This window comes from Haematobia irritans, chromosome 4 (genome assembly GCF_050003625.1).
Source record: "Haematobia irritans isolate KBUSLIRL chromosome 4, ASM5000362v1, whole genome shotgun sequence".
NCBI lineage: Eukaryota > Metazoa > Arthropoda > Insecta > Diptera > Muscidae > Haematobia > Haematobia irritans.
Window position 1 is genome coordinate 120,914,965 of NC_134400.1, and position 521,631 is coordinate 121,436,595.

The window sequence follows — 521,631 nt, forward strand, 5'->3', positions numbered from 1 at the left end:
GATATCATCGAATTCGCTGCCTAGCTGACGCGACTAAAGTATTTTCAGTTTGCGACTTTTGTTACTTTTTCTACATTTACGACGCGTATGTGACGTTTACAACTTTGCGACAGTCGCAAACCTAAAAAAGTTTGATACAGACCATCACAATTGAACACAATGCAACAATATTGTGGATAGCTTATACACAGAAAAAATTACACGAAAAATTTTCCAATTAATATCATAACTGAGTTTTAAAAAATATTCAATTAAAAATTTAATTGATTCAAAAAAAATTTTAATTGAAACAAAAATCAATCACAAAAATTAATAGTATCAATTAATTTTTTAATTGGATCAATTATTTATTTATATATTTACAATCATAATGAATTATGATAATAAACAGGTAATATAGGTGCCAATTAATTTTTTAATTGGCTCAATTAATTAAATAAAAGACTTCCAATTAATTTTTTAATTGATTCTATCATTTCTGTGATTGAAGGCATTTCAATTAAAAAATAATTGGATCAATTAATTTCGTGATTGAGGAAAGGTTAGGTTAGGTTAGGTGGCAGCCCGATGTATCAGGCTCACTTAGACTATTCAATCCATTGTGATACCAAATTGGTGAACTTCCCTCTTATCACTGAGTGCTGCCCGATTCCATGTTAAGCTCAATGACAAGGGGCCTCCTTTTTATAGCCGAGTCCGAACGGCGTTCCAAATTGCACTGAAACCACTTAGAGAAGCTTTGAAACCCTCAGAAATGTCACCAGCATTACTGAGGTGGGATAATCCACCGCTAAAAAACTTTTTGGTGTTCGGTCGAAGCAGGAATCGAACCCACGACCTTTTGTATGTAAGGCGGGCATGCTAACCATTGCCACCGTGGTGGAAAAAAAGTATTTTTTTGTGTGTACGCAAAAAAACTGTTTCACTCACGAAATTAATTTATAAAATTAAGTTTTTAATTGACATCGATTTTATCACAAAAATGATAAAATCAATCACACATAATATCAATTTATTGATTTCTTCGGCACCTCAATTAACTTTGTATTGGGTTCAATTAAAAATGTACATGATTTTTTTCGCAAAAATCAATTAGTATTTTAAATGGGGTAATCAATTATTGTGTTATTTTAATTTAATTAAAATGTTAATTGAGATAATTAGCATTTTAATTAAAATATTTTATTCTTAAATGGCTTAATTTGATTAAAAATTAAATTGTAGAGGTTATTATTTTTTTTTTAATTAATTTTCAACTTCAATCAACTTTCTGATACGAAATTTTTTGGTGATATTTTTATCCAATACTAAAAGAAAACAGGCCTTATGTTGTATTGGTAGAAGGAACCTGTCTTATTATAATACCAAGTAGATTTCGACGATATTACCCCAGTATTGTGATAAGAAACCATAAAATCAAAATATATTTTTTATTTTACTTAGAACTTTTATAGATTTTGCAAATTAAAGGCACTTTTGTATATCGAAAATTATGGAAAGTTAACACAAACATTTAAACGAAAATATGGTCAACCTAGGGTTGTAGTTGCTATGCAGATTTTCAGAATTGTTTTATTAGCGTGTATCAAAGGAGTATTTAGTGATATATTTATTGTATCTAACTTTTATCTATTATTGTATTTCTATACAGACTTATGCGTTTTCCTAATAAATGCAGATTACTTGATAACAGTGTTGCCAACATTCGAAATTGTATAACAATTTTAAAATAGAACAAATTAATTAAAAAAATTAAAGAAACTCAAACGACTGCGGATTCTCTCCATACGAGTGATACTTGTTATTTGTAGTCCATTTTAGTAATAATTTTATTATATAGAATATAATATGTACTTTATTTTATTGTATAGAATATAACATGTATTTTGCAAAAAAAAAAAAAAATACTACAAATTAAGAAAAAATATTTAATCGGGAAAGAAATTATATACAAACGAAATTCCCCTTTCCTATAAAAAATATTCTTTAAAAGCAAGATAAACGAATTTATAAAAATCGCTTTAACGTTTGTCTCTAAACTGATTTGGTTGATTTTAATGAATTTTTTTTACGGACAAAAGAAAACTTTGTTTGTCTGAAATTTCGTTCCTGAAATTGAAACATTTAACTAAGTAATTTTAGTATTTCCTTTTTATTTATTTATTCAATATTTTCTCATTTTATTGAATATATTACATCAAAATGTAACCTTTTCAACGATATTTATTAAAATTTATTTACCGAATATAAGTACTATTTATATGTCTTTTATACTTTACTTTTAATTGCATGACTTTTTAGAGATTTTATATAAAACACATGACACAAAAGCTGATTTGGCTTCCATGCCTACTTATTGGCTAGATTTTCAGACATGCGATGGCAACACTGTTTGAAGCTACACTTGTAAATTTTGCTTCTACATTTGCTATATCGTTTTATTGTATTCTTAACTATAAAAGCTGTTTGTATTTATTTATTTCTTTTCCTTTCTATGAAAACATTGTATCAAAAACTTTTAGTATATGCATATGCTAATTCTATTTATATTCTGGGATTATTCTTTTAAGGACACTAGGATAATTTGTTTCTGGAGTTTAGGACAACTAAACTGGCAAGTTCCTTTCTTTTCGTTACTTGTGAAACATTTTGTAGGCATTAAGTTATTATAAGCAAATGAATCATTTGTATAAATAGTAAAAAATTTTCTTACTTATCATATAGTGCTAATTTACTTCTTTCCATAATATCTTTAAGGATTAATTGATCTGTTCAGACACACATGGCATCAGTGGAATATTTTCCCAATTAAAAGTTTTCTATAGAAATAAAATTTTAACAAAAATTTCTATAGAAATAAAATTTTAACAAAAATTTCTAAAGAAATAAAATTTTGACAAAATTTTGTACAGAAATAAAATTTTGAAAAAATTTTCTACAGAAATAAAGCTGACAAAAATTTAAAAAAAAAATTCTATAGAAATAAAGCTATGACAAAATTTTCTATAGAAATAAAATTTTGACAAAATTTTCTATAGAAATAAAATTTTGACGAAATTTTATATAGCAATAAAATTTTGACAAAATTTTCTATAGAAATAAAATTTTGACGAAATTTTATATAGCAATAAAATTTTGACAAAATTTTGTACAAAAAAAAAATATTGAAAAAATAAAGTTTTTGTTTGGTAGTTCTTTGGTAAAAATTTCTTCAAATTTTGGTAGATTATTTATGGCTTGAATGGCAACCGTGATTTCAACTCGAATGTACAGATTATGTGGTCGGTTGTACACGCTAATGTATGTCTGTCTGAACGGTCAATTACGATAGTGTGGACATTATGATACCATAATCCACCATGAGCACTAATAATGTAAAGTTTTCTACATTACACGAGTTTTTCGTCAATTTTCATTCTTTTGCAGTGTGATTTGAGAGACTGTTTTGTATGTGCATTAATATGTTTAAGATTATCGTATATTTCGCAAATATTTTTTTATTATTCTATTAATCCTATATAATCGTGTATATGTTTAAGAAGAAATTCGTTTCAGACATTTTATGTTTTCGATAAATCGATAAGTAGTAGCATAATATGCTCTATATTTTTTATAATTTATTGTATTTAGTATATAATGAAATTTATACAAATTTCATAGAATTATAAAATTGTACAAATTATATTCCATTTATCGTCCTATAAATAAAATGATTTTGTTTTTAATTTTGTGTTATATATATTTTTTTTAACAAATACCTTATGTTTAACATATTTAAAATCGATTGTAGTTAATAAATTGATAAACATTTATCCGTTGTGTCAACTTTCGCAAAAATCAATTCTAAAATCGACGCAATATATTGTATCAATCAATTCCTTTTTAAGTGTACACAGGACTAAAAATAAATGAAATAATAAATATCCTTAAAAATATAGGCTGCGTCTCTAGTCGAGAATAGAGATTTAAAACCTTTCACTTTTATCAGTTCACAATAAAAATTAGATTAAAACAAAATTGTCATTCTATGATCCATTTTATATAGGTTCGGGGAGATACGTTCCGGGACTGCTCTTCCGTTTGCTTATGATCAGAACCAGGATAGAGTAAAACTTCGTACATTTGAATTTGTTCGGTCCGTCGGAATTATATATACCCATACTAACTATGTGGTAGACTGCGGTATTGACGATGGCAGAGATGGGTCGTCATCGATTATAGAATTTAATTTTCAACTCTGGCGAAAAGATTGGCAATAAAATATTGTGGTGGTCCATTAGACTAATTTTAAAGCCATCAACAGCCTACATAATTCTGATGATTATAATGCGCTTGCAGAGACCGAACTCCCACATCTTGCATACACTGGAGGCTCCAGTGTTGCCAGAATTGGGGATTTGAGTTGGGGACTTGACAAGAAACGGGCACTGGATTTTATTTTGGGAGCGCCCAAGCGCTATTTTATAATTTTACTCAGTCCGTTTAAGACATTTAAACGTTGACCTCTCTTCATTACTGATTTGGACAATACACCCCATAAATACAGAAATTATGAAGATGGTTCGCCTTCATATCGATCTACTACCCAATTTTATTACTTGCGTATTTAGAAGCAGCGTTGCCACAATGAATTTTTATTTTGGACCAACATTTTTCCAAAATTGGACCAAAATTCGTGCAAGCGGGCCATTTTTCCAAATTAAATTACTATCATTTACCCACATTTTCAGGAAGCTCCGTTAGTGCTACGTTAGCTAACGAACTGTTAAACCGTACTATGGACATGTCTGTCATCTTGTCTATATATTCCATATGCCAGTTAGGAACTTAACTGCTAAAAAAATTTCAGTTAAAGTTAACCGGAGAGAAGATATTTCGACTTTACTTTCTGTTAACTGGGGGTTAAAGTCTAAGGGAGATACATGAAAATGGCCGTTAATAGTTAAATTTTTCCAAAATTTTATTTTAATCTTGTCAAATTTTTATTTTTATTTATTTCTATAGAAAATTTTGTCATAATTTTATTACTATAGAATATTTTTACAAAATTTTCTTCCTGTACAAAATTTTTGCATAATTTTGTATCTATACAATTTTTTTTTTGTAATTTACTTCTGTACAAAATTTTGGCAAAATTTTATTACTATAGAAAATTTTGTTAAAATTTTATTTCCATAGATATTTTTGTCCAAATTTTAATTCTGCAGAACATTTTCTAAACATTTTATTTCTATAGAAATTTTTTAAGAAAATTACCGATTTGACGAAAATGGACCAAAATCAACCAAATTCTATTTGGTCCGACCATCGGACCAAATTTAAAAATTAATAAGTTTTTGGACCAAAATGGCAACCTTGCTTAGAATTAAATTTTCGTTCATAAATATATGATGACCGAACTCCAACATTCATTTCTCGAACATTTGGAAGAGGACGGTGATCTTCCTCTTGATTTTATTGCAGCTTGCAAGCTGGTACGACAATAAATTGTATATGTATTTTTGTTTAATTTTATAAATGTTTACTAATTTTCTACTGTATAGAATATTTCTTTATTTTTTTGTATAAAAAAACTTGTCCAACATTTATTGGGGATTTTTGTGAGAAAATTTAACTTGAGGGTTTTTGGGGACGAAATCGTCCTAATTTGGGGACAAGGGCCAGAAAAATACTGGCAACACTAACAGAAGCTATAAGTAGGTAGATATTCTCAGGGGTTTAGCTTACCATAGAAAGGTTACCGATGCCCACCACGAACTACGTTTGCCCTGTTTTAATGAAGTCCCCTGTGACTTCGCCATTTCTTTGGGTAAAGACCCACAATACTCACCATTGAAAAAGATTCCGATCTCAACAAGATCGTACATTCGTATCATCAGAACTTTCGCTAATAGAGTAATATGTTGCCTTTTTAAGTGTCCTAGGGTCTCCTAGATTTTCAATATCCATATGTCGGCTACGTCAAAGTCAAATTTTTAATTATTACCAAACGTTGGATTTTGATGTATCGTCTACTCGATTACTCCAGATAAAAAAATCTTATAGGTTATGTTGACCATTACCGCAAATGATAATCAAAACATAAAAAAATTAATTAAAATAAAAAGGCAAAAAGAAAACAAAATTAAAAAATATTACATATTTTTTGTTTTTATTTATTAGAATAATAATTTATTTAGTTTTTTTATTTCTTTGCTAGCAAGAAATATCCATATATCCATAACATTTCAAAAATATTATTAAAAAAATAAAGGAAAATTAAATAAAAAATAATAAAAAAATAGTTCAAAAAATAAAATACATCAATTTTGTTGTTGTGTTGTTTTTCTTTTTTCAATAATAATAGAAATCTTACGAATCGAAGGACAAAAGGGTATTCATTCCTTATGATACCCATAGATCCTCGAACTGTAAACTCTCATTTAGAATACGTGATTTAGTAAATAATAGTAAAAATTTTGTTGTCGATCATTTTGATTTTGCGCATCAACGCTATTAATTTGGGATTTATGTTTAACATTGTTATTGCCATTATTGATCCTGCCACTACCGCCACCATCATCGAAGAAAATATTGGAGAAGATTATGAATACAAAGGCCAAATAGACACATAATATGGTTATAACTAATATATGATTTTTACAACAGCAACCCTTAGTTGGTGTTGGTGATGGAGGTGAGTGTAACGAGGCATAGGAGGTGGCAGGGATATTTCCATTCAAACTGTTGTTAGTAGGATTGTTACTAATAGAACTGTGGCTGATTGCGTGTGTGGGATGTCCATTCATGTTAGTGTTGGAGATATTGCCATTAGTAATGTGACCATTGCCATTGGCTATTGGGATTTTTCCATTAATTTCCGGCTGCTTGGGCTGTGGTGGCTGGTGGTTATCGACTGGTGAGGGGGGTTGCATTCCCTATTATATAACCGCTTGCTCCACATAGTTAGCGGGCAACATGCCAGTTTTTCCTGTACGTTCCACACGACCCGTCATCCAGCCCGAATCAATGGATTCCACCTCGAAAATGATATCACCCTCGCGGAAACTGACCTCATCAACATCTTGGGCTTCGTAGTCATATAGGGCACGATAGATGCGCTGTAAAAGAAAAGTTCAAAACAATTCATTATAGTAACTGAGACCATTTTCTACAATATATACAATTTTTTTATTATTTATTATTTTTGATATGACTTTACCAAATTTTGCTTCGATTGCTTTTGCTGTGATAGACTGTGATGTGATTGTTGATTTTGCTGTGGCATTGCTGGCATCTGTTGATAATATTGTGGGTGCTGTTGTTGTTGTTGTTGCAAATTGTGATTAGACAAATGTTGCTGGGTTTGCTGTTGCTGCTGCTGATGATGTTGTTCGGCTGTTAAAGAACCATAAATACCATTAACAGGATCAATATCGGCTATTGAACCAATACGTATGCCATATGAATTATTAACTGCTATTATTGCATTAATATATTTTTTTATGTATATATTTTTATATATTTAGAAATAATTTTTAAATACCCATAGAAAAGAAATCACCATGCAACCATATAGAATAGAAAAAAAGAGGAAAAAGAAGAGAAATAAGGAAAAGAATATAGTTAAATTAAAAATAGAACGCAAAATTATAACTATTATTATGAATAAAAAATCAATGCGAAAAATACTATTTAATAGATACCCACTAGAGTTAGATAAATTGTAGTCAATATGATTAATTGTGGAAATAATATTCATGCAGTTTAAAAACATATAATTTTGGAATGGTAATAGAATTTCAAAGAAGAGCCTTAAATAATAAAGAAATTCGTCCTTATCATAAAGCAAAAATTAACTAAAAGTTAAGAAAAAATCATTTGTCCAAAACCAGAACCTTGGTGTTCATTCTTACTGACCATGCCGTAACTCATCGAAAAATACTATTTAATAGATACCCACTAGAGTTAGGTAAATTGTAGTCAATATGATTAATTGTGGAAATAATATTCATGCAGATTAAAAACATATAGTTTTGGAATGTTAATAGAATTTCAAAGAAAAGCCTTAAATAATAAAGAAATTCGTCCTTATCATAAAGCAAAAATTAACTAAAAGTTAAGAAAAAATCATTTGTTCACAACCATTCTTACTGACCATGCCATAACCCATCTTTACTATATTATAAAATTAAATAAAACATTAAATTATTTTACAAAGAGTTTAAACTATTTTTTTTGCAAACACAAAATCATTTTGTTGTAGTTAAATTTTACTTTATTTTTCGAAATTTCCTATTGCAATTTTTGCAAAAACCAAACCAAAAAATATTAAGTATACAGAAAAATTATTTTTAATCAATAAATTAATTGATTGAATTAATTTCTCCAACCACAGAATTTGTAGTATCAATCATAGCGTGTCTAAAACCACCGGAATTTTTGTCGGTTTTCAGTTTATCCGAAAATTCCATTTATTTAAAAGCCAGTTGTCAAAACCTATTAATAGTTTAAAACCGAAATAAGACATTAGTGAAAATGATTTTTAAACGCCCATTTTATTCTATAACAAGTATATACGGATGTAAGTTCGGTCAGGCCGAATCTTATGTACCCTCCACCATGGATTGCGTAGAAACTTCTACGCAATGAATTTTGCTACTTCAAAAGGCACCGGAGGTCAAATCTGGGGATCGGTTTATATGGGGGCTATATATAATTATGGACTGATATGAACCAATTCCTGCATGGTTGTTGGATACCATATACTAACATCACGTACCAAATTGCAACCGAATCGGATGAATTTTGCTCTTCCAAAGGGCTCCGGAGGTCAAATCTGGGGATCGGTTTATATGGGGCCTATATATAATTATTGACTGATTTCGACCAATTTTTGCATGGTTATTTGAGCCCATATATTAACACCACGTACCAAATTTCAACTGAATCAAATGAATTTTGGTCTTCCAAGGGGCTCCGGAGGTCAAATCTGGGGACCGGTTTATATGGGGGCTATATATAATTATGGACCGATGTGGACCAATTTTTGCATAGTCATTAGAGACCATATACTAACACCATATACCAAATTTCAGCCGGATTGGATGAAATTAGCTTCTCTCAAAGGCTCCGCAAGCCAAAGCGGGGGATCGGTTTATATGGGGGCTATATATAATTATGGACCGATGTGGACCAATTTTTGCATGGCTGTTAGAGACCATATACTAACACCATGTACCAAATTTCAGCCGGATCGGATGAAATTTGCTTTTCTTAGAGGCAACGCAAGCCAAATCGGGGGATCGGTTTATATGGGGGCTATATGTAATTGTGAACCGATGTGGACTAATTTTTGCATGGTTTAGAGATCATATACTAACACCATGTACCAAATTTCAGCCGGATCGGATGAAATTTACTTCTCTTAGAGCAATCGCAAGCCAAATTTGGGGGTCCGTTTATATGGGGGCTATACGTAAAAGTGGACCGATATGGCCCATTTGCAATACCATCCGATCTACATCAATAACAACTACTTGTGCTAAGTTTCAAATCGATAGCTTGTTTCGTTCGGAAGTTAGCGTGATTTCAACAGACGGACGGACGGACATGCTCAGATCGACTCAAAATTTCACCACGACCCAGAATATATATACTTTATGGGGTCTTAGAGCAATATTTCGATGTGTTACAAACGGAATGACAAAGTTAATATACCCCCATCCTATGGTGGAGGGTATAAAAAAAAAAAACAAAGAGTTAATATTTCATTGTAATAAAACGAATGTTTTAAACTAAACTAAGAAGTGTGATTCCAAGTGATATTTTCGTTTATTTTATAACATTTTCACTTAAAATGAAACCTTTTTCAAATCAAGTGAAACCTTTTTCAAGCCAAATGAAACCTTTTGCAAATCAAATGAAACCGTTTCATTTCAGGAGAAACTTTTTTCAAATCAAATTAATCTCTAAAATCAAACGAATGAATGAATTAGCCCACACAATTTTTATTGAATAAATTGCTCTATATATATAGGTACCTTTTTGTTAAAAAATTAATCGAAAAATTATGTGTTACTTTCTTACGTTTACACTCAACCACTGCTAAAATTATTTCCCAACCAAGATTTATTTGTTTTTTGTGTTGGACAGATTTCATTTTATATATTCTTAAAGTATAAAATTTGTTTCGTTCTTGGCGTTCCATATGTACACAATGATTACACTCAACCATCAATGATCCAAAGTATGAATTCGAATTAAAATAAGGGTCAGAATTTCATTAAAAATTACAAAGGACTCAATTAATATGAAAAAGGTTTCGTTTGATTTGAAAACGATTTCATTTGATTTGAAAATGTGTTCATTTGGTTTGAAAAATGTTTGATTTAATTTGAAAAAGGATTCATTTGATTGGCAAATTTTGATTGATAAATAAAAAAGAGTTTTAAATTAACCCGATTAATTAGACTGAACCGATTTCGAAAAAATCGACAAATTCGTGTAAATTCCCCACTAAATCACTAAGTCTCCAATTTGGGGAAAATAAACCATTACTGATAACATTGTCTCAGACCAATATTTCGAAGCGTTACCCCTCCACACTAGGGTTGTGGGCAGAGAATGAAGCCGCCGCGTCATGCCGCCGATTATAGCCGCTGCCGACCATTTTTTGCCAATCGACTAATATGTCCACTCATCTCGACTCAAATTTAGCCGCCAATTAATCAAATATATTGATTTATATCAGATAAATGTATGAATAATAATCGCATTTTTTGTCTAAATTTTGAACTTTCTACCCAGAATTAATCACTACCAAGGTGCTATAATAAGTTTGCAAAAATTTAGCTCAGAAAATTTGAACAAAAAGTAAATTTGATTTTACGATTGGTTGTACAATTAATCGCATTATAACTCGGATAACTTCAAATTGATTTTATAATGGAAATTGTCCGCCGCCGAATAGACAACTTTTTATCGGCTTAGCCGTCAAGCCGCCGCCGGAGTCAAAAATTTAGTGTGGGTATAAAAATATCATCTACTAGAAAAATCTGGATTTTTTCTATTAAAACCCAAAAACACAGGATGAGCGTTTTTCAAATGAAACAACTTTTCAGTTTGAGGGTAAATATAATTATCAACATAAATTCAACTTGACTTGAAACAGCTCATCTTCAATACATCTTCAAATTGTTTGCGAATTACTTCCAATTTGCCAAAATGTTGACGAAATCATTGAAAATGTGTTGAAGATAATATGAGAAAACTTTGACAAAACACTACCCTAAAATACAACGAAAAAACCATTTCAATTTGAGGATAACACTTGACAAATTATTGCTAATGTGTTGAATTTTACTGTTGAGGGTAATGTCTGTTTTTTGTTGAGAACGCGATTTTCTCAACTTGAATATTACACTAATCCTTTGAAAATTTTTTGAAAAATTGTTGAAATTTAGCATTTTTCAAACGTTTGTATTTATTGGGAATCTATCTAAATGGACTCCGATTTTCACTACGAACAAGAATATATTTACTTCATGGGATCTTAGACCAACGTTTCGATGCGTTACCCCTCCATCATAGAGTGGTGGGGATATTAAAAGCGTCTACTAGACTTATAAATCACGATTTTTTTCAATTAAAATCTTTAAAAATAATGAATAAAAAAAAAAACAAAAAAAAAAACAATGATACAATTAAATTTTAATAGACTTAAAAATCATGAAAAATAATAAATTAATAAATTAAAAAAAATAAATTTTTAATTGACACATAAATCAAACTAACAAATTATTTTTTTACTGACGTGTGGTGATCGTTTTATACGATCATTTTCAGGTTTGAAAATTTTTCAATTAAAAATTAATTGGAATGATTAACCCTTTGACTACCGATGTCCACTTAGGAGTAATACGAAAACGACACCAAATTCTATTTACCCACTTAATTTCGATTTATTTCTTTAATCTAAATGAACTATAAATATTATTGATGAGCACTAAAATGCATTTTTTAACAATAAACGAATAATACGAAAATTTTGTATATTTTCTCTTCGAAAGATATTGTAGGCCAAATAGCGCTTATTTTCGTAAGGCCATTTGGTCACAATTCAAGAATCAAGTTTTCAGAACAAACTCATATAGCTCTTGAAATAATTGAGTAGATTCTCAAAATTGCAATATTTGTTCTACATGCAGTGTACAAGTAAAAACAAAAGAAAAATTAAAGTTTTTAACATTAGGTTTATTTCGGTAGTGAAAGGGTTAAGCAAAAATGCTATTGAAGATAATAGCATTTTTTTTTGTTAAGTTATTTATCTACTCTATAATGCCAATAATTACCAATTCACTGATAATTTGAAACTCCACATATGTTTTAAATTCTTCTTTACTATGTATAAAAGGTTGTGCGTTAGGATTTTAATTTTAAGTTTTTTAGTTTTATTTTAATAATAAGATTAAGCTTTTATTTGGAATACTACAGCTCTATTCATGGAATTCTATCAATATGTTGTCCAGAAGGGCGTTGGTTGATTAAATAAATAAAGATGTACACAAATAGCAAGCTAATTTAGAGAGAAAAGGCAAACATACAAAAAGCCACAAATATACACGATTCCCACTAATATTGGATATATGAATAAAATGAGAGATTACAACAAATTTTAGCACTAAAACTTACCATTTCCACGATTATCGGAACTATAGATAAGAGTGGTACTAGCTCTACCAGTGTTGGGTAATGGACGTGGACCATCAGATAATGGATCATAATCGGCTATTCTACCAATACTACCATTGATGGTGGCTGAGCCACCATTGCTATTATGATGGTGATGATGATGATGATGATTCGTCGGTTGTTGGCCACCATTTATTGATCCACTGCCACCGGCCATTATTGATGCTCCTGCCGATGTTGGATAATTATTGTAGGCATTGTTTGGGAACAATTGCTGTTGGGCGCTAGTATTATTGGATGTATGATTTGGCCCACCATAACTGGGTGTGGTAGCAGCTGAACCTTTTGGCGTTTGATAAGCTTGTACACCAGCAAGACTGCCTGCTCCGTTATTGTTGTTTGTGCCATTATTGATGACATTATTGTTGTGATACATTTGTGCTTGTGATGTTGTACGCTGCTGCTGTTGCTGTTGTTGGGCGCCAGCGTAACTATTATGACTACTACTGTTATTATCATATTGGTCATAGGTATGGTTGTAAGTAGAAGAAGAAGAAGCCGAATTCAAAGGCATAGACGAGGGATCATTGGCAATTAAGGCTCCAGTTGGATGATGGGAGCTTTGTAAAATGGCAGAACGTAATTGATTATAACTGGAATTCGGTTGTTGATATTGCGAATTTGCCTGTTGTTGTTGCTGCTGCTGCACATTGGTGGGTGCTATTGAAGGAGAAGAGGAAGAAGAAGAGGGATATAAATGAGATGTTTGTTTATGTCCTTGTTGTAGTTGCTGATGGCTTTGAGGCTGACGCAACATTTGAGGCTGTTGATAGTGCTGATATTGTTGTTGTTGCTGTTCGTGTTGTATAAATTGTTGTTGTTGTTGCTGATGTGATGTTCCATAGGGATGTTGGTGTTGTAGGGGGGCCTGTCTACTATTGTTCTGTTGTTGTTGTTGTTGCTGATAAACCTGTGTGCCGGTCACCAAATGGGCTGTATTATGTTGTTGGTGTTGTTGTATATTGGGTGGTGGCATAGTCTGTTGTTGTTGTTGTGCCGTGTTATAATGGTATTGGTGTTGTTGGCCCTGTTGCTGTGGCGGTGCCATACGCGGTGACAACTGCTGTGGCGGCAATGGTGAATGGGATGCATTTATTTGTGGTGCATACTGTGCAAATTGTTCAGCAGCCAATTGTTCTGAGAAATATTCCGATTCATCTGTGTGTTATTAATTTATTCATGCGATCACACACACACACACACATATATATATAATAATTTTTTTAGAGTAATTTGAGTTGTTTTTTGTTTTTATGGAAATGCATATATGCAAGTGTTGAGTTTAGTTTAATGTCAAGTTAGATGGATTTGGTGGTTGTTGTCATGGATATATGAAGAAACACACACACACAAAGACACCAAATATATTGTATGGTGGAATGGTGAATATTTTTTGGAGTTGTAGCGAATGTAGGGAAATATGTTGGAATATTTTCATAAATGGTTGATGACATTGATAATGTTATTGGTGAATTTGTAGGATGGGGAATTATTCGTTGTTTTCGTAGTACAGTGGTGGTTTAGCACAAAAAACAAGCAACATACAGGGTGGCACAAAAACATAAAATTAAAAAGAAAAGTGTAAATAAATGAATGAAAAAAAAAATAAGAAAATTAAAAAAGAAATTTGGAACTAAATAAATCATCCTATCATTTATTTATTATAAACAAAAATAAAAATATGAAATATATTCTGAAACCATAAGTATAGAATGTTGTTATCGCTGAAATATATTCCCTTTAATAAAGCCCATTGATTTAGACGATATAAGTTTTGTTCATAACTCGTCTAGTAAAAACTTTTCAGTGATTAAATGGTGTAAAACACTCAAAAAAAAGTGAACCCACCAGGAAGTAGATTAGTTATAGAAAATGTTAAGTAAAGCGTATTACCAATGCCGATATCACAAAAATAAGTAAATATATTTAGGCAAATTCAAAAAAATTTATTCGACACAATTTGAGGGAAAAAGGAAATTCACAATGGGCGCATTCTTCTTGTGAACACACCATGAAAGAAAATGTAGGTTTATTTCAGAAAATTTAAACTAAAATAGTTTTCTAATTGCAACATGTTACAAATAAGTTAATACTTATTGTCTAATTGAAGAAAATTTATTAAAAATAATATATGTTTTCATATTGGAGGACAAAAAAAAATGGATTTGCAAATTTTAGAAATGTGCAGCGCTGTACGAAGTTCAAGACAGGTACAATTTCAGTAAAATTTACTTATATGAACTCAATTTAAGCAAACTTCTCCCATTGTAAGAAAATATGAACTATTTTATTTTTCAGTAAAATTGCGCACTATATATGTATACAATTTTTTTTCTTATTTTTAGTTTTCTAATTGCAACATGTTACAAATAAGTTAATACTTATTGTCTAATTGAAAAAAAAAAAAATATTAAAAATAAAACATGTTTTCATGTTGGAGGAAAAAAATGGATTTGCAAATTTCAGAAATGTGCAGCGCTGTACGAAGTTCAAGACAGGTTCAATTTCAGTAAAATTTACTCATATAAACTCAATTTAAGCAAACTTCTCCCATTGTAAGAAAATATGAACTATTTTATTTTTCAGTAAAATTGTGCACTATATTTGTATACAATTTTTTTTCTTATTTTTAGTTCACGTTATTAAAGTTGGCAAAAATTATTCAAATAAGGAACATTTGCTCACATTGGGTAAAATTTTGCTAAAATCAACTAATCTTCATAAACTAACATTTAGTTAAGTTGGCATTAGCGCCCCTTTTTTGTGTGTAGGAAACGCGAAAATGTAGAAAATTTTTTGTAGAAATTTTAACCAAAATTTTCAAATTGGCTAAGTGCCTTCACAGAAAACCTTCACGAAAAATTTTCCAAATTAAGTCTTAACAAGTATACGGCCGTAAGTTCGGCCAGGCCGAATCTTATGTACCCTCCACCATGGATTGCGTAGAAACTTCTACGAAAGACTGTCATCCACAATCGAATTACTTGGGGTTGTGGTATCTAAAAACTTCTTAATATCGTTTTCTAAATACGTGGTATATATTAGACAAAAAAGTTATGTATAGGTAAGTCTACAAATAATTACGAATCGACATGGACTTTTGCACGGTACGTAGAGAGCCAGAATTGAAATATGGGGGTCGCTTATATCGGGGCTATATAGAATTATGAACTTGATATGGACCAATTTTTGTGTGATTGGGGATCGATTTATTTGAGGGCTATATATAACTAAAGACCCATATGGACCTAGTTAGGCATGGTTGTTAACGGCCATATACTAGCACAATGTACCAAATTTCAACTGACTCGGATGAAATTTGCTCCTCCAAGAGGCTCCAAAACCAAATCTCGGGATCGGTTTATATGGTGGCTATATATGATTATGGACTGATATGGACCACTTTTGGCATGGTTGTTAAATATCATATACTACCACTACGTACCAAATTTCAACCAGATCGGATGAATTTTGCTTCTCCAAAAGGCACCAGAGGTAAAATCTGGGGATCGGTTTATATGGGGGCTATATATAATTATGGACTGATATGAACGAATTCCTGCATGGTTGTTGGATACCATATACTAACATCACGTACCAAATTTCAATCGAATCGGATGAATTTTGCTCTTCCAAGGGGCTCCGGAGGTCAAATCTAGGAATCGGTTTATATGGGGCCTATATATAATTATTGGCCAATTTCGATCAATTTTTGCATGGGTGTTTGAGGCCATATATTAACACCACGTACCAAATTTCAACTGAATCAGATGAATTTTAGTCTTCCAAGAGGCTCCGGAGGTCAAATTTGGTGATCGGTTTATATGGGGGCTATATATAATTATGGACCGATGTGGACCAATTTTTGCATGGTCATTAGAGACCATATACTAACACCATGTACCAAATTTCAATCGGATGAAATTTGCTTCTCTTAGAGGCTCCGTAAGCCAAATCGGGGGATCGGTTTATATGGGGGCTATATATAATTATGGACCGATGTGAACCAATTTTTGCATGGTTGTTAGATACCATATACTAACACCATGTACCAAATTTCTGCCGGATCGGATGAAATTTGCTTCTCTTAGAGCAATCGCAAGCCAAATTTGGGGGTCCGTTTATATGGGGGCTATACGTAAAAGTGGACCGATATGGCAAATTTGCAATACCATCCGACCTACATCAATAACAACTACTTGTGCCAAGTTTCAAGTCGATAGCTTGTTTCGTTCGGAAGTTAGCGTGATTTCAACAGACGGACAGCTCAGATCAACTCTGAATTCCACCGCGACCCAGAATATATTTACTTTATGGGGTCTTAGAGCAATATTTCGATGTGTTACAAACGGAATGACAAAGTTAATATACCCCCATCCTATGGTGGAGGGTATAAAAATATTCAATTAAAAATTTAATTGATTCAACAAATTTTTTAATTGGAACAAAAATCAATCACAAAAATTAATAGTATCAATTAATTTTTTAATTGGATAAATTAATTTTTTAATTGAATTTCAATTAATTCTTTAATTGAATTGATGTGTTACAAATGGAATGACAAAGTTAATATACCCCCATCCTATGGTGGAGGGTATAAGAATATTCAATTAAAAATTTAATTGATTCACCAAATTTTTTAATTGAAACAAAAATTAATAGTATCAATTAATTCTTTAATTGGATCAATTAATTTTTTAATTGACTTTCAATTAATTCTTTAATTGATACTATCATTTCTGTGATTGAAGACATTTCAATTAAAAAATAATTGGATTAATTAATTTCGTGATTGAAGACAAAAAAAATTTTGTTTGTGTGATTGGATGGTACACATTTTTGAATTATTTTTAATCAATTTTCAATAAAATTTGAGGTATTAGACTATGATATTGCAAAAATGACTTTGGCGCCATACGAAGTTCACAATGGGCGCATTCTTGGTAAAATTACAATTTTTAGGAAATTCTGATTTATTTTGTAGAGAAACGCGAAAATTTTTTGGAACATTTTAACCGAAATGGCATTAAATTGGCTTAAGTGCCTTGGAGGGTTCATTTTTTTTAGTTAGTTTGAATCGATTTTCAATAAAATTGGAGGTACACTCTAAAAATAGTTTTCTTTGAAGGAAAAAGTTGGAGTTTGATATTGTAAACATGTCTTTTGTACCATACGAAGTTCAAAATGGGCATATACTTGGCAAAAACACAAATTTAAGTGCCTTGCAGGGGTTCACTTTTATTATTTTATTATTGTTAATCAGTTTTAAATAAAATTTTTATATATAATTTTTTTTTTTTTAACTGATAAAAAATCTAAAAAAACAGCTTTCTTGGATCCGAAAAATCTGACCTTCCCTTAAGGATTTTGGTATTGAATCGACTTCTTTAAACTAAAATTAAAAATCAAATTTTTTATCAGATAACTTAAGAGTAAAAATATAAATCCAAATATACAAAATGCCAGTTAATTTTAAGATTATTTATTTAAATCAAAAAAAAGTTTTCGTTAATTTAAGGAACTTTGCTTAAATTGAAAGATATACGACTACTTCTATATAGATTTCAATGCTTTAACAAAACTAAGTTCCTCTAAACAAAGTTTACGAGTATAAAATTTCATGATATCAAATAAATATGTCCTTAATACATATGCAAAACATTCCAGTAAAACAATTGAAAATACTTCCACAAATATTTCTACCACTACCACTATGAAATTTTTGCATTTTAGAAAATTCACTTTTTGGAAGTTTTACGTGGCAATTTAAATTTTGGAAAAAATTAATGGAAAATCAATAAAAAGAGAAAAAGGCGAAATTTTTTCACCTAGCGGGGATTTGAACATGTACCGCTTGATTTTTCACTTCCATGGATTTCTTTGAGATTATTTTACTAGAATTATCATTTTTTTATATTTTAAATAGAAAAATATCACAATAAAAATTTTCCATAACATGTAAAACGAATATATTTCATAAAAAAAATCGCGGTTATTCTATTGTTTTTTTATTTATAGTAATAAAGAACATCTGTAAAAGTAGTTAGAATGCTATGCCTTGGTTCAATCTTCAGTCGGAGCAAAACAAACTTTCAAATAACAAAGAAAACAAGTATAAACGGCCGTAAGTTCGGCCAGGCCGAATCTTATGTAACCTCCACCATGGATTGCGTAGAAACTTCTACGAAAGACTGTTATACACAATCGGGTTGTGGTATCTTAAATCGTTTTCTAAATTGTGAGTTAAATCGTTTTCTAAATTGTGTGATGTAAGTCTACAAATAATTACGAATCGATATGGACTTTTGCACGGTACGTAGGGAGCCAGAATTGAAATATGGAGGTCGCTTATATGGGGGCTATATACAATTATGAACTTGATATGGACCAATTTTTGTGTGATTGGGGATCGATTTATCTGAGGGCTATATATAACTATAAACCGATATGGACCTAGTTAGGCATGGTTGTTAACGGCCATATACTAGCACAATGTACCAAATTTCAACTGACTCGGATGAAATTTGCTCCTCCAAGAGGCTCCAAAACCAAATCTCGGGATCGGTTTATATGGTGGCTATATATGATTATGGACTGATATGGACCACTTTTGGCATGGTTGTTAAATATCATATACTACCACTACGTACCAAATTTCAACCAGATCGGATGAATTTTGCTTCTCCAAAAGGCACCAGAGGTAAAATCTGGGGATCGGTTTATATGGGGGCTATATATAATTATGGACTGATATGAACGAATTCCTGCATGGTTGTTGGATACCATATACTAACATCACGTGCCAAATTTCAATCGAATCGGATGAATTTTGCTCTTCAAAGGGGCTCCGGAGGTCAAATCTAGGAATCGGTTTATATGGGGCCTATATATAATTATTGGCCAATTTCGATCAATTTTTGCATGGGTGTTTGAGGCCATATATTAACACCACGTACCAAATTTCAACTGATTCGGATGAAATTTGCTCCTCCAAGAGGCTCCAAAACCAAATCTCGGGATCGGTTTATATGGTGGCTATATATGATTATGGACTGATATGGACCACTTTTGGCATGGTTGTTAAATATCATATACTACCACCACGTACCAAATTTCAAGCAGATCGGATGAATTTTGCTTCTCCAAAAGGCACCGGACGTCAAATCTGGGGATCGGTTTATATGGGAGCTATATATAATTATGGACTATTAGGAACCAATTCCTGCATGGTTGGTGGATACCATATACTAACATCACGTACCAAATTTCAACCAGATCGGATGAATTTTGCTTCTCCACATGGTACCGGAGGTCAAATCTGGGGATCGGTTTATATGGGGGCTATATATAATTATGGGCTGATATGAACCTATTCATGAATGGTTGTTGGATACTATATACTAACATCACGTACCAAATTTCAACCGAATCCGATGAATGTAGCTCTTCCAAGGGCTCCGGAGGTCAAATCTGGGGATCGGTTTATATGGGGGCTATACATAATTATGGACCGATTTCGACCAATTTTTGCGTGAGTGTTTGAGGCCATATATTAACACCACGTACCAAATATCAACTGACTCAGATGAATTTTGGTCTTCCAAGAGGCTCCGGAGGTCAAATCTGGCGATCGGTTTATATGGAGCTATATATAATTATGCACCGATGTGGACCAATTTTTGCATGGTCATTAGAGACCATATACTAACACCATGTACCAAATTTCAGCCGGATAGGATGAAATTTGTTTCTCTTAGAGGTTCCGCAAGCCAAATCTGGGGATCGGTTTATATGGGGGCTATATATAATTATGGACAGATATGGACCAATTTTCACATGGTTGTTAAAGAACATATACTAACACAATGTACCAAATTTCAGCCGGATCGGATGAAATTTGCTTCTCTTAGAGGCTCCGAGAGCCAAATCGGGGGATCGGTTTATATGGGGGCTATATATAATTATGGACCGATGTGGACCAATTTTTGCATGGTTGTTAGAGACCATATACTAACACCATGTACCAAATTTCAGCCGGATCGGATGAAATTTGCTTCTCTTAGAGGCTCCGCAAGCCAAATCGGGGGATCGGTTTATATGGGGGCTATACGTAAAAGTGGACCGATATGGCCCATTTGCAATACCATTCGACCTACATCAATAACAACTACTTGTGCCAAGTTTCAAGTCGATAGCTTGTTTCGTTCGGAAGTTAGCGTGATTTCAACAGACGGACGGACGGACATGCTCAGATCGACTCAGAATTTCACCACGATCCAGAATATATATACTTTATGGGTCTTAGAGCAATATTTCGATGTGTTACAAACGGAATGACAAAGTTAATATACTCCCATCCTATGGTGGAGGGTATAAAAAGAGAAAATAAAAAAATTAACTTCCAAGGCATAATTCGTAAATCAATGCAAAGGAAGTAATTGCGTCCTATGGCAAGTAGAGGTGTGCACGTGAGTAATAGTTTACTCACGCTCACGCAAACTCACGACTGAAAAATCATACTCACGCACACTCACGCACGATATTTTTTGGTAGGACTCACGCTCACGCACACTCACGAAAAGAAAATTTGTGCTCACACACACTCACGCACGAAAACGTCGTGACTCACGAAAAATATCGTGACTCACGAAATATATCGTGACTCACGAATAATTTTATGATTAATTTACCTTACCGAAGTGTCTATAAACATGAGCATTATTAAAATCGAGAGTGTTATTAAACTCTTAACATCCCAGGTGTCACTAAAATTGTAATTGAATTTAACTCTTAAGCGTTTTATGTTGGAGAGCAGGAATATTTTCGTGAGTGTAATTCTTTACTCACGCACACTCACGAAGATATTATTTTCGTGACTCACGCTCACGCACGACATTTTGGTTTGTTAATCACGCTCACGCACACTCACGCTGTTTTCATAAGCGTGACTCACGCACGAATCACGAAAATGTTCGTGAGTCACGACAATTTCGTGTCACGTGCACACCTCTAATGGCAAGCCCAGCAAAATAAGCGTAACTACAAAAGTAGTGAACATGTTCTTTTTGGATCCGGAAGTGGTGCAAAATTGCCGCAGAAGCGATGAATTTAAATGGCGGATGTCCACCATATATATATATATATATATATATATATATATATATATATATATATATATATATATATATATATATATATATATATATATATATATATATATATATATATATATATATATATATATATATATATATATATTTTTTTTTTTTAATTATGAACTTGATATGGACCAATTTTTGTGTGATTGGGGATCGATTTATCTGAGGGCTATATATAACTATAAACCGATATGGACCTAGTTAGGCATGGTTGTTAACGGCCATATACTAGCACAATGTACCAAATTTCAACTGACTCGGATGAAATTTGCTCCTCCAAGAGGCTCCAAAACCAAATCTCGGGATCGGTTTATATGGTGGCTATATATGATTATGGACTGATATGGACCACTTTTGGCATGGTTGTTAAATATCATATACTACCACTACGTACCAAATTTCAACCAGATCGGATGAATTTTGCTTCTCCAAAAGGCACCAGAGGTAAAATCTGGGGATCGGTTTATATGGGGGCTATATATAATTATGGACTGATATGAACGAATTCCTGCATGGTTGTTGGATACCATATACTAACATCACGTGCCAAATTTCAATCGAATCGGATGAATTTTGCTCTTCCAAGGGGCTCCGGAGGTCAAATCTAGGAATCGGTTTATATGGGGCCTATATATAATTATTGGCCAATTTCGATCAATTTTTGCATGGGTGTTTGAGGCCATATATTAACACCACGTACCAAATTTCAACTGATTCGGATGAAATTTGCTCCTCCAAGAGGCTCCAAAACCAAATCTCGGGATCGGTTTATATGGTGGCTATATATGATTATGGACTGATATGGACCACTTTTGGCATGGTTGTTAAATATCATATACTACCACCACGTACCAAATTTCAAGCAGATCGGATGAATTTTGCTTCTCCAAAAGGCACCGGACGTCAAATCTGGGGATCGGTTTATATGGGAGCTATATATAATTATGGACTATTAGGAACCAATTCCTGCATGGTTGGTGGATACCATATACTAACATCACGTACCAAATTTCAACCAGATCGGATGAATTTTGCTTCTCCACATGGTACCGGAGGTCAAATCTGGGGATCGGTTTATATGGGGGCTATATATAATTATGGGCTGATATGAACCTATTCATGAATGGTTGTTGGATACTATATACTAACATCACGTACCAAATTTCAACCGAATCCGATGAATGTAGCTCTTCCAAGGGCTCCGGAGGTCAAATCTGGGGATCGGTTTATATGGGGACTATACATAATTATGGACCGATTTCGACCAATTTTTGCGTGAGTGTTTGAGGCCATATATTAACACCACGTACCAAATATCAACTGACTCAGATGAATTTTGGTCTTCCAAAAGGCTCCGGAGGTCAAATCTGGCGATCGGTTTATATGGAGCTATATATAATTATGCACCGATGTGGACCAATTTTTGCATGGTCATTAGAGACCATATACTAACACCATGTACCAAATTTCAGCCGGATAGGATGAAATTTGTTTCTCTTAGAGGTTCCGCAAGCCAAATCTGGGGATCGGTTTATATGGGGGCTATATATAATTATGGACAGATATGGACCAATTTTCACATGGTTGTTAAAGAACATATACTAACACAATGTACCAAATTTCAGCCGGATCGGATGAAATTTGCTTCTCTTAGAGGCTCCGAGAGCCAAATCGGGGGATCGGTTTATATGGGGGCTATATATAATTATGGACCGATGTGGACCAATTTTTGCATGGTTGTTAGAGACCATATACTAACACCATGTACCAAATTTCAGCCGGATCGGATGAAATTTGCTTCTCTTAGAGGCTCCGCAAGCCAAATCGGGGGATCGGTTTATATGGGGGCTATACGTAAAAGTGGACCGATATGGCCCATTTGCAATACCATTCGACCTACATCAATAACAACTACTTGTGCCAAGTTTCAAGTCGATAGCTTGTTTCGTTCGGAAGTTAGCGTGATTTCAACAGACGGACGGACGGACATGCTCAGATCGACTCAGAATTTCACCACGATCCAGAATATATATACTTTATGGGTCTTAGAGCAATATTTCGATGTGTTACAAACGGAATGACAAAGTTAATATACTCCCATCCTATGGTGGAGGGTATAAAAAGAGAAAATAAAAAAATTAACTTCCAAGGCATAATTCGTAAATCAATGCAAAGGAAGTAATTGCGTCCTATGGCAAGTAGAGGTGTGCACGTGAGTAATAGTTTACTCACGCTCACGCAAACTCACGACTGAAAAATCATACTCACGCACACTCACGCACGATATTTTTTGGTAGGACTCACGCTCACGCACACTCACGAAAAGAAAATTTGTGCTCACACACACTCACGCACGAAAACGTCGTGACTCACGAAAAATATCGTGACTCACGAAATATATCGTGACTCACGAATAATTTTATGATTAATTTACCTTACCGAAGTGTCTATAAACATGAGCATTATTAAAATCGAGAGTGTTATTAAACTCTTAACATCCCAGGTGTCACTAAAATTGTAATTGAATTTAACTCTTAAGCGTTTTATGTTGGAGAGCAGGAATATTTTCGTGAGTGTAATTCTTTACTCACGCACACTCACGAAGATATTATTTTCGTGACTCACGCTCACGCACGACATTTTGGTTTGTAAATCACGCTCACGCACACTCACGCTGTTTTCATAAGCGTGACTCACGCACGAATCACGAAAATGTTCGTGAGTCACGACAATTTCGTGTCACGTGCACACTTCTAATGGCAAGCCCAGCAAAATAAGCGTAACTACAAAAGTAGTGAACATGTTTTTTTTGGATCCGGAAGTGGTGCAAAATTGCCGCAGAAGCGATGAATTTAAATGGCGGATGTCCACCATATATATATATATATATATATATATATATATATATATATATATATATATATATATATTTTTTTTTTAATTATGAACTTGATATGGACCAATTTTTGTGTGATTGGGGATCGATTTATCTGAGGGCTATATATAACTATAAACCGATATGGACCTAGTTAGGCATGGTTGTTAACGGCCATATACTAGCACAATGTACCAAATTTCAACTGACTCGGATGAAATTTGCTCCTCCAAGAGGCTCCAAAACCAAATCTCGGGATATATATATATATATATATATATATATATATTTTTTTTAATTATGAACTTGATATGGACCAATTTTTGTGTGATTGGGGATCGATTTATCTGAGGGCTATATATAACTATAAACCGATATGGACCTAGTTAGGCATGGTTGTTAACGGCCATATACTAGCACAATGTACCAAATTTCAACTGACTCGGATGAAATTTGCTCCTCCAAGAGGCTCCAAAACCAAATCTCGGGATCGGTTTATATGGTGGCTATATATGATTATGGACTGATATGGACCACTTTTGGCATGGTTGTTAAATATCATATACTACCACTACGTACCAAATTTCAACCAGATCGGATGAATTTTGCTTCTCCAAAAGGCACCAGAGGTAAAATCTGGGGATCGGTTTATATGGGGGCTATATATAATTATGGACTGATATGAACGAATTCCTGCATGGTTGTTGGATACCATATACTAACATCACGTGCCAAATTTCAATCGAATCGGATGAATTTTGCTCTTCCAAGGGGCTCCGGAGGTCAAATCTAGGAATCGGTTTATATGGGGCCTATATATAATTATTGGCCAATTTCGATCAATTTTTGCATGGGTGTTTGAGGCCATATATTAACACCACGTACCAAATTTCAACTGATTCGGATGAAATTTGCTCCTCCAAGAGGCTCCAAAACCAAATCTCGGGATCGGTTTATATGGTGGCTATATATGATTATGGACTGATATGGACCACTTTTGGCATGGTTGTTAAATATCATATACTACCACCACGTACCAAATTTCAAGCAGATCGGATGAATTTTGCTTCTCCAAAAGGCACCGGACGTCAAATCTGGGGATCGGTTTATATGGGAGCTATATATAATTATGGACTATTAGGAACCAATTCCTGCATGGTTGGTGGATACCATATACTAACATCACGTACCAAATTTCAACCAGATCGGATGAATTTTGCTTCTCCACATGGTACCGGAGGTCAAATCTGGGGATCGGTTTATATGGGGGCTATATATAATTATGGGCTGATATGAACCTATTCATGAATGGTTGTTGGATACTAACATCACGTACCAAATTTCAACCGAATCCGATGAATGTAGCTCTTCCAAGGGCTCCGGAGGTCAAATCTGGGGATCGGTTTATATGGGGGCTATACATAATTATGGACCGATTTCGACCAATTTTTGCGTGAGTGTTTGAGGCCATATATTAACACCACGTACCAAATATCAACTGACTCAGATGAATTTTGGTCTTCCAAGAGGCTCCGGAGGTCAAATCTGGCGATCGGTTTATATGGAGCTATATATAATTATGCACCGATGTGGACCAATTTTTGCATGGTCATTAGAGACCATATACTAACACCATGTACCAAATTTCAGCCGGATAGGATGAAATTTGTTTCTCTTAGAGGTTCCGCAAGCCAAATCTGGGGATCGGTTTATATGGGGGCTATATATAATTATGGACAGATATGGACCAATTTTCACATGGTTGTTAAAGAACATATACTAACACAATGTACCAAATTTCAGCCGGATCGGATGAAATTTGCTTCTCTTAGAGGCTCCGAGAGCCAAATCGGGGGATCGGTTTATATGGGGGCTATATATAATTATGGACCGATGTGGACCAATTTTTGCATGGTTGTTAGAGACCATATACTAACACCATGTACCAAATTTCAGCCGGATCGGATGAAATTTGCTTCTCTTAGAGGCTCCGCAAGCCAAATCGGGGGATCGGTTTATATGGGGGCTATACGTAAAAGTGGACCGATATGGCCCATTTGCAATACCATTCGACCTACATCAATAACAACTACTTGTGCCAAGTTTCAAGTCGATAGCTTGTTTCGTTCGGAAGTTAGCGTGATTTCAACAGACGGACGGACGGACATGCTCAGATCGACTCAGAATTTCACCACGATCCAGAATATATATACTTTATGGGTCTTAGAGCAATATTTCGATGTGTTACAAACGGAATGACAAAGTTAATATACTCCCATCCTATGGTGGAGGGTATAAAAAGAGAAAATAAAAAAATTAACTTCCAAGGCATAATTCGTAAATCAATGCAAAGGAAGTAATTGCGTCCTATGGCAAGTAGAGGTGTGCACGTGAGTAATAGTTTACTCACGCTCACGCAAACTCACGACTGAAAAATCATACTCACGCACACTCACGCACGATATTTTTTGGTAGGACTCACGCTCACGCACACTCACGAAAAGAAAATTTGTGCTCACACACACTCACGCACGAAAACGTCGTGACTCACGAAAAATATCGTGACTCACGAAATATATCGTGACTCACGAATAATTTTATGATTAATTTACCTTACCGAAGTGTCTATAAACATGAGCATTATTAAAATCGAGAGTGTTATTAAACTCTTAACATCCCAGGTGTCACTAAAATTGTAATTGAATTTAACTCTTAAGCGTTTTATGTTGGAGAGCAGGAATATTTTCGTGAGTGTAATTCTTTACTCACGCACACTCACGAAGATATTATTTTCGTGACTCACGCTCACGCACGACATTTTGGTTTGTAAATCACGCTCACGCACACTCACGCTGTTTTCATAAGCGTGACTCACGCACGAATCACGAAAATGTTCGTGAGTCACGACAATTTCGTGTCACGTGCACACTTCTAATGGCAAGCCCAGCAAAATAAGCGTAACTACAAAAGTAGTGAACATGTTTTTTTTGGATCCGGAAGTGGTGCAAAATTGCCGCAGAAGCGATGAATTTAAATGGCGGATGTCCACCATATATATATATATATATATATATATATATATATATATATATATATATATATATATATATATATATATATATATATATATATATATATATATATATATATATATATATATATATATATATATATATATATATATATATATATATATATATATATATATATATATATATATATATATATATATATATATACGTTTCACACGTTTGACCTCAAATATTTTCGCAAATTTTCTTGAATGCATTTAGCTGTTTTTCGACAAAATTTTAATAATTTGTACCATTTTATTAATTATTACTATTATTGAAACAAAATTATTATTATTATTGAAACAAAAAAAGTTAAAAATATGAAAAAAGCGACTTATAAAAAAACTGAATCAAAAGGACTTCCTGTGTAGTTAAAATAAAGAACATCTTTGGAAGGACTTTTTTGTAAGTGCTTTTAAAGATGCGTCTTTACAACAACTTCCAATTTTTTTTTTGACTGTAAAGTCCATTTAAAATTCAATGGAGTTTTTCTAAAAATTTGCATTACTTGCGATCGACAAGTTGGATATCCAATTTGCTTTTTTTTGGGAAGCTCTTTTTTTTTGATTGGATGGTATGCAGAGATATACACTTCAACTGTATGGGTCGACATTGACGGAGCTTGCAATAACGTGAGCCCCGAAATGGATGATAATGATTTCAAAATAAAGGTAAAGCTTATCACAGAATTATTATGTGATAATATTGCGATATTAAAATACTTTTTATTTTATTATATTTTCTTTAGCTATAAAATTATGTCGTAACTCTATATATATTAACATCTTCATATAACAGTGATCAGGCAGCATAAATTATAAATTTTCTAAAATAAGCTCTCTCGCAGTACACGAAAATATTCGTTTACTTCATAACGATATTTTAGACAAACGTAGTTCTCTTCTTTAGATAAAGTATTTTCTCTAAGGGCAAAATGGCTAGGGAGCCAACAGTAGGGAAATAAAAATATAACTAACAATGTGTACATGTTATTTGAATTCTGCAAAACATTAATTTAAAAGAGTAATTGTGTTAATTATTAATTAGCCAATCGCTTCATTATTTTATTTTATTTTATTTCTCCGGAAAAATACTTAAACGTAAGAGAATTTTTTTTTGTCTAGAAAATTTCGTTTCGAAGCACTGTATTACTTTTTGTGTGTGTAACAATAATAATAACGGTCATTTCTATTTTAACAAAATGTTTTTTTATTATAATACCTGCAGTGATATGACCCAGACGTAATAACATTCGACCTTGATCAAAACATTTCCCAATGATTGAAAATAGTGGCTCATATCTTTCAGCTGGCAGGCAAAGATAAATAAATGAAGTATAAATGAAAAAAAAAACAAGTATATACAGTAATAAGTTCGGCCGGGCCGAATCTTAAATACCCACCACCATGAATCAAATATAATAGTGTTACGTTTTTATATTGAGGCGTATTTAATTACCCGATAATTAAAAAGACAGTTCTTTTCAATAACGTTAATCTACAATTTATTTGTTTAACTGATTGGTTTCACTTATTTGCTCTACGATGTGTACTGTATAAACTTTAGCTTACGACTGACTTGACTGCTCCCTCCGCCAGGGGCTTATATACCGTGATTTGACGATTTCGAAAATTCTGGATAGTCTGGCCTACAACCATCTAGAACTATCTTGTACAATTTATCTAACACCACATATTCAACTGGTTATCTTCATTGCCTACAGCCATCTGGAATATTCTTTCGGCGTTACTTTATAGGTGATATGGCACACATACTTTTAGGCTTATGCTAATAATCTAGTGCATTCTACTAGATTAGGTAGATGTCGTGCAGGCATACAACAAAAGGCGTTACTTTTACAATGAACGATTGGAAACACAAAAGATGTTTAAGAAAGTACTAGAAAACAAAGAAATGACTCTAACAAGCTATGACGTAACTTTATCGTTACAATTTGAAACTTAAATTAACGTAAACTAATTTAAATAAACTTAAATCAAGAAATATCACATTCGTAACACTGCCTCCCGCTTAAGCCTGTTCGTCCCGAATAGGCACAGAACCCGTTCCGTATGGAGCCAAACGTTCCAGGTGAACGACTTTCATCTTTGACCTTGGGCTGTCGTCTTTTTGAATGCGGTACACAACATCATTGATCTTCTTGATGACTTTATATGGGCCTTCCCACTGTGTTTGTAGTTTAGGACATAATCCTTTCTTTCGTTGCGGGTTGAATAGCAGAACCAGTTGTCCTTCACTAAAGCCCTCAGTGTTTGCTGCACGATCATATCTCGCCTTCATTCTGTTGCTAACCATTTTTATTTTGTTTCGCACTGATTCGTGAACTTTACCAAATGTGTTTGGTATGTCGTTACTGGTTTCTTCCATGGCGAGCTCATTGGGTGTAGCGCCAAATATCAAATCTCCGGGCAACTTCAATTCCGTTCCGAATAGGACCTTGGCCGGTGTTCGTGACGTAGAATCATGTATGGCTGATCTATATGACAGCAAAAACTTTGGTATATGATCGTCCCAGTCTCGTTGGCCGTTATCCACCACCTTTCGAAGATGTTCTTCCAGAGTGCGATTAAACCTTTCTACCATGCCATCAGACTGCGGATGCAATGGCGTGGTCCTTGTTTTCTTGATACCAAGGGAGTCACACATCTCTTTGAATATGGCCGATTCAAAATTTCTTCCTTGGTCTGAGTGTATCTCGGTCGGCACACCGTAGCGACATATCCAGTTCTTGTCGACTACATCTACAATCGTCTTCGCCTCTTGGTTAGGAATGGCATAAACTTCTGGCCACTTGCTGAAGTAGTCCATGACCACAAGGACATATCGATTTCCAGAATCACTTACTGGGAAAGGCCCTGCAACGTCCATTGCTATTCTTTCAAAAGGCGCTCCTGGCCTATACTCTTGCATAAGGCCTCTACTTTTTCGTCTTGGCCCTTTCGCCTTTATGCACTTCTCACAATTTGCCACCCATTCAGCAATTGATTTCTGGCATCCAACCCAGTAGAATCGTTGCTTCACTTTCTCGGCTGTTTTGGTTATTCCTAAGTGACCTCCACTAGGTCCATTGTGGAATTCCGTCAAAACATCCTTTACCTTAGAATCTGGCACGATTATCAAGTTGCGGCTATTCTTGCCATCTTCACTTTCCCACTTACGTTGTAGGGTTCCGTTGACCAGACATAGACTGTCCCATTGAGCCCAGTATGATTTCATAAGTGGGCTTTCGGCTGCGATGTCTTTCTTACTGGGTTTCTTATCTTCTTCTTTCGCCGAAATAATTTTTCTCAGAATGGGATCTTTACGTTGCTCTGTTGACCAGTCTGTGCCAGATTCGATGTGTAACTGCCTGACATTTACAACTGTCTCCTGTGGTTCAGCCTTCGAGTGGCGTGTGCTTTCTACATTGCAATGCCGTCGTGTCAAGGCTTGATCAATAACTTGTTTGCCACCTTTTCTATTATCCGCAAAATTTAAATTTGAGTCGCTTGGCTTTGTGGTCGCCTTCTTATGATTATTGTTTAATGGAGATGGCGAGATTGACCCCGACGTTTTACGCCACGCTTTACATTCCCGGGATAGATGTCCAGCCTTATCACAGTTATAGCATTTTATTCTAGATTTATTTGCCTGCTGCTTCATTTCTTGCATTATCTGTCTTAGAGCCTCTTTTACCAATTCAATGACCGATTGCGTTTCTTCACACTGGGTCTCTACTCTGCGTACTTTGTGAATTTGAGGCCGTGCCAACAATCTCGCAGTTTCTTGTGCATGTGCAAATGTTACTGTTTCTGCGAATGTAGCCTTTTGTGACGCATATGTTGCACATTTTATATCAGGGTCTCTAATTCCATTCACAAAGGTCTCGATCTTGATGCGGTCCACAAGTGGATGACTTTCTCCTGGATATGTCAAAAGCACTAACCGCTCAATCTCTGTTGCAAAGTCTTGTAGAGTCTCATTTGACTTCTGGACTCTTCCTCTTAATTCCATTCTGAAGATGTCTTGCTTATGTTCTCCGCCGTACTTACGTTGAAGTGCCGCTATTACTTCATTATAATTATTTCTAGAGGCAGCGGGAATGCTTTGTATCACGTCAGCGGCATTGCCCTTTAATGCCAATAGAAGTTCAATTGCTTTGTCGTTGTCGTTCCACAAATTTCTACAAGCAACCATTTCGAATTGGAATTTGAAGACATCAAATGAAGTTGAGCCATCGAAAACAGGAGGTTTGGTTTTTGAGCCCTCGATAACGCGCACTGGTCCGCCTTTAAATTCCAGCTCTGACATTTTTCTTTCAATGTGTAGAAACTTCTCATCATGAACCATAATTTTCTCATCCACAGAAATAATCTTCTTATCCAGCTCCCCAATTTGGCTTTCGATATGGTCCACACGTTTTTCCATGCCTTCAGCAATTTGTTGAAGATTCTCACTTAGAATTCTAGAATTTTCGTCCATCTTTTTTTGAATTTTCGTCGAATTTGTCTTCCAATTTTCTAGAATTCTCTTGCATTTTTAGAGAATTTTCTTCCATCATTTTGCTTAAAATATTGACCATCGATGTGTAATCAACAACATTAGAAGCTACAGATGGAGTTTCCAAGGCGCTGGATACTACTGATTCGTCAAGATCTTCCTTATAATCGAACTCATGTGTTTCGATATCAATACTGCGCCGCTCGAACTCTTCCAGTAGTCGCTTTTGTAATTGAGCCTTGTTTCCTGTAGTCGACTGCCCCATTTTGCTCAATTCCTTTTTCAAGTCTTCCACTCGGAGCTGATTAAACTTCATTGTAGATTTTTTTTCGTTATCCCACTTCTGACACCAATTGTTACGTTTTTATATTGAGGCGTATTTAATTACCCGATAATTAAAAAGACAGTTCTTTTCAATAACGTTAATCTACAATTTATTTGTTTAACTGATTGGTTTCACTTATTTGCTCTACGATGTGTACTGTATAAACTTTAGCTTACGACTGACTTGACTGCTCCCTCCGCCAGGGGCTTATATACCGTGATTTGACGATTTCGAAAATTCTGGATAGTCTGGCCTACAACCATCTAGAACTATCTTGTACAATTTATCTAACACCACATATTCAACTGGTTATCTTCATTGCCTACAGCCATCTGGAATATTCTTTCGGCGTTACTTTATAGGTGATATGGCACACATACTTTTAGGCTTATGCTAATAATCTAGTGCATTCTACTAGATTAGGTAGATGTCGTGCAGGCATACAACAAAAGGCGTTACTTTTACAATGAACGATTGGAAACACAAAAGATGTTTAAGAAAGTACTAGAAAACAAAGAAATGACTCTAACAAGCTATGACGTAACTTTATCGTTACAATTTGAAACTTAAATTAACGTAAACTAATTTAAATAAACTTAAATCAAGAAATATCACATTCGTAACAATAGTTTCCTTTGAAACCTCTTCGCCGGTGCGGGTATCTTGATAATATATGTAGGATTTAAGGGGGTTTGATGACAGATATTGTCCCAAGCAGATCAATTCAACCAGTACACTTCCCGAAAATAAATTTAAAGATTCTACCTATGAATACCAGATCAGATTCTGGATTTATAAGAACCAATTTTGTTTGAACTTTAGAGAAATTATAAACATATCGTTTAAATGATGAAAAAGGCCTTGATTTGAAATCTTAAATCCGTAGATTTTTACCGCCATTATTTAAATGATAACGAGGAGTAAAATCTGGAAATTTTACTTTTAGTTTCAAGCAATTGATATGATCCTGCTATATCCTCAAGAAGTGAAATCGGTCTATCGATAAATGTCTTACATAATGGACCGGTAGAAATAAATGCGATACAAATTTTTGAGGGTCAATAATACCAGTATATTTATATTTTCAGGCAAAGTGGATAAAAAATACAGATTCTAGCAGCCTAAGAACTAAATCCGGGAGGTAGGTCTATATGGGGGCTATACCAAAACATGGATCAATACTCAACATTTTCGGCACACCTCTTAATGTTCCTTAAATACCTCTAGAATTCAAATTTCAGACAAATTGGGTAAAAACTACGATATCTAAAATCGGGCGATCAGTCTGCACACCTATTTGTGGTCCTAAAATATATCTCGATTTCCAATTTTAGGCAAATCGAATAAAAACTGCGGTTTTTAAAAGCTCAAGACCCCAAATCGGGGGATCTAGACGCCCCCGGGAGATATATCAAAACTGGGACCGATACTCCACATTTTCGACACCCCTATTTGTGGTCTTAAAATACCTCTAGATTTTCAATTTCAAGCAAATCGCATAGAAAATACAGTTTCTAGACGTCCAAGAAGTAAAATCGGGAGATCGGTCTATATGTGGGCTATACCAAAACATGAACCGATACTCTCCATTTTCGACACCCCTATATGCGGTCTTAAAATACCCCTAGATTTTCAATTTCAAGCAAATCGGATAGAAAATACAGTTTCTAGACGCCCAAGAAGTAATATCGGGAGATCGGTCTATATGAGGGCTATACCAAAACATGGACCGCTACATTCGATTTTCGGCACACCTCTTTATGGTCATAAAATACCTCTAGATTTCAAATTTCATGCAAATCGGATAGTAAATACAGTTTCTAGAAGCCCAAGAAATAAAATCTGGAGATCGGTCTATATGGGAGCTATACCAAAACATGGACCGATACTCACCATTTTTGGCACACCTCTTTATAGTCCTAAAATACCTCTAGATTTCTAATTTCAGACGAATTGGATAAAAACTACGGTTTCTATAAGCTGAAGACCCCAAATCGGGAGGTCGGTTTATATGGGGACTATACCAAAACCTGGACCGATATAGCCCATCTTCGAACTTGACCTGCCTGCTGACAAAAGGCGAATTTGTGCAAAATTTCAGCACGATTGCTTCATTATTGAAGACTGTAGCGTGATTACAACAGACAGACGGACATGGTTGTATCGTCTTAGAATTTCTCCCTTTATATAGTCGGAAATCGATATTTCGATGTGTTACAAACGGAGTGACAAACTTATTATACCCCCGTCACCATTCTATGGTGGTGGGTATAAAAAACATAGATATTTAAATATGAAGGGCTTCAAATAAACCGTGTTACAATAATAGGCCTGTTTTATTTTAGCACTAGAAAGTTAAATCCTAATGGACTAAAAACACCCACACACAAAATAGACTCATTCAGAACAAAATCAAATATTTAACCCTGAAATCAGCTGTATAAAGAAATCAAAATAGGATAGCCACCTGTGTTCAGCATTAACCCTTAAATGAAAAAGAACACCGATTCCTCCAAAAAAAAATATATAATATGCAAAATGGTAAATAAGAACATCTGCATAGCAAATTTTTTATTTAGTGTTTGTATCTTAAAAGATATTGTAACTTTTAAGATACAAACACTATTTTTGCCAAAAAAAAAACTAATTGTTTGTTTACAAATAAATAATTAGATTGTAGTAGAGCATAGAGAATAGAGATATTTTTACACTATACACATTTGTTTTTACCAACAATCCTTCTATCTCTGGTAAAAATTAATTATTCTACAATTTGTAGGTTTTTTTTAGTTTTTGGGCAAAATTTAATTTCAATTTTCTTGCAATTTTGGTTTCAGTTTCAGAAGTACTATAGATTAATCGTAAAATCATAGTTTTTAAAGTTTTAAATTCAATAAACTCGATTTCGTAGAATTCGGTCAAAATTTTAAGACGTAAGAATTTGTTTCTGGTTGTATCTTAAAAGATACAGTGCGCATTTAAGGGTTAAAAAGCATTCCTTGAAATTTAATATTCTTTGCATACTTTAAGACTGATCACTATAATAGTATTTTATTACTGAAATGAAATCATTTTTTTTTTTAATTTTAAGCTTCGGATATGTAAAAAATTTAGTGCAAAATATAGTACTGGTCACATTGGACAAATATTGAATAAAACTTAAAAAAAACTCCGTTGTAATTTTTGTAAAACCCAAGCATTTTTGTTAAATATTTGTTTTTTTTTTCAGAATGACGTAAGCATAACATTTGCCAAAGACTATCATCCCCTTTGTTCTGGTATTGCATTAATTTCGCAAAACGCAAAATTGTGTATTGGCAAATTATGACTCTCTCCAATTTTATCAAGTGTATACACTGTTTTTCATATGTTTGGGTGTAAAAATTATATGTTTGGAACTCAAATTTTTTAACACAATATTTTTAAGTGCAAGCATATAATGTTCATAAACTAGCATAACATGTTTGGGACATATATGTTAGAACATATTATGTTTGGGACATAAAATGTTTGTAAATATAATATACTTAGATGCAAACATATATTCATTTGGAAATAGCCTATAAACATGTATGTGTTTAGAAAAAGAGACCTAGAGAGTATGCTGCAAGTAAAATAATGGAAGTAACCAATTGGCGCCATAAAAATATATCCACACAAAGAAAATTTCATTAGCATTTTTTACTACCAGTGTATGCCCTAAGGTGAAACATAATATGTTTGAACAATACAAACAATATTTTTGTTTGGACCAATCCTGAAAATATATATGCTTGAAGCAAAATGTGTTTGGGATATATGTTGCAGAAGCGATTTTTTTGAGGGTGTGTTTGGTTTTAGAGTAATCCTCAACTTCTCGTCTAATCGTGCCAGATAAAATAACGCCCTACATATGATTTGAAATCTAGATTTTGTAGAATTTTACTCTTATTATTCTAATTGGCGCTGGAAGTCAGGAAATCGGGAAATTTGAATTCTAGTTTCGTGCAATTTGGATGATGGCTATCTCAAACACTTAGCAATAAAACTAAATTTGACATATCGGTTTACGTTCTTGAAATACCTCTAGATTTCCGATATCAGGCATATGGGTCACTAAATGCCCAAGAATTCAAATCGGGAGATCGGTATATATTTGGGTGATATACAAGAATGTGAACTGATACACACCATATTCGATTTGGATTTCCAACCAAATTGGTCACAGTCCTTTCTGTATCGAAAATAAACACTTCGGCATTTAAAATTTCGGACAAATCCGATAAAAATTGTGGTGTCTGGAAGCCCAAGAAATCAAATCGCGAGATATATGGGGGCTATATCAAATCATGGACCGATACACACCATATTCGACACATCTATTTTGGACCTAAATCTACATCTACATTTCCATCGTATAAAACTTGCGCTATTTAGTAGCCAAGAAAGTAAAATCCGGAGATGAGTCTATATTGAAATGTGAAGCGATATACACCCGCGTCAAAAAGCCAAAGAAGTCGAATGCGTAGTGATCGGTCTATATGGGGGCTACATTAAAATGTGTACCTATATATATTATATTCCGAACACGTATTGGTAGACCTAAAAACCTCTACACTAATGGAAACAAGTATATACGGCCGTAAGTTCGGCCAGGCCGAATCTTATGTACCCTCCACCATGGATTGCGTAGAAACTTCTACGAAAGACTGTCATCCACAAATTTCAACTCACTCGGATGAAATTTGCTCCTCCAAGAGGCTCCAAAACCAAATCTCGGGATCGGTTTATATGGGGGCTATAAATGATTATGGACTGATATGAACCACTTTTGACATGGTTGTTAAATATCAAATTTCACGTACCAAATTTCAACCAGATCGGATGAATTTTGCTTCTCCAAAAGGCACCGGAGGTCAAATCTGGCGATCGTTTTTATATGGGAGCTATATACGGTCAAAATTTGGTCAAGGGAAAACGCGTGTAAATCGGTGAAATCGTTTATTTAAAAAATCAAATTAAATTTCTTTTTCAAGTTCAATTAGTATAAAATTCAAGAAAAATATTCAGTTAGGCTTTCGCTTTTCCAAATCCGAATTGCCGGGCCTCACGCTTGACACCTGCCATCAGATTTTGTACAGCCACCTTGTCCACCTTCTTCGCCGCAGAAAGCCAGTTTGCCTTGAACTGCTGCTCGTCCTTAGCAGTTTTTTTTGGTCTTCTTTAGGTTCCGCTTGACAATAGCCCAGTATTTCTCAACTGGGCGGAGCTCTGGCGTGTTGGGAGGGTTCTTGTCCTTGGGAACCACCTGCACGTTGTTGGCGGCGTACCACTCCATGGCCTTTTTACCGTAATGGCAAGATGGCAAATCCGGCCAAAACAGTACGGAACAACCGTGTTTCTTCAGGAAAGGCAGCAGACGTTTATTCAAACACTCTTTCACGTAAATTTCTTGGTTGACAGTCCCGGAAGCTATGAAAATGCTTCCACAGGTACAGATGGCTTGCCAAAACGATATTTCTTTGCGAACTTTGACAGTTTTATGTGCTTGAAAATATCTGCTACCTTTCCCCTTCCTTTTGCCGTATAAAACTCCTGTCCCGGAAGCTGCTTGTAGTCGGCTTTGACGTAGGTTTCGTCGTCCATTACCACGCAGTCAAACTTCGTCAGCATCGTCGTGTACAGCCTCCGGGATCGCGCTTTGGCCGTCGTATTTTGTTTATCATCGCGATTTGGAGTCACTACCTTCTTGTAAGTCGATAGTCCGGCTCGTTTTTTGGCTCGATGCACGGTTGTAGACGATACACCCAGCTTATTTGCGGCATCTCGGAGAGAGAGGTTAGGGTTTCGTTTGAAACTACCGGCAACTCTCTTTGTCGTCTCAGCGGCTTCCGGTTTTCGATTTCCCCCCGATCCAGACTTCCTGGCTGTCGACAAACGTTCCCCAAACACTTTAATTACATTTGTAACGGTTGATTTGGCAACTTTTAGCGATTTTGCCAGCTTTGCGTGCGAGTAGCTCGGATTTTCGCGATGCGCGAGCAAAATTTTGATACGCTGCTCTTCTTGCTTGGACGGCATTTTGACAACTGAAGAGTGAATTCCAAAATCAAAATAGGAGCAACATTCTACACACACACACACACCTTCAAAATGAGGGTTGTTCAGGTTTTTTAAATGCAAAATTGAAAGAAATACGTCAAGTTTATATTGACCAAAAATTGACCCTTTATTCTGCTTCAAGCATATATATATTTTGAGAATTTGTTCAAACAAAAAAAATTTTTGTACTGTGCAAACATGTTATGTTTCGCCCTAAGCATATCTATACATGTCTTTCGTTATATATCTCCGTCGTCATCTTTATCTGTTTTTCTACTCTCGCTCTCTCTCTTTCGATCTGACGTTTCTAAACACACATATATGTTTAAACTTATATATGTTTACACCCAGGGATATTATATTTAAGAAAATGTAATGTCCTAAACATAAAATGTTCTAACATATTAACATATATGTCTCAAACATATTATATTAGTTTATGAACATTATATGCTTGCACATAAAAATACTGTACTAAAAAGTACAGTTCCAAACATATAACTTTTACACCCAAACATATGAAAAACAGTCTTTTTCGTCCGTGTAGGTATACCTATTAGGCGTTTTGCGAATTCGTAAACCAGAGTATATTTTCATTATTACTACATTGCTAATTGTTTAGACAATATTTTGTTCAACGCTAATTTTAGGGGGAGGTGATTAAAGAAAAAACTAACGCATAATCATAAATTGGCTTCTATCATCGGACTAATTTAAACAAATATTTAGAAAAAAAAGACTATAAAAACTACACTCACGCACATTAGTGACGTAACCACAAAAATTTTTCAATTTATAATGGTAGGTAGATATGGCGTTGTAAAGCCAAATTCTAATTAATTTATGGAATCGATTCCAAAATACCATTTACACATTTATTATGTGTGGATGATATTTCTCCTTTGAAAATTGTCAGACGATCAATGTATCAATTAAAACATTCGAATTATTTAGCGTAGAGAAGAAAAATTATACGAATATTGGGCTGAGAAGAAAAATTATATGAATATTTTTTATATAAATAAATTTTCGATAAACATTTTCTTTAAGGCCGGTACTATGTTCGAATTTCGAGTTGAAAATAAATTTATTTTCGCGATTACTTTGTCTATAAATCTAAAAACTATAAATGAAAACAAATATATTCTTTTTGAATCTTGACGAGATCTAAATCAATTCAATAAAATTATCTGTTTTAAATCGAAGTATTTTAATAAAGTCATCGCGAAAAGCGATCATAGTACCGATACATTTTCTATAGAAATAAATCTTTTTAGGAATATTTTCCCTAAAAATACATAATATCTACGAAATTTTCTATTGAACTAAAATTTCAATGAATATTTTGAAACTAGATAAAAATTTATACACCTAGTTATAATTATGATACATTTTTTTTTAATGTTTCTAATGTTTTCCAGTTCCACTTGTTCCATATGTTAGTATCATAAATGTTCACTATTTCTTGACCATGTTAATGACGACCCTTCAATTCAAAGTTTAAATCACATTTACCTTTGGCATAATACGAACCTTTTGTTGAATCTGATACTTCCGCCGCTCCACGTTGTTTTTCCATGGCAGCTTTTTTCTCCAAATCTCCGTGATAGGCCACATTGGATATGTGTTTTGTATTCTGTTTGATACGCAATGTCTCAGGATCATCGGCGACCTGTCATCGAAAAATCCAAATGGAAATGAAAAAAAAAAAAACAAATTAGCTCTGGAAGTTCTAGGGTGGAATTTCAAATGATTTTTATTTTGTGATAAACTGGAAAAAAAAAACACAAGTATATACGGCCGTAAGTTTGGCCAGGCCGAATCTTATGTACCCTCCACCATGGATTGCGTAGAAACTTCTACGAAAGACTTTCATCCACAAATTTCAATTCACTCGGATGAAATTTGCTCCTCCAAGAGGCGCCAAAACCAAATCTCGGGATCGGTTTATATGGGGGCTATAAATGATTATGGACTGATATGGACCACTTTGTTAAATATCATACACTACCACCACGTACCAAATTTCAAACAGATCGGATGAATTTTGCTTCTCCAAAAGGCACCGGAGGTCAAATCTGGGGATCGGTTTATATGGGAGCTATATATAATTATGGACTGAATATAGGAACCAATTCCTGCATGGTTGTTGGATACCATATACTAACATCACGTACCAAATTTCAACCGAATGTGAAGAATTTTGCTCTTCCAAATTGCTCCGGAGGTCAAATCTGGGGATCGGTTTATATGGGGGCTATATATAATTATGGACCGATGTGAACCAATTTTTGCATGGTTGTTAGAGACCATATACTAACACTATGTACCAAATTTCAGGATGAAATCGGATCGGATGAAATTTGCTTCTCTTAGAGGCCTCGCAAGCCAAATTTGGGCGTCCGTTTATATGGGGGCTATACGTAAAAGTGGACCGATATGGCCCATTTGCAATACCATCTGACTTACATCAATAACAACTACTTGTGCCAAGTTTAAAGTCGATAGCTTGTTTCGTTCGGAAATTAGCGTGATTTCAACAGACGGACGGACGGACGGAAATGCTCAGATCGACTCAAAATTTCACCACGACCCAGAATATATATACTTTATGGGGTCTTAGATCAATATTTCGATGTGTTACAAACGGAATGACAAAGTTAATATACCCCCCATCCTATGGTGGAGGGTATAAAAAACACAATAACCCGTTGGTCATATTGCCAGTGGTTCAAAGATTTGTGTGAGTCACTGTGATACCAAGGCATTCAGAAATGTGTGGAAACTATGAAAGTTAACGCCCACACCCTCAAAAAAAATCGCCTCTCTAACATATGTTCCAAACATATTTTGCAGGAAACACATATATTATTGGATACTGCCGAAACATTAATATGTTTGTTATATGAGAAAATATTATATGTTAGGAAGCATTTTGAGCCCAAAAATATTATATGCTTGGAAGAATTTTCCCCAAAGAAGATTGTGCTCATTCCCTAACATAATTTTCACTTCCACGAAATTTTTTAGTTCTTGGCACCTTTTTCTGTAATACAAATAATGTTGAAGAAATTATTCAATTTTATAATTTTTTTAAATTTTACCTTTCGCCTGGACGGAGAATCGAACCGAGGACCATACAGTTTGTAAGCCAACACACTACCACTGAGCTACGTAGCTGTTATAGTCACCAGAAGACAATTATCGTTATAAGTTACATTTATATAGCATAGTTTGCAGCGCCCACGAGCCCATGCAAACATAACATTATTTAACAGAAACATACATGTGTTGGCAACGTGGAGCAGTGGTTAGCATGTCTGCCGTACATGCAAAGGGTCGTGGGTTCGATCCCTGCTCCGACCAAACACCAATTGTTTTTTTTTTTTTAATTTACACATTTATATTTATACTATACATTTTTTATATATACATTTTTATAATGAAACTTCAAAATGTGGGCTATTAAAGATTTACAGTCAGAAACAGTGCTTGATATAAACGAAATGGAGTGAGCTTTTGGATAAAATATTATAACAATTTTGTAATAAAAAACTGGTTTTGGTATAAAAGTTTGATATTTTGGAAGGAATTCAAAAACTCTAACAAAGGAAGAACGTGGGGTCGAGTATAAACATACATAAATAATTTTATAATATACACAAATTAAATAATATTTAGACTTAAATTAAATAATATTTACACTTAAGCGTATAAAATTTTTGGCATTATCATAAAGCAGTTTCCGAAACAACATATAAGCGGTTTCACAGAAATTGCTCTCTTTCGATTCTCTCGCTGTGTTAATTTGATATCTTTCGTCAACCCTCCCGGTTTTTATCTCTATTTCTTTCTCTATACTCTCTCTCTCTCTGTCGCTCTCTGAATAAAATATCACAACATATATATGTTTACTCGAAATTTGTAAATTTATATATGTTTACATTCACACATATAATTTTTATGAAACATGCATGCCCCAAACATAATATATTCTAACATATTAACATATGTGTTCCAAACATTTAGTGTTAGTTTGAGAACATTACATGTTTGCACTTAAATATATTGTGTTTAAAAATTGTGCCCGAAACACATTTTGTTTATATCGAAACATATGAAAAACATATTTTTCTAACAGTGCATACGTCATAGACAATGGGGTAGTTGGAAATATTAAAACAAAATGGATTTTTTTTTTTGAAAATAAGTAATTCTGAGTTTACTGGAGATTGTAAAAGGCTATAACACTATGGTGAAATTGTTAACTTGCGCGTTTTGCATTTATATGGTCTGGGATTAGGTTAGGTTAGGTTATGTGGCAGCCCGATGTATCAGGCTCACTTAGGTTATTCAGTCCATTGTGATACCACATTGGTGAACTTCTCTCTTATCACTGAGTGCTGCCCGATTCCATGTTAAGCTCAATGACAAGGGACCTCCTTTTTATAGCCGAGTCCGAACGGCGTTCCACATTCCAGTGAAACCACTTAGAGAAGCTTTGAAACCCTCAGAAATGTCACCAGCATTACTGAGGTGGGATAATCCACCGCTGAGAAACTTTTTTTGGTGTTCGGTCGTAGCAGGAATCGAACCCACGACCTTGTGTATGCAAGGCGGGCATGCTAACCATTGCACCACGGTGGCTCCTGGGATTAATTCCGTAGTCGTAAAAAATATGCAGTTTTTAAATAATGCAATAATGTTGAGAGATGAAAATCGATGATACAAAAAAAAATGTACCAAAAATTGTCTGATTAAAATTTCTATTGAATTAAAAAAAATATATTTTATTAACTTTTCAATTAAAAGAAAAATCAATCGCAAGAATTAATAGTATCAATTAATTTTTTAACTAGATAAATTAATTGTTTTATTGACCTTGGCGATTGATACTATCATTGAGTGAAGAAATTTCAATTAAAGTTTAATTGGATCAATTAATTTCATGATTGAGAACAAAAAATATTTTTTCTGTTTTGAGAAGTTAAATATCAATTACATCTAATTTATAAAGTGAAATTCAAATTAATTTTAGTCAATTAATTTTAGATATAAATTACTATGTTGGGTAGTCGAAAGTCTTTTAATCAAATTCCAATTCATTTATATCAATTACACAGAAAAAAATATCACCAAAATATTTCCAATTAAAACGATAATTGAATCGGAAAACTTTTTCAATTAAAAAATTAATTGATACAATTAATATTTCAATCAAACTATAAACAATATGTGAATTAGGTCAATGATTGACAATTTTTAATTAAAAAATTAATTGATACAATTAACTTTTTAATCAAACTCGAAAGATTAACCCCCATTTTCATGAAGCTCCGTTAATGCTACGTTAGCCAACGAACTTTTAAACCGCTCTATGAACCCCAGCAAAAAAAGCTCGCCAAAAAAGTGGTGAAAATGTTTTTTTTTTGATCCGGAAGTGGTGTAAGTTTGGCACAGAAGTGATGAATTTAACATGGACTTGTCATACGACGGATGTCCACAATTTCAACAGCCGTTGCACTGATTTTACATCACTTCTTAAGGTGTGATCCGAATTCAGTGTTTTGGATGTAAATTTAAAAAAAAATTGTGATATTTTGCCAAATAAATAATTTTTATAATTTGTTAGGATTTTTAGTGCATTCTTGTCTGAAACGTTTGACCTAAAATTGTTTCATAAATTCGCAATTTTTCTAGAATGGAATTAGCATTTTTCAACAAAATTTATCGTATTTGTACCATTTTATTAATTCTTATACTGTTTTTAGCCTATGTGAAACAAAACAAGTTAAAATTACCCATTAAAAATATTAAAAAAAAAAACGAGTTATAAACAAATGATTTAAAGGAACTTCCTGTGTAATTAAAATAAAGAACATCTTTGGATGGACATTTTTGGAAGCGCTTTTAAAGTTTTGCCTTTAAAAGAACTTCCAATTAAAATCCATATTTTGCTGGGAACATATCTGTCATCTTCCTAATATATTTTCCATATGTCAGTTAGGAAGTTAACTGTTGAAAAATTTTCAGTTAAAGTTAACCGGAAAGAAGATATTCTCACGGCCATTTTCTTGTAGCTCCGTTAGGCTTTAACTGCCAGTTAATAGAAATTAAATTGAAAATATCTTCTCTCCGGTTAACTTTAACTGAAAAATTTTCAGCAGTTAAATTTCTAACTGGCATGTGGAATATATAGGCAAGATGACAGATATATCCATGGTACGGTTTAAAAGTTCGTTAACTAACGGAGCACTAACGGAGTTTCATGAAAATGGGGGTCAATATAATTTCTGTTAACTGGCAGTTAAAGCCCAACGGAGTTCATGTAGCTCCGTTGAGCTTTAATGGCCGTAAGTCAGTTAAAACAGTTGATTATTTTTTTTAATTTTTAATAAAAAAGTTAATTGATACAATAAAATTTTTAATCAACATTAGAGGACAAAGTAAAAATGTAATTGATACAATTGTATGAAGTTTAACAAAATGAAAGTTTGAAAAAAACATAGAAGTTTCATTTGAAAAATAAATATCGAAAAATCACAAAAACATAAAAGTTTAACGAAATAATTAATTGAATCACTTGAAAAGTTGATTGAGTTTTCCAATCGACATTAATTACAGTTTTGATTAAATCAATTAATAAAATGATTGATTTTTGCAATGAACATCAATTAAATTTTTAATTGAATAAATTAAAAAATTAATTGAAATCTTCAAATCAAATCAATTAATTTTTTAATCAAACCCTTTTTTATCCCCAATTGAAATTACTATTGATAAAAAATTAAAAAAAAATGTACTGATTATTGTCGCTCACCGAAAAGCTATTACTTTATTGAATTGAGTCGTGAAAACCAACTCAATTCAATAAAGGGAAATGGTACGTAATCCTATGGTACGGTAACAAACGATAGTATAGCAATCAACATTTTAATTGAATCAGTTAAAAAACTAATTGACATTTTCAAATCAAATCAATCTTTTAATCAAACCCTTTTTATCCCCAATTAAAATTGTTATTGATAAAAAATTAAAAAAAAAAAATGTACTGATTTTTGTCGCTCACCGAAAAGCTATTACTTTATTGAATTGAGTCTTGAAACCAAAATAATTCAATAAATGAAAATGGTACGTAAACCTATGGCTATGCGGTTTTTGCCGAGCCATTATGGATGTCGAAGCCTTCTCTAGTGATCAGTTCAGACCGTTTTTGTGCATGGGGTCAAAACAGGATCGATGGGTAGCAGTTCGTATCTCAACCCCACCTATTTGAACTTGATGGGAGGCGGGAGTAGGTGTAAAAATTTCATTAAGTACACGCAGAGAAGAAACATGATTGTCACAATCATATTCGAAGAGCAAAATAATATGATAGGAGCTATTTTTGCGGCGACCATGTAACATTTTAACCTGCAACCATGTTGGTTCAGTGAACATGGTTCTAAGAAAAATGTAATTGTCCTCATCTAAAATGTTATTATATTGATAAAACGAATTTTGTTTGAATGAAAAGACAATGGTCACGATTTAAAATGTTATGGTATTCATTAAAAATGTTTTTCTCCTAGTTAAAAGAACATGGTCACAACCTAAAATGTTTTGATCTTTAAGAAAAAACTTTTTTCATCGTCGAAAAAAGGACGTCACATGAGAAAAGAAAACACAAAATTAACTTTATTTGTTTGTTTTTATTTATTTATAAACAAATTCATTGTTTATTTGTATTTATAATGCCGTTCAAGCAAACCATATATTTTTACACACTCTATTTTATTTCAGTTTCAACAATAAGTAATTATTCCATATTTACATCGTGCGCATCAAATGTACAAACGCAGACATCATGTAACTGCAAATAAAAATAAATGATACCATATAGCAAAATGCAGAACAAAAAAACAGGTACATTTTTTCAATTACACTTTCCTTTTTTGTGTTCACTTAAAACCACGTGCCACTTCTGAATAAATAAATTAACACAAAACACAGTAAATCCGTATTCTTCGTCCATTCCAAGAAACAATCAACACACGACTGACGCGCAAAATGAAAATCGTGTGTACCTGCTCAATGTTTTTATAAAATTCTTTTCGCTGCAAACATGTTAAAAAATTAAATGGTCACGAAAAAAATGCAAATGGTATTTATGGCCCTGTAATGGTTCTAGACATGCCTATACTTAACCTATAAAAATACTTTTTCCCTGTAAAAAAGTAAAAAAAATTGAATGGTCAGGTACATGATTCCCCCAACAATTTAATGGTCTCAAATTCTATCATTTAAATGATAGAACATGTTTGCGGTACTTGAGAACCATTCAAATGCTTATTGCCACCATACATTTTTCTCCGCTCGAAAACTATTTTTACAAAGACAAAATACATGGTTTTCGCGGCAATTACATGCTCTAGATAAGCATTAAATGGATGCGGCAACCAAGTCCAAACATGGTTTTTCTGTGCGTGTAGACAGGGTTTTCTTCAAATCCGGTGGTCAGCACCTTTTCGGTCGTTGAGTCAGACTTCGCATTCCTTGTAGAATGTTTGAACGTTACTTAACGGATATTCCACTACGTGGTAAAATATTAACCCTTTCACTACCGATGTCCACTTAGAAGCAGTGCTGTGGAGTCGGAGCCGGAGTCTTGGAGTAGGAGTCTGAAGTTTTTGCTGGAGTTTCCGGCGAAACAAAATTTGAAAAACACTTCATATCTTTCTAACTAAAGAAATATTTCGACAAATTAGAAAACGAAGTACTGGATTTCAGGCCATTCAAAGTGTATTTATACAGGTGAAATTTCACGGTGATGTAAAAATTAGGTTAGACTAGAATATGGGCTGAATTGGTCAATTGCATTGTCCATTATTAACATATTAAAATATCGATTTTTGACCCTATATATACTTATGATAACTGTACAATTTTAAGGCAATATAACAGTAGAACCTAACGGTCTGAATTTTTGGCAGGAATGTCGAGTTCGAAGATAGGCCATACCGGACGATTTTGTGATATAGCAACACATTTAAACTCAACTTCCAATTTTTTTAAGAAATTTTTCCCAGTCTAAAATTTTCATAAGATTTATCAGAAATTTTGAATTAAGAGTTACTTGAGATTCATAAACAAATGCGGAATTTTCCCGTCAGCCCAGATTTTGAGATAGCCCTACATAATTACTTGAGAAATATACACCCAATGTCTTTGGATGCTGTAATTTTAAATTAAACCACTGTCGGTCTTTTGGGAGAAAGTTTGTTTCATCAAAGCCACTCGAAATTCTTTATCCCTTTCCGACCGTGTACGCACAATTGTGCGGGTAAGTTTAAGTCTCTATAATTTCTTTAATATATAACGTACTGCGATAAAAGCGGCAAAAAAATAATTGTGTATGCTCTCTCTTTGTCTAAGAATGTGAAGAACCATTATAAATATTTGTTTTTCATATTAATTTTGTAGTTTCAGTAGTGTACTTTGCGTATTTGTAAAAATGAGTGGAAGAGGTAAGTTTGCAAATAAATTAAAATTATTTAAATTGTGGAATATTTCATCAAACAAGTGTTTTCAATAAGAAAACATATTAAATATTGTATGCAAACAGTAACTTCGTGATTATTTTGTGTTTTTTGATATTTTTACGTCCGGGCTTTTACCGGAATTTACGGGACTGCAACAATTGTGCGTATCCTGAAAAACAGGATACAGGATCAAACTGAACAAATTTAATAATTTAAGATGTTCTATGTAAACATAAATAACAGAATTCAAAAATTTAGGAACATCTATCACGTGGATCGGCTATAGGTCGGAAAGGGTTATATCGATGTTTCACCATTTTATTTCTATAGAAACAATATTCGTAATTGTCCAGCTATTCCTGTCATATATTGTATGGTAGTTCTTATTAAAAATTCCGCCCGTGCTAATTTTTGGCAGTTTATGTTTGCTTTATATATCCGACACATTACATTTTTTAACATCTAAACATTCTATCTGATTAGTCCGACATTTTGATTGTATTATTATTTTTCTTTTTTCGCGTCGGAATCGCGGCAAAACGGCCCCATATGAAGAAGAAAGAAGTGTTGTTCCACCAAGACAACGCACCGTGCCACAAGTCATTGAGAACGAGGGCAAAAATTCATGAATTGGGCTTCGAATTGCTTCCCCACCCACCGTATTCTCCAGATCTGGCCCCCAGCGACTTTTTCTTGTTCTCAAACCTCAAAAGGATGCTCGCAGGGAAAAAATTGGCTGCAATGAAGAGGTGATCGCCGAAACGGAGGCCTATTTTGAGGCAAAACCGAAGGAGTACTACCAAAATGGTATCAAAAAATTGGAAGGTCGTTATAATCGTTGTATTGCTCTTGAAGGGAACTATGTTGAATAATAAAAACGAGTTTTGACAAAAAAATGTGTTTTTCTTTGTTAGACCGGGGACTTATCAGCCAACCTGTTACTTCTAAAACTTCTGGAAGCCTAATTATTTTTGAAATTTTGTGTTTTTATAAATACATATTCTGGAGATTGTTGTTATCTACCCATATTTTGATGTGGTCTCTATATAGCCTGAAATTAAAATGTAGAGTTCTTTACATCACAAAAATGCTGAGGTTTATCGTCGAGTCATATCAACATTTAAAATTAGAGTTCTTTTGGACATATAAACACATATGGCAAAATAGAATTCTTATATCGGTCTATTTTTGGAACCTTAAAAATATAATTGGAATACTGTTAAATGAGATTTAGATACACCACCTGGAGTCGACTCCGGTGTCGGAGTCGAGGCTAATAAGAAATGCTGGAGTCGGAGCCGGAGTCGAGCAAAACTGACTCGACTCCACAGCCCTGCTTAGAAGGACATTCGAAAAAGACACCAAATTCTATTTTCCCACTTAGTTTCGATTTACTTCTCGATGTTATTTTAAAGTAGAGGCTTTAATCTAAATAAGCTATAAATATTGTCCATATTGGTGAGGTCTAAAATACATTTATATAAACTTCTTTAACAATAGACGAAAAATACGAAAATTTGAGACAATTTTTCTACTATATGTTTCTAGTAAATGGAAATTTATACAAAAACTATAGCTGATACTTTTTCGGGTTCTTTTTTGTATTTTTTCTCACACTTTGAAAAATATTATAGTCCAAATAGGCCATTTGGTCACAAGTTTTCAGAACAAGCTCATATAGCTCTTGAAGTAATTGAGGTAGGTTTTCAAAATGACAATTTTTGTTCTACATGCCGTTAGAACAAGTAAAAACAGAAAAAACAAGTAAGGAAAATCTAAAGTCGGGCGGGCTGACTATATTATACCCTGCAGCACTTTGTAGATCTAAATTTTCGATACCATATCACATCCGTCCAATGTGTTGGGGGCTATATATAAAGGTTTGTCCCAAAGACATACATTTCAATATCACTCGATCTGGATAGAATTTGATAGACTTCTACAAAATCTATAGACTCAAAATTTAAGTCGGCTAATGCACTAGGGTGGAACACAATGTTAGTAAAAAAAATATGGGAAACGTTTAAATCTGAAGCAATTTTAAGGAAACTTGGCAAAAGCTTATTTATGATTTATCGCTCGATATATATGTATTAGAAGTTTAGGAAAATTAGAATCATTTTTAAAACTTTTCGACTAAGCAGTGGCGATTTTACAAGGAAAATGTTGGTATTTTGATCAATTTTGTCGAAATCGAAAAAACATATATATGGAAGCTATATCTAAATCTGAACCGATTTCAACCAAATTTAGCACGCATAGCAACAATGCTAATTCTACTCCCTGTGCAAAATTTCGGAAGTTAAAAATTGGCCTCTGTGGTCATATGAGTGTAAATCGGGCGAAAGCTATATATGGGAGATATATCTAAATCTGAACCGATTTCAACCAAATTTGGCAAGCATAGCTACAATGCTAATTCTACTCCCTGTGCAAAATTTCAACTAAATCGGAGTAAAAGATTGGCCACTGTTGTCATATGAGTTTAAATCGGGCGAACGATATATGTGGGAGCTATATCTAAATCTGAACCGATTTCAATAAAATTTGGCACACTTGACTACACTACTAATTGTATTTATAGTGCAAAATTTCAACCAAATTGGGGTAAAACTATGGCTTCTGGGACCGTATTAGTCCATATCGGGCGATGGATATATATGGGAGCTATATCTAAATCTGAACCGATTTCAATAAAATTTGGCCCACTTGACTATAGTACTAATTGTTCTTCTTGTGCAACATTTTAAACAAATTAGGGTCAAACTCTGGCTTCTGGGTCCATATAAGTCCATATCGGGCGAAATATATATATGGGAGCTATATCTAAATCTGAACCGATTTCTTCCAAAATCAATAGGGATCTATTCTGAGCCAAAACACATACTTGTGCCAAAGTCTATTGGACTAAAACTGCGACCTAGACTTTGATTACAAAAATGTGTTCACGGACAGACGGACAGACTGACATCGCTATATCGACTCAAGAGCCCATCCTGAGAATTTTTGTCAAAGACGCCATGTGTCTATCTCGTCTCCTTCTGGGTGTTGCAAACATATGCACTAACTTATAATACCCTGTTCCATAGTGTGGCGCAGGATATACAAATAAAAGTTTTTAATATTAGGTATATTTCGGTAGTGAAAGGGTTAAGGCGGTTAAGTACGTTCCATTGATTTTCTAAGTTTGTATGATAAAAGTACTTTAAATTGTCGACCCATCCTAATGTACTTATATCCTCCACTAAAAGCTTAACCTAATCTAAGACAGCATATTCTACCAATAAAGATTCTTCAATCGATTATAAAATGGTTACTAATATCTCTGTACTTCATAGTAAACTGACCTGTGTAAATTTGCCTTTGGCCTTTTCAAAATCTTCATGATATTTAACATTCGATTGGATTTTCGTATTTTCCGCTATTCTCTTTAATTCTGGCGTATCTGCTATCGCTGTGGCTTTGGCCTTTGGAATGTGTCTGAAAATAGAAAAAGTAAGAAATGATATAATAAAACTTTAGTTAAATATATACAAATATGAGCTAAAATGTTAACCAACATTTATTTTAAAAAGTATTGGCAAATGCATTTTAAATAAAATAATTTACCAATTGAAATGTAATACAAATAAAAATAATTGAAACATGATACAAATAATTTGTCAAACTGAAGAAAATTTATTAAAAATAATAAATTTTTTCTGTTGGAACAAAATTTGGAATTAAAAATTGTTAAAATACCGTTCATAATAAAGTTCAATGTAAAATTTGTAAAATCAATAGATTTAAATTTAAGATGGGTAACGCCCTACGATGGAACTGTTAGTAAAAATAAAAAAACAATCTGTGACAAATTTGACGTCGATCGGTTAGTAAACGAGCAATCTGACACCATTTATCGAAATTGACCATAAGTATATACACAGAAACAAAAATCACCAATATATTTCCAATTAAAAAGTTAATTGTAGATGAAAATTTTTTCAATTCATAAATTAATTGATACGATTAACTTTTTAATCAAGATAGAAAGATTAAGTTAATTAAGTCAATGATTTTGGGAGCAACCGTGGTGCAATGGTTAGCATGCCCGCCTTGCATACACAAGGTCGTGGGTTCGATTCCTGCTTCGACCGAACACCAAAAAGTTTTTCAGCGGTGGATTATCCCACCTCAGTAATGATGGTGACATTTCTGAGGGTTTCAAAGCTTCTCTAAGTGGTTTCACTGCAATGTGGAACGCCGTTCGGACTCGGCTATAAAAAGGAGGTCCCTTGTCATTGAGCTTAACATGGAATCGGGCAGCACTCAGTGATAAGAGAGAAGTTCACCAATGTGGTATCACAATGGACTGAATAGTCTAAGTGAGCCTGATACATCGGGCTTCCACCTAACCTAAGTCAATGATTGAAAATTTAAAATTTTTTAATTAAAAAAATAATTAGTACAATTAATTTTTCAATCGAACTCGGAAGACTATGTCAGTTAACAAAAGTGATTAACATTTTTTTAATTTTAATTAAAAATTTATTTCAAACAATCAATTGTAAATCAAACTAAAAACACTAAGCCAATTCAGAAAACAATTAAAAATAGTTATCTTTTTTAATTACAAAATTAATTGAGTTTTGAAATCAACATCAATTAAACTTTTAATTGAATCAATTAAAAAATTAATTGAAATTTGCTAATGAAATCAATTAATTTTTTAATCAAGTATTTTTTTTATGCCCAATTAAAACTGTGATTGATATTATCATTTTCGTGATTGAAGACATTTCAATTAAAAAATTAATTGGATCAATTAATTTCGTGATTGAATCGGATTTTTTTTTGTGTGTATGGGAGCTATATCTAAATTTGATCCGATTTGTTTATTCAAATTCAATAGCGTTCGTCCTTGTGCCATGTACTAAATTTCATCAAAATCGCTTATAATTGCGACCGAAATTCTGCGAACAGCAAATACATGGACAGACCGACGGACGGACACGGACTAGATCGACACAGGAGGTGATTCTGGGTCGATCGGTATACATTCTATGGGGCCTAGAATCAATATTTCTGGTAGATACATTTTTGTGGTATATCAAAGTTATTGGTCACTATGTTGTTTAGGATATAAAAATCATTTTTAGATTTACTACATTAAAAATAATGACTTAGGAAGAACATCCAAATTTTTTTGCTGGATGGTTCAAGACACAGAATTTAAGTGCACAATTTAGTAAAATTGTCTACATGCATACTTAATTCGTATAAAACTTTTATTCTTCTTTTTAGGTCATTGCATTAAAGTAAGCAAAACATCATTTAAAATATCGATCTCTATATAACCGATTAGTTTATCAATTCATTGACAATTGTTGGGTTTTAATGTGGAATATTTGCTGATTTTTTCGTTTTGAAATTGTTTTTGTATTGTTGGCAAGCTACAAGTAATACAACATAATGTAAAAAAACATTTTAATCTTTTAAATTTATATACTTAGGTATTGTATAAAAGATATAAAATGAAAGTAAAATTATGCACAACCAAGTGAAATGAAAACTAATCTCTTCTATGCAATACTCAACAGCTCGACTCCCATTTACCGTCACCGTTGCCAGTACATATTACTCAGAAATCTATGTCGACTATATCAGTTTTCAGTGAGTGTGAGTTAGATTGTGTGTGTGTGTTGGTGCTTTTTGCCATATCATATCATACATTGCAGCGGACAAAAGTCTTTGTAATGCTAGCAAAACCAAAGCAAAACAAAAAAAAAAAAACAAATCCAGGTTTCATTTTATGTAGTTCATTCGGACGGAGGTTAGCATCATACTCCCTTCTAGTTAGTAGCCCCATCATCGTCATGACTGCTGATGGTAAGAAAGAAATAAAAATAACTTGGCAATACCTAATGTCACAATTTGCCAGCCAGTTTTATTTGGAGAGTAACAAATGTGCAACCACAAAAGGAAAAGTTATTACCTTTTAATGATAATAACAAATTCCGAGTTACAATCCCCTTTCCACCAACCAACAACAGCTCATCACAATGAAATGAAGGAAGCTGTCAGAGGCAAGAGGAGGAAGTGCAACCGAGATTACAAATGAATGACTAGGGCAAACATCGTTTAATGTGTGCCAACTATGGCAGTCAACTTATTATTATTTGTCCCAAATATCTCGCATGTTTGTGCATTTGAAGTCATAAATTGGTAAATGCATAATTGGCGAGGAGAATAAAAATATTTAAAATATATATAATAAAATACGTACTAAAGCTTATGTGGGGTAAGAAGGATTCTTTAAAATAACCTCTGATGGTACCAAGAATTAATTCGGTAAAGTAATTCAATTAATAAAATTAAAGTGCTTCGTGCGCGAGCGACATTTTTTGGCTCATCATTTTAAAGGAAAATTGAATGCGTGCTGGTCACAGTTGCCACAGTTGGTAGAATTCTACCAAAAATGGTAGATTTTTTACTGTTTGATGATGCTTTAGAAGATTTTGTCGAATATTCGTCTCGAACTAAGGGGTACTTCACAAATTTTCTATAGAAATAAAATTTTGACAAAATTTTCAATAAAAATAAAATTTGGACAAAGTTTTCTATAGAAATAAAATGTTGACAAAATTTTCTATAGAAATAAAATTTTGACAAAATTTTCTATAGAAATAAAATGTTGACAAAATTTTCTATTGAAATAAAATTTTAACAAAATTTTCTATAGAAATAAAATGTTGACAAAATTTTCTATTGAAATAAAATTTTGACAAAATTTTCTATAGAAATAAAATTTTGACAAAATTTTCTATAGTAATAAAATGTTGACAAAATTTTCTATTGAAATAAAATTTTAAAAAAATTTTCTATAGAAATAAAATTTTGACAAAATTTTCAATAGAAATAAAATTTTGCAAAATTTTTTATAGAAATAAAATTTTAAGAAAATTTTCTATAGAAATAACATTTTAAGAAAATTTTCGATAGAAATAACATTTTAACAAAATTTTCTATTGAAATAAAATTTTAACATAATTTTCTATAGAAATAAAAATTTGACAAAATTTTCTATAGAAATAAAGTATTGACAAAATATTCTATAAAAATAAAGTTTTGATAAAATTTTCGATAGAAATAAAATTTTCTATAGAAATACAATTTTGACAAAAATTTGTAAAGAAATACAATTTTGACAAAATTTTCTATAGAAATAAAATTTTGACAAAATTTTCGATAGAAATAAAATGTTAAAAAAATTTTCTATAGAAATAAAATTTTGACAAAATTTTCTATAGAAATAAAATCTTGAGAAAATTTTCTATAAAAATAAAATTTCGACAAAATTTTCTATAGAAATAAAATGTTGACAAAATTTTCTGTAGAAATAAAATTTTGACAAAATTTTCTATAGAAATAAAATTTTCACAAAATTTTCTATAGAAATAAAATTTTTACAAAATTTTCTCTAGAAATAAAATTTTGACAAAATTTTCTATAGAAATAAAATTTTTACAAAATTTTCGATAGAAATAAAATTTTCTATTGAAATAAAATTTTGACAAAATTTTCCATAGAAATAAAATTTTGACAAAATTTTTGATAGAAATAAAATTTTGAGAAAATTTTCGATAGAAATAAAATTTTCTATAGGAATAAAATTTTGACAAAATTTTCTATAGGAATAAAATTTTGACAAAATTTTCTATAGAAATAAAATTTTGACAAAATTTTCTATAGAAATAAAATTTTGTCAAAATATTCTATAGAAATAAAATTTTGACAAAATTTTGTATAGAAATAAAAATTTTGACAAAATTTTCTATAGAAATAAAATGTTGACAAAATTTTCTATAGAAATAAAATGTTGACAAAATTTTCTATTGAAATAAAATTTTGACAAAATTTTTAATAGAAATAAAATTTTGCAAAATTTTCTATAGAAATAAAATTTTAAGAAAATTTTCTATAGAAATAAAATTTTAAGAAAATTTTCAATAGAAATAACATTTTAACAAAATTTTCTATTGAAATAAAATTTTAACATAATTTTCTATAGAAATAAAATATTAACAAAATTTTCTATAGAAATAAAGTTTTGACAAAATATTCTATAAAAATAAAGTTTTGACAAAATTTTCGATAGAAATAAAATTTTGACAAAATTTTCAATAAAAATAAAATTTTGCAAAATTTTCTATAGAAATACAATTTGAGAACATTTTCTATAGAAATGAAATGTTGACAAAATTTTCTATAGAAATAAAATTTTGACAAAATTTTCTATAGAAATAAAATTTTGACAAAATTTTCAATAGAAATAAAATTTTGCAAAATTTTCTATAGAAATAAAATGTTGACAAAATTTTCTATAGAAATAAAATTTTCGATAGAAATAAAATGTTGACAAAATTTTCTATAGAAATACAATTTTGACAAAATTTTCTATAGAAATAAATTTTTTTACAAAATTTTCTATAGAAGTAAAATGTTGACAAAATTTTCTGTAGAAATAAAATTTTGACAAAATTTTCTATAAAAATAAAATTTTTACAAAATTTTCTATAGAAATAAAATTGTGACAAAATTTTCTATAGAAATAAAATTTTGACAAAATTTTCTATAGAAATAAAATTTTGACAAAATGTTCTCTAGAAATAAAATTTTGACAAAATTTTTGATAGAAATAAAATTTTCTATAGAAATAAAATTTTGAGAACATTTTCGATAGAAATAAAATTGTCTTTAGAAATAAAATTTTGACAAAATTTTCTATTGGAATAAAATTTTGAAAAAATTTTCTATAGAAATAACATTTTGAGAAAATTCGTTTGAAATCAACGTACCATCGATAAACACTGGTCATTGATGGAACTGCAATGCCGAAAATTGAATTAGGTTAATCGTTGAGAGATTTCTGTCAATTTACGTCTAAATCGAGAATCATAATCCAGTAGGTTATTGCATTCAATTCTCACCCATATACTGTGAAAACTCTCAAATTTAGGCACATGAAAATTAAACTGTCATATATGAACATTTCCCAACTGTGGACAAAATTTATGAAGCTGTGGGTGTGTCCACTTGTGAGAGGTCTCATTTCCATTTTAAAACATCCTGTATAATAAATATTATATTAATTTGACTAACATTTAAAGATTGGAACCTAGGAAAAAAGGGAGCCACCATGGTGCAATGGTTAGCATGCCCGCCTTGCATACAAAAGTTCGTGGGTTTGATTCCTGCTTCGACCGAACACCAAAAAGTTTTTCAGCGGTGGATTATCCCACCTCAGTAATGATGGTGACATTTCTGAGGGTTTCAAAGCTTCTCTAAGTGGTTTCATTGCAATGTGGAACGCCGTTCGGACTCGACTATAAAAAGGAGGTCCCTTGTCATTGAGCTTTACATGGAATCGGGCAGCACTCAGTGATAACAGAGAAGTTTACCAATGTGGTATCACAATGCACTGAATAGTCTAAGTGATCCTGATACATCGGGCTGTCACCTAACCTAACCTACCCAGCGAAGAAACGTCGCCAAAAATGTAATGAAAATGCTCTTTTTGGATCCGGAAGTGGTGCAAAATTGGCGCAGAAACAATGAATTTAACATGGGCTTGTCATAGGACGGAAGTCCTCCATTTCAACAGCCGGTGCACTGAATTTTCATCACTTCGTTGAGTGTGATCCGTATTCAATGTTTTGGATGTAAATTAAAAAATTCTGTGATATTTTGTCAAATAAATAATTTTTATAACTTTTAATAATTTTTAATGGATTCTAACGTTTGTCTGAAACATTTGACCTCAAATATTTCCAAAAATGCACAATTTTTTTAGATTGGTTTTAGCATTTTTTCGACAAAATTGAAATGATTTGTACAATTTTATGAATTCTTAAACCGTTTTTAACCAATTTGAAACAAAAAAAGTTAAAATTACCCATTAAAAATATGAAAAAAGCATGTTATAAAAATTGAATGAAAAGAACTTCCTTTGTAGTTAAAATAAAGAACATCATTGGGAGTACATCTTCTGGAAGTGCTTTTAAAGTTGTGCCTTTGGAAGAACTTCCAAATTTTTTTGCTGGGTAGGAAAATTTCGCCGACCTACATATACTCATATGAAGCAAACAATATATAATGGATGTCATCTCATTAAATGTATGCAGTTGTTTTTTCAATATTAACCCTATAGAGTTCACCCATCATTGTGGTTTGTCTCATCACATCTGCCACAATCCACACATTCAAATACTGCGGATGGTGTCATTGAGTTATTAATTATTTATCCTTCGCATCCAACCGCCAAAAGAATTTACCACAATCATTAACTGCAAATCACAATTTATTATGACCGGTGGGAAAAAGGAATGAAAACAAAAGCTCAACTTGATGGATGCCAATCCTCCAATGTTCCATTGACATGGTAAGGTAATGTACTCTTATTTTCCCTAGACTCGAGTAATTGGAAAATTAATTCCATGTAAACGCGTTACAATACATCGAAAATTACATTTTAATATAATGCAATTGATTAAAAAATATTTGTGTGTTTATTATCGAATATATCACAAAAAGGGAAATTATGTCAACCTGGTAAACATTTAGTGGGGATCTATGATATGTATTGCAATCAAATTCGGGATGTTATCATTTCAAAACCGCTCGTCTGAAAGTTAACAGAATTATTCGGGTGAAAGTTCATTTTATTGCAAAAGCATTTTGATCAATTGCATTCAGAAATTAAGTTATTCGTGATGAAATTGAAGCGTTATAGTTTGGTTGTGGAAAATTAAAAGGGGCCATCGTCAGAGCCCTCCTGCACAGAAAAAAATATCAGCAACATTTTTCCAATTAAAATTTTAATTTACTTTTAAAATATATTCAATTAATAATTTAATTTAAATTTGGTCGTCTATAAAAAAAAAAAAAACAAACACAAACAAGGCACTATTGGTTTACAAATAAAATAATTCGGAATTTCTTATCATTTTCATATTTTACCACAAAAGCGCCCATCTTGAACTTCATATGGCGCTAAAGATAATATTGAACTTGATTTTTTTTCCTTTAAACTACGAAATGTCCTTTATTAAGTGAAAAAAAATTAAGTCCAATAAATTTTCCTTAAATTGTCGTCCAATATTTACTTATTTTTTATTATTTATATATTTACAATCATAATAAATTATGCAAATAAACAGAAAATATAGGTGCTAGGTTAGGTTAGGTTAGGTGGCAGCCCGATATATCAGTCTCACTTAGACTATTTAGTCTATTGTGATACCACAGTGGTGAACTTCTCTCTTATCACTGAGTGCTGCCCGATTCCATGTTAAGCTCAATGACAAGGCACCTCCTTTTTATAGCCGAGTCCGAACGGCGTTCCACATTGCAGTGAAACCACTTAGAGAAGCTTTGAAACACTCAGAAATGTCACCAGCATTACTGAGGTGGAATAATCCACCGCTGAAAAACTTTTTGGTGTTCGGTCGAAGCAGTAATCGAACCCACGACCTTGTGTATGCAAGGCGGGCATGCTAACCATTGGACCACGATGGCTCCCAAATATAGGTGCTAACAACATAGGTTTTCGACCTGCACTTATTTTTATGATATCAGCGTTTCTAATAATATAGGTAAATTTTCTAGAATTAACCTAAATTTTTAAAAATTAATTTAAAATGTTCCTTTCTGGGGGGTTCACTGTTTTTTGTGTGTAAAAAAATTAAATTAAAAACAATTTAGTTCCATCGTCGCACGAGGTATTTATTTTTTCTCAAGAAAAAGAAAACAGTTACCTTTTTTTGTGTATTTACCACTACATTATACTCTCAAAAAAAAAAAAAAAACAGTCAACCCACTAGGAAGGAAACTATTGTAAAATTTTTGTAAATTTACGTTAATTTTAACAAATTTTGATTAAACCAATAAAATTAAAATTAGGATACAGATCTCATTTATCAAATTTGCATTCTCTTTTCGCGGTTTATTACTAAAGGCACTCTCGTACAAACAAATGTCACTTTAAAAATCCAAATTATAACGGATACTTCAAAGTAAAAAAATGTTTTCTTAATTCAACAAAAAAAAAAAAAAACAACTTTAAACCAAATATGCTAACCCTCAAAATAAGTCTTAGCCTATATTTGAAGCGTTTTTATCTTAAATCTAAAGTTTCAATATTTCAGTTAACTTAAGGACATTTTCTTTAAATCAAAGATGTGTTTCTTTACTTTAAGGAAAATTAGCCGCAAATTTACAAAATTTGTGTCATAAATTTAATCAAAAAAATTTTTTTGAAGCAAAGATTTTAATTAAAATTTCATTATTTTAAAGAAATTTGTTTTTAAATTTTGCATCCTAAAATTTCGGTGGCTTAATCTGTAATATCAGGTAAATATTTTTTTCAGTGTAGGCAGACACTGATAGAAAAAATTGTAATGAAAGTTTCTTTGTGTATATACATAACAGGTTGGCTGATAAGGTCCCCGGTCTGACACATAGATGGCGTCGCTAATATTAAATGCATATTATTTTTATATAGTACCAACCTTCAAATGATTCGTGTCAAAATTTTACGTCTGTAAGTCAATTAGTTTGTGAGATATAGCGTCTTTTGTAAAGCAACTTTTGTTATTGTGAAAAAAAAAATGGAAAAAAGGAATTTCGTGTTTGATAAAATACTGTTTTCTGAAGGGGAAAAATACGGTGGAAGCAAAAACTTGATTTGATAATAAACTTCCGGACTCTGCCCAAGGGAAATCAACAATAATTGATTGGTATGCAAAATTCAAGCGTGGTGAAATGAGCACGGAGGACGGTGAACGCAGTGGACGCCCCAAAGAGGTGGTTACCGACGAACACATCAAAAAAATCCACAAAATGATTTGGAATGACCGTAAAATGAAGTTGATCGAGATAGCAGAGGCATTAAAGATATCAATGGAACGTGTTGGTCATATCATTCATCAATATTCGGATATGCGGAAGCTCTATGCAAAATGGGTGCCGCGCGAGCTCACATTTGACCAAAAACAACAACGTGTTGATGATTCTGAGCGATGTTTGCAGCTGTTAACTCGTAATACACCCGAGTTTTTCCGTCGATATGTGACAATGGATGAAACATGGCTCCATCACTACACTCCTGAGTCCAATCTACAGTCGGCTGAGTGGACAGCGACCGGCGAACCGTCTCCGAAGCGTGGAAAGACTCAAAAGTCCGCTGGCAAAGTAATGGCCTCTGTTTTTTGGGATGCGCATGGAATAATTTTTATCGATTATCTTGAGAAGGGATAAACCATCAACAGTGACTATTATATAGCGTTATTGGAGCGTTTGAAGGTCGAAATCGCTGCAAAACGGCCCCATATAAAGAAGAAAAAAGTGTTGTTCCACCAAGACAACGCACCGTGCCACAAGTCATTGAGAACGATGGCAAAAATTCATGAATTGGGCTTCGAATTGCTTCCCCACCCACCGTATTCTCAAGATCTGGCCCCCAACGACTTTTTCTTGTTCTCAGACCTCATAAGGATGCTCGCAGGGAAAAAATTTGGCTGCAATGAAGAGGTGATCGCCGAAACTGAGGCCATTTTGAGGCAAAACCGAAGGTTTTTTCAAAAAATTGGAAGGTCGTTATAATCGTTGTATCGCTCTTGAAGGGAACTATGTTGAATAATAAAAACGAATTTTGACAAAAAAAAATTGTTTTTCTTTGTTAGACCGGGACTTATCAGCCAAACTGTTAGTTTTAATTTTATTGGTCCTAGATTTAAAGCCAGATAGGTCGCTAAAAAATTTCTTTATTTTAAAGAACTTTATTTTAATTAAAATTTCATTATTTTAAAGAATTTTGTCCTTAAAATTGCGTAAATTTCGAGTCCTAAAATTTAAGTTGCATAATCTTCCATATTAGGTCAATATTTTTTTCAGTGTAGGGTTCACTTTTTTGAGTGTATATGTTCTAATTCTGTCAAGCAATAATATTTCAATAATAACCCACCATTGATTGAACTATTTAATTTCCTAATAAATAGAATTATCTTTTCATATGAAATTGAATTTAATTAAAATCCTCTTTAGTAAATTCCATTTTTGCAACTTCATTTAGATATTGTGAATATATGTTTTCAAATTCGCATTGTACTGGTATTGATTTCAATTATATGTGTTTTTTTCTGGAATTAAATTTTACAAACTGAAACTATGTACAAGCCTTTTCAATTACGTTTGCTATTATTCATAGAATAACCAATCAGATGGTATCGAAATATACTTTTAATTTTAAGCCCCTAATTGTATGCACTGGTAAATCGCATTAGGCCTACTTCCGTTACCAGTCAAATTTAAATGACATTATTTTTGTATTTTGTTGTTGTTTTTTTCAAAAACAACCAAAAACGTTTTCACTACTTGCAATTATTTAAAGTAAAAGTTTCTCTTTCATGTCCTGATTTAGTTGTGCATCTGTTAGAATGAGGGGTAGTTGTAGATTTTGGGATAGAAAAGAAAGAAAAAGAGAAATAGATTTGAGCTGCATGGATAAGAATTCATCACACAAGCCAAAAACTACCTAAAGAATTTGGATTATTTTATATAGCATTGTAGCCAAAAAATGCTGCATCCACTCCACATTAGTTTTATTTAGTTTTGTAACATCGGTTTCAATTTCTTTTTTCCCCCATTTTGTGAATTTAATTCCATTTTATGAGGTCATAGATATGCATGTATATTTGATGCCCTGTAGGTAGTAAAACTTAGCAATGATGAAAGATATGCAACTATTACACTGCAAAAAAAACAGTTTGCCCTATTTCTATAAGTTTGTGGAGCCAAATAACAGAGAATTTCTTAAAGATGTATTTGAAATAAAATTATCTTTTAAAGTTGAGCTATGCGTGATGCATAGAAAGATAAAATTTTTAGGGAGATCGGTCTATATGAGGGCTCTACTAAAACATGGACTGATACACATCGTATTCGACATACCTATTGATGGATCTAAAGTACCTCTGGATTTCGGAGCTATGAATATAGGTTTCATGAAAATTAGCCCCACTTTATTTATTACACCCAATAATTATATGCGATACAACAACACGAAATTTTGGTAATTGTTGGGATTCTACTGCCTAATGAGAATGGCCCCTACAAATTCTTAATAGAAATGGGCTTTAATATTTATTTGGGGTATGTTTTCATTTGATGTGGGACCAATTTTCAACTCTTTATATTGAACAGATGCATATCGCATAGTTTTTAATTTTAAAGCTTGAAACTTACTTAAAATGGTTTTGAAATCAAAATAATCTGAGTTTGTTTTTATACGACGACACATTTTTTGATCATACTCATACACAGTTTTTCATATGTTTGGGTGAAAAAATTATATGTCTGGAACTCAAAATTTTTAACACAATATTTTTAAGTGCAAGCATATAATGTTCATAAACTAGCATAACATGTTTGGGTCATATATGCTAATATGTTAGAACATATTATGTTTGGGACACTCAAATTACCCAAAAAAAAGCGTAGCAAAAAAAGTAGTGAAAAGTTTATTTTTTGATCCGGAAGTGGCGCTACATTGGCGCAGAAGAGATGAATGTACCATGGGTTTGTCATAGGACGGATGTCCACCATTTCAATGGCCGTTGAACTGAATTTGCATCACTTCTTAAGGTGTAATGCGAATTCAGAGTTTTGGATGTAAATTAAGAAATTTTGTGATATTTTTACAAATAAATAATATTTCAAATTTTTTATGATTTTTAATGCACTCTTATGCTTGTCTGGAACGTTTGACATCAAATATTTTCAAAAATGTGTAATTTTTCTAGAATGTATTTATCATTTTAATCGTCAACATTTTAAGAATCTGTACAAATTTATTAATTATTTTTCTGCTTTTAAACTATTTGAAACAAAGAAATAAATTCCCCATTAAAATTATGAAAAAAGCGAGTTATAAATAAATAAAAATAAATTAAATAAAAATAAAATAAAATAAAGTAAAATAAAATAAATAACATCTTTGGAAGGGCTTTTAAAGTTTTGCCTTTGAAAGAACTTCCAAATTTTTTTTTTTGCTAGGTAATACTGACCACAGAATAGAAAAATCAATAAAAAATAAAAATAATAAAAAAAATCATCCCAGCTCGGATTTGAACCTGTGCCGTTACGATAATTTTTAGATTTTTGTTGATTTCTAATGGAAAAAATATATTTATACAAAAGTATATGCCGAAAAAACAAAATAAACACGATGTATAACATAAAAAAATAATTTTTAGGAAAATATTTAATAAAAAATTGCCGCTGGTGAGATTTGAACCAGTGTTCTTTATTTTTTCATTTATAATCCCAGAAAAAAGGGTCGCCAAAAAAGTAATGAAAATGTTCTTTTTGGATCCGGAAGCGGTGCAAAATTGACGCAGAAGCAATGAATTTAACATAGGCTTGTTATAGGACGGAAGTCCTCCATTGCAACAGCCGTTGCACTGAATTTGCTTCACTTCTTTAGGTGTGATCCGAATTCAATGTTTTGGATGTAAATTAAAAAATTCTGTGATATTTTGTCAAATAAATAATTTTTATAACTTTGACCTCAAATATTTTCAAAAATTCACAATTTTTTAAGATTGGATTTAGCATTTTTTTCGACAACATTTAAATGATTTGTACTATTTTACGAATTCTTACTCTGCTTTTAACGTATTTGAAACAAAAAAAGTTAAAATTACCCATTAAAAGTATGAAAAAAAAACCAAGTTATAAAAAATTGAATTAAAAGAACTTCCTGGGTAGTTAAAATAAAAAACATCATTGGGAGTGTATCTTCTAGAAGTGCTTTTAAAGTTGTGCCTTTGGAAGAACTTTCAAATTCTTTTGATGGGATAATAATAAAGAACATCTCAGGAAGTACTTAGAATGCCCTGCTGTGGTGTCATATTTGGTTTATATCACAAACACTTGAATAGACGGTTAGATGTGTTCAATGGCGTTTGTGGCTGAGTGTGCTAAGGCGTTCTGTTATGGTGCCAACAGATCCAGGTTCAACCCCCGGTGGAAGCGAAGATGTTTTTCAATTTATAAAAATTAGATAATAAGAAAATAAAAGTGTAACAAAATATACTGATAAAAATAAAAAGTGAAATTGGATTTTTTTTTTTTATTTTTAGTTTTTTAAATTTCTTCATCCAAATGAACTTCCAAGGCACAACTTTTAAAGCAATGCAAAGGATCCACAAATGGAGTACTTCCGTCCTATGACAAGCCCATGTAGAACTCATTGCAGGTGATCCAATTTTTTACTTTTTGGAAGTTCTTTTTTTGCTGCGACACGATGCCTCAAAACGTCCATTCAAATGTTTTTGTATCTTCTCGATCTACTGTCTCATTTTTTGAGATCCAATCTGATACCGCAAGTTTTACTTGGCAAGTTTTTTTGAGAGTAGGCAATTTGATTCATCCTAAGAAAATTTCGAATAAATCAACTATCCTAAATGGATGACTAATAGGGTGTCCTACATTCGAAATTGTAAACCTGTGATAAATCTGCGAAAGCTATTCCCTATTCGGGATGTTATTACTGCTCAAACTCCTTGTATGACAATTATATGGTGTTACATAATATGTAGCGTAAAAGAAAAAGTAAATTACGAAATATCCCAAGATGGTGTACGATAGCTGGTTTTCAAATGCTCCATACCAAGTGCAAAATAACAGTACAAGTTCCCAAGTTGTTACCACCATAAGTGGTAGTAGCATACACACATCTCCAATGGATGCAATTATTACAAATCATTCAAATGCGGATTTTCACGTATCTTCATGTAACGGCCGCATATATAGGTGCCTCCATATTAATATGCAATACTATGTCTCAAAATTATACTATGACTGAACCTACATATAGAAAAAATATCACCAAAATATTTTCAATTAAAATGTTAACTGAAGCTGAATTTTTTTTTTTTCAATTAAAAAATTAATTGATACAATTAACATTTCAATCAAACTCTAAACATTAAGTAAATTAGGTTAGATTAAAGTGGCAGCCCGATTTAGTTTCAGACTCACTTAAACTATTCAGTCCATTAGGTAAATTAGGCCAATGATTGAACATTATAATTAAAAAAATAATTAACATAATTAACTTTTTAATTAAACTAAGTCAGTTAGAAACAAATTGCATTTTTTAATAAGAAAATTAATTGATTTTAATAAAAAAGAGATTAAAAATAGTTACGTCTTTAAGAAAAAAATTAATTGATACAATTAATTTTTTAAACATACTAATGTTGGTCAAGGAAATGAGTGAACATTTTCGCGGGTTTTATTAAACAATTAATCGATGTCGATTGCAAAACTCAATTAATTGTTTAACTGAAAAGTTAATTCGTATTTGGATTGAAGTTTAACTGAATAATTAATTGAATCGATTAAAAAAACTCCAATTCAAACTTCCAATCGACATACCATAAATTATATTTTCGATAGAACCAATTACACAAATTATTGAATTTTGCAACGAACATCAATTTAATTTTTAATTGAATCTATTAAAAATGGCATGTTACATGGTCATCATCCAAAAATAACATTTTACTCTTGAAACATGCTTGAGGTGATCATATTGCTTCTCTGGGTGTAGACTAGAAAAACTACAACGTTTGGAAGAAGTTGGCATCAAACGTTGTTTTTTGATATAGTTATTATGTATCTCTACCTATCCAGATGGTGGATCCAAGAATAACATTTTGCTCTTGAAACATGTTTGAGGTGATAATTGAGATTTAAATTTCCTCCAGTAATAAAATTTTGAAAAAAATTTCTATACAAAAAAATTTTGACAAAAAAAAAATTGAGAAAATTTTCCATACAAATAGAATTTCGAGAAAATTTTCTATGGAAAAAATTGGCAATTTTCTTTAAAGAAATTTTCTATAGAAATAAAATTTTGACAAAATTTTCTATAGAAATAATATTTGACAAAATTTTCTATAGAAATAAAATTTTGACAACATATTCTATAGAAATAAAATTTTGACCAAATATTCTATAGAAATAAAACTTGGACAAAAATTTCTATAGAAATAAAATTTTTACAAAATTTTCTAAAGCAGCGCTTCCCAAATGGGGGGGCGCGCCCCCCTAGGGGGGCGCCACGAGGTTGCTGTGGGGGCGCAACGTCATTTCTAGTTGAGCAGGTTTTGTATCATTCAATTTGTTAAAACAACACAAACTTATGGGTTCGACGAAACATTAATAATATACTACAAAATAAAGTATAAAATGTTTCGAAATGTTAATTTATAACCAACGTGAAAAAGTAGAAGTTACATGCATTGCTTGTTGTAGGTTTTCCATTATTACTTGTTTACTACCTTTATTTGCAACGGTTTAGTACCTATCTACCTTTTACTTATCACTGTTTAAATTTGCCATCTCTATGCACACGATCATATGTTTTTTGGTTTTGTTGCGCGTATTAAATATTGTCGAATTAATGACTTAATTACATTCCAATATGACATCAAAGAACAAAATACGGCTTTACAATACAGAATATATTAAATTTGGTTTTTCTTGTGTTGCAAAAAACAATGAAAATTTGCCTCAATGTGTTATTTGTCACAAAATTTTGTCTAACGATGCAATGAGACCAATACGATTAAAAAGGCATTTGTCATCTTTGCATCCAGAATACGAAGACAAACCTCCTGCTTTCTTTGAAGCAAGGTTGTCGACATTAAGAAATATGAAGATAAATTCTACGTCTGTGTTTAATCTGGAGGCTGAAAAAGCATTAGAAGCATCTTTTGAAATTTCATGGATAATAGCCAGGAACAAAAAACCCCACACGATTGGTGAATTGGTTATAAAACCGAGCATAATAGCAGCTGCAAGTAAAATGCTGGACAACAATGCAGTGAGACAACTTTCAAAAATTCCACTTTCGAACAATACAGTAAAAAGACGTATTGATGAAATGGCTAGTGATGTCAAGTCCCAATTAATTCAACACATCAAGGACTCGCCATTAATTGCACTGCAGTGTGATGAAACAACAGATGTATCTTGCTCCTGTCAGTTGTTGTTTTACTGCAGATATATCAAAGAGGATTCTATATGTGAGGAGCTACTTTTCTCTAAACCTCTAACAACTACATCAAAGGGAGAAGATATTTTCAAAGCGCTTTCGGATTTCTTGGATGCCAATGATATACCTTGGGGAAAGATTGCCGGCATATGTACTGATGGTGCTCCTTCAATGACGGGATGCAAATCTGGATTTATTCATTACGCCAAGCAAAAAAACAATAACATCATATTCACTCATTGCGTTATCCACAGACAAGCCTTAGCCGCCAGAACATTGCCTGACGAATTAAGAAGTTCCCTAAATTGTGCCATAGAAGTTGTCAATTTTATTAAATGCAGTGCCCTACGAACGCGTCTTTTTGAAACTTTATGTCTGGATTTAAACGCTGACCACAAAAATTTATTGTTTCATACCCAGGTACGCTGGCTTTCAAAGGGAAATATGCTGGGAAGACTATATGAATTAAAAAATGAAGTAGAAATTTTCTTGTTAAGTACCAAAAATGAAAAACTTTATGATTGTTTCACAAACAAAAATACCATTATTTTCTTGGCTTACCTAGCCGATTTTTTTGAAATTTTAAATAACCTAAACTTAAAACTCCAAGGAGAAACTACAAATATTTTAACAGCACTTGACTCCATAAATTCATTTATGGAAAAAATAAAATTGTGGAAAAAACGAATTTTATCGCCTTTCCCTAAATATACATCTTTTCCTCGGTTAAACGATATATTAGATTCTGAGGATATTGAAAATAGAAATTTGGACGGAATTCTATTGCATTTGGATGCACTTTTGGGTGAATTCAATAGATATTTTCCAGATATGACCACTGATTGTTGGCAGAACAAACTGTTTCGTAATCCCTTTCTTCTGGACGTTATGGTACTACCTGAGGATATCCAGGAAGAAGCTATTGATTTGAAAAACGATTCAATCGCAAAAGATGATTTTGATATATTAACAACTGAAAATTTCTGGCTAAAATATCGGAACTTGTATCCACTTTTGTCTTCACACATGTTAAAAGTTTTGATACAATTTTCGTCAACCTATCTATGCGAAAAAAGTTTTTCAACACTTTTAAATATAAAGTCAAAATATCGGTCTTGCCTTAATGTTGAAAATGATTTGAGATGTGCTTTATCAGTACTGTCACCAAATGTTAAAAAACTAGTTAATGAACAGAAAAATTGCCAAATTTCCCACTAAGTGGTCACACTTTTATATACATTAAAATTGTTATTGTTAATTGAAAGTATTAATAGCGAATCAAAAATTCGCATTATATATGTTATTTTAGTAAACCTGATCTCAACATATCTAGTTCATGACTATTTATGTTCCTTTTTAGTCCTTGAATTACATTTTTATTACTAATTAATTGTAATAATATTATCCATCTTAAATAATTTTATATTTTTTACTTGAATTGAAATTAAAAGAACTTTTGTTTTTGTTATTTTTTTGTTTGAAATTGAAATTAAAACCCTTTTGTTTTTATACATATTTTTCTGTTTCTTTGGGTAAACATTTTTTTAAAGGAAACTTGTTTTTAGAAGAAACTGGGGGGGGGGGCACAGCAATATCCAAAAATATTTGGGGGGGCGTAAAGCAAATTGGGTTGGGAAGCACTGTTCTAAAGAAATAACATTTTGAAAAAATTTTCTATAGAAATAAAATTTTAACAAAATTTTCTATAGAAATCAAATATTGAGAAAATTTTCTCTTGAAATAAAATTTTGAGAAAATTTTCTATAGAAATAAAATTTTGAAAAAATTTTCTATAGAAATAACATTTTGACAAAAAAATTATAGAAATAAAATTTTCCATAGAAATAAAATTTCGAGAAAATTTTCTATGAAAACAAAAAATTTACAATTTTCTTTAAAGAAATTTTCTATAGAAATAAAATTTTGATAAAATTTTGACGAAATTTTCCTACAGAAATAAAATTTTGAGAAAATTTTCTATAGAAATAAAATGTTGCTAAAATTTTCTATAGAAATAATTTTCTTTAAAGAAATTTTCTATAGAAATAAAATTTTGACGAAATTTTCCTACAGAAATAAAATTTTGAGAAAATTTTCTATAGAAATAAAATTTTGAGAATTTTTTTTTATAGAAATAAAATTTTGACATTTTCTATAGAAATAATATTTAAAAAAAAATCTATAGAAATAAAATTTTAAGAAAATTTTCAATACAAATAAAATTTTAAGAAAATTTTCTATAGAAATAATATTTTGAGAAAATTTTCTATAGAAATAAAACGTTGAGAAAACTTTTTATAGAAATAAGATTTTTAAAAAACTTTGACAAAATTATAGAAATAAAATTTTGACAAAATTATAGAAATAAAATTTTGACAAAATTATAGAAATAAAATTTTGAGAAAATTTTCAGAAAACTTTCTATAGAAATAAAATTTTGAGAAAATTTTCTATAGAAATAAAATTTTGACAAAATTTTCTAAAAAAATAACATTTTGACAAAATTTTCTAAAAAAAATAACATTTTGACAAAATTTTCTATAGAAATAACATTTTGACAAAATTTTCGATAGATATAAAAGTTTGAGAAAATTTTCGATAGAAATAAAAGTTTGAGAACATTTTCGATAGAAATAAAAGTTTGACAAAATGTTCTACAGAAATAAAATTTTGAGAAAATTTTCTATAGAAATAAAATGTTGCTAAAATTTTCTATAGAAATAATTTTCTTTAAAGAAATTTTCTATAGAAATAAAATTTTGACGAAATTTTCCTACAGAAATAAAATTTTGAGAAAATTTTCTATAGAAATAAAATTTTGAGAATTTTTTTTTATAGAAATAAAATTTTGACATTTTCTATAGAAATAATATTTAAAAAAAAAAAATCTATAGAAATAAAATTTTAAGAAAATTTTCAATACAAATAAAATTTTAAGAAAATTTTCTATAGAAATAATATTTTGAGAAAATTTTCTATAGAAATAAAACGTTGAGAAAACTTTTTATAGAAATAAGATTTTTAAAAAACTTTGACAAAATTATAGAAATAAAATTTTGACAAAATTATAGAAATAAAATTTTGACAAAATTATAGAAATAAAATTTTGAGAAAATTTTCAGAAAACTTTCTATAGAAATAAAATTTTGAGAAAATTTTCTATAGAAATAAAATTTTGACAAAATTTTCTAAAAAAAATAACATTTTGACAAAATTTTCTAAAAAAAATAACATTTTGACAAAATTTTCTATAGAAATAACATTTTGACAAAATTTTCGATAGATATAAAAGTTTGAGAAAATTTTCGATAGAAATAAAAGTTTGAGAACATTTTCGATAGAAATAAAAGTTTGACAAAATGTTCTACAGAAATAAAATTTTGACAAAATTTTCTATAGAAATAAAATGTTGCTAAAATTTTCTATAGAAATAATTTTCTTTACAGAAATTTTCTATAGAAATAAAATTTTGACGAAATTTTCCTGCAGAAATAAAATTTTGAGAAAATTTTCTATAGAAATAAAATTTTGAGAATTTTTTTTATAGAAATAAAATTTTGACAACATTTTCTATAGAAATAATATTTAAAAAAAAAAATTCTATAGAAATAAAATTTTAAGAAAATTTTCAATAGAAATAAAATTTAAAGAAAATTTTCTATAGAAATAATATTTCGAGAAAATTGTCTATAGAAATAAAACGTTGAGAACACTTTTTATAGAAATAAGATTTTTAAAAAACTTTGACAAAATTATAGAAATAAAATTTTGACAAAATTATAGAAATAAAATTTTGAGAAAATTTTCAGAAAACTTTCTATAGAAATAAAGTTTTGACAACATTTTCTAAAGAAATAAAATTTTGACAAAATTTTCTATAGAACTAAAATGTTGAAAACATTTTCTATAGAAATAAAATTGTGACAAAATTTTCCATAGAAATACAATTTTGACTAAATTTTCTATAGAAATAAAGTTTTGACAAAATTTTCTAAAGAAATAAAATTTTGACAAAATTGTCTATAGAAATAAAATTTTGACAACATTTTCTATAGAAATAAAATTTTGACAAAATTTTCTATAGAAATAAAATTTTGACAAAATTTTCTATAGAAATAAAATTTTGACAAAATTTTCTATCGAAATAAAATTTTGACTACATTTTCTATAGAAATAAAGTTTTGACAAAATTTTCTATAGAAATAAAATTTTGAGAAAATTTTCTATAGAAATAAAATTTTGATTTTGAGAATTTCACCTGGATCAGTAATATAATATTTAATCCGAAATCGATATATCAATTTGTTACAAATGGAATGACAATCTTATTGTACCGCTAACCATTTGGTGGTGGGTATAAGAAAACAATATGAAAAGTTATGTAAACCAGAGCATGTTTAGTTTAACCTTTTTTACACGGCACAAAAATACAAAGTAAGACAATAGACAATCTGTTCGCAGAATGAAGAGGGGGTCAGTAGTGGTAAAAATTGTTTTTTTGAGACTTGAAATGTGAGCTCATTGTTGATGATTGAACAAGCCAGTGAACTACATATGTCGTGAGGGTTTTGTCTTATGTCTTGACGAAATAACTAGACTATATCGTTTTGTACTACATTTCTTGTTAATTGGGAAATTAAGCATTTTTGCATAGAGGAAAATGCACAAGGACGAACAGAAGCACAAAACATAGTTGCAGCTTAGTTTGGAAAAGTTAAGTAAATTATTTAGAAATAGCATAGAGGAAAATTTAATTTCATAATGCACGTCAAAACTAAAACGTAAATACGCTGGGAAAAGTATTGCCATAGGTAAACACTATAACACCAGAAAAACATCAGTAATTATAGTCTAATAAATTACACTGAAAAAAAGTCCTTCGTTAAAGTGATTCAACATTTTACTTATTTGTATTGCAAAAACAAATATTTCGTTATAGTTTAATTTTATTATTATTTTCACAATATTCAGTTTTCCTTATGCCAAGTGTATCTCTGAACATTTTAGGTATAAAATTTAATGACCGTATACTGAAAAAATATTACCGAGAGGCCAAAGATTCCATGTTCTTCAAATACGAATCCAAGTTTTACTTAGCATAGAAGACGCATTTCTCTGATATAAAGTTTATTTCTTTGTCCAAAAGTCGAAAATTTCTTTAAATTTGTTGTCATTTTGCATCATGACTGCAAAGCAAAAAAGCTTTTTTTAACTTTATTTTATGGATTTTACTTGGAAAATTTAAGTTGTCGTTAATATGGTTTTAAAAGAACTTTGATAGGACATGAAGAAAAAAGCTGATAAAACGAAATTCGTATCCTAGAATCAAGTACGCAATACTCAAATTTATGAGAGAATTGTGTTTTCATGTATCCTTACTTTTATTCGCCGCTTCTTTGACTCGGAATCAATACCAAAAACATTAGTGTAAAGACAAATTCTTTGGAACCGGGCATGCTTTTTTTCAGTGTATGTTTAATGTAAACTAAAGCAGAAAAACATATTTCGTAAGATTCTCAAAAAAAAAGTAAAAATGCATAACTGCATGTACACCCTCAAAAAAAAATTCGCTTCTGTAGCATATACCCCAAACACATTTTGCTTGAAGCATGTATATTTTCAGGATTGGCGCAAACAAAATATTGTTTGTATTGTTCAAACATATTATGTTTCACCTTAGTGCATACACTGGTAGTAAAAAATTTTAATGAAATTTTCTTTGTGTGGATATATTTTTAAGGCGCCAATTGGATACTTCCATTATTTTACTTGCAGTATACTCTCTAGGTCTCTCTTTCTAAACACATATATTTTTATAGGATATTTCCAAATTAATATATGTTTGCATCTAAGCATATTATATTTACAAACATTTTATGTCCCAAACATAATATGTTCCAACATATTAACATATATGTCCCAAACATGTTATTCTAGTTTATGAACATTATATGCTTGCACTTAAAAATATTGTGTTAAAAAAAATTGAGTTCCAAACATATAATTTTTACAACCAAACATATGAAAAACAGTCCTTTTCGTCCGTGTATAAAATAGTTATTATTTGGTGCCAATTATTTGTTCTTTAATTTTAGTATATATTTATTTTTATGGCCATTTAATCACCAATTAAAAATTTGAACTTTTTAATCAAATAAAATAAAGTACACTGGTAGCAAAAAAAATTTAATGAAATTTTCTTTGTGTAGATATATTTTTAAGGCGCCAATTGGATACTTCCATTATTTTACTTGCAGCATACTCTCTAGGTCTCTCTTTATAAACACATATATGTTTATAGGATATTTCCAAATTAATATATGTTTGCATCTAAGCATATTATATTTACAAACATTTTATGTCCCAAACATGTTATGCTAGTTTATGAACATTACATGCTTGCACTTAAAAATATTGTGTTAAAAAAATTGAGTTCCAAACATATAATTTTTACACACAAACATATGAAAACCAGTCCTTTTCGTCCATGTATAAAATAGTTATTATTTGGTGCCAATTATTTGTTCTTTAATTTTAGTTCATATTTATTTTTATGGCCATTTAATCACCAATTAAAAATTTGAACTTTTTAATCAAATAAAATAAAGTCAGTTAAGATAACGATTCCAAAAAATTTAAGTTTTTAATTAAAATATTAATTGTCCCAATTAAGAGTAAAATTAAATAAAACGTATTTCTAATTAAAAATATAATTGACAATTTTGTTCGGATATAATTTGTTTCATAATATATTGACTTAAATACAAAGAAAGAATCGAACTATATTCATGAGAAAGTATAAACTCTTATAAAATTAAAAGAAAAGTATTTCATCTACAGGTAAAATATTTATAAATACGTACATAATAATACTATAAATATTTGATAGCCTCAATAAAAAATTAATTGAGTTTAGCGACCAGAATCAACAAAATTTTTAATTGAACCAATTAGTGCCGAAGAAATTAATTAATTGTTTGATCAAGTATATTTTTTTGTTTCTAATTAATTCTGTGATTTGTACTATCATTTTCGGGATTGAAGCAATTTAAATTTCAAAATTGATTGGATCAAATCATTTCGAGATTTAATCGGAGAAAATTTTTTTCTATGCGGGACATAAAAAAGTGGAGAAAGTTTTAGTTCAATCTTCGCACAGTGTAGTTTATGTTCCCCATAAAACAGTTTACTTTTTTCTGTGCACTAAAAATACGGTCATGAAACGACCTTGTTCCACTGCTTTTCGCAAAAGGGATTAAGAAAAAATCAATTAATAGATTTTCTACACATGTCCACTGTATTTGTCGTAAAAAAGTTGTTCAATTGCAGAAGTAAGTGATTGGATGTAATATTCGTAAAAATGGAGAAAACACTAAAGACACACGGCGATGTAGTAAAGAAAAATTTAGTTATTGCTGGCATTAGATTGTTATGGGCTTAAAATCTAGGCCAGTTTAACTAAACACGGCGGGAAGCAATATCAGAATTACTTGTCGATTTTTTTAAGTTAAACTAAATTAATATATAATATAATATTGCATTTGCACAATAAAAATTAAATTTTCAATGGCTCTATTGACCATGTTCCTTAATCTATATCTGTCCATAAAGCTCGAAAAATAATTGTATAATTAGATATAATGCATTTGGACGTCAATTGCCTGTTTCGGTATCAGGCTAACATGAAATATAAATTTACATCAATTTGTTTTAGGATAGCAGGACATTTGAGCCGTAACTGTTCACTATATCATAATTTCTTGTTAAATGTTTTTTTTTTTGTTATAATAAGCTCACAAATTCATATTATAAACTTATATTATAAAAAAATATTTTTTTTTTTAACTTTAACAATAATTAAAATTCAATTATTTTAAAATAGTTTTTTTTCTGTTTCATTATTTTTTTTTTTAATTTTTGATATTCACCCTTATTCCTGAAGTCGCCCTCGCTCTCGCCGTCGCTTTTAAGTCGTCTTGTTATTCATTTGGTGTTCCTGTGAAGTGGCGACGACGAGACGACGATTACTTTTTGTACCAATTTTCAGTAATAAAAGGCCGATATCACTAGAAAACAATCAGCTGATGTGCAAAAAATGAATTTAATTTTTTTCGGTTTAAAATATTTTTATTCTGATGCAATTCTATATCGGAAATCAAGAAAAAATATTTAATTTTACGCGGGAAAAAATTTGGATATATATTCAAGGACAATAAAAGCTTCCAAAACTACACAAACGGCGACGACGCTGAGATCAATGGCACAAGAATCATCGTGAAAGAAAACAATCAACTGATGTGCAAAACTGAATATTAATTATTTGCGTAATAAGGTGGGTATTAAGTTCGAGTTTAGCCGCTAAAAACGTCATTTTTTTCACGATTACTTTTCTTTAATAATCCATTTTAAGGAATACAAACTTTGTGGAAATTTGCTTTGGGCTTTTCCCCATCATGTTATAATAAAATTTGCAACAAATATGTATAATTTCATGCATTTTTCTTACTGATTTAGTTTTCACTTTAGCGATTTTAGCGGCTAAACTCGAACTTAATACTCACCTATATGTAAAAATAATAAATGATAAATTTGACTTGGAAATGATTTATATTATCTAAGTTTGGTGAAAATGAAGGGTTTCTATTAAAAATAAATGGAACAAGTAAAGGGTGATTTGTTAAGAGCTTGATAACTTTTTAAAAAAAAAAAAACGCATAAAATTTGCAAAATCTCATCGGTTCTTTATTTGAAACGTTAGATTGGTCCATGACATTTACTTTTTGAAGATAATTTCATTTAAATGTTGACCGCGGCTGCGTCTTAGGTGGTCCATTCGGAAAGTCAAATTTTGGGCAACTTTTTCGAGCATTTCGGCCGGAATAGCCCGAATTTCTTCGGAAATGTTGTCTTCCAAAGCTGGAATAGTTGCTGGCTTATTTCTGTAGACTTTAGACTTGACGTAGCCCCACAAAAAATAGTCTAAATGCGTCAAATCGCATGATCTTGGTGGCCAACTTACCGGTCCATTTCTTGAGATGAATTGTTCTCCGAAGTTTTCCCTCAAAATGGCCATAGAATCGCGAGCTGTGTGGCATGTAGCGCCATCTTGTTGAAACCACATGTCAACCAAGTTCAGTTCTTCCATTTTTGGCAACAAAAAGTTTGTTAGCATCGAACGATAGCGATCGCCATTCACCGTAACGTTGCGTCCAACAGCATCTTTGAAAAAATACGGTCCAATGATTCCACCAGCGTACAAACCACACCAAACAGTGCATTTTTCGGGATGCATGGGCAGTTCTTGAACGGCTTCTGGTTGCTCTTTACTCCAAATGCGGCAATTTTGCTTATTTACGTAGCCATTCAACCAGAAATGAGCCTCATCGCTGAACAAAATTTGTCGATAAAAAAGCGGATTTTCTGCCAACTTTTCTAGGGCCCATTCACTGAAAATTCGACGTTGTGGCAGATCGTAAGTCTATTCATGATGAAATGTCAAAGCATACTGAGCATCTTTCTCTTTGACACCATGTCTGAAATCCCACGTGATCTGTCAAATACTAATGCATGAAAATCCTAACCTCAAAAGAATCACCCTTTATATACGGCCGTAAGTTCGGCCAGGCCGAAGCTTATGTACCCTAAACAATAGATTGCGTAGAAACTTCTACTGAAGACTGTCATCCACAATCGAATTACTTGGGTTGCGGTAACACTTGCCGATGGCAAGGTATCCTAAAACTTCCTAACACCGTCTTCTAAATTGCAAGGTAGTCCATACGTAGTATATATTAAACTAAAAAAGGCCGATTAAATACGTATATAATTAAGTTTGACAAAATTTTGTATAGAAATAAAATTTTGACAAAAGTTTCTATAGATATAAAATTTTGACAAAATAAAATATTGACAACATTTTCTATAGAAGTAAAATTTGGACAAAATTTTCAATAGAATTAAAATTTTGACAACATTATCTATCGAAATAAAATTTTGACAAAATTTTCTATTTTGCCAAAATTTTCTATAGAAATAAAATTTGACAACATTTTCTATGGGAATAAAATTTTGACAAAATTTTCTATAGAAATAAAATTTTGGTAGATTATTTTTGGCTCGAGTGGCAACCATGATTGTGAACCGATATGGACCAATTTTTGTCGCGGCCATATACTAACACCACGTTCCAAATTTCAACCGGATCGGATGAATTTTGCTCCTCCAAGATGCTCCGGAGTTCAAATCTGGGGAACGGTTTATATGGGGGTTATATATAATTATGGACCGATATGGACCAATTTTTGCATGGTCAATAGAGAACACATACCAACACCATGTACCAAATTTCAACCGGATCGGATGAATTTTGCTCCTCCAAGATGCTCCGGAGTTCAAATCTGGAGATCGGTTTATATGGGGGCTATATATAATTATGGACCAATATGGACCAATTCTTGCGCGTTTGTTAAAGAACATATACCAACACCATGTACCAAATTTCAACCGGATCGGATGAATTTTGTTCCTCTAAGAGGCTCCGGAGATCAAATCTGGGGATCGGATTATATGGGGGCTATATATAATTATGGACCGATATGGACCAATTTTTGCATGGTTGTTAGAGACCATATATTAACACCATGTACCACATTTCAGCCGGATCGGATGAAATTTTCTTCTCTTAGAGGCTCCGAAAGCCAAATCGGGGGATCGGTTTATATGGGGGCTATATATAATTATGGACCGATGTGGACCAATTTCTGCATGGTTGTTAGAGACCATATACTAACACCATGTACCAAATTTCAGCCGGATCGGATGAAATTTGCTTCTCTTAGAGGGTCTGCAAGCCAAATTTGGGGGTCCGTTTATATGGGGGCTATACGTAAAAGTGGACCGATATGGCCCATTTGCAATACCATCCGACTTACATCAATAACAACTACTTGTGCCAAGTTTCAAGTCGATAGCTTGTTTCGTTCGGAAGTTAGCGTGATTTCAACAGACGAACGGACGGACATTCTCAGATCGACTCAGAATTTTACCACGACCCAGAATATATATATACTTTATGGGGTCTTAGAGCAATATTTCGATGTGTTACAATCGGAATGACATAGTTAATATGGTGGAGAATATAAAAATCAACACGTTTACTTTAATTGTGCAGTTTTCTTTTCTATGATGTGAATGTGATGACCATAACTACTACACGGAAGAAAAAGACTGTTTTTCATATGTTTGGGTGTAAAAATTATATGTTTGCAACTCAAAATTCTTAACACAATATTTTTAAGTGCAAGCATATAATGTTCATAAACTAGCATAACACGTTTGGGTCATATATGTTAATATGTTAGGACATAAAATGTTTGTAAATATAATATGGTTATATGCAAACATATATTAATTTGGAAATAGAGAGTATGCTATAAGTAAAATAATGGAAGTAACCAATTGGCGCCTTAAAAATATATAAAATAATATATAAAAATAAAATTTCATTAAAAAATTTTTACTACCAGTGTATGCCCTAAGGTGAAACATAATATGTTTGAACAATACAAACAATATTTTGTTTGGACCAATCCTAAAAATCTATATGCTTGAAGCAAAATGTGTTTGGGGTATATGCTACAGAAGCATTTTTTTTGAGGGTATATATACAGATCTTTGTCAATTTAGTATAAATAGGGCATTTAGATATCAATAGATTTGTGATCGTGATCAGCTCAGGACTCCTTGATATAGAATATGAGTTCCTCAAAGAGTGGAAGCTGGAATAAATATTTGAACAATATAATACCGATTTTCATCGATAGCAGAATATATCGTCGAACGGAATACCAATTAGTGGCAACAGACGAAAAGCGACAAAAAGCGACGGCGAGGGCGACTTCAGGAATAAGGGAGGAATAAGGGTGATTAATTTCAATTTCTCCTAATTGAATTACATTTAGTTTAAAAATAATATTTATTTTATTTTAATTTTAGATAACAGGAAACTGTAGTCCTAATTATTTTCTGTATCATTATTTTTCTTTAAATTGAATTTCCTTGAAATCGGTAAAAAATATTACGAAAATAAATTTTGTGTAAAATTCCCTTTTTTGTTTTTTTTTTTTAACTTTTAGAATATTTAATTTCTGCATTCGATGACTTTTTAAAGCAGACTTTGTTTTTTTTATTGCCAGCAATCTCTTGTTTATTTTGTGAATGACCCCCTATATTTGCTTGATGGTCGGTCTGTCTGCCCCATGAACTAAATGAATGAATGCAGAGGCTGACAATCACTGGCCAAAGGAGGAGTATGTCCATATATTGACATGTTGGATACATATACATATATACTACTCAAAATATATGTAAATGAACTTAACAGTCATCTTTCTTTAGGAAATATTTGATGGATGAGATTTTTACACTCTATACCATAGTTTTTGTATAATATTTTCTATTCAAGTGTTTGTAATGATTGGATGTAATGATCAGAGAATAGTTACATACCATTTGGAATATTATCGATAGTTTCGTACCGTCTCCGATTTTATTCCACTACGAGACGATACGAAACTATCGATAATAATCCAAACAAGTATATACGGCTGTAAGTTCGGCCAGGCCGAATCTTATGTACCCTCCATTATGGATTGCGTAGAAACTTATACGAAAGACTGTCATTCACAATCGAATTACTTGGGTTGTGGTATCTTAAAACTTCTTAACATCGTTTTCTAAATTGTGAGTTAGTCTACAAATAATTATGAATCGATATGGACTTTTTGCGCGGTACGTAGGGAGCCAGAATTGAAATATGGGGGCTATAAACAGTTATGAACTTGATATGGACCAATTTTTGTGTGATTGGGACTCGATTTATCTGAGGGCTATATATAACTATAGACCGATATGGACCTAGTTAGGCATGGTTGTTAACGGCCATATACTAGCACAATGTACCAAATTTCAACTCACTCGGATGAAATTTGCTACTCCAAGAGGCTCCAAAACCAAATCTCGGGATCGGTTTATATGGGGGTTATATATATGATTATGGACTGATATGGACCACTTTTGGCATGGTTGTTAAATATCATATACTACCACCACGTACCAAATTTCTAACGAATCGGATGAATTTTGCTTCTCCAAAAGGCACCGGAGGTCAAATCTGGGGATCGGTTTATATGAGAGCTATATATAATTATGGACTGATAGGAACCAATTTCTGCATGGTTGTTGGATACCATATATTAACATCACGTACCAAATTTCAACCGAATGGGAAGCATTTTGCTCTTCCAAGGGGCTCCGGAGGTCAAATCTGGGGATCGGTTTATATGGGGCCTATATATGTTTATGGACCGATATCTACCAATTTTTGCATGGGAGTTTGAGGCCATATATTAACACCACGTACCAAATTTCAACTGAATCAGATGAAGTTTGATCTTCCAAGAGGCTCCGGGGGTCAAATCGGGGGATCGGTTTATATGGGGGCTATATATAATTATGGACCGATGTGGACCAATTTTTGCATGGTTGTTAGAGACCATATACTAACACCATGTACCAAATTTCAGCCGGATCGGATAAAATTTGCTTCTCTCAGAGGCAAGCCAAATCGGTGGATCGGTTTAAATGGGGGCTAAATATAATTATGGACCGATGTCACCCAATTTTTGCATGGTTGTTAGAGACCACATACTATCACAATGTACCAAATTTCAGCCGGATCGGATGAAATTTGCTTCTCTTAGAGGCCTCGCAAGCCAAATTTGGGGGTCCGTTTATATGGGGGCTATACGTAAAAGTGGACCGATATGGCCCATTTGCAATACCATCCGCCCTACATCAATAACAACTACTTGTGCCAAGTTTCAAGTCGACAGCTTGTTTCGTTCGGAAGTTAGCGTGATTTCAACAGAAGGACGGACGGACGGACATGCTCAGATCGACTCAGAATTTCGCCACGACAAACGGAATGACAAAGTTAAAGGTTGCCAGTGTTGCCAGTATTGGGAATTTTTTCCAAATCGGGGATATTTTTCCGTGAATGGGAACGAATTTTCTGAGTTCGGGACTTGGGGATTTGGTGGGAAGTTTCCATAAATTTGGGGATTTTTGTGCACAGAAAAAAATTTCCGTAGTTAAACTAACTCTAAATTTATCTTATTTTTATTGGAAAAAATTTATTTGCTAGTGGGTGAATTTTATTATTTTTTATCTAGGAAGAATGAACTACCTCGCACGAAAATTGAACTAAATTTTGCTCCACATTTTGAGATTTCCACAAAGCGTTGTTAAAACCAGGAAATTTTAAAGCCCTGTTGTACTTTTTAACTGCAGTTCACGAAATTACATCCTCTCATAGAAGAAAAAATTAACTAAAAGTAAAGAAGAAAATCATTGGCGCCAAATCATGACCATTTTAACCATACACTAGTTCATTCTTACTATTTTTGGGAATCGTACGAAAATCTTCTTTTGCTTTAGTTCATATTGAACTTATGTGTACGGTCATTGAACTTTATACTCACGTTTAGTTCATAAAATTTTTGAGACATACTTAAAAAAGTAAGATTTCATTAAGGTGTGGAAAATTTCGATAAAAATAATAAAATTTAACTATTAGCAAATAAATTTTTTCCACTATAAAAATAAGTTAAATTTAGAGTTAGTTTAACTACGGAATTTTTTTTTCTGTGTGCTTGCAACTACCGAATTGCACACCTTTTCTTTTGGGATATTATCAACAGTTTCGAATCGTCTCGTATTGAAATAAAATAGGATAAATAGCAAAAAAAAAAATAAATCGCACTGAGTATAGCGACCTTTATTGACAACTTTTGAATTGTCGCCTTTTCGTCATATATGGTAGGCCATTGCATTGTTGAACTCAGCCCAAGTTATAAGTAACCATCTTTGTTTCTCTACAAGTTAAATTAATTTATTATTTATGTTTACTTTTTTTGTGCAATTTGAGTTACATCGTCCGAGTTACAGACATATGCCATTTCCCTTGGCAATGACCCCATGCTGTTAGTTGCAATATTTTATTGGGTTTATTGAACCCGCGTGCAAAAAAGCAATGACATTCTATTTTGAATGATAAAAGCAGAAGAATAAAATTACTAAATTGTATTAGTAAATATATAGACTTAAAGAGCAACGTTACTAATAATTAATTTCCAAATATTTACACTAAAAGAAAAAAATTCTTCAAAAAACACCACTAAGTGCTGCCCTATTCTATGTTAAGCTCAATGACCTCCTTTTTATAGCCGAGTCCGAACGGCGTTTCACATTGCAGTGAAACCACTTAGTGAAGCTTTGAAACACTCTGAAATGTTAGTTATAGTGGCAACTCAATATTTCGGGTTCACTTGGACTATTCAGCCCATTGTGATACCATCAGTTTCTACATGAAAATTTTTGTTACAAAACAAACAAAAATATATGTTTTATTCCAAAAAACACACTCCATTTCGTTGGTATCAAAGACTCTTCTATTCAGAGGTTTCGTAGTAAAAATGTAATATCGTAGCTAGTTGTCAATGTCGAACATTTTAAAGCTTGGGGAACTTATGTAAATTTCATTATTCTTGTTTCCAAAAGTTGTATTTGGTGCAAAGTGCTGACTAAATGGTAAGTTTCTTTTACATAAACTTTCTTTACATCGACTTGTGAGTACCCAAAACTATACTCTAAAAATATAATTGCATGACTGTATACGTTGTTTCTTGATGACAGTAAGAGCTACATTTTATAAAATTTTCTATAGAAATAAAATTTTGACAAAATATTCTATAGAAATACAATTTTGCCAAATTTTTCTCTAAATTCAATATAAAACATTTCTTTCGAATAAAAAAAAACACTTTTTTTTACTAACCACAAAAATTTGATCAACAACATCAAAATATTTTTTTTAATTCGGTAGATTTATGGTAAAGTTTTCTTCAAATTTCGGTAGATTATTTTTGACGACCTAAATTAACCTAAAACTTTTTCAAGATCAATTGACATCCACGGTACTCTATAAAATGTTTACCACACAACCTCAAAATGTGTCATATTTGTGCATTCCGTTTTCCAGAAACTATAAAGATTGATGTGAACGAATCGACTATGCATTTCGAATAATTTTTTATTTCCAACTTTTCTAAGAAACACAAAAACAAAAATTTGCAAAAGAACAACGTTTGCATTAAAGGTTTTCCAAAAGTTTTTTTTTTGCTGCGTGTATATAATAAGTGTGATTTAGTAACATCGTGCTCAAGTAAGTGTGCTATAAATCGGGATTTTAATTTTTTCATTTACTTTCGATCGCCTTACATTTAAAGGATTTTGAAAATAACATAAAAAGAAAATTTATTTCATATTCATAATTAGAGCAAAAATTGAGTAAGAATTTTTACATGCGGTAAGGAAAGCATTATTATTGATAGGAAACAACCATGCGGTGACATAGATGCGACGTGATGCTTGTTCGGCAAATATGCGAAGATTTTTCTTAAATTTCAAATTTTGATCAGGCCAATTACAGGAGAATAAAGCATAGGCAAGCTGTTGAAATTCCTCTTCCAACAGGGTACCATAGTAACAGCTTGGTAGTATTTCCGCAATTGTGCCAATAAAAAATGAAGAAAAATAACCCATTGTAAAGGGATCCTTGACAAAGAGTATAATGAAAATCAGAACAACACACATATTCATGCTGGCGGCAACAATTTGAATGAACATGTATAGAGAAACGACTTCTTCGAGTTTACGACGATATCTGTATAAAGAAGAAATATATAAGAAAAAATCGTAATTTTAAGAAACAACAATTGGAATCAAAAATTGCAAAAATCTCTTTGGCGGCATACGAAGTTCTACATGGATGCATAGCATACTTTGTAAAATGTAAGATTTTTATGAAATTCTGAACTATTTTGTGGGGAAAATTGAATTTTATAAAATTGTTTGCTTAATTTGTGTAATTTTTTTTTCTTCTCTTTTATGGTTCATTTAACTAACGTAAATCAAAAATTTTAGAACTGAGGGAAACTTTTCCATATTGGCGAATTTTTAACTAAAATAAAATAATTTTTATGAACTAAAATAAAATTAAATTGACGTTATTGGAGCTATGACTATGGGTAAAATGAAAATTAGCTCCAAAACCTAAATGGACCTCAAACATTTGTATGAAAAACAACAACACCAAATTTTTATATTTTTTTGGGGAGTAATTTAATTTTCCATAGAAATAAAATTTTGACAATTTTTCCATGGAAATAAAATTTTGACAAAATTTGCTACAGAAATAAAATTTTGACAAAATTTTCTATAGAAATAAAATTTTGACAAAATTTTCTATAGAAATAAAATTTTGACACATTTTCTATAGAAATAAAATTTTGACAAAATTTTCTATAGAAATAAAATTTTGAGAAAATTTTCTATAGAAATAAAATTTTGAGAAAAGTTTCTATAGAAAAAAAAATTTTGACAAAATTTTCTATAGAAATAAAATTTTGACAAAATTTGCTATAGATATACAAATTTTGAAAAAATTTTCTATAGAAATAAAATTTTGACAAAATTTTCTATAGAAATAAAATTTTGACAAAATTTTCTATAGAAATAAAATTTTGACAAAATTTTCTATAGAAATAAAATTTTGACAAAATTTTTCTCTAGAAATAAAATTTTAACAAAATTTTCTATAGAAATAAAATTTTGAACAAATTTTCTATAGAAATAAAATTTTGAAAAAATTTTCTATAGAAATAAAATTTTGAAAAAATTTTCTATAGAAATAAAATTTTGACAAAATTTTCTAGAGAAATAAAATTTTGACAAAATTGTCTATAGATATAAAATTGTGACAATATTTTCTATAGAAATAAAATTTTGAAAAAATTTTCTATAGAAATAAAATTTTGACAAAATTTTCTAGAGAAATAAAATTTTGACAAAATTGTCTATAGATATAAAATTGTGAAAAAATTTTCTATAGAAATAAAATTTTGACAAAATTTTCTATAGAAATATAATTTTGACAAAATTGTCTATAGATATAACATTGTGACAATATTTTCTATAGAAATAAAATTTTGACAAAATTTGCTATAGAAATAATATTTTGACAAAATTGTCTATAGAAATAAAATTTTGACAAAATTTTTTATAGAAATAACATTTTGACAAAATTCTCTATAGAAATAAAATTTTGACAAAATTTTCTATAGAAATAAAATTTTGACAAAATTATAAAAAAAAATATAATAAAATTTTTACAAAATTTTCTATAGAAATAAAATTTTGACAAAAATTTTTATAGAAATAAAATTTTGAAAAAATTTTCTATAGAAATAAAATTTTGATAAAATTGTCTATAGATATAAAATTGTGACAATATTTTCTATAGAAATAAAATTTTGACAAAATTTGCTATAGAAATAAAATTTTGACAAAATTCTCTATAGAAATAAAATTTTGACAAAATTCTCTATAGAAATAAAATTTTGACAAAATTTTCTATAGAAATAAAATTTTGACAAAATTATAAAATTAAATATAATAAAAAAATATAATAAAATTTTGACAAAATTTTCTATAGAAATAAAATTTTGACAAAAATTTTTATAGAAATAAAATTTTGAAAAAAGTTTCTATAGAAATAAAATTTTGACAAAATTTTCTATAGAAATAAAATTTTGATAAAATTATCTATAGAAATAAAAATCTATAAAAAATAAAATTTAGACAAAAGTTTCTATAGAAATAAAATTTTGACAAAATATAGAAATACAATTATGACAAAATTGTCTATATAAATAAAATCTTGACAAAATTTTCTATATAATTAAAATTTTGACAAAATTTTCTATAGAAATAAAATTTTGCCAAATTTTCTATAGAAATAAAATTTTGAGAAAAATTTCTATAGAAATAAAATGTTGATAAAATTTTCTATAGAAATAAAATTTTGACAAAATTTACTACAGAAATAAAATATCATTCGTTTTGTTTGTTATTGTTGGTTTCTCTTCAATCATTATTGTTGTTTTTGATTTCAGCTTAAAACCATACATTGACTAACTACACTTGTAGTTTAGTCAATGCATGGTTTTAAGCTGAAATCTAAAACACCAATAAAAATAAAATTTCGACAAAAGTTTCCATAGAAATACAATTTTGACATAATTTTCCAAAGAAATAAAATTTTGCCAAATTGTCTATAGAAATAAAATTTTGACAAAAGTTTGTATAGAAATACAATTTTGACAAATTTTTCTAAAGAAATAAAATTATGACAACATTTTCTAAAGAAATAAAATTATGACAAAATTTTCTATAGAAATAAAATTTTGCCAAATTTTCCTATAGAAATAAAATTTTGACAAAAGTTTCTATAGAAATAAAATTTTTCTATAGAAATAAAATTTTGCCAAATTTTCTATAAAAATAAAATTTCGACAAAAGTTTCTATAGAAATAAAATTTTGACAAAATGTTCTATAGAAATAAAATTTTGACAAACTCGAGTTTGAATGGTGTTCCACACTTACTCTTCCATATTTACTTCCATTCCATACTTACTCTAATAAATCCAAATGATCACGTATACACTCCACTAAATCGTGATTATTTTCCTCCAATGTTTTCTTGGGATCATGTCCAATTTTCGCCACTCGCATACCCAATATATGCACTTGACCACCCAATAGGGCTAAATGCGACCCGGCAAAGGTGTCATTAACCACATTCTGCGCGACAATATAAAAAAGTGCAATCGTCTGATAAATATGTGCAATGACATAATTTCGGTCCGACTGGTATGGATCGAATGGAAAATAGGCCCGATACATAAGTAACCATGATCCTCGGAGGCCATGGAATACGAAAGCACATTCAGCAAATACAAAGATACAGCCACATATCATGTAGAAGAGCCTTATGAGGGAACGTATGCGAGGATAAACATTATTCTTCATGTAATCGATCTCTTCGCCAGGTCGTATACGTTCATCTTGACGTTTGACAATACCGAACATTTCATTAATATCTCGAAATCTCCACCAAATGGCGAATGTTTTCATGGCACACACGGTACATGTTAAGGAGACGCCCGCATTCTCGATAAACTCATAGAGCGAGGAACTTGCAAAAAGGGCTAGCGTGATATGCAAGGGAAAGCCAATGGTAGCCAATCCATTGACAAGCAGTGAATAAAGCCAATAAATGGGTCGAAGTCGTTTGGGAGGCATCATGCCCAGTAATCTCCAAATGTCAATATGGGGTTTAAATAAAGATTTCGTATCCAGTTCAATATCTGCCATCGCTTGGGTGATTCGAAGACAAAAATTCCCCAATAATTTCAATGATACAAAATTTCTTAACTGTTTGTCCCATTAGGGATTGGGAAAGGCTTTTATATAGTCCAAATTTATTGACAATTTTATCTATTATTAATTATTAAAATATGAATATATATATATATAGTTTAATTATTTAATCATCAATTATGCAATCGTCTATAGATTATTAGAAATTCTAACACCTACACGCAAAGCAAAAAAAAATGTTTGACAGCGGGTATCGCAACCGTTGTTCTTTTGTTACAGTTATTAAAATATGAGTAGATATTTTAATTATTTAAACATCAATTATGCAACCCTTTACAAATAATAAGAAATTCTTACACCTACACACAAAGAAAAATAAAAGCAACTTTTGGAAAATTGGTATTGCAGAGGTTGTTCTTTTGTTAGTTTTTTTTTTTTTAATTTACAAAACCAAAAATCAAACCTTTATCACCAAAAACATGTGTTTGTTATATTTTGTAAAATAAATATTTTTCATTACAAAATCACAGTCCATTTTGATTATTCGAAGCACCGTTCTGTTTGAACTTTATGTTTTATATAAGAAACATTTTGAGGTTTTGAAGTAAAATATAGTAGTAGTAAGTAATAATAAAAATTGTTTACAAACTATTTGATTGAATTTAACGGTGACCTATGGTCGTCAGTCCCTTTATTTGTTACATTATTTCTTAGAAAATTGTAAAGATTAATATTTGAATTCGTACAGCAATTCTTCTGTGTAAGTTACACAAGTTTTTATGTAGTTAGCAAGTACCTTCCAATTTATGACAAGACCATTTAAAACTTGTATTAGCTCATTCTCACTTAGCGAAACCTTTTGGAAATATTGGTATCGCAATTCATTTATTGCTGGACATTTGCCTACACCGAAAAAAGTGACCTGTTTTGTAGGAAGAATGAACTATCACGCACGAAAATTGAACTAAATTTTACTCCACATTTTGAGATTTCCACAAAGCGTTGTTAAAACCAGGAAAGTTTAATGCCCTGCAGCGTTGCCAATTTAGCTTTTTTCCCGCTAGATTTGGCTTTTTTTGAAGACGTTTAGCGGGAAAAAAAATGCATTTAGCTTTTAGCTTTTTTCTGGCTTTTTTTTCATGACCCTTTTAGCTATTTTTGGCTTTTTTTATTTTCGACATGTTTCTATTGAAATATGGATAAATCGGCGTTTTTATCTAAGCCTTGCTGCAAGTATAAGGGTTTCCACATATTTCAAAGCTCAGTTGAAACATTAATAATGAGTCCAGCCATTATGCGGGCATTTTTATAGCAAATACACCGTGTAGTAAAGTTTTTTCATTATATACATAAAAGTTATCGTAAACTTTAAATCTACTATTACCATACAAATTTGTTAGATAAACTGTCAGTAAATTATTGGGAATATTATCATTTGACTCGTTTATCCTTTTTATGTTATTATAATATTCTAAAGTTATTACGATATTACTAAATTAAAATAGTAGATGTGAATAGCTTTGTGCACTGAAAAAATATTGTCGTCTCCTTAAAATACGAACGCTAATTTTGGTTATAATAGCATTTGTGAATTTCTTTTAATAAAAACTGTTTTCCTTGTCCAAAAGACGACAAAGTCGTTTTGTCCTTATAATTAAGTGATTCAACTTAAAAATGGGTATGTTTTCATGAAAGAAGGAAGAATTAATGAAATAGTATTTAAATGTGAGGAGTTTTTGCATCTTAACCACAAACCAAAAAAGCGTTCAATAATAGAAGATGTTTTTCAACACTTTATTTTAAAAACGTATATATACAATAATTTCTACTTGAAGTCGAGTCTGAATTTGGAAATTTAAGTTGGCGTTAGCACGTTTTTAAAGCACTTTGATAGCTCATGAAGAAAAGGAAAATGTTTTTACTGGGAAATGTAAACTATAGGTATTTTCTACAATTTAAATAAATGTAATGTATTTCGAATTTTTCACAATTTCAAATCCAAACTAAAATTTTATTTAAAAAAATGACAAATCATTTTTTTACCAAATCCAAAGCATGCTTAGATCATTTAATATTTTAAAATAACAAGTAAATAAAATAGAGGTGTTGGGAAGGTAGCTCCCACAAGACGAAGGACTTCCAGTAAAAAATTTGTGATAGTAATCAAAATGTATCGAATACGCAAACAGAGCTAATATGCCTTAGATATTGTTACAGTCTCACAGAAGTGGAATTAAAATGAAAATAATATGCATTGTAAGTGAAATAAAGCCTTTAAGTTTGTTAAATTTCAATCAAAAATGTGACTTTTGATACAAAAAAATTTAGCTTTTTTCTAGCTATTTTTTAGCATTTTTTAGCTTTTTATACCCTTCACCACTACTGTGGTACAGGGTATAATAAGTTTGTGCATTTGTATGTAACGCCAAGAGGGAAAAGTCTGAGACCCATCGTTTAGTATACCGATCGTCTTAGAATTAAATTCTGAGTCGATTTAGCGATGTCTGTCTGTCTGTCTGTCCGTCTGTCTGTCTGTTGATGTATTTTTGTGTGCAAAGTACAGCTCGCAGTTTTAGTCCGATTGTCCTAAAATTTGGTATGGGGTACTGTTTCGGCTCAAAGACGATCCCTATTGATTTTGGAAAAAATCGGTTCAGATTTAGATATAGCTGCCATATATATTTTTCACCGATTTGGTCATAATTGGCGTGTATATCAACCGATCTTCCTCAAATTCCGTACATCCCAATATTTTATGAGTCTCGAAAAACTTGCAAAATATCATCCAAATCGGTTCAGATTTAGATATAGCTCCCATATATAGCTTTCGCCCGATTTACACTCCTTTGTCCACAGAGGCCAATTTTTTGCTCCGATTTAGTTGAAATTTTGCACAGGGAGTAGAATTAGCATTATAGCTATGCGTGCCAAATTTGGTGGAAATCGGTTCAGATTTAGATATAGCTCCCATATATAGCTTTCGCCCGATTTACACTCATATGACCACAGAGGCCAATCTTTTACTCCGATTTAATTGAAATTTTGCACAGGGAGTAGAATGAGCATTGTAGCTATGCGTGCCAAATTTGTTTGAAATCGGTTCAGATTTAGATATAGCTCCCATATATAGCTTTCGCCCGATTTACACTCATATGACAACAAAGGCTAATTTTTTGCTCCGATTTAGTTGAAATTTTGCACAGGGAGTAGAATTAGCATTGTTGCTATGCGTGCCAAATTTGGTTCAGATTTAGATATAGCTTCCATATATATGTTTTTCTGATTTCGACAAAAATGGTCAAAATAGCAACATTTTCCTTGTAAAATCGCCACTGCTTAGTCGAATAGTTGAAAACATGACTCTAATTTTCTTAAACTTCTAATACATATATATCGAGCGATAAATCATAAATAAACTTTTGCGAAGTTTCCTTAAGATTGCTTCAGATTTAAATGTTTCCCATATTTTTTTACTAACATTGTGTTCCACCCTAGTCCATTAGCCGACTTAAATTTTGAGTCTATAGATTTTGTAAAAGTCTATCAAATTCTGTCCAAATCGAGTGATATTTAAATGTATGTATTTGAGACAAACCTTTATATATAGCACCCAACACATTTGACAGATGTGATATGGTATCGAAAATTTAGATCTATAAAGTGGTGCAGGGTATAATATAGTCGGCCCCGCCCGACTTTAGACTTTCCTTACTTGTTTTTAGCTATTTTTTTGGGCAAATCTAGCGGTTTTTGGTGAAACAATTCTGGCAACGCTGATGCCCTGTTGTACTTTTTAACTGCAGTACACGAAATTACATCATCTCATAGAATAAAACATTAAGAAGAAAAAGAAAATTAGGAAGAAAATCATTGGCGCCAAATCATGACCATTTTAACCATAGTTCATTCTTACTATTTTTGGGAATCGTACGAAAATCTTCTTTTGCTTTAGTTCATATTGAACTTATGTGTACGGTCATTGAACTTTATACTCACGTTTAGTTCATAAAATTTTTGAGACATACTTAAAAAAAAAGTAAGATTTCATTAAGCTGTGGAAAATTTCGATAAAAATAATAAAATTTAACTACAAGCAAATCAATTTTTTTAAATAAGTTAAATTTAGCGTTACACTGAAAAAACAGTGAACCCACCAGGAAGAAAACTTTTGGTTAATTTTAGAAAATTTTTAATATTTTTAGAAATTTTTAACTAAACAGTATTACAAACGCTGGCATCACGCCGATATGACAAAAATAAGTAAATATTTTTCGACAAATTCAAGAAAATTTATTATACATAAATAAAGGGTGATTTGTTAAGAGCTTGATAACTTTTAAAAAAAAAAAAACGCATAAAATTTGCAAAATCTCATCGGTTCTTTATTTGAAACGTTAGATTGGTCCATGACATTTACTTTTTGAAGATAATTTCATTTAAATGTTGACCGCGGCTGCGTCTTAGGTGGTCCATTCGGAAAGTCCAATTTTGGGCAACTTTTTCGAGCATTTCGGCCGGAATAGCCCGAATTTCTTCGGAAATGTTGTCTTCCAAAGCTGGAATAGTTGCTGGCTTATTTCTGTAGACTTTAGACTTGACGTAGCCCCACAAAAAATAGTCTAAAGGCGTCAAATCGCATGATCTTGGTGGCCAACTTACCGGTCCATTTCTTGAGATGAATTGTTCTCCGAAGTTTTCCCTCAAAATGGCCATAGAATCGCGAGCTGTGTGGCATGTAGCGCCATCTTGTTGAAACCACATGTCAACCAAGTTCAGTTCTTCCATTTTTGGCAACAAAAAGTTTGTTAGCATCGAACGATAGCGATCGCCATTCACCGTAACGTTGCGTCCAACAGCATCTTTGAAAAAATACGGTCCAATGATTCCACCAGCGTACAAACCACACCAAACAGTGCATTTTTCGGGATGCATGGGCAGTTCTTGAACGGCTTCTGGTTGCTCTTCACTCCAAATGCGGCAATTTTGCTTATTTACGTAGCCATTCAACCAGAAATGAGCCTCATCGCTGAACAAAATTTGTCGATAAAAAAGCGGATTTTCTGCCAACTTTTCTAGGGCCCATTCACTGAAAATTCGACGTTGTGGCTCGTTAGTAAGTCTATTCATGATGAAATGTCAAAGCATACTGAGCATCTTTCTCTTTGACACCATGTCTGAAATCCCACGTGATCTGTCAAATACTAATGCATGAAAATCCTAACCTCAAAAGAATCACCCTTTAATTTTTTTCACTTGATAAGAAAATTTTGTAGTTTGAAGGAAAAAATTGGAGTTCAAAATTGCAAGAATGGCTTTAGTGACATATGAAGTTCATGATGGATGTATTTTTAATAAAATTTACAAATTTAAAGAAATAATGAACTATTTTGTGAGAAATACGAATTTAGGAAATCTTTATGCTTAAGTTTTGTATAATTTTCCCCCGAGTTTTAGTTCATTTAACTAACATACGCAAAAAATTATTAAAGTAAATGAAACTTTCTCTAAACATAATAATTCTATGAACTAATATAAAGTTAAATTGGCTTTAGCGAAATAGAGAGTTCACTTTTTTTTGAGTGTAGTTTAACTACGGAAATTTTTTTCTGTGTAAGAAATGCTGCAAATTTTCATTTTCATTCCAGTTGCTTATTGAACAAATAGGATTTCCATTTTGATGAAAGCGATTTTTATTTAATTTAATCATGGTGCTTCTTGCTTTTAATATCCACATTATTTCGTCTGGAGTTGAAGTGTTATTTATATATAAAGAGCCAGCCATTGGATCAAGCTAGCTATAAAATCTGGAAGTCTCAGTGGTTTTTCCGATATGGTAATTAATATGTTTCGATTGTAAATTCTGCAAAAGCAAATCCGTTTTCCCAATCCAATGATTTTTTTGAGACTATCTCAAGAGTGCCAACATTAGTCTCTGCCATGAGGTCCATTATATTTTTTGCTTGCCCAAAATAACTTTTGGTTCAAAACTTGTTTTGCCAATATATGGGGTAGTCTTTCTTCGTTGTAATCAAAAAGTACCCGGGTCAGATATCTTAAGTGTGTTTTCAACGTGTACATATGTCCATTTTCAACTCCAGTTTCGAGCATGAGTATTTTCTTTAAGAAGAATAATGTAAGGTTATCCACTTCTTTGAACTGTGAGAACCCCCATTTCTGCGACCCATACGATCGGATTGCTCTACAGACAGCAAGAAACAGTTTCCATTTGGAAAGAAGAGTTTTCCATGTTGAATTAATGCTGTTTTTTGCTGATTGATTTCTCTTCTGAATATGCTTACTAAAAGAGAGTTTTGGTGTGAGAATCATTCCTAGGTAGCAATATTCGGATGTATGTACATGCATTTCAATTCAAAACGACTACATGTGGTGGAAAATACAGCCGATGTGTAAAACGAGCGCTCCTCCATAGATCGCATACAAGATATTCTCTTTAAGAGCTCAAAAAGGACTGAAAGAGAATACAAATCAATGATTTATAGCGTAACTGTTTGTTATCTTTAAGGACACAAAATATTTCGAATTTATGGGATCAATGAAGAATGCAGTCTAAGGAAATCAAGGCTAAATAGCATTCGAACCGTAAAGCGTAGTACGGTGGGTTATAGACGATAATCATGGTTACATTATTCGTTTATCTGTTCTTCAAATATTGAGGAGGTTTTGAGTCAAGGGTAATGAGGACAAATAAAAACATTTTGATCGCAGACTTCTAAATCTAAAATAATTTTTTGTATCTATCTTAGTCTGTGAATATATTTTTAATAAAAATATAATATAGAATATGTAATTTAATAAAATATATCTATTTATACACTTCACCACTACTGTGGTACAGGGTATAATAAGTTTGTGCATTTGTATGTAACGCCAAGAAGCAGTATTAATAGACCAACCTTTTAGTATACGGATCGGCTTAGAATTAAATTCTGAGTCGATTTAGCAAAGTACAGCTCGCAGTTTTAGTCCGATTGTCCTACAATTTGGTATAGGGTCTTGTTTCGGCTCAAAGATTTTGGAAAAAAATTGGTTCAGATTTAGATACAGCTGCTGTATATATTTTTCACCGATCTGGTCATAATTGGCGTATGTATCAACCGATCTTCCTCAAATTCCGTACATCCGAATATTTTATGAGTCTCGAAAAACTTGCAAAATATCAGCCAAATCGGTTCAGATTTAGATATAGCTCCCATATATAGCTTTCGCCCGATTTACACTCATTTGCCCACAGAGGCCAATTTTTTGCTCCGATTTAGTTGAAATCTTGCATAGGGAGTAGAATTAGCATTGTAACTATGCGTGCCAAATTTGGTTGAAGTCGGTTCAGATTTGGATATACACTTATGGACATGCAATTAAGTCATTCTACAAATTACATTCTTCAATTAATATAACAAGCAAATTCTTTTTAAATGTCTAACCAAAATCACCTCGTTTTATTCAGAACGAGTGTCGCAAATGATATTTAATAGAAAAAAATGTATTCATTACATATTAAGTGTGGTTATGTATCTAGTTTAATGATATCTTGACATTAGGGTGGACAAATAATTAAGTCACTTCAAATCGTATGGCTATTTCTCCTTAAAAAAAAAATATTTTTTTCTTATTCTATATTTTAGTTCTAATACTTGGTGGGATAACCCTTCTGGCGAATTACTGCTGCACAACGATTAGGTAAAGTTTTAACCAGTGACTCACACTTATCAGCAGTGATATTGTACCATTCCTCCTGAATAACTTGCCATAATTCTTCCTGAGTTCTCGGTTTCCGAATAGAAACTTCTCGTTTTATTATTCCCCATAAGTTTTCTATGGGATTAAGGTCGGGGCTTTGCGCTAGCCACTCAAGTACTTTTATTTTGTTCTCATTTAACCAAAATTTAACGACCCGTGACGTATGCTTTGGGTCGTTGTCTTCTTGAAAGATCCAAGCTAGCGGCAAATTCTCTGCGTACTCACCATCTAAATTATCCTTCAGAATTTCCCGATACATATCCGCGTTCATTTTTCCTTCGATTTTTACTAATGGACCAAAGCCGGAGGATGTAAAACACCCCCAAACCATAACTGAGGAGCCACCGTGCTTTACCGTTTTTTTGGTGTATCTAGGCTTGAGTTCGGAATGAACTGGCCGCCGAACAAATGGTCTACCATCGTTTCCGAACACGTTAAACTTGGATTCATCGCTCCATACCACCAATTTCCAGAAATTATGGTCATATTTGCAGAATTTCTTAGCAAACTGCCGGCGCTGAATCAAGTTCCTTTTTGTTACATTAGGTTTACGTCTGGCAATTCGACCATGTAGTCCACTTTCAACCAACCGCCTTCTCACAGTTCTTGATGAAACTATAACGTTATATTTCTGTTCCATTTCCGACCTTATTTGGCTAGATGTGAAAAAAGGATCACCTTTACTCATTCGAACCATTAACCGGTCATCGGCAGCAGAAGTTTTTCGGGGCACATTTCGAGGCAAGTTGTTGAATGTGGTAAATTGTTTGTAATGTTTAATGGCATTAACAACCTTTCCACGTGAAAGACTAAGGGTTTTAACAACCTTTGCCACAGAACCCACATTTTCGAAGCACGTCCAGATGATCTTTCTTTCAACAGGAGTCGAACTTTTCTTTTTGCCCATAATACCGATAATTTCTGCGTGAGTGTTTAAGAATGTTCTGAGAAGTTAAAATTATTTATTTATTTTGCAAAGAAAACGATAAATTTGCATAATTACCTCTCAAAAATGTCTGTATATGTAATTTTGTGCACAAAGTACAGGTCGCAGTTTAAGTCCGATCGTCCTCAAATTTGACATAACGTCTTTCTTCGGGTAGAAGACAATCGCTATTGATTTGGAAAAAAATCGGTTGAGATTTAGATATAGCTGCCATATATAGTTATCACTGATTTGATCATAGTTCACGTATGTATGAACCGACGTTCTTCAAATTTTGTACATCTGAACGTTTTGCCAGTCTCGTAAAAACTGCCAAATATCAGCTAAATCGGTTCAGATTTATATATAGCTCCCATATATATCTTTCGTCCGATTTGGACTTATATGGCCCCAAAAGCGAGAGTTTTGCCCTGATTTGCTTCAAATTTTGCACAACAAGTACGTTTAATAGTATCGTTAAGTGTGCTTAATTTGGTTAAAATCGGTTCCGAGTTAGATATAGCTCCCATATATATCTTTCGTCCGATTTGGATTTATATGGCCTCAAAAGCCAGAGTTATGCCCTGAGATGCTTGAAATTTTGCACAAGGAGTACGTTTTATAGTATCGTTAATTGTGCAAAATTTAGTTGAAGTCGGTTCAGATTTAGATATAGCCCCCATATAGCATTCGCCCGATTTGGACTAATATGCCCACAGAGGCAAAAGTGCTACTCTGATTTACGTGAAATTTTGCAGAGGGAGTAGAATTGAACTTGAAACTTTGCACAGGCAGTAGATTTAAGGTTTGCATATGCGTGTTTATTTTGGTTGAAATTGGTTCAGCTTTTGATATAGCTCCCATATATCTTTCGCCCGATTTTCGGTCATATGACGACAGAGGTCAAAGTTGTTATCCGATTTTGCGAAATTTTGCACAGGGAGTATATTCAACATAGTAACTATGCATGTGAAATTTGATTGCAATCGGTTCAAATTTCGATATAGATTCCATATATATGTTTTTCCTATTTAGGCAAAACTGGCCGAAATACCTACATTTTCCTTATCAAATCGCCACTGCTAAGTCGAAAACTTATCAAAATTACTCCAATTTTCCTATTACTCTATTACACATCTATCGACCGATAAATCATAAATACACTTTTGCGAAGTTGCCTTAAAATTAGTTCATATTTAAATGTTTCCAATAATTTTTACTAACATTGTGTTCCACCTCAGCGCATTAGCCGACTTAAATGTAAAATCTATAAGTATTGCAGAACTCTGTACAGATCTGCTCAGATATACAGAATATACGAGCCCTAACCACAATTAATTCGTACACTGAAAATTTTTCAACATGTAATATTAAATTTTGTATATCTTCTGAACTATAATGACTACACACACAAATTTTTACTTTTCTTAAATGTCATTTTATTCTCTTTTAGAATACATTAGAAAAGTTACATATTAAAAAAACAGACTTTTCAAAAAGCAATTATAAACGAAAGTTCATTATTTTAAACAAAAATATTGTGACCACTATTAATTCGTTCAGTCTCAAATTTTCATAGCTAGAATTGTGTAACGCCACCTTTATTTTTTAAAACAGCATCGATCCGCTTTGGCATAGTCCTGACTAGTTTCTGACAGTCTTCTGGGGTTATCGAGTCCCAAATTTCCTGAATTTTTGACTTTAACCCTATAATAGTCTTTTGTGGATCATTTCGAAGTTTTCTTTTCATAATAGCCCACACATTTTCTATCGGGTTAAGGTCTGGACTGGAAGAAGGCCAGTCCAGGACCTCGATTCCATTTTCTTCCAGCCACTTTTTCGTTTTTTTTGGCAGTATGGGAAGAAGCTCCATCTTGTTGGAATATGTATTCCCCGCAGTCTGCCAATTTCGATACCGACGGAATCAGATTTTCCTCCAAGATTCTAATGTATTTTTCTGCATTTACGATCCCATCTATGAAATGGAGCTGACCTACACCTTTTGATGACATATATCCCCATACCATAAACTTTACGGTACGTTTTAAACAGTCTTTGTGGTATGCCTCGTTTTTTACGTATTACCCTTTTTCTTGCATCACCAACACATACATCGAACTTGGATTCGTCGCTGAAGATAATACTGTCCCATTGCCGTTGTACCCAAGGGCGTCTCTCTTTCGACCATAACAGACGTTTTTTCATTTGGGCCGCTGTAAGCAATGGCTTTTGCTTGGCCTAAATAATTAAATATATGAATTATCAAGTTGATTTCGATATAACGGGTTAATCTTTAACTTACTTTATAGAAATTATAACCTATGCTTTTCAGTTGCAATCGGGTCCACTCACGTTTTACGGGCTTTCCAATTGCTTCAGACCACTTTAAGGCTATATCGCGAATAGTGCTACGACGATTTTGTTTAATAATATTTGCCAAAGCTCTTTTATCCCGAAGACTTATTTTGGAAGTCCGACCTCTGTTGGAAACATTATTGCCAAAATTTCCGCATACTTTGTATTTGCTAACAATACTTTGTATTGTTGATCTTGGAATTCTAAGATCGGTAGAAATTTGTCCATACGTCTTTCCCGATTTGAACTTATCAATGATTAAAATTCGAATTTCCTCGCAAAGAGGTTTACCACGTGTCATTGTTAGAAATGATGCAAATTACAATAAAATGAAGGGAAAAAATTATTTTTTTTTTACTTCTTTGCATTCCTATTCTCTTGTTGTAACGGTACATTTGCAATTTTTGTTTACATTTTGATCTATTCATTTAGACTGAGCGCAATTTATACACTGAACGAATTAATAGTGGTCAAATAATTTTTAATAAATAATAAAGGCTTTTTTGTTTATCTAATTTTTTTAACATTTTCATACAGTATTTAGGATTTTTATAAAATGAATGTATAGCAAATAAAACGACCTTTCAGAAAAGTACAAACTTGTTGGTGTAATTAACATAATTAAATATTAATTCAGGCGTTTGTGGCTAAAGAGTGAAAAAATAGCTGGTGTACGAATTAAATGTGGTTAGGGCTCGTATGTGTATGGATTCATATAGCATCCAACACATGGACGGATTTGATATGGTATCGAAAATGTGGACTTACAAAGTGGTGAAGGGTATAATATAGTCGGCCCGGTCCGACTTTAGACTTTCCTTACTTGTTTAATAATGGTTTTAATTAGTGGCATACTAACTCTTTTGGTGCAAATTAAAGTATAGCTCCTAATATTAGACATTTCTGCTCAGTTTGAGACAAGACATCCATAAACATGTACCCCCCTTTATGTTCTTCAAAACCTATACCAATGATACTCCAAAACCTATACCAATGATACCCCACAAATGCTTACGTTTACTAATTCAGTAGGGGTGGTTTAGGCTATGATATAGTCGGCCCCGCCCGACTTTCTACTTTAGTCACTTGTTTTTAAGTACCTTTACTTTTTTCCGATTTATTGGACGGGAAGCATAGGTTCTTTGTATGGTGTTAAAATATGATGCTTAATTTTCCGTTATGGTTAGGAGAAGGATACCTCCTCTTGACAAACCATGCTTGAAATGAAAATGAACAGGAAATGTAGAAGATTGTTCAACGACTTGAATACACAGAATATAATTTAAAAAAAATTGGCGGAAAAGGGATACCCTCTCTCCGACGTTTGTTTAGACAAAATGTTGTTACAAATATGCTTCGGAGAGTGCAGCGAAGCGGGCCGGTTTACGTTAGTTCTTCAATAAAACAACTACATAGAAAACTATGTGGTTTACACTCCGGCCAAATGACACATACTAAACATGAAAGCTATGGTATGAGGTTATAGCATTAATATGGTTTCAGTATTGTCTTATGCGTTTATCCTGAACTATGTTACGCCATCTATTGTCTATTTTGTCATTACTAATTTTTGCTCTTCATTATGACGTTTCATTCAAAATATTATAAGGGATCTTAAAAGCAAGTGTTTTACCAATGATCTCTTTATTCTGCAACCATATTATTAATTGTTGATTTGAATCGAAATCGCTATTAGATATAACTATGTTCAGAAATGTCACCACTATTAATGTCTGAAAATTTTGTTAGTATTTGACCCCATGTTTATGAAGGAATTCCCCCAGTTCATTCTATTGCACCACGGTGGAGCCATAATTATAATTCTATATTAACCCTCTAATGCCCAATCCCGCCTTTAGGCGGACTTCATTTAATAACGAAGCCTTTAGTAAAACACACCTTAAGACAACAAAAATGGCTAAAATAAAATGAAAACTTAGTTGAAACTGTTCAAGAGACTTTGTACCATATACTGAATTTTACCGTATAAATTGTTCTTGTTTAGTTTTCTTGCTTTTGTGTCGTTAACATTGAAAACTTAATCAGCTGGCAAAAAAATTGGGGCATTAGAGGGTTAATTATAGACTACACCACTCCATGGAACAGGGTATTATAAGTTATTGCATATGTTTGCTACATCCAGAAGGAGACGAGATAGTCGCATGTTATCTGTGAAAATAAAGCTCAGGCCCTCCTGCTGAGTTGGTTTATCGATGTCCGTCTGTCTGTGAACACACATTTCTGTAATCAAAGACTCGTAGTCGATTTAGATTTAGATATAGACCACATATATATATATATATATATATATATATATATATATATATATATATATATATATATATATATATATATATATATATATATATATATATATATATATATATATATATATATATATATATATATATATATATATATATATATATATATATATCTCCCGATTTATACTCATATGACCACAAAGGCCAAAGTTCTACTCCGAATTACGTGAAATTTTACACAGTGAGCTATTTACGAAAAATTTTATTGAAATGCCAAAAATATAATAGCTAACCAATCACCCTTTGTATGCGGATATAAACCTTTTTTACATATACATTGAAAGAAGTGTTTTCTTTTCTGAGGAATGAAATTTTAGACAAACCAAGTTTTCTCTTGGTGCTAAACAAATTTTCTATTGAATTAAATAAAAATCATAAGATAGGTTAGGTTAGGTTATGTGGCCGCCCGATGTATCAGGCTCACTTAGACTATTCAGTCCATTGTGATACCACAGTGGTGAACTTCTCTCTTATCACTGAGTGCTGCCCGATTCCATGTTAAGCTCAATGACAAGGGACCTCCTTTTTATAGCCGAGTCCGAACGGCGTTCCACATTCCAGTGAAACCACTTAGAGAAGCTTTGAAACCCTCAGAAATGTCACCAGCATTACTGAGGTGGGATAATCCACAGCTGAAAACTTTTTGGTGTTCGGTCGTAGCAGGAATCGAACCCACGACCTTGTGTATGCAAGGCGGGCATGCTAACCATTGCACCACGGTGGCTCATAAGATAAAATCGTTGCTACACGTGTCAGAAATTCAGGTTTATGTGTTATAACAAAAGCGAATTTCGTTTGTCTGAAATTTCGTTCCTGAGGAAAGTATTTTTTCTTTGAGTGTACCTTTCAACAAATTTGGTGCAGGGAATAATATAGTCGGTCACGGCCATCTGTAGAATTTCCTTAATGGTTTTCCTTCTGTTTTTATTGATAAATAATCAAAGATTTTCTATAACAACATAAATGGCTGAAATTATCTGGATGGTGGGGTGAGTATAAAAGCTTCGACCCAGGTGAATTTAGTATAATACATAAATATAGGTTAAAGTATTTATTTCTTAAACATTTAATACATGTACTGAAAAAAAAGCTTTCCCAGTTTCAAAGTTTTTAATTATTATTTTTTATTTAACTTTAAATTATTTTGGTATTGATCGCGAAGGCAAAAAAGTAAGGAATTACACTAACTATACACACTTAAGGTGCAATTCACTTTTGACAAAATTTTCTATAGAAAAAACAAGTAAGTAAAGTCTAAAGTCGGGCGGGGCCGACGATATTATACCCTTCACCATTATGTAAACCAAAATTTTTGTTACCATCTCAACTCCTTCAAATTTGTTGGGAGTTATTATCAAGGTTTATATTCCCACATACACTGTTAGAAAAATATGTTTTTCATATGTTCCGATATAAACAAAATGTGTTTCGGGCACAATTTTTAAACACAATATATTTAAGTGCAAACATGTAATGTTCCTACACTAACACCAAATGTTTGGGACATCTATATTAATATGTTAGAATATATTATGTTTGGGGCATGAATGTTTCATAAAAATCATATGTGTGAATGCAAACATATATAAATTTACAAATTTCAACTAAACATACATATGTTGTGATATTTTATTCAAAGCGACAGAGAGAGTATAGAGAAAGAAATAGAGATGGAAACCGGGAGAGTTGACGAAATATATCAACATAACACAGCGAAAGAATCAAAAGAGAACAATTTCTGTGAAACCGCTTGTATGTTGTTTCGGAAAACTGTTTTATGGCAAGGCCAAAAATTTGATATGCTTAAGTCTAAATATTATTTAATTTGAATAAAGAGAATAGACATTCGGAACCAAGAGAATAGATATTTGAAAAACAAATAGCATATGTTTTCGCCTTGAGAGCAGCATTTTATGTATGTGTGGACATGTGTTTTGTTTATCATTTTGGCATTATGGGCACAATTTTTTTCTTGGTTCGTTAAAAGAAATCAGGGGTCTTCAAAAAAATAACGAAAGGGCACTATACTCTTTTTAGAGTTGGGACAGTAAAATGAAATAAGGAGGAAATAGTGAAAAATTACACAGTAAAATGTATAAAACAAAGTTCCTCTTTATTAATAAGTAGTCCAGGAGGAGTTGACGGACACCTTCGAATATAAAAAATGGTCCTCGGTTCGATTCTTCGTGCAGGCGAAAGGTAAAATTTAAAAAAATTATAAAAGTGAATAATTTCTTCAACATTATTTGTATTACAGAAAAAGGTGCCAAGAACTAAAATATTTCGTGGAAGTGAAAATTACGAGTATGTTAGGCAATGAGCACAATCGTCTTTGGGAAAAATTCTTCCAAGCATATAATATTTTTGGGCTCAAAATGCTTCCAAACATATAATATGTTCACATAAAACAAACATATTAATGTTTCGGCAGTATGCAATAATATATGTGCTTCCTGCAAAATATGTTTGGAACATATGTTAAAGAAGCGATTTTTTTGAGGGTGTACAAATATTTATATCCGAAACGATTTGGAGACAATTTTTTGTACTTGTACAAAATCGCTAGAATTATAATTTAATTTAAATCGGCTAACACCGTGGGATGAAACACGATGTTAGTAAAAAAATATGGGAAATATAAAGCTAGAGCAATTTTGATGCAAAAGAGCATTTATGATTTATCGGGCGATACATACACTGTTAGAAAAATATGTTTTTCATATGTTCCGATATAAACAAAATGTGTTTCAGGCACAATTTTTAAACACAATATATTTAAGTGCAAACATGTAATGTTCCTAAACTAACACAAAATGTTTGGGACACATATGTTAATATGTTAGAATATATTATGTTTGGGGCATGAATGTTTCATAAAAATAATATGTGTGAATGTAAACATATATAAATTTACAAATTTCGAGTAAACATATATATGTTGTGATACTTTATTCAGAGAGCGACAGAGAGAGAGTTAGTATAGAGAAAGAAATACCGCTTGTATGTTGTTTCGGAAAACTGTTTTATAATAAGACCAAAAATTTGGTATGCTTAAGTCTAAATATTATTTAATTGGAATAGTAGAATGAGTATTCGGAATAAAGAGAATAGACATTCGGAACCTAGAGAATATTTAGACATTTGGAAAAAAACAGCATATTTGTATTATAGAAAAAGATGCGAAGAACTCAAAAATTTCGTGGAAGTGAAAATTATGTGAGGGAATGAACATAATCTTCTTTGGGGAATTCGTCCAAGCATATACTATTTTTGGACTCAAAATGCTTCCAAACATATAATATGCTCACATAAAACAAACATATTAATGTTTCGGCGGTATCCAATAATATATGTGCTTCCTGCAAAATATATTTGGAACATATGTTAGAGAAGCGATTTTTTTTGAGGGTGTATGTATTCGAGATATAGGACAATTTGAGTACTAACAGGTTGGCTGATAAGTCCCCGGTCTGACACATAGATGGCTTCGCTAGTATTAAATGCATATTATTTTTATATAGTACCAACCTTCAAATGATTCGTGTCAAAATTTGACGTCTGTAAGTCAATTAGTTTGTGAGATAGAGCGTCTTTTGTGAAGCAAATTTTGTTATTGTGAAAAAAAAAATAGAAAAAAAGAATTTCGTGTTTTGATAAAATACTGTTTTCTGAAGGGAAAAAATACGGTGGAAGCAAAAACTTGACTTGATAATAAGTTTCCGGACTCTATCCCAGGGAAATCAACAATAATTGATTGGTATGCAAAATTCAAGCGTGGTGAAATGAGCACGGAGGACGGTGAACGCAGTGGACGCCCGAAAGAGGTGGTTGCCGACGAAAACATCAAAAAAATCCACAAAATGATTTTGAATGACCGTAAAATGAAGTTGATCGAGATAGCAGAGGCTTTAAAGATATCAAAGGAACGTGTTGGTCATATCATTCATCAATATTTGGATATGCGGAAGCTCTGTGCCGCGCGAGCTCACATTTGACCAAAAACAACAACGTGTTGATGATTCTGAGCGGTGTTAACTCGTAATACACCCGAGTTTTTCCGTCGATATGTGACAATGGATGAAACATGGCTCCATCACTACACTCCTGAGTCCAATCGACAGTCGGCTGAGTGGACAGCGACCGGTGAACCGTCTCCGAAGCGTGGAAAGACTCAAAAGTCCGCTGGCAAAGTAATGGCCTCTGTTTTTTGGGATGCACATGGAATAATTTTTATCGATTATCTTGAGAAGGGAAAAACCATCAATAGTGACTATTATATGGCGTTATTGGAGCGTTTGAAGGTCGAAATCGCGGCAAAACGGTCCCATATGAAGAAGAAAAAAGTGTTGATCCACCAAGACAACACACCGTGCCACAAGTCATTGAGAACGATGGCAAAAATTCATGAATTGGGCTTCGAATTGCTTCTCCACCCACCGTATTCTCCAGATCTGGCCCCCAGCGACTTTTTCTTGTTCTCAGACCTCAAAAGGATGCTCGCAGGGAAAAAATTTGGCTGCAATGAATAGGTGATCGCCGAAACTGAGGCTTATTTTGAGGCAAAACCGAAGGAGTACTACCAAAATGGTATCAAAAAATTGGAAGGTCGTTATAATCGTTGTATCGCTCTTGAAGGGAACTATGTTGGATAATAAAAACGAATTTTAAAAAATTGTGTTTTTCTTTTGTTAGACCGGGGACTTATCAGCCAACCTATTATTCTTCTGTGCTATCACACAAAAAAATCAATCATTGATTTAATTAACTTAATGTTTCTATCTTGATTAAAAAGTTAATAGTATCAATTAATTTATTAATTGAAAAAATTTTCAACCTCAATCAACTTTTTAATTGGAAATATTTTGGTTATAATTTTTTCTGTGTACGCAAAACTCGCGTTTAGTTTACAATGAAGAAATATATTCATTGTATCTTATTGTCTTTAATGGCTTAAAACAATATTCCCATATCATACATAGGAAATGATACCTCATAATTAATAAGTGAAGTGAAGTAATCTCGTCTGACACGTGATATAAGGACGTATTATTGTTCAATACATGACCAGCCTAGGTGTTTGAAATTTTAATGATGCCAAAAGGGTTGTTTGTGTATAATTGATATTTGAATAATTAAAATTTTCATAACTCAAAATTTAATAACCTCACAGTGCCACTGATATTAAAATTGTCAATGAATTTGGACATATGTATAAGCCTTTCGAAATTCCTAATAGGGCAAACAGTTGGAAAATTTGATTTGTTGTGACAGTTTCGTCTACTAATCTTAGCAACGATGGCAGATGTGCGACTGGATACGAAATCTTTGTTTAGAACCCATTTTGCATGTTGGAAATTATTGGGTATGAGCCCACCCAAACGTCTACGAGCGATTTATTGGCTTTATTCATTGATTATCAATATCATGGTTACCGTGGGCTATCCTTTGCATCTCATTTTGGGACTTTTTGTAAGTTCCTCGCTCTATGAGGTTATCCAGAATTTGGCCATCACCTTAACATGTACCGTGTGTGCCATGAAAACATTTGCTATTTGGTGGAGATTCAAGGATGTTGATGTCATGTTCGATATTGTGAAACGCCAAGATGAGCGTATACGACCCGGAAAAGAATTCGATTACATGAAGACCAAAGTTCATCCTCCCATACGTGCCCTTCTAATTCTATTCTATATTCTATGTAGTAGTGTAGCTGCATTTGCTGAAATTTCTCTTATCTTCAATGGTCTTCGGGGATCATGGTTACTCATGTATCAGGCCTATTTCCCTTTTGAACCCTTCGAATCGAAACGCAATTATGCCATTGCCCATATATATCAATTCATTGGACTCGTATATATTGTCCTGCAGAATTTGGTAAATGACACCTTTGCCGGAGCTCATTTATCACTACTGGGCGGTCAAGTGCATTTATTGAGTATGCGAGTGGCGAAAATTGGATATGATCCCACTAAGACGTTAGAGGAAAATAATGAAGATCTATTGGAGTGTATACGTGATCACTTGGATTTATTAGAGTAAGTTTGAATGTGATTTATGATAGATTATAATATATTCATATGTCTATAGGGGGGCTGATATGTAATGCAACAAAGTAAAGTATTTAATTTATTTAAATTTTATTATTTAAAACCAAAAACAACAAGTATATACAGCAGTAAGTTCGGCCAGGCCGAATCTTATGTACCCTCCACCATGGATTACGTAGAAACTTCTACGAAAGACTGTCGTCTACAATCGAATTAGTACTTGGGTTGTGTTATCTTAAAACTTCTTAACATCGTTTTCTAAATTGTGAGTTAGTCCATACGTGGTAGAGACCCAGAATTGAAATATGGGGGTCGCTTATATGGGGGCTATATACAAAAATGAACTTGATATGGACCAATTTTTGTGTGATTGGAGATCGATTTATCTGAGGGCTATATATAACTATAGACCGATATGGACCTACACTGAAAAAAAAGCATACTCGGTTCCAAAGATTTTGTCTTTACTTTAAAAATTTTGGTATTGATTCCGAGCCAAAGAAGCGGAGAATACAAGTAAGGATACTTTTAAGACACAATTCTCTTTTAAATTTAGGTTTTGTGTACTTGCTTATAGGAAGCAAATTTTAATTTTTCGCTTTCTCAGCTTTTTTACTTCATATATATCAAAGTCCTTTAAAAACGAGTTAACGGCAACTTTATTTTCCAAATTAGGATTCGACTTCCAGTAGAAATTATGCTATGTTTGAAGTAAAAGACTTCTTTAAAATAAAGTTTTGAAAAACATGTCCTATATTTGATCGATTTTTTGCTTTGTAGTCAAGATGCAAAAAGACAACAAATTTAAAGACAATTTCATTAAATTTAAAGAATTTTTCTGAATTATTAAAGTCAAGTTGACCTTAGCCTATAAATTTTTTCTTTCATGTTAAGATACCCATTTTTAAGTCAAATCACTTAATTATAAGGACAATACGACTTCATTGAAAAGTTTATCGACTTTTGGACAAGGAAAATAACTTTATTTTAGAGAAATGCGGCTTCTATGCTAAGCAAAATTTGTATTCGTATTTTAAAGACATGAAATCTTTGACCTCACGACAATATTTATTTCAGTGTAGTTAGGCATGGTTGTTAACGACCATATACTAGCACAATGTACCAAATTTCAACTGACTCGGATGAAATTTGCTCCTCCAAGAGGCTCCAAAACCAAATCGCGGGATCGGTTTATATGGGGGCTATATATGATTATGGACTGATATGGACCACTTTTGGCATGGTTGTTAAATATCACATACGATTGCGACCAATTTTTGCATGGGTGTTTGAGGCCATATATTAACACCACGTACCAAATTTCAACCGAATCGGATGAATTTTGCTCTTCCAAGGGGATCCGGAGGTTAAATCTGGTGATCGGTTTATATGGATCTATATATAATTCCGGACCGATGTGGACCATTTTTTGCATGGTCAGTAGAGACCATATACTAAAAGCATGTACCAAATTTCAGCCGGATCGGATGAAATTTGCTTCTCTTTGAGACTCCGCAAGCCAAATCTGGGATCGGTTTATATGGGGGCTATATATAATTATGGATCGATGTGGACCAATTTTTGCATAGTTGTTAGAGATCATATACTTACACCATGTACCAAATTTCAGCCGGATCGGATGAAATTTGCTTCTCTTAGAGGCTCCGCAAGACAAATCGGGGGATCGGTTTATATGGGAGTTATATATAATTATGGACTGATGTGGACCAATTTTTGCATGGTTGTTAGAGATCATATGTTGACACCATGTACCAAATTTCAGCCGGATCGGATGAAATTTGCTTCTCTTGGATTCCCCGCAAGCCAAATTTGGAGGTCCGTTTATATGGGGGCTATACGTAAAAGTGGACCGATATGGCCCATTTGCAATACCATCCGACCTACATCAATAACAACTACTTGTGTCAAGTTTCAAGTCGATAGCTTATTTCGTTCGGAAGTTAGCGTGATTTCAACAGACGGACGGACGGACATGCTCAGATCGACTCAGAATTTCACCACGACCCAGAATATATATATATATACTTTATGGGGTCTTAGAGCAATATTTCGATGTGTTACAAACGAAATGACAAAGTTAATATAATATATAATCCTATGGTGGAGGGTATAAAAAATATAAATACATAAAATTTTAGAATCAGTTTAGATTTGTTCGAATTTATTGGTCCATTTCCGGCGAAGACCCGTTTTCAGATTATCGACACTTTGGTGTTTTCACTGCCAATCTTACTCTCAAAAATTTAGGGAGCCAAAATTTTCTAATGAAAAAAAAAATGTTGCCAATATTTTCTATAGAAATAAAATTTTGAAAAAATTTCTATAGAAATAAAATTTTGACAAAATTTTCTATAGAAATAAAATTTTTACAAAATTTTCTATAGAAATAAAATTTTTACAAAATTTTCTCTAGAAATAAAATTTAAACAAAATTTTCTATAGAAATAAAAATGTTGCCAATATTTTCTATAGAAATAAAATTTTGAAAAAATTTCTATAGAAATAAAATTTTGACAAAGTTTTCTATAGAAATAAAATTTAAACAAAATTTTCTATAGAAATAAAATTTAGAGAAAATTTCCTATAGAAATAAAATTTTGACAAAATTTTCTATAGAAATAAAATTTTAACAAAATTTTCTATAGAAATAAAATTTTAACAAAATTTTCTATAGAAATAAAATGTTGACAAAATTTTCTATAGATATAAAATTTTGACAAAATTTTATATAGAAATAAAATTTTAACAAAATTTTCTATAGAAATATAATTTAGACAACATTTTCTATAGAAATAAAATTTTGAAAAAATTTCTATAGAAATAAAATTTTGACAAAGTTTTCTATAGAAATAAAAGTTTTACAAAATTCTCTATAGAAAAAAAATTTGTACAAAATTTTCTATAGAAATAAAATTTAAACAAAATTTTCTATAGAAATAAAATTTAGAGAAAATTTTCTATAGAAATAAAATTTTGACAAAACGTTCTATAGTAATAAAATTTTGACAACATTTTCCATAGAAATAAAATTTTGAAAAATTTTTCCATAGAAATATAATTTTCTCAAAATTTTTTTATAGAAATATAATTTTCGCAAAATTTTCTATAGAAATAAAATTTTGACAAACAATTCTATAGAAATAAAATTTTGTGGGCAATCTAAGGTTTAATTTTTCAGCGGACCTCATTGACCAGTAAAACCGATCACCACAAAGACTGAAGGTCAAAAATCCAACGAATTGATATTCGGAAATTTTTGTGGCCATTGTGCGTAGAAATGAAGAGAGAAACATCCTTTTTATTGGGTGGCATATTCTGAGTGCAATGGTGCTGAGTCACCGTGGTACAATAGTTAGCATACTCGCCTTGCATACACAAGGTCGTGGGTTCGATTCCTGCTTCGACCGAACACCAAAAAGTTTTTCAGCGGTGGATTATCTCACCTCAGTAATGCTGGTGACATTTTTGAGGGTTTCAAAGCTTCTCTAAGTGGTTTCACTGCAATGTGGAACGCCGTTCGGACTCTGCTATAAAAAGGAGGTCCCTTGTCATTGAGCTTAACATGGAATCGGGCAGCACTCAGTGATAAGAGAGAACTTCACCAATGTGGTATCACAATGGACTGAATAGTCTAAGTGAGCCTTATACATCAGGTGGCAGCCCGATGTATAAGGCTCAACCTAACCTAACCTAACCTAATGGTCCTGTTGGAATGTGTTCCTGGTCTGCGGCCGAAATGTTGGTCTGCCCATGTACCCTATATAATTCGAAATTTATTTTGATTCCACGGACGATTAAGCGACCAACGGTCGTTAAGGCGGACCACATCATTACTATTGGCGGCGCTGGAGTTTTGTTGGCCACGAGACGGAGTAAATTTTCTGATGGCAAGTAAACTCGACCCTTTTGTTTGTTCACAGAAGAATTAACTACCTCGTGCGTGAACTAGATTGTATTCCAAATGTTCATTTTTGCAGTTTTAACTACCACTTCCGAAATGCATCCTTCTCGTAAAGCAAAAATGAAATAAAAGTTAAGAAAAAATCTTCCCATCTTTTTCACATTCTTACTATTTTTGAGAAGTGTACGAAATATGTTTTTTGATTTAGTTAGCATTGAACTTATTTGTATGTCATTGGAATTTTACTAGCATTTTTTTGAGACATACTTGGAATAACGGAAAATGCATTGAGCTGGGGAAAATTTCTTTAAAAATTATAAAAATAAACTAAAACAAAATATTTTTTTTTGCAATCGATATAAGTAAATTTTAGCATTAGTTTTACAACTAACTATTTCGCCGATTTTTTGACGCGATTCAACACTGCTGGTATCACGGTAACAAGTAAAACATTTATTCACATTTAAATGCTGCAGGGGTATAACGATAGCCATTTGTAGTTCTTCACTCAAATATAAAGTAAAGTGTATCACGCTTGAATTCCATCCCGATCAACTATATTTCTGAATGAAATAGATCAAAAATATCTCAGAGCTGTCAGACGAGCGGTTTGGAAATGATAGCAATCGGAAGATGGTTGCAATACATATCAGTCACCTTGTATACCAACTGAACCTGAAACAAAGCTTAATTGTCTAACAAAAAAATAAATAAATAATTTTTCTTTATTCAGATATCGTCGCAAAGTCGAGGATGTCATTTCCCTCTACATGTTTTTTCAAATTCTTTTCTCCAGCATGAATATGTGTGTTGTCCTGGTTTTCATCATACTCTTCGTCAAGGATCCCTTTACAATGGCCTATTATTTCTCCTATTTTATTGGCATGATATCGGAGATATTGCCCAGTTGTTACTATGGTACCATTTTGGAAGATGAATTTCAGCAACTTGCATATGCTTTGTTCACCTGTAATTGGCCCAATCAAAATTTGGAATTTAAGAAAAATCTTCGAATATTTGCCGAACAAGCATCACGTCGTGTCTATGTTACCGCATGGTTGTTTCGTATCAATAATAATTCTTTCCTTACCGCATGTAAAAATTCTTACTCAATTTTTGCTCTAATTATGAATATGAAATAATTGTATTTTCTTTTTTTTTTAATATAACTTACATATATGATTTACACGCTTAAAAATAATGCTTTCCTCTCAAACGGAAATATTTGGACCAACGAACATCGTTTAGAATTTTCTTTCCGAAGGAAAAAATGTTTGTTTGGAAGTAAACTACACTGAAAAATATATTTATGTGATATTAAATATTACGGAACCTAAATTTTAGGATGCGCAATTTACAAAATATTAAGGAAAAATTTCATTATATGTTAATAATGAAATTTTAATTGAAATAATCTTTATAGTCTTTGCATTACATTCTTTTTCATTAAATTTAGAACGCAAATTTTGGAAATTTGCGTCTCTTACTTAAAGCCAAATTCCTTTGAACTATGGTAATATTTTTTTTTTTTAATAAAGAAACAAATTTTTGATTTAAGAAATCGTCCTTAAATAAACTGAAATGTTGAATCTTGAGATTTAAGGTAAAAACGCTTCAAATATATGCTAAGACTTATTTTGAGGATTTAGCATCTTTGATTTAAAGTTATTTTGGAATTAAGAAAAAAATTTTTAATTTGAAGTATCCGTTATAATATGGATTTTTAAACTGGCATTCGTTTGTACTACGTGAATAGCTTTATTAATATACACTCAACAAAAAGTTTACTTGGATCCAAAGATTTTGACTTTCTCTTAAGGATTTTGGTATTGATTCCGAACCATAGATTCGGCTTCTTTAAAATAAAGACATCTTTTACTGGCTTTAAATCTAGGATCAATAATATTAAAATTGGATACAGATCTCATTCATCGAATTTTTATTCTCTTTTTGCGATGTATTTTAATAAAGGTATTCATGTACAAACAAATTCCAGTTTCAAAATTCAAATTATGCCAGATACTTCAAAGTAAAAATAGTTTTCTTAATTCTAAGAAAAAAACTTTAAACCAAATATGCAAATCCTTAAAATAAGTCTTAGCCTATATTTGAAGCGTTCTAACCTTAAATTTAAAAATTCAATATGTCAGTTGAGATAAAGACGATTTCTTTAAATTAAAAATGTTTTTATTTACTTTAAAGAAAATTCGCCTTACTTCAATGATCTACAACTTTAACAGATGGAAGCAAAATTTGTGCCCTCAATTTAATGAACAACATTTTTGAAGCAAAGATTATAAACTTTCTTTTAATTAAAATGTCATTATTTTAAAGAATTTTGTCCTTAACACTGCGTTAATCGCGAGTCTTAAAATTTAAGTTGCATAATCTTCCACATTAGGTCAATATTTTTTTCTGTGTAAAGAGAATGAAAATTCGATAAATAAGATCTGTATCCTAATTTTAATTTTATTCATCCTGGATTTAAGACAGGTAGATCGTTAAAAATTGTCTTGTTTTTTAAAGAAACCTCATCTTTGGCTCGGAATCAATAACAAAATCCTTAAGGGAAGTTCAAAATCTTTCGATCAAAGTAAACTTTTTTATACCCTCCACCATAGGATGGGGGTATATTAACTTTGTCATTCCGTTTGTAACACATCGAAATATTGCTCTAAGACCCAATAAAGTATATATATTCTGGGTCGTGGTGAAATTCTGAGTCGATCTGAGCATGTCCGTCCGTCCGTCCGTCTGTTGAAATCACGCTAACTTCCGAACGAAACAAGCTATCGACTTGAAACTTGGCACAATTAGTTGTTATTGATGTAGGTCGGATGGTATTGAAAATGGGTCATATCGGTCCACTTTTACGTATAGCCCCCAGATGAACGGACCCCCAAATTTGGCTTGCGATTGCTCTAAGAGAAGCAAATTTCATCCGATCCGGTTGAAATTTGGTACATGGTGTTAGTATATGGTCTCAAACAACCGTGCAAAAATTGGTCCATATTGGTCCATAATTACATATAGCCCCCATATAAACCGATCCCCCGATTTGGCTTGCGGAGCCTCTAAGAGAAGCAAATTTCATCTTATCCGGCTGAAATTTGGTACATGGTGTTAGTATATGGTCTCCAACAACCGTGCAAAAATTGGTCCATATTGGTCCATAATTACATATAGCCCCCATATAAACCGATCCCCCGATTTGGCTTGCGGAGCCTCTAAGAGAAGCAAATTTCATCCGATCCGGCTGAAATTTGGTACATGGTGTTGGTATATGTTCTCTAATGACCATGCAAAAATTGTTCCACATCGGCCCATAATTATATATAGGACCCATATATACCGATCCCCAGATTTGACCTCCGGAGCCTCTTAGAGGAGCAAAAGTCATCCGATCCGATTGAAATTTGGTCCGTGGTGTAAGTATATTGTCTCTAATTTGTATTTTAAGGACATGAAATCTTTGGCCTTACGACAATATTTTTTTTCAGTTTGGGTGTGAAAATTATTTCTTTCAGGCTAAATAAAGTTTCTTTGGTATTAAGATGGCAACGGTTATAAATAAATAACGATTTGATTGCCTTTCGTTGGTCTAAAAATTTCATTTCGGAGGAAAGAATTATTTACCTATATCGCTATAGCCATCAACACATTAACAACGCACGCAGTCATTCTAGCAAATCTATTTATATACCAGTGTTTAATGCACATACAAGAGCATTTGATAAAACTTCGTTTAATGAAAACAACGTTTTCTAAACGTTTTATTTTTTCGAATCGATCTGATTAATCTGATTACGGAACCTAAATTTTAGGATGCGTAATTTACAAAATATTAAGGACAAATTTCATTATAATAATGAAATTTTAATTGAAATAATCTTTATAATCTTTGCATTACATTCTTTTTTATTAAATTTAGAACACAAATTTTGGAAATTTGCATCCCTTAGTTAAAGCCAAATTCCTTTGAACTATGGCAATATTTTTTTTTTTAACAAAGAAACAAATTTTTGATTTAAGAAATCGTCCTTAAATAAACTGAAATGTTGAATCTTGAGATTTAAGATAAAAACGCTTTAAATATATGCTAAGATTTATTTTGAGGATTTAGCATCATTGCACAGTGGTCGGTGCTATATGGAGGTAGCGGCCAAAAATACTTCCAGTATAGCTATCATCGTGAAACTTCGGTCACGGCTTTATAATTATGTCAGGACTATTTACTGATAAAATGGGATTGATTGATGACGTGTTGGTATAGCCCCCCCCATATAGACCGATCTCTCGATTTTACTTATTGGGCTTCTAGAAACTGTATTTTCTATACGATTTGGCTGAAAATTTAAATCTAAAGGTATATTAGGACCAAAAGTAGGTGTGCTAAAAATGGTGTGTATCGGTCCATGTTTTGGTATAGCCCCGATCTCCCAATTTTACTTCTTGAGCTTCTAGGAACCATAGTTTCTATCCGATTTCCCTGAAATTGGAAATCTAGAGGTATTTTAGGACCGCAAATAGCACTAGCCAACAGTCGTTTTGTGATTTGTTTCTAGCATATTTTTTCTTATTGATTTTGACCTACGAAACACGAAAATGAGTTTTAAAAAATTTTCTGTCGATTGGTTTTAGAGATACAATTTTTTAATTTTTTTTTAAATTTTTGGAGGTACACCTACAATTTTGAGCATATCTTTCGTTTTCTTTGACCTTTTTGATCCTAATACTACTCAAATTAAAGAAAATTGAGCCGTCTACAACTCATTCTCAGAAAATTTTCAAATCGGGTAAGAAGTTTGGATGTTGGCGGCTTAAAAAGGTTAAAAAACTGCGTTTTTTTAGTAAAAATGTGGCAGAAAAAACCATATAAAAATTCATATAAAATATAAAACACGATGCTAACAGCAATGGTTTTTTTACATATAGCTGAAATTTTTACAAAGAAACTAAGCCCTTACTTAACAAAATCTTACAACAAATAGCGGACTTATAATTTGTTATTTGTTACCTAGTGTAGGAGTGCCAAAAATTGTGTCTATCGGTCCATGTATTTATATAGCCCCCATATAGACCGATATCCCGATTGTTTTGAAAATTCGCCCTATTTTCATCGATATATTTTGAACCACTTAACTTATCATAGATCTTATTATACACGTTTCTTCGACATCTCAATACCTTGCATTCAAGTACAAACAACGATATAATCGGACATTTCTAGCTCGAGGTATAATTTGTTTAGCGAAAAAGTCAGAAAAACTAAAAATAACGGGATATCTCAAAAACGGTTTCATAAAAACCTTCATTTTTTAACCTTCATTTTTAAATTCAGCAGATCAAAATACATAAGAAAAGTCGTCAAAGTCAAAATCAGCTGATAAAAGAATCGTATGGAATTGGTAGAAGTGGCAATTCTTTATTCTTTCAATTGTCCTGAAAAAATAATTAAAATCCAGAGAAAAATAAAGGTTCAAATTTAATTGTGTCACCTATGAGTGATTGTGAAGTGGATAATTCATCCGAGGAACGCCGATATGAGACAAATAAGACTATAATACCCACCAAAGTTAAGAATGGAAGTCAGTCAAATGGATCTTCGCCGAATGTCTATTCTCTTTATTCCGAATACTCATTCTACTATTCCAATTAAAAAATATTTAGACTTAAGCATACCAAATTGTTGGCCTTATTATAAAACAGTTTTCCGAAACAACATACAAGCGGTATTTCTTTCCCTATACTAACTCTCTCTCTCTGTCGCTCTCTGAATAAAGTATCACAACATATATATGTTTACTCGAAATTTGTAAATTTATATATGTTTACATTCACACATATTATTTTTATGAAACATTCATGCCCCAAACATAATATATTCTAACATATTAACATATGTGTCCCAAACATTTTGTGTTAGTTTAGGAACATTACATGTTTGCACTTAAATATATTGTGTTTAAAAATTGTGCCTGAAACACATTTTGTTTATATCGGAACATATGAAAAACATATTTTTCTAACAGTGTATAAGAACGAACGAACACGAAACAATGACACTGACAAAAATTGATTTTATAACAAATTTAAAACAATTTTTACACACTTTTTTATTTTAAAATATAGTTAATATCATTTAATTCAATATTCATTTCGATTTATTTCGATATAATTTTTTTCTTTTATTTATATTTATTTAAAAGTGCACTTAATTTTATACTTTTTCACACTTCAAAAACCAACTGCTTACTTGCTCTCTATTTTGAAGCCGTTCTTGAAGGGTACAGATGGAATAAAACAAAAACAAATACACATTGTAAAACCTTGTTTGCATAAGAAACAGTGATGCCATACTTTTTGACAAATTTCTAACTTTGATTTTTTATATTTGGCCAAAGGAATCGACCACTGTGCATTGGTTTAAAGTTTTTTTGGAATTAAAAAAAAATTGTTTACTTCGAAGTATCCGTTATAATTTGGATTTTTAAACTGGCGTTCCTTTGTACGTGAATAGCTTTATTAATATACACTCAATAAAAAGTTTATTTGGATCCAAAGATTTTGACCTTCCCTTAAGGATTTTGGTATTGATTCCGATGCGGCTGCTTTAAAATAAAGACTTTTTTACTGGCTTTAAATCTAGGATCAATAAAATTAGAAGCCCTGATTTTAGCACTGCCACTGATTCACGCTTTCCACATTGCTTATAGTTCATAAAAATTATGTTTTTATTATCAATATAAATAATTAATTATGTTTAAATTGTTGTCGTTACTCTACCTCTACGTCTAATAGTCCATTCCCATTAGGTTCGAAACCCACTAAAAGTGAATTTGAAATCTCTTTTTTTTTTTTAAATGACAGTTGAGATCTTCACACAAAAAATTTTTTTCTGGTTCAATCACGAAATTAATTGATCCAATTAATTTTTTAAGTAAAATGTCTTCAATCACAGAAATGATAGTACCAATTAAATAATTAATTGAAGGTCAATTAAAAAATTAATTGATACTATTAATTTTTGTGATTGATTTTTGTTTCAATTAAAAAATTTGTTGAATCAATTAAATTTTTGATTGAATATTTTTTAAAACTCAAATAAAATTTTAATTGGAAAAATTTTTTTTTCTGTGTTGTTAAAGTCGATTTTGGAAGTGTAATGTGAATGCGGAATAATGATCTCTATTTTTTATAGAAAAAAACTAAATTCTTAAATAAATAATTAATAATTATTCAATTATTGCTATGGGTTCCCTAATTTATATGTATATCGCTTAAATTGCTTAAAAATCGTACTCTTCACTATTTTTTCCTATTTATGGAATGTTTGCACATGTTTGATTTTCTATTTTATACCTCATTCACATTACACTTCCAAAATCTACGTTAACTAGATTTCAACTGTCATTTGCCTTGTAAAAAAGGGATTTCAAAGCTACTTTTAGTAGATTTCGAGCCTAATGTGAATGAGCTATTAGGTCTTATTATCACCATTGCATATTGAATCAATAAAATATTAAATGTTTCAATGTAATTATCCTGAATGAATTGTTTTCATTTTTCCCGGTGTGGGTTCAATAAACCCAAAATAATGTGGTCAACAATATCATGGGGGTCAGTACCAAGGGAAAAGCCATACGGATAAAAAGCTCACAACGCGGATGATGTAAAACAAATTGCAAAGAAAAACCGTGAACATAAATAATAAATTAATTTAATTTACAAGGATACAAATATATTTATTTATTACAATCATAAACGGTGATTCCTCTAAACCTAATTTAAATGTATTTTAGATCATAAGCGAAAGATCGGGCAGGCGGAATATTATGTACACTGGACAAAAATATTGTGGTGAAGCCATATATTTCATGTCTTTATAATATGAATGCGAATTTTGCTTAGTATAGAAGTCGCATTTATCCGATATAAAGTTTTGTTTCCTTATTCAAAAGTCGATAAATAATAATAATAAAGTAGTTTTGTCCTTAAAATTAAATAATTTGATTTAAAATTAGGTATCCTAACATAAAAGGAAACTTTGTTTGACTAAAGGTGGGTATTAAGTTCGAGTTTAACCGCTAAAGCCGTAATTTTTTCACGATGACTTTTCTTTAACAATCCATTTTAAGGAATACAAACTTTGTAAAAATTTGCTTTGGATATTCCCCATAAAGTTATAATGAAATCTGCAACAAATATGTATAATTTTATGGCTTTTTTTTACTGATTTAGTTTTCACTTTTGTGAAATGACGATTTTAGCGGGTAAACTTGATCTTAATACCCACCTTAAGTCTATAAAATACTGAAATCTTCTTTAAATATGTTGACTTTTTGCATTTTGACTATAAAGCAAAAAAAAAGCGTTTAAAAATAGGAGATATCTTTTAACACTTTATTTTAAAGAGGTTGCTTACTTGAAACAGCATAATTTCTACTTGAAGTCGAATCTGAATTTGGAAATTTAAATTGTCATTAATACCTTCTTAAAGGACTCTGATAGCACTCTGATAGGAGAAAGCTGAACAAAAATGAATAAATTAAATATTGCTTCCTAGAATCAAGTACGCAAAACATAAATATAAAAGAGAATTGTGTCTTAAAAATTTGTCCTTGCTTCAATTCTCCACTTTTTTGGCTTAGAATCAATACCAAAATCATTTGTGCCAAGACAAAATCTATGTAAGCGGACGTACTTTGTTTTTAAATGAATAAAGTTCTCCCAAAGACTGCCATCCGCAATCGAATTACACCGAAAAAAGTGAACTGTTTTATAGGAAGAATGAACTACAGTGAGTCACAGTGAAAATGGCCCACCAGAGTAAATGTAAATATTTTGAAATTTTATCTCATATTTGGCCAATCAGAGATCCAAATGTTAGTTTTCTCTTAGGTAAATCTAATTAATAACAATATTTGGTGAGTATAAAGTTCAGGTTTCAGCTATAAATGATTGGAATCAGACATTTAAGAGAAATGTCAGAAATATCATGGCACAGTGAAAATGACCCACCAAAAGAAATGGCAAAAATAGAACGGTTTTCTTCCAGCATTTCATCACATTTGCTTTTACCTGTTACATTACAATCACTGAAAAAAAAGCATACTCGGTTCCAAAGATTTTGTCTTTACTTTAAAAATGTTGGTATTGATTCCGAGCCAAAGAAGCGGAGAATACAAGTAAGGATACTTTTAAGACACAATTCTCTTTTAAATTTAGGTTTTGTGTACTTGCTTCTAGGAAGCAAATTTTAATTTTTCGCTTTCTCAGCTTTCTTTCTTTATATGCTATCAAAGTCCTTTAAAAGCGATTTAACGGCAACTTTATTTTCCAAATTAGGACTCGACTTCCAGTAGAAATTACGCTATGTCTGAAGTAAAAAACTTCTTTAAAATAAAGTTTTGAAAAACATGTCCTATATTTGAACGATTTTTTGCTTTGTAGTCAAGATGCAAAAAGACAACAAATTTAAAGACAATTTCATTAAATTTAAAGAATTTTTCTGAATTATTAAAGTCAAGTTGACCTTAGCCTATAAATTTTTTCTTTCATGTTAAGATACCCATTTTTAAGTCAAATCACTTAATTATAAGGACAATACGACTTCATTGGAAAATTTATCGACTTTTGGACAAGGAAAATATCTTTATTTTAGAGAAATGCGTCTTCTATGCTAAGCAAAATTTGTATTCGTATTTTAAAGACATGAAATCTTTGACCTCACGACGATATTTTTTTCAGTGATGTTCTTAGAATATTAAAAGTGCAAACACGCAACAAAGTGGTCGATTAAAATTTTCTTTAAAAAAAGATAAAACAATCGAAAAATGGGACCTCACACTTCGTTTGAGATGCGAAATTTAATAATAAATCATTTTAAAAACGGCGTAATTCAAAGGCGAATTGCAGAAATGGTTCAAGTCCCTCGTGGAACCATTAAAAATATAATTAAAAGGTATACCGATGAAAATCGGATCATTGATAAGCCGAGATCCAGTTAAAAAAAAAAAAACTGTTTTCTGACAGAGATGAACGATGGATAGTAAATAAATGTCGATCTAACCCCAAACTAAGTGCTCCAAATATTCGAGATTTGGTGGCCAAACATCTCCAAGTGAATTGCCATGCAGAAACCATCAGAATAGTTCTCCACAGATCAGGATTACATGGACGAATTGCAAGAAAGAAACCGTTCGTAAGTGCTAAGAATACGAGAGACCGATTACTATTTGCCCATGCGTATACAGCAAAGGAATTTTCGTTTTGGAAAGATGTTCTATTCGTAGATGAGTCGAAATTCAACCTTTTTGGGTCAGACGGTAGAAGAAATGTGTGGAGAAAAGCAAACGAAGAACTGCACCCAAAGCATATACGGCCAACTGTTAAACACGGCGGAGGGTATGTGATGGTTTTGGGTTCATGCTCTGCTGCGGGTGTTGGATATCTCATTTTTTATTGAAGGCAACATGGACAAGATGCAATATCTGTCTATTTTGAAAGATAATTTGAAGCAAAGTGCGGAAAAGCTGGGCATTGATAGCTGATTTCATTTTTACCAAGACAACGACCCAAAACATACAGCTCATGTTGTAAAAGAGTGGCTGCTTTATAATTGTCCGCGCGTCATAAAAACTCCAGCCCAGTCTCCGGACTTAAATATAATAGAAAATTTGTGGTATAAACTTGAAGTGGAAATTCGAAAATATCATATATCCTGCAAGGAAGACTTGACGAGAGCATTAGTGGAAGAATGGCAAAAAATAAGCCCTTCTTACACAACAAAATTGGAAGAATCCATGCCATGACGCTTAAAATCAGTCATTAAACAAAGTAAAGAAGAAAATCATTGGCGCCAAATCATGACCATTTTAACCATACAGTAGTTCATTCTTACTATTTTTGGGAATCGTACGAACATTTTCATTTGTTTTAGTTCATATTGAACTTATGTGTCCGGTCATTGAATTTTATACTCACGTTTAGTTCATACAATTTTTGAGACATACTTAAAAAAAGTAAGATTTCATTAAGCTGTGGAACATTTCGATAAAAATAATAAAATTTAACTACAAGCAAATAATTTTTTTCCAATAAAAATAGGTTAAACTTAGCGTTAGTTTAACTAAGGAAATTTTTTCTGTGTACTTTGGGTTATTGTTGCAGCTGGTAAGGTAAAATTTTATTTCATAACATTATCTTCTAAATTGCATGTTAGTCCTCCATATGGAGTCTACACTAACAAAAAATATTTAATTATATTAACCCTCTAATGATCAAGCCCGCCTTTAGGCGGCCTTCATTTAATAATGAAGCTTTAAGTAAAACACAATGGGCAAAATAAAAAGAAATCTTATTTGAAACTATTCAAGAGAGAATTTTACCGTATAAATTTTTCTTGCTTAGTTCTCTTGCTTTTGTGTCGTTAACATTGAAAATTTAATCAGCTGGCAAAAAATTGATGCATTAGAGCGTTAATGATTACCCATTCTAAATTTTAGGATTTTACACTGAAAAAAATATTGACGTGATATTAAAGATTACGCAACCTAAATTTTAGGATGCGAAATTTACAAAATATTAAGGACAAATTTCTTTAAAATAATGAAATTTTAATTAAAATAAAGTTTATAATCTTTGCTTCAAAAAATTTTTTTTTCATTAAATTTAGAACACAAATTATTGTAAATTTGCATCCCTCCGTTAAAGTCGCACATCTTTGAACTAAGGCTAATTTTCCTTAAAGTAAAGAAACACATTTTTGAATTAAAGAAATTGTCCTTAAATTAACTGAAATATTGAAACTTTAGATTTGAGATAAAAACGTTTCAAATATAGGCTAAGCTATGGAAATACAATTTTGACAAAATTTTCTATAGAAATAAAATTTTGACAAAATTTTCTATAGAAATAAAATTTTGACAAAGTTTTCTATATAAATAAAATTTTGAGAAAATTTTTTATGGAAATAAAATTTTGAGAAAATTTTCTATAGAAATAAAATTTTGAGAAAATTTTCTATTGAAATAAAATTTTGACAAAATTTTCTATAGAAATAAAATTTTGACAAAATTTTCTATAGAAATAAAATTTTGACAAAATTTTCTATGGAAATAAAATTTTGGCGAAATTTTCTATTGAAATAATATTTTGACAAAATTTTCTATAGAAATAAAATTTTGGTAGACTATTTTTGGCTCGAGCGGCAACCATGATTATGAACCGATATGGACCATTTTTTGTGTGATTGCGGATCGGCTATATATAACTACTTACACCACCTACCAAATTTCAACCGGATCAGATGAATTTTGCTCCACCAAGAGCCTCCGAAGTTCAAATCTAGGAATCGGTTTATATGGGGGCTATATATAATTATGAACCGATATGGACCAATTCTTGCATGGTTGTTAAAGACCACATACTAACACCACGTACCAAATTTCAACTGGATCGGATAAATTTTCCAGAGGTCAAATCTGGGGATCGGTTTATATAGGGACTATATATAATTATGAACCGATATGGACCAATTGTTGCATGGTTGTTAAAGACCACATACTAACACCACGTACCAAATTTCAACCCGATCGGAAAAATTTTGCTCCTCCAAGAGGCTCCAGAGGTCAAATCTGGGGATTGGTTTATATGGGGGCTATATATAAATATGAACCGATATGGACCAATTCTTGCATGGTTGTTAAAGACCACATACTAACACCACGTACCAAATTTCAACTGGATCGGATGAATTTTGCTCCTCTAAGAAGCTTCGGAGGTCAAATCTGGGGATCGGTTTATATGGAGGCTATAAATAATTATGGACCGATATGGACTAATTTTTGCATGGCTGTTAGCGGCCATATACTAGCACAATGTACCAAATTTCAACCGGATCGGATGAAATTTGCTGCTCTAAGAGGATCCACAAGCCAAATCTGGGGGTCGGTTTATATGGGGGCTATACGTAAAAGTGATCCGATATGGTCCATTTGCCATACCACCCAACGTACATCATTAACAAGTACTTAAGCCAAGTTTCAAGTCGATAAATCGACCGATTTGGCTTGCGGATTCTTTTTATCACTTTTCGTATAGCCCCCACACAGTCCATTTCGTTTATATCAAGCACTGTTCTTTTCTGACGTTATGTCTTTCATAGTAAACATTTAATATAGTAGTATGTATGTAGGGAGCCACCGTGGTTAGCATACCCGTCTTGTATACACAAGGTCGTGGGTTCGATTCCTGCTTCGACCGAACACCAAAAAGTTTTTCAGCGGTGGATTATCCCACCTCAGTAATGCTGGTGACATTTCTGAGGGTTTCAAAGCTTCTCTAAGTGGTTTCACTGCTTATACGTTTCTTCCAAATAAACTTCCTTCCGTATGTGTTTCCAAATGAGAAACAATCTTTGTTTGTCTAAAATTTCGTTTGGGAGAACGAATTATTTTTTTTTTTGCGTGTAGATTCCCTCAAACACGATTAGCTTCCAACATTAAGAAAATTGCAAGTCATTTGCTTCAACTTATATACCGCTATATTTTTATTAACCATATATATTTTTTTGTTTTTGTTTGCTAAAAACCACTGAGCCAAAAATAAATTCTATTGGCCTGTCCGCTAAACTCATTTCAAATTCATTACAAGAGCAAAGAGAGTATAACTATTCTTGCAAGCAATTAAAAAGGCATTATTATTGATTCGAAATAGCCAAGCGGTCACATACATTCTTCGTGATGCCTGCTCGCTGACAATGCGTAGATTTTTCTTAAATTCTGGATTTTGATCAGGCCAATTACAGGAAAACAGGGCATAGGTGAGATTTTGAAATTCCTCCTCCAGTAAAGTTCCATAATAGCAACTGGGCAATATTTCAAATATCATCGATGTAAAATACGATATATAATAGGCCAGGGTGAAGATGTCATCAACAAATAGGATAATAAAGACCAAAGCGACACACATATTAACACCGGCTGCCAAAATTTGAAAAAACATATAAATCGATATGATTTCCTCCAATTGGCGACGATATCTACATTAAAAAATATTTATTTAAAAAAAAAAAACAAAACAATACATGACATTTGGAAAATTTTTAATTCTATAGACTTGCCACTTACTCCATAAGATCCTTATGACCTTGAATACATTCCAATAGTTCTCGATTATTATCAGCCTTATTTCGCTTTACATCATGACCAATTTGGGCCATCCGCATACTAAGCATTCGTACCTGACCTCCCAACAAAGCCAAATGGGAAGCTCCAAATGTATCATTGACCACATTCTGGAGAATTAGATAGGATATGCCAATGAACTGATACATATGAGCTGCAATATAATTCCGAGTTCTGGCAAATACTTCAAACGGGAAATAAGCCTTATACATTAAATGCCAATCACCCAGCAGTCCCGCCACTATTACCGACATCTCACCCGAGGCACCAATAAAGGAACACAATATGGAGAATAAAAAAATGATACGTCTGACCTTGGGATAAACTTGACTTTTCAGATAATCAATCTGTTCCGGATTCGCAAGCCGTTCATCTTGTCGCCGTATTATATCGAACATAACCGAAACTTTATCAAATCTCCACCAAATGGCAAAAGTTTTCATGGCACACACAGCACAGGTCAAAGTGATGGACATATTCTGTATGACTTCATACATTGTGGTACTGGTGAAGAGGCCCAGAATAAGATGTAAAGGATAACCGATTGTAACAACCACATTCAAAACCAGCGAATAGAGAAGATATAGTGGTCGAAAAAAATTATCAGGAGGCAGCATTCCCAAAATTCGCCAAGAGAAAAAATGAACTTTAAACAAAGATGGAGTATCCAGATCTGTAGACATGATCAACACCACCACAACGTAATAATGCAACGGAATCTATATTATGACATGGTCAACTTCTATGTCTCAATATTTATAGTAACATCAATGACCGACATTTGATGGAGAAGGCAAATTGTAAAACAATACAACATAAGTATTTTCAAAAATCAATTGTAATATACCAAGCGGATGGAGCGATAGAAAAAAAAAACTGATGTTGCAGTTTAAACAAATTTATACAGGTGAAAGTTTTGCCAGAACGAATCTTAGGTACACCCAAAAAACGGTTTACTTTGATCTAAAATTTTGACTTTTATTAATACTGGCCTCTTTAAAATAAAGATATTTTTAGGAATCTATCTAGTTTAAAATCTCTTTAAGTCTGTAAATGTCATTTCTCGAATATATTAACAAATCCTTATCGTAAATTTAAGAGTAAGCTTAAAAGTCCAAATAATAACTTATACTTCAAAATATAAAATGAAAAGACGCAATATTGAATAAATAAAAGTACAGACCTTGCTCTACAACTACGCTTTAAAAATAAAGGGTGATGCAGTCAAAATTTGGTCAAGGGAAAACGCGTGTAAATCGGTGAAATCGTTTATTTAAAAAATCAAATTAAATTTCTTTTTCAAGTTCAATTAGTATAAAATTCAGGAAAAATATTCAGTTAGGCTTTCGCTTTTCCAAATCCGAATTGTCGGGCCTCACGCTTGACACCTGCCATCAGATTTTGTACAGCCACCTTGTCCACCTTCTTCGCCGCAGAAAGCCAGTTTGCCTTGAACTGCTGCTCGTCCTTAGCAGTCTTCTTTAGGTTCCGCTTGACAATAGCCCAGTATTTCTCAATTGTGCGGAGCTCTGGCGTGTTGGGAGGGTTCTTGTCCTTGGGAACCACCTGCACGTTGTTGGCGGCGTACCACTCCATGGCCTTTTTACCGTAATGGCAAAATGCCAAATCCGGCCAAAACAGTACGGAACAACCGTATTTCTTCAGGAAAGGCAGCAGACGTTTATTCAAACACTCTTTCACGTAAATTTCTTGGTTGACAGTCCCGGAAGCTATGAAAATGCTGCTTTTCAAGCCACAGGTACAGATGGCTTGCCAAACCAGATATTTCTTCTTTCTATAGAACTTTGACAGTTTTATGTGCTTGAAAATATCTGCTACCTTTCCCCTTTCTTTTGCCGTATAAAACTCCTGTCCCGGAAGCTGCTTGTTTGTAGTCGGCTTTGACGTAGGTTTCGTCGTCCATTACCACGCAGGCAAACTTCGTCAGCATCGTCGTGTACAGCCTCTGGGATCGCGCTTTGGCCGTCGTATTTTGTTTATCATCGCGATTTGGAGTCACTACCTTCTTGTAAGTCGATAGTCCGGCTCGTTTTTTGGCTCGATGCACGGTTGTAGACGATACACCCAGCTTATTTGCGGCATCTCGGAGAGAGAGGTTAGGGTTTCGCTTGAAACTACTGGCAACTCTCTTTGTCGTCTCAGCGGCTTCCGGTTTTCGATTCCCCCCCGATCTAGACTTCCTGGCTGTCGACAAACGTTCCCCAAACACTTTAATAACATTTGTAACGGTTGATTTGGCAACTTTTACCGATTTTGCCAGCTTTGCTTGCGAGTAGCTCGGATTTTCGCGATGCGCGAGCAAAATTTTGATACGCTGCTCTTCTTGCTTGGACGGCATTTTGACAACTGAAGAGTGAATTCCAAAATCAAAATAGGAGCAACATTCTACACACACACACCTTCAAAATGAGGGGTGTTCAGGTTTTTTTAAATGCAAAATTGAAAGAAATACGTCAAGTTTATATTGACCAAATTTTGATCGTATCACCCTTTAGTGTAAATCTGGCGGGGTGAGATGATACGATTTGGGTCTTGTATGCTAATTTTAATTTAAATTAATTTAATTCAATTTATTTTAGTTTAATTTTATGTTTTTAATTGAAATTGATTGAAATTCCTAGAAATTGTTTTTCTATAAAACACCTTTTATTTCTGCGCTCAAAAAAAAGTTTAGTTGCATCCAAAGATTTTGATCTTCCCTTAAGGATTTTGGTATTGATTCCGAGCCAAAGATGCGGCTTCTTTAAAATAAGGAAATTTTTCAGCGACCTATCTGGCTTTAAATCTAGGACCAGTAAAATTAAAATTAGGATACATATCTCATTTATCAAATTTTCATTCTCTTTTCGCGGTTTATTAATAACGGTACTCACGCCAGTTTAAAAATCCAAATTATAACGTAATACTTCAAAGTAACAAATGTTTTCTTAATTCCAAAAAAACCATAAACCTAAGACGCTAAATCCTCAAAATAAGTCTTAGCCTATATTTGAAGCGTTTTTATTTTAAATCTAAAGTTTCAATATCTCAGTTAATTTAAGGACAATTTCTTTAATTCAAAAATGTGTTTCTTTACTTTAACGAAAATTAGCCTTAATTCAAAGACATGGGACTTTAACGGAGGGACGCGAATTTATAAAATTTGTGTCCTAAATTTAATGAAAAAAATGTTTGAAGCAAAGATTATAAACTTTATTTTTATTAAAATTTCATTATTTTAAAGAAATTTTTCCTTAATAGTTTGTAAATTTTGCATACTAAAATTCAGGTTGCGTAATCTTCAATATCACGTAAATATTTTTTTTTTTCAGTGTATAGGAAATTTTGTCCTACAGAAAATTTACCACAAATATTATGTCTATGGATATTTTAGGGATTTTTTTTTCTATAGACAATTATATAAGACATTTACTTCTACGGAAAATATTTTGAAATTTTTATTTCTATAGGGAATTTTCTGGAAATGTGATTTATATAGAAAATGTTCTTGACATTTGATTTCTATTGAACACTTTCTGACATTTGTTTTATTTTATTTTTATTTATTTTAATTTAATTTAATTTAATTTAATTTAATTTAATTTTGTTTCTTTATTGGGATTATGAACAACGTACGAATCACGCGAAGCCCTTCGGCTTGTTTGCAGGAAATTTTCTTTACTTTACATAATGTACAATGGAATTAAATTTTCTATAGAATTTAATTTAATTTCATTTCATTTCATTTGATTTAATTTAATAAAATTTATTTTTTTTTATATTATTTTAATTTAGTTAATTTAGATTTATTTTATGTTATTTAATTGAAATGAATTGAATTGAAATTAAAATTTACAAAATTTCTAGAAGTTATACTTCTATAAACCACCTTTTATTTCTACAGAAAGTTTCATGGAAATTTTTCTTTTTTTATTTCTATAGAAAACTTTCCACAAATTTTATGTCTATTTTATTGGAAACTTCATTTCTATAGAAAACTTCTTTGAAAATTGATTTAATTTATGTTAATTTAATTTAACTTAATTTAATTCAAGTTAATTTTATTTTATTCAATGCAATTTCATTTAATTTAATTTACTTTACTTATATTTTTATTGTATTTCACAGTAACAAATATAAAAGACATTTAAGCTAATTTACGTTTCAAAACCCTCATGTATAAATATACTATTATCAATTTGAAAGTTGAGAATACTTTTTTCACACTGAATTTATTCCTATGAGGCGTTAAAGTTATATTCAACTTTCTTTCACACATATGTAATCTGATAATTAAATTTAGTTGAAAACTTTTCCAAGTTTATTGTTTATAATTATATACAGAGTTACATGTGACACCTTTGTATTGTGGGGTGTGGAATAACTAAATATATTTTCTTTAAGTTTTCTAATTAATTCTTGCAGAAGATATGTCCTAATTGTAGTATATCACATTCAATGTTAGTGACATGTTGGATTCTCTTCTCTTAAAACGGAGGTAATAAAATTAATTCAAATTTAAATTCTAAAATATTTATTGAGATTGTACTATTTAATGGAATATTTAAATAAAAGCAAAAAAAATATCTTAGCTATGCGCTTGAGGCATTTTAGATGTTTTTCTAATTTTTTGTTAAATTATTTTAAATTACTCAAATATTCCTTTCCATTAAATATGAGATTTCTATTGAAGAACTATGTGTATCCTTAGCATGTGAAACATAGTCATAGTAATATGTTACATTTAGTGTCATCGACAGCAATATTGGATTCTAGCCAAAAAATGGTTGATAAATGTTACAATAGAGAGGAGAATTGGTCGCCACCAAGTCAAGACCGCCGCTATGCAATAAAATGAAATCCTAATACAAATAATATCATAATGTGGAATTGTTAAATTCCTTGGGTTGAGCAAAGTGGCTCCTAACCACCTCAGTTGGTTTAGTTTCCCATTCTGATGCACACCATCATATCATATTTGTGGATATTGGCGTGGCGCCTACAATAGCTTTCTTGGATCTTAGCTCGAAATATACACCATATTCTCATCTCATCTTGGCGAGCCATACAATAACTAAAGTGTTCTTGGATTGCCACTGAGATAAGAAGACATCGTTACTATTCACTTAATAACGATTTTGACAATTATTCGTATCATTATCAAGAGTATGAAAGGAAATGTGAACTGGAATAAAATCGTTTATGATTTGGGAATCCAACAGGCAAGAGTAAATATTCGCATAACACCTCAAATAGATAACAATAGGAAAATATTTTGTATCCACTAAAAATTTCTTAAATAGAAAAAAAAATCTTGAGAGAAAATTTTCTGAAAATTTTATTTCTATAGAAACTTTTTTGAAAATTTTATTTCTATAGAAACTTTTTTGAAAATTTTATTTCTATAAAAAATTTTCTGAAAATTTTATTTCTATATTTCTATAGAAAATGTATTTCTATAGAAAATTTATTTCTATAAAAAATTTTCTGAAAATTTTATTTCTATAGAAAACTTTCTGAAAATTTTATTTCTATAGAAAATTTATTTCTATAGAAAATTTTCCGAAAATTGTATTTCTATAGAAAATTTTCCGAAAATTGTATTTCTATAGAAAATTTTCCGAAAATTGTATTTCTATAGAAAATTTTGTGAAAATTTTATTTCTATAGAAAATTTTCTGAAAATTTTATTTCTATAGAAAATTTTCTAAAAATTTTATTTCTATAGAAAATTTTCTGAAAATTTTATCTTTTTTATCTTGATCATTTTCATGGAAATTTTTATTTCTAAGCAACAATTTCAATTTTTCTGGAAATTTTACTTCTGTTCTGGAAATTTTCTTTCCAAAGAAAATTTTATGGAAATTTTGTTTCTATAAGTTTTGTTTGGAATTTTTATTAATAAGGAAAATTTTATGTATTTTTGGTTTTGTAAAATTTCCCGAAAATTTTATTTCTTTTGGAAATTTCCCAAAAATATTATTTCTGAAAATTTTATTTCTATAAAAATTTACTGTATATTTTATTTCTATAGAAAATTTTCTAAAAATTGTATTTCTACAGAAAATTTTCTGAAAATTTTAAATAAAAATTTCCCAAAAATTTTATTTCTATAGAAAATTTTCTTAAAATTTTATTTCATAGAAAACTTCCAAAAAATTTTATTTATATAGAAAATTTCTCAAAAATTTCATTTCTATAGAAAATTTCCCAAAAATGTTATTTCTATAGAAAATTTCCTAAAAATTTTGTTTCCATAGAACATTTTTTCCTTAGAAAATTTTCTGATTTTTTCCTAAACTTCCCAAAAATTGTCTTCCTATAGATTTTGTTTTAAATTGTACTTTCCAAACATTTTATTTCTATAAAAAAAAATCCAAAAAATTTGGGAAATTTTAAGGATATTTCCAAGCAAAAATTTCATGGAAATTTTGTTTCTGAAAATTTTATTTCTATAGAAAATTTTCTGAAATTTTTATTCCTACAAAAATTTTTCTGAAAATTTTAATTCTATAGAAAACTTTCTGAAAATTTTATTTCTATAGAAAATATTCTGAAAATTTTATTTCTACAGAAAATTTTATTTCTATAGAAAATTTTCTGAAAATTTTATTCCTACAAAAAAATTTCAGAAAATTTTATTTCTACAAACAAAATTCTGAAAAATTTAGTTCTATAGAAAATTTTCTGAAATTTTTTTTTCTATAGAAACTTTTTTGAAAATTTTATTTCTATAGAAACTTTTTTGAAAATTTTATTTCTATAAAAAATTTTCTGAAAATTTTATTTCTATATATCTATAGAAAATGTATTTCTATAGAAAATTTATTTCTATAGAAAATTTTGTGAAAATTTAATTTCGTTAGAAAATTTTCTGAAAATTTTATTTCTATTGAAAATTTTCTGAAAATTTAATTTCTATAGAAAATTTTCTGAAAGTTTTATTCCTATAAAAAATTTTCTGAAAATTTTATTTCTATAAGAAACTTTCAGAAAATTTTATTTCTATAGAAAATTTTCAGAAAATTTTATTTCTATGGAAAATTTCAGAAAATTTTATTTCTATAGAAAATTTTCTGAAAAATTTATTTCTATGGAAAATTTTCTGAAAATTTTATTTCTATAGAAAATTTTCTGAAAATTTTATTTCTATTGAAAATTTGCTGAAAATTTTCTAAAATTTTTATTTCTATAGAAAATTTTCTAAAAACTTTATTTCTATAAAAAATTTTCTGAAAATTTTATTTCTACAGAAAATTTTATTTCAACAAAAAAAAAAAAAATCTGAAAAATTTAGTTCTATAGAAAATTTTTTAAAATTTTATTTCTATAGAAAATTTTCTGAAGATTTCATTTTTATAGAAAATTTTTTGAAAATTTTAATTCTAAGGAAACTTTTCTGAAAATTTTATTTCTAAGGAAAATTTTCTGAATATTTTATTTCTAAGGATATTTTTCTGAAAATTTTATTTCTATAGAAACTTTTCTGAAAATTTTTCTGAAAATTTTATTTCTATAGAAACTTTTTTGAAAATTTTATTTCTATAAAAAAAATTTCTGAAAATTTTATTTCTACAGAAAATTTTATTTCTATAGAAAATTTTCTGAGTAATTTATTTCTATGGAAAATTTTCTGAAAATTTTATTTCTATAGAAAATTTTCTGAAAATTTTATTTCTATTGAAAATTTGCTGAAAATTTAAAAAAATTTTCTAAAATTTTATTTCTATAGAAAATTTTCTGAAGATTTAATTTTTATAGAAAATTTTCTGAAAATTTTAATTCTAAGGAAGCTTTTCTGAAAATTTTATTTCTAAGGAAAATTTTCTGAATATTTTATTTCTAAGAAAATTTTTCTGAAAATTTTATTTCTATAGAAACTTTTCTGAAAATTTTATTTCTATAGAAACTTTTTTGAAAATTTTATTTCTATAAAAAAATTTTCTGAAAATTTTATTTCTACAGAAAATTTTATTTCTATAGAAAATTTTCTGAAAATTTTATTCCTACAAAAAATTTTCAGAAAATTTTATTTCTACAAAAAAAAAATTCTGAAAAATTTAGTTCTATTGAAAATTTTCTGAAATTTTTATTTCTATAGAAAATTTTGTGAAAATGTTATTTCTATAGAAAGTTTTATTACTATAAAAAATTTTCTGAAAACTATAAACTTTTCGGACAATTTTATTTCTCAGGAAAATGTTCTGAAAATTTTATTTCTAAGGAAAATTTTCTGAAAAATTTATTTCTAAGGAAAATTGTCTGTATATTTTATTTCTATAAAAACTATTTTGAAAAATTTATTTCTATAGAAAATTTTGTGAAAATTTTATTTCTATTGAAAATTTTGTTCCTATAGAAAATTTTCTGAATATTTTATTTCTATAAAAAATTTTCTGAAGATTTCATATTTAAAGAAAATTTTCTGAAAATTTCATTTCTATAGAAAATTTTCCGAAAATTTTATTTCTATAGAACATTTTGTGAAAATTTTATTTCTACAGAAAATTTTTCTAAAAATTTTATTTCTATAGAAACTTTTCTGAAAATTTTATTCTTATAGAAAATTTTGTGATTTTTTTTTTAGAGAAAATTTTATTTCTATAGAAAAATTTCTGAAAATTTTATATTTTTATTCCTATAAAAAAATCTATTAGGTTTTATTGCTACCAAAAATAAAACGAAACTTTCACTTACGTTTAAAATTGCAAACTTAACGATTTAATTATGTATGAGCAAATTGAAGTTCATTAGCTAATAGCCTTTTAATTTTGTTTTTATGTGATTATATTCAATATTAATTGTTGGTTGCTTGCTATGCCTCATTTGTGTTAAATCGCCTTAAGGGTTGTTCTGGATTTGACGACATTATAATGGTACTAGAAAATGGTTAATTGTGAAGCTTTAGGCATGCAAACACTCTCGAGATAACAACATCGTATAGACTGGCCGACCGACCAACAGACGGATAGACGGACGGCCATACATGTGTATTTAGGTCTATGCAGAAAATTGACAGGTTTGGAATGGCAAGAGAAAATACATTGGACTAGAAAATAATATTTAACAAATTAACACCAATATTCCAAAAGTCTCGCATATAAATAAAGTAGAACAAAACAAAATAAATCACAAAAGATAACAAGGAAATATAAAAAAAAATAAACAAGAAAAACAAAAAAATACAGAAAATCGCATTAATAGCTGCATTTCCCCACCCAACGACAGATACATTTGGATATGGAGAGAGCAAAACGAAAAGATAGGAGGGTTATACCACTGACATTTTGTTGCTGGGTCAAGTTGGAACTGGAACTCGAACATTATCGAATGAATGAAAGAAGAAAAACTCGATTTCATTGAAGTCAGTTTTTAAAGTGACATTGTCGTCAACAACACCAACAATAATGTGATGATGATGATCATCGTCATAAATACACATTCGCACATCACATTTACCGTCCATTTATCCGTCTGTCCACATTTGCGCAATCATAAGTACAACACATAAAGCTCATGAATATTTTCATATATGGTATGAATGTGTATGAGTCTTGTGCATATTTCAGTCGATGGATACCTAAGTACATTTTAAAAACAAACATATGATGAAGAGATTCATGCGTGCACGGTGAAAAATGAATCATGATTATTTCATTATTGTGTTTGTGTCATAAACATTCCAACAGGACTCAGTACGCGTCTAACAATAATGGCTTAAAAATGAGGTTCTTCGCTTCAATTCTACCGCACAATGACCACCAAAATCTGCGGCCTTTAGGCATTTGACAATGTATTTGCCAACAAGACTCAGTACGCGTCAACCCAGAATGGCTTAAAAATTAGGATCCTCGCTTTATTTCTACCGTACAATGGCTATCAAAATCTCCGGATTTCAATCTATTTGGCTTTTGGAAGTCTGGGGCTTTTTATGGGCAACTAAAAAATACCAAAGTATCGATGATCTCAAGACGGCGCTTCATCGGGATTGGACCAAAATTCCGCAGAGCCGTTTTCGTGCAGCGTTCCAACAAACCAAGTGCCACCAAAAAAGGAGTACAAACCCAGTTGCCACAGTTGGTAGAATTCTACCAAAAAAATGATAGATTTTTTACTGTTTTACTGTTTTGGTGGATTGGACGATTTCTTGATGTTTTGTTAGATTTTCTATAGATATCAAAATTTTGTCTAGGAATAAAATTTTGACAAAATTTTGTCCAGGAATAAAACAAATAAAATTTTGACAAAATTTTCTATAGAAAAGAAAGTTAAAAATAAAAATTTGACTAAGTTTTCTATAAAGTCAATATTAAGTCAAAATTTTAATTTTCATTTTAGGTCATATTATCAAAGTCTATTGCGGACAAGTTCTACCATTTTATAGAAGTAGCCATTTTCCCGAGCTAAAAATATTTAAAACTTCGAAACATTTATAATTCAAGGGATATGCAAACACCCAAAAAATTGTAGTTATTAGAAGCTATCATAAAATAATAAATAAACTTTTAAAATAAAATCATAAATCAATTCTTTCGAGGAATTTTTTTTTATAAAACCACAAATATTGTATTAAAAACTGCAAAATAAGACCTTTTTGTTTGGTAGTTGTTTGGTAAATTTTTCTTAAAATGTTGGTAGATTATTTTTGGCCCCATTGACAAGCGTGAGTGTAAATGTTCTTTTTGGATCCGGAAGTGGTTCAAAATTGGCGAAGAAGCGATAAATGGGCTTGTCGTAGGACGGATGTCCACCATTTCAAAAGCCGTTGTACTAAATTTGCATGGGTTCTTAAAGTGTGCTCCGTTTTCAGTGCTTTGGATGTGAATTAAAAAATGTTGTGCTATTTTGCCAAAAAAATAATTTTTATACTTTTTTTTTATGATTTTTAAGTCATTCTAACGCTTTTCTGAAACGTTTGACTTCAAATATTTTCAAATATTCTAGCATTTTTTCGACAAAATTTTAAAAATGTTTAGCATTTTATTAATTGTTACTCTGTTTTTACCCTACACAGAAAAAAATATCACCAAAATATTTCCAATTAAAAAGTTAATTGAAGTTGAAAATTTTTTTCAATTAATAAATTAATTGATACAATTAACTTTTTAATCATGATAGAAATATTAAGTTAATTAAGTCAATGATTGAAAATTTTAAAATTTTTAATTAAAAAATTAATTGATACAATTAACTTTTTAATCAAATTCGGAAGACTAATTCAGTTAAAAAAAGCGCTGATTTCTTTTTTAATTAAAAATGTATTTCAAACAATCATTTGTTAATCCAAGTAAAAACTCTAAGCCAATTCAGAAAGTAATTAAAAATAGTTACCTTTTTTAATTAATAAATTCTTTGATTTTTGCAATCAACATCAATTAAATTTTTAATTGAATCAATTAAAAAATTAATTGAAATTTGCTGAAAAAATCAATTAATTTTTTAATCAAGAATTTTTTCTATGCCCAATTAAAACTGTGATTGATACTATCATTTTCGTGATTGAAGACATTTCAATTAAAAAATTAATTGGATCAATTAATTTGGTGATTGAATCAGAAAAAAATTTTTTGTGTGTATTTGAAACAAAAAAAAAAAGTTAAAATTACCCATTTAAAATTTGATAAAAGTGAGTTATAAAAATTGAAATAAAATAACTTCCTATGTAGTTGAAATAAAGAACATCCTTGGGAGGACATTATGGGAAGTGCTTTAAAGTTGTGCCTTTGGAACAACTTCCAAATTTTTTTAACTCGTGCCATAGGTAGCCGATTCGAACAAATCTTAACTGATTCTAACATTTAATATTATTTCAGGCTTCTTTTGTTTTTTTGTTTGTTTTTATCAAAAATGAGATACAAATTTGCGCTTTTCTTTGTTGCGTTACAAATCCGCCACCTGTATCTGAATTCGATCAGTGATTAGTTATTTTTCCCAGTGTATCTATTTCACGTTTATTCTCTTAATGGGACAATTGCATTAAGTTGACTGCAACATATTGTTGCTACGTTTTGTTGCTGCTACTCTGGATGAATGTAGTAGCCGACATTCTTATAGTGAGTGTTGCAACTTTACTGCATAGTTTTCCTTCCTCTTTCTATGCCACAATCGTAAAGTTGAAAGTAAACAAGGCAAGAACCCGCCACCACTACCACCACCTCCATCAATCCAATGTTACCAGTAAGGAAAGAAGAAAAATGCGATGAGAATTTAAGCATATACGTATGAATGGGAATACACGAATGGATAAGGAATGCAGGAAAACTGATGTGTGATGCGTGTGTGTGTGTGTGTGTGTGTGTGTACGAATCCATTTGAACTCCATTCGTATATCCTGCTATTTTGCATACTGACACATTTTCCTCCAACTTCTAAGCTTAGCTGTTCTAATAGACAATCCAATAATTTTACTGCAAATTCGAATATTAGAGTGTGCAGGACATTCATTGTACCCACAAAAAAATTTCACCAAAATATTTTCAATTAAACTTTTACTTGAATCCAATAAACAAATCAATAAATTTTTTAATTGAAACAAAAATCAATTACAAAAATTAATAGTATCAATTAAAATTTTAATTGAATCAATAAGTTTTTTATTTGACATTGCTAATTGATACTATCATTTCTGTGATTGAAAGTTTTTTTTCTGTAAAGAAAAAAATTTATTTTGAAGTTTTTGGTCAAAATTTTACCAAATTTTTATTCCTATAGAAAATGTTGTCAAAATTTTATTTCTCTAGAACATTTTTTCAAACATTTATTTCTATAGAAAATTTTGTCAAAATTATATTTCTATAGAAAATGTTGTCACAATTTTATTACTATAGAAAATTTTGTCAAAATAATAGTTCTGTAGAAAATTTTGTCAAAAATGTTGTCAAAATTTTATTTCTCTAGAATAATTTGTCAAAATTTTAGTTCTATAGAACATTTTGCCAAAATTTTAGTTCTATAGCAAATGTTGTCAAAATTTTAATTCTATAGAAAATTTTGTCAACATATTATTTCTATAGAAAATTTTGTCAAAATTACATTTTGTTACTCTAGAAATTTTTGTCAAAATGTTATTTCTAAGAAAATTTTGTCAAAATTTTAGTTCTATAGAAAATGTTGTCAAAATTGTACTTCTATAGAAAATTTTGTCAAAATTTTAGTTCTATAGAAAATGATGTCAAAATTTTACTTCTATAGAAATTTTTGTCAAAATGTTATTTCTATAGAAAATTTTGTCAAATTTTTTTTCTCAATAGAAAATTTTGTCAAAATTTTATTTCTATAGAAATTTTTGTCAACATGTTATTTCTATAGAAAATTTTGTAAAAATTTTTTTACTATAGAAAATTTTGTCAAAATAATAGTTCTGTAGAAAATTTTGTCAAACATGTTGTCAACATTTTATTTATCTAGAATATTTTGTCAAAATTTTAGTTCTATAGAAAATGTTGTCAAAATTTTACTTCTATAGAAAATGTTGTCAAAATTTTAGTTCTATAGAAAATGTTGTCAAAATGTTACTCTATAGAAAATGTTGTCAAAATTTTACTTCTATAGAAAATTTTGTCAAAAATTTTTTTCTCAATAGAAAATTTTGTCAAAAATTTTTTTCTCAATGGAAAATTTTGTCAAAATTTTATTTCTATAGAAAATGTTGTCAAAATGTTATTACTATAGAAAATTTTGTCAAAATAATAGTTCTGTAGAAAATTTTGTCAAACATGTTGTCAAAATTTTATTTATCTGGAATATTTTGTCAAAATTTTAGTTCTATAGAAAATTTTGTCAAAATTTTAGTTCTATCAAAAATTTTGTCAATTTTGTCAAAATTTTATTTCTATAGAAAATTTTGTTAAAATTTTATTTCTATAGAAAATTTTGTCAAAATTTTATTTCTATAGAAAAATTTTATATAGAAAATTTTGTCAAAATTTTATTTCTATAGAAAATGTTTATTCCTTTAGGAAATTGTGTTAAAATTTTATTTCTACAAAAAAATAATATTTCTATAGCAAATATTGGCAATTTTTTTCTGCAGAAAATTTTGTCACTTTGAGTTTAGTGAACTACCCGAATTTATTTTGATAATTGGTTGATAGTTTTGCTGCAAGTAGAGGATGCTGATGAGGAATGTGGTTATTCTGAAATTATTCTGAAACGTGCGTCCATCCAACCATCTTGTAGTCTATAGGGCCAAATAAATTTGACAAACATTATTTTCCTCTGTTGGTTAAGCTACTCTTGTAGTTTAGTAAACGCAATGGTTTTTAAGCTGGGATCAAAACAACAAATAAAATTGTATTTCTATAAAAAATTTTGTCAAAATTTTTATTTCTATAGAAAATTTTATTAAAATTTTTTGTCTATAGAAAATTTTGTGAACATTTTATTTCTATAGAAAATTTTGTCAAAATTGTATTTCTATAGAAAATTTGGTCAAAACTTTATTTCTGTAGAAAATTTTGTCACATTTTTTTATAGAAAATTTTGTCAACATTTGTTTCTATAGAAAATTTTGTCAAAATTTATTTCTATGGAATATCTTGTCAAAATTTGTTTCTATAGAATATCTTGTCAAAATTGTATTTCTATAGAAAATTTTGTCAAAATTTTTATTTCTAAAGAAAATTTTGTCAAAATTTTATATCTATAGAAAATGTTGTCAAAATTTTATTTCTATAGAAAATTTTGTCAAAATTTTATTACTATAAAAAATTTGTCAAAATTGTATTTCTATAGAAAATTTGGTCAAAACTTTATTTCTTTAGCAAATTTTGTCACATTTTTTATAGAAAATTTTGTCAACACTTGTTTCTATAGAAAATTTTGTCAAAATTTATTTCTATGGAATATCTTGTCAAAATTTGTTTCTATAGAATATCTTGTCAAAATTGTATTTCTATAACATATTAGTTGGACGGGAAAATCTGCAAAAATAGCAAGAATTCAAATTTTATTGCTCTAGAAAATTTTGTCAAAACTTTATATCTATAGGAAAGATTTCCAAAATGTTATTTCTATAGAAAAAAAGCTATAGAACATTTTCGATAGAAAATTTTGTGAAAATTTTATTTCTATAGAAAATTTTGTAAAAATTTTTATACATTGACAATTTTGTTTCTATAAAAATTAGAGTACATCTTAGTTAGAGAGGAATGTTTTGCAAAATCTACGAAAATATAAGAATTCTAGCAATCTACCAAACAGTAAAAAATCTACCACTTTTGATAGAATTCTACCAACTGTGGTCGTGAGTCACGCTGATGTCAATGGGGTAAGTATGCGGGAGCGTTTTTAAGCAACCAATCGTGCGTGAGTGCAAATAATTTTTTCGAGAGTGTGCGTGAGTAATGAATTTTGAAAAAATACGCTCACGGAAATAATCGCTCTCACGACCATAATATCTTGTACGAGTTGAATTCTCTTAAAATTTTTGTGACATCTGGATTATAGGAGCTATGATATCACAGTCCACAATAGACTGAGTGAGCCTGAAATATCGAGCTGCCACTATACCCAATAGAGAACTGCAACCGGTTGCTTTTTATACCCTGCGCCACACTGTGGGACAGGGTATTATAAGCTAGTGCATATGTTTGCAACACCCAGAAGGAGACGAGATAGACACATGGTGTCTTTGACAAAAATGCTTAGGGTGGGCTCCTGAGTCGATATAGCCATGCCCGTCTGTCCGTGAACACATTTTTGTAACCAAGGGATTAGGTAGTAATTTAAGCCCAATCGACTTCGAATTTGGCACAAGTATGTGTTTTGGGTCAAACTAGAACCCTATTGATTTTGGAAGAAGTCGGTTCAGATTTAGATATAGCTCCCATATATATATATTTCGCCCGATATGCACTTATACGGCCCTAGAAGCCTGAGTATTACCCCACTTTGGTTGAAATTTTGCACTAGGAGTACAATTGGTAGTATAGTCAAATGTGCAAGATTTTATTGAAATCGGTTCAGATTTAGATATAGTTCCCATATATATCTTTCGCCCGATATGGACTAATACGGTCCCAGAAGCCAGAGTTTTACTCCAATTTGGTTGAAATTTTGCACAGGGAGTAGAATTAGCATTGTAGCTATGCGTGCCAAATTTAGTTGAAATCGGTTCAGATTTAGATATAGCTCCCATATATAGCTTTCGCCCGATTTACACTCATATGACCACAGAGGCCAATTTTTAACTCCGATTTAGTTGAAATTTTGCACAGGGAGTAGAATTAGCATTGTTGCTGCCAAATTTGGTTGAAATCGGTTCAGATTTAGATATAGCTCCCATATATAGCTTTCGCCCGATGTACACTCATATGACCACAGACGCCAATTTTTAACTCCGATTTTGTTGAAATTTTGCACAGGGAGTAGAATTAGCATTGTTGCTATGCGTGCCAAATTTGGTTGGAATCGGTTCTGATTTAGATATAGCTCCCATATATATGTTTTTCTGATTTCGACAAAAATGGTAAAAATACCAACATTTTCCTTGTAAAATCGCCACTGCTTAGTCGAAAAGTTGTAAAAATGACTCTAATTTTCCTAAACTTCTAATACATATATATTGAGTGATAAATCGTAAATAAATTTTTGCGAAGTTTCCTTAAAATTGCTTCAGATTTAAATGTTTCCCATATTTTTTTTAATAACATTGTGTTCCATCCTAGTGCATTAGCCAACTTAAATTTTGAGTCTATAGATTTTGTAGAAGTCTATCAAATTCTGTCCAGATCGAGTGCTATTTAAATGTATATATTTGGGACAAACCTTTATATATAGCCCCCAACACATTTGACGGATGTGATATGGTATCGAAAATTTAGATCTACAGAGTGGTGCAGGGTATAATATAGTCGGCCCCGCCCGACTTTAGACTTTCCTTACTTGTTTTCGTATTGCAATCTTACCCACAAAATGTCGGTAGCAGTGAGTAAGACACCAATTACCATGCGATCTTTTACATTGATACAAATGCGAGAATAAAAACACATCGTAACAACGCTCGGTAAACAAAAAACTAGTGTGGCACTTAAGTGTGATTGCACTCAACAACAACAATTATCAGCAGTTGGTATTAGCTCAAGAGAATTGGGAGAGTACCAAATAAGAGAATACCAAACTGCTGAGATATGGGTAACCAATTTGTGTGATTGCATTACTACGGTGTTTTCGAGAGACCAACACTCATACTAACAAACACCGACAGTCGTCGGTTGCATTGGATATTGATTTTTTTTTACCAATTGGTGTTTTAAGATTGCAAATATTGGTGTTTACTAAATACACTGGTCGGTTGCGGTAGATCGCAGCCGTTCTCTGATACCCAACCTAACCTACAGTTTGTGATAACTAGATTTTCTATAAGAGCATTAATAATTCTGATACATTTTAGTCATTTTTGTTTTTTTTTTTCTTCCCTCTATCATAGATTTATGAAATATTTCAAAATTTATTTCTATGATTTAAAATCCAACAATCCATTAAAATTCTGTTATTATATCCTTTAGTACTCAGATTTTATTGTTACTGTGTGTGTGTGTGCTTTTTTTGTATAACTACAATATTGTTACTGATACTGCTGAGATTAAATGATTGAGGATGTCTTTGTTGTGTCATGCGTGCATCCCATCAACCAACCCTTCGAGTTTGCCATAGTTCCTGTAGGTTAGAAAATTGTAATAAATCTATTGTTATTGCATAATGCAGTTCTATATAGAATTCTATGGATGATATTTATTTTTGTAGCGAAAATGGAGTTGGCGCTGTGAGATTTTACCATTCAAAATGGGAGCAAAGTAATTTCATTAGATATTTTGATAAATGTATGTAAGAATACAATGATTTATTTTATTAAATAAAACGAAATGCTGCATTTGATTTATTAATATACTTTAGAGTTAAACTACTAAGGTTAGGTATGGAAGAGTTAAAGTTGATACTAATTAAGCGATTCCATAAATTACTACTTTGGGAAAATAGTAAGACTACATCAGAGAAGGTCCGAGTACGTTTTTTGGTTTTCTCCTCTAAGTAAAGTTGTAATCGTCGAAAGCGTCATATACCTGTATAAAACGTACACACAAAAAAAAGTGAAACCTACAGTGAAAAAACAGTGGGCCCACCAGGAAGAACCTTTTGGTTAATTTTAGACAATTTTGATTATTTTTTTTTATTTTTAGAAAATTTTAACTAAACAGTATAACAAACGCTGACATCACGCAGATATCAAAAAAAAAAATAAGTAAATATTTTTCGACAAATTCAAGAAAACTTAATAGACATAATTAATTTATTTCACTTGTTAAAGAAAATATTGTAGTTTCAAGGAGAAAATTGGAGTTCAAAATTCCATGAAAGTCTTTAGTGCCATACGAACCCAGCAAAAAAATTTGGAAGTTCTTCTAAAGGCACAACTTTAAAAGCACTTCCAAAAATGTCCTCCCAAAGATGTTCTTGATTTTAACTGCACACACGCACAGAAAAACCATGTTTGTACATGGTTGCCGCATCCATTTAATGCTTATCTAGAGCATGTAATTGCCGCGAAAAACATGTATTTTGTCTTTGTAAAAATAGTTTTCGAGCGGAGAAAAATGTATGGTGGCAATAAGCATTTGAATGGTTCTCAAATACCGCCAACATGTTCTATTATTTAAATGATAGATTTTGAGACCATTAAATGGTCGGGAAAATCATGTATCTGACCATTCAATTTTTTTTTTACTTTTTTACAGGGAAAAAAGTATTTTTATAGGTTAAGTATAGACATGTCTAGAACCATTACATGGCCATAAAGACCATTTACATTTTTTCGTGACCATTTAATTTTTTAACTTGTTTGCAGCGAAAAGAATTTTATAAAAACATTGAGCAGGTACACACGATTTTCATTTTGCGCGTCAGTCGTGTGTTGATTGTTTCTTGGAATGGACGGAGAATACGGATTTACTGTGTTTTGTGTTAGTTTATTTATTCAGAAGTGGCACGTGGTTTATGTGAACACAAAAAAGGAAAGTGTAATTGAAAAAATTTACCTGTTTTTTGTCCTGCATTTTGCTATATGGTATCATTTATTTTTATTTGCAGTTACATGATGTCTGCGTTTGTACATTTGATGGGCACGATGTAAATATGGAATAATTACTTATTGTTGAAATTGAAATAAAATAGAGTGTGTAAAAATATATGATGTTTGCTTGAACGGCATTATAAATACAAATAAACAATGACTTGGTTTATAAATAAATAAAAACAAACAAATAAAGTTAATTTTGTGTTTTGTTTTCTCAAGTGGCGTCCTTTTTTCGACGATGAAAAAAGTTTTTTCATAAAGATTAAAACATTTTAGGTTGTGACCATGTTCTTTTAACTAGGAGAAAATTATTTTTAATGAATACCATAACATTTTAGATTGTGACCATTGTCTTTTGTTCCAAACAAAATTCTTTTTTATCAATATAATAACATTTTAGATGAGGACAATTTTATTTTTTTTAGGACCATATTCACTGAGCCAACATGGTTGCAGGTGAAAATGTTACATGGTCGCCGCAAAAATAACTCCTATCATATTATTTTGCTCATCGAATATGATTGTGACAATCATGTTTATTCTCTGCGTGTGCGTGGTATCTGCGTATGTAATATAGTTTATTTAAAATGTTCTAACGTTAATCAACATTTTCCTTCTTGATTGGTTAATTGTTTTTTTCAGTGTATCGCTCCAATTATGCCTTACTCACTCAGGTTCATCAAAGGCAGAATTTGAACTCCTAACCATTGCTTCACAACGCATTATCTAATTCATTAATTAAATGCAACATTAAATTAAATTAAACACTCAAGGTGGACTAACATACCCACTCTCCCCCCACATCCTTTTAAGAAATTAGCTTGGACAAAAGGATAACAATCCTCACCCCGTGTTTCTCCAGTTTCCTACTATTCACAACCATAGAATAATTATAATTGAATACTCATATGCGAATGTGGTATTTGTGAAATATCTAAATTCCATTGTATTTGGATTTTCTAATATCTCTGTTTAATCAGTGATAAGAAATTTCGTATGGAACAATATCTTGCGTATTCATGCATGTATTTCCACACATGTGATACTAGACAATAACACAGTGCAAGATAAGATAGCCTCCAAACAGATGGAGACATAATTATCTACTTTATGCCGGGTTATTTATAAATGGTATCATCCCGACATCAGCATTCCATCATTATTATCATTGTTCATGGTCAATTTGATAAAGGTGTAGAACAAATAAACTAAAATAAATACTGCAATAATTTCGAAATGTAATGACTCCTATGTTATGCACCGCAAAAAAATTTTGTGTGCGTTGATACAAAAATGTATTTATTTATTTTGTTGAACTTGTAGAAGTTGTATTTAAAAATATTCTTCATTCATAAATCCACCATTCATCACCTGTCACAATGTCATAGACAGTGTAACCGTTGGAAATTTTGAAAAAGTCGCATATTCACAAAAAGGTCGCACAAAAAAGTTGCATAATGATAAAAAAGTCGCTTACATTTGAAAGGTCTTTTTATTACAAAAAATGTTCTATAAATCAACACAAAAACAGTAAAGGAACAGTCTCTTTAACATCAAAAGATATTTTACCAACTTATTGTAACATAAAATCCAGTAAAACTTAAACTTGCAAGAGAATAAAAATAGATTTTTTATATTTGCTAAAATTAGCAGAAATGTACGCGAACGCCATCCAGTACCAATTTAAAGCTTTTAAATCAAGGTTAGGTTAGGTGACAGCCCGATGTATCAGACTCACTTAGACTATTCAGTCCATTGTGATACCACATTGGTGAACTTCTCTCTTATCACTGAGTGCTGCCTGATTCCATGTTAAGCTCAATGACAAGGGACCTCCTTTTTATAGCCGATTCCGAACGGCGTTCCAAATTGCAGTGAAACCACTTAGAGAGGTTTTGAAACCCTCAGAAATGTCACCAGTATTACTGAGGTGGGATAATCCACCGCTGGAAAACTGTTTGGTGTTCGGTCGAAGCAGGAATCGAACCCACGACCTTGTGTATGCAAGGCGAGCATGCTAACCATTGCATAACGATGGCTCCCGTGTAAATCGCCCCCATATAAATCGATTCCCAGATTGGAACTCTGGAGCCTTTTGGAGGAGCAATATACATACGATCCGATTAAAATTTGGTAAGTGGTTTTAGTATACGGTCTTTAACAACCATGCAAAAATGTATCCATATTGGTTCATAATTATATATAGTCCCCATATAAACCGATCCCCAGATTTGAACTCCGGAAACTCTTGGAGGAGTAAATTTCATCCGATCTGGTCTTTAAAAACCATGCAAAAATTCGTCCATATCGGTCCATAATTATATATAGCCACCATATCAACCGATCCCCAGATTTGAACTCCGGAACCTCTTGGAGGAGCAAAATTCATCCGATTCGGTAGAAATTTAATACATTGTACTAGTATATGGCCGCTAACAACCATGCCAAAATTAGTCCATGTCGGTCTATAGTTATATACAGCCCCCAGATAAACCTATCCCCAATCACACAGGAATTGGTCCATATCGGTTCATAATTGTATATAGCCCCTTATAAAGCGACCACCATATTTGAATTCAGCTCTCTAATTACCGCGCAAAACTTCATATCCGTTCGTAATTATTTATACACTTCCCTATATATCATATACCGGGTCAAGAACTGAATTATGTACGTATTTAATCTGATTTTTTTGTTTTGTCTAATATATACCACGTATGGACTAACTTACAATTAAGAGGACGATGTTAAGAAGTTTTAAGATGGCAAGGTCATCGGCATGTATTACCACAAACCAAGTAATTCGATTGCGGATGACAATATTTAGTAGAAGTTTCTACTCAATCCATGGTGGAGGGTACATATTCGGCCTGGCCGAACTTACGGCCGTATATACTTGTTTTCTGTTTAATGTTATAACATCCCTCCATGTCAGTGTTGCCAGTATTGGGGATTCTTCCCCAAATTGGGGATATTTTTTCGTGAATGGAGACGAAATTTCTGAGAAGGGGACTTGGGGATTTGTTGGGGAATTTAAATAAATTTGGGGATTTTTTCGAACAATCGATTTAATCTTTTTTAAAAAATTTTTATTTAAATAGAAAAATTTGTCAAAATTGTATTCCTATGTGGAAATTTTTGTCAAAAAATTATTTCTATAGAAAATTTTGTTAAAATTTAATTCCTATGGAAAATGTCCTCAAAATGTTATTTCTATGTAGAAAATTTTGTTAAAATTTTATTTCTATAGAACATTTCTATAGAAAATTTTGTTAAAATTTTATTTCTATAGAAAATTTTGTCAAAATTTTATTTCTATAGAAAATGTTGTTAAAATGTTATTTCTATACAAAATTTTGTGAAAATTGTATTTCTATAGAAAATTTTGTTAAAATTTTATTTCTATTGAAAATTTTGTCAAAATTTTATTTCTATTGAAAATTTTCTCAATATTTTATTTCTATAGAAAATTTTGTCAAAATTTAATGTCTATAGAACATTTTCTCAAAATGTTATTTCTTTAGAAAATTTTCTAAAAAATTTATTTCTATTGAAAATTTTGTCAAAATTTTATTGCTATAGAAAATTTTCTATAAAAAATTTTGTTAAAATTTTATTTCTATAGAAAATTTTGTTAAAATAGTATTTCTATAGAAAATTTTGTTAAAATTTTATTTCTATAGAAAATTTTCTCAAAATTTTATTTCTATAGAAAATTTTGTTAAAATTTTATTTCTTTAGAAAAGTTTCTAAAAAATTTATTTCTATTGAAAATTTTGTCAAAGTTTTATTTCTATAAAAAATTTTCTCAAAATTTTATTTTTATAGAAAAATTTCTCAAAATTTTATTTCTATAGAAAATTTTGTTAAAATTTTATTTCTATAGGAAATTTTGTCAAAATTTTATTTCTATAGAAAATTTTGTTAAAATTTTATTTCTATAGAAAATTTTGTTAAAATTTTATTTCTATAGAATATTTTGTTAAAATTTTATTTCTATAGAAAATTTTGTCAAAATTTTATTTCTATAGAAAATTTTCTAAAAATTTAATTTCTATAGAACATTTTCTCAAAATGTTATTTCTTTAGAAAATTTTCAAAAAAATTTATTTCTATTGAAAATTTTGTCAATATTTTATTTCTATAAAAAATTTTCTATAGAAAATTTTGTTAAAATTTTATTTCTATAGAAAATTTTGTTAAAATTGTATTTCTATAGAAAATTTTGTTAAAATTTTATTTCTATTGAACATTTTGTCAAAACTTTATTTCTATTGAAAATTTTCCCAATATTTTATTTCTATAGAAAATTTTGTCAAAATTTAATTTCTATAGAACATTTTCTCAAAATGTTATTTCTTTAGAAATTTTTCTAAAAATTTATTTCTATAGCAAATTTTGTCAAAACTTTATTTCTATAGAAAATTTTGTTAAAATTTTATTTCTATAGAAAATTTTGTTAAAATTGTATTTCTATAGAAAATTTTGTTAAAATTTTATTTCTATAGAAAATTTTGTCAAAATTTTATTTCTATAGAAAATTTTATCAAAATTTTATTTCCATATATTTCTATAGAAAATTTTGTTAAAATTTTATTTCTATAGAAAATTTTGTCAAATTTTTATTTCTATAGAAAATTTTATCAAAATTTTATTTCCATAGAAAATTTTGTCAAAATTTTATTTCTATAGGAAATTTTGTCAAAATTTTAATTCTAAAGGGTGGTTAAATTGTAAGGGCCGATGTTGAATGTGAACCACACCTAAACGCCAAGTTTTTTTTTCGAATTTTATTTGACACTTCTCTATTTCAGACTTACTCAATTTGAACCATGGAGAGATACACAATCCAACAACGTGTTAAATGGTAGAATTGCCGCATTTGGGCGAATGAGAATCCAAGAGTGATTGTCGAAAAACCAATGCACCCACAAAGAGTGACTGTTTAGCGGGGTTTATGGGCTGGCGGCATCATCGGGCCGTATTTTTTCCAAAATGAGGCCGGTCAGGCAGTTACTGTGAATGGTGTTCGCAATCGTGAGATGATAACGAACTTTTTATGGCCCGAATTGGACGGTGCCACTTGCCACACAGCTAACGAAACAACGGCTCTTTTGCGCAACAAATTCAATGGCCGTGTTATCTCACGAAATGGCGATGTCAATTGGTCGCCAAGTTCATGTGATTTGACACCGTTGGACTTTTTTCTTTGGGGTTATTTGAAAGAAAAGGTGTACGTCGATAAGCCAGCAACAATTCAAGAGCTAAAGGATGAGATAATTCGGCACATTAACGGCATAGAACCTCCATTATGCCTCAGCGTCATCGAAAATTTGGACCATCGGATGAAGGTGTACCACCGAGGTCGCGGCGCCCATTTGGCCGATATTTTGTCCCATACATAATTGAGTAATACCAATATATCATAATAAAATAAAATTACAATAATTTCCTAAATAGTTTGTGTTTTATTCAAAATCAACATCGGCCCTTGTAATTTTAACCACCATATCATATCTCCAGCATTTGGAAGACGATCATCAGTATCTTGGTATTGTGGTTCGAAATCTTGTCTTTGACAAAAAAAATTAATTTTTAAAGTATTACTGATTTTCTACAGCAGAGCCTTTTGCTTTGTTTTTTTTTTTTTTTTTCAAAAAAACTTGTCAAAAATGTATTGGGAATTTTTGTGAGGAATTTAAATTTAAATTGGGGATTTTTGGGGACAAGAGCCAGAAAAATACTGGCAACACTAGTCCATGTTCCAATATTCGATTCGCAAGATTTTATTTTCCTTGTAACGAAAAAATAGAGAAACACATATTTCCATAACAAACTTCCATAAAATTTTCTGCTTAAATATGCATACACTCATAATAATCACATTACAACTTCACTTCGGAAACTTTCTTTAGATGCAGCAATTCACTGAATAATAATGAAAGAGTAGAATAGATGTTGGTACTTACGCTTCGCAATAGGGCATTTTGTTGAAACCTTTATATGTTTTCATATTCAATGCCATACCACATTCTGTGCATTTGAAACATGTTTTATGCCAAGTCTGAAATGATATAAAAAAAAATAGGGAATTAAATAAGTAACAAACAAAACCACAACATACACAAACTGTTATGACATTGATACCCAGATTAAAAAAAAAATAAAACATAATAAAAGTAAATAAAAAAGATATTCTTTATAACAAATATAATTTTATATAGCATCCTAGATATTTTACTATTATACTCTTAATAATAGTAGGGAGATTTCATTTCAAATGAACGGTTGTCTTTTATATTTCGGGATTGGGCTATATCGTGTATTTACATTAACTTAAACGATTCATTTTGCCCAAAAATTGAAAGTATATTGGAACGAGGATTAATTCAACAACAGTGCATCGATGAACATAATTCAATTTTTGCTTATCGATGGTATGGTGAATTCAACCGAAGTCGTAGTTCACTCCAAGACGAATTTCAAGAAGGTCGTCCACAATATGTTGTTATTACGGAAACCAACTGATAGGTCAGATATCAGTTGGTTTCCGGTTGAGATTGAGACAACCATTAAGCATTAGTGAGACCAGCATACATTCAATATTGCAGGAACATTTGACCGTGAATCTCACACAATTTGTCAATCGCGCAAAAACAAGCTCGTGTCGACTGGTCGAAAGAAATGCTCCAAAAATACGATCGCCGTGCTTCGAAACAAGTCTATGGCATCGTGACCGGTGATGAATTGTGGGTTTACGCGTATGAGTCCGAAAGTAAACAGCAGTCGATTTTTTCAAGATGTCTCCAGATGCACTAAATCCAACAAAATTTGCTTGCGCCCAAAGCACATCCATTCAAATATATATATATATATATATATATATATATATATATATATATATATATATATATATATATATATATATATATATATATATATATATATATATATATATATATATATGTGTGTGTGTGTGTGTTAGACAAGCGTTTTTGTTTTGAGGGTGTGACACTGTGGTATCACAATGGACCGAGTGAGCCTGAAATAGTGGGCTGCACACTATACCTAAGCTAACCTATGTTAGCCCGATGTATCAGGTTCACTTTGACTTTTCAGTCCAATCAGCCCAAATTGGTGAACTTCTCTCTTATCACTGAGTGCTGCCCGATTCCATGCTCAAACACAAGGGACCTCCTTTTTATAGCCGAGTACGAACGGCGTTCCACATTGCCGTGAAACCACTTAGAGAAGCTTTGAAACACTCCGAAATGTCACCAGAGTTACCGAGGTGGGATAATCCGCCGCTGAGAAACTTTTTTATGTTCGGTCGAAGCAGGAATCGAACCCACGACCTTGTGTATGCAAGGCGGGCATGCTAACCATTGCACCACGGTGGCTTCCTAACCTATAGGTTGCTACAATTTCGAATGTAAAATTTAGTCATATATGTATGACAGTTCCGGCAATATATCTAAAGATTAAGTTGTGGCCTTCATCTATAGGTCAAAATCTGTACATGAGACTTTTTATTTTTTAATTTTAATTTAATTGTAGCCACCAATATCTATTATTTGCATTTGGTCTGGTCAATTTCTCTCAAATGGTTTCTTAGATATAGGAGATCCAATATCGGGGCTATATATAATATAATATAGCTCAAAATCTGTACATGAGACTTTTTATTTTTTTAATTTTGATTTTTTGTAGTCACCAATATCTATTATTTGCATTTGGTCTTGTCAATTCCTCTCAAATGGTTTCTTAGATATAGGAGATCCGATATCGGGGATATATAGCCGATATCTGGCGATAATATAGCTCAAAATCTGTACATGAGACTTTTTATTTTTTAATTTTGATTTGTTGAAGTCATCAATATCTATTATTTGCATTTGGTCTGGTCAATTCCTCTCAAATGGTTTCTTAGATATAGGAGATCCAATATCAGGGCTATATATAGCCGATATCTGGCGATAATATAGCTCAAAATTTGTACATGAGACTTTTTATTTTTTAATTTTGATTTTTTGTAGTAACCAATATATGTTTCTTGCATTTGGTCTGGTCAATTCCTCTCAAATGGTTTCCAATATCGGGGCTATATAGCCCATATCTGGCGATAATATAGCTCAAAATCTGTACATGAGACTTTTTATTTTTTAATTTTGATTTTTTGTAGTCACCAATATCTATTATTTGCATTTGGTCTTGTCAATTCCTCTCAAATGGTTTCTTAGATATAGGAGATCCGATATCGGGGCTATATAGCCGATATCTGGCGATAATATAGCTCAAAATCTGTACATGAGACTTTTTATTTTTTAATTTTGATTCTTTGTAGTCACCAATATCTATTATTTGCATTTGGTCTGGTCAATTCTTCTCAAATGGTTTCTTAGATATAGGAGATCCAATATCGGGGATATATATAACCGATATCTGGCGACAATATAGCTCAAAAAGAGTACATGGGACTTTTTATTTTTAATTTTGATTTTTTTGTAGCAACCAATATATGTTTCTTGCATTTGGTCTGGTCAATTCCTCTCAAATGGTTTCTTAGATATAGGAGATCCACTATCGGGGCTATATATAACCGATATCTGGCGACAATATAGCTCAAAAACTGTACATGGGACTTTAAAATTTCTAATTTTGATTTTTTTCAATAACCACTATCTATTACTGGCATTTGGTCTGGTCAATTCTTCTCAAATGGTTTCGTAGATATAGGAGATCCAATATCGGGACTATATAGCCGATATCGGTGACGCTATATCTCAAATACCCTACATGAAAATTTTGATTATTTAATTTTGGATTTTGGTGCAGGCCAATATCTACCACTGGCATTTTGTCTGGTCAATTCCTCTCAAATGGTTCCTTAGGTATAGGCGATTTAATATCGGGGCTATATATAGCCGATATCTGATGACACTATATCTCAAATACTGTGCACGAGATTTTTGAAGTTATTTAAGAATCTTATTTTGGTACCCCTTAGATGTTTTTATTATTGTATTTTAATATCTTGTGTCCATTACTTCAGGATATATTGACATTTTTATACGACTTTAGAATTATTAGCGGTTATCTCTTATGGATAAATTTTTCGACGATATAAAATCACCAATGCATAGTATGACTACACATAAAATAACTGACGGTGTTTGGCAGTTTTTCCACCACAAATGTGCCTCTTTTCAAGAAAAACTATTTTTTTGGAATGCGTTCCACAAGTTAAATTCGGCCCACAAAGCTAAATTCGTTCCACAAATTTGAATTTTGCTTAGCCGAGACACAAACCACGAATTTAACTCGCGAATTTATCTTCACACCCTTCATAGCTTTTTGTCTAATATACAACACCTATGGACTAACTCACAATTTAAAAAACGATGTTAAGAAGGTTTAAGATACCACAACCCAAGTAATTCGATTGTGGATGACAGTCTTTCGTAGAAGTTTCTACGCAATCCATGGTGGAGGGTACATAAGATTCGGCCTGGCCGAACTTACGGCCGTATATACTTGGTTTTTTTTTTATGTGATAATGTGCATTTAAAAATCTACTTAATTAGAAAAAAAAAGGGTTGTAAATCCATACCTTGGCAGCATGTGTTGGATGTTTTTCTAGTTTTTCTCATTGGAGGAAAACAGAAAACGTTTCGTATTTCGAAAAACTAAATGAGAAAACAAAGTTTTAACCTTTTATATCCGACTTAAGGTAAATGTCTATTAACCACATTCATTGACCAGCGCACTGGAATAAGGGGGAGAAATATCTTTGACTTGTTCCAGTCAAGACTTCGTAAATTGAGTCCTCAATGTAATGATGATGATGGTCGGTTTGCTGTCAATCTCAAGTAAGAAAAAATGAACTGAGATTTGTATTGGATTTACCTTTCCTATGGGCAATTTGATATGTGTTCTCATTCTCCTATTTCTTTGTTGCTTATTTCTGTAAATATTTTCATTTATAACGATTTTACCATTTCTCCACTTCTTTTAATCCTACCTAGTTTATTTACTCTGGTTCCTTGGATTACTGGGATTTGTGGAATACATTTTTTTCTTTTTGAAGTATTTATGTCACAAGCTTGGGAAAACCACAAATATTTCACTAGAGTTGCACACATAAGGAGTCTTTAGTGTGATACTTTGCAAATGTGGCTGGGAAGATAAAGATATAAATATTTTATGGAAAAATATCCAGTACCTATACGTACTAGATACCAGAATTTAGTACCTAAAGGGTGATACGATCAAAATTTGGTCAATATAAACTTGACGTATTTCTTTTAATTTTGCATTTAAAAAACCTGAACACCCCTCATTTTGAAGGTGTGTGTGTGTAGAATGTTGCTCCTATTTTGATTTTGGAATTCACTCTTCAGTTGTCAAAATGCCGTCCAAGCAAGAAGAGCAGCGTATCAAAATTTTGCTCGCGCATCGCCAAAATCCGAGCTACTCGCACGCAAAGCTGGCAGAATCACTAACAGTAACCAAATCAACCGTTACAAATGTAATTAAAGTGTTTGGGGAACGTTTGTCGACAGCCAGGAAGTCTGGATCGGGGGGAAATCGAAAACCGGAAGCCGCTGAGACGACAAAGAGAGTTGCCGGTAGTTTGAAGCGAAACCCTAACCTCTCTCTCCGAGATGCCGCAAAGAAGCTGGGTGTATCGTCTACAACCGTGCATCGAGCCAAAAAACGAGCCGGACTATCGACTTACAAGAAGGTAGTGAGTCCAAATCGCGATGATAAACAAAATACGACGGCTAAAGCGCGATCCCGGAGGCTGTACACGACGATGCTGACGAAGTTTGACTGCGTGGTATGGACGACGAAACCTACGTCAAAGCCGACTACAAGCAGCTTCCGGGTCAGGAGTTTTATACGGCAAAAGGAAGGGGAAAGGTAGCAGATATTTTCAAGCACACACAAAAATATTTCACGAAAAATTTTCCAATTAAAATTTTAATTGAGTTTTAAAAAATACTCAATTAAAAATATAATTGATTCAACAAATTTTTTAATTGAAACAAAAATCAATCACAAAAATAATAGTATCAATTAATTTTTTAATTGGATCAATTACTTTTTAATTGACCTTCAATTAATGTTTTAATTGATAATATCATTTCTGTGATTGAAGACATTTCAATTAAAAATTAATTGGATCAATTAATTTCGTGATTGAATCAGAAAAAAAAATTTTTGTGTGCACATAAAACTGTCAAAGTTCGCAAAGAAATATCTGGTTTGGCAAGCCATCTGTACCTGTGGCTTGAAAAGCAGCATTTTCATAGCTTCCGGGACTGTCAACCAAGAAATTTACGTGAGAGAGTGTTTGAATAAACGTCTGCTGCCTTTCCTGAAGAAACACGGTTGTTCCGTACTGTTTTGGCCGGATTTGGCATCTTGCCATTACGGTAAAAAGGCCATGGAGTGGTACGCCGCCAACAACGTGCAGGTGGTTCCCAAGGACAAGAACCCTCCCAACACGCCAGAGCTCCGCCCAATTGAGAAATACTGGGCTATTGTCAAGCGGAACCTAAAGAAGACCAAAAAACTGCAAATGACGAGCAGCAGTTCAAGGCAAACTGGCTTTCTGCGGCGAAGAAGGTGGACAAGGTGGCTGTACAAAATCTGATGGCAGGTGTCAAGCGTGAGGCCCGGCAATTCGGATTTGGAAAAGCGAAAGCCTAACTGAATATTTTTCCTGAATTTTATACTAATTGAACTTGAAAAAGAAATTTAATTTGAATTTAAAAAAAAAACGATTTCACCGATTTACACGCGTTTTCCCTTGACCAAATTTTGATCGTATCACCCTTTACACACAAAGCTAAAGGTACTATCTTTAAAGAAGGAAATGTTAAGTAATTTTAAGGAAATTTTCTCTTCATGGTTGTACGAAAAAGTTTCGTACATTTTTGTGAAAATGCTTCGTACCTGTTTTGAAAATTTTACAATTTTTTAATGACAATTTTTCGCACTTATGGTTAGACAAAATGCTATTGGCAAAAGTACAATTGCTTGTACATATTAACAAGTTTATAAAAGTCTTAACATCCTTTCACCCACATTCCAATGGAATTTATGTCATAAACGGGAAAATTTACAATTTCAATAAAACTTCTTTGTAATTTCAACGAAAATGTTTTGTACTTTATGTTATATGGTGAGTGTGCAAAATACCTTGGCGTTAGTTTGGACAGAAAGCTGAACTTTACGCTTAATATTGGAGAAAGGGCGAGAAAAGCAACGGTAGCTTTGTACTCGTGCAAAAAGGCAATAGGAAAAAAGTGAGGACTAAAACCAAAAATTGTGCATTGGCTATATACGGCAGTGGTTAGACCTATAATGCTATATGGTGTTGTAGTCTGATGGCCGGCACTACAGCAACCAACAGGTTTAGATAAAGTTCAGCGTATGGCGTGCTTGTGTATCTCAGGTGCATTCAGCAAGACAGGAACAAACTCCCTTAATGTCATACTGCATCTATTGCCTTTAGACATTTTGGCCAAACAGTCAGCTGCAAGAACGGCTGTGCGGTTGCGTGAGCTATCGCTGTGGTCGGAAAAAAGTTACGGTCACAGATTGGTCCTCAAAATAATGCCAGATGTGCCTAACGTAGTGGATTACACTCTGGCGAAACCACTTTTCGACAAAAAGTTTGAAACTCAAATTCCCAACAGTGAAGCGTGGTGTACACACGCTTCCCTGGGGAATAAAAGATATATAGATTTCTATACTGATGGCTCCAAATTGAATGGAAAAGCGGGGTCGGAGTATATACTAAAGATCTGGAAATTCGAATAGCGAAAAGATTACCTAATCACTGTAGTGTTTTTCAGGCTGAAATATTGGCAATAAGAGAGGTGGTGAATTGGTTGAGAAGTAATGTTCCAACAAATGTTGGCATTAATATATACTCAGACAGTCAACCTGCAATACAATCCTTGGACTCTGTGTTCCTTAACTCGAAAACGGCCCTCAACTGCCGCAAATCTCTCAACGAGATGGCTGAGCAGTACAATATTCACCTAATATGGTTGCCTTGCCATAGGAACATACCGGGGAACTGCGAAGCGGATGAGTTGGCAAGGCTAGGGACTACCTTACATATTCCAGGGGAACTAGAATCTGTTGGTATGCCCCTGGCTACCTGCAAGCTCATGCTGCGTGAGAAGTCTGTTATGATGGCAAATGTTCGATGGGAGAATTGCAAGGGTTGTAACGACACCAAGCATATATGGCCCATTTAAACTTAAACCGCACACTAGATATGCTAGTGTTCTCGAGACGTCAGATATCACACCTGATATCTGCTATAACGGGTCGCTGCCTGATAGGCGAATTTGCAAAAACTATAGGCACAAAGTATAATGACTATTGCATGAGCTGTCACAATGCGGAGGAAAAGGAATCAATTAAACACCTCTTGTGTGAGTGTCCTTCATTTTGTGTAAAGCGTAAGCAACTTTTAGGAGCATATAGCTTCAGATTACTGGCGGACCTGAAAAACGTTAACTTAAGCAGTTTGCTAATGTTTTTGGAACAATCTGGTTGGTTCAACGAAGAAAAATAATCGAGAAGGTTCAGCGGTTAAAATTAGAAGTGCCCATATGTAATAGGTACTTTTAGTTAATGTGGTATCACAATGGACTGAAGAGTCTAAGTGAGCCTGAATCTTAATCGGGCTGCCACTTTAACCTAACCTAACCTATATGAAGAAATGTTAAGGCAGAATGTTTTGTAAAATATTCATAAATACATTAAGACTTCTTCACAAAATCATGAACTGTGAAGAAAGATTCGTTTAAAGTACGAAGTTTTTACGAAGAGAAGTTAATGTAGAATATTTCGGTTTCATTTTATATTTCGGGATTTGAGCATTTTTATACCCTCCACCATAGGATGGGGGTATATTAACTTTGTCATTCCGTTTGTAACACATCGAAATATTGCTCTAAGACCCCATAAAGTATATATATTCTGGGTCGTGGTGAAATTCTGAGTCCGTCCGTCCGTCCGTCCGTCCGTCTGTTGAAATCACGCTAACTTCCGAACTAAACAAGCTATCGACTTGAAACTTGGCACAAGTAGTTGTTATTGATGTAGGTCGGATGGTATTGAAAATGGGCCATATCGGTCCACTTTTACGTATAGCCCCCATATAAACGGACCCCACAAATTTGGTTTGCAATTGCTCTAAGAGAAGCAAATTTCATCCGATCCGGCTGAAATTTGGTACATGGTGTTAGTATGTGGTCTCTAACAACCATGCAAAAATTGGTCCATATCGGTCCACTTTTACGTATAGCCCCCATACAAACGGACCCCCAAATTTGGCTTGCGATTGCTCTAAGAGAAGCAAATTTCATCCGATCCGGCTGAAATTTGGTACATGGAAATTTGGTCCACGTCGGTCCATAATTATACATAGCCCCCATATAAACCGATCGCCCGATTTGGTTTGCGGAGCCTCTAAGAGAAGCAAATTTCATCCGATCCGGCTGAAATTTGGACCATGGTGTTGGTATATGTTCTCTAATGACCATGCAAAAATTGGTCCACATCGGCCCATTATTATATATAGCCCCCATATAAGCCGATCCCTATATAAGCCGATCCCCAGATTTGACCTCCGGAGCCTCTTAGAGGAGCAAAATTCATCCGATCCGGGTGAAATTGGGTACGTGGTGTTAGTATATGGTCTCTAACAACCATGCAAGAATTGGTCCATATCGGTCCATAATTATATATAGCCCCCATATAAATCGATCCCCAGATTTGTCCTCCGGAGCCTCTTGGAGGAGAAAAATTCATCCGATCCGGTTGAAATTTGGAACGTGGTGTCAGAATGTGGTCTCCAACAAACACGCAAGAATTGGTCCATATCGGTCCATAATTATATATAGCCCCATATAAACCGTTTTCCAGATTTAATCTCCGGAGCCTCTTAGAGGAGCAAAATTCATCCAATCCGGTTGAAATTTGCAACGTGGTGTTAGTATAAGGCCGCTAATAACCATGCCAAAATTGGTCCATATCGGTCTATAGTTATATATAGGCGATCCCCAATCACACAAAACTTGGTCCTTACCGGTTCATAATCATGGTTGTCAAAATGTTATTTCTATAGAAAATTTTTTAAAAATTTTATTTCTATAGAAAATTTTGTCAAATTTTTATTTCTATAGAAAATTATGTCAGAATTTTATTTCTATAGAAAATTTTATCCAAATTTTATTTCTATCGAAAATTTTTCCAAATTTTACTTCTATAGAAAATGTTGTCAAAATTTTATTTCTATAGAAACTTTAAACTTAATTATATATAATTATAATTTAATCGGCCTTTTTTAGTTTAATATATACCACGTATGGACTATGTGGCATATAATACGGTGTTAAGAAGTTTTGAGGTACCTTGCCATCGGCAAGTGTTACCGCAACCCAAGTAATTCGATTGTGGATGACAGTCTTCAGTAGAAGTTTCTACGCCACCCATGGTGGAGGGTACATAAGCTTCGGCCTGGCCGAACTTACGGCCGTATATACTTGTTGTTTTTAAACTACACTGAAAAATATTTATATTTATATTAAAGATTACGCAACCTAAATTTTAGGATGCGAAATTTACAAAATATTAAGGACAAATTTCTTTAAAATAATGAAATTTTAATTAAAATAAAGTTTATAATCTTTGCTTAAAATTGTTTTCATTAAATTTAGGACACAAATTAAAGTCGCATGTCTTTGAACTAAGGCTAATTTTCCTTAAAGTAAAGAAACACATTTTTGATTTAAAGAAATTGTCCTTAAATGATCTGAAATATTGAAACTTTAGATTTAAGATAAAAACGCTTCAAATATAGGCTAAGACTTATTTTGAGGATTTAGCGTCTTAGGTTTAAAGTTTTTTTTTTTTTTTGAATTAAGAAAACATTTTTTACTTTGAAGTATTACGTTATAATTTGGATTTTTAAATTGGCATTTGTTTGTACGTGAGTACCGTTATTAATAAACCGCGAAAAGAGAATGAACATTTGATAAATGGGATCTGTATCATAATTTTAATTTTATTGGTTTATAGATTTAAAGCCAGATAGGTCGCTAAAAAATTCTTTATTTTAAAGAAGCCGCATCTTTGGCTCGGAATCAATACCAAAATCCTTAAGGGAAGGTAAAAATCTTTGGATCAAGTAAACTTTGTTTTGAGTGCACAAGTGGTCCGGTGTTCGCTCGAAACTGGGATTCAACCCATCGATTCATGACACAATTCGGAAACTAAGATCAATATTCTCATTTCATGTTTCTTATCATTTTAAGGTAATTTGATAATTTTGGATGTTTGACATACAAACACACATACACTTTACTAATAAAAGTAAAAGAAAGTTAATGATGGTCATTCATTCGTCTTCATTCTTAATACTGTATACCGGGGTTAGTTGACCATTACACAAAGATTGTTCATTATCAATGAGTGATAGTAGAGTGAGTTGATTTTTTCCTTGAGTAAATTTGAATTTAAATAACGGTCGTTGGGTCAGTCAAATTGGTTAGCAATATTCATTCATTTTATTTTCCGCAAACTCTTGTTTTTTTTTTGTTTCTTTTTAGCTTAGAGTTTTCGACTTAACCACAACATAAGAGGTCAATAGACCGTCGTAACCTTTCATTTTGGACTTTCCAAAGCGACCGTTAAGCTGAAAGATAGCAGACAAGCCTTTACAATTAAACATTGGTAAGCAATTAACAGCACCATGACAACCATTTGCGGTTTATTTAACACTTTTGCCAGTTTGAAATGGAGTTGTTAGTATTCTTATTTCTTTGGTTCATTTCAGTTGCTGATAGTCGATTATATTTTTGGACTATTAGATGCTTTTAACAATTAAGAAAACAAGTGAAACAAAAAAACGAAAGTCAAGTGGAATCCACTAATTGAAGAAATGACCCACCAAGTCCACTGCAATAGAAATGACCCACCAAGTCCACTCAAAAAAACCGCATCTGTAAAATATAACAGGTTGGCTGATAAGTCCCCGGTCTGACACATAGATGGCGTAGCTAGTATTAAATGCATATTATTTTTATATAGTACCAACCTTCGTGTCAAAATTTGATTCGTGTCAAAATTTGACGTCTGTAAGTCAATTAGTTTGTGAGATAGAGCGTCTTTTGTGAAGCAACTTTTGTTATTGTGAAAGAAATGGGAAAAAAGGAATTTCGTGTTTTGATAAAATAATGTTTTCTGAAGGGAAAAAATACGGTGGAAGCAAAAACTTGGCTTGATGAGTTTCCGGACTCTGCCCCAGGGAAATCAACAATAATTGATTGGTATGCAAAATTCAAGCGTGGTGAAATGAGCTCGGAGGACGGTGAACGCAGTGGACGCCCCAAAGAGGTGGTTACCGACGAAAACATCAAAAAAATCCAGAAAATGATTTTGAATGACCGTAAAATGAAGTTGATCGAGATAGCAGAGGCCTTAAAGATATCAAAGGAACGTGTTGGTCATATCATTCATCAATATTTGGATATGCGGAAGCTCTGTGCAAAATGGGTGCCGCGCGAGCTCACATTTAACCAAGAACAACAACGTGTTGATGATTCTGAGCGGTGTTTGCAGCTGTTAACTCGTAATACACCCAAGTTTTTCCGTCGATATGTGACAATGGATGAAACATGGCTCCATCACTACACTCCTGAGTCCAATCGACAGTCGGCTGAGTGGACAGCGATCGGTGAACCGTCTCCGAAGCGTGGAAAGACTCAAAAGTCCGTTGGTAAAGTAATGGCCTCTGTTTTTTGGGATGCGCATGGAATAATTTTTATCGATTATCTTGAGAAGGGAAAACCATCAACAGTGACTATTATATGGCGTTATTGGAGCGCTCGAAGGTCGAAATCGCGGAAAAACGGCCCCATATGAAGAAGAAAAAAAAAGTGTTGTTCCACCAAAACAACGCACCGTGCCACAAGTCATTGAGAACGATGGCAAAAATTCATGAATTGGGCTTCGAATTGCTTCCCCACCCACCATATTCTCCAGATTCTGAGACCTCAAAAAGATGCTCGCAAGGAAAAAACATTGGCTGCAATGAAGAGGTGATCGCCGAAACTGAGGCCTATTTTGAGGCAAAACCGAAGGAGTACTACCACAATTATATCAAAAAATTGGAAGGTCGTTATAATCGTTGTATCGCTCTTGAAGGGAACTATGTTGAATAATAAAAACGAATTTTTTTTCTTTGTTAGACCGGAGACTTATCAGCCAACCTGTTACTCCCAAACATATTCTGTTTCAAGTATACTATATATATATATATATATTTTCAGAATTTGTTCAAACAAAAAATTGTTTGTACTGTGCAATCATGCTATGTTTTATCCCAAGCGTATATGTTTTTAAGGCCCCAAATAGTTAACTCCAGTTTCCAAACATTTCAGCGACATACACTTTTATTCGTTGTTGTTGTTGTAACAGTTTTTAATGTAGTTTCATCCATTTTGTTCTATGCTTGTGTAGTTCAACTTGTAGCCATATCAAGGAACTCTGCGACAAGGATGGGGTGTGTCCAGAGTGATCTGATGGTGAGACGGGTAGGCTTAGCTGGGCAAGCAAAAAGGTGACCAGTGTCATGAGGCCCTTGATTACAGATGGGACACACGTCTGCTACGCTGCTATCAATCACTGATAAGTATGAATTGAGGCGGCTGCACTTGCCTGATCTTACACACAAAAAATTTCACGAACATTTTTCTAATTAAAATTTTAATTGAGTTTTAAAAAATATTCAATTAAAAATTTAATTGATTCAACAATTTTTTAATTGAAACAAAAATTTATCACAAAAATAATAGTATCAATTAATTTTTTAATTGGATCAATTAACTTTTAATTGACCTTCAATTAATTTTTTAATTGATACTATCATTTCTGTGATTGAAGACATTTCAATTAAAAATATAATTGGATCAATTAATTTCGTGATTGAATCAGAAAATTTTTTTGTGAGTAGTTGGGCCAAAACTACCCTGGTCTGCCGTGGGAGGTCCCTCTCCTCCGGTACTATGGGCGGCGGTCAGACTCCGAGAACAGGATTAACAAGTGAAACAAAAAAACGAAAGTCAAGTGGAATCCACTAATTGAAGAAATGACCCACCAAGTCCACTGCAATAGAAATGACCCACCAAGTCCACTCAAAAAAACCGCATCTGTAAAATATAACAGGTTGGCTGATAAGTCCCCGGTCTGACACATAGATGGCGTAGCTAGTATTAAATGCATATTATTTTTATATAGTACCAACCTTCGTGTCAAAATTTGATTCGTGTCAAAATTTGACGTCTGTAAGTCAATTAGTTTGTGAGATAGAGCGTCTTTTGTGAAGCAACTTTTGTTATTGTGAAAGAAATGGGAAAAAAGGAATTTCGTGTTTTGATAAAATACTGTTTTCTGAAGGGAAAAAATACGGTGGAAGCAAAAACTTGGCTTGATGAGTTTCCGGACTCTGCCCCAGGGAAATCAACAATAATTGATTGGTATGCAAAATTCAAGCGTGGTGAAATGAGCTCGGAGGACGGTGAACGCAGTGGACGCCCCAAAGAGGTGGTTACCGACGAAAACATCAAAAAAATCCAGAAAATGATTTTGAATGACCGTAAAATGAAGTTGATCGAGATAGCAGAGGCCTTAAAGATATCAAAGGAACGTGTTGGTCATATCATTCATCAATATTTGGATATGCGGAAGCTCTGTGCAAAATGGGTGCCGCGCGAGCTCACATTTAACCAAGAACAACAACGTGTTGATGATTCTGAGCGGTGTTTGCAGCTGTTAACTCGTAATACACCCAAGTTTTTCCGTCGATATGTGACAATGGATGAAACATGGCTCCATCACTACACTCCTGAGTCCAATCGACAGTCGGCTGAGTGGACAGCGATCGGTGAACCGTCTCCGAAGCGTGGAAAGACTCAAAAGTCCGTTGGTAAAGTAATGGCCTCTGTTTTTTGGGATGCGCATGGAATAATTTTTATCGATTATCTTGAGAAGGGAAAACCATCAACAGTGACTATTATATGGCGTTATTGGAGCGCTCGAAGGTCGAAATCGCGGAAAAACGGCCCCATATGAAGAAGAAAAAAAAAGTGTTGTTCCACCAAAACAACGCACCGTGCCACAAGTCATTGAGAACGATGGCAAAAATTCATGAATTGGGCTTCGAATTGCTTCCCCACCCACCATATTCTCCAGATTCTGAGACCTCAAAAAGATGCTCGCAAGGAAAAAACATTGGCTGCAATGAAGAGGTGATCGCCGAAACTGAGGCCTATTTTGAGGCAAAACCGAAGGAGTACTACCACAATTATATCAAAAAATTGGAAGGTCGTTATAATCGTTGTATCGCTCTTGAAGGGAACTATGTTGAATAATAAAAACGAATTTTTTTTCTTTGTTAGACCGGAGACTTATCAGCCAACCTGTTACTCCCAAACATATTCTGTTTCAAGTATACTATATATATATATATATTTTCAGAATTTGTTCAAACAAAAAATTGTTTGTACTGTGCAATCATGCTATGTTTTATCCCAAGCGTATATGTTTTTAAGGCCCCAAATAGTTAACTCCAGTTTCCAAACATTTCAGCGACATACACTTTTATTCGTTGTTGTTGTTGTAACAGTTTTTAATGTAGTTTCATCCATTTTGTTCTATGCTTGTGTAGTTCAACTTGTAGCCATATCAAGGAACTCTGCGACAAGGATGGGGTGTGTCCAGAGTGATCTGATGGTGAGACGGGTAGGCTTAGCTGGGCAAGCAAAAAGGTGACCAGTGTCATGAGGCCCTTGATTACAGATGGGACACACGTCTGCTACGCTGCTATCAATCACTGATAAGTATGAATTGAGGCGGCTGCACTTGCCTGATCTTACACACAAAAAATTTCACGAACATTTTTCTAATTAAAATTTTAATTGAGTTTTAAAAAATATTCAATTAAAAATTTAATTGATTCAACAATTTTTTTAATTGAAACAAAAATTTATCACAAAAATAATAGTATCAATTAATTTTTTAATTGGATCAATTAACTTTTAATTGACCTTCAATTAATTTTTTAATTGATACTATCATTTCTGTGATTGAAGACATTTCAATTAAAAATATAATTGGATCAATTAATTTCGTGATTGAATCAGAAAATTTTTTTGTGAGTAGTTGGGCCAAAACTACCCTGGTCTGCCGTGGGAGGTCCCTCTCCTCCGGTACTATGGGCGGCGGTCAGACTCCGAGAACAGGATTAACTTTGTAGCTTCTCACCGCTTCAGCTACAGTATCCTCATGAATCCTGTTCAGACCTGTCTGGTATACTGCCTGGTCTAGAGGCTCTCTTTTGTAACGCTGGTTCTCGGGCTCTAGAAGGTGAAGATCAACCCTTACATTTCTGGGTTGAGGGTGTCTATCCACAAGATGGTGATTCGGATGACAACTTCGATGGCAACCCAAGAGGTACTGCTTTGACAACATGTAATTGTGTCGACGCACTGGGATGATCTTGGTCTCCGCATAAAGGTGATCCAGTGGTGTACTGTGGAGACATCCTGTTGCGGTTAGAACCGCAGCGTTCTGACAGGTCTGTATGTTATTCCACTGCGTATCGCCCGTTTGAGGTGTCCACACTGGCGCTGCATAGTTCACCACTGACCGACCAATTGCCTTATATGTAGTTAACAAGGTTTCTTTGCCAGCACCCCAAGTGCTGCTGGCAAGCGGCTTGAGGACCTTGTTTCTACCACGGAGCTTATCACAAATTGCAGTGGCATGGGCGGACGACTTAAAAAGGATGTCGAATGTGACCCCGAGAATCTTGGGGTAATTTGTTGTCGGAATTGTTGCGCCATCGACTCTGACATTCAACTGCCTGCGTACTTCCGCCGTCCATGTAGTGAATAGTGTGGCTGAGGATTTGGTGGGAGATATCCTCACATTTCTTGCAGTGAAATAACTGGTAAGATCAGCGAAGTAGACATTCAATCGATAGCAAATGTCATCAACAATGGGCCCGGATGCCATGATTGTGCAATCGTCTGCATATGACACAAATTAAACCTGCCGTTTTCCATATACTTTCATCATGAACTTTTAGACTGAAAATTTATCATAAATTTTATTTATGATAATTTATTTTTATTTATGGCCAGCATGGAGAGATGAGTGGTTATCTATCGCTATTCAGTTGATCTATATTGATAGCGATGTAACTCCATCCTCTTAGCATTGGTCAGTTTTTTTTTAATGGAATAACCATGTCATGTCATACCCCTCACAATATTCTTTCGTTTTTAAATAATTATATGATCCAACAACCAATTGTTCCAAATTTTACTAGCACAAATCCCTCACAATCCCTTTATCATTGATGGATGTTAGTAATAGAAAAAAAGTTAATTTCATTGAATTTTTTATTCATTTAAATTTAAATAAAAAATGACGTGTTGATTTATCCGCACTTTTGGCTTTGGCCCTTCTTTGTTGTATCCGTACATTGTTCCTTTAGTTGTACTACCACAAATAAAGAAAAAAAAACGATAAATCCTGACAATGTAAATTATGACACTAAAAATCCAAAGAGCTATGTTTGGACGGACGGTACACTGCTGCAGTTGTGACTGTCGCAAGCCGGAGAATCGTAAACACAATCCAACCCAAATGAACTACCAAACCCACAACCGGCAACGGTTATAACCCACTCAAAAGCTAACTGTGTGTAAGGACTTTTGCATCTGATAATAATGAACTGGTGGCCACATGATTGGAATGGAACCAAATTGTTTACATTGAATTTGAGGGGCCGGCTAGAACGACCTATTTTGAACGACATAAAACTCCTCTTCTATTAAAAGGACCCTTTGCCTTCACCTCCCGTATCCAATACCAATCGACAGAATTCATATTGGTTAGGGTTGCTATACTGATAATTTTTTAGCATTTCCCCCTTTCCTTTAAACACGCCTAAAAAGGGTGGGGAAGCAGGGGATCCACCAGCACGGTAGCCACAGTTAGTAGAACTCTTGAAGTTTGGTAGATTTCGCAAACTATAAAATTAAAAAATTTAAAAGTTTTCTATAAAACTAAAACTTTGAGCAAATTTTCTATAGCAATAAAATTTTGACAAATTTTTCTATAGAAATAAAATTTTGACAAATTTTTCTCGAGCAAAAAATTGACAAAATTTTCGATAGAAATAAAATTTTGAGAAAATTTTCTATAGAATTAAAATCTTGAGAAAATTTTCTATAGAAAAAAAATTTTGGCAAAATTTTCTAAAAAAAAAAAGATTTCGAGAAAATTTCTATAGAAATACAATTTTGACAAAATTTTCCATAGATATAAAATTTTGACAAAATTTTCTATAGATATAAAATTTTGACGAAATTTTCTATTGAAATACAATTTTGACAAAATTTTCTATTGAAATACAATTTTGACAAAATTTTCTATTGAAATAAAATTTTGACAAAATTTTCTTTTGAAAAAAAAAATTTGGATAAAAGTTTCTATAGAAATACAATTTTGAGAAAATAAAATTTTGACAAAATTTTCTATAGAAAAAACTTGACAAAAATTTTCGATAGAAATAAAATTTTAAGAATATTTTCTATAGAATTAAAATCTTGAGAAAATTTTCTATAGAAAAAATCTTGAGAAAATTTGCTATAGAAAAAATTTTGGCAAAATTTTCTAAAAAAACAGATTTTGAGAAAATTTCTATAGAAATAAAATTTTGACAAAATTTTCTATAGAAATAAAATTTTCTATAGATATAAAATTTTGACAAAATTTTCTATAGATATAAAATTTTGACAAAATTTTCTATAGATATAAAATTTTGACGAAATTTTCCATAGAAAAAAACATTGACAAAATTTTCTATTGAAATAAAATTTTGACAAAATTTTCTATTGAAATAAAATTTTGACAAAATTTTCTATTGAAATAAAATTTTGACAAAATTTTCTATTGAATTTTGAAATTTGAAATTTCTATTGAAATTTGAAAATTTTGATAAAATTTTCTATTGAATTTTGACAAAATTTTCTTTTGAAAAAAAAATTGGATAAAATTTTCTGTAGAAATACAATTTTGAGAAAACAAAATTTTGACAAAATTTTCTATAGAAAAAACTTACAAAATTTTCGATAGAAATAAAATTTTGAGAATATTTTCTATAGAATTAAAATCTTGAGAAAATTTTCTATAGAAAAAATTTTGGCAAAATTTTCTAAAAAAAAGATTTTGAGAAAATTTCTATAGAAATAAAATTTTGACAAAATTTTCTATAGATATAAAATTTTGACAAAATTTTCTATAGATATAAAATTTTGACAAAATTTTCTATATATATAAAATTTTTTTTTTTACCTTCTGTTTTCTTTTTATAAATTCAAGCTCGAGGTCAGAGTTTTATTTTCTGTTTCATTTTTACACGTCGATATTTCGATCTCCTTCGGAAATCATCGACGGGAATAAATTAAATACATAAAATTAAAAGCTATGTCACTGGTGTTGTCCTCTCATTTCTGTTGCTGTTACCACAATGTGGTAATAAACAAAAGGTCAAAAAAACAAAAACAACAAACGTATATAAAATATATAAAATTTTTACAAAATTTTCTTTAGATATAAAATTTTGACGAAATTTTCCATAGAAAAAAAATTGACAAAATTTTCTATTGAAATAAAATTTTAACAAAATTTTCTATTGAAATACAATTTTGACAACATTTTCTATTGAAATAAAATTTTGACAAATAAAATTTTGACAAATTTTTCTACAGAAATAAAATTTTGACAAATTTTTCTATAGAAAAAACTTAACAAAATTTTCGATAGAAATAAAATTTTGAGAAAATTTTCTATAGAATTAAAATCTTGAGAAAATTTTCTATTGAAAAAAATAATTTTGGCAAAATTTTCTAAAAAAAAGATTTTGAGAAAATTTCTATAGAAATAAAATTTTGACAAAATTTTCTATAGATATAAAATGTTGACGAAATTTTCCATAGAAAAAAAATTGACAAAATTTTCTATTGAAATACAATTTTAACAAAATTTTCTATAGAAATAAAATCTTGACAAAATATTCTATAGAAATAAAATTTTTAAAAATTTTTCTATACAAATAAAATCCTGAGAATATTTTCTATAGAAATAAAATTTTGAGAAAATTTTCTATAGAATTAAAATTTTCTATTGAAATAAAATTTTGACAAAATTTTCTATAAAAATAAAATCTTGAAAGAATTTTCTGTAGAAATAAAATTTCGAGAAAATGTTCTATAGAAATAAAATTTGCACGAGTGGCAACTGTGTCCACCAGTCTCATAATACTTTTAGTTTATTGAACATTACAAGCAATTTTGAGCATTTTTGTGTTTAATCTACGCTGAAAAAATATTTACGAGATATTAAAGATTACGCAAGCTAAATTTTAGGATGCTCAACTTACAAAATATTAAGGAAAATTTTCTTTAAAATAATGAAATTTTAATTAAAATAAAAATTATAATCTTTGTTTCAAATCTTTTTTTTATTAAATTTAAATTTGGAGTTATAAACTGGAAGTTTTTTGTACGTAAATAGCTTTGTTAACATACCGCGAAAGGCGAATGAAAATTTGATAAATGAGATTTGTCTCCGAATTTTAATTTTATTCGATCATAAATTTAAAGACAGATAGGTCGTATCTTTGGATCGGAATCAACACCAAAATCCTTAAGAAAAAGTCACAATCTTTAGATCAAAGTAAACTTTTTTTTTTGTTTGAGTGTACACATTTAAAAAAAAGTCGGGCAAGGGGATGGCTTTTCTCCGTTTCAAAATATTAAAACACATTGTACAAAAGTATATCCCTCTATGAAGACTTAAAAAAGTTGTTGGGGAAGAAAATCACACTGAAAAGAAAATCATATCCGGTTCCAAAGATTTTGTGTTTACACTAATGATTTCGATATTGATTCCGAGCCAAAGAACAGGAGAATTGAAGTAAGGAAACCTTTAAGACACCATTCTCTTTTAAATTTGAGTTTTGAGTACCTGACACTAGGAAAACATTTTGAATTTTTTCGTTATTTCTGCCTTGTTGTAACAGTAATGCTAAATATTATCGGGAAAATGTCCTAAAGGCAAGACTCGAGCCAAAATTAAAAATTTTAACAAAATTTCACCAACAAACTACCAAATAAAAATATCTTATTTTGCAGTGTTTGTTCAAATGTTTGTGGTTAATATGAAAAAATGTTTCTTATGTTTTATTATTTTATCTTAATATTAACATTCTAGAAAATTTAGTCAAAAGTTTATTTTTATAGAAAATTTTCTTTTCTACAGAGAATTTTCCCAAATATTCTTATCTATAGAAAATTTTGTCAAAATTTTATTTTTATAGAAAATTTTGTCAAAATTTTATTTCTATAGAAAATTTTGTCAAAATTGTATTTCTATAGAAAATTTTGTCAAAATTTTATTTCTATAGAAAATTTTGTCAAAATGTTATTTATATAGAAAATTTTGTCAAAATTTTATTTCTATAGAAAATTTTATTTCTAAAGAAATACAATTTTGAGAAAATTTTCTATAGCAATAAATGTTTGAGAAAATTTTCTATAGACATAAAATTTTCACAAAATTTTCTATAGAAATAAAATGTTGGGAATTTTTAAATTTAAGATTTTATTTCTATAGAGATTTTAGATTTTATTTCTATAGAAATAAAATTTTGACGAAATTTTCTATAGAAATAAAATCTTGACAAAATTTTCTATAGAAATAAACTTTTTAAAAAATTTTCTATACAAATAAAATCTTGAGAAAATTTTCTATAGAAATAAATTTTGAGAAAATTTTCAATAGAAATAAAATTTTGACAAAAATTTCTGTAGAAATAAAATGGTGGGGGATATTTAAATTTTAGATTTTATTTCTATAGAGATTTTAGATTTTCTTTTTATAGGAATAAAATCTTGACAACATTTTCTATAGATAATAGAAATAAAATTTTGACAAAAATTTCTGTAGAAATAAAATGGTGGGGGATATTTAAATTTTTGGATTTTATTTCTATAAAGATTTTAGATTTTCTTTTTATAGGAATAAAGTCTTGACAACATTTTCTATAGAAATAAAATCTTAACAAAATTTTCTATTGAAATAAAATTTTGACAAAATTTTCTGTAAAAATAAAATTGTGGGAAAATTTTCTATAGAAATAAAATTTCGAGAAAATTTTCAATAGAAATAAAATTTTGATTTCTTTAAGTTTGGTATCTTTTTGGTAAATGTTTCTTCAAATTTTGGTAGATTATTTTTGGCACGAAAATATTTTTTATTTTTTATTTTTAATAAAATTTTGTCAAAATTTTATTTTTATAGAAAAATTTGTCAAAATTTTATTTATATAGAAAATTTTGTCAAAATGTTATTTATACAGAAAATTTTGTCAACATTTTATTTATATAGAAAATTTTGTCAAAATTTTATTTCTATAGAAAATTTTTTCAAAATTTTATTTCTAAAGAAAATTTTGTCAAAATTTTATTTCTAAAGAAAATTTGGTCAAAATTTTATTTCTTGAGGAAATTTTGCCAAAATTTTATTTCTGGAGGAAATTTTGCCAAAATTTTATTTCCGGAGGAAATTTTGCCAAAATTTTTTTTCTGGAGGAAAGTTGTGATGTACCTCTTGTTCGAGAGGAATATTTTGCAAAATCAAGCAAACAATCTAGAATTTTACCAATCTACCAAACAGTAAAAAATCTACCATTTTTGGTAGAATTCTCCCAACTGTGCAGTTTTCGACCACATAATTAAATCCATTTAATAGCATCCCTATCCATTGGTTGATGACAACAACAAAAGCGTTTGGAAGAAAAAATAACGGGGAAAGGACGACTGATATGATGGTGTGGTTGGGTTGAAAAAATAATGATTTCTTTGTTATTTCAGTGAAGCAGGCCGGTCAGATGGTCTAGTTGAGTAGTGGAGAACAATGGCAAGCAATGAAAGCAATTATGTTGTCATAGTTTTTGCCATTATTATGGCTTTTGATAGTTGTTTTTGTTACTGTTATATCAGTGATTTTCTCCTTCACTGTATTATGGTGTTTTTAACGGGCTATTCTCTCTCTCTCTTTACTATCTCTCCATGTCTCTTATATGGAGCAATAATGAAACAATAACAAAGTGTTTAAATAACAGAGGGGAGATTTGGAGAGTAGTAAAGTGCATACAATACAATGACCACCAATAAACAAGGGGAAGGAGGAAATATAGGTTCGAATTTTCTCCACCATTCTCGTATATTGTGTTAGATTAATGCAGTGCGCATACCAACCCAATGATAATTTTTACTTTAATTGCAAATGCCATTGTGAAACACCCAAGGTAATAATAAGTGATGTCCTTATTATAGCAATTTCATAATTTTTAGTCTTATAAAATTCGAACTTTGTTTATCCTGAAACAAATAACTGTAACACTAAAAGAAAATTGTATAACATTTTATTTCCAGAAAAGAATTTTTTTCCTGTGCAACCATATGATTACCCTTCGAACATGATCTCGACAAACATGTTATTTACCATTTTGTTATTGTTGTTTATACCCAACATTTATTTGCTGGGACATTTGTCTGTTATATTGAACGTTGTCATTTCCAATATGGCTAGAAACAAAAAGAAGGCCGTCTAGTGATTCAACATTCTTATTTGATACTGGCAGACCAGATAGTGGATGTTTTAAATCACATCAGTTGACAGTTTCAACAAGGTAATAAAATTCATACATTTTTTCCATGTCATAGCTATTGTTTCCCTTGATTATATTCTTCTCTGAGACTTTTGTGCAGTAATTAAAAAATCAAACAATTGATGTGGGATATTCTCGATTTCCTTGTGACCATAAAAATTGGATATCGTATTAGATTTCTGCCGACTGACTATCCATAGAAGCAAAGAAAAAAAAGCAAATAGGAAAAATTTAAACAAATATTCGTTTTTTATATTTTCCAAAATCTAAATAGCCTTCGTTAGGCTGGCAGTACAGCAAATTCTTTGATTTGTAATTTGGAAAGTCAAGACCATCACCATTGATGAGTTTGGCTACGAAAGCCAACATAACCTGGTTGAAAACTAAGATGAAAGTGAAATGGTGGCCCCTTGACACCAATAAAAGTACACGGACGAAAGACTGATTTTTAAATGTTTTGGTGTAAAAATTATATTTTTATACCCTCAACCATAGGATGTGAGGTATATTATTATACCATCCACCATAAGATTTGGGGTATATTAACTTTGTCATTCCGTTTATAACACATCGAAATATTGGTCTAAGACCCCATAAAGTACACGCAAAAAAATAATTCTTTCCTCCCAAACGAAATTTTAGACAAACAAAGTTCGTTTCTCATTTGCTTTTCGCTGTAAGGAATTGTATTTGGAAGAAAAGTATATACTTTTTGTGATAAACGTTTATTCTTTTCCTGGATGTAAAAACAATTTCATAAAGACAAACTCAAAAAAAAAACAAGTATATACGGCCGTAAGTTCGGCCAGGCCGAATCTTATGTACCCTCCACCATGGATTGCGTAGAAACTTCTACGAAAGACTGTTATCCACAAATTTCAACTCACTCGGATGAAATTTGCTCCTCCAAGAGGCTCCAAAACCAAATCTCGGGATCGGTTTATATGGGGGCTATAAATGATTATGGACTGATATGGACCACTTTTAGCATGGTTGTTAAATATCATATAGTATCACCACGTACCAAATTTCAACCAGATCGGATGAATTTTGCTTCTCCAAAAGGCACCGGAGGTCAAATCTGGCGATCGGTTTATATGGGAGCTATATATAATTATGGACTGATAGGAACCAATTCCTGCATGGTTGTTGGATACCATATACTAACATCACGTACCAAATTTCAACCGAATGGCAAGAATTTTGCTCTTCCAAGGGGTTCTGGAGGTCAAATCTGGGGATCGGTTTATATGGGGCCTATATATAATTATAGACCGATATCGACCAATTTTTGCATGGGTGTTTGAGGCCATATATTAACATCACGTACCAAATTTCAACTGAATCAGATGAATTTTGGTCTTCCAAGAGACTCCGGAGGTCAAATCTGGTGATCGGTTTATATGGGGCTATATATAATTATGGACCGATATGGACCAATTTTTGCATAGTCATTACAGACCATATATTAACATGATGTACCAAATTTCAGCCGGATTGGATGAAATTTGCTTCTCTTAGAGGTCTCGCAAGCCAAATCGGGGGATCGGTTTATATGGGGGCTATATATAATTATGGACCGATGTGGACCAATTTTTGCATGGTTGTTAGAGACCATTGACTAACACCATGTACCAAATTTCAGCCGGATCGGATGAAATTTGCTTCTCTTAGAGGCCTCCCAAGCCAAATTTGGGGGTCCGTTTATATGGGGGCTATACGTAAAAGTGGACCGATATGGCCCATTTGCAATACCATCCGACCTACATCAATAACAACTACTTGTGCGAAGTTTCAAGTCGATAGCTTGTTGCGTTCGGAAGTTAGCGTGATTTCAACAGACGGACGGACGGACGGACATGCTCAGATCGACTCAGAATTTCACCACGACTCAGAATATATATACTTTATGGGGTCTTAGATCAATATTTCGATGTGTTACAAACGGAATGACAAAGTTAATATACCCACCATCCTATGGTGGAGGGTATAAAAACATTGTTTTCTTGCTAATTGCATTTACCCTCACATTTTTCTCACATCCACGAGGTTTTTTAGTTCTTAACACCTTTTCCTGTAATACCAACAATGTAGAAGAAATTATACGATTTTATATATTTTTAAATTTTTTTTACCTTTCGCCTGGACGGAGAATCGAACCGCGGACCATGCACTTTGTAAGCCAACACACTAACCACTGAGCTATGTACCTGTTATGGTCATCAATAGATAAATATCAATATAAGTTATATTTATATAGCATAGCTTGCGGGGTCCACGAACCGAATAAACAAAGTTTATTTAACAGAAACAAACATTTAGTTTGGCACCGTGGAGCAGTGGTTGCTACGTCCGACTTGCATGCCAAGGGTCGTGGGTTCGATCCCTGCTTCGACCAAAGTTTTTTTTTTTTTTATACATATATTCCAGATATTTTCGGAAGATTCCGAAAAACGTTAAACATTACATTGTAGTATATTAAATTTTGAACTGTACAATGTGTCTTGTTAAAGACCTAAAGTCAGAAAAGAACAGTGTTTGATATAAACGAAATGGACTGTGTTGTTGTTTCAAAAATAACTTTTTTATTAAAAAAATAAAAATTTTGTAACAAACGAATTTTTTTGGTGATAAAAGTTTAAAATTTTCGAAGCAATTCAAAAAACTCTAACAAAATAAACCACGTTTACGTATACCTCCCATATAAATCGATCCCCAGATTTGACCTCCGGAGCCCCTTGTAGGAGCAAATTTCATCCGATACGGTTGAAATTTGGTACGTGGTTTTAGTATATGGTCTCTAACAACCATGCAAAAATTGGTTCATATCGGTCCATAGTTATATATTGGCCCCATGGAAACCGATCCCCAGATTTGACCTCCAGAGCCTATTGGAGGAACAAAATTTATTCGAGAAGGTTGAAATTTAGTACGTGGTGTTAGTATATGGTCTCTAACATCCATACAAAAATTGGTCCATATCGGTCCATAAATATATGTAGCCCCCATATAAATCGATCCCCAGATTGGACCTCCGAAGCTTTTTGGAGTAGCCAAATATGTTACATACGATTCGGTTGAAATTTGGTACGTGTTGTTAGTATATGGTCTCTAACAACTATGCAAAAATTTATCCATATCGGTGTATAATTATATAGAGTCTCTATATAGTCCGATCCCCAGATTTGATCTCCGAAGCCTCTTAGAGGAGCAACTTTCATCCGATCCGGTTAAAATTAACATACATATACTCCCAAACACATTGTGCTTCAAACATATATATTTTCTAAATTTGTTTAAACCAATAATTTTTTGTACCGTGCAAAAATATTATGTTTCACCATAAACATATCGTGTTTGAAGGCTCCATATAGTTAGCTCCAATTTTTAAACATTTATTTGCGTGCAGAAAAATGCCTTAAATATAATTGTGTTGGAATGCAAATAAAAATATATGTTTGTAAATTACTTGAAATGGAACAACCACAGGACATGTACAGGTCTAGTCCCTGGTGTGTATGGACCAATCCCAGTTCTAGTCAAAACGTATGGAAGGGACCGGTCACCTTAACATGGGTTTGCCTTGACGGGGTAAATTTACACTTTAGGACACGTCTTGGACTCATTCCAAAGGACATTTCTTGGGACAATTTAGCAGGAGCCCCCCATAGATTGGTCCTCAGGCACAACTCTAGGACAAACACATAGAAATCTGTTTCATTTTGGGCGTATTCGAAATGAAAAAAAAAATGTTATTGAAATATGTCAAGCAATGGGTTATTCTGATAATATTATTCCACTAAATGTGTAGATCCAATAAGATTTTAATATCAAGCGAGTACGGGAATCAATAAATTGACTATTTCAAAATAGCAACTAACTGGAGCTCCGGTACCAGTTCTGCGATAGGTCCATCAGTTTCAATTTGCACCAATTACACCCCAAACCTTTTTTATATACAAAATATTTAAGTTGAGAAGCAATTATGAATATTTACTCAGCAACCTATTCTTGTCTTTGCTGTAAATAAACTTGCAGGTTTACATGTCTCTCGTTATCTGTCTTCATGGCCACCTTAATTTTGGTTCTCTATTCTCCCTTGCGAGTGCAAAATTAGGTAACAACTTCTTCGTAGATATACCAATATTAAATCTTTTGCACCGGCATGACGTTGGAGGAAAGTGCTTCGGAGCAAGCATACAAGCTCTCCAAAAATAACAGCTTTACCATAAATAAACTCAAAAAGAGCAAGAGCTTTGCTCTCATCTCTAGTTATAGATTTTATTCTTTCTTATAAGTTAGAACACGAAGGTCTTTTTCTACCACTCTCTCCCTCTGTTCATATTTATGGTACAATTTGTACTTTGAAAATATCTATGACGACAGGAAGAATCGAACCCTACTCCACGACATGGATCTATTCAATGATGTAATTTTGCAACATAAAAGACGTATTATAGAACTTATAAAAAATAGGGGTGTTCTATTGGCATCATGTCAATTAATGTGTTGCAATTTTTTCTGAAATGCGATTACCTTTCGCTACCATTACCGATGCCCAGAATCGTTGTAGATTCTTTTCAAAAAATTCAAGAAAAAAAATAATTTTCAAAAAAAAAAAAAATAATTTAAAAAACATGATTCCTGAAGGACTCCGAAATTTTAATAAGAATAAAAAAAAAACTTTTTAAATATGGAGAATCTTAGCAGGATTCGATCCCGAACCTCGAGATATGATTTTGATTACTTAAGTTTTTATTACTGCACCCAGAAAAGGACTATGGTCACCTCAAACATGTTTCAAGAGCAAAATGTTATTTTTGGACGGCGAACATGTAACATGTTTGTTTCAACCATGTTATTTTCTCGAACATTATGTACCCGATTTCAGAAACCATGTATATGTTTGCTTAGAAAACAACATTTTTACAATCAAAATGTTCCATGCTCACCGTTCAAAAATAACATTTTGCTCTCTAAATATATTTGGGGTGCTCATATTCCTTCTCTGTGTGTGGTAATACTGTTCATTAAATTGACCAATAAGTGTAGGCTAAGTTTGCGAAGTGAAGCGCATGCGTAACACAGTTGTCATTATTGTTGAGTAACAAAAGCACCTGCTTATCCTCACTTTACCAACACATTTGTCGTTGTACACATTCCACTGAAGAGCCTTTGATGGCAAATACATTTGACAGATATACTGTGGCTACAGTTTCTATCTACTTTTTCATTACTTTGGAATGTTAGCCGGGGTGCCAATGAGGTGTTTAGACTGGTTTTTTGCGCAATGCAATGCAATGCAATGAACATAATCTCTTGTATTTTTCTGTTATTTGGGATAGGAAAAAAAATACTTGATAGTGTTAATTAATCAATATATCCGCTATTTTTAAAACAACCGCACCAAATCTAATTTTATCACCAAATCTAATAACCGCACCAAATCTAATTTATTTTATAATCAGTGGAAAAAATATATGTTTTGTGAAATTTTTATTTGTACCAACACGAAAACTATTCACATGAAGGGGAAAATTATTTAACAAATTTTGGAGTAAAGGGTGATACGGTCAAAATTTGGTCAAGGGAAAACGCGTGTAAATCGGTGAAATCGTTTATTTAAAAAATCAAATTAAATTTCTTCTTCAAGTTCAATTAGTATAAAATTCAGGAAAAATATTCAGTTAGGCTTTCGCTTTTCCAAATCCGAATTGCCGGGCCTCACGCTTGACACCTGCCATCAAATTTTGTACAGCCACCTTGTGCACCTTCTTCGCCGCAGAAAGCCAGTTTGCCTTGAACTGCTGCTCGTCCTTAGCAGTTTTTTTGGTCTTCTTTAGGTTCCGCTTGACAATAGCCCAGTATTTCTCAATTGGGCGGAGCTCTGGCGTGTTGGGAGGGTTCTTGTCCTTGGGAACCACCTGCACGTTGTTGGCGGCGTACCACTCCATGGCCTTTTTACCGTAATGGCAAGATGCCAAATCCGGCCAAAACAGTACGGAAAGGCAGCAGACGTTTATGCAAACACTCTTTCACGTAAATTTCTTGGTTGACAGTCCCGGAAGCTATGAAAATGCGGCTTTTCAAGCCACATGTACAGATGGCTTGCCAAACCAACTTTGACAGTTTTATGTGCTTGAAAATATCTGCTACCTTTCCCCTTCCTTTTGCCGTATAAAACTCCTGTCCCGGAAGCTGCTTGTAGTCGGCTTTGACGTAGGTTTCGTCGTCCATTACCACGCAGTCAAACTTCGTCAGCATCGTCGTGTACAGCCTACGGGATCGCGCTTTGGCCGTCGTATTTTGTTTATCATCGCGATTTGGAGTCACTACCTTCTTGTAAGTTGATAGTCCGGCTCGTTTTTCGGCTCGATGCACGGTTGTAGACGATACACCCATCTTATTTGCGGCATCTCGGAGAGAGGTTAGGGTTTCGCTTGAAACTACCGGCAACTCTCTTTGTCGTCTCAGCGGCTTCCGGTTTTCGATTTCCCCCCGATCCAGACTTCCTGGCTGTCGACAATCGTTCCCCAAACACTTTAATTACATTTGTAATGGCAACTTTTAGCGATTTTGCCAGCTTTGCGTGCGAGTAGCTCGGATTTTCGCGATGCGCGAGCAAAATTTTGATACGCTGCTCTTCTTGCTTGGACGGCATTTTGACAACTGAAGAGTGAATTCCAAAATCAAAATAGGAGCAACATTCTACACACACACCTTCAAAATGAGGGGTGTTCAGGTTTTTTAAATGCAAAATACGTCAAGTTTATATTGACCAAATTTTGACCGTATCACCCTTTATATAAAAAAAAAACTATTCACGAACAGATGCATGTCAGTAAAAAACTCAAGTTCAAAATAAAAAAAAATTCTTTAGAGCAATAGTTGTTTTTTGTATACCCTCCACTATAGGATGGGGGGTATATTAACTTTGCCATTCCGTTTGTAACACATCGAAATATTGCTCTAAGACCCCATAACGTATATATTCTGGGTCGTGGTGAAATTCTGAGTCGATCTAAGCATGACCGTCAGTCTGTCCGTCTGTTGAAATTACGCTAACTTCCGAACGAAACAAGCTATCGACTTGAAACTTGGCATAAGTAGTTGTTATTGATGTAGGTCGGATGGTATTGCCAATGGGCCATATCGGACCATTTTACGTATAGCCCCCATATAAACGGACCCAAAGATTTGGCTTGCGGAGCCTCTAAGAGTAGCACATTTCCGATCTGGCTGAAATTTGGTACATAATGTAAGTATATGGTCTCTAGCACCCATGCAAAATTTGGTCCATATCGGTCCATAATTATATATAGCCCGCATATAAATCGATCCCCAGATTTGACCTTCGGAGCCTATTAGAGGAGCAAAATTCATCCGATCCGGTTGAAATGTGGTATGTGGTGTTAGTATATGGTCGCTAACAACCATGCAAAAATTGGTCCATATCGGTCCATAATTATATATAGCCCCCATATAAACCGTTCCCCAGATTTGCCCTCCGGAGCCTCTTGTAGGAGTAAAATTCATCTGATACGGTTGAAATTTGGAACGTGGTGCTAGTATGTGATCGCTAACAAACATGCAAGAATTAGTCCATATCGGTCCATAATTATATATAGCCCCCATATAAATCGATCCCCAGATTTGACCTCCGGAACCTCTTGGAGGAGAAAAATTCATCCGGTCTGGCTGAAATTTGGTGCATGGTGCTAGTATATGGTCTCTAACAAACATGCAAGAATTAGTCCATATCGGTCCATAATTATATATTGCCCCCATATAAATCGATCCCCACATTTGACCTCCGGAACCTCTTAGAGGAGAAAAATTCATCCGATTCGGTTGAAATTTGGTACGTGATGTTAGTATATGGTATCTAACAACCATGCAAAAATTGGTCCCTATCGGTCCATAATTATATATAGCCCCCATATAAACCGATCCCCAGATTTGACCACCGGAGACTCTTGGAGGAACAAAATTCATCCCATTCAGTTGAAATTTGGTACATACCACTAGTATATGGCCGCTAACAGCCATGCAACAATTGGTCCATATCGGTCTATAGTTATATATAGCCGATCGCCAATCACACAAAAATTAGTCGATATCGCCAAAAATAATCTACCAAAATTTTATTTCTATAGAAAATTTTGTCCAAATTTTATTTCTATAGAAAATTTTGTCAAATTTTTATTTCTATAGAAAAATTTGTCAAAATTTTATTGCTATAGAAAGTTTTATCAAAATTTTGTTTCTATAGAAGATTTTGTCAAAATTTTATTTCTATTAAAAATTTTAACTGAATTATATACGTATTTAATCGGCCTTTTTTTGTTTAATATATACCCCGTATGAACTAACTTACAATTAAAAAGACGGTGTTAAGAAGTTTTAAGATACCTTGCCATCGGCAAGTGTTACCGCAACCCAAGTAATTCGATTGTGGATGACAGTATTTAGTAGCAAAATGCTACGCAATCCAAGGTGGAGGGTACATAAGATTCGGCCTGGCCGAATTTACGGCCGTATATACTTGTTTTTGATTCAATCTCCTTCTAAGTCTTCTGTTCAAGGCAGATTAATTTCGACGTCTTAATCATTTTTTAACTGTTGAGCAGCATTAATCAATTTAACTCTTTCCATTTCGATTGAATTTTTTCTCACAAAGGCTTTTTTTTCTTCAGAAATTGATCACTATAGTGGTAACTGCCTAATCGCAGTAATGCATAGTGGATTTGGGAGCCCATCTTTCTCCAATTGGACATATTGATCACATATCTCTTGAGGAACAATGCCTTCTTTGTTGTAGGCAATATATTTGGACTCCTAAATATATTTTGCAAATGCCCGTTTTATTCATCGGATAGAGGGCTACAAGATTTATCTTTCACTTATATTTATATATCCTTAGTGTAATTGTGAAGTTCTTTGACTTGGAATCAATACCAAAATCCTTAGTGCAAATATAAATTCCACGCAAGTTTTTTCTTTTAGTGTAATAAAATATACTGGCCATACAAATTTCCCATCCTAGATATTCACGACCTTAAATTGTTATGCGTTTCCCATTAACTCTTGCAATAGATAACAAATCGTGGGAATATTTTACATTTACGTCGCTATACAAAAGCAACACTAAATTCCTTAATTATAAAATACCAAATGTGGTAAACAGGCCAATGTATATATGAATAAACAATACAAATAAAAAACAATTAGCACCTTTCATTAAAAATAAAACGAGCATGAATGAATTGTAACTATAATAGTTATGTTTAAACATCGCATAAATGTATTTTCAACAATGAATGAAAATGAAAAACCAGCTACTAATATGGAAATCAAATCAAGTTAAATATTACGTGATGAACGTGAACATTACGGAACGTTGGTCACTCGGCCATTGGATATCAAATATGGATGGTTATGGTTAAAAAAAAAAAAAACAGCTATGTATCTTTCTTAGCTCTATAGATAAAATAGTTGCATGCTTACAATTAAAACGTGTAGAAAAGCATCGGACCAGCTAACCACCTTATTAACCCACCTCATATGAGGGAGGAATTCATACAGGCAGAGAAGCACCCCAACCATGTCTCAAGAGAAAAATGTTATTTTTGGCCGGTGAACATGGAACATTTTTGTCGCAAAACTACTGCTGTTTCGATTGATCAGTTTGTTAGAATTTTCGGAATAAGTTCTCAAACATTTGAAAAATTACACATTTCTAATTTGCGCTCCCAATAAATGTGAATAAATTAAATTGTATTGTTTCAATTTTGCTGAAGCGATCAATGTGTTCTTAATATTTCAAATGTTTATACCCTGCGCCACACTGTGGAACAGGGTATTATAAGTTAGTGTATATGTTCGTAACACCCAGAAGGAGACGAGATGGACACATGGTGTCTTTGGCAATAATGCTCAGGGTGGGTCCCTGAGTCGATATAACCATGTCCGTCCGTCTGTGAACACATTTTTGTGATCAAAGTCTAGGTCGCAATTTAACTCCAATCGCCTTCAAATTTGGCACATGTTCCTAATTTGGGTCAGAATAGAACCCTATTGATTTTGGAAGAAATCGGTTTAGATTTAGATATAGCTCCCATATATATCTTTTGCCCGATATGCACTAATATGGACCCAGCAGCCAGAGTTTTATACCGATTTGCTTGAAATTTCGTACAAACGTAACACTTAGTCGTATAGTCAAGTGTGCAAAATTTGATTGAAATCGGTTCAGATTTAGATATAGCTCCCATATATATCTTTCGCCCAATATGGACTTATATGGCCCCAGAAGCCAGATTTTTGGCCGAATTTGGTTGAAATTTTGTACTAGGAGTACAATTAGTAGTATAGTCAAGTGTGCAAAATTTGATTGAAATCGGTTAAGATTTAGATATAGCTCCCATATATATCTTTCGCCCGATATGGACTAATATGGTCCTAAAAGCCAGAGTTTTGGCCCAATTTGGTTGAAATTTTGCACAGGGAGTAGATTTAGCATTATTGCTATGCGTGCCAAATTTGATTGAAATCGGTTCAGATTTAGATATAGCTCCCATATATATCTTTCGTCCGATATGGACTTATATGGCCCCAGAAGCCAGATTTTTGGCCGAATTTGGTTGAAATTTTGCACTAGGAGTACAATTAGTAGTATAGTCAAGTGTGCACAATTTGATTGAAATCGGTTCAGATTTAGATATAGCTCCCATATATATCTTTCGCCCGATATGGACTAATATGGTCCAAAAGCCAGAGTTTTGGCCCAATTTGGTTGAAATTTTGCACAGGGAGTAGATTTAGCATTGTTGCTATGCGTGCCAAATTTGGTTGAAATCGATTCAGATTTAGATATAGCTCCCATATATATCTTTCGCCCGATATGCACTTACATGGTCCCAGAATCCAGAGTTTTATCCCGATTAGCTTGAAATTTTGCACAAGGAGTGTAATTGGTAGTATAGTCATGTGTGCCAAATTTGATCGAAATCGGTTCAGTTTAGATATAGCTTCCATATATATTTTTCGCCCGATATGGACTTATATGGCCCCAGAAGCCAGAGTTTTGGCCCAATTGGGTTGAAATTTTGCACTAGGAGTACAATTAGTAATATAGTCATGTGTGCCAAATTTGATTGAAATCGGTTCAGATTTAGATATAGCTCCCATATATATGTTTTTCTGATTTCAAAATTTTCTATAGAACTAAAATTTTGAGAAAATTGTCTGTAGAAAAAAAAATTACATAATTTTCGATAGAATTAAATTTTACATAATTTTCGATAGAATTAAATTTTGACAAAATTTCCTAAAGAAATGAAATTTTGAAAAAAATTTCTATAGAAACGGAATTTTGACAAAAATTTTTAATGAACTAAAATTTTAACAAAGTTTTCTACAGAAAAAAATTTTGACAAAATCTTCTATAGAAATAAAATTTTGACAAAATTTTCTATAGATATAAAATTTTGATAGAATTTTCTAAAGAAATGAAATTTTGACAAACTTTTCTAGAGAAATGAAATTTGACATTTTCTATAGAAATGACTTTGCAAAAAAAGAAATGAAATTTTGACAAAATTTTCTATAGAAATGGAATTTTGACACAATTTTCTAATCAACTAAAATTTTAACAAAGTTTTCTACAGAAAAAAAAATCCAAAATTTTACTTCTATAGAAAATTTTGCCAACATTTTACTTCTATTCAAAATTCAAAATTTTATTTCTATAGAAAATTTGTCAAACTTTTATTTCTCTCGAAAATGTTGTCAAAATTTTATTTCTATAGAAAATTGGGTCAAACTTTTATTTCTTTCGAAAATGTTGTCAAAAATTAATTTCTATAGAAAATTTTTCAAACTTTAATTTCTATAGAAAGTTATCGCAGAATTTTATTTCAATATAAAATTTTTATAAAATTTTATTTCTATATAAAATTTTTACAAAATGTTCTTCCTATACTAAATGTTTGCATAATTTTGTATCTATACAAATTTTTTGTGTGTTTATTTCTGTACAAAACTTTGGCAAAATTGTATTCCTATTGTTGTTAAAATTTTATTTCTATAGAAATTTTTGTAAAATTTTATTTGTACAGAAAATTTTACCAAAATTTTATTTCTATACAAAATTTAAAAAAAATACAGATTTGATGAAAATGGACCAAAAGCAACCAAATTCCATTTAGTCCGACCATCAGACCAAATTTAAAAAATGTCCGTGAAAATAAAGTTAACTTTAAAATTTATGATAACATTGTCTTAACGTTAACAGAGCGTTAACAGAGCTCTGCTAAGTGCTTAACAGAGAAAAAATAAAGTTAAATTAAAAAGAATAAATAGTTAAAATAAAAAAACGATCATTGTGCCAAAACTATAGAGGGGGCAGTATACACCCATATACCAAATTGTAGGGCACGATGAGTAGAATCTAAATCCGAAATAATTTCATAAAGTTCATTGCCAGAATTCGAGATATTTTCAATTTTAGTGTCAATTGAGTTAAAGTTAAAAACAAATGTGACCACTGTGCCAAAACTACAGAGGGGGCAGTATACACCCATATACCAAATTGTAGGGCACGATGAGCAGAATCTAAATCCGAAATAATTTCATAAAGTTCATTGCCAGAATTCGAGATATTTTCACTTTAACTCAATTGACACTAAAATTGAAAATATCTCGAATTCTGGCAATGAACTTTATGAAATTATTTCGGATTTAGATTCTACTCATCGGATTTAGATACTACATCATGAACTTTATGAAATTATTTCGGATTTAGATTCTACTCATCGTGCCCTACAATTTGGTATATGGGTGTATACTGCCCCCTCTATAGTTTTGGCACAATGATCGTTTTTTTATTTTAACTATTTGTTCTTTTTAAAGTTAACTTTATTTTTTCTCTGTTAAGCACTTAGCAGAGCACTGTTAACGCTCTGTTAACGTTAAGACAATGTTATCATAAATTTTAAATTTAACTTTATTTTCACGGACATCCACACATACAGTAGTGTTTTTTGTTTGTTTTTGGGGGCTAACCTAGTATAAGAAGCAGTGAATAATTGCCGCAATAGATTTTCACCATTATATCGGCTATATCAACTTCACTTTGATGGTATGCAAACGTTAGCTTTCGCTCGAATTAAAAATTGAACTCTGGTGTTATTACACTGAGAAAAAGCTTACCCAATTCCAAGGACTATATTTTTAATTCAAATATTTTGGTATTGATCATGTGCCAAAGAAGTGAGGAATTAAACTATTGAACCCATCAGAAAAACATTGCAAAAAAGTAGTAGAAATGTTCTATTTGGATACGGAAGTGGTGCAAAATTAGCGCAGGAGCGATGAATTAAACATATGTTTGTCATGAGACGGATGGCCACCATTTCAACAGCCGTTGCACTGAATTTGCATTACTTCTTAAGGTGTAATCCGAATTCAGTGTTTTGGATGTGAATTAAAAAAATTTTGTGATATTTTGCCAAATAAATGATTTCTATAATTTTGTATGATTTTTAATGCGTTTGTCTGAAACGTTTGATCTCAAATATTTAAAAAAAATTCACAATTTTTCTAGAATAGATTTCGCATCAAAAATAGTTCCAAAATGGGGACGATACCTTTCAAAACTTTATTTGAAAGACGTATTTTACATGAAATATGACATTCTTCTTTAGGCACAACTTCCAAAAATGTCCTCCCAAAGATGTTCTTTATTTTAACTGCATCGGAAGTTCATTTGAGTCAATTTTTTTATAACTCGCTTTTTTCATATTTCTAATGGGAAAAACAGTTTAAAAGTAATAAAATAGTGCAAATTATTTAAATTTTGCCGATAAGAATGCTAAATCCTTTCTAGAAAAATTGCGAATGTTTGAAAATATTTGATGTCAAACGTTCCAGACAAGCGTTATAATGCATTAAAAATCATAAAAATTTTTAAAAATTATTTATTCGTCAAAATATCACAAAATTTCTTTATTCATATCCAAATCACTGGATTCGCATCACACCTTAAGAAGTGATGCAAATTCAGTGCAACGGTGGTGGCTGTTGAAATGGTGGACATCCGTCCTATGACAAGCCCATGTTAAAATCATCGCTTCTGCGCCAATTTCGCATCACTTCCGGATCCAAAAAGAGCATTTCCACTATTTTTTTGGCGACGCTTTTTTTGGTGGGATGTCATATTTCATGTAAAATACGTCTTTAAAATAAAGTTTTGAAGGATATCGTTCCCTATTTTGGAACGATTTTTTACAATATATACAAAATCAATGAATTAAAAAAAGATTTCATTAATTTTGAAGAATTTTTCAAAATAATTAAAGCCAAGTTGACATTTGTTCTACAACATTTTTCTTCAAGAAAAGATACCCATTTTATACCCAGCAAAAAAATTTGGAAGTTCTTCCATAGGCACAACTTTAAAAGCACTTCCAGAAGATGCACTTCCAATGACGTTCTTTATTTTAACTACCCAGGAAGTTCTTTTAATTCAATTTTTTTATAACTTGGTTTTTCATACATTTAATTGGTAATTTCAACTTTTTTTGTTTCAAACAGAGTAAGAATTCATAAAATGGTACAAATCATTTAAATTTTGTCGAAAAAATGCTAAATCCAATTTGAAAAAATTGTGAATTTTTGAAAATATTTGAAGCCAAACGTTTCCGACAAGCATTCGGATCCATTAAAATTTATAAAAATTATAAAAATTAATTATTTGACAAAATATCACAGAATTTTTTAATTTACATCCAAAACATTGAATTCGGATCACACATAAAGAAGTGATGCAAATTCGGTGCAACGGCTGTTGAAATGGAGAACTTCTCTGACAAGCCCATGTTAAATTCATCGCTTCTGCGTCAATTTTGCACCACTTCCGGATCCAAAAAGAACATTTTCATTACTTTTTTGGCGACGCTTTTTTTTGCTGGGAAGTAGAATCACCTAAATCCTTAGATTTAGGTGATTCTACTTCCCAGTAAAATATTGTTGTGAGGATTTTTTGCAAAACTATTAAGCCAAGTTGACCTTAATAAAACGAAATTTTCTTTCATTTTAGGATACCCAATTGTAAGTCGAATCACTTAACTATAAGGACAAAACCACTTCATTATATCAGAGAAATGCGTCTTCCGTCCTAAGCAAAATTCGCAGTCGTATTTGAAGAACACGAAATCTTTGACCTCACAACAATATTTTTTTCAGTGTATTTATATGAAAATCCACACAGTACAATGTACTATTGATAACATTTGATATTCAATAGACAATGACGACAGTCAAATGGAGCTCTATTGGAATTGAATTGTAACAGAATTAGGTTAAAGTATCCTGCAGACCAGTTTTCAATTGCATGCATTTGCACCACTAAATACTTTGTCCAGTAGAATTTCATCGAAAACTAGAAATGTGTAAAACGGAAGAATGTATGAATATTTAACATGATTCTTGGGAAGCCATGGAATTTTTGAAAGTTACAGGGAATCTAGGTTTTATGTTGGATATAAATGTCGGATAAATTTTTCCAATTTAAAAAAGCGCTATTGTAAAGCAATAAGAACCACATTTTTCATTAACATTTATCAAGAATCAATAATGGTTTAAATTGTTTTATAAAGTTTGGATTGAATTTGCAAAATATATTTTACGGAAAAATATTATGAAGGTTTTTAGGCAAAGCGACCAATGATTGAAGATCTAATTTCATAATGATTCACAAACAGAGGAAATGTGAACAAATTTTTTACTTACAGTCAAAATATACAAATTCCAATTGTAAATGCATCTTACCTGAAATATAAAAAATTAATAATGATTAATAAGAAATGTAAATAAATACAAATATAAAAATAAAGATTCGAGTTTGGGACTTAATTTTTTAAACATACCCTACGGGAAATGAATCAACCCCAGGATTGGCACAGGACTTGTCCCTGGTGTCTATAGACCAGTCCCAGTTCTGATAAAAACATATGAAAGAGACTGATCACTTTAACATGGGTATTTCATTGACGAAGTAAATTTACACTTTATACGCAAATAAAAAAAAACGTTTGGAAACATGTACCTTCTTAAAATTTTTTGAACTTCTTCGAAAATTTCAAACATTTACCACAAAAAAAAATTGTTACAAAATTTTTATTTCTGCAATAAAAAAATAATTTTTGCTCAAAAACCACAGTCCATTTTGTTTATATCAAGCACTGTTCTTCTCTGACATTAAGTCTTCTGTTAAATAAATTTTCTTTACATCGGCTCGTGGGCACCCGAAACTATGCTATACAAATAAAACTATTTGAGTGTTTGCGTTGCTTGTGCGTCCATGGCTACAGCGATCATTGCCTGTTGATGACAATAACAGCTATGTAACCCAGTGGATAGTTTTTTGGCTTACAAACTGTATGGTCCGCGGATCCATTCTCTGTCCAGACGAAAGGAAAAATTTAAACAAATTATAAAATAAATGCTAAGAACTAAAAAACCTCGTGGAAGTGAGAAAGATGTGAGGGACCATGCAATTAACCAGAAAAAAAGTTTTTATACCCTTCACCACTACTGTGGTACAGGGTATAATAAGTTTGTGCATTTGTATGTAACGCCAAAAAGGAGTAATTATAGACCAACCTTTTAGTATACGGATCGGCTTAGAATTAAATTCTAAGTCGATTTAGCGATGTCCGTCTGTCCGTCTGTCTGTCTATCTGTCTGTTGATGTATTTTTGTGTGCAAAGTACAGCTCGCAATTTTAGTCCGATTGTCCTAAAATTTGGTATAGGGTCCTGTTTCGGCTCAAAGACGATCCCTATTGATTTTGGAAAAAAAATGGTTCAGATTTAGATATATCAGCCATATATACTTTTCACCGATCTGGTCATAATTGGCGTGTATATCAACCGATCTTCCTCACATTCCGTACATCGGAATATTTTATGAGTCTCGAAAAACTTGCAAAATATCAGCCAAATCGGTTCAGATTTAGATATAGCTCCCATATTTATATTTTACGCGATTTACACTCATATGACCACAGAGCCCAAAGTTTACTACCGATTTTCGTTAAATTTTGCACAGAGAGTAGAATTTACATTCTCCCAAGGCTTGGTAAATTTGATTGAAATCGGTTCAGATTTAGATATAGCTGCCATATATACCTTTCGTCCGATTTGCACTTATATGACCTCAAAAGCCAGAGTTTTGCCTTGACTTACTTCAAATTTTGCGCAAGGAGTATGGTTAATAGCATAGGTAAGTGTACCAAATTTGGTTGAAATCGGTTCAGATTTAGATATAGCTCCCATATATAGCTTTCGCCCGATTTACACTCATATGACCACAGAGGCCAACTTTTTGCTCCGATTTAGTTGAAATTTTGCACAGGGAGTAGAATTAGCATTGTAGCAATGCTTGCCAAATTTGGTTGAAATTGGTTCAGATTTAGATATATCTCCCATATATAGCTTTTGCCCGATTTACACTCATATGAACACAGAGGCTAATTATACCCTGCGCCACACTGTGGAACAGGGTATTATAAGTTAGTGCATATGTTTGTAACACCCAGAAGGAGACGAGATAGACACATGGTGTCTTTGGCAATACTGCTCAGGGTGGGTCCCTGAGTCGATATAACCATGCCCGTCTGCCCGTCCGTCCGTCCGTCCGTCCGTCTGTCTGTGAACACTTTTTTGTGATCAAAGTCTAGGTCGCAATTTAAATCCAATCGCCTTCAAATTTGGCACATGTCCCTAATTCAGGTCAGAATAGAACCCTATTGATATTGGAAGAAATCGGTTCAGATTTAGATATAGCTCCCATATATATCTTTCGCCCGATATGCACTAATATGGACCCAGCTGCCAGAGTTTTATACCGATTTGCTTGAAATTTTGTACAAACATAACACTTAGTCGTATAGTCAAGTGTGCAAAATTTGATTGAAATCGGTTCAGATTTAGATATAGCTCCCATATCTATCTTTCGCCCGATATGGACTTATATGGCCCCAGAAGCCAGATTTTTGGCCGAATTTGGTTGAAATTTTGCACTAGGAGTACAATTAGTAGTATAGTCAAGTGTGCAAAATTTGATTGAAATCGGTTCAGATTTAGATATAGCTCCCATATATATCTTTCGCCCGATATGGACTAATATGGTCCTAAAAGCCAGAGTTTTGGCCCAATTTGGTTGAAATTTTGCACAGGGAGTAGATTTAGCATTGTAGCTATGTGTGCCAAATCTGGTTGAAATCGATTCAGATTTAGATATAGCTCCCATATATATATTTCGCCCGATATGGACTAATATGGTCCTAGAAGCCAGAGTTTTGGCCCAATTTGTTTGAAATTTTGCACTAGGAGTATAATTAGTAGTGCAGTTAAGTGTGCAAAAATGTGATTGAAATCGGTTCAGATTTAGATATAGCTCCCATATATATCTTTCGCCCGATATGGACTAATATGGTTCTAATAGCCAGAGTTTTGGCCCAATTTGGTTGAAATTTTGCACATTGCGTTCCACCCTAGTGCATTAGCCGACTTAAATTTAGAGTCTATAGATTTTGTAGAAGTCTATCAAATTCTGTCCAGATCGAGTGATATTTAAATGCATGTATTTGGGGCAAACCTTTATATATAGCACCCCAACACATTTGACGGATGTGATATGGTATCGAAAATTTAGATCTACAAAGTGGTGCAGGGTATAATATAGTCGGCCCCGCCCGACTTTAGACTTTCCTTACTTGTTTTTAACTCCGATATAGTTGAAATTTTGCACAGGGAGTAGAATTAGCATTGTTACTACACGCACAGAACATGTTTGGACATGGTTGCCGCATCCATTTAATGCTTATTTAGAGTATTTAATTGTCGCGAAAACCATGTATTTTGTCTTTGTAAAAATAATTTTCGAGCGGAGAAAAATATATGTTGGCAATAAGCATTTAAATGGTTCTCAAATGCCGCAAACATGTTCTATTATTTAAATGATAGAATTTGAGACCATTATATGGTCAGGAAAATCATGTACCTGACCATTCAATTTTTTTTACTTTTTTGCAAAGAAAAAAGTATTTTTATAGTTTACGTATAGATATGTCTACAAGCATTACATGGCCATAAAGACCATGTACATTGTTTTCGTGACCATTTAATTTTTTAATTTTTTTGCAGCGACAAGAATTTTATAAAAACATTGAGCAGGTACACACGATTTTCATTTTGCGCGTCAGTCGTGTGTTGATTGTTTCTTGGAATGGACGGAGAATACGGAATTATTGTGTTTTGTGTTAATTTATTTATTCAGAAATGGGACGTGGTTTTATGTGAATACAAAAAAGGAAAGTGTAATTGAAACAAATGTACCTGGTTTTTGTTCTGCATTTTGACATATGGTATAATTTATTTTTATTTGCAGTTATATGATGTCTGTGTTTGTACATTTGATGGGCACGAAGTAAATATGGAATGATTTCTTATTGTTGAAATTGAACCAAACTAGAGTGTGTAAAAATATGTGAAGTTTGCTTGCACAACATTATAAATACAAATAAACAATGAATTAGTTTATAAATAAATAAAAACAAATAAATAAAGTTGATTTTGTGTTTTCTTTTCTCAAGTGGCGTCCTTTTTTCGACGACGAAAAAAGTTTTTTCATAAAAATCAAAACATTTTAGGTTGTGACCATGTTCTTTTAACTAGAAGAAAAACATTTTTGACGAATAACATAACATTTTAGATCGTGACCATTGTCTTTTAATGGAAACAAAATTATTTTTATCAATATAATAACATTTTAGATGAGGACAATTGTATTTTTCTTAGAACCATGTTCACTGAGCCAACATGGTTGCAGGTTAAAATGTTACATGGTCGCCGCAAAAATAGCTGCTATCATATTATTTTGCTCTTCGAATATGATTGTGGCAATCATGTTTCTTCTCTGCGTGTATGCGTGCCAAATTTGGTTGAAATCGGTTCAAATTTAGATATAGCTCCCATATATATATGTTTTTCTTATTTCGACAAAAATGGTCAAAATACCAACATTTTCCTTGTAAAATCGCCACTGCTTAGTCGAAAAGTTGTAAAAATGACTCTAATTTTCAGCGTTGCCAATTTAGCTTTTTTCGCGCTAGATTTGGCTTTTTTTGAAGACGTTTAGCGGGGAAAAAATGCATTTAGCTTTTAGCTTTTTTTCTGGCTTTTTTTCATGACCCTTTTAGCTATTTTTGGCTTTTTTATTTTCGACACGTTTCTATTGAAGTATGGATAAAACGGCGTTTTTATCTAAGCCTTGCTGCAAGAATAAGGGTATCCACATATTTCAAAGCTCAGTTGAAACATTAATAATGATTCCAGCCATTATGCGGGCATTTTTGTAGCAAATACACCTTGTTGTAATGTTTTTTCATCATATTCATAAAAGTTATCGTAAACTTTAAATCTACTATTACCATACAAATTTGTTAGATAAACTGTCAGTAAATTATTGGGAATATTAGCATTTGACTCGTTAATCGTTTTTATGTTATTATAATATTTTTAAGTTATTACGATATTACTAAATTAAAATAGTAGATGTGAATGTGCACTGAAAAAATATTGTCGTGAGGCCAAAGATTTCATCTCCTTAAAATACGAACGCGAATTTTGGTTATAATAGCATTTTTGAATTTCTCTTATATAAACTGTTTTCCTTGTCCAAAAGAGGATAAAGTCGTTTTGTCCTTATAATTAAGTGATTCAACTTAAAAATGGGTATCTTTTCATGAAAGAAGGAAGAATTAATGAAATAGTCTTTAAATGTGAGGAGTTTTTGCATCTTGACCACAAACCAAAATAGCGTTCAAAAATAGAAGATGTTTTTCAAAACTTTATTTTAAAAACGTATATGTTACAATAATTTCTACTTGAAGTCGAGTCTGAATTTGGAAATTTAAGTTGGCGTTAGCACGTTTTTAAAGCACTTTGATAGCTCATGAAGAAAAGGAAAATGTTTTTATTGGGAAATGTAAACTGTAGGTATCTTCTACAATTAAAATAAAAGTAATGTATTTCGAATTTCTCACAATTTCAAAACCAAACTAAAATTTTATTGAAAAAAATGACAAATCATTTTTTTACCAAATCCAAAGCATGCTTAGATTATTTAATATTTTAAAATAACAAGTAAATAAAATAGAGGTGTTGGGAAGGTAGCTCCCACAAAACGAAAGACTTCCAGTAAAAAATTTGTGATAGTAATCAAAATGTATCGAATACGCAAACAGAGCTAATATGCCTTAGATACTGTTACAGTCTCACAGAAGTGGAATTAAACTGAATTAAAATGAAAATAATATGCATTTTAAGTGAAATAAAGCCTTTAAGTTTGTTAAATTTCAATCAAAAATTTGACTTTTGATACAAAAAAAAATTTAGCTTTTTTTCTAGCTATTTTTTAGGATTTTTTAGCTATTTTTTTGGGCAAATCTAGCGGTTTTTGGTGAAACAATTCTGGCAACGCTGCTAATTTTCCTAAACTTCTAATACATATATATCGAGCGATAAATCATAAAAAAAACTTTTGCGAAGTTTCCTTAAAATTGCTTCAGATTTAAATGTTTCCCATATTTTTTTACTAACATTGTGTTCCACCCTAGTGCATTAGCCGACTTAAATTTTGTGTCTATAGATTTTGTAGAAGTCTATCAAATTCTGTCCAGATCGAGTGATATTTAAATGTATGTATTTGGGACAAACCTTTATATAGCCCCCAACACATTTGACGGATGTGGTATGGTATCGAAAATTTAGATCTACAAAGTGGTGCAGGGTATAATATAGTCGGCCCCGTCCGACTTTAGACTTTCCTTACATGTTTTTTTTTTTTTTGAGTTAGTCTTTATGAAATTGTTTTTCCATCCTGTTAATTTTTATACCCTCCACATAGGATGGGGGTATATTAACATTGTCATTCCGTTTGTAACACATCGAAATATTGCTCTAAGACCCCATAAAGTATATATATTCTGGGTCGTGGTGAAATTCTGAGTCGATCTAAGCATGTCCGTCCGTCCGTCCGTCCGTCTGTTGAAATCACGCTAACTTCCAAACGAAACAAGCTATCGACTTGAAACTTGGCACAAGTAGTTGTTATCGATGTAGGTCGGATGGTATTGAAAATGGGCCATATCGGTCCACTTTTACGTATAGCCCCCATATAAAGGGACCGTCAGATTTGGCTTGTGGAGCCTCTAACAGAAGCATATTTCATCCGATCCGGCTGAAATTTGGTATATGGTGTTGGTATATGGTCTCTAACATCCATGCAAAAATTGGTCCACATCGGTCCATAATTATATATAGCCCCCATATAAACCGATCCCCAGATTTGGCTTCACATCGGTCCATAATTATATATATAGCCCCCATATAAACCGATCCCCAGATTTGGGTTGCGGAGCCTCAAAGAGAAGCAAATTTCATCCGATCCGCCTGAAATTTGGTACATGATATTGGTATATGGTCTCTAACAACCATGCAAAAATTGGTCCACATCGGTTCATAATTATATGTAGCCCCATATAAACCGATCCCCAGATTTGGCTTGCGAAGTCTCCAAGAGAAGCAAATTTCATCCAATCCGGTTGTAATTTGGAACATGGTGTTAGTATATGATCTTTAACAACCGTGCCAGAATTGGTCCATATCGGTCCATAATTATATATAGCCCCCATATAAAACATTATCCAGATTTGACCTCCGGAGCCTCTTGGAGGAACAAAATTCATCCGATCTGGTTCAAATTAGGCACGTGGTGTTAGTATATGGTCGCTAACAACCATACCAAAATTGGTCCAATCACACAAAAATTGGTCCATATCGGTTCATAATCATAGCTGCCACTAGAGCCAAAAATAATCTACCAAAATTTTATTTCTATAGAAAATTTTGTCAAAATTTTATTTCTATAGAAATTTTTTTCAAAATTTTATTTCTAGAGAAAATTTTGTAAAAATTTTATTCGGTTCATAATCATGGTTGCCACTCGAGCCAAAAATAATCTACCAAGATTTTATTTCTATAGAAAATTTTGTTGAAATTTTATTTCTGTAGAAATTTTTGTCAAAATTTTCTTTCTATAGAAAATTTTGTCAAAATTTTTATTTCTATAGAACATTTTGCGAAAATTTTATTTCTATAGAAAATTTTGTTAAAATTTTATTTCTGTAGAAAATTTTGTCAAAATTTTATGTCTACTTTGTCAAACTGAATTATATACGTATTGGATCGATCTTTTTTGATTTAATATATACCACGTATGGACTTACTTACAATTTAGAAGATGGTGTTAGGAGATTTTAAGATACCTTGCCATCGGCGAGCGTTACCGCAACTTAAGTAATTCGATTGTGGATGGCAGTGTTTAGATGAAGTTTCTACGCAATCCATGATGGAGGGTACATAAGCTTCGGCCTGGCCGAACTTACGGCCGTATATACTTGTTTTTTTTTTTTTTTTTAACTTTTGAAATAATTGTATTTTAGTAAATTTATAAATAGATCCAAAGATTTTAATATCAAGAGAATACACTGAAAAAACGATTTCATGTCCTTAATATACGAATGCGAATTTTTCGAAGCATAGAATATACATTTCTCTGATATAAAGTTTTTTTTTACATGTCCAAAAGACGGTAAACTTTTCAATAAAGTCGTTTTGTCTTTATAGTTATGTGGTTCCACTTAAAATAGGGCATATGTACATGAAAGAAATTTTGTTTAACTAAGGTCAACTAGACTTAAATAATTCTGAAGAACTTAATGAAATCGTATTTAAATTTGTGGACTTTTTGTATCTTAACTATAAAGCAAACAGCATTCATGTATTTTTCAAGCATTTTTAACTTGAAACATAGCATAATTTCTACTTGAAGTCGAGTCCGAATTTGGAAATTTAAGTTGTCGTTAAAAATTTAAGTTGTAATGAAGAAACAAACTGATAAAATAAATAAATTAAAATTAATTTCCTAGAAACAAGTACGCAAAACTCAAATCAAGTCTCGTGCCCACAAAACGGCATTTACGGAAAGCTTATGAACAGCTGCTCCAAAGACAACAAAGCCTATGGTTACCCCTTACCACAAAATCGACGGCAAATCCCGTCTTCTACCATAGAAGATGGGGAAAAAGTAGTGGCCAGCGAGGGGCCATATTTCGATTAATCAAGTCTGTTACAATTTTTTTTTTTTTGGAATAAATTCTCAAATTCTTGAAAAAATCATTCATTTTCAATTTGCGCTCTTAATAGATGCAGTATGTATTTAGAACATTTGTATTTTATATTTTCCGATATATAAGATCATTAAATTATTGTAATTGCATAGTATTATTCCCATTTGATGTGACACAACTTCTCTTTCGGAAATACAATCTCCTAACCTTCATTATTTCTTCAGTTTTGAGTGTTGAGTAATTAATGCGCGTGACACGAAATTTTCGTGACACGTGTGATTCACGCGTGAATCACGTGAGCCGTGAACAAAATTTGAAGGAACTCTCGTGAATGTGCGTGAATGAGACTAAAATGAATATGTCGTGCGTGAGCGTGCGTGAGAAATAAAATCGGTTCGTGAGTGTGCGTGAATAAAATTTCTGCAAAATCAAGCTCACGAAAAAAATCAATATTTAATTCATACTCGTATGTAAATTGAAATTAATTTAGCTCTCGAACTATATTCTATTTTTGAATTTGGTTATCTTTGCTTATTTCCGTTTGGAAAATGTCGTAAGTCTCGTGAATTTGTCGTGAATCACGTGAATTGTCGTGAATCGTGCGTGAGTGCGAGTCTTTAAAAGTAGTTCGTGCGTGAGCGTGCGTGAGTACTGGTTTTAATTCCGTGAATGTGCGTGAGTGGGATTGGCTAGCACACAAATCGTGCGTGAGCGTGCGTGAATAAACATTTTGCTTCGTGAATGTGCGTGAGTGTTAGTGAAATTTCTGTCACGCGCACACCTCTACTAAGGACATAAATCTCTAAAGCTTATGATTTAAGGGATTTTATTCAATTATATATTTCTTTTCTCACAATTTTTAAATTGTGATACAAGTAAAGAAGCATAAAGGAATCAGTCAATAGAATATATTCCCCCCTACGCTAATGGAGATGTCATCATCAGAAAATGATTAAACATCATCCTAGAGGTATTTTCCCATCAACATAGAAATGAACTGCAATGACAGTATGGCTTATTTCATGTCGAGTTCAATTACGGATGTAAGCACATTGGATTTACAATCACTCTTTAATAGTCAACAATGAGAGATTAGTACACTCTGCCTCCTGCACTTCATATAGGAAAAACATTGTAGATTTGTACACTGAAAAAAAATTCTATAGAAATTTTCTTTAGAAATGAAATTTTGACAAAATTTTTCATAGAAATAAAATTTTGCCGAAATTGTCTATGGAAATAAAATTATGACAAAATTTTCTATAGAAATAAAATTTTGACAAATTTTTCTATTGAAATAAAATTTTGACAAAATATTATATAAAAATAAAATTTTGACAAAATATTCTATAGAAATAAAATTTTGACAAAATATTCTAAGAAATAAAATTTTAACAAAATTTTCTATAGAAATAAAATTTTGAGAACATTTTCTATAGAAATAAAATTTTTACAAAATTTTCCATAGAAATAAAATTTTGACAAAATTGTCTATGGAAATAAAATTATGACAAAATTTTCTATAGAAATAAAATTTTGACAAATTTTTCTATTGCAATAAAATGTTGACAAAATATTCTATAGAAATAAAATTTTGACAAAATATTCTATAGAAATAAAATTTTGGCAAAATTTTCTATAGAAATAAAATTGTGACAAAATTTTCTATAGAAATAAAATTTTGACAAAATTGTCTATAGAAATAAAATTTCGACAAAATTTTCTATAGGAATCAAATTTGATAAAATTGTCTATAGAAATAAAATTGTCTATAGAAATAAAATGTAAATAAGATATTGACAAAATTTTCTATAGATATAAATTTTTTTCAAAATTTTCTATAAAAATTAAATTTTGACAAAATTTTCTATAGAAATTAAATTTTGACTTAATTTTCTATAGAAATAAAATTTTGACAAAATTTTCTATGGAAATAAAATTTTCACAAAATTTTTTATAGAAATAAAATGTTGACAAAATTCTTTATAGAAATAAAATTTTGATAAAATTTTCTATAGAAATAAAATATTGACAAAAATTTCTATAGATATAAAATTTTGTCAAAAGTTTATTTTTATAGAAAGTTTTATCAAAATTTTATTTCTATAAAAAATTTTGTCAAAATTTGATTTCTATAGAAAATTTTGTAAAATTTTAATTTCTATAGAAAATTTTGTCAAAGTTTTCTATAGAAATAAAATGTTGACCAAATTTTCTATAGAAATTAAAATTTTACAATTTTTTTTTTTAGAAATTAAAATTTCACAAAACTTTTTATAAAAATACAATTTTGACAAATTTTTTTTACAGAAATAAAATTATGACAAAATTGTACGAAAAATTAAATTAGAACTAAAATTGTCTGTAGAAATAAAATTTTAATAAACATTTGTTATAGAAATAAAATTTTGAAAAAATTTTCTATAGAAATAAAATAGTGACAAAATTTTCTATAGATAGGGTAAGTGCAGCAACTGTGGTATAGGCTGGTAATGTGGTATAGTAGCTGTTTTCTCTATCTAAGAACATACGAATAACTAAACCAAGCTGAATAGATTGTGGCTGTCAGAAAATGAAGCAATCGAAGATCAATTTGATTTTTGCAACTCTTTCTTTAAGCCAGTTGAAAGAATTCATATTTATCCGTGCTCGAAGGTTTTTTGGTGGATGTTAATTAATCATTTCGTTTTGTGTGAAGATATATTTTAAATTTATTAATTTTCGGATTTAAATAACTGACTAGTACTAAATAAGCATAAAATTTATGCAATTGCGATACACATATTGCATTTATTTTTTTTTACAAAAAAATTTACATTATGGTGAACCACATTACCTGCACATTTTATGAATTCGTGCTTATTGTGTTTTTTAATAAATTCGCAAATATATCCGAAATTATGGGTTTCTTAGTTTTCGCTCATAGTTGCGTGGATGGCTAACACTAGTAAAATGAATGTGGTAAAATCTTAGCCTCGTCGAAGAAAAACAAAAAATTTGGCTTTCGAAAAACAAATGGGTATACCACTTTTGCTGCACTTACCCTATAAAATTTTGTCAAAATTTTCTATAAAAATAAAATTTTGACAAAATTGTCTACAGAAATAAAATGTTGACAAAATTTTCTATAGAAATTAAAATTTTACAAAATTTTTTATAGAAATACAATTTTGACAAAATTTTTTATAGAAATAAAATTATGACAAATTTCTACGTAAAAATAAAATTATTACTAAACTTTTTTTATAGAAATAAAATTTTGATAAACATTTGTTATAGAAATAAAATGTTGACAAAATTTTCTATAGGAATAAAATTTCGACAAAAGTTTCTATAGAAATAAAATTTTGACAAAATTTTCTATAAAAATAAAATTTTGAAAATTGTCTATAGCAATAAATTTTGATAAAATTGTCTATAGAAATAAAATTTTGACAAAATTTTCTATAGAAATAAAATTTTGACAAAATTTTCTATAGAAATAAAATCTTGACAAAATTTTCTATAGAAATAAAATTTTGACAAAATTTTCTATAGAAATAAAATTTTGACAAAATTTTCTATAGAAATAAAATGTTGACAAAATTTTCTATGGAAATAAAATTTTGACAAAATTTTCTATAGAAATAAAATTTTGACAAAATTGTCTATAGAAATAAAATTTCGACAAAATTTTCTATAGAAATAAAACTTTAAAAAAAATTTTTATAGAAATAAAACTTTGACAAAATTTTCTATAGAAATAAAATTTTGACAAAATTTTCTATAGAAATAAGCTGAGATCAAAAACAACAATAACGATTGAAGAGAAGCCAACAATAACAAACAAAACGAATGATGATAGAGGAAGCACGCTCAAAAACAAACCCAGCCAAATACATTCAAATCGATGATTTGAGTTTGGCAAAGGAAAAGAGATATGCTGGCAAATTTGTTTAGGCAGTAGCCGACTATCAAACCCTTTTTCGGGAGGTTCAAGTGTAGTTCACTTTGGGTTGAGAGAATTACCCGAATTTATTCTGATAATTGGTTGATAGTTTTGCTGCAAGTAGAGGATGCTGAAGAGGAATGTGGTAATTCCGAAACAGCTGTACATCCAACCATCTTGCAGTCTATAGGGCTTTGCCCAAATAAATTTAACAAGCATACTTTTCCTCTGTTGGTTAAGCTACACTTGTAGTTTAGTCAATGCATGACTTTAAGCTGAGATAAAAAAAACAACAACAATAACGATTGAAGAGAAGCCAACAATAACAAACAAAACGAATGAAAATATAAAATTTTGTCAAAATGTTATTTTTACAGAAAATTTTATCAAAATTTTATTTCTATAAAAAAATTTTGTCAACATTTTATTTCTATAAAAAATTTTGTGAAAATTTTATTTCTATAAAAAATTTTGTCAAAATTTTATTTCTATAGAAAATTTTGTAAAATTTTAATTTCTATAGAAAATTTTGTCAAAATCATCTATAGAAATAAAATTTTGACAAAATTTTCTATAGAAATTAAAATTTTACAAAATTTTTTATAGAAATACAATTTTGACAAAATTTTTTATAGAAATAAAATTATGACAAATTTCTACGTAAAAATAAAATTATTACTAAACTTTTTTTATAGAAATAAAATTTTGATAAACATTTGTTATAGAAATAAAATGTTGACAAAATTTTCTATAGGAATAAAATTTCGACAAAAGTTTCTATAGAAATAAAATTTCGACAAAAGTTTCTATAGAAATAAAATTTTGACAAAATTTTCTATAAAAATAAAATTTTGACAAAATTTTCTATAAAAATAAAATTTTGACAAAATTGCCTAAAGAAATAAAAATGTTGATCAAATTTGCTATAGAAATAAAATTTTGACAAAATTTTCTATAGAAATAAAATATTGACAAAATTTTCTATCGAAATAACATTTTGACAAAATTTTCTATGGAAATAAAATTTTGACAAAATTTTCTATAGAAATAAAATTTTGACAAAATTGTCTATAGAAATAAAATTTCGATAAACATTTTCTATAGAAATAAAATTTTGACAAAATTTTTTATAGAAATAAAACTTTGACAAAATTTTATATAGAAATAAAATTTTGACAAAATTTTCTATAGAAATAAAATTTTGACGACAAAGTTTTCTATAGAAATAAAATTTGGACAAAGTTTTCTATAGAAATAAAATTTTGATAAACATTTTCTATAGAAATAAAATTTCGATAAAATTTCCATAGATAGAAAATGTTGACAAAATTTTCTATAGAAATAAAATTTTGATAAAATTTCCATAGAAAGAAAATGTTGACAAAATTTTTTATAGAAATAAAATTTTGACAAAATTAGCTATGGAAATAAGATTTTTGCAAAATTTTAATTTTGGCAAAATTTGATAAATTTTGATAATTTTTTTTTGGTAAAAATTTCTCCAAATTTTGATAAATTATTTTTGGCTCGAGTGGCAACCGTGGTATTAGCCCATTCTAAGCTCATTATAAAGAACCTGTTATATATCTTTAAAATTTAGAATTTGTTTCCATAAACACTTATTAATTTTAATGAATGTATACCTTCAGTGTATTCACTAAACAGACAGTTGTGAGAAAAACCTGCCATAAATGGCTAAAAGTGGTTACAGCAATGGGAAATAAAAACAAAAGTGCCTGATGCGGGAGTGAGGTAGACTGAATGATGTGACAAATATTTAGTTTTGACCATTTATGGTTATTGAAAAAATAATTGCATAGTTGTGTACATGCTCTCTGTTATCGTAGCCGCTATAGAACTCGGTTTCATAAATATACGGCTTGCTTGCAACGAATCCGATGACAGCAACACAAAGTTGAAAAACACGTTCACTGCCATCGAATCGAAGTAAATAATAACAAAAAAACTCATTGAAATGTAAAAGCAAGTGCAAAGATGGCCAGGCCATGCATTGGCCTACACGGAAAATAAATACTTGGTTTGGTTTCTATACGAAATATTGAAAAAACTACTGTAATTCGTTAAACATAATATGGTTGCTCTAAATATAATTTTATGTGTCCACAAATAATATTTGTTTACCACAAAAATGAATTATATTTATTTTCGTTATATCAACGCATTTTTTTGCGTGTACTCCATAAAATCTAAATCTCTGGTCTTTAATATGGGAATACCAAAAAAGGCTCGAGTTTAATATAGACCAGTGTTTTTGCTTTGTCTTGCCCAAATGGATTGAATTACATCGATGGCATATTTCGTCGTCATAGCTTGGAATATTGGGGTCATTATGTTCCAAGTGTATGCGCATTATTACTGCTGGAAAGTGTAATGACTTCATTGACTTCAACAATGCGATCACATTACCTATGCCAATATTTAATTACCGGCAATTTATAAACAGTTTATGCATTTATGTACAAATATGGTGGTAATTGATAGAGGAGCTAAATTAGTGAAGCGCAATAAACGGCATAATTTCACAGTTGTCACCCAATATTTAAGCACGGCATTATTATAATTGAAATCATTAAACGATGTGTCGACAAGTGAACTTTCAATGTTCTTGTGTAATTACCATACGTACTTTGGGTCCAATATGAACCCAGTACGTCTAGCGGCAGCATGTTAGTTTAAGGCTCACGTAGACTATTGAGATCTTAGTAATATTCCGCACCCAGTGAGGGAAACATGTTTTATGAGCAAAATGTTATTTTTGGATTGTGGCCATTTAATATGTTTGTCGCAACCAGTGTTGCCAATATTTTCCCAAAATGGAACGCTTTTATCCCCAAAAATCCCCAATTTAATTTAAAATTCCCCATAAAAATCCCAAATACATTTTTTGGCAAATTTTTTGAAAAAAAGTAAACGAATATACTCTGCTATAGAAAATTCGTAAATACACTCACAGAAAAATCATGTTTGGACATGGTTGTTGCATCCATTTAATGCTTATCTAGAGTATTTAATTGTGGCGAAAACCATGTATTTTGTCTTTGTAAAAATAATATTCGAGCGGAGAAAAATATATGTTGGCAATAAGCATTTAAATAGTTCTCAAATGCCGCAAGCATGTTCTATTGTTTAAATGATAAAATTTGAGACGATTACATGGTCGGGAAAATCATGTACCTGACCATTCAATTTTTTTACTTTTTTGCAGGGAAAAAAGTATTTTTATAGGTTACGTATAGACATGTCTAGAACCATTACATGACCATAAAAACCATTTACATTTTTTTCGTGACCATTTAATTTTTTAACTTGTTTGCAGCGAAAAGAATTTTATAAAAACATTAAGCAGGTACACACGATTTTCATTTTGCGCGTCAATAGTGTGTTGATTTTTTCTTGGAATGGACGGAGAATACGGAATTACTGTGTTTTGTGTTAATTTATTTATTCAGAAGTGGCATGTGGGCAAAAAAGGGAAGTGTAATTGAAAAAATGTACCTGTTTTTGTTGTGCATTTTGATATATGGTATAATTTATTTTTATTTGTAGTTACATGATCTCTGCGTTGGTACATTTGATGAGCACGAAGTAAATATGGAATGATTACTTATTGTTGAAATTGAACCAAAACAGAGTGAGTTAAAATATGTGATGCTTGCTTGCACGACATTATAAATACAAATAAGCAATGAATTAGTTTATAAATAAACAAAAACAAATAAAGTTAATTTTGTGTTTTCTTTTCTCAAGTGGCATCCTTTTTTCGACGACGAAAAAAGTTTTTTCATAAAGATCAAAACATTTTAGGTTGTGACCATGTTTTAACTGGAAGAAAAACATTTTTGACGAATACCAAAACATTTTAGAATGTGACCATTGTATTTTGATTCAAACAAAATTCTTGTTATCAATATAATATCATTTAAGATGAGGACAATTATATTTTTCTTAGAACCATGTTCACTGAGCCAACATGGTAGCAGGTGAAAATGTTACATGGTCGCCGCAAAAATAGCTCCTATCATATTATTTTGCTCTTCAAATATGATTGTGACAATCATTTTTCTTCTTTGCGTGCACACAAAATTACATATACAGACAGACGGACATCGCTAAATCGACTCAGAATTTAATTCTAAGACGATCGGTATACTAAACGATGGGTCCCAGACTTTTCCTTCTTGGAGTTACATACAAATGCACAAACTTATTATACCCTGTACCACAGTAGTGGTGAAGTGTATAAAAAGTAAAGGGTGATTCTTTTGAGGTTAGGATTTTCATGCATTAGTATTTGACAGATCACGTGGGATTTCAGACATGGTGTCAAAGAGAAAGATGCTCAGTATGCTTTGACATTTCATCATGAATAGACTTACTAACGAGCAACGCTTGCAAATCATTGAATTTTATTACCAAAATCAGTGGCAGAAAATCCGCTTTTTTATCGACAAATTTTGTTCAGCGATGAGGCTCATTTCTGGTTGAATGGCTACGTAAATAAGCAAAATTGCCGCATTTGGAGTGAAGAGCAACCAGAAGCCGTTCAAGAACTGCCCATGCATCCCGAAAAATGCACTGTTTGGTGTGGTTTGTACGCTGGTGGAATCATTGGACCGTATTTTTTCAAAGATGCTGTTGGACGCAACGTTACGGTGAATGGCGATCGCTATCGTTCGATGCTAACAAACTTTTTGTTGCCAAAAATGGAAGAACTGAACTTGGTTGACATGTGGTTTCAACAAGATGGCGCTACATGCCACACAGCTCGCGATTCTATGGCCATTTTGAGGGAAAACTTCGGAGAACAATTCATCTCAAGAAATGGACCGGTAAGTTGGCCACCAAGATCATGCGATTTGACGCCTTTAGACTATTTTTTGTGGGGCTACGTCAAGTCTAAAGTCTACAGAAATAAGCCAGCAACTATTCCAGCTTTGGAAGACAACATTTCCGAAGAAATTCGGGCTATTCCGGCCGAAATGCTCGAAAAAGTTGCCCAAAATTGGACTTTCCGAATGGACCACCTAAGACGCAGCCGCGGTCAACATTTAAATGAAATTATCTTCAAAAAGTAAATGTCATGGACCAATCTAACGTTTCAAATAAAGAACCGATGAGATTTTGCAAATTTTATGCGTTTTTTTTTTTTAAAGTTATCAAGCTCTTAACAAATCACCCTTTACTATGCAGATGGTCTTTTTTACCATTTTTCATATTATATATCTTTTTGGGAGGAATCGGTGTCCTTGTGCATTTAAGGGTTAAAGTTTACATCATCGTTCAAGTTAGAGATTCATTGGAGCATGAAACAATATCCCATTTAGCCTTCAAATAGAAAACTTTACAACATCATGGTCCAAAAAAAAAAAAAATCTGCTGAACTTTTGCTTTTCCAAATTAAACAAAAGTCTAAAGTTAAACAAAGACAATAGACAGAGATGATAAAGTTCTTAAAATGTAATTTTAAATTCATTAGACTATTTAAATGAAATGAGAAATGTTACAAGGACAAGATATTCTCTCAAAAGGACACCTAGAGAATACTTAGGGTTGCGAATTTACAAAGTAGCCAATTCAAATGACCCTATTTTTTTGTGTGTGAAAAAAAATTGATTGAAATCATAAAAATATATATTCACTATAATGCAAATTAAATATTAAACAAGTATATATGGCCGTAAGTTCGGCCAGGCCGAATCTTATGTACCCTCCACCATGGATAGCGTAGAAACTTCTTCGAAAGACTGTCATCCAGAATCGAACTAATTGGGTTGTGGTATCTTAAATCGTTTTCTAAATTGTGAGTTAGTCCAAACGTGGTATATATTAGGCAAAAAAGGTATGTGTAACATAGGTAAGTCTACAAATAATTACGAATCGATATGGACTTTTGAACGGTACGTAGGGATCCAGAATTGAAATATGGGGGTCGCTTATATGGGGGCTATATACAATTATGAACTTGATATGGACCAATTTTTGTGCGATTGGGGATCGATTTATCCGATTGCTATATATAACTATAGATCGATATGGACCTAGTTAGGCATGGTTGTTGAAGACCATATACTAACACCATGTACCAAATTTCAGCCGGATCGGATCAAATTTGCTTCTCTTAGAGGGTCTGCAAGCCAAATTTGGGGGTCCGTTTATATGGGGGCTATACGTAAAAGTGGACCGATATGGCCCATTTGCAATACCATCCGACCTACATCAATAACAAGTAAAGGGTGATTCTTTTGAGGTTAGGATTTTCATGCATTAGTATTTGACAGATCACGTGGGATTTCAGACATGGTGTCAAAGAGAAAGATGCTCAGTATGCTTTGACATTTCATCATGAATAGACTTACGATCTGCCACAACGTCGAATTTTCAGTGAATGGGCCCTAGAAAAGTTGGCAGAAAATCCGCTTTTTTATCGACAAATTTTGTTCAGCGATGAGGCTCATTTCTGGTTGAATGGCTACGTAAATAAGCAAAATTGCCGCATTTGGAGTGAAGAGCAACCAGAAGCCGTTCAAGAACTGCCCATGCATCCCGAAAAATGCACTGTTTGGTGTGGTTTGTACGCTGGTGGAATCATTGGACCGTATTTTTTCAAAGATGCTGTTGGACGCAACGTTACGGTGAATGGCGATCGCTATCGTTCGATGCTAACAAACTTTTTGTTGCCAAAAATGGAAGAACTGAACTTGGTTGACATGTGGTTTCAACAAGATGGCGCTACATGCCACACAGCTCGCGATTCTATGGCCATTTTGAGGGAAAACTTCGGAGAACAATTCATCTCAAGAAATGGACCGGTAAGTTGGCCACCAAGATCATGCGATTTGACGCCTTTAGACTATTTTTTGCGGGGCTACGTCAAGTCTAAAGTCTACAGAAATAAGCCAGCAACTATTCCAGCTTTGGAAGACAACATTTCCGAAGAAATTCGGGCTATTCCGGCCGAAATGCTCGAAAAAGTTGCCCAAAATTGGACTTTCCGAATGGACCACCTAAGACGCAGCCGCGGTCAACATTTAAATGAAATTATCTTCAAAAAGTAAATGTCATGGACCAATCTAACGTTTCAAATAAAGAACCGATGAGATTTTGCAAATTTTATGCGTTTTTTTTTAAAAAAAAAGTTATCAAGCTCTTAACAAATCACCCTTTACTTGTGCCAAGTTTCAAGTCGAAAGCTTGCTTCGTTCGGAAGTTAGCGTGATTTCAACAGACGGACGGACGGACGGAAATGCTCAGATCGACTCAGAATTTCAACACGACCCAGAATATATAAACTTTATGGGGTCTTAGAGCAATATTCCGATGTGTTACAAACGGAATGACAAAGTTAATATACCCCAATTCTATGGTGGATGGTATAAAAATTCATTTAAAGCAGCTATCTGCACTGAACAAAATATTGTAGTGAAGCAAAAGATTTCATGTCATTAACCCTTTCGACCCCGAATTTTTTTAGGTATCGCTAAAATTTTTCTTTTACTTTTAATCATGTTGAAGTCATGTAAGAAGCGTCTAGCCTAAATTTCGGGTTGCCACGCCCATTTGTTAAGGCGGTAGAGAATGTTGCCTGTGGGCAACTTTGGGCAATAGTGACTACAAAATTGTTTGTTCTGTATTACGTTTTATTGGATTTTTGTTAAAGGTTTTTGTTATTTTACAGTAAATATACGCTCATACTCGCGCATGCTCACACATTAACAACGTTTATGCCTCACGCATTCGCACGATTCACGACAATTTTCGAAGTTCACGGCAAATTTCGTGATTCACGCATATTTTCGGAAAACGACAATTTTTGTGGCTCCATAAAATTCTCGTAATTCACGAAATTTCTCGTGACTCACGCTATTGAAATCTTAAGTGTGATTAAATAAGTAAAGGTGATTAAAATCGGTCAGCTTGAATTTAATCGTGAACGTGAATTTGTTGGTGATTGTGACTTGTTGTGTCTCTGTTTTACCGTGAGTGTGTATTTTATAGTGAACATGAATTTTATCGCGAACGCGAATTTTATCTTGAGCGTGAGTTGGATCGTGAGCATGAGTTGGGTCGTGAAAGTGAATTTTTATCGGGAGCGTGCTTTCGGAGAAATTTTACTCACTCACAATCACGAACACAATTTGATTTGTACTCACGCTCACGCGTGAAACCATGTCAATTTAAAGTGGCAGTGTAAAAAACCAAAGTATTCTAATGCGACAATATTCGTACTAATCCACTAGTATGTTGCCAAGAAGGTCGATATCTATGGTTTCCTCCCTTTTTACGATTCCTTCCATATTCCCCCCTGATATGTAGATATGTTTTCCACATCATCGCCGCATTTCTCGTCACTGGGACATCTCAATCGAAGTTCAAAATTTGTTCAAAATCATTGTTTTTCAAACCTTTTTTTTCCAGATCTTATGTCCAAAAATATGTAATTTTACTACCACAATTGCCCAAAGTTGCCCACAGGCAACTTTTCAATTTTAAAAATTTCTCATCTGTTGTTTTTTGCAATTCTAAGATTTTACTTCCAGAAATATTTTATTTGACATGTACTACAACAGATTTAATAAAAACTTTCAACATTTTAGTTGTAATTTTTGAAAAAAGTCACATGTATAAAAACCTCTTTTTAAATTCGCAAATATTTTTTTCTTGAGACACGTGCGTATTAATGAAAAAATTTTTGGTAATTGGTAGCTGATTTTTCATTCAACTTGAAGAAAACGCTTGTAGCTTTCGATACTGTTACAGTTTTATGAACAAAAACAACGCTGACAGTGAGTCTCAAACACACAAAAAGTTGCCCACAGGCAACTTTAGGGTCGAAAGGGTTAAAATACGAATGCGAATGTTACTTAGCATAGAAGATGCGTTTCTCTAATACAAATTTTTTTCTTTGTCCAAAAGTTGAAGTGGTTTTGTCTTTATAGTTTAGTGATTCGACTTTAAAATGGGTATCTTAACATGAAAGAAAATTCCGTTTGACTAAGGTGAACTTGGCTTTAATAATTCTGAAAAATTCTTTAAAACTAATGAAATCGTCTTTAAATTTGTTGCCTTTTTGCATTTTGTCTACAAAGCAAAAAAGAATACATAAAAATTTGTTTCCCAGAATCAAGTACGCTAAACTCAAATTTAAATGAGAATTATGCCTGAAATGTATCCTTACTTTAATTCTCCGCTTCTTTTTCTCGGAATCAATACCTAAATCATTAGTGTAAAGACAAAATCTTTAGAACCGGGCATCGTTGTTTTCAGTGTGCTGTCAGAGCTCGAACCCAGACGACAGGATGCTAAGAGGATTACTAGGCGGCTTCTATTGTTATATTCATGAAAATGGAGTTTGGTAACCAAACTGATTCGTAGATGGGTGTGCCATTAGATCCAAGCAGGAGGTAATGCTGGGGGTAATGACACGAGAGCGTTTGGTAATGAGTTTTTCACCTTGACTACTTACCAAGGTTCTACGTGGTAGTACTCATGAAAAAAATTGTGTTTTGGTAACCAAAAGCATTCTTTGACGATAAGTCATAATTTCCAAGTAGAAGGTTGCCGAGTACAAGAACACTTGGTAATGAGGTTACTTACCAAGGTTTTGCTGGGCGTAATTTATAAATAATATAATGAGGTGTCAATAAACCAAACACCCAATAAAAACTGGGTAAAGAGGTGAACTAAAAAACTGTGTTACAAAGAGAATTTATAACACATACCCACCCACACAGAAAAAAAATGTCACCAAAATATTTCTTCAAGCTTATTGGACAAGAAGATTTAGGGAATTGATACGATTAAAAAATTGAAAAGAACATACCAGGTACCAATCTACATATGTTTCATCCGCTGGCTAATTCGAATTTCCATAGCCTTTAGTGTTGATCTGGCGGTGGGATATGATTCATTGTTATATGCTAATTTCTTATTGAAATTAAATACGAGAATTATTCTTCCCAAATTCAATAATTTTTCACCACCACTGTGCATTATCTTTGCATATAACTCCAATCCCTTAATCTAGAGTTGGGTAGTTCGCGAACGAACTAGTTCAATTGAAAGGATCACTGAAATGAACGGGTTGAACTAGTTCGCATCAATCGTTCTTTTTCGTTCACCATGTCAATTTAGCAAACTAAACACATTGTATCAGTTTCTTCGCTCAGTTATTTTCGCATTCTTTGGCAATGCCAAAATTTTCAGTCTTTATGCTCATATCACTTTTTTCACACAGAAACTATTCGGTATTATTTTTTATTATTCTGTGGAATAAATCAACGAAGATCTAATACTCCTAATTTATGATGAACTGGACAAGAAGAACAAAAGAACTTGAAATTACTCAGTCGCTGACCGACAATGAACTAGTGATCTAACTGACCGAACTAGTTCACTGATCAGAAAAGAACTAAAGTGAGCGATCATTTCATTGAACTACAATGCCCAACATTACCGCAATCTTAGTTTTTGATTTCGGTTTGTTACTACACTACACTAGTATAAACAATTTGGACATTAAGCTCAATGAAGGCTGTCAGGCAAAAATAAAAATAGTAAAATATTTCCGATTAAAATTAAAGATGAAAACTTTTTCAATAAAATTAATTAAAACAATTAACTCAATCAATCAAATCCATGTTCCAAAATTCGGAATCGCAAATCGCAAGAATCTGAGGCATCTCATTACTAAGTACAAATTTTTAATTTGAATAAAAATGAAAAAAAAAGTGAACTCTCTATTTCACTAAAGCCAATTTAACTTTATTTTAGTTCATGAAAGTTCTTCTAAAGCCGCAACTTTAAAAGCACTTTCAAAAATGTCCTCCCAAAGATGTTCTTTATTTTAACTGCACAGTAAGTTCATTTGAGTTAATTTTTTTATAACTCGCTTTTTTCATATTTTTAATGCAAAATTTAAAATTTTTTTGTTTCAAATAGGCTAAAAATATATCAAGAGTTAATAAAATGGTACAAATTTTGCCGAAAAAAATCCCAAATCCTTTCAATAAAAATTGCGAATTTTTGAAAATACTTGATGTCAAACGTTCCACACAAGCGTTATAAAGCATAAAAAATCATAAAAAAATTTTAGAAATTGTTTATTTGTCAAAATATCACAAAATTTCTTAATTCACATACAAAACAGTGAATTCGCATCACACCTTAACAAGTGATGCAAACTCAGAGCAACGGCTGTTGAAATGGTGGGCGTACGTCCTATGACAAGCCCATGTTAAATTCATCGCTTCTGCGTCAATTTGGCACCACTTCCGGATCCAAAAAGAACATTTTCACTAAATTAAATAAAAAACGGAAAAAATTATACACAAATTAACCATAAATATTTACTAAAATCGTATTTCTCACAAAATAGTTCATTGTATCTTTAAATTTGTAACTTTTAATACAAATGCCTCCATCATGAACTTCGTATGTCGCTAAAGATATTCTTACAACTTTGAACTCCATTTTTATACCCTCCATCATAGGATGGGGGTATATTAACTTTGTCATTCCGTTTGTAACACATCGAAATATTGCTCTAAGACCCCATAAAGTGTATATATTGTGGGTCGTGGTGGAATTCTGAGTCGATCTAAGCATGTCCGTCCGTCCGTCCGTCTGTTGAAATCACGCTAACTTCCGAACGAAACAAGCTATCGACTTGAAACTTGGCACAAGTAGTTGTTATCGATGTAGGTCGGATGGTACACAGAAAAAAACATCACCAAAATATTTCCAATTAAAAAGTTAATTGAAGTTGAAATTTTTTTCAATTAATAAATTAATTGGTACAATTAACTTTTTAATCAAGATAGAAACATTAAGTTAATTTAGTCAATGATTGAAAATTTTAAAATTTTTAATTAAAAAGTTAATTGATACAATTAACTGTTAATCAAATTCGGAAGACTAAGTCAGTTATAAAAGTGATTAAATTTTTGATTAATTTTTTTTTCAAACAATCAATTGTTAATCCAACTAAAAATTCTAAGCCAATTCAGAATGTAATTGAAAATAGTTGCCTTTGTTTAATTACTAAATTAATTGAGTTTTGTAATCAACATCAATTAAGTTTTTAATTGAATCAATTAAAAACTTAATTGAAATTTGGTAATGAAATCAATTAATTTTTTAATCAAGAATTTTTTCTATGCCCAATTAAAACTGTGATTGATACTATCATTTTCGTGATTGAAGACATTTCAATTAAAAAATTAATTGGATCAATTAATTTCGTGATTGAATCAGAAAAAAATTTTTTTGTGTGTATTGAAAATGGGCCATATCGGTCCACTCTTACGTATAGCCCCCATATAAAGGGATCCTCAGATTTGGCTTGTGGAGCCTCTAACAGAAGCATATTTCATCCGATCCTGAAATTTGGTATATGGTCTCTAACAACCATGCAAAAATTGGTTCACATCGGTCCATAATTATATATAGCCCCCATATAAACCGATCCCCAGATTTGGCTTGCGGAGTCTCAAAGAGAAGACAATTTCATACGATCCGGCTGAAATTTGGTACATGATGTTGGTATTTGGTCTCTAACAACCATGCAAAAATTTGTCCATATCGGTCCTTAATTATATATAGCCCCCACATAAACCGATCCCCAGATTTGGCTTGTGGAGCCTCTAAGAGAAGCATATTTCATCCGATCTGGCTGAAATTTGGTACATGGTGTTGGTATATGGTATCTAACAATCATGCAAAAGTTGGTCCACAGCGGTCCATAATTATATATAGCCCCCATATAAACCGATCCCAGATTTGGCTTGCGGAGCCTCAAAGAGAAGCAAATTTCATCCGATTCGGCTGAAATTTGGTACATGATGTTGGTATATGGTCTCTAACAACCATGCAAAAATTGGTCCATATCGGTCCTTAATTATATATAGCCCCCATATAAACCGATCCCCAGATTTGGCTTGTGGAGCCTCTAAGAGAAGCATATTTCATCCGATCCGGCTGAAATTTGGTACATGGTGTTGGTATATGATCTCTAACAATCATGCAAAAATTGGTCCACATCGGTCCATAATTATATATAGCCCCCATATAAACCGATCCCAGATTTGGCTTGCGGAGCCTCACAGAGAAGCAAATTTCATCCGATCCGGCTGAAATTTGGTACATGATGTTGGTCTATGGTCTCTACCAACCATGCAAAAATTGGTCCACATCGGTTCATAATTATATATAGCCCCCATATAAACCGATCCCCAGATTTGGCTTGCGAAGTCTCCAAGAGAAGCAAATTTCATCCAATCCGGTTGTAATTTGGAACATGGTGTTAGTATATAATCTTTAACAACCGTGCCAGAATTGGTCCATATCGGTCCATAATTATATATATCCCCCATATAAAACATTCTCCTGATTTGACCTCCGGAGCCTCTTGGAGGAGCACAATTCATCTGTTCCGGTTCAAATTAGGCACGTGGTGTTAGTATATGGTCGCTAACAACCATACCAAAATTGGTCCAATCACACAAAAATTGGTCCATATCGGTCCATAATCATGGTTGCCACTAGAGCCAAAAATAATCTACCAAAATTTTATTTCTATAGAAAATTTTGTCAAAATTTTATTTCTAGAGAAAATTTTGTCAAAATTTTATTTCTAGAGAAAATTTTGTTAAAATTTTATTCGGTTCATAATAAAATTTTCAAGTATATTCTTGATCAGGGAGAAATTCTAAGACGATATAACGATGTCCGTCTGTCTGTCTGTCGTAATCACGCTGCAGTGTTCAATAATGAAGCAATCGTGCTGAAATTTTGCACACACTCGTCTTTTGTCTGCAGGCAGGTCAAGTTCGAAGATGGGCTATATCGGTCCAGGTTTTGATATAGTCCCCTCCCGATTTGGGGTCTTGGGCTTATAGAAATCGTAGTTTTTATCCAATTTGCCTGAAATTTGAAATCTAGAGGTATGTTATGACCATAAAGAGGTGTGCCAAAAATGGTGAGTATCGGTTCATGTTTTGGTATAGCCGCCATATAAACCGATCTCCCGATTTTATTTCTTGGGCTTATAGAAACCGCAGTTTTTATTCAATTTACCTGAAATTGGAAATCTAGAGGTATTGTAGGACCACAAATAGGTGTGCAAAAAATTGTGAGTATCGGTCCATGTTTTGGTATGGTCCCCATATAAAACGACCTCCCGATTTGGGGTCTTGGGCTTATAGAAACCGTAGTTTTTATCCAATTTGTCTGAAATTGGAAATCTAGAGGTATTTTAGGACCATAAAGAGGTGTGTCGAAAATGGTGAGTATCGGTCCATATTTTGGTATAGCCCCCACATAGACCGATTTCCCGATTTTACTTCTTGGGCTTCTAGAATCCGAAGTTTTTATCCTATTTGCCTGAAATTGGAAATCTAGAGATATTTTCGGGTCAAAAAGAGGTGTGCCGAAAACGGTGAGTATCGGTCCATATTTTAGTATAGCCCCCATAAGAACGATCTCCCGATTTAACTCGTTGGATTTCTAGAAACCGTAGTTTTTATCTGATTTGCCTGAAATTGTAAATATTCTGGTATTTTAGGATCACAAAAACGTGTATCGGGTTAAGTTTTTATCGGTCCATTTGGTAATGCCTCCATATAGACCGACTTCACTTCTTGAGGGGGCAGAAGGCGCACTGATCATGAAAATTGCTTGAAACTCAATGTAAAATTTCCAGATTTTACTTCTACAGATTTAAGATTTCAAATCAAGACGTTATTTTATAATTTTCTTGCACCCTTACAAGAGATGTTAATGATTCCTCTAAAACCCAAACAAAAATGGTTCTTATAAGTCCAGAATCTGATGTAGTCCTCATAGGTGAAATCTAATATGTGGTTCATGGTGGTGGGTATTTAAGATTCGGCCCGGCCGAACTTACTGCTGTATATACTTGTTTTTTTTTTTTTTTTCAGTGCAGCAGTTAAATTCCTAACTGGAATATAAAATATGTAGACAGAAATAAATTTCAGGAAAATTTTTCCAATTGAAGTCTTACTTAATTGAGTTTTAAAAATATTCAATTAAAAATTTTATTGATTCAACAATTTATTTTTTAATTGAAACAAAAATCAATCACAAAAAAATAATTTTTTAATTGATAATTATTACAATTACTTTTTTAATTGAAATGTCTTCAATCACGAAAATGATAGTATAAAACAAATTTGATTAAAAAATTAATTGATTTGATTTCAAAATTTCAATTAATATCTTGATTCCATTAAAAATTTAATTGATGTTGATTGCAATTAATTGAGTTTTGCAATCGACATCGATTAAATTCTTTTATTAAATTGTTAATTGGAACATTTAAGTGTTTAATAAAACCCGAGACAATTTTCACTCATTTTCTTAGCTAAATTGTGTTCTTAGTTTGATAAAAAAATGATTGTATCAATTAATTTTTTAATTGAAGAAGTTTACAGCTACAGTTAACTTCAGTTTTCATACCTAAAGCGGCAAAAGCCTCTCACTCGAGGGCGAAGGATTTCCGACCAATCAGCTTATCCTCATTCTTACTTAAGACTCTGGAGAGGATGATAGATATTTATCTTAGAACTAGCATCGATTCTAGTTTGTTCTCGAAACGATAGCATGTATACTCGAAGAGCAGGTCTACTGAGACCGCATTGCATGAACTAGTCAGCTTTATTGAAAGCTCACTATCTGTCAAAGAATACACAATCGTGGCGTTTCTAGACATCGATGGGGCGTTCAATAATGTCCATCCGAGCTCGATATTAAATGGACTGACAACTCTGAATGTTGATCCATGTATACTCAGGCTGTTAGACGAACTGCTAATGAAGAGACGTATTTCAGCCACACTAGGACAAGCAAACATACAAAGGTATGTGAACAGAGGCACTCCCCAAGGAGGAGTTCTATCACCTCTTCTTTGGAATGTTGCTATAAATAACCTTCTGGTTACTCTAGAAAAAGAAAGGATAAAAGTGGTGGCATACGCAGATGATGTGGCTCTGGCAGTCAGGGGAAAATTCCCATCCACAATCAGAGATACTATTCAGAGGGCCCTCCGGATGACTGAGAAATGGGCGACAGACAATGGTCTTGGGGTAAATCCTGCAAAGACAGAATTAGTCATGTACTGCAAAGATCGCAAAACTCCCACGGTTAGGCCTATTTCCTCAGGGGGTATTGAAATTCCCTTTGGTGAGTGTGCAAAATAACTTGGCGTTATTTTGGACAGGAAGCTGAACTTTAAGCTTAATATTGAAGAAAGGGCGAGATCTGTAGCTTTGTACTCGTACAAAAAGGCAATAGGAAAAAAAGTGGGGACTAAAACCAAAAATTGTGCATTGGCTATACACGGCAGTAGTTAGACCTATAATGCTATATTGTGTTGTAGTCTGGTGGCCGCCACTTCAGAAACCGACTTGTTTAGATAATGTTCAGCGTATGGCGTGTTTGTGTATTTCAAGCGCATTCAGCAAGACAGGAACAAATTCCCTTAATGTCATATTGCATCTATTGCCTTTAGACATTTTGGCCAAACAGTCAGCTGCAACAACGGCTGTGCGGTTGCGCGAGCTATCACTGTGGTCGGAAAAAAGTTAGGTCACAGTTCGGTCCTCAAAATAATGCCAGATGTGCCTAACGTAGTGGATTACACTTTGGCGAGTCCACTTTTCGACAAAAAGGTTGAGACTCTAATCCCCAACAGTGAGGCGTGGTGCACACACGTACCCCGGGGAATAAAGAATATATAGATTTCTACACTGATGGCTCTAAATTGGATGGACAAGTGGGGTTCGGAGTATATTCTAATGATCTAGAACTTCGAATAGCGAAAAGATTACCTAATCACTGTAGTGTTTTTCAGGCTGAAATATTAGCAATAAGAGAGGTGGCGAATTGGCTGAGAAGTAATGTCCCAAAAAAAATGTGGGCATTAATATATACTCAGACAGTCAACCTGCAATAAAATCCTTGGACTCTGTGTTCCTCAACTCGAAAACGGCCATCGACTGCCGCAAATCTCTCAATGAGATGGCTGAGCAGTACAATATTCACATAATATGGGTGCCTGGCCATAGGAACATACCGGGGAACTGCGAAGCGGATGAGTTGGCAAGGCTAGGGACTACCTTACATATTCCAGGGGAAGTAGAATTTGTTGGTATGCCCCGAGCTACCTGCAAGCTCATTCCGCGTGAGAAGGCTGTTATGATGGCAAATGTTCGATGGGAGAATTGCAAGGGTTGTAACGACACCAAGGAAATATGGCCCCATTTAAACTTGAACCGCACACTAGATATGCTAGTGTTCTCGAGACGTCAGATATCACTCCTGATATCTGCTATAACGGGTCGCTACCTGATAGACGATTTTGCAAAAACTATTGGTGCGAATTATAATAACTATTGTATGAGCTGTCATGATACGGAGGAAAAGGAATGCATTAAACACCTCTTGTGTGAGTGTCCTTCATTTTGTGTAAAGCGCAAGCAACTTTTAGGAGCATATAGCTTCAGATTACTGGCGGATCTGGAAAACGTTAACTTAAGCAGTTTGCTAATGTTTTTGGAACAATCTCGTTGGTTCAGCGAAGAAAAATAATCGAGAAGGTTCAGAGGTTAAAACTAGAAGTGCCCATATGTAATAGGTATTCTTAGTTAATGTGGTATCACAATGGACTGAATAGTCTAAGTGAGCCTGAATCTTAATGGGCTGCCACTTTAACCTAACCTAACCTACAGTTAACTTTTTAATTGAAAATATTTTCTTGATATTGATATTGTTATTTCTAGCAAACCACCTTGTTTGCTAACATCTCATTTTACAATTTAGCTGAGACGTACTTTCTCCATAGGACATATCCTTGCGATAGAAACCACAATATTGATTGAATAGTAATTGCTTGCCAATTTTGAACTAAGTTTCCTCAAGGAAACGGATTAATGAGAATTTTTTGCTGATGATGACATATTTAATTCATTCTGTATGATGGTCCCACACTATTTCCAGATATAAATGTTCCAGATATTTGCCAATCCCATTTCTGTAGAATTTTCTAGGAATATTGAGAGGAAAAATTAACCCCAAATTTAATTGAAATAACCAAACATTCCATTCAGGTATTGGGAATTCTTTCCTAATACACAATCACATTGGTTTTGTATGAAACACGAGGCGTTAGTCGTTTAGGTTCACATTATTTTATAATTCTATGTAAAAATGGTCGATGATTTCATTCGAAAAGTTGTTGCTTTGCTATTCAATTTGTGTAGCGATCGAGTGAATGAAGGAGCATTGAATGAATGACTCACTCCTCTTCCCTATTGAGGTTTTTATTTGGTTTTGTTTAGAGCTAAAATTCAAAATAAATTAATTTTCAAAATGATCGAACATTACTTGGCCGTTTCTATTGTTTTCGTTTTATTTCATGGTTTTTTGCATTCGAATAAACAAATGTTGGAATCATCAAGTGGAAGTGGAAGACGCTCTTCCACCATTGAGGCGGTAGTTACCGGTTGATTGCCTGCCTGCCTGCCCCGATTGGCTCACTGAATATCATCATCTACCTTGACCTTGGCAATGGTGTTGATGATGTAAAGAAGTTGCTTGAGCGAGACGAACAAATTACAGAGGCTTCATACAACATTTTTCAACTTGGTCATGTTGTTACAATTTTATATATAAATTATAAAACATTGAAAAAATACGAGGAACATATGAAAAAAGACTGTCATTATACGCATTCGTATTTTAAGGACAAGAAATCTTTGGCCTCACGACAATATTTTTGTCAATGTGAATTTACAAAAAAAATCAGGCTATAGCCTCATTATCAAGGTTAGGTTAGATCCATTGTGATACCACAGTGGTGAACTTCTCTCTTATCACTGAGTGCTGCCCGATTCCATGTTAAGCTCTATGACAAGGGACCTCCTTTTTACAGCCGAGTCCGAACGGCGCAGTGAAACTACTTAGAGAAGTTTTGAAACACTCAGAAATGTCACCACCATTACTGAGGTGGTATAGTCCACCGCTGAAAAACTTGTTGGTGTTCGGTCGAAGCAGGGATCTAATCTACGACCTTGTGTATGCAAGGCGGGCATGCTAACCATTGCACCACGGTGGCTTCCTCATTATCTATCTCACGACCATTTAAAAAAACTGTACAGATTCCCTTAATGTTATATTGCATCTACTACCTTCACTTCTAGATCACAAGAACTGGGAGAACTCTTTTTGTAGTGGGTTGTCTTTATCTTGAAATCCGATTGCTACAAATGTATTTTCCAATGTCTCAGTCAACATTCGTTCCTCGTATAAATCATCATGAAAATACCGGCTACATACAAATGCCATAGATTTTCGCTATGTAATACTCGTACAACTTCTCCTGGTTGCCCGGTGTATTCACTGATGTTTATTGGAGCGTGTTGTTTTAACGTGAATTTGTGTTAAATTGGCCAAAACGCTAACAATGAACACAGACACCTATACGATAAACGTTTTGTTTTTTGTATTTTTGTACCAAATTGCAATTGGCACTTTTAGCAATGACCTCACTGTACGATAAATGCAGTTAGCCGAAAAGAATTAAATGAAGCCCCTCATAAAAATCGGGGTTAGTGTTCATGGTATGAGGGTTAGTTGAAAAAAAAAATCGAATGGTCCACCATCAATCAATAATAAAAGCAAGTCATACCCCATCACCCCACAAAGAACATGACATAAATGGAAATCCATTAGCTCTGGTCTACTGTCACACCTACACAAAATTTTTTTATTATTTCTGATTCAATCACGAAATGAATTGATCCAATTAATTTTTTAATGCAAATGTCTTCAATCACAGAAATGATAGTATCAATTAAAAAATTAATTGAAAGTCAATTAAAAATTAATTGAAAGTCAATTAAATATTAATTGATGCAATTAAAAAATAATTGACACTATTAATTTTTGTGATTGATTTTTGTTTCAATTAAAAAAATTGTTGAATCGATTAAATTTTTAATTGAATATATTTTAAAACTGAATTAAAATTTTAATTGGAAAAATTTTCGTAAAATTTTTTTCTGTGTATGATAGTTGTCAGCCAATTAGTCGATTTTTTCATACATTTTGATGATTTTTTTTTCTCTAAAGACAAAATATCTACACGCAGAGAAAATTTCATACACCCAGAGAAGGAATGTGATCACCCCAACCATGTTTCCAAAGCAAAATGTTACTTTTTCACGGAAAACATGTAACATGTTTGTCGATACCATGTTATTTTCTCGCAAATTATGTATCTGATTTCGGAAAGCATGATATGTCTGACGAGAAAAGAATATTTTTGCGATAAAATGCTACATGATCGCCGTGAAAAAGTAGCATGGTGCTCTTGAAATAGGTTTGAGCTGATCATATTCCTCCTCTGGGTATATGAAATTTTCTCTTAAGACAAAATTTCTTTGAAATTTCTTTCAGTTAATTTAAAAATTAATTCCTTAACTAAACAATTAATAAAAATAATTTAATTTATATATAAATTTAGTAAATAAAATAATAAAAATAAAATTTTTATACATCTAACGACAAAATTTCTATGAAATTTTCTCTTAAGGTGGGTATTAAGTTCTAGTTTAGCCGCTAAAATCGTAAATTTTTCACGATTACTTTCCTTTAATAATCCATTTTAAGGAATACAAACTTTGTGAAAATTTCCTTTGGGCTATTCCCCAAAATTTTCTTCTAAGACAAAATTGAAATTTTCTGTAAAGACAAAACATTTCTATGAAATTTTCTGTAACGACAAAACTTTTCTATGAAATTTTCTCTAAAGACAAAATGGCCATGAAATTTTCTTTAAAGACAACATTTCCATGCAATTTTCTCTAAAGACAAAATTTCCATGCAGTTTTCTCTAAAAACAAAATTTCCATTAAATTTTCTCTAAAGACAAAATTTCCATGAAATTTTTCTAAAGACAAAATTTTCTCTAAAGACAAAATGGCCATGAAATTTTCTCTAAAGACAAAATGGCCATGAAATTTTCTCTAAAGACAAAATTTCCATGAAATTTTCTCTAAAGACAAAATTTCCATGAAATTTTCTCTAAAGACAAAATTTCTATGAAATTTTCTCTAAAGGAAATTTCTCTCAGTTAATTTAAAAATTATTTCCTTAACTAAAAAATTAATAAAAATAATTTAAAGCAAATATTATTAATAACTTTCTTTTAATTAATAATTTTAGTATATAAAATAATAAAAATAAAATTTGTATACCTCAAAAGACAAAATTTCCATGAAATTTTCTCTAAAGACAAAATTCTCATGAAATTTTCTCTAAAGACAAAATTTCTATGAAATTTTCTCTAAAGACAAAATTTTTATGAAATTTTCTCTAAAGACAAAATTCCTATGAAATTTTCTCTAAAGACAACATTTCTATGAAATTTTCTCTAAAGACAACATTTCTATGAAATTTTCTCTAAAGACAAAATTTCCATGAAATTTTCTCTACAGGGAAAATTCCTTTGAAAATTTTCTCAGTTAATTTAAAAATTATTTCCTTAAATAAAAAATTAAAAAAAATAATAAGTATATAAAATAATAAAAATAAACTTTGTATACCTCAAAAGACAAAATTTCCATGAAATTTTCTCTAAAGAAAAAATGTTCATGAAATTTTCTCTAAAGACAAAATTTCTATGAAATTTTCTCTAAAGACAAAATTTCTATGAAATTTTCTCTAAAGACAAAATTCCTATGAAATTTTCTCTAAAGACAAAATTTCCAAGAAATTTTCTCTAAAGACAAAATTTCCAAGAAATTTTCTCTAAAGACAAAATTTCTATGAAAATTTCTATGAAATTTTCTCTAAAGACAAAATTTCTATGAAATTTTCTCTAAAGACAAAATTTCTATGAAATTTTCTCTAAAGACAAAATTTCTATGAAATTTTCTCTAAAGACAAAATTCCTATGAAATTTTCTCTAAAGACAAAATTTCCAAGAAATTTTCTCTAAAGACAAAATTTCCAAGAAATTTTCTCTAAAGACAAAATTTCCAAGAAATTTTCTCTAAAGACAAAATTTCTATGAAATTTTCTCTAAAGACAAAATTTCTATGAAATTTTCTCTAAAGACAAAATTTCTATGAAATTTTCTTTAAAGGCAAAATTTCTATGAAATTTTTATTTAAAAAAAAATGATTTCCTTAATTAAAAAACTAATAAAAATAATTTAAAGCAAATATTATTAATAACTTTTTTTTAATTAATAATTTTAGTATATAAAATAATAAAAATAAAATTTGTATACCTCAAAAGACAAAATTCCTATGAAATTTTCTCTAAAGACAAAATTTCCAAGAAATTTTCTCTAAAGACAACATTTCTATGAAAATTTCTCTAAAGACAAAATTTCTATGAAATTTTCTCTAAAGACAAAATTTCTATGAAATTTTCTCTAAAGACAAAATTTCTATGAAATTTTCTCTAAAGACAAAATTTCTATGAAATTTTCTCTAAAGACAAAATTTCTATGAAATTTTCTCTAAAGACAAAATTTCTATGAAATTTTCTCTAAAGACAAAATTCCTATGAAATTTTCTCTAAAGACAAAATTTCCAAGAAATTTTCTCTAAAGACAAAATTTCCAAGAAATTTTCTCTAAAGACAAAATTTCTATGAAATTTTCTCTAAAGACAAAATTTCTATGAAATTTTCTCTAAAGACAAAATTTCTATGAAATTTTCTTTAAAGGCAAAATTTCTATGAAATTTTTATTTACAAAAAAAATGATTTCCTTAATTAAAAAACTAATAAAAATAATTTAAAGCAAATATTATTAATAACTTTCTTTTAATTAATAATTTTAGTATATAAAATAATAAAAATAAAATTTGTATACCTCAAAAGACAAAATTCCTATGAAATTTTCTCTAAAGACAAAATTTCCAAGAAATTTTCTCTAAAGACAAAATTTCTATGAAAATTTCTCTAAAGACAAAATTTCTATGAAATTTTCTCTAAAGACAAAATTTCTATGAAATTTTCTCTAAAGACAAAATTTCTATGAAATTTTCTCTAAAGACAAAATTTCTATGAAATTTTCTATAAAGACAAAATTCCTATGAAATTTTCTCTAAAGACAAAATTTCCAAGAAATTTTCTCTAAAGACAAAATTTCCAAGAAATTTTCTCTAAAGACAAAATTTCCAAGAAATTTTCTCTAAAGACAAAATTTCTATGAAATTTTCTCTAAAGACAATATTTCTATGAAATTTTCTTTAAAGGCAAAATTTCTATGAAATTTTTATTTAAAAAAAAATGATTTCCTTAATTAAAAAACTAATAAAAATAATTTAAAGCAAATATTATTAATAACTTTCTTTTAGTTAATAATTTTAGTATATAAAATAATAAAAATAAAATTTGTATACCTCAAAAGACAAAATTTCCATGAAATTTTCTCTAAAGACAAAATTTTCATGAAATTTTCTCTAAAGACAAAATTCCCATGAAATTTTCTCTAAAGACAAAATTCCTATGAAATTTTCTCTAAAGACAAAATTTCCATGAAATTTTCTCTAAAGACAACATTTCTATGAAATTTCTCTCAGTTAATTAAAAAAATATATTTCCTTAATTAAAAAATTAATAAAAATAATTTAAAGCAAATATTATTAATAACTTTCTTTTAATTAATAATTTTAGTATATAAAATAATAAAAATAAAATTTGTATACCTCAAAAGACAAAATTTCCATGAAATTTTCTCTAAAGACAAAATTTCCATGAAATTTTCTCTAGAGACAAAATTTTTATGAAATTTTCTCTAAAGACAAAATTCCTATGAAATTTTCTCTAAAGACAAAATTTCCATGAAATTTTCTCTACAGGGAAAATTCCTTTGAAAATTTTCTCAGTTAATTTAAAAATTATTTCCTTAAATAAAAAAGTAAAAAAAATAATAAGTATATAAAATAATAAAAATAAACTTTGTATACGTCAGAAGACAAAATTTCCATGAAATTTTCTCTAAAGACAAAATTTTTATGAAATTTTCTCTAAAGACAAAATTCCTATGAAATTTTCTCTAAAGACAACATTTCTATGAAATTTTCTCTAAAGACAACATTTCTATGAAATTTTCTCTAAAGACAAAATTTTCATGAAATTTTCTCTACAGGGAAAATTCCTTGGAAAATTTTCTCAGTTAATTTAAAAATTATTTCCTTAAATAAAAAATTAAAAAAATAATAAGTATATAAAATAATAAAAATAAACTTTGTATACCTCAAAAGACAAAATTTCCATGAAATTTTCTCTAAAGACAAAATTTCTATGAAATTTTCTCTAAAGACAAAATTCCTATGAAATTTTCTCTAAAGACAAAATTTCCAAGAAATTTTCTCTAAAGGCAAAATTTCCAAGAAATTTTCTCTAAAGACAAAATTTCTATGAAATTTTCTCTAAAGACAAAATTTCTATGAAATTTTCTTTAAAGGCAAAATTTCTATGAAATTTTTATTTAAAAAAAAATGATTTACTTAATTAAAAAACTAATAAAAATAATTTAAAGCAAATATTATTAATAACTTTCTTTTAATTAATAATTTTAGTATATAAAATAATAAAAATAAAATTTGTATACCTCAAAAGACAAAATTTCCATGAAATTTTCTCTAAAGACAAAATTTTCATGAAATTTTCTCTAAAGACAAAATTTCCATGAAATTTTCTCTAAAGACAAAATTCCTATAAAATTTTCTCTAAAGACAAAATTTCCATGAAATTGTCTCTAAAGATAACATTTCTATGAAATTTCTCTCAGTTAATTAAAAAAAATATATTTCCCTCATTAAAAAATTAATAAAAATAATTTAAAGCAAATATTATTAATAACTTTCTTTTAATTAATAATTTTAGTATATAAAATAATAAAAATAAAATTTGTATACCTAAAAAGACAAAATTTCCATGAAATTTTCTCTAAAGACAAAATTTTCATGAAATTTTCTCTAAAGACAAAATTTCTATGAAATTTTCTCTAAAGACAACATTTTTATGAAATTTTCTCTAAAGACAACATTTCTATGAAATTTCTCCCAGTTAATTTAAAAATTATTTCCTTAATTAAAAAATTAATAAAAATAATTTAAAGGAAATATTATTAATAACTTTCATTTAATTAAAATGCGTTATTTAAAGAAATTTGTCCTCAATATTGTGTAAATGTCATGTTCTACAATGTAGATTGCATAATCATAGGAAAGGCAATTTTTTTTGCAGAGTCACATGTCGATGTATTTAATATTGAATTTCATATAATTTAACTATTACTATTTTTATTATTTTGTGTAAGTATTATACAATTTAATTTACTTTATATTAATTTTGATTTAGGACATGCCATTTAAATTTACACAATGTTAAAGACAAATTTCTTTAATATAACAAAAAATAACAATAAAAAAGAAATTTCATAAAAAATAAAATTCTGAAAATTTAGGACACTAATCTTTGAAATGAAAGTGATGTCTCGTTGAAGTAAGGCAAAGTTTCTTTGAAATAAAGAAACAAAAACGTTCAATCTAAAATTAACTTTGATATTGAATCTTAGGATTAAAAATTTTTGTGTAATATATCGCAAAAAAACATGGAAATTCGATAAATGAAATCTGTAATCTAATTTTAATTTCATAGAGCCTAGTTTTGAAGCTAAATAGCCTCTTAAAAATGTCTGTATTTTTAAAAAGAAGCGGTGAGTTTATGTCGACCACCATATGGAAGATTTCATAAAATCTCTGGTATCCCAACCTTGGTGGAGAGTACTCTACCGACCCTGCCGATCCTATGGCTTTACTTAAGTACTATTTTAAAATAAAAAAAGAATGGCAAACATGATTCAATGCTAGACAATCTGTGTACAGTAGAACTACCCGTATTGACCTGGATTATTAGCTAGAGTCGGTCGGCATTGAAAAAAAGTCAATTTTTTCATTTGACACACACCGGAATAACTGATTTGCTGCAACAGCAGCCCATATGGTGATATGCTTGTGTGGTGTGTGTGCTTCTTTCACCCCAGAGTGAGTTTGAGATGTGATGTCATTCCACTGAAAATGCCAAATGCACATTTTTCTCTGTAGTCATTGGATTTGTTGGGGGGACAACAAACGAATGCCGAATGTCAGTTAGGAACATGGTTTTGTTCAATCTTTGAAAAAAAAACGCTTGTAAAATGCAATGTCAACAACTTTAACATGAATTCAAGAGCTAAATGTGATGTTTTTTTTTTTTTTTATTATCATATCACTGGCATATGAATGTAGATCCTCGTTAGGGTTCATAAGAGCTAACCCCATAGCCAATTTCAATTCTTATAATAGTGGGTCATACCATAAACTCAGAGAGTTTTGCGATAGAATTATTTTACAACTATTTATTTTATTGTTTAGCAAAGTGAGTAGTCATTCGAAAGTGCTTTTTCTCCTATAAAAAATTACACAATTTTATTTTTCATTTTCCAAAATAAAAAAATTCTGCACCTTCCCCCCCAAATTTCAAGCCAATCAAACACAATAACTTGATTTTTGTAAATGCCTCCCTTGCAAAAAAAAAATCCCACGTCTTTTGCACAAAATGAAGAAACTTTACCTTGTGAATACCCTTATTTAAAATACCTGTTTCGTTTCGTATTTATTTACCTGAAAAATAAGAAAGACATTTTGGAAATTAGTACGATATATTAAACTTATGTATTCAAACATTTAAATTATACTTTAGTTAATTAATTTATATATAATTTTAATTACATATAAATTAATGAATGAATGAAATTTTCTCTAACGACAAATTTGCTATGCAATTTTCTCTAAAAAAATTCTATGAAAATATCTCTAAAGACAAAATTTCTATAAAATTTTCTCTAACGACAAAATTTCTTTGAAATTTACTCTGAAGACAAAATTTCTATAAAATTTTCGCAAAGGACAAAATTTCTATGAAATTTTCTCTAAAGATAAAATGTCTATGAAATTTTCTCTGAAGACAAAATTTCTATAAAATTTTCTCTAAAGACAACATTTCTTTGAAAATTTCTCTAAAGAAAAAATTACTAGAGATTTAAGACCAAATTACCATAAAATTGTCTCTCAAAAAATTCTATGAAAAAAAATCGATGAAATTTTCTCTAAAATAAAACATTCTATGAAAATTCCTCTAAAGAAAACATTTCTATGAAACAAAGTTTCGATGAAATTTTTTCTAACGACAAAATTTCTATGAAATTTTCTCTAAAGACAAAATTTCTCTAAAGACAAAATTTCTATGAAATATTCTCTAACGACAAAATTGCTATGAAATTTTCTCTAACGACAAAATTTCCATGAAATTTTCTCTACCGACAAAATTGCTACGAAATTTTCTCTAACGACAAAATTGCTATGAAATTTTCTCTAACGACAAAATTTCTATGAAATTTTCTCTAACGACAAAATTGCTATGAAATTTTCTCTAACGACAAAATTTCTATGAAATTTTCTCTAACGACAAAATTGCTATGAAATTTTCTCTAACGACAAAATTTCTATGAAATTTTCTCTAACGACAAAATTTTTATGAAATTTTCTTTAAAGACAAAATTTCTATGAAATTTTCTTTAAAGACAAAATTCCTATGAAAATTTCTATGAAACTTTGTCTTTTTGTCGACAAAATTTCTAAGATATTTTCTCTAAAGACAAAATTTCTATGAAATTTTCTCGAGAGACAAAATTTCTAAGATATTTTCTCTAAAGACAAAATTGCTATGCAATTTTCTCTAACGACAAAATTTCTATGAAATTTTCTTTAAAGACAAAATTTGTATGAAATTTTCTCTAAAGACAAAATTTCTATAAAATTTTCTATAAAGACAACATTTCTTTGAAAATTTCTGTAAAGACAAAATTTCTACGAAAATTTTCTCTAAAGAAAAAATTACTAGAGATTTAAGACCAAATTACCATAAAATTGTCTCTCAAAAAACTCTATGAAAAAAAAATCGATGAAATTTTCTCTAAAATAAAACATTTCTATGAAATTTCATCTAAAGAAAACATTTTTATGGAACAAAATTTCGATGAAATTTTCTCTAACGACAAAATTGCATTGAAATTTTCTCTAACGACAAAATTTCTATGAAATTTAAAGACAACATTTCTATGAAATTTAGTCTTTTTGTCGACAAAATTTCTATAAAATTTTCTCTAAAGACACAATTTCTATGAATTTTTCTCTAAAGACACAATTTCTATGAAATTTTCTCTAAAGTCAAAATTGCTATGAAATTTTCTCTACCGACAAAATTTCTATGAAATTTTCTCTAGAGACAATTTTGTTTTTAATTTTCTCTAAAGACAAAATTGCTATGAAATTTTCTCTAACGACAAAATTGCTATGCAATTTTCTCTAACGACAAAATTTCTTTGAAATTTACTCTGAAGGCAAAAATTCTATAAAATTTTCTCTAAAGACACAATTTCTATGAAATTTTCTCTACACCCAGAGAAGGAATATGATCACCTCAAAAATGTTTCAAGAGCATAATGTTATTTTTGGATGGTGACCATGTAACATTTTTATCGCAACCATGTTATTTTCTTGGAAAGTATGTATCTGTTTTCGGAAAACATGTTATGTTTGGCGAGAAAACAATATTTTTGCGATAAACATGTTACATGGTCACCATCCAAAAATAACATTTTGCTCTTGAAACATGTTTGAGGTGATCATATTCCTTCTCTGTGTGTAGAGACAATGTTTTTTTGAATATTCTCTAAGACAAAATTGCTATGAAATTTTCTCTAATGACAAAATTTCTATGAAATTTTCTCTACAAACACAATTTCTATGAAATTTTCTATAAAGACAAAATTTCCATGAAATTTTTTCGAAAGAAAACATTTCTATGAAATTTTCTATAAATACAAAATTTCTATGAAATTTTCTCTTGAAGCAACATTTTTTTAAAGACAAAATTTCTATGAAATTGTGCTCTGAAGACAAATTTATAAAATATTTTATTTTAATTTCATCTTAATGTCTGCTAAAAGAATTTAATATCTTTATATGAAGCTGGCCAAAGATGGCGCTCTCTTCCGTCTCTCTGTTTCTCTTAAAGAAATAACGTTACAACCTTATACACACATATGTATGTGTGTATATTTCTTAAGTATTAATATTTTTACATAGGCCAATATACATAAAAATATAAGTAGATTCATAATCCACTTTACATCCATTGCACATTGAATCTTATTACCACTGTTCAACGAGTAACATATTGGTCAGCAAGATATCTGCCACATCGTCTTTTTTTCTCTCTCCAATTTAACCTTCTGCTCTCCATAGTAGAAAAAAACATTTTCTCCTCGTTGTCGTATCCAGTAATTATTTTCAATTATGATGAGGGCCTATAATGAGTTCCATTGTGCATGGACAATTTATAGGCATTTATGTGAACATATGTGTGTGTTTGTATTTGTTTATAAGAAAATACTATGGATTGGCCCAGCATTATTTCCTATACACCACCCCCATAATTTTCTCCTGGGCTTCATCTTCATTATCATTGGCTCTCTACTATGATCGTATCAATGGTTATCACCAAAAATTTACTTTAATTAAGAAAAAAAAAATTCGTTTAAGTTAACGAAGCAGTGTCATTGACCACGAAATGGTGCCTTAGTTTTGGCACCAACTTTTGTCAGTTCATTTATAATTTTGACCATAGTTCCCCTTTGAGGGTGTTAATGGTTATTGTTATCCTGAAATTGTGCTTGTTTGACAGTAACATAGGCTATCTGTTTCGTGAATATGCCAATGTTTGCTTTCAAAGGTCATATAACGCAAATGGGCTATGAGTTTTAATGTACGAATATTTTTTACGAAATTGGATTTTTGTAGTGAGCTTTCCTAACTGGGTATAGAATGATATGGAGATGAGACACATATTATGACGATAGATAGAAATCTATTAAAAAAAAGCTACTGTAGCATCCCAAATATAGTAGAAGTTTTACATATTTATTTGATCATATTTTATTACAAAAATAATTTTCATTGCGTCATATGGCAAAATTGTAAACGTAATCAAAATGTTGTCTTTAGAGAAAATGTCAAAGAAATTTAGTCTTTAGAGAATATTTCAAAGAAATTTTGACTTTAGAGGAAATGTCAAAAAAAATGTTCCCCCTGTTCTGGTTTACGAATTCGCAAAACGCAAAATTTTCTTCTATCGCTAGTTCCCGAACCACAATGATTTATGATACGAAATTTTTACATACAGTAATCCCTCTATTTACGTCGCCTCGGTTTACGTTGTTTCGATTTACGTCGTAAAAATGTTTGTTCCATTAAACTTCGATTTACGTCGCCATTCGATTTACGTCGTCGATTTTTTTGCCCACTTTATCAGAAACGCCTTCCATAAGTAAAATTAGTATCAAAGATGATGACATCGTAACATTTTATTTTCTGAAATTCTTACCGAAATTACTGAATTACCTTTATTTTTGAACTTTTTTATTATGCACATACAACATATGTTAAATGGGTTTAGGAGTAAGTATAAGCAATTTTTAATTCGGTTTACGTCGTTTCGATTAACGTCGTCAAATTCCGGAACCAATCACGACGTAAATCGAGGGATTACTGTACTGTACCTATGGATAAGGAAATTAAATGGAAGGAATTTCTTGGCAAAATATGAAGTGGTTCAGAATTTATTTACAAATAAAAATTTTGCCTTTTGCGAATTCGTAAACCAGAATATGGGGGCTTGTCTTTAGAGAAAAATTCATAGAATTTTTGTCGTTGTCTTTAGACAAAAATTTCATAGTCTTTAATGATGGTAGTTTTTTTTCTTGCTTGATGGTGCTTCAACGTATTATGACTATGGTGGTGGCTTTCATTGATTTGTTTTGAGAGAAATTTTGATTTTAGAGAACATGTTCATAGAAATTTTGTTTTTAGAGAAGATTTCTTTGAAATCTTTGTCTTAAGAGAAAATTTCATAGAATTTTCTTCTTTATAGAAACTTTTCATTGAAATTTTGCCTTTAGAGAAAATTTCATAGAAATTTAGTCTCTAGAGAAAATTTCATAAAAATTTTGTCGTTAGAGAACATTTCATAGAAATTTAGTTTTTAGAGAAAGTATAGAAATTTTGTCTTTAGACAAAAATGTCAAAAAAAATTGTCTTTAGAGAAAATTTCATAGAAATTTTGTCTTTACAGAATCTTTTATAAACATTTTGTCTTTAGAGAAAATTTCATAGAAATTTTCTTTAGAGAAAATTTCATAGAAAGTTTGTCTTTAGAGAAAATTTCATAGAAATTGTTTTTACAGAAAATTTCATAGAAATTGTTTTTACAGAAAATTTCATAGAAATTTTGCCGTTAGAAAAAAATTCGTAGAAACTTTGTCTTAAAACAAAAATTACATAGAAATTTTGTCTTTTGAGAAAATTTTCAAAGAAATTTTGTCTTTAGAGAAAATTTTCTAAAAAAATTTCTCTTTAGAGAAAATTTCTAAGAAATTTTGTCTTTAGGGAAACTTTCATAAAAATTTTGTCTTTAGAGAAAATTTCATAGAAATTTTGTTTTTAGAGAAAATTTTATAGAAATTGTCTTTAGAGAAACTTTCATAAAAATTTCATAGAAATTGTCTTTAGAGAAAATTTCATAGAAATTGTCTTTAGAGAAAATTTCATAGAAATTTTGTCTTTAGAAAAAAATGTATAGAAACTTTGTTTTTTATAGAAATTTTGTCTTTAGAGAAAATTTCATAGAAATTTTTTTTTAGAGAAAATTTTATAGAAATTTTGTCTTTAGTGAAAATTTCATAGAAATTTTGTCTTTAGAGAACATTTCATAGAAATTTTGTCTTTAGAGAAAATTTCATAGAAATTTTTTTTAGAAAAAATTTTATAGAAATTTTGTCCTTTGAGAAAATTTCATAGAAGTTTTGTCTTTTGAGAAAATGTTCAAAGAACTTTTGTCTTTAGAGAAAATTTCATAGAAATTTTGTGTTTAGAGAAAATTTTACAAAAATTTTGTCGTTAGAGAAAATTTCAAAGAAAATTTGTTTTTAGAGAAAATATAGAAATTTTGTCTTTAGAGAAAAATGTACAAAAAATTGTCTTTAGAGAACATTTTCAAAGAAATTTTGTCTTTAGAGAACATTTTCTAAAAAATTTTGTCTTTTGAGAAAATTTCTAAGAATATTTGTCGTTAGAGAAAATTTCATAAAAATTTTGTCATAAGAGAAACTTTCATAAAAATTTTGTCTTTAGACAAAATTTCATAAAAATTTTGTTTTTAGAGAAAATTTAATAGAAATTGGCTTTAGAGAAACTTTCATAGAAATTTTGTCTTTAGAGGAAATTTCATATAAATTGTCTTTAGAGAAAATTTCATAGAAAGTTTGTCTTTAGAGAAAATTTCATAGAAATTGTTTTTACAGAAAATTTCATAGAAATTTTGTCTTTAGAAAAAAATTCGTAGAAACTTTGTCTTAAAGGGCGGTATTAAGTTCGAGTTTAGCCGCTAAAAACATGATTTTTTCACGATTACTTTTCTTTAATAATCCATTTGAAGGAATACAAACTTTGTGAAAATTTGCTTTGGGCTTTTCCCCATCAAGTTATAATAAAATTTGCAACAAATATGTATAATTTCATGCATTTTTCTTACTGATTTAGTTTTCACTTTAGCGATTTTAGCGGATAAACTCGAACTCGAAGATTTTATAGAAATTGTCTGTAGAGAAACTTTCATAAAAATTTCATAGAAATTGTCTTTAGAGAAAATTTCATAGAATTTTTTTTATAGAAATTTTTTTTATAGAAAATCATAGAAATTTTGTCGTTAGAGAAAATTTCATAGAAATTTTGTCTTTAGAGAAAATTTCATAGAAAGTTTGTCTTTAGAGAAAATTTCATAGAAAGTTTGTCTTTAGAGAAAATTTCATAGACATTTTTTCTTTAGAGAAAATTTTATAAAAATTTTGTCTTTCGAGAAAATTTTAAAGAAATTTTGTCCTTTGAGAGAATTTTCAAAGAACTTTCGTCTTTAGAGAAAATTTCATAGAAATTTTGTTTTTGGAGAAAATTTTATAGAAATTTTGTCTTTAGAGAAAATTAAAAAAAAAAAATTTTTCTTTAGAGAAAATTTCATAGAAATTTTGTCTTTAGAAAAAAAATTATAGAAATTTTTCTTTAGAGAAAATTTCATAGAAATTGTGTCTTTAGAGAAAATTTTAAAGAAATTTTGTCTTTAGAGAAAATTTCATAGAAATTTGGTCTGTAGACAAAAATTTCATAGAAATTTTTCCTTTGAGAAAATGTTCAAAGAACTTTTGTCTTTAGAGAAAATTTCATAGAAATTTTGTCTTTAGAGAAAATTTCATAGAAATTTTGTCTTTAGAGAAAATTTCATAGAAATTTTTTCTTTAGAGAAAATTTCATAGAAATTTTGTCTTTAGAGAAAATTTCATAGAAATTTTGTCTTTTGAGAAAATGTTCAAAGAACTTTTGTCTTTAGAGAAAATTTCATAGAAATTTTGTCTTTAACGATTGTTATATTTTCTATTTAAATTTTACGATGATGATGCTTCCACGTTATATGACTATGGTGTTGGCTTTATGCTTACTTTCGTTGGGTTGTAATACAGTGTAAGGATATTGCTTCGCCTGTTTGTTTATACAATGATCCTTGGATATATGAAGGGACTTGTCTTTCAGTTTTGAATGGTTCGCTTTTATGCAAAAGGATAAAAAAACACCAAGTCAATTAATAATTCAAACCACTTGGTCCTCCTACAATGGTCCTTGCAAACTGAAATAATGCAATAACAGACATAAATGCTAAACTGGGAACATAAGTGCAATGGCATCATATAAAATCCTTATGACGAAGCAGAAGAGAACAAAACAAATTCATTGAGCACGAAATTTAAAATGACATCGTCTATATATTCTTGTCTTTTCATGAACAAGATGTGGCTTCAAGATGGTGTCATGATTATTAAATTTTGCAAAATATTTACTTGAAGAACTCATGATGATCTGTTTCCTTCATAAAGTAAATACTACAGGAGGAATTTTTTATTAAATTGAGGTGAATTTAACAAAATTTAATTTAATTAAAATAAATACATTTTTATTCGCTCCACTAACGTTGACATACAATTTGTAGCGTATGGAAATATTGGTATCAGACCAAAACTGAGTCGATCAAGCAGTGCCTGTCCTCCTGTCTGTCTGTCCATCTGTCTTTTGAAATCACGCTAACTTCCGTACGAAACAAGCTATCGCCTTGAAACCTGGCACAAGGAGTAGGTAGATCGGATGGTATTGCAAACAGGTCATATCGAAGCAATTTTAGCTATAAATCGATCACCCTTGCCATCGGCAACGGTTATCACCACCCAAGTAATTGATGAGAGAACTTTGTACACAGTTCATCGCGGAGGGTACATAAGATTTTCTGTGACATTTTAATGTGAAAAAATTAAGTTAATCTAATTTAATTTGATTAGCTATCAAACACACTAGAATAGAAACCGTTATATTCAATCGAAACAGAGGCTATAAAATTTGAATTACCATCAAATCAACCAATTTAATATACAGAGCCACTTTATCCACAATGTTCCAGAAATCCTAGGATCACCTCTCGATAAAGGAACACAAGACCAACACCATTATAGCCCTCATTGTCATAGTCATCGACTTTTTTTCTACAACATATCCCCGGCGGCAGGATAAAGGACCGAAAAATACAAACCAAACCACCAATAACACCGACTTTATTCTATTGTAAAACTATCTTCCATAGTAAAAGTGGGAATACATTTTATTCTACAGCCTTGTCGACTACTTATGTAGAACATTGTCTATAAACATCGTTAAATCGTCGGAAAAAAAACAAAGGCAAAAGAAAAGAAACCATGGAGAGAAAGCTGGTAGTAAAGTTTTGGCACAAAACCCAAACAGAAACTCCTAACAAACAGAAATGTGAAGAACAAAGAAACGATATGGATAGAAACGGAAATTGCTTAAGATTTATGTGTGGGGAGGGGGGAAAGCTCTACAAACTCCCCCCTCTGTCCATATCGGTGGTCTATTTTGGTTACTTGGTATGTGTGAAAATTTAAAACAGGAAATAAAGGCAACTCCATATGCCGGCAAGTGGAATAGTGAAGTTGTGTTCTGGCCCATCTACTATGAAGTATGAGATAACCGTCCATTAAATTCTTCTACACTCAGAGAAATGTAACAATTCGAAAGGAGGTTGAAAACATTACCAATGAGAATTTTCAAAAAGTGGCTCATGCATTAAAGGTGGCACATTCATTAAAAAAAAATAGTGGTACAAAACGTTTCACACTTTTTCATAAGGCAAAAAAAAATTAAACGCATTTATATCAGTGGTCAATTTTATTTAACTTCAAATTTGCAGTTGGTCAAAATTTGATGTTTAATTTTGACAGCCGATTACTCAGAAAGAAGTACTACCAATTTTCCGGAAAAAATATTTTTAAAAATAGATGTTTTATGTTTTAAATGCAACAAATTTGATTTCATAGAAATCGGTCAAAATTTTAAGACGTAAGAGTTTTTTTTTTGGTTGTATCTTAAAACTACAGTGCGCATTTAAGGGTTAAAATTCATTCCTTGAAATTAAATATAAATGTATATTCTTTGCATACTTTATGGCTGATCACCATAATGGTCTTTTATGTCTTTATTGAGATGTGATGTGAGTATTAATATTGTGGATAAAGTGGCATACATATAAAATATTTTCTGATTCAATCACGAAATTAATTGATCCAATTAATTTTTTAATTGATATGTCTTCAATTACAGAAATGATAGTCTCAATTAAACAATTAATTGAAAGTCAATTAAAAAAAAATAATTGATCCAATTAAAAAATTAATTGATATTATTAATTTTTGTGCTTGATTTTGTTTCAATTAAATGTTTTTTTGAATCAATTAAATTTTTGATTTTATAAGTACACAGAAAAAAAATATCAACAACATATTTCCAATTAAAAAGTAGATTGAAGTTGAAAAATGTTCAATTAATTGCAACAATTAACTTTTTAATCAAGATAGAAACATTAAGTTAGGTAAGCCAATGTTCGAACAATTTAAAATTTTTAATTAAAAATTTAATTGATACAATTAATACAATGGGATGGAATTTTATTCAATATTTAAGAAAGTAATTGAAAATTGTTACGATTTTAATTTAAACAAGTATATACGGCCGTAAGTTCGGCCAGGCCGAAACTTATGTACCCTCCATCATGGATTGCGTAGAAACTTCTTCTAAACACTGCCATCCACAATCGAATTACTTAAGTTGCGGTAACGCTTGCCGATGGCAAGGTATCTTAAAACCTCCTAACACCATCTTCTAAAATGTATGTAAGTCCATACGTGGTATATATTAAATCAAAAAAGATCGATCCAATACGTATATAATTCAGTTTGACAAATTAGAAATAAAATTTTGACAAAATTTTCTACAGAAATAAAATTTTAACAAAATTTTCTATAGAAATAAAATTTTCACAAATTTTTCTATAGAAATAAACTTTTGGTAGATTTATTTTTGGCTCGAGTGGCAACCATGATTATGAACAGAATAAAATTTGAATAAAATTTTCTATAGAAATACAATTTTGACAATGATGAAAATTTTATTATGAACCGAATAAAATTTTAACAAAATTTTCTCTAGAAATAAAATTTTGACAAAATTTTCTATAGAAATAAAATGTTGACAAAATTTTCTATAGAAATAAAAGTTTGGTAGACTATTTTTGGCTCTAGTGGCAGCCATGATTATGAACCGATATGGACCAATTTTTGTGTGATTGGACCAATTTTGGTATGGTTGTTAGCGACCATATACTAACACCACGTTCCTAATTTGAACCGGATCGGATGAATTTTGCTCCTCCAAGAAGCTCCGGAGGTCAAATCTGGAGAACGTTTTATATGGGGGCTATATATAATTATGGACCGATATGGACCAATTCTGGCACGCTTGTTAAAGATCATATACTAACACCATGTTCCAAATTACAACCGGACTGGATGAAATTTGCTTCTCTTGGAGACTTCGCAAGCCAAATCTGGGGATCGGTTTATATGGGGGCTATATATAATTATGAACCGATGTGGACCAATTTTTGCATGGTTGTTAGAGACCATATACCAATATCATGTACCAAATTTCAGGCGGATCGGATGAAATTTGCTCCTCTTTGAGGCTCCGGAACCCAAATCTGGGGATCGGTTTATATGGGCGCTATATATAATTATGGACCGATGTGGACCAATTTTTGCACAGTTGTTAGAGACCATATACCAACACCATGTACCAAATCTCAGCCGGATCGGATGCAATTTGCTTCTCTTTGAGGCTTCGCAAGCCAAATCTGGAGATCGGTTTATATGGGGTCTATATATAATTATGGGCCGATGTGGACCAATTTTTGCATGGTTGTTAGAGACCACATACCAACATCATGTACCAAATTTCAGCCGGATCGGATGAAATTTTCTTCCCTTTGAGGCTCCGCAAGCCAAATCTGGGGATCGGTTTATATGGGGGCTATATATAATTATGGACCGATGTGAACCAATTTTTGTATGGTTGTTAGAGACCATATACCAACACCATGTACCAAATTTCAGCCGGATCGGATGAAATATGCTTCTGTTAGAGGCTCCACAAGCCAAATCTGGGGATCGGTTTATATGGGGGCTATATCTAATTAAGGACCGATATGGACCAATTTTTGCATGGTTGTTAAAGACCATATACCAACATCATGTACCAAATTTCAGCCGGATCGGATGAAATTTTCTTCTCTTTGAGGCTCCGCAAGCCAAATCTGGGGATCGGTTTATATGGGGGCTATATATAATTATGGACCGATGTGGACCAATTTTTGCATGGTTGTTAGAGACCATATACCAACACCATGTATCAAATTTCAGCCGGATCGGATGAAATATGCTTCTGTTAGAGGCTCCACAAGCCAAATCTGAGGGTCCCTTTATATGGGGGCTATACGTAAAAGTGGACCGATATGGCCCATTTTCAATACCAACCGACCTACATCGATAACAACTACTTGTGCCAAGTTTCAAGTCGATAGCTTGTTTCGTTCGGAAGTTAGCGTGATTTCAACAGACGGACGGACGGACGGACGGACGGACATGCTTAGATCGACTCAGAATTTCACCACGACCCAGAATATATATACTTTATGGGGTCTTAGAGCAATATTTCGATGTGTTACAAACGGAATGACAAAGTTAATATACCCCCATCCTATGATGGAGGGTATAAAAATTAAGTGGATTTTGCAATCAACATCGATTAAATCTTTAATTAAATCCATTAAACAATTAAGTGAAATTTGTTAATGAAATCAATTAATTTTACAATCACGTATTTTATTATATGCCCAATTAAATCTGTGATTGATACTATCACTTTCGTGATTTCAATTAAAAAATTAATTGGACAACTTAATATCATGATTGCATCAGAATACATTTTTTGTATATATCGCCAACATATTTCGAATTAAAAAGTTGATTGAAGTTGAAAACTTTTTACTTAATTACTTTTTAATTAATTAATTGATACAATTCACCTTTTAATCAAGATAGAAACATTATGTTCATTAAGTCAATGATTGCAAATTTTTAATTAATACAATCAACTTTTTAATCTAACTTGAAAGACTTAGTCAGTTACACAGAAAAAAATTTCACGACATTTCAATTAAAATTTTAATTGATTCAACAATTTTTTTAATTGAAACAAAAATCAATCACAAACATTAATAGTATCAATTAATTTAATTAATGAACATTTTTTTGATTCAATCACGAAATTAATTGATCCAATTAATTTTTTACTTGAAATTATAGTATCAATGATATCAGAACTGATAGTATCAATTAAAAAAATTATTGAAAGTCAAATAAAAAATTAATTGATCCAATTAAAAAACTATTTGATACTATTAACCTTTGTGATTGATTTTTGTTTCAATTAAAAAAATTGTTGAATCAATAAAATTTTTAATTGAATATGTCTTAAAACTCAATTAAAACGTTAATTGGAAAATTTTTTGTGAAAAATTTTACTGTGTGCTATCATTTCTGTGAGTGAAAAAATTTCAATTAAAAATTAGTTGGATCAATTAATTTCGTGATTGAAGACAGAAAATATTTTTGTGTGTAGAAAAGGTAATGGAACTTTTTTTTTTAATTTTTTATTTAACCATTTGTTTCAAATTGTTTAATCAAACTAAAAACACAAAAAAAAATAAGAAAGAAATTGAAAATAGTGACGTTTATAATTAAAAATTTTACATAGCTTTGCAATCAACATCAATTAAATATTTAATTGATTCAATTAAAAAATTAATTGAATATTGCTAATGAAATCAATTAATTTTTTAATCAAGTATTTTTTATGCCCAATTAAAACTGTGATTTATACTATCATTAAAAAATCAATTGGATCAATTAATTTCGTGACTGAATCAGAACATTTTTTATGCATGCAGAAGATATAGAAATTTCGAAAATTGTTATGAGTGTAAAATATATCAATAATTTCCGAATAGAATTATTATTTTCTTTTTCTCATTGTATAAACGACCACCGCAGGCGATGACTACCAAACACTAAATTATATATGTGTAGTCGTTACATAAGTGGGACAATCGTCGTAGACCCGTATTAAACGCCATAATCATTATCATCCTCATCATCATCGTCGTCGTCATTCCCCTCCTGGTGTGTGATCAAATATTTATGTCTATTTGCATTTGAATACAAAGGACCTTCTTGCATAAATAAAGGCAATGACATATTTGAATGTTTCGGCCAAAGAATAAAATATGTGCTAGTAGTTCACCAACAAAACACAATATCGGAAAGGAGTTCAAACATCTGCATATTGCATCACAAATTCCACGAAGTCAAAGGGAAAACTTGGGAACGCTAGCAATTAAATGCCAATATAATATTATCATATTATCATCAATATTAGAAATAATAACAAGCAATACATATGAAGGGAGCTAATGGTTTGCATGTGGCTGAGTAATGGATTGTGTCCTAATCTCCACCTTAAGATTACTGCAAATATCTCAACGAGGTGGCTAAGCAGTTTAATAATCACCGAATAAAGGCTAAGGAAATGCTTTACACCTTCAATTCAATTCATGGATGACCAAATTTCATCTAATCCATTAAAAATGTGGTATGCGATGTCAGTATATGCCCTCCAACTTCCATACCAAAAGCTGAATTCGATGCTCCCAGTACGTGGCTTTAGAGTTCATATTATTACAAAATTATATAGACGGATGAAGAACAAAAACAGCCTATATTAGTATATATGCTGTCATTTTTGTCTAATATAGGCTACATCTGGACTAACATACAATTTAGAAGGTAAACTTAAAAATACCTTCCGGCCGTATATACTCGTTTTAATTACATCTATTTGCCATCTTTCTATTGGTGTCCATATTTTTATGATTTTGTAATCTTATTTAATCTTCTCAATATAGGAGATAAGATAAATTCTACACGATCACCTTGAGACAAGGGTAATGGAAATTAATTTGTTCACAGAGTTTACCCCCGCCCCCCTTTATAAAGAATCATGAAGTGCAAATAGGGAATTGGGTCACCACTTTAAGAAATAGACATATTACAAGTATATCATCATTCCATTAAAAGTGAGAACAATGAATGGGAAACTTCATCAGATGGGGGAATCTGCTTGACGTTTTCGTCAGGCATGTACAGGGTGGCTAATATGCAATGCAATAAAGTACAGCGCTATATTTTTTCATGTTTTTTATTTCATTATTCAAATCAAAAAATTTCGGAAATAACAAAATTTTTATGGTGTTTTATTTTATGAAAAGTAAAAATGATTTGCCTTCTTTTTGTGTATACAGAGTGTACATTTTTAAAATTCTACCAGCAACCTAGAAAAAAAACGGGAAGAAAAGAATTCAAGGAGCATACAGGGCGAACGAAAACCAAATAATGATAATAATAAATAAAATAAAAAAATAATTATAAAATAAAAACAACATTCACATGTGATACTTATTTTTGTGCAATATATTTATTTGGAATAAAAACATTGAAATTATTCAAATTTCATTAATTCAAGTCACCATTAACATCATATGCGATTCTGTTTTCTAGGGCGATCGCAGCCCTCTCGTTTGTCGACAAGGCCGAAAATGTCCTCAATAACCGAATTCGACACCTTTTCAAATTGCTGCCTTTTTTCACAAAAGAACCTAAAAGAACGCCATTACAATCAATTTAGATTGGTTCGAATTGGCTACCTTTGACCCGAATTATGGATTTCAAAGTTTCGACAAAGTCATCACACGATGAACGAAAGTGACTCTTCTGTATTTTGACTTATTTCTTGTCGTATTGAGATGACCGATACTATGGGAATCTTTAATGCCAACCTTTGGTTAGGTTAGGTGGCAGCCCGATGTATCAGGCTCACTTAGACTATTGAGTCCATTGTGATACCACATTGGTGAACTTCTCTCTTATCACTGAGTGCTGCCCGATTCCATGTTAAGCTCAATGACAAGGGACCTCCTTTTTATAGCCGAGTCCGAACGGCGTTCCACATTGCAGTGAAACCACTTAGAGAAGTTTTGAAACCCTCAGGAATGTCACCAGCATTACTGAGGTGGGATAATCCACCGCTGAAAAACTTTTTGGTGTTTGGTCGAAGCAGGAATCGAACCCACGACCTTGTGTATGCAAGGCGGGCATGCTAACCATTGCACCACGGTGGCTCCCAACCTAACTTTCCTAAATGGTCAACCTTACTTTCCTAAATGGCATAGGCGCAAAAGTCATATGGATTGAGAATATTTGACAGAAATCAAAGAATAAACATTTTTAGCTCAGAAGTAGTTCCAAAAACGACATCCAGATATTTTGAAAATTCTTCTGAAAAAAAATTGTACACTCATTTAATGAAATATTTGCCCAGTGTGACCATACCCATTGTAGACGACTGCTGAGAGTCTCATTGGAATGTCCACGGTCTGTGGACGAAATTCTTGCCTGCCCAAAGCTTTAATAAAATTTTGCGATAATATTCGGCATTTATTTTGATCACACAAATTTTGACAAAATTTTCTATGCAAATAAAATGTTGACAAAATGTTCAATAAAATTAAATTTTGACAAAATTGTCCATAGAAATAAAAATTTTGACAAAATTTTCTATAGAAATAAAATTTTTACAAAATTTTCAATAGAAATAAAATTTTGACAAAATTTTCTGTAGAAATAAATTTTTGGCCAATTTTCCTATAGAAATAAAATTTTGACAAAATTGTCCATAGAAATAAAAATTTTGACAAAATTTTCTATAGAAATAAAATTTTTACAAAATTTTCAATAGAAATAAAATTTTGACAAAATTTTCTGTAGAAATAAATTTTTGGCCAATTTTCCTATAGAAATAAAATTTTGACAAAATTTTCTATAGACATAAAATTTTGACAAAATCTTCTATAGAAATAAAATTTTGACAAAATTTTCTATAGAAATAAAATTGTGAGAAAATTTTCTATAGAAATGAATTTTTGGCCAAATTTTCTATAGAAATACATTTTTGCCCAATTTTCCTATAGAAATAAAAATTTTGACAAAATTTTCTATAGAAATAAAATTTTGACAAAATTTTCTATAGAAATAAAATTTTGACAAAATCTTCTATAGAAATAAAATTTTGACAAAATTTTCTATGCAAATAAAATTTTGACAAATTTTTCTATAGAAATAAAATTTTGACAAAATCTTCTATAGAAATAAAATTTTGACAAAATTTTCTATAGAAATAAAATTTTGACAAATTTTTCTATAGAAATAAAATTTCGGCAAATTTTTCTATAGAAATAAAATTTTGGCACAATTTTCTATAGAAATAAAATCTTGACAAAAATTTTTCTATAGAAATAAAATTTTAACAAAAATTTCTATAGAAATAAAATGTTGACAAAAATTTCTATAGAAATAAAATTTTAACAAAATTTTCTAAAGAAATAAAATGTTGACAAAATTTTCTATAGAAATAAAATGTTGACAAAATTTTCTGTAGAAATAAAATTTTGACAAATTTTTCTTTAGAAATAAAATTTTGACAAAATCTTCTATAGAAATAAAATTTTGACAAAATTTTCTATAGAAATAAAATTTTGGCACAATTTTCTATAGAAATAAAATTTCGACAAATTTTTCTATAGAAATAAAATTTTGACAAAATTTTCTATGCAAATAAAATGTTGACAAAATTTTCAATACAAATAAAATTTTGACAACATTTTCGATAGAAATAAAATTTTGACAAAATTTTCTATAGAAATAAATTTTTGGTCAATTTTCCTATAGAAATAAAAATTTTGACAAAATTTTCTATAGAAATAAAATTTTGACAAAATTTTCTATAGAAATAAAAATTTTGACAAAATTTTCTATAGAAATAAAATTTTGACAAAATTTTCTATAGAAATAAAATTTTGACAAAATCTTCTATAGAAATAAAATTTTGACAAAATTTTCTATAGAAATAAAATTGTGAGAAAATTTTCTATAGAAATGAATTTCTGGCCAAATTTTCTATAAAAATAAAATTTTGATAAAATTTTCTATAGAAATAAAATCTTGACAAAATTTTCTATAGAAATAAAATCTTGACAAAATTTTTCTATAGAAATAAAATTTTAACAAAATTTTCTATAGAACTAAAATTTTGACAAAATATTCTATAGAAATACAATTTTGACAAATTTTTCTATAGAAATAAAATGTTGACAAAATTTTCTGTAGAAATAAAATTTTGACAAATTTTTCTATAGAAATAAATGTTTGACAAATTTTTCTATAGAAATAAATTTTTGACAAAATTTTCTATAGAACTAACAGTTGACAAAATTTTCTATAGAAATAAAATTTTGACAAAATTTTCTATAGAAATAAAATTTTGACAGATTTACTCCCAATATTGGTAGATTACACTAGCCAACAACCATTTTGTGAATTGTTTCTAGCATATTTTTTCTTATTGGATATGACCTACTAAACACGAAAATGATTTTTAAAAAATTTTCTGTCGATTGGTTTTCGAGATATAATTTTTTTAATTTTTTTTTTTAATTTTTGGAGGTACACCTACAATTTTGAGCATATCTTTCGTTTTCTTTGACCTTTTTGATCCTAATACTACTCAAATTAAAGAAAATTGAGCCGTCTACAACTCATTCTCAGAAAATTTTCAAATCGGGTAAGTAGTTTGGATGTTAGCGGCTTAAAAAGGTAAAAAAACGGCGTTTTTTAAGTAAAAATGTGGCAAAAAAACATATAAAAATTCATATAAAATATAAAAAAATTTCTAACGGCAATTTTTTGTTTTTTTTTTACGTGTAGCTGGAATCTTTACAAAGTAATTAAGCCCTTACTTAACAAAATCTGACAACAAATACACGTAAAAAAACAAAAAATTGCCGTTAGAAATTTTTTTTATATTTTATATGAATTTTTATATGTTTTTTTGCCACATTTTTACTTAAAAAACGCCGTTTTTTAACCTTTTTAAGCCGCTAACATCCAAACTACTTACCCGATTTGAAAATTTTCTGAGAATGAGTTGTAGACGGCTCAATTTTCTTTAATTTGAGTAGTATTAGGATCAAAAAGGTCTAAGAAAACGAAAGATATGCTCAAAATTGCAGGTGTACCTCCAAAAATTACAAAAAAAAAAATAAAAAATTATATCTCGAAAACCAATCGACAGAAAATTTTTTAAAAATCATTTTCGTGTTTAGTAGGTCATAATCAATAAGAAAAAATATGCTAGAAACAATTCACAGAGAAAAGTTTGTTATTTGTTGCCTAGTGTTATTATAGCCACAAGTGGCAACCGTGATCCCGATACTTCAGGAATGCAATAGATCAACATGCTTTTGTAAGCATGTAAACAATAAAATAAGCTATCACTGAAATACGTTTGTCAGTAGTCAGACGAAGGTTTTAAAAATGGTAGCAACTCGATTCTGGTTGCAATGCATATCTGTCACCCTATATAGACAAATAGAGAAGATAAAACCAGACATTACAATGAAAGAATACTATAATGAAAATTAACAATTACACTCCTTCTACTCGAAGTGGAAGACGAGAAACAGGTTGATGATATTCATGTATCAACCAACGGATGTCTGTCCATCCGTGAATTACCAGGGGAGCAATGTAATAGTAGACGACTTTGATATTGTGGAGAATCCAACTTGATGTAACGAATTGTTTACAATTCTTCACAAGCTTCATGTTTCTAATGTCTGAACTTTTACTTTTGTCTTGTATCCAAGTTTTCCCTTCAATAACTTTCCATGGAAAGAGAAGGTGTTCGTAGGCAAGGTGGATTTTTTCGTGTAACCCCTTTTTTCTCCACAAGTGATAGATTAATGTCATAGGCCTCTTTTTATGATCACAATCATTTTTGAAGCATATCAAGATCTTTGCATGGAGTAGCATTTCCGGTTTGTGACGACGACCCATTCGTCTTCGTGTCAATTTTAATTGTTTTCCAACAAATTTCTTCTTGATGTTCCTCAACTCTATTTGATGTCATTGATGGCGTAGTATGGTGTAGATGTAATGATGACGGTAATGGAAAAGAAAACGACTGTGTTATTTAATGGCACCACTACACGCAGTTGTAACTTTTTTTCGTTCGTCCGTCTGTCTGTCTATCTGTATGCCCATCCATGCTATGATTATTACATTTATTAATGACCCCTTTTAAAAGTGAGATCATTGTGGCACTATCCGTCTGTGATGGAGAACTATTTGCCATTCTTAATTTAAAATGACATTTAAATTCAATTGAACTTTATTCATTTGTTTTTTCTCTCAAGAATTCATTTGTTCTTGTTGGCACTTTCGGCTCTATATGGCGAGCATATTTGTTTCAAAACGTAGATTAAAAATATTTTACTTAACATATGTAACACATTCTGATTTAACAATAAATGTGTAAGTTAAAAAAAAAAAAAAAAAAAAAAAAAAACTGGTGGAAAATTTAGCATTCATAATTTTGTTCACATTTACATTTAAAACGATTGAAGTAATTGAAGTAATACGTAACCAAAAAAAAATCACCTGATTGTTTTAATATTTGATATTTATACCCTGCACCACACTGTGGAACAGGGTATTATAAGTTAGTGCATATGTTTGCAACACCCAGAAGGAGATGAGACAGACACATGGGGTCTTTGGCAAAAATGCTCAGGGTGGGCTTCTGAGTCGATATAGCCATGTCCGTCTGTCCGTCTGTCCGTGAACACATTTTTGTAATCAAAGTCTAGGTCGCAGTTTTAGTCCAATCGACTTCAAATTTGGCACAATAGGGAGTAGAACCCTATTGATTTTGGAAGAAATCGGTTCAGATTTAGATATAGCTCCCATATATATCCTTCGCCCGATATGGACTTATATGGCCCCAGAAGCCAGAGTTTTACCCTAATTTGCTTAAAATTTTGCACAACAAGAACAATTAGTACTATAGTCAAGTGTGCCAAATTTGATTGAAATCGGTTCAGGTTTAGATATAGCTCCCATATATATCTTTCGCCCGATATTGACTAATATGGTCCTAGAAGCCACAGTTTTACCCCAGTTTGGTTGAAATTTTGTACTAGAAGTACAATTAGTAGTGTAGTCAAGAGGGCCAAATTTTATTGAAATCGGTTCAGAGTTACATATAGCTCCCATATATATCGTTCGCCCGATTTTCACTCATATGACCCCAGTGGCGAATCTTTTACTCCGATTTACGTGAAATTTTGCACAGTAAGTAGAATTAACATTTCAACTGTCTGTACCAAATTTGGTTGAAATCGGTTCAGATTTAGATATAGCTCCCATATGTAGTTGTCGCCCGATTTACACTCATATGACCACAGAGGCCAATTTTTTACTCCGATTTAGTTGAAATTTTGCACAGGGAGTAGAATTAGCATTGTAGCTATGCGTGCCAAATTTGGTTGAAATCGGTTCAGATTTAGATATAGCTCCCGTATATATGTTTTTGTGATTTCGACAAAAATGTTCAAAATACCAACAGTTTCCGTGTAAAATCGCCACTGCTTAGTCGAAAAGTTGTAAAGATGACTCTAATTTTCCTAAACTTCTAATACATATATATCGAGCGATAAATCATAAATAAACTTTTGCGAAGTTTCTTTAAAATTGCTTCAGATTTAAATGTTTCTCATATTTTTTTACTAACATTGTGTTCCACCCTAGTGCATTAGCCGACTTAAATTTTGAGTCTATAGATTTTGTAAAAGTCTATCAAATTCTGTCCAAATCGAGTGATATTTAAATGTATGTATTTGGGACAAACCTTTATATATAGCACCCAACACATTTGACGGATGTGATATGGTATCGAAAATTTAGATCTACAAAGGGTATAATATAGTCGGCTTCGCCCGACTATATTATAATTAAAATATTAATTATCCCAATTATTATTTTAATTTTATAAACAAAAAATTGTTTTCAAATAAAAATACAAATTTTTTTTTTTCAAAAACTCAATTATATTTGTAATGGGAAAAATATAAGAAAACAATTCATATGAAATTAGAAGAAATTTACATCATTCAAAAGTGCGTTCCTCAGAAAAGACAAGTCTTCTTCCAGTGAAACCGATCATTATTCGAAATTTATTTTTTCAAATATCCCCGAACATTTGAGAAACTTTCGTTCTAGACAAACGAAATTCCTGCTTTGATATGAAGTATTTACTATAATAGCCAATAAACCCGAATATATGATAAGCGATACAATGATTGTCTCTAATCTTTTGTGATTCTTCTAACGAATATTGCTTTATGTCGAAGAAACATTCATTTGCCTAAGATCCCCCATAAAAGGAAACTCTTCTTTCAGTGTAGACTCTGACTTCTCGGTCTAGTTCTAAAATATATTTATATTCCGGAGTTATTTCCGGGAGGGACTGTTACGATTGCAAAAAGTAACGGAATTCGTGGAATCCATCTGAATATATGGTAGCCTGAAAAAAAAAAACTTAAAAATATTTATGCACCAAAAATAAAACAGTTCACACCTTTAAAAATATACATGAATATCAACATGTAGCTAATAATACATCCCAGAAAAATGCATGCTTTATGATTGTGTACCATGTAAAATTATTTCATAAATTCAAAAATTCCTGCTTATAAATATAGAATTCATGATAGGAGTTTGTCCCCATTTCGGGTGCCATGGTTGGGGGCGAATTGAATTTAGTTGAGCTATACAACTCTGTAGAAACCAAATTATCTAAACAAATAAGAAAATAAAATGAAATGAAAAGTTCTGCCAGACCGAATCATATTTGTTCGCCACTATAGAAACTTTTTATGAAATTTTCCTAAAGACATCAGCATATAGATAATGCCTTTGCGAAGAGGGTAGCCTATTAACGTCAAAATAGACAAATTTTGCTATGGAATTTTTATTTCAAAGAAATCTGTATATGCGAGAGCTACATTTTTTGCACATTAATCTAATGCTGTTCACGACAATATTTTGCCAGTGTGGATACAAGGAAATTCAGTCTATTATGGTACAACAGGTGGCGCATTTTTCTCTCATCTATGATTGCTGCCCGATTCATTGTTTAGCTCAATGACAAAAGACCTTCCAAATTCATAAAAAAGTGCCAAAATTTAAAAATTAATTTTGTTGGAAGAAAACGTGTTAAAAATCCTTAGGAACACAAGATACATTCTGCAAAAGAAAACTGAACGCGTTTAATTCGATCGTAAAAAAGAATGTTGCCAAAATGTTGTCCTATAGAAAATGTTGTCAACATTTTATTCTACAGAAAATTTTATTTCTACATAAAATTTTGTCAATTTTTTTTTTCTATACAAAATTTTGTCAACATTTTTTTCTGTAGAAAATGTTGTCAAAAATTTTTTCATATTGAAAATGTTGTCAAAATTTTGTCAAAATTTATTCCTATAAAAATTTGACAAAATTTTAGTCCTATAAAAAGTTTTGTCAAAATTTTAATCCTATAAAAAATTTTGTTAAAATTTTATTTCTATCGAAAATTATATTCAAAATTTTATTTCAATAAAAAATTTTGTCAATTTTTTTTCTATCTGTTGTTTTGATCTCAGCTTTTGCGTTGACTAAACTACAAGAGTAGCTTAACCAACAGAGGAAAAGAATGTTTATCAAATTTAGTTGGTGAAAGGGCTATAGACTGCAAGATGTTTGGATGGACGCACGTTTCGGAATTACCACATTCCTCATCAGCATTCTCTACTTGCAGCAAAACTATCAACCAATTATCAGAACAAACCCAAAACCCAAAAACCAAAGAGTGAACCACACTTGAACCTTCCGAAAAAAGGTTTATGTATATAGCCGGTTTTTCCCGAAATAAATCTTTGTACAAACATTTCTATTTTCCTTTGCCAATTTAAAGTTTTGTCAAAATTCTTATTTCTATATAAAATTGTATTAATGTTTATTCTATAGAAACTTTTGTCACAATTTTTTTTCATAAAGCAAATGTCAAAATATTTTTCATATAGAAAATGTTGCCAACATTTTATTCCTATAGGAAATTTTATCAAAAATTTTATTCATATAGAAAATTTTGACAACATTTTCTATCTAAAACTTTGTCAAAATTTTTAATTCTATATAAAATTTTGTAAATTTTTTTTTATAGAAAATTTAATCAAAATTTTATTCATATAGAAAATTTTGTCAAAATTTTATTTCTACAGAAAATTTTGTCAAATTTTTATGTCCATAGAAAATTTTGTCAAATTTGTATGTGCATAGAAAATTTTGTACACAAATTTATTTCTATATAAAATTTGTCACAATTTTATTTCTATAGAAAATTTTGTCAATATTTTATTCCTATAGAAACATTTTATTTCTATATAAAATTTTGTCAACATGTTTTCTATAGAAAATTTTGTCAAAATTTTTTCATACAGAAAATTCTGTCAAAATTTTATTGCTAAATAACATTATCAACATTTTATTTCCAGAGAAAATGTTGTCAACATTTTATTTCTAGCACAAATGTTGTCAAAATGTTATCCTTTAGAAAAAGTTGTCAAAGTTTTATCCTATAGAAAATTTTATCAAAATTCTATAGAAAATTTTGTTAAAATTGTATTTCCATAGAAAATTTTGTCAAAATTTTATTTCTATAGAAAATTTTGTCAAAGGTCTTATCCTATAGAAAATTTTGTTAAAATCTTATTTCTATAGAAAATTTTGTCAAAATTTTACTTCCATAGAAAATTTTGTCAAAATTTTATTTCTATAGAAAATTTTGTCAAAATTTTATTTCTAAAGAAAATTTTGTCAAAATTTTATTTCAAAGGTCTTATCCTATAGAAAATTTTGTTAAAATTTTATTTCTATAGAAAATTTTGTCAAAATTTTATTTCTATAGAAAATTTTGTCAAAATTTTATTTCTATAGAAAATTTTGTCAAAATTGTATTTCTATAGAAAATTTTGTCAAAATTTTATTTCTATAGAAAATTTTGTCAAAAATTTATTTCTATAGAAAATTTTGTCAAAATTTTATTTCTATAGAAAATTTTGTCAAAATTTTATTTCTATAGAAAATTTTGTCAAAATTTTATTTCTATAGAAAATTTTGTCAAAATTTTATTTCTATAGAAAATTTTGTCAAAATTTTATTTCTATAGAAAATTTTGTCAAAATTTTATTTCTATAGAAAACCTTGTCAAAATTTTATTTCTACAGAAAATTTTGCCAAGATTTTTTCTACAGAAAATGTTGTCACATTTTCATTTGTATATAATATGTTGTAAAGATTTGTTTCTATAGAAGCTTTCGACAAATTGGTATTTCTATATAAAATTTTGTCAATTTTTTCTATAGAAAATTTTGTCAAAATTTTTTCCCGTAGAAAATTTTGTCAAAATTTTTTTCATATAGAAAATGTTGTGAAAATTTTATCGTATAGGAAATTTTTTCAAAATTTTAATCCTATAGAACATTTTGGAAAATTTTATTTCTTTATTCCTATAAAAAAGTTTGTCAAAATTTTATTTCTATTGAAAATTTAGCCAATTTTTTTCCCTACAGAAAAATTTGTCATGATTTTTTATTTTTATATAAAAAGTTTTGTCCAAATTATTTTGTATAGAAACATTTGTCAAAGTTTTTTTCATATAGAAAATTTTGTCAACATTTTATTCCTAGCAAAAATGTTTTCAAAATTTTATCCTATAGAAAATTTCAAAATTTTATCCTATAGAAAATTTTGTCAAAATTTTATTTCTATAGAAAATGTTGTAAAAACTTTATCCTATAGAAAAGTTTGTCAAAATTTTATCCTATAGAAAATTTTGTCAAAATTTTATTTCTATAGACAATTTTGTCAAAATTTGTTTTTCTATAGAAAATTTTGTCAAAATTTTATTTCTATAGAAAATTGTTGTCAAAAATTTTATTTCTATAGAAAATTTTGTCAAAAATTTTATTCTATAGAAAATTTTATTTTTATGGTATAGAAAATGTTGTCAAAATTGTATTTCTACAGAAACTTGTCAAAATTTTATTTCGATAGAAAAGTTTGTAAAAATTTTATTTCGATAGAAAATTTTTGTAGTAGAATATTTTGCAAAATCTACTACAACATCAAGAATTCTACCAATCTACCAAGTAGTAAAAGATCTACCATTTTTAGTAGAATTCTACCAACTGTGGTAACCTTATTAACTAAATCGATGGAATGAAAAACTCATCCAAATGGATCAGAGCTAGGATTTTATTATTTAACATGATTGTTGCAATTTCGATCCTACCGTACAACCTTACTTTACACATTCTTTGTTCTTTTTTGATTGCCCCTCAATTAAGTCAAAGTCTGGCCAAAAATAGCCAGAACATAAAAATAGTCAAATTTGGAGTCAAAATAAAAAAAAGAGTCAATTTGTTCTTTAGAGCCAGTAACGGCAACGCTGATTACGCTGTAAGCACTTAGATAAACCTTGAAACATTCCGATATTCAGCAGCATTACTGAGAGGGATAATCCACTGAAAAATCTGAATATTTTTTTGGTATTCGGTTGAACCCATGATACTTAGTATGCACGGCGAGTAGATACAACACTGAATTGTACTCCACTTTAAAACAAGGAAAAAGTAATGACGAGGTATTGTTTTACTACAATTTACAAAATTACACTCTCTCATACACTGAAAAAAAGCATGCCCTGTTCCAAAGATTTTGTCTTACGATTCCTAACGATTTTGGTATTGATTCCGAGCCAAAGAAGCGGAAAATTGAAGTAAGAATATTTTTAAGACACAATTCTCTTTTAAATTTGAGTTTTGTGTACTTGTCTCTAGGAAACAAATTTTAATTTATTCGTCTTTCTATCTTTTGTCTTCATGTGTTATCAAAGTCGTTTAAAAATGTGTTAAAGACAGCATACAATTTCAAATTCAGAGTCGTCTACAAGCAGAAATTATGCAATGTTCCAAGGAAAAAAGTCTTTAAAATAAAGTTTTGAAAAACATGTCCTATTTTTGAACGAATTTTTGCGTTGTAGTCAAGATGCAAAACGACAACAAATTTAAAGAAAATGTCCTTAATTTTGAAGAATATTTCTGAATTATTAAAGTCAAGTAGACCTTAGTAAAATAAAATTTTCTTTCATGTTAAGATACCAATTTTTAAATTGAATAACTTAATAATAAGGACAAAACGACTTTATTGAAAAGTTTATCAACTTTTGGGCAAGGAAAGTTTATAACAGAGAAATGTGTCTTCCATCCTAAGCAAAATTTGCATTTGTATTTTAAGGACATGAAATCTTTGGCTTCACGACAATATTTTTTCAGTGTAGGAGAAAAAATGAACTAGAAGTACAGAAAAAAAATCATTTCGAAAAAAAAACTCAATTAAAATAACATAAAATGTCATTAAATGGAATCCATGTACACTTTTTAAATATCCCAATATTCTCCCTTAATGCGGACATTAAATTCAGCATAAGAAAATATAATTTTGCAAGATGGCAAAATGCCAGTAATCATAACCCAATGCTTAATAGTTTGGCCATCTCTCTCACTGTGATTTCTTTGACAAACCCCCATTAGGCCGTACATAAAGGAAGAAAATGAATACAAATTTTCTTCCTATTTTCATTTTACTTCAAAGAATATGTTTTTTGACCAAAACCCAAAAAAAACATGGATATCCAAGTTACATATTTCCAAATTGCATGTGGTGACAGTGGCGATTGCACTTGCTGAGTGCCCCCCCCCACACCCTGCTTGGTGCTTAAAAAGAAACTGTAACAAACAATAAAATTGGGTTGGGAATTCCCCACAAAGAATGCCAGTTAGAATGACACAAAGTCGAGTTTTTTAGTTTCCCATGTCAAGGAAGAGGAATATGGTGATGGCTTGGTTTGTCCAGCTATGAGACGGGTTGTTTGCTTCGCCAAAAAGCAGAAGTTTTGGTATTGTGACCACTATAACACCACCACCACAACAATTCAACAGCTGCTCGAATTTTAACGCTTGGCTGCCTTTCAAGCAGAAGGTTTTTGACCATTCTTCATTTGTTCTTGTTCTTGTTGTTTAATTTTCTACACTTTCGGACTTTTTCTGATGGTGGTAACCTCTCCATTTTAGGCAACTTGGTCTTTCTTGCATTTAAAAATTTTAAAAAATATTTCTTGGTTGAAGTAGTTTTCTCTCTGTTAGATATCGGTATTGTCTAAATCCAGGCGCGATTATAAAGGTCGTTCTGGGCTAATAGGGGCCTATCTCAAGTCTTGATTAGCAACGAAGACGTATTTCTCTGATACAATTTTTGGGGTTTTTATAGAAAAAATGTTTCTTCAAACGAAGTGTTTTACTATTTTGTTTTAGAAGTTTATTTATTATTTTTTGATCACTCCTAAAAGTTACAATTTATTTGAATGTATAAATATCTCTTGAGAAAAAAGCCCTACAACAAAAATTATTTTTTTTAAGTTTTTTTTTTTTACAAAATTTATATATTTACAGCACATTTTGTCAAAATTTTGTTTCTATAGAGAATTTTGTCAAAATTGTACTTCTATAGAGAATTTTGTCAAAATTTTATTTCTATAGAAAATTTTGTCAAAATTTTATATCTATAGAAAATTTTGTCAAAATTTTATTTCTATAGAAAATTTTGTCAAAATTTTATTTCTATAGAGAATATTGTCAAAATTTTATTTCTATAGAATATTTTGTCAAAATTTTATATCTATAGAAAATTTTGTCAAAATTTTATATCTATAGAAAATTTTGTCAAAATTTTATTTCTATGGAAAATTTTGTCAAAATTTTATTTCTATAAAAATTTTGTCAAAATTTTATGTCTATGAAAATTTTGTCAAAATTTTATTTCTATACAAATTTTGTCAAAATTTTATTTCTATAAAAATTTTGTCAAAATTTTATTTCTACAAAAGTTTTGTCAAAATTTTATTTCTACAGATAAATTTGTCAAAATTTTATTTCTATAGAAAATTTTGTGAAAATTTTATTTCTATAGGAAATTTTTGTGAAAATGTTATCTCTATAGAAAATTTTTGTGAACATTTTATCTCTATAGAAAATTTTTGTGAAAATTTTATCTCCATAGAACATTTTTTGTGAAAATGTTATTGTTATAGACAATTTTCTGAAAATTTTATTTCCCTAGAAAATTGTCTGAAAATTTTATTTCTATAGACAATTTTCTGAAAATTTTATTTCTATAAAAAATTTTATCAAAATTTTATTTCGAGATAAAATATTCTTAAAAAAATTTATTCTATAGAAATTTTTGTGAAAATTTTATCTCTATAGGAAATTTTTGTGAAAATGTTATCTCTATAGAAAATTTTTGTGAAAATTTTATCTCTATAGAAAATTTTGTCAAAATTTTATTTCTATCGAAAATTTTGTCAAAATTTTATTTCTATAGAAAATTTAGTCAAAATTTTATTTCTATCGAAAATTTTGTCAAAATTTTATTTCTATAGAAAATTTTTCAAAATTTTACTTCTATAGAAAATTTTGTCAAAATTTTATTTCTATAGAAAATTTTGTCAAATTTTTATTTCTATAGAAAATTTTGTCAAATTTGTATTTCTATAGAAAAATTTGTCAAAATTTTATTTCTATAGAAAATTTTGTCAAAATTTTATTTCTATAGAAAATTTTGTCAAAATTTTATTTCTATAGAAAATTTTCTTAAAATTTTATTTCTATAGAAAATTTTATCTCTAAGGAAATTCTTGTGAAAATGTTATTTCTATAGAAAATTTTGTCAAAATTTTATTTCTATAGAAAATTTTTTTCTATCGAAAGTTTTGTCAAAATTTTATTTCTATGAAAATTTTGTCAAAATTTTATTTCTATAGAAAATTTTGTCAAAATGTTATTTCTATCGAAAATTTTTGTGAAAACTTTATCTCTATAGAAAATTTTATTTCTATTGAAAATTTTCTTAAAATTTTATTTCTATGAAAATTTTGTCAAAATTTCATTTCTATAGAAAATTTTGCCAAAATTTTATTTCTATAGAAAATTTTGTCAACATTTTATTTCTATAGCAAATTTTGTTAAAATTTTATTTCTATCTAAAAATTTTGTCAAAATGTTATTTCTATCGAAAATTTTGTCAAAATTTTATTTCTATCGAAAATTTTGTCAAAATTTTATTTCTATAGAAATTTTGTCAAAATTTTATTTCTATAGAAAATTTTGTCAAAATTTTATTTCTATAGAAAATTTTGTCAAAATTTTATTTCTATAGAAAATTTTGTCAAAATTTTATTTCTATAGAAAATTTTGTCAAAATTTTATTTCTATAGAAAATTTTGTCAAAATTTTATTTCTATAGAAAATTTTGTCAAAATTTTATTTCTATAGAAAATTTTGTCAAAATTTTATTTCTATAGAAAATTTTGTCAAAATTTTATTTGTATAGAAAATTTTGTCAAATTTTATTTGTATAGAAAATTTTGTCAAAATTTTATTTCTATGGAAAATTTTGTCAAAATTTTATTTCTATAAAAATTTTGTCAAAATTTTATTTCTATACAAATTTTGTCAAAATTTTATTTCTATAAAAATTTTGTCACAATTTTATTTCTATAGATAATTTTGTCAAAATTTTATTTCTATAGAAAATTTTGTCAAAATTTTATTTCTATAAAAATTTTGTCAAAATTTTATTTCTATACAAATTTTGTCAAAATTTTATTTCTATAAAAATTTTGTCAAAATTTTATTTCTATAGAAAATTTTGAGAAAATTTTATCTCTATAGGAAATTTTTGTGAAAATGTTATCTCTATAGAAAATTTTTGTGAACATTTTATCTCTATAGAAAATTTTTGTGAAAATTTTATCTCCATAGAACATTTTTTGTGAAAATGTTATTGTTATTTTTTAATGTTATTTTCTGAAAATTTTATTTCCCTAGAAAATTGTCTGAAAATTTTATTTCTATAGACAATTTTCTGAAAATTTTATTTCTATAGAAAATTTTGTCAAAATTTTATTTCTATAGAAAATTTGTCAAAATTTTACTTCTATAGAAAATTTTGTCAAAATTTTGTTTCTATAGAAAATTTTGTCAAATTGTTATTTCCATAGAAAATTTTGTCAAGTTTGTATTTCTATAGAAAAATTTGTCAAAATTTTATTTCTATAGAAAATTTTGTCAAAATTTTATTTCTATAGAAAATTTTGTCAAAATTGTAATTCTATAGAAAATTTTGCCAAAATTTTATTTCTATAGAAAATTTTGTCAAAATTTTATTTTTTCTATAGAAAATTTTGTCAAAATTTTATTTCTATAGAGAATTTTGTCAAAATTTCATTCGAAGTCTTGAATCGCACATGGACTTTTGGGGTAGACATTATTTTTCACATACCCCCAAAGGAAGAAGTCAAAAGGTATTAAATCATAGGATACTGGTGGCCAATTGTGATCACCTCTTCGAAAGACAACTTGGTCGGATACTTTTCCCTAAAAAGGCCACGGTTTCGATGTTAGTGTGGCTCATAGCGTAATTTTGAAACTTTGTCCCAATCAATATACCAACAGGCTAACATACCTGTTACGAGTATTTGTACAACAAATTTCACTATCATTTGGAAACTCATTTCGTGGTGTTTTAAGTAAATAATCACACACCGACGATTATAGGGAATTATATAGGGGTTCCTTTAAGCCGCTGCTTGCACTTAAAAATAATGCGCTAACAGTTTGAGTTTCAAACATATACATTTTGCACCGAAACATATGAAAAAAACTTTGTCGTCCGTATAGAAATGGACCCACAGACATCTTCTTTCAGTTCTCCAAACGTAAAACATTGTATTTAATGAGGAAGTTCAATCAATCATGATATGACACCGAAACCAACATCCCACCCTTTCGGGTTTTGAATATGTTCAATAAGGCCTTAGTTAGAACTGTTTCACAAACTTCGTTTGCATAATGTACTCGTGCAAATGCCATGTTGTGTTGCCAATTTATTTTGGCGTATTTGGTCTTTGTTGTGACGTTGCTTATAGTTCATAGTTCATGAGAGTGTAGAAGTGTGTCTATTTGACGCCATTTTTCAAATAGGGCTAAAAGAGGTCATTCACTTTCGCTTAACAATGTCAGTATTCCTATTTTAATTTTGTAATAGTGAAAACGTGCAAACGTCATACTGAACTAAGGTGGATACTAATAATTTTGGACGCCGAAATGTTACGCAATCAATGTATTGATTTCAGAAAAAGATAATTGTCCTTATACATATTTTTACATTCTTAGAGTTTTAGCGGAAAAACACGAACATACACACAGAAAAGGAATATAATTCAAAAGCTTTATTTTATCTTTGCTTGGGTAACATGGAACATTTTTGCAGCCACATAATTTCCGAGAAAATAAACTGGAGGACTTGTACCAGTCCTGTGAAAGGTTAGTTAGTGGCAATTTGCTCCAATTTTCCGTAGATATGTTTGAGGTGATGATATTCCTTCTCTGGGTGTAGTATCCGCCTATATATGGTGTGCATGTTTGTGACATATAACTTCAGTGTTCGTTTAAAAAGTCGAGTAGTTGAAAGTCTATTTCTAAATCCATTTACGGGACATCTAGATGTGATGCATCAAAAAAAACGAAGGTAACCTATGCTGAAATGCATTGATCCAGTTTCTGATGATAAATTGGATTAACTCAGGGAAGTTTTTGTGTGATCACCTCAAAGAGCAGAATCTTATTTTGGGCCGGGAAACATGGAAATTGTACTTCTCTTTGATTTTTCAGTTTTCCCTTTTTTCATTTTTCTCGAATACTTCAGCACTTCCGACCCCCTCTCCTATTACTTTGCTTTCCCGCTAATAATATCGACAATAATTTGTTATCTAAGTATCTATCTAGATAACTTTAAACAAATAGAATCTACATAAGTTTTACAATTAGTTGGTATATTTTAATTCCACACACAAATTATTCCGAAAAGATCCAACAAAACAACTGCATTAAGAACACACACACACAAATAAAAAAGCAAACTCGCATAATAAAATATGTAGAGTAGTACCATCAAGCTACCTCAATTCCATTTGAAATGTTTCACTCACGACGACTGTTCTTAACATTTCCCATACTTGTTGGAACAAGGTAATCATCATTTCATCTGGCATTCACCCGCCCCCGGTTCATAGTAAAATCGAATAAAGAATTTCTGTATGGATTGCAATGCCTTCAACACTTTGCGTTATTATTCTTATGTGTATGCTCAACTTCGTTTGTGAAGACAACTTCAAAACAAACGTTGAAGTGTAGTAGAAGAACAACGTATTTGCTGATGATTCATGCCAATTGTAGGAGTTTTGGTTTAAGGATTTGACTGCATTCAAGCCAGCTGACTGATTTAGGTAGGTTGGTGGAAGCTACACTAACAACAACAAAGGCAATAAAAATACGAGTAATGGTATTTTTCCACTATTGTGCTTCTAGTCAGTGCTGCCGCTAGTGAAAAACTGAGTGAAGTAGATTTTGGAAAAAAGTGGAGTAGATTGAATAAAATTGAAGTAGCATACATTTTTGAAAACAAAACAATAGTAATTATTATACCCTCCACCATAGGATGGGGGTATATTAACTTTGTCATTCCCTTTGTAACATATCGAAATATTGCTCTAAGACCCCATAAAGTATATATATTCTGGGTCGTGGTGAAATTCTGAGTCGATCTGAGCATGTCCGTCCGAACGAAAGAAGCTATCGACTTGAAACTTGACACAAGTAGTTGTTATTGATGTAGGTCGGATGGTATTGCAAATGGGCCATACCGGTCCACTTTTACGTATTGCCCCCATATAAACGGACCCACAAATTTAGCTTGCGGGGACTCTAAGAGAAGCAAATTTCATCCGATCCAGCTGAAATTTGGTACATGGTTTCAGTATATGATCTCTAACAACTATGCAAAAATTGGTCCACATCGGTTAATAATTTATTGGTCCACATCGGTCCATAATTATATATAGCCCCCATATAAACTGATCCCCCGATTTGGCTTGCGGAGCCTCTAAGAGAACCAAATGTCATCCGATCCGGCTGAAATTTGGTACATGGTGTAAGTATATGGTCTCTAACAACTATGCAAAAATTGGTCCACATCGGTTAATAATTTAATGATAAAAACCGCTATGTTCATCGTAATTAAAGGAATAGGAAAAAAATTAGGTAATATGGGGAAAAATTTAAAAATTTGAAGCAGAACAAAAAGTGAAGCAGATTTTTGGAAGAAGGAGTGACGAAGTAAATTTTGTGAAAATGAAGCGAAATACTTCGATTGAAGTAGTAGCGGCAGCACTGCTTCTAGTTTATACCAGCTTCTCTCCTCTCTCTCTCTCTCTCTCTCTCTCTCTCTCTCTCTCTATCTCTCGCACTCTCTTCCTTTCTCTATATCTCTTTTGGTTGGCCTCAACACCGGTGTAATTGCATAGCAACTTCAACAGCAGCCACCTGATGTAAATAATGTTCTCAAACACTTGAATTAATTCAATCCAAGTTGTTGTTGTTATTATTGTTGTTCCATACATTTCAGCATGGAAAGTAAAACAGAAGGTAAACTTGTGATTGTTGGTTTGTAGCTCCTTATAAATGATTAACAAGCCAGTGATTTACATACACAGCAATTGTTTTAGCGCTACTTCTTTGAAAATAGAAATTGCAGAGTGTAGAGAGTACAAACTGTCAGCATAATGAGTTGCAGTAGTGCTTTATAATTATCTCATTATAAACACCTGAGATCTTGAGATATTCGGTAAGTCAAGTTAACCTGCCATCATCTTGACATTACTCGGTGCAATGGCTATGTCATAAAGATAAAGCAATAGGTATGCAATTATACAGGGTGGTTGACGCGATTTGTTACCACGATGCCTGCTACATTTATTGACATCTCACTACCCTCAAAACAATATTGACCTAATATGGAAGATTATGCAACCTAAATGGTATGACACGCAATTTATCCAATATTAAGGCCAAATTTCTTTAAATTAATAAAATTTTAATTAAAAGAAAGTTTATAGTCTTTGTTTCAGAGCGAATATTCGATAAATGAGATCTACACCCTCAAAAAAAAATCGCTTCTGTAACATATACCCCAATCACATTTTGCTTCAAGCATATATATTTTCAGGATTGGTCCAAACAAAATATTGTTTGTATTGTTCAAACATATTATGTTTCACCTTAGGGCATACATTGGTAGTAAAAAATTTTGATTAAATTTTCATTATGTGGATATATTTTTAAGGCGCCAATTGGTTACTTCCATTATTGTACTTGCAGCATACTCTCCAGGTCTCTCTTTCTAAACACATATATGTTTATAGGCTATTTCTAAATTAATATATGTTTACATCTAAGCATATTATATTTACAAACATTTTATGTCCCAAACACAATATGTTCTAATAAAGGGTGATTTGTTAAGAGCTTGATAACTTTTTTTTTTTAAAAAACGCATAAAATTTGCAAAATCTCATCGGTTCTTTATTTGAAACGTTAGATTGGTCCATGACATTTACTTTTTGAAGATAATTTCATTTAAATGTTGACCGCGGCTGCGTCTTAGGTGGTCCATTCGGAAAGTCCAATTTTGGGCAACTTTTTCGAGCATTTCGGCCGGAATAGCCCGAATTTCTTCGGAAATGTTGTCTTCCAAAGCTGGAATAGTTGCTGGCTTATTTCTGTAGACTTTAGACTTGACGTAGCCCCACAAAAAATAGTCTAAAGGCGTCAAATCGCATGATCTTGGTGGCCAACTTACCGGTCCATTTCTTGAGATGAATTGTTCTCCGAAGTTTTCCCTCAAAATGGCCATAGAATCGCGAGCTGTGTGGCATGTAGCGCCATCTTGTTGAAACCACATGTCAACCAAGTTCAGTTCTTCCATTTTTGGCAACAAAAAGTTTGTTAGCATCGAACGATAGCGATCGCCATTCACCGTAACGTTGCGTCCAACAGCATCTTTGAAAAAATACGGTCCAATGATTCCACCAGCGTACAAACCACACCAAACAGTGCATTTTTCGGGATGCATGGGCAGTTCTTGAACGGCTTCTGGTTGCTCTTCACTCCAAATGCGGCAATTTTGCTTATTTACGTAGCCATTCAACCAGAAATGAGCCTCATCGCTGAACAAAATTTGTCGATAAAAAAGCGGATTTTCTGCCAACTTTTCTAGGGCCCATTCACTGAAAATTCGACGTTGTGGCTCGTTAGTAAGTCTATTCATGATGAAATGTCAAAGCATACTGAGCATCTTTCTCTTTGACACCATGTCTGAAATCCCACGTGATCTGTCAAATACTAATGCATGAAAATCCTAACCTCAAAAGAATCACCCTTTATATTAACATATATGTCCCAAACATGTTATGCTAGTTTATGAACATTATATGCTTGCACTTAAAAATATTGTGTTAAAAAATTTGAGTTCCAAACATATAATTTTTACACCCAAACATATGAAAAACAGTCTTTTTCGTCCGTATATATCTTAATTTTAATTTTATTGATGTTTTTTTTTTTTATAAAAAAATATTTATTTATTTATTTAAGCGTATTCTGTACAATAAAGTCTTATGATTAAAGTACAGGAATTTAAAAAAAATATTATAAGATTTATTACATAATATTTACACACAATTTTTTTTCTGATTCAATATTGAAATTAATTGATGCATTTAATTTATTCAATGATAGTTGAGCATAAAAAATACTTGATTAAAAACGCAATTGATTTCATTTAAAATTTAATTGATTGCAAAACTCATTAAATTAAAAAAAAAAAAACTATTTTCAATTACTTTCTTAACTGACTTGGTGCTTTTAGTTTGATTAAACAATTTTTCGTTTACAATAAATTTTTAACTGAAAATTTTCCATCATTTTTTTTTTTTAACTGCACAGAAAAAAACATCACCAAAATATTTTCAATTAAAAAGTTGATTGAAGTTGAAAATTTTTTCAACTAATAAATTAATTGATACAATTAATTTTTTAACAAAGATAGGAACATTAAGTTAATGATTTAAAATTTTAAAAATTTTAATTAAAAAATTAATTGATACAATTAACTTTTTAATCAAACTCGGAAGATTAAGTCAATTAAACAAAAGTAATGGTTTTTTTTTACTTTTACGGCCAATTTCATGTAGCTCCGTTAGGCTTTAACTCCCAGTTAACAGAAAGTAAATTGCAAATATCTTCTCTCCGGTTAACTTTAACTGAAAATTTTTCGGCAGTTATGTTCCTAACTGGCATATAGAATATATAGGCAAGAAGACTGCTACGTCTATAATATGGTTTAAAAGTTCGTTAGTTAACGGAGCTTCATGAAAATGGGGGTTAACTAAAAATTTATATCAAACAATCAATTTTTAATCAAACTAAAAATACGAAGTCAATTCAGAAAGTGATTGAAAATAGTTACCTTTTCTAATTAAAAAATAATAAATTGAGTTCTGCAATCAACATCAATTAAATTTTTAATTGAATTAATTAAAAAATTGATGGAAATTTCCTAATGAAATCAATTAATTTTTTAAACAAGTATTTTTTATGTATTAAAGTATTAAAACTGTAATTGATATTATAATTGTGATTGACGACATTTAAATTAAAAAATTAATTGGATCAATTAAGTTCGTGATTGGAACAGAACAAAATGTTTGTGTGGGACTTAGTCTTCCGACTTTGAATAAAAAAATTAATTGTATCAATTAATTTATTAATCGAAAGTGTTTTCAACTTTAACCAGCTTTTTAATTGAAAACATTTTGGTGATATTGTTTTTCTGTGTTATGAAGATTTTCATTATCCCAATGAAAAAATTTTGTTGGATCGATTTTAATGAAAAGTTCTTTGCGGAGCCACCGTGGTGCAATGGTTAGCAAGCCCGCCTTGCATACACAAGGTCGTGGGTTCGATTCCTGCTTCGACCGAACACCAAAAATTTTTCAGCGGTGGATTATCCCACCTCAGTAATGCTGGTGACATTTCTGAGGGTTTCAAGCTTCTCGAAGTGGTTTCACTGCAATGTGGAACGCCGTTAGGACTCGGCGGTCCCTTGTCATTGAGCTTAAAATGGAATCGGGCAGCACTCAGTGATAAGAAGTTCACCAAGTTCTAAGTGAGCCTGATACATCGGGCTGCTATCTAACCTAACCTAACCTTTGTACACTGAAATAAATATTGCCGTGAATACAAAGATTTCTTGTCCATAAAATACCAATGCGAGTTTTACTAAGCATAGAAGACACATTTCTCTGATATAAAGTTTTTCTTCTTGATCAAAAGTCCATAAAATTTTCAATGAGACCGTTTTGCCGTTATAGTTAGGGGATACGATTTAAAAATAGGTGCTTTTACATAAACGAAAATTTTATAGATTTCACGTCAATTTGTCTTCGATAGTGAAATCTTTAGTTATTAAATGTGATGATTTTTTAAAGTTTGACTACAAATGTAACAGGTTTGCTGATAAGTCCCCGGTCTGACACGTAGATGGCGTCGCCAGTATTAAATGCATATTATTTTTATATAGTACCAACCTTCAAATGATTCGTGTCAAAATTTGACGTCTGTAAGTCAATTAGTTTGTGATATAGAGCGTCTTTTGTGAAGCAACTTTTGTTATTGTGAAAAAAATGGAAAAAAAAGAATTTCGTGTTTTGATAAAATACTGTTTTCTGAAGGGAAAAAATACGGTGGAAGCAAAAACTTGGCTTGATAATGAGTTTCCGGACTCTGCCTCAGGGAAATCAATGCACAGAAAAAAATATCACCAAAATATTTCCAATTAAAAAGTTAATTGAAGTTGAAATTTTTTTCAATTAATAAATTAATTGGTACAATTAACTTTTTAATCAAGATAGAAACATTAAGTTAATTAAGTCAATGATTGAACATTTTAAAATTTTTAATTAAAAAGTTAATTGATACAATTAACTTTTAATCAAATTCGGAAGACTAAGTCAGTTTATGATGATGATGAACATTTTTTTTAAATTTTTAGTTAAAATTTTTTTTCAAACAATCAATTGTTAATCCAAATAAAAATTCTAAGCCAATTCAGAATGTAATTGAAAATAGTTACCTTTTTTAATTAATAAATTAATTGAGTTTTGCAATCAACATCAATTAAATTTTTAATTGAATCAATTAAAAAATTAATTGAAATTTGGCAATGAAATCAATTAATTTTTTAATCAAGAATTTTTTCTATGCCCAATTAAAACTGTGATTGATACTATCATTTTCGTGATTGAAGACATTTCAATTAAAAATTTAATTGGATCAATTAATTTCGTGATTGAATCAGAAAAAAAATGTTTTGTGTGTGGTTTGATCAAAAAAACAATTCGTTTTCCGAATTTTCATGTTTCAATATACACCCAGAAAAAAGTGCCTTCGAAACTAAAGGAAAACATGTTTATCAATTTAGTTTAGCCATTTTATTTCCATTAAGTTAAATTTTTGTGTGAAATAATAAAATTTACTTGTTTCAGTAAAAAAATCCTAAAGTCCTGAAAGCAGTTAGGAATAGTTCATTAACTAGAATAAGGCATGGAATTTTACTAATACGGTTTTCTTCGCTGGGTATAAGAATTTACTACTGAACAAGAAAATTTTATTCACTAATAACAAAGCATTCGTAAAAATAAACAAAAACCGAACTAAAACCAAGTTTCCTCAGATTTAGTAAAATTTCTTATAAAACGATAACACTGAATTCTTTTATTATAGAAAGCTTATCATACATACGAATATCACATGGCATAGGAAAATATTTTAGTTCATTCGTACTAAGAAGGATTCAATCCTTTTAAAACTTAAGGAGACACACTTGTTAGAATATAGGAAATTTTCCTATATTTCTTTTATCTAGCTGTAATCGATACCTGTCATTGATGTAATCGATATGTTTGCCCGTGGGTTGTTTTTTTTTTAGTTGGAATCGCGTTGTTGTGGTATACGGAGGGATTGTTAAAAAAATAATATAGTAAAATAATATAATAAATAACAAATAAAATATATAAAATATTTGTTATTTTGAATTAGTGAGCAAAAATTATGTTCGTGATGGTGTATAAAGAAAGAAAACGCCAACAGAATAACAACCCCTTCATTCGTCTTCATTTTGGAATCTTCAATTAACAGGTAACATTCAGTGACGCTAACATTTTGGGGAAAATTTGGTTTATGATTTTTTATATTTGTAGGTATTGAAATTGTAAAAGGAGGAAAAAATCGTTACGCAGCAACTTATTAAAAATTAAAGGTACTAGAAGAAGAAGAAAAAATGTTTTTTTACAGTTGATGACATTACATGGAAATTGGAAATAGTGGACTAATAAACTAATATTTCAAGGCCAGTTGATGCTGTTGACGCTTAATAAAAATATTTAATATATTAATAAAACGTGCCTATATAAATAAATAGAATTGTATTTAAAAACGAAGTTAAGCAGTTCTAATTTTGAAGTACAAGGTTTACCACAAATATGTAAGATTTGTCTAAATGAATGAAAAAAGTTCAACAAAATCATTCCATATATGAATTCAATTCAATTCATTCTGTAGTATAGGCATATAGGAAAATGTTAACTAATATATGGAATGCCTTCTACACCCTCACAAAAAATCGCTTCTGTAACATATACTCCCAAACATATTTTTCTTCAAGCATATACATTTTTGGGTATTGCCCAAACATTTATATGTTTGATCTCTTCCAATATATAATATGTTTGAAAGCATATTGGCCTAAACAATATATGTTTGGGTAGTCTAAGTTCCAAACATTTTGTATTTTTGCATCCAAATTCAATAATGTTGTCTTCCAAAAAACAATATGTTATTATGTGAACATATAATATGTTTGGAAGCATTTTGCACCCAGAAATATTATATGCTTAAAAAAATTCTCCCAAACAATATTGTGCTCAAAATTTTATTTATTTATTTATATATTTACAATCATAATGAATTATGAAAATAAACAGGTAATATAGGTGCTAACAACATATGTTTTCGACCTGAATGCTCAAAATTTTGTTTCTGCCTAATTGTATATTCCCCCACATCTTTCTCACTTCCACGAGATTTTTAGTTCTTAGCACCTTTTTCTGTAATACAAACATTGTAGAAGAAATTATTCAATTTTATGATTTTTTTTATTTTAATTTTACCTTTTGCCGGACGGGGATTCGAACAGCGGACCACACAGTTTGTAAGGATCAAAGAAGTAGCTGATCAATTGCCCAAGGAAAAATAAAATGTTAGTTTTGTAATAACAAGCAACAACCACCAACTTAATTCTATATCGCTCCCTGTTAAATAGCGCTCCAAGCTACTAAACACATATATGTTTATAGGCTATTTCTAAATTAATATATGTTTGCATCCAAGCATATTATATTTATAAACATTTTATGTCCCAAACATAATATGTTCTAACATATTAACATATATGTCCCAAACATGTTATGCTAGTTTATGAACATTATATGCTTGCACTCAAAAATATTGTGTTCCAAACATATAATGTTTATAGGCAAACATATGAAAAACCGTCTTTTTCATCCGTGTACCTAATTTCCACGAAAATCACATCGGTCAAACAAATAAAAATGTCTTTGGCGCTATACGAAGTTCAACTTTCTTCACAATGAGTTCATTTTAACTTAAAGAAGTGGTCACTTTTTTCTGGGTGTAATATGTACTCGTCTTCGGATATCTTTCAAAGCTGTATTTTAAAGATTTTATTTGTACTTTGAATTAGGAATTTGCTTAACACATTTATGAAAGTACTTCATAAATAATTATAGATTTAATTAATTAAGATTTAAGATTCTATAATTAAGATTTAAGTCGGTAAATTAATTAAATTAATTAAGTCGCTAAATTTAAATTTAAAGGGGAATTATATCTTGAAAACATCCTTAAGCCTATTATCCGCTTCTTTGACTCGAAATCAATACCAAAATCATTATTCGAACACTAAAATCTTTGAAACGTGGCCAACTTTTATTTCGGCGTATGTATTTCGCCATATTTTATATTAAGGCACCACCAAAAATTTGTCAAAACCCCGTTAGGTATGCAGCTAAACTTTTTAATAATATTCCAAAATATTTTTAATATTTGAAAGATATCACTCATCTTCCCTATTTACTTCCACTACAATACACCACACTCGGAACTCCTTTTATATTTTTTGTCCTTTGCACGTTTGCACATTTGAAAGTTTTGCTGCCATTATGCTATAGAATAGAGCAACTCCAATGGAAAAGTTATTTCGTGTTGATACTCCAAGGAATTGATTAAGTTTATGCAGTTGCTAAAGATCCTTTGTTCCTTTTACAATGGCAGCTAGAGTACCTGAAGGGAGCAGAAATATACTATGCACATAATATTTAGAAAGTTTGTGCAGCAATTGCAAACCAATACAAACTCTATGTATGGCCAAAAGACAGGACAGTGCGCTCTATTGCGGGAGCGCAGAGATATTGCAAAAGCCAAACGCCATAGAAACTAATCCCGATAAATTTTACAATGCAAGATAACGACGACATTCGTCATATGACAAGAACTGTGGCAGTAGGTTGATGGTGTATTAGACGATGATACCACGATAGATGTGGGTAGATAGTTTGCCCTGAATAACTGAACCACCACCGCACAGTGGTCGATCCCATTGGCCAAAAATAAAAAATCAAAGTTAGAAGTTTGTCAAAAAGTGTCACCCCTGTTTCTTATGCAAACAAGGTTTTAAAATTTAAATTTGTTTTATTCCTTCTGTAATCTTTAAGAACGGCTTCAAAAGAGAGAGCACGTAAGCAGGTGAATTTTGCAGTGTTAAAAAGTATAAATTTAAGTGCAACTTAAAATAAATAAAACACAAGAAGAAAAACTTCTATCGAAATAAATCGAAATGAATATTGAATTAAATGGTGTTAACTATATTTTAAAATAATAATAATGTTTAAAACTTGTTTTAAATTTGCTATAAAATTAGTATTTTTCAGTCTCATTGTTACGTGTTTGTTCGTCCATATATGTAAATTTTAACTAGAGTTTTAATTATGATTTATTTACGAGATATTAAAGATTACGCAGCCTTAATTTTAGGATGCGAAATTTACAAAATATTAAGGACAAATTTCTTTAAAATAATAAAATTTTAATTAAAATAATGTTTATAATCTTTGCTTCAAAAATTTTTTTCATTAAATTTAGGACACAAATTTTTTAAATTTGCGTCCCTCCGTTAAAGTCCCATGTTATTGAACTAAGGCTTATTTTCCTTAAAGTAAAGAAACTCATTTTTTTTTTTAAATTTCTTTAAAGCAAAAATGAGTTTCTTTATTTTATGGAAAATTAGCCTTAGTTCAATGTCCTTAAATTATCTGAAATATTGAAACTTTAGATTTAAGATAAAAATGCTTCAAATATAGGCTACGACTTATTTTGAGGATGTAGCGTCTTTGGTTTAAAGTTTTTTTGGGAATTAAGAAAATATTTTTTACTTTGAAGTATCCGTTAAAATTTGGATTTTTAAACTGGCATTTGTTTGTACGTGAGTACCTTTATTAATAAACCGCGATAAAAGAATGAAAATTTGATAAATGGGATCTGTATTCTAGTTTTAATTTTATTGGTCCTAGAGTTAAAACCAGATAGGTCGCTAAAAAATTTATTTATTTTAAAGAAGCCGCATCTTTGGCTCGGAATCAATACCAAAATCCTTAGGGGAAGGACAAAATCTTTGGATCCAAGTAAACTTTTTTTGAGTGAATTTGACGACTTTTCTTATGTATTTTGACCTGCTGAATTCGAAAAAGAAGGTTAAAAATTTTTTTATGGAAACGTTTTTGAGATATCCCGTTATTTTTAATTTTTCTGACTTTTTTCACTAAACAAATGTCCGATTATATCGTTGTTTGTAATTGAATACAAGGTATTGAGATGACAAATAAATGTGTATAATTGGATCTGTGATAAGTTAAGTGGTTCAAAATATATCGATGAAAATAGGGCGAATTTTCGAAACAATCTTGTTTTGCAATGACTTTATATATAAAATACCACAAGATTTGCAATTTCATGAAAATCGGATAAAAACTACTGCCCTTGGAGTAAAATCGGGAGATCGGTCCATATGTGGGCTATACCAACACATGGGCTGATTCACCTCATTTCCGTAGTTGTGATCTTAAAATACTTCTAGATTTTAAATTTTAGGCAAAACGGATAGAAAGTACGTTTTCTAGAAGCCCCAAAAATAAAATCGGTAAATCGGTCATATGGGGGCTATACCAGCACATGAACCGATAACCATCATTTTCTTCACACCTATTTGTGGTCCTAAAATACCTCTGTATTTGAAGGCAAATCGAATAGCAAATACGGTTTCTAGAAGCCTAAGCAGCAAAATCGGGCTATCGGTCTATATGGGGGCTATATAAATACATGGACCGATAGGCACCATTTTTCGGCACTCCTATTTGTGGTCCTAAAATACCTCTAGATTTTCATTTTCAGGGAAATCGGATAGAAACTATGGTTTCTAGAAGCCCAAAAAGTAAAATTGGGAAATCGGTCTATGTGGGAGCTATACCAAAACATGGACCGATACACACCATTTTCAGCACACCTACTTTTGGTCCCAAAATACATTTAGATTTCAATTTTCAGCCAAATCGGATAGAAAGTACAGTTTCTAGAAGCCGAAGAAGTAAAATCAGGAGATCGGTCTATATAGGGGGCTATACCAAAACGTCATCAATCACTTCCGTTTTATCATTAAATAGTTCTGACATAATTATAAAGCTGTGGCCGAAGTTTCACAATGATACCTATACTGGAAGTATTTTTGGCCGCTAACTCCATACAGCACCGACCACTGTGCACCGGTCCCATTGTTTGAGTGTACTCGCTGTTGTCATAATCATGGTCGGTTGGTCAGACCATGATTGCGTTTGGTTAGTGCAATCTTGATTTTCTAAATTCGTTTGTATGACAAAGCCGTGTTTATGTGGACAAAAAATTAAGGACAATTTTATATTAAATTGGGATACAAAAACAAACTATAGAGAATTTCAAATATAAATTTAAACGATGTTTTCCATTAAATCTAAGACTTCTTCATTAATGAAATAATTTTTAAATTAACGAGAACTTGTAGTTACATCCAAGTAAAAGTAACTAAATTATATAAAATTAAATGTTAAATTAAATAAAATGAAATGAAATTAATAACATATGATATTGTTTGGCTAATAATTTATTCTGATTACAAGAGCGGTTGCATTCTGTGTCATCATTTCCACATTCCCAGTGTTCTAGCATTAATTCACACTTATGAAACCTGCACAAGAAATGTGCTCTCAAAAAAAAAATGAGACAACAACTCGATTGAGAGAAGAAAAACTTCCAATTTGGTATTCAAGGTCGATCGGTCAACGGAATATTGTAAATAAAAACAGGCCAACCAACTAAACAGACAGATATCTGACCGATTGATGAAAATTAATGGATTGCTTGATTAAAACAAAAAGAGAGTGGCAAGTCGGTGTTTTTGGTGAGAAAACCCACTCTTACAATCAGGAGATATAATGGTGTTAAGAGGGACAATAGCTTAATGTAGAAAATATTTGTTGTTGTTGACATTCCAGCGATTAATCTGTAAACTCTCGTGTACAGTAAATGTAATGAACATCGGACATAAGTGTTTTCGATAACCAGTTTGTTTCTCAAATACATTCAAAAATAGGAGACTTGTCAAGTTTTCATTTTAAATACGCTTTTTACTTAGAGAATGACCAAATGACAACCAACAATGATTTAATGCTTCGTAGCAATGTTTGAAGATTATCGAACTTATTAAATCGTTCAAAATTAATGTAATATCCCAGCAAAAAAACAAGAACTTACAAAAAGCTAGTCTGGATCCCCAATTTGTGATCCGGAAGTAGTGCAAACTTGGATCATCGCCAATGAATTTTACATGGGCTTGTCATGTAAAATTCACTCTGAATTCTACGTGCCTACCATAAAAGTCATTAGCTATGACTTCTCACTTTTATTTTGTTAAAAGAAAGTGCCCTTCCACATTCTGCCAAGTTTTAAATTGTCCCATACAATTTTTAGGTTAGGTTAGGTTAAAGTGGCAGCCCGATTAAGTTTCAGGCTCACTTAGACAATTCAGTCCATTGTGATATCACATTCAACTAAAAGTACCTATTACATATGGGCACTTCTAGTTTTAACCACTGAACCTTCTCGATTATTTTCTTTTGTTGAACCAACCAGATTGTTCCAGAAACATTAACAGACAGCTTAAGTTTACGTTTTCCAGGTCCGCCAGTAATCTAAAGCTATATGCCGCTAAAATTTGCTTACGCCTTACACAAAATGCAGGACACTCACACGAGAGGTGTTTAATTGATTCCTTTTCCTCCGCATCATGACAGCTCATACTTCGCTCCAATAGTTTCTGCAAATTCGCCTATCAGCCAGCGACCCGTTATAGCAGATATCAGAAGTGATATCTGACGTCTTAAGAACACTAGCATATTTAGTGTGCGGTTAAAGTTTAAATGGGGCCATATTTGCTTGGTGTCGTTACAACCCTTGCAATTCTCCCATCGAACATTTGCCATCATGACGACCTTCTCACGCAGTAAGAGCTTGCAGGTTGCCAGCGACATACCAACAGATTCTAGTTCCCCTGGAATATGTAAGGTAGTTCCTAGCCTTGCTAACTCATCTGCTTGACAGTTCCTATGGCCAGGCACCCATATTAGGTGAATATTTTACTGCTCAGCCATCCCATTGAGAGATTTGCGGCAGTCGATGGCCGTTTTCGAGTTGAGGAACACAGAGTCCAAGGATTTTATTGCACACAGAAAAAAATATCACCAAAATATTTCCAATTAAAAAGTTAATTGAAGTTGAAATTTTTTTCAATTAATAAATTAATTGATAAATTAACTTTTTAATCATGATAGAAACATTAAGTTAATTAAGTCAATGATTGACATTTTTAAAATGTTTAATTAAACAATTAATTGATACAATTAACTTTTTAATCAAATTCGGAAGACTAACTCAGTTAAAAAAGTGCTGATTTTTTTTTAACTTTTTTAATTAAAAATGTATTTCAAACAATCATTTGTTAATCCAAATAAAAACTCTAAGCCAATCTAACTAAGTAATTAAAAATAGTTACCTTCAATAGTTAATTAATAAATTAATTGCATTTTGCAATCAACATCAATTAAATTTTTTAATCAAGAATTTTTTCTATGCCCAATTAAAACTGTGATTGATACTATCATTTTCGTGATTGAAGACATTTCAATTAAAAAATTAATTGGATCAATTAATTTGGTGATTGAATCAGAGAAAAATTTTTTTGTGTACAGGTTGACTGTCTGAGTATGTATTAATGCCCACATTTTTTGGAACATTACTTCTCAGCCAATTCGCCACCTCTCTTATGCTAATATTTCAGCCTGAAGAACACTACAGTGATTAGGTAATCTTTTCGTTATTCGAAGTTCCAGATTATTAGAATATACTCCGAAACCCACTTGTCTTTCCAATTTGGAGCCATCAGTGTTGAAATCTATATATCTTTTATTCCCCGGGGTCTGTGTACACCACGCCTCACTGTTGGGAATTAGAGTTTCAAATTTTTTGTCGAAAAGTGGTTTCGCCAGAGTGTAATCCACTACGTTAGGCACATCTGGCATTACTTTGAGGACCGAACTATGACCGTACATTTATTCCGACCACAGACATAGCTCGCGCAACCGCACAGCCGTTGTTGCAGCTGACTGTTTGGCCAAAATGTCTACAGGCAATAGATGCAGCATGACATTAAGGGAATGTGTTCCTGTCTTATTGAATGCGCCTGAGATACACAAGCACGCCATACGCTGAACTTTATCTAAACCTGTTGGTTGCTGTAGTGCCGGCCACCAGACTACAACACCATATAGCATTATAGGTCTAACCACTGCCGTATATAGCCAATGCACAATTTTCGGTTTTAGTCCCCCCTTTTTCCTATTGCCTTTTTGCTACGGTGGCTTTCCTCGCCCTTTCTTCAATGTTAAGCTTAAAGTTCAGCTTCCTGTCCGGAATAACGCCAAGGTATTTTGCAGACTCACCAAAGGGAATTTCAATACCACCTAAGGATATGGGCTTAACCGTGGGAGTTTTGAGATCTTTGCACTTCTGCACTACTTCTGTCTTGGCAGGATTTACTCCAAGACCATTCTCTTTCGCCCATTTCTCAGTCATCCGGAGGGCTCTTTGTATAACGTCTATGATTGTGGATGGGAATTTTCCCCTGACTGCTAAAGTCACATCGTCTGCGTATGCCACCACTTTTATCCTTTCTTTTTCTAGGGAAACCAGAAGGTTGTTTATAGCAACATTCCAAAGAAGAGGTGATAGAACTCCTCCTTGGGGAGTGCCTCTGTTCACATACCTTTGTATGTTTGCTTGCCCTAGTGTGGCTGAAATACGTCTCCTCATTAGCAGTTCGTCTAACAGCCTAAGTATACCTGGATCAACATTCAGAGTTGCCAGTCTATTTAATATCGAGCTCGGATGGACGTTATTGAATGCCCCCTCGATGTCTAGAAACGCCACGATTGTGTATTCATTCACAGATAGTGAGACCGCTTTGCATGAACTAGCTGACTAGTTCAGATAGAGAGACCGCTTTGCATGAACTAGCTGACTAGAGCAAACTTGAATCGACGCTAGTTCTAAGATAAATGTCTATCATCCTCTCCAGAGTCTTAAGTAGGAATGAGGATAAGCTGATTGGTAGGAAATTCTTCGTACTCGAGTGAGAGGCTTTTCCTGCTTTAGGTATGAAAACGACTTTTGTTTCCCTCCACTTTTCTGGAATATATGCTAAGTTTATACATCCTTCAGAACGTCAGGCCGTGCACTTTCAGCCCTCCCAGTATATGGGGATTTCATTTGAACATCTATCGTTTCCAATATTTCTCTTTTGTGCAGATCGTGTACCAGTTTACATAACACTTACTGTACGCAAATGCTTTATGCTTACATGGGGCATTCGTAGAGAAAATGTTGGCAAATATTGCCATAATTTGTTTAAATTTAAATTTCCGGCAAATTTAAATAGACGCACGACCGACATAATTGTCAGTTCGTCATGTTCTCTATGTGGCTACAAATCATTGTACACTTCTCTGACATCATACACCGTTGATTTGTTGGAGGAGTTGATGATGATTTCAAAGTGCACAAGAAAAACTTAAACGAGCATAGGGAAGGCTCATAGAATATCGCAATGTATTATCTATTGATGTAGTCTCGCTTCCGAGTTTATACGATGGAATATATCATTGCATTCGGTGTATCAATTTCATTATTTCGACTGACAATCCTCAAATCGAATGAATTTCCAGATAGTTATTTGTTGTACAAAAAGACATCGCCTCCATACAGCTTCAGGATAAATTTCAAAAAGCCAACTTCCAACGATGAAGATTGGAAACTAACAAACAAATATGGACATGGATGTGAATCTTCTATTCTTGACTATAGTCATCTTGCAGTTGGAATTGAGCATCGTTGTTGGTGTTTTTGTGGCTGGGTTGCTTATTTAGAAATCCCGAAAATAAACATTTGATTGATGTATACACAAAATCGGGGAGGGTGATTAGTGAATCACATTTCAATAAAGAAATATGGAAAAAATATATGCAAAACAAGCGTGATTTATAATGTGGAGGAAAATAAAGCAAAATAAAATCGTCGCATTTTTTGTATATGAAAGTGGTGCCCCCCATGGATGGGTTCAATCGCGATTTCGACCGAATACCAGAAGGTTTTTAAGAGGTCTATGACATTTCTGAATGTTTCAAAGCTTCTCAAAGTGGTTTCATCGTAATGTGAAACGCGGTTAGAATTCGGTCATAAAATGGAGGTCCCTTATCATTGGGCAAGTGAGCCTAAACTAACCGGGTGCCACTCTAGCTAACCTAAGTTAGCTACCATTTTCTTTCCTGGTGCGTTCACTATTTGGGTTTAAATTTGTATAAGGCCGGGAACCCCCTTATATGGAGTTTTAGACTGGAAACGAAATTATTTTTCCATTTTTTGTTTGAATATTTATTGTACTTTATTTTTTTTATTTGTCATGGGTACACATGCCCCACAAAAACTTGCACAAAACATCCAAATAAATCGGTCAGGCCAACCATAGCTTTTATTTTCAGTCAATTTCTTTTGTTGAGTTTTGACTGCATTGGGAAAGAAGAGAAAAATGATTGGTTTTGTGGTTATCCCAGTTACCCTAAAACATTACTGGTGGTTTGACGCAATATGCATGGATAACAAGCAACAAAAGAATAAAATATTGTGTTCCAAGTGTGAGATTTGTGCAAAAAAAAAAAATAAAACGAAATTTCTTACACTCAAAAAAAATTTAGGTACAATGATTTTTCTCTACTTTATGTGAATATTTTTGTAAGCATCATTTACATATGCGACATTGTTTTTTTTATTTTTTTTTTTTTGTAAAATAGACACTACATTAAAAGAAGACATTACGTTTTTCAACTTTAAATGTGCCAATAGTACCCTCAGAAAAACGTCGACGAACATTTCTATAGCCGATTTAATTTTATTTTGATTTTGATGAAACACACTCAAACAAAAAAATGAACCCTACATGGACGAAAAAGACTGCTTTTCATATGTTTCTGTATAAAAATTATATGTTTGGAACTCAAATTTTTACACTATTTTTAAGTGCAACCATATAATGGTCATAAACAAGCATAACATGTTTGCGACATATACACAGAAAAAAAAATTCACAAAAATTTTTCCAATCAAAATTTGAGTTTTTAAAAATATTCAATTAAAAATTTAATTGATTCAACAAATTTTGTAATTGAAACAAAAATTTGAAAATTTTCAATTATTAAACTAATTGACTTAAAAAAAAGATCAAAAATATAGAATAAGAAAATAAAAGTTTAATAAGAACAAGTACGGATGAATTTTGCTCCTCCAAAAGGCACCGGAGGTCAAATCTGGGATCGGTTTATATGGGAGCTATATATTATTATAGACTGATAGGAACCAATTCCTGCATGGTTGTTGGATACCCTATACTAACATCACGTACCAAATTTCAACCGAATGGGAAGAATTTTGCTCTTCCAAAGTGCTCCGGAGGTCAAATCTGGGGATCGGTTTATATGGGGCCTATATATAATTAAGGACCGATATCGACCAATCTTTGCATGGGTGTTTGAGGCTATATATTAACATCACGTATCAAATTTCAGCCGGATCGGATGAAATTTGCTTCTCTTAGAGGCCTCGCAAGCCAAATTTGGGGGTCCGTTTATATGGGGGCTATACGTAAAAGTGGACCGATATGGCCCATTTGCAATACCATCCGACCTACATCAATAACAACTACTTGTGCCAAGTTTCAAGTCGATAGCTTGTTTCGTTCGGAAGTTAGCGTGATTTCAACAGACGGACGGACGGACGGACATGCTCAGATCGACTCAGAATTTCACCACGACCCAGAATATATATACTTTATGGGGTCTTAGAGCAATATTTCGATGTGTTACAAACGGAATGACAAAGTTAATATACCCCCCATCCTATGGTGGAGGGTATATAAAAATATATAAAAATAAAAAGGGTACAGTCATGCTTGGTTAGATTGGTATCCAGCAGTTTCTTTTCAATAACTTCCCAGCAAAAAAATTTGGAAGTTCTTCCAAAGGCACAACTTTAAAAGCACTTCCAGAAGATATACTCCCAATGATGTTCTTTATTTTAACTACACAGGAAGCTCTTTTCATTCAATTTTTTAAAACATGTTTTATTTATTTATTTATTTATCAATTAATTACATTTACAATAAAATTATAAATATAATTGTAAGCTATGACTGCTAGGGTCTTTTTTTCATATTGTTAATGGGTAATTTTAACTTTTTTTGTTTCAAATTTGTTAAAAACAGTATAAGAATTCATAAAAATGTACAAATTATTTAAATTTTGTCGAAAAAAATGCTAAATCCAATCTGAAAAAATTGTGAATTTTTGAAAATATTTGAGGTCACACGTTTCAGACAAGCATTAGAATCCAATAAAAATTATAAAAAATTAAAAAAAATATTTATTTGACAAAATATTACAGAATTTTTTAATTTACATCCAAAACATTGAATTCGGATCACACCTAAAGAAGTGATGCAAACTCAGTGCACCGGCTGTTGAAATGGACGTCCTATGACAAACCCATGTTAAATTCATCGCTTCTGCGTCAATTTTATTACTTTTTTGGCGACGCTTTTTTTGCTGGGTTAGTCTTCTTTTTTTGGTAGTTACTTATCAGTTATTTTTTTAAATTAAATACGAGTTTAAGCGCTTTAATTTAAAAAATTAATTAGATCAAATAATTTGCAATCAAATCTAAATAAAAATTGTTGGTAAAAAAAAAACAAAAATGGAAATTATAATAAAATTTGATTTATAATAAAAATAGAATACAACATTTGTAATAAAAATGTAGGACGGATAAGAATCTCTCATTGAAATGAGTATTGCACCATCACATACATTTTGACGAATATATTTTATTTTATTTGCGGTCATAGAAAACGAAAAATCACCAATGGGCCAATTTTGTCATTTGGTGCAATCCAGTGACACATACAACACCAATGTTGCACCATGTAACATACACCGAATATCAAAAAAATCTTTATAAGAGCATTACAGCAAATCACCATGTCCAGATATTGGTGCGGAAAAAAACGAAAAATTCCCATTTCTTTATCTAGAGGCATAATAGAGTTAGGGGATTAATATTCCTTAAATACTGGACACTATTTGTTTTTTTGTGTGACCCCAGTGTTGTCACAGGTGGTTGATGGAAAGGAGTAAATATCTAAAGTATATTGGTAACGTTGCGTTTGGATTTGCAACAAATGTACCAGTAAGACCAGGTTAGAAATAAAATCTTGAAAAAATTTCTATAGAAATGAAATTTTGAAAAAAAATTTTATACAAATAACATTTTGACAAAATTTTCTATAGAAATAAAATTTTGACAAAATTTTCTATAGAAATAAAATTTTGACAAAATTTTCTATAGAAATAAAATTTTGACAAAATTTTCTATAGAAATAAAATTTTGACAATATTTTCTATAGAAATAAAATTTTGACAAAATTTTCTATAGAAATAAAATTTTGACAAAATTTTCTATAGAAATAAAATTTTAACAAAATCTTATATAGAAATAGAATTTTGACAAAACTTTCTATAGAAATAATATTTTGGCAACATTTTCTATAGAAATAAAATTTTGACAAAGTTTTCTATAGAAATAAAATTTTGGCAAAATTTTCTATACAAATAAAATTTTGACAAAATTTTCTATAGAAATAAAATTTTCAGAAAATTTTCTATAGATATAAATTGTTGACAAAATTTTCTATAGAAATAAAATTTTGACAAAATTTTCTATAGAAATAAAATGTTGGCAAAATTTTCTATAGAAATAAAATTTTGACAAATTTTTTTATAGAAATAAAATTTTAACAAAATTTTCTATAGAAATAAAATTTTGACAAAATTTTCTATAGAAATAAAATGTTGGCAAAATTTTCTATAGAAATAAAATTTTGACAAATTTTTTTATAGAAATAAAATTTTAACAAAATTTTCTATAGAAATAAAATTTTGACAAAATTTTCTATAGAAATAAAATTTTGACAACATTTTCTATAGAAATAAAATTTTGACAAAATTTTCTATAGAAATAAAATGCTGGCAAAATTTTCTTAGAAATAAAATTTTGACAATTTTTTTTATAGAAATAAATTTTGACAAAATTTTCTATAGAAATAATATTTTGACAAAATTGTCTATACAAATAAAATTTTGGCATAATTTTCTATAGAAATAAAATTTTGACAAAATTTTCTATAGAAATAAAATTTTGACAAAATTTTCTATAGAAATAAAATTTTGACAAAATTTTCTATAGAAATAAAATTTTCACAAAATTTTCTATGGAAATAAAATTTTCACAAAATTTTCTATAGAAATAAAATTTTTAAAAAATTTTCTATAGAAATAATTTTTTTAAAAAATGTTCTATAGAAATAAAATTTTTAAAAAAAAATTCTATAGAAATAAAATTTTTAAAAAATTTTCTATAGAAATAAAATTTTTAAAAAATTTTCTATAGAAAACAAATGTTGACAAAATTTTTTATACAATATAACATTTTGACAAAATTTTCTATAGAAATAAAATTTTGACAAAAATTTCTATAGAAATAAAATTTTAACAAAATGTTCTATAGAAATAAAATTTTGACAAAATTTTCTATAGAAATAAAAATTTGACAAATATTTCTATAGAAATAAAATTTTGACAAAATTTTCTATAGAAATAAAATTTTGGCAAAATTTTCTATAGAAATAAAATTTTGACAAAATTTTCTATAGAAAACAAATGTTGACAAAATTTTTTAGAGAAATAAAATTTTGACAAAATTTTCTATATAAATAAAATTTTGGCAAAATTTTCTATAGAAATAAAATTTTGACAAAATTTTCTATAGAAATAAAATTTTGACAAAATTTTTTTATAGAAATAAAATTTTGACACAATTTTCTATAGAAATAAAATTTTGACACAATTTTCTATAGAAATAAAATTTTCAGAAAATTTTCTATAGAAATAAAATTTTGACAAGATTTTCTATAGAAATAAAATTTTGACAAAATTTTCTATAGAAATAAAATTTTGACAAAATTTTCTATAGAAATAAAATTTTAAAAACTTTCTATAGAAATAAAATTTTGGCAAAATTTTCTATAGAAATAAAATTTTGACAAAGTTTTCTATAGAAATAAAATTTTGGCAAAATTTTCTATAGAAATAAAATTTTGACAAAATTTTCTATAGATATAAAATTTTCAGAAAGTTTTCTATAGAAATAAAAAATTTCAGAAAATTTTCTATAGAAATAAAATTTTTAGAAAACTTTCTATAGAAATAAAATTTTCAGAAAATTTTCTATAGATATAAAATTTTGACAAAATTTTCTATAGAAATAAAATGTTGGCAAAATTTTCTATAGAAATAAAATTTTGACAAATTTTTTTATAGAAATAAAATTTTAATAAAATTTTCTATAGAAATAAAATTTTGACAAAATTTTCTATAGAAATAAAATTTTTACAAAATTTTCTATAGAAATAAAATTTTGACAAAATTTCTATAGAAATAATTTTTTGACAACATTGTCTATAGAAATAAAATTTTGACAACATTTTCTATAGAAATAAAATTTTGACAAAATTTTCTATAGAAATAAAATGCTGGCAAAATTTTCTTAGAAATAAAATTTTGACAAAATTTTCTATAGAAATAAAATTTTGACAAAATTGTCTATACAAATAAAATTTTGGCATAATTTTCTATAGAAATAAAATTTTGGCAAAATTTTCTATAGAAATAAAATTTTGACAAAATTTTCGACAGAAATAAAATTTTGACAAAATTTTCTATATAAATAAAATTTTGACAAAATTTTCTATAGAAAACAAATGTTGACAAAATTTTTTATACAAATAACATTTTGACAAATTTTTCTATAGAAATAAAGTTTTGACAAAATTTTCTATAGAAATAAAATGTTGGCAAAATTTTCTATAGAAATAAAATTTTGACAAATTTTTTTATAGAAATAAAATTTTAACAAAATTTTCTATAGAAATAAAATTTTGACAAAATTTTCTATAGAAATAAAATTTTGACAGCATTTTCTATAGAAATAAAATTTTGACAAAATTTTCTATAGAAATAAAATTTTGACAAAATTTTCTATAGAAATAAAATTTTGACAAAATTTTCTATAGAAATAAAATGCTGGCAAAATTTTCTAGAGAAATAAAATTTTGACAATTTTTTTTTATAGGAATAAAATTTTTACCAAATTTTCTATAGAAATAAAATGTTGACAAAATTTTCTATACAAATAAAATCTTGGCAAAATTTTCTATGGAAATAAAATTTTGACAAAATTTTTTATAGATAAATCTAGCATCAGAAGAGCGGTTGAGAAATAACAACAACTTAAAGTTAGCAACAACACATTGTATACGAGACATTGCCTTAAATTCCTATGTTGGTAATTACATTCCTGTTTCTGAAAGTTGAATCACCAACCGATAATGCCATTAGCCCACATTCCTATAATCAACGGACAAGAGAATAGACATAAGCTACAATAACAATTTCATTATAAATTGGCCTTGCTATTCAATGCATTACCTTTGGGACAGCCTGTATTTAAAGATTATGATAGTATGTATATATTTCACTGACAAGTTGTTTGGCCAATTGATAGTTATATGCAATTTTTATAACTAATCGGCAAAAGTGGACATTCGCCCCCGATAAAAAAAATTAACCGGCATAACAAACACAAATATATAGTAATAAGAATGGAACACTTGATACATGCTAGAACGAAAACAAAATAAAAGTAAAACATATTCACCTACCTTATCCAGACATTTTAACTCCTCGATGGGATAGACCACCTTTTGACAGCGAGCACAGGTTTTATTCATTTTTATACAACTTTGCCTTTTCTCTGGGGGATAATATTTGCCAAATGTTGTAGATCTCTTACAGATGTGTTTTTATCCGCTTTGTTTTTATTTTATTTTTGTTTTAAATGTTTCGTTTAAAATTTTTGATGGAGGTCGTTTCGAATTTCACAATAGAAACCTTAAGACAAGTGCTATGGATTGATTATTTACTAAGCGCGAGGGGTGACTTGAGAGAACCTTAAACACGACACCTTACTTTTGTGTATGTGAGTGTGTGTATTTTATTCTATCAAAATTGTTTATGAGAGACAGAGTGAGAGGGCTGATTAAATGACACCAATGTTATTTCGCACAAAAGATGTTATTTCGTTTTTTGTTTCTTGGTTTTGTTATTATTGATATGAGGGTCTGGTCTGTTGCTCAATGTGTTGTTGAAATATGTCGCCGAATCGTTGGTGATTTTTCGCTGCTGCTCTGCTTGCGTAGTTGTCTCTGCTCCACAGACTGGTTTTGCTTTTGATCTTCACTCTTTATTTCTTGGTTTCTTTTATTTTTATGCGAACACACACACATACACACAACGAACAAACATTATTTTGGTGAAGGGAAAAGAGAGGGAGGAAGAGAGAAAAATAGTTGGAGATGAAAATTAATTTTGAAAAACAAAGAATTTTTATTGATGTCGTTGACAATACAATGCAAAGACTGAAATTCCCCAAAGCCTTTGGAATATTCCGATTAATTTTATGTTATGAACTGAAAATATTTTTTTCTAATATATAAATTTATATTGACGCTGTAATCAAAACACACTAGATTTTGGGGACACTAAAAGTGTTGTGGTTATTTTTTTATATTATTTCTAAAATACACAAAAACTTCGAACTTCAATAATATTCTGTTGTTGCTGGAAATTTGTTACACTGTTGCTTCACCCATCCATCGAATTGCTTTTGTTAATTTTCTTGTATATCTTTTGTTTCCACGACTTTATATTGTTGCTGCTGTTGGGATACTGTTGCTTTACTTAACATACGAAACGAGGGGGGAAAATACGATCACTTATTTTCTTTCAACTTTTATATCCATTTCACTTTTTGTTTTAAACACTATTAGTAATTCGGAAGTAGAAACTTTGGTAAATTCCTATATTTTGATGATAAACAAACCTACAACACTTTTTATTTGGTATAAAAATTAATTAATTACTGCTGCTTTTCATTAGACTTCAATTTAATTTGAAATTAATAAATGCTTCTTCTTCTACTATGGGCATCAACTATTCATCACGACAGTTCGGTTTCAACTGGAACTGGAGATTTAACTTTGTAATTGTCTCTCTTTCACTCTCTCAATTTTAAAACAAAGCCAACGGCGTCAATTTTCTGACGCCGTTACCAAAAAGTCGAAAAACATAAGGCCGTTCAATATGTTTTGTTGCATACTGTTTTTATTTTGGTGTTTGGGTGACCATGGAACGCTTTTTGAATTGTAAAGGTGATTGTGTATGTGAGTTTGTGTATGATATAACGGTCGGGCATGAAAGCTTCAACGACGAAACGAAATTAATTATTTCAATTCAAAATGAGGAAATTTTGCGTGGTTTGTAAATATGGGTGGAAGGGCAACAGTTTTTTCATTTCGTTTACACAATAAATCCCAATAAAATGTATGTAAATGCAGGGACCATTTGCTATCTTAAGGCCGAGGTCGAGTTGAAAATCTCTTTATTTTCGCGATTACTTTTTCTATACAGAAAGATTGGCTTATGGAGACCCAAATGAAAAGATGGAAGATAAGTTTTCGATTTTAGGTTATTGGTACATACTATATGCCTATGTTTTATCTTAGACTGCGTTCCTCTGGAACATTTGGCAATGCTCCGAAGCGAAATGGTTCAACGATCACTTTTTGTTGAATCGAATTTTGCAGTTAATTAATATTAAGCTGGTGGTGTTGAAAGTAAATATTGACGTTCGTTCATATTATATAAGTAGTCATTATATAAGTTTTTTTTATTTTAAAGGTCCGCTGGAGTATTTTAATGAAAACACTCAGGAGTTCGTACCTGAAGATGACCCTTGTGGGGAAGCACCGGATAATGGTGAGCAGAATCTATATTTTACGTATAATGAATTTTATGAAAGCACTTGTGGAGGTATGTTTGTATGCTAGTATAGTTGTATTTAATGTTTTCGTTTTTAATTTTCTTTTAGATGAGCGGCGAAGTATTCGTGAAATACTCAATTCTAGGCTCATTATTCCAGAAATGCCAGGAATATGCCCACAAGTTAAAGAAATGCTAATTGTATTTGCGGAAAGTCTGCCAGTCAACAGTCGCAAAGTTTATCTGTCGTATGATGAAATTAATTTAACGACAGATATAAATGATGATCAAACTCGTTCATGTTGAGTATTTGCTTTGAACGTCATTGGAAGCGACTGGCAGTGTGTATCGTACTACGACATTATAGAAAATGGTCTAAATACAATCAGACGGTTAAAGAGTACAATAGCCCAATCCATTTACGTACATTGGTCTTGAATGTGGCTTTGATGTAATTTGCGTTTCCGCCAATCAATGTCCTGTTTCCCAAGAATTGTGTAGCATTTGTAAAACGTTTAATTGTGGTGATAATTTGAAAACTAAATACTTGCCGGAATTGTCGTAGTGCAATCCGTTGAAGAATCGAATATGGTTCATTCCCGATAAACCATGCCATATTAAAAGGTGCCAATGCCATATTAAAAGGTGCCAATGACGTTGATGGCGGCTTAATTACGAAAGCCAAAAACTTTCATTTTCATCCAGGACGTTATTATTTCGGCATTAGAGATTTCGAAACGGATAAGAACGTATTCTCAAACGGAGTAATAAGTAAAATCAAGGAAATAGAGCCAGACAGTGAGGCAAAAGCAAAGACGGATGTCTTTTTGGGGAGAATGAAGTCATTCATGCAATGTTCTTGTAATTTATCAAGAGACAATTATGGTAAGCTGTTCAAAACACGTTTAAAACTTAAAGGTGAGTATTAAGTTCGAGTTTAGCCGCTAATTTTCACTAAAGTGAAATCTAAATTAGTAAAAAAACGTCATAAAATTACACATATTTGTTGCAGATTTCATTATAACTTGATGGGCAATATCCCAAAGCAAATTTTCACAAAGTTTGTATTCATTAAAATCGATTATTAGAGAAAAGTAATCGTGGAAAAATGACGATTTTAGCGACTAAACTCGAACTTAATACCAACCCAAAGAAATAACATGTATTAGATTATCGTTACAGAATCTATTTTAAAGGAACGGATACTTTTTTCAAATAACATGGATGCTGCAAAATAGAACATTACCTGTCTGGGTTGAAGTTCGTTGTCGACGACTTCTTTAATTCCAATGAAGAAATATGTTCGATAGACACCGGAAAATGTTCCACAGCATGGGTAGAAGAATTATTTTTCTATATTAGGAGCTACCCATTCACACCGAAATTAACTTTGGATGATTTGAATTGAAAAAGAGGAGAATATGGAAGTAAACATTGATTGGTCTGCCTAAGTAGCCGGAAACTTCAGTACGGCAAAAAAGGAGAGTACAGCTTTGGACACAAATGTGAAGGATGATTCTGTACCTAAAAAATATGAAAATATTGGAATGAAGGGAAAAAAGGGAAGGGAAAAAAATGCCAATTCCCGGAAATGAAAATGCTGAAATGGAGGGAAGCAAAAAGCAAGTTCCCTAAAAAGAAAATGCAAAAGGAAAATGGAAGACATCACCCGCAATAACAAAACATGAAGCGGCAGTGAAAGAAATTGCCATGATAATGAGGGCTGAATTTAACAGCTGCCAGATTGCCATCAAAATGGTAAGGAAGGGAGTAATTTCGTTGCGCTTACAAGATGTAGGGATCTTTGAAAGGGCTAAAAAGCATTAATAGAAAGAAGTTATAGATTCTACACTCATACGCAAAAAGAGCCGTTATTATACGGTTTGATCAAGTGAGTATGAGGTAGAAGAAGTAAAGAAATGCTTTAAACGTGACATCGATTTTAAGGTAAATGTAACATATCTAGCCCCCCTATTCGAAAATATATGGATGCTAAAATGTCCGATTTTATTAAACTATACAAGGTTGATTGAATTTTCGATTGCGTAGTCCACCTTCGGCGGGATAAACTACGTGGCATTGCACAATGCTTCAATTGTCAGCGATTTGGACATGGTCCGGGCAATAGCTCAATTAACCCAAAGGGGGTACACGTTGGAGGGGCTTCGGCTGCGGTACAACAGCCTAAATATTTTTGTGCCAATTGTGAGGTAGAGGGGCTCTCTGCCAATTCTAATGAATGTCCTCGTAAAATTGCTTTGAAGCAATTTATGGAAAAGAAAACGGAAGCTATAAAGGCTATATAATTTTGATTATTTCAGGAAAAGTAATCGCGAAAATAAAGTGATTTTCAACTCGAAACCCGAACGTAGTACACACCTTTAGTTAAAAACGGCATAAAATGTGAATTTGGGCTCATAAATTCAAGTGTAATGGAAACATGTTCCATTAAAATATGGCACAGTTGGGTACATCCAACTGTTACCATTAAAATGTAAACAAAATAAATTGTAAATATTTTATATCTTTTGTTTACTAACATTAAATTTGTAAACAAAACTGACCTCAGGATGTACTGATGTCTGCAACTACCTGGGAATTATTTTACCATGGTTGTTTTAATAGGTTTAAATGTAAATTGGTTTATGGTAAATTGTTATTAGAATGCGTTCGCACGTTTCTGCTAATTTATAAAGGGAGTAAAATCCGTAAGCGTTCGACACCAACGGATAATCTATGTAAATTTAAAGGTTATATATTATCTCTCATATAAAAATTATGAAGTATAAATACCTTCGATAAACTGTCTATAAATTGTTTTTTTTTTTTATATGAGCATAAGTCCCGCAAAATGTGTTCAAATTATTTATTTTCTTCTTAACGACCCATAGGAAATGAATTTTCCAGCCATCCCTCGCATCATGAAGACAGAATGAATCACCGTTATGCAAACAACAACAATGGAACGGCGCCAAAAAAATTATAGTCAACTACGTTCTCTATGCCCCATTAACAGTCACAAAAAACAACTGTCAAACTCTCGCAGACGAAAGGATATCAAAGAAGAATCCTTTGCCATTTGACATAATCGAATTTTCAATGATTTTCAAAGTACGTAGGGCGGAGGATAGTTCTTATACTAAAAATAAAACGGCTATAAGAAGAAAATTAACAAAAAAAATCATATAATTGTCAAATATTAATATAACTTTAAAGAAAATAAAAGAAATTCAGTGCTAAGGATTCAGCGAAAGTGCAAATATTGATGGGAACAATTTCGAAGGCAATTTCCGTTTTATTGTTATACACAAAATATTTTCGAGCACAAGTGAATTTTAAGATTTCTCCTTTAGAAATATGAATTAAACAGAAGAATATATACGAGCAAAAGAAAACGAAATACGAAATTAAATGAATAATCCCGGAAAATAATTTTCATCGAATGTGAAATATTTAATTTCCATCACCAAGATTATGTATTCTTTGATATTTTCTTGTAAGAGAAAAGTTCGGGATAATATATCGCTTGAACAAATTAATGGTGTGAAATCAACGAAACCGTTCATTTCGAATAACAAAAGTCTTGCATTTTTTTGCTAACAAAAACGTTCAGAAATACCAAACATCAAACGTAATTCTTAGCTATTTATTATTTTTCTGAACAAGTGAAAAATCGATAAAAGTCGCTGTATTCTTTCCCATTCAAAATTCGTGTGCGTGAGTGTGGAAGCCGGTGAATTGGAAATATCTACAATATCGAATGAGTAACTCGCCAGTGTAACAATTTCCCTTTTCTTCTTTGTCATCTGCGGGAGCTGTAGCGCCAACCAACCACCCCTTTATGTTTGCAGAATAACGACAAGCCACCACGACAACAAAAACAAAACAAACAAACGTAGTATTACCGTTAATCACACAAACAACCACCCTCTGTCATTGTCGGTAAACGAGTCGATAGCCGATCGAAAACATCTGACATACGAGAAACACAACAAACCCATAAAAGGTAAACAAATCGTAAGATGGACAAAAAATAAAGGCAATTTCTTTTCATTCATGGACATTTTCTTTTGTTTTTTTTTTTTATGGAATGCAGATTTGGTTATAATTTAATTTATTTTACTTCAACTTAAATTATGACTTGGTTTAATTTAATTTACAAAAATTAAGTTAAATCTGATATTATATAAATTCATTTGAATTATAAAATTAGCTTTTTTAATTTGTATAAATATTTTAACTTAATTTGTATATCCTCAACAAATGTGGTCGTTTGGTACCAGCAAAATACTATTTTTGGTTCTTCAAATTCTTTGGGTAATATTTTACGATTTGTGTTTCGGTAGACCATTACTTACAAATATATAACAGCAGACATCGGCTGCTGTTTTGGCAGATATTTTCCTATGAGTGTAGCCTTAGAAAAAGTCAAAGAAAATTTCGATAGTTCATATTTTTATACCCTGCGCCACACTGTGGAACAGGGTATTATAAGTTAGTGCATATGTTTGTAACACCCAGAAGGAGACGAGATAGACACATGGTGTCTTTGGCAATAATGCTCAGGGTTGGTCCCTGAGTCGATATAACCATGTCCGTCTGTCCGTCCGTCCGTCCGCCCGTATGTCTGTGAACACATTTTTGTGATCAAAGTCTAGGTCGCAATTTAAGTCCAATCGCCTTCAAATTTGGCACATGTTCCTAATTTGGGTCAGAATAGAACCCTATTGATTATGGAAGAAATTGGTTCAGATTTAGATATAGCTCCCATATATATCTTTCGCCCGATATGCACTAATATGGATCCAGCAGCCAGAGTTTTATACCGATTTGGTTGAAATTTTGTACAAACATAACACTTAGTCGTATAGTCAAGTGTTCAAAATTTGATTGAAATCGGTTCAGATTTAGATATAGCTCCCATATATATCTTTCGCCCGATATGGACTAATATGGTCCTAAAAGCCAGAGTTTTGGCCCAATTTGGTTGAAATTTTGCACAGGGAGTAGATTTAGCATTGTAGCTATGCGTGCCAAATTTGGTTGAAATCGATTCAGATTTAGATATAGCTCCCATATATATCTTTCGCCCGATATGCACTTATATGGACCCAGAAGCCAGAGTTTAATACCGATTAGCTTGAAATTTTGCACAAGGAGTACAATTGGTAGTATAGTCATGTGTGCCAAATTTGATTGAAATCGGTTCAGATTTAGATATAGCTTCCATATATATTTTTCGCCCGATATGGACTTATATGGCCCCGGAAGCCAGAGTTTTGGCCCAATTTGGTTGAAATTTTGCACTAGGAGCACCCTCACAAAAAATCGCCTCTGTAACATATACTCCCAAACATATTTTGCTTCAAGCATATACATTTTTGGGTATTGCCCAAACATTTATATGTTTGATCTCTTCCAATATATAATATGTTTGAAAGCATATTGGTCTAAACAATATATGTTTGGGTAGTCAAAGTTCCAAACATTTTGTATTTTTGCATCCAAATTCAATAATGTTGTCTTCCAAAAAACAATATGTTATTTTGTGAACATATAATATGTTTGGAAGCATTTTGCACCCAAAAATATTATATGCTTAAAAAAATTCTCCCAAACAATATTGTGCTCAAAATTTTATTTATTTATTTATATATTTACAATCATAATGAATTATGAAAATAAACAGGTAATATAGGTGCTAACAACATAGGTTTTCGACCTGAATGCCCAAAATTTTGTTTCTGCCTAATTGTATATTCCCCCACATCTTTCTCACTTCCACGACATTTTTTAGTTCTTAGCACCTTTTTCTGTAATACAAACATTGTAGAAGAAATTATTCAATTTTTTTTATTTTAATTTTACCTTTTGCCGGACGGGGATTCGAACAGCGGACCACACAGTTTGTAAGGATCAAAGAAGTAGCTGATCAATTGCCCAAGGAAAAATAAAATATTAATTTTGTAATAACAAGCAACAACCACCAACTTAATTCAATATCGCTCCCTGTTAAATAGCGCTCCAAGCTACTAAACACATATATGTTTATAGGCTATTTCTAAATTAATATATGTTTGCATCCAAGCATATTATATTTACAAACATTTTATGTCCCAAACATAATATGTTCTAACATATTAACATATATGTCCCAAACATGTTATGCTAGTTTATGAACATTATATGCTTGCACTCAAAAATATTGTGTTTAAAAATTTGTGTTCAAAACATATAATGTTTATAGCCAAACATATGAAAAACAGTCTTTTTCATCCGTGTAGGTTTTCAAATCCTGGAGGGGGCTAAGCCCTCCTCCCAGAGGCTTTTCTACGCTTATGACAAAAATATAACAGCAGACATCGACTGCTGTTCTTAGCAGACTTTTTCCTATGAGTGTAGGATTCGGCCCGGGCGAACTTACTCCCCACATACTTGTTGTGTGCTTTAAATCGTTCTTTCTGTTTCCATAACATGGTCCACGACCTCACTTCATTCCATATTGGCAAGTTGGCCCAGGTGCTTTTTTATCATGGCATTGACGAAAATGTCCTTATCCTTATCGCACACTATTCAAGCATCATCCTTCACGGATGATATTCGATGAGATCTCAAATTTGCGTACGCTGTCATGATTCCCATGACTCATAGCCTCTAAAAACCAATCCCTGTTGTTCCTTTGCTCTTAACACCAGGTCGTATGCCATTACGTTCTTTCTTATTCCAGCACGTCCTGGCACCAATATGGTGCGAATCCTGTCATATAGTGGACTTTGAAACACTGAGAAATGTCGAGAGCATCAATGAGAAATAATAAATCATAGCTGCGAAACATTTTTGAACTGCACAGAAAACAATATCACAAAAATATTTCCAATTAAAGGTGGGTATTAAGTTCGAGTTTAGCCGCTATCGTATCGTAATCGTAATTTTTTCACGATTACTTTTCTTTAATAATCCATTTTAAGGAATACAAACTTTGTGAAAATTTGCTTTGGGCTATTCCCCATCAAGTTATAATGAAATCTGCAACAAATATGTATAATTTTATGCCTTTTTTACTGATTTAGTTTTCACTTTAGTGAAAAAATGACGATTTTAGCGGCTAAACTCGAACTTAATACCCACCTTAAAAAAATGAATTGAAGCTGAAAACTTTAAAAAATTAATTGATACAATTTACTTTTTAATCAAACCAGAAACATTAAGACAGTTAGGTCAATAATTGAATGTTATTAAGATTTTAATTGAAAAATCAATTGATGCAATTAACATTTTAATCAAAGCCAGTTAAAAAATAATTGATTTTTTTATTTTTTAATAAAACAAAAACAATATTTGATGCAATCAATTCTATAATCAAAATAAAAACACAAAGTCAATTAAGAAAGTAATTGAAAATAATTACGTCTTTAAATGAAAAAATAATTCAGTTGTTGTTTTGTTTGGTAATCGACCTTTTGTTCAAATTCTTAATTAAAAGAATTAAAAAAATATTGAAACAATTATTTTTTAACACAAAGTTAGTTAAGTAAATGAGTGAACATTTTGCGGTTTTATTAAACAATTAAATGTTCCGATTAACAATTTAATTAAAAAAATTAATCGATGTCGATTGCAAAAGAACTGATTTAATCATAAAGTTAATTGGAAATTGGGTTGAAGTTTAATTAAATAATTAATTGAATCAATTAAATAAATGTTTAAGTTTGAATTAAATTTTTGAATGAATCAATTAAAAAATTAATTGAAATTTTCAAATCAAATTAATCAATTTTTTAATCCAATATTTTTTATGCCCAATTAAAATACTATTTTTGTGATTGAAGACATTTCAATTTAAAAAATCTTAGATCAATCAATTTTGTGATTGAATAATTTTTTTTTGAGTGTGATTGAATCCATTAATATATGTAACAGTTTTTTAAATAAAAAATACCAAATACTGGACTAAAAGTGATACAACCAAGGGAGAAAAAGGTGGAAAAACGTATGGTGTTGGAAAGGAAATATAAACAAAGTAGATAATTTTAATATTCTGTGGTATAATTTGACCGAATCTGCCCAAAAAAATTGGTTTAAAATAAGGATTTCTCTTTCTTCAAGATAATGACCTCAAACATTCGTGCCGTATTGTTAAAGAATACTTATTACGCAACACCAAAAAATTTTACCTCATCCTCAGCAGATCCCTGTGGGCATATATGAAAACAAAGCAAAGAAGGACTTTAAAATTTCTAGCACAGAAACTCTCAAAAACTTCATTATGGATATATGGAGCATGCTTGAAATTCGTGCCAACAAAAATCTATAAAATGTACAAAATGAAGTTTTTGATCAAATTTACTTTCTATAGAAATTTTTGTCAAAAGTTTATTTCTATAGAATATTTTATCAAAATTTCATTTCTATAAAAAATTTTCTCAAAATTTTATTTCTATAGAAAATTTTGTCAAAATTTTATTTTTATAGAAAATTATCAAAATTTTACTTCTACAGAAAATTTTGTCAAAACTTTATTGTCAAAATTTTATTTCTATAGAAAATTTTGTCAAAATTTTATTTCTATAGAAAATTTTGTTAAATTTTATTTCTATAGAAAATTTTGTCAAAATTTTTTTCTGTAGAAAATTTTGTCAAAATTTTATTTCTATAGAAAATATTGTCAAAATTTTATTTCTATAGAAAATTTTGTCAAAATTTTATTTCTATAGAAAATTTTGTTAAAATTGTATTGCTATAAAAAAAATTCAAAATTTTATTTCTTTAGAAAATTTTGTTAAAATTTTATTTCTTTAGAAAATTTTGTCAACATTTCATTTCTTTAGAAAATTTTGTGAAAATTTTATTTCTATTAAAATTTTTCTCAAAATTTTATTTCTATAGAAAATTTTCTCAAAATTTTATTTTTATAGAAAATTTTTTCAAAATTTTATTTCTATAGAAAATTTTGTCAAAATTTTATTTCTATAGAAATTTTTGTCAAAATTTTATTTCTATAGAAAATTTTTGCAAAATTTTGTTTCTATAGAAAATTTTTGCAAAATTTTGTTTCTATAGAAAATTTTTGCAAAATTTTGTTTCTATAGAAAATTTTGTCAAAATTTTATTTCTATAGAAAATTTTGTCAACATTTTATTTCTGTAGAAAATTTTGTCAACATTTTATTTCTATATATGATGAGATCTGCGATTATATCTAACCAGATCTAGCGCCATATATAGCATATCTGTGCAGATCTTATATCTGAACCAATATCTGAACAGATCCAATTAGATAAAATTTGATATCATTAGATAGGATTGGATCCTCCAATTTTTACACGGGTATAGAAAATTTTGTCAAAATTTTATTTCTATAGAAAATTTTGTCAAAACTTTATTTCTATAGAAAATATTGTCAAAATTTTATTTCTATAGAAAATATTGTCAAAATTTTATTTCTATAGAAAATTTGGTTAAAATTGTCTTTCTATAAAAAAAATTCAAAATTTTGTTAAAATTTTATTTCTTTACCGTAAAAACCGTAAAAAATCCATAATTTTTGGTAGAATTCTACCAGTTGTGGCAACCGTGATATGGAGCTCAATTCCCGTAGATGTGACGAATTTTTATTTCTATAGAAATTTTTGTCAAAATTGTATTTCTACAGAAAATTTTGTCAACATTTTATTTCTTTAGAAAATGTTGTGAAAATTTTATTTCTATTAAAAATTTTCTCAAAATTTTATTTCTATAGAAAATTTTTCAACATTTTATTTCTATAGAAAATTTTTGCAAAATTTTCAAGGATTCTACCGATCTACCAAACCGTAAAAAATCTATAATTTTTGGTAGAATTCTACCAGTTGTGGCAACCGTGATATGGAGCTCAATTCCCCTAGATTTGACGAAAACCATAATCCACATAATGCCAAATACCTCCAGGCTGTAAAAAACGCTAAAGGCTACCATACAAAGTATTTAGTATTTAAACTAATAATTATACCCTGCGCCACACTGTGGAACAGGGTATTATAAGTTAGTGCATATGTTTGTAACACCCAGAAGGAGACGAGATAGACACATGGTGTCCTTGGCAAAAATGCTCAGGGTGGGCTCCTGAGTCGATATAGCCATGTCCGTCTGTCCGTGAACACATTTTTGTAATCAAAGTCTAGGTCGCAGTTTTAGTCCAATCGACTTCAAATTTGGCACAAGTATGTGTTTTGGCTCAGAATAGAACCCTATTGATTTTGGAAGAAATCGGTTCAGATTTAGATATAGCTCCCATATATATATATATGGACTTATATGGCCCCAGAAGCCAGATTTTTGCTCTAATTTGCTTAAAATTTTGCACAAGAAGAACAATTAGTACTATAGTCAAGTTTGAAATTGAAATCGGTTCAGAGTTAGATATAGCTCCCATATATATCTTTCGCCCGATATGGACTAATACGGTCCCAGAAGCCAGAGTTTTACCCCAATTTGGTTGAAATTTTGCACTAGGAGTACAATTAGTAGTGTAGCCAAGTGTGCCAAATTTTATTGAAATCGGTTCAGATTTAGATATAGCTCCCATATATATCGTTCGCCCGATTTACACTCATATGACCACAGTGGCCAATCTTTTACTCCGATTTAATTGAAATTTTGCACAGGGAATAGGTTAGGTTAGGTTAAAGTGGCAGCCCGATTAAGATTCAGGCTCACTTTGACTATTCAGACCATTGTGATACCACATTAACTAAAAGTACCTATTACATATGGGCACTTCTAGTTTTAACCGCTGAACCTTCTCGATTATTTTCTTCTGTTGAACCAACCAGATTGTTCCAAAAACATTAGCAGACTGCTTAAGTTAACGTTTTCCAGGTCCGCCAGTAATCTGAAGCTATATGCCCCTAAAATTTGCTTACGCCTTACACAAAATGCAGGACACTCAGACAAGAGGTGTTTTATTGATTCCTTTTCCTCCGCATCATGACAGCTCATACAATAGTCATTATACTTCGCACCAATAGTTTTCGCAAAATCGCCTATCAGGCAGCGACCCGTTATAGCAGATATCAGGAGTGATATCTGGCGTCTCGAGAACACTAGCATATATAGTGTGTGGTTTAAGTTCACACAAAAAAATTTTTTTCTGATTCAATCACGAAATTAATTGATCCAATTAATTTTTTAATTGAAATGTCTTCAATCACGAAAATGATAGTATCAATCACAGTTTTAATTGGGCATAGAAAAAAATCTTGATTAAAAAATTAATTGATTTCATTACCAAATTTCAATTAATTTTTTAATTGATTCAATTAAAAATTTAATTGATGTTGATTGCAAAACTTAATTAATTTATTAATTAAAAAAAGGTAACTATTTTCAATTACCTTTTGAATTGGCTTAGAATTTTTATTTGGATTAACAATTGATTGTTTGAAAAAAAATGTTAATTAAAAATTTAAAAAAAATGTTAATCACTTTTTTAACTGACTTAGTCTTCCGAATATGATTAAAAGTTTATTGTATCAATTAACTTTTTAATTAAAAATTTTAAAATTTTCAATCATTGACTTAATTAACTTAATGTTTCTGTCATGATTAAAAAGTTAATTGTACCAATTAATTTATTAATTGAAAAAAAATTCAACTTCAATTAACTTTTTAATTGGAAATATTTTGGTGATATTTTTTTCTGTGTTTAAATGGGGCCATATTTGCTTGGTGTCGTTACAACCCTTACAATTCTCCCATCGAACATTTGCCATCATGACAGCCTTCTCACGCACACACAAAAAATTTTTTTTCTGATTCAATCACGAAATTAATTGATCCAATTTTTTTTCTGATTCAATCACGAAATTAATTGATCCAATTGAAATGTCTTCAATCACAAAAATGATAGTATCAATCACAGTTTTAATTGGGCATAGAAAAAATTCTTGATTAAAAAATTAATTGATTTCATTACCAAATTTCAATTAATTTTTTAATTGATTCAATTAAAAATTTTATTGATGTTGATTGCAAAACTCAATTGATTTTGTAATTAAAAAAGGTAACTATTTTCAATTACATTCTGAATTGGCTCAGAATTTTTATTTGGATTAACAATTGATTGTTTGAAAAAAACAAATTTAATTAAAAATTTAAAAAAAAAGTTCATCACTTTTTTAACTGACTTAGTCTTCCGAATTTGAATAAAAGTTAATTGTATCAATTAAATTTTTAATTAAAAATTTTTAAATTTTCAATCATTGACTAAATTAACTTAATGTTTCTATCTTGATTAAAAAGTTAATTGTACCAATTAATTTATTAATTGAAAAAAATTTCAACTTCAATTAACTTTTTAATTGGAAATATTTTGGTGATATTTTTTTCTGTGCAGTTAGAGCTTACAGGTAGTCAGAGGCATACCAACAGATTCTAGTTCCCCTGGAATATGTAAGGTAGTTCCTAGCCTTGCTAGTTCATCTGCTTCGCAGTTCCCCGGTATGTTCCTATGGTCAGGCACCCATATTAGGTGAATATTGTGCTGCTCAGCCATCTCATTGAGAGATTTGCGGCAGTCGATGGCCGTTTTCGAGTTCGAGGCCAATTTTTAACTCCGATTTAGTTGGAATTTTGCACAGGGAGTAGAATTAGCATTGTAGCTATGCGTGCCAAATTTGGTTGAAATCGATTCAGATTTAGATATAGCTCCCATATATATTTAGGCTGTCCATTACATCTCTTTTAAAGAGAACATGTTCTCTTTTTGTGTTCGTATCTTTTTGTTCACTCTCTTTTTTTGGTGCCGTATTTTTATGTCCAACAGTGCTCTTTATGTACTCTATTTCAAAAAAATCCTAGATTGATGGAATTTTATTTATTTAGTAGGAATTCGCCACAATTGTTCGCCACTAATTGTTTACTGGGTTAAATCTGTTGACAAATTAAAGGCCGGAACACGATTGCGACGTTTCGCGACGTACGGCGTAAAAATTAGAAATAGAGGTAATTGAACGTACAACGTAAATACGCCAATACGTTGTCGCCGTCAATTTATTTTGTTTATTTTTTAAGAAAATGTGATTCTTTTTGTTTTTTATTGTTTTATTATATATTTATTTCGTTGTTTCTATCATTAGAAACTATTATTATTTTAATTTTAACATCAATAAAATTATTGATTATTTAATAAAGAATTTTTTTATTGTAAACTCGTTTTTAGTTAAAATGTTCTCTTTTTTTAAAGCGAAAGTTCTCTTTTGAAAATTGTCCATATGGAAACCCTAATATATATGTTATTCTGATTTCGACAAAAATGGTCAAAATACCAACATTTTCCTTGTAAAATCGCCACTGCTTAGTCGAAAAGTTGTAAAAATGACTCTAATTTTTCTAAACTTCTAATACATATATATCGAGCGATAAATCATAAATAAACTTTTGCGAAGTTTCCTTAAAATTGCTTCAGATTTAAATGTTTCCCATATTTATACCCTGCGCCACACTGTGGAACTAACATTGTGTTCCACCCTAGTGCATTAGACGACTAAAATTTTGAGCCTATAGATTTTGTAGAAGTCTATCAAATTCTGAATTAGGTTTTAACCCTTCGTTGCATGATTTAATGTTCGTATACACACAAAAAATATTTTTCTGATTCAATCACGAAATTAATTGATGCAATTAATTTTTTAATTGAAATGTCTTCAATCACAGAAATTATAGTATCAATTAAAAAATTAATTGATCCAATTAAAAACTTAATTGATACTATTAATTTGTGTGATTGATTTTGATTTCAATTAAAAAAATTGTTGAATCAATTAAATTTTTAATTGAATATTATTTAAAACTCAATTAAGATTTTAATTGGAAAATTTTTCATAACATTTTTTTCTGTGTAGATAACAATTTTTGGAATGTTACAACCGTTTTATGAATATTTACGATTCCAAACCCCTATGTCCGGTCAATTCTGACAAAAATCTTACCATAGAGTATCACCAACTTGAATGGAATGATAAAGACCAAAACCTAACGGTAAATTGTTCAAAAGAATAGCGTCATTTAGGCAAAATAGTAACATATCATATATGCAATGTCATGCAACGCCAGACGTGCTCTTTTTGTTTTTTTAGTTAATATGGTGAACCGTTTTCAAGTTATTCCAATATATGTAGTGGAGGTGCCTTAATTTTGAACATAACGGTATATCTCGAAAATTCGAGTTGATAGAAAAAAAAAAACCAAGTGCAGATTTGGATTCAGCGACCTCAAATTACTAAAAATTTGCTATAAATTTCAAATCAACACAAAAAAAGTTCAATTTTGTTCCCCTGTGTAGTAATATTATTTATTTATAATTATTTCACCTTTTATTGCAGTAAGTTTTTTTTACATATATTCATGATACAATTATTTATAAATAATTGCATCATGCATATATTTTTAATTTCATGCTATTATCATAATCAATGTACCCTAACATAACCCAATCTTTTTCAGTTTATTATTATCTACTAATAATAAACATAATTATTGTAGTGTCTTGCGGTTTTATTGGTCCACATATATTTTATAAGAATAATACGCTCGTTCATAGGGTGAACGTCAGACCAAAAGACATCGATAATCAAGAGGAAGAAATTATATACCTATCCAGTTACCGTCGTAAACGTTGCAGCGTACGGATGTCAAGCAATTCTTCAAAAATATGCAAACCCTAAGAAAGAAAACAAGCCCCTGTAAATGTAAGTATATAATAATTTATATATTATATTGTTACTGTTTTGTAAAAAGGGATATAAAAACTTGGATGACACGAAAGCTCGCTTCTATGGCTTCAGTTTAACCCATTTAATTTTTTATGAATAAAACGAACTACACACTAGAAAGTGAACTCGACCTTTTGACATTTGAAAACTCGCTTTTGTTTAAGAATTCGATTTCAAATCTTGAAAAAGCGAGATTTGGAACGTAGGGTGATGGCAACGGTTCCCGTTGTATCGGAATATTGTTTAACTATTGTCATTGATAAATGTTAATACAATAATGTTGAAAAACTTTGCATGACCAGCATTTCAAACTTCGATTTTAAAATCTTAAGGCCGGTACTATGTTCGCTTCTCGTGTTGAAAATCGCTTTATTTATTATTTTTTCTAAAACAATCAAAATTTTAAATGAAAACATATATGTATATGTGTATTCCTGTTACATATATATATGTATATATTATACTTAGTACCCACCTTAAAGGTGGGTATTAAGTTCGAGTTTAAGGTGAGTACTAAGTTCGAGTTTAGCCGCTACTAAAACTAAATCTGTTAAAAAAGGCTAAATCAGTTAAAAAAGGCATAAAATTATACATAACAGGTTGGCTGATAAGTCCCCGGTCTGACACATGTTGTTTTTGTTGTTGTAACAGTTTTTAATGTAGTTTCATCCATTTTGTTCTATGCTTGTGTAGTTCAGCTGGTAGCCAGAACTCTGGAACTCTGCGACAAGGATGGGGTGTGTCCAGAGTGATCTGGTAGTGAGACGGGTAGGCTTAGCTGGGCAAGCAAAAAGGTGACGAGTGTCATGTGGCCCTTGATTACATATGAGACACACGTCAGCTACGCTGCTATCAATCACTGATAAGTATAAATTGAGGCGGCTGCACTTGCCTGACCTTAGTTGGGCCAAAACTACCCTTGTCTGCCGTGGGAGGTCTCTCTCCTCCGATGCAATGGGCGGCGGTCGGACTCCGAGAACATTATTAACCTTGTAGCTTCTCAACGCTTCAGCTACAGTATCCTCATGAATCCTGTTCAGACCTGTCTGGTATGCTGCCTGATCTATAGGCTCTCTTTTGTAACGCTGGATCTCGGGCTCTAGAAGGTGAAGCTCAACCCTTACATTCCTGGGTGGAGGTTGTCTATCCACAAGATGGTGATTCGGATGACAACTTCGATGGCAACCCAAGAGGTACTGCTTTGACAACATGTAGTTGTGTCGACGCACTGGGATGATCTTGGTCTCCGCATAAAGGTGATCCAGGGGTGTACTGCGGAGACATCCTGCTGCGGTTCTAAGGGCAGCGTTCTAACAGGTCTGTATGTTTTTCCACTGCGTATCGCTCGTTTGAGGTGTCCACACTGGCGCTGCATAGCTTACCACTGACCGGCCAATTGCCTTATATGTAGTTAACAAGGTTTCTTTGTCCGCACCCCAAGTGCTGCCGGCAAGCGACTTGAAGACCTTGTTTCTACCGCGGAGCTTATCACAAATTGCAGTGGCATGGGCGGACGACTTATAAAGGCTGTCGAATGTGACCCCGAGAATCTTGGGGTAATTTGTTGTCGGAATTGTTTCGCCATCGACTCTGACATTCAACTGCCTGCGTACTTCCGCCGTCCATGTAGTGAATAGTGTGGCAGAGGATTTGGTGGGAGATATCCTCAAATTTCTTGCAGTGAAATAACTGGTAAGATCAGCGAGGTAGACATTTAATCGATCGCAAATGTCATCAACAATGGGCCCGGATGCCATGATTGTGCAATCGTCCGCATAAGACACAATCTCGACGCCGTCAGGAGGGGGTGGAATCGAGGACAGGTAGAGGTTAAACAGTGCCGGAGATATCACCCCGCCCTGGGGAACTCCCTGTTTAACTCTACGGGGTTTTGAATTCTTGTCCCTGAATTCCACGTACGACTGGCGTCCACACATATAATTCACAACCCAACGTTTCGTTTCTGCCGGTAGGGACGTGTTCTCGATGTCCTCGAATAATGTGGCATGGTTGACCGTATCGAACGCTTTCGATAGGTCAAGCGCCACGAGGACCGTCCTATGACACGGCTTGGGCTGATTAAGTCCCCTATTGATATGTGTCGAAATGGCATGTAAGGCTGTCGTCGTACTGTGTACCTTATGGAATCCAAGTTGATGGTGGGCAGCTGGAAAATTCTCCACAAGGCTGGGGAGGAGTAGTGCCTCAAGTGTCTTGGCTACTGGCGAGAGAAGGGATATCGATCTGTACGATTCACCTTTATTCGAATCTTTGCCTGGCTTCAGTAGTGGAATCACTCTTCCCATCTTCCAGACATCGGGTATAATGAGTGATTCCAAGGACAAATTGAGGAGTCTGGTCAGTACTCAACTCCCAGTATTCCCAGATGCTTCAGCATTAGCATTGAAATTCCGTCGGGGCCCAGTGCCTTAGATGGTTTCGCGCTGTTGATGACATTGGTAACTTCGGCTGCGGTAAATTGTGGTGTGTCGTCGGCTCGGAGACCACGTATGCGACGAGTGGCTCTCCTTTTCGCTCTATCACTCTCGCGATGCTCGACAAACAGTCGGTTGATGTATTTGGCGCATCTCTTCGGATCAGTCACATTCACGTCGCCAAAGGTGACTGAAATCCCATCATCCTTTGTAGCGGGGTTCGAGAGGGCTCTCACTGTTGACCACAATTTACCAGTTCCTGTGCCTAAGTTACATTGCTTCAGGTGCTCTAACCAAGTGTTCCTCTTGTGCTCGTCGACTATCTTACTAATCACTAGATTTAGTTCTCTGATTCTAGGATCAGCAGGGTTAGCACGACGGCGTTCATCACGCTCGTCTGCGAGTCACTTGGGCAATTCGACCACCGGGTATGAAGCGAGCGGCTGCTGCGTTGATGATGTCCCGGAACGCCCTCTTGGCAACATTAACATGAGAGGGGGACGGGAGCTCACTGAAGCGGCGATCGGTGTATTCTCTGAAGCCTTCCCAGTTGGCTTTCTTTTGATTGATAAACGTCCGGCATTCAGAGGTTATGAAATCGGAGGGTCGGTTAATGGTGAGAATTATGGGGAGGTGGTCCGATCCCAATGAAATGACGGGTTGCCAGGAAACGTCATTTATCAGACCAGGCGACGCTAAAGATAAATCTGGCGAACTGCTGCAGTCACCCATAATTCTCGTGGGGGCCTCTTCGTTCACCGTGCAAAATGTAGAGTCATCTATCTGCTCTGCCAAAGCTATGTCTCTCTGGTCATTACCTAAGAGTGAATGCCAAAGTTCATGGTGGGCATTAAAGTCTCCTAGAACCAATCGGTTATGCCCGCACAATAGCCACCAGCGTTGCCACAACGAAATTTTATTTTGGACCATATTTTATCCAAAATCAGACCAAAATTCCCTCCAGCGGACCAAATTTCCAATTTCGAAGAAAAATGTCTTAAAAAATATTTTATTGTTGTACATAGTGCTTTTATTAAAAAAAGTTAAGTAAACCAGAATGGACTGATATGATCTACCATAGTGGTCGACATGACTTTTCAACTTTTTTAAAACTTGAAAAAAATCGCCTTTTTGAAAAGGTCGAATTTTAAAGTCAATTACAAAAATTTGACTTAAACTTTCGACTTAGAGGTAGTTAAAGACCACAAACGTCACGCATTTGGTTTATATTGGCATTGTCCCATGAAGATTCGCCCGATTATACTTCTTGAGAGAATACAATAGATTTCCAAATTTTCAATCCTACTAAATATTCCACTTATTGCGCACATTCGAGTTAAATTGTCGGGTTAAAATTGTCCAAAAAGATATAAAACCTTACCCAAGACCTAATACGCGAAATTTTTATTCGATTTTCTGTGATTGAAATGGTATCTAACTACGGTTCCAAAGGTATTGTCTTTTCACCAATGATTTTGGTATTTATTCTGAGCCAAAGAAGCGGAAAATTGAACACATTTACGTCACAATTCACTTGTAAATTTAAGTTTTGCGTACTTGATTCTAGAAAACAAATTTTAATTTATTAATTATTCCAGCTTTTTTTTCATGACTCGACTATAAGTGAAAATTATTTTATGTTTATGTTTCGTCTTTGAAATAAAGTCTTAAAATTGAATTACACACCATGCGTCAATCCGTGCGTTGATGGGAGGGTTGATTTTTTTCTGTTTACGGCAGACTATTCGAGCTTTTGATTTCAAAGAGAAATTTCAACTCTTCAATCATCGGACGCATTGTACGCATTGAACGCATGGTAAGTAATTCTACCTTTAAAAGCATTTCCGAATTTTGAACAAAAAAAAAAACTTTATGTCAGAGAAATGAGTCTTCTATGCTAAGCAAAAATCGCATTCGTATTTTAAAGACATGAAATCTTTGGCCTCACGAGAATATTTTTTCAGTGCATAGATACTATTGAATATTTGATAAAAATTTTAAATACTCGTACTACAAAATATTCATAAATTTGACCAAATTTATGAAAATGGTCCAAAATGGGCTAAATTTCGTTTGGTCCGACCATCGGACCAAATTTAAAAATTATAAATCTTTTGGACCAATTTTGGTCCGATCGGACCAAAATGGCAACGCTGATAGCCACTCAATGTTTGGGCAATAACCTGGAGCACAGCTACCAACCGGCGGTATATACACATTGTATAGCATAGGTCAGACACATAGATGGCGTCGCTAGTATCAAATGCACAAAATGTTTTTGAATGACCGTAAAATGAAATTGATCGAGATAGCAGAGGCCTTAAAGATATCAAAGGAACGTGTTGGTCATATCATTCATCAATATTTGGATATGCGGAAGCTCTGTGCAAAATGGGTGCTGCGCGAGCTCACATTTGACCAAAAACAACCACGTGTTGATGATTCTGAGCGGTGTTTGCAGCTGTTAACTCGTAATACACCCGAGTTTTTCCGTCGATATGTGACAATGGATGAAACATGGCTCCATCACTACACTCCTGAGTCCAATCGACAGTCGGCTGAGTGGACAGCGACCGGTGAACCGTCTACGAAGCGTGGAAAGACTCAAAAGTCCGCTGGCAAAGTAATGGTCTCTGTTTTTTGGGATGCGCATGGAATAATTTTTATCGATTATTTTGAGAAGGGAAAAACCATTAAAAGTGACTATTATATGGCGTTATTGTAGCGTTTGAAGGTCGAAATCGCGGCAAAACGGCCCCATATGAAGAAGAAAAAAGTGTTGTTCCACCAAGACAACGCACCGTGCCACAAGTCATTGAGAACGATGGCAAAAATTCATGAATTGGGCTTCGAATTGCTTCCCCACCCACCGTATTCTCCAGATCTGGCGCCCAGCGACTTTTTCTTGTTCTCAGACCTCAAAAGGATGCTCGCAGGGAAAAAATCTGGCTGCAATGAAGAGGTGATCGCCGAAACTGAGGCCTATTTTGAGGCAAAACCAAGGGAGTACTACCAAAATGGTATCAAAAATTGGAAGGTCGTTATAATCGTTGTATCGCTCTTGAATGGAATTATGTTGACTAATAAAAACGAATTTTGACAAAAAAAAATGTGTTTTTCTTTGTTAGACCGGGGACTTATCAGCCAACCTGTTATTTGTTGCAGAAAAAGGCATAAAATTATACATAACAGGTTGGCTGATAAGTCCCCGGTCTGACACATGTTGTTTTTGTTGTTGTAACAGTTTTTAATGTAGTTTCATCCATTTTGTTCTATGCTTGTGTAGTTCAGCTGGTAGCCAGAACTCTGGAACTCTGCGACAAGGATGGGGTGTGTCCAGAGTGATCTGGTAGTGAGACGGGTAGGCTTAGCTGGGCAAGCAAAAAGGTGACGAGTGTCATGTGGCCCTTGATTACATATGAGACACACGTCAGCTACGCTGCTATCAATCACTGATAAGTATAAATTGAGGCGGCTGCACTTGCCTGACCTTAGTTGGGCCAAAACTACCCTTGTCTGCCGTGGGAGGTCTCTCTCCTCCGATGCAATGGGCGGCGGTCGGACTCCGAGAACATTATTAACCTTGTAGCTTCTCAACGCTTCAGCTACAGTATCCTCATGAATCCTGTTCAGACCTGTCTGGTATGCTGCCTGATCTATAGGCTCTCTTTTGTAACGCTGGATCTCGGGCTCTAGAAGGTGAAGCTCAACCCTTACATTCCTGGGTGGAGGTTGTCTATCCACAAGATGGTGATTCGGATGACAACTTCGATGGCAACCCAAGAGGTACTGCTTTGACAACATGTAGTTGTGTCGACGCACTGGGATGATCTTGGTCTCCGCATAAAGGTGATCCAGGGGTGTACTGCGGAGACATCCTGCTGCGGTTCTAAGGGCAGCGTTCTAACAGGTCTGTATGTTTTTCCACTGCGTATCGCTCGTTTGAGGTGTCCACACTGGCGCTGCATAGCTTACCACTGACCGGCCAATTGCCTTATATGTAGTTAACAAGGTTTCTTTGTCCGCACCCCAAGTGCTGCCGGCAAGCGACTTGAAGACCTTGTTTCTACCGCGGAGCTTATCACAAATTGCAGTGGCATGGGCGGACGACTTATAAAGGCTGTCGAATGTGACCCCGAGAATCTTGGGGTAATTTGTTGTCGGAATTGTTTCGCCATCGACTCTGACATTCAACTGCCTGCGTACTTCCGCCGTCCATGTAGTGAATAGTGTGGCAGAGGATTTGGTGGGAGATATCCTCAAATTTCTTGCAGTGAAATAACTGGTAAGATCAGCGAGGTAGACATTTAATCGATCGCAAATGTCATCAACAATGGGCCCGGATGCCATGATTGTGCAATCGTCCGCATAAGACACAATCTCGACGCCGTCAGGAGGGGGTGGAATCGAGGACAGGTAGAGGTTAAACAGTGCCGGAGATATCACCCCGCCCTGGGGAACTCCCTGTTTAACTCTACGGGGTTTTGAATTCTTGTCCCTGAATTCCACGTACGACTGGCGTCCACACATATAATTCACAACCCAACGCTTCGTTTCTGCCGGTAGGGACGTGTTCTCGATGTCCTCGAATAATGTGGCATGGTTGACCGTATCGAACGCTTTCGATAGGTCAAGCGCCACGAGGACCGTCCTATGACACGGCTTTGGCTGATTAAGTCCCCTATTGACATGTGTCGAAATGGCATGTAAGGCTGTCGTCGTACTGTGTACCTTATGGAATCCAAGTTGATGGTGGGCAGCTGGAAAATTCTCCACAAGGCTGGGGAGGAGTAGTGCCTCAAGTGTCTTGGCTACTGGCGAGAGAAGGGATATCGATCTGTACGATTCACCTTTATTCGAATCTTTGCCTGGCTTCAGTAGTGGAATCACTCTTCCCATCTTCCAGACATCGGGTATAATGAGTGATTCCAAGGACAAATTGAGGAGTCTGGTCAGTACTCAACTCCCAGTATTCCCAGATGCTTCAGCATTAGCATTGAAATTCCGTCGGGGCCCAGCGCCTTAGATGGTTTCGCGCTGTTGATGACATTGGTAACTTCGGCTGCGGTAAATTGTGGTGTGTCGTCGGCTCGGAGACCACGTATGCGACGAGTGGCTCTCCTTTTCGCTCTATCACTCTCGCGATGCTCGACAAACAGTCGGTTGATGTATTTGGCGCATCTCTTCGGATCAGTCACATTCACGTCGCCAAAGGTGACTGAAATCCCATCATCCTTTGTAGCGGGGTTCGAGAGGGCTCTCACTGTTGACCACAATTTACCAGTTCCTGTGCCTAAGTTACATTGCTTCAGGTGCTCTAACCAAGTGTTCCTCTTGTGCTCGTCGACTATCTTACTAATCTCTAGATTTAGTTCTCTGATTCTAGGATCAGCAGGGTTAGCACGACGGCGTTCATCACGCTCGTCTGCGAGTCACTTGGGCAATTCGACCACCGGGTATGAAGCGAGCGGCTGCTGCGTTGATGATGTCCCGGAACGCCCTCTTGGCAACATTAACATGAGAGGGGGACGGGAGCTCACTGAAGCGGCGATCGGTGTATTCTCTGAAGCCTTCCCAGTTGGCTTTCTTTTGATTGATAAACGTCCGGCATTCAGAGGTTATGAAATCGGAGGGTCGGTTAATGGTGAGAATTATGGGGAGGTGGTCCGATCCCAATGAAATGACGGGTTGCCAGGAAACGTCATTTATCAGACCAGGCGACGCTAAAGATAAATCTGGCGAACTGCTGCAGTCACCCATAATTCTCGTGGGGGCCTCTTCGTTCACCGTGCAAAATGTAGAGTCATCTATCTGCTCTGCCAAAGCTATGTCTCTCTGGTCATTACCTAAGAGTGAATGCCAAAGTTCATGGTGGGCATTAAAGTCTCCTAGAACCAATCGGTTATGCCCGCACAATAGCCACCAGCGTTGCCACAACGAAATTTTATTTTGGACCATATTTTATCCAAAATCAGACCAAAATTCCCTCCAGCGGACCAAATTTCCAATTTCGAAGAAAAATGTCTTAAAAAATATTTTATTGTTGTACATAGTGCTTTTATTAAAAAAAGTTAAGTAAACCAGAATGGACTGATATGATCTACCATAGTGGTCGACATGACTTTTCAACTTTTTTAAAACTTGAAAAAAATCGCCTTTTTGAAAAGGTCGAATTTTAAAGTCAATTACAAAAATTTGACTTAAACTTTCGACTTAGAGGTAGTTAAAGACCACAAACGTCACGCATTTGGTTTATATTGGCATTGTCCCATGAAGATTCGCCCGATTATACTTCTTGAGAGAATACAATAGATTTCCAAATTTTCAATCCTACTAAATATTCCACTTATTGCGCACATTCGAGTTAAATTGTCGGGTTAAAATTGTCCAAAAAGATATAAAACCTTACCCAAGACCTAATACGCGAAATTTTTATTCGATTTTCTGTGATTGAAATGGTATCTAACTACGGTTCCAAAGGTATTGTCTTTTCACCAATGATTTTGGTATTTATTCTGAGCCAAAGAAGCGGAAAATTGAACACATTTACGTCACAATTCACTTGCAAATTTAAGTTTTGCGTACTTGATTCTAGAAAACAAATTTTAATTTATTAATTATTCCAGCTTTTTTTTCATGACTCGACTATAAGTGAAAATTATTTTATGTTTATGTTTCGTCTTTGAAATAAAGTGTTAAAATTGAATTACACACCATGCGTCAATCCGTGCGTTGATGGGAGGGTTGATTTTTTTCTGTTTACGGCAGACTATTCGAGCTTTTGATTTCAAAGAGAAATTTCAACTCTTCAATCATCGGACGCATTGTACGCATTGAACGCATGGTAAGTAATTCTACCTTTAAAAGCATTTCCGAATTTTGAACAAAAAAAAACTTTATGTCAGAGAAATGAGTCTTCTATGCTAAGCAAAAATCGCATTCGTATTTTAAAGACATGGAATCTTTGGCCTCACGAGAATATTTTTTCAGTGCATACCCTGCCAACATTTTTTTAATTTGGGGACTCTTTTGAGAATCCCCACTACGTCGAAAACAATCATATACGACATCAAAAACTCGTCGGAAAAGCGCCGTCACTATTGAGAAGTTGTACCACGCCAAGTTACTACAAAAATGTTTCGCATGAGTACAATTATTAGGTGCCTTTATAGATCAATTTAGAACGACGCCAATAAGGGACCCTCCAAACAATCAGAAAAAGTGCATTTTAAGATAGTTGTAAAAGAATCATTGTGGTCGAGTAAAACACGTTTGTTTAGATATTTATTAATTTGATTAAACATTTACAAATTCTTAAAAATATAACATTTATACCACTATCACATTACATTTAACATAATTTTTGGCATTAATGATGATGTTGAGTTACAAGTAGCGAGTTACATGTTGCTGCGTCTATCAACCAATGTTTTATTCCATGCAGGCAGGGTGTCTGTAAAATATCTGAAAAACAATCACTTTATTCCATTTGGAAAATCACCAAATTGTTCACCAATATACCTTTCACAATTTTAAGCGTATAATCTATGTTTTCAGAACTTTATTTTCGTTTTTATTTAATTAAAATATAACAAGCTGGTTGCGCTTGGCGTTTCACAAAAAAATGGCTTTTTTAACAGTAGGGATGGCAAATTACTTGCATGTACTTTTTGATGTACCTTTTCATGATGGTTGAAGTGACATTTACGAGTCTGTGATAACGATGAGGTTGAAATGGAACTTTGAAATGCTGGCAGGGTAGATACTATTGAATATTTGATAAAAATTTTAAATACTCGTACTACAAAATATTCATAAATTTGACCAAATTTATGAAAATGGTCCAAAATGGGCTAAATTTCGTTTGGTCCGACCATCGGACCAAATTTAAAAATTATAAATCTTTTGGACCAATTTTGGTCCGATCGGACCAAAATGGCAACGCTGATAGCCACTCAATGTTTGGGCAATAACCTGGAGCACAGCTACCAACCGGCGGTATATACACATTGTATAGCATAGGTCAGACACATAGATGGCGTCGCTAGTATCAAATGCACAAAATGTTTTTGAATGACCGTAAAATGAAATTGATCGAGATAGCAGAGGCCTTAAAGATATCAAAGGAACGTGTTGGTCATATCATTCATCAATATTTGGATATGCGGAAGCTCTGTGCAAAATGGGTGCTGCGCGAGCTCACATTTGACCAAAAACAACCACGTGTTGATGATTCTGAGCGGTGTTTGCAGCTGTTAACTCGTAATACACCCGAGTTTTTCCGTCGATATGTGACAATGGATGAAACATGGCTCCATCACTACACTCCTGAGTCCAATCGACAGTCGGCTGAGTGGACAGCGACCGGTGAACCGTCTACGAAGCGTGGAAAGACTCAAAAGTCCGCTGGCAAAGTAATGGTCTCTGTTTTTTGGGATGCGCATGGAATAATTTTTATCGATTATTTTGAGAAGGGAAAAACCATTAAAAGTGACTATTATATGGCGTTATTGTAGCGTTTGAAGGTCGAAATCGCGGCAAAACGGCCCCATATGAAGAAGAAAAAAAGTGTTGTTCCACCAAGACAACGCACCGTGCCACAAGTCATTGAGAACGATGGCCAAAAATTCATGAATTGGGCTTCGAATTGCTTCCCCACCCACCGTATTCTCCAGATCTGGCGCCCAGCGACTTTTTCTTGTTCTCAGACCTCAAAAGGATGCTCGCAGGGAAAAAATCTGGCTGCAATGAAGAGGTGATCGCCGAAACTGAGGCCTATTTTGAGGCAAAACCGAGGGAGTACTACCAAAATGGTATCAAAAATTGGAAGGTCGTTATAATCGTTGTATCGCTCTTGAATGGAATTATGTTGACTAATAAAAACGAATTTTGACAAAAAAAATGTGTTTTTCTTTGTTAGACCGGGGACTTATCAGCCAACCTGTTATTTGTTGCAGATTTCATTATAACTTGATGGGGAATAACCTAAAGCAAATTTTCACAAAAGGTGGGTACTAAGTTCGAGTTTAGCCGCTAAAATCGCTAAAGTGAAAACTATATCAGTAAGAAAAAGGCATAAAATTATACATATTTGTTGCAAATTTTTGTATAACTTGATGTGGAAAAGCCCAAAGCAAATTTTCATAAAGTTTGTATTCCTTAAAATAGATTATTAAAGAAAAGTAATCGTGAAAAAATGGCGATTTTAGCGGCTAAACTCGAACTTAATACCCACCTTTAGCCGCTAAAATCCCCATTTTTTCACGATTACTTTTCTTTAATAACCAATTTTATAGTAAATAAACTTTATGAATAGTTGCTTTGGGTTATTCCCTATCAAGTTATAATAAAATTTGCATCAAAAATTTATAATTTTATACTTTTTTGTACTGATTTAGTTTTGATTTCAGCGCCTAAACTCGAACTTTATACCCCCCCTTTAAACTCGAACTTAAATTTTAGGCTCGAATAACCGGTTGTCTGGTTACGTCCGAAATACGTTTACCGACCCAAAAACGCTATATTGACAGGAAGAAATACATCAAAATATAAAAGCAATTTTAATGGTGTTTTATTCCTGCAAATGGAAAACCACAGCTATTGAAAAGCCGTTGATTTAGATTCGACTTTGATATTTGTAACTGTCAACACACAAGTGTTGCCAACATTCCGAAAGTATTTATCGTTGACAGTGGCAACGTTGTTAAACCACTCATAAACAAACAAATTACATTTCATAAACAAACACATCTATCGTGCTGGAATTAAGAATGATTTAGACGCAAAAATTACAAAGTGATTTAGTGTCCCAGTGACCGTGTTTTTTTTTTTTCTTAAATCGCTTGTATTAGAAGAGAGTAATTATAATTAAAAATCAAACAAACATCTAAACGAGAGCTGAAACAAAAAAGAAGCTGTCTAGAGATCAAGAGAAAAAAAAATAGAGCAGACTCCAAGCAATCAAGCAAATATAAATATATACTCTTGATGAGCGAGTAGTGCAAATATTAATGAAGAAGAAAGGTTGAGATCATACCGAAAAGTCTAAACATATAGAGACAAATATTAATATTGTATTGGGAACGTGATGGGGTAAAGGCCGTATCAGGTCAATCGATTAACACCGAGACATTAGAACCACTGACGTCAGGAGTAGCACGAAGAAAGCGGCATTCTAAACCAATCATTGCAGTCAACGCGACGAAAATCATGCAGGAATGTGGATGTTAGACAACTATTTCGAAAAGTGCTTCAAAATTCATGTGATTTAAAACAAAATTTTTGCAAACAAAATGAATGAACAAATAGTGAACAGAGATATCAAATAAATTTGTGTTTGTTGTTGTCTGCTCGTCATACAACGATACCCTGGATGAAGATATACATACGGTGTTTAGATACTTTAAAAGGCATATTTGATGCTAGCATCTGTAAGCAACAACAAAAGCGTGTTTAGCATTTCCACCCCCAACACACTTTTCCCTTCAGACGACCTTTATATTTGATTGCCGCATTTAGGCAGGTGTGTCAGGCGGGCACAGATACTAAATAACTATGAGCCCATAGTATATGTCAACTTTATTATATCTCACATGAGACTGTGACATTTCGCATTTTCGAACTGGAGCAAAAGCGGGCAGAGCAAGAATATGACACAGTGATTTGCCTTGTTATTTACGTTTTGTTCTCATCGTCGATGATGGTGATGATGATGACGATGTCTGGAGGTGGTGTAGTGTATTTATTTCATTTTCACTGAATTGTAATTCATTGCTCGTTCTTTCGCTTGTTCGCTATGTTTATTTAATTCAATTGCCGCAATATCACACATACAAAGGCAAAAGCATTGTTGGAATATACAATAACAACAACGTCAACAAACAACGAGAGTGACTATCGTCTGAATACCAGCTAGCTAGCCAAACTAAAAACCACAAACAATTCCAATTATACCAGAATTCCAATTTCATTTGATGATATTCAGTTGCATTCGAATATTGTATTGATTTATGACGCACTATGGTCAAGTCATTGGTTTCAAAACTATCAGCAGCATCCTCAACATTATCCATAGCCAGTAGCTTTGGCAGTAGCCATTCGAAACATGATAGCGGCAACCAGAAGGGGACATCTGTTTCATCTTCGGCAGTCATATCTGGAGACAATTATTTGAAATGTATGTTACTGTTGGCTTTATTTTCTTTTTTACTATTGTGATTATTATTTTATAATATGGCTTACTAGTTTTTAATTTTTTAGTTATTAGGGGCGAAAACATTAAATTATTGATAATATGGTTTATTTTGCTTTTAGGATTTAATTTTTGTAACTATTTATAAATTGAAGTAATTTTAAACAGAAATATTTCTGCTTTATTATCGCTCCTTTATTTATGAGAACCATTAAATACAATACTTATAATTAATAATTCCGATAATTATTAATTATATCCTAAATCATAGATTGTTCAATATGGATGTAATGGATGTAATACCTGGTCTGCGAGAAAATGTACATACCAGAAAAATAAGTTGTATATAGATCGACTCAGATTAATCTACTGATTCTGTCTAGTCTCCCTCCGCCTGTCAATTTATTTGCTGTTATTCGCAAAATAGAGTTAGCAATTCTTGACCGATCTTTACCATAAGGGGAAATCATTTCCCAGTAAAAAGAAACGTCGCCAAAAAAGTAGTGACCATGTTCTTTTTGGATCCGGAAGTGATGCAAAATTAGCGCAGGAGCGTCGAATTTAACATGGGCTTGTTATAGGACGTATGTCCATCATGTCAACAGGCGTTGCACTGCATTTGCATCACTTCTTAAGGTTTGATTCGAATTCAGTGTTTCGGATGTGAATTAAAAAAATTTGTAATATTTTTCCAAATAAATAATTTGTATATATATATATATATATATATATATATATTTTTTGTGCTTTCTAACGCTTGTCTGGGAGCCACCGTGGTGCAATGGTTAGCATGCCCGCCTTGCATACACAAGGTCGTGGGTTCGATTCCTGCTACGATCGAACACCAAAAAGTTTTTCGGTGGTGGATTATCCCACCTCAGTAATGCTGGTGACATTTCTGAGGGCTTCAAAGCTTCTCTAAGTGATTTCACTGGAATGTGGAACGCCGTTCGGACTCGGCTATAAAAAGGAGGTCCCTTGTCATTGAGCTTAACATGGAATAGGGCAGCACTCAGTGATAAGAGAGAAGTTTACCACTGTGGTATCACAATGGACTGAATAGTCTAAGTGAGCCTGATACATCGGGCTGCCACATAACCTAACCTAACGCTTGTCTGAAACGTTTGGCCGCAAAATTCGCAATTTTCTTGATTGGATTTTTCATTTTTTCTAGACAGAATTTTAATAATTTTTACCATTTTCTTAATTTTTAATCTGTTTTTAACCCATTTTAAACAAAAGAAAGTTAAAATTACCCATTAAAAATATGAAAACAGCGAGTTATAAAAAATTGAATTAAGTAGTTAAAAAAGAACATCTATTGGAGGACATTTTTGGAAGTGCATTTAAGTTCAGCCTTTGGGAAGACTTCAAAATTTGTTGCTGGATTATTATTATCTTCACATTTGCACCGGCTTTGATCCATTACAAGGCAAAGCTTCATTAAATTTGCTAGAAGCCTTATTTTTTTATAGTAAGAGGTTTGATTTACTAATTTAAACGACCACTATATTTTTTGTGCGATTTTTTTTATGGATTACAATAAGCGTTATCCTTGAGAATTCCAAAAAAAAGTTATACCGGTCACAAAGTTGTCACGCTCGTTTTAAAGATGCATATCAGTTTTTTTTTTTGTACAGAATTCTGAATAACTTTTCTTTCAATTTAGATCCTCACTAACCTAACAATGTTCAGGAGATAAAGAAATTATATAGCAAAATTGTTTTCTTTTATGGTATATAGCAATATATAGCATGGAAATAAGTTATGGTAACAAAGGAAAATAACTATTGGGAGTGCAAATGAAAATTGGGGGATTTTTTCAAATGTTTGAGCATTTTTCCCAAAAAGATTGATAACAGACTGATCAATCAATGTACGAGGGTTACCTTTTATATTTAGGAATTGGCCAACCCTAGTGTTAGGCTAGGTTAGGTGGCAGGCTCACTTAGACTATTTAGTCCATTGTGATACCACATTGGTGAACTTCTCTCTTATCACTGAGTGCTGCCCGATTCCATGTTAAGCTCAATGACAAGGGTCCTCCTTTTTATAGCCGAGTCCGAACGGCGTTCCACATTGCAGTGAAACCACTTAGAGAAGCCTTGAAACCCTCAGAAATGTCACCAGCATTACTGAGGTGGGATAGTCCCCCGCTGAAAAACTTTTTGGTGTTCGGTCGAAGCAGGAATCGAACCCACGACCTTGTGTGTGCAAGGCGGACATGCTAACCATTGCACCACGGTGGCTCCCTAGTGTTACAATCTTCCAACTGACAGCTTGACATTTTTGAGGATATATGTACGAGTGCTATTTGTGTTGTTTACACCAACTTAAAGGATTTATCCCTCCCATTTTCGTGCGATTATTTTTTACAAAATTTCGACGCGTATTATCTCAACAACAGTACATCGATAAACTTAGTTGAATTTTTAGCGATGAAGCTCCGTCAAGGACCAGAGATTATCGATGACATGAGAAAATTACACCTAACTCGCATTTGACTCCAAGATGAATTTCGCGAAGGTCGTCAAAAATCAATTGTTGTTCCCCAAACCATAGATGCTGTGCGCCAACTAATATCGCGAGATCGTTTTGTGACCTATCGTGATATAGGCACTAGTGGGACCAGCATACATGAACATCGGTCCAAACACGGCTCGTGTCGATGGATCGAAAGAAATTCCTCAAAAAATACGATCGCGCTGATGAAATGTGGATTTACGCGTATGAGCCACAGCAATCGACTTTATAGGAGTTTCAATATGAGCCCATTCCAAAAAAAGTTGCCCGCGTACCAAGCCGTTCTAAGAAAATACAGAAAAAAATCAGGAAATTGTTTTTAATTCTATTTTATCTTCACACTAATACTTTGTCATTTTACCGAGCCAAAGAAGACGAGAATTGAAACAAGGATACAATTATGACACATGTAAATTTGAGTTTTGAATACATGCTACCAAGAGATAAATTTGAATTTATAAGTTCTTTCTTCTGATGTTTTTTTGACATGTGCCATCGGAGTCTTTAAAAACGGTTAACGACAACTCTTATTATTGACCGCCTTTTAGCTTTGTGGTCAAGATACAAATTGTCAACAAATAAATAAAAATAAAGTCGATTTCAATAAGTTTGAAGACTTTTTCATGTAAAGATATCAATTTTTAATTCGAATCATTTAACTGTAAGGATATTTTTGCAGTGTATTTAATTTTTGAAAGATATGTGGGAAAAAGAAAAGGGAAACGAACGAAATTTTTTCGAATTTAAGTCTTAATTGAGTTTAAAAAAAATATACAATTAAAAATTTAATTGCTTCAACAAATTTTTTAATTGAAATAAAAATCAATCACAAAAATTAATATTATTAATTAATTTTTAATTAAATGTCAATTAATTTTTTAATTGATACTATAATTTCTGTGATAGTTTATTAATTTCAATTAAAAAAATAATTGGATCAATTAATTTCATGATTGAATCATGTCGCAAACGTACCACTAGAACAGTCAATTTTGAGTGCCACGTAACCAATTGTTTGCTATTTGTTTTCCAAGAAATCAGGAAAATCAATAGCCGATGACGGATCACTCTTTACCACGACAATGCAAACTCTCACACATCGGCTCAAACAAGTGAATTTTTGAGCCATCAAAACATCGATGGTCATGCGCCGTATAGTGCTGACTTTTTGTTATTCTTTTTATTTATTCTCTAACATCACAAGTCTATTTGCCTTTTTTGGCCAACATAAATTGTCAATTAGTCGATACTCAAAAATATTAAAAGTCGATTAGTCGAATTTTAAAATTAACGAAAAGTCTACATTTTATTTGTCCAAAAAGGCTTAAAATTACATGCTCTGAATGAATATAAAAATAAAACAGTCTACTCTCGACATTTGTATCCCTAAAGCCTCCTTGATATACTAATAAAACCTTTTGAATATTTGTCCATGTTTTTTTTATTTAGATCGAAATGATCCGGGGCGTTTCTTTGGCGATGGCGTGCAATTCAAAGCCAAACTTATTGGCATTCTGGAGGTGGGCGAGGCACGTGGCGATCGCATGTGCCAAGAGGCCTTACAAGACTTAAAAATGGCAATACGGGCTGCTGGAGAGCACAAGCAACGCATCACAATTCATGTAACCATAGATGGTCTGCGTTTACGGGATGAAAAGACTGGAGATTCATTATATCATCATCCGGTTCATAAGATCTCATTTATTGCCCAAGATATGACAGACTCTCGAGCGTTTGGCTATATATTTGGATCTCCAGATAGTGGTCATAGATTTTTTGGTATAAAAACTGATAAGGCAGCTTCGCAAGTAGTGCTGGCCATGCGTGATCTCTTTCAAGTTGTATTTGAACTTAAGAAAAAGGAAATTGAATTGGCCCGCCAGCAGATACAATCCAAGTCCATTCACCATCATGATCAACATCAATTAGCATCGCTTTCATCGCTTAAAAGTTCTGGAACTACAGCAGGGCAAAATGATCTCTCAGGTCTAGGTGGAGGATCGAATAATTCGGCAGCCACCCTAAGTATGCTAAATAATATGGCTAGCAGTTCAACAAATACTCCCTCCAATAATCGTTTAGGTGTTAATTTGGATTCGAAAGGATTGTCAAAAGAGGTTTGTTGTCCACACTTGAATAAAATATCATTGCATTTTCTCAATACCTACATATGTACGATCTGTTATGTTCTAGATATCTCCCGAATCTGTAGCTGATTTGGTGGACTTGGAACAGGAGCTCAGTTCATTGCAAAGGGGCATCAATCAAATGGAACGCATTACCCCCAATGATGGCACAGTATCCAAGTCGTCTATAGGTGGAAATGATGATCCCTTTGGAGATTCATTTACAAATTTCCCGGTAAAAAATTGACATGTCATTGAAGGACAAATTTGTAATTCTCTCTTTTCTGATTTCCTTTTAGACTTTACCACCACCAGAACCAGGTCGTTCACGTAGTAAAACATCAAATAAAAGCATTGATTTATCAACAACAACCAATGCCGCTACCTCGTCGTTACTATCACCTCCAGCTAATCAGACACGTCATTCGCCAGATTCTACAACTGGTGTTTGTTCCATGCCTTCTCAAATACAACCATTGGATGATGACGACAACTGGCTGCGTGAATTGGATGTCCACAATGATGTTTTTGATACGTCAAAAACTATGATACCAGGACTAATGGGTATGCCACCATTGGCATCATCATTGTCCAATAGTGTACCTCTTACACGGGCCCCCCTTGCCACCAGAGAATCTACAGAAACTCCACCCAATCATATCTATGAGACAGTTTCGTGTTCCACATCATCGGCAATGCCAGAAATGAACGAATTGGGCAATATAACCAACAATACCACAACAAACGTCGATACAAATTCCATAGCTAATAGTTCTAGTCTCACAGATATTTTCCAAACTGCAACAGCACCAAATGATACATCAAAAGTCGAAATCAAATCAGGTGAGTGTGAAATGATCAATGATTTGATTTATTTCTATTTTAGTTTATGCACATAATAGAAACAAAAACATTCATGTTTATTTGTTACCCCACACATCATATTATACCTAACATCTATCCATCCATTACTACCCAAACCAATATAAGTGTTCTCCGTTTTTATTTTAACGTTTTTGTTTTCGATATTATCACTTGTTTTTATTTCGATCACGATTCATTTAACACATCAAGGTGAGTACTAAGTTCGATTTTAGCCGCTAAAATGAAAACTAAATCAGTTAAAAAGGCATAAAATTATACATATTTGTTGCAAATTTTATTATAACTTGATGGGGAATAGCCCAAAGCCAATTTTCACAAAGTTTGTATTCCTTAAAATGGATTATTAAAGAAAAGTAATCGTAAAAAAATGACGATTTTAGCGGCTAACCTTGAAATTAATATCCACCTTTAGTCTCCAGGGGATTGTAGTATTGAAAAGCTTTTATAAAGCAGAATCATGACCACGTTTCGTACTAACGATGACTACGTCTTTTCTTAAATAAAATAGCTGGAATAGTTTAACAATTTTTCTAATAATTAAAGAACCCTTTGTCAGCATTCCTTTTAGTACAAAATGTCTTGACGAGTTTCTTTCCTATTTCCTATAATTTCCGCGGGTTAGTTAATAACCGCGTCTATACAAGGTCCTTTTAGTATAGTAGTAGATCATTTTTATACAATGGTTGAATAAGGTCAATCTTATTCTCTATGATCGACTATATCTATAGCAAATCCATATGACCAAAGTGTGTGTAACATACAGCAATTTAATAGAATATCAGCACTCCTTTCTGTACCAAATGTTTTGACGAGTTTCTTTTCTCATTTACCTGATTACAGCGTGTCAGTTGATAGCCTTTTTGGTATAGAAGATAATTTTTATACGATGTTTGGATAACGTTAATCTTACGATGGTTGTATTTTATTTTTCGAGATTAGAGAACAAAATAAAATGTTAATCATCGAAAATCGCTTTATTGTTTTTCAAAATATTCCCCATTAAGATCTATACACTTTTGCATGCGTTTGAACCAAGTGTGCTTCTGAAATAAGACGACTTTCAAAAATAATTCACGATTTAATTCCATTTTTTGCGCGAGATGAATCTTTAAATAAATGAATCTCCCATATTTTTAGTATTGTTTTATTTATAGAATGGAGTGAGTAAGAAATCAGATGATATAGTCAATTCCATTTGTATTTATTCTGTATTCCCGAAATGTTTCATAAGGGTGCTTGTGAATTATCGAACTATTAAAAATTTTAATTGTCGTGTCTATTGTGAACACAGTTACCACAGTTAGTAGAATTCTACCAAAGATGGTAGATTGGTAGAATTCTCGATGTTTTGGTAGATTTTGCAAAATATTTCTCTGCAACTAGGTTAGCTTAGGGTAGGTGGCAGCCTGATGTATCAGGCGCATATAAACACAGTGCTGAACTTCTCCCTTATCACTGAGTGTCGTCCTATTCCATGTTAAGCTCAATGACAAGGGACCTCCTTTTTACAACCGAGTCCGAACGGCGTTCCACATTACAGTGAAACCACTTAGAGAAGCTTTGAAACACTCAGAAATGTCACCAGCATTACTGAGGTGGGATAATCCACCGCTGAAAAAACTTTTTGGTATTCGGCCGAAGCAGGAATCGAACCCACGACCTTGTGTGTGCAAGGCGGGCATACTAACCATTGCACCACAGTGGCTCCCTTCTCTCCAACTAATAGGTAATTCATAAATAAAATTTTTCTATAGAAATAAAATTTTGAAAAAATTGTCTATAGAAATAAAATTTTGACAAAATTTTCTATAGAAATAAAATTTTGACAAATTTTTCTATAGAAATAAAATTTTGACAAAATTTTCTATAGAAATACAATTTTGAAAAAATTTCTATAGAAATACAAATTTGACAAAATTTTCTATAGAAATAAAATTTTGTTAAAATATTGACAAAATTTTTTATAGAAATAAAATTTTGAAAAAATTTTCTATAGAAATAAAATTTTGAAAAAATTTTCTATAGAAATAAAATTTTGAAAAAATTTTCTATAGAAATAAAATTTTGGCAAATTTTTCTATAGAAATAAAATTTTGACAAAATTTTCTATAGAAATAAAATTTTGACAAAATTTTCTATAGAAATAAAATTTTGGCAAATTTTTCTATAGAAATAAAATTTTGACAAAATTTTCTATAGAAATAACATTAGAAATAACATTTCTATAGAAATAAAATTTTGACAAAATTTTCTATAGAAATACAAAATTTTCTATAGAAATACAATACAATTTTGAAAAAATTTCTATAGAAATACAAATTTGACAAAATTTTCTATAGAAATAAAATTTTGTTAAAATATTGACAAAATTTTTTATAGAAATAAAATTTTGAAAAAATTTTCTATAGAAATAAAATTTTGACAAAATTTTCTATAGAAATAAAATTTTGGCAAATTTTTCTAAAGAAATAAAATGTTGGCAAATTTTTCTATAGAAATAAAATTTTGACAAAATTTTCTATAGAAATAAAATTTTGGCAAATTTTTCTATAGAAATAAAATTTTGACAAAATTTTCTATAGAAATAAAATTTTCTATATAAATAAAGTTTTGACAAAATTTTCTATAGAAATAACATTAGAAATAACATTTCTATAGAAATAAAATTTTGACAAAATTTTCTATAGAAAGACAATTTTGAAAAAATTTCTATAGAAATACAAATTTGACAAAATTTTCTATAGAAATAAAATTTTGAAAAAATTTTCTATAGAAATAAAATTTTGAAAAAAATTTCTATAGAAATAAAATTTTGAAAAAATTTTCTATAGAAATAAAATTTTGACAAAATTTTCTATAGAAATAAAATTTTGGCAAATTTTTCTATAGAAATAAAATTTTGACAAAATTTTCTATAGAAATAAAATTTTGGCAAATTTTTCTATAGAAATAAAATTTTGACAAAATTTTCTATAGAAATAAAATTTTGACAAAATTTTCTATATAAATAAAGTTTTGACAAAATTTTCTATAGAAATAACATTAGAAATAACATTTTGACAAAATTTTCTATAGAAATACAATTTTGAAAAAATTTCTATAGAAATACAAATTTGACAAAATTTTCTATAGAAATAAAATTTTGAAAAAATTTTCTATAGAAATAAAATTTTGAAAAAAATTTCTATAGAAATAAAATTTTGAAAAAAATTTCTATAGAAATAAAATTTTGACAAAATTTTCTATAGAAATAAAATTTTGGCAAATTTTTCTATAGAAATAAAATTTTGACAAAATTTTCTATAGAAATAAAATTTTCTATATAAATAAAGTTTTGACAAAATTTTCTATAGAAATAACATTAGAAATAACATTTCTATAGAAATAAAATTTTGACAAAATTTTCTATAGAAATAAAATTTTGACAAAATTTTCTATATAAATAAAGTTTTGACAAAATTTTCTATAGAAATAACATTTTCACAAAATTTTCCATGGAAATAAAATTTTGACAAACATTCTATAGAAATAAAAATTTTTGTTTGGTAGTTTTGTGGTAAAATGTTCTTCAAATTTTGGTAGATTATTTGTTTGGCTCGAGTTGCAACCGCGATTGTGATACCATTTTGTAAGTTGACATACAATATTACAATATTTTTGTATCAAGTGTGTATATTCAAAAATGATATATAGAGTGTTTGAAATTGCTAAGTTTTCCCAAAAGTATATTTAGAATGTTGATTTGATTGGCATTCAACTCAACTTTTATGTATATTTTCTACTAAACTATATTTTGCTCTAGACATATTTTGTCGTCAACAATAACTCTTGGGTGTTTCGATCTCCAGATTTTTCTTGTTGTATTTGGGGCTCGAGCCAAAAATCTTTAGTTTTCGAACAGTGAGTGCAAGATTTTCACAATTTCTCTATTCACAATTTTAATCATATCAATGCGTTGTTGAAGTGTGGAGTGTCGTTCCACATTTAGTAATGTAATATTTTTAAACTAAATAATGTTCATTTAGTCTAAAAATAAATCTCATACTTTAACAATAATAATTAAGTTTTATTTTGTGTGAATGCAAATAAAATCAATAAATGAAATGTCTGTCAATGAACGAAAGTTTCAAAAGTGACAGCTACCGAAATACCGGGTGAAATTCACCTCCAGTTGGAAACCTCAGTGTAACTTTAGTTGAATTTGTACTACAATCCTCAATGACACCACATTCTTTCACAATTTACCACATCCCAAAAGGAACATACATTCAAACAGTCCATTAATGCATCCAACCCATCCAATTAATCAACATTTTTTAGCACATGCACTTTGTTGTTTCACCTTAATCGAGATCTGTATATAGAATTGTATGAATGTGTATAAAAAATAAAATAAAAAACACTGGCCTGCATTGGAAATAATGTGGTATTAAGACAAAATAACAAGATTTTGTCCACTTCCAAAATCAACAGATCTTAATTAGAGTTTTCACGTCACGTCAAATTAATCCTGGAAGAGGTCCCTAACTTTTGAGATGAAATTAAAATATGGGCCTCGCATGATATGTCAATGAAATTTCAATTAGATGGCCTAAATATAAATTTAACGACGGTCAATAGCTTTATTGAGTTTCAAGCTAATATTGCAAAAAAAGATAATTTGAAGACCTGGATGTATAGTCTATCTGCTTCACTTGGGGTGAGATGGTTTCCCCCCCAGTACAACTACGGTAAATTGATAATTTTCCAGAAAAGATTTGCACTTTGGAGACTACTCCCAACAAAGATATGGGTTCACACAACAGAGACTTCAGAACCTGGAACAGAACTATCATAAGCCAGATTTTCACAAAATTTTCTATAGATTTAAAATTTTCTATATATATATAAAATTTCCTATAGAAATATAATTTTGAGAAAATTTTCTATAAAAATAAAATTTTGACAAAATTTTCTATAGAAATAAAATGTTGACAAAATTTTCTATAGAAACAAGTATATACAGCACTAAGTCCGGCCGGGCCGAATCTTAAATACCCACCATCATGAACCAAATATTAGGGTTTCCTTTGAAATTTCAGGAGGGCTTGAGGACTTGAGGACACTTCCCGAAGATAAATTTAAAGATTTCACCTATGAGAACTATATCAGATTCTGGATTTATAAGAACCATTTTTGTTTGGGTTTTAGAGGAATCATTAACATCTCTTGTAAGTGTGCAAAAAAATTATAAAATAACGTCTTAAATCTGTAGAAGTAAAATCTGGAAATTTTACATTGAGTTTCAAGCAATTTTCATGATCAGTGCGCCTTCTACACCCTCAAGAAGTGAAGTCGGTCTATATGGAGGCATTACCAAATGGACCGATAAAAACTTAATCCGATACACGTTTTTGTGAGCCTAAAATACCAGAATATTTACAATTTCAGGCAAATCGGATAAAAACTACGGTTTCTAGAAACCCAAGGAGTTAAATCGGGCGATCGTTCTTATGGGGGCTATACGTTTTCGGCACACCTCTTTATGACCCGAAAATAATTCTAGATTTCCAATTTCAGGCAAATAGGATAAAAACTTCGGATTCTAGCCCAAGCCCGATTTCTATAAGCCCAAGAAGTAAAATCGGGAGATCGGTCTATATGGGGGCTATACCAAAACTTGGACCGATACTCACCATTTTTGGCACACCTCTTTATGGTCATAAAATACCTCTAGATTTCAAATGTCAGGCAAATTGGATAAAAACTACGATTTCTATAAGATCAAGACCCCAAATCGGGAGGTCGGTTTATATGGGGACTATAACAAAACCTGGACCGATATAGCCCATCTTCGAACTTGACCTGCCTGCAGACAAAAGACGAGTTTGTGCAAAATTTCAGCACGATTGCTTCATTATTGAAGACTGTAGCGTGATTACAACAGACAGACAGACAGACGGACATCGTCATATCGTCTTAGAATTTCTCCCTGATCAAGAATATATATACTTTATATAGTCGGAAATCGATATTTCGATGTGTTACAAACGGAATGACAAACTTATTATACCCCCGTCACCATTCTATGGTGGTGGGTATAATAAAATTTTGACAAAATTCTCTATAGATACAAATTTTTGACAAAATTTTCTATAGAAATAAAATTTGACAAAATGTTCTATAGAAATAAAATTTTAACAAAATTTTCTATAGAAATAACATTTTGACAAAATTTTCTATAGAAATAACATTTTGACAAAATTTTCTATAGAAATAACATTTTGGGAAAATTTTCTATAGAAATAAAATTTTGCCAAAATTTTCTATAGAAATAAAATTTTGCCAAAATATTCTATAGAAATAAAATTTTGACAAAATTTTCTATAGATACAAAATTTTGACAAAATTTTCTATAGAAATAAAATTTTGACAAAATTTTCTATAGAAATAAAATTTTGACAAAATTTTCTATAGAAATAAAATTTTGATAAAATTTTCTATAGAAATAAAATTTTGACAAAATTTTCTATAGAAATAAAATTTTGATAAAAATTTCTATAGAAATAAAATTTTGGCAAATTTTCTATAGAAATAAAATTTTGACAAAATTTTCTATAGAAATAACATTTTGACAAAATTTTCTATAGAAATAACACTTTGGGAAAATTTTCTATAGAAATAAAATTTTGCCAAAATTTTCTATAGAAATAAAATTTTGACAAAATTTTCTATAGAAATAAAATTTTGATAAAATTTTCTATAGAAATAAAATTTTGATAAAAATTTCTATAGAAATAAAATTTTGACAAAATTTTCTATAGAAATAAAATTTTGATAAAAATTTCTATAGAAATAAAATTTTGACAAATTTTCTATAGAAATAAAATTTTGACAAAATTTTCTATAGAAATAAAATTTTGACAAAATTTTCTATAGAAATAAAATTTTGACAAAATTTTCTATAGAAATAAAATTTTGACAAAATTTTCTATAGAAATAAAATTTTGACAAAATTTTCTATAGAAATAAAATTTTGACAAAATTTTCTATAGAAATAAAATTTTGACAAAATTTTCTATAGAAATAAAATTTTGACAAAATTTTCTATAGAAAAAAAATTTTGACAAAATTTTCTATAGAAATAAAATTTTGACAAAATTTTCTATAGAAATAAAATTTTGACAAAATTTTCTATAGAAATAAAATTTTGATAAAAATTTCGATAGAAATAAAATTTTGACAAAATTTTTATAGAAATAAAATTTTGACAAAATTTTCTATAGAAATACAATTTTGAAAAAATTTTCTATAGAAATACACTTGAATTAAATTTTTTCTCTATTATAACAATAATTTTGAAGTAAATTCTTAACTTTATTTTATTCTCACCATCGATGTCATCCATTTCTTGTTAAGATTTAGCGAGAATATGTTTTGTTTTTAATTTATTGATTTAAGTGCTTCAAAAAAAGTTACCGCAACATAAACAGAATTTCAATGCGAAAATCAAACATATTACCCTTCTGTATAACTTAAGCCCGCTGTTAGCATATTGGACACTATCAGATTGATGAAAAAAAACGTATAATTTCCTATATGTAATTGGTATTTTTAGTTAATATGGTAGTACAAAGGACTACTTGTCGAAATGAGAATGAAGTAACAGCCTGCCTCTACAATCTAACCTAACCTCATTTAATTTGCTAAGGTCAAAATAATATGATAAAATATTTTATCACTTCCGAAGACACACCACAGAAAATAAACTTTGCAGACCAGTGTTTTCTCTCTTAGTTTCAAATGTTGCCTTGTCTATGGTCGAACAATAAAAAAAAGCTTAATTGATGATTGTTTTGTCCTTTTCCAATCAACCAAAATAACATCTAAACACATTCACTAATAAAACACAAACAAACGAATACTCATTACCAAAATTGTGACAATCAGATGCATTTACCGATTTGGATCCATTAGGTACTGGTCGTATACGGCCATATGTTGACAAAAAATATTTTTTCCAAGAGCTTAAAAATCCACCAAAAAAAGTTTTGAAAGATCTCACCGCTAATACGCCATCTCTTGTAACAACAGGTAAGTAAATCACATTAACATCGATCAAGTTATCTGTGAAAACGCAATTTTGTCGAAATTTCTTAATAGTAATAAATATTTAATAATATGTTAAATTAAAAAAAAAAAAAAAAACTAAATAAAAATTCCATGAAAGTTCCTTACCCCCAGTGAGATCCAGTAAGACCCAAATCTTAACGGATAAAAAAATCAAAATGTATCATATAATAATGTGTGCATAGTATTTCGATAGAAATTTTTGTTTAGGTTAGGTAATGGCAGACAGTTACTTCGGTTTCACTTTTCGTTGTAGCACCTGGGATTTTAACATATTATACCAATAAAGGTGGTTACTATGTCCGGAAAGCAGATTTTTCGGTTATTTTTTGAATCAATTAATTTTAAAAGATGAAAATGTACGCCATTAATGCTTTAACAATTTTCCATCCAAGTTTTGGCAAGATTTGATAAAAATATAATCGTTATCGGAAATATTTTGGAACTTTAACATAGTTCCCACTTTAAAGGAAGAAAATTATGTCAAAATTTTATTTCTATAGAAAATTTTGTCAAAATTTTATTTCTATAGAAAATTTTGTCAAAATTTTATTTCTATAGAAAATTTTGTCAAAATTTTATTTCTATAGAAGATTTTGTCAAAAATAATCCACCGTTGAAAATTTTTTATTATGTTTGGTCGAATCTGGGTTTGAACCCACCCGGGCATGCTAACCATTGCACCTAGGTGCCATTGAGACATTCATTAAAATTATGAATCAGAAACCTTGCACCTTATATTCAATTTGTTTCACCATTATCGTCTTTCGTGTTTGCTTCTGCTTGTCTTCTCAAGGGGCCTGACGTTTGTGTTTAAGGTAAAGGGTGATACGGTCAAAATTTGGTCAATACAAACTTGACGTATTTCTTTCAATTTTGCATTTAAAAACCCTGAACATCCCTCATTTTGAAGGTGCGTGTGTGTAGAATGTTGCTCCTATTTTGATTTTGGAATTCACTCTTCAGTTGTCAAAATGCCGTCCAAGCAAGAAGAGCAGCGTATCAAAATTTTGCTCGCGCATCGCGAAAATCCGAGCTACTCGCACGCAAAGCTGGCAAAATCGCTAAAAGTTGCCAAATCAACCGTTACAAATGTAATTAAAGTGTTTGGGGAACGTGCGTCGACAGCCAAAATGCCGTCCAAGCAAGAAGAGCAGCGTATCAAAATTTTGCTCGCGCATCGCGAAAATCCGAGCTACTCGCACGCAAAGCTGGCAAAATCGCTAAAAGTTGCCAAATCAACCGTTTCAAATGTAATTAAAGTGTTTGGGGAACGTTTGTCGACAGCCAGGAAGTCTGGATCGGGGGGAAATCGAAAACCGGAAGCCGCTGAGACGACAAAGAGAGTTGCCGGTAGTTTCAAGCGAAACCCTAACCTCTCTCTCCGAGATGCCGCAAATAAGCTGGGTGTATCGTCTACAACCGTGCATCGAGCCAAAAAACGAGCCGGACTATCGACTTACAAGAAGGTAGTGACTCCAAATCGCGATGATAAACAAAATACGACGGCCAAAGCGCGATCCCGGAGGCTGTACACGACGATGCTGACGAAGTTTGACTGCGTGGTAATGGACGACGAAACCTACGTCAAAGCCGACTACAAGCAGCTTCCGGGACAGGTGTTTTGTACGGCAAAAGGAAGGGGGAAGGTAGCAGATATTTTCAAGCACATAAAGCTGTCAAAGTTCGCAAAGAAATATCTGGTTTTGCAAGCCATCTGTACCTGTGGCTTGAAAAGCAGCATTTTCATAGCTTCCGGGACTGTCAACTAAGAAATTTACGTGAAAGAGTGTTTGAATAAACGTCTGCTGCCTTTCCTGAAGAAACACGGTTGTTCCGTACTGTTTTGGCCGGATTTGACATCTTGCCATTACGGTAAAAAGACCATGGAGTGGTACGCCGCCAACAACGTGCAGGTGGTTCCCAAGGACAAGAACCCTCCCAACACGCCAGAGCTCCGCTCAATTGAGAAATACTGGGCTATTGTCAAGCGGAACCTAAAGAAGACCAAAAAAACTGCTAAGGACGAGCAGCAGTTCAAGGCAAACTGGCTTTCTGCGGCGAAGAAGGTGGATAAGGTGGCTGTACAAAATCTGATGGCAGGTGTCAAGCGTGAGGCCCGGCAATTCGGATTCGGAAAAGCGAAAGCCTAACTGATTATTTTTCCTGAATTTTATACTAATTGAACTTGAAAAAGAAATTTAATTTGATTTTTTAAATAAACGATTTCACCGATTTACACGCGTTTTCCCTTGACCAAATTTTGACCGTATCACCCTTTATGAGCCAGAAACCTAGCACCATTCTGTGAAATGTGGTTCAGCAACCTCGTAGACAAACCAATAACGGTGAAACTCATGGCGGTCTTTGTCGCCAGGAGCACACACTCCTGCCTAATGACCATAGTTGGGCGGTCTGGTCTGGGGGCACAGAAGCGTGTTATGGACAAATTTTCTGCAGAAGGCATTCTCAGTACGGATATCACTTTTACGAGTTAGACTCCCAATCGAAATGGGGATGGTGTCTTTCCGCGTGGGGACGCTTCCGGAGAAGAATCGTATCGTGCGTGACGACAAGCTGCATCGGCTGGGATTTCTTTCTGGATAGGGAAGTTCGGATAGATGCCAAGAGCTCGACCCATTGGAATTCATCTTTTGCACTCTCTTTGTGTGAAGCGCATAAAAGTTCTCTTCTCGGAAATGATGGTATCAGCCCCAATGTCAGTGTAATCGGGAGGTGGCCTGAATTTATGGCTACATCTGCATGCCATGTCTATGCTGCGATGCCGGAGCTAACCTGGGAGCATCGTGCCCGTTGTTCAAGACATAAAAGTCTGTTTCGTTACATCGAAGCTCTGAGAACCAAATGTCATGTTGTTCATTCACATCGTCTAACACGATTTATTGGTATTGAGTTGTAGCTAACATGTCTGTCAAACCGAGTCGTGAGCGATATATGGGTTTAATACATTGTAGTAAACATCATCCATAGTGACCGTTATCCCCCATATAAATACAAGTGACGGTCTGTCGCATGGGGGTCTGCCATCTTCGTTTCATTCTCTGTCCTGCTTAAGGACAGAGCAGCAGAACGATCCTCCTGGAGTGCGACAATAATAATAACATTCCTTTCCATGAAATTGGTGTTTTCAGGCATTTTGCTTGGCAGCCCAGTACAGTTCTGTGATAGGGACTATTGGCCTTGGAACAAGGAACACTGTGCTATTGCAGTTGTGTCTTGTCCATCGATAGTGGGAGAAATTGTAGTTCTTGGGTTCTCCCGCGACAGAACCATCCTGAGCACCTGCGGCGTGTTGATGTCTAGGATTTGCAGCCACAAATCGAGAAGGTATCGTTGTTGTGACTGCAAGTGGGGCGGGCGCAAATAAGTAGAACACTTAAAGCCGAGAGTGTTTGACACTCGCAGCACAGTAGGTAGTAACATCCGCGCGTGAATGGTCTCGATCACACAGGATACATATACTTCACTGGTCCTGGATTGCTCTCAATTTCGCCGGCTCAAAGGAGGAGGATTCTAAGAAGACTGGCTGGCATACTATGAGCAGGAAGGGAAAAGTATTATACTCCATGGAGAGGCTAATTTTGACTACCTCGGTATATAGGATCGGTTGTGGGTCGCCAGTTGTAGTTGCGCACCTAGTCATCAAGGACAGGATGAAGAATAAACGAAAGTAAATAAGATAATTAAGACATTTCAAGGATTAACATCCAGCTCGTCATGTCGGCGTCCAGACGGGAGGAGTGCCAGTCCTGGAAAAGTGGGACAGCACCTGGACTTCCTAGTAGAGGTCCACGCAAACTTAGTGCCGTTCAATTATTCGTGATTTCGCACGTGAGTTTTTCGAGTGTTTGAGGATTTGGGCCTTACTGTTTCTTTTATTGTTATGCATTCTTAGTCAGCAAGAGCTACACCTATTCCATGGCCCAAAACCTACGTCCCTCCCATCCTTCCCAAAAAATTAAAAGAAAACACCATTATAATAATTTATTGCAATCATCAGTTACAGATGAAATATTGAACCTGCAGGATTTCGATATGAGGCTAACCACATCCACTTCCAATCAACTGAATCAATCAGCAATGTTACTAACAAGCTCCTCTACCACTAACTCTTTACTAACAACCATAACGACAACAGCATCGTCTTCTCTTGCATCTGCATCAGTGACAGCTCCAACTCTTTTGACTACAGGTACAAAAGCTAACGCTAATGCTACAAACGTTGTTTATAGTCACGCTTTACTAACCACCAACACCACCGGCACCACTACCACCACCATCACCACCACGAAAATCATAACTAACAACGCAAATCTTCTGTCTGAGAGTAGTAACACTACCAAATATGCTTATAATCGTAACACTGCTTTAATCTGCACTTGCCCCACCTTTATGGCAACTAACAACATTCCTAGTATCAATAGCAATAGCAATAATAATGTCATTTCTACTAACAACCATTTACTAAATACTAAATCGTCTGGCATTTGTGGTAGTAGTGGTTCTACGTTGACCGCTATGGTGACCAATGACGGTGCCAAAGGCCATCGAGACGGCGTGTGTATGTTAGAGGCGTCGTCTACATTAAGTGTAACAACATCTAAAACAACAAATACCATTAGCTCTTCCTCTCACCTCTTATCTGAAAGTAATAATTTACGTTATTCACGATATACTACTCTTCCTACTCCCCTCCCTTTAGAACCGTTAGGAACTGCAGCATCTGGTGGAGCTTCTGATCCCGTTATGTTGCCTCGTGATACTGATCCCTTTTCACCGACACGCAAGAAAAGTGATCCCTTTGAAGAAGGTGGTGACATTTTCTCCAAATTGGATCCTTTTGAATTTGAATTCAATAGTACGGCGGAACAACGTGGTGACGATAAGATGAGAAAACCCACCACTGGAGGAGAAAGCAATGATGGAGCTCAAGACCTTTTGGCTGGTCATTTGCAAGTTAGTTTGCCACCGGAGAGTGCTAATAGTGCTGGTAAGGAATTATCACAAACTCAGAGTACAGTCCGATCTAGACCTGTTCCTTCGTCATCTGTGATGGGAAATACATCATCATTGGGAGGAGTACCGTCGCCGTTACCTCCAGCCTCTTTGTTGAAACAACAGACTGTTGATGTCATCTCAAGTATTTCGAATAAGAAAATGCCACATCTCTTTGGCCAATCGTCCAGGTTCCCCAAAAGAGAATCAAATTCGATCAATATGCGACGTCTGCAAGAATCGGATTCATTGAGTGAGACAGAGGCAGCTCCCGAACCACCACCCCGTCCCGATTTGGCTCCATACTCTGAGCCACCACCCTTGCCACCAAAAAAGCAATTCAACGATATTATAATACGACCAAGAGCAGGAACATCCTCGGCAATGATGGGTTATTCATCGTCAAATCGTTATGAAAGCGTTACCTCCAGCAAGGCAGGGGTAACCTCTCGAACACCACCCATTAGTGGAGCAGCGATAGATGTGCCTCCTATTCCTTTGCCTTCTCGACGTGTAGGTCGTTCGGATGGTTCTTATCCTGGCCCCGGGAGACCTAGGAAACCTGGACACACCGAAGATGATTACTTAGCCCCCATGGCAATGTCTTCATGCTTGACGAATGCTGGGACCTTTAATAATTCAGATGTCCCTCCCTTGTTGCCTCCACCCACACAAAGTTCGTCCAGATCACGAACTAATCGCCAACAGTCGTTCAATAAATCCAATGACATTTACGAGAATAAAAGTGAAATTCTGCAACAGCAACAACAATTGCAAGAGCTGAAAAATGCTTCGGAAAGCGCTCCGCCAATAGTGCCCGACATAACGCTAAGTCAGCTCTTGACATTAGGCATAGATGAATTAGCCATCAAGCTGAATGTACCCACATCGAAGCTATCAACTATGACGCTTGTGGAATTGACATCATATCTTGCCGAATTTCTAGAGCAATCCAAACCCGAACCCAAAGCTGATGTGCGTGATCAACAATCGATATTTAAGGTCAACTTTGACCAAGAAGCCACATTTGTTGCCAAATTTGATGACACCTTTGGTGAAGATTTCCAGCAACAGTCGGTTACTTCATCGTTTGAGGCCAATTTTGCCCAATTCGATCAGGTGAATGTAGAACCAGCCGCTTCAAGTGTTCAGAGCTCTTCGGTGCCTCCTGCCGATCGTTATGCAGTATTTCGAGAAATTATTGACCAAGAATTGCAACAGCAGAATGAGTCTGTTGATCTTATAGGTGATGTTATGGAAACAGATGACTCTCAACCAAATGAGGAGAAACAATTTGAGAGCAATTTTTCTCTGGGCACAGGAGTTGATATGGCACCATCTTCTCAAGATCTCTTGAGTGGTGATTTACATGAAGTTGCACCACATCAGCCCGCGAAAATCGATACAAAAATATCAGAAGTTTTAGCCCAGGCTAAGGACCGTTATGCTGCCTTACGCGATTTAATTTTGGTGGAAAATCTTTTCGATACACCATCTGCCCAACCGGCGGAAACAATGGAACAATTGGACGTTGGACATTCGGAATCGAAATCTCCTTTCCAAGGTTTCTCTGGATTCAATGACGATGACGAAGATCAAGATTTGAAACAACTGATGGATCAAAGTGTGAACCTGGATCCAACTGCTCAACAACAAAGGTTAGGCTTGGTTGACAGTCGTGGTTTCCTTGTGGAACCTTCTTCTTCGGCTCTCACTGTAGACGATGATGATGAAGAGGACGAGCATCGCACAAATAGAGAGGATAAGGATGACCAGGGCGCTGCAAGCAGCGCCGATAGCAATGACAGAGAAAATGACAACGACAAAGACAACTTGGCCATTGGCATCTCAACATATGAACAATTGGCCAATTCCAATCAACAGCTCGAAGAGATTGGAGAGAAAGTGGAGAAATATGAAGATACTCCAAAAATAAGCATCACACAAAGTCTAACCACAAACGAGAATAATTATTTAACTACGGGAAGTGTTGCTTCTTCAGCTCTGTCTGGATCAAAGGATGATCTAGAAATTGACGATTTAATGCAAAGAGCCATATCGAATCTTTCTCTCGACTCCAGGGAACGAAACTCACCGGCAATTTCATCCAATCTTCTGACTACTACTTCGAACCAGCATCAAGTAACAACGGACACAGCCACAACTACAATGACTCCACAACACTTCAACGATGTCAGTACATCACCAATTCCCATACCAAGATCGCCTGCATCTTCATTAACAACACAGGCGAAGTCTCCGAACAACAAATCACCCCAGCAAATATCCCCGTTGTCATCCCAATTGAATGTGGTGTCACAAATCATTGATGCAGCCACAAGGCAAATACAAACCGAAACAGGGACGAAATCTGGGACGAATGAATCATGGGCCACATTTGATACGCCACAGCATCAGCCAGTACCACCACAAGCTGGGGCAGTATCTTCCGACAAGAGAGCTAGACCTTCTGCAAAGGCATTAGCCAAATCTAATAATTTCCTAAACTTGCCTCCACCTCCGGGATCAACATCGAATTGTTCGCAAAATGATAGTGCTCTCGAATCGCCATGTTCCTCGGATCCTAGGGATGAGGGATGGCATAACAAAAGGACCATGGGTGGCAGTAGTTTGTCACTGGGCCATCATTCAGTAGTTGGAAGTACTTCAGCTCAGAGACGCTATCATAAGAAAGAGAGACAGAATACTTCGTCATCCTCCCGGGATCTTAGTTGGGATGAAGATCAGGCTGTTGTAAGCGGTGGAGGTCATATGATGGATTATAGCCAAGGCAAAAGAGGGCCGGGTCCATCACAGGGAAGTCTAACAACTGAACGGCTTGGTTACTACAGGCGTCATGCCAGGCGTATGAATTCCTGTGATGAGGATTACGAGTAAGTAACACCTTCAGCAATATTAGTGACTAAATCATTACCTTTATCTATGTTTCCCTTACAAGGTATGAACAAGATTTTTCCAGTCGAGATCGGAGTCGAGATCCCTATAAACATAAACGGAATATGTCTAAAAGTCGTGATAATTTTGATATGGGTAAGAGAATTTTCCAAAAAAAAAAAAAATCAAACATTTCCAAACAATTCCTTCCATTTTATAACAGACTCTCCGGGTTGGTACCATCACCACGGTCCCCCAGTACACCAATCTCATCACACTTGGTCTTCTCAAGATATCGATCAGCAGGTTAGGGGTCGATCATTTGATCGTTCTGCCTATGAACGCACCACATATGGACCTCCGATTTATGACAAGCGGGGAGTTGGACCAGCCTTACCGCCCACTACCGCTTATGATCGTCGCTCAGGTGGCGGCAGCGGTAGCATCGGTTATGATAAGAGAAGCAAATACTATCGCGGAGAGCCTGGTGTGCGAGCACCTAATAGCGAACACATATACAGTTTGGATGATTTTGACGAAATGCTGGCGTCCACTGGCAAAATTCCACCGCATCTAGCGGCCATGTATGAAGAAATGAAGGCTGATTGTTGTTCACCTCAAATGGGTGGACATCGCCAACGTGGTCCCGACTATATGTACGAGCGTGATCGTCAATCCTTTGACCGTGAAAGTCTCGAATCCTATGAGGGATCGCATGTGCCTCAAAGGAGGCGCAGGCGTAGCTATGATAGTGGAGGTATGCCCTCTGATCCTTATGGTAGTTGTGATAGTCGGGATGACTATAGTCGGGATCGTGGCTTTATGACTGCGGAAAAGAGTCGTTCCCTGCGAAAGTCGTTGAAATCTTTACGTGTGTCTGGTGATATCGATTATGACCAAGATTCCGAAAAGGAATATCATTATCGAGAGCAGAGGGGCCGTTGTGATACCAGAAGTCTGCAAAGACCTAGTCAATTATCTACACAGGGAAGTAGTGTTGGTATTGGAGCTGTAAATACTTTAGGTTCCCAAACGCGAGTACGTAAGAGTAGTGGTTCCAGTCCCTGGGATGGTGAAGGTATTTGCGCGTTTAGAATAACCATAGAAAATTCATTTGAAAATTGTGTGCTTATTTTTAGAACCTCCTATGCCTGGGCAAAAGGTATCAACTTCTTCATGGAAAAGACCTACAAGTGCTGCAGATGCCGATCGTCGTTTGGTTGAAACTCGAAGATCAGTTTCTGTAAAGGGACAAACACCTTCTGGTTCGGAAGATGACAAAGATCGAAGGTAATTTCAGAGAAAATCTCTTGGTACAGAAAATTTTCATTTCAAAATATTTCGTGTGTTTATTCAGATACCGCAAAAAGAGAGGTGGTTCAAGAAACAAGGATGTCTCCAATATACCGGGTATGGGTGGTAGATATCGAGATGGTCCCCCTTTACGCACCAGTAATTATGATTATATAGGAGATCTTGATGACGATGCTGAAGACTATGTTGACGAAGAAGAAGAGGAAGAAGATCATGGCATTGGTGATGATGAAATATCACCGGCCGATGAAGATAAATTTGCCCGTTTAGAAATGAGGCGCCATGAAATGCATAATCGGATGATGGATACCCATATTCGACGACGAAAAGATGTGGCTCCCTCTCAGTCACAGGTGATTCCTATGGCTTATAGAAAAAATCCTCCCGGCCCTTATGGCAGAAAATCAGTTCCGGCTCCGGAAAGCAAACATCATACTCACGACTATGGTTACGATGATGACGGTGAGTATGAACAAACACCTACACCGAGGTCCAATACAAGCAGTGCCCTACCGACAGCTACCCCAAATACATCAACCAAATTTAGTTTCGATGTTGGATTTGAGTCAGATTTTAATCAATCTTCACCGCCTCCTGCACCGGCTGGTACAGCATCCAGTTGCAACTCAACTCCTGCAGCTAATGTTAGTGTAGCCAATACCCCAGCTTCAAAATCATCATTTCGTTTCTCCAATGATTTCTCTGCGGGTCTAGAAAAAGAAAAACAGCAACAACACTTTCAACATGCTGCCACAGGAAGTCTGCAACAATATGACTTGGAAAATCGTGGCATTTCACCTCAAGCCCCTGCTCCCACCCAGGTCAGTACGCCCAAACTTCGTTTCGATGATAATGTAAAAGTATCACAATTCGATGATGCTTTTGAAGATGATTTCTCGAAAACTAGTTTTGATGCCTTCCAAAACGATGACCAATGGCAAGAATCTGTGCAACGAACTACAAAACAACAAATGCGAAATACCAAATTGCAACAGCGGCAACAGGAACTTATCAAAAAATCCGAATCGATAAATATTTTTGCTAAAAAAGTGGAGGATCCCTTCGAAGATGATGATTTCTTTAATAGTCCAAGTACACAGCAAACTCCAAGCACAGGATCGGCTGGTGATAAAAAGGACAATAATGGTGGTAGTATCAAGACATCCAACAATAATGGTGGTAATGGTTTTCAACACAAACAACCCAATTGGGATGAATCCAATACAAATTTTGCTAAATTTGATGAAAACATGTGATTTGATGAAACTGTGGATAAATCATTTTGTATGAACAGTTCCGAGCAACAACAACAACCACAAGGTACTACTCATCATTATGGCAATATAAATTCCGTTGATGATCTGGATGAGTATGATCTTTATGCCGAAATAGATGTATTGGCTTCCAATGACTATTACTATATAACAAATCTCAATGAATACTATGAGCAGCAACAGAATTTGAAGAGTTTACAAGAAGATGCTCCAGAAAAACAAGAAAATGTCATATGTCATGAATCGATTCCAAATAACAACAAAAATTGTTCCCGGCGTAAATTTGATTCATTATCATCGACGTCGTCGTCATCATCTTCATGGATGACACCCACATCTAATAATCGTAATCGCAATAAATACCTGGCAAATCGTTCAAGCACATCAGTTTCTACCCAGTGCCACAGTCAAACAAGATTTAAACAATCTCAATATCATCATCATCATCATCATATGGGTAATAGTAGTAACACAACTAACATCACTGGAGGTGATATATCATATCCTACTAATAATCTTATACGTAATACTCAAAAACGTTGTCGCCGAAAATTATTTTCCTTTAATTTTATGCTAAAAAATTTCATAACATATCGTTTGAAATATGACTTTCTATAGGAGCTGATCAAATGTTCACCATGCAGATCAGTGACCATTTTTTTACAATGCAAATTGTGAAAGAAAAATTATTTTGGAACATTCGGAAGTCCATCCCGCGCGGTTATAGTGTTTAGAAAGAGTGAGGTTAGGTTTGGGGCGCATGCTATTTTCTGGCTTATATAAACAATCCATTGTTTTGTCAAGAGCATACTAAAAATATATAGGTATTTTCCATTTATACATTTCATACAGTTATATTCCATTTTCGGCATTTAGGACTACTTGGCAGTTGAAAACTAAACAAAATTGGAATTCGGACCTTCTCTGTGCTTTTCCACAGATCTTGAGGATACGAACAAATATTGATTATGTCGATGTTAATTACTGCCATCAAAATTACTACTTAGGGCCTGTTTGAAACCGAAACTTTGGAACAAATCTACTTTAGCACAAGTTGTCAAAAATAAACAAATTTTTTTTGAGTGTAGGAGAAGGGATTTCAAATCGAAAATGTAAATGAAATGAATAAAATTCCGTTTTTTGACGTATTTCGTAAAAATAGTAAATTTTAAGCAGAAAATATTAAGTAAAAATTTTGTCGGAAGAGCGTAGTTTTCGAGATACCGACCCTTAAAAATGGGGTATAGATGGCCGGCCTTCGGCCGGGATTTGAGACTTTCTCCTATGGACAGGGTCCAAAGTGGGCTAACGCGAACCCAAAGAGGTTAGGTAGACGGCCTTCGGCCGGGGTTTGAGCCTTTCACCTATGGACAGGGTCCAAAGTGGGCTAACGCGAATCCAAAGAGGATAGGTAGCCGTCCTTCGGCCGGGGTTTGAGACTTTCTCCTATGGACAGAGTCCAAAGTGGGCTAACGCGAACCCAGGAACTCTCCGGGTCCATGTTATTCAAAAATATTACTTTTAGGATGATTATGTGCGATGGATACTAAATCCAATATACGTGGCAATGAATACCTTAGGGGCCCGTAACTCCGAAAATAGGTCTTTCCGCCAAAAAGTGGTATATTACATTTTGTGTTTAGAATCGACACGCTGGCCAAAAATTAGACCAATCGGACCACTTGTACTAAAGTAGATTTAAGCCGAAAGTTTTTACTAGCATTGGTAAAAAATTGACGTAAATCGAGGTGACTATAATTTCACTACCCCAAGGGGTTAGTAAGAAATATCACATTTGTTGAAAATTAAAAAAAAAAAAAAATCTTGACATTTACGACATCACTAGGCTTGGCATGTTTTGATTATATCAAAACAAACAAAAAGTAGTTTTATTTGTTCAAGAAATGAGAAACCGAATTGTCAATTGTTTTTCACCGTAGTAAATTGATATCTCATCATAGTAAAAAGTTTCCGTTTCGAACGGGCCTTTAAGTTGAAAATCGTCGTTTTGTCAAAGAAAAAACGTATTCTTCTCCAATCAGGTGAATTCAACAGCATTAGATATATATTTTTTAATTAAATGACTTTGAATTGTAGTGTGGTAGAGGGATCTATAGTACAAACCAATAATCGTTTTTTAGACTTTTCGATTATTGACTTTTAATCAAAAATCGATTTTCGATTATTTTTACCAATCAAAATTCGAATTTCGATTTTTCATAATCGGATTACAAAAAAAAAAAGATTCTACAAAATATTCGTTTTTATGAAATCTATTTGTCTTTTTGTGAGTGTTATCAACAATCGTTGGTAAGAAATGCAAAAAAAAATTAGTGTTCCAGTCAAACATGTTTTCTTTTTCATTTGTTTAATATATTTTTAAAATGTTCAATATTACATTTTTAACATGTACGAATCATTTATCATTATTTCCCCAAATAATAACCCTATAAATTCAAGGAAATTAAAACTAGAAATTACTTGAAAATCTAAAATCCATTTTGCAAATTTTTTTAGGTTAATAATCGATTTCGACTTTTTTAGATTTTCCTGCCAAAATTCGAATAATTGATTAATCGATTTTCGATTTATAGATCCCTATTGTGGTAACAAACAAATAAAGGGGCCTTATACGGTCGGATAAACTCTGGGACACAACACGTTGCGGAGACAAATCCGCTAGTATAAGGCCATGCTCGGTGTTGCGGGGACGTGTTGTCATAAAATCAAAACAACTTTGATTTTTTTCTGGTTGGGAGACACAAATCTTCACGTGTAAGGGAATGTTCGCCAAACATTAGCAAAAACAAATTTATTTTCATAATTAAAACAAGTATTTCTGCAATGAAATTTATTGTTTTTTCCATTTTTTTTATTAAAAAAATGGCTTCTCACAAAACTTTTCGTCCATCTTAACTTCATTGTTTATGCTTCTTCTTATTTCTTCATGTTGTTAACACATTTGTTCGTGCAGTGTAAGGGTAAAACTTGAACGAAAAACAAAAAATAGCCGAACCTCTGTCGTAGTGTTTATCCGACCGTGTAAGGTCCGCTTAAGATTAACTGAATATTCGTGAAATTTTCGTTCGCCTCGAGACAAACGATTCGTCAAAAATCTCATATTAATATCTCGAAAGCCAGAGTCTGTGGAATCCCAATTGTTTCGCTGTTCGATAGTAAGTCATAAATAATGAGTAGTTCATGACAAATTTCAGGATTTTCTAGCAAATATATCTAAAGTTATTTCGTCCCGAGTAGATTTTGTGTTTCATGAACAGGCAGTAAGAGATTGGTAGTTATATAATGGTTCAATGATTAGCACATCGAACTTGTTGTGTACAAAGGGTCATGGGTTCAATCCCTCTTTTGACCGATGGCGGTGGTTTATCCCATCTCAGTAATGTGTCTGACTATTTTTCTAAAAGTATTTTCATCGTAGAATTGGACAGCACTTATTGACCAGATATAAGTTCACCAACTGTGTTATCACAAATGGTATCCATGGTTCGAGTGGCAAAAATAATCTACCAAAATTTGGAGAAAATTTTACAAAAAAAAAACTACGAAATAAAAAAAGTTATTTCGTCAAAATTTTATTTCTATAGAAAATTTTGTCAAAATTTTATTTCTATAGAAAATTTTGTCAAAATTTTATTTCTATAGAAATTTTTTTTTCGAAATTTTATTTCTATAGAAAATGGGGTCGGGCACTTATTGACTTGAGATAATCAATACAAAAAAAGCCGCATGTTATGCCCAAAAACAATACAGTCGTCCCCGACCTCAAAAATTAACAACGAGCATCTGTAATATATAAACTCATTTTACTAGTTGGGTATATTTATTACATTATTATAATAAATATATATAATTTCAAATTCGGAATTTTGGAATAGCATGCAGCATTTCAAGAAATCCTCTTGAATGGAACCAAAGGCCTGCATAAGCCTATTCGAAGTAATCGATGTTCTAGTGAAGGCAATACACTCCACAAATACTTCGAATATTTCCGTTAATGAATACAACAGAAACACTGTAAAGCGATTACAATGTTAAGCATTGCAGACTCATCACATTCAAAAGGAATCCTTGTGCAGTTCTTTTCAATATTTTGTTTTTTTTTTGTAATCGTCACGACACGAGTAAAACATAACATTTTTAGTGAAGATCAGCGTTGCCACAATTAATTTTTATTTTGGACCAACATTTCTGCAAAATTGGACCAAAATTCGTACCAGCGGACCATTATTCCAAATTAAATTAATATCATTTAATAGTTAAAAATTTTCCAAACTTTTACTTCGATAGAAAATATTGCCAAATTTTATTTCTATAGAAAAATTTGTCAACATTTTATTTCTATAAAAATTTTGTCATAATTTTATTTGTAAAAAAAATTTGCCAAAATTTTATTTCTATAGAAAATATCGTCAAAATTTTATTTCTGTAGAAAATGTTGACAAAATTTTATTTCTATAGAAAATTTTGTCAAAATTTTATTTCTATAGAAAATTTTGTGAAAATTTTATTTCTGTAAAAAATTTTATATCTATAGCAAATTTTGGCAAAATTTTATTTTTATAGAAAATTTTGTCAAAATTTTATTTGTAGAAAAAACTTTGCCATAATTTTATTTGTAGAAAAAATTTTGACAAAATTTTATTTCTATAGAAAATATCGTCAAAATTTTATTTCTGTAGAAAATTTTGACAAAATTTTATTTCTGTAAAAAATTTTGTCAACATTTTATTTCAGTAGAAATCTTTGTTAAAATTGTATTTCATTAGCAAATTTTGTCAAAATTTCATTTCTATAGAAAATTTAGCCAAAATATTATTTCTATAGAAAATTTAGTCAACAATTTTATTTCTATAGAAAATTTTGTCAATATTTAATTTCTATAGAAATTTAGCCAAAAATTTTATTTCTATATAAAATTTTTACAAAATGTTCTTCCTATAAAAAATGTTTGCATAATTTTGTATCTTTTAAGTTTATTTCTGTACAAAATTTTGTCAAAATTTTATTTCATTCGTTTTATTTGTTTGTGTTTTGTCAAAATTTTATTTCTACAGAAATTTTTGAAAAAAAAAATACCGATTTGACGAAAATGGACCAAAATCAACCAAATTTCATTTGGTCGGACCATCGGACCAAATTTAAAAATTAATAATTTTTTGGACCAAGTTTGGTCCGATCGGACCAAAATGGAAACTTCGTATGCGACACGAAGTAACTATCAACCGAAAAACAAACACAATCGTCGATCAGTTGATTGGCAGAAGTCTGAATTCAGGCTGCGAGCGGGTCTATGCTTTTTATTATATGTGCCAACAACAAACAAAATAGGAATGGAGAGTGTGTGTGTTACACACTTTTATAGTTAAGAGAACGAAATAACTTCATCTACACAGCAATGGAAATTATAAAACGAAGGGAAATGGAATTCCGATTACATTCGAATACTTCAGAACATTTTTTGGTGCTTGTTTTAATAGGTTCTATTTGTTCCATTTGCAAGATTTATATTTTACTCGTTTGAGAAATGGACAATGAAGTTACTACTCGAATTATGTGGCGTGCTTGTGTATTCGTTTCAGAGGTTCAGAGAGGAACCCCCAAGGAAGCAGACGCTTAAGACCGCACGTGGCAAAAATCTGTATTCATGGTACTAAAAGTAGTAAATAAGACGTGTTAAGAAGTTAATGTTATTTGCCACAATAGAAGAGAATGGAATTTTCTGGTAAATGCTCTAAGTTCCCAAGTGGAATGAAATAAAGGAAAAAAGTTCACCAACTTGATATCACAATGGACTGAATAGTGAGCCAAAAACAAAAAATAATAATGACTTGTCACTAAACCTATTCTACCTATATTATAAGGCAAATATAAACCATCTCCTCCCTCCAGATCTTTAGTGAAATGCACATTCGGCAGTGTTGAAACATGTATAGCTAAGTCTATACAGATTTATATGTTATTTGGCATTTTCTTTTCAGTAAGTTATTCAAATATTTCTTAATCGTGTTTGTTGAAGAAAGCTCGTATGGGATTGATTTGAACGGTACAATTTTGAATTTAATTTCATTGTATCTGGAGTGCCGTATGCAGATTGGAGCTTTTGGGGATTCTTATTCGAGGTGTTTCAATGTTCCATCAAGCGTGAAAGTGGGCTTTGGGGTCGTTCGTTAAAAAAAAAAACTCCCAAATTTTGAAATTTACGGCTACGTTTTGATCAGACTTCATACATTTTGACCAAATATTCAGACAAAAAACAAATCGTTGTTAGTTCAAATGTAGTGTCGTCAACACAAATTTGTGTCATATATAACATAGAATCGAGGAGCACACATTGATAAAAGAGAACTTAGCCAATGGTGGTATCACAATGGATTGAATACTCGAAGTTAGCCTAGAATAATATGTAATATCGAACACCGATGCCAACTAAAAAATAATTGATCCAATTAGACATTTGTGTCCAATGTCAAAACAATTTATTGACAGTTGATCGAGGGAATTTACACGGTAAAAATTGTTTTTAAGCTTTTTTAACCTTTTAGCATAACGAAATTAATCGCTATTACGGTATTTATGACAGGAGAACAGATATCAATCTTGAATTTGCCACGCGATTTAAGCCCCCTGCCTATATTGCCCTTTTCATCTTTAAGTACTTATGGGACCACCCTTGTACATCTTTGTATAAACAAAAATATTTTCCAGTGCCGTAACTTTTGAAAGGATAACATTCCTACGCATTCTTCAAACTTACGAAACTTCTTTCATTTCATAAAACTAAATAACCTTAAATGTACTCCTTAAATTTTGAACAAATTTGAACGAACAATCGAAAAATTCTTATACAATAAATAATGCATATTATTAGCATAAACATTTATGTGATTCATTACTCTGTTGTCTTTGTATGAAATGTTTCTATGTGTATATATATATTTTTTGCAATAAATAAAAAAGAACAAATAATTAATTCTCACTTTCTCTAATCCTATGTATGTAAATAATTAGCGTAATATAAATTATAGAATTTTTATTTACTATAAACAAAAAAAGAAAACACAGGCAGCAAGCAACAGCAAGTGACGGCTATTATATAAATTATTATTATTATTATGATTGTACAATTAAAATTAATTAGAACTATATATGTTAATATTAATAAATTACACTTTAGTTTAGGTTTTTCCTTAGCCTTCTACTCCCCCCATTCATGGCTATTTTCTAAATTGAAATTGAACTTATTGCATACATTAGAATAACAAAAATAAATAATAATAATAAAGTAAAAATTAAAAAAACGAGTTTTGTAGATTTAAGCTTTAAGATTTCATGGTCTAAGGAGCATTATCCTAATAAACAATTCAAACACACATACCCACATAACATTGAATTCTGTCCGTTTTAAGGTTTTCTTATTATAGTCATTAGATAAAATCACCACACACACACACTTATATGAAACAAAACAGAAATGTTTATTCAATTCATAAAATGTTTGTATAGAAAACTCCCTTCAGAACAAAAAAGAAAACTAAAACAAAAAAAAAATAATTTTCAATTTAGGGATCTAAGACTACACAAGAACTCATGGCAAAACACCATATTGTATTAACTACTATAACATACATAATTAATGCATGATCTTAATCCAAAACCATTTATGAAATTCTCTATGAAAACCAAAAAAATTCAAATAATCCAAAATAAATTGAAAAACAAAACAATTGTTAATTAATCCACGAATTATTGCAAAATGCTAATGAGATATGTAAGACTAATGACAAATGTCGGTCTAAACTCCTCTTTACGATAGAATTGACAGATTATGAAACCATATACCGAACCTATAACAACAATAAATAAAATAGTAATGTAATAGTAATCCCAAAAAAGATATAAACAACCATTATACATTATTATTATAAAAATTAATAATATTACGATTATTATATTGATATTATATTTAAAAAACAAAAACGATATGATAGTTAAAATGTAATTCCTTTATTCCTTTTAATTTTGTTTCATTTTTCGATTGACGAATTAAAAATAAAATTTAAATGTAAAGATAATTAATTGTATGTTTTATTTACAGTCATGCCTGTTCCGGATCTCACCCACGGTTGCCACTCGGGCCAAAAAAATAATCTAACAAAATTTGGAGAAAATTTTATCAAAAAACTATCAAACAAAAAATTAAAATTTTATTTCTTCTATAGAGATTTTCTCAAAAGTTTATTTTTATAGAAAATTTTGTCAAAATTTTATTTCTATAGAACATTTTGTCAAAATTTTATTTCATTCGTTTTGTTTTGTTATTGTTGGTTTTTTCTTTAATCATTGTTGTTGTTTTTGATTTCAGCTTAAAACCATGCATTGACTAAACTACAAGTGTAGCTTAACCAACAGAGGAAAAGAATGTCAAATTTATTTGGGCAAAGCCCTATAGACTGCAAGATGGTTGGATGGACGCACGTTTCGGAATTACCACATTCCTCATCAGCATCCTCTACTTGCAGGAAAACTATCAACCAATTATCAGAATAAATTCAGGCAGTTCACTAAACCCAAAAGTGAACCACACTTGAACCTTCCGAAAAAAGGTTTACACGATAGCCGGCTTATGCCGAAATAAATTCGTACAAACATATCTCTTTTTCCTTTCTATAGGGCTTTACCGAAATAAATTCGACAAATATTCTTTTCCTCTCTTGGTTAAGCTACACTTGTAAAGGGTGATTTGTTAAGAGCTTGATAACTTTTTTTAAAAAAAAAACGCATAAAATTTGCAAAATCTCATCGGTTCTTTATTTGAAACGTTAGATTGGTCCATGACATTTACTTTTTGAAGATAATTTCATTTAAATGTTGACCGCGGCTGCGTCTTAGGTGGTCCATTCGGAAAGTCCAATTTTGGGCAACTTTTTCGAGCATTTCGGCCGGAATAGCCCGAATTTCTTCGGAAATGTTGTCTTCCAAAGCTGGAATAGTTGCTGGCTTATTTCTGTAGACTTTAGACTTGACGTAGCCCCACAAAAAATAGTCTAAAGGCGTCAAATCGCATGATCTTGGTGGCCAACTTACCGGTCCATTTCTTGAGATGAATTGTTCTCCGAAGTTTTCCCTCAAAATGGCCATAGAATCGCGAGCTGTGTGGCATGTAGCGCCATCTTGTTGAAACCACATGTCAACCAAGTTCAGTTCTTCCATTTTTGGCAACAAAAAGTTTGTTAGCATCGAACGATAGCGATCGCCATTCACCGTAACGTTGCGTCCAACAGCATCTTTGAAAAAATACGGTCCAATGATTCCACCAGCGTACAAACCACACCAAACAGTGCATTTTTCGGGATGCATGGGCAGTTCTTGAACGGCTTCTGGTTGCTCTTCACTCCAAATGCGGCAATTTTGCTTATTTACGTAGCCATTCAACCAGAAATGAGCCTCATCGCTGAACAAAATTTGTCGATAAAAAAGCGGATTTTCTGCCAACTTTTCTAGGGCCCATTCACTGAAAATTCGACGTTGTGGCTCGTTAGTAAGTCTATTCATGATGAAATGTCAAAGCATACTGAGCATCTTTCTCTTTGACACCATGTCTGAAATCCCACGTGATCTGTCAAATACTAATGCATGAAAATCCTAACCTCAAAAGAATCACCCTTTAGTTTAGTCAATACATGGTTTTAAGCTGAAATCAAAAACAACAACAAAATTTTATTTCTATAGAAAATTTTGTCAAAATTTTATTTCTATAGAAAATTTTGTCAAAATTTTATTTCTATAGAAAATTTTACAACAGTGCTGTTCAAAATATTTGCAACTAGGCCTACCATGAACCTAATGTAGGTAATAATAATAACTTTATTGTTTCGCTTCCACTTTAAAAATAATCTTTATGGAGTGTTATTTCCAAATTCTAATTGGGAAAATGAATGGGCTGTTATTAAAAATTGATATTTCACGAAAGGTAAAGAATCGTATGATTCGACCTGTTCAAAACATTATGCAAGAATGTCAAAAATCACCGATTTTAAAGAAAACTAGGTTAGCGCGCCTTCAATTTTTCACAAAAATACCATAAATGGCCCCAGGAGCAGTGGATATGTGCTATATTTTCCTACGACTCAAAATTTAACTTGCATGGATCGGATGGTAGAAATTAAGTACGAAGGCTGCCAGGAAAGCCTTAATCCAAGAAATGGAAAAATTTACGTCAATCATGGTGGGGCCAATATTATGGTCTGTGGGTATTTTTCTGGACAAGTTATTGGCCCGATTTATAGAGTCGAGGGTATTATGCTGTCCCATGTGATATGGCCGTAAGCATTCCAGGAAATGCCGTCCTCATGGATTATTCAGCGCGATCATGACCTCTAGTACACGTGTAACGTGGTAAAACAATGGATTTCCGGGTGCTTGATTAGCTTGTTCAGTCGCCTGAAGTAAAACTCATAAAACAACCTTTGGAAAGATGTAAACCGAAAAATTGGTACGAAATTTTTGCAAAAGGCTTACGAAATCTATTTGAACCTGAACCATAGGTTATCATTGACCATTTAATCCTAACCAATGACAAAAAGTTGCGCAGAAGTAATCAAACGGCATGACTTTAGTATCAACTATTAACATTAATCGTTAAAAGTTACAAAAACATTAATTATTTTTAAAAATATGTGACACTTAATATTAGTTCCAAATGTTTTGAACAGGCGAAAACTCTAATTTAAAAAAAATATATATATATAAATTATCAAAAAATCTTGATCGTTAGTTCCGTTATTTCCTTTAATCTTTCAAATTTACATAGTAAGCAACACCATTGCATTAAAATTTTGGTTTTAATATTTTTATTTTCATTATAATTACGGTTTATTTTTAACAGTGAATGTGGTTGCAAATGTTTTGAACAGCACTGTATATAGAAAATTTTGTGAAAATTTTATATATATATATAGAAAATTTTGTAAAAATTTTATATATATAGAAAATTTTGTAAAAATTTTATATCTATAGAAAATTTTGTGAAAATTTTATATCTATAGAAAATGTCAACATTTTCTATCTATAAAAATTTTTGTCAAAATTTCATTTCTATAGAAAATTTTGTCAAAATTTCATTTATATAGAAAATTTTCTCAAAATTTTATTTTTGTAAAACATTTTGTCAAAATTTTATTTCTGTAGAAAATGTTGTCAAAATTTTATTTCCATAGAATATTTTATTTCTATAGAAAATTTTGTTAAAATTTTATTTCTATAGAAAATTTGGTCAATATTTTATTTCTATAGAAAAGATTTTCAAAATTTTATTTCTATATATATATTTTATTTCCAAGATTTTTTCTCTCAATATTTTATCTCTACAGAAAATTTTTCAAAAAAAAATTTTTTTTCTATAGAAAATTTTGTAAAATTTCATTTCTATAGAAAATTTTGTCAAAATTTTATTTCTATAGAAAATTTTGTCAAAAATTTTATGTCAATAGAAAATTTTGTCAAAATTTTATTTCTATAAAAAATTTTGTAAAAATTTTATTTCTATAGAACATTTTGTTAAAATTTTATTTCTATAGAAAATTTTATTTCTATAGAAAATTGTGTTTAAATTTTATTCCTATACAAAATTTTGTCAAAATTTAATTCTGTAGAAAATGTTGCCCAAATTTTATTTTTAGAAAATTTCTCAACATTTTTTTATTTTCATTATAATTACGGTTTATTTTTAACAGTGAATGTGGTTGCAAATGTTTTGAACAGCACTGTATATAGAAAATTTTGTGAAAATTTTATATATATATAGAAAATTTTGTAAAAATTTTATATATATAGAAAATTTTGTAAAAATTTTATATCTATAGAAAATTTTGTGAAAATTTTATATCTATAGAAAATGTCAACATTTTCTATCTATACAAATTTTTGTCAAAATTTCATTTATATAGAAAATGTTCTCAAAATTTTATTTTTGTAAAACATTTTGTCAAAATTTTATTTCTGTAGAAAATGTTGTCAAAATTTTATTTCCATAGAATATTTTATTTCTATAGAAAATTTTGTTAAAATTTTATTTCTATAGAAAATTTGGTCAATATTTTATTTCTATAGAAAAGTTTTTCAAAATTTTATTTCTATATATATATTTTATTTCCAAGATTTTTTCTCTCAATATTTTATCTCTACAGAAAATTTTTCAAAAAAAATTTTTTTTCTATAGAAAATTTTGTAAAATTTCATTTCTATAGAAAATTTTGTCAAAATTTTATTTCTATAGAAAATTTTGTCAAAAATTTTATGTCAATAGAAAATTTTGTCAAAATTTTATTTCTATAAAAAATTTTTAAAAATTTTTATTTCTATAGAACATTTTGTTAAAATTTTATTTCTATAGAAAATTTTATTTCTATAGAAAATTGTATTTAAATTTTATTCCTATACAAAATTTTGTCAAAATTTAATTCTGTAGAAAATGTTGCCCAAATTTTATTTTTAGAAAATTTCTCAACATTTTTTTATAGAAAATTTTCTCAATATGTTATTTCTATAGAAAATTTTCTCAAAATTTTATTTCTATAGAAAATTTTCTCAAAATGTTATTTCTATAGAAAATGTGAATTTTATAGAAAATTTTGTCAACATTTTATTTCTATAGACAATTTTCCCAATTTTATTTCTATAGAAAAATTTTCTCAAAATTTTATTTCTGTATAAAATTTTCTCCATTTTATTTCTATAAAAATGTATGAAGTACCTCTTAGTTGGAGAAGAATATTTTGCAAAATTTACCAAAACCCCAATAATTTCACCAATATACCACACACAAAAAAATGTTTTTCTGGTTCAATCACGAAATTAATTGATCCAATTAATTTTTTAATTGAAATGTCTTCAATCACAGAAATGATAGTATCAATTAAAAAATTAATTGAAGGTCAATTAAAAAATTAATTGATCCAATTAGAAAATTAATTGAAACTATTAATTTTTGTGATTGATTTTTGTTTCAATTAAAAATTTGTTGAATCAATTAAATTTTTAATTGAACCCAGCAAAAACTCTCATTACCTGGTAATCTTGTAGGTAAGCCGTTTTAAAAAATAATAACCACTTATTATTTGGCATCGCTCCGGATTACATTTACATACGCATGTCCTAGGAGGAAAGTACTTCTCCCCAGGCATACTTTCGGCCATGAAATAAGTAGTGCTTTTAAAGCATATAATAACCTAATATGTAATCTCTTATTCGTAGATACACCAAAACTTGTAAAATAGCCACTTATTGCCGCAGCCAACCAAATCTCGAAAATATTGATTTCTATCGCCGATTACAATGGATCAAAATATGGCGAGTAATGCCTTCGAAACTAAAGGAAAAAATATTTATCAATTTAGAATAGCCATTTTATTTGCATTAAGTTAAATTACACTAGTTTACACTGAAAAAGTACACTTGATGAGAGTCGACTTTTCTTATGTATTTTGATCTGCTGAATGATGCGTAAAGCCAAATTTTCACAAAATTTACAAAGGACCTTTTCCGCCAGAAAATTATAAACCTTTGAAAAAACGTGTGGAAGAGAAGTTCATGATCGTATAGATGATACTCTAAAGTAAGTTATAAGATCAACTAGAAGAAAAACGACCGAAAAATATCGTACCATAAAAAAAAATTAATTTTTTTCGAATTCAGCAGATCAAAATACATAAAAAAAAGTTGCCTTTCATTAAGTGTACATGCATTTTTTATTTTTTTTTTTTGTAATCTAGTGTTATTGTGTGAAATAGTAAAATTTACTTGCTTCGGCAAAAAAAAATTCTAAACTGAAAGCAGTTAGGAATAGTTCATTAACTAGAAGAAGGCATGGCATTTTACTAATACCGTTTTCTTCGCGGGGTATAAGAATTTACTACTGAACAAAAAAATGTTATTCACTGATAACAGAGCATTCGTAAAAATGAACCAAACTAAAACTAAAACCAAATTTAGTAAAATTGCTTGTAAAATGATAACTCTGACTTCCTTTATTATAGAAAGCTTATCATACATACGAATAACACTTAGCATAGAAAAATATTTCACTTCATTCGTACTAAGAAGTATTCAATCCTTTCAATTCTATTTTATTAAGCCAACTGCCTAAAAATTTGAGAATAACAATTCGAAAATTATTAGGCATTATATTTATTTTTGTCATTACAAGTAAGTCATTATAACTCACCGCAATGTAATGCAACGTATAATGACAGCTTTACTCCTGGTAATGCCAACTGTAATGAGATGTGGTTACCTAGTTTTTGCTGGGAATATTTTTTAAAACTCAATTAAAATTTTAATTGGAAAAATTTTCGTGAAATTTTTTTCTGTGCATACAGTAAAAAAAGATACCATTTCTGGTAGAATTCTACCAACTGTGGTAACCGTGGTTTCACCTCGCGGCTCTTTTGTTTTGGCCGAATCCGATGTTCGGAAAAAAAGCCATAATCGGTCGAAGCCAAACACTTCTTAAAGAACTTTGGAGTATTTTTTAATTCAATATTAGCATTTAATTCAGTCCAAGTCTTATAATATTATTTTAGCACTTAGTCTTTTTAGTATTGAAAATTCAGTAGTTTTACATTATGACAAAAACGCCGTTTTTGTACATTTTCTCCACGCAAACGCGATCTTCCAATGTTTAAACTTGTTACCGTTATGTAGCATAGCAGGCTTAGTATTATATGAATCATTTCATTCTTTAATACAGTTCTCAATTTTATTGGGCATGTAGTCATGTTTTCCCATATGAGCTTTCTGTTTTATTTATTGTTAAAAAAAACAGTTAAATTTCTTTGTAAATAAACGAAAGCGTAATGAAGTGAATTATTAAAAATGCTTGGACTTTGGTTAATCGGTCACGAATCGAGTTCGGCGTCAATTGTTTGCGATTATTGATTTTTGGCCGCACGGGGATGTCCTTTGTCTCCATATAAAGTTGATTCAGAGGTGTAAACTCTCGCACACGCGAAAACGTCTTACTCACGCATGGTAGTTTTTGATAAAACTCACCCTCAGGAAAAGAAAATCGGTACTCACGCACACTCACGATCAAAAATGTCGTGGCTGAGGAATAATTTTACCATTAACTAACTGGCGGATCGGACTGAAAACATGAGTATGATTAAAATTGAGAGTGTTATTACACTCTTACACAGGAAAAAAAATATCACCAATATATTTCCAATTAAAAAGTTAATTGAAGTTGAGAATTTTTTCAATTAATGAATTAATTGATATAATTAACTTTTTAATCAAGATATAAAGATTAAGTTAATTAAGTCAATGATTGAAAATATTAAATTTGTTAATTAATTGATACAATTAACTTTTTAATCGAACAAAAGTTATGAACATTTTTTAAAATTTTTAATTAAAAATTTATTTCAAACAATCAGTTGTAAATCAAACTAAAACACTAGGCAAATTCAGAAAGTAATTGAAAATAGTTACCTTTTTTAATTAAAAAATTAATTGAATTTTGAAATCAACACCAATTAAATTTTTAATTGAATTAAAAAGTTAATTGAAATTTGCTAATGAAATCAATTAATGTTTTAATCAAGTATTTTTTATGCCCAATCAAAACTGTGATTGATATTATCATTTTCGTGATTAAAGACATTTCAATTAAAAAAGAAGTAAGTAAAGTACACACAAAAATTTTTTTTTCTGATTCAATCACGAAATTAATTGATCCAATTAATTTTTTAATTGAAATGTCTTCAATCACGAAAATGATAGTATCAATCACAGTTTTAATTGTGCATAGAAAAAATTCTTGATTAAAAAATTAATTGATTTTATTAGCAAATTTCAATTATTTTTTTAATTGATTCAATTAAAAATTTAATTGATGTTGATTGCAAAACTCAATTAATTTTTTTATTAAAAAATGTAACTATTTTCAATTACTTTCTGAATTGACGTAGAGTTTTTATTTCGATTAACAATTGATTGTTTGAAATACATTTTTAATTAAAAATTAAAAAAATTTCATCTTTTTTTTTACTGACTTAGTCTTCCGAGTTTGATTAAAAAGTTAATTTTATCAATTAATATTTTAATTAAAAATTTTAAAATTTTCAATCATTGACTTAATTAACTTAATGTTTCTATCTTGATTAAAAAGTTAATTGTATTAATTACTTTATTAATTGGAAAATTTTTCAACCTCAATTAACTTTTTAATTGGAAATATTTTGGTGATGTTTTTTCTGTGTAGAATGTCGGGCGGGGCCGACTATATCATACCCTAAACCACCCCTACTGAAGTAGTAAACATAAGCATTTGTGTGGTAACATTGGAATATGTTAGGTTTGAGCGATAAGCCGCATTTCCATATTTAAGAACATTAAGGCGTATATTTTTATGGGAGTTTTGTCACGAGTATAACTAATATTGAGTCCATTATTAAAAAAGAAGAAATCGCTCAATTAGTGTGGGTAATAAATAAAAATTCGGGAAAATTGAGCAATATTATTATAAAAGAGTTACATGCAAGTTCAAATATGATCGGATAATACATAAAAAATTGAAACTTGAGTAGCATTGGTCAATAAATAAGAGTATTATGGCCAAATTTGGGAAAATCGAGCGATGTGGGAGCTATATATAAATCTGAACCGATCTGGTTGATACCACAGAGTGTTACTGTGCCCTAGATTTGAGTAAGAGCGGTTAATATATGAGGTCACTATGGTCAAAAATAAAGTTATTGGGGACAAATTTTTCAAAATCGGGCGCTGCATATATATGAGAGCTATATCTAAATCTGAACCGACTTCGATGATATTTTGCAGGTTTGGTAGATATCTTAGAAGGTTACTGTGTACCAAATTTGAGTAGGATCGGGTAATAAATAATGCCATTAAGACTACACCCAAAGAAATTTGTTAGTAGGGACAGCAGAAAAGTCTGCTAAAACAGCAGAAAATCTGCTGAAAAAGGGACAGCAGTCACTGTTTGCTGAAATAGCAAACATTTCCTGCTATTTTTGAAGCTCAATTACACTAAAACATGTTTCATTTTGGCTAAAACAAATAAAAATGTCAACTTAGGAGCTATCCTAACATAATAAAAACAATATTTTATGAATATCTATAGTATTTGACCAAAAATCTGAATATTTATTGAGGCATAACAGCAAACAAAATGTTTGCTGATCGTGTTTAGGAGCTTGTAAGTATATTATAGTGCAAAAATATACCAAAAACTACTTTTTGTTCTTGGTCCTGCTTTGGGGAAAAATTTATAACCTAAAAATTTTATAAATTGTTGTTCATTAGGCCCTGAAGTACAAAAATATAACAGCAGACATCGACTGCTGTTTTTAGCAGACTTTTTTCTATGAGTGTATCGGACTATCGAAAATCTGGCGATACATATATATGGGAGCTATAGCTAAATCTGGATCGATTTCGGTCAATTTTTTCACATATAGTAAGTACTATAAAAATTAGATTTGGCCAACTTTGAGTAAGAACGGTTAATAAATAAGGGACTTATGGCCAAATTTGGGAAAATCGGGCGATATATATATATATATATATATATATATATGTGATCTATATTTACATCTGAACCAATTTCGATGAAATTTGGCATACATAAAGGTTGGTCAATTGGATTACTATGTAGCAAATTTGACGCGGATCGGTTAGTAGATGAACGCAATCTGACCCCTGATCGAAATCGGGCGATACATATATGTATATGGGAGCTATATCTAAATTTGATCCGATTTTTTTCAAATTCAATAGCGTTCGTCCTTGTACCAAAAAAAAACGCCACATACCAAATTTCATCCATGTTGATGGTCGGCAGCTGGAAAATCCTTCACAAAGCTGGGAATGAGTAGTGCGTCAAGTGTCTTGGCTAATTGCGAGAGAAGGAAGCTCGGTCCGTACGTTTCACTCCTGCTACCGGGACAATTATTGGTTTAGCCATCAAGTTGAATGCTCGTAACCGATATCTAAATTTTGTCTAAATAGAAGACATGATGAAATTCCGAAAAGCCCTGTATAACATGTAGGCTGGTAAGTCCCCGGTCTGACACATAGATGGCGTCGCTACACAGAAAAAAATATCACCAAAATATTTCCAATTAAAAAGTTAATTGAAGTTGAATTTTTTTTTCAATTAATAAATTAATTGGTACAATTAACTTTTTAATCAAGATAGAAACATTAAGTTAATTAAGTCAATGATTGAAAATTTTATAATTTTTAATTAAAAAGTTAATTGATACAATAAACTTTTAATCATATTCGGAAGACTAAGTCAGTTAAAAAAGTGATTAACATTTTTTTAAATTTTTAATTAAAATTTTTTTTCAAACAATCAATTGTTAATCCAAATAAAAATTCTAAGCCAATTCAAAAGGTAATTGAAAATAGTTACATTTTTTTAAATTAATAAATTAATTGAGTTTTGCAATCAACATCAATTAAATTTTTAATTGAATCAATTAAAAAATTAATTGAAATTTGGTAATGAAATCAATTAATTTTTTAATCAAGATTTTTTTCTATGCCCAATTAAAACTGTGATTGATACTATCATTTTCGTGATTGAAGACATTTCAATTAAAAAATTAATTGGATCAATTAATTTCGTGATTGAATCAGAAAAAAATTTTTTGTGTGTAGTATTAAATGCATATTATTTTTATATAGTACCAACCTTCAAATGATTCGTGTCAAAATTTGACGTCTGTAAGCCAATTAGTTTGTGAGCGTCTTTTGTGAAGCAACTTTTGTTATAGTGAAAAAAATGGAAAAAAAGGAATTTCGTGTTTTTGATAAAATATTGTTTTCTGAAGGGAAAAACTTGGCTTGAAAATGAGTTTCCGGACTCTGCCCCAGGGAAATCAACAATAATTGATTGGTATGTAAAATTCAAGCGTGGTGAAATGAGAACGGAGGACGGTGAACGCAGTGGACGCCCGAAAGAGGTGGTTACCGACGAAAACATCAAAAAAATCCACAGAATGATTTTGAATGACCTAAAATGATGTTGATCGAGATAGCAGAGGCCTTAAAGATATCAAAGGAAAGTGTTGGTCATATCATTCATCAATATTTGGATATGCGGAAGCTCTGTGCAAAATGGGTGCCGCGCGAGCTCACATTTGACCAAAAACAACGTGTTGATGATTCTGCCCGGTGTTTGCAGCTGTTAACTCGTACTACACCCGAGTTTTTCCGTCGATATATGACAATGGATGAAACATGGCTCCATCACTACACTCCTGAGTCCAATCGACAGTCGGCTGAGTGGACTGCGACCGGTGAACCGTCTCCGAAGCGTGGAAAGACTCAAAAGTCTGCTGGCAAAGTAATGGCCTCAGTTTTTTGGGATGCGCATGGAATAATTTTTATCGATTATCTTGAGAAGGGAAAAACCATCAACAGTGACTATTATATGGCGTTATTGGCGCGGTTGAAGGTTGAAATCGCGGCAAAACAGCCCCATTTGAAGAAGAAAAAAGTGTTGTTCCACCAAGACAACGCACCGTGCCACAAGTCATTGAGAACGATGGCAATAATTCATGAATTGGACTTCGAATTGCTTCCCCACCCACCGTATTCTCCAGATCTGGCCCCCAGCGACTTTTTCTTGTTCTCAGACCTCAAAAGGATGCTCGCAGGGAAAAAATTTGGCTGCAATGAAGAGGTGATCGCCGAAAGTGAGGCCTATTTTGAGGCAAAACCGAAGGAGTACTACCAAAATGGTATCAAAAAATAGGAAGGTCGTTATAATCGTTGTATCGCTCTTGAAGGGAACTATGTTGAATAATGAAAACGAATTTTGACAAAAAAATGTGTTTTTCATTGTTAGACCGGGGACTTATCAGCCAACCTGTTAAGACTAAATTTATCCATAAATATTTATCCTCTTACTTCAAAGTAAAACTCAGTTGCTTTTACATATATTGCATCCATCAATGTATATTCTACTTTATTTAATAAAAGATTTAAAGCAAAGCATTTTCATATGAATTTCCTAATTCCAAGCACAGAGATATTGTAATATTTTATCTATGTTAAATATCTTATGATCATAGGGTATTTGTATAATAAATATCAATATTTAGGTTTTTTTTTTAATTAGAAGCTATAAAAATGATTTCGTTATTGTCATCGTTTACTATGAAGCGTTTTTGTTTTCATCTGAGTTGGATTTTGTTTTTAACACTGATATTCGTTTTTATTCGTTTAATTTCACTCATTGTAGTTGATTTTGTTTAGATTTTTTTGCTAAGAAGGATACGCTATAGCGTACACACAAACACAGAAACCGACATGATGAATAGTGATCTAAATCTTCGATTAAGGTTAAAATGGAAGACCCGTCGAAGAATTTAGCAGACTATCGGTTTTAGCCAAACGTTGTGGTCCTGATCCCACCTTCGTGTGTATAATATACTTGAGAAGATTTCGCTCATTTGTGGGTAATACAAAGTTACCATTTAGTATGGTATCTGTTGGTGACGATGAGGGTGATGCTTCCTCATCTATGGGTATGCCCTTAATATATTCGACACTGGATCCCGCATCATTGGGAAATGAGGTTTCGATGCCCTTTAAAACCGATGAGACATGCTCTTTGAGCACATATAAACAAGCATTTGGTCCCGCATCAAAGGTATAAGCTACTCGTGTTTTACCTACAGACATATTGTAGGCATGTACAAATGTTGCTATGGCATGTGACACATCGTTCATATAAACACAAGGAGGATAAGTGTCCAAAGCAATGGCATGGAATTGATTTGAATCCTGCATTGTGATTTTTGCAAATCTTTCAAAGTCTCGCTGTTTAATAGCCTCTGTGATGGCCTCTATACGTTCGGGAACACATTGTTTGGCACGATATTTGATTAGATCCGATGTTTCCACGGCTCTTTGCATGCCCTTGGTCGAACTGGTCTTTTTTCTCGCATCATTCACAACCAATATTAGGACATGCATATTTGGCCAATGGTTCGATGTTACCACAGGCAAAGCTATCGAATCACTTCCATCTGAAGCTTCACCTTTGTGCCAGCGTACAAAACCACCATGTAAACTACGGCATGCAGATCCGCTACCTTGGCGGGCTATTGCAGTTAACTCTTCATCTTGTACCCCATAGAGAGAGGCTAACGTATATACTAAGCAAGCATAACCGGCCGCACTTGAGGCCAAACCCGCAGCTGTGGGGAAGTTATTCCGTGACACAATGTGTAGCTTCCATTCAAGAGGGAATTTCAAAGTTTGACATTTGGCCAAAGCCAAGCGTTGCACTAAAATGAAAAAAAAACATACTATTAACATCTTTAATTATTATTGTTTGTCAAATAATTATAAATTAATAAGTAGTGGAAATGGTTCCATTTGGAAAGAATAACATGTGTATGTTGTTGTCTTTTTCATTAGAAGTTAGAGTATAAGACACAAAATAATCCCTTTTATAATAATTGTTAAAATAAATGAATAAAATGGACTTTTCGAGTTTTCGACATTTTGAAAATGTTGGTATTTTTAAAATAAATGACAACGTCTACACAAAATCTCAAATTTAGAAATATTTCAATCATATTTCTCTTTTAATTCAATATCCAGTCGATTTTCAAAGATATCAAAGGTCGACTTAGTTAATTTGAAGATTGCAACAAGCCGACTTCGATTTTTTGTAAAAAAAAATCGACTTTTCTATGCCTACACAGTAGAGTCCCGTAAAAGTGAATGTAATCGGTATCCATTTTCTGTAATTCTCACAATAATAATTTACTCACATTATATATGGAAAATGCAACATAATCTAGAGGAATTTAAAGAAAATTTTGTTTCTACCCATTTCGATTTTGTGACTTTTTAAAACGTTGAAAAACTTGACTTTTCATAGTTGTTAAGTTCAACATTCGCCTTTGTATTCTGGGATTGTGTTCATAACGTTGCTTTACCAACCAATTAGGATCGTATATATTTTTTTAATAAAAATGATCTCAGAGTTACCATAAAATATTTATGTCGCCTTTCAATTAAAAGTGGGCATTTCCCCGTTTTCGATAAAGCATTCGATAAACAGTCGATTAATCGAATTTAAAAAGTAGATTTCTATTTTTTGTCGATATGAATTTCGCGAGTGAAAAATTTTGACAAAATTTAATTTCTACAGAAAATTTTACCAAAATTTAATATCTATAGAAAATTTTACCAAAATTTTATTTCTAAGAAAGTTTTGCCAAAATTTTATTTCTATAGAAAATTTTGCCAAAAATTTTATTTCTATACAAAGTTTTGTTCAAATTTTATTTCTATAGAAAATTTTGTCAAAATTTTATTTCTATAGAAAATTGTGTCAAAATTTTATTTCTATAGAAAATTTTGCCAAAAAAAAAAAAAAAAAAAAAAAAAAAATCGCCATATCTTTTTCTATTTATGTATTAAATATCTAACTTGCTAATGTTTCCAGTAAATTCGCTGCGAAAAAGTGGTCATGGTGTATATTTTCACTACCGCAAGACTCTTATCGTCATATTTGGCAAAAACTAACCCACATTCAGTTACACTACTGCTATTTGCGATAAGCTCAAATGTAAAAATAAGGCAGGAATGAATGAAGCAACCTTATTGCACACAGTCATAGAAAAAAGTCTGCTAAAAACATGGTTCAACTTAAAAAAAAAATTTCATATAATCTCATGTGTAGAAAATTTTATTTTTGCATAGGTATGTATACAATATTTTTATAATATTAAATTGAGCCGACGGGCTTTTTGGGCAGCAAATAAATCAATTACTTCTTCAGTCGGCACATTTATTCGGCGATGAACCGACATTAATGCCAATCCATTGAGTCTACTCTCGCTAGTCGAATTTCTAAGATACGTCTTTAATCTCTTCATTGTTGAAAATGAAAGTTCGGATGAGTACGTAGTAACTGCAGGGATGGAAAATGCAGTACTATAGTACTTTTTTCAATACTTTTTCATCCCGTAGTACCCCCGCGAATGATTCAGTACTTTTTGTGTAGACATTTTTGAGTCGATATCAGATTTATGGTACAATAGCTTTGACAAAATATTTTAATATTTTGAGAAAGTCTTTATCAACCTTATTTGCTAATAGTCTTTTACAAATATGGCAAAACAGACATGTTCATGTGGGAAGAAAATCTCGATTTTGTAAAAGACATAGTCAAAAACAGGATTTTATTGAACTTCAAGAATGTTTTAGTCGAAAATAGAATGCGATTCTATATTATCGACTTGTTAATTCGATAGAAAATGTTGTCAAAATTTTATTTCTATATAGAATTTTTGCAAAATTTTATTTTTATAGAAAATTTTGTCAAAATTTTATTTCAATTGAAAATTTTGTACAAATTTTATTTCTATAGGAAATTTTTGCAAAATTTTATTTCTATAGAAAAAATTTTGCAACACTTTTTTCTACAGATTTTTTTTGCAAAATTTTATTTTCTTTAAAATTTAGTCTCTTGACAATAATTTTCCAGTGAAATTTTTGTTGAAATTTAGTAAAAAGTACCTTTCCGCTCAAAAAATACCTTTTTTGTACTTTCTTAAAAATTGTATTTTCCATCCCTGAGTAACTGGCAAAGTGACCAAAATTTTTAAAAGAATATGTACGTTTGGAAATATCTCTTTATTGCTTCCATCGCTGAATTAGGCAGATTCTTTTCGCAGGTTTTGCGCCATTTCATTTACACGTGTGTCTTTGGCTGTTTCGTTGTTGTTGCTGTGGCCAAACAAAGCGAGTCATGTTCACAAAAAGAACAACAAACACAAATAAAAAGCAGAAAGACATTTTCTAAAAATGAAATTTGTGGTGCGAGAACAAAAACAATTTGTTTTTTTCGACAGCCGTTTGACGGGCTTTTCAACAAGTATTCTATGATTTGTGCAAGTTTTATAGGTAAGCGTTTTTCAAAATAAAACCTCCAGCTTTTCTTCAACATCTTCGATAAGATTTTTCTATGCAGCTAAAAATATATATTTATTTATATAAAAATATTCATTCATTTCGGGGGGGTTTGATCCCCCTCATCCCCCCCCCCCCCCCCTGAATCGGCCTTGGCCATCAGATTTTGTACAGCCACCTTGTCCACCTTCTTCGCCGCAGAAAGCCAGTTTGCCTTGAACTGCTGCTCGTCGTTAGCAGTTTTTTTGGTCGGAGCTCTGGCGTGTTGGGAGGGTTCTTGTCCTTGGGAACCACCTGTACGTTGTTGGCGGCGTACCTTTTTATCGTAATGACAAGATGCCAAATCCGGCCAAAACAATACGGAACAACCGTGTTTCTTCAGGAAAGGCAGCAGACGTTTATTCAAACACTCTTTCACGTAAATTTCTTGGTTGACAGTCCCGGAAGCTATGAAAATGCTGCTTTTCAAGCCACAGGTACAGATGGCTTGCCAAACCAGATATTTCTTTGCGAACTTTGACAGTTTTATGTGCCTTAAAATATCTGCTACCTTTCCCCTTCTTTTTGCCGTATAAAACTCCTGTCCCAGAAGCTGCTTGTAGTCGGATTTGACGTAGGTTTCGTCGTCCATTACCACGCAGTCAAACTTCGTCAGCATTGTCGTGTACAGCCTCCGGGATCGCGCTTTGGCCGTCGTATTTTGTTTATCATCGCGATTTGGAGTCACTACCTTCTTGTAAGTCGATAGTCCGGCTCGTTTTTTGGCTCGATGCACGGTTGTAGACGATACACCCAGCTTATTTGCGGCATCTCGGAGAGAGAGGTTAGGTTAGGTTAGGTTAGGTTATGTGGCAGCCCGATGTATCAGGCTCACTTAGACTATTCAGTCCATTGTGATACCACAGTGGTGAACTTCTCTCTTATCACTGAGTGCTGCCCGATTCCATGTTAAGCTCAATGACAAGGGACCTCCTTTTTATAGCCGAGTCCGAACGGCGTTCCACATTCCAGTGAAACCACTTAGAGAAGCTTTGAAACCCTCAGAAATGTCACCAGCATTACTGAGGTGGGATAATCCACCGCTGAAAAACTTTTTGGTGTTCGGTCGTAGCAGGAATCGAACCCACGACCTTGTGTATGCAAGGCGGGCATGCTAACCATTGCACCACGGTGGCTTAGGGTTTCGCTTGAAACTACCGGGGGTTAGGGTTTCGATTGAAACTACCGGCAACTCTCTTTGTCGTCTCAGCGGCTTCCGGTTCTCGATTTCCCCCCGATCCAGACTTCCTGGCTGTCGACAAACGTTCCCCAAACACTTTAATTACATTTGTACCGGTTGATTTGGCAACTTTTAGCGATTCTGCCAGCTTTGCGTGCGAGTAGCTCGGATTTTCGCGATGCGCGAGCAAAATTTTGATATGCTGCTCTTCTTGCTTGGACGGCATTTTGACAACTGAAGAGTGAATTCCAAAATCAAAATAGGAGCAACATTCTACACACACACACCTTCAAAATGAGGGGTGTTCAGGTTTTTTAAATGCAAAATTGAAAGAAATACGTCAAGTTTATATTGACCAAATTTTGACCGTATCACCCTTTAAATACGATCAGCAAACATTTTGTTTGCTGTTATGCCTCAATTCGATAAATATTCAGATTTTTGGTCAAATACTCTTGATATTCATAAAATATTGTTTTAATTATTTTAGAATAGCTCCTAAGTTGACATTTTTATTTGTTTTAGCCAAAATAAAACATTTTTTAGTGTAAACGAGCTTTAAAAATAGCAGGAAATGTTTGCTATTTCAGCAAACAGTGACTGCTGTCCCTTTTTCAACAGACTTTCTGCTGTTTTAGCAGACTTTTCTGCTGTCCCTACTAACAAATTTCATTGGATGTACGTACACATAAGACTATTGGGCGGTAAGTGTTGAACAATGGAGTTCTAATGTGCACTTTCTTGTATTACATTTTACAAAATAAGTTTTTTTTTCATAAAACTACATTTTTATTGTAGTCTTTGTTGTTCCCACCTAAACCTTTGTCCTCGGCAATTATGGATGTGTAGTTAATAATTGAAACGTAGTCGTTTTGGCTAGCATCTATTCACCCAAAAAAAAAAAAAAAAACAGTATTTAAAAAAAATTACAATGGACTATGGAACAAAGCTTAAATGATGTATGGTAATGAATTTAGAAACTCAGTTTATTTATATGATAAGTAATTCCTCTTTGGGGTCACTTCGTTTTGACCCATATTATACATATTCCAATAGCGAACATTAAAGATGAAATATAGTTAGTTAATATGCATAAAAGGTTATCTACAAAACATAGGTTAACAATCTCGTAGCAAGAAACAAAGTAAGCTCAACAATCCCATGGAAACGTCGAATTGACCTAATGACTTTCGGAATGATATTTCTGGGAGTCATATGTTCATACACCTCAAAATTGGTAAGCTTTTATAGTAAATAAAAAAAAAAAAACAGAAAAATGTTAGCTATTTTCTAGAAAATTAAGTGAATTTTTGTTGTTCCCGAGTAAAAATTGAAAGATCTAATGTGATATGATTAGATATGAGCAGATCCGAATAATGGTAAGATGTAATCATTTAATTATATGGAAATATATTTGATCAGATCTCAAAATTGGCCCAGATCTAATGTCTTAGATATAATTATATCTATCCCTATGTGCAGTTAGATCAGATGTTAGATCTGGGTATATATGGAATTACATATAATTCTATCTAATTCTATATCATGATATCTGGGTGTATCTGCCGAGATCTGGAGGGGCCAATTTTGAGTTCTAATAATATCTAATTATATCCACCAATTTTTACACGGGTTTTTTGTTTTTTAATTCTGATATAGATTTTTATAGGACGCCAAGTTAAAAATCATGGATTTTTTGGAATTTTGAAGAGCCGACTCTTGGAAGATTTTAAAAGTCGATTTTTTGAGTTCTAAACTTTTTCAAAAATTAGAGTCGATTTTTTTACATTTTTAAATTTGGAATTATATAAGATGCTAGGTTAAAAAGCATAACGGTGATATATTCCAAATATATTCCTGTTTTTAAAACAAATATGTATCAATTTCAAAGAGATAACAAAGATTAACAATTCCTAAAGTTTCTTCGGCTAGGGATCAAAAAGTCGACATTTCCAAAATTTGGAAGAGTCGATTTTTTTAAAGAAGGAAAAGTTAACTTTTCGAATTTTTAAAAAATGTGAACATTTTTAAGCTACGGTTAAACCGGATAATTTTACACACTCACATTCCCGTTATGTCTCTACTTATAGTCTCCAGATAGACTCAGATTTACCGTAGACATATTTGCATTATATTCCCCTTTTGATACAATGTCGACTTTGGATTTTTTCGTTAAAATTCGACTTCGACTCTTGTAGCCCTAGGCTATCCGGCAATTTTTGTCATAACGACTAACACTACATTTTGGCACAGAGTACCCGTTTTTAGATTTTTTAATTTTGGCTGATTTTACAACAAAACATGAACGGCTATGTTTCATTCAATTTTTAGGTATATGATTTAATATTGCATTAAATCAATTTCATATTTGGTGAATATATAAAACAAACTATACGCACTATTTATATGCAGAATAGGAATTTTAATGAGAATCCAAAAGTCGAATATTTTATTTTTTCAGAATAAAAAAAAAAGTCTACTTTCGACTAATCGATTTTTTTTAAAGTCAACATTCAAATTTTCCGACCTTCGAATATTTTATTTTTTCAAGAATTTAAAAAAGTCTATTTTCGAATAATCGATTGTTTTTAAAAGTCAACTTTTAAACTTTCCGACCTTCCTTCCAAATTTGGAAAAGTCGACTTTTATGATTATTGAATAGTCGACTTTTGACGTCGTGACTTTCGACTTCTTGCAAAAAGCATCATCGCATTCCCCTTGCAAATCAAATTCGACTTTTTCGTAATGGTCAGATTAGTCGATATAGATCAACAAGAAAAGCCTCTTAGTTAATTTGACTCGATTTAAAAAAAAATCCAAAAGACGATTTTGAAGACTTCAAAATTGAGAATTTCAAAAAGCCTTCGACTTTCTTTTTTGACGAAATGTAGATGAGATGAAAGTTCGATTAAAGTCTTGGCATACATATGAAGACTGATGCGGACATTAGCTATATAACATTATTGGAACACATTGGAACATATTTTGTAAACTTCAACAGTTAAGTGATTTTGCATTTTAATGTACATACGTAAATATACCTTCGAACGCATTAATAATTTATTTTGTTGTTGTTGAGTTTTTGTCACTTTTAATAGTACTCACAGGCTTTTAAACATCTCATTATACGAGGATTATCTTCAAACGGCACCTCTTCACCATTGAGCCACATTCGATGTTCTTTGTAGGTTGCACATGCTGAGGCAGTGGTCTTGGCACACATCTACATATAGGGAAAAACGAAAGTGGAAAAGCAAACAAAAGCAAAGTTTTTTTTAAGAAAGTCCATGTCAAAGGTTGTTATGTGTTTCATATGCATACACAATTTGGATTTATATATCTTATGTATGTGCATGTGTGTACGTTATAAGCATGATGATTCTTGTCAGGAGAGGTTGCGGTTTAGGTAGACTATTTCATTTTTATATGATTGAGGACCATACACATTTTCCCATTATTTTTTGGAAAGCTTCGAAAAAAAGTCTTCAAAATGCATGTTACAAAACTCGACCTATATTTTTGAATTGTACACTCCCTTAATATTTAACATAATATTATAGTCCTTATTTGTAATTTAGTCAATAATCTCAACCCTTTATGATACAGATATTGAATTCTATGTGGACGAAGATCGTCGCAGGAGTATTATCCTATTTCTAGGGATCCTCCATGGTCTTATTTGGTTAGTTCGGCCATCGATTATAGATTACATAGATAATCCGTTTCTCTACGTGAAAAAAATGTTTCATTTCTAAAGATTTAAAATTTTCAGATATTTCGTCTGATTTATTCGTAAAGAGTCAGATCCAAATATAAATTTTCCGGCATTTGCTTTTGTGTTGAGCACATCCGCTCAAAATTAAATTTCATATTTTCACGGTTACGGTCGCAATTTTTTGTGCAAATATAAATTTTTAAATCGGACTGCGTGAACATGATTAAACTTGTGATTTCTCACCGCTTCACTTAAGTATCCACATGAATCCTGTTCATACCTGCCTGGTATGCTGCCTAATCTAAAGACTCTTTTTGAAATGCTGTATATCCCGCTTTAAATAATAACGAATAACCCTTACATTCCTGGGTGGTGATTTTCTATCTGTAGGATGGTAGTTACTGCGATAATAACCCACACACAAAAAAATTTTTTCTGATTCAATCACAAAATTAATTGATCCAATTAATTTTATAATTGAAATGTCTTCAATCACAGAAATGATAATATCAACTAAAAAATTAATTGACAGTCAATTAAAAAATTATTGATCCAATTAAAAAAATTAATTGATACTATTAATTTGTGTGATTGATTTTTGTTTCAATTAAAAAAGTTGTAGAATCAATTAAATTTTTAATTGAATATTTCTTAAAACTCAATTAAGATTTTAATTGGAAAAATTTTCGTGAAATTTTTTTCTGTGCAGGTGATACTGCTTTGACAACATATAATTAGAGTCTACGGACGTTGAGGATCTTGGTGTCCACATAAAGATGATCCAGTGGCGTACTTCGGATACATCCTGTCGCAGATCTGTATGTTATTCCATTGTATATCACTTGTTTGAGGTGTCCACTGCGTTGACGCTGCATATTTTACCACTGACCGGGCAATTGCATTATTGGTTGTCCACAAGGTTTCTTTTTCCGAACCCCAAGTGCTGTCTTCAATTGAGGACTTTTTTCAGAAACTGACTCATTGAATGCAAGGTAGAGGTGTGCACGTGAGTAATATTGTGCTCACGCACACTCACGACGGAAAAATCTTATTCACGCACACTCACGCACGATATTTTTTGGTAGGACTCACGGTCACGCACGCTCACGAAAAGAAAATGTATACTCACGAACACTCACGCACGAAAATCTTTTAAATGTCATGACTCACGAAAAATATCGTGACTCATGAAAAATGTCGTGACTCACGAATAATTTTATGAGTGATTTACCTATAGAACCTGACTGAAAACATGGGTATGGTTAAAATCGAGCGCGTTATAAAACTCTCACCACCTAGGATGTCACTAAAATTATAAATGAATTCAACTCGTAAGCATTTTATGTTCGTAAGCGGGATTATTTTCCTGAGCGTGTTTTTCCGAAATTCGTTACTCACGCACTCTCACGAAGATATTATTTTCGTGACTCACGATCACGCACAACATTTGGTTGGTTAATCACGCTCACGCACACTCACACCGTTGCCGTCAGCGTGACTCACGACTCACGCGTGAGTCACGAAAATGTTCGTGAGTCACGACAATTTCGTGTCACGTGCACACCTCCAATGCAAGGTAGACGTATTGTTAACCATTGCACCGCTGTGGTTCTCAAATCCAAAGTGGAGGGTATATGTTTTCTTAAGAAGATATTTTCATTTTCGGTCGAGTGGTAGTTCGTATATGGTTCCTTCGAACCCTATTCTTATACGCCATTCACATTACACTTCCAAACCCCACTTTAACGAGATTTCAACTGTCATTTGCAATAAAAACAAGTATATACGGACTTAAGTTTGGCCGGGCCAAATCTTAAATACCCACCACCATGAATCAAATATATTTGTTTCCTTTCAAAACTCTTCATCGTAGCGGATTACTTAAAAATATATAGAATTTCAGGTTGATTTGATGATAGATACACCGCCAAGCAGACATATATACCAATTCATGGACCGTCAAATCGGCATATCTGTCTATAAGGGGACTATACCAAAGCCTAGATTGATTCACAGCATACTCGCCACACATATTTACGGATCTAAAATGCTTATAGATTTTGAATTTCAGACAAATCTGATAAAAATTGGGATGTCTAGATGCTCTAGAGATCTAATCGGTCTATATGTGGGAAATACCAAAACATGGACCGATATTAGGCACACTTATTCATGGAATATCTCGTATATTTTCAATTTCAGGCAAATCGGATACAATTTCGGATGTCTAAACACTTAAGAAGTCAAAGAGGGAGATCGGTCTTTATGGGGGCTATATCAAAATATGGACCAATATTCGGCTTACTTATGTGTGGATCAAAAATACCTCTAGATTTTCAATTTCAAGTGAATCGCATAAAATTTGCTGTCCAAGAAGTGAAATCAGGTGATCGGGCTATATGGGAACTATACCAAAACGTGAATCGAATCGCACCGTATTCGGCACACTTATTTATGCAACCAAAATACCTCTAGATTTTGAATTTCACGCATAGCGAATAAAAATTGCTTTGGGCAGATGCTCAAACCCCCAATTAGGGGTGTCAGTTTGTATGGGGGCTATATCAAAATCTGGAACGATATAGCCCATCTTCGAACTTGACCTGCCTGCATGCAAAATACATGTTTGTTAAAAAGTTTCAGCACGACAGCTTCATAATTGAAGACTGACGCGTAATTACAACAGACAGCCAGACAGACTGACATTGCTATATCGTCTTAGAATTTCTCCCTGATCAAGAATATATACATCTTATGTAGTTATAAATCGATGTGTTACAAACGTAATGACAAACTTATTATACCCCTATCATCATTCTATGGTGGTGGGTATAGAAGGTGATCTCAAGCCTTAAAAAAATTTGGATTTTCTGCGTAATGTGTAGGGCTTATTGAAGTATTTCTTTTCTCAGTTTTAAACCTATATTTTGTACTACAAACGGAATAAGCAGTAACTTGCCAATGGAAAACCCAGTAATATGGCGATAATGGTATTTGTTCATAATCCTCTACTTTTCTTTTTTCCCCAAAGTGTAATGGGTTATCCTTAATTTTTGTTCACTTTACTCTGTATCCCTTTCACTACCGAAGTAAACCTAATATTAAAAACTTTAATTTTTCTTCTGTTTTTACTTGTACTAACAGCATGTAGAACAAAAAATGTCATTTTGAGAACTTACCTCAACTACTTCAAGAGCTATATGAGCTTGTTCTGAAAACTTGATTCTTGAATTGTGACCAAATGGCCTTACGAAAATAAGCGCTATTTGGCCTATAATATCTTTCACAGTGTGAGAAAAAATACAAAAAAGAACCCGTAAAAGTATCAGCTATAGTTTTTGTATAAATTTCATTTACTAGAAATATACAGTAGGAAAATTGTCTCAAATGTTCGTATTTTTCGTTTATTGTTTAAAAAGTTCATAAAAAATTATTTTAGTGCTTACCAATACGGAAAATATGTATAGCTTATTTAGATTAAAGCCTCTACTTTAAAATAACACCGAGAAATAAATCGAAACTAAGTTGCAAAATATAATTTGGTGTCTTTTTCGAATGTCCTTGTAAGTGGACATCGGTAGTGAAAGGGATATTTTTATACCATCCACCATAGGATGGGGGGCATATTAACTTTGTCATTCCGCTTGTAACAAATCGAAATATTGCTCTAAGACCCCATAAAGTATATATATTCTGGGTCGTGGTGAAATTCTGAATCGATCTGAGCATGTCCGTCCGACCGTCCGTCTGTTGAAATCACGCTAAATTCCGAACGGAATAAGCTATCGACGTGAAACTTGGCACAAGTAGTTGCTATTGATGTAGGTCGGATGGTATTGCAAATGGGCCATATCGGTCCACATTTACGTATAGCCCCCATATAATCGGACCCCCAAATTTGGCTTGCGAGGCCTCTAAGAGAAGCAAATTTCAACCGATCCGGCTGAAATTTGGTACATGGTGTTAGTATATGGTCTCTAAAAACCATGCAGAAATTGGGTGACATCGGTCCATAATTATATATAGCTCCCATATAAACCGATCACCAGATTTGACCTCCGGAGCCTCTTGGAAGACCAAAATTCATCTGATTCAGTTGAAATTGGGTACGTGGTGTTAATATATGTGGCCTCAAACTCCCATGCAAAAATTGGTCGATATCGGTCCATAATTATATATAGGCCCCATATAAACCGATCCCCAGATTTGACCTCCGGAGCCCCTTGGAAGAGCAAAATTCTTCCCATTCGGTTGAAATTTGGTACGTGATGTTAGTATATGGTATCCAACAACCATGCAGGAATTGGTTCATTTCAGTCCATAATTATATATAGCTCCCATATAAACCGATCCCCAGATTTGATCTCCGGGGCCTTTTGGAGAAGCAAAATTCATCCGATCTGGTTGAAATTTGGTACGTGGTGGTAGTATATGATATTTAACAACCATGCCAAAAGTGGTCCATATCAGTCCATAATCATACATAGCCCCTATATAAACCGATCCCGAGATTTGGTTTTGGAGCCTCTTGGGGGAGCAAAATTCATCCGAGTGAGTTGAAATTTGGTACATTGTGCTAGTATATGGCCGTTAACAACGATGCCTAACTAGATCCATATCGGTTTATAGTTATTTATAGCCCGTATTTCAATTCTGGCTCTCTACGTACCGTGCAAAAAGTCCATATCGATTCGTAATTATTTGTAGACTTAACTATACATAACTTTTTTGTCTAATATATACCACGTATGGACTAACTCACAATTTAGAAAACGATGTTAACCCTGGAAAGTCATCCTTATTTTTTATACACTAACGTCATCCTTCGTCATTTTGACTACGGCTTATTTCAAGACGCCATAATTTACACCGTAAGCAAAAATGAGAGCCAAAACTGAGTTTATTTTCTTATTCAATTTGTTTTTAATTAGTATAAAACAAAAAATCATAAAATTCTTGAATTAGTATTACTCAAATTTATCATTTCCCAATGGACTAAAATGCATTTTAAATCGAAAATGAAATTACGCGTCGTCATTTTGACGAAGGATGACTGTCCAGGGTTAAGAAGTTTTAAGATACCACAACCCAAGTAATTCGATTGTGAATGACAGTCTTTCGTAGAAGTTTCTACGCAATCCATGGTGGAGGGTACATAAGATTCGGCCTGGCCGAACTTACGGCCGTATATACTTGTTAGTCTTAAAATTCTAAAGACTCAATTTTCCCTAATTTATATATGGCTAAACTTTTTGAATTATCGTTTGAGTAGCATATCTGCTATATCTAAGCATTTTCTATATTAGAAATTTTGTTCCCTCAAAGGGTATTGGCAAAAGTTGGAGTTAATTTGGCTTTTGAGAGGCTGTTATAAATCAGATTCTCCAAATCTCACCAAAATTGGCTATGTGACCTGTAAAGTGCATATTACTATCACTTTGCATACCATGGAATTGGGGTATGGATATATGTAAGTATATTTGTAATTCTACATACCTACATAAGGTATTTGGGTTATGTATTGTGTGTTGGTCGTCATAAATAAAATCAGTACACATATTGGCAATTGTACATATGTAAATATGAGAAAGTATTACATACATATGTATGTATTTTATCCTTACCTCATCAGTACTTAATGTCATACTCAAGGAATCATTTATGGGTAATATCAGCTCCTCATCTCTTTTGCCCCCTGTCAAATATACAAATAGAAAAGGCAGAAGTTTTCATAGAAAATTACGGTGGAAATCCAAATAAATATTAAAAGTGAAAGTTCTACACTTAACATGTATATACCAAAGCCCTTAATTGTACTTACAATATTTAATTAATGCTATATTAACTGGTGCTATACAGGTTTCAATAAACATAATTCACTGGTATTTACTTAACGTATTGAGTAGAAAAACAAAAGAAGTTTAAAATACTGTCAACAATTTAGTTCAGATAATTGGTCCAAATCGGGATATCAAAAGTCCCAAGTTATTGGTATGAAAATGTACGAGAAACTAACTTTCGCACGAAAAACAAACTGCACAGACATACTGTCAACAAACATCAACAGCAGTGTTGCCAGGCGATTTTTGAATCTTGCCTTCGAATCGTAAGAAAAAAACCCAAATTGGTCTAGATTTATTTCAAAGAAGAACGCAAAAAGATTTTATGTAAATAGATACAAAATGGGTTTCCAAATTTTGTGAAAAAAAGAAAATCTTAAGTATACACTGCAAAAATTCAAATATCAAAACAACCAAAATACCTAAAATTCTTAATCTTCTGCAGTTACATTGTACTTGTTGCTGTAAAATTATGACACCCATAATTAAGGGAATATTTAAGTCTTAAATGATTCCAGCCGTTGAAGTTAACATACGAATTCATAATTTGTTTCTAATTGTGTCGAATTTTGAAAATGCTCTAGCGAAAGTAATACTCTTTACAGATTATCAGTTATTCCGGACGGAATGTCGGTGTTTGTAAAGAATCTTACAATGTGTCGGATCGATACGACTTGTCGGCGATGACTAAATAATCGGTAAATGTGTTATCGATCCCATAAACATGCAGCAGTATCGATTATGCCTTCGGGCTTAACTTATAATGTGCACAATATATGAGATATGTTCGACACGAGCACTGTCGTCCGGAATAACTGATCGTCTGTAAAGCGCATAATGCTAATGCATACTTGCTTAAATGTAGGAACTTGGGTTGACCTCTTTCTCCAAATTTGTGGCGGAATTGCTCCGAATGTCTTTGAATAACTTTACAAGATGTCGAATTTTTTACCTCTAAAAATCCCCCTAACAAATGTTAGCCCTAAATGTTACCGCAGCCTGGCAACCCAGACCAACAGCTGTGTTAGGAAGTGTTCAGAGAGCGGGTTCTTTTTAAAGCGTTGCCATTTTCCTTTAATATATATGGTAGGTAGCTATGATAACTCTAGGTGTTTAGCATAGATATTCACCCAGCTAACGACAACAATTGCCGACAGAGAGCATATACGACAAAATAGGACCAGATAGACTTGATAACAACTGCATTTTTATTCCGTAAAGGTGGGTACTACATTCGGGTTTCAAGTTAAAAATCACTTTATTATACCCTCCACCATGGGATGTGGGTATATTAACTTTGTCATTCCGTTTTTAACACATCGAAATATTGTTCTAAGACCCCATAAAGTATATATTCTGGGTCGTGGTGAAATTCTGAGTCGATCTAGGTTGGGCTAGGTTAGGTGGCAGCCCGATGTATCAGGCTCACTTAGACTATTCAGTTCATTGTGATACCACATTGGTGAACTTCTCTCTTATCACTGAGTACTGCCCGATTCCATGTTAAGCTCAATGACAAGGGACCTCCTTTTTATAGCCGAGTCCAGTGAAACCACTTAGAGAAGCTTTGAAACCCTCAGAAATGTCACCAGCATTACTGAGGTGGGATAATCCACCGCTGAAAATCTTTTTTGGTGTTCGGTCGAAGCAGGAATCGAACCCACGACCTTTTTGTATGCAAGGCGGGCATGCTAACCATTGCACCACGGTGACTCCCGTGGTGCAATGGTCGAGCTAAGCATGTCCGTCCGTCTGTTGAAATCACGTTAATTCCGAACGAAACAAGCTATCGACTTGAAACTTGGCATAAGTAGTTGCTATTGATGTAGGTCGGATGGTATTGCAAATTGTCCATATTGGACCACTTTTACGCATAGGCCCCATATAAAGCGATCCCCCAGATTTGGCTTGCGGAGCTTCTTTGAGAAGCAAATTTCATCCAATCCGGTTGGAATTTGGTACATGGTGTTAGTATATGGTCTCTAACAACCATGCAAAAATTGGTCCATATCGGTCTATAATTATATATAGCCCCCATAACATATAAACCGAGTCCCAGCTCTCCGACCTCCGTAGCCTCTTGGAGGAGCAAAATTCATCCGATCCGGTTGAAATTTGGTACAAGCTGTAAATACATATATGGTATCTAACAACCATGCAAAAATTGGTCCATATCGGTCCATAATTATATATAGCCCACATAAACCGATCCCCAGATTTGAACTCCGGAGCCTCTTGGAAGAGTAAAATTCATCCGATCCGGTTGAAATTTGGTACGGGAGAATATAGATTGGATCAGATTCAATGGTCAAGGAGTCAAATATGGAGAGAAATCAAGATAAGATGGAAAATGTACCTCTGTAATTCTACAGACAAAAACCGTAAAGATTGGATACACCAGGTATGTAGACCCAGATTACCTTATATGTTCCAAAACGGATAGGGATATATCCCAATTTCTAATTTAATATATTTGTAATTGCTATTACATGGGGAAACGGCCTTTGTGCTCCGAGGTACCAGTGTTATGTACCAATCGGTACAGTTTCGACAGGTATTTATCCCTAGCGTCGTCTAGTCTTTAATTTGATCAATTAACCACAACCTTTTTCTTTTAATTTAGTAAAATACTGACCAGAGAGGTTGATAACTGAAATACATGGTTTGACAAATGAACTTTCTCGATAGCTGGTGAAGTCGGCAGATTTCAGATTTTACTTCTGAACCATTTAAACCGACATTTTTACATTAAGATTATAGCAAGTATCAATATGTCATGTCCACCAATGGGGTGGGGGGTAATCTGCAACAGTGCCTATAGTACCGATTTTCACCATTTTGCGTCCATATCATTTAAATATGGACTCCTTGACACATGTTTTTGATTTTTGCCGCATACACTGAAAAAACAGTGAACCCACCAGGAAAGATAACTTTCGATTAATTTTAGAAAATTTGGAACTTTTTTAGAAAATTTTAACTAAACGGTATTACAAGCGCTGGCATCACTCCGATATGGCAAAAATAAGTAAATATTTTTCGACAAATTCAAGAAAATTTATTAGACATAACTAAATTTTTTCAGTAGTTAAAGAAAATTTTGTAGTTTTAAGAGAAATCTTGGAGTTCAAAATTGCAAGAATGTCTTTAGTGACATACGAAGTTCATGATGGACACATTTTTTGTAAAATTTACAAATTTAAAGAAATAATGAACTATTTTGTAAGAAATACGAAATTAGGAAATCTTTATGCTTTATTTGTGTATAACTTTTTCCCGTTTTTTAGTTCATTTAACTAACATACGCAAAAAATTATTTAACTAAAATAAACTTTTTCCAAACATAATGATTCTATGAACTAATATAAAGTTAATATGGCTTTAGTGAAATAGAGGGTTCACTTTTTTTTGAGTGTAGGATGATTTCCAATTCATGGCGAAGTGCATACAAGCTGATTTATAATGAACATAATCGTGCCATTTTCATGATTTGATATCAAATACATTGTTTTTAAATTTATACTATACATAATTTAAATAAAATAAAATATAATATTTAATTGGGAAGGAATTAGTTTTTAATTCAGTCAGGAGTAATATTAAGGTCGGGCAACAGAACCGAATGATGAAGGTAGCTATAACCGATGTCGTCGGCAGACCCAATCAACACCATATGAGTTGTGTCGACCGAATCAGTCGGGTGACACAACTGCCAGTGGTAGTTGCTACAACTGCCAAAAGGAAGTTGGCAATAAATTCGATTGTCAAAACCAATCTGTATTCTCTGTATAACAACCATGCAAAAATTGGTATATATCGGTCCATAATTATATATAGCCCCCATATAAACCGATCCCCAGATTTGAACTCCGGAGCCTCTTGGAGGAGCAAAATTCATTCGATCCGGTTGAAATTTGGAACGTATATTAGTATATGGCCGCTAACAACCATGCCAAAATTGGTCCATATCGGTCTATAGTTATATATAGCCGATCCCCAATCGCACAAAAATTGGTCCATATCGGTTCATAATCATTGTTGCCACTCGAGCCAAAAATAATCTAACAAAATTTTAATTCTATAGAAAATGTTGTCAAACTTTTATTTCTATAGAAAATTTTGATAAAATTTTATTTCAATAGAAAATTTTCTCGAAATTTTATTTCTATATTAAATTTTCCCAAAATTTTATTTCTATAGAAAATTTTCGTAAGATTTTATTTCTATAGAAAATTTTCTCAACATTTTATTTCTATAGAAATTTTTTTAGTTCTATAGAAAATTTTATCAACATTTTATTTCTATAGAAAATGTTGTTAAGATTTTATTTCTATAGAAAATTTTGTCAAATTGAATTATATACGTATTTAATCGGCCTTTTTATACCCTGCGCCACACTGTGGAACAGGGTATTATAAGTTAGTGCATAGGTTTGCAACACCCAGAAGTAGACGAGATAGACACATGGTGTCTCTGGCAAAAATGCTCAGGGTGGGCTCCTGAGTCGATATAGCCATGTCCGTCTGTCCGTGAACACATTTTTGTTATCAAAGTCTAGGTCGCAGTTTTAGTCCAATCGACTTCAAAATTGGCACAAGTATGTGTTTTGGCTCAGAATAGATCTCTATTGATTTTTGAAGAAATCGGTTCAGATTTAGATATAGCTCCCATATGTATATTTCACCCGATATGGACTTATATGGCCCCAGAAGCCAGAGTTTTACCCTAATTTGCTTAAAATTTTGCACAAGAAGAACAATTAGTACTAGAGTCAAGTGTGCCAAATTTTATTGAAATCGGTTCAGATTTAGTCGGTTTAGATTTAGATATAGCTCCTATGCATATGTTTTTCTGATTTCGACAAAAATGGTCAAAATACCAACATTTTCCTTGTAAAATCGCCACTGCTTAGTCGAAAAGTTGTAAAAATTACTCTAATTTTCCTAAACTTCTAATACATATATCGAGCGATAATCATAAATAAAGTTTTGCGAAGATTCCTTAAAATTGCTTCAGATTTAAATGTTTCCCATATTTATACCCTGCGCCACACTGTGGAACAGGGTATAAACAGGGAATTAGTAGTGAAGTCAAGTGTGCCAAATTTTATTGACATCGGTTCAGATTTAGATATAGCTCCCATATATATCGTTCACCCGATTTACACTCATATGACCACAGTTGCCAATCTTGTACTCAGATTTAATTGAAATTTTACACAGGGAGTAGAATTAGCATTGTAGCTATGCGTGCCAAATTTGGTTGAAATCGGTTCAGATTTATATATAGCTCCCATATATAGCTTTCGGCCGATTTACACACATATGACCACAGAGGTCAATTTTTTGCTCCGATTTAGTTGAAATTTTGCACAGGGAGTAGAATTAGCATTGTAGCTATGTGTGCCAAATTTGGTTGGAATCGGTTCAGATTTAGATATAGCTCCCATATATATGTTTTTCTGATTTCGACAAAAATGGTCAAAATGCCAACATTTTCCATGTAAAATCGCCACTGCTTAGTCGAAAAGTTGTAAAAACTTCTAATACATATATATCGAACGATAAATCATAAATAAACTTTTGCGAATCTGCTAATTAAATCGTTAATTGGAACAGTTAATTGTTTAATAAAAAATGGGACAAATTTTACTCATTTTCTTAGCTAACATTGTGTTCTTGGTTTGATTACAAAATTATCGTAACAATTAATTATACCCACCACCATAGAATGGTGACGGGGGTATAATAAGTTTGCCATTCCGTTTGTAACACATCGAAATATCGATTTCCGACTATATAAAGTATATATATTCTTGATCAGGGAGAAATTCTAAGACGATATAAGCATGTCCGTATGTCTGTCTGTGTGTCTGTTGTAATCACGCTACAGTCTTCAATAATGAAGCAATCGTTCTGAAATTTTGCACAAACTCGTCTTTTGTTTGCAGGCAGGTCAAGTTCGAAGATGGGCTATATCGGTCCAGGTTTTGATATAGTCCCCATATAAACCGACCTCCCGTAGTTTTTATTCAATTTGTCTGAAATTGGAAATCTAGAGGTATTTTAGGACCATAAAGAAGTGTGCCGAAAATGGTGAGTATAGGGCCATATTTTGGTATAGCCCCCATATAGACCGATTTCCCGATTTTACTTCTTGGGCTTCTAGAATCCGAAGTTTTTATCCTATTTACCTGAAATTGGAAATCTAGAGGTATTTTCGGGTCATAAAGAGGTGTGCCGAAAACGGTGAGTATCGGTCCATATTTTAGTATAGCCCCCATAAGAACGATCTCCCAATTTAACTCCTTGGGTTTCTAGAAACCGTAGTTTTTATTTGATTTGCCTGAAATTGTAAATATTCTGGTATTTTAGGCTCACAAAAACGTGTATCGGATTAAGTTTTTATCGGTCCATTTGGTAATGCCTCCATATAGACCGACATCACTTCTTGAGGGTATAGAAGGTGCACTGATCATGAAAATTGCTTGAAACTCAATGTAAAATTTCCAGATTTTACTTCTCTGGTGAAAATCTACAGATTTAAGATTTCAAATCAAGACGTTATTTTATAATTTTCTTGCACACTTACAAGAGAGGTTAATGATTTCTCTAAAACTCAAAAAAAGGTTCTTATAAATCCAGAATCTGATATAGTCCTCATAGGTGAAATTTTTAAATTTATATTCGGGAAGTGTCCTCAAGTCCTCAAGCCCTCCTGAAATTTCAAAGGAAATCCTAATATTTGGTTCATGGTGGTGGGTATTTAAGATTCGGCCCGGCCGAACTTACTGCTGTATATACTTGTTTTTAAATAAAGACGTAACTATTTCCAATCACTTTCTTAATTGACTTTGTGTTTTTATTTTGATTAAATCAATACATTTTTTATCACTTAATTTTTTATTAAAAATTAAGTAAATTCAATCATTTTTTTAACTGACTAAGTGTCTGTTCATGTAACCGAAAACCTCTAACTTTGCCATGAACTCATCCTTTATGATGACTATGGAACTTCGAAACAATTATGATTCGATAGACTTTAGTTCCCCAGATATCAAAAGCGTTACCGTTGTGCCACATTAGTGGCAAATTTGCCACTTTTTTGGCCGCTGCCACTTAATGTGATACTTTTTACGATTTTGTGCCACTTTTTCAAAAGTTTAATTTTATGGGAAGTCAACATCATAAAGAGATGCGTTATTCAGAAAATTGAATATTGTGCACCAACGATAAACAGTTATCGTAAAGGGTGATACGGTCAAAATTTGGTCAAGGGAAAACGCGTGTAAATCGGTGAAATCGTTTATTTAAAAAATCAAATTAAATTTCTTTTTCAAGCTCAATTAGTATAAAATTCAGGAAAAATATTCAGTTAGGCTTTCGCTTTTCCAAATCCGAATTGCCGGCCTCACTCTTGACACCTGCCATCAGATTTTGTACAGCCACCTTGTCCACCTTCTTCGCCGCAGAAAGCCAGTTTGCCTGGAACTGCTGCTCATCCTTAGCAGTTTTTTTGGTCTTCTTTAGGTTCCGCTTGACAATAGTCCAGATGGTACAGATGGCTTGCCAAACCATATATTTCTTTGCGAACTTTGACAGTTTTATGTGCTTGAAAATATCTGCTACCTTTCCCCTTCCTTTTGCCGTATAAAACTCCTGTCCCGGAAGCTGCTTGTAGTCGGCTTTGACGTAGGTTTCGTCGTCCATTACCACGCAGTCAAACTTCGTCAGCATCGTCGTGTACAGCCTGCGGGATCGCGCTTTGGCCGTCGTATTTTGTTTCTCATCGCGATTTGGAGTCACTATCTTCGTGTAAGTCGATAGTCCGGCTCGTTTTTTGGCTCGATGCACGTTTGTAGACGATACACCCAGCTTATTTGCGGCATCTCGAAGAGAGAGGTTAGGGTTTCGCTTGAAACTACCGGCAACTCTCTTTGTCGTCTCAGCGGCTTCCGGTTTTCGATTTCCCCCCGATCCAGACTTCCTGGCTGTCGAAAAACGTTCCCCAAACACTTTAATTACATTTGTAACGGTTGATTTGGCAACTTTTAGCGATTTTGCCAGCTTTGCGTGCGAGTAGCTCGGATTTTCGCGATGCGCGAGCAAAATTTTGATACGCTGCTCTTCTTGCTTGGACGGCATTTTGACAACTGAAGAGTGAATTCCAAAATCAAAATAGGAGCAACATTCTACACACACACACCTTCAAAATGAGGGATTCTCAGGTTTTTTAAATGCAACATTGAAAGAAAAACGTCAAGTTTATATTGACCAAATTTTGACCGTATCACCCTTTAAGTCCATATCGGGCGAAAGATATATATGGGAGCTATATCTAAATCTGAACCGATTTCAATCAAATTTATATATATATATATATATATATATATATATATATATATATATATATATATATATATATATATATATATATATATATATATATATATATATATATATATATATATATATATATATATATATATATATATATATATATATATATATATATATATATATATATATATATATATATATATATATATATATATATATAATATATATATATATATATATATATTAATATATATATATATATATATATATATATATATATATATATATATATATATATATATATATATATATATATATATATATATATATATATATATATATATATATATATATATATATATATATATATATATATATATATATATATATTATATATATATATATATATATATATATATATATATATATATATATATATAATATATATATATATATATATATATATATATATATGGGAGCTATATCGGAACCGATTTCTTCCAAAAACAATACGGATCTATTCTGAGCCAAACACATACTTGTGCCAAATTTGAAGTCGACTTTGATTACAAAAATGTGTTCACGGACAGACGGACATCGCTATATCGACTCAAGAGCCCACCCTCAGCATTTTTGCCAAAGACACCATGTGTTTATCTCGTCTCCTTCTGGGTCTTGCAAACGTATGCACTAACTTATAATACCCTGTTCCACAGTGTGGCGCAGGGTATAAATATGGGAAACATTTAAATCTGAAGCAATTTTACGGAAACTTCGCAAAAGTTTATTTATGATTTATCGCTCGATATATATGTATTAGAAGTTGAGGGAAATTAAAGTCATTTTGACAACTTTTCGACTAAGCAGTGGCGAGTTTACAAAAAATTTGGTATTTTGACCATTTCTGTCGAAATCAGAAAAACATATATATGGGAGCTATATCTAAATCTGAACCGATTTCAACCAAATTGGGCACGCATATCTACAATGCTAATTCTACTCCCTGTGCAAAATTTCAATCATATCGGAGTAAAAGATTGGCCACTGTGGTCATATGAGTGTAAATCGGGCGACCGATATATATGGGAGCTATATCTAAATCTGAACCGATATCAACCAAATTTGGCACGCATAGCTACAATGCTAATTATACTCCCTGTGCAAAATTTCAATTAAATCGGAGTAAAAGATTGGCCACTGTGGTCATATGAGTGTAAATCGGGCGAACGATATATATGGGAGCTATATCTAAATCTGAACCGATTTCAATAAAATTTGGCACACTTGACTATAGTACTAATTGAACTCCTAGTGCAAAAATTTCAACCAAATTGGGATAAAACTCTAGCTTCTGGGGCCATATAAGTCCATATCGGGCGAAATATATATATATATATATATGGGAGCTATATCTAAATCTAAACCGATTTCTTCCAAAGTCAATAGGGTTCTATTCTGAGCCAAAACACATGCTTGTGCCAAATTTGAAGTCGATTGGACTAAAACTGCGACCTAGACTTTGATTACAAAAATGTGTTCACGGACAGACGGACATGGCTATATCGACTCAGGAGCCCACCCTGAGCATTTTTGCCAAAGACACCATGTGTCTATCTCGTCTCCTTCTGGGTGTTGGAAACATATGCACTAACTTATAATACCCTGTTCCACAGTGTGGCGCAGGGTATAAACATTTAGTTTGGCACCGTGGAGCAGTGGTTGCTACGTCCGACTTCCATGCCAAGGGTTGTGGGTTCGATCCCTGCTTCGACCAAAGTTTTTTTTGTTTTTTCTTTTTTTACATATATTCCATTACATTGTAGTATATTAAATTTTGAACTGTAAAATGTGTCTTATTAAAAACCTAAAGTCCGAAAAGAACAGTGTTTGATATAAACGAAATGGACTGTGTTGTTGTTTCAAAAATAACTTTTTTTATTGGAAAAATAAAAATTTTGTAACAAACGAATTTTTTGGTGATAAAAGTGTATACTTTTCGAAGCAATTCAAAAAACTCTAACAAAAGAAAAACGTTTTCGGTACACGTTTTCCAAACGTTTTTTTTCTTTGCGTGAAGTAATTGTAAATTTGTAGTAGAGGGGCTCCCCGTGGTATTTATCTTGAATTTTCGAGGATATGACAAAATTCTGAATTCTTATTTGCCTTATATTTATGGACGTAATATTTAGCATATTCCAAACTAATCACAAACATGATTCTTCTAGGCTTGTTGATGTCTGCAATGAAATCCATCCTAGAGTTAATATCTTTAGAGTTTTGTGAGAAAAACAAAAACTCAGCAAAAATAATGAATTTTACTCTCGAATTCATAATTTGAGAAACACGTGCAGCGTCCTTGAACACATTCGTTAAATTTTATTTAATTTATGTAAAATTAATCTTGCATGAAGGTGACCTACAAAAAAGTGTAACCAAAATTCAAAATTAAAGAAAAAAAAAGAAAAACTGAAGACTGTCCCCACATTGATGGTAAACAAATTTGAAGCCAAAATGTCTGCAAGGCATTGTGCCAACAGAGGATTTATAGCTAGCTAATGCCTGGCCATTGGGTCAGCCTATATAAATTACATTTTTGGCCAATTGTAATTCATAACAGTTACGATCAGTTAACATCAAACAACACCAGCTTGTAAACAACAACCGCAATCAAAATGCAAAAATTGGTAAGAAGTTTTAGAAATTCTAAAAAAATTATTATTATTTGCTTGTTTTGTTTTTTTTTCAAATAGTTCATTGTAATCCTTGCTACTTTGGCTTATGTGACAGCTGAGCCAGGTCATCATACTCATGTTGCAGCAGCGCCTGCAGCACCAGCCATACCAGTCCCAGCAGGATATGCTGCAGCACCTGTAGCAGCAGCATATACAGCTCCAGCTCCTTTGGCTCCTGCTGCTGCCTATACAACATCTCCATTGGCCGCAGCTCCTTTAGCTGCTGCTTATACTGCTCCATATGCGGCTCTAACGGCTCCCTATGCTGCCGCTTATACTACACCTTATGCAGCAGCTTATACAGCTCCTTACGCTGCCGCTTACTCAGCTCCTTACGCTGCCGCTTACACAACTCCTTACGCTGCTGCTTATACGGCTCCTTATGCTGCCGCTTTTACAGCTCCCCTAAATGCGGCTTTCTCCAGTCAACGTCTCGATATTGTAAACAGATATAATGCTCCCCTAGTGGCGGCTGCCGCTCCAGCCCGATTGGTGGCACCAGCTGCTACTTACATTCCCCCAGCCCCAGCTCGTTTTGTGGCACCAGCTGTTGCTGCTGCACCAGCAAAACTTCTTGCTGCTCCTGCTAGATTATTAGCAGCACCAGCAGCTCCACTTTTGCTTTAAGTTTAGGTGTAGTCTTCATCTTCATTGAAATGAAGTTTATTTTTCCTTTCTTTCCCCACCCCCATGTATGCATATGTTATAATATTTTCACTCATTTTATCCAACTTAAGTTTCAAACACAATAAAATATCCATATTGAGCATTTTCTGAGTATTTTATTAAAGTAGTGAGTGAGAGAGTGGGAGAGAGAAAGGAGGACGTGAGTGGAATTAAATTAAATTCTACCAAAATTCTATATACCAAATTAAAAAAAAATAATGACATTTTTCATAATTACAACGTGGCTAATATGTAGTACAACAAAGTTAAGCGCTAAATTTTTAAGTTTTTTTATTTTATTTATTGTTCAAAAGCAAAATAAGTTAAAATTTTAGAACCAGCTTACATTTTTCGAATAGGCTACACATGGCACGGCCAAGTGCCAACCTTACTCTCCAAAATGCCCCAGGTGCAAAATTGCAAAAAATTGCGATTTGAAGAATTTGGTGGCCATTGTGCAGTACAACGAAGCAATGGACCTCCTATTTAATCTATATTTGGTGCTGAGTTCTGTTGGAATGTCCAAGGCCTGCTGCCGAAATGTTTGTCTGCCATGGCTTCAATTAGGACATTTTCCTGATAGTCTTCGGCATTTATTTTGACCCCACTATTGATGAATACGAGCGGGGAGCGATCATCGCACATTGGTTCCAAATCACTTTTTTATACCCTCCACCATAGGATGGGGGGTATATTAACTTTGTCATTCCGTTTGTAACACATCGAAATATTGCTCTAAGACCCCATAAAGTATATATTCTGGGTCGTTGTGAAATTCTGAGTCAATCTAAGCATGTCCGTCCGTCCGTCTGTTGAAATCACGCTAACTTCCGAACGAAACAAGCTATCGACTTGCAACTTGGCAAAAGTAGTTGTTATTGATGTAGGTCGGATGGTATTGCAAATGGGCCATATCGGGCCATATGGTATAGCCCCCATATAAACAGACCCCTAGATTTGGCTTGCGGAGCCTCTATGAGAAGCCTATTTCATCCGATCTGGCTGAAATTTGGTACATGGTGTTAGTATATGGTCTCTAACAACCATTCAAAAAATTGCTTCATATTGGTCTATAATTATATATAGCCGCCATAAAAACCGATCCCCAGATTTTACCTCCGGAGCCTCTTGGAGGAGCAAAATTCATCCAATCCGGTTGAAACGTAGTACGTGGTGTTAGTATATTGTCTCCAAGAACCATGCAAAAATTGGTCCATATCGGTTAATAATTATATATAGCCCCCATATAAACCGATCTCCAGTTTTGACCTCCTGAAGGTGCAAAATTCATCCGATCCGGTTGAAATTTGGAACATTGCGCTAGAATATGGCCGATAACAACCATGCCAAAATTGGTCCGTATCGATCTATAGTTATATAAAGCCCCCAGATAAACCGATCCCCAATCACAGAAAAATCACGATTGCCACTCGAGCCAAAAACAATCTACCAAAATGTTATTGCCATTTAATTTAATTGTTTAAAACATCTCTATGTTTGGTATGTGGTTCCCTAGTGGATCCACGGGATGACCTATAGGCGTTGAAAGTTTGTTTTAGCTGCCAAATCCGCAATTATGCATCGATTTCGATGAATACATACGTACCTAATTTTTTTTTCTCCTAGAATGAATGCAATAGATCAAAATGCTTTTGTAAGTGGATAACCATAAAATAAACTGTCACTGGAACAAATCTGGCATATGTAAGACGAGCGGTTTAGTAATGATTTTTGGTTGGTTGTAATAAATACACAGAAAAAAATATCACCAAATTATTTCCAATTAAAAAGTTGATTGAAGTTGAACATTTCGTCAATTAATAAATTAATTGGTACAATTAAAGTTTTTAATCGATATAGAAACATTAAGTTAATAAAGTCAATGATTGAAAATTTAAAATTTTTTAATTAAAAAATTAATTGATACAATTAACTTTTTAATCAAACTCGGAAAACTAAGTCAGTTAAAAAAGGTGATGGACTTTTTTTATTTTTAATTAAAAATTTATTTCAAACAATCAATTTGTTAATCAACCTAAAAACACTAAGTCAATTCAGAAAGTAATTGAAAATTAATTTTTAATAAAAAAAAATAATTGACTTTTGCAACTAATATCAATTAAATTGTTAATTGCATCAATAAAAAAATTAATTAAAATTTTTTAATGAAAGCAATTAATTTTTTAATCAAGTATATTTATGCCCTAAACCACATAGTGGTCAGCGTATAATAACTTTGATCGGCCAAAAAATGTGCCTACCAGAAAAATTGATTTTAGACCACATAAAATATATACCGATCGACTCAGAATCACCCCCTGAGTCGATCTAGCGCTTGGTGTCCGTCCGTCCGTCTGTCCATGTATTTGTTGTTCATAGGATTCCGGTCGCAATTTTTAACCGATTTGGATGAAATTTGGTACAGGGTGCTTTTTGGGCACAAGGACGAACGCTGTTGAATTTGGAAGAAATCGGATTATTATTATTATTTGTACTTTATTAAAACTTGCACAACAAGAACATGAAATTCTTATAATTATAGTACAAGTGAAACACCATGTGGATTGAGTATACAAACGTAAGACTAACAACAGTAAACATTTGAGAGAAAAAGTGATTTATAGGAACTTAAATCTTAAAATAAAAATAAAATATATTATAAAAAAGGGGACAACAAAAAATATATAAAAAAAAGAAAATATTAAATAAAATGAAATAAGACAAGAGAAATATAATAAAAGTAGAAAAATTTTCAGAAATTATATGTTCTATTGCTCCTTAAAATATTCAAAAAGTTTAGTCTTAAAAGTTTGCGCGTTACTGACAGTTTGTATCTCGTGAGGTAAAAAATTCCAGAGACGTACGACATATATAAAGAATTGCCATTCGGAAATCAGGCTTCGATGAACTAGAGGTATCAACTTCTTACCCCTGTTCGATCTAGCAAATTGTAATTTCTGAAATAAGTATGGTGGTATTTGTTTATAAACAATTTTATGTAAAAATGTCAACGATCTGATTTTCATTAGATCAAAAAAAGTTACACCATAAAGAGATTTCATGTGTGGTACAGTGGAATCACGTCGTCTCAGACCGTAAACGTATCGGGTTACGTTGCTAAAAAAAGAATCCAATTTGCGTCTGCTGGCAGAGTCACAATTTGCAAAAAGTTCAGAACCATACAGCACCCCTGGGATGATGTAGGTTTTAGCCAAAAGGGATCGAACATGAAGAGGCGTGAATTGCTGGGATGCCCAGAGAGAGCGCAGTTTAGAGTATCCTTGACCAACAACCATAAATTTAGATATAGCTCCCTTATATATGTATCGCCCGATTTCGACAAATGGAGTCACGTTGCGCTTTTTTACAAACCGATCGCCATCAAATTTTGCACATAGTAAACTTTTTCATAACCCTTTAAGTCTGCAAAATTTCATCGAAATCGGTTCAGATTTAGATATAGCTCCCATATATATGTATCGCCCGAGTCACGTTAAACCCTTATTTATCAACCGATCGTACTCAAAGTTGGCTAAATGTAATCTTCTATAGCTCTAAATATATTTGCGAAATTTCATCGAAATCGGTTCAGATTTAGATATAGCTACCATATATATGTATCGCCCGATTTTGCCAAATTTGGCCCTAAAACCATTATTTATCAACTGATCGTACTCAAAGTTGGCTGAATGTAATCTTCTATAACACTAACTGTATGTGAAAATTTCATCGAAATCGGTTCAGAGTTAGATATAGCTCCCATATATATGTATCGCCCGATTTTGAAAAATTTGCCCCTAATAACCTTATTTTTGATCATAGAGGCTTCATTTATTAACTGATCGTACTCATATTTTGTACAAGGTAACATTCTGTGGTATCAATCATACCTGCAAAATATTGCACAAATTGGTTCAGATTTAGATATAGCTTCCATATATATGTATCGTTCGATTTTTCCAAACTTGGCCATACTATTATTTATTAACGAATGTTACTCAATTTTCATATTTTGATGTACTAGCCGATCGTATTAGACTAACATGTATATCTTACATAATAATATTGCCCGAATTTTACAAATTTTGATTTATTACCCACAACTAATTGAGCGATTTCCTTTTTTTTAATAATGGACTCAATATTAGTGGCGAACTAACTGTGTAGGTGCAAAATCAACTATAGGTCCTAACATCAGAAATTTTTGCTCCGATTGTGACAAAACTCCCATAAACATGTAAATATCCCTTTATGTTCATAAATATGAAAATACGGTTTATCTCCAAAACCTATACCAATGTGACCCACAAATGGTTATGTTTACTAATTCAGTAGGGGTGGTTTAGGGTATGATATAGTTGGCCCCGGCCGACTTTCTACTTTACTCACTTGTTTTATGCCAAATTAAAACTGTGATTGATATTTTCATTTTGGTGATTGAAGACCTTTCAATTAAAAAAATAATTGGATCAATTAATTTCGTGATTGAATAAAATTTTTTTTTTGTCTGTATAGGCCACCCTGTATGAGCAAACAATTTAGTTTGCGCACAGAAAAAAATTCTGAAATTTTTTTCCAATTAAAATCTTAATTGAGTTTTAAAAAAATATTCAATTACAAATTTAATTGATTCAATTGATTTTTAATTAAAACAAAAATTAATATGTAGTATCAATTATTTTTTAATTGGATCAACTAATTCTTTTTTGTGTGCGAGGATAAAAAACACATTTGACTTATGGTAACCGATACAGTATTGCTGTGGGTGTGGCACAACTGCTCTTAGTAAGCAGTTTTTCACATCAACTACTTACCTAATTTTTGGTGGACAGTATACAACATTGGAAGCAAAACTATGTTGAATGAAAACCATAGTTTATTTTACTAGGCAAGGGACACATCACTTAACCTTGTAAACTTTTTTTGCAGCAATTTTTTTTCATGATTTCCTATTTATTTTATGAGTAAATGTAGCCAAAATGTAATCAGGTCAATAAACGAAATGTGAATGGAATTAAAGATATGTTTCCGCAAAGATTTTTATTTTGCTCATAACGATGTTATCTTATCTCGAAAGCACAATTTGCCAAATACCTCACAAATTCACAGATGTACGATGATATATAAACACTCATAGAGTGCAAATGGGACACATGGTAATTTGACTGTAGTGCTATACCAAGAGAAAAATTAAAAAAAAAGATATTAACAAAAAATATGAATAAAATTATAATAATTTTGGTAAAGTTTATTAAGAATATAAATATTTTATTAAAAATTAATATTTAATATTTATTTTTAGTCATTTATTTACTTGGTTACACCATGTCTCTGTAACATAAATGGATGTTTGGGTTCTGAGGATGCTATCGCTGGTGTTTGCTCTCAAAATGGTTCGTCGGGATTTATGGCTCTGAAGTGTGATGATTCATGTAAAAGGTTGATATTTATGACGATGTGGAAGTTTCCAAGAAATCTCAATTTAATGACAAATTTGTTTTCAGTTTTATTGTGTGCTATATCTCCGAGGGTAAATTGGTTGGTATGATAAAAGAATGTCCTTCAGCCATGTATTTTGATGAATCCAAGAAATATTGTTCATCAGACAAGCCCGATTATTGCTCCTAATTGTAGTGGTTTGACAAAAGTTCAACTATTCTTCTATACAATCAGAAGGCCTTTCCGCTTGACAATTCATTGTTACTTCATTAAAAAATCCAGCACAGTAAAAATATGTTCCCAAATATTGGCCAGACAATAGGTAGCAATAGATATATCTTGATAAAATAAAAATAGAAAATTAAAAATTAATGAAATAAATAAAATCTGCATCTATCTATATCTATATCTATATCTATATCTATATCTATATCTATATCTATATCTATATCTATATCTATATCTATATCTATATCTATATCTATATCTATATCTATATCTATATCTATATCTATATCTATATCTATATCTATATCTATATCTATATCTATATCTATATCTATATCTATATCTATATCTATATCTATATCTATATCTATATCTATATCTATATCTATATCTATATCTATATCTATATCTATATCTATATCTATATCTATATCTATATCTATATCTATATCTATATCTATATCTATATCTATATCTATATCTATATCTATATCTATATCTATATCTATATCTATATCTATATCTATATCTATATCTATATCTATATCTATATCTATATCTATATCTATATCTATATCTATATCTATATCTATATCTATATCTATATCTATATCTATATCTATATCTATATCTATATCTATATCTATATCTATATCTATATCTATATCTATATCTATATCTATATCTATATCTATATCTATATCTATATCTATATCTATATCTATATCTATATCTATATCTATATCTATATCTATATCTATATCTATATCTATATCTATATCTATATCTATATCTATATCTATATCTATATCTATATCTATATCTATATCTATATCTATATCTATATCTATATCTATATCTATATCTATATCTATATCTATATCTATATCTATATCTATATCTATATCTATATCTATATCTATATCTATATCTATATCTATATCTATATCTATATCTATATCTATATCTATATCTATATCTATATCTATATCTATATCTATATCTATATCTATATCTATATCTATATCTATATCTATATCTATATCTATATCTATATCTATATCTATATCTATATCTATATCTATATCTATATCTATATCTATATCTATATCTATATCTATATCTATATCTATATCTATATCTATATCTATATCTATATCTATATCTATATCTATATCTATATCTATATCTATATCTATATCTATATCTATATCTATATCTATATCTATATCTATATCTATATCTATATCTATATCTATATCTATATCTATATCTATATCTATATCTATATCTATATCTATATCTATATCTATATCTATATCTATATCTATATCTATATCTATATCTATATCTATATCTATATCTATATCTATATCTATATCTATATCTATATCTATATCTATATCTATATCTATATCTATATCTATATCTATATCTATATCTATATCTATATCTATATCTATATCTATATCTATATCTATATCTATATCGATATCGATATATAAAATCAAAACTATGTTTGTTTATTTGTTTCTTTGTATGTTCCGCCACTGATAAAAATATAGTCGTGAGACCATACATTTCTGAATTAGGATAATTCAGTTGTTGTTAACACATTTTTAAAGGAATACAAAACCTCATGAAAAAAAAACTAGAACAAGTATATACGGTTGTAAGTTCTTCCAGGACGAAGCTATGTACCCTCTACCATGGATTGCGTAGAAACTTCTGCTAAAGACTGTCATCCACAATCGAATTAGTTAGTCCATTCGTGGTATATATTATACAAAAACAAGTAAGGACAGTATAAAGTCGGACGGGACCGACTATATTATACCCTTCACCACTATTTGATACCATCTTAACATCTTCAAATTTGTTAGGAACTATATAAAGGTTTATATTCCTATATACAAATATTTTAATTTGAACCGATTTGGACAACATTTTCTAAACTTTCACAAAATGTCTAGAATCAAAATTTAAATTGGTTAATGACCGGAACGGACCACAATGCTACTAAAAAATATTGGATATATTTAAATTGCAAAAATTTTGCAAATCTGCATTTATGATTTATAGGTCGCTATATATGAATTAGAGTATAGGTAAATTTGAATCATTTTTGCGAGTTTTGACTTAACAGTGACGATTTTACAAGGAATATGTGGGAAATTTGGTCATATTTGCTAAAATCGGAAGAACATATATATGGGGGCTATATCTAAATCTGAACCTATTTCAACCAAATTCGGTATGTATATTTATAATGTTAATTCTACTCCCTGTGTAAAATTTCACGTAACTCGGAGTTAAACTTTGGTCTCTGGGGCCGTAGGAGTGTACATCGGGCGAAAGCTATATATGGTAGCTATATCTATATCTATATCTGAACCGATTTCAACCAAATTCGGTACTCATATTTATAATGTTAATTCTACTCCCTGTGAAAAGTTTTACGTAAATCGGAACAAAAGGTTGGCCTCTGGGGCCATAGGAGTGTAAATCGGGCGAAAGCTATATATGAGCGATAAATCTAAATCTGAACCGATTTGTCCGATATTCTGAAAAAATTTACGAGACTTACAAAATATTCAATTATATGAAATTGGAAGAAGATCGGTTGATAAATACGTCATTTATGACCAGATCGGATATAAATATATATGGCAGCTATATCTAAATCTGAACCGATTTTTTCCAAAATCAATAGGGATCGTCTTTGAGCCGAAAAAGGACCCTATGCCAAAGTTGAGGACGATCGGACTTAAACTGCGAGCTTGACTTTGAACACAAAAATACTTCGCTAAATCGACTCAGAATTTAATTTTAAGCCGTGCGGTATACTAAAAGATGGGTCTATGACTATTCCTTCTCGGTGTTACATACAAATGCATAAACTTATTATTCCCTGTACCACAATAGTGGTGAAGGATATAAAAAGGCCGATTAAATAAGTATACAATTCAGTTTGACAAAATTTTCTATAGAAATAAAATTTTTACAACATTTTCCATACACGCAAAGAAAAAAAAAACGTTTGGAAAACGTGTACCGAAAACGTTTTTCTTTTGTTAGAGTTTTTTGAATTGCTTCGAAAATTTTAAACTTTTATCACCAAAAAAATTCGTTTGTTATAAAATTTTTATTTTTTCAATAAAAAAAGTTATTTTTGAAACAACAACACAGTCCATTTCGTTTATATCAAACACTATTCTTTTGTGACTTTAGGTCTTTAATAAGACACATTTTGCAGTTCATAATGTAATATACTACAATGTAATGTTGAAATTTTTTTTGGGAATCTTCGGAACATATCTGGAATATATATAAAAAAAAAAAAAACTTTGGTCGAAGCAGGGATCGAACCCATGACCCTTGGCATGCAAGTCGGACGTAGCAACCACTGCTCCACGGTGCCAAACTAAATGTTTGTTTCTGTTAAATAAACTTTGTTTATTCGGTTCGTGGGCGCCGCAAGCTATGCTATATAAATATAACTTATATGGATATTTATCTATTGATGACCATAACAGGTACATAGCTCAGTGGTTAGTGTGTTGGCTTGCAAAGTGCATGGTCCGCGGTTCGATTCTCCGTCCAGGCGAAAGGTAAAAAATTTTAAAAATTTATAAAATCGTATAATTTCTTCTACATTGTTGGTATTACAGGAAAAGGTGTTAAGAACTAAAAAAACTCGTGGATGTGAGAAAGATGTGAGGGAAAATGCAATTAGCAAGAAAACAATGTTTTTTTGGAGTTTGTCTTTATGAAATTGAAATGAATTTACATCCTGGAAAAGAATAAACGTTTATCACAAAAAGTATATACTTTTCTTCCAAATACACTTCCTTACAGCGAAAAACAAATGAGAAACGCACTTTGTTTGTCTAAAGGAAGGAAAGAATTATTTTTTTGCGTGTAGAAATAAAATTTTGACAAAATTTTCTATAGAAATAAAATTTTAACGAGATTTTCTATAGAAATAAAATTTTGACAACATTGTTTATAGAAATAACATTTCGACAACATTTTCTAAGAAATAAAATTTTGACAAAATTTTCTGTAGAAATAAAATTAAAAAAAATCCATAGAATAAAAATTTGACAAATTTTCAATAGAAATAAAATTTTGACAAATTTTTTATAGAAATAATATTTTTAACAAAATTTTGATAAAATTTTCTATAAAAATGAATGAATGAATTTTGACTAAACTTTCTATAGAAATAAAATTTTGACAAAATTTTCTATAGAAATAAAATTTTGACAAATTTTTCTATAGAAATACAAATTTGACAAAATTTTCTATAGAAATAAAATTTTGACAAAATTTTCTATAGAAATAAAATTTTGACAAAATTTTCTATATAGATAAAATTTTGAAAAAATTTTCTATAGAAATAAAATTGTGACAATATTCTTTATAGAAATAAAATGTTGACAAAACTTTCTATAGAAATAAAATTTTTACAAAATTTTCTATAGAAATAAAATTTTCTATAGAAATAAACTGTTGACGAAATTTTCTATAGTAATAAAATTTTGGTAGATTATTTTTTACTCGAATGGCAACCATGATTATGAACCGATATGGATCAATTTTTGTGTGATTGGGGATCGGCTATATATAACTATAGACCGATATGGACCAATTTTGGAGTGGTTGTTAGCGGCCATATACTAATACCACGTTCAGAATTTCAACCGGATCGGATGAATTTTGTTCCTCTAAGGGGTTCCGGAGGTCAAATCTGAGGAACAGTTTATATGGGGGCTATATATAATTATGGACCCATATATACCAATTTTTGCATGGTGGTTTGAGACCATATACTTACACCACGTTCCAAATTTCAACCGGATCGGATGAATTTTGCTCCTCCAAGAGGCTTCGGAGGTCAAATCTGGGGATCGGTTTATATGGGGGCTATATATAATTATAGACCGATATGGACCAATTTTTGCATGGTTGTTAGAGACCATATACTAACACCACGTACCAAATTTCAACCGGATCGGATGAAATTTGCTTCTCTAAGAGGCTCCCCAAACCAAATCTGGGGGGGTCGGTACCCTTTGCCCTACTTTTTTTTAAAGTACAGTAAAAAAACTAAAATTCTCCGATTTACTTGAAATTTACAAAAAGTTTACGAAATTCATATGAGGTCATATTTGGACAGGTAGGAGGACCTTCCTCTTAGTCGATTTACTTGGAATTTATGGGAAATGTTCGGTAGTTTATAAAATGAATGTAGGGTACGTGGTTTTTCGATATCTGGTCGGGTAGGGGCAAAGGAGAGAGTTCCCCTTGCCCGATGAAAACTTGGTACATAATTTTATGATATTTACCAGACTTTTTTAAGTAAAAAACTTAAATTTACATGAAATTGACAGGCAACGTAGAGGGTGCTACATTTTTATACCCTTGACCATAGGATGGGGGTATATTAACTTTGTCATTCCGTTTGTAACACGTCGAAATATTGCTCTAAGACCCTATAAAGTATATATATTCTGGGTCATGGTGGAATTCTGAGTCGTCCGTCCGTCCGTCTGTTGAAATCACGCTAACTTCCGAACGAAACAAGCTAGCAACTTCAAACTTGCCACAAATAGTTGTTATTGATGTAGGTCGGATGGTATTGCAAATGGGCCATATCGGTCCATTTTTACGTATAGCTCTCATATAAACGGACCCCCAGATTTGGCTTGTGGAGCCTCTAAGAGTAGCATATTTCATCCGATCTGGCTGAAATTTGGTACATGATGTAAGTATATGGTCTCTAGCAACCATGCAAAAATTGGTCCATATCGGTCCATAATTATATATAGCCCCCATATAAACACATCCCCAGATTTGACGTCCGGAGCCTCTTAGAGGAGCAAATTTCATCCGATCCGGTTGAAATTTGGTATGTGGTGTTAATATATGGTCTCTAACAATCATGCAAAATTGGTCCATATCGGTCTATAATTATATATAGCCCCCATATAAACCGTTCCCCAAATTTGCCCTCCGGAGCCTCTTGTAGGAGTAAAATTCATCCGATCCGGTTGAAATTTGGAACGGGTGCTAGTATGTGATCGCTAACAAACATGCAAGAATTAGTCCATATCGGTCCATAATTATATGTAGCCCCCATATAAATCGATCCCCAGATTTGACCTCCGGAACCTCTTGGAGGAGCAAAATTCATCCGATTCGGTTGAAATTTGGTACATGATGTTAGTATATGGTATCTAACAACCATGCAAAAATTGGTCCCTATCGGTCCATAATTATATATAGCCCCCATATAAACCGTTCCCAGCCCAGCCGTTCCGGAGCTTCTTCCAGGAGCAAAATTCATCTGGTTGAAATTTAGAACATATGGCCGCTAATAACCATGCCAAAATTGGTCCATATCGGTCTATAGTTATATATAGCCGATCCCCAATCACGCAAAAATTGGTCCATATCGGTTCATAATACTGGTTGCCACTCGAACCAAAAATAATCTACTAAAATTTTATTTCTATAGAAAATTTTGTCAAGATTTTATTCCTAGAGAAAATTTTTTCAAATTTTAGTTCTATAGAAAATGTTTTCAAAATTTTAATTCTATAGAGAATGTTGTCAAAATTTTAATTCTATTGAAAATTTTGTCAAAATTTTATTTCTATAGAAAATTTTGTCAAAATTTTATTTCTATAGAAAATTTTGTCAACATTTTATTTCTATAGAAAATTTTGTCAAAATTTTATTTCTATAGAAAATTTTGTCAAAATTTTATTTCTATAGAAAATTTTGTCCAAATTTTATTTCTATAGAAATTTTTTTTCCAAATTTTATTTCTATAGACAATTTTGGCCAAATTTTACTTCTATAGAAAATGTTGTCAAAATTTTATTTCTATAGAAACCTTTCTATAGAAACTTTGGATTTAAATAAATTGTCTTTAAGTTAACTGGTATGTTAAAATTTTAGTTTTAAGATTAAAACGCTTTAAATATAGGCTAGGGCATATTTTGAGGATTTCAAGTGTAGTTCACTTTGGGTTGAGTGAATTACCCGAATTTATTCTGATAATTGGTTGATAGTTTTGCTGCAAGTAGAGGATGCTGATGAGGAATGTGGTAATTCCGAAACAGCTGTACATCCAACCATCTTGCAGTCTATAGGGCTTTGCCCAAATAAATTTGACAAGCATACTTTTCCTCTGTTGGTTAAGCTACACTTGTAGTTTAGTCAATGCATGGCTTTAAGCTGAGATCAAAAAAACAGCAATAACGATTGAAGAGAAGCCAACAATAACAAACAAAACGAAAATTTTATTTCTATAGAAAATTTTGTCAAAATTTTATTTCTATAGAAAATTTTGTCAACATTTTATTTCTATAGAAAATTTTGTCAAAATTTTATTTCTATAGAAAATTTTGTCAAAATTTTATTTCTATAGAAAATTTTGTCCAAATTTTATTTCTATAGAAATTTTTTTTCCAAATTTTATTTCTATAGACAATTTTGGCCAAATTTTACTTCTATAGAAAATGTTGTCAAAATTTTATTTCTATAGAAACCTTTCTATAGAAACTTTGGATTTAAATAAATTGTCTTTAAGTTAACTGGTATGTTAAAATTTTAGTTTTAAGATTAAAACGCTTTAAATATAGGCTAGGGCATATTTTGAGGATTTCAAGTGTAGTTCACTTTGGGTTGAGTGAATTACCCGAATTTATTCTGATAATTGGTTGATAGTTTTGCTGCAAGTAGAGGATGCTGATGAGGAATGTGGTAATTCCGAAACAGCTGTACATCCAACCATCTTGCAGTCTATAGGGCTTTGCCCAAATAAATTTGACAAGCATACTTTTCCTCTGTTGGTTAAGCTACACTTGTAGTTTAGTCAATGCATGGCTTTAAGCTGAGATCAAAAAAACAGCAATAACGATTGAAGAGAAGCCAACAATAACAAACAAAACGAAAATTTTATTTCTATAGAAAATTTTGTCAAAATTTTATTTCTATAGAAAATTTTGTCAACATTTTATTTCTATAGAAAATTTTGTCAAAATTTTATTTCTATAGAAAATTTTGTCAAAATTTTATTTCTATAGAAAATTTTGTCAAAATTTTATTTCTATAGAAAATTTTGTCCAAATTTTATTTCTATAAACAATTTTGGCCAAATTTTACTTCTATAGAAAATGTTGTCAAAATTTTATTTCTATAGAAACCTTTCTATAGAAACTTTGTACTTAAATAAATTGTTTTTAAGTTAACTGGTATGTTAAAATTTTAGTTTTAAGATTAAAACGCTTTAAATATAGGCTAGGGCATATTTTGAGGATTTTACACCTTTAGATTAAAGTTTTTTTTTTTGAATTAATAAAAAAATTTACCTTGAAGTATCTCTTAAATATTGGATTTTTTATCTGAAAAACTTTATTAATACAAATGAAATCTGTATCGTAATTTCAATCTTATTTTTCCTACACTAAAAACAAAATGTTTACTTAGATCCAAAGATTTTGATCTTCCCTTATGGATTTTGCTATTGAAAAAATATAAAGACATTTTTAGCGACATATCTGGCTTTAAAATTGGATCAATAAAATTAAATTGAGAATAGAGATCTAATTTATCAAATGTTCATTCTCTTTTCGCGGTATATTAATAAAGCTATTCCCGTACAAACAAATGCCAGTTTAAATATCCAAATTATAAGGGATACTTCAGAGTAAGAATTGTTTTTATACCCTCCACCATAGGATGGGGGTATATTAGCTTTGTCATTCCGTTTGTAGCACATCGAAATATTGCTCTAAGACCCCATAAAGTATATATATTCTGAGTCGTGGTGAAATTTTGAGTCGATCTGAGCATGTCCGTCCGTTCGTCTGTTGAAATCACGCTAACTTCCGAACGAAACAAGCTATCGACTTGAAACTTGACGCAAGTAGTTGTTATTGATGTAGGTCAGATGGCATTGAAAATGGGCCATACCGGTCCACTTTTACGTATAGCCCCCATATAAACGAACCCCCAAATTTGGCTTGCAATTGCTCTAAGAGAAGCAAATTTCATCCGATCCGGCTGAAATTTGGTACATGATGTTAGTATATGGTCTTTAACAACCATGCAAAAATTGGTCCATATGGGTCCACTTCTACGTATAGCCCCCATATAAACGGACCCCCAAATTTGGCTTGCGATTGCTCTAAGAGAAGCAATTTTCATCCGATCCGGCTGAAATTTAGTACATGGTGTTAGTATATGGTCTCTAACAACCATGCAAAATTGGTCCATATCGGTTCATAATTACATATAGCCCCTATATAAACCGATCCCCCGATTTGGCTTGCGGAGCCTCTAGGAGAACCAAATTTCCTACAATCCGGCTGAAATTTGGTACATGGTGGTAGTATATGGTCTCTAACAACCATGCAAAAATTGGTCCACATCGGTCCATAATTATATATAGCCCCCATATAAACCGATCCCCCGATTTGGCTTGCGAGGCCCCTAAGAAAGGCAAATTTCATCCGATCCGGCTGAAATTTGGTACATGGTGTCAGTATATGGTCTCTAACAACCATGCAAAAATTGGTCCACATCGGTTCATAATTATATATAGCCCCCATATAAACCGATCCCCCGATTTGGCTTGCGAGGCCCCTAAGAGAAGCAAATTTCATCCGATCCGGCTGAAATTTGGTACATGGTGTTAGTATATGGTCTCTAACAACCATGCAAAAATTGGTCGACATCGGTCCATAATTATATATAGCACCCATATAAACCGATCCCCCGATTTGGCTTGCGAGGCCTCTAAGAGAAGCAAATTTCATCCGATCCGGCTGAAATTTGGTACATGGTGTTAGTATATGGTCTCTAACAACCATGCAAAAATTGGTCCACATCGGTTCATAATTATATATAGCCCCCATATAAACCGATCCCCCGATTTGGCTTGCGAGGCCCCTAAGAGAAGCAAATTTCATCCGATCCGGCTGAAATTTGGTACATGGTGTTAGTATATGGTCTCTAACAACCATGCAAAAATTGGTCGACATCGGTCCATAATTATATATAGCACCCATATAAACCGATTCCCCGATGTGGCTTGCGAGGCCCCTAAGAAAGGCAAATTTCATCCGATCCGGCTGAAATTTGGTACATGGTGTTAGTATATGGTCTCTAACAACCATGCAAAAATTGGCCCACATCGGTTCATAATTATATATAGCCCCCATATAAACCGATCACCACATTTGACCTCCGGAACCTCTTGGAAGACCAAAATTCATCTGATTCAGTTGAAATTTGGTACGTGGTGTTAATATATGGCCTCAAACTCCCATGCGAAAATTGGTCGATATCGGTCCATAATTATATATAGGCCCCATATAAACCGATCCCCAGATTTGACCTCCAGAGCCCCTTGGAAGAGCAAAATTCTTCCCATTCGGTTGGAATTGGGTACGTGATGTTAGTATATGGTATCCAACAACCATGCAGGAATTGGTTCCTATCAGTCCATTATTATATATAGCTCCCATATAAACCGATCCCCAGATTTGACCTCCGGTGCCTTTTGGAGAAGCAAAATTCATCCGATCTGCTTGAAATTTGGTACATTGTGCTAGTATATGGTCGTTAACAACCATGCCTAACTAGGTCCATATCGGTCTATAGTTATATATGACCCTCAGATAAATCGATCCCCAATCACACAAAAATTGGTCCATATCAAGTTCATAATTGTATATAGCCCCCATATAAGCGACCCCCATATTTCAATTCTGGCTCTCTACGTACAAAAATTCCATATCGATTCGTAATTATTTATAGACAACTATACATAACTTTTTTGTCTAATATATACCATGTATGGACTAAATCACAATTTAGAAAACGATGTTAAGAAGTTTTAAGATACCACAACCCAAGTAATTCGATTGTGGATGACAGTCTTTCGTAGAAGTTTCTACGCAATCCATGGTGGTGGGTACATAAGATTCGGCCTGGCCGAACTTGCGGCCGTATATACTTGTTTAGTTTAATATATACCACGTATGGACTAAATATGTGCCATATTTTACGGTGTTAGGAAATTTTAAGATAACTTGTCATCGGCAAGTGTTACCGCAACCCAAGTAATTCGATTGTGGATGACAGTCTTCAGTAGAAGTTTCTACGCAATCCATGGTGGAGCGTACATAAACTTCGGCCTGGCCGAACTTACGGCCGTATATACTTTACTTTTTTAACCAAACAAAAAAAAAACTTTAAACCATTGATGCTAAGTCCTCAAAATAATTCGTAGCCTATATTTGAAGATTTTATCTTAAATCTAAAGATTCAATATTTCAGTTAATTTCTTAAGATCAAAAATTTGTTTCTTTACTTTAAGGAAAATTTACCTTAATTCTAAGACATACAACTTTATCGGAGGGACGCGATTTTCCAAAAATGGTGTCCTAAATTTAATAAAAAAATTATAAATTTTAATTAAAATTTCATTATTTTAAAGAAATTTGCCTTTAATATTTTGTAAATTACGTATCCTAAAATTAGCGTAATCTTTAACATCACGTAAATAAGTTTTTCAGCGTAGATTTAAAGCTAGATACGTCCCTTAAAAATGTCTTTATTTTAAAGAAGTCGAATCTTTGGCTCGAAACCAATACCAAAATCTTTAAGGGAATAAAATAAGAGAGATTCAAAACCTTTGTTTTGGGTTACTTTACATTAAGAACATTGCACAGGAAAAATTTTAATGAATTTTATGGAAAATATCTGTAAAACAAAGCTTCTTCTAATTGAAATATCTTTATATGAAAGAAATTTGTCCTTAATGTTGTGGATCTTAAAATTTAGGATATATTTTAATTTATTTTTTTTTTTGCAATATTTACTCCAGTGTACTTAGAAAACTTACTCTTTGCATGTGGGATCATTGGATTTGAAATATCCTACTTTTCCTAGTTCTGCGCAAAATTCATTTGCATTAACAGGTGGTTTAATGGTGGTAGTGGTAGACTCCGTAGTTGTTGGCGGCAATGAACTTGTTGTGGGATTAATTTTTAAACATGATGGCTATAAAAAGAGTTAATCTCATGATAGTTTAATGTCAAAAATGTAATAGCATCGCAATGTACCTTATTTGTTTCAGATGGTACACAAATATCTTTTGTGTAGACATTGCAAACATAACCCTTGGGACAGGAATAAATAGTTTCGGCATATGCCTGTGAACAAAAACCATATGTTGTTTGATCCAGACATGTGAAATTTGCTTCAAGATTTTTACAATTGTCACAATTTTCTTCATAACAGATCGGTGTAAAACCATCATCGGGTAGACGGCATATTCGACGATCCGTGGTGCAGACACTATTATCTGGGCATTTGGTTACAGTTGCTGTTATTTCTCCTAAAATTGAGATAAATTTTGTGTGAATAAATAAGAGAGATATTTTGGGGTAGTTAACACATCATGTGTTACCAATTTTTTGGTGAAAACCCCATGTCCGACTTATGGTAAATTGACAAGGAACGACTAGGTTCAGTTGAGTTGCATCCAGAGAAGTCATATGACCGTCTTAAACATGTTTCAGGAGCATAATGATATATCTGGACGGGAAACATGGAACCGGTTGTCGTAACCATGTTATTTTCTATTATTTCTGATTTTGGCAAACATTTTTATGTTTGGCGGGAAAACAATATTTTTGCTACAAAAATGTTCCATGTTGCCCGTCCAAAAATTATATTATGCACTTGAAGCATGTTTGGGGTGATCATATTTCTTTTCAACTTCAGCACCCAGAGAGAGAATATGATCATCTCCTACACAGAAAGAAATTTCACGAAAAATTTCCTATTTAAAATTTTAATTGAGTTTTAAAAAATATTCAATTAAAAATTTAATTGAATCAAAAATTTTTTTAATTGAAACAACAATCAATCACAAAACATAATAGTATCAATTAATTTTTTAATTGATACTAACATTTCTGCGATTGAAAATTAATTGGATCAATTAATTTCGTGAACGATATATATGGGAGCTATATTTAAATCTGAACCGATTTCAACCAAATTTGGCACGCATAGCTACAATTCTAATTCTACTCCCTGTGCAAAATTTCGATTAAATCGGAGTAAAAGATTGACCATTGTGGTCATATGAGTGTAAATCGGGCGAACGATATATATGGGAGCTATATCTAAATCTGAACCGATTTCAATAAAATTTGGCACACTTGACTATAGTACAAATTGTTCTTCTTGTGCAAAATTTTAAGCAAATTAGGGTAAAACTCTGGCTTCTGTGGCCATATAAGTCCATATCGGTCGAAATAACAAACATATATATGGGAGCCATATCTAAATCTGAACCGATTTCTTCCAAAATCAATAGGGTTCTATTCTGAGCCAAAACACATACTTGTGCCAAAGTCGATTGGACTAAAACTGCGACCTAGACTTTGATTACAAAAATGTGTTCACGGACAGACGGACATGACTATATCGACTCAGGAGCCCACCCTGAGCATTTTTGCCAACGACACCATGCGTCTATCTCGTCTCCTTCTGGGTGTTGCAAACATATGCACTAACTTATAATACCCTGTTCCACAGTGTGGCGCAGGGTATAATTAATTAAAATGAAATCAATTAATTTTTTAATCAATTATTTTTTAATGTCCAATTAACACTGTGTTTGATACTATCATTTTCATGATTGAAGACATTTCAATTAAAAAATTAATGGGATCAATTAATTTCGTGATTGGATCAGAAAAAAAATTTGTGTGCAGTAAGTAGGCCTGGACAGACAAACATTTCGGACACAGGCCATGAACATTCCAACAGAACTCAGAACCATCACACTCAGCTCGCGTCAACCACGAATGGATTAAAAAGGTGTCACCAAAATCTACGGATCTCAATCTGTTGTCCTTTTACGCCTGGAGAATTGTAGAAAATGCCAAAGTGTCGATAATCTCAAGACGTCGTCAAGACTACGGATCTCAATCTGTTGTTCTTTTAGGCCTGGAGCATTCTAGAAAATGCCAAAGTGTCGATAATCTCAAGACGTCGTTTGGTTGGGAATGGGTAAAAATACCGCAGAGCCACATCGTGTGCTGGCTTCAGAGATGGCCAGAGTACACTGAACAAACAGCATGTGCGGTTCTAAAGATTTTGTCTTTACTTTAACAATTTTGGTATTGATTCCGAGCCAAAGAAGCGGACAATACAAGTAAGGAGATGGCCAGAGTACACTGAAAAAAAGGCATGTGCGATTCTAAAGATTTTGTCTTTACTTTAACAATTCTGGTATTGATTCCGAGCCAAAGAAGCGGAGAATACAAGTAAGGATACTTTTAAGACACAATTCTCTTTTAAATTTGGGTTTTGTGTACTTGCTTCTGGGAAGCAAATTTTAATTTTTCGTTTTTTCAGCTTTATTTCTTCATATGCTATAAAGTCCTTTCAAAACGAGTTAACGACAACTTTATTTCCAAAATTCAAACTCGACTAGAAATTATGCTATGTTTCAAGTGAAAACGTCTTTAAAATAAAGTGTTGAAAAACATGTCCTATTTTTGAACGATTTTTTGCTTTGTAGTCAAGATGCAAAAAGACAAAAAAATTAAAGACAATTTCGTTAATTTTAAAGAATTTTTCTGAATTATTAAAGTCAAGTTTACCTTACCAAATAATTTTTCTTTCACGATATGATACCCATTTTTAAGTAAAATTACTTAATTATAAGGACAATACGACTTCATTGGAAAGTTTATCAACTTTTGGACAAGGAAAAAAAAACTTTATATTAGAGAAATGCGTCTTCTATGCTAAGCAAAATTTGCATTCGTATTTTAAGGACATGAAATTTTTGGTCTCACGACAATATTTTTTTTTCAGTGTAGCATCTTTATGGGTTTTCTACTGTAAAAAAGTTGTAAATGTTGAAAACGTCATATACACACAAAAATTTTTTTCCGATTCAATCACGAAATTAATTGATCCATTTAATTTTTAATTGAAATGTCTTCAATCACAGAAATGAAAGTATCAATTTAAAAAATTAATTGAAGGTCAATTAAAAAGTTAATTGATCCAATTAAAAAATTAATTGATACTATTATTTTTGTGATTGATTTTTGTTCCAATTAAAAAATTTGTTGAATCAATTAAATTTTTAATTGAATATTTTTTTAAAACTCAATTAAAATTTTAATTGGAAAAATTTTCGTGAAATTTTTTTTTGTGTACCTTATAAAAGTTAAAAGTTGTAGTAAATTTCAGAAATAGACAATTTGACAACACCGATGCTATTTGCATTGTTGAGATGTTCTGGATAGATCACCAGTGCAAAGATGCTCTGGACAGAGGAAGACTAGAAGAAAACTGGCCTAATAATATTTTGACATTTTTACTCAAGAACAATTTGCAGGCATATGGAAAACATCTGAATGATGCGCGTTTTCAAATTGTTTAAACTGTGAAAATTGTTGTGTCAAAAATTGTCAAAAACTAAGTATTTTACGACGTTTTCGAGGTGTTGTAAAATATGTCGTAAATGTATGTCAAATACCTTACAGTTTACGACAGACCACCACTGGCTGGCTTTGCTGGCCGTTTGAAGGCCACAATTCGGTCCAAAGATAAACAAGTTACAAATCTAATTCGATTCTATAATTTGATCTTATTTCTTTGCTTTGTTGCATTCAGGCTCACAAAATGGACAATTCCGATTTTCACTCCGTTCATTAGACACATAGTTTAGGGAGTTAAAGTTTTTACATTGTGAAGAAATTTTGGAAAATAAAAAAAATAAATTGAAAAATTTTGGGAAAAAATCTGAAAAAAACGTGGTGTACTTTGGCTTTTCGAGTTTTGTCAAAATTTGTACAAATAATAATGATTCTTCCATACTCCACAGCAAACGTAGATTTTTTTTACTAATTATGATAAAATTCTAGTACAGTATAAACAAATAACAACATACTCGTATAGACATATCTGTCGGAAACACCATAAAAAATCACCTGTTTTTGAAAACACGGGCCTTTTTCTTGAGTTTCAAAATATTTAATTTTTAAATAAAAATATTACTCAATTAATAACAATATTTTAGAAAAATAGATTTTTTATACAAAAATTACGAAATATTTTTGTTTTACTAGAAAATGATTTTTTTTATGTTAATGTTATTTGCATACAAACCTGATTTCTTTGCATTTTATTTTATTGAAATGCATTGTTGTGTATATTAGTTTTCTGTTTTCTATGTGAAATAAATACTTCTTTTTGTGTTTACCCAAAAAATATGTTTAATTTTAATATTATTTATATTGCCGATTTTTAAAATGTAAGTGCCGATTATGAAGGTTTTTATCGAAAAAAGTGATGAAATATTATTGAAATTTGAAATTTTATTGGCAGCCCTGGTTGCATTACATATCAGCTACCCTGCATATACTGCCTCTTTACTGTCTAATTGCACAAAAAATTTTTTTTCTGATTCAATCACGAAATTAATTGATCCAATTAATTTTTGAATTGAAATATCTTCAATCACGAAAATGATAGTATCAATCACAGTTTTAATTGGACATAAAAAATACTTGATTAAAAAATTAATTGATTTCGTTACCAAACTTCAATCTTTTTAATTGATTCAATTAAAAATTTAATTGATATTGATTGCAAAACTCAATTAATTTTTTAATTAAACAAGTAGGTAAAGTAGATAGTCGGGCGGGGTCGACTATATCATACCCTAAACCATCCTTACTGAATTAGTAAACATAAGCATTTGTGGGGTAACATTGATATAGGTATGGGAGATAAATCGCAGTTGCATATTTAAGAAAATTAATGGATACATGTTTATGGATGCTTTGTATCAATCTGACTATAGCTCATAGTCAGTGTTGCCAGGGAAAGTGTTCGGTTTATCCTACCAGGACAAAAAAAGTTTCCTACTTTCCCATACATTCCCAAATAGTTTTCCCTACAATATTTTTCGTTAAATTTAAACAAATTTTACAAAAGAAAAATGGTTCTAAGTACTTTATTATCAACGTATATAACTTAGAATATAAATTTGTATTACCACCACGGTTGCCACAGTTGGTAGAATTCTACCCAAAATAGTATTTTTTTTTTGTAAAATCTCTATAAAAATAAAATTTTGGAAAAAGTTTCTATAAACAAATTTTTGTGAGAAATTTTCCTATAGAAATAAAATTTTGACAATAAATTCTATAGAAATAAAATTTTGAGAACATTTTTTATAGAAATAATATTTTGAAAAAAAAAATCTATAGAGATACAATTTTGACAAAATTTTCTATAGAAATAAAATGTTGACAAAATTTTCTACAGGAATAAAGTTTTGACAAAAATTTCTATAGAAATAAAATGTTGAAAAAATTTTCTACAGGAATAAAGTTTTGACAAAAATTTCTATAGAAATATTTGTTTAGTAGATTTGTGGTAATTTGTGGTAATCTTCAAATTTTGTTAGATTTTTTGGAACGAGTGGTAACTGTTGTTACCACACATTGTTAAAGATCAAGCCTTGCCGGCTTCTAATTTCCTCCTCTAGAGCCACCAATAAAAATTATTACAAATTGTGTTGAGTGAAAATGTCCCTACATTGTGGCCCTACGTCCCTACAAGACGCTATATATTAGAAAAACCCTACATATAGGGAATTTCCCCTACTTCTAGCAACTCTGGCTGTAGTTGATATTGCACCTACGGGGTTAGTATGCCATTTTTAGAAAAAAAGAGAAAAATCGCTCAATTAGAGTGGGTAATAAATCCAAATTTGTAAAAATCGAGAAATATTCTTATGTAAGAGCTACAAGTACGTATAAATACGATCGGCTAATACATCAAAATTTGAAATTTGAGTAGCATTGGTTAATAAATAAGAGTACTATGGCCAAATTTGGGAAAATCGAGCGATGCATATATATGGAAGCTATATTTAAATCTAAACCAATTTGCATAATATTTTGCGGGTTTGATTAATACCACAAAAGGTTACCTTTTGCAAAATTTGAGTAAGATAAGTTAAGAAATGAGGTCTGTATGGTCAAATATAAGGTTATTAGGGGCGAATTTTTCAATCGAGCGATACATATATGGGAGCTATATCTACATCTGATCGATCGATTTCGATGAAATTTTTCACATGTAGTTAGTCCTATAGAGGACTGGATCTAGCCAACTTTGAGTAAGATCGGTTAATAAATAAGGGTTCTATGGCCAAATTTGGGAAAATCGGGCTATACATATATATGGGAGCCATATCTAAATCTGAACCGATTTCGATGATTTTTTGCACATATAGTTAGTGCTATAGAAGATTACATTTAGCCAGCTTTGAGTAAGATCGGTTGATAAATAAGGGTTTTATGGCCAAATTTAAAAAAAATCGGGCGGTACATATATATGGGTGCTATAGCTAAATCTGAACCGATATCGAAGATTTTTTGCACATATAGTTAGTGCTATAGAAGATTACATTTAGTCAACTTTGAGTAAGGTCGGTTAATAAATAAGGGTTTTGTGGTCAAATTTGGGAAAATCGGGCGATACATATATATGAGAGCTATATCTAAGTCTGAACAGATTTAGATGAAATTTTGTAGACTTGAAGACCGATGAAAAAGATTACCTTTTGCCAAATTTGGTGACGATCCAATTGAAAACAAACGCAACGTGACCCCATTTGTCGAAATCGGGCGAGACATATATATGGCAGCTATATCTAAATTTGATCCGATTTCTTCCAAATTCAATAGCGTTCGTCCTTGGTCCCAAAAAATCGGTTAATAATTGAGACCGGAATCCTGTGAACAACAAATACATGGACAGACGGACGGACACCAAGCGCTAGATCGACTCAGGAGGTGATTCTGAGTCGATCGGTATATGTTTTATGGGGTCTAAAGTCAATATTTCTGGTAGGCACATTTTTTGGCCGATCAAACTTATTATACCCTGACCACTATGTGGTTTAGGGTATAAAAACCCGGAAGTGGTGCAAAATTGACGCAGAAGCGATGAATTTAACATGGGCTTGTCATACAACGGAAGTCCTCCATTTCAACAGACGTTGCACTGAATTTGCATCACTTCTTTAGGTGTGATCTGAATCCAATGTTTGGATGTAAATTAAAAAATTCTGTACGATTTTGTCAAATAAATAATTTTTATGATTTTTAATGGATTCTAACGGTTGTCGGAAATGTTTGACCTCAAATATTTTCAAAAATTCACAATTTTTTCAGATTGAATTTAGCATTTTTTCGACAAAATTTAAATAATTTGTACCATTTTATGAACTCTTACTCTGTTTTTAACCTATATGAAACAAAAACAAGTATATACGGCCGTAAGTTCGGCCAGGCCGAATCTTATGTACCCTCCACCATGGATTGCGTAGGAACTTCTACTAAAGGCTGTCACCCACAATCGAATTACTTGGGTTGCGATAACACTTGCCGATGGGAAGGTATCGTAAAACTTTTTAACACTGTCTTCTAAATTGTAAGTTAGTCCATAAGGGGTATATATTAAACAAAAAAACGGCCGATTAAATACGTATATAATTCAGTTTGACAAAATTTTCTATAGAAATAAAATTTTGACAAAATTTTCTATAGAAATAAAACTTGACAAAATTTTCTATAGAAATAAAATGTTGACAAAATTTTCTATAGCAATAAAATTTTGACAAAATTTTCTATAGAAATAAAATGTTGACAAAATTTTCTGTAGAAATAAAATGTTGACAAAATTTTCTATAGAAATAAAATGTTGACAAAATGTTCTATAGAAATAAAATGTTGACAAAATTGTCTATAGAAATAAAATGTTGACAAAATTTTCTACAGAAATAAATTTTTTACAAAATTTTCTATAGAAATAAAATTTTGACAAAATTTTCTATGGAAATAAAATGTTGACAAACATTGCTATAGAAATAAACTTTTTACAAAACTTTCTATAGAAATGAAATTTTGACAAAACTTTCTATAGTAATAAAATTTGACAATTTTTACATGGCTGTTAGAGGCCATATACTAACGAAATGTACCAAATTTCAACCGCATCGGATGACTTTTGCTCCTCCAAGAGGCTCCGGAGGTCAAATCTGAGGATCGGTTTATATGGGAGCTATATATAATTATGGACCGATATGGACCAATTTTTGCATGGTTGTTAGAGACCATATACTAACACCACGTACTAAATTTCAATTGGATCGGATGAATTTTGCTCATCCAAGAGGCTCCAGAGTTCAAATCTGGGGATCGGTTTATATGGGAGCTATATATAACTATGGACCGATATGGACCAATTTTTGCATGCTTGTTAGAGACCGTATACTAACATCAGGTACCCAATTTCAAACGGATCGGATGAATTTTGCCCCTCCAAGAGGCTCCGGAGGTCAAATCTGGGGATCGGTTTATATGGGAGCTATATATAATTATGGACCGATATGGACCAGTTTTTGCATGGTTGTTAGATACCATATACTAACACCACGTACCAAATTTCAATCGGGTAGGATGAAGTTTGCTCCTCCAAGAGGCTCCGGAGGTCAAATCTGGGGATCGGTTTATATGGGAGCTATATATATTTATGGACCGATATGGACCAATTTTTGCATGGTTGTTAGAGACCGTATACTAACATCAGGTACCAAATTTCAACCGGATCGGATGAATTTTGCCCCTCCAAGAGGCTCCGGAGATCAAATCTGGGGATCGGTTTATATGGGGGCTATATATAATTATAGACCGATATGGACCAATTTTTGCATGGTTGTTAGAGACCGTATACTTAGACCACGTACCAAATTTCAACCGGATCGGATGAATTTTGCTGCTCCGGAAGGCTCCGCAAGCCAAATTTGGGGATCGGTTTATATGGGGGCTATACGTAAACGAGGGCCGATATGTCCCATTTTCAATACCATCCGACCTACATCAATAACAACTACTTGTGCCAAGTTTCAAGTCGGTAGCTAGTTTCGTTCGGAAGTTAGCGTGATTTCCACAGACGGACGGACAGCCGGACAGACGGACAGACGGACGGACGGACGGACATGCTTAGATCGACTCAGAATTTCACCACGACCCAGAATATATATACTTTATGGGGTCTTAGAGCAATATTTCGATGTGTTACAAACGGAATGACAAAGTTAATATACCCCCATCCTATGGTGGAGGGTATAAAAAAGTTAAAATTGCCCATTATTTAAAAGTATGAAAAAACCAAGTTATAAAAAATTGAATTAAAAGAAGTTCCTGGGTAGTTAAAATAAAGAACATCATTGGGAGTGCATCTTCTGGAAGTGCTTTTAAAGTTGTGCCTTTGGAAGAACACAACAATAACAATTTTCACTTACTTTCTGAATTGGCTTAGTGGTTTTAGTTTGATTAACAATATGTTGATTGTTGAACTACATTTTTAATTGAAAATTAAAAAAAATGTTCATCACTTTTTTAACTGACTTAGTCTTCAGAATTCGATTAAAAAGTTAATTGTATCGATTAATTTTTTTATTACAAATTTTAAAATTTCCGATCATTGAGTTAATTAACTTAATGTTTCTATCTTGATTAAAAAGTTAATTGTATCAATTAATTTATTAATTGAAGAAATTTCCAACTTCTATTTGAGTTAGTCTACGAGCTGTTGTCGTAACCTAATTTTTTGTCCTATTTGCCTATGTTACAGGCAGAGAATTAAGCCGCCGATTTGGGGCCGTCAATTTTAGCCGCCGCCGAATATGTCGACTCATCTCGACAAAAATTCAATAATATCGGTTTAAATCAGAAAAATGTATTAAACATTTTCGTATGTTTTGCCAAAATTTTGAACCTTTCCATCACAATCAATCAATTTCAAGCTGTTATAATAAGAACAAATTTTCCCTTTTCCCAGTGCTTTGGGCTCAGCTATTTAATAATGAGAATATATAATTCTCCTTCCAAATTTCCGGACTCCACTATGGATATAGAAAATCTTAAATAATACTATATATACCATTATAACATGTCGAGAAATGATTTTCATCCAGGCATGCCACATTATTGGAATCCAAGCACAAATCACATGTTCCAACTCGTGAAGATCCTCCAAATCGTGTTAGAACCACTAGAATCTATGAAGATGTCATTATAGAGGTTATCACTAAGTAACACAATTCGTTTTTACAGAACTTAATTTCACTCACTATAGAAATCTCATACAATATAGCCATAGTATATTATTAAAAATTATTTTTCTTTATATATAATCCAATATACAGATTTTGATCATAGAATTTTTAGCTGCGATTTATGTCACTTGTTTTAAATTTTTCGATACTATCTTCCACCTAGATCAATGAATAATGACGAATTATATCGGCGAGCCTATTAAAATAACGATAAAAATCAAGATTCGTATGTGTTCTTTTTGTTATTGTGGTGATTACAATCATAAAGATAACTCATTAAATGAGTAAATATCCAATTAAATTTTGTTCTCTTATATTTGTTTTTGTTAATATTGATTTTTTCTAGAGTAAAAAAAAAAAATAATTCATTGCACAGGTGGTATAAAACAAGAAGAAAAATGTGAGAGATCTAAAGACGAGTGAACTTTCTAAACTACAAGCAGAGAGTTTGATTATCGTGATCACATTCAAATAGCATGATTATATGATTTGGATCAATATCATGGCATAGTAAAAAAAAAAGAAATTACCTCCAAAAAAAATCACTTTTTCCCTAATGGAACTGCGTCATATTTATCATTTGATTGAAAAGAATACACCGCAAAACATATTAAAAAGCTAATGTAATTTTAGAAAAATTTAACAAAATTACACAATTAAGGTTATACTATTTTTATTAAAAATTCTAGTTCTTTTTGTGTTATTTAAGAAAAATTCATATTTTTTTCCTTCGAAAAAATTCGAACTACTAATTGTCAAAACGTTTCGATCTAGCCATATGACTTTCCAGACAGACACAATTTAATTAAATTTACTCATGTTAGAAAAATTATGATTTTACGTAAATTTTACTCATTTAGAAAATCATATTTTAACCGGATTTCGAATTTAGCAAAATTGTGTATTAAGAGGTTGTTGTCTCTACTCAGTATTGTTTGGCAAATCTCCATGAATACACTGAAAAAAATATATCTAAATTTTAGGATGCGAAATTTACAAAATATTAAGGACAAATTTCTTTAAAATAATGAAATTGTAATTAAAATAAATTTTATAATCTTTGCTACAAAAATTGTTTTCATAAAATTTGGGACACAAATTGTGTAAATTTGCGTCCCTCCGCATGTCTTTCACCTAAGGCTAATTTTCCTTAAAGTAAAGAAACTCATTTTTGATTTAAAGAAATTGTCCTAAAATTAACTGATATGTTGAAACTTTAGATTTAAGACAAAAACGCGTCAAATATAGGCATAGACTTTTTTAGATTTTGAGGATTTAGTCTCTTTGGTTTAAAGTTTTTTTTTTTTTTTTTGAATTAAGAAAACATTTTTATACCCTCCACCATAGGATGGGGGGTATAATAACTTTGTCATTCCGTTTGTAACACATCGAAATATTGCTATAAGACCCCATAATGTATATGTATATATTCTGGGTCGTGGTGAAATTCTGAGTCGATTTTAGCATGTCGGTCCGTCCGTCCGTCTGTTGAAATCAAGCTAACCTCCAAACGAAACAAGCTATCGACTTGAAACTTGCCATAAGTAGTTGTTATTGATGTAGGTCGGATGGTATTGCAAATGGGCCATATCGGACCACTTTTACGTATAGCCCCCATATAAACCGACCCCCAGATTTGGCTTGCAGAGCCTCTTGGAGGAGCAAAATTCATCCGATCCGCATGAAATTTGGTATATGGTGTTAGTATATAGTCTATAATAATCATGCAAACATTGGTCCATATCGGTCCATAAATATATATAGCCCCCATATAAACCGGTCCCCAGATTTGACTTCCGGAGCCTCTTGGAGGAGCAAAATTCATCCGATCCGGTTGAAATATGGTACGTGGTGTACGTATATGGTCTCTAACAACCATGCAAAAAATGGTCCATATCGGTCCATAATTATATATAGCCCCATATAAACCGATCCCCAGATTTGTAGTTGTTATTAAGTAGTTGTTATTGATGTAGATCGGACGGTATTGCAAATGGGCCATATCGGACCACTTTTACGTATAGCCACCATATAAACCGACCCCCAGATTTGACTTGCAGAGCCTCTTGGAGGAGCAAAATTCTTTCGATCCGCATGAAATTTGGTATATGGTGTTAGTATATAGTCTATAATAATCATGCAAAAATTGGTCCATATCGGTCCATAAATATATATAGCCCCCATATAAACCGGTCCCCAGATTTGACCTCCGGAGCCTCTTGGAGGAGCAAAATTCATCGGATCCGGTCGAAATTTGGTACGTGGTGTAAGTATATGGTCTCTAGCAACTATGCAAAAATTGGTCCATATCGGTCCATAATTATATATAGCCCCCATATAAACCGGTCTCCAGATTTGACCTCCGGAGCCTCTTGGAAGAGCAAATATTATCCGATCCGGTTGAAATTTGGTACGTGGTGTTAGTATGTGGTATCTAATCACCATGCAAACCCATCCCCAGATTTGAACTCCGGAGCCTCTTGAAAGAGCAAATATTATCCGATCCGGTTGAAATTTGGTACGTGGTGTCAGTATCTAACAACCATGCAAAAATTGGTCCATATCGGTCCATAATTATATATAGCCCCCATATAAATCGATCCCCAGATTTGACCTCCGGAACCTCTTGGAGGAGCAAAATTCATTCGATTCGGTTGAAATTAGGTACATTGCGTTGGTATATGGCCGCTAACAGCCATGCAGAAATTGGTCCATATCGGTCTATAGTTATATATAGATAATGGCCAATCACACAAAAATTGGTCCATATCGCCAAAAATAATCTACCAAAATTTTATTACTATAGATGGTTTTGTCAAAATTTTATTTCTGTAGAAAATTTTGTCAAAATTTTATTTCTGTAGAAAATTTGGTCAAAATTTTATTTCTATAGAAAATTTTATCAAAATTTTATTTCTATAGATAATTTGGTCAAATTTTTATTTCTAAAGAAAAATTTGTCAAAATTTTATTTCTGTAGAAAAATTTGTGAAAATTTTAGACGGTGTTGAGGATTTACAACTTAGAAGACGGTGTTAAGGATTTTTTTAAGATACCTTTGCATCGGCAAGTGTTACCGCAATTCGATTCAATTGTGGATGACAGTCTTTAGTAGAAGTTTGGTGGAGGGTACATAAGATTCGGCCTGGCCGAACTTACGGCCGTATATACTTGTTTACTTTGAAGTATCCGTTATAATTTAGATTTTTAAAGTGCCATTTGTTTGTACATGTGTATCTTTATTAATAAACCGCGAAAAGGGAATGATAAATTCATAAATGAGATCTGTATCTTAATTTTAATTTTATTGGTCCTAGATTTAAAGCCAGATAGGTCGCATCTTTGGCTCGAAATCAATACCAATATCCTTAAGGGAAGGTCAAAATCTTTGTGAGTGTAGATGGCAAATGTACTTGGTAGACAACAAATGAAACGGAAACGTTCAAGGAAATTCAAACCGGAATGTTGACAGTTTCATCCAATTTGAACAAATTAAAACTGATTCTAAAATTAGAAGTTATTTCCGATATATTTGCATTTGAAAAATAAAATTAAAAGAAATATAGCACTTTATTTGTTTTGCATTGCATATCAGCCACCCTTTATAAAAGAAACTACACTACGGGAAAGTTCATAAAAATCATATGATTTGGAATCATAACCATTTTAACCATACAGTAGTTCATTCTTACTTTTTTTAGGAATTGTACGAAAATTTTCTTCTGCTTTAGTTCATACTGAACTTGCAAGGTCATTGAACTTTATACGCACGTTTAGTACATAAAATGTTTAAGACATACTTGGGACAAAAAAAATTTCATTGGGCTGTGGAATTTTCGAAGAAATAATAACATTTTGTAGTTAAATTATAAATAAATAAACAATTTAAATATATTGTTTTTTTGGTAATAAAATAAGTTAATTCAGCGTTAATTTAACTACAGAGTTTTTTCTGTGTAGCACATATTCTATCGATGGCGGGAGCCATCGAGGTGCAATGGTTAGAATGCCCGCCATGTTTACAAATGGTCGTGGGTTCAATTCCAGTTTCGAGGGAACAATAAAAAGTTTTTCAGCTGTTAATTCAGTCTATGTCCATGTCTAGAAAATAATTTTTGGATACATATTAAAAAATGGTTGCTTATATTGGAGATTTGTTTCAAATTTTTTAGAACAATTTGACCTTAGTTAAGCAGAGTATTCTGCTTTACAGAAAAAATGTCCCCAAAATTTCCAATTAAAATTTTACTTGAATTGTGAAAAAAATATACGTTTTAATTTATTGAAGTTTCAATTACTTTTTTAATTCGACCAAATAATTTCTTAATTGGATTAATTAATTTTTTAATTGTGATCAGAAATCTTCCTATTTTTTCTGCTATAATATTGAAGATTGCATTCCTATCTTTTGAACAAGATGACCTTAGTTCGATATATTTTTATAAAATTTGTATAATTTTTTTTTTCATACCCTCCACCATAGGATGGGGGTATATTAACTTTGTCACTCCGTTTGTAACACATCGAAATATTGTTCTGGGTCGTGGTGAAATTCTGAGTCGATCTAAACATGTCCGTCCGTCCGTCTGTTGAAATCACGCTAACTTTCGAACGAAACAAGCAATCGACTTGAAACTTGGCACAAGTAGTTGTTATTGATGTAGGTCGGATGGTATTGCAAATGAGCCATGTGGGACCACTTTTACGTATAGCCCCCGATTTGGCTTGCGGAGCCTCTAAGAGAAGCAAATTTCATCCAATCCGGTTGAATTTTGCTACGTGGTGTTAATATATGGTCTCTAAAAACCATGCAAAATTGGTCCATATCGACCCAAAATTATATATAGTCTCCATATTAACCGATCCCCTGATCTGATCTACGGAGCCTCTTGGAGGAACAAAATTCATCCGATCCGGTTGAAATTTGGTACGAGGTGTAAGTATATGGTAGCTAAAAACCATGCACAAATTGGTCCACATCAGTCCATAATTATATATAGCCCCCATATAAACCGATCCCCAGAGTTGACCTCCGGAACCTCTTGGAGGAGCAAACTCATCCGATCCGGTTGAAATTTGGAACGTGGTGTTAATATATGGTCTCTAAAAACCATGCCAAAATTGATCTATAGTTATATATAGCCGATCCCCAATCACACAAAAATTAGTCCATATCGGTTCATAGTCATAGTTGCCACTCGATCTCAAAAATAATCTACCACAATTTTATTTCTATAGAAAGTTTTGTCAAAATTTTATTTCTATAGAAAATTTTGTAAACACTTTATTTCTATAGAAAATTTTATAAACACTTTATTTCTATAGAAAATTTTGTTAAAATTTTAATTCTTTAGAAAATTGTGTCAAAATTGTAATTCTTTAGAAAATTTTGTCAAAATTTTATTTCTATAGAAAGTTTTATAAAAATTTTATTTCTATAGAAAATTTCTTCAAAAATGTATTTCTATAGAAAATTTTGTCAAAATTTTATTTCTATAGAAAATTTTGTCAAAATTTTATTTCTATAGAAAATTTTGTCAAAATTTTATTTCTATAGAAAATTTTGTCAAAATTTTATTTCTATAGAAAATTTTGTCAAAATTTTATTTCTACAGAAAATTTTGTCAACACTTTATTTCTATAGAAAATTTTGTAAACACTTTATTTCTATAGAAAATTTTGTCAAAATTTTATTTCTATAGAAAATTTTGTCAAAATTTTATTTCTATAGAAAATTTTGTCAAAATTTTATTTCTATAGAAAATTTTGTCAAAATTTTATTTCTATAGAAAGTTTTGTGAAAATTTTATTTCTACAGAAAATTTCGTCAAAATTTTAGTTCTATAGAAAATTTTGTCAAAATTTTAGTTCTATAGAAAATTTTTCAAAATTTTATTTCTATAGAAAATTTCGTCGAAATTTTAGTTCTATAGAAAGTTTTGTCAAAATTGTATTTCTATAGAAAATTTCGTCAAATTTTTAGTTTTATAGAAAATTTTGTCAAAATTTTAGTTCTATAGAAAATTTTGCCAAATTTTATTTCTATAGAAAATTTTGTCAAAATTTTAGTTCTATAGAAAATTTTGTCAAAATTTTAGTTCTATAGAAAATTTTGTCAAAATTTTATTTCTATAGAAAATTTCGTCGAAATTTTAGTTCTATAGAAAGTTTTGTCAAAATTTTATTTCTATAGAAAATTTCGTCAAAATTTTAGTTCTATAGAAAATTTTGCCAAATTTTATTTCTATAGAAAATTTTGTCAAAAATTTATTTCTATAGAAAGTTTTGGTCAAAATTTTATTTCTATAGAAAATTTTGTCAACACTTTATTTCTATAGAAAATTTTGTAAACACTTTATTTCTATAGAAAATTTTGTCAAAATTTTATTTCTATAGAAAATTTTGTCAAAATTTTATTTCTATAGAAAATGTTGTCAAAATTTTATTTCTATAGAAAATTTTGACAAAATTTTATTTCTATAGAAAATTTTGTCAACACTTTATTTCTATAGAAAATTTTGTCAAAATTTTAGTTCTATAGAAAATTTTGCCAAATTTTATTTCTATAGGAAATTTTGTCAAAATTTTATTTCTATAGAAAGTTTTGGTCAAAATTTTATTTCTATAGAAAATTTTGTCAACATTATATTTCTATAGAAAATTTTGTCAAAATTTTATTTCTATAGAAAATTTTGTCAAAATTTTATTTCTATAGAAAATTTTGTCAAAATTTTATTTCTATCGACAATTTTGTCAAACTGAACTATATACGTATTCAATCGGCCTTTTTTAGTTTAATATATACCACGTGTGGACTAACTTACAATTTAGAAGACGTTGTTAGGAAGTTTTTTGAGATACCTTGCCATCGGCAAGTGTTACCGCAACCCAAGTAAGTCGATTGTGGATGACAGTCTTAAAGTACAAGTTTCTATGCAATCCATGGTGGAGGGTACATAAGATTCGGCCTGGCCGAACTTTCGACCGTATATACTTGTCTTTATTGACTTTTAGTCAAGTAAAAAAAATATGTATCAATGAAATGCCTCCTCTATGCCAACCTAAACTCACATTCGTATTTTAAGGACAACAAATCTTTGTGCTCATCGCAACACTCGTACTTTTTTCAGTGTTCAACTCAAAAATTAGACAAATTGTTTTTTTTTGGTAAGAAAATTATTCTAGTTTATATTTTGCCATAATTCAGTCTTTCAGGAACGCAATAGTCTTTGCAGTATGTGTATAATTTACCATACAATTGGACGTGGGGCGGCAGCATATGTCACAGGAGCTGTGTAGGCCAAAGGTGTGGTATAGGCCAAAGGTGAGGTATAAGCCAAAGGTGTACCAGCAGCATATTTAGCAACAACGGGAGTTGTATAGGCAGCAGCAGCAAGGGGAGCAGCAAAAGTCTTTGCAACAACTGGGGTAGCGAATGGAGTAGCAGCAGGTGCAAAAGCCTTGGTGACAATTGGAGCAGCAACAGGAGCAACAATTGGTGCAGTGGCTATTCCATTATAGTTGCGAGCCACAACTTGGCTGCTGGTGGCGGTGACAAAAGGAGCTGGAGCAGCAGCAACTACAGCCGCTGGTGCGGTATAGGCCAAAGGAGTGCCGAATAAACCAGGCTTAGCAGAAACACAGGCAATAAGGGCAAAGACAATGGGAGCCTGAAGATTTTGACAAAAACAAAAAAAAAAATTACAAAATTTTTAAGGAAATTCAGGTTTAATACTTACGAATTTGAACATTTTGATGATGAGGATTGATATCTTGCGACAGTTGTTGATTACTCAAAGTCGTTTGGGCTTATGATACCAAATTCCAGCGTCATTAATTTATATGCCTCGACAATTCTAATTGTACAACAATGAGAACAAAAAATTAGCCATTGAAGTTGACTCGAAACATACTATTTTAATATTTGGGCTATGGTCAGCCGCCCCAATACCCAGTAGCTATGATCAGTGAAGTACGCTTAGAGCTTCAATCAGCTTGCACCGATAATAGTCACAAATAATTGTTAAGTTATTTTTACGATAGCAGTACATTGGACGTGATTAGAGTTTTAAATATCACGGCTGGGAATTTCTGCTGGCCACTTGTGACATTGACAATGAAAATTGAAATACAAACTGAGTCAATAGAGTACTAGTGAAAACTTCATAGGGTTGTGCTGGCGTGAATGGTATTTTCCACATTTGCCCTAAAGGTCAAAAACTCTAACAATGTTTTTATCTGTGGTAAAGAATTCCTCTTTCATTGGAAGTGCTGACTGTCCAACTGATAATTTATGCCATACTCGTAAAACCTTAAATAATGGGTAAGTATTTATGATATATTCCAGACCTACAATAACATGAGAGGAGGATTGGTAGTTTAGGCAACAAATTGGTGTAGGTCAGTTTGTGGCCATTTGACTTAAAAGTTTGAATTATTGGATCGTAACATAAGTTCGTAGAGTTTTTTTTCGCAAAGAGGTGTCCATGTAACGAGTTTTGAGTAAAATAAATTGATTGAAGACGGTGAGAGATTTTCTATGCATTGATCTAGTTTTTTTCGGATTTGTTGATAACCATCTACCTTCAGGGCTGGTGGAGGGTTCCAAAAAATGAAACCCTTATTTGCCATATGTATTTATGTGTCCAAACAAACAAAAATCTTCAATTTTGACACAAATTAAACACCGAAAATTTCAGCATTTTTGGGGTCTAAAAGAACTCTATATTTTTTTTCAATTTCAGGCCAGTAAATTAAAATATATATAGAACTTGTTTCCTAGAATATTTATCAGTAATATTTGTGTTAGTCATTGTATTAACATTATTATCATGTATGTTATATGATTAGAACCGTCAAAATTTCTATTTTTATAGCATAAAAATAGAAATTTGTAAATTGTAAATGAATTTAATTCTTAAGCGTTTCATGTTGGTGAGCTGGATTATTTTCGTCAGCGTAAATCTTTACTCAGGCACACTCACGAAGATAATATTTTCGTCACTCACGCACGACATTTTGATTTGTTAATCACGTTCACGCACACTCACGCTCTTGCCATGAGCGTGACTCACGCGGGAGAAAATGTTCGTGAGTTACGACAATTTCGTGTCACGTGCACACCAATCATAGTTCTGGTCAGGACGTATGGAAGGGGCCGGTCACTTTAACATGCGTTTGTCATTGACGGAGTAAATTTACACTTTAGGTTAGGTTAGGTTATGGAGGCTGAAACGAATCCGAACTTGCGGGTTTGTGTCCACTTAGACCATAGTTGGTCCATTGCGATACCTCTAACTTCTTTCCATCTTCCTCCTCGTGTCCGTCTACTTCCGGCCGGAATGAGCCTATCGTATGATAATGTATCCTTTGGACGCGCCTAGTTCCTCCACCCCGAAGACTTGATGAAGACGAGAATATTCCTCATACTGCATACTCGCAAGTCGGTCATAGTCTGAAAGAAATAAGAGCCCAGTAGATTGTTTCTTCTGAAAGATAGTGCTGGACACTGGCACAGGAAGAGAAAAGAATCTTCCGTACACTGAAAAAAAATATTGTCGTGAGGTCAAAGATTTCATGTCTTTAAAATACGAATACAAATTTTGCTTAGCATAGAAGACGCATTTCTCTAAAATAAAGTTATTTTTCTTGTCCAAAAGTCGATAAACTTTTCAATGAAGTCGTATTGTCCTTATAATTAAGTGATTTGACTTAAAAATGGGTATCTCAACATGAAAGAAAAAAATTATAGGCTAAGGTCAACTTGACTTTAATAATTCAGAAAAATTCTTTAAATTTAATGAAATTGTCTTTAAATTTGTTGTCTTTTTGCATCTTGACTACAAAGCAAAAAATCGTTCAAATATAGGACATGTTTTTCAAAACTTTATTTTAAAGAAGTTTTTTACTTCAGACATAGCATAATTTCTACTGGAAGTCGAGTCTTAATTTGGAAAATAAAGTTGCCGTTAACTCGTTTTTAAAGGACTTTGATAGCATATGAAGAAAAAAAGCTGAGAAAGCGAAAAATTAAAATTTGCTTCCTAGAAGCAAGTACACAAAACCTAAATTTAAAAGAGAATTGTGTCTTAAAAGTATCCTTACTTGTATTCTCCGCTTCTTTGGCTCGGAATCAATACCAAATTTTTTAAAGTAAAGACAAAATCTTTGGAACCGAGTATGCTTTTTTTTCAGTGTAGCATCGGGGTCCAGACACCACCTACAAATGTCATCATTCGCTAGACCTATCCTTACCATGTGTTTTCCCAAGGTGTTGTGTCCCGTTATGATGCCTATCATAGACCTTACATCCTCTCTCTCTGCAATGACATCAAGACTTCAGAGTTCCTAATATTATTTTCGTCCCATATCAGTTTGGTTTGTTCACAGCCAATAGAAGAAGCCCATCGTCTCTTCCATAAAACTTCATATTTGCTGTTGATCCTGTAAATAAACAAAGAGAGCGGAGGAAAAACGTCCGAAATGACGTTTTCCGTACCACCTGCGCCTTTCTTAGCCAGTATATCTGCCTCTTCATTCTCAGCTATACCATAATGTCCAGGTATCCAGCACAGTGTTACATTATGCTGTTCAGTGAGAACCCAAAGCTCTCTACGACAGCGGCTGACCACCTTTGACCTTATGTTCGTACTGCTCAGGGCCTGTATAGCTGCCTGACTATCGATGAAAATGCTGATATCGCATCTAAATAACGGCCTCATCGATATAAGTTCAGCAGCTTTTGCAATAGCAAATATCTCGGCCTGGAAAATACTGCATTGTTCGTCCAACTTAAAGGACTCCTTAAGTTCTAACTCTTTGCAGTATATTCCGCTGCCTACACCCTTGGTCATTTTTGAGCCGTCAGTATAGATGTTGAGATTCCCAAAGTGTATCCTGTTTTCGTCCCAGTCCTCTACGCTTGGGATAATTGATTCCAGGTCACTCTCAAACATATCACACTTTAGGACACATCTTGGACTCGTTTCTAAGGCTATGTCCTGGGACACTTAAGTAGTAGCACTCCATAGACAGATCCTCATGAAACAGTCTCGGACAAAATCTTAGGAATCTGTTTCATTTTGGTTATCCGAATCGCACCAGAAATGAAAAACTTTTGAAATAAGTTGACCAATAGGTTATTCTGGTAATTCTACTTCACTAAATGTGTAGATCCAATAAGATTTTTATGCGACAAACTGCGATAAACTGGATCACCGGTACCAGTCCTGTGATAGGTCCGTCAGTAGCAATTTGCACTATTTTCCCGTAGGGACGATCCAAAAACGAACTGATATAAACTGTATAGCCATGTATCTTTCTAATCCAAAAATATTGCAAGTTTAGAAAACTCCGATGATAGCAACTTATAGAAGCTTCAGCTCAATTTATATTTCAGCTCAATTTAATACGAAATATCGATTTTAATTTTATTTTAAAGTCTGTAGACTTCACGCACACATATAAACCAATCTTTCGATTTGGTTTTTTTAGCGTTTAGGTTATGTTAGGCTAGTATGGTTTGCCAAAAGGACATTGGCGGAGCTAATGTCGCTTCAGCCCATCTTTTCAATCCCTGTATAGAGGCCCCATAAAACTATGGGTAGATACCAGGGCTGTAGAGTCGAGCCAATTTTGCTCGACTCCGACTCTGACTCCGACTCCAGCATTTTTCATCAGCCTCGACTCCGACTCCGGAGTCGACTCCGGATAATATAACTAAGTCTCATTTTAATAACTTTCATTTGTAATTATAAAGTGGACCATCCACAAAAATTGGACCGATATACATTATCTTATTTCCAGCTCTAAATTTCACATTTGATGTCAGTTGCATAACGACAAACGTTAGAATTTAAGAAGTCTAAAAGAAATTTAGATTAATTGGCTACTATTGTCAATAAATTAAATTATGACATAAACTTATATAGAGGCCCCGTCATAATATGAAGAGATAGCAAAAATCTTCTGCATATATATTTATAAAAACACATTTTATAACCTGGACCACTTTGTAGATCTACGTGTTCGTTACCATATCAAATCCTAAATCCGTATACATATATTTAAATCTGAATCGATCTGAACAAAATCTCAAGAGTTAAAATTTAAATAGGCTAATGGCCTGGAGCGGCGGCCCCAATTGTTTGGCCAAAAATCATAGCGCTTAAGCGGTTGTTCTGATCACCACAAAATATTTTAGACATTGATTCAAAAGGACAAAACCTTTAAGACTAATCCAATTCTGGATCCGCTTGCCTCAATACAGGGTGGGAGACAGCGTGTCAAACTATACTGCTTTCATATTTTTATACCCACCATCATAGAATGGCGTATTATACGTTTGTCATTCCGTCTGTGACACATCGAAATATCGATTTCCGACTATACACTGAAAAAACTATTTACGTATTCCGACTATACACTGAAAAAACTATTTACGTATGATATTAAAGATTACGCAACCTAAATTTTAGGATGCGAAATTTACAAAATATTAAGGACAAATTTCTTTAAAACAATGACATTTTAATTAAAATAAAGTTTATAACCTTTGCTTAAAAATTTTTTCATTAAATTTAGGACACAAATTTTGTAAGTTTGCATCCCTCCGTTAAAATCCTTTGTCTTTGAACTAAGGATAATTTTCCTTAAAGTAAAGAAACAAAGTTTTGATTTAAAGAAATTGTCCTTAAATTAACTGAAATATTGAAACTTTAGATTTAAGATAAAAACGCTTCAAATACAGGCTAAGATTTATTTTGAGGATTTAGCATCTTTGATTTAAAGTTTTTTTTTGGAATTAAGAAAATATTTTTTTTTTACTTCGAAGTATCGTCATAATTTGGATTTTTAAGCTGGCATTTGTTTGTACGTGAATAGCTTTTACCGCGAAAAATAGAATAAAAATTCGATAAATGAGATCTGTATCCCAATTTTAATTTTTATAGATCCTAGATTTAAAGCCAAATAGGTCGCAAAAAAATTCCTTATTTTAAAGAACCCGCATCTTTGGCTTGGAATCAATACCAAAATCCTTAAAGGAAGGTCAAATTTTTTGGATCCAAGTGAACTTTTTTTGAGTGCATGCGTAGTAAGAATGTCCCTGTACACCGTGGTGCAATGGTTAGCATGCCCGCCTTGCATACACAAGGTCGTGGGTTCGATTCCTGCTTCGACCGAACACCAAACAAGTTTTTCAGCGGTGGATTATCCCACCTCAATAATGCTGGTGACATTTCTGAGGGTTTCAAAGCTTCTCTAAGTGGTTTCACTGCAATGTGGAACGCCGTTCGGACTAGACTACAAAAAGGAGGTCCCTTGTCATTGAACTTAACATGGAATCGGGCAGCACTCAGGGATAAGAGAGAAGTTCACCACTGTGGTATCACAATGGACTGGATAGTCTAAGTGAGCCTGATATATCGGGCTGCCACCTAACCTAACCTATGTCCCTGTACACAATCGGAGTAAAACTTTGGCCCTTGGGGCCATGTGAGCTATATCTAAATCTCAATCGATTTCTTCCTAACTCAATAGTGTTCTATTTTGATCAAAAACTGTGTTCACAGACAGACGGACATTGCTAGATCGACTCAGAAGCATGGTTGCCACAGTTGCTAAAATTCTACCAAAAATGGCAGATTGGTTTAAATTTTTTCAAATTTCAATTTTTTAATTCGTTTTTATACCCTCCACCATGGGATGGGGGTATATTAACTTTGTCATTCCGTTTGTAACACATCGAAATATTGCTCTAAGACCCCATAAAGTATATATATTCTGGGTCGTGGTGAAATTCTGAGTCGATCTAAGCATGTCCGTCCGTCCGTCTGTGGAAATCACGCTAACTTCCGAACGAAACAAGCTATCGACTTGAAACTTGGCACAAGTAGTTGTTATTGATGTAGGTCGGATGGTATTGAAAATCGGCTAATATCGGACCACGTTTACGTATAGCCCCCATATAAACCGATCCCCAGATTTGACCTCCGGAGCCTCTTGGAGGAGCAAAATTCATCCGATCCGGTTAAAATTTAGTACGTGGTCTTAGTATACGGTCTCTAACACCCATGCAAAAATTGGTCCATGTCGGTCCATAATTATATATAGCCCCCATATAAACCGATCCCCAGACTTGACCTCCGGAGCCTCTTGGAGGGGAAAAATTCATCCGATCCGGTTGAAATGTGGTACCTGATGTTAGAATACGGTCTCTAACAACCATGCAAAAATTGGTCCATATCGGTCCATAATTATATATAGCCCCCATATAAACCGATCCCCAGATTTGACCTCCGGAGCCTCTTGGAGGGGCCAAATTCATCCGATCCTGTTGAAATTTGGTACCTGATGTTAGTATACGGCCTCTAACAACCATGCAAAAATTGGTCCATATCGGTTCATAATTATATATAGCTCCCATATAAACCGATCCCCAGATTTGAACTCCGGAGCCTCTTGGAGGAGCAAAATTCATCCGATCCAATTGAAATTTAGTACGTGGTGTTAGTATACAGTCTCTAACAACCATGCAAAAATTGGTCCATATCGGTTCATAATTATATATAGCTCCCATATAAACCGATCCCCAGATTTGACCTCAGGAGCCTCTTGGAGGAGCGAAATTCATCCGATCCAGTTGAAATTTGGTACATGGTGTTAGTATATGGTATCTAACAACCATGCAAAAATTGGTCCATATCGGTCCATAATTATATATAGCAAAAGTCATCCGATGCGGTTGAAATTTGGTACATTTTGTCAATATATGGCCTCTAACAGCCATGTAAAAATTGGTCAATATCGGTCTTTAGTTATATATAGCCGATGACTTATTACACAAAAATTGGTCCATATCGCCAAAAATAATCTACCAAAACTTTATTTCCATAGAAAATTTTGTCAAATTTTATTACTATAGAAAGTTGTGTCAAAATTTCATTTCTATAGAAAGTTTTGTCAAACGTTTATTTCTATAGAAATGTTTGTCAAAATTTTATTTCCATAGAAAGTTTTGTCAAAATTTTATTTTTATAGAAAATTTTGTAAAAAATTTATTTCTGTAGAAATTTTTGTCAACATTTTATTTCTATACAAAATTTTGTCAACATTTTACTTCCATAGAAAATTTTGTCAGCATTTTATTTCTATAGAAAATTTTGTCAAGTTTTTATTTCTATAGAAAATTTTGTCAAAATTTTATTTCTATAGAAAATTTTGTCAAGTTTTCATTTCTATAGAAAATTTTGTCAAACTATATTATATGCGTATTTAATCTGCCTTTTTTTTTGTTTAATATATACCCCGTATGGGCTAACTTACAATTTAGAAGACAGTGTTAAAAAGTTTTACGATACCTTGCCATCGGCAAGTGTTATCGCAACCCAAGTAATTCGATTGTGGATGACAGCCTTTAGTAGAAGTTCCTACGCAATCCATGGTGGAGGGTACATAAGATTCGGCCTGGCCGAACTTACGGCCGTATATACTTGTTATTAATCTTCAGTTCTTATTATAATTATAATGCTTAGATGAGATTTTATCTTTTGGATATTGCTACAAATAAGATTTTTCATCAGAGATATTAACAATATGTTTTAATCTATATTTATCTATATATTATCAAAAGGAAAAATTAGGATAAAACCTTTATCTAAATTTTCATAAACAATTCAAATATTTTGGAATACGTATGACTATACAGGGATATTACAGGAATAGCCACGATAAACATACGACTTCCAATTTGATAACTCTGGTGATTGTGGTATTAATAGAAGTCTTATTCGCTGCACGACCTTGTCAGCGTATAAGGAGAATATTTTGCTTTGTTCAGGTAATTGGATGTAGAGTATCTCTAATGATTATTATTTATCTTTTGTTTTGAAGAACTTGCAACTTTTTCAAGTGCGATTGGTAGAATTCTTGATTAGTTGGTAGAATTTTTAAAATATTCCTCTCCAACTAATAAAATTTTGACAAAATTTTCTATAGAAATAAAATTTTGACAAAGCTTTCTATAGAAATAAAATTTTGACAAAATTTTCTATAGAAATAAAATTTTGACAAAGCTTTCTATAGAAATAAAATTTTAACAAAGCTTTCTACAGAAATAAAATTTTGCTAAAATGTTATATAGGAATAACATTTAAAATTTTTAGGTTTCAATACAACTAAAATTTCAATTTATTTCTTTAGAATAACATTTTGACATTTTCTATAGAAATAAAATTTTGACAAAATCTTCTATAGAAATAAAATTTTCACAAAATTTTCAATAGAAATAAATTTTTGACAAAATTTTCAATAGGAATAAAATTTAAAATTTTTATGTTTCTATAGAACTAAAATTTCTATTTATTTCTTTAGAATAAAATTTTGACATTTTCTATAGAAATAAAATTTTTAACAAAAGTTTCTATAGAAATAAAATTGTGACAAAAATTGACAAAATTTTCTATAGAAATACAATTTTAACAAACCTTTCTCCAGAAATAACATTTTGCAACAATTTTCTATAGAAATAAAATTTTGCCAAAATTTTATATAGGAATAAAATTTAAAATTCTTAGGTTTCTACAGAACTAACATTTTGACAAAATTTTCTATGGAAATAAAACTTACTAATTTCATATCTATAAAAACGTACTAATTTGATTTTGTGGCCTCAAAGTAAGCCTACGATCCACATTTTAGTCAAATCGAATGAATGTGGAGGCTTCTATGCGCTCAAGAATATGTTTATGTATCACCAGCTATATCATGGTCCGACAGGAATCATATCTCGAAAGGGCTCCTAAATTCTGGCAAATAGAATGAAAATTTCAGACTTCATTATTGGAAGTTTCACCGCAATTATAGTCATTGATCGATTGAAGACCTCAATGAATTCAAATTTTTTAAATACATATTTAGTTACAAAAATATAAAGTGTTTTAAAATTTTGGTTGGGCCGGAGTCGGAGTCGAGTACAATTTTTACGGCTCCAGCAAAATCTTCAGACTTCAAATCTCAAGACTCCGACTCCACAGCCCTGCTTCATATTGATTTTGATAATTTGATAAATCCAGCCCATAACACCGAGAAATTCCACCCAATACATTATGCTTTATTCCACTTGACTTCGAATTCGTTGTTCGATTAAAGACTTTAATCGAGTACGAGTATAATTTGAGCAAAAATGAATTTAGTTACAAAAATATAAAGTATTTTTATACCCACCACCATAGAATGGTGACGGGGGGATAATAAGTTTGTCATTCCGTTTGTAACACATCGAAATATCGATTTCCGACTATATAAAGTATATATATTCTTGATCAGGCAGAAATTCTAAGACGATATAACGATTTCCGTCTGTCTGTTGTAATCACGCTACAGTCTTCAATAATGAAGCAATCGTGCAGAAAATTTGAACAAACTCGTCTTTTGTCTGCAGGCAGGTCAAGTTCGAAGATGGGTATAGCCCTCATATAGGCCGATCTCCCGATTTTACTTCTTGGGCTTATAGAAACCGCAGTTTTTATTCCATTTACCTGAAATTAGAAATCTAGAGGTATTGTAGGACCACAAATACGTGTGCCAAAAATTGTGAGTATCGGTCCATATTTTGGTATAGCCCCCATATAGACCGATCTCCCGATTTTACTTCTTGGGCTTATAGAAACCGCAGTTTTTATTCAATTTACCTGAAATTAGAAATCTAGAGGTATTGTAGGACCACAAATGCGTGTGCCAAAAATTGTGAGTATCGGTCCATATTTTGGTATAGCCCCCATATAGACCGATCTCCCGATTTTACTTCTTGGGCTTATAGAAACCGCAGTTTTTATTCAATTTACCTGAAATTAGAAATCTAGAGGTATTGTAGGACCACAAATACGTGTGCCAAAAATTGTGAGTATCGGTCCATATTTTGGTATAGCCCCCATATAGACCGATCTCCCGATTTTACTTCTTGGGCTTATAGAAACCGCAGTTTTTATCCAATTAACCTTAAATTGGAAATCGCGAGGTAGTTTAGAACTGTAAAGAGGTGTGCTAAAAATGGTGAGCATCGGTCCATGTTTTGGTATGGTCCCCATATAAACCGACCTCCCGATTTGGGGTCTTGGGCTTATAGAAACCGTAGTTTTTATACAATTTGCTTGAAATTGAAAATCAAGAGGTACGTGAGGACCATCAAAAGGTGTGCCGAAAATGGTGAGTATCGTTCCATGTTTTGATATAGCCCCCATATAGACCGATCTCCCGATTTTATATCTTGGGTTTATAGAATCCGTAGTTTATATACAATTTGCCTGAAATTGGAAATTTATGGGTATTTTAGGACCATAAAGAGGTGTGCCACAAATGGTGAGTATCGGTCCATGTTTTGGTATAGCCCCCATATAGACCGATCTCCCGATTTTACTTCTTGGGCTTCTAGAATCCGAAGTTTTTATCCAATTTGCATGAAATTGGAAATCTGGAGGTATTTTCGGGCCATAAAGAGGTGTACCGAAAACGGTGAGTATCGGTCCATATTTTAGTATAGCCCCCATAAGAACGATCTCCCGATTTAACTCCTTGGGTTTCTAGAAACCGTAGTTTTTATCCGATTTGATTGAAATTGTAAATATTCTGGTATTTTAAGCTCACAAAAACGTGTATCGGATTAAGTTTTTATCGGTCCATTTGGTAATGCCTCCATATAGACCGACTTTACTTCTTGAGGGTATAGAAGGCGCACTGATCTTGAAAATTGCTTGAAACTCAATGTAAAATTACCAGATTTTACTTCTCGGGTGAAAATCTACAGATTTAAGTGTGTAAATATAACCATAGCGATAGGCGGTAGGCGATCACTTATTTACGTGTATTTCTTATGGGAAGCCCAAAATCCGCGACGGAATACCCTGACGGCTAGCGGCGTGTCGCTAAATTAAAACTTATTCTAACTCCTTGGCGAAAACTGGTATAGTGTTGCCATCGCTTATCAATTTTTTTAACTCACCACTAGGAATTGCTGGACACGTGTAGATTATTTTTTCTTGAAATAACAAGCCATTGTATGTTTTTATTCAACTTCATTGTTTAATATTGTCAAAGCATGCTGTATTGACAACAAAAACGCTAGGAAGCGTGAAAAAGGGAATTATTCGTCGTCAAGCTTATTGTATTTGCCGTTGCGGCAAAAATGTTTCGCTTACCGCCTATCGCTATGGCTATATTTACACACTAAGATTTCAAATCAAGACGTTATTTTATAATTTTCTTGCACACTTACAAGAGATGTTAATGATTCCTCTAAAACCCAAACAAAAATGGTTCTTATAAATCTAGAATCTGATATAGTCCTCATAGGTGAAATCTTAAAATTTATCTTCGGGAAGTGTCCTCAAGTCCTCCTGAAATTTCAAAGGAAACCCTAATATTTAGTTCATGGTGCTGGGTATTTAAGATTCGGCCCGGCCGAACTTACTGCTGTATATACTTGTTAAAATTTTACTTTGGCCGCAGTCGAAAAAATCATGCTCCGACTCTCGCAAAATCTTCAGACTCCCACCCTGTTCAATAGTGTCTTCAGAGGATCCTTGTCCGCTTCAAGACGTCAAAGTCGCCATTTTCGAACTTCGTGTAGTAGACAAACCGCAGACACGTTCTCAGTGCTGACTTTTGCAATCAATTTCAGGTTGATACAATTTCTAAACCGCTTGTCTGACTGCAAAGTATTCCAGTGACAGTTCATTTTATTTTTTACAAGCTTAGAAAAGCATTTTGATCTATTGCATTCAGAAATAAAGTTAATCGTGATGTAGTTATGCAAAAGGAACTCCGATGTACAAAACAAGCTAGACTGCGAAGAGCCAAGAAGTTGCTTCGCTTGCACGAAAGTGGCCAGTTCCCGAATTCGATTTTCTGCAAGGGGAAAATATTCGAAATTGAGCAGTTTTTAAACAAACATAATGATCGCTTAGTTTCGGAGATAAGATAAGTTTTTCATATACAAATTTAAATTGTATCAGGATTATCAGGATGGATTTTAAAACTTTTTGGGATAATTTTCTCATTTTCGTTCTACGACGCTTAGTTTAGGAGTTATTAGAAATGTATCCTCTATGCTATCTATAAGGACAATAAATCTTTGTGCTCATGACAATATTTTTGTTTGTTTTCTACATAACAATTAAAAAAAATTGTTTTTGGTAAGAGATTTATTCTAGTTTATATTTTGTCACAATTCAGTCTTTAGGAAACGCCATAGTCTGCATAATCTGTGAAATTACCAAACAATTGGACGTGGTGCGGCAGCATATGTCACAGGAGCTGTGTAGGCCAAAGGTGAGGTATAGGCCAAAGGTGAGGTATAAGCCAAAGGTGTAGCAGCAGCATATTTAGCAACAACGGGAGTTGTATAGGCAGCAGCAGCAAGGGGAGCAGCAAAAGTCTTGGCAACAACTGGGGTAGCGAATGGAGTAGCAACAGGTGCAAAAGCCTTGGTGACAATTGGAGCAGCAACAGGAGCAACAATTGGTGCAGTGGCTATTCCATTATAGTTGCGAGCCACAACTTGGCTACTGGTGGCGGTGACAAAAGGAGCTGGAGCAGCAGCAACTACAGCCGCTGGGGCGGTATAGGCCAAAGGAGTGCCGAATAAACCAGGCTTAGCGGAAACACAAGCAATAAGGGCAAAGACAATAGTAGCCTGAAAAAAAATTGTTTTTGAAAACAAAAATGTTTCATTAAAGTTTTAGAAAATTCATATTCAATACTTACGAATTTGAACATTTTGATGATGGGGATTGAAATCTTGCGACAGTTGATGATTGCTAAGGGTTGTATGGGTTTGTGATACCCAATCCCAGATAAGTCATTACTTTATATGCATTGACAATTCTAGCAATACAACGACGAGTACAAAAAATTACCCACTGAAGTTGACAGGTGACACATTATTTCAATATTTGGGCTATGGCCATGCCGCACCGATGCCCAGTAGCCAAGATCAACGATGTACGGTTAGAGCTTTTAATCAGCTTGAACCGATAATACAGACAAATAATTGTTAAGTTATTTTTTATGATAGCAGTACATTGGACGTGATTAGAGTTTTAAATATCACGGCTGGTATTTTCTGCTGGCCACTTGTGACATTGACAATGAAAACTGAAATACAAACTGAGTCAATAGAGTACTTCATATACTTGGGCTTGTGAGAATGGTATTTTCCACATTTGCCATAAAGGTCAATAACTCTAGCAATGTTTATATCTGCAGGAAAGAATTCCTCTTTCATTGGAAGTGGTAAATGGGCAATTGCTAATTTATGTCATTCTCGTAAAAACTTAAATAATTAGTACGTATTTATGATATATTCCAGACCCACAATAACATGAGAGGAGGATTAGTAGTTTAAGCAACAAATTGGTGTAGGTCAGTTTGCGTACACCCTCAAAAAAATCGCTTCTGTAACATATACCCCAAACACATTTTGCTTCAAGCATATATATTTTCAGGATTGGTCCAAACAAAATATTGTTTGTATTGTCAAACATATTATGTTTCACCTTAGGGCATACACTGCTAGTAAAAAATTTTAATGAAATTTTCTTTGTGTGGATATATTTTTAAGGCGCCAATTGGTTACTTGCATTATTTTACTTGCAGCATACTCTCTAGGTCTCTCTTTCTAAACACATATATATTTATAGGCTATTTCCAAATTAATATATGTTTGCATCTAAGCATATTATATTTACAAACATTTTATGTCCCAAACATAATATGTTCTAACATATTAACATATATGTCCCAAACTTGTTATGCTAGTTTATGAACATTATATGATTGCACTTCAAAATATTGTGTTAAGAAATTTGAGTACCAACCATATAATTTTTACACCCAAACATATGAAAAACAGGCTTTTTCGTCCGTGTAGGTTCATATTTCATTTGGAAAGTATGCAATCCAAACGTAAATTTACTCAAAGAGCCATAGTTTACAAATTGCAATTGAAAATCGTACTTCGGCCCACACAATTTGTAAGCAAATACGCTATACAATGGGCCATGTACCCAGTAAAAAATTTCGAAGTTGTTTCAAAGGCACAACTTTAAAGCCAAAAATCTTCGTTATTTGAACTACACTGGAAGTTCTTTTAATTCAATTTTTGATATTTTTATACCCTCCACCATAGGATGGGGGGTATATTAACTTTGTCATTCCGTTTGTAACACATCGAAATATTGCTCTTAGACCCCATAAAGTATATATATTCTGGGTTGTGGTGAAATTCTGAGTCGATCTAAGCATGGCCGTCCGTCCGTCTGTTGAAATCACGCTAACTTCCGAACGAAACAAGCTATCGACATCAAACTTGGCACATGTAGTTGTTATTGATGTAGGTCGGATGGTATTGCAAATGAGCCATATCGGTCCACTTTTACGTATATCCCCATATAAACCGACACTCAGATGTGGCTTGCAGAGCCTCTTGGAGGAGCAAAATTCATCCGATCCGGCTAAAATTTGGTACATGGTGTTAGTATATGATCTCTAATACCATGCAAAAATTGGTCCATATCGGTCGATAATTATATATAGCCCCCATATAAACCGACCCCAAGATTTGGCTTGCGGAGGCTCTAGTAGGAGCAAAATTCATCCGATCCGGCTGCAATTTGGTACATGGTGTTAGTATATGGTCTCTAATAACCACGCAAAAATTGGTCAATATCGGTCCATAATTATATATAGCCCCCATATAAACCGATTCCCAGATTTGGCTTGCGGAGCCTCTAAGAGAAGCAAATTTCATCCGATCCGGCTGAAATTTGGTGTATGGTGTTAGTATATGGTCTCAAACAACCATGCAAAAATTGTTCCATACCGGTCTTAATTATATATAAACCCCATTTAAACCGATCCCCAGATTTGACCTCCGGAGCTCTTGGAGTAGCAAAATTCATCCGATCCGGTTGAAATGTGGTACGAGGTGAAATTTGGTACGTTGGGCTAGTATTACATGGCCGCTAACAACCATGCCAAAATTGGTCCGTATCGGTCTATAGTTATATATAGCCGATCTTCAAAAACAATCTACCAAAATTTTATTTCTATAGAAAATTTTGTCAAAATTTTATTACTATACAACATTTTGTCAAGATTTTATTTCTGTAGAAAAATTTGTCAAAATTTTATTTCTGTAGAAAAATTTGTAAAAATTTTATTGCTTAGAAAGTTTTATCAAAATTTTGTTTCTATAGAAAATTTTGTCAAAATTTTATTTCTATTAAAAATTTTGTCAAACTGAATTATATACGTATTCAATCGGCTTTTTATACCCTCCACCATAGGATGGGGGGTATATTAACTTTGTCATTCCGTTTGTAACACATCGAAATATTGCTCTAAGACCCCATAAAGTATATATATTCTGGGTCGTGGTGAAATTCTGAGTCGATCTGAGCATGTCCGTCCGTCCGTCCGTCTGTTGAAATCACGCTAACTTCCGAACGAAACAAGCTATCGACTTGAAACTTGGCACAAGTAGTTTTTATTGATGTAGGTCGGACGGTATTGCAAATGGGCCATATCGGTCCACTTTTACGTATAGCCCCCATATAAACGGACCCCCAAATTTGGCTTGCGAGGCCTCTAAGAGAAGCAAATTTCATCCGAAATTTGGTACATGGTGTTAGTATATGGTCTCTAACAAGCATGCAAAAATTGGTCCACATCGGTCCATAATTATATATGGCCCCCATATAAACCGATCCCCCGATTTGGCTTGCAGAGCCTCTAAGAGAAACAAATTTCATCCGATCCGGCTGAAATTTGGTACATGATGTTAGTATATGGTCTCTAAAGACCATGCAAAAATTGGTCCATATCGGTCCATAATTATATATAGCATCCATATAAACCGATCACCAGATTTGACCTCCGGAGCCTCTTGGAAGACCAAAATTCATCTGATTCAGTTGAAATTTGGTATGTGATGTTAATATATGACCTCAAACAACCATGCAGGAATTGGTTCCTATCAGTCCATAATTATATATAGCCGCATATAAACCGATCGCCAGATTTGACCTCCGGTGAAATTTGGTACGTGGTGGTAGTATATGATATTTAACAACCATGCCAAAATTGGTCAATATCAGTCCATAATCATGTATAGCTCCCATATAAACCTATCCCGAGATTTGGTTTTGGAGCCTCTTGGAGGAGCAAATTTCATCCGAGTGAGTTGAAATTTGTTGATGACAGCCTTTCGTAGAAGTTTCTACGCAATCCATGGTGGAGGGTACATAAGATTCGGCCTGGCCGAACTTACGGCCGTATATACTTGTTTTTGTTTAATACACTGAAAAAAAGCATACTCGGTTCCAAAGATTTTGTCTTTACTTTAAAAAATTTGGTATTGATTCCGAGCCAAAGAAGCGGAGAATACAAGTAAGGATACTTTTAAGACACAATTCTCATTAAAATTTGGGTTTTGTGTACTTGCTTCTAGGAAGCAAATTTGAATTTTTCGCTTTTTCAGCTGTTTTCTTCATATGCTATCAAAGTCCTTTAAAAACGAGTTAACGACAACTTTATTTTCCAAATTAAGACTTGACTTCCAGTAGAAATTATGATATGTTTCAAGTAATAAACGTCTTTAAAATGAAGTGTTGAAAAATATGTCCTATATTTGAACGATTTTTTGCTTTGTTGTCAAGATGCAAAAAGGCAACAAATTTAAAGACAATTTCATTAAATTTAAAGAATTTTTCTGAAGTCAAGTTGACCTTAGCCCAAACATTTTTTCTTTCATGTTATGATACCCATTTTTAAGTGAAATCACTTAATTATAAGGATAATACGACTTCATTGAAAAGATTATCGACTTTTGAACAAGGAAAAAACTTTATGGTAGAGAATTGCGTCTTCCGTGCTAAGCAAAATTTGCATTCGTATCTTAAAGCCATGAAATCTTTGACCTCACGACAATATTTTTTTCAGTGCGCAAGCAATCATCATACGTTACGTTAGGTTAGGTTATGTGGCAGCCCGATGTATCAGGCTCACTTAGACTATTTAGTCCATTGTGATACCACAGTGGTGAACTTCTCTCTTATCACTGAGTGCTGCCCGATTCCATGTTAAGCTCAATGACAAGGGAGCCGAGTCCGAACGGCGTTCCACATTCCAGTGAAACCACTTAGAGAAGCTTTGAAACCCTCAGAAATGTCACCAGCATTACTGAGGTGGGATAATCCACCGCTGAAAAACTTTTTGGTGTTCGGTCGTAGCAGGAATCGAACCCACGACCTTGTGTATGCAAGGCGGGCATGCTAACCATTGCACCACGGTGGCTCCCATCACACGTTACGGCGGCCCATGCCATTACACTTCAGTTTTGGTGGCCAAGGTTAGGTTAGGTTAGGTTAGGTGGCAGCCCGATGTATTAGGCTCACTTAGACTATTCAGTCCATTGCGATACCACATTGGTGAACTTCTCTCTTATCACTGAGTGCTGCCCGATTCCACGTTAAGCTCAATGACAAGGGACCTCCTTTTTATAGCCGAGTCCGAACGGCGTTCCACATTGCAGTGAAACCACTTAGAGAAGCTTTGAAACCCTCAGAAATGTCACCAGCATTACTGAGGTGGGATAATCCACCGCTGAAAAACTTTTTGGTGTTCGGTCGAAGCAGGAATCGAACCCACGACCTTGTGTATGCAAGGCGGGCATGCTAACCATTGCACCACGGTGGCTCCCTTTGGTGGCCAAGCGAAGGCGTAAATTTTCAGCTGACCTTTTGTTTGTTTACAAACAGTTCAATTTTAATAGGCAAACACTATAACGCTAGAAGTCCATCACGAATAACTTCATTTCTAAATGCAATAGAAGCATTCTCAATATAAAATTTTGCTCTTGAAACATGTTTGGATTGCTCATATTCCTTCTCTGGATGTGGGTTTTGTATTTAGTATGATGATTTTTTTTTATATTTTTATACCCTTCACCACTACTGTGGTACAGGACAGGACAAATCGGACAAAAGGGAAACCTCTCCCCTCCTTCGCTCCACCCCGACTAGATATCAGAAAATCACGTACCCTACACTGAAAAAAAAGCATGCCCGGTTCCAAAGATTTTGTCTTTACTTTAAAAAATTTGGTATTGATTCCGAGCCAAAGAAGCGGAGAATACAAGTAAGGATACTTTTAAGACACAATTCTCTTTTCAATTTGGGTTTTGTGTACTTGCTTCTAGGAAGCAAATTTTAATTTTTCGCTTTCGCAGCTTTTTTTCTTCATATGCTATCAAAGTCCTTTAAAAACGAGTTAACGGCAACTTTATTTTCCAAATTAGAACTCGACTACCAGTAGAAATTATGCTATGTTTGAAGTAAAAAACTTCTTTAAAATAAAGTTTTGAAAACATGTCCTATATTTGAACGATTTTTTGCTTTGTAGTCAAGATGCAAAAAGACAACAATTTTAAAGACAATTTCATTAAATTTAAAGAATTTTTCTGAATTATTAAAGTCAAGTTGACCTTAGCCTATACATTTTTTCTTTCATGTCAAGATACCAATTTTTAAGTCAAATCACTTAATTATAAGGACAATACGACTTCATTGAAAAGTTTATCGACTCTTGGACAAGGAAAATAACTTTATTTTAGAGAAATGCGTCTTATATGCTAAGCAAAATTTGTATTCGTATTTTAAAGACATGAAATCTTTGACCTCACGACAATATTTTTTTCAGTGTATATACCCCGTATGGACTAACTTACAATAGAAAAGACGGTGGTAAGAAGTTTTAAGATACCTTGCCATCAGCAAGTGTTACCGCAACCCAATTACTTCGATTGTGTATTACAGTCTTTAGTACAAGTTTCTATGCAATCCATGATGGAGGGTACATAAGATTCGGCCTGGCCGAACTTACGGCCGTATATACTTGTTAATGTGTAATTTTAACTTTTTTGTCTCAAATAGGTTAATAACAGAGTACGAATTAATAAAATGGTACTAATTATTAAAATTTTGCCGAAAAAATGCTAAAGTCAGCCTAGAAAATTTGCGATTTTTTTTTAAATATTTGATGTCAAACGTTCTTATAATGCATTAAAAATCATAAAAAGTTTTAAAAATTACTTATTCGTCAAAATATCATAAAATTTCTTTATTCACATCCAAATCACTGGATTTCGCATCACACCTTAAGAAGTAATGAAAATTCAGTGCAACGGCTGTTGAAATTGTGGACATCCGTCCTATGACAAGCCCATGTTAAAATCATCGCTCCTGTGCCAATTTTGCACCAAAGAACATTTTCACTATTCTTTTGACGACGCTTTTTTTGCTGAGGAGCTCTTATTGTCATCAACACACAGTTATCACTGTAGCCATCAACGCACAAGTAACGTATACCATCAATTAGTTATAGACCACATTGTGGGTACACACAAGACGATTGAAACAAAACTTTATTTAAAGAAAACAAACCATTTTAGTCTTTTCTTACAAACGACGTACAAAATACATTTTTTTAAGAATAGAAATAATGCAATTTGAAAAATATACGGAGTATGAAGATTTTCCTGGAGTCTGAATAGGAGCCGGAGTCGTTGAAATTTTAACTACTCCGACGAAACCAAAATTTGAAAAACCACTTCATATTTTTGTAATTAAACAAATATTTCGATTAAGTTCTTCACTGAAGAATTGAAAACGAAGTGGTGGAATAAAGCTTTTTCTATAGCCCATATCGAAATATGTTTCAGACCATACAAAGTGTATTGATATGGGTGAAGTTCCATGGCTATAATTGTAATCGCCCTGGAAATTCCAATTATCTAGATTTGCTTTATGTCTATTAGAAGGTTAGAATTTGACATTACATTTGTAACATCCCATCAAAAAAAATTGGAAGTTGTTCCACAAACATTTCATCCCGGGATCTCCTATCGATTTTTTCACTTCCGATGCAGTCCTTTTGGACAAGTCTTAGAAAGTGTGGAATTAGGCCGTGTTAAGTGAAAATTTAAGTTTTGAACAATTAAATTTCGCAAAACAGAATAGAAAATCAATTAAAAAATTAAAAAAAATCATCCCCGCCGGGATTTGAACCTGTGGCCTTTTGACTTTTTCACTTCCATGGAAGTTCTTTTGAGAAGGTTTTGCAAATTACGATAATTTTTAATTTGTTGTTGTTATACCCTGCGCCACACTGTAGAACAGGGTATTATAAGTTAGTGCATATGTTTGCAATCCAGAAGGAGACGAGATAGACACATGGTGTCTTTGGCCAAAATGCTCAGGGTGGGCTCCTGAGTCGATATAGCCATGTCCGTCTGTCCGTGAACACATTTTTGTAATCAAAGTCTAAGTCGCAGTTTTAGTCCAATCGACTTCAAATTTGGTACAAGTATGTGTTTTGGCTCAGAATAGAACTCTATTGATTTTGGTTCAGATTTAGATATAGCTCCCATATATTATATGGCCCAAGAAGCCAGAGTTTTACCCTAATTTGCTTGAAATTTTGCACCAAGAGAACAATCAGTACTATAATCAGGTGTGCTTAATTTGGTTGAAATCTTTTCAGATTGAGATATAGATCCCATATATATCTTTCGCCCTATATCGACTAATACAGTCCCAGAAGCCAGAGTTTTAACCCAATTTGGTTGAAATTTGTTTTTTTGTGCCAAATTTTATTGAAATCGGTTCAGATTTAGATATACACAGTCTCACACAAGTTTACATACCCCTGAGTTTTTTACCTCTTAACTAAACCTGTTTCTTGTTGTTGTTTATAACCCACACCAAAAAATCTTCTTGAAAATTAACAAATACTTTGTTTTTCAAATTAATTTACTAAAACTAAAGGATATATATGTATATTTTTTAAAATATTATTATTTAAAGAAAATATAAATTTGTTAACCGTATGTAAACTTTTGTGAGACTGTGTAGCTTCCATATATATTGTTCGCCCGATTTACACTCATATGACCACAGTGGCCAATCTTTTACTCCGATTTAATTGAAATTTTGCACAGGGAGTAGCATTAGCATTGTAGCTATGCGTGCTAAATGTGGTTGAAATCGGTTCAGATTTAGATATATCTCCCATATATAGCTTTCGCCCGATTTACACTCATATGACCACGGAGGTCAATTTTTAACTCTGATTTAGTTGAAATTTTGCACAGGGAGTAGAATTAGCATTGTCGCTATGTGTGCCAAATTTGGTTGAAATCGGTTTAGATTTAGATATAGCTCCCATATATATGTTTTTCTGATTTCGACAAAAATGGTCAAAATACCAACATTTTCCTTGTAAAATCGCCACTGCTTAGTCGAAAAGTTGTAAAAACGACTCTTATTTTCCTAAATTTCTAATACATATATATCGAGCGATATATCATAAATAAACTTTTGCGAAGTTTCCTTAAAATTGCTTCAGATTTAAATGTTTCCCATATTTTTTTACTAACATTGTGTTCAGCGTTGCCAGAATTGTTTCACGAAAAACCGCTAGATTTGCCCAAAAAAATAGCTAAAAAAGCTAAAAAAAAGGCTAAAAAATGCTAAAAAAAATAGCTAGAAAAAAAGCTAATTTTTTTTGTATCAAAAGTCACATTTTTGATTGAAATTTAACAAACTTAAAGGCTTTATTTCACATACAATGCATATTATTTTCATTTTAATTCCACTTCTGTGAGACTGTAACAATATCTAAGGCATATTAGCTCTGTTTGCGTATTCGATACATTTTGATTACTATCACAAATTTTTTACTGGAAGTCCTTCGTTTTGTGGGAGCTACCTTCCCAACACCTCTATTTTATTTACTTGTTATTTTAAAATATTAAATGATCTAAGCATGCTTTGGATTTGGTAAAAAAATGATTTGTCATTTTTTTAAATAAAATTTTAGTTTGGATTTGAAATTGTGAAAAAATCGAAATACATTACTTTTATTTAAATTGTAGAAAATACCTATAGTTTACATTTCCCAGTAAAAACATTTTCCTTTTCTTCATGAGCTATCAAAGTGCTTTAAAAACGTGCTAACGCCAACTTAAATTTCCAAATTCAGACTCGACTTCAAGTAGAAATTATTGTATATATACGTTTTTAAAATAAAGTGTTGAAAAACATCTTCTATTTTTGAACGCTATTTTGGTTTGTGGTTAAGATGCAAAAACTCCTCACATTTAAAGACTATTTCATTAATTCTTCCTTCTTTCATGAAAACATACCCATTTTTAAGTTGAATCACTTAATTATAAGGACAAAACGACTTTATCGTCTTTTGGACAAGGAAAACAGTTTATATAAAAGAAATTCACAAATGCTATTATAACCAAAATTCGCGTTCGTATTTTAAGGAGACGACAATATTTTTTCAGTGCACAAAGCTATTCACATCTACTATTTTAATTTAGTAATATCGTAATAACTTTAGAATATTATAATAACATAAAAAGGATAAACGAGTCAAATGATAATATTCCCAATAATTTACTGACAGTTTATCTAACAAATTTGTATGGTAATAGTAGATTTAAAGTTTACGATAACTTTTATGTATATAATGAAAAAACTTTACAACAAGGTGTATTTGCTACAAAAATGCCCGCATAATGACTGGACTCATTATTACTGTTTCAACTGAGCTTTGAAATATGTGGAAACCCTTATACTTGCAGCAAGGCTTAGATAAAAACGCCGATTTATCCATATATCAATAGAAACATGTCGAAAATAAAAAAAGCCAAAAATAGCTAAAAGGGTCATGAAAAAAAGCCAGAAAAAAAGCTAAAAGCTAAATGCATTTTTTCCCCGCTAAACGTCTTCAAAAAAAGCCAAATCTAGCGGGAAAAAAGCTAAATTGGCAACGCTGATTGTGTTCCACCCTAGTGCATTAGCCAACTTAAATTTTGAGTCTATAGATTTAGTAGAAGTCTATCAAATTCTGTTCAGATCGAGTGATATTTAAATGTATGTATTTGGGACAAACCTTTATATATAGCCCCCAACACATTTGACGGATGTGATATGGTATCGAAAATTTAGATCTACAAAGTGGTGCAGGGTATAATATAGTCGGCCCCCCCCCGATTTTAGACTTTCTTTACTTGTTAATAAATAAAATAATGATATAAATACCCATCACAATATGAGCAGATATCAATAGTCTTCAGTATATGTATTTATAGACAAGTCAAGAAAGTTCAAAGTTGGACGGGGCTCATTGTATTATACCCTTCAACACATTGTGTACCAAAATTATTTATACCATCTCAAATCTTTTAAACGTGATGCGAGCTATATAAAGGTTTATATTCCAATATGAATGAATTTGAATCTGAACCGATGTAGTCAAAGTTATATATACTTCTGCAAAATCTATGTATGCACTTAAAATTTAAATCTAACATTATGGGACGAACACACAATTTTAGTAAAAAACAAATAAGGAAAGTCTGCAGTCGGGCGGGGCCGACTATAATATACCCTGCACAACTTTGTATTTAGATTTACATTTCGATAAAATCTCAAATCCTTCAAATTTGTTAAGTGCTTTATATAAAGTTTTATATTCCCATTAACCAATATTTAAAACTGACCCGATTTGGACAATATTTGGTCAGATTTCTAAAAAATCTTGGGCACAGTGTGGAGCTGGGTATAAATATGTGAAATGTTTCTATTTTTAGGCAATTTCGCAAAAATGCATTTATGATTTATCAGACAGATATATACTAGAGGTATAGGGAAATTTGAGTAATTTTTACAAGTTTTCGACTTAGCAGTGAGTATCAGTGACCATCAGTAAAAAATAAAATTTTGAGAAAATTTGCTATAGAAATAAAATTTTGAGAAAAGTTATTATAGAAAAAAATTTGACAAAATTTTCCACAGAAAATTTTGACAAAAATATCTGTAGAAATAAAATTTTGACAAAATTTTTTATTTCTATAGAAATAATATTTTGACAAAATTTTCTAAAGAATTAAAATTTTGACAAAATTTTCTATAGAAATAAAAGTTTGACAAAATTTTCTATAGAAATAAAATTTTGACAAAATTTTCTATAGAAATAAAATTTTGACAAATTTTTCTATAGAAATAACATTTTGAGAAAATTTTCTATAGAAATACATTTTTGAAGAAATTTTCTATAGAAATAAAATTTTTATAAAACTTTCTATAGAAATAAAATTTTGACAAAATTTTCTAAAGAATTAAAATTTTGACACAATTTTCTAAAGAATTAAAATTTTGACAAAATTTTCTATAGAAATAAAAGTTTGACAAAATTTTCTATAGAAATAAAATTTTGACAAAATTTTCTATAGAAATAAAATTTTGACAAAATTTTCTATAGAAATAAAATTTAAAAAAAAAAATTCTATAGGAATAAAATTTTGACAAAATTTTCTATAGAAATAAAATTTTGACAAAATTTAAGTCCAAGAAGTAATTTCGGGAGACCGGTCTATATGGGGGGCTATACCAAAACATTGACTGATACTCACCATTTTTGGCAAACCTCTTTGTGGTCCTAAAATACCTCGAAATTTCCAATTTCATGCAAACTGAATAAAATATACGGTTTCTATAAGCCCAAGATGTAAAATTGGGAGATCGGTGTATATGGGGGCTATACCAAAACATGGACCGATAGGCACCATTTTCGGCACACCTATTTGTGGTCCTAAAATACCTCTAGATTTAAAATTTCGGATAGCAAATACGGTTTCTAGAAGCTCAAGACCCCAAATCGGGGGGACGGTTTATATGGGGCCTATATAAAAACCCGGACCGATGTAGCCCATCTTCGAACTTAACCTACCTGCAAACATAAAACGAATCTGTGCCAAATTGCAGAACGATAGCGCAATTATTGAAAGCTATAACGTGATTACAACAGAAAGACAGACGGACAGATGGACATGGTTACATCGTCTTAGAAATTCTCCCAGATCAAGAATATATATACTTTATAAATACATTCGGAAATCGATATTTCGATGTGTTACAAACGGAATGACAATGCAGTATAATACCCCATCACCATTCTATGGTGGTGAGTATAAAAAGTACTGGCAACCGATGGACAATACATCGATTGATCAGTGTGCTACAGATTTTTTTTCGGAATAAATTCTCAAACATTTGAAAATCCCGCATCTTTAATTTGCGCTCTTAATATTAAAGTGAAGTTAATTTTTTAATATTAGGGAAATTTAGACTAAATTAAAACTAATGTTAAATTCGCCTTAGTGCCCCCATCTTTTTTGAGTGCATTTCACTTTTCTTTGAGTTCAGATCTTTTTTCAGTGGTTTATTAGATTTAATCTGAATCTGATGTCATCAAGAGTGAATTAAGCTTCTTTGTCGTCATAGTCTTTGCCAACAGCACATGCATGCATAGAAACCGAGTATATTTCTGTGACTAAGAGTTCTTTAAGGCCTTTGACTTCCTAGGTCACTTGAAACAAGGCTACTTGTGGTAAGAATTCAATTGGCATGCAAAAGCCAAACGCATTCGAGTGCATACCAACTCGTCTCATATTTGAATCATAAAGTTTATCTTCAGTTCGCTATAGCTATGGGTAGTGTGAAGTAATTTGGAAAAACTTACACGTACGATTTAATTTTAATGACAAACAAAAAGTAAAACATAAACCTAAATTATTTTTGTCACTTGGCATATTTGGTTAGTTTTTTCGAATATAAAATAATGCCCATTTGCAGAGCAAAGTATTCAGTTTTCAACTTAGGAAGAAAAACAAACCAAAAATTTCAAAAATGGTCAAATTCGTAAGTAGCTCATTTTTCGATCTCATACCAATTTATTTTTTCGTTATGAAAACTTAATATTGTTAATATTTTCATCCTAATCATTAGGTAATCGTATTGTGTGCTTTGGTTGCCTGTGCCTCTGCTAAACCTGGCGTTGTAGCTCCTTTGGCCTACAGTGCTCCTTTCGCTACCGCTGCTTATACAGCTCCTGTTGCAGCTGCCTATGCTGCGCCTTATGCTGCGCCTTATGCTGCGCCTTATGCTGCGCCTTATGCTGCGCCTTATGCTGCGCCTTATGCTGCAGCCTATTCTACTCCTTTGGCCTACTCTGCTCCTTTGGCTTACTCAACTCCCGTAGCTGCTGCATATACATCTCCCGTTGCTGCTGTGGCAGCTCCTTTGGCTTATGCTAATGCCCATTTGGATGCTGCCTATGCCAGCAGTCGTGTTGACATCAAACAAAACTACAATGCTGCCGTTCTTCCTGCCACTTATGCTGCTACTCCTATTGCTCCTGCTGTAGCTCCCGTAGCCCCAGTGGCTCCTCTAAAATATACCGCCGCTCCAGTTTTATTCTAAGGACATACCAATGTTTAATCCATTTGTAAATAAATGCTGTTTATGATTTTCCTAATTATGGTCTGTTTTTGATATCTACAAAGTCGACCAAACTTTTTTTGGTGTTGTTGACTTTATGCTCTTGACATAAGCATACACTGAAAAAAAAATATTGTCGTAAGGCTAAAGATTTCTTGTTCTTAAAATAAGAATGCAAATTTTGCTTACCATAGAAGACGCATTTTTCTGATATAGAGTTTTTCCTTATACCAAAGTTGATAAACTTTCAATAAAGTCAGTTTGTCCTTATAATGCGACTTAAATATGGATGTCTTCACATGAAAAATTTTGCCGTTAGAAGTTAGTGGAACACTAACTACTCGAATATAATCTAGTGTAAGATAATTGCGATCTACCTGATCAGATACCAATTCAATATGATACCAATTCAATGTGAATTGCGGAAGTATTCGAAGTGCGGAAGTATTCCTCGTTGTAGATTTCAGCCCGTCTAAAAGTTCATTAATGGTCGCAAGGCAATGGACGTACGCACGATATGTCGATTTATATTTGTCGTCTGCTGATTGTACTTCTTCCAGTCGAGCGTTTGATGACGAAAAATGAACCAGACACAAAGGCCAAACCGATTGAGAACCGGAAATTTTGGTGGCCATGAAACGATAAACCTCCTTTGGAAGCCATTCTTGGTTGACGCATGGTGAGTACGATGGTGCTGAGTCTTGTTGGAATGTACCATGTCTGCGGCCGAAAACTTTGTCTTCTTCAGTCTTTAGGACATCTTCTTGATAATATTCGGAGATCGATGAATACTAGCCGCACTAAAAAAAAGCATGGCCGGTTCCAAAGATTTTGTCTTTACTTTAAAAATTTTGGCATTGATTCCGAGCCAAAGAAGCGGAGAATACAAGTAAGGATACTTTTAAGACACAATTCTCTTTAAAATTTGGGTTTTGTGTACTTGCTTCTAGGAAGCAAATTTGAATTTTCGCTTTTTCAGCTGTTTTCTTCATATGCTATCAAAGTCCTTTAAAAACGAGTCAACGACAACTTTATTTTCCAAATTAAGACTTGACTTCCAGTAGAAATTATGATATGTTTCAAGTAATAAACGTATTTAAAATGAAGTGTTGAAAAATATGTCCTATATTTGAACGATTTTTTGCTTTGTAGTCAAGATGCAAAAAGGCAACAAATTTAAAGACAATTTCATTAAATGTAAAGATTTTTTCTGAGTTTTTAAAGTCAAGTTAACCTTAGCCCAAACATTTTTTCCTTCATGTTATGATACCCATTTTTAAGTGAAATCACTTAATTATAAGGATAATACGACTTCATTGAAAAGTTTATCGACTTTTGGACAAGGAAAAAACTTTATGGTAGAGAATTGCGTCTTCCGTGCTAAGCAAAATTTGCATTCGTATCTTAAAGCCATGAAATCTTTGATCTCACGACAATATTTTTTTCAGTGCGCAAGCAATCATCATACGTTACGTTAGGTTAGGTTATGTGGCAGCCCGATGTATCAGGCTCACTTAGACTATTTAGTCCATTGTGATACCACAGTGGTGAACTTCTCTCTTATCACTGAGTGCTGCCCGATTCCATGTTAAGCTCAATGACAAGGGAGCCGAGTCCGAACGGCGTTCCACATTCCAGTAAAACCACTTAGAGAAGCTTTGAAACCCTCAGAAATGTCACCAGCATTACTGAGGTGGGATAATCCACCGCTGAAAAACGTTTTGGTGTTCGGTCGTAGCAGGAATCGAACCCACGACCTTGTGTATGCAAGGCGGGCATGCTAACCATTGCACCACGGTGGCTCCCATCACACGTTACGGCGGCCCATGCCATTACACTTCAGTTTTGGTGGCCAAGCGAAGGCGTAAATTTTCAGCTGACCTTTTGTTTGTTTACAAACAGTTCAATTTTAATAGGCAAACACTATAACGCTAGAAGTCCATCACGAATAACTTCATTTCTAAATGCAATAGGTCAAAATGCTATTCTAAGCTTGTAAAATGAACTGTCAGCTGTCATACACTGAAAAAAGCAAAGGTTTTGTCTTTACACTAATGATTTTGGTATTGATTTCGAGCCAAAGAAGGGGGGAACTTATAAACTAAATTAGAAGACAATCACAGCAAAAAACATTGAAAGTTATTCTTAAGGTGCAACTTTAAAAACACTTCCAAAACTGTCCTCCCAAAGTAGTTCCCAGCAAAAAAATTTGGAAGTTTTTCTATAGGCACAACTTTAAAAGCACTTACAAAAATGTCCTCTGCAATTGAGTAAATTTTTTATAACTGGCTTTTTCATAATTTTAATGGGAAATTAATTTTTTTTATTTCAAATAGGTTAAAAACAGATTAAGAATTAATAAAATGCTATTATTATTTAAATTTGGTCTAAAAATCCATTCTAGAAAAATTGCGAATTTTTGAAAATATTTGATGTCAATTGTTCCAAAATTTCTTAATTCTCATCAAAAATACAAAATATTATTTCTATAAAAAATGTTCCAAAATTTTATTTCTGTGGAATTTTTTCTATGTATGGGAAAGTAGGGAACTTTTTTTGTCCTTGTAGGGTAAACCGAACATTTTCCCTGGCAACATTGACTATGAGCTATAGTCAGATTGATACACAGAAAAAAATCTCACTAAAAATTTTCCAATTAAAATTTTAATTGAGTTTTAAAAAATATTCAATTAAAAATTTGATTGGTTCAACAAATTTTTTAATTGAAACAAAAACCAATCACAAAAAATAATAGTATCAATTAATTTTTTAATTGGATCAATTAATTATTTAATTGACCTTCAATTAATTTTTTAATTGATACTATCATTTCTGTGATTGAAGACATTTCAATTAAAAAATTAATTGGATCAATTAATTTCGTGATTGAATCAGAAATTTTTTTTTTGTGTGTACAAAGCACCCGTAGGCATGTACCCCTTAATTTTCTTAAATATGCAACTGCGGTTTATCTCCCAGACCTATATGTTACCCCACAAATGCTTATGATTACTAATTCTGTAATGGTGGTTTAGGGTATGATATGTCGGCCCCGCCCGACTTTCTACTTTACTTACTTGTTTTTAATTGATACTATCATTTCTGTGTGCAGGGTATAATATAGTCGGGCGGGGCCGACTATATTATACCCTGCACCACTTTGTAGATCTAAATTTTCGATACCATATCACATCCGTCAAATGTGTTGGGGGCTACATATAAAGGTTTGTCCCAAATACATACATTTAAATATCACTGGATTTGGACAGAATTTGATAGACTTTTACAAAATCTATAGACTCAAAATTTAAGTTGGCTAATGCACCAGGGTGGAACACAAAAATATGGGAAACATTTAAATCAGAAGCAATTTTAAGGAAACTTCGCAAAAGTTTATTTATGATTTATCGCTCGATATACATGTATTTTAGGAAAATTAAGTTTAGGAAAATTAGAGTCATTTTTACAACTTTTCGACTAAGCAGTGGCGATTTAGCAAGGAAAATGTTGGTATTTTGACCATTTTTGTCGAAATCAGAAAAACATATATATGGGAGCTATATCTAAATCTGAACCGATTTCAATCAAATTTGGCACACATGACTATACTACCAATTGTACTCCTTGTGCAAAATTTCAAGCTAATCGGGATAAAACTCTGGCTTCTGGGTCCATATAAGTTCATATCGGGCGAAAGATATATATGGGAGCTATATCTAAATCTGAATCGATTTCAACCAAATTTGGCACGCATAGCTGCAATGCTAAATCTACTCCCTGTGCAAAATGTCAACCAAATTGGGCCAAAACTCTGGCTTTTAGGACCATATTAGTCCATATCGGGCGAAAGATATATATGGGAGCTATATCTAAATCTGAACCGATTCAATAAAATTTTCCACACTTGACTATACTACTAATTGTACTCCTAGTGCAAAATTTCAACCAAATTCGGCCAAAACTCTGGCTTCTGGGGCCATATAAGTCCATATCGGGCGAAAGATATATACGGGAGCTATATCTAAATCTGAACCGATTTCAATCAAATTTTGCACTCTTGACTATATGACTAAGTGTTATGTTTGTACAAAATTTCAAGCAAATCGGTATAAAACTCTGGCTGCTGGGCCCATATTAGTGCATATCGGGCGAAAGATATATATAGGAGCTATATCGAAATCTGAACCGATTTCTTCCAAAATCAATAGGGTTCTATTCTGACCCAAATTAAGAACATGTGCCATATTTGAAGGCGATTGAACTTAAATTGCGACCTAGACTTTGATCACAAAAATGTGTTCACAGACAGACGGACGGACGGAGGGACGGACAGACGGACATGGTTATATCGATTCAGGGACCCACCCTGAGCATTATTGTCAAAGACACCATGTGTGTATCTCGTCTCCTTCTGGGTGTTACAAACATATGCACTAACTTATAATACCCTGTTCCACAGTGTGGCGCAGGGTAAATAATTGGATCAATTAATTTCGTGATTGAATCAGAAAAAAATTTTTTGTGTGCGCTTCTGCGCCAATTTAGCACCACTTCTTTTCACATTTTCACAACTTTTTTGGCACGCTGTTTTTTGCTGGGTTCTTAAACCCAAGAAAGTATTTAAAAACCCAAGAAGTTCATTTAATAAAATTTTTATACTTTTCACCACAACTGTGGTAAAGGGTATAATAAGTGTATGCATTTGAGGGAGAAGGAAGTCGGACTGAAGCACATCGATTGTCTTAGAATTAAATTCTAAGTCGATTTAACGGTGTCCGTCTGTCTATCTGTCTGTCACGTATTTTTGTGCAACGTACCGATCGTCCTGAAATTTGGCTCAAAGACAATCGCTATGGATATTGAATAAAATCGGTTCAGATTTAGATATAGCTGACACACATATTCATCCCAGATCTGATCATAATTAACGTGTTTATCCACCAATCTTCTTCAAATTTCGTTCATCTGAATATTTTGTGAGACTTTTAAAAATTACAAAATATCAGACAAATCGGTACAGATTTAGATATAGCTCCCATATATATCTTTCGCCCTATTCATATTGATTTGCTTCTAGTTGTGCAAAAGGAGTACATTTGATAATGCCATCAAGTGGGCCAAATTGAAATCGGTTCAGATTTTGACCTAAATAGGCCCAAATACCGCAGAGCCACTTAGTAGCGGTGATGGCTTTTTCGGTTGTTTAAAGGCCATAATTCGTGTCAAAATTAGCCAATTCGAACAAATCTAAACTGATTCTTTTATTTGATGTCTCATCCGATTTATGTTCGGTATCATTCGATTTTTCGACAATTAGATTATGAAATCACAGATAATTTATTTACAGCCAGATATTGAATTAAATTGGAATTGGAATTTATAATGCAACAGTGTATTTAAGAGGAGCAACTGGAGCAGCAGCAACGGGGGTTGCAGCATATGTGGCAGGGACAACAGCGGCATTGTAGTTTTGCTTAATGTCCACACGGTTACTGGCATAGGCAGCATCTAAATGGGCATTAGCATAAGCCAAGGGTGAGGCCACAGCAGCAACGGGAGCGGCATAAGCTAAAGGAGCAGCTACATGAGTTGAATAAGCCAAAGGAGTAGAGTAGGCCAATGGTGTGGTGTAGGCGGCAGCATATGGTGTGGCATAAGCAGCTGCAACTGGAGCAGTGTAAGCAGCGGTAGCGAAAGGAGCACTGTAGGCCAAAGGAGCTACAACACCAGGTTTAGCAGCGGCACAGGCAACTAAAGCGCACAAGACAATGATCTAGAAATAACATTGTGATTGAGATTTAAAGGATTGGGATGGATCATGAATATTCTCCTCTTAGAGTAGCTACTTACGAATTTGGCCATTTTTGTATTTAGTTTGGTTTAGTTGAAGATAACTGAATGCTAATTCCATGAATTACCTCACTTATATACTTCCCTTATGAGTTGGAGATATGAATAATGTTGTGAACGTGTTGAGCTTCCAAAATTTCAAATTCCAAATTTAGTATTTCATTCGCATGCGGCCTTTGCAGAGGTCATTGTGTCTGAATATGTATGGATAACTCTTGCTTTCAATATCTTTTCATTTGGTATGGAAGCCGATGCAATACTGTGATGAAAACTAAACTGATTTTGTTTAATGTTAATTTTAACTGTAATTGTAATTTAAACTTTAATTTTTATTTAGTTTACAATAATTTAATTGCACCGAAAAAAGTAAACTGTTTGATAGGAAAAATAAACAAACTCGTGTAAAAATTGGACAAAATTCAACACCACATTTCCACAAAGCGTTGTTAAAATCAGCAAATTTTAGTCCCTGTCGTAGTTTGTAACTACAAAGAAAAAAATATCACCAAATTTTTTCCAATAAAAATTTTAATTGGTTTTTAAACAATATTCAATTAAAAGTTTAATTGGTTCAACAAATTTTTTTATTGAAACAAAAATCAATCACCAAAATTAATAGAATCAATTAATTTTTTAATTGAAACAATTGATTTTTTAATTGACTTTGGTGAAGACATTTCAATTAAAAATTAATTGGATCAATTAATTTCGTGATTGAGGACAAAAATATACCCTCTCACAGAAGAAAACATTAATTGAAATAATTACAGCCGTAAGTTCGGCCAGGCCGAATCTTATGTACCGTCCACCATGGATAGCGTAGGCACTTCTTCTAAATGCTGTAATCCCCAATCGAATTACTTGGGATGTGGTAACACTTGCCGATGGCATCTGATAACTTCTTCACATCGTCTTCTAAGCATGGGTATATGTTAGGCAAAAAAGGCAGATTAAATATTTGTATAAGCCTGTTTAGTTCACGGTCGGTTTATATTGAGGGGTGTGTAAATACTTTTGAACCGAGATGAACCAATTTTTGCGCGGTAATTATATACACCCTCAAAAAAAATCGCTTCTCTAACATATGTTCCAAACATATTTTGCAGGAAGCACATATATTATTGGATACTGCCGAAACATTAATATGTTCGTTTTATGTGAGCATATTATATGTTTGGAAGCATTTTGAGTCCAAAAATAGTATATGCTTGGGAGAAGTCCCAAAGAAGATTGTGCTCATTCCCTCACATAATTTTCACTTCCACGAAATTTTTGAGTTCTTCGCATCTTTTTCTGTAATACAAATATGCTGTTTTTTTTTTCAAATGTCTATTCTCTTGGTTCCGAATATTCATTCTAATATTCAAATTAAAAAATATTTAGACTTAAGCATATTAAATTTTTGGCCTTATCATGAAACAGTTTTCCGAAACAACATACAAGCGGTTTCACAGAAATTGCTCTCATTTCATTCTCTCGCTGTGTTATGTTGATATCTTTTTATTCAACCCTCCCGGTTTCCATCTCTATTTCTTTCTCTATACTAACTCTCTCTCGCTCTCTGAATAAAGTATCCCAACATATATAAATGTTTATTTGAAATTTGTAAATTTATATATGTTTACATTCACACATATTATTTTTATGAAATATTCATGCCCCAAACATAATATATTCTAACATATTAACATATGTGTCCCAAACATTTTGTGTTAGTTTAGGAACATTACATGTTTGTACTTAAATGCATTGTGTTTAAAAATTGTGCCCGAAACACATTTTGTTTATATCGGAACATATGAAAAACATATTTTTCTAACAGTGTAGACAGAAGTGAAATATGGGTGTCGGTTTATGGGGGCTATATATAATTATGAACCGATATGGACTAATTTTTGCGTGACTAGTACCAAATTTTACAGAATCAGATAAAATTTGCTTATGCTGGACGTTCAAGAAGTAAAATCAGGGGATCGGTTTATCTCCGGGCTATATATATATATGAACCAAATTTGACATGCTTGTGAGGTCATATAATAACACAACGAACCAAATTTCAGCCTGATAGAATGAAATTTTCTTCTCCAGGAGGCTCAAGAAGTAAAATTTGGGAATATGTTTATCTGGGGGCTAGGTTAGGTGGCAGCCCGATGTATCACGCTTACTTAGACTATTCAGTCCATTGTGATACCACATTGGTGAACTTCTCTCTTATCACTGAGTGCTGCCCGATTCCATGTTAAAAGCTCAATGACAAGGGACCTCCTCTTTATAGCCGAGTCCGAACGGCGTTCCACATTGCAGTGAAACCACTTACACCCTCAAAAAAAAAATAGCTTCTTTAACATATGTTCCAAACATATTTTTCAGGAAGCACATATATTATTGGATACTGCCGAAACATTAATATGTTTGTTTTATGTGAACTTATTATATGTTTGGAAGCATTTTGAGCCCAAAAATATTATATGCTTGAAAGAATTTTTCCAAAAGATGATTGTGCTCATTTCCTAACATACTCGCAATTTTCACTTCCACGAAATTTTTTAGTTCTTGGCACCTTTTTCTGTAATACAAATAATGTTGAAGAAATTATTCACTTTTATAAATTTTTTAAATTTTACCTTTCGCCTGCACGGAGAATCGAACCGAGGACCATACAGTTTGTAAGCCAAAACACTATCCACTGGGCTACGTAGCTGTTATAGTCACCAGTAGATAATTATCGTTATAAGATACATTTATATAGCATAGTTTGCAGCGCCCACGAGCCCATGCAAACATAACGTTATTTAACAGAAACATACATTTGTTTGCCACGTGGAGCAGTGTTTAGCATGGGGTCGTGTGTTCAATCCCTGCTCCGACCGAACACTTTTTTTTTAATTTAACTTTAAAACTTTAAAATTTAGAAGGCATTCAAAAACTCTAACAAAAGAAGAACGTGGAGTCGAGTATAAACATACATAAATAATTTTATAATATAAACATAAATTTATTTAGGCGTGAACAGTTTTTTACTAGCATTTAACACCATCGCTCTAAAATGCCTTTTATTTTTCTTTAATAATTCATTTTAAAGAAAATAAACTTTTTAAATTGTTTTAGCTGCAAAACTCGAACTTAATGCCCGCTTTTATATTTGAAGGTGTCCGTCAACTCCTCGTGGACTACTTATAAATAAAAATGAACTAAACTTTGTTTTTATTCATTTTACTTTGTAATTTTTCACTATTTCCTCCTTATTTCATTTTACTGTCCCAACTCTAAAAAGAGTATAGTGACCTTTCGTTATTTTTATGAACACCCCTGATTTCTTTTAACGATCCAAGAAACAAATTGTGCCCATAATGCCAAAATGATAAACAAAACACATGTCCACACATACATAAAATGCTGCTCTCAAGGCGAAATTCTCTTGGTTCCGAATGTCTATTCTCTTTATTCAAATTAAATAATATTTAGACTTAAGCATATCAAATTTTTGGCCTTATCATAAAACAGTTCTCCGAAACAAGATACAAGCGGTTTCACAGAAATTGTTCTCTTTGATTCTTTTGCTGTGTTATGTTGATATATTTCGTCAACTCTCCCGGTTTCCATCTCTATTTCTTTCTCTATACCCTCTCTGCCGCTTTGAATAAAATATCACAACATATGTATGTTAAGTCGAAATTTGTAAATTTATATATGGTTGCATTCACATGATATGATTTTTATGAAACATTCATGCCCCAAACATAATATATTCTAACATATTAATATAGATGTCCCAAACATTTAGTGTTAGTTTAAGAACATTACATGTTTGCACTTAAATATATTGTGTTTTAAAATTGCGCCCGAAACACATTTTGTTTATATCGGAACATATGAAAAACATATTTTTCTAACAGTGTAGAGAAGCTTTGAAACCCTCAGAAATGTCACCAGCATTACTGAGGTGGGATAATCCACCTCTGAAAATTTTTTGGTGTTCGGTCGAAGCAGGAATCGAACCCACGACCTTGTGTATCAAGGCGGGCATGCTAAACATTGCACCACGGTGGCTCTATATAATTATAGACCGAATTTTTGCATGATTGTTAGAGACTATATACTAACACCATGTACATAATTTCAAGCGGATGGGAAGAAATTTGCTCCTCCAAGAGGATCCGCTAGCAAAATCTGGGGATCGGTTATATGTGGGTTACATATAATTATGGTCCGATATGGACCAAGTTTTCGTGGGGATTGGAGGTCACATACTAACGCGACGTACGAAATTTCAAGCTGATCGCATGAAATTTGCTCCTCCTAGAGGCTCCGGAGGTTAAATCTGGACATCGTTTTATACCATATTCTATTATATATATGTGTCTATAAACAAATTAAACAAACAAACATTAATTTCAATTATTTTAAATGAAAGTATAGTAGCGTTTCGCGTATATTTAATGAGAACAAGTTCCCATGGCAACGACAAAAAAAATATAAATATCTGCACATATCAATGCGCTTGCTCACATTGGAAAATGATGCAATTGGGCGTTTTGTGATTCAATGCATCCATTTATTTAATCGAAACGAATTAACTTGCCTTATTAACTATAAATGGGAGATCGGATGACCATAATTGTGGATTTGTAACACCGGAATTGCCATATTCATTTTATGGCGTTTGGTCAAAATCTTTGGCATCACCAAAACTTGAAGTTATAGCATTCACTAAAACAGTTATACGAATCGTTTAGCGAATGCAATAGAAAATTGTAGCATTAGTCGCAAAGAAAAATTCGAAAAATTCATTCATTCAAGAGAAGGTTTGAAAAATTAATACAACATGAAGAACTCTCTGCATTGAGAATGGGAAGTGGTGAATGGAATTATATATATTTTGTACTCAAGAATATTACAAAAAAAATGTATTTAGGTGTTGTGTAATATTTGTATATTTGTCTAATATTTGTGGCTGTTTGTAAACTGACCAGATATGGTTGTCTGTAACAAAATTACATATTTTGTTACAGACATAACCGTTTTCCACTAAAAACCAATAAGGAAAGACTATATTTTACCCTTCACTACTTTGTACAACATAATTTTTGATACCATTTCAAATTCTTCAAATTTGTTGGAACCTATGCAAAGTTTTATATTCCCATATACATAATGAAAAAAAAAGAATCATGTCCGTTTCCAAAGATATTGTTTTTACACTAATGATTTTGGAATTGTTCGGAAACAAAGAAGCGGAGAATTGAAGTCAGGATACACAGAAAAAAATATCACCACATTTTTTCCAATTAAAATGTAATGGAATTTTAAAAAATATTCGATTAAAAATTTAAATGGTTCAACAAATTTTTTTATTGAAACAAAAATCAATCACAAAAATTAATTGTATTAACTATTGTCTTAATTGGAACAATTATTTTTTTAATTGACTTTGGTGATTGATACCATATTTTCTGTGATTGAAGACATTTCAATTAGAAATTAATTCGATCAATTAATTTCGTGATTGAAGACAAAAAATATTTTTTCTGTGTACCTTTAAGACACATTCCTCTATTAAATTTGATTTCAAGTAGAAATTTTGCTATGTTTCAAGTATAAAACTTCAAAATAAAGTGTTGAAAAACATCTCAAAAATTTTAAATACAATTTCATTAATTTTGAAGAATTTCTCGGAATTACTAAAGTCAAGTTGAGCAAAATTTTCTTTCATATTTAAATGGAATCACTTAACTATAAGGACAAAAGGACATCATTGAAAAATGTATTTATACTTTTGGATAAATAATAACAAGTATATACGGCCGTAAGTTCGGCCAGACCGAATCTTATGTAGCCTCCACCATCGATTGCGTAGAAACTTCTACGAAAGACTCTCATCCACAATCGAATTACTTGGGTTGTGGTAATACTTACCGATGGTAAGGTATCTTAAAACTTCTTAGCATCATATTCTACACTGAAAAAAATATTGTCGTAAGGTCAAAGATTTCATGTCTTTAAAATACGAATGCAAATTTTGCTTAGCATAGAAGACGCATTTCTCTAATATAAAGTTTTTTTCCTTGCCCAAAAGTCGATAAACTTTTCAATGAAGTCGTATTGTCCTTATAATTAAGTGTTTTGACTTAAAAATGCGTATAATAACACGAAAGAAAAAATGTTTGGGCTAAGGTGAACTTGACTTTAAAAATTCAGAAAAATTCTTTAAATTTAATGAAATTGTCTTTAAATTTGTTGTCTTTTTTCATCTTGACTACAAAGCAAAGTATCCTTCAAATATAGGACATGTTTTTCAACACTTTATTTTAAATACGTTTTTTACTTGCATTAATAATGCATTCCATATATTAGTTAACATTTTCCTATATTTATATACCACTATACTACAGAATGAAAAAATTTAACTAATTTGAATTCATATATGGAATGATTTTTATTGAAATTTTTTCAATCATTTCGACAAATCTTACACATTTGTGGTAAAACTTTTACTTCATAATTAGAACTGCTTACCTTCGTTTTTAAATACAATTTTATTTATTTCTATAAGCAATTTTATCTTCAATAAAATACATGTTTTATTAATATATTGAATATATTTATTAAGAATCAATAGCATCGAATCTCTTTGAAATATTAGTTTATTATTCCACTATTTCCAATTTCCGTGTGATATTATCAACACTTTTAATAAGTTGCTGCCTAACGATTTTGTCCTCCTTTTACAATTTCAATACCTACAAATATAAAAAATCATAAAACATTTTTGTTGCAAAAGGTTAGCGTCACTGAATATTACCTGATAATTGAAGATTCCAAAATGAAGACAAATGAAAGGGTTGTTATTAACCTAACCTAACATCACGAACATTGATAGATTTATTTAAAAAACGAAAATTTTTCTCACTAATTTAAAATAACAAATATTTTATATATTTTATTTGTTATTTATTATATTATTTTACCATATTATTTTTTAACAATCTCTCCGTATACCAAAACAACGCGATTCCAACTAAAAAAACAACCGACGCGCAAACATATCGATTACACCCACGCGCAAACACATCGATTACGATGACAGGTATCGATTACAGCTAGACAATAGAAATTTAGGAAAATTTCCTATATTCTAACAAGTGTGTTTCCTTAAGTTTTGAAAGGATTGCATACTTCTTAGTACGAATGAACTAAAATATTTTTCTATGCCAAGTGTTGTTCGTATGTATGAAAAACTTTCTATTATAAAGGAAGTCGCAATTATCATTTTATAAGAAATTTTACTAATTTTGAGGAAACTTGGTTTTAGTTCGGTTTTTGTTTATTTTTACGAATGCTTTGTTATCGGTGAATAAAATTTTCTTTTTCAGTAGTAAATTCTTATACCCAGCGAAGAAAATAGTATGAGTAAAATTCCATGCCTTATTCTAGTTAATGAACTATTCCTAACTGATTACAGTTTATGATTTTTTTACTGAAACGAGTAAATTTTATTATTTTTCACAAAAATTTACCTTAATGGAAATAAAATGGATAAACTATATTGATGAAAATTTTTTCCTTTAGTTTCGAAGGCACTTTTTTCTGGGTGTTGAGTCTACTCTCGCTAGTCGAATTTCTAAGATACGTCTTTAATCCCTTCATTGTTGAAAATGAACGTTCGGATGAGCAGGGATGGAAAATGCAGTACTATAGTACCTTTTTCAATACTTTTTCACCCCGGTCAGTACCGGGTATTACGGTACTGACCGGAAGGATTTAGTACCTTTTGTGTAGACATTTTTGAGTCGATATCAGATTTATGGTACAATGGCTTTGACAAAATATTTTAATATTTTGAGAAAGTCTTTATCAACCTTATTTACTAATAGTCTTTTACAAATATGGCAAAACAGACATGTTCATGTGGGAAGAAAATCTCGATTTTGTAAAAGACATAGTCAAAAACAGGATTTTATTGAACTTCAAGAATGTTTTAGTCGAAAAAAGAATGCGATTCTATATTATCGATTTTTTATTTCGGCAGAAAACGTTGTCAAAATTTTATTTCTATATAGAATTTTTGCAAAATTTTATTTTTATAGAAAATTTTGTCAAAATTTTATTTCAATTGAAAATTTTGTAAAAATTTTATTTCTATAGGAAATTTTTGCAAAATTTTATTTCTATAGAAAAAATTTTGCAAAATTTTATTTCTATAGAAAATTTTTGCAAAATTTTATTTCTATAGAAAATTTTGTCAAAATTTTATTTCTATAGAAAATTTTGTCAAAATTTTATTTCAATTGAAAATTTTGTAAAAATTTTATTTCTATAGGAAATTTTTGCAAAATTTTATTTCTATAGAAAAAATTTTGCAAAATTTTATTTCTATAGAAAATTTTTGCAAAATTTTATTTATATAGAAAATTTTGTCAAAATTTTATTTTCTTTAAAATTCAGTCTCTTGACAATAATCTTCCAGTGAAATTTTTGTTGAAATTTAGTAAAAAGTACCTTTATATAAAAAATATTTATTTATATAAAAATATTCATTCATTTCGGGGGGGGGGGGGGGGTGATCCCCCTCACCCCCCCCCCTGAATACGGCCTTGGATATGGACTTTTGCACGGTACTTAGAGAACCAGAAAATGGGGATCGCTTATATGGGGGCTATATATAATTATGAACCGATATGGACCAATTTTTGTGTGAATGGTGATCGATTCATCTGAGGGCTATATACAACTATAGACCGATATGGACACTGTTATGGCATGATTGTTAACGGCCATATACTAGCACAATGTACCAAATATCAACTGACTCGGATGGAATTTGCTCCTCCGAGAGGCTCCAAAACCAAATCTCGGGATCGGTTTATAATGGGGACTATATATGTTTATGGACCGATATAGACTACTTTTGGCATGGTTGTTAAATAGCATATACTAACACCACGTACCAAATTTCAACCAGATCGGATGAATTTTGCTTCTCCAAACGGCACCGGAGGTCAAATCTGGGGATAGACCGATATAGACTATTTTTTGCATCAAAGCCACTCGAAACTCTTTAATTCTATTTCTTTAGAAAATATTGTCATAATTTTGTTTCTATAGAAAATTTTTAAAACCTTTTTTTTTCTGTAGAGAATTTTATTTCTATAGAAAATTTTGTCAAAATTTTATATCTATAGAAAATTTTACCAAAATTTTATTTCTATAGAAAATTTTGTTAAAATTTTATTTCTATAGAAAATTTTGTAAAAATTTTATTTCTATAGAAAATTTTACCAAAATTTTATTTCTATAGAAATTTGCCAAAACATCGAATAATTATACCAATCTACCAAACAGTAGAACCAACTGTGGCAACCGTGATTGCACTACGGTGACAATAATGAGGTATTTAGAACCCATATTTCTGTTGGGGTTTATTTTCACTTATTTTCTGTATTGAATTGTAATGTAACGGTTTGGTGGAAAAGTCGAATATAGAGCCACCATGGTGCAATGGTTGGAGTGCCCGCCTTGAATACAAACTTTCAATCCTACTTCCGACCAAACACAAAAAGTTTCAGTAGTTCTGGTGACATTTCTAAGTGTTTCACAGCTTCTCTAAGCGGTTACCTCATAGTGTGAAACACCGTTCGGACACGGCTATAAAAATGAGGTCCTTTGTCATTGAGCTGAACGTGGAATTGAGCAGCAATCAGTGATGTGAGAGAGGTTCACCACTGTGGTATCACAATGGAATGAATAGTCTACGTGAGCTTGAAATATCGGGCTGCCACTATATCTAGCCATACCTAACCTAACCCAGGCTACTATTAGGTTGGTTAAATTGTTGCAATTGGAAATAACTATTCCAAATGAAATGAAATGAAGCCGTTCTTTCAAAACGCGGTCATAATTAAGATTACCATCAAAAATATTTATTTACTACAGAGAACTTTTATCATTAATCCTAAAATAAGACTGGAGCGGCAGTATATTTCAAAGGAGCCACTGGAGCTACAGCAGGAGCAATTGGTGTGGCAGCATATGTGGCAGGAACAACAGCAGCATTGTAGTTTTGCTTTATATCAACGCGATTGCTGGCATAGGCGGCATCTAAATGGGCATTAGCATAAGCCAAAGGAGCTGCCACAGCAGCAACAGGAGCGGTATAAGCTAAGGGAGAAGCTACGTGAGTTGAATAAGCCAAAGGAGCAGAGTAAGCCAAAGGAGTGGAATAGGCGGCAGCATAAGGTGTGGCATAAGCAGCTGTAACTGGAGCAGTGTAAGCAGCGGTAGCGAAATGAGTACTGTAGGCCAATGGAGCTACAACACCTGGTTTAGCAGCAGCACAGGCAACTAATGCGCACAAGACAATGATCTGATGAAAGAAAATTATTAAAGAAAGAAATTATTAATTTTCATAAAATTATTCTTTCTTTTGCGATTATTCACTTACGAATTTGGCCACCATTTTGATATTTGGTTTTGGTATTATGGGTTAGTTAACGATAACTGTATGCTATTCCAGAGGATTACCCCACTTAAATACTTCTCCGATGGTTTAGGGTTTTGAATAATTCGTACGTGTTGCGCTGCCATCAATAACAAAATTCAAAATTTTGTATTGCATTCGCATACGATGCCAGCAGAGGTCATTGTGTCTACTTGTATGCTTTACTCTTGCTTTAAATTTGTTCACGTTTATTCACATTATTGAGAGCCACCGTGATGCAATTTTTAGATTAGTTTTTTTTTTACTACGGTCATATTTAGGGCTGGTTTCCCCCATCAGTGGTTATTCTATTATCATGTCGGTCAATTGTAAAAATTATATTGATTGGTGGGTTCTGTGAAATGTAAGATATCTTCTTGGCATCATCTCGGGAGCCATCGTGATGCATTCCCAGGCTTGACTAAACAAACCAAAAAGTTTTTTAGTTATGACTTTAGAAAACAGTGTTTTATCAAAACACGAAATTCCTTTTTTTTTTCATTTTTTTCACAATAACAAAAGTTGCTTCACAAAAGACGCTCTATCTCACAAACTAATTGACTTACAGACGTCAAATTTTGACACGAATCATTTGAAGGTTGGTACTATATAAAAATAATATGCATTTAATACTAGCTACGCCATCTACACAGTCTCACACAAGTTTACATACGGTTAAAGAATTTATATTTTCATTAAATAATCAAATTTTAAAAAATATGCATATATATCCTTTCGTTTTAGTAAATTAATTTGAAAATCAAAGTAATTATTAATTTTCAAGAAGATTTTATTGATATGGATTATAAACAACAACAAGAAACATGTTTAGTTAGGAGGTAAAAAACTCAGGGGTATGTAAACTTATGTGAGACTGTGTATGTGTCAGACCGGGGACTTATTAGCCAACCTGTTAGTGTTTGAAAGCTTCCCCAAGTAATTTCACCGCAATGTGAAACACAGCTATAAAAAGGAGCTGTCATTGAGCTAAACATAAAATGCGGAAGCATTTTAGAGATTAGAGATAAGTTCATCACTCGTTGTATCACCATAGGCTGAATGGTCTAACATAAGTGAGTTTAGTAGCATAGCATTTTCACTTCAAATGAAACATTTTACATTTCAAATGAAAATAATATGCATTTAATACTAGCTACGCCATCTATGTGTCAGACCGGGGACTTATTAGCCAACCTGTTAGTGTTTGAAAGCTTCCCCAAGTAATTTCACCGCAATGTGAAACACAGCTATAAAAAGGAGCTGTCATTGAGCTAAACATAAAATGCGGAAGCATTTTAGAGATTAGAGATAAGTTCATCACTCGTTGTATCACCATAGGCTGAATGGTCTAACATAAGTGAGTTTAGTAGCATAGCATTTTCACTTCAAATGAAACATTTTACATTTCAAATGAAAATAATATGCATTTAATACTAGCTACGCCATCTATGTGTCAGACCGGGGACTTATTAGCCAACCTGTTAGTGTTTGAAAGCTTCCCCAAGTAATTTCACCGCAATGTGAAACACAGCTATAAAAAGGAGCTGTCATTGAGCTAAACATAAAATGCGGAAGCATTTTAGAGATTAGAGATAAGTTCATCACTCGTTGTATCACCATAGGCTGAATGGTCTAACATAAGTGAGTTTAGTAGCATAGCATTTTCACTTCAAATGAAACATTTTACATTTCAAATGAAAATAATATGCATTTAATACTAGCTACGCCATCTATGTGTCAGACCGGGGACTTATTAGCCAACCTGTTAGTGTTTCAAAGCTTCCCCAAGTAATTTCACCGCAATGTGAAACACAGCTATAAAAAGGAGCTGTCATTGAGCTAAACATAAAATGCGGAAGCATTTTAGAGATTAGAGATAAGTTCATCACTCGTTGTATCACCATAGGCTGAATGGTCTAACATAAGTGAGTTTAGTAGCATAGCATTTTCACTTCAAATGAAACATTTTACATTTCAAATGAAAATAATATGCATTTAATACTAGCTACGCCATCTATGTGTCAGACCGGGGACTTATTAGCCAACCTGTTAGTGTTTCAAAGCTTCCCCAAGTAATTTCACCGCAATGTGAAACACAGCTATAAAAAGGAGCTGTCATTGAGCTAAACATAAAATGCGGAAGCATTTTAGAGATTAGAGATAAGTTCATCACTCGTTGTATCACCATAGGCTGAATGGTCTAACATAAGTGAGTTTAGTAGCATAGCATTTTCACTTCAAATGAAACATTTTACATTTCAAATGAAACGTTTTCCAAAACAAATGAAACTTTTTTCGAACAAACGGAAACTTTTTCCAAACCAAATGAAACATTTTTCATTTCACATGAAACTTTTTTCAAATCAAATGAATCTTTGTAAAATTTGAATCGTGGTGAATATTTTTTTGGAAGAAAATCTAGAATTTTTTGGCGTGTGCTTAAATTATATGTGTTAGCTTTTTCGGCCAAATGCGCTCAATTTTGTAAAAATCAATTTAGGTATATACATCACAATATTTTGAATTATAATGCCCATGTTAAATTCATCGCTTCTAAAGGGTGATACGGTCAAAATTTGGTCAAGGGAAAACGCGTGTAAATCGGTGAAATCGTTTATTTAAAAAATCAAATTAAATTTCTTTTTCAAGTTCAATTAGTATAAAATTCAGGAGAAATATTCAGTTAGGCTTTCGCTTTTCCAAATCCGAATTGCCGGGCCTCACGCTTGACACCTGCCATCAGATTTTGTACAGCCACCTTGTCCACCTTCTTCGCCGCAGAAAGCCAGTTTGCCTTGAACTGCTGCTCGTCCTTAGCAGTTTTTTTGGTCTTCTTTAGGTTCCGCTTGACAATAGCCCAGAATTTCTCAATTGGGCGGAGCTCTGGCGTGTTGGGAGGGTTCTTGTCCTTGGGAACCACCTGCACGTTGTTGGCGGCGTACCACTCCATGGCCTTTTTACCGTAATGGCAAGATGCCAAATCCGGCCAAAACAGTACGGGACAACCGTGTTTCTTCAGGAAAGGCAGCAGACGTTTATTCAAACACTCTTTCACGTAAATTTCTTGGTTGACAGTCCCGGAAGCTATGAAAATGCTGCCTTTCAAGCCACAGGTACAGATGGCTTGCCAAACCACACATTTCTTTGCGAACTTTGACAGTTTTATGTGCTTGAAAATATCTGCTACCTTTCCCCTTCCTTTTGCCGTATAAAACTCCTGTCCCGGAAGCTGCTTGTAGTCGGCTTTGACGTAGGTTTCCTCGTCCATTACCACGCAGTCAAACTTCGTCAGCATCGTCGTGTACAACCTCCGGGATCGCGCTTTGGCCGTCGTATTTTGTTTATCATCGCGATTTGGAGTCACTACCTTCTTGTAAGTCGACAGTCCGGCTCGTTTTTTGGCTCGATGCACGGTTGTAGACGATAGACCCAGCTTATTTGCGGTATCTCGGAGAGAGAGGTTAGGGTTTCGCTTGAAACTACCGGCAACTCTCTTTGTCATCTCAGCGGCTTCCGGTTTTCGATTTCCCCCCGATCCAGACTTCCTGGCTGTCGACAAACGTTCCCCAAACACTTTAATTACATTTGTAACGGTTGATTTGGCAACTTTTAGCGATTTTGCCAGCTTTGCGTGCGAGTAGCTCGGATTTTCGCGATGCGCGAGCAAAATTCTGATACACTGCTCTTCTTGCTTGGACGGCATTTTGACAACTGAAGAGTGAATTCGAAAATCAAAATAGGAGCAACATTCTACACACACACACCTTTAAAATGAGGGGTGTTCAGGTTTTTTAAATGCAAAATTGAAAGAAATACTCCAACTTTATATTGACCAAATTTTGACCGTATCACCCTTTATGCCCATTTTGCTCCATTGTCAGATCCAAAAAGGACATTTTCAGTACTTTTTTGGCGACGCTTTTTTTGCTGGGTGATGTTGATAAAATCGATTAATCAACTTTTGATAGTATCAAATTCGACTAATAGGATTTTAATGAAAAAATCTTATAGCCGATTTTAAAATTTAAAAAAATTCGGTATTCGTGAAAATCAGTAAAAATCGAAACTTAACTTTTTTAAAGATTTCGTAAACGAATGACAGTCAAAGTTGTCTAAATTTAATCTGACTTTGATTCGCAATTCAATTCGTACTTCCGAAAACATTCCCAGGATTGAGTCGACAATTATGACGACAAAAGTCTAAAGTGATGTCAAAATTCCACTCTTCAATCATCACAAGTCAACTTTTTCAGAATTTTTAAAAAATCGTAAAGTGGACTTTTTCGACTTTTTACGACGACAAAGGGTTGAAATAAATAAAGTGTGCAACAATAAATGACCATGTTTTAAAGGTTTGAACAAAAAACAAGTATATACGGCCGTAAGTTCGGCCAGGCCGAATCTTATGTACCCTCCACCATGGATTGCGTATAAACTTCTACGAAAGATTGTCATCCACAAATTTCAACTCACTCGGATGAAATTTGCTACTCCAAGAGGCTGCAAAACCAAATCTCGGGATCGGTTTATATGGGGGCTATAAATGATTATGGACTAATATGTACCACTTTTGGCATGGTTGTTAAATATCATATACTACCACCACGTACCAAATTTCAACCAGATCGGATGAATTTTGTTTCTCCAAAAGGCACCGGAGGTCAAATCTGGCAATCGGTTTATATGGGAGCTATATATAATTATGGACTGAAAGGAACCAATTCCTGCATGGTTGTTGGATACCATATACTAACATCACGTACCAAATTTCAACCAAATGGGAAGAATTTTGCTCTTCCAAGGTGCTCCGGAGGTCAAATCTGGGGATCGGTTTATATGGGGCATATATATATAATTATGGACCGATATCGACCAATTTTTGCATCGGTGTTTGAGGCCATATATTAACATTACATTTCAACTGAATCAGATGAATTTTGGTCTTCCAAGAGGCTCCGGAGGTCAAATCTGGTGATCGATTTATATGGGGGCTATATATAATTATGGACCGATATGGACCAATTTTTGCATGGTCATTAGAGACCATATACTAACATCATGTACCAAATTTCAGCCGGATCGGATGAAATTTGTTTCTCTTAGAGGCTCTGCAAGCCAAATCGGGGGATCGGTTTATATGGGGGCTATATATAATTATGGACCGATGTGGACCAATTTTTGCATGGTTGTTAGAGACCATATACTAACACCATGTACCAAATTTCAGCCTAATCGGATGAAATTTGCTTCTCTTAGAGCAATCGCAAGCCAAATTTGGGAGTCCGTTTATATGGGGGCTATACGTAAAAGTGGACCGATATGGCCCATTTGCAATACCATCCGACCTACATCAATAACAACTGCTTGTGCCAAGTTTCAAGTCGATAGCTTGTTTCGTTCGGAAGTTAGCGTGATTTCAACGGACGGACGGACATGCTCAGATCGATTCAGAATTTCACCACGACCCAGAATATATACACTTTATGGGGTCTTAGAGCAATATTTCGATGTGTTACAAACGGAATGACAAAGTTAATATACGCCCCATCCTATAGTGCAGGGTATAAAAAGAACCAAATTCTTTTGTCTATAGCTTAATTCACAAAAATAAAATATAGAATATTTTTTATAAGAAACGCATATTTTCTTTTATTTCAAATATTTATTTATTTATTCAGGTTTACTACCTATAAATAATACATTTTTATACCCTCCATCATAGGATGGGGGTATATTAACTTTGTCATTCCGTTTGTAACACATCGAAATATTGCTCTAAGACCCCATAAAGTATATATATTGTGGGTCGTGGTGAAATTCTGAGTCGATCTAAGCATGTCCGTCCGTCCGTCCGTCTGTTGAAATCACGCTAACTTCCGAACGAAACAAGCTATCGACTTGAAACTTGGCACAAGTAGTTGTTATCGATGTAGGTCGGATGGTATTGAAAATGGGCCATATCGGTCCACTTTTACGTATAGCCCCCATATAAAGAGACCCTCAGATTTGGCTTGTGGAGCCTCTAACAGAAGCCTATTTCATCCGATCCGGCTGAAATTTGGTACATGGTGTTGGTATATGGTCTCTAACAACCATGCAAAAATTGGTCCACATCGGTCCATAATTATATATAGCCCCCATATAAACCGATCCCCAAATTTGGCTTGCGGAGCCTAAAAGAGAAGCAAATTTCATCCGATCCGGCTGAAATTTGGTACATGGTGTTGGTATATGGTCTCTAACAACCACGCAAAAATTGGTCCACATCGGTCCATAATTATAAAGGGTGATTCTTTTGAGGTTACGATTTTCATGCATTAGTATTTGACAGATCACGTGGGATTTCAGACATGGTGTCAAAGAGAAAGATGCTCAGTATGCTTTGACATTTCATCATGAATAGACTTACTAACGAGCCACAACGTCGAATTTTCAGTGAATGGGCCCTAGAAAAGTTGGCAGAAAATCCGCTTTTTTATCGACAAATTTTGTTCAGCAATGAGGCTCATTTCTGGTTGAATGGCTACGTAAATAAGCAAAATTGCCGCATTTGGAGTGAAGAGCAACCAGAAGCCGTTCAAGAACTGCCCATGCATCCCGAAAAATGCACTGTTTGGTGTGGTTTGTACGCTGGTGGAATCATTGGACCGTATTTTTTCAAAGATGCTGTTGGACGCAACGTTACGGTGAATGGCGATCGCTATCGTTCGATGCTAACAAACTTTTTGTTGCCAAAAATGGAAGAACTGAACTTGGTTGACATGTGGTTTCAACAAGATGGCACTACATGCCACACAGCTCGCGATTCTATGGCCATTTTGAGGGAAAACTTCGGAGAACAATTCATCTCAAGAAATGGACCGGTAAGTTGGCCACCAAGATCATGCGATTTGACGCCTTTTTTATTTTTTGTGGGGCTACGTCAAGTCTAAAGTCTACAGAAATAAGCCAGCAAGTATTCCAGCTTTGGAAGACAACATTTCCGAAGAAATTCGGGCTATTCCGGCCGAAATGCTCGAAAAAGTTGCCCAAAATTGGACTTTCCGAATGGACCACCTAAGACGCAGCCGCGGTCAACATTTAAATGAAATTATCTTCAAAAAGTAAATGTCATGGACCAATCTAACGTTTCAAATAAAGAACCGATGAGATTTTGCAAATTTTATGCGTTTTTTTTTAAAAAAAAGTTATCAAGCTCTTAACAAATCACCCTTTATATAGCCCCCATATAAACCGATCCCCATATTTGGCTTGCGGAGCCTCAAAGAGAAGCAAATTTCATCCGATCTGGCTGAAATTTGGTACATGATGTTGGTATATGGTCTCTAACGACCATGCAAAAATTGGTCCATATCGGTCCTTAATTATATATAGCCCCCATATAAACCGATCCCCAGATTTGGCTTGTGGAGCCTCTAAGAGAAGCATATTTCATCCGATCCGGCTGAAATTTGGTACATGGTGTTGGTATATGGTCTCTAACAATAATGCAAAAATTGGTCCACATCGGTCCATAATTATATATAACCCCCATATAAACCGATCCCCAGATTTGGCTTGCGGAGCCTCAAAGAGAAGCAAATTTCATCCGATCTGCCTGAAATTTGGTACATGATGTTGGTATATGGTCTCTAACAACCATGCAAAAATTGGTCCACGTCGGTTCATAATTATATATAGCCCCCATATAAACCGATCCCCAGATTTGGCTTGCGAAGTCTCCAAGAGAAGCAAAATTCATCCAATCCGGTTCAAATTAGGAATGTGGTGTTAGTATATGGTCGCTAACAACCATACCAAAATTGGTCCAATCACACAAAAATTGGTCCATATCGGTTCATAATCATGGTTGCCACTAGAGCCAAAAATAATCTACCAAAATTTTATTTCCGTAGAAAATTTTGTCAAAATTTTATTTCTAGAGAAAATTTTGTTAAAATAAATAATAATAATAAAATGTTCATCATTTTCAAAATTTTATTTCTATAGAAAATTTTGTTCAAATTTTATTCGGTTCATAATCATGGTTGCCACTCGAGCCACAAATAATCTACCAAGATTTTATTTCTATAGAAAATTTTGTCAAAAGTTTATTTCTATAGAAAATTTTGTTAAAATTTTATTTCTGTAGAAAATGTTATCAAAATTTTATGTCTACTTTGTCAAACTGAATTATATACGTATTGGATCGATCTTTTTTGATTTAATATATACCACGTATGGACTTACATACAATTTAGAAGATGGTGTTAGGAGGTTTTAAGATACCTTGCCATCGGCAAGCGTTACCGCAACTTAAGTAATTCGATTGTGGATGGCAGTGTTTAGAAGAAGTTTCTACGCAATCCATGATGGAGGGTACATAAGCTTCGGCCTGGCCGAACTTACGGCCGTATATACTTGTTTCATCTTTTGTTTTATTTTTTTTTTTACAAAATACTTAATTCTAGAATTTCCTTTATTTTACGAATGCGAACTGATAATAGGACTTACTAAAAAAACAGTTTACGAAGGAAATAACTACCACTTCAAAACCTTCGCATATGATTTATTTCAAATAAAACTAAATAAGATTTTGGGGGCGCAATATATAATTTTTTTGATTGAAATTTATTGCCAATTTTAATTTATTATTTAACTGAATCAATCAAATAGTTGATTGATTTTTGTCCCGAAATTAATTAAAACTCTAATTGATTCAATGAAAACATTGATTGCATTTTATGTCAAAAACCAATCACGGTTTTAATTGATTCAATCACACAATTAATTGATTCCGTGACAAAAGTCAATTGAATTTTCAATAGAAAATCGTGTTGGTTTTCAATCAAAATGAGTGATTAATACTATCATTTTTATGATTGAAGACATTTCAATTAAAAAAAAATATTGAATCCGCGAATTTCGTGATTGAAATCAAAAAAAAAAAAAAAAAAAATTGTGTGTAGGATAAAGTACACTAAATTCAAATTAAAAAGAGAATTATGTCTTATTTCAATTCTCCGCTTCTTTGGCTGGGAATCAATACCCAAATCATTAGTGTAAAAATGAAATCTGTGAAATCGGTCAAACTTGTTTCAATGAACCCCATTTTTATTGCATGCAGTAGTGTCCTTATAAAATTGCTTTTTATATCCCATAACATCTATTTAATATCCATAATGCATTTTTGATATGAGCCATGAGTAACATCGAAAGTTTTAAGGTATCATCATCGTTTTGCGCGCTTGTATATCTAAAAGCCTATTTAATATGCCAAAGGTGTACGAATAGCATTTCAGTGGATTATACCGTAACTGTTGATACTAAATTTTTTTGACAATGAGATTTTATTCTGTAGGTCATTCAGTAAAAGAGAAATACAAGAATGTTTTTGAAAGTTCATATTCAAGTGGTATAAATAAGGAAACACTCGATTGAGCCATCATCAGTTATCACATAATTGAGATTTCAATCAAATCAAACTCATTTCAAAATGTTCAAATTCGTAAGTTTTTCATATTCATACTCCTTAATCCAATCCATTAATCTTCTTAATCTTAATCATTTACAGGCTGTTGTCATCTTTGCCCTCATTGCCTGTGCTGCTGCTAAGCCTGGCTTCTTGGGTACCCCATTGGCTTATACTGCTCCAGCTGCTGTTGTGGCAGCCGCTCCAGCTCCTTATGTCACAGCCACCAGTAGTCAAGTGATTGCTCGGAACTACAATGGCATTGCTACAGCTCCTGTTGTTGCCCCCGTTGCCACGCCTGTTGTAGCCAGAACTGTTGCTGCTCCAGTAGCTGCTGCTTATACATCACCTGTTGTTGGCGCCTACAGTACCCCCTTTGTTGCTAAATACGCTGCCACCACTCCTTTAGCTTACAGTGCTCCTTTAACCTATTCCGCCCCATTGACCTATGCTGCTGCTCATGCTCCTCTTTTATTGTAAAATATTTAATTATTACGAAATTCTTGCGAATGATTAAAAATAGAAAATAGTTAACAACATTTTGTAAAGTGTTTTCATTACCCTCCATATGAGTCCGATTAATACGACGATGATTGGCAGGAACCGGAGCTCATATATACCACAACCATGGATTTAAATGATTAGGCTCTATACAACCAGAGAAGGAATATGATCACTTCCTCCATGTTATTTTCTGAAACACTGAAAAAATAATATTTACGTAATATTAAAGTTTACGCAACCTAAATTTTAGGGTGCGCAATTTACAAATTACTAAGGAGGATTTGAGGATTTAACATCTTTGGTTTAATTTTTTTTTTTTTTTTTGAATTAAGAAAACATTTTATACTTTGATGTATCCGTTATAATTTGGATATTAAAGTGTCATTTGTTTGTACGTGAATAGCTTTATGAATATACAGCGAAAAGAGAATGAAAATTCGATAAATGGAATCTCTATCTTAATTTTAATTTTATTGATTCTAGATTTAAAGTAGCATAGGTCGCTAAAAATTTCTTTATTTTAAAGAAGCCGCATCTTTGGCTCGGAATCAATACCAACATCTTTAAGGGAAGGATTTGGATCCAAGTGAGCTTTTTTTTTTTGAGTGTAGGACATTATATATCTGATGACGACAACCATTTTATGTTTGGCGAAACAACACCATTTTTTAGGGAAAAATGTTTCACGGAAGGATCTTTAACAATGCTTGAATATTTTGGATGACCAATAAACTGAACCGAATCGACGAAGTGCAAAATCGAAACTACACAAAAAAATAATTTTTGGATTCAATCACGAAATTAGTTGATACAATTAATTTGTAATTGAAATGTCTTCAATCACCGAAGGCAATTAAAAAGTTAATTGGTCCAGCTAAAAAATTATTTGATACCATACATTTTTATGATAGTTTTTTTGTTTTAATTAAAATTTTTGTTGAAATTTCAGGAATTCTCGCACATAATTACCGGGAAAGCGGGAACGAAAATATGGCAAAATCCCGGGAATTCCCGGGTACGATATCTTGGAAAAAACCCCCCTGTTACAATTCATGTAGCTCAACAATTGTTGGTCCGTCGAGGTATCCTTTTTATACCCTCCATCATAGTAACACATCGAAATATTGCTCTAAGACCCCATAAAGTATATATATTCTGGGTCGTGGTGAAATTCTGAGTCGATCTAAGCATGTCCGTCCGTCCGTCCGTCCGTCTGTTGAAATCACGCTAACTTTCGAACGAAACAAGCTATCGACTTGAAACTTGGCACAAGTAGTTGTTATCGATGTAGGTCGGATGGTATTGAAAATGGGTCATATCGGTCCACTTTTACGTATAGCCCCCATATAAAGGGACCCTCAGATTTGGCTTGTGGAGCCTCTAAAAGAAGCATATTTCATCCGATCCGGCTGAAATTTGGTATATGGTGTTGGTATATGGTCTCTAACAACCATGCAAAAATTGGTCCACATCGGTCCATAATTATATATAGCCCCCATATAAACCGATCCCCAGATTTGGCTTGTGGAGCCTCTAACAGAAGCATATTTCATCCGATCCGGCTGAAATTTGGTATATGGTGTTGGTATATGGTCTCTAACAACCATGCAAAAATTGGTTCACATCGGTCCATAATTATATATAGCCCCCATATAAACCGATCCCCAGATTTGGTTTGCGGAGCCTAAAAGAGAAGCAAATTTCATCCGATCCGGCTGAAATTTGGTACATCGTGTTGGTATATAGTCTCTAACAACCATGCAAAAATTGGTTCCCATCGGTCCATAATTATATATAGCCCTCATATAAACCGATCCCCAGATTTGGCTAGTGGAGCCTCTAAGAGAAGCATATTTCATCCGATCCGGTTGAAATTTGGTACATGGTGTTGGTATATGGTCTCTAACAATCATGCAAAAATTGGTCCACATCGGTCCATAATTATATATAGCGCCCATATAAACCGATCCCCAGATTTGGGTTGCGGAGCCTCAAAGAGAAGCAAATTTTATCCGATCCGCCTGAAATTTGGTACATGATATTGGTATATGGTCTCTAACAACCATGCAAAAATTGGTCCACATCGGTTCATAATTATATATAGCCCCCATATAAACCGATCCCCAGATTTGGCTTGCGAAGTCTCCAAGAGAAGCAAATTTCATCCAATCCGGTTGTAATTTGGAACATGGTGTTAGTATATGATCTTTAACAACCGTGCCAGAATTGGTCCATATCGGTCCATAATTAGATATAGCCCCCATATAAAACATTCTCCAGATTTGACCTCCGGAGCCTCTTGGAGGTGCAAAATTCATCCGATCCGGTTCAAATTAGGAACGTGGTGTTAGTATATGGTCGCTAACAACCATACCAAAATTGGTCCAATCACACAAAAATTGGTCCATATCGGTTCATAATCATGGTTCCACTAGAGCCAAAAATAATCTACCAAAATTTTATTTCTATAGAAAATTTTGTCAAAATTTTATTTCTAGAGAAAATTTTGTTAAAATTTTATTCGGTTCATAATAAAATTTTCATCATTGTCAAAATTTTGTTTCTATAGAAAATTTTGTCAAAAGTTTATTTCTATAGAAAATTTTGTTCAAATTTTATTTCTGTAGAAATTTTTGTCAAAATTTTCTTTCTATAGAAAATTTTGTCAAGATTTTTATTTCTATAAAAAAATTTTGTGAAAATTTTATTTCTATAGAAAATTTTGTTAAAATTTTATTTCTGTAGAAAATTTTGTCAAAATTTTATGTCTACTTTGTCAAACTGAATTATATACGTATTGGATCGATCTTTTTTGATTTAATATATACCACGTATGGACTTACATACAATTTAGAAGATGGTGTTAGGAGGTTTGAAGATACCTTGCCATCGGCAAGCGTTACCGCAACTTAAGTAATTCGATTGTGGATGGCAGTGTTTAGAAGAAGTTTCTACGCAATCCATGATGGAGGGTACATAAGCTTCGGCCTGGCCGAACTTACGGCCGTATATACTTGTTGTAAAATGGCATTTTCCCCTTTTTATTAAAAAAATTAAATATAGAAAAATTCTTCATTATTTTATTCAGCTTACAGCTGCTCTTTAAAAGAATTTAATTTTTTTCTTTGGTTAAATGAAACTTAAAATGTTATATTTCCAATACTGTATGGTAATGCACTGTGTGATTAGTAGCATTGGCGGTAGACGACTCAAAAAATACCAAATGACCTTTTCGACTACCTCACAGTTTAAAATTTAAAGATGACTTGTAAATAGACAACAAAAAAAATGTAAAAAAAATTGGAACAATTATTTTAAAATATTAACGATAAATTTCTTGAATATAAAGATATTATATTTTTGTGATAAATATTTTCTAATAAATAATTTTTTATTTATATTATGATCTTATTACGCAATGATCCGTTTTATTTTTTATGATACCAAAACTAGTGGTTTTTCATTTTGTTGTTGTGGAACAATGATTATTGAGAAGGCCTAATTATACTAGTTTACAAAAAAAAAATCATGTACATTTGATGAGATGCGATTTTTCTTACTTATTTGGATCTGCTGAATTCGAAAAAAAATTTTAAACATTTTTTTATGGAACAGTTTTTGAGATATCCCGTTATTTTTTAGTTTTTCGCTCTTTTTTCACTAAACAAATTATATCTTGGGTTAGAAATGTCCAAATATATCTTTGTTGTTGTGTTAAGTGGTTCAAAAAATATCGATGCAAAAAGGCAAATTTTCAAAGAAATCATGTTTTACAGTGACCCTTTTCCGCCGGAAAAGTACAAACCATTGAACATTTTTTTCTCTTCATGGTCGTATAGATGATACTCTAACGTAAGTAATAAGACCAACTAGAAGCAAAACGACCGAAAGATGACAAAGTTATAAGCATTTGGGTGAACAAATCCGATGTAAAATCATGCAAATATGAGCAACACATCCACACAAAAATTCCACTCGGCCACACAAAAATGCATTTTTGTGTGGGTGAGTGGCTCATATTGGCATGGGATATAATTTGTTTAGTGAAAAAAGAGCGAAAAACTAAAAATAAAGGGATATCTCAAAAACTGTTCCATAATTTTTTTTACATTTTTTTCCAATTCAGCAGATCAAATAAAGTCACCTCTCATCAAATGTACATTTTCAGTGTAAACTAGTGTTATTGAAAATGTCGCATGGTTTCGAATTCTCACATCGTTGACGGTTCGGTTTATTGGACTCCAATATTTGGATAAGATATTCAAAGTTCGAAAAAAAAAACACACAATATTGTCTTTATCAATTAGATCCTATTGAACTGTCTCTTATTTCTACTAAGAAATCGGTTTATTTCTGACTTCGAATAAGAGATTATTAAAGATTTGTTGTAGAACCTCATTAATCGGACTCGGTAGAACCTCATTAATCGGACTCGGTAATTCAAAACACTTTGCACAATTTTGTTAACTATTTTCTATTTTTAATCATTTGCTAGAATTTCGTAACAATGGTAAAAAATCAATTATTTTACAAAAAGAAAGGAGCATGAGCAGCGGAGTAGGTCAGTGGGGCGGAATAGGTTAAAGGAGCACTGTAAGCTAAAGGAGCGGTGGCAGCGTATTTAGCAACAACAGGAGTACTGTAGGCGCCAACAACAGGTGAGGTATAAGCAGCAGCTACTGGAGCAGCAACAGTTCTGGCTACAATAGGCGAGGCAACGGGGGCAACAACAGGAGCTGTAGCAATGCCATTGTAATTACGAGCAATCACTTGACTACTGGTGGCTGTGACATAAGGAGCTGGAGCGGCTGCCACTACAGCAGCTGGAGCATTATAAGCTAAGGGGGCACCCAAGAAGCCTGGCTTAGCAGCAGCACAGGCAATGATGGCAAAGATGACAATAGCCTGTAAATTATTAAATTTAAAATAATTAACATAATTTCATCATTCAAAGGGGCTAATGAAAAACTTACGGATTTAAACATTTTGGGAAGATCTTGATTTGATTGTAACTTCAATTATGTTATAACTGATGATGGATCTAACTAGTGTCTCCTTATTTATACAATTGTAATATGATATGAACAACATTCAAAAACATTCTGGTATACCTCTCTCACTAAATGACCTACAGAATGAAATCTCATTGCCAAAAAAATGGTTCGTACCAACAGGTACTGAAACACTATCTATACATACTATTGTGGCATATTAAATAGGTCTTTGGATATACAAGTGCGTAAGACAATGATAATAACTCAAAACATGGTTCATTCCAAAAGTACAATAAAGCTAGTGTTTAACATTTTCTGGCATAAAGACGAAAACCATTATTTAAGAACACCACTGTGGTCTTAGTGGTTGTTCTAAATCTGTGCTTTGGTAGATTTCAAGTTTTTTCGAAGCATAAACTATAAACGTAATATACCATCAATAATCCATCCAGATATGATTTTGTCAGCTAACTGCAAATGTTACTTCTACACAGGAAAAAAAAAGTAAACTGTTTTATAGCAAAAATGAGAAAATCGAAATAAATTATATTGCACATTTTGAGATTTTTACAGAGCTTTGTTAAAACCAGGAATGCTTTGATGTACTTTTTAGATACAGTTCACGAAATTAAATCCTCTCATAGAAGAAAATATCAACTAAAAACAAGTATATACAGCACTAAGTTCGGCCGGGCCGAATCTTAAATACCCACCACCATGAACCAAATATTAGGGTTTCCTTTGAAATTTCAGGAGGGCTTGAGGACACTTCCCGAAAATAAATTTAAAGATTTCACCTATGAGGACTATATCAGATTCTGGATTTATAAGAACCATTTTTGTTTGAGTTTTAGAGGAATCATTAACATCTCTTGTAAGTGTGCAAGAAAATTATAAAATAACGTCTTGATTTGAAATCTTAAATCTGTAGAAGTAAAATCTGGAAATTTTACATTGAGTTTCAAGCAATTTTCATGATCAGTGCGCCTTCTACACCCTCAAGAAGTGAAGTCGGTCTATATGGAGGCATTACCAAATGGACCGATAAAAACTTAATCCGATACACGTTTTGTGAGCCTACAATTTCAATCAAATCGGATAAAAACTACGGTTTCTAGAAACCCAAGGAGTTAAATCGGGAGATCGTTCTTATGGGGGCTATATTAAAATATGGACCGATACTCACCGTTTTCGGCACACCTCTTTATGACCCGAAAATAATTCTAGATTTCCAATTTCAGGCAAATAGGATAAAAACTTCGGATTCTAGAAGCCCAAGACCCCAAATCGGGAGGTCGTTTTATATGGGGATCATACCAAAACATGGACCGCTACTCACAATTTTTGGCCCACGTATTTGTGGTCCTACAATACCTCTAGATTTCCAATTTCAGGTAGATTGAATAAAAACTGCGGTTTCTATAAGCCCAAGAAATAAAATCGGGAGATCGGTCTATATGGGGGCTATACCAAAATATGGACCGATACTCACCATTTTCGGCATACCTCTTTATGGTCCTAAAATACCTCTAGATTTCCAATTTCAGACAAATTGGATAAAAACTACGGTTTCTATAAGCCCAAGACCCCAAATCGGGAGGTCGTTTTATATGGGGATCATACCAAAACGTGGACCGCCACTCACAATTTTTGGCCCACGTATTTGTGGTCCTACAATACCTCTAGATTTCCAATTTCAGGTAGATTGAATAAAAACTGCGGTTTCTATAAGCCCAAGAAGTAAAATCGGGAGATCGGTATATATGGGGGCTATATCAAAACATGGACCGATACTCACCATTTTTGGCACACCTCTTTATGGGCATAAAATACCTCTAGATTTCAAATTTCAGGCAAATGGGATAAAAACTACGATTTCTATAAGCTCAAGACCCCAAATCGAGAGGTCGGTTTATATGGGGACTATATCAAAACCTGGACCGATATAGCCCATTTTCGAACTTGACCTGCCTGCAGACAAAAATTTCAGCACGATTGCTTCATTATTGAAAACTGTAGCGTGATTACAACAGACAGACAGACAGACAGACAGACGGACATCGTCGTATCGTCTTAGAATTTCTCCCTGATCAAGAATATATGTACTTTATATAGTTGGAAATCGATATTTCAATGTGTTACAAATGGAATGACAAACTTATTATACCCCCGTCACCATTCTATGGTGGTGATGAAGAAGAAAACTGGTATATACGGCCGTAAAAAAGTTCGGCCAGGCCGAATCTTATGTACCCTCCACCATGGATTGCGTAGAAACTTCTACTAAAGACGGTAATCCACAATTAAATTACTTGGGTTGCGGCCGATCGCAAGGCATCTTAAAACTTCTTAATATCATCTCCTTAATTTTAAGTTAGTCCATGCGGGCTATATAGTAGACAAAAGAAAAGTTGATTAAATTCGTATATATTCAGTTCTTGACCGGTATATATAGGGAAGAAATAATAACGAACCGATATGAACTTTTGTGCGGTAATTATAGAGCCAGAATTGAAATGTGGGTGTCGCTTTATATGGGGGCTATATACAATTATGAAAACGAGTCTACCAAAAATAGCAGATTTTTTTACTGTTTGGTAGATTTGTAGAATTCTTGATGTTTTGGAAGATTTTGCAAAATATTCCTCTCCAACTATGAAATGCTTCATAAATTTTCTATAGAAATAACATTTTGACAAAATTTTCTACAGAAATAAAATTATGACAAAATTTTTTATAGAAATAAATAAAATTTTGACAAAATTTTCTATAGAAATATAAAATTTAGACAATATTTTCTATGGCAATAAAATTTTGGTAGATTATTTTTGGCTCGAGTGGCAATCGTGATTTTTCTGTGATTGGGGATCGGTTTATTTGGGGGCTATATATAATATAGATCGACACGGACCAATTTTGGCATTGTTGTTATCGGCCATACACTAGCGACATGTACCAAATTTCAACCGGATCGAATGAATTTTGCTCCTCCAAGAGGCCCCGGAGGTCAAATCTGGGGATCGGTTTATATGGGGGCTATATATAATTATGGACCGATATGGACCAATTCTGGCATTGTTGTTAGCGACCATATACTAACACCACTTACCACATTTTAACCGAATCGGATGAAATTTGCTTCTCTATGAGGCCCCTCAAGCCGAATCTGGGGATCGGTTTATATGGGTGCTATATATAATTATATACCGATGTGAACCAATTTTTGCATGGTTGTTAGAGACCATATACCAACACCATGTACCAAATTTCAACCGGATCAGATGAAATATGCTTCTCTTAGAGGCTCCGCAAGCCAAATCTGTAGGTCCGTTAATATAATAATGGGGGCTATACGTAAAAGTGAACGGATATGGTCCATTTGCAATACCATGCGACCTACATGAATAACAACTACTCGTACTTGTGCCAAGTTTCAAGTCGATAGCTTATTTCGTTCGGAAGTTAGCGTGATTTCAACAGATGGACGGACGGACATGCTTAGATCGACTCAGAATTTCACCACGACCCAGAATATATATACTTTATGGGGTCTTTGAGCAATATTTCGATGTGTTACAAACGGAATGACAAAGTTAATATACCCCCCATCCTATGGTGGAGGGCATAAAAATCATTGGCGCAAATCATGGTCATTTTAACCATATGTACTGTAGTTCATTCTTAAACTGAAAAAATTGAGTGAGACCAATGATTTCATGTCCTTAAAATACGAATGCAAATTTTTCTTAGCATAGAAGACGCATTTCTCTGATATAAAGCTTTTTTCCGTGTCTAAAAGTCGATCAACTTTTCATTGAACTTAGGCGATTCCACTCACAAATGGGTATCTTAACGGGAAAGTAAATTTAGTTTGACTTAGGTCAACTTGGTTTTAATAATTCTGAAAAAAAACACCCAAATAGGATTTGGGTGGATTTTTCAATTTTTTTAGGGTAGTAACGAATTATTGTCCTTTTCGCTCTAGGACGCTTAGTTTAGGAGATATGGCCAAAAGAAGTTTTTCATATAAAAATTAAATTTTTATACCCTCCATCATAGGATGGGGGTATATTAACTTTGTCATTCCGTTTGTAACACATCGAAATATTGCTCAAAGACCCCATAAAGTATATATATTCTGGGTCGTGGTGAAATTCTGAGTCGATCTAAGCATGTCCGTCCGTCCGTCCGTCCGTCCGTCTGTTGAAATCACGCTAACTTCCGAACGAAACAAGCTATCGACTTGAAACTTGGCACAAGTAGTTGTTATCGATGTAGGTCGGATGGTATTGAAAATGGGCCATATCGGTCCACTTTTACGTATAGCCCCCATATAAAGGGACCCTCAGATTTGGCTTGTGGAGCCTCTAACAGAAGCATATTTCATCCGATCCGGCTGAAATTTGGTACATGGTGTTAGTATATCGTCTCTAACAACCATGCAAAAATTGGTCCACATCGGTCCATAATTATATATAGCCCCCATATAAACCGATCCCCAGATTTGGCTTGCGGAGCCTCAAAGAGAAGAAAATTTCATCCGATCCGGCTGAAATTTGGTACATGATGTTGGTATATGGTCTCTAACAACCATGCAAAAATTGGTCCATATCGGTCCTTAATTATATATAGCCCCCATATAAACCGATACCCAGATATGGCTTGTGGATCCTCTAAGAGAAGCATATTTCATCCGATCCGGTTGAAATTTGGTACATGGTGTTGGTATATGGTCCCTAACAATAATGAAAAATTGGTCCACATCGGTCTGTAATTATATATAGCCCCCATATAAACCGATCCCCAGATTTGGCTTGCGGAGCCTCAAAGAGAAGCAAATTTCATTCGATCCGGCTGAAATTTGGTACATGGTGTTGGTATATGGTCTCTAACAACCGTGCAAAAATTGGTCCACATCGGTCCATAATTATATATAGCGCCCATATAAACCGATCCCCAGATTTGGGTTCAGGAGCCTCAAAGAGAAGCAAATTTCATCCGATCCGCCTGAAATTTGGTACATGATATTGGTATATGGTCTCTAACAACCATGCAAAAATTGGTCCACATCGGTTCATAATTATATATAGCCCCCATATAAACCGATCCCCAGATTTGGCGTGCGAAGTCTCCAAGAGAAGCAAATTTCATCCAATCCGGTTGTAATTTGGAACATGGTGTTAGTATATGATCTTTAACAAGCGTGCCAGAATTGGTCCATATCGGTCCATAATTATATATAGCCCCCATATAAAACGTTCTCCAGATTTGACCTCCGGAGCCTCTTGGAGGAGCAAAATTCATCCGATCCGGTTCAAATTAGGAACGTGGTGTTAGTATATGGTCGCTAACAACCATACCAAAATTGGTCCAATCACACAAAAATTGGTCCATATCGGTTCATAATCATGGTTGCCACGAGATCCAAAAATAGTCTACCAAAATTTTATTTCTATAGAAAATTTTGTCAAAATTTTATTTCTATAGAAAATTTTGTCAAAATTTTATTTCTATAGAAAATTTTGTTCAAATTTTATTCGGTTCATAATCATGGTTGCCACTCGAGCCAAAAATAATCTACCAAGATTTTATTTCTATAGAAAATATTGTGAAAATTTTAATTCTATAGAAAATTTTGTTAAAATTTTATTTCTGTAGAAAATTTTGTCAAAATTTTATGTCTACTTTGTCAAACTGAATTATATACGCATTGGATCGATCTTTTTATACCCTCCATCATAGGATGGGGGTATATTAACTTTGTCATTCCGTTTGTAACACATCGAAATATTGCTCTAAGACCCCATAAAGTATATATATTCTGGGTCGTGGTGAAATTCTGAGTCGATCTAAGCATGTCCGTCCGTCCGTCCGTCCGTCCGTCCGTCTGTTGAAATCACGCTAACTTCCGAACGAAACAAGCTATCGACTTGAAACTTGGCACAAGTAGTTGTTATCGTTGTAGGTCGGATGGTATTGAAAATGGGCCATATCGGTCCACTTTTACGTATAGCCCCCATATAAAGGGACCCTCAGATTCGGCTTGTGGAGCCTCTAACAGAAGCATATTTCATCCGATCCGGCTGAAATTTGGTATATGGTGTTGGTATATGGTCTCTAACAACCATGCAAAAATTGGTCCACATCGGTCCATAATTATATATAGCCCCCATATAAACCGATCCCCAGATTTGGCTTGTGGAGCCTCTAAGAGAAGCATATTTCATCCGATCCGGCTGAAATTTGGTACATGGTGTTGGTAGATGGTCTCTAACAATCACGCAAAAATTGGTCCACATCGGTCCATAATTATATATAGCCCCCATATAAACCGATCCCCAGATTTGGCTTGTGGAGCCTCTAACAGAAGCATATTTCATCCGATCCGGCTGAAATTTGGTACATGGTGTTGGTAGATGGTCTCTAACAATCGTGCAAATATTGGTCCACATCGGTCCATAATTATATATAGCCCCCATATAAACCGATCCCCAGATTTGGCTTGTGGAGCCTCTAAGAGAAGCATATTTCATCCGATCCGGCTGAAATTTGGTACATGGTGTTGGTAGATGGTCTCTAACAATCATGCAAAAATTGGTGCACATCGGTCCATAATTATATATAGCCCCCATATAAACCGATCCCCAGATTTGGCTTGCGGAGCCTCAAAGTGAAGCAAATTTCATCCGATCCGGCTGAAATTTGGTACTTGGTATTGTTATATGGTCTCTAATAACCATGCAAAAATTGGTCCACATCGGTTCATAATTATATATAGCCCCCATATAAGCCGATCTCCAGATTTGGCTTGCGAAGTCTCCAAGAGAAGCAAATTTCACCCAATCCGGTTGTAATTTTGAACATGGTGTTAGTATATGATCTTTAACAACCGTGCCAGAATTGGTCCATATCGGTCCATAATTATATATAGCCCCCATATAAAACTTTCTCCAGATTTGACCTCCGGAGCCTCTTGGATGAGCAAAATTCATCCGATCCGGTTCAAATTAGGAACGTGGTGTTAGTATATGGTCGCTAACAACCATACAACAATTGGTCCAATCACTCAAAAATTGGTCCATATCGGTTCATAACCATGGTTGCCACTAGAGCCAAAATTAATCTACCAAAATTTTATTTATATAGAAAATTTTGTCAAAATTTTATTTCTATAGAAAATTTTGTCAAAATTTTATTTCTAGAGAAAATTTTGTTAAAATTTTATTCGGTTCACAATAAAATTTTCATCATTGTCAAAATTTTATTTCTATAGAAAATTTTGTTCAAATTTTATTCGGTTCATAATCATGGTTGCCACTCGAGCCAAAAATAATCTACCAAGATTTTATTTCTATAGAATATTTTGTCAAAAGTCTATTTCTATAGAAAATTTTGTTAAAACTTTATTTCTGTAGAAATTTTTATCAAAATTTTCTTTCTATAGAAAATTTTGTCAAAATTTTTATTTCTATAGAAAATTTTATTTCTATAGAAAATTTTGTTAAAATTTTATTTCTGTAGAAAATTTTGTCAAAATTTTATGTCTACTTTGTCAAACTGAATTATATACGTATTGGATCGATCTTTTTTGATTTAATATATACCACGTATGGACTTACATACAATTTAGAAGATGGTGTTAGGAGGTTTTAAGATACCTTGCCATCGGCAAGCGTTACCGCAACTTAAGTAATTCGATTGTGGATGGCAGTGTTTAGAAAAAGTTTCTACGCAATCCATGATGGAGGGTACATAAGCTTCGGCCTGGCCGAACTTACGGCCGTATATACTTGTTTGATTTAATATATACCACGTATGGACTTACATACAATTTAGAAGATGGTGTTAGAAGGTTTTAAGATACCTTGCCATCGGCAAGCGTTACCGCAACTTTAGTAATTCGATTGTGGATGGCAGTGTTTAGAAGAAGTTTCTACGCAATCCATGATGGAGGGTACATAAGCTTCGGCCTGGCCGAACTTACGGCCGTATATACTTGTTGATACTAAAATATATTTATACCCACCACCATAGAATGGTGACGGGGGTATAATAAGTTTGTCATTCCGTTTGTAACACATCGAAATATCGATTTCCGACTATATAAAGTATATATATTCTTGATCAGGGAAAAATTCTAAGACGATGTAACGATGTCCGTCTGTCTGTCTATCTGTCTGTCTGTTGTAATCACGCTACAGTCTTCAATAATGAAGCAATCGTGCTGAAATTTTGCAAATTTTGTCTGTAGGCAGGTCAAGTTCTAAGATGGGCTATATCGGTCCAGGTTTTGATATAGTCCCCATATAAACCGACCTCCCGATTTGGGGTCTTGGGCTTATAGAAATCGTAGTTTTTATCCAATTTGCCTGAAATTTGAAATCTAGAGGTATATTATGACCATAAAGAGGTGTGCCAAAAATTGTGAGTATCGGTCCATGTTTTGGTATAGCCCCCATATAGACCGATCTTCCGATTTTACTTCTTGGGTTTCTAGAAACCGTAGTTTTTATCTGATTTGCCTGAAATTGTAAATATTCTGGTATTTTAGGCTCACAAAAACGTGTATCGGATTAAGTTTTTATCGGTCCATTTGGTAATGCCTCCATATAGACCGACTTCACTTGTTGAGGGTGTAGAAGGTGCACTGATCATGAAAATTGCTTGAAACTCAATATAAAATTTCCAGATTTTACTTCTACAGATTTAAGATTTCAAATCAAGACGATATTTTATAATTTTCTTGCATACTTACAAGATATGTTAATGATTACTCTAAAACTCAAATAAAAATGGTTCTTATAAATCCAGAACCTGATATAGTCCTCATAGGTGAAATCTTTAAATTTATCGTCGGGAATATCCTTAAGTCCTCAAGCCCTCCTGAAATTTCAAAGGAAACCCTAATATTTGGTTCATGGTGGTGGGTATTTAAGATTCGGCCCGGCCGAACTTAGTGCTGTATATACTTGTTACAAGTCACATTGAAAAGCATTTCAACAAAACTACTTAGACGAACTTGCACAGAAAACATTTGAAACAAACAGCAAAGAGAGTTATAAATAACTCCCCCAAATGCGTCAATTTCGATTAATTGAAAAACTGCTAAATAGAGTTAAAAATTGCTCACTAAAATGTTCAAATATAAACAATACTCGAGAAGAGTAACAAAAGAGTAAAAAATAAGTATTTCTACTGATTTAGTGTTCAAAATTTAAACAATCATTTTTAAGGCTTAAAAGTGACTAAACTATGAGTCATTTTTTCGATTGAACATTTTTAAATCTTCAAAAAGAGTAAGTTTTTACTCATATTTGCAAACAATCATCCTAAATGTTCGAAAATGTTGGCAGGGGTGAATTATGTATGTGAAATAAAAAATGTATTGAATAAATATAAATATAAATAAAATATTGGTTTGATATAGTGAAGCTTATTTGTTAGATTTGTATTGTATTTTTCAATAACAAAATTATTTTCTAAAATAAATAAATGACCATTCTTCTTCTTTTTCCAAATAAAGGGCTAGGAGGATGTGTGTGTGTTTGGGTGCAATAACTTAATTCAATATCGCTTCCTGTTAAATAGCGCTCCCTGCTACCTAAATAAACACCGCTTTCTATGTGCGAAATAATTTTCTATAATTTTTTTTCGCAAGAATGAACATAGTACCGGCCTTAATTCACCAAAAAGTTAAAAATTATAAAATTTTCAAATTTTTTTGAGAAAATCGATAGTTTCATTTTCCAAAAAATGCGACTTTTCTAAATTTCGGTAAAGAGGAAATTATGAAATCCAAATTTCTTGATTTTGATTACAATTCTTAGATTAGATTCCTGTCTGGATGTATATTTTCTCTATCTGTAAATTGGTTAACAATTCCTTAATTAAATGACAAAACACATTCTTAGCACAACACAACGAAATTATGTCCAATATCAGGTAATTACTATCTTTAGTGTATTTTTGGAACGAACCATTTGACTCATCGAAAGTATTGAGGTATTTCATTGTCTTAAGCGCTTGTACATCCAAAGGCCTATTTAATATGCCACAGGTGTACATATGTATAGCATTCAAATGGATTATAACGTACTTCTTTGTACTAAACAAAGCTGACAATGAGATTTTATTCTGTAGGTCATTCAGTAAGAGAGAAATACAAGAATGTTTTTGAAAGTTCATATTAAAGTGGTATAAATAAGGAAACACTCGATTGAACCATCATCAGTTATCACATAATTGAGATTTCAATCAAATCAAACTCATTTCAAAATGTTCAAATTCGTAAGTTTTTCATATTCATACTCCTTAATCCAATCCATTAATCTTCTTAATCTTAATAATTTACAGGCTGTTGTCATCTTTGCCCTCATTGCCTGTGCTGCTGCTAAGCCTGGCTTCTTGGGTACTCCATTGGCTTATACTGCTCCAGCTGCTGTAGTGGCAGCCGCTCCAGCTCCTTATATCACAGCCACCAGTAGTCAAGTGATTGCTCGTAATTACAATGGCATTGCTACAGCTCCTGTTGTTGCCCCCGTTGCCACGCCTGTTGTAGCCAGAACTGTTGCTGCTCCAGTAGCTGCTGCTTATACATCACCTGTTGTTAGCGCCTACAGTACTCCCATTGTTGCTAAATACGCTGCCACTGCTCCTTTAACTTACAGTGCTCCTTTAACCTACTCCGCCCCATTGACCTATGCTGCTGCTCATGCTTCTCTCTTATTGTAAAATAATTGATTTTTTACTATTGTTACGAAAATCTTCCAAATGATTACAAATAGAAACTATTTAAAAACAATTTGTAGTGTTTTTTAAATTCCTTTAACGCTGCTATTATATATATCATTTGGTGACCCAAATCGTATTTAATATCACCGCATTTCTTACTGGTGGAATATAATTAAAAGAACATCTCGGGAAGTAGTTAGAATGTTATGCCTTGGTCTCATACTACGATCATATCACAAATATTTGAATTGACGTTTTCGATGCTTCGAGTTGAATGGCGTTTGTTACTGAGTGAAATAATGCGTTTTGTTATGGTCCCAACAAACCCAGGTTCAACCCCTGATCGGAGTGAAAACGTCTTTCAAGTTGTAAAATTTATATAATTAATTTGAAATTTTAAATTTCTTCATTCAAATGAACTTCCATGTAACAACTTCTAAAGCAATGCAAAGGATGTGAAAACGTAATATTTCCGGGAATTTGAACCTGCATTCAAATCTTTAATTATTTACTTTAAACGGCCACACAGCGCATTTCTTTAAGACTGATCCAAAATTACATCATAGGAATTTTGGAAGATCCCGCGATGCTCTTAAAAAGAAATATTTGTGAAAAAAATCCGTTTTTTTTGTTAGCTGAGAAGTATATTATGTAATTTTTTAAATTCAGAATTTATTTTTATACCGACCACCATAGAATGGTGATGGGGGTATAATAAGTTTGTCATTCCGTTTGTAACACATCGAAATATCGATTTCCGACTATTTAAAGTGTATATATTCTTGATCAGGGAGAAATTCTAAGACGATATAACCATGTCTGTCTGTTGTAATCACGCTACAGCCTTCAATAATGGCGCCATCGTCCTGAAATTTGGCACAGATTTGTGCTTTGTTTGCAGACAGATCAAGTTCGAAGATGGGCTATATCGGTCCAAGTTTTGATATAGTCCCCATATAAACCGACCTTGGGGTCTTGGGCTTTTAAAACCCCTAATTTTGCCTGAAATTGGAAATCTAGAGGTGTTTTAGGACCATCTAAGAGTGTGCCGAAAATTGTGCCAATCGGTCCATGTTTTGGTATAGCCGCCATATAGACCGATTTCCGGATTTGGGCGTCCAGAAACTGTATTTTTTATCCAATTTGCCTGAAATTGAAAATCTGGAGGTATTTTAGGACCAAAGATTGGTGTGTCGAAAATGGGGTGTATCGGTCCATGTTTTGTTATAGACCCCATAGAGACCGATCTCCCGATTTGACTTCTTGGGCGTCTAGAAACTGTATGTACAACCCGATTTGCCTGAAATTGGAAATCTAGAGGTGTTTTATGACCAGAAATATATGTGCCGAAAATGGGATGTATCGGTCCATGTTTTGGTATAGCCCCCATATAGACCGATATCCCTATATTACTTCTTGGGCGTCTAGAAACTGTATTTGCCATCTGATTTGCATGAAATTGAAAATCTAGAGGTATTTTAAGACCACAAATAGGTGTGTCGAAAATGGGGAGTATCGGTCCAAGTTTTGATATATCTCTCATATAAACCGATCCCCCGATTTGGGGTCTTGAGCTTCTAGAAAACGTAGTTTTTATTCGATTTGCCTAAAATTGGAAATCGAGATGTATTTTAGGACTACAAATAGGTTTGCAGAAAATGGGGTGTAGCGGTCCATGTTTCGTTGTAGCCCCCATATAGACCGATCTCCCAAATTTACTTCTTGGACTTATAGAATCCGTAGTTTTTATCCAATTTGCCAGAAATTAGAAATCTAGAGGTATTTTAGGACCATAAAGAGGTGTGTCGAAAATGATCCGTATCGGTCCAAGTTTTGGTATAGCGCCCTTATAGACGCCCGAATTAAGATTTCGTAGTTTTTACCCAATTTGTCTGAAATTGGAATTCTAGAGGTATTTGAGGAACATTAAGAGGTGTGTCGATGGTCCATGTTTTGGTATAGCCCCCATATAGAACTAACTCCCGAAATTATTTCTTAGGCTGCTAGAATCTGTAGTTTTTATCCACTTTGACTTAAAATGTAAATATACTGGTATTTTGGACACTCAAAAATTTGTATCGCATTTATTTCTACCGGTCCATTATGTAAGGCATTGATCGATCGACCGATTTCACTTCTTGAGGGTATAGCAAGAGCACTGATCATAAAAATTGCTTGAAACTAAAAGTAAAATTTCCAGATTTTACTCCTCGTTATCATCTAATTAACGGCGGTAAAAATCTACGGATTTAAGATTTCAAATCAATACTTTTTTCATCACTTACACGATATGTTTATGATTTCTCTACAATTCAAAGAGAATTGGTTCTTATAAATCCAGAGTCTGATCTAGACTTCATAGGTAGAATCTTTAAATTTATCTTCGGGAAGTGTACTGGTTGAATTGATCTGTTTGGCAGAATATCTGTCATCAAACCCCCTTAAATCCTATATATATTATCAAGATACCCGCACCGATGAAGAGTTTTCAAAGGAAACTATTATATTTGATTCATGGTGGTGGGTATTTAAGATTCGGCCGGGCTGAACTTATATACTTATATACTTGTTTTATAATATTTATAACCATAATACATTATGAATATATAGCATTTTCACGTCAAATGAAACCTTGTACATTTCAAATGAAACTTTTTTCAAATCAAATGAATCCTTTTTCAAATCAAACGAAACCTTTTTCAAATCAAACGAAACCTTTTTAAAATCAAATGAAACTTTTTTCAAATCAATTGAAACCTTTTACAAATCACATGAAACCTTTTTCATTACAAATGAAACTTTTTTCAAATCAAATGAATCTTTTGTAAATTTTAATGAATCTTGCCCAAGATTTTTATTCGAATTCATACTTTAGATCATAGATGGTTGGGATTTACTAAGTACATATGACACAAATGACATAGCTAAAAATTTTAATTTAATTTTTACATTTAAGGCGGATTTAATATATGGAAAATTTCGATATAGTTTCCGTACAAAAAAAATTTAATTCCTCCACAACGAAATTTAGGACAAACTAATATCATTTGCGATTTCATTTACGTGGTAAAATTTTTAGAAATGTTCTGTTTTTTGCTTATAGTTATGTGATATCTATCCAAATAGGCACAATTTCGTAAAAGAGTATATACGAGGGCGGTTCGGAAACTTCTTAGCCTATTAATGAAAGAGTCTAGTTAGTTTTTAAAAAATATTTTTATTTTTCAATATAATCTCCTGAAACTTCAATACACTTAGTCCAACGCTTTTCTAGCAATTGTATCCCTTGAATAAAATAGTTTTCCTCAAGGTCTTCAAAATAGTGATTTACAACTGTAATTGCATCTTCATTTGAGGTAAAACGCTTGCCAACAAGGATTTTTTTTAGATTTGGGAACAAGTAAAAGTCACTGGGAGCTAAATCAGGAGAATAAGGAGGGTGGTCAAGGAACTCGTACTTTAATTCGTTGATTTTAGCCATTGTTAAAACACTCTTGTGCGCTGGTGCGTTGTCTTGATGAAAAATTATTTTTTTGTGTTATACGCCAGGACGTTTTTCTCGAATTTGTACATTTAATTGATCCAAAAGGTTGCAATAGTACTCTGAATGTATTACCCTTTTGCAGATAGTCAATCAATAAAATACCTTTGAAGTCCCAAAAAACCGTTGCCATAATCTTACCAGCCGATTGAATTGTTTTTGCCTTATTTGGGACACTTCCTCCAGCTTCAGTCCATTGTTGGGATTGTTCTCTTGTCTCTGGAGTATAGTGGTGGATCCATGTCTCATCAACAGTTATGAAACGACGCTTAAAATCCATTTTATTTCGCTTAAAACGATCCAAACAAGCTTGAGAAATGTTCATTCTTAGGCGTTTTAGATCGATTGTTAACGCATGCGGCACCCATCTTGCAGAAAGCTTTTTCATCTGTAGTTCTTCATGCAAAATTAAATGGACTCGATCATTTGAGATTTCACAATTTCACGCACTTTTATTCGTCGATCATTTAATACCATATCATGCACTTTGGCTACAATTTCTGTTGTTGTTGCTGTTTTTGGAAGTCCACTACGTGGTTCATCTTCAATGCTTGTACAACCACGTTTAAATTCAGCAACGCAATTTTTTACTGTTGCATAGAAAGAGCACTTTCACCTAACACATTAACCATATCATTATGAATTTCTTGTCCCGATAAGCCTTTTTATTTAAATATTTAATGACAGCACGCATTTCTAATTTTTTTGAACACTTGTTTCCAAAGATAATTGAGAAGAAGATGCAGTCTGGTCATAGCAAAACTGAAGCACCAGAGGACTCTGCCAACAAAATATCATAAAGTTTGCGTCGACGTGTCTCTCAAATGTACTGCCGTTTGCGTCGGAAAATATCATAACATTAGCGTTTTTCATAAATTTCTGAATAAAAACCCACAAAAGCAATACCAAAACGATTGTAGAAAATTTAAATAAAACGTATGTGTATTTTAAAGCGAATATTCATTATGGTTTTATGTGAATATTGCCATTTTAAATTTATTCCTGGGCAGAGCTGCTTTGGAAAAAATTGACAAATAAAACAATTTTTTCTCATAGCCCTCTACACCCAATAAACACAGGATGAACGTTTTTCAAATGCAACAACTTTTCAGTTTGAGGGTAACTATAATTATCAACATAAATTCAACTTGACTTGAAACAGCTCATATTCAATACATCTTCAAATTGTTTGCGAATTACTTCCAATTTGCCAAAATGTTGACGAAATCTTTGAAAAGGGGTTGAAGATAATATGAGAAAACTTTGACAAAACACTACCCTAAAATGCAACGAAAAAACCATGTGGTTTTCAATACTTGTTTGTGCAACGCAGTTCGTGGCCAATTGAAAGAAATAAAAAACATTTTAGACAAAAAACTGAATTTACTCCAAATAGTTTCTAATAATACGTAAGTGAAAATAAAAAATGATATGAAAATTTAAGGAAGACACTAAATTATATCTCTTTGCCGAAAACTAAAATTATGGATTCTACGTTCTTTAAAACATTAAAAAGCTGACCGATGAAAAAATGTTGGACAAGTAACTGGAACTGCTTCAAATAGTTTATAATAATTGGTAAGTCAATATGAAAAATTAAATCAACACTTTAGAGAAGTCACTAAATTTAAATCTCATTGCAGAAAACTAAAATATTTGGATGCTGCATTCTTGGAAACATTAAGAGGTTGACCAATGAAAAATGATGGTGGCTTATCGAAAAGAGAAAGTTTCCGTAAATCAAAGTACAATGAATTAAAGTTGGTATTTATGCTTTTCCATATCAACTACTGGGTGATAATTCGCATCACGCCTATAGTTTAATTTACATCGCATCATCGGTTTAATTTGATATTTTGTGAATTGAAATTGCTGGAAATTTATTCTAACTCTCTAATCATCAAGTTCCTTGCTAATTTCCCGAATTTTAGTGAGTTTTACAAGAATTTTGTGACACCAACGTTCTTGAGGAGTTTTGTGGGTTTCAATACATTTTGTGCCACGAAGTACGTGGTCAGTTATTTTTATTGACATAAAACTGAAATTAATCCAAAACGGTAATTATAATTGGTAAGTCAAAATAAAAAGTGAAATGAAAACGTAATGGAAATCACAAAACTCGATTGTTTTGCAGAAAACTAAAATCATTGGATGTTATATTCTTGGAAGATGTTGACCGGTGAAAAAATGATGAAGGAAACAACAAAGAAAAGATTCCAGAAAACTTGCAAAGTGCAACCAATTAAAACAAAGTGCAACAGTTCCTAAATCAAGAACTTCTGGATGAAAATGTGCATTACATCAATTTACATTCCGTCATCAGTTTGATATTTTGTGAATTCCTCTTGATGGAATCTATTCTAACACGCAGGCCAGCAAGTTCCTCGATAGTAATTATTTGAAATTGTCAGCATATTAATTAATAATTAATTAATTAATAGTTATGTGACACCAACATTATGGGGGAAATTATACATGAAAAATGTTTAAGTTATTTAAAGTTGTATTGATAGTTTTAGTTATTAATACCTTTAATAAGATAATTATGTTTTGATTGGTATTATAACATATTATTATTTTTATATATTGTTAATGTTATTTTTAATATTATTATATTTTTAACGAAAAAAATTAATAAAATGTACAAAATCACTAGAAATTTAGTGTTGACTTTCAGTAAGAACTGGGATTGACTTTCATGCAAATTGTGGTTAGAAAATATTCGCAGCAATATTAGTTTTTAATTTGTCTCACATTGAAAACTGTTTGAGAAATTATTGAGTAGCAATGCATTTCAATTTGAGGATTACAATTGAGAGATTATTGCTATTGTGTTGAATTTTACTGTTGAGGGTAATGTCTGTTTTTTGTTGAGAACGCGATTTTCTCAACAATTTCTCAACTTGAATATTACCCTAATCCTTTGAAAAAATGTTTGAAAAATTATTGCATTTTAGTATTTTTCAAACGTTTGTGTTTATTGGGCACCTTGACATTTGTTTTCTCTTTATAAGAGCACAATGCTTAATCTTGTTATACTCAATTATCTTTGTGTTTCTATATGAAGGAGTTGCCAGATCGAAACAAAATTTAACATGTGTTCATAACAGAGATGGAAGTTTCCAAAACACTTAACTTTTTTCTGTTTATACCGCGCTTTTTGTGCTAGGGTAAGAAGTTTCCGAACTGCCCTTGTATTCATTGTGTCCATTGTGACACCACAGTGGTGAACTTCTTTCTCATCACTGAGTGCTCTGTAAGGCAGTTTCTTCCAAAAAACTGCCTTACAGAGAAAAGCAAATTGTAAACGACGGTCGTTTGTCTAAAATTTCGTTTGGGAGGAAAGAATTATTTTTTTGCATGTGCTTTCTGTTAACTGGCTGTTGAAGGTTAACGGAGCTACATGATATGACCGTTAATGTTTTAAAGAACAATCTAATGCAATGCCGAATATCCTTTCGAAAATGTTTGGAATATATGTAAGATTATATTAGTTCCGTTTCCAAAAACTGTATGCCGTACGTCGTTTGTAAGAAAGGGAGCTACTAAAGTCAGCACGGTAAAATTGCCCAATACGAAAAAAGCATTCATATTTCATCAATAAATTATTTTTATTTATAAGGCAGTTCTTTTTTATTTAAATTATTTGTGGTCGTCTTCAAGATTATTTAGAACAAAAGAGGAGCATGAGCGGTGGCAGCGTAGGTCAATGGTGCAGAATATGCCAATGGGGCGCTGTAAGCGAAGGGACCAGCAGCATATTTTGCGACAACAGGAGAAGCAATGGGTGCGGTATAGGCAGCTGCCACAGGAGCAGCAATAGTCTTGGCTACAATTGGAGTGGCAACGGGGGCAACAACTGGAGCTGTGGCAATACCATTGTAGTTACGAGCAATCACTTGACTACTGGTGGCTGTTACAAAGGGAGCTGGAGCAGCAACTACAGCAGCTGGGGCAGTGTAGGTCAATGGAGCTCCCAAGAATCCTGGTTTGGCAGCGGCACAGGCAATGATGGCAAAGATTGCAATGATCTATTAATAAAATGATTTTGTGATTTCACATTCCTTAGAAATTTCATTAAGATTTTTAACTTACGGATTTGAACATATTGAGGAAATTTGTATGAGTTTGTATTGAATACGGATTCAACTTGGTAATGATAATTTTAAACGAAAAAGCATCGAAATTTATACTTCTAGACAAGGTTGAAACGCCTATGGCTTGTGTTCTTGAATACGGCTATTCAAAATATAATTCACTGACCTAGCCACTAATAAAAACAGTTAGCTATTACGTACAGCATATCACCTTAATATTGTTATGTCCATGGCATATTAACTAGACTGAAGAGGGCTACTATGAATATTTTCCCAAACAATAATGTGACCAGCAGTGTGTATGTACTAAACACGAACTGAATTTCATTATGAGTAAGAATTTCATATAGTCCAAAAGATAAGCCACGAAGCCGGTATAAATAGAGGCCAAACATGATGTTTCCAAACAGATTTTAAATTCTTTTTCATCTAAGAACCTGAAAAATTAATCATTACTCAAAATGTTCAAATTCGTAAGTTTTTGCAGAACAGAAAAAAACATTATTTGGAAATAATATGGATCCAATTTCCTTTCATTTTAGGCTATAGCCCTTTTTGCCTGCATTGCCTTCGCTGCTGCTAAACCAGGCTTGTTAGGTGCTCATTTGGCTTATACTGCCCCTGCAGCTGTTGTTGCTGCCGCCGCTCCAGCTCCTTTTGTCACAGCTACCAGTAGCCAAGTGATTGCCCGTAACTACAATGGTATTGCCACAGCTCCAGTTGTTGCTCCTGTAGCTGCTGCCTATACAGCTCCCATTGCTGCTGCCTACAGTACTCCCATTGTGGCTAAATATGCTGCTGCAACTCCCCTAGCTTACAATGCTCCTTTGACCTATGCTGCTGCTCATGCCCCTTTGTTATTATAAAATAATTGGAATTGTTACCACTATACTTAGGATTTTGCAACTGGTCATTATACAATAAAACATAATTTATTTAACGAATTGTACATTGGTTTCACTTGTTTTCAAGTTTTTATACCCTGCTCCACACTGTGGAACAGGGTATGATAAGTTAGTGCATATGTTGGCAACACCCAGAAGGAGACGAGATAGACACATGGTGTCTTTGGCAAAAATGCTCAGGGTGGGCTCCTGAGTCAATATAGCGATGTCCGTCTGTCCGTGAACACATTTTTGTAATCAAAGTCTAGGTCGCAGTTTTAGTCCAATCGACTTCAAATTTGGCACAAGTATGTGTTTTGGCTCAGAATAGATCCCTATTGATTTTTGGAAGAAATCGGTTCAGATTTAGATATAGCTCCCATATATAGCTTTCGCCCGATTTACACTCATATGACCACAGAGGCCAATTTTTAACTCCGATTTAGTTGAAATTTTGCACAGGGAGTAGAATTAGCATTGTTGCTATGCGTGCCAAATTTGGTTGAAATTGGTTCAGATTTAGATATAGCTCCCATATATATGTTTTTCTGATTTCGACAAAAATGGTCAAAATACCAACATTTTCCTTGTAAAATCGCCACTGCTTAGTCGAAAAGTTGTAAAAATGACTCTAATTTTCATAAACTTCTAATACATATATATCGAGCGATAAATAAACTTTTCCTTAAAATTGCTTCAGATTTAAATGTTTCCCATATTTTTTTACTAACATTGTGTTCCACCCTAGTGCATTAGCCGACTTAAATTTTGAGTCTATAGATTTTGTAGAAGTTTATCAAATTCTTCCATATCGAGTGGTATTTAAATGTATGTATTTTGGACAAACCTTTATATATAGCCCCCAACACATTTGTCGGATGTGATATGGTATCGAATATTTAGATCTACAAAGTGGTGCAGGGTATAATATAGTCGGCTCGGCCCGACTTTAGACTTTCCTTACTTGTTTTTTTTAAGATTTACCATTCCATTGGATTAGTGGAATTTGAAATATTTGAGGTTTGTTGTTCATTTTTTCCACGCTTTGGACTGTCGATTTGACTCAGGAGTGTAGTGATGGAGCCATGTTTCATCCATTGTCACATATCGACGGAAAAACTCGGGTGTATTAGGAGTTAACAGATGCAAACACCGCTCAGAATCATCAACATGTTGTTGTTTTTGGTCAAATGTGAGCTCGCGCGTCACCCATTTTGCACAGAGCTTCCGCATATCCAAATATTGATGAATGATATGACCAACACGTTCCTTTGATATCTTTAAGACCTCTGCTATATCGATCAACTTCATTTTACGGTCATTCAAAATCATTCTGTGGATTTTTTTGATGTTTTCGTCGGTAACCACCTCTTTCGGGCGTCCACTGCGTTCACCGTCCTCCGTGCTCATTTCACCACGCTTGAATTTTGCATACCAATCAATTATTGTCGATTTCCCTGTGGCAGAGACCGGAAACTCATTATCAAGCCAAGTTTTTGCTTCCACCGTATTTTTTCCCTTCAGAAAACGGTATTTTATCGAAACACCAAATTCCTTTTTTTCCATTTTTTTCACAATAACAAAAGCGACGCCATCTATGTGTCAGACCGGGGACTTATCAGCCAACCTGTTATAAACGGTCATCCACAATTAAATTACTTGGGTTGCGGCCGATGGCAAGGCATCTTAAAATTTCGTAACATCATCTTCTAAATTGTAAGTTAGTCCATGCGGGATATATAGTAGACAAAAGAAAGGTCGATTAAATACGTATATATTCTGTTCTTGACCGGTATATATAGTGAAGAAATAATTACGAACCGATATGCAGATTTTTTACTGTTTGGTAGATTGGTAGAATTCTTGATGTTTTGGATAATTTTGCAAAATATTCCTCTCCAACTATGAAATGCTTCATAAATTTTCTATAGAAATAACATTTCGACAAAATTTTCTACGGAAAAAAAATTCTGACAAAATTTTCTATAGAAATAAAATTTTGACAAAAATTTTTATGGAAATAAATTTTTGACAAAATTTTGTAGAGAAATTATATTTTGACAAAATTTCCTAAAGACATAAAATGTTTACAAAATTTTCTATAGAAATAAAATTTCGACAAAATTTTCTATAGAAATAAATTTTTGACAAAATTTTGTATAGAAATTATATTTTGACAAAATTTCCTAAAGGCATAAAATGTTGACAACATTTTCTATAGAAATAAAATTTTGACAAAAATTTTCTATAGAAATCTAAAATTTTGACAAAATTTTATATGGCAATAAAATTTTGGTAGATTATTTTTAGCTTGAGTGACAATCGTGAATTTCCGGGAGTTGGGATCGGTTTATATGGGAGCTATATATAATTATAAACCTATATAGTCCAATTTTAGCATGGTTGTTAGAGACCAAACACTAACTAAGTTTCAACCGGATCGGATGAATTTTGGCCCTCAAATCTGGCGATCAGTTTATATAAGGGCTATATATAATTATGGACGATATGGACCAACTCTGGCATGGTTGTTAGAGACCATATGCTAACACCACATACCAAACCGGATGGGATGAAATTTGCTTCTCTTTGAGGCTCCGCAAACCAAATCTGGGGTCGGTTTGTATGAGGGCTATATATAATTATGGACCGATGTGGACCAATTTCTGTATGGTTGTTAGACACCATATACCAACATCATGTACCAAATTTCAGCCGGATTAGATGAAATTTGCTTCTCTTTGAGGCTCCGCAAGCCAAATCGGGGGATCGGTTTAGATGGGGGCTATATATAATTATTGACCGATGTGGACCAATTTTTGCATAGTTGTTAGAGACCATATACTTATACCATTTACCAAATTTCAGCCGGGTCGGACAAAATTTGCTTCTCTTAGAGGCTCCGAAAGCCAAATCGGGGGATCGGTTTGTACACAAAAAAAAATTCTGATTCAATCACGAAATTAATTGATCCAATTAATTTTTAATTGAAAAGTCTTCAATCACAGAAATGATAGTATCAATTAAAAAATTAATTGAATGTCAAATAAAAAGTTAATTGATCCAATTAAAAAATTAATTGATACTATTATTTTTGTGATTGATTTTTGTTTCAATTAAAAAATTTGTTGAATCAATTAAATTTTTAATTGAATATTTTTTAAAACTCAATTAAAATTTTAATTAGAAAAATTTTCGTGAATTTTTTTTGTGTGTATGGGGGCTATATACAATTATGGACCATATACCAATACCATATACCAAATTGCAGCCAGATTTTAGAGGCTCCGCAAGCCAATTCTGGGGGTCCGTTTATATGGGGGCTATACGTAAAAGTGAACCGATATGGCCCATTTACAATACCATCCGATCTACATCAATAACAACTACTTGTGCCAAGTTTCAAGTCGATAGCTTGTTTCGTTCGGAAGTTAGCGTGATTTCAACAGACGGACGGACATGCTTAGATCGACTCAGAATTTCACCACGACCCAGAATATATATACTTTATGAATTTTCTCCACAAACATTTCTTTTAAAGCGCATCCCGGAATCTCCCATCAAGTTTTTTCGACTTCCAATACAGTCCTTTTGGACAAGTCCACAAAACTTTATTTTAAAGCGCATCCTGGAATACCCCATCAAGTTTTTACACTTCCGATGCTGTCTTTTTGGACAAGTCTTAGAAAGTACGGAATTTAGGCCTTTTTAAGTGAAAATTTAAGTTTTGGACTAATAAATTTCGCAAAAAAGAATAGAAAATCAATAAAAAAATCATTTGAACCTGTGCGGTTTGACTTTTACACTTCCATGGAAGTCCTTTTGAGAAGTTTTTGCAAGTTACGATAATTTTTAAATTTTTGTTGATTTTTAATGGAAAATATATATTTATACAAAAATATATGCCGAAAAATAAAACAAAATAAAAACGATGTATAACATAAAAAAAATATTTTTTTTAGAAATATATTTAAAAAAATGTTTTTTTTTTTCTTTTCTATTTATGGTTATTTTTTTTGTTTTACCCTATTTCTTACACCTTTCAATTTTTATTTACAATAGTGTAATTTTTATATCAATTCAATTTGAATCGTATATTTTTTTTGTTTTAATTTAATTTTTTTTTTTGTTTTAATATAATTTCTTTCAATTTTTTGTCTTTTCCATTTTTATATACATATGTTAAATTTTTTTTCTTCATGGATTCACAATATCAAATGTAAATTTACCAAAACTTTTATTCTTAGGTATTATAATGTTATTATTTTATATTAAATGGATAATTGTAACATGTAACTGTAATTATAAGAATCTAATATTCTTGTTGTACATGTCATAAATAAAACAATCATAAAAAAAAAAAATCCGGGAGATTGAACCAGCGTTCTTAATTTTTTCATTCATAAAGAACATCTCAGGAAGTAGTTAGAATTTCATGCCGTGGTGTCATATTAGGTTCATGTCACAAACATTTGAATAGACGTTTTGATGCATCCTCTGCAATGGCGTTTGTGGCTGAGTGTGCTAAGGCGTTCTGTTATGGTGCCAACAGACCCAGGTTCAATCCCAGGGAAGCGAAGAAGTTTTTCAATTTGTAAAAATTAGATAATAAGATAATAAAAGTGTAACAAAAAATACTAATAAAAAAATAGTTTTTCACTTTTTTAAATTTCTTCATCCAAATGAACGTCCAAGGCACAACTTCTAAAGCAGTGCAAAGGATCAAAAAATGATGTACTTCCGTTCTATGATAAGCCCATTGTAAAATTCATTGGAGATGATCCAAGTTTGCACTACTTTCGGATCACAAATTGGGGATTCAAACTACTTTTTTGGAAGCTCTTTTTTCGTTGGGATGTTTGGGGCATATATGCTGATGCGACATTACAATTTCTTAAATATAATATCTCTGGATGCAAACATATATTAATTTAGAAATTTCGTATAAATATATATACATGTTTAGAAACGTTAGAGAGAGAGCTGATAAGAATATAGGAAAAAGATAAAGATGGCGACAGAGTTAGATAACGAAAGACATATATGTAAAATTGAAAGAATAATTACAACAATGATTGCGCACACAAAAAAATGTTTCCTGATTTAATCACGAAATTAATTGATCCAATTATTTTTTTTAATTGAAATGTCTTCAATCATGAAAATGATAGTATCAATCACAGTTTTAATTGGGCATAAAAGATACGTTATTGAAAAATTAATTGATTTAATTAGCAAATTTCAATTATTTTTATACCCTCCATCATAGGATTATTATATTAACTTTGTCATTCCGTTTGTAACACATCGAAATATTGCTCTAAGACCCCATAAAGTATATATATTCTGGGTCGTGGTGAAATTCTGAGTCGATCTAAGCATGTCCGTCTGTTGAATTCACGCTAACTTCCGAACGAAACAAGCAATATACTTGAAACTTGGCACAAGTAGTTGTTATCGATGTAGGTCGGATGGTATTGAAAACGGGCCATATCGGTCCACTTTTACGTATAGCCCCCATATAAAGGGACCCTCAGATTTGGCTTGTGGAGCCTCTAACAGAAGCATATTTCATCCGATCCGGCTGAAATTTGGTACATGGTGTTGGTATATGGTCTCTAACAACCATGCAAAAATTGGTCCACATCGGTCCATAATTTTATATAGCCCCCATATAAACCGATCCCCAGATTTGGCTTGCGGAGCCTAAAAGAGAAGCAAATTTCATCCGATCCGGCTGAAATTTGGTACATGGTGTTAGTAGATGGTCTCTAACAACCATGCAAAAATTGATCCACATCGGTCCATAATTATATATAGCCCCCATATAAACCGATCCCCAGATTTGGCTTGCGGAGCCTCAAAGAGAAGAAAATTTCATCCGATCCGGCTGAAATTTGGTACATGATGTTGGTATATGGTCTCTAACAACCATGCAAAAATTGGTCCATATCGGTCCTTAATTATATGTAGCCCCCATATAAACCGATCCCCAGATTTGGCTTGTGGAGCCTCAAAGTGAAGCAAATTTCATCCGATCCGGCTGAAATTCGGTACATGATGTTGGTATATGGTCTCTAACAACCATGCAAACATTGGTCCATATCGGTCCATAATTATATATTGACCCCATATAAACCGATCTCCAGATTTGGCTTGCGAAGTCTCCAAGAGAAGCAAATTTCATCCAATCCGGCTGAAATTTGGTACATGATGTTGGTATATGGTCTCTAACAACCGTGCAAAAATTGGTCCACATCGGTCCATAATTATATATAGCGCCCATATAAACCGATCCCCAGATTTGGGTTCCGGAGCCTCAAAGAGAAGCAAATTTCTTCCGATCCGCCTGAAATTTGGTACATGATATTGGTATATGGTCTCTAACAACCATGCAAAAATTTGTCCACATCGGTTCATAATTATATATAGCCCCCATATAAACCGATCCCCAGATTTGGGTTCCGGAGCCTCAAAGAGAAGCAAATTTCATCCAATCCGGTTGTAATTTGGAACATGGTGTTGGTATATGATCTTTAACAAGCGTGCCAGAATTGGTCCATATCGGTCCATAATTATATATAGCCCCCATATAAAACATTCTCCAGATTTGACCTCCGGAGCCTCTTGGAGGAGCAAAATTCATCCGATCCGGTTCAAATTAGGAACGTGGTTTTAGTATATGGACGCTAACAACCATACCAAAATTGGTCCATTCACACAAAAATTGGTCCATGTCGGTTCATAATCATGGTTGCCACTAGAGCCAAAAATAGTCTACCAAAATTTTATTTCTATAGAAAATTTTGTCAAAATTTTATTTCTATAGAAGATTTTGTCAAAATTTATTCTAGAGAAAATTTTGTTAAAATTTTATTCGGTTCATAATAAAATTTTCATCATTATCAAAATTTTATTTCTATAGAAAATTTTGTTCAAATTTTATTCGGTTCATAATCATGGTTGCCACTCGAGCCAAAAATAATCTACCAAGATTTTATTTCTATTGAAAATTTTGTCAAAAGTTTATTTCTATATTTTTTTTGTGAAAATTTTATTTCTATAGAAAATTTTGTTAAAATTTTATTTCTGTAGAAAATTTTGTCAAAATTGTATGTCTACTTTGTCAAACTGAACTATATACGTATTGGATCGATTTTTTTTGATTTTTTTTTTTAATATATACCACGTATGGACTTATATACAATGTAGAAGATGGTGTTAGGAGGTTTTAAGATACCTTGCCATCGGCAAGCGTTACCGCAACTTAAGTAATTCGATTGTGGATGGCAGTGTTTAGAAGAAGTTTCTACGCAATCCATGATGGAGGGTACATAAGCTTCGGCCTGGCCGAACTTACGGCCGTATATACTTGTTGTTAATTGATTCAATTAAAAATTTAATTGATATTGATTGCAAAACAAAAATATAAATATTTTCAATTACTTTCTGAATTGATTTAGTGTTTTTAGTTTGATTAAGAATTGGTTGTTTGAAATAAATTTTTAATTTAAAATTTAAGAAATGTCCATCACTTTTTTCAGCTAACTTAGTCTTCCGAGTTTGATTAAAAAGTTAATTGTATCAATTAATTTTTTAATTAAAAATTTTAAAATTTTCAATCATTGACTTAATTAACTTAGCGAGAATTTTTTGTTTGAAATTACATAGCACCAAATTGGGGACTTCTTAAACGTTTGTTTGCGCAATATGTTTACGCAATAAATTAAAATTTTCCAAAATTTTTCACCGCAAGAATGAATAAAATACTTCACATTTCATTGAATAAATTATGTTTTATTGTATAATAATCAGTTTAAAATCTTCGATACATTGGAAAAATTTACAATTTTTTTACAATAATAGCGGAGCATGGGCAGCAGCATAGGTCAAAGGTGCAGAGTAGGTCAGAGGAGCACTGTAAGCTAGGGGAGTTGCAGCTGAATATTTAGCCACAATGGGAGTACTGTAGGCAGCAGCAATGGGGGCTGTATAGGCAGCAACTACTGGGGCAGCAATAGTTTTAGCTACTAAAGGAGCTGCTACAGCGGCAACGACTGGAGCTGTGGCAATATCATTATAATTACGAGCGATGACTTGACTACTGGTGGCTGTGACAAAAGGAGCTGGAGCTGCAACAACAGCTGCTGGGGCAGTATAAGCTAAAGGAGCACCCAATAAACCTGGTTTAGCAGTAGCGAAGGCAATGCAGGCAAAGAGAACAATAGCCTAAAATATAACAAGTATAAACGGCCGTAAGTTCGGCCAGGCCGAATCTTATGTACCCTCCACCATGGATTGCGTAGAAACTTCTACGAAAGACTTGGGTTGTGGTATCTTAAATCGTTTTTTAAATTGTGAGTTAGTCCACACGTGGTATATATTAGACAAAAAGGTATGTAAGTCTACAAATAATTACGAATCGATATGGACTTTTGCACGGTACGTAGGGAGCCAGAATTGAAATATGGGGGTCGCTTATATGGGGGCTATATACAATTATGAACTTGATATGGACCAATTTTTGTGTGATTGGGGATCGATTTATCTGAGGGCTATATATAACTATAAACCGATATGGACCTAGTTAGGCATGGTTGTTAACGGCCATATACTAGCACAATGTACCAAATTTAAACTGACTCGTAGGAAATTTACTCCTCCAAGAGGCTCCAAAACCACATCTCGGGATCGGTTTATATGGGGGCTATATATGATTATGGACTGATATGGACCACTTTTAGCATGGTTGTTAAATATCATATACTACCACCACGTACCAAATTTCAAACAGATCGGATGAATTTTGCTTCTCCACATGGCACCGGAGGTCAAATCTGGGGATCGGTTTATATGGGGGCTATATATAATTATGGGCTGATATGAACCAATTCATGAATAGTTGTTGGATACCATATACTAACATCACGTACCAAATTTCAACCGAATCCGATGAATTTAGCTCTTCCAAGGGCTCCGGAGGTCAAATCTGGGGATCGGTTTATATGGGGCCTATACATAATTATGGACCGATTTCGACCAATTTTTGCGTGAGTGTTTGAGGCCATATATTAACACCACGTACCAAATATCAACTGAATCAGATGAATTTTGGTCTTCCAAGAGGCTCCGGAGGTCAAATCTGGCGATCGGTTTATATGGAGCTATATATAATTATGCAACGATGTGGACCAATTTTTGCATGGTCATTAGAGACCATATACTAACACCATGTACCAAATTTCAGCCGGATCGGATGAAATTTGCTTCTCTTAGAGGCTCCGAAAGCCAAATCGGGGGATCGGTTTATATGGGGGCTATATATAATTATGGACCGATGTGGACCAATTTTTGCATGGTTGTTAGAGTCTATATACTAACACCATGTACCAAATTTCAGCCGGATCGGATGAAATTTGCTTCTCTTAGAGGGTCTGCAAGCCAAATTTGGGGGTCCGTTTATATGGGGGCTATACGTAAAAGTGGACCGATATGGCCCATTTGCAATACCATCCGACCTACATCAATAACAACTACTTGTGCCAAGTTTCAAGTCGATAGCTTATTTCGTTCGGAAGTTAGCGTGATTTCAACAGACGGACGGACGGACGGACGGACATGCTCAGATCGACTCAGAATTTCACCACGACCCAGAATATATATACTTTATGGGGTCTTAGAGCAATATTTCGATGTGTTACAAACGGAATGACAAAGTTATGGTGGAGGGTATAAAAATAGACAAATGTCATTCCTATTATAACATATAATTTTTTTTTTTCCAAAAAAGAAACTTACGAATTTGAACATTTTGAGTGATGATTGATCTTTCTAGTTCTTGACAGCAATAGAATTTGAAATCTGTATGGAGATATCATGCTTGAACACTATTTATACTAGCTTTATGGCTTTACACATGGATTATAGTAAATTGTTACTCGTAATGAAATTCAGTTCATGTATGGTACATACTTGCTGGCCACATAAATGTGTGGGAGAGTATTCGTTTTAGCCCTCTTCAAGCCTAGTTAATATGCCATGAACATATCGATATACCATGATAAACTGATATACCGAAATAATGACTAACTGTTTTATTATTGGCTAGGTCAGTGAGTTGTATTTTGAATAGCTGTATTCAAGAACACTAGTCATGTCGTTTTAAACATTGTCTAGAAGTATAAATTTCGATGTTTCATCGTTTAAGAGTATCAATTCCAAATTGAATCCATATTCAGAAACACAACCAATTTCCTCAAAATGTTCAAATCCGTAAGTTAATCTCAGTAAACTTTTTAAGGATTCCTAACTCAAATAATAATTTTATGTATAGGTCATTGTAATCTTTGCCATCATTGCCTCTGCCGCTGCCAAACCAGGATTCTTGGGAGCTCCATTGGCATACACAGCCCCAGCTGCTGTAGTTGCTGCTCCAGCTCCCTTTGTGACAGCCACCAGTAGTCAAGTGATTGCTCGTAACTACAATGGTATTGCCACAACTCCAGTTGTTGCCCCCGTTGCCACTCCAGTTGTAGCCAAGACTATTGCTGCTCCTGTGGCAGCTGCCTATACCGCACCCATTGCTGCACTTGTTGTTGCGAAATACGCGGCTGGTCCCTTCGCTTACAGCGCCCCATTGGCATATTCTGCACCTTTGACCTATGCTGCAGCCGCTCATGCTCCCGTTTTTTTGTAAACAAAACAAAACATAAGATTAAATAAACGGACTCGAACTTTTCTGAAAAATAAAAATAATTTATTGGAAAAAAAACTTGGTGGTTATTTTTACTTTTCATTTTTATAAATTTGAAGTACTGATGCCTGAGGATTTCGCCTTGTATTAACGACATTCTGAACCAAAGACACAAGGAATTAAGCTAAGGGCACATTTATGTACCAATTCGCTTAAAACTCTTATTATTGGTCTAACGAACAAGAGGATGTTATGAATGCGAACATTTTATAACATCCTACACAAAAATATATTTTTGAAGTCAATCAGGAAATTACAAAATCTAATTAATTACGCTAGTTTACAAAAAAAAAAAACAAGTAAATACGGCCGTAAGTTCGGCCAGGCCGAATCTTATGTACCCTCCACCATGGATTGCTTAGAAACTTGTACTAAAGACTGTCAACCACAATCGAAGTAATTGGGTTGCGGTAACACTTGCTGATGGCAAGGTATCTTAAAACTTCTTAACACCGTCTCTTCAATTGTAAGTTAGTCCATACGGAGTATATATTAAACAAAACAAGTATATACAGCACTAAGTTCGGCCGGGTTGAATCTTAAATACCCACCACCATGAACCAAATATTAGGGTTTCCTGTGAAATTTCAGGAGGGCTTGAGGACACTTCCCGAAGATAAATTTAAAGATTTCACCTATGAGGACTATATCAGATTCTGGATTTATAAGAACCATTTTTATTTGAGTTTTAGAGGAAATATTAACATCTCTTGAAAGTGTGCAAGAAAATTATAAAATAACGTCTTGATTTGAAATCTTAAATCTGTAGAAGTAAAATCTGGAAATTTTACATTGAGTTTCAAGCAATTTTCATGATCAGTGCGCCTTCTTCACCCTCAAGAAGTGAAGTCGGTCTATATGGAGGCATTACCAAATGGACCGCTAAAAACTTAATCCGATACACGTTTTTGTGAGCCTAAAATACCAGAATATTTACAATTTCAGGCAAATCAGATAACAACTACGGTTTCTAGAAACCCAAGGAGTTAAATCGGGAGAATGTTCATATGGGGGATATACTAAAATATGGACCGATACTCACCGTTTTCGGCACACCTCTTTATGACCCAAAAATACCTCTAGATTTCCAATTTCAAGTAAATTGAATAAAAACTGCGGTTTCTAAAGGGTGATTTGTTAAGAGCTTGATAACTTTTTTTTAAAAAAAAACGCATAAAATTTGCAAAATCTCATCGGTTCTTTATTTGAAACGTTAGATTGGTCCATGACATTTACTTTTTGAAGATAATTTCATTTAAATGTTGACCGCGGCTGCGTCTTAGGTGGTCCATTCGGAAAGTCCAATTTTGGGCAACTTTTTCGAGCATTTCGGCCGGAATAGCCCGAATTTCTTCGGAAATGTTGTCTTCCAAAGCTGGAATAGTTGCTGGCTTATTTCTGTAGACTTTAGACTTGACGTAGCCCCACAAAAAATAGTCTAAAGGCGTCAAATCGCATGATCTTGGTGGCCAACTTACCGGTCCATTTCTTGAGATGAATTGTTCTCCGAAGTTTTCCCTCAAAATGGCCATAGAATCGCGAGCTGTGTGGCATGTAGCGCCATCTTGTTGAAACCACATGTCAACCAAGTTCAGTTCTTCCATTTTTGGCAACAAAAAGTTTGTTAGCATCGAACGATAGCGATCGCCATTCACCGTAACGTTGCGTCCAACAGCATCTTTGAAAAAATACGGTCCAATGATTCCACCAGCGTACAAACCACACCAAACAGTGCATTTTTCGGGATGCATGGGCAGTTCTTGAACGGCTTCTGGTTGCTCTTCACTCCAAATGCGGCAATTTTGCTTATTTACGTAGCCATTCAACCAGAAATGAGCCTCATCGCTGAACAAAATTTGTCGATAAAAAAGCTGATTTTCTGCCAACTTTTCTAGGGCCCATTCACTGAAAATTCGACGTTGTGGCAGATCGTAAGTCTATTCATGATGAAATGTCAAAGCATACTGAGCATCTTTCTCTTTGACACCATGTCTGAAATCCCACGTGATCTGTCAAATACTAATGCATGAAAATCCTAACCTCAAAAGAATCACCCTTTATAAGCCCAAGAAGTAAAATCGGGGGATCGGTCTATATGGACCGATACTCACCATTTTTGGCACACCTCTTTATGGTCATAAAATACCTCTAGATTTCAAATTTCAGGCAAATTGGATAAAAACTAGGATTTCTATAAGCCCAAGACCCCAAATCGGGAGGTCGGTTTATATGGGGACTATATCAAAACCTGGACCGATATAGCCCATCTTCGAACTTGACCTGCCTGCAGACAAAAGACGAGTTTGTGCAAAATTTCAGCACGATTGCTTCATTATTGAAGACTGTAGCGTGATTACAACAGACAGACAGACGGACAGACGGACATCGTTATATCGTCTTAGAATTTCTCCCTGATCAAGAATATATATACTTTATATAGTCGGAAATCGATATTTCGATGTGTTACAAACGGAATGACAAACTTATTATACCCCCGTCACCATTCTATGGTGGTGGGTATAAAAAGGCCGATTAAATACGTATATAATTCAGTTTGACAAAATTTTTAATAGAAATAAAATTTTGACAAAATCTTCTATAGAAACAAAATTTTGATAAAACTTTCTGTAGCAATAAATTTTTGACAAATTTTTCTATAGAAATAAAATCTTGACTAAATTTTCTACAGAAATAAAATCTTGACAAAATTTTGTATAGTAATAAAATTTTGACAAAATTTTCTATAGAAATAAAATTTTGACAAAATTTTCTATTGAAATAAAATATTGACAAAATTTTTTATAGTAATAAAATTTTGACAAAATTTTCTATAATAATAAAATTTTGAAAAAAAAAATTCTATAGTAATAAAATTTTGACAAAATTTTCTATAGAAATAAAATTTTGGTAGATTATTTTTGGAGATCGGCTATATATAACTATAGACCGATACGGACCAATTTTGGCATAGTTGTTAGCGGCCTAGCCTACTAGCCCAATGTACTAAATTTCACCACGTACAAATTTCAACCGGATCGGATGAATTTTGCTCCTCCAAGAGCTCCGGAGGTCAAATCTGGGGATCGGTTTAAATGGGGGCTATATATAATTAATACCGGTATGGGCCAATTTTTGCGTGGTTGTTAGAGACCATATACTAACACCATACACAAAATTTCAGCTGGATCGGATGAATTTTGCTCCTCCAAGAGGCTCTGCAAGCCAAATCTGACCGTCGGTGTATATGGGAGCCATATATAATTATGGACCGATGTGGACCAATTTTGGCGTGGTTGTTAGAGACCATATACTAACACCATGTACCAAATTTCAGACGGATCGGATGAAATTTGCTTCTCTTAGAGCAATCGCAAGCCAAATTTGCGGGTCCGTTTATATGGGGGCTATACGTAAAAGTGGACCGATATGGACCATTTGCCATACCATCCGACCTACATCAATAGCAACTACTTGTGCCAAGTTTCAAGTTGATAGCTTGTTTCGTTCGGAAGTTAGCGAGATTTCAACAGACGGACGGACGGACATGCCCAGATCGACTCAGAATTTCACCACGACCCAGAATATATATACTTTATGGGGTCTTAGAGCAATATTTCGATGTGTTACAAACGGAATGACAAAGGTAATATACCCCCTTCCTATGGTGGAGGGTATAAAAAGGAAAATTTAATAAAATTAGTGCCCTAGAATCAAAAACCTCAACTTTAGAAGAGGAATGTATCATAAAAGTACACGAATGAAAAAGACTGTTTTTCATATGTTTGGCTATAAACATTATATGTTTGGAACACAAATTTTTAAACACAATATTTTTGAGTGCAAGCATATAATGTTCATAAACTAGCATAACATGTTTGGGACATATATGTTAATATGTTAGAACATATTATGTTTGGGACATAAAATGTTTGTAAATATAATATGCTTGGATGCAAACATATATTAATTTAGAAATAGCCTATAAACATATATGTGTTTAGTAGCTTGGAGCACTATTTAACTGGGAGCGATATTGAATTAAGTTGGTGGTTGTTGCTTGTTATTACAAAATTAACATTTTATTTTTCCTTGGGCAATTGATCAGCTACTTCTTTGATCCTTACAAACTGTGTGGTCCGCTGTTCGAATCCCCGTCCGGCAAAAGGTAAAATTAAAATAAAAAAAAATCATACAATTGAATAGTTTCTTCTACAATGTTTGTATTACAGAAAAAGGTGCTAAGAACTAAAAAATCTCGTGGAAGTGAGAAAGATGTGGGGGAATATACAATTGGGCAGAAACAAAATTTTGAGCATTCAGGTCGAAAACCTAAGTTGTTAGCACCTATATTACCTGTTTATTTTCATAATTCATTATGATTGTAAATATATAAATAAATAAATAAAATTTTGAGCACAATATTGTTTGGGAGAATTTTTTTTTAAGCATATAATATTTTTGGGTGCAAAATGCTTCCAAACATATTATATGTTCACATAATAACATATTGTTTTTTGGAAGACAACATTATTGAATTTGGATACAAAAATACAAAATGTTTGGAACTTAGACTACCCCATCATATATTGTTTAGACCAATATGCTTTCAAACATATTATATATTGGAAGAGATCAAACATATAAATGTTTGGGCAATACCCAAAAATGTATATGCTTGAAGCAAAATATGTTTGGGAGTATATGTTACAGAAGCGATTTTTTGTGAGCGTGTATGCTTACTTCAATTTTCCGCTTCTTTGGCTCGGATGCCAATGCCAAAATCATTAGTGTAAAGACAAAATCTTTGGAACCACTCAAGCTTTTTGTTTTCAGTGTAAGCATAAGCTGCATTGATTTCCCATAAGTGCTGCATATGTGATGCTGCTACATTAAAAACAATGCATGATATATTTCCATTAAATAAATTAAGTTTTATTGTATAATAATCAGTTCGAAATCCTCGTTACACTTCCAAATATTTTACAATAATAAAGGAGCATGGGCAGCAGCATAGGTCAATGGTGCGGAGTAGGTCAGTGGAGCACTGTAAGCTAGGGGAGTTGCAGCAGCATATTTAGCTACAATGGGAGTTCTGTAGGCAGCAGCAATGGAAGCAGTATAGGCAGCAGCTACAGGAGCAGCAATAGTTTTAGTTACTAAAGGGGCCGCTAAAGGAGCAACAACTGGAGCTGTGGCAATACCATTGTAGTTACGGGCTATCACTTGGCTACTTGTAGCTGTGACAAAAGGAGCTGGAGCTGCGGCAGCAACAACAGCTGCTGGAGCGGTATAAGCCAATGGAGCAGCCAACAATCCTGGTTTAGCAGCAGCGAAGGCAATGCAGGCAAAAAAGACTATAGCCTAAAATGGAAAGAAATTGATCACATATTATTTCCGTTAAATAATGTTTTTCTTTTTCTGCAAAAACTTACGAATTTGAACATTTTGAGTAATGATTACGTTTTTAGGTTCTTAGGAGAAAAAGAATTGGAAATATGTATCGAAACATCATGCTTGGCCTCTATTTATATAGACTTCGTGTCTTAACTAACTCTTGAATTATAAGAGATTGTTACTCATAATGAAATTCAGTTCGTGTGTAGGACATAAATACATACTGCTGGTCACAGTAATATGTTAGAGAATATTCATATTAGCCCTCTTCAGCTTAGTTAATATGCCATGAGCATAGCAACCATAAGGCAATATACCGGCAATATAATGGATAAATGTTTGATTATTGGCTAGGTCAGTGAATTGTATTTTTATTAGCGATCTTCAAGAACACCAGCCATATGGTGTTCACCCTTGTCTAGAAGTATAAATTTCGATACTATAATTTAAAATTATCATTACCAAGTTGAATCCGTATTCAATACAAACCAATTTCATCAAAATGTTCAAATCCGTAAGTTGATCTTAATGAAGAAATATTAAGATTTGTGACATAATTTTAAGGAATATTAAATCACAAAATCATTTTATTTATAGGTCATTGTAATCTTTGCCATCATTGCCTCTGCCGCTGCCAAACCAGGATTCTTGGGAGCTCCATTGGCCTACACTGGCCCAGCTGCTGTAGTTGCTGCTCCAGCTCCCTTTGTGACAGCCACCAGTAGTCAAGTGATTGCCCGTAATTATAATGGTATTGCTACCGCTCCAGTTGTTGCCCCCGTTGCCACTCCAGTTGTAGCCAAGACTATTGCTGCTCCTGTGGCAGCTGCCTATACTGCACCCATTGCTGCTCCTGTTGTCGCAAAATACGCGGCTGGTCCCTTGGCATACAGCGCCCCATTGGCATATTCTGCACCATTGACCTATGCTGCAGCTGCTCACGCTCCTCTTTTCCTGTAAACTAAATTGAAGGCTGACAAAAAGATTATTTGTATGAAAACAGCGATTTAATGAATAAAGATAATTTATTGAAGGATTTTGTTTAGTTTCCCTTTTAGTCTTATAAAGATTTTATGAATTTATTACTAACATAGAATCGTAGCAAGATGTAGCAAAGACTTAAATATTAAATACTTGGCTTATCTAACCTTAATAAGATCAAGATAGTCAAAAGTGAATCCATCATTTGTAGTATATAGATGAAGTCTATGTTAGACGCAGGATTTGATGAATCTTACTCCACAAATAGAGGTGTGGAAAAAGGTGTGTATCATTCCACGTTTTGGTATAGTCACCATATAGACCGATCTACTGATTTTCCTCAATTTTTATCCGATTTGTCAGAAATTGGAAACATGGTGGTATTTAAGATTCATAAACACCTTTGTCGACTTTGATTTATATTGATCCATATTTGAATTCTTGCGCTTCTTGTCACCGAAATTTTCATCTGATTTCATCGAAAATGGAAATCTAAAGGAATATTAGGTCTACAAACAGCATAACAACATATATACACGCAAAGAAAAAAAAAACGTTTGGAAAACGTATACCGAAAACGTTTTTCTTTTGTTAGAGTTTTTTGAATTGCTTCCAAAACTTTTATCACCAAAAAAATCCGTTTGTTACAAAATTTTTATTTTTTCAATAAAAAAAAGTTATTTTTGAAACAACAACACAGTCCATTTCGTTTAACACTGTTCTTTTCTGACTTTAAGTCTTTAATAAGACACATTTTACAGTTCAAAATTTAATATACTACAATGTAATGTTGAACATTTTTTTCGGAATCTTCCGAACATATCTGGAATATAAAAAAAAAAAAAAAACAAAAAAAAAACTTTGGTCGAAGCAGGGATCGAACCCACGACCCTTGGCATGCAAGTCGGACGCAGTGGTTGGCTCCACGGTGCCAAACTAAATGTTTGTTTCTGTTAAATAAACTTTGTTTATTCGGTTCGTGGGCGCCGCAAGCTATGCTATATAAATATAACTTATATGGATATTTATCTATTGATGACCATAACAGGTACATAGCTCAGTGGTTAGTGTGTTGGCTTACAAAGTGCATGGTCCGCGGTTCGATTCTCCGTCCAGGCGAAAGTAAAAAAAAAATTGTTAAAATTTATAAAATCGTATAATTTCTTCTACATTGTTGGTATTACAGGAAAAGGTGTTAAGAACTAAAAAACCTCGTGGATGTGAGAAAGATGTGAGGGAAAATGCAATTAGCAAGAAAACAATGTTTTTTTTTTTTTTTTGAGTTTGTCTTTATGAATTTGTTTTTACATTCTGCAAAAGAATAAACGTTTATCACAAAAAGTATATACTTTTCTTCCAAATACACTTCCTTACAGCAAAAAGCAAATGAGAAACGAACTTTGTTTGTCTAAAATTTCGTTTGGGAGGAAAGAATTATTTTTTTGCGTGTACACGGACGAAAAAGACTGTTTTCAAATTTTTTAACAATTTTAAGTGCAAGCATATAATGTTCATAAACTAGCATAACATGTTTGGGACATATATGTTAATATGTTAGAAAATATTATGTTTGGAACATAAAATGTTTGTAAATATAATATGCTTGGATGCAAACATATATTAAGTTGGAAATAGCCTACAAACATATATGTGTTTAGAAAGAGAGACCTACACTGAAAAAACAGTGACCCACCAGGAAGAAAACGTTCGGTAAATTTTAGAAAATTTTGAATATTTGTAGAAAATTTTAACTAAACAGTATTACAAACGTTGGCATCACGCCGATGTCATAAAAATAAGTAAATATTTTTCGACAAATACAAGAAAATTTATTAGACATAACTAAGTTTTTTCACTTGTTAAAGAAAATTTTGTAGTTTGAAGAAAAACCTTGGAGTTCAAAATTGCAAGAACGTCTTTAGTGACATACGAAGTTCACGATGGACGCATTTTTGGTAAAATTTACAGATTTAAAGAAATTCTGAACTATTTTGTGGAAGATATGAATTTAGTTAATCTTTATGCTTCATTTGAGTATATTTTTTTCCTCGGGTTTAGTTAATTTAACTAACGTACACAAAAAAGTATTAGAGTAAAGAAAACTTTCTCCAAACATAATATTTCTATGAACTAAAATAAAGTTAAATTGGCTTTAGTGAAATAGAGAGTTCACTTTTTTTGAGTGTAGAGAGTATGCTGCAAGTAAAATAAAGCAAGTGACCAATTGGCGCCTTAAAAATATATCCACACAAAGAAAATTTTATTATTATTATTTTCTACTAGTGTATGCGCTAAGGTGAAACATAATATGTTTGAACAATACAAACAATATTTTGTTTGCACCAACCTAAATCTTAGAACAAAGAATTTACACAATATTAAGGATACATTTCTTTAAAATAATGAAAGTTTTGTTAATAGAAAGTTTATAATCCGTGTTTCAAAAAAGTTTTTTATACCCTGCTCCACACTGTGGAACAGGGTATTATAAGTTAGTGCATATGTTTGCAACACCCAGAAGGAGACGAGATAGACACATGGTGTCTTTGGCAAAAATGCTCAGGGTGGGTTCCTGAGTCGATATAGCGATGCCCGTCTGTCCGTCTGTCCGTGAACACATTTTTGTAATCAAAGTCTAGGTCGCAGTTTTAGTCCAATCGACTTCAAATTTGGCACAAGTAAGTGTTTTGGCTCAGAATAGATCCCAATTGATTTTGGAAGAAATCGGTTCAGATTTAGATATAGCTCCCATATATATATTTCGCCCGATATGGACTTATATGGCCACAGAAGCCAGAGTTTTACCCTAATTTGCTTAAAATTTTGCAAAAGAAGAACAATTAGTACTATAGTCAAGTGTGCCAAATTTTATTGAAATCGGTTCAGATTAAGATATAGCTCCCACATATATATCTTTCGCCCGATATGCACTAATATGGACCCAGCAGCCAGAGTTTTATACGGATTTGCTTGAAATTTTGTATTGGCATAACACTTGGTCGTATAGTCAAGTGTGCAAAATTTGATTGAAATCGGTTCAGATTTAGATATAGCTCCCATATATATCTTTCGCCCGATATGGACTTATATGGCCCCAGAAGCCAGTTTTTTGGCCGAATTTGGTTGAAATTTTGCACTAGGAGTACAATTAGTAGTATAGTCAAGTGTGCAAAATTTGATTGAAATCGGTTCAGATTTAGATATAGCTCCCATATATATCTTTCGCCCGATATGGACTAATATGGTCCTAAAAGCCAGAGTTTTGACCCAATTTGGTTGAAATTTTGCACAGGGAGTAGATTTAGCATTCTAGCTATGCGTGCCAAATTTGATTGAAATCGGTTCAGATTTATATATAGCTCCCATATATAGCTTTCGCCCGATATGCACTTATATGGACCCAGAAGCCAGAGTTTTATCGTTTTTTATAGCTTAAAATTTTGCACAAGGAGCACAATTGGTAGTATAGTCATGTGTGCCAAATTTGATTGAAATCGGTTCAGATTTAGATATAGCTTCCATATATATTTTTCGCCCGATATGGACTTATATGGCCCCAGAAGCCCGAGTTTTCCCCAATTTGGTTGAAATTTTGCACAGGGAGTAGATTTAGCATTCTAGCCATGCGTGCCAAATTTGATTGAAATCGGTTCAGATTTATATATAGCTCCCATATATAGCTTTCGCCCGATTTACACTCATATGACCACAGAGGCCAATTTTTTGCTCCGATTTAGTTGAAATTTTGCACATGGAGTAGAATTAGCATTGTAGCTATGCCTGCCAAATTTGGTTGAAATCGGTTAAAATTTAGATATAGCTCCCATATATATCTTTCGCCCGATATGCACTTATATGGACCCAGAAGCCAGAGTTTTATCGTTTTTTATAGCTTGAAATTTTGCACAAGGAGCACAATTGGAAGTATAGTCATGTGTGCCAAATTTGATTGAAATCGGTTCAGATTTAGATATAGCTTCCATATATATGTTTCGCCCGATATGGACTTATATGGCCCCAGAAGCCCGAGTTTTGCCCAATTTGGTTGAAATTTTGCACAGGGAGTAGATTTAGCATTCTAGCCATGCGTGCCAAATTTGATTGAAATCGGTTCAGATTTATATATAGCTCCCATATATAGCTTTCGCCCGATTTACACTCATATGACCACACTCATATGATAACTCCGATTTAGTTGAAATTTTGCACAGGGAGTAGAATTAGCATTGTCGCTATGCGTGCCAAATTTGGTTGAAATCGGTTGAGATTTGGATATAGCTCCCATATATATGTTTTTCTGATTTCGACAAAAATGGTCAAAATACCAACATTTTCCTTGTAAAATCGCCACTGCTTAGTCGAAAAGTTGTAAAACTGACTCTAATTTTCCTAAACTTGTAATACATATATATCGAGTGATAAATCATAAATAAACTTTTGCGAAGTTTCCTTAAAATTGCTTCAGATTTAAATGTTTCCCATATTTTTTTACTAAAATTGTGTTCCACTCTAGTGCATTAGCCAACTTAAATTTTGAGTCTATAGATTTTGTAAAAGTCTATCAAATTCTGTCCAAATCAAGTGATATTTAAATGTATGTATTTGGGACGAACCTTTATATAGCACCCAACACATTTGACGGATGTGATATGGTATCGAAAATTTAGATCTACAAAGTGGTGCAGGGTATAATATAGTCGGTCCCGCCCGACTTTAGACTTTCCTTACTTGTTTTTTTTTTTTTTTTTTAATTTAGGACAAAAATATTGGAAATGTGCGTCTCTCCGTTAAAGTCTTTTCACCTTGAACTAAGGAAAATGTTCCTTAAAGTAGAGAAAAACATTTTCGATTTAAAGAAATTGTCCTTAAATTAACTGAAATATTGAATCTTAAGATTTAAGATAAAAACTATTAAAATACACACCCAGAATAGGAATATGATCACCTCATACATGATTCAAGAGCACCATGTTACTTTTTCACAGCGACCATGTAGCATTTTTGTCGCAAAAATATTCTTTTCTCGTCAAACCTAACATGGTTTCAGATACATAATTTCCGAGAACAGAACATGGTTTCGACAAATATGCTACATGTTTTCCGTGAAAAAGTAACATTTTGATCTGGATCATATTCCTTTTCTGCCTGAAGGCTATGACCTCCTTTGTGGATTTTGCATCTTTGGGAATTAAGAAAATATTTTTTACTTCGAAGTATCTGCTACACTGAAAAAAAGCATGCCCAGTTCCAAAGATTTTGTCTTTACTTTAAAAATTTTGGTATTGATTCCGAGCCAAAGAATCGGATAATACAGGTAAGGATACTTTTAAGACACACTTCTCTCTTAAATTTGGGTTTTGAGTACTTGCTTCTAGGAAGCATATATAAATTTTTCGTTTTTTTTCAGCATTTTTTCTTCATATGCTATCAAAGTCCTTTAAAAACGACTTAACGACATTTTTATTTTCCAAATTCAGACTCGACTTCCAGTAGAAATTATGCTATGTTTCAAGGAAAAAACATCTTTAAAATAAAGTGTTAAAAAATATTACCTATATTTGAACGATTTGTTGCTTTGTAGTCATGATGCTAAAAGACAACAAATTTAAGGACAATTTCATTAATTTTAAAGAATTTTTCTGAATTATTAAAGTCAAGTTGACCTTAGCCCAAAATTTATTCCTTCATGTTA

At 32.4% G+C, this 521,631-nt stretch overlaps 20 protein-coding genes and 2 long non-coding RNA genes across 41 annotated transcripts; 8 read left to right on the top strand and 14 right to left on the bottom strand.

The window, feature by feature from the left end:
* Positions 1-6,920: 6,920 nt before the first annotated feature.
* On the bottom strand, positions 6,921-286,131 carry Lasp (LIM and SH3 domain protein Lasp). 18 transcript variants are annotated; one of them, XM_075308301.1, is made up of 8 exons: positions 285,995-286,131; positions 284,775-285,016; positions 151,273-151,367; positions 51,614-51,746; positions 40,279-40,417; positions 12,673-13,890; positions 7,202-7,458; positions 6,921-7,100 (listed from the first exon to the last, which is right to left on the bottom strand). In XM_075308301.1, the coding sequence occupies exons 2-8, from the start codon at positions 284,841-284,843 to the stop codon at positions 6,921-6,923; spliced, it is 2,091 nt and encodes a 696-aa protein (XP_075164416.1). In that variant the 5' UTR covers positions 284,844-285,016; positions 285,995-286,131. The 18 variants fall into 18 exon arrangements, with proteins under 18 accessions (XP_075164416.1, XP_075164421.1, XP_075164417.1 ...); XM_075308306.1 differs by having other exon boundaries at positions 284,775-285,003; positions 285,999-286,125; XM_075308302.1 differs by having other exon boundaries at positions 285,999-286,125.
* Positions 77,144-94,819, bottom strand: LOC142233352 (odorant receptor 59a-like). The gene is made up of 5 exons (XM_075304250.1): positions 94,751-94,819; positions 89,508-89,633; positions 87,966-88,765; positions 84,763-85,153; positions 77,144-77,194 (listed from the first exon to the last, which is right to left on the bottom strand). The coding sequence occupies exons 1-5, from the start codon at positions 94,817-94,819 to the stop codon at positions 77,144-77,146; spliced, it is 1,437 nt and encodes a 478-aa protein (XP_075160365.1).
* On the top strand, positions 107,369-113,184 carry LOC142233355 (odorant receptor 59a-like). The gene is made up of 2 exons (XM_075304251.1): positions 107,369-108,108; positions 112,776-113,184. Exons 1-2 carry the CDS (start codon positions 107,369-107,371, stop codon positions 113,182-113,184), a joined length of 1,149 nt encoding a protein of 382 aa, XP_075160366.1.
* LOC142236366 (odorant receptor 59a-like) lies at positions 125,635-126,937 on the bottom strand. Its single transcript, XM_075307609.1, has 2 exons — positions 126,175-126,937; positions 125,635-126,086 (listed from the first exon to the last, which is right to left on the bottom strand). The coding sequence occupies exons 1-2, from the start codon at positions 126,912-126,914 to the stop codon at positions 125,678-125,680; spliced, it is 1,149 nt and encodes a 382-aa protein (XP_075163724.1). The 5' UTR covers positions 126,915-126,937; the 3' UTR covers positions 125,635-125,677.
* A 3,819-nt stretch (positions 286,132-289,950) lies between the features above and the next one.
* Positions 289,951-339,431, top strand: Dab (DAB adaptor protein). 3 transcript variants are annotated; one of them, XM_075307880.1, is made up of 10 exons: positions 289,951-290,938; positions 301,452-301,657; positions 319,280-319,947; positions 320,024-320,191; positions 320,256-320,799; positions 333,674-336,860; positions 336,926-337,017; positions 337,085-337,939; positions 338,001-338,151; positions 338,219-339,431. In XM_075307880.1, exons 2-10 carry the CDS (start codon positions 301,621-301,623, stop codon positions 339,429-339,431), a joined length of 6,915 nt encoding a protein of 2,304 aa, XP_075163995.1. In that variant the 5' UTR covers positions 289,951-290,938; positions 301,452-301,620. The 3 variants fall into 3 exon arrangements, with proteins under 3 accessions (XP_075163995.1, XP_075163994.1, XP_075163993.1); XM_075307879.1 differs by lacking the exons at positions 289,951-290,938; positions 301,452-301,657 and adding an exon at positions 313,831-315,292 and having other exon boundaries at positions 338,219-338,637; positions 338,695-339,431; XM_075307878.1 differs by lacking the exons at positions 289,951-290,938; positions 301,452-301,657 and adding an exon at positions 313,831-315,292.
* LOC142237089 (uncharacterized) lies at positions 311,368-311,868 on the bottom strand. The gene is made up of 2 exons (XR_012722334.1): positions 311,638-311,868; positions 311,368-311,580 (listed from the first exon to the last, which is right to left on the bottom strand). It is a non-coding gene; the product is annotated as an uncharacterized LOC142237089 (long non-coding RNA).
* A 20,001-nt stretch (positions 339,432-359,432) lies between the features above and the next one.
* Mvd (mevalonate diphosphate decarboxylase) lies at positions 359,433-374,420 on the bottom strand. Its single transcript, XM_075305546.1, has 4 exons — positions 374,193-374,420; positions 373,996-374,066; positions 367,762-367,879; positions 359,433-360,796 (listed from the first exon to the last, which is right to left on the bottom strand). Exons 1-4 carry the CDS (start codon positions 374,242-374,244, stop codon positions 359,847-359,849), a joined length of 1,191 nt encoding a protein of 396 aa, XP_075161661.1. The 5' UTR covers positions 374,245-374,420; the 3' UTR covers positions 359,433-359,846.
* A 10,483-nt stretch (positions 374,421-384,903) lies between these two features.
* LOC142235747 (uncharacterized) lies at positions 384,904-448,309 on the top strand. Its single transcript, XM_075307005.1, has 8 exons — positions 384,904-385,234; positions 385,301-385,906; positions 405,482-405,750; positions 413,733-413,849; positions 422,143-422,196; positions 434,758-434,875; positions 447,638-447,703; positions 447,791-448,309. The coding sequence occupies exons 1-8, from the start codon at positions 385,223-385,225 to the stop codon at positions 448,262-448,264; spliced, it is 1,716 nt and encodes a 571-aa protein (XP_075163120.1). The 5' UTR covers positions 384,904-385,222; the 3' UTR covers positions 448,265-448,309.
* LOC142236080 (uncharacterized) lies at positions 391,167-414,030 on the bottom strand. The gene is made up of 5 exons (XM_075307334.1): positions 413,889-414,030; positions 413,699-413,816; positions 403,762-404,036; positions 403,542-403,699; positions 391,167-391,725 (listed from the first exon to the last, which is right to left on the bottom strand). The coding sequence occupies exons 1-5, from the start codon at positions 413,913-413,915 to the stop codon at positions 391,602-391,604; spliced, it is 702 nt and encodes a 233-aa protein (XP_075163449.1). The 5' UTR covers positions 413,916-414,030; the 3' UTR covers positions 391,167-391,601.
* Positions 421,061-421,686, bottom strand: LOC142236081 (uncharacterized). Its single transcript, XM_075307335.1, has 2 exons — positions 421,613-421,686; positions 421,061-421,543 (listed from the first exon to the last, which is right to left on the bottom strand). Exons 1-2 carry the CDS (start codon positions 421,622-421,624, stop codon positions 421,121-421,123), a joined length of 435 nt encoding a protein of 144 aa, XP_075163450.1. The 5' UTR covers positions 421,625-421,686; the 3' UTR covers positions 421,061-421,120.
* On the bottom strand, positions 434,140-434,958 carry LOC142236082 (uncharacterized). Its single transcript, XM_075307336.1, has 2 exons — positions 434,634-434,958; positions 434,140-434,562 (listed from the first exon to the last, which is right to left on the bottom strand). The coding sequence occupies exons 1-2, from the start codon at positions 434,643-434,645 to the stop codon at positions 434,140-434,142; spliced, it is 435 nt and encodes a 144-aa protein (XP_075163451.1). The 5' UTR covers positions 434,646-434,958.
* A 5,350-nt stretch (positions 448,310-453,659) lies between the features above and the next one.
* Positions 453,660-454,160, bottom strand: LOC142235748 (uncharacterized). The gene is made up of 2 exons (XM_075307006.1): positions 454,133-454,160; positions 453,660-454,055 (listed from the first exon to the last, which is right to left on the bottom strand). The coding sequence occupies exons 1-2, from the start codon at positions 454,142-454,144 to the stop codon at positions 453,660-453,662; spliced, it is 408 nt and encodes a 135-aa protein (XP_075163121.1). The 5' UTR covers positions 454,145-454,160.
* A 9,905-nt stretch (positions 454,161-464,065) lies between these two features.
* LOC142235246 (uncharacterized) lies at positions 464,066-464,609 on the bottom strand. The gene is made up of 2 exons (XM_075306502.1): positions 464,574-464,609; positions 464,066-464,495 (listed from the first exon to the last, which is right to left on the bottom strand). The coding sequence occupies exons 1-2, from the start codon at positions 464,586-464,588 to the stop codon at positions 464,085-464,087; spliced, it is 426 nt and encodes a 141-aa protein (XP_075162617.1). The 5' UTR covers positions 464,589-464,609; the 3' UTR covers positions 464,066-464,084.
* Positions 464,610-474,037: 9,428 nt separating this feature from the next.
* Positions 474,038-474,545, top strand: LOC142235212 (uncharacterized). Its single transcript, XM_075306478.1, has 2 exons — positions 474,038-474,096; positions 474,163-474,545. The coding sequence occupies exons 1-2, from the start codon at positions 474,085-474,087 to the stop codon at positions 474,538-474,540; spliced, it is 390 nt and encodes a 129-aa protein (XP_075162593.1). The 5' UTR covers positions 474,038-474,084; the 3' UTR covers positions 474,541-474,545.
* Positions 474,546-479,091: 4,546 nt separating this feature from the next.
* Positions 479,092-479,549, bottom strand: LOC142235749 (uncharacterized). Its single transcript, XM_075307007.1, has 2 exons — positions 479,538-479,549; positions 479,092-479,469 (listed from the first exon to the last, which is right to left on the bottom strand). Exons 1-2 carry the CDS (start codon positions 479,547-479,549, stop codon positions 479,092-479,094), a joined length of 390 nt encoding a protein of 129 aa, XP_075163122.1.
* Positions 479,550-489,802: 10,253 nt separating this feature from the next.
* On the top strand, positions 489,803-515,924 carry LOC142235750 (uncharacterized). Its single transcript, XM_075307009.1, has 4 exons — positions 489,803-489,845; positions 489,912-490,285; positions 497,494-497,617; positions 515,556-515,924. The coding sequence occupies exons 1-4, from the start codon at positions 489,834-489,836 to the stop codon at positions 515,916-515,918; spliced, it is 873 nt and encodes a 290-aa protein (XP_075163124.1). The 5' UTR covers positions 489,803-489,833; the 3' UTR covers positions 515,919-515,924.
* Positions 495,793-496,489, top strand: LOC142234862 (uncharacterized). The gene is made up of 2 exons (XR_012721726.1): positions 495,793-495,900; positions 495,965-496,489. It is a non-coding gene; the product is annotated as an uncharacterized LOC142234862 (long non-coding RNA).
* Positions 497,494-497,937, bottom strand: LOC142234855 (uncharacterized). Its single transcript, XM_075306060.1, has 2 exons — positions 497,926-497,937; positions 497,494-497,861 (listed from the first exon to the last, which is right to left on the bottom strand). Exons 1-2 carry the CDS (start codon positions 497,935-497,937, stop codon positions 497,499-497,501), a joined length of 375 nt encoding a protein of 124 aa, XP_075162175.1. The 3' UTR covers positions 497,494-497,498.
* LOC142234858 (uncharacterized) lies at positions 498,389-498,793 on the top strand. Its single transcript, XM_075306063.1, has 2 exons — positions 498,389-498,400; positions 498,470-498,793. The coding sequence occupies exons 1-2, from the start codon at positions 498,389-498,391 to the stop codon at positions 498,791-498,793; spliced, it is 336 nt and encodes a 111-aa protein (XP_075162178.1).
* On the bottom strand, positions 506,666-508,621 carry LOC142234852 (uncharacterized). Its single transcript, XM_075306057.1, has 2 exons — positions 508,610-508,621; positions 506,666-507,040 (listed from the first exon to the last, which is right to left on the bottom strand). Exons 1-2 carry the CDS (start codon positions 508,619-508,621, stop codon positions 506,666-506,668), a joined length of 387 nt encoding a protein of 128 aa, XP_075162172.1.
* On the top strand, positions 509,034-509,582 carry LOC142234849 (uncharacterized). The gene is made up of 2 exons (XM_075306054.1): positions 509,034-509,083; positions 509,145-509,582. Exons 1-2 carry the CDS (start codon positions 509,072-509,074, stop codon positions 509,505-509,507), a joined length of 375 nt encoding a protein of 124 aa, XP_075162169.1. The 5' UTR covers positions 509,034-509,071; the 3' UTR covers positions 509,508-509,582.
* On the bottom strand, positions 514,545-515,008 carry LOC142234851 (uncharacterized). Its single transcript, XM_075306056.1, has 2 exons — positions 514,997-515,008; positions 514,545-514,925 (listed from the first exon to the last, which is right to left on the bottom strand). Exons 1-2 carry the CDS (start codon positions 515,006-515,008, stop codon positions 514,545-514,547), a joined length of 393 nt encoding a protein of 130 aa, XP_075162171.1.
* Positions 515,925-521,631: the final 5,707 nt, after the last annotated feature.

What these genes read in the sequence shown, in the direction of transcription:
- Mvd (XM_075305546.1), bottom strand. Translation starts at nt 374,244, where the DNA reads ATGTTTATTGAAACCTGTATAGCACCAGTTAATATAGCATTAATTAAA. An exon ending in TATAGCATTAATTAAATATT is followed by an intron (nt 374,067 to 374,192) that starts GTAAGTACAATT and finishes TATATTTGACAG; the next exon opens with GGGGCAAAAGAGATGAGGAG. An exon ending in TGACATTAAGTACTGATGAG is followed by an intron (nt 367,880 to 373,995) that starts GTAAGGATAAAA and finishes CCCTATATGTAG; the next exon opens with ATGTGTGCCAAGACCACTGC.
- Lasp (XM_075308301.1), bottom strand. Translation starts at nt 284,843, where the DNA reads ATGAATAAAACCTGTGCTCGCTGTCAAAAGGTGGTCTATCCCATCGAG. An exon ending in AAAATGCCCTATTGCGAAGC is followed by an intron (nt 51,747 to 151,272) that starts GTAAGTACCAAC and finishes TTCTATTTTCAG; the next exon opens with ACACATTCCAAAGGCCAAAG. An exon ending in CCAAAGGCAAATTTACACAG is followed by an intron (nt 40,418 to 51,613) that starts GTCAGTTTACTA and finishes TTTCGATGACAG; the next exon opens with GTCGCCGATGATCCTGAGAC.
- LOC142233352 (XM_075304250.1), bottom strand. Translation starts at nt 94,819, where the DNA reads ATGCTCGAAACTGGAGTTGAAAATGGACATATGTACACGTTGAAAACA. An exon ending in ACTTAAGATATCTGACCCGG is followed by an intron (nt 89,634 to 94,750) that starts GTACTTTTTGAT and finishes CCTACAAAACAG; the next exon opens with GTCACTTTTTTCGGTGTAGG. An exon ending in CTTACTCAATTTTTGCTCTA is followed by an intron (nt 77,195 to 84,762) that starts ATTATGAATATG and finishes CGAATGGACCAC; the next exon opens with CTAAGACGCAGCCGCGGTCA.
- LOC142235747 (XM_075307005.1), top strand. An exon ending in ATTATAGAGGTTATCACTAA is followed by an intron (nt 413,850 to 422,142) that starts GTAACACAATTC and finishes TTTCATTGGAAG; the next exon opens with TGCTGACTGTCCAACTGATA. An exon ending in GCCAAGATCAACGATGTACG is followed by an intron (nt 434,876 to 447,637) that starts GTTAGAGCTTTT and finishes GCCCATTTGCAG; the next exon opens with AGCAAAGTATTCAGTTTTCA.
- Dab (XM_075307878.1), top strand. Translation starts at nt 315,136, where the DNA reads ATGGTCAAGTCATTGGTTTCAAAACTATCAGCAGCATCCTCAACATTA. An exon ending in CGAAAGGATTGTCAAAAGAG is followed by an intron (nt 319,948 to 320,023) that starts GTTTGTTGTCCA and finishes GTTATGTTCTAG; the next exon opens with ATATCTCCCGAATCTGTAGC. An exon ending in TCGTGATAATTTTGATATGG is followed by an intron (nt 337,018 to 337,084) that starts GTAAGAGAATTT and finishes ATTTTATAACAG; the next exon opens with ACTCTCCGGGTTGGTACCAT.
- LOC142233355 (XM_075304251.1), top strand. Translation starts at nt 107,369, where the DNA reads ATGGCAGATGTGCGACTGGATACGAAATCTTTGTTTAGAACCCATTTT. An exon ending in GATCACTTGGATTTATTAGA is followed by an intron (nt 108,109 to 112,775) that starts GTAAGTTTGAAT and finishes TTCTTTATTCAG; the next exon opens with ATATCGTCGCAAAGTCGAGG.
- LOC142236080 (XM_075307334.1), bottom strand. Translation starts at nt 413,915, where the DNA reads ATGGCTATATTGTATGAGATTTCTATA. An exon ending in TATTGTATGAGATTTCTATA is followed by an intron (nt 413,817 to 413,888) that starts GTGAGTGAAATT and finishes ACATCTTCATAG; the next exon opens with ATTCTAGTGGTTCTAACACG. An exon ending in TACCATCTGAAACAAATAAG is followed by an intron (nt 403,700 to 403,761) that starts GTACATTGCGAT and finishes CTCTTTTTATAG; the next exon opens with CCATCATGTTTAAAAATTAA.
- LOC142235750 (XM_075307009.1), top strand. An exon ending in GCTCATGCTTCTCTCTTATT is followed by an intron (nt 490,286 to 497,493) that starts GTAAAATAATTG and finishes GTCGTCTTCAAG; the next exon opens with ATTATTTAGAACAAAAGAGG. An exon ending in GACAACAGGAGAAGCAATGG is followed by an intron (nt 497,618 to 515,555) that starts GTGCGGTATAGG and finishes TTTTATTTATAG; the next exon opens with GTCATTGTAATCTTTGCCAT.
- LOC142236366 (XM_075307609.1), bottom strand. Translation starts at nt 126,914, where the DNA reads ATGTCTACAGATCTGGATACTCCATCTTTGTTTAAAGTTCATTTTTTC. An exon ending in GGTCATAAGGATCTTATGGA is followed by an intron (nt 126,087 to 126,174) that starts GTAAGTGGCAAG and finishes TTTTTAATGTAG; the next exon opens with ATATCGTCGCCAATTGGAGG.